Source organism: Sus scrofa, chromosome 7, assembly GCF_054392235.1.
Source record: "Sus scrofa isolate SSC_HxYL_T2T_F1_AM1 chromosome 7, Sscrofa_HxYL_maternal_Yorkshire_Landrace_v2.0, whole genome shotgun sequence".
NCBI classification, from domain to species: domain Eukaryota; kingdom Metazoa; phylum Chordata; class Mammalia; order Artiodactyla; family Suidae; genus Sus; species Sus scrofa.
Genome location: NC_139389.1, coordinates 133,942,564 through 134,409,103, shown reverse-complemented (window position 1 = coordinate 134,409,103; position 466,540 = coordinate 133,942,564). Strand labels below are relative to the sequence as shown.

Genomic DNA, 466,540 nt, shown 5'->3' with positions numbered 1-466,540 from the left:
TCAGCCCAACCTGGTAGGCATTCTAGACTGTTCTGGCGCTCTCACACTTGCCGAAGTTGGTCAGAATCCCAGTGACCTCCCTGCTGCCCCTCGGCCCGGCCGCCCCTCCCAGGCCAGTCGGCTACTGGTGGGCCCCCACCCACTCCCCCTGCGGAGGCAGAGAGCCTGAGAGAGCCCAGTCTGCTCAGGTCCCTTCTCCGGAGCCCTCACGCAGGGGCTCCTTCTGTGTTGGCAGTGCCCCTCCGGCCCCCACCTCCATCTCTCTGGATTCATCAGCTACACTTCCCGACCTGGGCGCACACACATGCCTGCCAGGTGGGACGAGCGCCCCCAGGACAGAGGGGAGCATGTCTTGGGTTGGGTCCCAGCAGGAGCATGACAAGGTCAAGGGTCAAAGCCATTCTTAGAAGGCCAGGCTGGTGAGCATCCCCTGCCGGCATAGGTGTCAGGGCCTGAGCAGGGCAGTCCCCCCACCCCTGGACCCCCTTAGTCTCTCCAGGAATCGAGCTCCCTTCTCCCTCCCTGGCCTGCTCCCCGCCAAGTCCACCCTCCCTCTCGGCGCCCTGGCCACGCCTCTGAGGGCAGCAACCTGGCACCTGCTGTTGCTTCACTGGGGGGTGGCCCTTCCCCCATCATTGCCACCTGGACCAACCCCGCCACAGCCCGAGGAAGGCTGGCATGGTGTTTGCAGCAGCACTGGGAGACCACACATGTGCTGAGACAGGGGACAGATTTCACCAGTGCAAGATTCCTCAGCAGAGGTGAACTGAGACCCAGAGTGGCGTGAAGCCTGGGGGGTGGGTCTAAAAGCGCCAGTGGGGGAAGGCAGGCTGCCCAGAGTGGCGCTGAGGGAGCCAGGGTGCAGAGCGTTACAATGTAAGGCGCCTCGGTGGGAAAGCACTGGGCGGGGGCTGGGCCTCAGGACAGACACGCAGGCCTTCAGATTTCTCCAGCATTTTTTTTTCTTTTTTTTTTTTTTTTTGCTTTTTAGGGCTGCACCCGCAGCATATGGAAGTTCCCAGGCTAGGGGTCGAATCAGAGCTCTAGCTGCTGGCCTACACCACAGCCACCGCAACGCCAGATCTGAGCCGGGTCTGTGACCTACACCACAGCTCAGGCAACACTGGATCCTTAACCCACTGAGCAAGGCCAGTGATTGAACCCGCAACCTCATGGTTCCTAGTCGGATTCATTAACCACTGCACCACGACGGGACCTCCTCTCCAGTATTTTTCTTAAACTGGATCATGGGCTCCCAGGCTTTTTTCTTGTTTTTTGTCTTTTTTTGGCCTTACCTGAGGCATGTGAACATTCCTGGGGCAGGGATTGAAACTGCGCACAGCAGCGACCTCAGTCACAGCTGCGACAATGCCAAATCCTTAACCTGCTAGGCTACCAGGGAACTCCCCAAGCATTTAAAATTTATATTATTATTATTTTGTATGCCTGAGATAACTTTTTTTTCCTTTAGGGCCACATCTGCAGCATATGGAACTTCCCAGGTTAGGGGTCAAATTGGAGCTGCAGCTGCTGGCCTACACCACAGCCACAGCAACTCCAGATCCAAGCCACATCTGCAACTTACGCCTCAGCTCACAGCAATGCCAGATCCTTAACCTGGGGCCAGGGATTGAACCCGAATCCTCATTGGTACTAGTCAGGTTCTTAACTTGCTGAGCCACAACCAGAACTCCGTGTATGCCTGAAACAATTTACTCACTTCCAACCCCCCTCTACCTCTTCCTCCAGGTTCTCAGGACAAACCCAAGCTCCTTGTCCTGGCATTTGAGGCACTGTGCTTCCTGGCTCCGCCCACCTGACCTCTGTAGCCTCCCTCTGTAACTTCCAGACCTTTGCTCCAGCTGTGTCCGGACCAGGAATGCCTTTCCTCCGCCCCACCTCGTCTATCCCGCTAAGTCCATTTCCATGGGAAGCTTCTAAGTAGTGGAGAAACAGGGTCAGACTTGATTTTAAGGGAGGCCTTCGGGAAACCCAGCGAGGAGTGCAGAGGACAAGGTGAAGGGGAGGCAAGGAGGGCTGGAGGGCTGGAGAGGGACGTGCCCCAAGGCCAGCTGCGCACCAGTCACCTGCAGCCCGTGCCCTTTCACCCTCATTCCACTGGGAGCCTTGGAGCCGGTGGGAGGTCTCAGCTTCAGCCCTTGAAGAGCAGAATGGGGACATGGGCACAGGGTGGCTGGTGTCCTGAGCCACAGGTAGTTTACCTGGGACGCCACCTCCCTTGGTTGTCTTCCAGGGTCCGGGGGCTCCCAAAGGTCAAATGTCAACTCCAGGGTTCCCATTCACTTCGCCCCTAACACATTCAGAGACTTCCAGAACGGGAAAGCAGGCACAAACCATGGGGAGACTGGAGCCTAGAGCAGAGGGGGGCAGAGGTAGAGTCCGGATCCCCACCCAGTGCTCCCTGTAGCCCTGCCCCTGGCCGATGACCCAGCTCTGCAAACTTGGTGGTAGCCAGGGATCCCTAAGAGGTGTGGTAGCGGGGCTTGCAAGGCCACAGTGCACTGAGGTGGGCAGCATTTTGACTGTGGGTATCTGGTGGGGTCTCAGCTCCCTTGTGGGCAGGCTGGGGCCCCATCCACCACAAATGTCTGAAGGGAAGGCGCCCAGCTGCCCTCAGTGGCTCCTTCCTTGGAGGTCACCTCCCTGTGAGCCCGGATTCCCACCCAGTGAATCAGGGGTCATAATTTTCATCACTACCACTACTGGTTGTGCAAATGAAGTGAAATCAAGTACGTCTAACACAGAGATTGGCACACAGTAGGTGCTCATAAATGGCTGGCTGCATCCATTCATTCCCTGGGAAAGTCAGCTTGGAGAAGGCCCTCTAGGGGCCGGCACCCTCCCAGGCAGAAGGGGTCACAGCTCCCACTTCTTGACCCCTTCTCGTAGTCCGGGAGAACAGTCCCGGAGGAGATCTACCCCAAGGTCACGGAGGATCAGTGCAAAGGGGACCTGGAATACGACACGTGGGGCGACAAGGAAAGTCACGCTCGGCGAAGCCGGACGGGCGCAGGCGGGGAAGCGCTAGGCGCGCGCCCAGACTTTCGCTGAGTCGGGACACAGCAGGCAGGGCCCCCGGCCTGTTTCAGGGCTGGTCGCCCGCCACCCGCTGCCCACTGCAGGGAGCCTGTCCTCGCAGGGGACTAAGGCTTCCGGGAGCCCCGGCCCCGCCCCCCGCGCGCCCTTAAGTTTCTCCCAACTTTTCCGCGGGTCCCTCTCGGCGCCCCGCCCGCCGGCCGATGACGTAACAATGGTGCAGCGCCGCGGCCAATGGGCGGCGGCGGGGACCGGCAGCGCGGACCAATGGCGGCGGCGGGCAGCCCCGCGGTCCTGCCCGACCCGGGCCGCACTGCGCCGCCCGCCGCCCGCCCGCCCGCTTGCAGCCAGCGCCGGCACCGCCGCCCAGCAATCGAGCCGCGGCGGCTCAGAGCGCGGCTGCGGCGGGCGCGGGCGGCGGCGGTACCCCCCTGCCTGTCGGTCCTGGGAGCTTCGCCTGCGCGCCTGACCGCGGGGGGACAGCGCGCGCTCCCGCCCGCAGCGGGGGCGGGGACACGGCACCGCCAACCCCCAAGGTGAGTCCCCGTTCCTTGGCCGGCTCGGCTCGCAGCCCCCGCCCCGGCCGCTGCCCCCTGGCCGCCGCCCCCCTCAGCCCCGCTGAATACGCGCGCATGCAGGTGCAGCTCTCGCTGCGTGGGCCACTGGCCTGCAGACACCCTGGCCTCGCCTCTGCGACCCGAGGCTGCCAGAGATCCGGCCGCGTCGCCGGGAGGGTACTGGGAAGAGCGGGCCGGCGGCCCTGGGCGCGCAGCCCTGCCCTCGGCGGCCCAACCCCCCATTCAGTGTGCCGCGACCGTGACTCGCTGCCCAGTGACGCGGGGCGGCCCAACTTTACGTAACCCGCCCCGCGCCCGGTGTCCACAGAGGGTACACCCAGGGCGCGGAGGCCCAGGCGTGGAGTCGCTCCAGTCATGGTGCCCCCCAAAGGGCGCTGTGGCTGTAGTCCACCCCCACTGGGCCCGGCTCTGTAACTTAGTTACCCACCGCGTGTGGACGCAGCCTGTCCTCTGACCCAGCCCCTTGCGACCAAGGGCTTACCCTTGAGAAAATACAGAGGGGAGCTTGGGCCAGGGCCAGCGCAGGACCAGGGCTTGGAGGCCACGGTTCGGGTTGGTGCAGGGGGCTCAGAGGCAAAGTTAGGACCCAAGTTTGGTTTCCCGTGGGTTGGGGTTCCCTCCACTTCTGGAATGAGCCTGAAACGGGAGGTAGGAGATCCGGGTTCTAGGCCTGGCTCTATCATGACGTGTTGACTGACCTTGGACAAGTTTGTCCCTTGCTGGAAAATGGGAGGACAGTACCTGCTTCTTGTAGGAGTTGGGAAGACCAGGAAGGCCAGCGGACCTGGAGGGGATTTGCAGACTGTGAAGTGTGTGCACAGCAGTCTCTGGGTTGATTTCATCCTCTTCCCTCCTCCCGGGAGCTAGGGGTGGGCACGCCCCGTTAACATCATGTTTGGGTGGAAGGCTAGAGGCCCCCACTCCTGATGTGGCTCCCAGCCTGCATTCCCTCTTTCTTACAGATGAAGAAGCTGAAACGCAGAGAAGGAAAGTGATACACCCAAAGACAGAACTAGTCATCGCAGTGCACTAACCAGGTAGGTCTGAGTCTAGAGCTCTGCCCCTGCCTGGCCCTGGGGTAGGGACCCCCACCTGCAGTTGGGGGTCAGACATGGTCAAGGTTAGATGGATCTGGGGACTTGGAGCTTGGGCTACAGAAAGGCTCTGGCTGCAGCTTCCCTAGCCCCGTGCCTGGCCTTCTCCCTGATTGAGGTTGGGTGCACCTCCCCACAGGTGGGAGCAGAAACTTCCAGTGGGTCCCTGGGCTGCAGGGGGTGTGGGGTTTCAGTGTGGCCTTAATGGTAGGTAGGGCTGCGAGGGCAGGGACAGAGAAAGGCATCTCTAGTAGAAGAGCCAGAAAACAAGACAGGGAGGGAGATCAGGCGGAGCTAGATCAAGGCTTTGGGCGGTTGTTCAGGGCCTAGAAAAGAAGGGAGCTGTGAGGAGGGACTGGAAGTGACTGGTCCAAGGCTGGAGGCAGGTACGAGAGAGGCCCAGACAGGTGGGGCTGTGGGAGGGCTGGACGGGAGTCCTCCACCGGACCCTCACTACCATCCCCTCTGCCCGCAGGTGGCCTGCCTCAGGCCTCTGCCCTGAGGCTGGGAGGCGCCAGCCACCAGCATGCCTTGGGACGCGCAGCGGCCAGGGGGCGGCGCAGACGGCGGGGCTGAGGGCGCAGGCGCGGCGCGCTCGCGGGCGCAGAAGCAGTGCCGCAAGTCGTCGTTCGCCTTCTACCAGGCTGTGCGGGACCTGCTGCCCGTGTGGCTGCTCGAGGACATGCGCGCCAGCGAGGCCTTCCACTGGGACGAGCGCGGACGCGCCGCCGCCTACTCGCCGTCCGAGGCGCTGCTCTACGCGCTCGTGCACGACCACCAGGCGTACGCGCACTACCTGCTGGCCACGTTCCCGCGGCGCGCGCTCGCGCCGCCCAGCGCGGGCTTCCGCTGCTGCGCGGCGCCCGGGCCGCACGTGGCGCTGGCGGTGCGCTACAACCGCGTGGGCATCCTGCGCCGCATCCTGCGCACCGTGCGCGACTTTCCGGCGGAGGAGCGCGCGCGCCTGCTCGACCGACGGGGCTGCAGCCGCGTGGAGGGTGGCGGCACGTCGCTGCACGTGGCCTGCGAGCTGGCGCGCCCCGAGTGCCTCTTCCTGCTGCTCGGCCACGGTGCCTCGCCTGGCCTGCGCGACGGCGGCGGCCTCACGCCGCTGGAACTGCTCCTGCGCCAGCTGGGCCGCGACGCCGGGGCCACGGTCACTGCCGCCGCCAACGCCGCCACCGGGCCGCCTGCACCCGGGGAGCCGCGCCAGCGCCGCCTGCTGCTGCTCGACCTGCTGGCGCTGTACACGCCCGCAGACGCCGCTGGCCCGGCCCGCCGCGAGCTGCTGGGCGACCGGCCGCGCTGGCAGCGGCTGCTGGGGGAGGACAAGTTCCAGTGGCTGGCAGGCCTGGCGCCACCCTCGCTCTTCGCGCGTGCCATGCAGGTGCTGGTCACCGCCATCTCGCCCGGCCGCTTCCCCGAGGCCCTGGACGAGCTGCCGCTGCCACCCTTCCTGCAGCCGCTGGACCTCACTGGCAAGGGCTAGACCGCGGGGGCATCCTGGCGCTGGCTTTTTGGAGAATACTATTTTTCAGAGCGTTGTACCCGGCACTTTACATACATTGTCTCTGTACGCGGAATCACAGCTTCGTCTGTCGCGTGCTTTAGGGCGGGGCCGGGCCGGGCAGGCGGGCCCCAAGCGGCAGGTTTTCTGTATCTCAGCTGGGCTCAGCTCCCTGGCTCGCTCCCTGGAGCGAGGTTGCGGGGTCAGGCGACTCCTGAGAGCCAGGCCCTGCCTTCAACTCACTTCCCAGGCTGACGGTGGGGAGCACCCGCCTCCCACCTTGATTTAGAGGCTCTGGGAAGGTGTCCCAGACGGAGTGACAGCTGAGCTGAGCTGGAGTTGGGCAGGTGCAGGGGCGCGACGGACTCGTCCAAGTAGGGCAGGCATATGCAGAGGGGTGGAGGCCGGGTGAGGCGCCGCAGGGCTGCGGGGCCTGGGTCCTCTGCACAGTCAGCGTGTCGGGCCTCGGGCTCCGGCTCAGATCCTGAGAGCTGTGGAGGGCAGGAAGGCCTGCGCTGCCCTGGGAGAGGAAGGCCCCAGGCGGTGCCTCCTTTCTCCCATCCTTCCTGGCCACCTGCCCCTCCTTGGGTACCACTGGGACTCCCCCACCCAAACAAGCCCAGGCCTGGCCTTGTCCTTGTCACCCTGCTGCTTTCTGACGATTAGCCGCTCCCTAGTCCTGGGCTCCTGCTTCTCACACCTCTGTTGTGGCTGTGCTGCCTCAGGGCCCCGGCCCCCAGTGGGCGCCCCCCCCCCCCAAGGCAGGGTTAGAAGTGCCTTCCCCTGGGCCTGTGCTCTGGCCAGCTCTGGGCTGGGCTCCTGTGGCCCCAATCCAGTGGCTGTTAGGTGGGGCCCCTGGGTGATGGGGTGGCTGCGGGCCACCCCTTTTGCCTCAGCCAACAGAACTGGTTTCTGCAGAAAGGTTTTGAGGATGGAGGCTTGTTGCCGGATGTACCACGACTCTTCGGGACATCATAGGGACCCTGGCTAAAAAGTTGGGGCCGTGCCCTGGGAAGCCTTGGGATCAGGAAGGGTGGCCAGGCTGTCCTGCCCGGGAATTCTGCTGGGCCGTGAAATTTAAGCCGCACCAGCACGGGCTGGAGGGCCACGATGTTCTGCCAGGAGCAGAGGGCTAAAGATCTGCTTGATGAATAGTGACCGCCCGGCTGGGGCCACCCACTGCCCACCCTGTCCCCAGTGTCCCCAGGCTGAGGGGGCTTTGGGTGGTGGGCCATCGGAAGGAGGAGGGTGCGGAAGGGGCTTGGGCAGCAGGAAGTTGTTGCCTGGTGCAGGGGCTTGGTTTAGGTTTGCACCTGCCACCACTCTTAGTGTCCCCAGCTGTTTTCCAAGTGGTTTGGGGCATCTGCAAGCTCCCCACCTGCCCTGAAGTGTGGGTGGGTGCGTGCCAGCCCTGTGGGGAGGAGGGGAGTGTGGAGGCCTGCACAGCCCAGCAGCTGATCCTGGGTCCTGGGTGAGGGCTCCTCTCCTCCTGCTGTGTGTCCCGGGCCAGTTAAATAGCCTCTGTGAACCTTGACCCTTGGAGTCAGTGGCTAGTCACATCTCTTCTAACTTGAGACTTGGGGCAGCAGGAGCCCCAGGTCCTCACAGCAGATCCGCAGTGGCATCTGAGATTGGGCCCCTGGAGGTGCTGGGAACTCCAGCTGCCCTCACGGCCCGGCAGCTTCTGCCTGGAAAGAGCCCTGGGACCTGACGGGCCCCTGGGTGTGTGGATCCCGCCTGGTGACTGCTCAGTCCCTCCTGGCCCAGTCCCCCACTTTGCTCGTCTCTAGACCTACAGCTGCCCCTTTGGTGACAAGCTCGTTCGAGCCCCCTGGGCTGGGGCCGGGGTGATGCAGGGCTGGCGGGGATCCCCCAGGCCCTGCCGTCAGGCAGGAAGGAGGCAGCCAGCTGCTGGGCTGGTCCTGGAGTGGAGGGCAGCCGGGCCACTGGGCATCGGCCCCTGATGTCCTCGCTGGGGCTGGGGCTGCGCAGGGAAGGCTGAGGTGCCACAAAGCCCCGAGGCGGCAGCAGAGCGGGTCCTGATTCCTGGCTCAGCTCCTGCTAAGTCTCACTGGGGATGCTCAGGGCACTCCCGGGGGCGGGGGGGGGGCAGTGAGCTGAGAACCCAGAGCAGCAGTGCAGGGCGGAGAGGCCTTGGGGTTGTCTGGTGGCGGCTGCTGGCGCCCCCCGCCCCTTCACCACTGTCACCCTGGCGCTGAGCGTGGAGGGCTGGAGTCAGCCGGGGGACTCAGCTCTTGGCCACTAGCGGGTAGTCTCGATGGCTTCTCAGAGGCAAAACGCTGTGCCTGAACAAGGTTCTTCATCCCCTGACTGTGGCCAGTCCTGCCCACCCGGGGGCCCAGTGACCCCCTGCTCGGGAGAGCTCAGGGGCCTGTTGGAGGACACAGCTGCTCTCCCCACCCCACGTGACCTGATGCCTGAAGCCTGAAGACACCCAGGCCTGTGCTGTTGGGGTGGCCTAGGGAGGTGTCAAGAGGGCAGGGAGGCAAGGCCCTCACTACCCCCCCCCCCCAGTCATGGTGACAAGGGCCCTGTGCCGGAGCTGTGGCACCGCTGCTGTGTGCCAGTTCATCCCATCACCACCTCACTTTCCTGCTGATCTCCTTCCTTCCTGATGTCTTCAACTTTAAAATATGGTATCGAGGAGCTCCCTGGTGGCGGGCTAAGGATCCAGCATTGTCACTGCTGTGGCTGGGGTTCCATCCTTGGCCTGGGAACTTCTGCATGCCATGGACAGGGCCGAAAAAAAAAAAAATTAAAAAAATAAATAAAATACTGCATCGAGAGCAGTTTCCTAAGTGACCCCAAATCCTATTCAGAACAAGAATGCTTCCTGGAAGTCAGGAAGGAGGGGCCGGGCGTGACTGGGGAAGGCCTTGCAGGGCCGAGCTGGTTCCAGGAGTGGCTGTGACGGAGCCCTGGTCCGCAGGGGGAACCGAGGCATAACTGACATGGGGTAAGTGCAGAGGCTGAGTGCGGAGTCACGACCAATGTCATCACACGTGCAAGCGCCACCCCAGTGGAGCCCTAGAGGTACAGAGGTGAAGACGGGCGCTCGCTCGCTCTCCTCTGTGATTTTAAAGACTAACTGCCTAGAGAAGTGCTGGAGGTAGCACACTCGACTGCACAGATCCAGGGCAGGACGTGGCGGGGCCCCGAGGGGGAGGCACCGGCTGTCCTGGCTGTCCTGGTCCCCACCCTGCGGCTCCCCGCGGGCCCCCCCACCTGCCCGCACCCCACCACCCATACAACCACTGCTGGTGTTTTGGTGTGTTTTCTTCCAGTTTTTTTCTATGCACATATATACACATATGTTAAATTTTTTCTATGCATATTTTTTACATACATGACATCAAATTATTTAAAAACGTACTGTAGGCTAAGCATTTCCATATATTGTAGACTCCTTTGTAAATATGACTTTTAAGAAGCCTTTGGTGTCTATTTTGTGGTAACTTGATTCAGCTGGTGTTGATACGATAAAGAATGTTAGGACTGAGTCTTTAAAATGTAAATTTTATTTATTTTTGGAATAAATAATACATTTACATGGCTCAAATTCAGAAGATACAAAAAGGTATCCACTACAGGCAACCACTGTGACCAGGTGCTTGGGTAGTGTCTTCTGGCCCTCTTGTGCCCCCTGAATTAGGAAGAATTTCAAACCCACCAAAGTTGGAACAGGGCGCCCTCCCCTCCTCCCGTGCTCTCCTACAAAACCACTTTATCACCACCCCACCCGGGAGACTGAACGCGGAGACCACGCCCCGTAGCAGGCAGCCCAAGACACGTTTCCTCGAGGGCACACGTGCTCTTGAACAGCTACGTCCTGTTTCCTTGGAGGTACGCTCGCCAACGTCAGCTGCTGTGAGTGTTTCATGATTATAAACGAGGCTCTGCTGGGTCTTTTCCCTTGGAGGACGGGTTTCCAGAGGCGGGAGTTCAAGGGTTTGATGGTTTTGAGGCTGCTGATGGGCTGTGCCCACAGAGGCTCCCCCGCGTGCTCCACCCCCGCCCTGCCCGGGGCGCGTGTTCCCGAGGCACCTGCTTCACACGTGGTCCTCGATGTTCCTCCTACTTGTTGCAATTGTATGTGGGTTTTAAATCTACAGCAACTTCATACTTTGAAGAACTCGACTCTACCTACTTTCCTCTAAATTTCCCATCACTTTTGAGTTTACGGAGCGCTTGCCATGCAGAAATAAGATCCTCTTTTTTGCCCCCTAGTTTTAAGATTCTTTAATCTATTTCACATTTACTTTGTCCAGATGACCGAGTCACGGTCCACACCAACTGTGAAGCTGCCCCCCGACCCCGCATACCGCCTCCACCTCGCCGACCCCGGCCCTCGCCGGGCTGCCTGACGCCCCTGGCCCTTCCATCCACACCACACTTCATTCTCGGGCCTGTACTCACGCCTGGCAGCTCTCTCCTGTTTCTTTTTCCCGAGACAGGGAGGTGGCATTACATGGCACAGGGCGGGAGTTCTCCAGGGCTGGGTTCCGGCCCCGGCGCTCCCTGTGTCGTCTTGAGCCGGTTACTTCACCTCTCAGAGTCCACACCGCTGGCTGCCGGTGAAGAAGGGGAGCTGCCCGTGTGAGACCCTCCAGCTCAGCTGGCACAGGTGGTGGGCGTGAACATTATGTGAGGGACTCTCGCTGCCCCCCTCCAACCAAAGGCCCCCAGTGGGGGTCTCGACGAACAGAGTGACCCGAGGAAGGCCTTGGGAGAGGGCGGATCTCCGCGCTGCGGGTGGGTCTCCCGCCAGGGACGCGACCGTGCCTTCCTGATTCGGGCTTTCTTGTAAATCTTCCGTCAGGCGTGGCCACCTCCCGACAGCCTGACACTCCTGCTCAGGCCGTTTCCGGACACGCTCTGTGTCCACCTGCTTCAGGAATGTCACCTTTTCCCATGCGCCGATTTCCGCTTCCAGCCTCTGGTCCTGGGTCCTGGCCTCTGCCAGAGATGCCCCTGCCCCTGCCTCCTGTTGGGAGTACTCCCCAGGGCGACCTCGGGGTGACACTCCCCCAGGAGGGTGCCTGGGGCGAGCCGGTCATGCGATGGTGCCCACTCAGGCTCCCGGCGGCGGGGCCAGGCGGGGGGCACCGGCGGGACAGTGGCCTTCGCGAGCGTCCGCGCGCCCAGCAGACTCCTCTGGGCTTGGCCACGCCTGGCTCATCGCACTGTCTCAAAGCACAACCGAAAATCGGCACCGGCAAGAAAACCATACAAAGCACTGAAGATGCAGGCGGGGCAGAAGAATCCAACCAGACTTGGCTTTAACTGCACTCAAGTCCCAGGCGTGTAGATGCGCTCTGCCACCGAGAGGAGCCGGGCAAGGCACGACGTACGCGGAAGAGGAGCCACAGCCGGCCTGGGGCGGCCTCTGCTGTCACCAAACCGAAAAGGATTCTGCAAGAGTCAGGCGTGAAGCAAGCTGTGGGATTTGAGCATCTTGTCCTCAGTGGGACCTGGGGAAGCGCCCTCCTCTCGGCCGCCGGCCCGTCAGACCACAGGCCCATCTTCTCCTGCGGCCCGGGGCCCGGCCACACTCGCTTCGAAAACCGGCAGCGAGGCCCCGGGCCAGGGCCAGGCCACAAAAAGCAGCGAGGCCAGAGTCCTCCGGGGGGCTGCCTCCAGGAGGGGGGACGGGGGGCTCGGGGCGGGACGGGGCCCGGTGCCCAGTGGCCAGCGAGACGAGGTCGAGCCCCAGGGCTGACGGGACCGTGGTGGGCATCCCTTTCCAGCCCGGGAGGCTGTCGACCCACATGCCCGCTGAGGTGCCTGGCTGCCACGCGGAGCCAGCAGGCAGCGCCTGTGACCGCCCCGCAGGTCCAGCACCCGCGGGGCGGCGCCCCCTCTTGGAGGCCACAGCCCAGAGCCCTGCAGGCTCAGCACAGACCATGCAAAGGAACGAAAGGCCTTCCGCTGGTTTCAAAAATACATTTCTCTTCTAAATTTGTAAGATTTGATTTCAAATGAGGTATCTCGTGGAGGTTTGTAATACAACAGACAAAAAAGGCAAGAATGAATGGATTCATCCTCTGAGGATGTGTCTGGTTTTCTTTCCTTTCTTTTTCTTAAATGGTCACACCCTCGGCACATGGAAGTTCCCAGGCCAGAGACTGAAGCCAGGCCGCGGCTGCCACCTAAGCTGTAGCTGCGGCTACACTGGCTCTTTAACCCCCCGCGCCAGGCCAGGGATCTAACCCGCACCTCCAGAGTGACCCGAGCCCCTGCAGTTGGAGTCTGAGCCCCCTGCACCATGGCGGGAACTCCCTCTGGTTTTTATGACGTCCACCAGCAGCGTGAGCTGAGTGTCCCTTAGCTCTAAGGACCTCCCTAAGCTACCCACGTGACCAAGGTCCCCAGGTCCAACCCCAGCTCCCTGCGCCGTCCCGGCCTCGGACACACGCGCACACGTCCGTGTTCTGGTTCATCCACTGGCCTTTATTGTTTCGGCGGAGCTGTGTTCTCCAGGACCGGGCACGGCCCACCCTGGGAGCGGGCAGGGAGGGTGTGTGCAGCGTGCGTGCGTCACGTGTGTCCCGGTGCCCCACCTCGACACAGCCATGGTTCCCCATCGACAGGTCCAGTGCAAACATGTGCTGGGACCTGCACCCCAGAGAGGGGGTGGCGGGACCCTGCGATGGAGACGAGCCATCACGGCACTCGTCCGGTGGGTGGCAGCGCTGACCTTCAGCTCCGTGGCTACTAACGTGGTTCCTGGGGGCAGCCCCAACCTGGCTCTGCTGTGAGCTGCCCATGGGAGGCGCCTTGTGGGGTCCCCTCGGTGGGACCTGGAGCGGTGAGTGAGGAGAAGGTGACTGCAGCCCCCGGTGGCAGCCGTAGTGCATGCAACTGGCAGCAGCCACCGCCCCTCGGGCGCGGCCCCGCGGGGGTCAGAGGCCCTGCTCTACAGCCTGGCTGAGGCTCTGGAACGAGACGGAGGCAAACGCGGAGGAAAGCAAGTGTGGGGCGGCCGACCTGGCTGGACGTGTCCGGACAGGAGCTGGCGAGGCGAGTCCGCGGGGGAGAGAGTCAGAGACCGACTGTGTCCGCCACACGCGCCCGGCCTCCTCCGTCCCAGCAGCGCCTTCAGATGACCTCCCACTCGTCCTCCAGGTCCTCGGGGTGCGGGCCGGCGGCATGGCTGCTCTGGGCACTGTGGGAAGGGCTGAAAGTCCTTGTCAGCCGCTGGAGGAGGTAGCCGGGGGGGCCCACTGCCCACAGCTCATCCGACGAGGTCACTGCAGGGAAAGAGTGGCCACGTGCTCCTTAGTCACCCAGCCGTGGGGGCGCGTCCCGCAGCCTGGGAGGGGTGTCTGGACCCCGCGCTTTCCAGCCGTGGCGCCCAGACACGCCACCCCCAAGCTGGGCCTCGGTTTCCTCAGCTTTAAAGTGGGCGGCCCTGGGAGACCCTGGCTGAGTCTGGATGCTGGTGTCCCCCTCAGGTGTGGCCCTGGGATGGGGTCTGGTTTGGGGAGGCAAGCCCAGGGGGAGCAGCTCCTGGGGGCCCCCAGGTCCCCGACACCTGCCTGTGAAGCACGTGACGTTTCCGGGGATCTTCTTCCAGTAGTCTCCGGCTGGGTTCTTGTCAGTGACGCCGTACCGTCGGGCAAGGTCCCCGTTGGGGCAGCGGGCCCACACAGTCCTGGCGCTCAGGGCTAGCTGGCAGGCCTGTAACCCTGCAGGCAAACAAGGCAGCCGTCGGGCCTCAGACCTAGCCGCAGAAGGGATGGGCCAGCCCTTCCCACAAGCCGCGCTCCCCCGATGTCACGTCTCCAAGGGGACAGTGCACTGTTCTGGGGGCAGAGTGGGCACTGAGGGAAAGGACACCCCGATGGCAGGGCTGGTGAGGCCGCCAGAGCCCAAGAGCAGAGGACAGGAGGCCCACAAGGAACCCCAAGGACAGAGGCTGGCGCCCGCTTGCCAAAGCCTCACATTAGGAAGGCTGAGGTGGACACATGTGTCACCTGCCTTAGCAGAGCCTCCAAAGCAACCCGGGTGTGGCCGCGGCGCCATCATGTGGGCCCACCCAGTGCCTCTACCTGGCACATGCTCCCAGTTGGTGCCCACTGGCATCTCCTCGGTGATCCCAGCTCGGACGTGCACGTGCCACCTGCTGTCCAGGGCCCATAGCATCTGGTCGTTGGGGCTGGAATGGACGCTGACCAAGGTGACCCCGGCTGGCTGGAAGCAGGAAGGGACTTGGGTCAGGGAACGGGGTGCGTGACTGGGGAGGGCAAGGACGGAAGGAGTAGGGAACTGAGGTCAGATGCCCCGCAGCTCATGTCAGCCTGGCACAGCAGGAGCAGTGGGCATGGGGGCAGTGGGGGCCAGGCCTGTCCCTAGGACGCAGCCTCACAGGGACAGAGGGACCTCCCCCACACAGGGAGCCCCAACTCTTCAGTGGCCCCATGTCCTGGGGACAAAGACAGGCCAGACGACCAGAGAAGGAAGGGCCGCTGGGAGGAGACCGAGGAATCCCAGGCCAGGAGGGCGGGCTGCGGGGCCGGCCGCGACAGCTCCGTGCGTGGGGAGAAGGCAGACGTGGCCAGTCGGCAGGGGGACCCTGGGGGATCTGAATCTACAGGAGGTGACTGACCGCTGCCTGCAGATGGTCTAGTTTTTCAAAATGAAAGTTTAATTTTGAAAATCACAAAAATAAAACCCACAAAAAGTGGAGCTGCTGTCCTGAGTGGTGTGACGGAGGGTCCTGGGGGGGAAGGTGCGGGAGCTCCCTCAAGGGCGGGGGCGCAGCCTGGGGAGGGCTGTCCGAGGGGGCGTCCGGGTGGTGGGCCTCCCTCCTCGCGCTCCGAGCCCCACTCCTGCTCTGCTTTTCCTACGAGGAGGACGGATGGGGGCCGACGGGCGGAGCTGCCGTGAGCATCGCCCGAAGCGGGAACTGGCCGCGAGGAGAGGCTGCCCGGCCCGGCCTTGCTGGTGCGGCTCTAGGACGGTGACAACTCTTGAAGGTCACGCTAGATCCTGGGGTCAGGAGCTGGGCACGGGCCTGGCCCCAGGGGCCTCCTGACTCACAGCAGCTACTGAGAACACGGCGTCCCTGGCCTCCCGCTTTCTCCACATGCCCTCGTCCCTCCGCCAGCCCCACGCTGGGCCCGGACACCCGGCAGGAGGACTCTCCGGTCTGTCCCTCTGTTGTCCCTCTCGGGGGCTGCGTGGGCCACATGAGAGCCCAGTGAGGAGACCCAGGCTGGAGTTGGCCTCCTGGGGTGGGCACAAGGCTGGCCGCCCTGCCCGGACCTTGGCCTTAGTGCGCACCTGCTGGGCCCCTGGGCAGGTGTGTCGGCCTTCAGTGTCCTGCCTGCCTCCGCGGACCACGCTGCTCCAGCCCGGGCTGCCCACCGGCAGCCAGACAAGGCTGCTGTGCCTGTGAGGGCAGAGCTGTCCCGAGGCGCTGATCCTCCGGCCACTGCGCTGCTGGTGAGGGGCCCCAACCCAAGGGTCTGGCCGTTCCCCCCAGTGACTGACTGAGCCTCTTTCCCTGGAGCCCAGGGAGGTCCCTGTTCCAGCCCCGGTCTCGGCTCTGCCTTCCCGGTCTGCTGCAGCCAGGGCCCGAGTCGGTTACCCGGTGGCCACTGGTCAGCTCCCTCACAGCCGCAGGGAGTGGGCTGCATTTTGGCTTCACACCCACGTCATTCCCACGTGGCGAGCTTGGGGACAAGGCCGATGCCACACGGCTGCCGGGTCCAGCCCACCAGACACTATCAGGGCTCTTTGGGCAAAGGGGCTTGGCTTGCTGTCCCTTTGAGGATAGTTTTGTGTCCCTTTGAGGTGGCAGGGGCTCCAGGCAGCCCCCAGCACTCACCACCCCTCTCCTCCGCCAGTGGCTCTGGGCCCAGGCTCACCGCTGACAGGGACAAGGAGCCCTCTGTGTGGCTTTCCTTAAAACCTCTCTGGGAGTTCCCTTTGTGGCTCAGTGGAAACGAAACTGACTAGGATCTATGAGGATGCGAGTTCAATCCCTGGCTTCGCTCAGTGGGTTAAGGATCCGGTGTTGCTGTGAGCTGCTCTGTGGGTCACAGATGTGGCTTGGATCCCGCGTTGCTGTGGCTGTGGTGTCGGCCGGCAGCTGTAGCTCAGATTTGACCCCTGGCCTGGGAACCTCCATTCGCTGCAGGTGTGGCCCCAAAGACAAAAATTAAAAAAAATAAATAAATAAAACCTCTCTGGCTTATATGTGTTTTTATCTTTTTTTTGCCTTTTTGTCCTCACGGATTCTAGTCAGGTTCATAACCTGCTGAGCCACAACCGGAACTGCCGGCGTGCATAGTTTTGTGTCCTCCCTGCGGCTCTGCTCACTGCAGATGAGGTCTGTCGCCCTGCTGTCCAGGCTCAGGCCAGCCACCCAGAGGGCCGAGGCAGCAGGCGGGTTCGGCGGCTCTGTGGAAACACTTTAACCAACAGGATGATGAAGCAGAAGTGGCAAGAAGGGCTGGGCAGTGGTAGCAAATGCTACTCGGAGGCCAGGACACAAAAAGTGAGCTCACTAGCAGCCCCTGGAGACCTGGGGAGGGGTTGGGGGGCGGGTAGCTGGGGCGGCTGCCAAGGGTTAAGAGGTGAGAAGAGACCAGAGCACCACAGGGCAGACAAGGCTGCGGTGGGTCTACTCTAGACGGTGGCCACTCAGCCACCTCCCCCTCCTTCACCGGTCAGCTGCCGGCACGGCTCACCTGAACCGCCCACCAGCTCCCATCACCATCCACACAACACCTCCACCAGCCTGCCTGCTCGTGCCACCCCAACCTCCTATCAGCTGCCAACCTTCCAACAGATATTTGATTTTCTTGACTCCTGGGTTTTATCTTTTTTTTTTTTTTAATGGGAGTTCCCAGGCTAGGGGTCAAATCAGAGCTATACCAGCTGGCCTATGCCACAGCCACAGCAATGCGGGATCCCTAACCCACTGAGCGAGGCCAGGGATTGAACCCGCATCCTCATGGACCCTGGTTGGGATCATTAACCACCGAGCCACGAAGGGATCTCCACTGATTCCCGGGTTTTAAAGTCTGGTGAGAGACACGTCACTAATCAGAGTCGCACAAGGAGAGTGAGACCAGCAGGTAAGGGGCCCCCGCGGGGAAGAACGTGGTGCTTGGAGAGCCTCTCACTGGGGTCAGAGCAGGTGGCCAGGGAAGGCTGCCCTGGGAGCTGCCCGCTGATGGGAAAAGGGCAGGGATGCCGGTGGAGGGGGTGCGGCGGCCTGAGGGCGGACGCCGGGCCCGAGCTGGAGTGGGAAGGGCAGGGCGCCACTCCGAAGGCTCGTCTCCTCAGTGGGTCACAGGAGGGTGGGCTGGGATCCGGGGCTGCGAGATCAGGGGTGTGCAGAGAGAGGGGTTTGGAAGCCTATGTGATTCAGGTGACAAGAAACAAGACCCAGTGAACAAAAGGACCTCACAGCCCACTGAGGACTCAGGCTGGTCAGACCAGCACGCCCACTGCCCTGGGCTCTGGGAGGAAAGGGCTTAAGCGGGAGGCGGCGTGGAAGAGAAAGGCACTGCCTGGGGAGACGAGGTGGCAGAGGGCTCCACAAACGTCCCCCCCCCCAAACCCCGCCACCAGCCCAAGAGCTCCTGAACACGGCCCAGGGAGCGTTGCTTCACGAAAGTCAACAGGGACAAGTTCCACTGACCTTACTGCTGGCGGTCAAGCAGGGCCAAAATGCCAAGAGGGGCTGAACAGGAAGCAGCGGTGAAGACTGCTCTGCACACAAACTGGCCATTTTTAAATGAGGAAACTTGCTCTTGCTGAACCCAAGACCCCTTGGGGGGAAGATGGCTCAGACCAGAGGTCCAGGAGTTCTCCAGCCTCGGAGTCCTGGGACTCAAATGGGACCTTGTTAAAATGGCTCATTCCTGGGCTCAGGGCCAGCCCTCCCACATCAGACTCTGGGGCTGGAGACCAGACATGACCTTGCACACAAGTTCTCCAGGTGGTTCTGGCGCAGATGGGCTGGGGACCTTGCGTAAAGCAATGCTCCACTACTGTCCAGAGCCATCAAGGCAACACCACCCAGAGCCACCTACAGATTTCAATGCCATCCTCACCAAAATCCCAGCGGGTTAGCTGACCCTAAGATTCATATGGAACTGTGAGGGACCCCACACGGCCAAACAATCTTGAAAAGGAACAGCTGGAAGACTCACATGCCCTGGTTTCAAAACCATTACAAAGCTGGAGTTCCTGTGTGGCTCAGTGTTTAACGAACCTGACTAGCATCCACGAGGACGTGGGTTCGATCCCTGGCCTCGCTCAGTGGGTTACGGATCCGGCGCAGCTGTGAGCTCTGGTGTAGGTCGCAGACACAGCTCGGATCCTGTGTTGCTGTGGCTCTGGTGTAGGCCGGCAGCTGTGGCTCCAATTAGACCCCTAGCCTGGGAACCTGGGACCCCTATGCCATGGGCACGGCTCTAAAAAAAAAAAAAAAATTATTATTTTATTTTAAAAAGGGCAAAGGACTTGAACAGACTTTTCCCCAAAGGCCTACACATGGCCAGCAAGCACATGAGAAGATGCCCAACATGATGAGTCATCAGAGAAACACACATCAAACCCATCATGAGATACGGCTTCACCTGCACTAGGATGGCTGAAAAAAGGAAAAGAAGGATTGGCCAGAAGCGGGAGAAACAGGAACTCATGCACTGCTGCTGGGGGTGTAAACGGTGCAGCTGCCGTGGGAAAGTTTGGCCATCCCTCAAAAGGTTACACAGAAAATTACCTTAGAATCCGGAAACCCTACCCCTAAATTTGCACCAAAAGAATTGGAACCAGTGTTCAAAACAGAAGCTGCTTGAATGTTCACAGCAACATTCTTCACGAGTGCCCCAACGTGGAAATGACTCAAATGTCCGCCACTGATGAGAGGAGAGACACAATACGGTCCCTGCACACAACGGAGCCTGGCTCAGCGTCGCAAGGAAAGAGGTCCTGGGGCCGATACAACACCGGGAGGCTCCGAAACGCACGCTAAGCCCCGGTGGCAGCCGGCGGGGTAAGGAGCTTCCGCACAGAGAAACAGGATGCTAACGGGAAGAAGGCAGTCGCCAGAGGCCGCTGGTTGTAGGGCTCCCTCTGCATGAAAGGTGCCGGAGCGGAAGCTCCCTCCAGAGAGGAAGCGAGCGGCTGTGGGCGGCTGGGGCTGGAGGAACGGGGCGAGGGTGCGGCTGCGTCCAGGGCTCCCTTTGGGGACAAGAAACTGCTGTGGAAACAGAATGACCCAAGTGACGCGACACTGTGAATGCACCAAGTGCCGCTGCTGGTAAACTCTATGTATGTCTATTTCACCACGACTTTTTAAGAAACGAAAAAGTAGGCCTTGCTTGTGACCAGGTACCACTGTTTTGCAAGATGCCACCCCTGGGGAAGCGGGGGAAGGTCGGGCAAGCAGGGTCTCCTCAATGAAAAAAGGAGCAGGCAGCCTAAACTTCTGGCCTATTCATATTCACAACCTCACGGGGTCTGAAGAGAGACAGGGTGTGTGTGTGGGGGGGCGTGGGGGTGCACCCCACTCCTACTCGTTTTAAGAAGACCAGCTGTGAGGCGGTGATGGGGAGGGGGCCACACCCCCTTTCTGGAAGCACCTAGTGGTTTCATTGCATCTAACCCACAGGCGCTGATGTTTACAAATCAAAGGGGCTGCTCGGGATGGAAGTTCCCGCAAACAAGACCTCATGGGGGGGGGACGACGCCCCCAAGCTGCTCTCTCATGTTTTCAAAAGACCAGCGCTCCTAACTAGTAACTAACTAGCTACTGCACAAGTAACACCACGTTTTATTTATTCCAAGTCACCGGTATTACAGGATAAACCACCACTCTCCCGTTAATGAATCAAGAGACCACCCAGAACGCACTGAGGTCTGGACTAGACGTGAAGTTCAAGTGAAGGGATGAAGGTTTCACGTGACAGACTCTGTTCCCGAACTGGGGCCAGAGGCCCTGCCGCTGGGCACGACCGCCCCGGGCCCGGGGGGCTGTTCTCAGGTTAAGGGATTCATCTCAGTTGATGGTGCAGTGAAAATACTGCCGAGCTTAGATAACATGAGCTAGAAATGGGACAGGTCCTGTTTCCTGGAATCCAGACAAGCCTTTTGAGCTACATACAGTGTCCGTCAACTCTGATTCCAAGCTTGTCACCTAGGGCACGCCCCCAAGACGTCTGACCACCGCCGCTAGGCTAGCTGTGGCTGGAACACAGGCCCCTAGGAGAAAGGATTCTGGGAACTACAGACAGTGGGAGACGCAGGTGGAGGCTCTGGCCCCCCGTGACCTGCCACGGCACTGGTGGCAGCTGTCGCAGGGAGGAGTGTGGCCCTGGGATCGTCACACTCGGTGACTTTCACCAGAGTGGGTTTTCTACCCAGCTTTATGAGACTGCAGGCTCCTGGCGGTGTGTGGCCTCAACGGCTTCAGGGCCTCCCGACTGGTCTCCAGCCTGCCTGGGGCTGCAGAATAATGTGTGCTGGGCTTTGGCGCTAGGCAAACAGGGCTTCACACCCTCCTTCTGGATCCTTCCTTGCACATCTGCTGTATACCCCCCACCTGCTCCGCCAGGCCCGGTGTACAACCTGCCTGATCCACTGGGCCCCACGGGGCGGCCTCCAGGGTATCCTCACTCCCCTGCAGGCTGGGCAGGCTCGGAACCTCAGGACCCGCACAGCCCGCAGAGCTCCAAGCAGGGCTGGTTTCACAGAACCTCTGCTCCAGAAATGCGTGTGAAAGTGGCAGAGCAGGGCCAGCAGGGCTCAGGGAGTGCGGGGTCTGGAGAGCGAGAGCAGCAGTGAGCTCCAGGCTCAAGAGAAAAGAAGGACTCCTACTAAAAAAAAGCTGGTGTTTTCCATTTCAAAGGTGTACCGCAAACAATTCTGGCTTGGAGAGCCCCAGGAGACCAGCCCCACTCCCTCACAGTCTGGATGAGAAAACTGACAACACTCAGGCTGAGAAGTGAGGGGAGGTGCCCACGGCCAGAGCTGTCTCGAACCGAGGTGCCTGGGGCTTGGACCAGAGTTCTCCACACTTGCAGCAGACAAGCCTCACACACACACACACACTTCCCTCAGCCAGAATGTGAATAAATCCAGGCTAGAAGGAAAAAAATGGAAAATCTCACAGCCAGAGGAGATGCTTATCTAGACAGCTCACTTTGGTACAGACCTTATGTGACTTTGGCGAAAATTCAACAGGGACATTTCAGGAACACCGTGGCCGATTAACTGGAGACTGCAGAGCAGTGAGGGTCACACTGGGGGAGATGCCCTCTGGAGAGAGACCCTAACCCACCGTGGGTGGCCAGTGTGCTTCCTAGATCCCCTTCCTTCCCCTCCAGGTGCCGTGTGGAAGTTCCCCAGGCCAGGGATCGAACCTGCATCCTCCTGGATCCTCGTCAGAATAGCTAGTTAACTGCCGGGCTGACGGGAACCCCCGTTCTAATTAACCTTGAATCTACCTGACATCTGTGTCACGTGGTGAACCTGACCCCACCCCCCCAGGATGCGGGCTCCGGCCCGAGGCTGCTACAGGGAAGCTCTCAGGCCCCGGGGTGTGGGGTCTGTCTGCTCCTTCGGCACGCGGCCCCCTGGCTGCTGCACTTTCTGAGGTTGGTTTGGTCATTTTAGTTCTGAACTCTCCCCTGTAGCAGGTCCTTGCCCTGCTTCTGGTGTTAACAGACCTGGGCTCTCAGAGGGCGCCCAGGGCACATCCCTCCTGCTCGGGCTCTGTGTCCTTGGCCGGAGGGTGAGCTGATGACCCGAGAAGCTCCTCTCCTACGTTTTCAGGCTGCAGGGACTGTTGTGCCGAAGGCTCCTGGCTACTGGCTCTGCCAGCTGCCCAGGGTCCCTGCGGAGGGCACCCAGTGTCCCGGGCAGTTTCACGGGAGCAGCTCTGCACTGTTTGTCGAACAGCTTTGGCTGAAGTACAGGATTTTATTTGGAGAGCGAGCTGTGCTGCGAAAGCTGCTGGGAAACTGCTGACCCAGCTGAGCGAGGCCACCGATGCTGGGTTCTGAACAGGGCAAAGTTCTTCATCTTTCTTCCTCTAGTTGGCCAACGGCAAAGCCAGAGGTCCTCTACCCTGGTGACCCCTGCACTGGCTCCAGCAATTTCCTCAGCCTCCACCTCTGGTCTGAAGTGTAACCAGCCCCTGCTAGTTACAGCCGTACGTGCTAAAGAAAAACACCTGAAATTGGGTTCCCAGGCAGCTGTCATAACCTGTTCTTCCTGAGCAGGGGCTGGCAAGGTGGCCTGTGACTGCTCCTGGCCACCACTGGGGGTGGCCCCCAGCCTGGGTGACTGTGCCCGTGGCCAGCACCAGGGCCCCAGCGCTGCTGCAGAAGCTTCACTGCACACCTCTGCCAGCTTCTCACATTCAGCTGCCAGCTTCTCACATTCAGCTGTCAGCTGGGTGCCTGGCCCTGAGGCCCCACCCCCCGGCTGCTGCCCAGGCGGGCCTGACACTGGCCATGGGAGGAAGAAAGCCTAGAAGGAGCATCCCAAGGGCCAGCCTTGGGTCTGCTCCCCGGAGGTCGCACATGGGTGTCAACCAAGACAGGGCTCCCGGGTCTCTGTTTCAATCCCTGGTCACCAGATGTTACAGGCAGGTGAGCGGACGGCTCCAGGGCCCCAGGCAGCATCGTACCCTGATCCTTGATGGGGTAGCACAGCCTTCCAGGACCAGAAAAAACACTTAGGGTCAAATACCCCAGAGAAGGCTACTGTTTCTTACGAACAAGGTTTGAGGGGATGGATGCTCAAGAACAGCAGGGGTTCAAATGAAGCCATGGGAAAAAGGCAGCACGGGGAAAAAATAAAGGAGGTGGCAAAAGCAATTTAATTTTCCTCAAAATGGGGCTGTTCATTCGAGCAGCAGTGGGCTGCAGTGTTGCAGGTCTCAGCCCTTATTCTCAGGCAGCACCGTGGGTCCATCAGACAACAGGTGGCAAGAGCCCCGGCACAGCACCGAGATGCTCAGAGGGTTAAAGGCACACGGAAAGGAGGGAAGGGGGCTCTGGGGAGTTGGAACCCCGGCGCGTGGAGCTGGAGGGGACCTACACCCACAGCTCTCAGCTCTGGACGTGCGTCCAACCACCTGCGGGCCTCTGCCAAGGCCAGAGCCTCCCCGGCAGCGACTCAGAGGGAACACACATCTATCCTTCCCGTCGCTTTTGCAGGAACAGAAAAGCTCACACCTCCCAGGGAGAAAACAGCCACCAACGTTGGAAGCGGGAGCGCAGAGGACGCAGCAGGGCCTCGGAGGCTGAAAGCAGCGCAGCAGCATGAGCGGTGGGCGCAGCGACCCCCAGCAACAGCCCAGCCAGGCCGCCGCGCGGGGACTGCCGTCAGCCAGCCTCGGACCAGCCCTTCCACCAGGACCACCCGGCTGAGGAAAAGCACTGCGTGGGGAAGACACAGTGGAGACAGAAAGCAGGAGCCCAGGGCTGCAGAGACCGCGAGGGGAAGAAACCTCAGAAACATCCTCGGGGACAGGAGGGGACAGGATGACCTCGAGACGCATCCGGAGCAGCCGGCAATCAAAGTCTCAGCACAGAAATAGCCCAACAGAGGGTGAAGAAGAGAGCGCAGAGCATAAAGGGAACGGGAGAGAGAAGCTAAGAACAGCAGAGGCCAGGATGTCCACAGCCTGGCACAGAAAGAAGCAGGACCCCCACAAGGAGCAGCAGAAACAGGAGGGCTCCGGGCAGGGAGGAGAGAGCCGGTGGGGATCGGGGCACGTTCCAGAAGAAAGGCCACAAGCACAGCCCCCCGTCGGCCCTCTGTGACCCCTCCCAGCCTGCTGCCCCCAAGGGCCCCCAGGCAAGCACGGATCTCTGCAATGAGACTAAAGTTCGTGTGAATTGATCATATAATATGCATTATTTTCTTGCCTGGCTTCTTCACTCAACATGATTATTTCATCAGATTTGGAAAATTTTCAGCTGCATCCCCTCCCGTCCCGCCCTCTGCTCTCCTCTGGGACTCTGACCACATCTACGTTAGGTCACACGAAGTTGTCCTGTGCCCACTGATGCTCTGCATGTTTTTTCCAGTCTCTTTTCTCTCTGTTTCAGTTTGGAAGGTGTGTTTTTTTTTTTTTTTTTTTTTCTTTTTGCTGCACCCACGGCGTTTGGAAGTTCCCAGGTCGGAACTGAATCTGAGCTGCAGCTGTGGCAATGCCAGATCCTTAACCCACTGTGTCCGGCCAACGATGGGACCTCAAACTCAGAGACAATGTCAGGTCCTCAACCCGCTGAGACAGAACAGGAACTCCGGGTTTTTTTTTTTTTTTTTTTTTAAACCTAATGTGAGCAATCTCTCTCCCACCCCCCAGCTTCTAGAACATGAAGGATTAAGTCATAACAACTGTTCTAATGGCTGGACCGTGCATTCCATCACCGGTGTCATTTCTGTCACTTCTATGGACGGATTTACTGTCCTTCGTTGCTGGCGACACTTCCCTGTGTCCCTGCTTGCCTCTCAAACTCTGACTGGATGCAAAACAAGGTGAATTTACCTTGTTGGTGCTGACATTTTTGCGATTTAGAAATATTCCTGAGCTGTGCTCAGGGATGCTGTTAGGTTACTTAGCAACAGGCTGATGCTTCTAGGTCTTGCTCTTAAGCTCTGGTCACAGGATGAGAGCTGCATTTAGTACAGGGCTGACTTGGCCCTGGAACGGAGGAAAATCACAGGGGGTGTGACATGGGGAGCTTCCCACGCTGCGGGGTGGCACCGAGAGCCAGTCCTGGCTCTGTCTGGGTCCTGAGGCATTCCCTGCAGTTCTTCCTGGGGGCTCTCTGCCTGGCCTTGGAGGCTTCCTCCCCTGTTCTGCACTGGGCAGCAGCCTTGCGGGACCCTCCCTCCGAGATCCTGCCTCCTTGCGCTCCCTGGAGTCCCAGCCTGTCCCCTCAACTCAAGGAGCCCGGTCTGGGGTCCCCTCCCTGGGCTGTAACCTGTGACCGCAGGGTTCACCTCATTTGTTTCCTGTTTCTCAGGGATCACCGCCTGTTGTCTGAGGTCCAGTGTCTTAAAAACCACGGTTTCATAGGTTTTGTCAGATTTTTAGTTGTTGCAGGCGGGAGGGTAAATCTGGTCCCTGTTATTCTGGGCTAGAAGCAGAAATTCATTTAACTTAACTGGCCTAAAGCTTCGGATGTCACATCCAAGTGACATTCCTCCCGTGTGGGGGCTGTGCGGGGTCTCCCGCATGTCCTCTAGGTGAACTTCAGAGCTCCTTAGAAATGTCAGCTATTAGTCTTGCCAGAAGCAGAGCACAGGAAAGAGAACATTCTAGAACTCCTTCAGCCTTGCAGAGGCCAGGCTAGGAGCCAGGCGGCGGGTCTCCGAGGCAGTGAGACGTGAGGCCAGCAGAAGTAAATCGTGACCCCCGCTGGGAGGAAACAGGTTTCTGAGGGAAGACTAAACTGGCTCCTGGGAGCCCCTGGTCTTGGGGTAAGTTTTCCCTCCATTTTAAATGGGCAAAAAATATTTTTTGGAGTATTTCAGTTTTTCTTCTGCAGTCCTGAATCTGCTGGAAGGCAGAGGAGGTGAATTCACATTTCTGTGAGTTTTCTTTGTGCGAGGCACCTTCTATACATGACTGAATTTCCCTCCCGAATTTTATTATGGAAAGTCTGAAACACACCAGAAAGCTGAGAGTTTTCCAGGCAACACCCAAGTGCCTACCACACCAATAACAGTTTGCTTACTTGTTTTTTCACATACCCATCTGGCCACCCTCCTGCCAGCTTATCTTCCTCCTGGAGGCCCCTCGACGTAAGCTGCAGACACCAGCACAGTTTCCTCTAAACACTTCAACAGGTAAACCCTTAACCAGAGCCCAGCGTGTGTTTGCAGGTCTGTGCTGGGGAAGTTTACACGCCGTAAGGGTACCCAGGCCAGGGACGTCCTTCCATGAGTCTGGAAGCAACCCCGGGCCCTGCCGGTCCTTCCCCTGCCCCCGCCGCAACTATGGGTATGACCTCCGCTGCCACGGTTCGCTGTCGGACCTGGCCTGGAGCTTCAGGTAACTGGAGCCCCCAGGATGCCCCCGGAGGGGACTTCCTCACGCAGGCCAACGTGAGACTCCTCTGCACTGCGGCACTGGTCCCTCTCGTCCCCTCCGCCCACCACTGCACTGTGCCGCCGTCACCACCCCCCACTGCACATGCTGGCTCCTCCTCCACGTACCGGCCCTGACTCTGCACTGACCAGGCTGTCTGCTGCCTGCACGTCCTCCCCCTCCAAAGTGTCCCCCCTGAGGGGGTCTGGATGGGGGGCCGCCTCTTGGGATCCAGTCTCCCATTGCACCTCCTCCGCCATCCTGCCCTTAGCCGCAGCAGGACTCATATGCAAAATCTTTCCTCCCAAGAGCAGAGGTGCTCGGTGGGAATTTGAGGAGCCTGCCACCTGCTTCCCAAAAGAAGGAGCCCCTGCTGACTCTCACCAAGGCACTGGCCTCGGAATGCTGAGACAGGGCCTGGTGACTGCCACTAGCCAGCCGGTCAGGGCCACCCCTGGAAACCACCAGAGAAGGAGGTGCTTCTGTGTCCTCTGCACTTGGTCAGTGAAGAAGCCAACACAGACAGACTCAGCGAGCGTGGGTCCGGAGGTCGGAGATGAGCACGGCTCTGGCCCCTGCCCTCAAGAGCGGCCGACCACGGCAACCCCGGGGGGGCCCAGCCTCCACGCCCCCCAGCCAGCACCCTCCCCTCCGGCCTGCGATGTCCAGAATCTCAGGGCTGTGCAGGCCAGGAGGGCTGCACGTGGCTCCTGGGGACGGGCAGCGCGGCCCTACCCCAGGGTCCTCTCCGCAGCCCTCTGCCCCTCCTCCCACCGCCCCATCCAACTTCCAGGATGCGTCCTCCGGCTGCCCTTGGCCGCTGACCGCGCTCTCCCAGGGATCTGCCCAGCCCCTTGGCAGGTTCCCCCGAAGACAGGTGGACCAGGCGGCCTCTGCGCCACGGAGCCTCGCTGGCCCCCGCTCACTCAGGCGTCAGGGTCCCGGCCCGGGCCGCCCTGCCCTCCTGTGTGGCCGCACGCCCCCCTCCTCCCATGTTCCCGAGGCCACCTGGAGACCCTCCCAGCTCGGGCCCGCAGCTCTGGGAGCCCGGGGCTCGCTTTTCCGCTGTGTGCGTCGCTGCGGCCACCGCGGGCACGCCCTGATGGCCTGGAGGACCAGGGTGAGGAGTCCGGGCACGGCCGCCGACCGCCCGAGCTGGGAACGTGCTTCCTCCAGGTCACACTTCCCTCGCCTCCGGGGACGGTGCTGAGGACGCATGTGCCGAGTCTGAAATCTGAATTCCTGCGCGTGCGGTGGGAAGACCTAGGGTTCAGGTTTCTACGGACGAGGGCTCAGGAAGGCGCCCCGAGCAGAGGGGCTGCACCGTCGCACACGGCTCGAGTCCTTTGTAAAATACACCTCCTCTCCCCCCGCGGACACAGACTCTTCCTGCCCATACGGGAAACACGAAAATGGAGGTGAGCCTTACAATCACTCAGAATCTCCTGATGAAAAATAGCACTTACTCTTTGTCCAGGCTTCTCCTAGGTATTTAGTGGGATTTTAGCATTTCCTGTTTTTGCTTTCTTACAGATCTGGAGCCACACCACGCACAGCATCTCCGAGGACAGGGTGGGTGCGGTATGAGCAGAAACCATTTTCTGGCATGTGCGAGGGGCCCTGGGTGCTGCCCACGTCACCCTCTATCCTAGTGGCAGGTGGGCGGCACCAACCACCCTCGGGCCCCACAGGAGGCAGGGGGATGTTTCTGCTAAGTGGCAAAGGCCAACTCCAAAGCCACTAAAGCCACGACACCACACGGAACACTCTCCTGTTGACACCCGTCAGGAAGATTCTAAATGGCCTTTCGAAGCCCACCCCGAAGTGTTTATAACTGTCACTGTGCCTTGCTAAGTGGACCCTGCACGAGGGGGGCGCTGCACCTCACCCCGCCCCCGCCTCACTGTCTGAACATGACACCAGCAGGTTCCCACTGCCACAAACAGCGGAACAACAGACAGCTTTTTTTTTTTTTTTGCTTTTTAGCGCTGAACCCATGGTACATGGAGGTTCCCAGGCTAGGGGTTGAATCAGAGCTACTGCTGCCGGTCTACACCACAGCCACAGCCACGTGGGATCTGAGCTGCGTCTGCAAGCTATACCACAGCTCACGGCAACACTGGATCCTTAACCCACTGAGCGACGCCAGGGAGCGAACCCCCAACCTCATGGTTCCTAGTCGGATTTGCTTCCGCTGTGCCATGACGGCAACGCCTAAGATAAGTTTTTATTTTTATTTTTATTTTTAATTTTTTTTATTTTTTATTTTTTTGTCTTTTTGCCATTTCTTGGGCCACTCCTGCGGCATATGGAGGTTCCCAGGCTAGGGGTCGAATCGGAGCTTTAGCCAGAGTAATACGGGATCCAAGCCGCGTCTGCGACCTACACCACAGTTCACGGCAACGCCGGATCCTTATCCCACTGAGCAAGGGCAGGGATCAAACCCGCAACCTCATGGTTCCTAGTCGGATTCGTTAACCACTGCGCCACGACGGGAACTCCTAAGATAAGTTTTTAAACGTTGCGTTGGCCACACGGCAGTCTATATCAGTCTGGGTTTCCCTAGTTTCTCTCTTTTCCAGGCAAAGCTGTAGTTCAGGGAGACGGTCTGACCCCAGCGGCCGGAGGGGGCCTGTCCACACAGGAGGACTCGGCTGGAGACCCCACCACGTGAGGCCTGGACCCCGGCTGAGCTTAGGAAAGAGTGGAGACTGCTCAGGAGGCAGAGGGTGACGAAGGGGAGGGCGGAGAAGACCCCTCTGAGGGAAGAAGGGGGCCTGTCCTGGGGGCGGGGGTGGCCTCTTCTCTCACCAACCCACGTGCCCAGTCCCGGGCGCGCCCACCATCAGCTCTGCAGGCTTAGGACGCACCTCTGACACGGACCGAAAGGTCTCTACCTGAAGCGGCAAACGCCAAAGAAAAGAAGCCGAACACAACTATAAATACGTCTCCAAAGCCTTCCAAGTGTCAGCAAGGCTGAAAATGGAGTCATTTGCCTATTTTGTAAAAGCTTCACCTCAAAACTACTACAGGAGGGAGGTTCTACCAGGGGAGGGACCAGGACACAGAAATGGAGGAACTGCCCCTAACTTCAGAGGATCCTGGGCCCTTTGGCACCGGTTACTGCGTCCGCTGCTTCAGCTGCACACACCCCGACCTGGAGACCAGGGCGCTCACGTCCAAGAATGAATAAAATGCAGGAGAGAGAGGTCAAGTCTGGTCTGGAAACACGGAAACCCCATTTACTCTCCAACACTCGGATTCAAGCAAACCGTCCTGGCCTTTAACCCTTTAATGGGGCCTTATCGCCCTCCTACTGCTGGACTCATCCTCTCTCCTCTGGACCCTCTGCAGCTGTAAGGTTACTTTTTTTGTGTGGGTTTTTTTTTTTTTTTTTTTTTGGCTGCACCCGTGGCATATGGAAGTTCCCAGGCCAGGGGCTGAATGTGAGCCTCAGCTGTGAGCTACACCACAGCTTCAGCAACACCAGATCCTTAACCCACTGCACTGGGCTGGGGATGACCTGGCAACGCCATAGACAGGCTGGATCATCTACCCCCTGAGCCACAGTGGGAACTCCAAGATTACTTTGAAAATCACTTTAAAAGCAGGCCTTGTCCTAAGACATGTCGGGTAAGGCTGCAGAGCCCGAGCTCGGTGCCTGCGAGCTCCATCACGGCCCTGCAGCCCATGCCCCGGCCCAGGGCCTGGGCCTCAGTGGGGCTTTGGGAAAAACAGCAAAAGCCCTGTGCAAATGCAAAGCCTGATTTTTCCCCAGAGGAACCAATCTTTTATCTACAAATTCCACAGCCAAGTAAGTGCGTCTCTTCTAGAGAACACTGAAAGCTACTGAATAAGAAAATGTGGCCTGATTCAGTGCAACTACTTGAAATAGTTCATGTTTTAACAGCCTATTTAGCAATCACCACTTTATTCAGAACACAGCTTGGAGGCCCTTTCATGTGGATTTGTTCTATTTTGGCCATTTTTTCTGGGTAAAGCTGTTGATCTCCGCAGTCAATAGAGGGCTCCAAGCATAGCTTCCTCCCCCAGTTTTAGCTTTGCTTCCTAGAGGTTACTCTAAAAGCTAAATGGAGAAAGAAAGAGGAATTCAGGGTTTCACACAGTCCTTGATGTAACCCCCCCACTGGGCTAGGACTCAGCCGGGGGCCCGAGAGGGGCGCAAGCAGAGGCGGGGCTGGTGGGGCCCCACCCTCCCGCATCCTGGCCCCTGGCCTGTCGGGAAGAGACTGAGGCCAGGCACGTAGGTGCCAACCTGCCCAACCATGTCCTTCACCACCACCCATCGTGCAGAGCTCGCTCTTCCACTCAGCAGCCATGGATACCAGAACCTGACTAGTGTCCATGAGGACGTGGGTTCGAGCCCTGGTGTTGCTCAGTGGGTTAAGAATCCAGCGTTGCCCTGAGCTGTGGTGTAGGTTGCAGATGTGACTCGGATCTGGTGTTGCTGTGGCTGTGGTGTAGACTGGCAGCTGCAGCTCTGATTCAACCCCTAGCCTGGGAACCTCCATATGCCACGGGTGCAGCCACCAAAAAAGGGGGGGGGCAAGAAACATTTTCCGTGAGGATGTAGAGAAATTGGAACCCTTACACATTGCTGGTAGAGCATAAAATGTGTTTTCCACTGTGGAAAAGAGCGTGGCAATTCCTTTCAAACTTAAACATACAATCACCATACGACCCCACAATTCCACTTGAAAGTTCTTTTGTTTTTCGGTTTTTTTTTTTGCTTTTTGGGGCTGCACCCGTGGGATATGGAAGTTCCCAGGCTAGGGGTCGAATAAGAGCTACAGCTGCCGGCCTACACCACAGCCACAGCATCACCAGATCCTTAACCCACTAAGCGAGGCCAGGGATCGAACCCTCATCCTCATGGATCCTAGTCAGGTTCATTTACCTCTGAGCCACGGACAGGAACCTCCACTTAAAAGTTATATACCCAATTGAACTAAAACTGCATGTCCAGAGTCTTGTACATGAATGTTCACAGCAGCCAAAAGGTAGGACGGAACAACCCACATGCCCATCAGTTGATGACTGGACTAACAAAGAGGCGGTCTAGCCATGCGATGGAATACTACTCAGTCATGAAAAGGAATGGACCGTCAACAAATGTTACAACGGGGATAAACTTTGAAAATGTGATGCTAAGTGAAAGAGGGCAGACAAAAAGGCCACAAATTGTATGATTCCATTTACATGAAATAGGAGACTCCAGGATAGGCAGGTGCATAGAAACAGAAGGTAGATGAGCAGCTGCCAGGGGCTTGGCTGGGGGGTTCTGAGAGAAAAACGAGTGACTGCTGATGGGCAGGGGGATTCTTTTCGGGGTGATGAAAATGTTTCAGAATTGGAGAGCAGTGATGGTGGCACACCTCTGTAAATATACTAAAGGATACTGAGGTGTACGCCGTAAGAAGGAGAATTACATCTCTTCAAAGAAATACAGCTGTTTAAGAGACAAAAAAGAAAAAGCAAGGGGTTGACAACGACATGCCAAAGGAGGCAGGTAACAGAGAGGAGAACGCGAGAACAACACTGAGACCGACCCCCACCCGGTGGCCTGTCGCTGCCACTGGGCACCGGCAGCGCTCAACGCTCACAGTCTCCAGACGCGGTGCTGCCCACCCCCCTCGGACCCTGTGAGGAGGGAGATCCACGAGGAGCCTCCCTGTGGCCACAGCAGCGAATCAAGGGCCTGAAAGAGCCTGGGGCCCAAGTCCTGTCCAGTTGTCGGGTCTCCCAGCACGGGCCTGGGCGTGCTGGGCAGGACTGGTGGTCCTCGTGACCAGCCCTGCACCTTGACCTCTGCGGCCCCTCCTCTGAGGGTTCATGATGCTCAAATGTGGACAGAGATGAACACAGGCTCTGACCCAAACACTTAAATTCCTTCTTGTCTCCAAGTTAGCATTTTTTTTTTTTTTTTTTGGCTTTTTAGGGCCCACACCACAGCATACGGAAGTTTCCAGGCTAGGAGTCAAATCAGAGCCACAGCTGCCGGCCTACATCACAGCCCCAGAAAGACAGGATCCACGTCTGCGACCTACACCACAGCTCACGGCAACGCTGGATCCTTAACCTACTGAGCGAGGCCAGGGATTGAACCTGCGTCCTCATGGATCCTAGACAGGTTCGTTAAACGCTGAGCCACGAAGGGAATTCCCATTTAAGCATTTTTTGTTCCAGGACTAACCACTGCCGTGCTGTCACCGCTGCACGTGGCAACTTCACATTTCTTCCAACAGAGTCACAAAACAGGGTCCCACAGGAGTTGGAGCAGATAACTCTCATTAAATCACAGTCCCTAATTATCGATTTTAGCAAAAATCCACTTGGCATAGTAACCAGGCCCATTAGATATTTAAGGGTAACTAAGCAGTACACTCAATTTGACTTCCGCTTCTGATTTGAATGGTGGATCAGTCAAGAGAAAAAGAAAAACATTTAGAATACACGGGGAATTGAAATAGAGCAGGGGAAGGCAGGGGGCGCAGGGGAACGAGAATTTCTTCAACACACCAGGAAGGGCATTCACAAAATGACAGATTACCTCCACGACAAGATTTTAAGTGAGTCTCACCTTCTTTTCTACCCTTTGGCCATCATTTGATCTTTTAAACTTTTAAAAGTGTTTGCTTGCTTTTTATGCCTGCACCTGTGGCATTTGCCCTAGGGGTCAAATTGGAGAGCAGCTGCGGTCTACGCCACAGCCTGGCAACACGGGATCCGAGCCACATCTGTGACGTATGCTGCAGCTTACAGCAGCTTATGGCTTACCGGATCCTTAACCCGCTGAGTGAGGCTAAGAATCAAACCCACATCCTCACAGAGACAACACTGGCTTCTTAATCTGCTGAGCCCAAACAGGAACCCCTGACCTTTTTTTTTTTTTTTTCACTTTTTTTTTCTTTTGTCCTTTTAGGGCCACACCCATGGCATGTGGAGGTTCCCAGACTAGGGGTCTCATCGGCGCTGTAGCCGCCAGCCTGTGCCAGAGCCACAGCAACGCCAGATCCAAGCCGCGTCTGTGACCTACACCACAGCTCACAGCAAAGCCGGATCCTCAAACTACTGAGCAAGGCCAGGGATCCAACCCGCAACCTCATGGTTTCTAGTCGGATTCGTTTCTGCTGCGCCACGACGGGAACTCCGGGAACTTCTGATATTTTTTTAAAAAAATATTGCTCAGTTTGTAAAAAGTTAGAAACAAAATATTTTTATTTTGAGAGAGAAAAAACTTAAGTGTTGGTTCAGGTAACCTTTAACAATCTGTTCAGCTCTAAACGTCACAAAAATCGAATTCCAGGTTAGGGAAGCCAGCGAAGGAGCGTGTGCTGACCCGGGGCACACCGTGGTCCCCGGACCTCCCAAACCAGGCCTCGGCCCCCACTTGCTGGGGGCCCCCTGAGCAGGCACGGTCCTTCCCCGACAGCAGCATCCCGACAGTCTACTGAGGAGGGCAAGTTGGTTCCCTACCTGGACAGGCGGCTCGATCATGATCCAGGCCGGAAGCATCAGACTGGGGTTCAGAGGCTGCGTTCCTACACGGAAGTAAACGCCACCCCTGGAGTCGCAGGCCCAGACGTGCTGGTTTCCACACGACAAGCTCGTCAGTCTTACGGTTCCTGCAGACAAAGAGAGTGACATGGTCCACTACGGTCCTGCGGACAAACCAAAGCACAGGCGCTAATTACTTTCGCAAAGTGACGCATCTCTCATTTCATCTGTGAACTCTGGTTTTCTATTTCAAAGGAAGCGATGCGGCTGCGTTTGCAGTTGAACTCTGTTGCTTAAGCACATGACTGCGCGCAAGTGACCCAGGCCTCTGGCTGCTCGCCACCTGCTGGGCGCCACCCAGCAGCCCTTCCGTGCAGTCAAGAGGCCGCCGGCCCGGTGCCGTGAGCACCGAGCACGGGGAGTGAAGGTGTCCGAGCGGGGGCCCGACCATTCGCTGCATCAGGTACGGGACTGGGACCAGCGGATCGAAGTCGTTCTATTCGGGACAAGGGAGCTCACCTGTATGGGTGAGCGTGATCTTCATTAGAATTCAGACTTAGCCCCCCAGAATCTTCGTTTCCCTTTTCCCATTTCTCCTTGTTGATTAAACCCATTTTAAGAGGAAAGGAAAAGGGAGGAGTCTCTAAAGAGAAACTACATTTGATTGATGGTCCACCCGGAAAAAACAGCACCGGCCAGCAGCTCCTGAGCCTGAACCCAGCAACGACGATGCGAGGCTATCACGGCCCCGGTCCCTACATGAGGCCTCAGGACTCAGACACAAGGGGTCTGCGTGGAGGCCAAGGGTGGACGGGGGTCTGAGCCCAGGCCAGTCCGACCCCTTCGCGTCCCGTGTTCAGTTCCACCCGTTCCGACAAATGCCTATGCCTGGGAAAGCCCTGCCCCATCAAGTTACGGAAGGTTTTCATTCCCCCGGAAAGTTCCCTGGGGCCCCTTCGGCCCCCTCTGCCCCGAGGCCACCACTCCTCTGATTTCTATCACCAAGATGAGCTTAGCCTGGTCTGGACGCTCCCAGAAACAGCATCTCGGGGGTGTGGGCCCCGGGCCCGGCGGGAGACCCTTTCGTCGTGGGCGCTGTGCCACTGCATGGACACGCCACAGGCCGCTCCTCCAACAGAAGGACAGTCGGAGGGTCCCCTCCCCCTGAGGAGCAAGGCTGCGAATCACTCGCGGGAGACTTGGCTGTGAACACGCGCGCGCGCGGCGCCTCCTGAACGACACTCAGGAGAGCTCAACTCGGACGGAAACCGCCAGCCCCCGAGTCACGATTCACGCCCTCAGCAGCACCCCTGTTGGCGGCATCTCCGCATCAGCCATTCCCCGGGGGTGGGGGGGGGCGTTAGGCGGCATCTTGGCGTGGTTTTAGTCTGCATTTCCCCGAGAATGAATGATGCCGAGTCTTTCCACGTGCTTACGCAGCACCTGTACATCTTCTACTGTGAAGTACCTGTCAAGTCTTCTGCCCATTTTTCAAGTTGGACGGTTTGTCGTCTGATGACTACGTAAGAGGATGAGTCATCATGACTTTAAAACAGAGACGAGGTGGGGCAGCCAGTCCCTGGCAGTGCTGCCCTCGGCCACCCCACACGGGTGCCGCCGGCATCCGATGACGGCCCGTGCGTCTGCGCCAAAATGTACAGGCACGGGTCCTGTGACCAGGAAAGCGTGCAGGGGCGTTTGGCTTAAAAGCACTAAGCCAGCACTGCCGGAAGCCTCTGGGTACCCTCTGGACGTGTCCTAAAGACGGTGACTTCCCTTACGGTGTGTTTGAAAACTCTTACCACGGAGTAGACAGACATCCCAGACCTCTAACACCACATAGAAAAGATCTCGGGAGCTCCCGCTGTGGCGCAGGGCGTTAAGAATCCCACTGTAGACAAAAAAAAAAAAAAAAAAAAAAAAAAAAAAAGAAAGAGTTCCCATCGTGGCGTGGTGGAAACGAATCTGACTAGGAACCATGAGGTTGCAGGTTCGATCCCTGGCCTCGCTCAGTGGGTTAAGGGTCCGGTGTTGCTGTAAGCTGCGGTGTAGGTTGAAGATGCAGCTCAGATCTGGCACTGCTGTGGCTGTGGTGTAGGCTGGCAGCTGTAGCTCTGATTGGACCCCTAGCCTGGGAACCTCCATATGCCACAAATGTGGCCCTAAAAAGACAAAAAAAAAAAAAAAAAAAAAAAAAAAAGAACCCCACTGCAGTTGCTGAGGTGGCTCAGGTTCGATCCCTGGCTTGGCACAGTAGGTTAAAGGATCTGGCATTGCCACAGCTACGGTACAGGTAGCAGCTGTGGCTCAGATTCAATCCCTGACCTGGGAAGTTCCATATGTCATGGTGCAGCCATAAAAATGTTTTAAAAATTAAAAAAATAAAAAGATTTGTAATGATGAAAATCAAGTACTTTAGCAGTAAACTCCAGAAATAGCTAAGAAACAAATTCTAAGATACTAATTAAAAAACAGTTTTATGTTGGCTCTTCAACCTGTCCTAACAGGAGGAGCTACAGGTGGTCGCTGCTTTCATGAAAGTTACATGGCAAAAAACCACACTGGGTCAGCGTCTCAGAATTAGCAGCGGATACCACCACCACCAATGAGACGTGGAGCTCACGGAACAAGGCGAACGTTCTTTCAGGACAAATATAAAAGGCTGTTAGAACATACACCTCAGCATATAAATCAGCTTGTTCTGAACTGAAGACACAGGTCAAAGAGGCAAACACTTGATGGAGGGCCTCCCAGGGGCTGTGTCCCCCACTGAGTGCACGTGCAGGAACCCCCCGCCCTCGCTGGCCCTGGGGGTTAAGGACAGTGGGCTGCGAGCAGAAAGAAGTGACCTCGCTTCTGGACTGAGGTGTGAGAGAGCTGGCGAGAGGGCCTGTCAGCTGTCCCCTGCTGCAGTGACCACGACGGTGGAGCTGCAGAGCACCCCGCAGGATCAGAAAGCTGCTGGCGTTGCGGGGGGCGGGGGGAAGGGCGAGGAGACACCAACACAACAACTCGAAAAGACTGATGGGGAGAGAGCCAACTGTGTGGGGGCAGAAGGCCACGTTGCCTGAGCTAAGTCAACAAAAGCTGGGGCCCATAATGGCAATAATACTAATCTGGAGTTCCCGTCATGGCTCAGTGGTTAACGAATCTGACTAGGAACCATGAAGTTGCGGGTTCAATCCCTGGCCTTGCTCAGTGGGTTAAGGAGCCGGCGTTGCTGTGAGCTGTGGTGTAGGTTGCAGACGCGGCTCGGATCCCATGTTGCTGTGGCTCTGGTGTAGGCCGGCGGCTACAGCTCCGATTTGATCCCTAGCCTGAGAACCTCCATATGCCACAGGTGCGGCTCTAGAAAAAGGCAAAAAGACAAAAAAAAACAAAACTAATCTGACTAAGGCAGACACGCTGCCTCACATTTTATTCCCCCTCCCCCCAAAAAGTTTTAATTACTATATTCAACAGATTAGATATTTTTCCTTTAAGGTTGCTAATGTGGGATCTCAGTTCCCAGACCAGGGAACCTGGGTCGCAGCAGTGAAAGCACCAAATCCTAACCATTAGGCCACCAGGGAACTCCCCTAGCATTGCTTTTTAAACATACATTTTAGAACAAGAAGTGGGTGGCATTTATCTCGTATTTTGTTATTTATAAAACACTTCTCTGCATAAATTACTACATAATGTAATCCTATTTGTTACCTAAAGGCATGAACTGACACTGAATATTTCTTCATTAAACACTGTGACCAGATAAACTACAAGTTGCATTAGTTTGCTAAACATTCCAGTGCCTGACACACGCATACGTATGTGCATTAGAAATGTTATGAGCATCTTAAATGTCTGCTAAATGATGCAAATTCTCTTCCAAAAACTAGGACTGCCATAAACCACAAAATTCCATATTCAGTCTATACAAACGGGTTCAGTAACTAGATATTTCATTGAAGAATTCTCTTAATTTAATCTCAGAGCAGCAGCTGACTTGGTAATTTGTACAGGGCAGAAAAGAGATACTTGGCTAAAGCCGTCCTTGAAATGGAAATTTCTGCTTGCCGTGTGAAGACTGGTTCCGGACTTTCCATGACTTGGAGCTGCCCAAGGTCACTGCCGGCGTGAGGGAATCCAGACCACGCTGTCAGCAGTGGGAAGACGGCTTCCGCTCCTCGTCTTCGGCTCAGAACACTTGTGAGCAAGAGGCCAGGGCAGAGGAGAGGAGCAGGAGAACCTCATCCCCGAGCAGCTGTGATGAGCCCAACACTTCCTGCTTCAGCCCCTGGGCAGGCAGGTGGCAACTCAGAGCTGGACTCGTGGATGACGGGGGAAGAGCCCCGTCCCTGCGGGGCAGGCGGCTTTATCTGTGAGTATCAGTAACAAGGAGTCAAAACGCACAACCCCAGCATCACTTAGAAATGCAGCCACAAAGAACAACGCTCCAACCGGCTCCTCTCCTGCCGAGCGCGGGTATGGCAAAGCTCGAGGCCCTGCCTGCAGAGCCCTCCACCGCCAGCCCCTGCGTGTCAACGCCTCTCGGGTCAGGCCGACTGATGGCTGGAACAGAGTAGGAGCAGGATGCTCAGGAGATGCGCCACGACGGAGATGCTGACGGAGGGACGGGAAGAGCAGGGAGGACATGAGGCCGTGGGAAGAGGGGCAGGCCCCAGCATGAAGGCCTGGCACCGGGGAGGAGCAGCGGTTCGTGGCTGGAGACCCGTGGGGGGGCTGGGCTGGGCTGTCAGGGCGCTGCCGCCACCCAAAGACTGGCACTCAATTCGAGGGCCTTGGAGCCACTAAACCTTGAGGATAGAGCCCCTGAGCTTTAGGAAGAGCTCAGGCAGTGGTGCTGGGAGGCAAGCACACCTGCAGCCATGACGTGGTTATGCAGCAGTGCAGGTGTTCAGGGGACACTAGCCCTGGCCATGGAGGGAGGGCAGCAGAGCAGAAGACAGCCCAGGAGACCTGGGCGGAAGGAGGAGACACTGCTGAGCACACTGGCCAGCAGGGAAGCTCCAACAGCCAGAGAGGATCCTGCCTTTCCAGCAGGAATCAGTGCGAGCAGAGGGGTGCAGTCAGGAAAAAGAGGACATTTGGGGCCATCAACAAAATGAAAAGACAAGCCTATGGAACATGTATGCAAATGATATATCCAACAAGGGGTTAATACCAAAACTACACAAAGAACGCACATAACTCAGTATCAAAAAGCAAAGAATCCAACTGAAAAATGGGCAGAGGGCCTGAGTGGGCATCTTTCCAAAGAAGACATGCAGATGGCCAACAGGCACAAGAAAGATTCTCACATCACTAAGCATCAGGGAAATGCAACTCAAAACCACAGCAGCGGAAACGAATCCAACTAGTGTCTGTGAGGATGTGGGTTTGATTTCTGGCCTTGCTCAGTGGGTTAAGGATCCGGTGTTGCCGTGAACTGCAGTGCAGGTTGCAGATGTGGCTGGGATCCTGTGTTGCTGTGGTTGTGGTGTAGGCCAGCAAGTAGCTATGATTGGACCCCTAGCCTGGGAACCTCCATATGCCACAGATGCGGCCCTAAAAAGCCAAAAACAAAACAAAACAAAAAAACAAAAACAGACAAACAAAAAAAACCCCCACAAACCAAAAAACCCACAATGAGCTATCACTTCATACCCATCAGAATAGCTCTCATCAAAAAGACAACAAATACCAAGTGTTGACAAGGATGTAGAGAAAAAGGAACCCTCCCGCCCTGTTGGTAAGAATTTAAACTGGTGCAGCCACTAGGGAAAACAGTATGGAGCTTCTGCAAGAATTAAAAATAGGACCATCTGGACTTCCCCTTGTGGTGCAGTGGAAACGAATCCGACTAGTATCCATGAAGATGCAGGTTCAATCCCTGGCCCCGCTCAGTGGGTTGGGGATCCAGAATTGCTGTGAGCTGTGGTGTAGGTTGCAGACTCAGCTCAGATCCCGCGTTGCTGTGGCTCTGGCGTAGGCTGGCAGCTACAGCTCCGATTCGACCCCTGGCCTGGGAACCTCCATATGCCATGGGCGTGGCCCTAGAAACGGCAAAAAGACAAAAATAAATAAATAAATAGAAATAAAAATAAACAAGATGAGTGAATGAATTAACAAAACAGAAATAGACTCAGATACAGAGAACCACTAGTGGTTACCAGACGGGAGTGGGGGAAAAATTATGAAATAATTACAAAGATGAAATGTATAGCACAGAGAATGTAGTCAGTGTTTTATAATAACTGCACGGCACATGATCTATAAAATATCAAACCCCTATATGGTATACCTGAAGCAAATATAATATTGGAATTCAAAAAAAAAAGGAGTGCATTTAGGAAAGAGAAGTCCGCTGTTGGACAGAGCCCTCCAAGGCAGAGCCAAGTCTTGAAAAGGCGGTGTCCCCCCTGCTCCCTGCTGCGAGCACCACCACTGCCAGCTTTGGAAAGAACGACGAAGCATCACAGCCAAGCCCAGGTGAGTAAGCAAGGCAGCACCTGCTTACCTGCTACCACACCTCCTGTTCACGACAGTCGGCCACACGCTGCCTGCTGACACAGCCTGTCACAGACACTCTCTTGTGGGGTTCTGGGCAGGGAGCGCATACCTGAACTCAAAATCTGCACCCCTTCATAAAAATAGGGAACCCCTATTTAAAAAAACCCTTAATTCCCGGTTTGTCCTACAGGCTACACAGACCATCCTGGAGAGTGCAGGACAGCTGGGGCCTCAACCTGCCTTTTGCGGCACCTGACCCTGGCATAGCGGAAGGCTGGCACCCCTCCTGCAGCGCCAACTCCAGACTTGCTGCATTCTCCCAGGATGCTCAGAAAAGGGTGAACGGGGTCTTCAGCCATCATCTCAGTATCACCGGTAACTCAGGTAAGTAAGAGCCGAGGCCCAGAGCGGGGTAAAGACTCAGACAGGCAGCTTTGGGTAAATGTCCCCAGCAGCAGTGTCAGACCCGGGCCAGCAGCCCCCAGAGCCTGACAGTTAGGCAGCGTTCGGCAAGTCCCACTGCCTGAGCCAGCTCACATGGCTTACACAGGGTGCTTACCTGCAGCATCTCTCCGGGGCGGGGCTGCTGTTCCCTTAGAAAGGTGAGACGGTAGCCCTGCAGTCCAGCCAGGGCCCAGCCCCGCACGTGGCCAGCACGGCTGCAGCTGCTCTGTCCTGCCTCTGCCCCGAGTCCCTGCCCTTCTGCCTGACCACCTGGTGCCCGCTGTCTGTATAAACCGTTCCAGACAATTCTGCAGGCATGAGGGCGGGCGGCTCCGAGAAAGCCTGCTGCTCCTCTGCTCCTGCCCCGGCCCCGGCCCCAGCCCCAGCAGGCCTCCGCCGCAGGTGCTTCTGGAGGGTCAGAGCTTGTCTGGAGCTCAGGACAGTCCTGTTCCGTCCGCCTCCCGCTCTGACTGGAGACTCGTTCCCGCCAAAGCGAAGCTTCTCCCCTCCAAAGAACGGCCACTGGCCCCAGAGGAACCCAGACAGGCGCCTCAGCGAGCTGGAAGGGAAGCCTGGCCGCAGCCCCTGCCGTGCATCGGCCTGCTGCGGAGAGGGGCCGGGCAGAGCGTGGCTCCTGGCTCGCGACCCGGGTGCTGCGAGAGCACGGCCTCCTGCCCCCCAGGATCACACACCGAGCCCTGGCCTTTCTCCCCTAGAAGCTCCCAATCAGGCCAGCAGGACCTCTGCATCAAGGAAGGGCTGACGGGGCAGGGAGGAGGGTCGCCCAGAGTCAGCAGTCGGGGCCGTGACCAGTGCAGCCTCTGGGCCGTCACTGTCAGTAACGACGGCTGGCAAACACTCTCAAAAGCTGGACCGTGACCGGCCCTCCAGGCGCTGGGATTAGGTTCAAACACAGGGGGTGAGGCCAGAAGCCAAGTAATCAGAATGACCCCGGACTCCTCTGAGCTGGGGAACAGGGCCTGCTTCTTTAGTCGAGAACTAACCTGCTTCTTTGGCTAAACTGGATCATGACTGGGGGCCTCGCTGGGCAGGGGAATGACGTGGGGTGGGCACATCACGAGACGAGGAGAGGCCGTCAGCTGGAGAGCCGGCGGGGCTGCAAGGGAGGTGGCCTGCCCCTCACTCCTTGTTTTGGCCTCTTTTTAAGTGAGTACACGAGGCTCACCATCAGACATGAAACGCCTGCAATCAGGGATGGAACACTGGCTGTCCGTTCACCAGGGCGGGACCCCTGGGCAAGGGAGGACGCCAGGGCTCACAGGGACCCTCTGGAGCTGCCTGGTGCAGCCTCTGCCTTCGGACAAGCCAGCCCTGCAGAGTCTCTCCCGCCAGGGGACAGCCTCCTGCTGTGGGCTCCCTCTGTGACTTGTTTCGTGGACTAGGAGTGAACTGCTCTTACACGGCATCAGGCGACTTGCGGGCTCGGCACCCGTGAGGGGAGACGGAGAAGGGCGGCAGCAGGAGACACATGCCCTCCTCGGTCCAGCCCTGGCCCGCTGGGTACCACCCCAGCCGTGGAGGAGCCAGGGAAATGGGCCGCTCACCCTGGCTCTTCCAGACGCAAAGGGCTTCAGGCGGAGCAGCAGAGGCAGCTGCATCAACAGTGGTTCCTCCAGCAGGTCTGACCCGCAACTTTCTCCAAGAACGTGCTCCTTCAGGGCCCTGAAAACACTGCCCCGTACAGGGCAGCGAAGTAACGCTCACCACAGAACTAAGAAGCCCTGGCAGCTGCAAGAGTGGCCAGCGAATCAGTGTCCTGAGATCCAGCCACTGTCATACAAGGATTCATGCATGCCGAACAGGGCCCCGGGAGCTGGGTGACGCTGGCCATACCTAGCTGGGAAAGGTCCAGCCTCGTCCAGTGCATGCCCGTGGGGCAGCTCCTGGACAGCGTCCTGATGAACACCTGGCCCAGGCTGTCCAGGGCCCACAGGGCATCTTGGCAGGCAGCGTAGGCCCTCATCTCGGCATCGGGAGGCAGCTGCACGGTGGACGGGCGGGACCAGGCGTGCTGGGAGCTGATGCTGTACAGGTCCTTGCTGCTCTGGCTCAGCCACAGGGAGCTTCCTGTAGAAGAGTTGGCGGGGGTCACGGGTGGCCCGGCTCCCACTTGTCCCTGCTGCACGGCCGGACGCCACGGGGCAGGAGACACCGTGAGCAGCCAGCTGCAGAGACAAGCCCAAGACACTCTAAAGTGGGAGGCAGCAGGGCTTCTGTGATTTCACGGAGGCTACGGTGTGGGCTCAGCGGCCCTGACCTTGGACGTTTTCTAACGAACTGAGACATCTTTAATGTGGTGTGTTCACCCGTGTCCTGGGGGAGTAAGGCTGGTATGGGGCGGCGGGGGCAGCAGGGCGGGGCGGTTTCCCAGCCTGGGGAGGCGGCTGCCGGACAAGGCTGGGGAGCCGGGACGTCTTTTCTCTTTTTTGGCTGCAACTGTGGCCTGTGGAAGTTCCTGGGCCAGGGACCGAATTCGTGCCACAGCAGCGACTTGAGGCACTGCAGTGACAACGCCGGGTCCTTAACCTGCTGCACCACAGCGGGAACTCCCTGAGTCTTTTAGGTTTAAGTCAGTTTAAAATGCAAACCACCCTTGGGGAAGTTAAAACCTCAGTCCAATGTATTATCTAAAGTATTATCTAAAACTTGGGGCCTGAAATGGTTTGGAATTCAAGATATTTTGAATTTTGAAAACCTAAGGTAATGGGCTTGTCATATATTTAAAAAACAGCCCCGATGCCGGGCTGCACCCCCCACCCTCTTGAAGTGTGATAACACTCCTGCAGCAGAGCGTGTCCCTGTCACAATCAGCAGGATGAACAAAGACTGGGGGAGCCTCGCGTCACTTCAGGTCAGGTTTTGCTGCCAAATGAATTTATGCCCCACTCAGGAAATACGCTGTGGTTTTCAGAGCTTACTCTTCAGAACTGCAGGCAGAACGGCCTGATAAGAAGGCCTCTCACTGCACTGAGCTAGCCAGTCCTAGAGGGCTCGGGACTCGAACCCACCGACTCCTCCTCTAAACCAGCCTCAGGGTGCCTTCTCATGGGACCCTCAGTGCACTTCCAGCCCACGGGCAGTTGCATCGCTTCTCCTGGCTCCAAACCCCAGGCTGCGGGAGCAGCTGTGAGCCCTGAGTGGAGTGGGAGGTCGGTCGAGGCTGTAAACCAGACAGAAGGGCCTGTGAGGAGCTGACGGAAACCACAGCAGAAGGGGGGGGGCACCAGGCAAGCCTGGTGCCCACTGGGCCCGTGCTGTGGCCCCCGTGACATGGAAGTCCCCAGCTGCTGACGCAGCGGCCACCCTAGGCCCCCCTGCTTCAGAAGGACACCTCGCCCTTAGACCCCCTCTCCTGGGCAGGCCTGGCCAGCTTCGGGGGCCCTCGCTCAGCCAACGAGGGCTGCCGGCCTGTGACACTGCCATGCCAGCCTCTGGCGGCCAATGCCACGCCCGCCCCAACCAGGCCACAGTCAGACCCTGGTTTGAGCTGTTCGAATGGCAACCCATGCACATGGATGATGGTTCCTAACCGACCTTCCTTGGTGGGAGCGGTGGAAGCCAGCACAAAGGCCCATTTTGTTGCAGAGGCCGTCCCACGGGGAACAACGTTATTCCAGTAAGTGCCTACAAAGAAGAGTGGGGAGATGGTGTAAAAGAAAGAGAATCCACACTGGAGCTTGAGCTCTAGACGCCAACTGGTCCTCGGGACCCGCTTCCGGCTAGTTCCAGAGTGTCCTCAACGCTGGGAGGAGACCCCAGCCAGCCGGCAGGAATCAGCCCCTTGCTGCTCTGAACCGCAAGAGGCCGAGCCACCGTCGCCCAGGCCTGGGGGAGGAGGGCTGGAGAAAGCCCACCCACACAGACGAGGTCAATGTGGACTCCACGCACACGCACAGATCTGGCCAGAGCCCGGGTTCCCAACTGTGCCGAGATTGTCCCTCTAAGAAATGGACTGTTCTCTTACTAGACTCCAGACCTGCTAGGTCTGGGAGGATGTTTTCATTTAAATGGAAATTATTAACGTAAAAATGAATTCCATGCATTCTCCTCCTATTAGGTTCCTAGTGGAAATAGATCACACACCATCCAGACACTGGTATTCAGATTTAAAAAAGGAGCAACACAAAGCATAAACAATGCCTCCATTATCTTTTTTTTTTTTAGGGCCGCGCCTGTGGCATATGGTTCCCAGGCTAGGGGTTGAATGGGAGCTGCAGCCGCCGGCCTACACCACAGCCACAGCTACATCAAATCCGAGCCACATCTGCAACCTATACCACAGCTCATGGCAACGCTGGATCCTTAACCCACTGAGTGAGGCCAGTGACTAAACCCGTGTCCTCATGGATCCTGGCTGGGCTTGTTGCCGCTGAGCTGTGATGAGAACTCCCAGAATGCCTCCGTTATGAAAATACTATTGGCACTAAACTATCTTTTCAGGTTGAGATCCTAAAGCTTTTCCTTAAGGGCTGGCTTTAAAGCGAAGCTGCCTTAGAGCCGATGTGGAAATGAAAGTAGTTCACCTACCGACGAGACTTCCTTTAGCCACGTGGAATTCGTTCTTGCCAGAGGAGATCCAGACGCCACTGCTGTTGACCCCGAGCAGGCTCGGCTGGCACTGAAGCTGCTGAGACCAAAACGCCATGCGCAGTTTATCCGCCACCTTTTCGACAGGCACCTGGGCCGCTGTGGCCACCGAGTGTGTGGCGTGGATTATGGTCTGGAACAAGCTGCACTGGTCGAATACCACGTAGTCTGTGATGCTCACCTGGAGGGGGAGCCGGGCAGACACCCTGCTCTCAGTGCAGCTACAAGCGCCTTCTGTATGCCCACTGCCTGAGACAGAAGGCCCTGGCCCCGCCCACCACACACCCGAACACTCGTGTGTGCGCGTGCTCGTGCGTGTGAGCATGCAGTGCAGCAGGCCGCCACGTGCGGAGGGGCGGGCACAGGGGGCTGGAAGACGCCCACCTCTCACTTTATACACTTTCACACTGCACGGGCCTGTTACGACGAGCGTGTGACATCTCTGTGATGAGCATCACCCCACGCACCCTGAAAGGCTTTCATTCGAATCAGTGAGAGAGGATTTTTTTTGGCCATGCCCACACCACAGCTGTAACCAGAGCCACAGCAGGGACAACTCTGATCCTTAACCTGCTGAGCCACAAGGGAACCCCAGGTTATTTTGCCACCCCCCCCTTTTTTTTTTTTGCTTTTTAGGGCCCACCCTTGGCACATGGAGATGCCCAGGCTAGGGGTCAAGTCGGGAGCTACAGTGGCTGGCCTACGCCACAGCCATAGCAATGCGGGATCCAAGCCACAGCTCATGGCAACACTGGATCCTTAACCCACTGAGCAAGGCCAGGGATCAAACCCGCAACCTCATGGTTCCTAGTCGGATTTGCTTCCGCTGCGCCACGACAGAATTCCTATTTTGCTTTTAAATTCCAGTATTTCCAATGGGCAAGTGCGTACAATATTCAGACTCACAATGTGGGTTGAAAGAAAAGCAGTATGTAAGTGGGGTAACGAAGCAACTGGCCTAAACTGGGCCTGTTCATAACTGCGCCAGCAGAGCAGCACAGACTGTCCTAGGCGTGCACCAGGCCCAGCTTCGAGAAACGCTTTCCCGACAGGCATTTCTCCAGGGCGCCGCCCTCCAGGCAAACCTCTCCCTTGCTGGGCAGCTCTGGTTGAGGCAAGTTCTAAGACGGGTCCAAATCCGACTCGGCCCTCCCCCAAGGACGGCCTCGTGCCGGCCACACTCCCAGGCCGGGCACAGGGAATGCTGAGGGAACGTGACCTCGTTTATGATTGGGTGCTTGAGGTATGAAAAACAAAAGGAAACTACTGCAGAAATCAGCACGTCATTACATGTACGAATACTGCCCTTTCTTATCTGTGAAAGGGCCCGACAGACCAGGAGCAAATGGCATTTCCACGTCGGGACCCTGAGGCCCTGCTGCGGGTGGCCCGGCACACCGCCGACCCGGCTGGCAAGGAGCCCGCGGCCCACGGCCGTGCTGCCGGGTGACAGCTCGGAGGCTCTGCCCTCCCACGGGGTGTAGGAGGCCAGGCCCCACAGGAAGCCTGTGACAGACTCAGTCCTGGCACTCAAGAGCTGCAGATAAGCAGGATGCGAATTTAAAAAAGAGGTTTAACAGCCAAACATAACACTGGCTCTAGCACTGCAGAGAAACCAATCTCATCATAATTAAAATAACTCTGCTTCCAAACACCTCAGCCATGATTCTGTCAAATTAAATTTCTCTGAAGGTAATATTCTGAATATTTAGATAAAATGATATTTAGGAGCTCCCATTGTGGCTCGGCAGGTTGAGAAACTAATACCCATGAGGATGTGGGTTCAATCCCTGGCCTCACTCAGTGAAGCATCTGTATAAATTTCCTTTTTCTTTTTTGGAAGTTCCCAGGCTAAGGGTCAAATCAGAGCTGCAGCTGCAGGCCTACGCCACAGCCACAGCAGGGGGGATCTGAGCCACGTCTGCGACCCTCAGCTCATGGCAACGCCAGATCATTAACCCACTGACTGAGGTCAGGAATCAAACCTGTGTCCTCATGGATACCAGTTGGGTTTGTAACCTGCTGAGCCACAATGGGAACTCCTTTATAACTTTTCAAATAGTATGTGGCATATGGAATTATATATATACATAAATATATATGAATATATATATAATATATATATGAATATATTTGTATAATACTTGTCAAAGAGTATATATATATATAACATATTTATCAAAGAGTAAGTTCACTGGTGGCTCAGTGGGTTAAGGATCTGGCATTGTCACTGCTGTGGGCTCTGGTTTAATCTCTGGCCTAGGAACTTATGCATGCCACAGTTGTGGCCAAAAAAGAAAAGAAAAAAGAAAAAAAAAGGCCAGAAAAACTGGAGTTAAGAATCCAACTGCCACAGCCCAGGCTGCTGCACAGGTGTAGGTTTGATCCCCGGCCCAGCACAGTGGGTTAAAAGATCTGGTGTTGCCACAGCTGTGGCATAGGCTGGATTCAATCCCTGGTCTGGGAACTTCCAAATGCCGTGGGTGCGGCTATAAAATTAAAAAATAAAAATAAAAAAAAGAGCAAACACAACTTACTTGGAGTTCCCGTCGTGGCTCAGTGGTTAGTGAACCCGACTAGCATCATGAGGACGCAGATTCGATCCCTGGCCTCGCTCAGTGGGTTAAGAATCCAGTGTTGCCACGAGCTGTGCTGTAGGTCGCACACATGGCTCAGATCTGGCGTGGCTGGGGCTGTGGTGCAGGCCGGCAGCTGCAGCTCCGATTCGACCCCTAGCCTGGGAACTTCCATGTGCCGTGGGTGTGGCCCCAAAAAACCCAAAAAACAAAAACAAAAAAAAATCCCTAAAAACAAAAAAATACAACTTACTTTTTTTCCACATCCTCGCCCGGAAGAGCTGCCTCGCACAAGGCAGCCCATGGTGACACAGTCCTGCTGCCACCCTGGGGCTGTGGGCGCTCTCCACGCCGGCTGGTGGCAGGGGAGGGGCTTGATTATACCTCACTATTTCTCCAAGTGTTGACTTCCCTGGAAGTGTGTGGGAAAACTCCCCTTTCTCTGTTGGAACACCATTTACTGAGGCCTTTTGAACACGCAGGGAGAGGGAATTTTAATTGTGGGTTGGGTGTGTCACACCCATTGTCTAATCTCGTTGGTTCCCTGGAATTAAACACGTCATTACCTACATCTTGAATGGATGTCACTGGGTTTACTCAGCATATACATGATAAATCTCTAAATAACATCAAAATTAAAAACAAATCCACACACAAAGCCTGTACATCTGAGCAAAAAGAGCTTTGCGAGTTACTCCCTGTGATGAAAGCCCTGGATGTGTCTCCTGTGCCCGAACACAGCAAAATCTGGCTCATCGAACCGTACGGGCCAATCCTGCTCATTTGCTCCAACTCGAGTCTCTAAGGGAAGGGAGGGGCCGTAAAAGGGCGAGCAGGGCCCGCTGGAGCCACCCCGGCGCGTGGTCCGGGGCTGAGCACCTACCTGCCACCAGTGGTCGTCGTCTCCTTGGGGCTTCTTGGACACGATGCCAGTTCTGAACCACAGGTTGCCCCGGATGTCCAGGGCCCACAGCGTCTGCTGGCCCCCGAGCGTAATGCAGACGGGCTCCAAGGCTTGCCTTTCACTGCGAGCAGAGAGAGCAGGGAGTCAGGCCCTCGCTCGAGGCGCCCGGTGTGTCCAGGCCGGCCGGCCACAGGCTCCAAGGAAGGATGCTGGAGTCCTGAGCTGAGGGACTGTGCCACACAGAGCGTTCAGAGGTGCGGCAGCACCCGAGAGACACGCGGAAGCCGGACGGTAGGTAGGGAAGCTCCTCGGAGAAGAGAACCTGGGATGAGGCGAGGAGCCACGCAGAGAAGGCGGCCCGAGCGGCCACCGCGCCACGCCTGCCTCCACCAGCTACGGGCGTGGAAGCCCCAGTGTGCCAGGCCCTGCTGGCTGGGCAGGAAGGCCTCCCCCCATCCCCGCCTGGCGACGCCCCAGCAGCTTCTAGGTGTCGCTTCGGGTCTGCTGGGCACAGTGCCTTCCTGACCCCCGCGGGGGAGACGAGGGCCCTGAGGGCTGCGTGTCCCTCTCCGGCTTAGGACCACGTGCGCTGACGGGCAGCGGTCTGCGCACACGGCTCCCCCAGACGGGAGCCTTGCGAGGGCAGGGCTAGGGCTTGGCCACGTTCACACAGCCAGCCCAGCACGGTCCTGGCTCACAACAGCTACTCGCTCAAGTTGACTGGGCTGCTCTATGCAAACCAAGAATATCCTAATCTAATTTTTCCAAGGACTACTGATAATTTGATACTAGCAAAATGATTTGACAGTACTTTTGTAATTAAAATTTTAACTGGTAGAGGGAGTTCCGCTGTGCTGGGCTCATGATCCAGAGGCACGCACAGGTTTGATCCTTGGTCCCTGGGCTGGCACAGTGGCTTAATGTGGGATCTCAGTTCCCAGAACGGGGACTGAACCCAGGCTGCAGTGGTGAAAGTGCTGAATCCTAACCACGAGACCACCAGGGAACTCCCTATTGGGTTACTTTCTACCAGTCAGGAATTTTTTTTTTTTTCTTTTCCTTTTTTGGCCACACCTGTGGCATAAAAAAGTTCCCTCGCCAGGGACTGAATCTGAGCTGGAGTGGCTTAAGGATCCAGTTAAAAAAAAGAAAAGAAAAGAAAAGAAAAGAAAAAGTAATCAAATAAACTGCAATTCAGAGATTAATTTCAACTGACCAGGTGGATAATAAAGAAAAATATTTGGCCCTAAGTCATCTGAGACTCTAAACAAACTCTGTGACCCTGGGCAGCTCTGCACAAAGCCCATCGGGAGAGACGCGAGGCCGTGTGGTGCCCAAGGTCACACACGAGGGCAGCAGCATTTTGACAGCGGAGCTCTGACCCCACACCCCGTCTGCCAGGCAGAGGGGAACACGGAGCGTCTCCAAGGTTGGGCCGCCGAAATGGGCTCTGACGGCCCCAGAGAACACCGCGACCTTGAAGCCATCCGGGCACCAGCTCTGCCCAGCGACAGGCTCCCCTGGGTCCCCTGCGGGGAGTCAAGCTGACAGAGGACAGACGCTGGGGCAAAGAGGACGCCGATACCTGATAATGTCACATTTCCACTGCTCCCCCTCGGGGCAGAAGCTGCTCACGCCCTCCCGGTACAGGAGCGCTCTCTGCTCCGTCAGCGCCCACACCACGCTGTTTCGGGCTGTGACCTGGGACAGTGGGTACGGACAGTCGATCTTTACGGCCCTGGCGCAGGGGCGATCCACGCTGAGACCTGCCAGGGAGAAGCACACGAGGCCCCCGAAGACGCGCCATCAGGATTTGACGGCTCACTTTCAGTCTGCTGTTCACCTGCTTTCCTTTTTTGCTACATTCTTTCACAGTAAGTGCTCTCTCTTTTCAAGGTCCAGTCAACAAAATATGGTTAAATTGTGCTTAAATAGCACATCTGTCTGAAGTGTTTTCAGACGGTCTTTGAAAACTGGAGGGATAACAATTCAGAATCCTCTGGTGTTTCAAAGTAGCTAAAAACTCCTGTCCCTAGTGGCTCATCAGGTTAAGGATCCAGTGTTGTCACTGCTACGGCTCTGGTTATAACTGTGGTGTGGATGTTTTTTGTTTGTTTTTTGGCTTTTTAGGGCTGCATCCGTAGCATAGGGAGGTTCCCAGGCTAGGGGTCGAATCGGAGCTACAGCGGCTGGCCTACACCACAGCCACAGCAATGCAGGATCTGAACCGTGTCTGTGACCTACACCACAGCTCACGGCAACGTCAGATCCTTAACCCACTGAGCGAGGCCAGGGATTGAACCTGCAACCTCATGGTTACTAGTCAGATTCGTTTTCGCTGCGCCACAATAGGGAACTCCTGTGGTGTGGGTTTGATTCCTGGCCCAGGAACTTTATACTGTGGGTGCAGCCAAAAAAAAAAAAAAAAAAAAGATTCTCAAAGAACATGAAAGCCCAGTGCAGGAGAGCAGCCGGACCCCGAGGCAGCAGGGCCCAGGCCAAGAGCAGCTGCTGCTCAGGGACGCCCTTCTGCGCTAGTAGTCACAGCCCTTGGAGCCTCAGCCGCCGCTGGACCCAGAGGGACCGAGGCCTTCAGCTGTGCCCTGGAGAGCACCTCCCACAAAGTGGCTCCCCTCTCCCTGCTTTCAACCTGGTCTGTGGGGCCTCCTGGTAAAATGAAAAGGCACGTTTCCTGGATGCACGGTGAGGGCCAGAGCTCAGGGTCCCCAACTCCCAGCCAGGTCTCCTTCCCCCACCTCTTTGAAACCTCTGTCTAAGGAGCTTAGAGGCCACTCCTGAGGGAGCTGGCATAACAGCCGTAGTTACCTGAAGCTCTGCACGGGCAGTCAGCCTGGGACCCAGGTGCCGTGACTGGTCACAGGAGCACCCAGGGCCTCACTGCCTTTGGCTCTATTTCCTGAACACAACCCGGCAGGAGTCACCTACTGGATTTCTTACATCCCAAACCCCAGGCCAGCTCGGAGACGCTAGCCCAGAAGGAGTGGGGGTTTGGGCTTGTCTGAACCACTGCCCCGTGATTCCTAAGGTGCCCTCCAAGGTAAAGTGAAAAGGCAGCAGCACCCTGTTTACCCAGCAGGAACGAAACTCAGATATCCCTGGGAGCTGAACATGCACGTCTATTTCTCACTTTCTTTTCTTTTCTTTTTTTTTTTTTTTTTTTTTTTTTTTGTCTTTTTTGCCATATGGAGGTTCTCGGGCTAGGGGTCGAATTGGAGCTGTAGCTGCTGGCCTACACCACAGCCACAACAACGCCGGATCCTTAACCCACTGAGCGAGGCCAGGGATTGAACCTGCAACCTCATGGTTCCTAGTTGGATTCGTTAGCCACTGAGCCACGATGGGAACTCCCTATTTCTCACTTTCAAAGGAGACACGGGAACCAGGCCGGAGAGACCAGGGTGGGCAGGCAGCCCAGAAGCTGGCAGGGCTGCCCCCGGACTCAGGCAGAGCTTCGGGGATGCACGGCTCTCCCAGATCTGAGAGCGAGCCAGATGCGCACGGGCTTCCAATCTCAGAGGCCTGGCCCTGGCAGACGGCTCATAACAGAGATGGAAACTTTCCCTCGGCATCAGCAATGCTAAACGGTTACAAGACTGATCTTTATATAACGCCAATATGGCCTCTTAACCGAGAAAGAACTCCGGCCCCATAATCCCTTCCAGATACTGACAGACCCCACTGCTTTTGGAAACCCGTATCCCATTTTGCAGGCAGTAGGAAAACACTGACTCTCATTACAGTTTATTTTTAATAAACAAGTCCCACTGTCTCTCTTCTAGCAGCTAAAGGTCCCCTCAGGGCAGTTGCCTAGGACAGGATCAGCTGCTATTTAGAGCACACTCTATCTTGCTGTTTTTTCCTGACCCAGTGAACATAGCATATAGAAGCAGGGCTCTGACCTGGCGAGAAAAAAAAACCACCGTAAGTTAGAGGGAAAAATGATTCTAACGTCATTTCTCTGTTATTCTTTCTTCTTCTGCGGTATATTTGATACCGCAGGATAAGGGCTATGCAATGGTTAGCCTTAAGGAGAATAAGATTCTGTTTCTGAACCTCGCTAAACAATTCTATTAATTCCAGCCCTAAATTTGTCCTGGGTTGAATCTGAGTCAGTGGTCGAGAACTGCTAATATATTCCAATGGCAATACTCTCTTTCCAGAAGCGTTTGAATTTGAATCGATTTCTAGCCTCTTAGTCACCATCTCTAAGCACGTCCCCAGCAAGGGAGGGGCTGGAAGAACCGACGGCTCTGGAGGGCCGCCTCCAGTCACCTGTCTGCAGGTACAGGTCTCCGTTTGTCCTGATGATCCAGGCCGTGTCGTCGCTCAGGGCCACGAACACCGCCTGGGGCAGAGCTTCGTACCAGTGACGCTTCCCCTTGATGGTCACTTTTCCACAAGCAAAGGCGCGGTTGGATTTCTGCTCAATCTTCCAGAGAAGGGCTCCTGCGGAAACAAGAATTCTATTCACTGTCCGATACCCACTGAGAATTATTCCCCCTCCATCCTGGGTGCTGTGGGGAGAGAGCTCTAAAACACGCGTGTCCCCCTCCCCCCGCTTCTACCCCAACTGGGCAAAGAGCCTGAACCCTCGTCCTGACCCCTCCGCGCCCCCGTGGTGTGGCTTGGCGCCCGGCCGCTTAACGTCTGCGAGCCTCACTTCCTCACGTGTGAACAGCGGACAGGCTGCCGGAAGGACCGGAGTGAGAAGGGATCAAAGACACAGCACACAGAGCTGGCACCTCGGAGGCATGCCCCGCCTGGAAGGGCCACAGTGCCCACTGCCAGGGCGGCCGAGGCGAGGCCCAGGTTGGCACAATCAGTGTCCCGAGAAGGGCTGGACCTGCCGAGTGCAGAGGACGCGGGAAAGGGGAGCGCGTGAGCCGGGCTGTCCTTTGTTCACTTAGCAAGGGCTTCTGTGAAACAGATGGGGACAGGGCAGGCGGGCAGACGAGAGGCTAAGTCCACGGAGGCAAAGGGTAACCAGCGTGGCCAAGAGCACAGGGGCTGGACGGGAAGGTCTGGACGACGTGGGAGCGGAGATGAGTGCGGGCAGGCAGGCAGCTGGCCAGGCCCGCAGCCCCGGGCCCCCACCTCCGACGGGGCCTGCAGGGCGGCTCGGCCCGCGCACGAACCTGGCAGAGACACAGATCCTACTAGAGCAACACGGGACTCAGCGGCCTGGAAGCCCAAAGTCGTCAATACGATCAGGAAAGACCCAAAGTTAGGAAGAGGCTGGGAGGTGAAAGGAATTAAAAGGCACAATCTCGCCCAGCCAGCTAACAGGACAGCCGTCCCCTGGGCCTCTGAGGAAACATCCAAGCAGCCAGAGGACAGAGCAACCTCAAGCAAACCAGCAACTTAAGCAGGGACAAAGGCCAGGCGAGGTGGGGGACTCCATCCAAAGCCCAGAAGACAAGCGGAGGCCACGGGATCTCTTCCGTCTGACTTCCCACCCCACGTCCCGACGAACCAGCCACGCGAGCCAAATGCACACACACGTCGGTCCTCCTCCCCACCCCGCCAAACAGGCAGAGCGGCCGGCGCTACGACAAACAAGCAAGTGGCCCTGTGCAGACCCGGGGTGGGGGGGGTGGCGGAACCGCACCAGGAACGTCTGAACGTCTGCTCCAACCTGCGCACGGGGCCCAAGCGGCACCGAGAACGGATGCACTGGCGGTCGTTCACCCAGAGCATACGCAGAACTCACTAACAAACAATTTTTAAAAAGGAAACCAAATAATCTGAATATATCCAGGGCCCATCTTCACTGGTTCAGTTGTTATAAAGCAATACTTTTCGTCTTTTTTTGCTTTTTAGGGTCCCCCCCCCGCCACGGCATATGGCGGTTCCCACATTAGGGGTCGAATTGGAGCCACAGCTGCCGGCCTACACCACAGCCACAGCCACGCCAGATCCGAGCCACATCTGCGACCTACATCACAGCTCACAGCAGCGCCGGATCCCCGACCCCCTGAGCGAGGCCAGGGATTGAACCTGCGTCCTCATGGATGCTAATCAGATTCATTTCTGCTGAGCCACGACGGGAACTCCCATTGTATAACTTTAAAAAATGTTTTCATGTGTTACCACTGCAATGAATAAAAAGTGAAAAACTAAGCTGCATCTACACTATTTTCGTCAAATGACGCCATCTGCGTCCTTTGGAGAAAGCCCTCAGGTGTGCAGGAACTTTCAGCAAGTCTGCGGGATGGCCTGGTCCCTGGCCCTGGGTCTCTGGGGGGCAGGGAGCGGGAGGGGGGGAGCGGGGGGGGGGGGTGGCGAACCTGAGGGGGAGACTGCCACCTGCTGGACGGCATCTTCAAACCTCTGCCAGCGCAGCCCGGCCCCCGGCAGCGCGCTGCAGAACAGGCCGCCTTTGTAGTCCAGACACCAGACGTACTTCTCGGAGACCGCCAAGCTGAGAATGCCGTGGCCGGGGCCGGAGTAGCCCATCCAGCTTTCTGCAAACTAACAAGGACAGAGCCTGCTGAGTTCTGCTGCCAAAACGAAGAGCCTGCCATCACTGGGATCACCGAGCTGGCGGGATTTGCGTGTGTGTGTGTGGAAGTCTCTCTGAGAAGCTATGCAGATCTGCTCTGCTATCTCTGGACCACAGTCCCCTAGAAGCATTCTGAAGCAGGAGCTGCCGGGCCCGTGACGACCCTGCGACACGCGGCGAACCCTCGGTCACGGACAGCGTCGCGTCTCCTCCCCTGCTCACACTTACAATCCATGCCTGTAACTACCCAGCAGAAGAAGCTACGATACACGGTTAGCTCTGAAATAAAATGTATCTAATAATAGCTATGTGCTAAGGAAAATAGGCATTAAACAAATTTTTTTTTTTTGGGTCTTTTTGCCCCCTCCAGGGTCGATCCCATGGCATATGGAGGTTCCCAGGCTAGGGGTTCAATCGGAGCTGCAGCCACCGGCCTACACCACAGCCACAGCCACGCCAGATCCAAGCTGCATCTGCAACCCACACCACAGCTCACAGCAACGTCGGATCTTTCACCCACTGAACAAGGCCAGGGACCGAACCTGCATCCTTGTGGCTACTAGTCAGGTTCGTTACTGCTGAGACACAACGGGGACTCCCAAGCACTTTGTTTTTGTTTTTGCTTTTTTGTCTTTTCTAGGGCTGCACCCACAGCATATGGAGGTTCCTAGGCTAGGGGTCTAACTGGAGCTGTAGCCACTAGCCTACACCACAGCCACAGCAACACCAGATCCAAGCTGCGTCTGTGACTTACACCATAGCTTATGGCAATGCCGGATCCTCAACCCACTGAGCGAGGCCAGGGATTGAACCCGCAACTTCATGGTTCCTAGTCAGTTTCATTTACTGCTGAGCCACAACGGGAACTCCCTAAGCACTTTCAAAAACCACTTTTTAACATAAAATGACCAAGAATGGTTAATACTTGTCTCAAGTGCACAGGCTAGGGAGACCCAGGGAAACTGTCCCCCTGAAACCAGGTCTCTGCACGACCTGCAGGGAGGCTTGGAGGCAGGGAAACGGGGGTGTCAACGTGCTGGTCCCTCCACGTGCGCGTCTGAGGAGGAGGGTGGGAGATCCCGCTCCTCCACGTGGAAGGGCCTCTGCCCCCTGGTTTTCCAGACTGGCCCTCAGGCAGCCCAGGCCCGCCAGGCAGACTGGACAGCGAGGTGCCCGTGCTGGTGAGGTGGGTCAGCGTGCTGGGAAGACGGTCAGCAGGGGACCGAGCCAGTCACAGTCCCAGAAAGCTCCCCAAGCCAGGTCACAGGTTTACAAGCTTTGAGGTAAGAATATTTTTTTCCATAAGAAGAACAGCGAGTTTGCCAACGATTTCCCTGAAGAAAGGAGCCCACAAACCTGATCTGACTTGAGCAGCCCGGGATCCTCTGGACCGGGCCGGCTCAGGTCCTGCAGGGAGCGGCCAGCGCCCAGCTCCGCCACGCTAGTCTCGGAGGACGAGGAGGGCAGCCCCTGGGCATAGATGTCCTCCTCGTCGCTGGACGTCACCACCTGGTCCCGTGCAGGCTGCTCGTGGGTGCTGGCCCCCCAGGCGGAGGCCCGGGGGCTCGGTCCCGTCCCCGCGGTCTCCAAGTCACCTTCGGAAGCAGCCCCTGTCTTCCGGCCTGTGTCACTGTCAGTGACGGCGTGCCAGGGAGTGGAGCCGAGGTGGCCGGAGGCCCCCGCGTGTGCTAGGAAGCCCTGCTCTTCCCTGCCTCCGTCAGCCCTGGTCGCCGGAAGCCACCGCTCAGCCCTGGGGGCCCAGCTGGGGCTGGAAGGCACGGGGGGTGAGTCCAGGAGGGGGGCTTCAGAAAAAGGGCCCTGGGGGCCCTCAGGCTCCAGGCCCCCCACCTCGCAGACCTCAGCAGAGTGGCCCTGCTCTGGGCAGGGTGAGAGTGGGCGGCCCGGCCCACGGTCGGCAGGATGGGGCTCCTCTTCGAGTTCTGGGACGCCGCCCGCGACCCCCTCGGCCCCCCTCGGCCACCGAGCTGAAGGCTCCGTCTCCCCTGCGAGGTCACGTGTGGGGGTCTCAGGTCTGCTGCCACTGTCTTCACTTGCCGAATCAGGGGCAGGGGCAGGCGCCTCCAGGACACTGAACGCTTCAGGGTCGTTATATTCAGACAGGACACCGTTCACCTCGCCACTCAGGGTGCTCTCCTGGTCTGGAGACCCCGTGCTGGACCGATCCACGATGCTGCCCAGACTCGAGGCCGTAGACAGCAGGTCTGTGCTCAAGGACTGGGGGCTGTCGCCAGCACACTCGCAGCAGGGGGTCGACTCAAGGGAACTGGGGCAGGCACTCCCACCTCCGCCTTCTAATTAAAAATGAGAACATTTAAAATCAGGAAGAGGCAAGATTTGGCTTAAGAGAAAAATATTTTAAATGAAGGATACTTCACTGTGAAGACCGGATCTCTTAGGTACAAATCATCCCAAGGCAGGGGTGCTTTAAACAGAGGCAAACGCCCGAGCTGACGGGCCCTGGGGCCTCCTTCAAGAAAGCCTTAACTCAGGAGTTCCCGTCGTGGCTCAGAGGTTAACGAATCCGACTAGGAACCATGAGGTTGCGGGTTCGGTCCCTGCCCTTGCTCAGTGGGTTAAGGATCCGGTGTTGCCGTGAGCTGTGGGGTAGGTTGCAAACGCGGCTCGGATCCCAAGTTGCTGTGGCTCTGGCGTAGGCCGGTGGCCACAGCTCCGATTGGACCCCTAGCCTGGGAACCTCCATATGCCGCGGGAGCGGCCCAAAGAAATAGCAAAAAGACAAAAAGACAAAAAAAAAAGAAAGCCTTAACTCAGGAAACAAAGGAACAAATGGATCACAGGCCAATCTTCTAAAGCGATTAAAATGCTAAGGGACCTGATAACATTTTCCTTCAATACTGCAGTGATCTTTAGCTAGAGAGGCTTAACAGGCACCAAGGAGTAAAAAGTTAAAAAAATTCATCAATGTTAAATCCCCAAACTGATGACATATTCAACACTAAACAGAGACTGAGCCATCTAAAGATTTCCATGGGGGGGAGTCCCGTCATGGCTCAGAGGAAATGCTCCTGACTAGCATCCATGAGGACGCAGGTTTGATCCCTGGCCTCTCTCAGTGGCATTACCGTGAGCTGTGGTGTAGGTTACAGACTCGGCTCGGATCCCGCGTGGCTGTGGCTGTGGCTGTGGTGTAGGCTGGCAGCTATAGCTCTGATTCAACCCCAAGCCTGAGAGCCTCCATATGCCGTAAGTGTGGCCCTAAAAAAACAACAAAAAAAAAAAGATTTCCATGGGACTTTCAATCCACAGTCACAGAATCGCTGGTCTAATAAATGATATACATGAATAAACTAAATTTTTAAATATTAAAAAGTATAGGAGTTCTCATCATGGCACAGCGTAAATGAATCCAACCAGGAACCTTGAAGTTTTGGGTTTGACCCCTGGCCTCGCTCAGTGGGTTAAGAATCCGGTGTTGCCGTGAGCTGTGGTGTAGGTCGCAGACGCGGCTGGGATCTGGCATTGCTGTGGCTGTGATGTAGGCCGGCAGCTATAGCTCCGATTGGACCCCTAGCCTGGGAACCTCCATGTGCCATGGGTGTGGCCCTGAAAAGCAAAATAAATAAATAAATAAATAAAAATATTTAAAAAATATAAGCCCCAGACCTGTTGAGCAGGGTGGTATTTAAACCTTGCAGAGGTGGCAGGAGATGTGTGCGCATGAGGCATAAACCACTGCACAGTGAAACCCTTTGAGGAAGACGTGCACTGGCTCTCCAACCCCCCACGCCCACCCCCCCCCATGCCCTGCAGTGACCAGGCAGGCGCTCGCTCGCTTGGCAGGAAGCAGCCCCCCGGAGAGCAGAGCGTGGTCCCGGCCCGGTGGCAGAGGGCCCGGCACTGCTGCAGGTACCTGGCTTCTTCTTCCGCTTCTTCCTCTTCACCTTGAGGGGCTTCACGACGAGCTCCTGGGCGAAGTCTTCGGAGCTGATCACACTGAACCTCTTGGCGCCGAGCTGGCTGCCCTTGCCCAGCTCGGGCGCCTGGAGCCCGGAGCCGCTGTCGGTGGAGTTGAGCGAGCTGCTCCGGCTCCTGGGCTCGCTGGCCACAGAGCTGGCCACGGAGGAGCCTCTCAGCCTCGTCTCGGAAAGCGTGGCCCCCGGCGGCTTCTCTGCATGCTGCCCGTGGGCTGGCTCCAGGCATCCTGCCGTCTCCAGACCGTCCCGCACTGAGAAAGGAGGGCTGGGTTTTACTACCGGGTATCAGAGAGGAAGATGAAGCGCTCTTGTTAAATAAGGCTCGCTAGCTCAACTCAGAGACCAGCAAAACTAAGAGCCGCACAAAGCATTCCAACAGATTTTGTTCTCCAGGAGGCTGATGCATCAAAATCAGTAGAATAATGCGCCGCAGCCGCCTTCTGAAAATAACTCAGTCAGGGAATATCCTAAGTATAGAGTCTTTCTCATCAACTCACAAATTATTTATAAAGGAGAGACACCTGCCTATTTAAAAAGGGCTTAGTGGAGTTCCCGTCGTGGCACAGTGGTTAACTAGGAATCCCACTAGGAACCATGAGGTTGCGGGTTCGGTCCCTGCCCTTGCTCAGTGGGTTAAGGATCCGGTGTTGCTGTGAGCTGTGGTGTAGGTTGCAGATGCGGCTCGGATCCCACGTTGCTGTGGCTCTGGCGTAGGCCGGAGGCTACAGCTCTGATTCGACCCCTAGCCTGGGAACCTCCATATGCCGTGGGAGCGGCCCAAGAAAATGGCGAAAAGACAAAAAAAATAAATAAATAAAAAATAAATAAATAAATAAATAAATTCACCAAACTAGATGTCATCACCCAAGAATACCTACTCTCAAGAAAAAAGAAGAAGAAACCCTACTCTAAACTTTGGTTACAAAAGAAGATGCTTTCATCTACCTCAAAAGATTGCTGCCAAGATTCAATGAAATTACACAGGGCAGGAGTTCCCGTCGTGGTGCAGTGGTTAACGAATCCGACTAGGAACCATGAGGTTGCGGGTTCGGTCCCTGCCCTTGCTCAGTGGGTTAACGATCCGGCGTTGCCGTGAGCTGTGGTGTAGGTTGCAGATGCGGCTCGGATCCCATGTCGCTGTGGCTCTGGCGTAGGCCGGTGGCTACAGCTCTGATTCGACCCCTAGCCTGGGAACCTCCATATGCCGCGGGAGCGGCCCAAGAAATAGCAACAACAACAGCAACAACAACAACAACAACAACAACAAAAGAGACAAAAAAAAAAAAAAAAAGGGCTTAGTGATAGCTCATTCTTACCCTATACCTTTTTTTTTTTTTTTTTGTCTTTTTGCTATTTCTGGGGCCACTCCCGCGCATATGGAGGTTCCCAGGCTAGGGGTCAAATCGGAGCTGCAGCCGCCGGCCTACACCACAGCAACTTGGGATCCGAGCCGTGTCTGCGACCTACACCACAGCTCATGGCAACGCCAGATCCTTAACCCACTGAACAAGGCCAGGGATGGAACCCGCAACCTCATGGTTCCTAGTTGGATTCGTTAACCACGGAGCCACGACAGGAACTCCCCACCCTATACCTTAAATATACTTTAATACTAGTCAAAGGGCACTTGAAAAAACACGCGTACCTATAATAAAATTTCTTGGAGGGAAAAGCAATTTTTGGCTAGCACAAACTCAAAACAGAGGCGTTCATTAAAGGAGGTGGGGTGTGAGGCAAGCAGAGAGCAGAGTAGGACAGGCAGTGGTACGGTGGGCCTGGCACTCTGTGCCCAAGACCAAGAGCGGGCCCATCCCACCTCCACAGACGCGTCCTCCTCTCACCACAATGCCAGGAGGCTCCAGCCCTAGAACCCTCAGCACAGGACTGTGGCCCATTTTTATCCACTCAGCCATCCTTCAGCTCCTGACAATCGACCACGTGCCAGGCAGGTTCTAGGTGCTGAGATTCGGCCCGCCCCCAGATGTGGGGGCGTGCGGGGCAGCGGGGGGCAGGGGCAGCCTGTAGGCTCGCAAGCTCAGTGGGGATGAGCGGGCAGGACTCTGCTCGGAGCAAGCCCAGGGCAGGGCGGTGACCTGCAGGGGAGCACACAAGCCAGCGGCAGATCCCCGCCTGGAGCTGCGCCGGGCGAACAGTGGCCACCACCAGCCACGCAGCTATACTTTCACATTCATTAAAATGAAACAAAATTTAGAGTTCAGCTCCGCAGCTGCACTCTCCACACTTTAAGTGCTCAGCAGCCACGCGTGGACAGTGCCACTGGCGGGCAGTGCAGGCCCAGAGCAACCTCACGTCCGAAAAGACACGTCCAGGCGAGGGTCTGCGCTCCCTCTGGCGCGGTGACCCAGGGGTTAGCTGATGCTGCTCGGAGCAGAGAGACCCCGGCGAGGCGGCGGTGCCCACATCTCTGGCACAGGGTGGGCCCTCCTGGCCAACCTGGCCGGGCGGGAGAAAGAGCCCCGGGGCAGAAACCGAACCCCAACGCTTAGCTTTCTAACCCGTAAAGCGAGGCCAGCATTCCCCAGGGAACGCACGCCGGGTCTTCCAGGGGCTGCGAAGGTGAGTCACAAGATCCATGCAATCCAAACCGATTCTTTGGCGAGGGCAGTGCTAAGTCAAGGAGCAGCAGGAAGAAGGCCCCCAGGAACTCGGGGGAGAGGAGAGACAGACTCAACTACGGCCCTAGGAAGAGCATCAGAAATGCCATCTTGAAGAATGAGGCGAGGGCGGGAGGCAGGGGGCACCACCTGCGGGGGCAGGCCACTCCTGGGAGCACCCACACTGGAGGGTCGGGACACGCCCAGCACAGCTGCGAGGCAGGGACAGGGCCACTCCAAGCCCAGGGAGGAAGGCAGCCTGGTTAGGAGAGGCGGGGCACGCGGGGTGCAGGCGCTGTGACGGCGGCAGCCCCACAGCGCATCCCCTGCGGCGTCAGCACCTTCCACCCGGGGCTGCTCTGAGGTCCACAAGGATCATGCACGCAACTGCTCAGCAGCGTCTCTGGAACAGTGAGCACGATTTAGGGGTGATGAGGGGGAGGGGAGGGTGGGGGGGCAGGAGCTGTTCTACCACCAGGATCAAATAGATAAGGTTCTGGGGGCGTGTGCGGGACAGCACACAGTAGGTTCTCCGCTCGTTGGAATTTGGGCTTATATATGAATTACCAGAAACAGTCAAAAGCACAGAGAATAATCTATACTCCAAGGAAGAACTGTGCTAAAGGTAAAAGCACGCTCCCCAGGCAGCCCCGGAACACGGGATGGAGGTCTGTCCCGTGGTGCCCAGCTCTGGCTCCTGCCCTCCCGACCTGCCCACCCTCCAGACCTGGGGAAGCCAATCTAACAAATACGACCCCCAGCTGACGTCAGCCTGAAAGCAGGTAACCTTCAAGAAAAGCACCATAAGCCATCTTTTAAGAATCAAAGGAAACCCTCTACCTACTTGTTTAGATGAAGCCACATTTAACGAGCAAAAAATACTCAGTTTTATACAGTATGAACTGCAATTACACAACACAGAACATTTTACAACGAATACAAACCTATTGACGCCAGGCCTTCAGGCCTGCTTGAAATTCTTATGATGTTTCTGTCTCCCTTTAAGAAAAATATTTCATTTTCTGTGCAGGAAACAGACACGATATCACCTGACCCTTCCAAACCAGCAATTGTGGCCTGTCCAAAAAAAAAAAAAAAAAAAATCACTAAACCAGGCAACAATGACAGTTCTGCTCAGACAGCACGCAGAGACCCAAGTTAGTCAAATGGTAACTGCTCTTTGCTGTGACCACTTGGGAAGCTTCTGAGAGTGACTCAGCCCCAAATCAGGTAACGTCTGACAGAGGAGATCAGTCTATTTCCGTCTCCCCACCGAGGCCAGTCTCTGCTCCGTCCTGCTTCGAGCCCCGCGGCCCCCATCCCGCCGGGTGCATCCGATGGCCAGTCCAAAGCCCAGCCCTGCTCCTCCCGACGTCACGGCCCCTGCTCACGGGAGAGGTCCAGCCTGACGCAGACGCCCCTCCCGGGAGGTGGCCCCTGACAGCTCGCCCTTCTCGGCTCAGCTAGAGCTCCCAGTGCTTTATACGCAGCCTGGGGCTGGGTCAGGCGCAGGCAGGCCCAGGTGCCCTGCCACATGTGCTCCTGCAGGGGAGGCCAGGAGGCACGGCTACGGCGGGTCTGCACAGGGCAGGGAGGGACGGAGGGGGCCCCCATGGTCACCCGACAGCAGACCGCAAGCGACACACAGGACATCCCTGAGCCCACACCGATTCAAAAGCACATCCCTGCTTCTCAGTCAACAGTGCCAATAAGAGACTAGCTCACTGTAGATAAGACAGAGTCTAAGTCCTTTGCTAAGTCTTAAATAATCCCGGTGAACAGCAGACGCTGGCAGCAGCTTGAAAGCTCCCGATCACGTTGCCATGCTCATCTGCTCGTGATCAGCCCCTCGGCTCCACTTCCCCGCCTGCAAAAGGAAGGTAATTACCCCGACAGAGAGAGCGCTGGGAAGAGAAGAACTGACGTACGGTTACAATGCGTCTCGACGCCACCCATGAATAAGTGCACATTAAATTCAAAGAGGAGCCCAAGAAAAGAGAAAAGCTACGTTCTCCACACTGGGAAGAACACAAAAATGTCTTTCGAAGTGTTCCCTAAGAAACAAACTCACCGCTAAAGGGCGCCCTGGCGATGCCCTAACCCACTCACCTGCCCCCTCCCCGTGTTCTAGGACAGGAAGGCAAAGCAAGCCGATGACAGACTCCCGGTCAGAGGAGAACCAGACCAGGATCTTCCAGGAGAAGGAAAAAGGTCAGTGTTCCGGCCACTGAACCAGCAGTGCCAGACATGGCTGGTAAGAGCCGCTAAGTTCAGTCTGGCACAGATGAATGTGCTTTTCTGTTCACACCTACCCATTAAGAAAACCCTTTTTGTTCTGTAGTGAAGCTCTGCTTATAAAGAAAAGGGTGTTGGAGTTCCCTGGTGGCGCAGCAGGTTAAGTACCTGGTATTGTCATTACATGGCCCCAGGTCGCTGCTACGGCGGAATCATCCCTGGCCCGGCAACTTCCACAAGCCACAGGCACAGCCAAGAAGAGAGAAAAGGGTGTCGGTCAGACGCCAAGTGACCTCAGGAAGGAAGGACGTGAGCAGGACAGGAGTGGGTGGCGAGATGATTTAACAAAAGAGCAAATCTCTGCTCTAAAGGAGAAACAAACTAAACAGGTTTTTTCGGTTTGTTTGTTGGCTACACTCGAGGCATAAGGAAGTTCCTGGGCCAGGGCCTGAATCCGAGCTTCAGCTGTGACCTACACCACAGCTGCAGCAACACCGGATCCTTTAACTCACTGCACCACGGCAGGAACTCCTTTTTTAAAATTCCTAAATCTGCCTCTATTGGCAATAATCTGTTATCATCCTGATGTAAACAGATACTGTTTCCTACCATGATTTAATGATGCTGGAAAATTATCCAAAATACATCATTGAGGAAAGTGGAAAAAAAAAAAAAAAGGCAAAACAGTGTTGCTGCGTTTGGGGAGGAGAATGAAGGAGTAAGAACAGGGCGGAAGGAGAGCTGGAGGAAGAGCCCTTGTCCTGTGCAGCACCGCCCGGGGAGGGCCCAGGGCGCTGGGCCTCTCACTAGTTCCGGCGTATGTCAGTCTCCGCTTAGTGCGCTCACGGCAATCTGGCGGTCAGAAGACACGTGGCCCAGAGAAACCATAAAGAGCAAGGCCACCCTCCTGTACAGCCCAGGGACCTGCGGTCACTGTCTTCCAACAGCCTATAGTGAGAAAGAGTTTGAAAAGGGGAGTTCCTGTCGTGGCACAGCGGTAACAAATCTGACGAGGAACCATGAGATTGCGGGTTCGATCCCTGGCCCCACTCAGTGGGTTAAGGATCAGGCGCTGCCGTGAGCTGTGGTGTAGGTTGCAGATGTGGCTCGAATCTGGCATGGCTGTGGTGTAGACCGGCAGCTGTGGCTCCGATTCGACCCCTAGCCTGGGAAAGTCCATATGTCATGGGTGTGGCCCTAAAAAAGAAAATGAAAAAAAAGAAAAAGAATTTAAAAAAGAATGTGTGTGTGTATGACTGTATAACTGAACCACTTTGCTGTACACCTGAAACACTGTAAATCAACTATACCTCGATTAAAACAAAGAAGAACAAGTTTGGAGTTTCTGCTCTGGTTCAAAAGGATCGGTGGTGTCTCTGCAGCACCAGGATGTAGGTCAATCCCAGTCTGGCAGAGTGGGTTAAAGGATGCGGGGTTGCCACAGCTGCAGTGTAGGCTGCAACTGTAGCTTGGATCTGATTCCTGCCATGGGGAGGCCAAAAAAAAAGAACAAGTTTAATGTCTGTGCTAAAATAAAACACAATTTCTTCACAGAAACCATGAGTACCTAAAGCAAATATTTTCTCACACCTACAAAAACCACCGTGTGATTTCCGTGACTGGCCCAAGGGGAAAGCGCAGCCCTGGAAGCAACACTCTTCCTTCTACCATCGAGAAAGGCGGCATTCTCTCGACCGCCACACCGAGGACGGGGCGCGATCCCCCGACTCACCTGGTTGATGGTGTCTAGAAGGTAAATGCTGTATTCATTCCAACTCAACACCCAGCCTTCTTGAAAGAAGCATGAGACGAGTCCCAGGTGCTTCTCCGGGAAGCTGCAACTTCCCCTGTCGGAGGATTCCAGGCGCGGGTAAAGCTCGAAAGGCTTGACTCCTCCCGCAAAGACATCCTTCAAGATGAACGTGGCTTGAACGGTCCCGTGGACGTCAGCCTTCCACAGCCGGAGCCCAGGCCGGCATGCGTACAAGGTTAGATCGCTTTGCTTACAAAGTCCTGGTATAAAACAGGCACCAAATTTCCCAGTGCTGAAATTTCAAGGAAGAAAAGGAGAAAGAGCAAGCCATGGTCTGATGTAAAGCGCTAGCTGTCAACCCGTGATGTTATAACCATAACAAGGTACTTTGGACTGAGCCAGAACAAGACTGATTCTTTTTCCAACCCTTTTCCACTGCTTGTTTCTGGTTCACTGAATGGCACTGCCGTCTCGTGCCCGTGCCCACCGAGGACACGGTCTCTGTCTCACACTCCCTACAGCACCCCCAGAAGTGTGCACCCCCCTGAGCAGGCATCCTGGCTACTGCCCCCAGCGCTTCACCTCCAGGCTCTTGTTTAGTCCTCGCAACAGCGCTGGGAGGTAAATACTGACTCCCGTTTTAAAGAAGAGGAAAGGGGGCCAAAGGCGACACGTCCAGGACAGGGCAGCCTCCCCCTGCCCTGAAATCCTGCTCCTTCTATGTCCGGCAGCTGTGCTCATGCCAACGTCCCAGTGACTGGGCCCTCCGTCTAGAACTGAGGCGGCCCTATCAGAATTCCTCTTAAACCATCGGGGGGGCCAGTTTTTCTGCTGATCCCCAGGCTTGGCATTTTTTTTCTATTTTTAAAATTATGAACACAAACAAAAGAACATGTGTGTTTTAGAGCCTAATAATGAAATGTTAGGGTTAGGGTTAGGGTTAGGGTTAGGGTGCTGGGCCTCTCACTAGTTCCGGCCAAGGAACCCATCTCTCAACTTCAGAAACTAATCATTAGCGACCCGGTTGGTGCCCTCATGCTCCACTGCCCAGGTGTGACCCCTACAATGAATTCTGTTTTAGTCCCTTGCTCTTATTGATAGTTTAACTACCTACCTATGTCCTCCTAAACACTTCATCATGTAGTACTGCTTGTCTTCTGTTTGTATAAAAAGCAGTAAGATGCTATGTGCATCCTTTGACAGCTTGCTTTTAGCATATTTCTAAGATTTATCCTTGTTGATAAAACAGCTGTACCTCATTCATTTCCACTGCTACCAAGTATATCACAGTTTATTTATTCACCCCCTTACTGACAGGTATTGGAATTATCTCTACTCTTTCATTCTGGATGGTGCTATGAGCATTTTTGACATAGCTTCCTAGTATATAGACGTAAGTTTGTCAAGGATATTTCAGAAATGGAATTGGTGGACTGTTGGGTAACTGTTAGGTTGTTGAATAGAATCAAATTCGAATTGGAAGACAATTTCAAGCCTTTTCCGATGCATTTACACAACCTATATATATATATACTCCATCGCAATCGATGAGTTCTCACTGCTCCAGATCTGCAGGCAAATCTGAGACTACCACCACTGCTCAAATATTAAGAGTGTCAGTTTAACCCTAAGACCTGCTGGTTCTCTCTCCAAGTAGCTGGCTTCGAACAGCAGAAAGACCACTGGCTTTAGAGCGCCACCTCAACTTCCAGCCCTGACATCTAACCGCTGTGTGGTGTGGGTCTCAGCTTCCTAGTCAGTAAACCAGAGATGCTCCAGGATGCCCCCACCTGGGTCTCTGACCACGCCACCCCCCCAGCGTGCCGCCACAGGCCACCTTCTGAAGCCTCTCAGCAGACCACACGTCCCCCACCAGGCACCCCTGGTTTTCTATGCTCCTTTCTACTAAAACAAGCCTCTAGAAGCTGTCCACACGGACGGCTACTCCTCCTCCTTTAGCCCCTCCAAGGCCAAGGCCCTGCTCCCCGTGCTGCCTGGTCCCGAGGTCTGGCTCCACCCCAGCGCAGGGCTAACCTCAACTCTGACTTGGAGCTGCTTCCCCTTCCTGATGGGTCAGCAGTGGAGCGACGCCCCCCTTTCTCAAGCTGCGAAGGGCTCCCACCTGCTCCCACCCCACATCTCCCCCAGCCCAGACTGTCCTTGCTCCCAGGCTTCACCACAGCAGCAAGCACAGTGCCACCACTCACCCACCTGCTCTGGCCAGAGAATCTCTGGCGAACCCTGCCCCACCCTGTCTCTCCCTCCCTTTCCCTCCCCCCCACCTCCTCCCTTCCTCTGCTCCCCCCTCCTGCCCCTCCCCCTCTCTCTCCCCCTCCCTGTCTCTCTCCCCCTCCCCTCGCCCCCCGCCCCCCCCCGCCACCACCACAGAGTCAGCTCTGCCCTCACAGCATTCCCACCACCTGGCCCTGGTGCGAGCCCCACGAGTCTTGCCCTGGGATCAGCCCTGGAATCAAGCACACCCTGAAGCCACAGGAGGCACCCCCGGGCCACCTGCTCTGTACCAGCCCTGCGCTCCTCAAGCCCTTGGCACAGGCAGCATTTCAGCCTGGGGGCTCCCACTGTCCTTCCTTCAGGAATCTGCTCAGGTGCCCCCCAACGCGAGCTCCATGCCGATTCACCACTACAGAACATTCCAGAACATACTCATCTACCGTCCACTCCCCACAGGAGGGTGGGCTCCTGAAGATCAGAGCCCCAGGCCGAGAAGGCGCCTGGCACTCAGCACGGCCACTTGCGGACTCCCAGTGCTGGGGGAATGAACGCTCTCCCTCCCAAACCCGCCTGAGGTCAGGGTCTCACGGCTGCCAGCGTCTGAGGAGCCCGTTTTCATTTCTGGCCGGGACCCTCCTCTGAGCTGCCGAGGGTCCTCCCGGTGGTGATTCCCGCTCGGCTACCTCCCCGGCATCCAAACGCAACGCCCCAGACAGAAGTCCCCCAGCCTGGACCTTAAACCTGGTCTCCCGCCTCAGTCAGACGGCTTGGCCTCTAGCTGGCTGCTGCGGCCAGGGGCGCGGAGGTCTTCTATCCGGCCCCCCACTTCCAGGCCACTACCCAGCCCTGTCCTCTCTGTCCCCACACCCCTCCCTGCACCTGCCCTCTGTACTGCGGGTGGCCCCACCCCCCACTCCTAGACTCCCTGGGGGACAGGACCTGTGCCTCATGGTTACTAGTCAGGTTCATAACCCACTGAGCCACGATGGGAACTCCGCAATGCCTTTCCTAACCACAGTCTAACGTGGCACCTGCAGAGGTAAGGCTTCAAGACGCAGAGGTTGGAGTTCCCGTCGTGGCGCAGTGGTTAACGAATCCGACTAAGAACCATGAGGTTGCGGGTTCGGTCCCTGCCCTTGCTCAGTGGGTTAACGATCCGGCGTTGCCGTGAGCTGTGGTGTAGGTTGCAGACGCGGCTCGGATCCCGCGTTGCTGTGGCTCTGGCGTAGGCGGGTGGCTACAGCTCCGATTCAACCCCTAGCCTGGGAACCTCCATATGCCGCGGGAGCGGCCCAAGAAATAGCAACAATAACAACAACAACAACAACAAAAAAGACAAAAGATCAAGACGCAGAGGTTAAAAATATTCCCATTTAGGAGTTCCCATCATGGCACGGCAGAAAGGAATTCGACTAGGAACCATGAGGTTGCGAGTTCGATCCCTGACCTCACTCAGTGGTTTAAGGATCCGGTGTTGCCGTGAGCTGTGATGTAGGTCACAGATACGGCTCAGATCCTGCCTTGCTATGGCTGTGGTGCAGGCTGGCAGCTACAGCTCTGATTCGACCCTAGCCTGGGAACCTCTGTATGTTGCAGGTGCGGCCCTAAAAAGACAAAAAAAAAAATCCCGTTTATTCTCCTCTACTCTACCTCCCAAGGAGAAAGGGGACACATTTGTTTATTTCTGCATCCTGACACGGTGCCCGGCCAGAGTACGCTTTTAGTCAAAGCTGCCAAAAGACGTGGCTACTCAAACACACCCGGAGAGGTTCACACAAAGTTGCTTAGTGAAGTTTCACACAAGAGGTCTGAAGGCCAGGCTTGCAGGAGAAGACTGCTGGGTGTACGATCCACGTGAAGGTACGGGTTTACCATCCTCCTTCCAGAGAGACAGCAGGTGGTAAGGCACCCACAGACCAGCCGGGACATAACACTGGACAGAGAGTGGGCCCGGCGGAGGGAGGGTCAGGACCTGGTCCCGTGGAGCCAGATGCCACTGGGCTTTCCCAGGGCCGAGGGGAGATTATTGCTATGAAAGACCAAAGCGCTGATGGAATTAAGGGGTTATTCAGCACGGAAAGTGGAAGCCGAAGGGGAGGATGTGACATGGGCTGCCACACAGAAGAGAATAAATTTGCACTGTGCTGCTGCAAAGCACGGGACACAGAACACAGGACAACCAGAGGCTGGCACAGCGGGCACCACCAGCCTCTGCCAGCCTTGTCGCCTGCTCCCCACCAGCACCCGACCCCTCGCCCCAGTCCTCCCTTCGCAGGCAGTGGTGTCCCTACACCCAGGAGCCTTCCAACACCCCCCCACCGTTTCCCACATGCTGGGGGTGTGTGGGGGGACTAACCCTCCTGGGCGCTGTTCCTCCCCCAGGGAGTGGGTAAGAGACGGGGTGCTTCCCCAGCCTGGAGTCCTGACCGCCCCCTTCCCGGGGTTAGAGCCCGTGTGAACCCTGCCCGTGGCTCCACAGCAGGGATACAGCCGGTAGCACCTTCCCCGCTGAGGGCACCTAGTGTCCCCAAGGGCGATGGTGCGGGCGGCAGTGCCCTGCCCCTGCCCTCTCTCTCGGGCCAGGGAGGAGGGCGGGCAGCGGGAGACCCGCCAGGAGCTCGGTCGCCACGAGCCGCGCACCTTTTCCTCGGCTGCGTTCCGACCTGCTGAACGGACTTCTCCTCGGTGTAGAAGAGCAGGCTTCTCTGCAGGGTGGAGACCAGCAGCACCTTCTGGCTGTAGTCCAGCTGCACGATGGACGCCGGCTCCTCCAGCACCAGGAGCGAGTGACAGGCGCCCTGGCGGAGAGAGGCCGGTGAGCGGGCCGGGTGGCACAGGGCCCGCCCGCGCCCTTCCCGCCGTCTGTCCTGAGGGCCAGGGAACCTTACGATGTCACTTTAATGCTCAACGCACAGCGCTTTGGTCTTTTATAGCATTAATCTCCCCTCGGCCCCGGGAAAGCCCAGTGGAATGTGAGCTCGGGCTGAGTGGCTCCACGGGACCAGGTCCTGACCCTCCCTCCGCCGGGCCCCACTCTCTGTCCAACGCTATGTCCCGGCTGGTCTGTGGGTGCCCTACTGAGGAGAGAACAGTCAGCTACGGTAGCATCTACGCCAGGTCGCACCAGGGCTGCCAAGAAACGCTACACAGTTCTGTATAATTTCCTTTAAAATGTTCTCAGTAGAGGGTTCAAGGAAGGCTCTACAAAGATCTGAGCTGAAGATTGGTGCACCATATGTATTATTTATTCCAAGAGGACACAATGGACTTTCTACAAAATGACTGTGATGACAAAGCCCTGCCCCACAAAGAGTATAAAGCAATTCTGGGGACATTATATCCTTGTCAACTGAAAGAAGAAACAGGTTAGAAAGAAATTAAGATGTTATTAAGTATATTAGAGAACAAATGAAGGAAGCAACCTAAATGTCCATCAACAGGTGAATGGATAAAGAAGACATGGTACATATACATACGCAAACACAATGGAATATTACTCAACCAGGAAAAAGAACGAAATCATGCCATTTGCAGCAACACGGACTGACCTAGAGATTATCATACAAAGTGAAGTAAGTCAGATAGAGACAGACAAATATATGATATCACTTACACGTGGAATCTAATGAAATGACACAAATGAACTTATTTATAAAACAGAAACAGGGAGTTCCGTCGTGGCGCAGTGGTTAACGAATCCGACTAGGAACCATGAGGTTGCGGGTTCGGTCCCTGCCCCTGCTCAGTGGGTTAACGATCTGGCGTTGCCGTGAGCTGTGGTGTAGGTTGCAGATGTGGCTCGGATCCCGCATTGCTGTGGCTCTGGCGTAGGCCAGTGGCTACGCTCTGATTCAACCCCTAGCCTGGGAATCTCCATATGCCGTGGGAGCGGCCCAAAGAAATAGCAAAAAGACCAAAAACAACAACAACAACAACAACAACAACAACAAAAACAGAAACAGACATAAAGACATAGAAAACAAGCTTATGGTTACCAAAGGGGAAAGGTGGGGGGAGGGGTAAATTAGGAGATTGCGAGTAACATATACACACGACTACAGACAAAATAGATCAACAGAGGAGTTCATCCTGGCTCAGTGGTTAGTGAATCTGACTAGGAACCATGAGGTTGCAGGTTTGATCCCTGGCCTCGCTCAGTGGGTTAAGGATCCGACATTGCCGTGAGCTGTGGTGTAGGTTGCAGACTCGGCTCAGATCCCGCGTTGCTGTGGCTCTGGCGTAGGCCGGTGGCTACAGCTCTGATTGGACCCCTAGCCTGGGAACCTCTACGTGCTGCGGGAGCGGCCCTAGAAAAGGCAAAAAAAAAAAAAAAAAAAAAAAGAAGATAAATAGTAAGGACCTCCATATAGCACAGGGAACTATACTTAATATTTTTTAATAACCTATGTGGGAAAATAATCTGAAAAGTTCTTATTCATATACATATATGTATAACTGAAACATTCTGCTATATACCTGAAACTAATATAACATTCTAAGTCCACTGCACTTCAATTAAAAAAAAAAAAAGTAAAACTTCAGAAGGCAATTTACTGCTAACACAAGCGATACTCCTTGGTATGAAATGTCGGCTCCCTCTAAGTGACTCTTCTCCTGACTCATTTCTTTAACTGTTTAGGAAACACTGATGTGATGCCACAGACTTTTGTGGGGAAAGAGGGAGCAGCCATCAGGTTTATGGGTAAAATTCACCACGTTTAGATGCACAGTCCTATGAATTTTGACAACTACATACAATGGTGTAAATACCAACACAACCAAGACAGAGGACTTCCCGTCCCCCCAGAACATCAGGGACATGAAGCTGGATTTCCCTCCCACCTCTGCAGTTACACAGACTGTAGCGTTTCAATTTCTGACTTAGCTTATAATGGAATTAATTTTATTGTGCTGTATTGTGCAAAAACACATATCCTCCCATGTCTTTTCTGCAAATCTCATGAAATACGTGTGTCTTTTTTTAAAAAAAGATTAGAACCTTGGAGTTCCTGTCATGGCTCAGTGGTTAATGAATCCGACTAGGAACCATGAGGTTGCAGGTTCAATCCCTGACCTCGCTCAGTGGGTTAAGGATCTGGTGTTGCCATGAGCTGTGGTGCAGGTCACAGATGTGGCTCGGATCCCGAGTTGCTGTGGCTGTGGTGTAGGCCGGCGGCTACAGCTCCGATGAGACCCCTAGCCTGGGAACCTCCATATGCTGCGGGAGTGGCCCAAGAAACAGCAAAAAAAATAAATAAATAAAGACAGTGCTTTCTGCATGTGATTTTTCTCTCCATTGCCTGAAGAATGAGTGTTGCCTCCTCCACGCGATTCACAGGCTGGAGGAGTGGCAGTGGCAAAGGACAAATACAAGGGACCCTTAAAACCTGAACAAAACATTTCCCTATAGAGCAGCAGTTCTCAAAGTGTGGCCCACGGTCCCCAAGGGTGCCTGAGGCCTCTCAAGGTCAAAACCATTTTCGCTGTAATACTGGGTTCTATCTGTCTTTTTCGTTGAGCTGAAATTTGTACTACTGATTCAAAAAAAAAAAAAAGTCACAGCAGGAGTTCTCTCTGTGGCACCATGGGATCAGAGGCATCTTGGGAGCACTGGGACACAGGTTTAATCCCCGGGCCAGCACAGTGGGTTACATACGGGTCCAGCATTGCTGCAACTGCGGCTGGGATGGATCCCCAGGCCAGAAACTCCATATGCCTCGGGGTGGCAAAAAAAGAAAGAAAAAAAAAAAAACAAAAAACAAACAGGCCACGGCAGGTAGAGCTACTGAAACCTTGAGTGGGTCCAAATGGAGCAGGGCCCCCAAACTCCAAAAGCTGCCAGGGGACACTGAGCACTAAGCACTCACAGCGAAAACAGGCATTTCACTTCAGGATGTCTGTGATCCAGGACAACGACCCTGTGTACCCGCATCTTTCTTTCTGGGCAACAGCAGGCGAGCACACAGCTCTCCTGCTGAAGCACTGCAGTTCCCTCAAGAAGCACTGGGCATCTGGAGGAGCTGCACCTGAGGCTTCTGCTCACGGCATACCGTTTCCACTTGAAATCTATAATTATTCAAACTCGCATATCTGGCAGGCATTTTCTCAGAAAGAAAGAGCAAGCTGTTCACTTCAAGGAAAACAAGTGATAGTATTTGTCCCTGATAACGAAATCCAAGTTTACAAATGGAGATTAGAAGTTGAAAGCCTGGAGTTCCCTGGCAGCTCGGCAGATTAAGGAGCTGACATCGCCACTGTGGCACACGTACCATTCCTAGCCCAGGAACTTCCACATGCCATGGGGTGTGCCCCCCTCCACAGAAATAGAAACAAACAAAAGGACTTGAAAACCTGTATCCACCCTTGTGAACCTGACAGATGCCCAGCAGCTGAAGACCCTGTCATGACAGCGACAGCAGCACGGACACAGGCGCTTTCAGTGATGGATGTTACCTAACTCAGTGAGTCGGCCTCCGGAAGAGCCGCAGCCCTCGGGAGACCGACATTCTCCAGGTGGCCAAGGCACGATGCTACCGAATCACACGGGGGCCAAAGGGCGAGACGGGTTTTCCAGGGAAGGGCTCTCTGGAGGCAGGGGGTCCGCCTGGACGAGCTCAGGATCTCGGAGCAGGGTCCCAGGCAAAGGCGGCCAGAAAGAACCGGGTCTGACATGGCACAGGCACTGCCACCACCCCGTGCCAAAGTGGAGGCGCTTCTTCGAGCCCAGGTACGCGCTTGCAGGAGGGTCTGCTGGTGTCCATCACCTGCCCTTCCCATGGAGGTGGGCAGCTCTCATCGTCACGGGCCATGTCCACAGGGCCCGGAGTCTGGCACTGGGGTTTCTGAGCCTGAGCAAAACTTGGTAGAACACGGAGGTGAATCCGAGGCGAGAAGCGCTGCGGTACTAAGACTGCGGTCTCGGTCCCCAGGCTGTCCGTCCCTCACTGACAGGGGGTCTGATTTTGGTTTCCTGGCCTGAAATGGAGCAGTTGCCTAGTGCTGCAGCTGCCTAACAGACACTTCTGAACTGTAGGGCTCTGCCACGGTGCCGAGTGGCACACGGCACCATCTATGTTTGTGTGCACATCTGTGCCTTTATTGATCCTAATGTTTATACAGAATTGAAATACAAGCCCTCCGGTTGTATTTGCACACACAGCTCTGACCTTATATTCTGCTGCACTGGTATCGTTACTGTAATGGCCTTAAACTGCAGGCTTATCAATGTCACATGAACGACAGATGCGTGTACAATAAAGTGTTTACAGGAGCTCCCCCTGTGGCGCAGTGGAGACGAATCCAACGAGCATCGAGAGGATCCAGGTTTGGTCCCTGGCCTCGTTCAGTGGGTTAAGGGTTCAGCGTTGCCACGAGCTGAGTGTAGGTTGCAGACGTGGCTTGGATCTGGCGTTGCTGTGGCTGTGGTGTAGGCCAGTGGCTGCAGGTCTGATTTGATCTCTAGCCTGGGAACTTCCATATGCCAAGGGTATGGCCCTAAATAGCAAAAAAAGAAAGAAAGACAACACCAAAAGCTGTTTAACTCCAGAATATAGGATAAAAATATTTTCAAAATAAAAGATAAAGTATTACAATTACAACCTAAAAAAAAAAAAAAACCCAAAAAGAAAAAAACAGAGGTGTCCCCTTGTGGCCAGCGGGTTAAGGGTCTGGCACAGTCACTGCAGTGGGCTTGGGTCGCTGCTGTGGTGTGGGTTTCATCCTAGTTCAGGCCACAGGCATGGCCAAACAACCCTCAAAAAAAACCAAAACCTCACAAAAAAACACTGGAAAACAAAGTGCGGGATAGACCGATGGATTTCTCTGTAACAGAGCATGAGAAATGCACCCATATGCTTTCAGATTAAAGAACCTACTGTTAGTGGGTTGGGGATACAACTGAAGAGGAACAGCCACGATTCTCTGCGAGGCTGTTAAACTACTCCTCCCACTTCCAACTCCACGTCTGTGAGGGGCCCGGCTTTCTTTACAGACTCCGACCACACAATGTACTGCGACAGACCCAGTGCAGAATCCAGTGTCTTCGATTAAGCCAGATGTTATAGAAATTTGCAAAAATGTAAGCGATGCTTCTCTTCTCACTTGTCTTTTTCTTTTTGGTGGCACCTGTGGCATATGGAAGTTCCCAGGCCAGGGGTGGAATCTGTGCCACAGGAACACCCGAGCCACTGCAATGACAATGCTGGATTACCCCACTGAGCCATAAGAGAACGCCTCACTTCTCCGAAAAGGGTTATTTTCACAACGTGTTATTTATCTTAACATATAATGAGTTCATTATTTTAAAATAAAATTCGGAAATATTTTGAGGAGTTCCTGTTGTGGCTCAGTGATAACAAACCCAACTTGTATCCATGAGGACGAGGGTTCGATTCCTGGCCCCACTCAGATGAGGCTGTGGTGTAGGTCACAGATGAGCTCAGATCTGGCGTTGCTGTGGCTGTGGCGTAGGCCGGCAGCAGCAGATCTAATTCAACCCCTAGGCTAGGAACTTCCATATGCCGTGAGTACAGCCCTAAAAAAAAAAAAAAGAAAGAAATGTTTTTAAACTTCTTAGTCTTAATTCCTAACACAGTGCGTTCAGTAGATATAAACCCATACCAACAAAACCTCTTTGGAGTCCTCTAAGAGAGCAACGGGGTCTTGAGACCAAAAAGTGTGAGAACTCCTGCTAAATAAAGAATATCTGTAGCAGACAGGGCAGTCTTGGATCAGAGGGACTACAAGTCCCCTGGCCAGTAACCACTGCTTTCCTAGACGCACTGGGAAGGCTGGTTATAAATGAGAAAACTAAAGGACCGCGCCACCAAGGAGTGCATGAGAGCCAGTGGACATATGACAAGACAAGCAGAGCACAGGCAGACGGGCAAGGCGTGGGCTCCGGAGCAGGCCCTTGGTCTGAGGTGGAGCTCTGCCAGACACTGGCTTGTGACCCTGGACCAGTAACTGGATCCCTTGGAGCCTGGGTTTCTCATCTATTGACTCAAGATCAGCACACATAGCTTAGCGATCTGCTGTGAGGCTTAAACAAAAACAACAAACTCTGGAGTTCCCTGGTGGCTCAGCAGGTTAAGGATCCAATGTTGCCACTGCACTAGCTCTGGTTACTGCTGTGGTGTGGGTTTGATCCCTGGCCCCAGGAACTTCTGCATGCCACAGGTGTGGCCCAAACAAACATCAACGAGGGTGGGGGCTGGGCTCCTTGCTGCCACCAAACTCCCCCTCCTTTCTCTCCCACCACCCAGAGCTCTCCCAAAGCAATGGAGACCCGCCCAAAGCAATGCCCTCTGTCTAGAGTGGGGACAGAGAATGCTGCCTGCCACGCCAGTAAACAAAGGATGTTGAGCCATCAGCCACTGTAGCCCCCAAAGGCACAGCCCCCGAGGGGCTTCAGGATGAGAAAGAACAGGACACTGGCCCTGGACAGTCAAGGTACACACCAAAGGAACGATTTCAATGCACCTCCACTCTGGCATCTGCCCAGACCTGAGATGTCTGTTTTCTTTAATTAGCAGAAATCTTCTTTTTTTTTTTTTTTTTTTTTTGTCTTTTCTAGGGCCGCTCCTGCAGCATATGGAGGTTCCCAGGCTAGGGGTCCAATCTGAGCTGTAGCCGCCAGCCTACACCAGAGCCACAGCAACGCCGAATCCAAGACACATCTTCAACCTACACCACAGTTCACGGCAATGTCGGATCCTTAACCCACTGAGTGAGGCCAGGGATCGAACCCACAACCTCACGGTTCCTAGTCAGATCCGTTAACCTCTGAGCCACGACAGGAACTCCAGCAGAAATCTTTTGATTCAACTACCTACCTGGCTTGCTTCTGCAAAACTCCTATACATCCTGGCTCCACCCTGACCTCTTTGGAACAGTCCCTCTGAGCTAAGAAACTATCTCCTGGGCAATAATCCCTATAATAAAAATTCTCAACTTTTAGGTTATGTGTTTTTTTTTCCCAGTCAACAACAGTCATGACTGAAATGCTTCACAGCCTCCTATAAACGCTTCAAGGAATTAGGATTGACAGAGGCTTCTTTTCTTTCCTAAGTGGCAGCCACAGACATCAGGAGAAACGAAAAAAGTGAATGTTCCAGCAGAAAAAAGGCCAGTTCTTTAGACGCAGAAGCAGAAACTTATAAAGCATTAGAAAAGTCCTTGAAAGAAAAGGATACAAGTTAACAACCGATAATATAATTTCTCCAGATATAAGAGCAACAGCTGTTTCCGAGGATAATTTCACCTGGTCTAGATCCAGAGAAGAATAGACGATTTTCCCTTTGTCGTCTCCGGAGAACAGTTTCATTCCGTTGGGGCTCCACGCCAGGGCCGTTACGCTATTCCTGTGAATGCCAGTGACATCGAATCTCCGGAGCTGTGAAGAAATGACAGAAACGCGCACAAGAGAAAGGGAAGGGTAAACACTGAGAGATGGAGCTTCACGGGCAAGGGGTGCCTGCGAGCCCCGCTGGAAAAGCGCTGGCGCTCCCTGTCTTTCCCGCGAAACCCTGCACAAGGGTCTACTGCCCAGTTACCTTTAAAACCGACACAGAAGAGGCGTTCCCGTCGTGGCTCAGCGCTTAAGGAACCCAGCCCGACCAGTACCCTTGAGGCCGCAGGTTTGATCCCTGTCCTCGCTCAGTGAGTTGAGGATCTGGCGTTGCCGTGAGCTGCGGCGTAGGTCACAGATGCGGCTCGGATCCCGCGTTGCTGTGGCTGTGGCGTAGGCCGGCGCTACAGCTCCGATTACACCCCTATCCTGGGAACCTCCACATGCAGTGGGTACAGTCCTAAAAAGACAAAAGATAAGAGAAAAAAAATTGACAGAGAAAAGCCAGCGAATATTAAGCAAAGATTAAATGACCCAGGGGTGCTTACTGCCAAGTGTCCTACCAGGATCAAAAATGTTATCTGATTATAAAGAACACCGGGTGAGGCTTTTCTGAGCATATATTTTCTAGGCAGCTGAGGATTTCTCACTTTAAAACACATGAGGAATTTTCCAAGAAGTGACGCGATGCCAAAATGATTAGTACTTACCTGTTTATTTCTCCCCGGCAAGGACGACACGAGCTGAAAGACGGCAACCCTCCCAGAGGCCGTGCCTGCAGCCACAAGGTCGTCAAAGCAGCTCAGCAGCTTCACCACCGTGATGGACTCCGTTTTCCCCTAAGGAAGGAAACAAAAGGGCAGGTCACCAGGCCAGCTTTCAAAAGGTACAGCACGGCTGCTGAAGGAATGGAAAACCTCACTGGACCACAGCCTATACACATCCCTGACTGAAAACAGATATAATTCAGAGGAATAATTAAATCTTTTTCTTTCTAGGTTTTTGATCTTTGAAATGATAAAATTTAAAAACTGCATTTCTTGGACTCCTCTTTGTGGCTCAGTGATTAACGAATGCAACTAGGATCCATGAGGATGCGGGTTCGATCCCTGGCTTTGCTCAGTGGGTTGAGGATCTGGCGTTGCCGTGAGCTGTGGTGTAGGTCGCAGACTCGGCTCGGATTCCATGTTGCTGTGGCAGTGGTGTAGGCCAGCAGCTGTAGCTCCAATTGGACCCCTTAGCCTGGGAACCTCCATGTGCTGTGGATGTGGCCAAAAAAACCCCAAAACAAAAACCCTGTATTTCTTTTTCTTTTTTATTCTTCTGGTTGTACCTATGGCATATGGAAGAGACTGAATCCAAGTGGCAGCTGTGACAAAGGTCACAGGTGTGGTGACACCAGATCCTTAACCTACTGCTCCACAGCGGGAACTCCTAAAGATTGCACTTCTGATGAGGACATGCTGATCAGTCAGGTCCGAAAACACTGGGCTCTCCTCAAGAGAGGCTTGGACAAGAGAAGGAGTCCTCAGAAAAGCTGGATCCTGGAGTCAGAAAAGCTACCCAGATCCAGGCTCTGCTTGCTTCTCTCTCAACGTGGACAAGTCCCCCCTGACTGCACACCATGGCGTGAATCTGCCACACGGGCCTGCTGGAGGATTGATGGGACAACACACTTGAGAATCCTTTATAAACAGACTGCTGGTGTTTTAGTTCCAAGACCAATAATTATGTATTTTTTATTAACATTAACTCAAGCTTAACACATTGGTTTATTAAAAATCTCACAACAAGCATCGCATAGATATTCCGGCTTCGAGCGCATCTGAATGATTTTTTTTTTTTTTTCGTTTTTGGCCGCCCCGTGGCATAGGGGGTTCCCAGGCCAAAGATCAGATTTGAGCTACAGTTGCAAACTATGCCATAGCTGCAGCAACACCGGCTCCTTTAACCCACTGTGCTGGGCCAGGGACTGAACCCGCATCCTGGGACTTCAGAGATGCCCTCGATGCCACCGCACCACAGCGGGAACTCCTGAATGATCATTTTTTATTTTGAAACCATTCATTCAGAAAAATCACACAACCATTCTGACCTTGCTAAGACCTAAGGCAAGAGCTCCAAAAACCCATTTTGCCCCCTGATGCCATCATTCAGATAGAGAAAACCGACCAAACACGCAAGCAGGCCCCCACGCTCGGTACTGAGTCAGCCGCACTGAAGGATGCGGTGCGGCACAGGCCCGCCCTCCCAGAGCTGAGCTGTGGCACCGAGTCGTGTGCGTGAAGAGCCACCCACACTGAGCTGGGGGCTAATGACAGAGCTCACTTTCATCTGGCACTTACAGCCTTCAGACTATGTTCAGGGGCTATAAATACACCCGGTGCCGGATCGTGATACAGCACAAAGAATCTGGAAGGGAAAGGGGACCCTGAAGACGCCTGCTTCTGCAGGTGTATCAGTCTGAGGTGTTTCTGGTAACCCCCCACTGGGAACAGGGTGGAGGAGGGCATGGGACCAGGCAGGAGGACCGCTGGGAGCCTCTGCGCTGGCTCAGGCAGAGGCAGTTCAGGCCTGCTCAAGAGAAGGGTACAGGAGTGCCTGTCGTGGCTCAGCGGAAACAAATCTGACTAGCGTCCATGAGGACACAGGTTCGATCCCTGGCCTAGCTCAGTGGGTTAAGGATCCAGTGTTACTGTGAGCTGAGGTGTAGGTTGCAGACCCAGCTTGAATCTGGTGTTGCTGTGGCTGCCGTGTAGGCCGGCAGCTGTAGCTCTGATTCGACCCCTAGCCTGGGAATCTCTGTATGACATGGGTGTGGCCCTAAAAAACAAAAAAATGCCACTACATCAGGAATTAAAATCATTTATTGGAAATTTGCCATGTCATAGCACAAAATCAAAATGGTTGTATAATTTTTCTTTTTTTTTTTTTGTCTTTTTGCTATTTCTTGGGCTGCTCCCTCGGCATATGGAGAGTCCCAGGCTAGGGGTCCAATCGGAGCTGTAGCCAACGGCCCAGGCCAGAGCCACAGCAACGCAGGATCCGAGCCGCGTCTGCAACCTACATCACAGCTCACGGCAACGCCAGATCCTTAACCCACTGAGCAAGGCCAGGGACCAAACCCGCAACCTCATGGTTCCTAGTCGGATTCCTTAACCACTGTGCCACGATGGGAACTCCAATTTTTCTGAAAAAATAGTTTCAAAAGATAAATCACCACTCAGGTGGGTTGGAAGCCTGAGTATCGATATGCAATGCTTGTACACATGCTTTTTAATAAACCAATGTACTAAACCTGATTTGTCTTGCTTTGTTTTTTCTGTTTTGTCTTTTTAGGGCCGCACCCACAGCACATGGAGGTTCCCAGGTTAGGGGTCAGACTGGAGCCACAGCCACAGCAACTCGGGATCCAAGCCACGTCTGCGACCTACACCACAGCTCACAGCAACGCTGGACCCTTAACCCACTGAGCAAGGCCAGGGATCGAACCCGCAACCGCATGGTTCCTATTCGGATTTGTGTCCACTGCACCATGATGGGAACTCCTGATTTAGCATTATTTAATATGACTAATAATAAACGCTATGGTTCTTGATTTAAAAACCAAAACGTCCGAAGAATCAGATTATCAATACCTAACTTCACATCAAAACAAACACGAAGTTCAAAAAAACATGGAGTTTCAACTTCTGACAGCATAATACTCTAGCTAGTCTGAAAAAAATCCCTCTCCAAACACCTAGAAATGCCGACTAAGATACATAAACATTCTTTTAAATGTACAGCTAGATCCCTAGAAAGTAAAGAAAATCTGCAAAAGCCAAAACCAAAAGAGTTACTGTCAGACAGGAGCAGCGGCCAACCGGAAGCTCCAGGCTGCACCGGGTGAGGTGGCCAACACCCAGACCCCTGGCTGCACCCAGGCGAGGTGGGAGCTGGAACCGATGTCCCCTGTAAAAGCCTAACCTGTGAAGACCTGACTCCTGGTGAAAGTGTAAATTAGGGAGCATCCATCCGCTGGCAAAGGGAGCGGACAAGGAACTCTGACTTATCTCAAGCACTGATGGCAGAGAATAAAGAAGAAGAATGGTTCCTAAAAACCTGTAATCACAAACTGCCCTAATCCAGCATCGGAGTTGGAATGCATTCTCCTTCCCTCGAAAGACGCTCCCTGCCAGGCAGTTTATCTGACGGGCTTCCATGTTTGCGGCACTCCCAAGGGCCTGGCTGAGGGAACAGAAACCCCACCGGTGGAAGCAAGCTCAGCCCAGGGCCCTCAGCAGTCACACCTGTTAGGATCGGCCGCAGAGCTCACGGTCAGAAATTACTATGGGGAAACGGGCCCCATACGAAGAGTCCATTTAAAAAAGCAGGAACAGGGAGTTCCTGTCACGGTGCAGAGGAAACGAATTCGACGAGAATCCATGAGGACGTGGTGGGCTCGATCCCCCTCTGCTCAGGGGGCCGGGGATCCGGCACTGCTGTGAGCTGTGGTGTGGGTCACAGACGTGGCCTGGATCCCGCGCTGCTGTGGCTGCGGTGTAGGCCGGCAGCTGTAGCTCCAATTCGACCCCTAGCCTGGGGACCTCCATATGCTGTGGATCCGGCCCCAAAAAGCAAAAATAAATGAATAAATAAAAAAGCAAGAACAGACTGATCCACACCTCACCCTGACTCAAGTATAAGCATTACATTTATTTATTTGTTTGTTTGGGCCACACCCATAGCAGGTAGAAGTTCCTGGGCCAGGGACTGAACCCAGACAGCCGCGCCCCGAGCCCCCGTTGGTTTGCACCCACAGAAAAGCAGGCCTGGAAGGCGGCCTTAGCCGTGGGGCACTCCTCTGGGGGCGGGAGGCCTGTGAGGGGGAAGGGAAAGAGCTGGAGGAGCAGGAAGGGCCGTCGGATCCCAGGGCAGCTCTGCAGCCGGCAGGAGAGGCGAAGCCGGGAGGGCTGAGCAGGGTGACCCCAGACTGCAGTGCGCCTTCAGATACAACAGACTGGGCCACGGGGACACCCCACGTCTAAGTCCGGCTGGAGGAGTCACGGGTCCCACAGGAACGAGCCTTCCCAGCCGAGGGCAGGAAGGGCAGGAAGTGAGGCTTGGACTCGGAGTGCTGGCTAATTATGCTCCTCACAGCAGCAGACAGATCAGATTAGGTTATCACCCAGTGACCTACCTACCGCGCTAAAAAGACACTGGCGACATCCTACTTTAAGAGATAAAATATTTGAGGGTTATTTTTTATGACCAAACCGGGACATACAGCTCTTTTAGGATACACCTGAATACTCAAGGCTCAAAGCCACCATTAATAGCTTTTTTAGTGGTACGTCTATTTCATCAAACCAATCCTTCATTTAACACATTATTAACTGCATTAATACCCTTAGTATTGTTTTCCATACAAGTCTGCAAGTGGAGGTGGACCTTCAGAATATCAAGTAGCTTATTTAAAAGAATTGCTAGTCGGAGTTCCCGCCATGGCACAGTGGTTAGCGAATCCGACTAGGAACCATGAGGTTGTGGGTTTGATCCCTGGCCTTGCTCAGTGGGTTAAGGATCTGGCGTTGCCGTGAGCTGTGGTGTAGGTTGCAGATGCGGCTCGGATCCTGCGTTGCTGTGGCTCTGGTGTAGGCCAGTGGCTACAGCTCCGATTGGACCCCTGGCCTGGGAACCTCCATATGCTGCAGGAGTGGCCCTAGAAAAGGCAAAAAGACAAAAATAAATAAATAAATAAATAAATTGCTAGTTTAGGAGTTCCCTGGTGGCCTAGCAGTTAAGGACCTGGCATTGCCACTGCTGTGGCTCAGGTTCAATCCCAGGCCCAGGAATTTCTGCATGCAAAAAAAAAAAAATTACTGGCTTAAAATTAGATGGAGAAGCTCCTGCTGTGGCACAGTGGGATCAGCAGCATCTCGGGAGCACTGGGGCCCACGCAGGTTCAATCCCTGGCCTGGCACAGTGGGCTGAAGATCAGGCACTGTCACCGCTGTAGCTTAGTTCGAGGCTGTGGCTCCGATCTGATCACTGGTCTGAGAGCTCTATATGCTGTGGGGCAGCCAAAAAAAAAGAAAAAATGAGATGGACCCTAAGTAGGGTTAAGCAGCTAAGTCTCTACTGATGGCTTCACTGTGCTTGCTGTGGGGACACAAACAAGGACACTGTTTTCAGGGGCTCTTGTGGTCTAGGAAGAGGAGCACACACGACCCGTCAACAAACACAGGAAGCAAGCACTGCCAGCAGTGACACACACAAGGCGGGTCACGGGGAGGCCAAGGCCAGCTGTGACAGGCGCGCAGGGAGGCTGCTGCCCTCAGGCCGGTGAATACCCAGTGTCTCACGGCACCACAGTCTCTGTTTTCTCTCTCTCTCTCTCTCTTTTTTTTTGTCTTTTTGCCATTTCTTAGGCCACTTCCCATGGCATATGGAGGTTCCCAGGCTAGGGGTCGAATCGAAGCTGTAGCCACTTGCCTACACCAGAGCCACAGCAACGCAAGATCCGAGCCGCATTTACAACCTACACCACAGCTCACGGCAACACCGGATCCTTAACCCACTGAGCAAGGTCAGGGATCGAACCCGCAACCTCATGGTTGCTAGTTGGATTCGTTAACCACTGAGCCACGACGGGAACTCCTTCTTTATCTCTTTCTTTTGCTTTTTACGGCGGCACCCTCGGCACATGGAAGTTCCCAGGCTAGGGGTCAAATCAGAACTACAGCTGCCATGGCCCCAGCAACATGGGATCTGAGCCGTGTCTGCGACCTCCACCACTGCTCATGGCAACATCGGATCCTTAACTCCCTGAGCAAGGCCAGGGATCGAACCTGTGTCCTCACGGATACTCGTCAGATTTGTTTCCGCTGCACCACAAAGGGAACTCCCCGTTTTTATTTTTTAAAACAATGACGTATGATCATACTTCCAAGACTATATACAACAAACTATACGAACAGCTTCAAGAGTTACCGTCCAACGGGCACCTGAGGAGCCTCTGTGTCCTCCGCCTGACTCACAGCGCACCCCGCAATCATCCTCCTGAAACCGGGGCTCACTCCTCCCCAGCCATTATTCATACCTTGGCTAATGTCTGAGGGCAGCAAGTTTTAGTTCAGGAGCGGCCTGGCAAGCATGGGGCAATTTCTGCTCCAAGCTCTGGAGGTGTCCGAGCCAGCCTCGGCGAGGGTCACAGCCCTCAGGGGGTCCCCCCACTACACAGTCCGATTCAGCGCCATCTTCAGCTTCCCCAAGTCACATGGCAGCCTATCCGCCCTCTTCCTTCGGTCACATCCTCCTTCTTTCGTGGGAGGACGGTTCAGTCCCCTTCTGGCCTGGGAGCCAGTCTTCCGTCCCTTTAAGGAGACTCTGTCCTCCTCAGATCCCGTCTACGGTGGGTTCAACCCTGACGTCCCCTCCCCTGCAGCTTCCCAGGGGCACATTTTGTTGCCTTGCTGTGGCAACTTAACTTCCTCAAATAGAAATGCAGGAATCAGTTTAAAGAAAACAAGCTGGATGTGAAAGAAGCCCTCAGTGTTTTCTGGGCCCACACTGCACCACGAGGACAGCACTCTGCCAACTTTCCCAGGCTCTTTGGCAGGCAGGTTCCCCTCCACGCACAGGACAAGACACATGACTGCAAAAGTGTTCTCTGGGAGCAAAAAGCCCATGGGAACTCAAGTCTGACAAGCCGTTCTTTATAAGATGCTTTTTTTATTAGGGCCGCACCCACGGCATATGGAGGTTCCCAGGCTAGGGGTCTAATCAGAGCCACAGCTGCCGGCCTACACCACAGCCACAGCAACGCAGGATCCAAGCCACATCTGCAAACTACACCACAGCTCACAGCAACACCAGATCCTTAACCCACTGAGTGAGGCCCGGGATCGAACCCGCAACCTCATGGTTCCTAGTTGGATTGTTTCAGCTGCACCACGATGGGAACTCCTATAAGCTGCTTTTGACACGGTGAAGCTGAACCTTTAGTAAAAACTGCTAGCATATCAAAGAACAAACAGATCTAAAATCTCTAGAAATATTTCTTTTTTTTTCTTTTTGTCTTTTTCTAGGGCTGCACCCAAGGCATATGGAGGTTCCCAGGCTAGGGGTCAAATCAGAGGTGTAGCACCAGCCTACACCAGAGCCACAGCAACTCGGGATCCGAGCCGTGTCTGTGACCTACACCACAGCTCATGGCAACACCGGATCCTCAACCCACTGAGCAAGACCAGGGATCGAACCTGCAACCTCATGGTTCCTCGTCGCATTCGTTAACCACTGAGCCAAGACAGGAACTCCTAAAATCTCTAGAAATATTTATAAGACTCAAATAAGATAGAAATTCATTAAATCCATAAGAATTGTTTCACCATTCTTCTTTTACTAGCAAACAACCACAGTTTAAAGTTTGAATATTTGTTCAACTTTTTAATGATCTAAAAGTCAAACGAAAGCATCTATTTTTCCTGGAACAATTTCCTTTTCTTTTTTTTTTTTTTTCTTTCTTCTTCTTTTGTTGTTGTTGTTGTTGTTGATTTTTAGGGCATTTGGAAGTTCCCAGGCTAGAGGTCGAATCAGAGCTACAGCTGCCAGTCTGCACCACAGCCACGGCCACAGCAGATCTGAGCCGCGCCTGTGACCCACACCACGGCTCATGGCAAGGCCGGATCCCTAACCCACTGAGTGAGGTCGGGGATGGAACCTGGGTCCTCAGGGATCCTAGTTGGGCTCGTGAACCGTTGAGCCACGAAGGGAACTCTGTGGAAGAATTTTCTTAACTCCACTGGGCAAAGTGGCCACTAGACTTGAAGGAAGTCCCTAAGGCCTTGGGCTCTATCACTAGAGAAGACCTTAAAGACAGAGGTATAAGGGAAACAATGAGAGCTCCATTCGACTTTTTGGCAGTCAGAAAACAAAGGGAGAGTATCTTGAAAGTGCTAGAACAGAACCACCACACGAAGTGAGGCAGAGATCAAGTTTCAGGTCCCCATCTTCACATCCAGCTGTTTCAGGCTGGTCAACGGAGCGTCTGTACCCTCACCTTGGCAGTAACTCTTGCTCTATACACGTGCACTTGCTGGCTTCGCTAGTATGTTCCGACGCCCTATTTATCTATTCTTGTGGAAACACCACATTGTCTTACTTACTGAAGCCCTTTTTTTTGGCCACCCCGTGGCATACGGAGTTCCCGGGGCCAGGGGTCAGATCCAAGCTGCAGTTCCGACCTAAGCCATAGCTGCGGCAATGCTGGATCCTTAACCCACTGTGCCGGGCTGGGATCGAACCTGCGTCCCAGGGCTCCCAAGACGCCGCTGATCCGTTGTGCCACAGCAGGAACTCCTGAACCACTGAAGCTTTACAAGTCCTGTTCCTCAGTAGAGGTGCTTTCTCATCCGTTTCTTCTTCTTTCAAGAGTATCTTGACGATTCTTGACCCGTCACGTAGGTCAAGTTATCTTTCTGGTCTGTTCTCATGTATGTCACACCACGTGTTCAACAAGCGCCCAGCATTTCTGCACTTGGTACTCGCGCCTCGCAGTGCGTTCCTTGTGTTTCTGGCTGTTAGCTAGGAAGAATTTCCTGTGTCTCTGTCTGCCCTCTCTCGCTAACCTGTGTAGAAGAAAGGTTTCCAAAAGCATTATTGTTCTTGTGTGAAAACACACCAGGCTCTATGCACCCCATGAAAAGTCTGCTTGCTTCTTCTGGAACACAACTTCACTTAGAAACACAGTCCTTCACCCACGCTACCTACATGGATGTATCAGAGGGTAAACTAACTTTTTTACTTACTTTCCCATAAAACCTTAGACTTGCCCTACACTGAACCAGGGTGCTGGGGCTGCAGCGTAGGCCAGGGGCTACAGGTCCGATTCAACCCCTAGTGTGGGAACCTCCAAATACCATGGGAGCAGCCCTAGAGAAACAAAAACAACACAAAACGAAACACTTTTTACCCAGGAAAACGATCTCTTGGGAAGGAAGGTGAAAAATAAAAATATTCTCAGATGAAGGACACCTAAGCGGATCTGCTCTAAAACAATTACCTCAGGACGCTGTTTAGACAGAAGAGAAGTGATACCAGAAGGAACCCTGGCGCTTTAGCCGTAACCGCGGGATGCTATTGCTCGCCTCCCGAGTTCTTTACACTACATTTGACAGTCAGCAAAAATTCTAACGTTGTCCGATCACGTTTCCAACGTGTGTAGATGCAGTGACACACGTGAGACGACACTAACACGCCGAGGGGAGAGGAAGGACCTACGTGGCATCGAGGGAACACATGTGGTACATTCTACTCACAGAGGCAAACTATCGAGTCTGAGCAGATTCTGAGGTGGTGTGTGTGTGCGCGTGTGTCTACACCCTGTTTGGTATGGTTACTCCTTAGAGCAACCGCTACAAAACCCTCTACAACATGGTATGGTAAAAATCACTGTAGACATAGCAAAATGGAATTTTTAAAAACATTCAAACAACTCACAGGAAAGTAAGAAAGGGGAAAAGGCAAGAAAATCAGAAGAAACAAACAGAAAACAAATGAAATGATAGACCTAAATCCAAACATGTCTATAATTATATTAAATGGAAATGATTCACGCATATCAATTAAAAGAAATTATCAGGAGCTCCCGCTGTGGCACAGTGAAAACAAATCCGACCAGTATCCATGGGGACGCAGGTCCAATCCCTAGCCTCACTCAGCGGGTTGGAGATCCAGCGTTGTCCCCTACAGGTAAGACACCATTTTTCTCTGGCTACTTTTAAGATTTTTCTTTGTCTTCAATTTTTGGCAGTTTGGTTACGATGTGTCCGGGCATGGATTTCTTTGGTATATCCAGTTAGGGGTTCACCGCTGGGTCCGTAAGTCTTCCTTGTTAAGTGCTGAAGTTAACATGGGAGATTTCAGACATGTTAACTCCTAATTAGGGTTTAACTGTGTAATGGTCTTAAGTGTTTCAGGAATTTGATCAGTCACATCTACAAGACAGTAATCAGAGGAATTTAATTTTCGTACAAAACATGCAAATACAAACTCTAGAGCCAGCCTGCCCAGAGTCAGCCAGCGGTGCCCCCTCTGCCCAGCTCCCTCTGGCAGGTCACCTACCCTCTCTGTGCCTCCGCTGTCTCCCTGGTAAAATGGGGATGACAACCCATCTTCCTCATAAAGCTTTTGTGACGACAAAATGACTTGGCCGTATGGGAAGGTTTAGAATAATGCCTGGCACATAATCAGCGCTGTAGGCATGCTGACCATCTTTGCAGAGAGAGCGCGAAGAGCCTCGCGTGGCAGGAGACAGCAGCCACAACTCGGTCACCTCCGCGGCGCTCACACAGGCCACGGACTCAACCAAGCATAGATATTAACCACATGGGTGAATGCAGGGTCCGCCAATGTCTCACTGCCCAGCAACAGCGACGGTACACAGACACCCTGGACTTCACCGACGTACAACAGAGCCTGGGACCCCAGTGGCCGTGTTCTCTGGAAGCGGCCGTGTTCTCTGGAAGCGGCTGTGTTCTCTGGAAGTGACCGTGTTTCTGGAAGTGGCCGTGTCCTCTAGAAGTGACAGTGTTTCTGGAAGTGACAGTGTCCTCTGGAAGTGACAGTGTTTCTGGAAGTGACAGTGTCCTCTGGAAGTGACGGTGTTTCTGGAAGTGACAGTGTTTCTGGAAGTGGCCGTGTTCTCTGGAAGTGACCATGTTTCTGGAAGTGGCCGTGTCCTCTGGAAGTGACAGTGTTTCTGGAAGTGACAGTGTTTCTGGAAGTGACGGTGTCCTCTGGAAGTGGCCTTATTTAAGAGGTGCATGGGAGTTCCCGTCGTGGCGCAGTGGTTAACGAATCCGACTAGGAACCATGAGGTTTCGGGTTCGATCCCTGCCCTTGCTCAGTGGGTTAAGGATCCGGCGTTGCCGTGAGCTGTGGTGTAGGTTGCAGACGCGGCTCGGATCCCATGTTGCTGTGGCTCTGGCGTAGGCTGGCAGCTACAGCTCCGATTCAACCCCTAGCCTGGGAACCTCCATATGCCGCGGGAGCGGCCCAAGAAATAGCAACAATAACAACAAAAAAGACAAAAGACAAAAAAAAAAAAAAAAAAAAAAAAAAAAAAGAGGTGCATGTTCTGGCAGCTAGCCAGTATGGATCCTAATTCTTTTTCCAAAACAATTTTGATGGAATTTGAGTCAGTCAGTCAAGGCACTTCGAGAAACAAGACGCTTTTAAAAACCACCCACTTTCAAAGTTTTCTATTGTGTGCTAAACACTGTAATGTTCTTTTAAGGAAAACCGAGATCTTTGGAGGCAGGAAGAAAATTCAAACGTGAACATTTTTAGTTCTGTTCCCCTCAGTGAAAGCCGGCTGTAGGAGCGCCCGTTGTGGCTCAGCGAAAGCGAACCCGACTAGTATCCATGAGGATGGGGGTTCAATCCCCAGCCTTGCTCCGTGGATCAAGGATCGGCGTTGCTGTGGCTGTGGTGGAGGCCGGCAGCTGTAGCTCCGATTCGACCCCTAGCCTGGCAACCTCCATAGGCCACACCTGCGGCCCTGAAAAAACAAGCCAAAACCCAAAACCAACCAGCGGCTGTCACGTAGTTTGGGTAAGGCACCAGGCCGTAGTCCAGCAAATCAGAGGTCAGCCACCAGCTCCGGGAGCCCGCGGGCGCGGGTGTGGCGACAGCCGGACTCACCTCGCAGTTGTACTTCTTCATCCGGTCGAGGTGGCGGCAGTACAGGTAGAGCATCCCGACGCTGCTGCCCACGGCGATGTAGTCCCCGTTGGCGTCGAGGGCCGTGAGGTAGACCAGCACGGAGCGGAAGCCCTTCTGGATCTTGGTGGGGATGGCGTTGAGGAGCGAGTACAAGGGGCAGAACTCTCTGAACGTCACGGACTCCGACCCAGACGCCATGGCCAAGGTCTCGGCGGCGGCCTTCGGGCGGGAAGAGCGGAAGCCGGGGCTGAAGCACGAGGCGCCGTACCTTCCAACGTCTAGTCCTGCGGAGAGGAAAGATTTCACGGTGGGCACAGAGGACTTGCAGGCGGGTTAAGCCACAGTGGGAGTTAATTAAACAGAGAAAGTGAGCCAAGGGCCCTTAAGATTACTGCTGAGCATTTTATTTATTTTGTCTTTTTGCCTTTTCTAGGGCCGCTCCTGCAGCATATGGAGGTTCCCAGGCTAGGGGTCGAATCGGAGCTGTAGCCACCAGCCAACACCACAGCCACAGCAACGCAGGATCCAAGCCATGTCTGTGACCTACACCACAGCTCACGGCAACGCCGGATCCTTAGCCCACTGAGCGAGGCCGGGGATCGAACCTGCAACCTCTCGGTCCCTAGTCGGATTCGTTAACCACTGAGCCACCACGGGAACTCCGTTCTGAGCATTTTAAACTCAAAGCACACGTCAGCACGTCCCCAGGATGCATACTGTGACAGATGCTGTGGAGGGAGAGGTGGGAGGAGTATTACAAACATTCACCTCTTACCCACTGCTCCTGCTCTCAAGTAGCTTATGATCTTGCCAAAGAGGCAAAAGACACTGTGAAGAGACACAAACCGATGTGATGAGGCATTCACCTGCGGGTCCCAACGAGAGGGGGAGAGCAGCGTGGACTAGCGTGTGGAGGGAACCCCACTGGGAACAGCCTGAGGGCGGAAGCCCGCCCAGAAGGACAGAAGGCGGTCAAGACACGGCACCGGGAGAGCCGTGAAGCAATCCCGCCCTGGGAAAACCCTCACTGTGCGGAGGCCGCCCACAGCCCCTCCTCCCGGTCCACACCGATGGCCACACTTCCTGGGACTCTGCCCACAGAGCCTCCCTCGATAAACACACTCAGGCCTCACCCTCTCACCCTGCGTGTTACGATGCAGGACGCGCTCACTCCTCTGTAATCCTTACCCCACTCCCCCCGCCTTTTTTTGGTCTACTGCTGTTTTTTAGGGCTGCACCTGTGGCAGATGGAGGTTCCCAGGCTAGGGGTCTAATCGGAGCTGTAGCCACTGGCCTACGCCACAGCCACAGCCACGTGGGATCCGAGCCGTGTCTGCGACCTACACCTCAGCTCACGGCCAAAGCAACAAGCAAAAGTGCAGTGACAGTCACAGCGAATGCACACCGATGTGGCACAAAGTCATTAGACCCGCACGAAAACAACGGACAAGGAAGGCAGCCGGGAGGTCACCGGTGACAAGGGCTGGTCTCATCTCGACGCGCCTCCCGCGGCTCCGAGCACAGGGCGGCACAGGAGCCGGAAAAGCTGTTGCCCCACAGGAGTGTGCACAGCGACACACCCGCGCCTTGACTTACGTAAGGCTTTTAAACCAAAAGGTTACTTTTATAACCGCTGCTTGAATTTCAGTAGAAAGACCGGGACTGACTGACGCCAGATAATGGAAGACTAAAGCAGAGGGAAAAGCAGCTAACTCTCCAGTTAGAAGCGCAGTCTATACTAAAAAACAGCTACAAATGTTCACTATCAAACGTTCAGAAAAAGAGAAAAGTACAAAGAATGAAATAAGAGTCACTCGTAACCCCCCTGCAGAGACTCGCTTCAGAGAGAGACAGAGACTGCAGACACGTGTGCGGACGCCCGGTTTTCGCCGAATGAATACATCCCGAGCACCTGCCACGTCACCACCCACCCCCTGGAATACGATTCCGACACTCGAGACTCGGAAGCCGACATCTTCTCCAAGCGCTTTAATTCCTGCTTCGGCTGAGATCCCCGGGAGAAGCGGGCGCACCGCCAGGGGTCCTATTTTCAAAGTCTTTTTTTCCTCAGAGTAGCTCTGTCAAACTACGACCTTCAGATTCAAAAATTCATTCACCTGGTTTGATACTATTCACCAAGAGCTGCTCGATCCCTGCACGGAAGGGGCTTTAAGACGGCCGTCTGCTGAGAAGGGGGCCGAGGACGCGCCCTGAAACCGCCTCTGCAGGGGAGATGAGACAAGGTGCCCATCTGCGGTGGACAGCACAGCAGGTCAGCGTCCTGGAACCATCTCCTTGGCACGATCAATGAGAATACAACCCAAGCAGCTCACACGCCAAGCTCAGTGAAGGACTAAAAATTACCGCAGTTCCGAGGCAGGTATGCGGAGCACAGTCAAATCTTGGATCAGATCCGTGTGAGCTGGCATCCCGGCATCCATCCCTGACTCTCCCGCTCCCTCGCCTTGTTCCGTCAGCTCTATCGCCAGAACCCCCACAGGGGGCCCCTTCACCTGCGCTGCCGCCCTCACACCCGCCGCCTGGCCCCTGCCCTGTCCCGGTAACAGCTGCTCTCCAGCTCCCTCGCCCGCCCCGCCATCCGCGCTCTCGGACTTGCTCAAAATGACAAACACTCCGTGTTCCAAAGGTCGACCCACAGAATGGGAGAAAATATTTGCTAGTCACATAGCTCCTCGAGGACTTGTATTCAGAATATATAAAGGAATTTCTTTTTCTTTTTTTTTTTTTTTCTTTTTTGCTTTTTAGGGCCTTCCTTGTGACATGTAGAGGTTCCTAGGCTAGAGTTCAAATCAGAGCTGCCGCTGCCTGCCTGCGCCACAACAACGTGGGATCCGAGCCCCGTCTGCAATCTACACCACAGCTCACGGCAACGCCAGATCCTTAACCCACTGAACAAGGCCAGGGGTCGAACCCGCATCTTCATGGATACTACTTGGGTTCATTACCATGAAGCCACAACAGGGACTCCTCCATAAAGGATTCTTAAAACTCAACGATAAAAAGATAATTTTTATTTTATTACTTTTGGCTGCCCCTGTGCCACAGCAGTGACAACGCCAGATCCTTAACCTGCTGAGCCACCGGGGAACGCCAAAACATAATTTTTAAGGGGGCAACAGCTCTGAATAGTTGTTTCTCCAAAGACGATACACGAGTGGCCACTAAGCAAATGAAAAGATGCTTTTGACCATAAATCCCCAGGGAAGCGCCAAACAGCACCACAATGACATACCGCTCTCCACCCACCACGAGGGCTGATGAGTGTTAACGAGGATGGGAAACCTGGAACCCCCACACCCTGCTGGTGGAAAACAAGAGGAGGCACTCACTGTGGAAAACGTGGCAGTTCCTCAAAGGGCTCAACATAGAGTTAGCACACAACAAGCCAGCAATCCCACTCCTAGGTATGTGCCCAAGAGAAATGAAAACACAAAACTTGTATACAGATGTTCATAATATTACCGTTCATGAAAACCAAAAAGGAAACAACCCAACTGTCCACTGACCGAAGAACGGATGAACAAAAACGTGGCGTCACCATACAATGGCACATGCCACTCACGATAAAAAGGAATGAAGTGTTAACACAGGCTGCAATACGACCAACCTTGAAAACACTACGCCGAGTGAAAGGAGCCAGACAGGCCAGCCCACGTGTGGGATGATTCCATTTATATGAAATCAGCAGATGTCCAGAATGAGCAAACCTCAAGGGACAGAAAGCGGATCAGCCTCGCCTCGTGCTGGGAGAGGAAGGGACAGGGGCAGGACAACTGCCAAAGAGTACCGGCTTGATTTTCAGGCAGTTGGAAAAGTCCTAAAATTGTACTGATGGTTGCATAACTCTTCGAATATACAAAAAAAAAAAAATGAATCGTACACTTTAAATGGGTAATATGTAATGGTATGCGAATTTTCAATGAAGCTATGACCAAGAAAAAGGAAGAATCAGCTCCCCAACTCCACTGAGTAAACCAGGAATAGAGGGGAACTTCCCCAACTTCATAAAGAATATCTACAAAAAACCCAACACTTGGAAGTTCCCTTGTGGCAGAGGCAACTGGCATTGCCTTAGCTGTGGGGCAGGCTGCAAATGCACCATGGGTTTGACCCCTGGGCCAGGAACTTCCATGTGCTGCATGTGTGGCTTAAACAAACAACCAACCAAACAAAAACACAACATCCTACTTAAGGAAGAGAAAGGCAAAGCTTCCCCGCTAAAATCAGGTATAAAGCAAGGATGCCCTCCTCCCCCCACTCCTTCTTAACATGGTGCTGGAAGGGGCAGCTAACACAAAAAGACAAGGAAATAAAAGGTATACAGACTGAAAAGGAAAAAATGATTTTCGTTTGCAAATGACATGTTCACCTCTGTGGAAAATCCGAGAGACCCAATAAAAAAAACTTCCTGAAACTAATAAGCAATTACAGCAAAGTTGAAAGATTAATATTCGAAGGTCAATCAGTTTCCTATACCAGCTACAAACAAGTGAAACAAAAATTTTTTTTTTTTTTTTTTTGCTTTTTAGGGGCACACTTGAGGGATATGGAAGTTTCCAGGCTAAGGGTGGAATAGGAGCTGCAGCTGCCGGCCTGCACCACAGCCACAGCAACGCAGGATCTGAGCTGCATCTGTGACCTACGCCACAGCTTGCGGCAATGCTGGACTGAGGAAGGCCAGGGTGGAACAAGAGTCCTCAAGGATACTAGCTGGATTCCTAACCTGCTGAGTCACAGGGGGAACTCCAACAAGCGAAATTTTAAATTAAAAATACAGTATCATTTATAGTCACATCCCCCAAAATGAAACACTTAGGTATATATCCAACAAAATATGTACAAGAACTATTATATGAGACACCTCCTGCAGCTCAATATCAAAAAAACCCAAACAACCCAATAAAAAAATGGGCAGAAGCTCTAGATAGACATCTTTCCAAAGAAGACATAAAACGGAAATGCTATAAAATTGGGTTGTGATGATTACTGTACAACTATAAATGTAATAAATTCATGGAGTAATACAAAAAAATACTGCGATAAAAAAAGAAGACATACAGTTGGTCAAAAACACATGAAAAGATGTTCAACATTACTCGTTATTAGACAAACGCAAATCAAAACTACCATGAGATACCACCTCACGCCAGCCAGAATGGCCACCATCAAAAAGTCTACAAATAGGAGTGTGCCAAGCGGTGCTTCTCCACACGTCCTGAGCTGAGGTGTCCAGGAAGAGCTGTTTCACACAAGGAGGTCCGGTCTGGAGGGCTGAGTGCGAGACCCCCCTGAGCAGGTGAAACAAGGCTAAGCACAAAGGATAAGAAAAGGCTCCCATCATCTTCTAAAAAACAGGTCTTAGAGTAGGCCCTCTGCGGAGATGGGATTAAGACGGTGGGATAGGAGGACTGGAGCTCAACTTCTCTCCTAAAAACAACAAAATTCACAACCAAATGCTGAGCAATCTCCACCCAAATGGACCGGACACCTTCAAAAAGATACCCTGCTCCAGAAGACAAAGAGGAGGCCACATCAAGAGGCAGGAGGGGTGACTACGTGACATAAGCAACCCCATACCTCCCAGATGGGAAGCCCCACAGACTGGAAAGTAACTGGTTCAGAGACTCACCTACAGGAGTGAGGGTTCTGAGCCCCACACCAAACTCCCACATCTGGGGATCTGGCGCTGGGAGAAAGAGCCCCTGGAGCATCTGGCATTGAAGGCCAGGGGGCTTGTGCACAGGAGCTCCACGGGACTGGGGGAAACGGAGACCCCATTCTTAAAAGGCACACACAGACTTTCACATGCACTGGGTTCCAGGGCAAAGCAAAGTCTCCATAGGAATCTGGGTCAAACCTGACTGCAGTCTTTGGAGGACCTCCTGGGAGAGCAGGGGTGAATGTGGCTTGTTGTGGGGGAAGGACATTGGAAGCACAGCTCTCGGGAATCCTCATCAGTGTGCCTTTCTTTGGAGGTGGCCATTTGGGGAAAATCTGGCCCCACCCATCAGCACTGAGAAGCCCCAGGGCAAACAACAGTCCAGGTGGGATCACAGCCATGTCCCTCAGTAAACCAGCGCCTAAAGACCCCCCAGGCACACAGCCATCTCCAATCCCATCCAGAGACAAAGCCCCACCCACCAGAGGGATAAGAATCAGCTCCACCTGCCAGTGAGCAGGCACCACTCCCTCCCATCAGGAAGCCTACAGCAAGCCCCCTACCAACTTCAGCCACAAGGGGGGCAGACACAAGAAGTAAGAAAGGCTACAACTCTATTATCTGTAAAAAGGTCACCACACCAAAAACCTATAAAAATGAAAAGACAGAGGACTATAACTCAGATGAGAGAGAAAGAAAAAACCCCAGAAAATCAGCTATGTGACCAGGAGATTCTCAGCCTCCAGGAAAAAGACTTTAGACTGTTGATGCTGAAGATGATGCAAGACACTGGAAATAAACTGGAGGCAAAGATGGATAACTTACAGGAAACACTGAGCAAAGAGATACAAGATATAAAACGTAAACAAGAAGAGATGCAAAATACAATAACTGACTTTCTGCGCTCGCGCTCATCGTGGTGACACAAGGCGTGCCTTCAACATGCAGAACGACGCGGGCGAGTTCGTGGACCTATACGTGCCTCGAAAATGCTCTGCCAGCAACCGCATCATCGGCGCCAAGGACCACGCGTCCATCCAGATGAACGTGGCCGAGGTTGACAAGGTGACAGGCAGGTTCAACGGCCAGTTTAAAACCTACGCCATCTGTGGTGCCATTTGCAGGATGGGAGAGTCAGACGACTCCATTCTCCGGCTGGCCAAGGCCGACGGCATCGTCTCAAAGAACTTCTGACTGGCGAGGCTCACACATGTGGAATGTTTGTCATAAATAAATAGTGCAAGTCAAAAAAAAAAATACAATAACTGAAATTAAAAACTCACTAGAAGCAGCCAACTGCAGAATACAGGGGGCAGAAGAACAAATAAGCGAGGTGGAGGGCAGATTAGTGGGATTACAGATGCGGAACAGAAAAGAGAAAAAAGATTGAAAACAAATGAAGAGAGTCTCAGAGAACTCTGGGACAATGTGAAACGCACCAACATCCGTATTATAGGGGTGCCAGAAGGAGAAGAGAGAGAGGGGGGACAGAAAAAATATTCCAAGAGATAATAGCCGAAAACTTCCCTAACATGGGGAAGGAATCACTCACACAAATCCAGGAAGCACAAGGAGCACCATACAAAATAAACCCAAGGAGGAATACCCCGAGACACATACTAATCAAACTGACCAAAATTAAAGACAGAAAATCTTGAAAGCAGCTAGGAAAAAGAAACAAATAACATACAATGAACCCCGATAAGGTTATTGGCAGATTTTTCAGCAGAAACTCTGCAGGCCAGAAGGGAGTGGCATGATATACTTAACGTGATGAAAGGAAAAAACCTCCAACCAAGATTACTTTACCCAGCAAGGCGCTCATTCAGGTTTGAAGGAGAAATCAAAAGCTTCACAAATAAGCAAAGCCTAAGAGAATACAGCAACACTAAACCAGCTTTACAACGAATACTAAAGGAACTTCTCTAGACAGAAAAGAAACGGAAATACGACAAATGACAAGGCTCACCAGTAAAGGTATATATATAGTAAAGATACAAAATCATCCACGCACAATTATGCTACCAAAATCAGAAATCATGAGAAGAGGTGGGTACAAATGCAGAACATTGGAGATGCATTTGCAATTAAAAGACCAACAACTTCAAACAATCTCATATATATATAAATTCTTACATCAAAACTTCAGAATAACTGCAAACCAAAATACAATTGAAACACACACAAATAACAAAAATCAACTCAAATACACTAAAGATAGTCATCAAACCACAAGAGGAGAGAACAAGAAGGGAATAAAAAAGAGCAACAAAAACAAATCCAAATCAATTAATAAAATGGCAATAAGAACATACATATCGATAATCACCTTAAATGTTAATGGACTAAACACCCCAACCAAAAGACATAGATTGGCTGAATGGATAGAAAAACAAGACCCGTATATATGCTGTCTTCAAGAGACCCACTTCACTTCTAGGGACACATACAAATTGAAAGTGAGAGCATGCAAGAAAATATTTCACTCAAATGGGGATCAAAAGAAGGCTGGAGTAGTGATACTCACATCAGACAAAATAGACTTTAAAATGAAGAATATTTTACGGGACAAAGAAGGTCACTACCTAATGATCAAAGGATCAACCCAATAAGAAGATATATAACAATTTTAAACATCTACACACCCAACACAGGTTCACCACAATATATAAGACAACTGCTAACGACCTTATAAAAGGAGAAATCGACAATAACACAATCACAGTGGGGGACTTTAACACCCCACTTAAAGCAATGGACAGATCATCCAGACAGAAAATCAATAAGGAAACACAAGCCCTGAATGAAGCATTAGACCAGATGGACTTAATAGATATTTATAGGACATTCCAACCAAAAGCAACAGAATACACATTTTTCTCAAGTGCACATGGAACGTTCTCTAAGACTGATCACATCCTGGGCTACAAATCCAACCTCCGTAACTTTAAGAAAATTGAAATCATATCAAGCATCTTTTCCGACCACAACACTATACGACTGGGAATCAACAACAAGGAAAAAAACTGCAAAAAACACAAACACATGGAGATAAACAACATGCTACTAAACAACCAATGGGTCACTGAAGAAATCAAGGAGGAAATTAAAGAATACCTAGAAGCAAATGACAACAAAGATACGACACTCTAAAACCTATGGGATGCAGCAAAAGCCATTCTAAGAGGAAAGTTTATAGGAATACAAGCCACCTCATGAGAAAGCTCAAATAAACAACCTAACTTTACATCTAAAGCAACTAGAGAGAGAAAAACAGACAAGACCTAAAGTCAACAGAAGGAAAGAAATCATAAAGATCAGAGCAGAAATCAATGAAATAGAAACAAAGAAAACCATAGAAAAGATCAATGAAACGAAAAGCTGATTCTTCGAAAAGATCAACAAAATTGATAAACCCTTAGCCAGACTTATCAAGATAAAAAGAGAGAGGACTCGAATCAATAAAATTAGAAATGAAAAAGGAGAAGTAACAACAGACATCACAGAAATACAAGGGATCATAAGAGGCTACTATATGCAACTATACGCCAATAAAACGGAAAACCTAGAAGAAATGGACAATTCATAGAAAAGTACAATCGCCCAAGACTAAACCAAGATGAAATAGAAAAGATGAATGGACCCATTATAAGAACTGAAATTGGAACTGTGATTAAAAAACTTCCAAGAGGGAGTTCCCGTCATGGTTCAGTGGTTAACAAATCCAACTAGGAACCATGAGGTTGCGGGTTCAATCCCTGGCCTTGCTCAGTGGGTTAAGGATCCGGCATTGCCGTGAGCTGTGGTGTAGGTCCCCGACGCAGTTCGGATCCCGCGATGCTGTGGCTCTGGCGTAGGTTGGCAACTACAGCTCTGATTAGACCCCTAGCCTGGGAACCTCCATGTGCCGTGGAAGTGGCCCTAGAAAAGGCAAAAACAAACAAACAAACAAAAAAAAAACCTTCCAACAAACAAAAGTCCAGGACCAGATGGCTTCACAGGCGAATTCTATCAAACATTTAGAAAAGAGCTAACACCTATCCTTCTAAAACTATTCCAAAGAATTGCAGAGGAAGGGACACTCCCAAACTCATTCTATGAGGCCACCATCACCCTGACACCAACACAAGAAAAAGATACCACAAAGAAAGAAAACTACAGGCCAATTTCACTGATGAACATCGATGCAAAAATCTTCAACAAAATATTAGCAAACCACATCCAACAATACATTAAAAGCATTGTACATCATGATCAAGTGGGATTTATCCCAGGGATGCAAGGGTTCTTCAATATCCGCAAATCCATCAGTGTGAAACACCACATTAACAAACTGAAGAATAAAAACCATATGATCCTCTCGATAGACACGGAAAAAGCCTTTGACAAGATCCAACACCCATTTCTGATAAATCCCTTCAGAAAGTGGGCACAGAGGGAACCTACCTCAACATGATAAAGGCCATATATGACAAACCCCCAGCAAACATCATTCTTAATAGTGAAAAGCTGAAAGAATTCCGGCTGAGATCAGGAACGAGACAAGGATGTCCGCTCTCGCCACTACTCTTCAACATAGTTCTGGAAGTCCCAGCCACAGCAATCAGAGAAGAAAAAGAGATAAAAGGAATCCAAATTGGAAATGAAGAAGTAAAACTATCCCTATTTGCAGATGACATGATACCATACCTAGAGAATCCTAAAGACTACCAGAAAACTGTTAGAGCTCATCCATGAATTTGGCAAAGTTGCACGATACAAAATTAATACACAGAAATTGACGGCATTTCTATACACTAACAATGAAAGATCAGAAAGAGAAATTAGGGAAGCAATCCCGTTTACCATAGCATCCAAAAGAATAAAATACCTAGGAGTAAACCTACCTAAAGAGACAAAAGACCTGTACTCTGAAAACCACAAGACACTGATGAGGCGTTCCCGTCGTGGCACAGTAGAAACAAATCCAACTAGGAAACATGAGATAGCCGGTTTGATCCCTGGCCTCACTCAGTGGGTTAGGGATCTGGTGTTGTGTAGGTTGAAGATGCAGTTTGGATCTGGCACTTCTGTGACTCTGGCGAAGGCTGGCAGCAACAGCTCCAAATGGATACCTAGCCTGGGAACCACCATGTGCCGTGGGTGTGGCCCTAAAAGCCAAAAAAAAAAAGAAAAAAAAAAAAAAAAAAAGGCACTGATGAAAGAAATCAAAGATGACACAAATAGATAGAAAGACATACATGCTCTTAGGAGTTCCCGTCATGGTTCAGTGGTTTACGAATCCAACAAGGAACCATGAGGTTTCGGGTTCGATCCCTGGCCTTTCTCATGGGTTGAGGATCTGGCGTTGCTGTGAGCTATGGTGTAGGTCGCAGACGTGGCTCGGATCCCATGTTGCTGTGGCTCTGGCATAGGCCGGTGGCTACAGCTCTGATTCGACCCCTAGCCTGGGACCCTCCATATGCTGTGGGAGCAGCTCAAGAAAAGGCAAAAAGACAAAAAACAAAAACAAAACAAAAAAGACATACCATGCTCTTAGATTGGAAGAGTCAATATTATCAAAATGACTATACTACCCAAAGCAATCTACAGATTCAATGCAATCCCTATCAAATTACCAAGGACATTTTTCACGGAACTCGAACAAAATATTTTAAAGTTTGTTTGGAAGCACAAAAGACCCAGAATAGGAGTTCCCGTCGTGGCGCAGTGGTTAACGAATCCGACTAGGAATCGTGAGGTCTCGGGTTTGGTCCCTGCCCTTGCTCAGTAGGTTAAGGATCTGGCGTTGCCCTGAGCTGTGGTGTAGGTTGCAGACACGGCTCGGATCCCGCGTTGCTGTGGCTCTGGCGTAGGCCAGTGGATACAGCTCCGATTCAACCCCTAGCCTGGGAACCTCCATATGCCGCGGGAGCGGCCCAAGAAATAGCAACAACTACAACAACAAAAGACAAAAAAAAAAAAAGACCCAGAATAGTCAAAGACATCCTGAAAAAGAAAAATGGAGCTGGAGGAATCAGGCTCCCTGACTTCAGACTATACTACAAAGCAACAATCATCAAAACCGTATGGTACTGGCACAAAGACGGAAATACAGATCAGTGGAACAGGATACAAAGCCCAGAATTAAACCCACACACCTACAGCCAACTAATCTATGAAAAAGGAGGCAAGAATATACAATGGAGAAAAGACAGCCTGTTCAATAAGTGGTACTGGACAGCCACATGTAAAAGAATGAAATTAGAACACTCCCAGAGTTCCCATCATGGTTCAGAGGTTAACCAACCTGACTAGCATCCATGAGGACGCAGGTTCAATCCGTGGCCTCATTCATTGTGTTGAAGATCTGGTGCTGCCGTGAACTGTAGTGTATGTGGGTTGCAGACACGGCTCTGATTTGGCATTGCTGTGGCTGTGGTGTAGGCTGGCAGCTATAGCTCCAATTTGACCCCTAACCTGGGAACTTCCATATGCCGCAGGTACTGCCCTAAAAACAAAAACAAAAACAAAAAAACACTCCCTAACACCATACACAAAAATAAACTCAAAGTGGATTAAAGACCTAGAGATAAAACCAGATACCATAAAACTCTTAGAGGAAAACAGGCCAAACACTCTCCAACATAAACAACAGCAACATCTTCTCAGACCCACCTCTTAGAGTAATGACAGTAAAAACAAAAATAAACAAGTGGGACTTAATTAAAACTTAAAAGTCTCTGTACAGCAAAGGAAACCCTAAACAAAATGAAAAGACAACCCACAGAACGGGAGAAAATCTTTGCAAATGAAGCGCCTGACAAGGGATTAATCTCCAAAATTTATAACTACTTCCTACCGCTCAATACCAAAAAATCAAACAACCCCATCCAAAAATGGACAGAAGATCTAAACAGATGATTCTCCAAAGAAGACATACAGATGTCTAAAAAACACCTGAAAAGAGTTCAACACCACTCATTATTAGAGAAATGCAAACCAAAACCACTATGAGGTTCCACCTTACACCATCCCGAATGGCCATTATCCAAAAGTCTACAAACAATAAGTTCTGGAGACGGTGTGGAGAAAAAGGTAACCCATTACACTGTTGGTGGGAATGTAAACTGGTGCAACCACTGTGGAAAACAGTATGGAGATGCCTCAGAAAACTAAAAATAGAATTACCATTTGATCCAGCAATCCCACTCCTGGGTATCTGTCCAGAGAAACCATGACTCAAAAAGACACTTGGACTCCGATGTTCACTGCAGCACCATTTGCAATAGCCAAGACATGGAAACAATCTAAATGTACATTGACTGAGGAGTGGATCAAGAAGATGTGGTACATATACACAATGGAATATTATTCAGCCATCAAAAGGAACCAAATACCAGCATTTTTAGCAACATGGATGGACCTAGAAATTATCATGCTAAGTGAAGTGAGCCATACAATGAGACACCAACATCAAATGCTTTCACTGACATGGAATCTGAAAAAAGGACACAATGAACTTCTTTGCAGAAGAGATACTGACTCACAGACTTTGAAAAACGTATGGTTTCCAAAGGAGACCGTTTGGGGGGTGGGGGGATGCACTGGGGATGTGGGATGGAAATCCTATAAAATTGGATTGTGATGATCATTGTACAACTATAAATGTGATAACTTCATTGAGTAATAAAAAAAAAGTCTACAAATAATAAATGTTGGAGAGGGTGTGGAGAAAAGGGAACCCTCTTACACTGTTGGTGAGAATGTACATTGGTGCAACCACCATGGAAAACAGTATGGAGATTCCTCAAAAAACTAAAAATAGAACTACCATTTGATCCAGCAATCCCACTCCTGGGCATCTATCCAGACAAAACCATAATTCAAAAAGATACATGCACCCCAATGTTCACTGCGGCACTATCTACAATAGCCAAGACATGCAAGCAACCTAAATGTCCATTGACAGAGGGATGGATAAAGATGTGGTACATAGAGACAATGGAATATTGTCAGCCATAAAAGAGTAAAATAATGCTTTTGCAGCAACAACATGGACAGACCCAGAAACTATCATACCAAATAAAGTCAGTCAAAGACAAACATCATACGATACCACCTATATGTGGAATCTTTTTAAAAGGATACAAACGAACTTATTTGCAGAACAGAAACAGGCTCACAGACTTTGAAAAACTTATGGTTACCAAAGGGGACAGGTCGGGGGGTGGGAGCGATGGACTGGGGTTTGGGACTGCCATGTGCACACTGAGGTCTACGGAATGATTGGCCAATGGGGCCCTGCTGCAGAGCACAGAGAAGCTACCCGGTATCCTGCGATGATCTACCGGGAAAAGAGTCCGAGAGAGAATGCATGCGTGTTGATGTGTGACTGGGTCACTAGGTTGTACAGCAGAAACTATCACAACCTTGTAAATTAACCACACTTCAATAAAGCTTTAAAAAAAGAACTATACGAGAAAAACGACAAAACTCACAGGAACAAAGTCAAAGAACTAAGGGGAGGGATATGCCATGTTCACAGATAAGACTCAACATGGCCACGATGCGAATGTGTCCCAACTCGACCAACAGATCCCGTGTAATTCCAGCAAGTTATTTCGTGGGTATCAATGAAAGGGTCCCAATTTTCTATGGAGAGACAGAGGACCCAGAAGAGCCAACAACACTGAAAGGGAAAAACAAAGTGAGAGGACTGATACCATCCAACCACAAAACTTGGTTCAGGAGCTCCCCTGCGGTGCAGCGGTTAAGAATCCAGCATGGTGGGAGTTCCCACTGTGGCTCAGCAGTAACAAACCCGACTAGTATCCATGAGGACTCGGGTTCGATCCCTGGCCCCACTCAGTGGGTTAAGGATTCCGGGTTGCCATGAGCTGCAGCTCAGATCCCCCGTTGCTGTGGCTGTGGTGGAGGCCGGCAGCTGCAGCTCCAATTCAATCCCTAGCCTGGCAACTTCCACATGCTGTAGGTGCGGCCCTTAAAAAAAAAGAATCCAGCATTGCCATTTTTATGGCATGGGTACGGCAAAAAAAAAAAAAAAAAAAACACTAATTTTAAAGCCTCAGTTACCAAGACAGTGAGGTACTGGTGAAAGAACCAATGGATCAATAGAACAGAAGAGAAATTCTAGACGTAGACCACATAAACACAGTCAATCTTTGACAAAGGAGCAGAGGCAACACAATGGAGCAGAGACAGTCTTTTCAACAAATGGTGCTGGAACAACTGGACATCTATGTGTAAAAAAATGAATCCGGACACAGACTTCACATCCTTCACAAAAATTAACTCATAATGGATCACAGACCAAAAGTAAAATTAAGAACTTCTATAATACAGGAGAAAATCGAGATGACCTTGGGTATGGCGATGACATTTCAGAGAGCAAGACCAAAGGCATGGTCTGCAAAAGAAATAACTGACAAGCTAGACCTCATTAAAATTAAAAACATCTTGTGGAGTCTAGAAGGACACAATGAACTTCTTGGCAGAACAGATACTGACTCACAGACATTGAAAAACTTACAGTTTCCAAATGAGACAGGCTGGGGGTGAGGGGATGCACTGAGGGTTTGGGATGGAAATGCTATAAAATTTGGTTGGGATGATTGTTGTACAACTATAGATGTAGTAAAATTCACTGAGTAATAAAAAAAGACTTGTTAGTACTGGAAAAAATAAAGGCTGGACAGTTAAGGAAAAATAAAATTAAATAATAAATTAAATTAAATTAAGTAAAGACTTCTTTTTGCACAGCAAAGGAAACCATTAAAAAAAAGACAATCTATGGAATGGGAGAAAATACTTTCAAACGATGCAACTGACAAGGGCTTACTCTACAATATACAAACAACTTGTACAACTCAACAGCAAAAACCCAACAACCCCAACTGAAAAAGGGGCAAAAGACCTGAATAGACATTTCTCCAAAGATACACAGATGACCAACAGGCACATGAAAAAATGCTCAACATTACTGATTATTCGAGACATGCAAATCAAAACTACCATGGCCAGGTAGAATGGCCATCATTAATAAGTCCACAAATGACAAATGCTGGAGAGGGTGTAGAGAAGTGGGAACCCTCCTGCACTGTTGGTGGGAATGTAAATGGGTACCACCACTATGGAAAACAGTATGGAGGTACCTCAGAAAACTAAATAGAGAACTACCATATGACCCAGCAATCCCACTCCGGGGCATATATCCAGACAAAACTTGCCTTGAAAAAGACACATGCACTCATGTATGTTCAGTGCAGCCCTATTCACAGTAGCCAAAACATGGAAGCAACCTAAATGTCCATCCACAGAGGTACGGATTAAGAAGATGTGGTATATATACACAATGGAATACACTCAGCCATAAAAGAGAACAAAATAATGCCGTTTGCAGCAACATGGATGGAACTAGAGACTCTCAGACTAAGTGAAGTTAAGTCAGAAAGAGAAAGACAAATACCATATGATATCACTTACTTCTGGAATCGAATATATGGCACAGATGAATCTTCCCACAGAAAAGAAACTCATGGACTTGGAGAACAGACTTGTGGTTGCCGGGGGGGTGGGCAGGGAGTGGGATGGACTGGGAATCTGGGGTTAATAGATGCAAACTATTGCCTTTGGAATGGGTAAGCAATGAGATCCAGCTGTATAGCACTGGGAATATTTATTATCTAGTCACTTATGGAGCAGGATGGAGGATCATGTGAGAAAATAATGTATGTATGCATGTGTGATGGGGTCACTTTGCCGTACAGCAGAAAATTGACAGAACACTGTAAACCAACTATAATGGGAAAAATAAAAATCATTTAAAAAAATTAAAGACTTTTGCTCTACAAAAGACAATGTCAAGGGAATGAGAAGACAAGCCACAGATTGAGAGAAAAATGTTTGCAAAACATCTATCTGATAAAGGGCTGTTATCCAATATACACAAAGAACTTTCACAACTCAACGATAAGAAAACAAACAACTCAATTACAATATGGGCCAAGGATCTTAACAGAAGATATACAGATGCCAAACGAATCTATGAAAAGACGCTCCACAGCACATGTCATCCAGGGGATGCGAACTGAAACAAGGTGCCGCTATACACCTGGCAGAACGGCCAAAACCCAGGTCACTGACAATGTCAGACACTGGTGAGGGTGTGCAGCAACAGGAATTCTCAGTCGTCGCTGGTGGGGCTGCAAAGTGGCACAGTCACTCTGGAGGACAACCGGAAGGCTTCTTACACAACTGAACATAATCTCGCCATGTGTTCCAGCAGCTGGTCCTTGGTACTTATCTAAAGGAGTTCAAACTTATGTCCCCACAAAACCTTCCCCAGCATGTTTATAGCACTTTATTCATAACTGTACAGGCGTGGAAGCAACAGAGACGTCCTTTAGCAAGTGAAGGAATAAATAACCTTTGGTGCATCCAGACAATGGAATATTACTCAGCACTAAAAAGAAATGGGCAATTAAACCAGGCAAAGACATGGAGGAAGCTGAAGTCCATACTCCTCAGTGAAAGAGGCCATCTGAGAAGGCTGCACGCTGCAGGATTCCAACTAGAGGTCATTCTGGAAAAGGCGCAACTAGAGAGACAGTGAAAAGATCAGTGGTTGCCAGGAGCTGTGTGGGGGAGGGGAGGGATGAGTAGGCAGAGCACAGAGGACTTTAGGGCAGTAAAAATACTCTGATACGGTAACGATGGATACATGCCATCCAATATTTGTCCAAACTTACAGAATGTACAACACCAAAGGTGAACCCGACGTAAACCACGGACTCTGGGTGATTATGCTGAATCAGTGTGGGTTCATCAGCTGTGACAAGTGTCCCACTATGGGGGGGGTGCCGTTAATGGGGGAGGCTGTGCACTGGTAGGGGGAGGGGACATATATATGGGAAATTCTGTAGCTTCCCCTGAGTTTTGCCGTGACCCTAAGACTGCTCTGGAAAAAAAAAAAAAAAAAAGCGTTTTTAAAAAAGAGCTCTTTTAGAGAGAAATAGGCAGATGTCATACACCCACTACCCACCCCACTCAAGATTCTTCAGTGGCTCTCCAGTGCTCTGAGAATAGCCAACGCCCCTCCTTGGCCTACAAGGCCCCTGCGTGGTCGGTCCCCTTCCCGGCTCCCCTGTCACGTCTCTACCTCTGACCACTGGCCCTCTCCTCCCTCCTCAGGCCACTCCCTCTACCCCCCACCGTCCTCATCTCACTCCACGCACCTGTCTCAAGGAGGCTGTCCCTGACCAGATCGCCTAGAGGCCCCCTTCCTCCAACACGCTGTGTGGTTCTTGCCTTTCCAGCTCTCAGCACAACCCTTAAGTACTTCATTTGATTAATGGTTGAATGACCCTCTTGCTCCTGCGAATGTAAGCAAATCCTCTCTGTCTACCAATGAAAAGCCCAGTACCTAACAATCACAGCTTTGGCACAGAGCAGATGTTCAAGAAAGATTTGTTGAGGAGTTCCCTGGTGGCCTAGTGGTTAAGGATTTGGTGTTGTCACTGCTGTGGCTCCAGTCTGATCCCTGACCCAGGAACTTCCACGTGCTGTGGGATCAGCCAAAATAAATACATAAATAAATATTTGTTGAATGAATAAATAAAATGTTAACTTCAGGTCTTCCTGCAAAAGCATATTCTCCAGCCATCAGTGATGCTTCCTTGGTCATGACTATTCGCATTACAAACATAAAACACCACGCCATCCTTCCTCAGGTCAGCGCATTCCCCTCCCCCGTTAGTACCACCATCCCAGCATCTAGAGGGTGGATGGCGACCCAATGCCTGACCGGCACGTTTTCAAATCTGGAGCCAGGACTAATAATACATAGTCTAAGTCATCCACTTAGTACCATGATGCTAAGTTGCCAGAGCATTCCGGCAACGCTCACGGCTTAAGGTCTCTCTCCAAGATCTCCAGGAAGAGACAATTAGGATCCCTGTTGTACAATCTTTTTTTTTTCTTTTTTCTTTTCTTTTTTTCTTTTGCTCCTTGGGGCTGCACTCTCGACATATGGAGGTTCCCAGGTTAGGGGTCATAACTGGAGCCACAGCCACAGCAGCACCAGGTCCAAGCCGAGTCTGTGACCTACACCACAGCTCATGGCAATGCCAGATCCTTAACCCACTGAGCGAGGCCAGGGATCGAACCCGCAACCTCATGGTTCCTAGTCGGGTTCGTTTCCACTGTGCCACAATGGGAACTCCATACAATCTATCTTTAAAGTCTGGCTATAACATCCATGATTCTGATTCTGCTAAGTGTTAAAACCTCATGGCTGAACATAATGAGACTGAGGCAGTCATTTATCTTCCAGATGAAAGTCCATCACTTCCCTGATCCCATGCCTGTCAGCTCAGAGGCTAATAACAGCCTGCTGAGAGCGTGGGCGTTGAACACGTCAACAAACTGGTTGGTATCAGCTTTATCTCAGGCCACTCTTCCTTCCATACACGCCACACGCCAGCCACAGGGAGCTTCCCACCAGCCCCTGAACACACCACGATCCGTATGTCTCTGCAAAGTCCTTTCCTCCCTCCCCACCCCCCACCACACTGGGCACGAACTGGTTCTCCCAGAAGCCTTCAAGGCTCCCCGACACTTGGTTGGTCTTCCTCTGCTTCCACAGGAGGCCGGGGCCAGTCGTCACTCGGCACCATTGTGATTTGTTTTCTCTCTCCTTCCGTGGCTTCTGGGTCTATAAATGTGCTGTGCTTCAGGGGACCAGAGGGCGTGTGCGAAAATCAATGCTCAACATGTGTTTGTTGAATGACTCTCTCTCACAACACTGTGCCAGCATTCCCCGAGTATGACAGGACAAACTCTAAAACCACACCACCGCAGTTACATCTGTCATTAAGCAAAAATTCACCCCTCTCTTATGTCCAGGTCCCAAGAATACAGTCACTTAAAACTGAGCACACACTTGGAACGACAGTTCACTTCTACTTCAGCAGCTCAGAGCCATCGACCACTCCTTCTGGATTCAACCAAACTCCTGGGCTTTCACTGCACCCAGAAATCTTTCCCTGCTTGACTCCAAAACCTGTGTTCATGGCGTGTGTATCTGTTCCCCACTCCGTTCTTCACTTTTCTAAGTTCTCGCAACTACTCAGCCTGATGTCTGCTTCCTTCCCTTCCCCCACTGAGTTCCAGAAGCCATTTGCCCAAACGACACAGAAGCTAATAAGAAATGAAATGAGACCTTCCTCAAACTTGAAGTGTAATTTCTCTAAGAGAAAACTGAAAACAAATCCAGTGGGAGCCACTCTTGAATTGAGGAAGACAACGTGACTACAAAATAACTTACAGCTAACAAACACTACTTTCTGGTCGCTCCTCCAGAAAAGGATCAGCCTTGCTGACACCAGTCTCCAAGCCAGTCTCCAAAACGCAGGGAGAGCACCCCTTGAACCTAGGCCTGCTGGCTCTCAAGTCTGAAAACTCCCTAGGGCAGGGACTGGGTCTGCCTGGTCCATCACAGCATCCCCAGAAGCTGGTACTGTGGCTGGCATACAGTGGACCCCACAGAACCACCTGCTGAATGGACTATGTAAAAAAAAAAAAAAAAAAAAAAAAAAGCCAGTTTCAGAGGCCATCAAAGTACACTGTAGATGGATGAGAAAAAGTACAAAAAAATGCTGCAGCTTAGGAGACCAGGAGTCACGAGTGACCACAAGGGCTGCAGTGATTTTATTCCCAGATTCGGCCCATGCTGGGATGTGGGCCTGGGAATTTCCAGAGCTCCTTTCCTTAAAGTTTCCAAGACCTTGGCTACAAGGTGGAAGTCAATTCCCAGTGCAACTCATCACGCCAGCAGACAGGTGTGTGCCCAGGTTAGCAGCCCACACTCTCTCTGCCAAACAAATGTTAACAGAAGCAAGAGAACAGAATGAAATTCCTGAGTCGCGACGAAAAAGTGAGGAAGAACGGGGAGCAGGGAGGAGAAATGCAAGTACAGTACGTGGGCGGCGTTCACTGAAATGTACCGCGCGTGCCAGGCGCCGTGCCGAGCAACTCCCAAGCACCGACCCATTTCATCCTCCCACCAAGCCAGAGCGAGAAACTATTACCAGCCCCATTTCGCTGATGATGCAAGAGAAGTTTAGGGAGACATCACTTACCCCGAGCGCACAGCTAGGACGGGGCAGCGCTGTGACCCGGGTCTGACTCCAGGGTACCCCACTCTTTAACCTGCACTAACTATTCTGCCTGAGGCCTTAAAGCAGGACTGAGAGAGGAGTCGTCCGTTCACCCACTTGACCAACAGCTCCTGAGCACCTCTGTGCTATGGGTATGTGCCAAGGCCTGGCCGGACGCGGGAGGGGTGCGGATGAAGGGACGCGGGCTGAGGGTCGGGGGACAGGCGCCACGTCAGTCCCAAGACCGCGGAGCTCGGGGCCTCGGGGCAGAAGGGAGACCAGGGTGCGGCAGAGGGAAGGGACGGCGGAGAGGGAGGAGCGAGTGCAGCCGGGGCGCGCGGGGCGGAGGGCTGGCGGGAGGTGTCGGCGGGCCGGGGCGCCCCGGAGGGATGGGCGACCACCGCTCCCCTGGGCAGACCTCCGCTTCTGCCAGGCAGCCAGCCCGGCGCTTCGTGTGCCAGGGCATTCGGCCACCGGGCGCGGGCGAGACGGGGACCGGGAAAGGGGGCAGTGCGACCCTGAGGTGCTACAGGGGCGACCGGGAGGCCGAGGGGGGGGCGCGGGGCTGGGCGGCGGGGTCAGGCGGCGTCGCGGGACTCACCTCCCGCGGCGGCCCCTCCGGACTCGTCGGCCCAGCCGGGCCGGAGGAGGCGGGGATGGACTCCGGGCCGCGGGGACTGCCGGGAGCCCGTTTCCAGGGCAACGGGGCCCGCACCGTCGAGCGGCAGGCGGCTCCGCCGCTGGCTAGAGCGGCAGAGGAGCAGGAGGTGGCAGGCGGGGCGGAAGTGGCGTCGAGAACTTCCGGCGGACGTGGGCGGGGCTCGGGGGTCTCTTTCCTGGGATCCCTGCGGATGGCATGGAAGGTGCGTGAGAAGGGCCAGTTTCCCCAGGCGGGCAGGGCGTGAGTGTTTTGGTTGGAGCTTAGTCGGTACTCCGACGGAATTCACAGTCTAGTGAGGAAGATGCTAGACATTAAACAAAAAGATACGCTGCACTGATGAGTGTTGTGATGCCAAGTTAAGTACAGGGTATTCCAGGTATTTCGTGCAAGGAGTCCTAACCCAACCTGGGAATCCAGAAAGACTTCTGGTGGAAGTGACTTTCTAAAAACCGACATTAGATCACGTCATTTCCCTGCTCAAGGCTTGCTGCTGGCTTTCCATGACTTGGAATAAACCCAGACTTCTTTTCTTGGCCTGTAAGGGTCTAGCTGCCTGGCTGCCTGCTCACCTACTATTTCCCCTCTCTCCCTCTCATTCTAACCGCCCTGGTCCTTTTCTTTTTTTACACACACTAAGCTCATTCTCACATTACGCCCAAGCTGTTGACTTCTCATCATTCAGATTGCAGCCTAAATGACAGTCTCTCGGGGGTTCACCCTAACACAGGACCCTGTTTTATTCTGTGGGGTTTATGGTCTAAACTGATGCTGACCATCTAGTTGTTATCCATCTCCTCTCTGGAAAGTAAGTTCTGTGAAAATGGCCCTGGTCTACCAAGTTCAGTCGCTTCATTCCCCATGCCTGGCATGATGTAGGCACTCAGCAAAAGCTGGGTTAGTTGTATAAATAAGGAGTGAATGAGTAACTGTAGATACTGGATATAGAGCTTCCAGGCTGTCTCCAAGTGCTGATCTCCCTGAATCCCCACCTGTTCACCAAGCTGGCAGCTCCCAGAACTCTTTGCTCTTGGGTTTTGATGGAGGCTTCATTCCATAAAGAGGGTCGATTAAATTATTTACCACTTACGACTGATCCAACCTCCAGTCTCTCTTCCCTTATTGGAAATGGGGGTCGGGGGTGGGGGGACTGAAAATTCCAACCCTCTTAATATCAATATGATGTTTAAAAGGGGAACCTAGATAAGGATGGGGGCTGGTTGTCAGGGGAACCAATCATGTGATTAGAGAGCGCTGTACCCCTTCCTGCATATCTTGCCCTAAGCACTTCTCTGTCTGGCCCTAGTAATCTAATAGGTAAAATATTTTCCTGAGTTCTCTGTGAGCCACTCTAGCAAATTAATCAAACCTTGTGGAGGGGCTATCTTTGGAACCTCCGATCTATCAGAGATTTCTAGTAGGTCAGAAGCACAGACCTAGATCTGGCCGCTGACATGGAGAGAGAGGGTAAGAGTCTGGTAGGACTGAGCAATTAGCTTGTGGGATGCCATCTCCAGGTAGCTGGTGTCAGAATTGAGTTTATTGCTTGGTGGTGGTGGAAAAACCACACTGGAGAGGCCCTTGTGATAACACATGCTGTGTTGGGTACTTGCTGCACGTCAGACCCTCACAGCTTAAATATATTATTTAATCATTGCAACAGCTCTATGTAGTAGATCTGTTTTACCCCCACTTTACAGATGGGTACTTTGAGGCTCTGAGGGGTTAACTAACTTACCCAAAATTGCACAGCTGGCTGTGACAGAGCAAGTATTTAAACCCAGTCTGTATGGTCTTCAGAGTCTAGACTCCAAACTATATAAACTGTATCGCCATTGTGTGTCCTGGATTCCGTAAGTGGCCTCTCTCAGAATCTGGACCTTATCCTGTGGGCCATGAAATACTTTTGAAGGATTCCAAGTGGAGAGGATTCGAGGCAAAGGAGGGCCCGGGTGTGGGAGGTGCCCAAACAGCCTGAGTTGGCTTATTGTGGTCTGGGGGTTGCTTCCCGCAGGAGCTGGGACCTGGGTGAGTCCTGGGGTTTGGGCAGCCTTAGCCAGAGGAAGGAAGAAGCTTTCTAGCAGAGAGAACTACATGTGCAAGAGCCAGTGGGTGGGTGATTCAACTTCAGAGTTGCCAGTAGGAGTTCCCATCGTGGCGCAGTGGAAACAAATCCAACTAGGAACCATGAGGTTGCGGGTTCAATCCCTGGCCTCGATCATTGGGTTAAGGATCTGGCCTTGCCATAAGCTGTGGTGTAGGTTGCAGGTTCAATCCCTGGCCTCGATCATTGGGTTAAGGATCTGGCCTTGCCATAAGCTGTGGTATAGGTTGCAGACTCGGCTTGGTTCTGATGTTGCTGTGGCTGTAATGTAGGCTAGCAGCTGTAGCTCCAGTTGGACCCCCTAGCCTGGAAACCTCCATGTGCTACAGGTGCAGCCCTAAAAAGCAAAAAAAAAAAAAAAAAAGAGTTGCCAGTAGTTGCTCTTAGCTAGAGATTGCGGGGGTTCAGGGTGGGGGTTAAGATGGGCGCTGAAGCCGAGAGGGAGCCAGGTCCTGAGTTTTTGTTTTTTTTTTTTTTTGTCTTTTTGCTATTTCTTTGGGCCGCTCCCGTGGCGTATGGAGGTTCCGAGGCTAGGGGTCGAATTGGAGCTGTAGCCACCAGCCTACGCCAGAGCCACAGCAACTCAGGATCCGAGCCGCGTCTGCAATCTACACCACAGCTCACAGCAACGCCCTATCGTTAACCCACTGAGCAAGGGCAGGGACCGAACCCGCAACCTCATGGTTCCTAGTCGGATTCGTGAACCACTGCGCCACGACGGGAACTCCAGGTCCTGAGTTCTAAGCACGGAGATCATCACTGCATCTCAGGTCCGGCCCGGTCAGTATGTTGGAATGTCGAGCGCTGATAGCCACAGAGCTCCGAGCAAGCCTAAGGTATCAAAATGCCTGAGACTGGAGAATGCAAGCAAGCAGGGCAGGGGTATCAGAGAGTTTTAGCAAAAGTCACTGCTCTGCCTCCTTTCCCAATTTGCAAGTGGTCAGAGCACTCAGGGCGGAACTTTGGGAGCCATGAGGCTTCCAGAGGATTCAGCTGTATCTGGTGAGACTTAAAACGTAAAAAACAGTTCTATTTGTCTTCTTCCAGGAACTTTCACATTCATCCACACTTTATCATTTCCACAACGTGATTGGTCCAGTTGATGTTGTGTTTCAGATAGGTTTACTGTTTTGAGTTACAAGAACATCTGCCCCCAGCTCTGATCATGAATTTCCTAACATTATGTTTCTTTTACTCCCTATCAGCAAAGACTCTTGGAAGCCCAACACCCAGAAAACCTGTCTTATCTGTCAGTGCAAGAAAAATTAAGGACAATGCAGCCGATTGGCATAATTTAATCCTGAAATGGGAAGCCCTCAATGACAGAGGTTTTGCTATTGCAAATAACATTGCCAACATGAAAATCAGTTTATTGTAAGTACATTCAGAGGATGCTCTGAACGCTTCACCCTTAGTGATTGGGCAGGCGTTTCATGGGAGTCTTTTAGGGTGGGACGCGTAGTCTCCAGCAACATGGATAAATTCAGTTAAATGAAACAGAAAAGCAAGTGGTAGATGACGCGTGCAATCTGTGTGTACATTAAACACAGAATTATACCACAGATTGTTCTAAAAATGGCGTGGGGGAGTTCCCATTGTGGTGCAGCAGAAATGAATCTGACCAGTATCCGTGAGGACGCAGTTTCGATCCCTGGCCTCGCTCAGTGGGTTAAGGATCCGGCCCTGCCATGAGCTGTGGTGTAGGTCACAGACACGGCTCGGATCTGGCATTGCTGTGGCTGTGGTATAGGCCGGCAGCTACAGTTTCCATTGGACCCCTAGCCTGGGAACCTCCATATACTGCAGGTGTGGCCCTAAAAAGACAAAGGAATTGTGGGAAAAAATTGTCAGCAGTTGCCAACTCTAATTGGAAGATTTGCTCTAGTATTCTTTTCTATGTACATGTATTTTGAATTTCTCAAAGTTGTAGTTATATATGTGTATATCCTTGTCTACGAGCCAGAGTCTGGCATCTTAACTTTCTGGCCTTGGCCCCGGGCTCTCACCAGTTCCCTCAAACACATCCTGCACATCGGCTCTCTGCTCAGCAAGGTCCGTGGAACAGTTCTTACCCTTGCTGTGTAAAATACTCTCTGATATTTTCTATTCTATTTCATTTTTGTTTATTTTTTTGGCCACACCTGTGGCATGTTAAGTTACCACCCCACAGCAGCAACCCGAGCCACTGCAGTGACACCAGATCCTTCACCTGCCAGGCCACTAGGGAACTCCAGCTATTCTATTGTAATGTTTAATTTTTCTCCTTAAATGTTGACTGTGGCCCCAGTAGGTGAATTTCATGCACTGTGGTCACAGCCGTCAGTTTTACCAAACACATTCGACACGGGTGAACTCTGAGAAGACGGTCTGTGTCTTACCGAGAATGCTACAGGCTCGATCGAACTGGCTTATTCTGGTGCAGAATTGAGTAGCAGTTGGACATGTCCATTGTACATGTAAATAACATGTAAACATGATGACTGAAATGACACCTGTAGAAAAAGCCCATGATGACATAATTACATGGGTATTGAGTTTTCTGGGCTTTATCGTCATGAACTGCAGCGAGCTCACCAAGTGTGTTTTGTTTCCACTCTTCTCCATTTTGTCCAGGAGCAAAGATGAGACAGAACTGGAGAGCAGCAGCCTGGCTTCTGAGAATGCAGAGAAGATGCACCCGGAATACAGCAGGGAGCTGGAGACGCTGTGTGAGGAGCTGCAGGCCACCCTGGATGGTCTGGTAAGGTCCGGAGGTCCCCAGCCTGGGCTCGCTGTCCCCGAATCCCGAGGCGGGCTTTGCCCCGGAGCCGGCAGCATTCCACGCCGGGGACTGCCCCTTCCTTCGCCTCGCTTTTGTCTCTCCCTCCTCACCCTCCCCCGTTGGTCTCGCCCCCTCTACGTGTCCCATGAATCCTGTTTCCCAAGATGCTGTGCTGGCCCTTCATTCCTTCTGTCCTGCATGTTTTCAGGGCGGTTTCACCCACTTCCAGGGCTCCAGCCCCCTTAGGCTTTTGTGGGCCCTGCCAGCTCTGTCACCACCACTCAGTGACAATATTGGGCGAGTGGCTGCGGCTGTATTCTGGTAAAAACTCTATTTATGGATGACGAAATTTGAATTTCAAGTAAATTTCACGTGTCAGAAAATATTCTTTTTATTTTTTTTTTTCAATCTCTAAAAATGTAAAACCCTTTTTTAGCTTGAAGAGCACACAAAAATAAGCTTTGAGCTGGATTTGCCCTGAGATCTTGCACATAAGAGATACTCTTAAATGTTTAACGAGCTGAGGGCTGGATGGCAGTAGCCACCATACAGGCCCCCACACGTGCACCTACAACCTCATCTCTTTGCCAGACACAGGGATAAGCTTTTGCATGTTTTTGAACTGAGACAGCTGAAGCTTTCCTACAGACATTGAAAGTCTGTATTTTAACCTTTTATCATGGAAATGTTCCTGACGCTTCACAAGCTGCCTTGCCTTTTTAAATAGAACATATCAAGATGTCACTTACTCAAAGGTAGGATTCCACCCATTATAAGGCAGTCTATAGCTTTAAAACAATAATTTTTCAGGAAAGAAGCACTGGCCTTTTATTTTTTATTTTATATTTTTTTAGGGCCACACCGTGGCATATAGAAGTTCCCAGACTAGGGGTCAAATCAGAGCTCCAGCTGCCTGCCTACACCACAGCCCCAGCAACGCAGGATCCTCAACCCACTGAGCAAGGCCAGGGATCGAACCCACATCCTCATGGACACTAGTCGGGTTGGTTACCCCTGAGCCACAATGGGAACTCCAGCGCTGCCCTTTTAGATATCACAGGGTTATAAGATGTAGTGGTTTATGAAACGTTAAAATGAGGAGGTAAATGGTGCCTTGAGGACCTTTTGGCGGTTTAGGCTTTTCTTTGTGTTTGAAGTGCAGTACTGGCTTCAGGATCGTACGATGTTGGGGCTGTTTGTTTTCTGTCTGTTGTGCCTCCAGGTTGCGCCACGATAAGCACTTGCCCACTGCCCAGCCTCCTCCCGCTGGTGCTCACACAAGTAACAAGATAGGCCGGAGTAACTTCATCTGAAGCCCTACGAACAGTAAGGCTGGAGGATGAGGCCTGTGGGCTTTGTGGTTTCTTCATTTTAGCTCCATGTTCACAGCTGTGTCTTCAGTATTGAGTTCCAGACCTAGACTTCTGGACCAGTAGGGAATTAACATAAGCAGAATAATCAATGAAATTTCCAGAATAACCAACTGGAAACTGACCATATGTATTCTGTTTGGTTTTTCCCAAATTAACCCATTTAGTTATGTTTTGGGGGCTTGGTTTTGTTTTTTTGGTTTGTTTTTGTTTGGTTGGTTTTTTTTGTCTTTTTTGCCTTTTCTAGGGCTGCTCCTGTGGCAGATGGAGGTCCCAGGCTAGGGGTCTAATCGGAGCTGTAGCCGCTGGCCAGTGCCAGATCTGAGCCACGTCTACAACCTACACCACAGCTCACGGCAACGTCAGATCCTTAACCCACTGAGCAAGGCCAGGGATCGAACCTGCAACCTCATGGTTCCTAGTCGGTTTCGTTAACCACTGAGCCACAATGGGAACTCCTTTTTTGTCTTTTCTAGGGCCACACCCCTTGCATGTGGAGGTTCCCAGGCTAGGGGTCCATCCAGAGCCGTAGCCTCCAGCCTACGCCACAGTCACAGCAACGCGGGATCCGAGCCGTGTCTGCAACCTACACAGCTCACAGCCACACTGGATCCTTACTTAACCCACTGAGCGAGGCCAGGGATTGAACCTGCAACCTCATGGTTCCTAGTTGGATTCGTTAACCACTGAGCCATGACGGGAACTCCAGTTTTAGGTTTTTTTGGTGGGGGGGGAGGGTTGCTGTGCCTGCGGCATGTGGAAGTTCCCAGGACAGGGATCAAACCTGTGCCACAACAGTAGGTCTTTAACCTACTGAGCCACCAGGGAACTCTTCATTCTTATACCTTCTGTACAATTTGTATCATATCCCATACTCTTATTTACTTCACCTTTTTCTATAGTTCAGTTAAAACTACATTGTCAAAGGAGTTCCCGTTGTGGCTCAGTGGAAACAAATCCGACTAGTATCCATGGCAATGCAGGTTCAATCCCTGGACTCACTGAGTGGGTTAAGGATCCAGCATGCTGTGAGCTCTGGTGTAGGTCACAGATGAGGCTCATACCCCACGTTGCTGTGGCCGTGGAGTAGGTCAGGAGCTGTAGCCTGGGATCTTCCATATGCCTTGGGTGCAGCCGTAAAAAGCCACAAAAAAAAAAAAAAATGTGAGCTGAATACTTCCCTGTCAAAGTCTGAGCATGGGGCTTACTCCCTCTCTCCTAAAAGGGAAGTACTATTTTGCAAAAAGGCAAGTGTTAGGGAGGTGGTGGAGAGGCGTGCTGGTGACCAGAACAGGAAGATAAGGAACAAGGCAGGAAGCAGCATTTCACTTCGTGGCTCAGGGTCACTGACGGGGTGGCCGGGGCCTCCTAAACACGCCCCCGCCCCTGTACATCCCACACTTTGGGCAAGGGTGGTCCCCCCATGGTCACTGTAATCTCCCTGACCCACAGGTTCCTGCTCCAGTGAACTTCTGTATCTTTACATTAGCAGCATTTATTTTTAGGCCAGTTTTAGGTTTACAGGACTGAGCCGATAGTGCAGGGAATCCCCTTGATCCAGCCACACCTGCACCTGCTTTCACACATTACTGTGTTTCACACATTGCAGTCAAATGTTCACTCATCAGTAAACTGATACTGATACATTGCTATTAACTACAGGTGTAGTTTATTCAGACTTCCCTCATTGTCCCCTTGTGTCCTCTTTCTGTCCCAGGAGCCCATCCAGGAGAGCACAGTGAATTTAGTCTCCATGCCTCCTTAGGCTCCTCTTGACTCTGACAGTTTCCCCAACTTTCCTTGTTTTTCATGACTTTGAGCAGGACTGGTCAGGCATTGCATATGTTGTCTGCCAGTTGGGATTTATTTGATGTTTTTCTCATGATACAACTGGGGTTGTGGGTTTTCAGAGGAAGATCCCGAGGCAAGCCTCGCGATGGTGAGCCTCCACACCATAGCAAGGGCCCGCTGTCAAGGCGACACCTGTCAGCATCACCTGCTCAGGTGTGTCTGTCAGATGTCCCCGCTGTCAAGCGACACTGTCCCCACTTTGCACACTGGCCTCTGGAAAGAAGCTGCCATGCAGCCCCCCCCTGAGAGCTGGGGTGTCACCGCCCCTCCTCAAGGGCTGAGTGTGTACATGGGTTATCTGGAATCCTCTGCAGGGAGATTTGTCTCCCCTCCCCCGCCTTTATTAATTATTCACCTATTTCTATGGACTCACATTTCTGGTTACAATCCCGGAGAGGCTTTGATTCCTCAAATTGTCCCCACCTTGGTCATGAGGCGTCCGTGTGGCCTTGGTGTCCCTTTGACATACCCCATCATTGTGAGGTTTGGGTTGGTTTCTTTGAACACTTTCTGGCATCAGAAGATACTCTGGACTCATTTGTGTGTTTCCTGCCTCCCTCCTAGAATCAGCCATTTCTCCAAGAAATTGAGATCTGGGTGCTGGCTGTCAGGCATAAAGATTCTTTGCTCCAGTGAGTTTATTCTAATTTAAAGTGGTTTGGGGGAGCTCCTGCTGTGGCGCAGTGAGTTAAGAATCCAACTGCAGGAGTTCCCCTCCTGGCGCAGTGGAAACGAATCCGACAAGGAATTGTGAGGTTGCAGGTTTGATCCCTGGCCTCTTTCAGTGGGTTAAGGATCCGGCGTTGCCATGAGCTGTGGTGTAGGTTGCAGATGCGGCTCAGATCTGGTGTTGCTGTGGCTCTGGTGTAGGCTGGAAGCTACAGCTTCAATTAGACCCCTAGCCTGGGAACCTCCATATGCCGCAGGTGCGGCCCTAAAAAGACAAAAGACAAAAAAAAAAGAAAAAAGAAAAAAGAAAAAGAATCCCACTGCAGCAGCTTGGCTCGCTGCGGCGGTGAGGGTTCAATCCCCGGCCTGGTGCAGTGGGTTAAAGATCTGGCGTTGCCACAGCTGCAGCGTAAGTCTTCACAGTAGCTCTGATTCAATCCCTAGCCTGGGATTAATTGCAGGTAGTGATTAAAAAAAAAAAAAAAGTGGTTTGGGAACCATTTCTTATTCTTAGGTTTAAAACCAGGAGTTCCCGTCGTGGTGCAGTGGTTGACGAATCCGACTAGGAACCATGAGGTTGCGGGTTCGGTCCCTGCCCTTGCTCAGTGGGTTAACGATCCGGCGTTGCCGTGAGCTGTGGTGTAGGTTGCAGACGCGGCTCGGATCCCGCGTTGCTGTGGCTCTGGCGTAGGCTGGCGGCCACAGCTCCGATTCGACCCCTAGCCTGGGAACCTCCATATACCACAGGAGCGGCCCAAGAAATAGCAAAAAGACCAAAAAAATAAATAAATAAATAAAATAAAACCAGAAGTTACTATTATAAGGATATTGATACCTTTTTCCTATTTCCCTCCAGCCCTTAGAGCGAAGGCTTTCCCAGACTTGGCTCTAAGTGTCTTTAATGAGTCTGACGTTGGTGGGGGAGGGAGGCGGCCGGTCCCCAGGCTGGACGAACTTTTCGCAGCGTCGGCTGCGGGAGGAGAGGCGTTACAGCATGGAGCTGAGAGCAGGCCCAGCCACGGTCAGGTGCTGTCCCTTCACGACTGCACGTGTGTGACTTTGGTGCCATCACTGATGGATGAACCCCAGAAAGGAGCTGGCCCCTCTGGCCTAGTGTCGAGCGGCCAGGATTTTCTTTGCCTCCTCACCTTTGGCGGGTTTTCTTAGCATTGGGTGGCATTGGGGAGGAGAGGGCTTAGGACTGGGTGTGGTATCAAGTCCTGGCCTTGTCCTTCCCCAGCTCGGCAGCCTTGAGAGTTTTCCCAGCTGCAGTACGGAAATGACGAGTCCTACCTCCTGGGGTTGGGCCGAGTGAAATATCAAACCCGAGAAGATGTGGCAAAGGAGGCTAGTCCTTTAAAATCAACGTCAGCTACATCCAGGGTGTGCCACTTCGGACGGGACTGGAGGGTGGCTGAGGGACCAGGTGCAAGGAATTGCGGTTTTGATGCTCTGGCCATCTTATATCCCCTGTGTACAGAAAGCCAATCTATAGCTTTAGGATTTAGGGTTTGGTCTTTGCAGACCTGCACCAGTGAAATCCAAAATCTTAGTTACCTTGCTCATTTGCTCTACTGAACAAACCCTTAATAGCTCCAGCCAGGTGCTTCACAAACACTGGCCTGGTCCCCGACCCCCGCAGAAGCGGGCACTTGCTCAGCGGGCCGCACAGAGCCGGGCGCACTTGGAGGCCTGTCGGTGTCAAGTTCCCACCACGTCCTTCCCTCCTTCCCGGGGGAAGGGCGCAGGGCTGCCTTTCATTATTACTGATTTATAAACAAGGAAACCAAGCCTCAAGGGGGTTTCAGAAAGCTCAAAGGCGGTTCACAAAGAGTGAGAAACGAGCTCATTTACTGCCTCTCCTGTCTCTCATTCCCTGAAAGCCAGAGCCTACCTTGCCGCCCTCCGGGGCTTTGGTGCTAAAAAATCAGTGACATTCGGATCTTAATGAGGTGGGACTCGGCAGGCCTTCTCCTCTAGCTCCAGGGACCCGGGGTTTGTGCCTGAAGCAACCCAATTAATGAAATCCGAGCAGCTGTCAGCCTCCATCGCCCTGAAAATGTACCCGCACGTGGAGTTAATGGTGATAAATTACTGGACCTAAACACTTCCTAGCTTTAAAATCTTGAGTTATTATCAGACACAACCTAGAATAGATTTACAAAGAGATCCTGCTGAATAGCATTGAGAACTATGTCTAGATACTCATGTTGCAACAGAAGAAAGGGTGGGGGAAAAAACTGTAATTGCAATGTATACATGTAAGGATAACCTGACCCCCTTGCTGTACAGTGGGAAGAAAAAAAAAAAAATCTTGTGTTATTGAGTCGCAGACTGGCATAGATTTCAAATAATATTCTCATAGTCTAAATTAATATCTTTTCAGACCAAAATACAGATGAAAATGGAAAAGCTGTCTTCAACTACCAAGGGCGTTTGTGAACTGGAAAATTACCACTACACGGAGGAGCAAAAACGGCCCCTGCTCTTTCACACGTGGCCCACGGCCCATTTTTGTGAGTGGTTCTTTCTGCCTCGGTTTTCAGGGGTCCATCACGCGGACATTGCGCTTAGGGTCCGGTGCGCTCGGAAGCTGACAGGCTCTGAGATTCAGTTCAGCAGCGTCCGCCGGGAGGGGAGGAGGTGGGGAGGTCTTAGACGAGCGTTTCTTCTGGGCTGTAGTTACCTAACGATCAGCAAGGACTGTTAAACTTCAGGAGACCCATGAAGTAAGTTGCCATCATTAGCCCTTTAAAGCCAGCGGGGGGAGTTCCTGTCATGGCTCAGTGGTAACAAACCTGACTGGTAACCATGAGGACTTGGGTTCGATCCCTGGGCTTGCTCAGTGGGTTGAGGATCTGGTGTTGCTCTCACGTAGGCCGGTGGGTGTAGCTCCGATTCCACCCCTAGCCTGGAACTTCCATATGCAGCGAGTGTGGCCCTAAAAAAACAAACAAAAAAAAAGATTCAATAAAAAAGCCAGTGGGTAGAATGAATTTTGCCTTTCTACAGAGGCAGAAATCTTTTTTTTTTTTTTTCTTTTTTTTTTTGGCCATGTCCACAGCATGTGGAAGTTCCCAGGCCAGGGACTGAACTTGTGCCACAGTTGTAACCAAAGCCACAGCAATGCCAACACCAGAGCCTTAACCCACGGAGCCACCAGAGAACTCACTTTTAAATAAGGGAGAAAAGGGTAAAATCGCCTATGTAACATGTTTATTGAATGTGGTCAGCTCGAGATGAGTCTGCTACTTACAGAGGTTGCAGGTCCCTGCAAGTTGAGTGGGAAGGGCACAGTCCTGGCGATTTCGCCACGCTCGCAGCGCCATCTGATTCTGCTCTGCCCCAGCCTGAGCCCTTCCTTCTCCCGGCGCTGCTGCCGACTCTGGCTTTGCAAAGGGGCAGGTGCTCCGGGTCACAGGGAGACGCGCCCTCGTTTCAGATGCCGTTTCCCGCCGGCTCTCCGACATGTACGGGAGGGAGCTCAGCCTGAAGCGCGTGGTGGCGCAGGAGCTGGCGCACAGCGCGCACCGCGACCTCGCCCTGAGCTACCTGGCCATGTGGCTGCACCAGCCCTACGTGGACAGCGACAGCCAGCTGCTCCTGGAGAGCATGCTGCTGGAGACCGGGCACCGGCCGCTGTGACCGAGACACGGCCGAGCGCCTGCACAGCATCTGTAGCTCCTCAGCGGACAGCCTCTCGCGGTGGCCTGGGTGCTGCACCCCGGCGTCACGCCCCGTGTCGTACCCCTGATCAGGGCCCATGCCGAGCCCTGGGGGCACACCCTGTGCTCCCCGAGGGTCTCCCAGACCGGATCATTTCTCCAGTTCTGTGGCCTCTCCAGACGCCCTTGGTGACCGCTGCATGCCACCTGTCACCATGAAGGCTTCTGCGTGAAATAAAGGAGTCTCTCAACAGAATGACTGAGCGGTCTTGTTGTAAATTAGGTGCATTTTACATAGAATCCATTTGTGTAGAAAATTCCTGGTTTAATGTTATTTTATACCTATCTGAATTGTTTAAATTGGCGTGGGAATATGTTAGTTTTATAAATTACAATTTTTTTTTTTTTCCTGCTTTTTAGGGCCGCACCCGCAGCATGTGGAGGTTCCCAGGCTGGGGGTCCAGTCGGAGCCGTAGCTGCCGGCCTACACCACAGCCATAGCAACTCGGGATCTGAGCCGCATCTTCGACCTCCACCACAGCTCACAGCAACGCCGGATCCTTAACCCACTGAGTGAGGACAGGGATCAAACCCGCAACCTCATGGTTCCTAGTCGGATTCGTTAAACACTGCGGCATGACGGGAACTCCAAATTACAACTAATGTTTAAAATACCATCGAGTTATCTGACCACAGATTGGCATCAGGGAATTGAAAACTATCTACCAAAAAATTGCCTCTGTTTTTGTACTGAGGATATGACAGGCCAGTAGAGTGTCTTCCAGGACATCCTTCTGGTGTAAATCCTATCTGGCAATATTTGCAACCAAATATGGGGCGGGGGGGGCATTATCAGTTCTGCCATTGCTCTCCAGAAGCAGAAATCTGAGAGACGTCATGCTCTGTGACATGGGTCCAGCCTCATGAAACTGAAGCTCTGGCATCCCAGGACCGAGGGCTTCCTGGGCGAAGGGACAATATTCCAAGGGTCAGGGACACTCTATAGGACGGGAGTGCCTCCTGAGCAAAAGGGTACCTCACCGTGTCAGCTGGCACAGCAAAGGCATTTACAGGCAACATTTCCCAGAATTTCCCTTTCCCCTCCTTTGTGGTGGTTTTTACAACTTATCCGTGGCTCAGTGGAAATGAATCTAGTATCCATGAGGACGCAGGTTCGATCCCTGGCTTTGCTCAGTGGGTTAAGGATCCAGAGTTGCCGCACGCACGCGCTGTGGTGTAGGCTATAGGTTGGATTGAGCATTGCTGTGGCTGTGGTGGAGGCTGGTGGCTCCAGGTCCAATTGGACCCTTAGCCTCCATATGCTGCGGGTGTGGCCTTAGAAAGACAAAAAAAAAAAAAAAAAAGGCAACATTTCCTAGAATTTCCCTTTCCCCTCCTTTGTGGTAGTTATTAGACCCTACCCAGCGTGATGAAAGCGGCCTGTCAGAGGCCCTGCAGTCGGAACTGCCTGGCTGGCACTTGGCAGAGGTGGCGTCCTGTCCACACACTGGCTGCTGCTTAGGAAGCAGGCAGCTGAGCCTGGGCCCCGGGTCAGTTTTCTGTTGGGGTGGAGGGTGGTACTTAAAGGAATAAACCTCTTCAGAGACACTGGATTTCTAGGCCTTCTTAGGACATTTCCTGGGTCTTGATGCCTCATCCCCAGACACCGAGGTTGCCCAGGGGAACTAACTGGAAAGGATCCGTACTGCTGCGGACGACGCATCAAAGGGCCAAGTGGCAACAGCCCAGGGATCCCTCACAGACCGGAAGAGGCGTCGGACTGATGGAAGAGCTCTCAGCTGTTGAGTTTGCCGAGTTCCAAAGTCCCTATACAACCGCAGGGCAACTTCTGTCTGAAAGGAACAATGACATTGACGGAGAGCCCACGTGGGGACTTCCAGACATGGTGGCCTGATCGCCAGGTCGCTCCTCCGCCTCTGGAGATCTTGCCAAAGAAACAGTGAAAGGACAACAGTAACAGAATCCACAAAAACAAAGAGAATGGGGTTAGGGGAAACATTCCAAGATGGATTAATGATACACTAATTAAAACTGAAAAAAAAAAAGACCTATCTCCAGGAAACACAGAAGCTTAGACAAAAGCACGCATAGCATCACGAGGTGCCACACGGCTTAGATGTGAACACTGCCGTGTCATTGCTGATGATGTCACCAGACAGTGGCTCAGCCGAGCGTGCTGTTCGCCAGATATTCCCGGAGTCCTTGGCCCACGGGAAGCCTGCACTTCCAACGCCCTGTGGCTTGGGGGACCCTGTGGCCACCCAAGTGCCTTTTGTGAGTTTAACCTGCTGGTCCCCACCAGCCTGAGCGACATGGCTTGAGGGGGACACATACCCTTGCTGTCTCAAGCTGCTCAGTCTTTGGAGCCGTTGCCACTGTCCCTCCAGACTGACCCACGGCGACTGGAACCGTCGTCAGGGAGGGTCTGGCAGGGACCACTGGTGTCTTTCAGCGTTGCTTCTTCGCTTCGTTTAGCTGTTAGCTGGCACGGCTGCCAATTCAGGAGTGGGTTTCAGGAAATCCCATCGTGGTGCAGTGGAAACGAACCCAGCTAGGGAACCATGAGGTTGTGGGTTCGATCCCTGGCCTCGCTCAGCAGGTTAAGGATCTGGCATTGCCATGAGCTGTGGTGTAGGTCATAGGCGTGGCTCAGATCTGGCGTTGCTGTGGCTGTGGTGTAGGTCATGCAGCTACAGCTCCGATTCGACCCCTAGCCTGGGAACCTCCATATGCCGCAGGTGTGGCCCTTAAAAGACAAAAAAAAAAAAAAAAAAAAGAGTGGGTTTCAGCACCCTCTTTGCAGATAGGTGTGGCCACGTGACTACTGAGCTGTGAGCAGAGGCCAGAGGCAGCTCCAGATCAGGACCCTTGCCAGCTGTGTGCTCCTTCTCGATCCCTGGGGGGTGGGGCAGACGCCACACCCTGGGAGAGGGCCCCTCTGGGTGAGGGAGCAGCCTGGGTCTGGACCACCTCTGGGCAAAGCCACTCAACTTCCTGAATGTCCCTGGCCCAGAGTGTGACCTGCGAGGTGCTGTGGCCCAAGAACATCCCCTCAAAGTCCTACAATGAGATCCCAACCTGCACACTCCAGGGAACTGGGACAGGACTCACGGTGGTCTCGTGAGACCTGGCCTCTTGAGAAGAGCTCGAGTCCACAAGACCCACCTCGGCCGGACCCCAGAGCCTCCCGGCAGCGCTGGCGGAGCCATTCTGTCCTGCAGGGGCACCGGGCTTGTCTCCCTGTCGGGCTGCTCTGAGATCAAATGAGGCCAGCAAGATACCCCCGTCACCAAGGGCTGTGGAAACGTGCCCCCCCACAGTGAGCAGAGGAACAGAGCCCGGGGTGGGTGTGGCCCTTGCCCCCGCCCCGGCTCCACCTGCTCGGGGTCTCCTGCTGTCTCTGCCAGGGCACCTTTCTGATGCTCGCAGAGGTGGACACACGGCCTCTTCTTCTCTCCCCGCAACAGAGCTGAGGAAAACATTCCAGAAAAAGAGCCCTTGGAGTGCCCGTCGTGGCGCAGCGGAAATGAATCCGACTAGGAATTACGAGGTTGCAGGCTCGATCCCTGGCCTCGCTCAGTGGTTTAAGGATCCGGCCTTGCTGTGAGCTGTGGTGTAGGCTGGCAGCTGCAGCTCTGATTGGACCCCTAGTCTGGGAATTTCATATGCTGCGGGTGCGGCCCTAAAAAGCAAAAAAAAAAAAAAAAAAAAAAAAAAAGCCCTTGAAAAGTGACTGTACCAGTTGGCCACTGAAGGATAGGGGCTCCTCTCTCTACACCTCACTTTTCTCATCCAGAAAATGTCAGTAGAAGCAACTTTCTTTTCTATTTCCCAAGAACATGCTGCCCAGCTGGCAAGCTTCCATATTTTTTTATTGAACCATAAGAAGCTTCTAGTATGGACCAAGTCTGCTGGAAAAGCAGGACATAGCGAGGAGAAAAGGGACATCGTTTTGGGGACTGGAGAGCAGGGCAGACAATCGAGCGACAGTAACCAAATGTCAACGGCAGTGGTTGTCGAGACGCGACGAGTGAGTGGGGCCGCAGGATCCACTGTCAGGTAGCACGTGCCATCGTTACAACGAGCAGGACGGAGAAAACGGTAGACGGAGGGGTAGAAAGGCAATATTCTTTATAAATAAAATGTTCACTTTTGCCAGTATTCACATTAGAAAAATATACATTCCTTGAAATAGACCTTCTCTGGACAAAATACATACAAATCTAGCCTGCAGTTCTGACTCCACCTCACTGTGAGGGCGCTGCCTCCACGGGTTCGGGGGGGCCCATCTGCAGGGCAGGCCCGTCTGAATCCGTCACAATGACTATGTCCCCCTCCCCAGACACGATGGAGCCTGGATGGGACAGGATAAGCCCGTCGGAGGTCTGAATAAATACCTGCCCCTGTCCCTGAGACAACACCTCATGGCACCCGCTGGAAATTTCAAAAGCCATGGCTTCCCCGATGGCAACGATGCTCTCCAGTCCCCTCTGGTCGGCCTGGGCCTCGGTGCCGCAGGGGGACTGGTCCACGTCCCCATCGTGGCTCCCGAGACCCCCTGTGGGACACAGCGATCCGCCCCGGCTGGGCTGAAGCCCGGGCTGGGACACAGGGCTGCAGGCACAGGCAGCTGGCACGATGTCCACAGACCAGGCTGTCCCCAGCGGAGGGGCCCCCGGAAGCAGGACCTCGCTCAGGTGGGGGTCGAGCATCTCTCGGGGGTTTCCTGCCGCTGCATTTCCAGACCTGCCAGGCAGCAGGGCCGTCGAGGCGCTCCCCAGGCTGTCCCTCGTGTCCCGCTCTGGCGAGTGCTCCCAGGCTGGTGTCCCCGGGTCTCCTAACCGAGAGGAAAGGCCCGGCCCCCCTGCATCCCGGCTGGGGACAGCAGGGTCTGTGGGGCCGCTCCCCGCCGCGGAGTCAGCCGACGCGCTCAGCTGCTGGCCGGCCTGCGCTGCGCTGCTCTCGCGCTCAGAAGTCGGCCGCGTGGGGCTTTCTTCAGAGGGGTGACAGGCATCCCCACTTCCCCCAGGGGCAAGACCTAAAGTTCGGAAAAACAGCGACTCACATGTGTACTGTTACGGCCGGTTCCCTGTACTCACCATCCCAAACAAGCTAGTCCGAGTACCTTTCTTGCCAGAAACATAAAAACGTAAATTTCTCTCTCCCTGCTACTGGGGACTGGTAGCTCCCAAGAACCCATGACACTACACGAGGAAACACAGACCAGTCGGGGGAGGGGAGCTGCGTGCAAACCAGGGCCAGGGTTCTCACTGTTCGTGAATGAATCTGCGCTCCCCTCCAGCAGGACCAAGTCCCACCGCGGAGAATGCCTCTGTGAGCTGGAGCCCAGGGGATCAGGCGGGGGATCAGGCGGCCCGAATGAGGTTTCAGGGGGCTAGGCAATCTCGCTCAGTGCGCCTGCTGAGACTCGTGGTCGAGTGCCCAGCTGATGGGTGCTGCCTAGAGCCAAAACGAAAGCCAGGATTGGTCTTAGTCTCACTCTTGATCACAGCTGGCACTTAGAGCCCGTCTCACAAAAGCCAGGCCATAGACTCAGTGTGTCCTTGAGACCTGTCCCTGCTTTCAGGGCTGCCCGACTTCTCGACTTCTCGGACCTGCCCAGGGACAACCACTCAGCACCACCGGCAGCCCTTCTTTCAATAAGGGACCCAAGATGCATGGAGCATAACTATGGACCATGGGAGGTCAGGGTGAAACTCGAGAAACCAGGGCCGCCCACCCAAGAAGCAGGCCAGAGGCCCCCGCGCCCACGGCCCAGGGCGTCTTACCTTCGCCAGCAGCTGGGGTGCAGGCGGCCCGCGCCTGCAGGCCTCCGCCGGGGGCAGAACGCTCAGGGGTGTCCCGGGGCCGAGTTCCTGGTCTGGCCCTTTTCGCTGAAGGCAGCCCCGCCTCTGCAGTCTACGGAGAGAAGACCCGCCCCCTGAGACCAGGAGAGCCAGGCAGGGCCACACGCACACCCTCCTGGAGAAGAGCCTGTGGGCCCAAGAGGGCCAGCCCGCCTCGCGGCCCTGGCCAGACAAGCCTGGCGCCCCCAGGCCTCGCCCACCTCATCCTCCCTCTTCCGCCGGCCAGGTGCCTCCGGCTCCCCCGTGTCCACCTCCCCGCGGCTGCGCTCGGGTGCAAGGCCGTCCGCGTGAATTCCTCTTCTCCTCAGGAGTTCCTCTGTGATTCCTAAGGACTCAGCAACCTGAAAGAAAGGGGCGGGGTTCCCGTCACAGCTCAGCGGCAACAAATCCGACTAGGATCCCTGAGGATGCAGGTTCGACCCCTGGCCTTGCTCAGTGGGTTAAGGAACCAGCGTTGCCGTGAGCTGTGGTGTAGGTCACAGATGTGGCTTGGATCCCACGTTGCTGTGGCTGTGGTGTAGGCTGGCGGCTACAGCTCCAATTCGACCCCTAGCCTGGGAACTTCCACATGCCTCGTGTGCAGTCCTAGAAAGACAAAAAGACAAAAAAAAGAAAAAAGTTCCTGGGCCAGGAACTGAACCTACACCACAGCAGTGACAACATTAGATCCTTAACCCACTGCGCCACCAGGGACTTCCTACTCCTCTCTTTGAATTTTCACCAGTGCCTTTAAAAAAACCATCCACCTCTTCTGGGACCAGCACTCCTTTCCCAGTGGGTGGAAAGGACGTGGGTTCGGGAGCCTGAGCGTCAAGGCTGGATCCCAGCTTCTCTGCTCAGAGCCTGGGCGACCTTGGCAGCCACCCATCTGCCTTATTACTTTTTTTTTCTTTTTAGGGCCGCACCTGCGGCATAGGGAGGTTCCCAGGCTAGGGGTTGAATTGACGCTGTCAGCGGCCGGCCTCCACCACAGCTCACAGCAACGCGGGATCCCAGCCGTGCCTGTGACCTACACTACAGCTCACGGCCACACCAGATCCTTAACCCACTGAGTGAGGCCAGGGGCCCAACCCATGTCCTCATGGGTACTAGTCGGTTCGTTAACTGCTGAGCCACAACGGGAACTCCCATCTGCCTTATTTTATGAGGGAGACAACAACAGCCCTGAACGGCCTTTGTAAAGATTAGGTTCGAGTCCTCAGGCGAAACCGATGCAGAGCACGGCTGTAAAGGTAACACCGGACAGCGTCATGGTTCCGCCTGGATAGCGTGAGGGCTCACAGATCGGAGGTGGGAGGGGAGGGCAGAGAACAGGGGTGGTCACGGACCCAATAAAGCTAAAGGCAATGACAATGAGAATTTTGTCAAAACCACCACAGACAATCCACAGTCTATTAACTGATGCCGGGTGAGAGGGAGAACTATGGGTGTTTCCAATTCTGGTTCAGCTTATCTGCATTTCTGAGTTTTCCAAAAAAAGCATGCGTTGCTTTTACATTGAGAAAAAAACTTCCGCTAAAAAGAAGCTGACTATGACGATGTCGCTACGAAAATAAGCATGAGCCTTTTTCAGTGCGCCGCCTTCCTTCGGCTCTAAGGAGGAAGCTCCCGTCCCGCGTAAGCGTGGTACCTTGCTGTTGTTTATTTCCAGGGTCTCCTGAGAACAGGGGCCAGAACTCTGGAGGTAATCTAGACACATTTTCTTAACCATTGTATGCAGCTCTTCAAATTCCTTGTATACAGCTGGGAAGAAAGGTTTTGCTAGATGCCCTTTTTCAACCTGTGAAAATAAAGACGACAAACCATGTGTAACCCCGAGGCAAAGATACGGGAAACACCGGGAAACCTACAGGAGGGAGGGGCACGAGCTCCCGGCCTCAGCGGCCGGGTCAGTGCAGGTGCCACTGTGCGTGGCGGCAACACCTGCGTGGGCCACACCCCCCAGGACGAGGGCCACCAGGGGACGGTGGCCAGGGAAGCAGGACGGGAGGGCAGAAGGGCCCTGAGGATGGGCACACGCTGGGGCCTGTGGGCGAGGAGGGGGGCCTCTTAGACGCGTGGGCGCAGGCAGGCAGCCGCACCTCAGGGCAGGCTCGTCGGGGGGCAGAGCTGGATGGAGTGGAGGAGGCTGGCGGGGGGGCTGCCAGGAGAAAGGTGGCTTTCTCTTTTTTCAGTTTAATTTAATGTGCATTTTCTCTCGGGGGACACTGCAAGCACGGTGTTGTGTCGGTTTCAGGCATCCAGCAGGAAAGGGGACTTTCGATCCTCCGCCCAGTGAAAAGCCAACGTGTCCACGGGCGTCCAGGCAGGAGCGCCAGGCTCACTCGGCTCCGCCGTGGGGCAGGGCAGTGATTCCCGGGGCCTGGCTCCTCCCGATGTCGGCGTGACTCAAGTCACTCCTCGGTCACTGAGAACCCGTGAGCAGACTCACCTTCATCAGAAGAAACTCGTACACGGTCACGACCTGAGCCAGCTGAGGCAGAGCCAATTCCACGAGATCCGCCCGGTCACACTGGTGGAGAAACTACCAGGAGAAAGCATTTGACGCCTTTGAGAGAATTTCCCAGCAGCCAATGCGCAACAAAGAAATAACAAGCAGAAAGTTCCCTGGAATCTCCGTGATTAAGCGACTCTCATCCATAAACCTTCTGCCTTTTTATTTTTTAATTTATTTTTTGTCTTTTCATTTTTTCTAGGGCCACACTCGCAGCATATGGAGGTTCCCAGACTAAGGGTCCAATTGGAGCTGTAGCCGCCTGCCTGCCTACGCCAGAGCCACAGCCACGCTAGATCTGAGCCGTGTCTGCAACCTACACCACCGCTCACAGCAACACCAGATCCTTAACCCACGGAGCGAGGCCAGGGATCGAACCCACAACCTCATGGTTCCCAGTCGGATTCGTTAACTACTGCGCCACGACGGGAACTCCCCTTCTGCTTTTTTAAATGTCTCACTTGCTCACCCACTAACAAAGTCCTAGGATCTATTCTGGATTCAGATTTGACTCCCCTGAGAGGGCAGTGAGTGAGGGGTGGGTGCCAGGCCCTGGGTAAAGACACAGCAGTGGGGAAACGTGTTTCCTGCTCTCCAGGGCTCACCAACTCGTGCCAGAGTCGCGAATGAAGGCAGGCAGGAGACAGGAGACTGGGTACCCCACCCCCGGGGTGGGAGGGGGATGGGAGGGCGCTGTCCTCAGGACAGGGGGGCCGGGTAAAGGGAAAGGAGGAGCCCTGGGTGCCTCTGGGCTCCCAGCTGGGCACCCGGCAGACCCTTGACAAGGATGGGTGGGCTCTCCTGCAAGGTGGAAGGCAGAGTGTCCGCAGGACACCCCGGGGTGGGGGGTGTCTGAAATCAGCCCTGAAGCTGGAGAGGCCTGACCGGAAGTCCAGGTGTGGGAGTCAGCGGCGGCAGGCGGCCTGAGAAACCAGGGGGGCGGGGAGGCCACCCATGGGGAGAGGCCCAGGAGCCTGGAGAGAGAACGTCTCCTCCTCGGGCTCAGGCAGGGCCCGGCTTGGCCGGCTGGTCAACTAAGCTGTAGAGGACTGGGAGGGATCAGTCACAAAACAGTCAAAAAAGCGAAAGGAAAACCTTTTTTTTTTTTTCCGTCTTTTCTAGGGCCACTCCCTTGGCACATGGAGGTTCCCAGGCTAGAGGTCTAATCGGAGCTGCAGCCAGTGGCCTACACCACAGCCACAGCCACACCGGATCTGAACCACGTCTGGGACCTACGCCACAATTCATGGCAACGCCGGATCCTTAACCCACTGAGTGAAGCCAGGGATCGAACCCACAACCTCACAGTTCATGGCAACGCCGGATCCTTAACCCACTGAGTGAAGCCAGGGATCGAACCCACAACCTCATGGTCCTTAGTTGGATTCGTTAACCACTGAGCCACAATGGGAACTCCCAGGAAAGCCTTTTCAGTTGCAGATGGAAACATTTAACTAGGCATCTCAAAGGCCCTCAGAGAAAAAACAAGACAGCTGGTTTCCCACCCTCGGAGGTGGGAGGCATGCAAAGCTGGGACCCGGGTCGGCTCTCAGGACACAACAGCTGTGTTCACCCCTGGCCCTCCAGGCAGCGCCCACTCTGGCTGCCATGTCCCCTGCGAGCAGGCCTGCAGTGTCCCCTGCAGTGTCCCCACCCCAGGAGGGCCCAGTACTACAGGGACACCAGTTGTGTGTAAATTCATGCGGGCCTCTGGGGAGTCTCATCTGTACAATCCGGAGTGGGGCAATTCAGGGCAACCGGGAATTCGCTGGGGCCCTGTGGCGCCATCTGCCAAGGTGACGTGTGACTACGGCCACCTTGCTGAACTCAGATGCCCTGACACTCACTCCTGCTTAGCAGACACCAAACACCCTGGATCCAAATTCTGGATCTGCCACTGGCCTGTGGAGTGTCCTTGGCAGGTTAACGGCCTGGGGGTCCGGGGCCTGACCATCAAGGGGAGCCACTAACAGCTAGGCCATCCGTGAGATGGGGCTCCCGGAACCCGGAACTCAGCAGGAGGCACCGCAGTGGCCACAGGGGAGACCTCGACAGACAGGGCCATGTGCATGCTAACGCCTGAGTCAAGTCAGGGCTGCTCACCTCCTGCTCCGTCCTGCTGGTCCGGGATTAATCAACCAGCCCCACTGAGAGAAGAGCTAGTCCACCAGGCCTTGAATTTCCCGCTAGAACATGTAACCCCATGAAGCTTTCTAGGAAACCCACTTCCTCTCTGAAAGCCACTTCCCCCCCTTATGTGGGGGAGTTGGGGAGGCTCTGGGCCCTGAACAGCCACTCTTTCTGGGACCAGCTGTCCCATTACCTTGGCTCATGCTCTCTCTTGCTATTTTTCACTTCTTTTCTTTAAGATACGCATCCTACCAAAGACAATATGGCTAAGTTTAGGGGTCCACTTTTCCAAGCCAACCAAAGTCTCTAAACCTGCTCTCAAGGTGCTGGAATGGATCCCAGCGTTCAAAACCAGAAAAAATGCTTTTACACCTTGAAACTTTTTTTTTTTTTTTTTTTTTTGGCTTTTTAGGGTCACACCCGAGGTATGTGGAGGTTCCCAGGCTAGGGGTTGAATCAGAGCTGCAGCTGCCAGCCGACACCACAGCCACGCCAGATCCAAGCCACATCTGTGACCTATACCACAGCTCACGGCAATGCCGGATCCTTAACCCATTAAGTAAGGCCAGGGATGGAACCCGAGTCCTCATGGATATGAGTCAGATTCGTTACCACTGAGCCACAACGGGAATTCCTACCTTGAGACTTTCTACCAAAACAAAACAAAAACAAAAAAAAAAATAGAAAACTGTATCTGTTCTTTTCTAAACTGCTTCCATGAAAACACAGTAACACAATTTATAATTATTCCAAAACTTACTTCAGATAACGCTACCTTTGAATTTATTACATACTTCATCCAATTACACGTCATGGAACTGTTCAGTTGATGGGGGTATTTTACTTTAAATTCAGAAACCTAACAGTGAATTGCCACATACCATGCCAAAGAAACGGGTTCAAGAACAGGGCTCTAAGAGGACGCACCTCCAGGAGCCTGGCTCTGTTCCTTGCCGTGCTCTGCACACCGGCTGCCGAGGCACCCACACTCGGGCGAGCCGCTCGGCTCTGCTCCAGGACAGCCTCGCAGGGCTCCGCAGGGGCCACGGAGCAGCCACTTCTTCCAGGTCGTGGGTGTCTCTCCGATCCCAAAAGGGCTGAAAAACTTCCACTTTCTGGTTCAGACGTCAAAGCCTCTTCAACGTCTATGGACTGGCCGTTCTAGACAATGTTGCACACCCAAAACGATAATTACATAATCATGCTTTACACACCATAATAAAAACCTTAAAGCAGAAAAATGTCAAGTCAAAAGCAAAGAACTTGCTAAATTATTCTCTGTACAATCAAGACACATTAACTGTAATCAATGCTTTTTTGTTTGTTTTTGGTCTTTTTAGGGCTGCACCCGAGGCACATGGAGGTTCCCAGGCTAGGGTCTGAATCGGAGCTACAGCTGCCGGCCTACACCACAGCCACAGCAACGCAGGATCCGAACAGAGTCTGCCACAACTCATGGCAAGCCGGATCCTTAAGCCACTGAGGGAGGCCAGGGATGGAACCTGCATCCTCATGGATACTGGTCAGATTCATTTCCACTGAGCCACAACGGGAACTCCTTGCACAGCTTTCTGAAGAGAATCTGGATCTGACACTAATTATTTCCTCATTTTGCGCCAATTCCCTCCTCTGAAAATAGGAATATTACCCCTACATCTCCTGGAACTGTTGGAAGGCTCCATAAATACACGGAGAGCTGGCCCAAGATATGTCCTCACAGAATTTTCCCTCCCCATCTTCATCAGGGGAGCCTCGGTAGGAGTACCAGGTCCGCCTGTGGCTTTCCGTACCACGTGGCAGACCCAGGAAAGGAGAGGAGAGACACGGGGCTGCACGTCCCTCTGGATGGAGGGCCAGCTCTGGGGCCTCACGGCCTGAAAGCGATCCTGAGCGAGGCCAGAAACCTGTATCAGGAAGGCAGACACCCAGAGGTTGCTTCTGCTGTAGGGTACAGTTTCATTGTTGAAAGAAAGCGTGCCAGTCAGCCTGGTTGTCCAATTTGTCTGAGACAGTCCTGGGTTTGCCTGCTGTCCCTGGGAATTGTTACTATTATTTTTAATTTTATGGCCGCACCCACAGCACATGGAATTTCCCAGGCCAGTGATCAAATCCGAGCCACAGCTGCGACCTCTTCACTGCACTGGCCAGGACTGAACCTGCAACTCTGCAGAGACCCTAGCCCCTGCAGTTGTTTCTTACCCCACTGAACCACACAGGGAACTCCCGATTTGGGATTTTTTTTTTTTTTCAGGGCTGCACCTGCGGCACATGGAGGTTCCCAGGCTAGGGGTCTAATCGCAGCTGCCTGCCTACACCACAGCCACAGCAATGCCAGATCTGAACCATATCTGTGATCTCTGCCACAGCATGTGGCAAGACCAGATCTTTAACCCACTGAGCCAGACTAGGGATCAAACCCATAACCTCACAGACACCATGTTGGGTTCTTAACCCTCTGAGCCACAAGGGGAACTCCGTGAAGTCCCTCAAAAGTTGGGCTTTTACCAGCTGCGGGAGGCGAAGACCCTCCTAACAGAGGCAGCCGGACCCAGAGCGGAGGCTGCAAGGTCGGAAGGCCTGGGTCTAGTTCCCACCCTGGACAGAGCCCCAGACGTGCCTTGACGGGATACCCACCACCCCCTCTGAGCCCACGTGCCTCATCTAAGTGGGAGTTCTTGCACCTGCCCTTTCGGGCTCTCCCGGGACCGAGAAAGCGTACGTGCCACTCCCGCCCAAAGCAGGCAGGCGTGCAGCACACGGCATCGCCGTTGCTACTGCTCTACTATGACTGTGGCGACTGCCACGCAAGATAACATTTTTCAATCCTCACGCAGGGAAGCCCGTGGTTCTACCACTAGACCTCACTCAGTACAGATCTCCGGGGCCCCAAGGAGTGGATGTGAAGACAGAAGCGGCCGCCAGCCTCATTCCCTCCTGCAGGAACCCCGCCACTGCCGGGAAGGGGTTCCCACTCATTTCCAACAGCTCCCAAGTCACTTTCGTCACAAACTCCCATTTAGTCTCATCGATTCCAATGCTGGTTTCTGTTTAACGTTTGAAGCAACAAATTAATATAAATACAGTTACGTGGGCAGAAGCGTAGAGAGGCATAACCGCCAACACAAGTCAAAGGGGAAGGAAAAGGGAAGCTTAAAGCAAACTGGGATGAGGGCGACCACAGGGTTCTGCCGCTGTCAAAGCCGCCCACCTGCTCTTCTAAAAACAGAGTCCCCGCTGTGGCTCAGCGGTTGACGAACCCGACCAGCTTCCACGAGGACATGGGTTCGATCCCTGGCCTCACTCAGTGGCTTAAGGATCCAGCGTTGCCATGAGCTGTGGTGTAGATCGCAGATGCAGCTGGGATCCCGTGTTGCTATGGCTGTGGTGTAGGCTGGCAGCTGCAGCTCCAATTCAACCCCTAGCCTGGGAACCTCCATGTGCCCCGGGTGCAGCCCTAAAAAAGCCAAAAAAATAAAAAATAAAAATAACCAACCTGTTGAGTTCCCGTCGTGGCTCAGTGCTTAACGAATTCGACTAGGAACTATGAGGTTGAGGGTTCGGTCCCTGGCCTTGCTCAGTGGGTTAAGAATCCGGTGTTGCTGTGAGCTGTGGTGTTGGTTGCAGACACAGCTCGGATCCCGCGTTGTTGTGGCTGTGGTGTAGGCTGGTGGCTACAGCTCCGATTCGACCCATAGCCTGGGAACCTCCATATGCTACGAGAGCGGCCCTCAAAAGGCAAAAAGACAAAAAAAAAAAAAAAAAAAAAAAAAAACCGACCTCTTGTAAACGGCACCAAAGTGCTCAGCACATGCTGGTTAAGACTTGAGTAACTTGGAGTTCCCATCATGGAGCAGTGGAAACGAATCCGACTGGGAACCATGAGGTTTCAGGTTCAATCCCTGGCCTTGCTCAGTGGGTTAAGGATCGGGCGTTGCCATGAGCTGTGGTGTAGGTCCCAGACGCAGCTTGGATCACATGTTGCTGTGGCTGTGGTGAAGGCCGGCAGCTGCTGCTCCTTTTTGACCCCTAGCCTGGGAACCTCCATATGCCGTGGGTGCGGCCCTAAAAAAAAAAAAAAAAAAGAGAGAGACTTGAGTAACTAAGTGCCGCCGTGGGGAGGTGCCCTCTGTCGGACCATGAGTTTGGGAAGGGACAGAGCAGGTGCAGAGCCAGCACAGTGTTACCACAGGGGCCCAGGACCAGCAACCTGCTGCAGCCTTTCCCCAGCCCCCATCCCGTCTGGTGTCTCGGACCAGATCTAAAGGCCTGCACCTGCCCTCCCACCAAACGCACTCAGCACATCCCGTGGCCTGTGACAGACAACACGCTTGTCCTGACTGTCCGGCAGCAGCGCAGACAATGTCAGGCTCATTTAAGAGCCGTGGGCAGAAATAAGGACGGCCACTAGCAGAAATGTTACCTGCAGGCCACCCCTAGCAGACCGGGCCCCTCCGTCACGTAGAGCTGGCACGGCCAGCCCCCGGGATGCCAGGCCGGCGCTCCTGCCCCCCGAGGGGCCGGGGGTCAGGCTCCCGGCGGTGGCTTTCTCAGACGGCAGCATCTCAGGCTCCAGGGGGCCGTGACCTGGATTAAGTTTCAAGTGTCGGGCCAGACCCCCCTTTCCTATGTACGACTTTTCACAGGTCTGACACTTAAAGGCTTTGGGCCTCAGGGAGCAGCTCGATAAATCAAAGAGCTCCTGCTTTTCCCTCTGGTCTTCGTCTTCTTCCACACTCAGCTCTGAATAATCGTCAGAATCGGAGGGGTGACTGTCGGCCAAGTCCTCTGTCTTTATGAATTTATAATCTTTAGCTTTATACTTGGGAGGTCGAGATATCCGTCCAGAACGTGTTTTGACTTTCAAGGATTTTTTCAGTTTCGCAGTGTGTTGTGTATGCGAGTTGGGAATAGATACATTTGCTGAACTGGATGGAACAGGTGTTGCTGTTGGCGGGTCAGAGGCTGACGGTGGGGCCACCATGGTGTCCTGGCCACTTGGAGCCTCCGTGACCAAGACTCTCTTCGCAGGGACTGGTCGGAGGGCGGGCAGGGGCCGCCGTACAATCACCTGAACAGGAGGCTGCGGTGAGTGGCTCAGGAGACAAGGCTGTGGCCCGGCGCTCGGCAGGGGCTGCGCCCTGAGCAGCTGAGAGCTGGCGACGCTGAGCCCCAACACGCTGCACTGCTTCCTGGGCGTCTGGCCCGGCCTGGCCGTCGTGGGCTGGAGGGTGGCCAGCGCGGGCATCGGCTTTTCCTGACCTCTCGTCTCTCCGGATGCTACCTTGACACAAATGGCTTCCAATTGCTTAAATACAGAAAGAGAAAAGAAGCATGAGATTTATCAACATTGCTGCAATTTTGCTCTCACCTTAAATCTACTATTGAATTTTTTTTTCTAACATATACATCTTATACATAAAAAAGTCTGCATATAGATTTCTCTGGTAAGCCTAGTGGTATGGATCTGGTGTTGTCAGGCTGGGCCTCAGGTCACTGCTGTGGCATGGGTTTGATCCCAGGCCTGGGAACTTCTACATGATTCAGGCATGACCAAGACAATAGCTTTTATTTGTTTTTTGCTTTTTAGGGCCGCACCCACATCATATGGAAGTTCTCAGGCTAGGGGTCAAATCGGAGCTACAGGAGTACCCACTGACGAGCATCCGTGAGGATCAAACTGGCAAGTTTGACCCCTGGATTCGCTCAGTGGATTAGGGGATCCAGCATTGCTGTGATCCTGTGTTGCTGTAGCTATAGTGTAGGCCGGCAGCTGCAGCTCCGATTCCACCCCTAACCTGGGAACCTCCATATGCTGCAGGTGTGGCCCTCAAAAGACAGAAAATAAAACCAGAGCCACAGCTGCCAGCCTACGCCCCAGCCACAGCAACTCAGGATCTGAGCCGCATCTGTGACCTACACCACAGTTCACGGCAATGCTGGATCCTTAACCCAAAGGCCAGGGAGTGACCCTGCACCCTCACACATCCTAGTCGTGTTCATTAACTACTGAGCCACCAAGGGAACTCCCGGACAATAACTTTTTTTTTTTGATAAGTCTGTATTCCTGGATCTCTACTGTTTGCAGTGGTGTCTGTCAACCCCTCTGACGGGTCCACAGTGACCTACTTTATACCCCATCCCTGTGCTTGCAGAAACATTTGCATATATAATATCCTTCTTCATAGTTTTAGAGTTCTTAGTACTCTAAATTGGACTCAATTCCATACATGGCCTATTTTACTTTTTCTTTCCAATGAAATTCTAGAAACAAAAAATAAGTCAGGTCCCTACAATCTACCTTCTGACATGCAACCCTCACGCAGGGGGAGAGCCCTCTGCTATGCCCCAATCCACACGCCTTTTCCTTCACGCTCTCCTGTACCTGCTGTTTATCATTCTCACGCATTCTTTATGTTACATGTGCGGAGAGCCCTAAAAATATGCTTTTTTTTTTTCTTTTCTTTTTTTTTTTTTTGTCTCTGCCATTTCTTGGGCCGCTCCCGTGGCATATGGAGGTTCCCAGGCTAGGGGTCGAATCAGAGCTGTAGCCACCGGCCTACACCAGAGCCACAGCAACGCGAGATCTGAGCCGCGTCTATGACCTACACCACAGCTCATGGCAACACCGGATCCTTAGCCCACTGAGCAAGGCCAGGGATCGAACCCGAAACCTCATGGTCCTAGTCGGATTCATTAACCACTGTGCCACGACGGGAACTCCTGCATTTCAGTTTTGATGTTTGGGGTTTTTTTTTTTGTTTGTTTTTGTCTTTTTAGGGCCGCACCCTCAGCATATGAAGTCCCTGGGCTAGAGGTTGAATCGAAGCTGCAGCTGTCAGCCTACACCACAGTTACATGGGATCTGAGCTACCTCTGTGACCTACACCACAGTTCAGAGCAACGCCGGATCCTTAACCCACTGGGCGAGGACAGGGATCAAACCTACTTCCTCATGGATGCCAGTTGGGTTTGTTACCAATGAGCCATGATGGGAACTTCAGCTCTGATGCGTTTTTAAACTTGATATAAGTGCATATCCTCTCTGGCAGCTTGGTGGGGCTCCTCTGGCTTCCCCTCCCTATCGTGCTTGTGAAATCCATCTGTACTGAGGGGTGCAGCTCTTGCCATTATTTGCTGGGCTGTGTGAGAACAACATTCACCTACTGGAGCACAGGGGGGCGCGAGCCCTGAGGGCTACGGTCCGCTGTGCATCTTCGCAGACCTGTGTGTGTACACCTGTGAGTTTCTCCAGGGTTCACGCCTAGGAGTGGGGCTCCATTTCTTCACCAACTTTTTTTTTTTTTTTTAACATTTACCGAAATTTTAAACACCTGTCCTTCTTGACCCAGCAATTCTGCTTCTCGGATCCCCTAAGACTGGTACAGGCACAAAGATGTACACTGGGAGGTTCAAGGCGGTACCATCTGCAACAGCAAAGCACCCACCAAAGGGAAGGACTGCTGGCAACAAGGTTCCACAACTAGTACTGAGCCGTGACCCCGTGACAAAGATCACGTTGCAGGTGTTGGGGACACAGCTGTCACGGGCTCAGGGGAGGGGCAGCAAGATGAGGTTCCTAACTTCGCCGAGCAGAAACACTGAGCAATTCCCTCATCCCCCAGAGCAAGCTTTCTCAACCTCCGCACAAATGACATCTTGTCCAGGAGGTCTCCCGTGGCAGCTGCCTGTCCTTTGCACCATTGAGTGCCATCCCTGCCTCCATGCATGTGGTGCCAGTAGCAGCCCCCAAGAGCTGGCAATCAAAAATGTCTCCAGGGAGTTCCTGTTGTGGTTCAGCAGGTTAAGAACCCAACTAGTATCCATGAGGACTCGAGTTCAATCCGTGGCCTTGCTCAGAGGGTTAAGGATCCAAGGTTGCCACAAGCTGCGGCAAAGGTCACAGATGTGGCCGGGATCTAGTGTGGCTGTGGCTGTGGTGTAGGACAGCAGCGGCGGCTCCAATCTGACCCCTACCCTGGGAACTTCCACATGTCAGAAGGGCCCAAAAAAAAAGTCTCCAGACGGGCCCCAGATGAGAACCTCCTCACTGATTTGGGGCCACCCACAGGCCTCTTTGGACTCAAGCCTCTACCAAGCAAGTGTCAATAAAAATATCACACAGGGGAGTTCCCGTCGTGGCGCAGTGGTTAACGAATCCGACGAGGAACCATGAGGTTGCGGGTTCGGTCCCTGCCCTTGCTCAGTGGGTTAACGATCCGGCGTTGCTGTGAGCTGTGGTGTAGGTTGCAGACGCGGCTCGGATCCCGAGTTGCTGTGGCTCTGGCGTAGGCCGGTGGCTGCAGCTCCGATTCGACCCCTAGCCTGGGAACCTCCATATGCCGCGGGAGCGGTCCAAGAAATAGCAACAACAACAACAACAACAAAAGACAAAAGACAAAAAAAAAAAAAAAAAAATCACAGGGTAGAATGAAAACCCTCACTGAACTCAAGATGGAGTATATCCGTCTGCTTATACCTTTTACGCTCTCTCAAAACAGCAAATGCTTCAATATATGACTTTGGCGGGTTTCTTTGTTTTTTGGGTTTTTTTGCTCTTTAGGGCTGCACCCCTGGCATATGGAAGTTCCCAGGCTAGGGGTCCAATCGGAGCTGCAACTGTCAGCCTACACCACAGCCACAGCAATGCTGGATCCCTAACCTGCTGAGCAAGGCCAGGGATGGAACCCGCATCCTCATGGATCCCAGCTGCGTTTGTTGCCTGCTGAGCCATGAAGGGAACTCCCACTGTATTGGTTTTTGAGGAAGAACGCAGAGCTGGTCCTGCACTACTACGGATCAAACGACAACCAGACTTACCACACATATCTTTTAAGAATAACATTTGTTTTGTTTTACTACTAAAAACTTAGACTGTTTCTCTAGGTTCTTGGGCATATAATCAGGTAATGTTACTAAAGACAGACACACAGACACATACATACACAACCAATTCTATTGTTTTAGAGTTACCACAGTGGTAAAGCTGGTCTAATTTTTTTTTTCTTTTCTTTTCTTTTTTTTTTTGCTTTTTAGGGCTGCACCTGCGGCATATGGAGGTTCCCAGGCTAGGGGTCGAATAGGAGCTACAGCTGCCAGCCTACACCACAGCCACAGCAACGCAGGATCCAAGCCCCATCTGTCGCCTACAGCACAGCTCACAGCAACAACAGATCCTTAACCCACTGAGTGAAGCCAGGGACCAAACCTGCAACCTCATGGTTCCTAGTTGGATTTGTTTCCACTGCGCCACGATGGGAACTCCATGGTCTTTTTAATTTGGTATCCAGGCAGGTTTACCAAATGGCTACAATACTTGATACTTTGTTATATGTTTATTTCATTCAGCAAACTTTTACTAAGTATATCTGGGTGGCAGGACATAAACATAAGTCATAGCCTCACCCTTGAAGGGGTGGCTTCCCCTGCCACCTCTCAGTTACCCACAGACCTGCTGCCTCAGGACCTTCTGCCTCAAAATCTGTACTTTCAAAAGCTCCACTGAGGGTTAAGATGGCAGACTAGTTTTCCTAAGGAACAGACAGGAAAGCAATGACACCATGTGCAAGAGTTGCAGTAAGCCAGGCAGGAACAGCCCCGGGGTGGCAGGCTTCCCTGAAGAGGTGACCGCCACGGGCGGGGGGGTGGTGGGGGGTGCTGAAGGAGTAGAGTTTCTACCAGATGAAACAGGTGTTCTAGGTGGACACCTGGATACAGAAAAAAGGGCATGGCGTGTTGGAGGAAATGGGAAATGTTTCTGTGGGGCAGGAACAGGGAGGCTGGAGGGACAGGAGCTGCCCTGCGATGTCTCTGAACTGCCCCCGACAGAGGACCACAAGGCCCGGGTTCTCCAAGCACACAGCCTGCCTCACCACCTCCTCTCCCGTATTTTCAACTGGGACCCACCCTTCCAAATCTAGTTCAGATGCCAGAAGTGACCCCTCCCTTCCTCTAAATGCATTTAGTTCTTTTTTTATTTTTCCTTCTTTTTGGCTTTTTTTTTCATCCACAGCATATGGAAGTTTCCAGGCTAGGGGTTGAATTGGAGCTGCAGCTGCCGGTCAGCAACCACAGCCACAGCCACGCCAGATCTGAGCAGTGTCTGAGACCTACATCACAGCTCACGGCAACGCCAGATCCTTAACCCACTGAGCGAGGCCAGGGATCGAACCCAAATCCTGATGGATACTAGTCGGGTTCATTAACGGCTGAGCCACAATGGGAACTCCCTAATGCATTTTGTTCTTTGTATCTCTGGCTTTCTGACCTTGATCAGAAGTTATCTGAGTCACGTTTTACCTCCTTGGTAACAATCACCACCTGCCTAGGGGCAAGGTACACATCTGATTTGTCTTTGTGGCCTCCACGGTCCAGCTGCAACGCAAAGGGTATCAGCTGAATAGAAGGCAAAGCGACATCATGTGATGCAGGGTGAATTTATATCATCTCGGGTAGACTAACTGCAGAATAAAACCATGCTACCTAACTTGGATTAAGTCTGCTTTCGTTTTATGGAATACGTCACTTTTGGACTCTTTCCTAGGTTACCATACCAAACCCACCTTCAAGAGGCCCTGGAGTACGGCCATACCAGGGGACCCTGAGCAAAGTCACTCAGCCTCTCTGAGCCTGTTCCTCATCCGTAAAATGCTGATGCAAACACATCTCAAAATGGCTGCTGAGAACTACGTGGCCCAGTACAGTGCTGGGTACAGAGAGCAGGCCTGCAAACAGCCACTGTCACCCCCTGATGCCAAAGACCTGCTGTGCAGGGCTTATGTGGGAGGCATCTGTTTCTTAAGCAGAGTATGAGCCAGAAAGCTCATCGAATGAGCCAAACCTCCTACAGATAAGGAAACCAAAGCTCAGAGAGGTTGAGTCACCCAAGGTCACACCTCTAAGAAGTATGGTATTTGGACAGAATCATACCCGTTTTCTCAAACTTTAGTCAGAGAACTTTCCAGTTTTGATGACCAACTGGGTACAACTCTAAACAGTCCACATCACTCAGTCAAAAACATCAACAAAGGAGTTCCTGCTGTGGCTCGCGGGTTAAGAACTGGACTAGTATCCATGAGGATGCAGGTTCAATCCCTGGCCTTACTTAGTGGGTTAAGGATCCGACATTGCCGTGAGCTGTGGCATAGGTCCCATGTTGCTGTGGCTGTGACACAGGCCAGCAGCTGCCGTTCCAATTCGACCCTTAGCCTGGGAACCTCCATATGCCTCCGGTGTGGCCCTAAAAAAAAAAAAAAATCAACAAAACCAAGTGAAGATTGCTAATTCCACCCTCTACATATTCCTTCTAGTGGAAGAAGACTCTAGCCTTGTGTCACTTACCACCCCAGTGCTGAAAGGGGATGTGCTTTTACAGGTGCTGTCAAGGACCTCAAGCTTCAGGTGCCACCCTGGACCCTCTGGGCTTGGAAGACCGTGTTCTAGTCCCAACTTTCCTGGCAGCCAAGAGCTGTGTGACCCCGCCCCCGGCCCCCCCCCCGGGGGGGCGGGGAAGGCCACTGAGAAAGGATGTTTGTTTTTACTCATTAAACGAACGTCAGGTTCTGTGCTGGGCCACTTCTCACTGGGGTGACAGACCCACGCAGTAGGTACCCAGAGGGTGGCAGGTCCTGCACCAGGTTACTATAATGTACTTAATTCTGTCCCCAGTCTGGACCGTGGCTCTTGCAGCAACTCCCACCTGAAACGTCTCCATTGGTTCCCCGTAATCCCTTCGGGTCTCCGCTCCAGCGTCAGGCCTAAGGGCTACTTACTCTAAAGCAGCCCCTGCTCACTCCCAGTACTCCCTGTGCTCGGCGGTGCCCCTCCTGCCCCCAGGGCGGTGCTCGGCGCACAGGGAGCGCTCAACGAATGCGGAGGGCAGGGACAAAGGCCTGGAAGAGGGGCGAGGGGGCGCAGAGGCGCCCTCAGCAGGGCTGTGAACGCGGAGACGGTACGCGGGCGCCGCAGGCAGAGGGCCACGGCCCCGGACGGCCTGGCGGGTTGGAGGCGCTCCGGCCCCCGGAGCGCAGCGTGGGGTCGCCCTGAGTTTTCACGCGGCGGACGCCGCTCTCCCGGGCTGGGCAGCTCCAAGGCCTAAGAGGCGAAGCGGCGGCGCGGGCTGCAGCCCCTCCGGCCTCGCTTCCCCACGTCCCTCCCGGCGTCTCACCTGCGGCGGCAGCAGGCGCGGCGGGCGCGGGGCCTCGGCGCCGGGGCCGCGCTGCAGGGCGGCCTGTTGGGCCGCGTCGCGCAGCCTCCGCGCCGCGTCCTGCAGCACGAAGGGCGGCGGCGGCGGCTCCGCGGGCGGCTGCGCCTTCGTCACCTGCTCCAGGACCCGCCGCAGCTGCTCGGGGCCCAGCGGGGCGACGGGCGCGGCGCTGCCGCTCTGGCCGCGGGGAGCCCGGCCGCCGCCGCCGCCGCCGCCGCCGTCCTCGCTGCCATCCTCAGCCTCCGGCTCCGCGTCCGCCATGACGGCCGACGCGGGGACTCGAACCTGGGCCGCCGAGCGCCGGCGGCTCTAATGTGCGTCACCTGGGAAAGGGGGCCGCTACGAGTGCCCCGCAGGCCAAGACACCTCGGAAGGCGACCGCACCTGACGGCGCGGGCCGGTGGGCGGGGCCTGCGGGACCCCGCGCCGGCCTCCGCTTAACCGGGGACCAGCGCCTTCTCCTCTTGCGGATATGGACGTGTTTAGCCTTCGGCTGTCACCCCCTCCGGGAGCTGGCCGGCATCTCTCAGGCAAAGGTCTTCGAGGTTCCAGAGCCCCTGGCCTAACACCACGCGAATCCAAACGTTCTCAACCGCACACCCGTCGGAGTCACCTGCAGATCCTGTCTGGACGTGTAGACACCAGGGCCCGACCTCCAGACCTTCAGATCTAATGCAAGAGGGGGTTCAATCTGCGCATCCTTAGCAAATGTGCGCCCCAAACCTGAAATTGTTTCCGGGTCGCCCCACTCCTCCCTACCCACTCACCCAGACTGGGCGCACCTCGAGGGTGCTGTTTTGACGCACTCAGGGCCCAGCAGTGCACGCTCAGGGAATGAATGGTGGTTGGATGACTACGAACGAACGAACGCAGGAGCGAATGAACCCCCGCCCCAGCCCCTCCTCACATCGCAGGCTGCGGCTCCACCGCCCTCTCTTCTTCCACCCATTTTCTCCCAGTCTCCTCGCCTCTTTACTCTCCTGGCTCCTTGTCTTAGAGCTACTAGTGTGTGCACCTGTCTCAAGGGAGCAGTAGAGGCAGTAGGGCCACCGCGCTTCTCGGGCGAATCATCATCCCTGTCCCTTGGGACTGTCTTGCCCTCTGTGTACAGTCTAGGCTGGAAGAAGGGGGAGGAAACTGGCATTTGTAGTATAATGTGATAAATGCCATGACGCTCGTGGTGACCGAAGCCTGGTGTCAGAAGGTTCCAGTAAAGTTTGTGATGGTCTTTCTCTCCGCTGGACCATCATCCATCGTCATCATCAGAGGCAATACCCTCGCATTCACTCTGCTCTCTGCCATGTTCTAACTTAATTAGTAGCCTCATTAAGGATTGGCTGTGAGGGAGGAAGATCTGTGGAATTTGTTTCAATTTCTTAATCCTTTTCTTTATCTTTTTTTTTTTTCTTTTTAAACTTTTTTTGAGGGGAAGGGCCCACACTGAGAAGAAGAAATGTAAAGTCAAAAGTCTCCCTGAAAGGAGTTCCCATCATGGATCAGCGATTTATGAACGTGACTAGTACCCATGAGGATGTGGGTTGGATCCCTGGCCTCACTCAGTGGGTTAAGGATTGCAAGCTGTGGTGTAGGTTGCAGACACGGCTCAGATCTGGCGTGGCTGTGGCTGTGGCCTAGGGCGACAGCTACAGCTCCAGTTGGACCCCTAGTGTGGGAACCTCCATAAGCCACAAGTGCTGCTCTAAAAAAAAAAAGATATCTCTGAAAAACAAAAAAGTAGCAAGACGTTTTCAGATGCTTCTGCTACCTGAAAATTGGGTTCACCTCTTGGTGAGTGTTGAGCCAAAAGACAACCAAGCCAAGAGAAGGGAGAGTGTTTTACTTGTAGCAAGTAAGAACACCAGGGATCTTTCCCAAAGAAGCAGTGTCACTCCAAACAGCAAAACTGGGGCACGAGCTTGGGTGGTATATGCATATTCATGAAAGGGCTTGAGCAGAGGAGAATTCAACTTAGAATTGGGGCAAGAGTGTTGATTGAAGTCACAAGGATCAGAAAAGTTCAATATCATCCATTCTCAGGCTCCAGCTGCTCTGGTGGAGGGGGGTTAAATTCTGCAAAACAGCTCAAGAAACTGTTTCAGGTTAATCTTTACTATTGAAACTGTACAGGGGAGTTCCCGCTGTGGCTCAGCAGGTTAAGAACCTGACATAGTCTCCATGAGGATTTGGGTTCCATCCCTGGCCCAGCTCAGTGGGTTAAGGATCCAGTGGAGCTGCAAGCTGCAACATAGGTCTCAGATGTGGCTTGGATCCAGTGCTGCTGTGGCTGTGGCATCAGTTGCAGCTCCAATTTTACCCCTAGTTGGGGAACTTCCATAAGCTACAGGCTGGGGTGTGGCCTAGAAAGAAAGGAAGCAGGGAGGGAGGAAGGAAGAAGAAAGGAAGGAAGAAAAAAAAGGAAGGAAGGAAGGAAGAAAAAGACTGAACAGGGAGTTTTTACAACTGATTCATTATCTTTGCTCTTGTTGCTTCTCCTGCCAGATGACAGTTTGTTTTGTTCCCTTAAGATCTTATTATTGAGACCTGCTCAAGGGTCTCATTATGATCAGGCTTAGATCGCAAAACGACTTGGGCCTAAAGGGGCTCCTCTCTGATGGAGAAAGCCCGCCTGGTTCTCTTCCTCTGGGTCCTCCTGCCCTATCTGCTTACACCTCCTCAATCCGAACCCTCACTAAAAACGTGGCAGTCGTTAGCCAGTCGTTGTTGCCATGCAGGTTGGGATTTTTGTGTGTCTTATTTACCGCTCCCCGCCTAGAGGAGGAAGCTAGAGGAGGATGCCGGGCTTGCAGCAGGCGCTCCATAATAAACACGTGTGAAATCCAAGCCTGGGTTTGCAACCCTAAGAACGCCACAAAACTGAGGTTTCCGACGCGACGAGGGCCCTCAGAAGCTCTGCATTATTATTTAGCAACTGGGGTGGCATCTGAGAGCAAGCTAAAAAAGCACCTTAAGAGGGCTGCCGGCTCGCAACGCAGCCCGAGCATGCGCAGGATCCTGCCTTCTCTCCGCACCGGCAGCCCGCCCCAACTTCAGGATTCTGAGGCTTCCTCCTATTTGCACGCGGCTCACCACCCTCGAGTGGCAAAATTTTCAGTGACGTGAAACAAACTGAGAAGAGAGGAAAGAAGAAGAAAACTGAACTGTGGCCCGTACGGGGATCGAACCCGCGACCTTGGCGTTATTAGCACCACGCTCTAACCAACTGAGCTAACCGGCCACTTGCTGCGAGCGTCTTGCCTGCACTTCTAGGAGATTTCTACGCCTGCGCCTCTAGGCGGAGTCAGCGGTTCTGACTGCCGGGCGGCTCCTGCGGGGGCTGCGGTCCTCCCGGTCTTCGTCCCCACTGGCCGGATGAAACAACTGAGACCCTGGGGCCTTTTAGGAGAATGGAGTGGCGGGTTGCTTCTTACGGCGAATCGGTGGCTTTCTCGGAGAAAAACGCAAGCTGCTCTTAAAACTTAGCTCGGGAGTAGGATTTGCAAATATTGCAACTCAGTGCTATTTTTATTTCACTGAGAATCCTTGCAGCGTGGAAACTGTGTCTCAGGAGCTTTTGGCACGGCTAAATAAAGTTTGGGAAAATATAGAAACCCCTTAAAGGACTGAAGAGCCATGGAATATCCCATCCTCCTGAAACAAGAAATGCTTGGGGTCTTGGGATTCAATGGAACCTTGTTAAAAGGAATGTAATTATGTTGCTTTTTGTACTTAATATTCTAAGCAGATCCCCAATTGCAAATGTCATTTGAAATGGTTCTTCAGTGTTTCTTTAAGTGGATAAGGCAATTTTTTCTCCCCCTTCCTTTTTGGAATGTCTGGAAACTTTCTCCATTTTGGCCCCCCCTCCTTTTTTTGTTTGTTTTTTGTTTTTCTTTTTAGGGCCGCCCCTGCGGCATATGGAAGTTCCTGGACTAGGGGTTGCAACTGCTGGCCTACACCCCAGCCACAGTCAAGCGGAATCTGAGCTGCGCCTGCGATCCACGTGGCAGCTTGCAGCAACACCAGATCCTTAATCCACTGAGCTAGGCCAAGGATCGAACCAGCGTCGTCATGGATGGCAGTAGGGTTCGTTGCCGCCAAGCCACAGTGGAAGCGCCCCAGGTCTAGCTAATCTTAACAGAAGAGATTTAACTGAAATTATGTGAGGTGGCTTCCCCACCACCAGCAAGACTGGAGGACCAGGTCTGGACGAACCGCCATCAGTCAAAACATTCAGTCTGGCGATGTCCTAACCCCTGGGAATCAGCTGTGAGCAAAACAGACCTAATCCTGTCCTCTGGAGCTCATGGTTTGGGCAAAGACAGGGGAAGGCTTAGGTGCTGTGCTGAGTTTATGGAAACTGTGCTGGAGTGTTGGGCAGGTTCCGGGAGGCTGTGTTCTGATGGGCAAGCACAGATAAACATAGGCCAAAGGGTGTCCGATCCTCAAGACAGAGGGGGCTGCTGGCGATGGATGGCAGACATCCTGCCCATTTTGCTTATAGCCGAACGCCCAGAGCCTAGCACACCACCTGGAATAATATATGTTTAATAAATAGCAGTCAGATTGTTACAGAACCAAATCCAACTCTGGTTCGCCCATTTGCAGTAAAGCTAATCTATTGATGCCAGGTTGTGATGAAAGTACTGCGTTTATTGCCGGGCGCCACGCAAGGAGTTCAGGAAAGTTAGTGCCCAAAATACTGGAACTCCTGAAGGGTTTCAGCAAAGCATTTTCAAATGCCAGGTGAGGGAGGGGCATCCCAGGTGTGTAGGATCAGCTCCCTCCGATTGGTTGGTTGATGGTGCGGTAACAGGTGGTGTCAGGGGGGTTAACATGACCTTTTTCTTTCTTTCTTTTATTTTTTGTCTTTTTAGAGCTGCGCCCACGGCATATGGAGGTTCCCAGGCTAGGGGTCTAATCAGAGCTGTAGCCGGCCTACGCCAGAGCCACAGCAATGCCAGATCTGAGCCGCATCTGCAACCTATACCACAGCTCATGGCAACCCCGGATCCCTGACCCGCTGAGCAAGGCCAGGGATCGAACCGGCAATTTCATGGTTCCTAGTCGGATTCGTTTCTGCTGCACCATGACGGGACCTCCGGGGTGAACATTGTCAATCCTTAGGCTCCAGTTGGTCTAGGGGCTCGGGTCATCATCACGTAGTTAATTTCTTCCGCTTGGCGGTGGTTTTTGCATCTGAAGAACAACCCAGGAAGTGCGCATCGGATACTGTCATCTCCATCCTCCGCAAGGAGCTACAGCAGAAGGTATGGGGGAGAAGTGCGTCCCCCGAAGGCCTCTTAGGGTCCTGCTCGGTTACAAGCTGGATGAATGAGCTACTTCCAAAATTATCTTACACTTTAAAATAAAGTCAGGTAAAGTTACTTCTCTCTGTTCAAACTGTCCCCTTGTGACCCAGCCAGATTTAGCTAATAATTTAGCATAAGTATATCCCATGCAATATTTGGGACATACTTATACTAAACCAATATTTGTTGTTGATCTGAAATTCACCTTTAACTGGGCATCGTGTTTGGAATCTGGCAATCCCACAGTCTGAGTAATGGCTGTTTGAAAGATTCCCACCTAACCAACTCTTTCCCTCACTCCCTCTGTCACAGCCCACCACCCTCCTCCAGGCCTTGGAGCTTTTATGCTTCTGCCCTCTTCCTGACCCCTTTCCCCCAAAACACTGCCAAGCTTCCTCCCTCCTTCATCTTCTCTAGGATCTTTGCTCAAATGCCACATACTCAGCGAGGCTTCCCTGAAACCCCCCCCCACCACCACCACTTCTTTTGGCCCCCTGATGCAAGCAGAAGTTCCCCCGCCAGGGATCAAACCTGGGCCACAGCAGTGACAACACCAGATCCTTAACCCACTGGGCCACCAGGGAACTCCCCTGACAACCCTTATTTACAGATGTGACCCTCCCTGCCTTTCTCTGCTTTACTTCCTCCATATCTTGCTTCTTTCCTTTATTCTCTGTCTCCCATCACTAGACTGTGAACTCAGAGAGGACAGGAATCTCAATTTTGCATCACCAGCACCTAGGATAGTGACTGACATATAATAGGTGGTCGATCAAGGTTTTTTGGAAAGAAGCTAAATTGCCCAGCATTCCTTAGAGGTCTCGGCCTGGCACTGGCCAGGTGTTCAAGCCACGTTTCCTGAGTGGGCAGGGCGCTCCTGGCCGAGGCGGCTCCCAGGCAGGGACCCTTGGTCGGGGAGACGCAGTGAGGGAACATAGGCGGCAGGGGGCGCCCGAGACCAATTTAGTCAGCTCGGGCCCCCGGGCGCCGCGGCTCCCAGAGGCCCAGGCTGATGGAGCTGGAGCGCGGGGGCTTTGCACAGCCATCCTTCCAATGCCTCTCAACCTCCCAGCCCATCCTCACTTCGTCTCACGAGGCTTCGTGTTAGGAAAACACAAACATATGCGATCAGAATTAAATGGTATAGAGTTTTCTTTCTCGGGTTTTTAAATGTCTAAGAGGGGGGATTTGGGGCACGCTGCTACCTTGGATTTTAAGCAGTCCACTGACTTTCGAGTCAGCTTATAAAATTTGTCATTCAGCTTATAAACTAGAACCTTAGGGGACGTCCCTCGTGACTGCGTGGGTGATGGATCCGGCATTGTCACCGCTGCGGCCCTGGTTACAGCTGTGGCATGGGTTTGATCCCTGGCACGGGAACTTCTGCATGCTGAGGACCTGGCCTGCTCCCTCCCGGGACATGGAACCTTTGCTAAGAGAATAAAGACACATGTGTTAGTTTCCTAGAGCTGCTGTATACAATACCCCAAACTGGGTGACTTCAACAGCAGCGGTATTCTCTCACGTGTTGGAGGCAAGAAGTCCAAGCTCAAGGGGTCCTCAGGGTTGCTTCCCTCTGAAGGTTCTGAGAACCCGTTGCCTGCCCCTTTCCGGGCTTCGGCTGGTTTGCCCACAATCTTTAGGGCTCCTGGGCTTGTAGAAGCGCCCCTTTGATCTCTGCCTCCAGCCTCACGCTCATGGGTCCCAGGTTCCTAGAACAGTGCCAGGCACATAGCACAGGTGCAAGAGATATTTGGTGAGGGAGGCACAGCAGGTTAAGGAGCTGCCGTTGCCACTGCTGTTAGCGCCAACCATGGCTGTGACACAGGTTCGATCCCCGCCTCTGGAACTTCCGCCTGCGTGAGGGCTCGGCCAAAAAAGTAAGGAAAGAATATTTGTTGAGTGAATGTAAAATTCACTGTGCGGGGCATTCCGTGGGCCTTTTCAATTCAGAAGCACGTCCTTCTGTGCTGGCAAGATTTCGGATGAAGAATGTTCCTGAAGATTTGATCACCTCCTTCAGGCCACATTCCCTGCTTTCTTTCTCTGGACCCCATCCTCCAGAGGGCAAACCTTCCGGCCTGAGTCTCTAACCTTCACTCTTTCGTCTGAATCCTGGGCTGTTTTCTTTCTTTCTTCCAATCTTCTTTTTTTTACATTTTTTGACTCTGGGTCCTGGTGCACACAGACAGGGAGAGAGCAAAAAAACATGTTCAATATTGAAGCTGAAATCTTGCCAGTTGATTCTGGGGGGAAAAAAAAGGAAAGAAAGGAGGGGAAACAAATGAAAATGAAATGCTTCATTGTACAATATGTATTGTGTCATAGCTGTTAGACAATACAAAAGAAACACAGACAAAACAGAAGGGTTTTTCAGATGCTGCTTTTAATTTGCTACAACAAATCAGATGGTTCCAGGGGCTTAAAAAATATACTTCCTTAAGGCATGTACATTAACTGCAAAGCTTTTCCATTAACTGCAAAGACCTCTCCGTTAACTGCAAAGGTCTCCTTCAGATACGAGGCAGCTGGAGAAGCACAGGGAGCTGGAAGCCGCAGACTCAGGTCTGAGCCCAGCGTCCAGGGTGGCTACCAGTGAAGTGGGTGATCTTGGCTGAACCCTTCCCTCCCTGGGTCCCCAACAACAGGCCACATGGCTTCTACAACATGTGAATCCACCTGTTTAATTCTTCCCTATCAAGGATTAGGGTCTGTCCTGATGCCCAATAGTCACTGAAAACTGGCTTTGCCATTTGTCATACAGGAATGACAGAGCAGGTGGCAGCTAATGATTTTTTTCCCCAAGCATGTAACAGCTTGATGTGGGATCTATTCCCAGACCAGAGACTGAACTCGGGTTGCAGCAGTGAAAATCCCAAGTCCTAACCGCCAGACCACCAGGGAACTCCCTTGATGATGTTTCTTGATTAGTCAACATTTATTGAACATTTATTGTGCCAGGCCTGTGTTAGACCCTGGATAAAAAGCAGGCAGTGTTGTATAGACAACAGACACCACATTTAACCATCATTGCCCTTTGGAGAGGGTGTTTGTTTTTGTTTTTGTTTTTGTTTTTTGCTTTTTAGGGCCCCACCCACAACATGTGGAGGTTCCCAGGCTTAGGAGTCCAATCAGAGCCACAGCCACCAGCCTACACCACAGCCACAGAAACTCAGGATCTGAGCCTCATTTGCAACCTACACCAGAGTTCACAGCCATGCCAGATCCTTAACCCACTGAGCGAGGCCAGGGATTGAACCCGCAACCTCATGGACTCTAGTTGGGTTCATTAACCACTGAGCCATGATGGGAACTCCCCTCATTTCTATAAAATGAGGAATAGTGGTCTTGTAACTTGGCTGGGGTCAGCCAGTGTAATCCCCTCTCCCCTAGCACTTTAAGAACTGTTCTATTCTCCATTTAGGAAAACTCGTCTTCACTTTTTTTTTTTTTTGTCTTTTAGGGCCACACCAACAGCATATGGAGGGTCCCAGGCTAGGGGTTGAATCAGAGCCGCAGCTGCCAGCCTATGCCACAGCCACAGCAACACAGGATCCAAGCTGCGTCTGTGACCTACACCACAGCTCACCCCAACACTGAATCCTTAACACACTGAGCAGGGCCAGGGATTGAACCCTCGTCCTCATGGATACTAATTGGGTTCATTACTGCTAAGCCACAGTGGGACCTCCCAGACTTTTCTTACCCTTAAAAAAAGAACTACTGGAGTTCCCTGGTGCCTAGTAGGTTAAAGATCCACTGTTGTTACTGCTATGGCTCAGGTCACTGCTGTGGTACAGGTTCAATCCCTGGCCCAGTAATTTCCACACACCATGGACCTGGCCAAAAAAAATTTTTTTTTAATTAAAAAAAATTCTATTGTTGGAGTTCCCATCGCGGCTCAGTGGTTAACGAACCTGACTAGTATTCATGAGGAGGTGTGTTCAATCCCTGGCCTTGCTCAGTGGGTTAAGGATCTGGCATTGCCATGAGCTGTGGCGTAGGCTCAGATCTGGCATTGCTGTGGCTGTGGTGTAGGCTGGCAGCCGCAGCTCCAATTTGCCCACTAGCTTGGGAACGTCCATATGCTTTGGGTGCAGCCCTAAAAAGACAAAGACAAAAAAAAAAAAAAAAATTTATTGTTCCAAGTGTCTTTTTGTCAGAGAAGTGCATGAACTTCTGTCTAGCCTGAAGTTGACCTGTTTTTGAATCCACATAAGAAAGACCCCAGACTCATCTATAGTGCTTGGCTAACTAACTACCATCTTTTTTTTTTTTTTTGGTCACCCCACAGCATATGGAATTTCTGGGCCAGGGATCTGATCTGAGCAGCAGTCTTGACCTAAACCACTGTGGCAACACCGGATCCTTAACCCACTGTCCCGGGATGGTGATTGAATCTGTGCCCCAGCCCTCCCAAGATGCCTCCAATCCTGTTGTGCCACAGAGGGAACTCCTAAATACCATTCTTTTTTTTTTTTTTTTTTTGTCTTTTTAGGGCTGCGTCTGTGGCATATGGAAGTTCCCAGGCTAAGGGTCTAATTGAAGCTACAGCTGCCAGCCTACACTACAGCCATAGCAATGCCAGATCTGAGCCGCATCTGCGAACTACACCACAGTTCATGGCAATGGCCAATCCTGAACCCACTGAGCGAGGCCAGGGATTGAACCCACGACCTCACGGTTCCTAGTCAGATTTGTTTCCGCTGCGCCACGATGGAAACTCCCAACTACCTTTTTTGAATGGCTGATGCTCTTCTTGCTCTTCCTTATTTCATATTCCTGTTCATGCTGTTTCCTCCGAGTCCTCTATATTTGTTATTTTCTAAAATGAATCCAATTTCTAATATCTGTAGGTAGATGTGCATTTCACCCACCTTACCAAGGTTAACATGTCTGAAATTTCTGTCCTTCGTAGTTTTTCTTTCTAACTTCTGCCCATTTCCTGGTTGTGTTACCAAAAGGGGCATCTGGCTGCTCACCACTCTAAAGGCAAAGAAGAGGCAAGTTTCGTGGAAAGGAAGTTTTGCTGTATTTTGGATGCAAGTGGGGTTTGAGGGGGGAGGGTACTTCTGTCGAAAGGACCAGGGTCCCCTGACAATCAGCGGGCAAGAGCTTTTAAAGGTGGAAGAGGGGCTGTATTCAGAGGCTGCACAGTCAGCTCCAGCCGTCACCTTGACATTGGTCATTGCAGTGGTCTGACCAGCATCATCTCAATTATTTTAAGTACAGTCTGTCTTCAGGTCGAGGGTCGGTTCGTTCCCATTTCCTTGAGGCCACTTCTCGGGATCGCAGCAGCTTAGGTCACGACTACAGTCTGCTCATCACGTAGTGAACTTCTTTCACCTGGTGGGGGTTCAGTCTCTACAAGACAGCGCACAGGATAGGATTCAACACGTTATCTAGAGCCCTTGAGGATAAGCCAAAGGTCTTTGACTTTGCTTAATGACTAAACTGTTATCATTTCATCTCATTTGACTCTTTTTCTTTGCTCCTGTATTTTCTCACTTCTCGGATTCAACTTATTCTCTTTTTTTTTTGTCATTTCTTGGGCCGCTCCCGCGGCATATGGAGGTTCCCAGGCTAGGGGTCTAATCGGAGCTGCAGCCGCCGGCCTACACCACAGCCAGAGCAACTCGGGATCCGAGCCGTGCCTGCGACCTACACCACAGCTCACGGCAACGCCGGATCCTTAACCCACTGAGCAAGGGCAGGGATCGAATGTGCAACCTCATGGTTCCTTGTCGGATTCGTTTACCACTGCACCACAACGGGAACTCCTGATTCAACTTATTCTTTGACGAAAGTTATTCTACGGACAAAAGGCAGGAGGAGGACAGGGTGGAGAAGGACCATGGGGTCCAGCTCCATCAGCTGGAAAATTAAGATGCTCAGCAGAGGAGTTCCTGTTGTGGCGCAGTGGTTAACGAATCGGACTAGGAACCATGAGGTTGCGGGTTCGATCCCTGGCCTTGTGCAGTGGGTTAAGGACCCGGCGTTGCCGTGAGCTGTGGTGTAGGTCGCAGATGCAGCTCGGATCCCGAGTTGTTGTGGCTGTGGTGTAGGCTGGTGGCTACAGCTCCGATTCGACCCCTAGCCTGGGAACCTCCATATGCCACGGCAGCAGCCCTAGAAAAGACAAAAAGACAAAAAAAAAAAAAAAAAAAAAAAAAAAAGATGCTCAGCGGAAGGAAACATTATCTGCTAACACAGCCTAACAGCCACATCTCAGAATTCTCAAGGTGGCCCAGTGGCTTAAGAATCCGGCATTGCTGCAGCTGTGGCACAGGTCACAGCTGAGGCTCGGATTTGATCCCTGGCCCTGGGACTTCCATATGCTGCTGGTGTGGCCAACCCTCCCCTTCTCCCCGCCAAAACCAAACAAACATAGCCTAACAGCTGAATCCCTAGGGAAAAGCAAATGCTAGGGGACAGGGTGAACTGTCCGAGGAACAGTTTTAGAATGAGTCAGAAGTCGCAAGAGGCTATAGTTAGGTAGTGTTCATGCAGAGTTTTAAAAGCGGATGCAGTCTGATTCCATTTCACAAGCATCTCTGGAGCACGTAATGCATGCGTGGCTGCTGGCACTGTCAGTGCTGGGCAGGCAAGGGGCTCAGGGGGAGACCGGAAACAGACATTGTTTCTGTCTGTCAGTTCTTCCTCTTGTCATTCAAAGTGGTCTAAGGAAGCAGGGGACCCGTCCACACAGCTGACACCTGAGAAGGCTGACCCCTCTGTCTATAAACTACAGGAGGGAACTTCCCCAGCCATTGCCTTTTCTTGTTGAAATGGCATCTCTCTTTTTTTTGGTTTTTTTCTCTTTTGTCTTTTTAGGGCCGCACCCGCGGCACACGGAGGTTCCCAGGCTAGGGGTTCAAATTGGAGCTTCAGGGCTGGCCTACACCACAGCCACAACAAAGCCAGATCTGAGCTGTGTCTTCGACCTACACCACAGCTCATGGCAACGCCGGATCCCTCACCCACTGAGCGAGGCCAGGGTAACCCTCATGGTTCCTAGTCGGATTTGTTTCCGCTGCACCATGACGGGAACTCCTGAAATAGCATTTCTTAGTCTCTTGATTTGTTTTTGGCCGTGGCCGAGGCCTGTGGAAGTTTCCGGGCCAGAGATCCAACCCACGCTATAGAAGTGACCTGAGTAGCAGCAGCAGTGATAACTTCAGGTACTTAGCCCACTGTACCACAAGGGAACTCCTTAGTCCATTTAGAATTAAAGAAAGAAGAAGGCTAGTGGTTCTCAAAATACCACTACTGGTGTACCATCACTTGGGATCCTGTTGGAGATGCAAATTTTTAAGCCCCACCCCAGAATTAGACTCAGAAATTTCAGGGGGTGGGATCTTGCAGAATCCAGAATTACCTGAAGGCAGGTGATTTGGGTGCATGCTACAGACTGAGAAGCAGGGACGTCCTGTTGTGGCTCAGCAGTAACCAACCCAACTAGTAACCATGAGGACTCGGGTTTGATCCCTGGCCTTGCTCAGTGGGTTAAGGATCCAGTGTTGCTGTGAGCTGCAGTGAAGGTCGCAGACATGGCTCAGATCCTCTAGTTGCTGTGGCTGTGGGTGTAGGCCAGAAGCTATAGCTCCAGTTCAACTAGTCCAGTAACTTCCATATGCCACGATGTGGCCCTAAAAAAAAAAAAAAGAAAGAAAGAAAAAAGCAAGAAAAAGAGGACTGAGAAATGCTGCTTTAGGCAAAAATCTCTCACCAACATCCTATTTGTCTTGAAAATTTGCATCTCTAACAGGATCTCAGGTGATGCAGCTCTGCACCGGTGGCTGTATTTAAAAATCATTAGCCTTATTTTTTTAATTTTTAAAATATTATTTTTTAATAGTTATTTCCCACTACATTTGTTTCCTACTGCGCAGCATGGTGACCCAGTTACACATACATGTACACATCCTATTTTCGCACGTTCTCATGCTCCCTCGTGAGTGACTAGACATGGCTCCCAGTGCTACACAGCAGGATCTCATTGCTAATCCATTCCAAAGGCAATAGTTTGTATCTATTAACCCCTAGCTCCCCAACCACCCCACTCCCTCCCTCTCCCCTTTGGCTTATTCTTTCTTTAATTCTCAATAGTCTAAGAAATGCTACTTCAAAAAGAAAAAGCCGTGGCTGGGGAAGGTGTCTTCCCACAGCTTCCAGACAGAGGGTTACAAGAGCAGGTGGTGCTCAGGGCGGTGTGGGCTGGAGTTGGTAGCCTCAGCTCACCTGGGTAAGCGCCACAAGCCTGTTTCTACCTACAGGGGGCGCCTCGCCCTAACGCATCCTCAGGACCGGCTTGGTCGCCAAGATTTCACTGCGGAGAACCACGGATCTGCCGTGAAGAGGAACAGAAAATCCGTGTGGGGATTGATGAGGCAGGGCTCATGTGCAAAATGCATTCACCTGTTCACCTATTTAATAAGTGCTCAATGAAGAGCCAGCAAGTTGCTCTGCCTGCAGGAGAGACAAAAGGCAGGTGGGTGGGCTGCCCAAGGAGCTTAGCACCTACCTGGGTAGAAGAAAGATCGTGCAAGAGACATTGAGATAAAGACAAATGCGACTTAAAGACACATCCGCACAGAAATGGAAAGACCACGTGCAGAGTAGAAGAGAGAAATCAAATCCCAGTGGGCTGGAGAGATTAGAAGTGGCTTTTCAGAGCCAACAAAGACAGAGCCACCAATAATAATAACGCCAGGAGTTCCCTTGTGGCTCAGATGGTTAAGGATCCATCGTTGCCCGTACTGTGGCTCTGGTTACATCTGTGGCACGGGTTCAGTGCCTGGCTTGGGAACTTTGGCATGCCATGGGTGCCACTCAAAAAAATAATACCAGCAATACCATCCTTTGTTTTTTAAATTTTCCTGATAAACTTCATATAACACACCATGCTAACCATTTAATATGTACAATTCGGTAGTTTTTAGTAAACTTACAAATTTGTGGGACTGTCACCACTGTTTAATTCCAGGATGTTGTCAACACCACAAAAAGAAACCCCAAAACTATTAGCAGTCACCCCAGGCCCCCAGCACCTTGCAACCATTAATCTGCTTTCTGTCTCACTGGGTTTGTCAGGTCTGGAAATAGCCTGTAAATGGAATCATACAATAAGTGGACTTTAGTATCTGGCTTCTTTCCCTTAGCATCATGTTTTCGAGACTGCTTAATGGGTTTGGGGTGTCCTTTTGGAGTGACGAAAGTATTTTGGAACTAAGTAGAGGTGATGCTTCTGCAACATTGTGGGTGTGCTAAATTTCACACTATATTTTATCTTGTTTTTTGCTTTTTAGGACCGCACCCGTCCCGTGGCATATGGAGGTTCCCAGGCTATAGGCCAAATGGGAGCTGCAGCTTCGAGCCTACACCACAGCCACAGCAACGCTGGGTCCTGACCCCACTGAGCGAGGCCAGGGATCGAACCTTGAATACTAGTTGGGTTTGTTTCCACGGAGCCACAATGGCAACTCCTAAGTGTCATACTTTAAAAATGGTTAATTTGGAGTTCCCGTCGTGGTGCAGTGGTTAACGAATCTGACTAGGAACCATGAGGTTGCGGGTTTGATCCCTGGCCTTGCTCAGTGGATTGGGGATCCGGCGTTGCCGTGAGCTATGGTGTAGGTTGCAGCCATAGGCTGGTGGCTACAGCTCTGATTAGCCCCCTAGCCTGGGAACCTCCATATGCCGCAGGTGCAGCCCTAAAAAGCAAAATAAATAGATAAAATAAAATGGTTAATTCTGGAGTTCCCGCTGTGGGTTAAGAATCTGACTGCCACAGCTCAGGGTGTTGGGGAGGCGTGGGTTGGATCCCCTGCTGCGCCCAGGGGGTTAAAATAGCCATCATTGCTGTAGTTCTCAGCTGCAGCTCATATACAATTCCTGGCCTGGGACCTTCTACATGGCAGGTGCGGTCATTTAAAAAAAAAAAAAGGTTAATTGTATGTTATGTGAACTTTGACTCCAATTTTTAAAAAGAAGTAAAAAGAATCTATCAAAGAGATGTATTTGCCCTTTGACTCAGCATCTCCACTTTAGGAATTTCTCCTATGGGCACACGGGAACACACAGGAAATGGAACACGTTCAAGGTTGGTCCCTGCAGCAGGTGTTTGAAAGATCAGACCGTTAAAGGAGAGACTGGGAATCTGGGGTTAATAGATGCGACCGATTGCCTTGGGAATGGATGAGCCACGAGGTCCTGCTGTGTAGCGCTGGGAATGATATCTAGCCCCTTATGATGGCGCATGAAGGAGGATAACGTAAGAAAAAGTGTAGATATGCATGTGTGATGGGGTCACCTTGCTGTACAGCAGAAAGTTGACAGGACACTGTAAACCAGGGATGATGGAAAAAATAAAAATCAGTAAAAAAAAAAAAAAATCAGACGGTTAGAAAAAACCTAGATGTCCATCCATAAGGGGCCAGTTAAATAAGGGCAGTACAATTGCGAATTAAGACAGCTCTTAAAGAAAGACGCTCTCTGTGTACTCGCATGGGAAAAGCTCCTAGTTAAAGTGGTAAGTAGATACATTTGCCTGGAGTTCTCTGGTGGCCTAGCCGTTAAGGATCTGCTGTCATCACTGCTGTGGTGGCGGGTTCGATCCCTGGCCCCGGAATTTCAGGTGTGTGGCGGCCAACCCCCCCCCCAAAATATAGAGCAGAGCCTGTACTATGCTACCATTGGTGTAGAAAAACGGAAGAAGAAGGACAAAAGATCTCTTATAACACGGGGTGCATACCCTATGGGGAGAGAAACTGGGGGCCAGGGGGCAGGAGGGAGGACTTTTCAATATATATATATTTTTTTTCCTTTTTCAGCTATCTCCAGGGCCTATGGACGTTCCCAGGCCAGAGATCAAATCTGAGCCGCAGCTGCAACCTATGTCACAGCTGCAGCCACGCCTAGATCCTTAACCCATGCACTGGGCTGGGGATGGACCTGGCACCTCTAGAGAGACAAGCGGGGTCATGAACTCACTGAGCCATAGAGGGAACTCCTGTTTTTATTATTTTTGAATCTTGAATCATATGAATGTAGTATCTACTAGACAGGTAGGTAGGTAGATAGGTAGATAAATGCTATTTGAGGAGGAAGAAATAACCTAAACCAAAATCACCTTGGGCACAGAGACGTGAGAGGAGGGGAAGGCAGGAAGATGGGCTGGGCGAAGGGTTAGGGACTGAGGATTTCGGATGGAAGGAGAGTGGATATGGGGTGAGGGTCTGGATTTCTCCTCTGCATGACAGGTGCTTGTGGAGACCTGGTCCCAGTGAAGCCAGAGGGAGGAATCTGGGATCAGCAAGGAGAGAGGTGGGTCGAAAAGGGAAGAGGGGTATATGCAGGAAGTGCAGGGGTCTTCGGGGGGGGATGGGAGGGAGGAAGTTTCGGGGGTGCGGGCACCTGAGCAGATGGTTTTGGCCTTGGCTGAGATGGGCACAGAGGATGGTAGGTCTGGTGAAAGATGGCCAGGCCAGCTTTGCAAGTGTCAAGGGCTCATTTGTAGGGAGAAGCCTGAGCTGGGCTTAGAGGGGAGGAAGCTTCCACTGGGAGGAGGCGAGATGCATGAGGTCCTGGTGGGAAGGCCCGAGGGAGGGCTGGGAACCACAGTGCGGCTAAACATTTCATGTTCTTATGTTTCAGGCTTTCCCTCAATGGCTCTTTCTTTTTTTCTTTTTGGCTGTGCAAAGTTCCTAGGCCAGGGATTGAACCTGGGCCACAGCAGCAACCTGAGTCACAACAGTGACAATTCTGGGTCCTTAACCAGGAAACTTCAATCTTCTTAATCTTAGTAGATAATATCCAGTGTCCATGCAAGAATGAGGTGAAGAGAACTCATATATAGATTTCTCTCATGTATTGGTATAGTGTTTCTGGAGAGTAATTTAATATCAGTGCACACTTTTTTTTTTTTCTTTTTGCCTTTTCTAGGGCCTCACCCGCGGCATATGGAGATTCCCAGGCTAGGGGTCCAATTGGAGCTGCAGGCGCCGGCCTATGCCAGAGCCACAACAACGCAGGATCTGAGCCGCGTCTGCCACCCACACCACAGCTCACAGCAACGCCAGATCCTTAACCCACTGAGCAAGGGCAGTGACCGAACCTGCAACCTCATGGTTCCTAGTCGGATTTGTTAACCACTGAGCCACGACGGGAACTCCTCAGTGTGCACCTGTTAACCCATCAGTTCCTACAGAAAGTCACGCATGTTCTCAAAAATATGCATAAAGATATTTTCTGAAGTATTGTTGTAGCAAAAATAGCAAACTCCATTCTATGGAATATCATGCAGCAATTAAAAAACATAGCATAGCTCTAGATGTGCTAATATTAAAAGATGACTATGATTTATTAAGTGAAAAGAAAGCAAATTATAGGAGACTATTTCAATTGTAGAGGAACTCTGTCCAAATTCATGCACAGAAATTTTGAAAAGATGCCACCCAGCTGTTGCCAGAGGTTCACTCTAGAGAGGATGGGGAGTGAGAAGGATGGAAATGTTTTGAAGGGGTTTTTCCTTTTTATACTTCTGTACCTTCATTTTTTTTTTTAACACTAGATACCTTTTGTTTTGTTTTTTGGGTGTTTTTTTTTTTGTTTGTTTTGTTTTGTTTTTTTTGTTTTTTTTTGTTTTTTTTTTGCTTTTTAGAGCCATTCCCATGGCATATGGAGGTTCCCAGGCTAGGGGTCTAATTCGAGTAGGATGGGAACTCTTACTTTTATTTTTTTTTTTAAAGAGCCCCCATCCCCTGCATTTGGAAGTTTCCAGGCCAGGGAATGAGCCTGGGCAATAGCAGTGACCTGAGCTGCTGCAGTGGCAATGCTGGATCCTTAACCCTCTGTGCCACAAGAGAACTCCCACTTTACTTTTTTAATTTCAGAAATTAATAGGGGGAGTTCCTGTCGTGGCGCAGTGGTTAACGAATCCAACTAGGAACCATGAGGTTGTGGGTTCGGTCCCTGCCCTTGCTCAGTGGGTTAACGATCCGACATTGCCGTGAGCTGTGGTGTAGGTCGCAGACACGGCTCGGATCCCGAGTTGCTGTGGCTCTGGCATAGGCTGGCAGCTACAGCTCTGATTCGACCCCTAGCCTGGGAACCTCCATATGCCGCGGGAGCGGCCCAAGAAATAGCAAAAAGACAAAAAAAAAAAAAAATTAATAGGGGAGTTCCCATCGTGGCTTAGCGGAAACGAATCTCATTAGCATCCGTGAGGATGTAGGTTGCATCCCTGGCCTCACTCAGTGGGCTAAGTTCGCATTGCTGTGAACTGCGGTGTAGGTCGCAAATGTGGCTTAGATTCTGCGTTGCTGTGGCTGTGGTATAGGCCAGTGGTTATGGCTCAGATTCAAACCCTAGCCTGGGAACCTCCATACGCCACAGGGGACACCCTAAAAAGACAAAAAAAAAAAAAAAAGAAAAAAAAAGGATGCGAGTTCCCGTCGTGGCTCAGTGGTTAACGAATCCAACTAGGAACCATGAGGTTTTGGGTTCGATCCCTGGCCTTGCTCAGTGGGTTAAGGATCTGGCGTTGCTGTGAGCTGTGGTGTAGGTTGCAAGACGCGGCTCCCATCCCCCACTGCTGTGGCTCTGGCGTAGGCTTGGCAGCTGCAGCTCTAATTAGAGCCTTAGCCTGGGAACCTCCATATGCCTCGAGATCGGCCCAAGAAATGGCAAAAAGACAAACAAACAAACAAAAAGGAAAAAACAGAGAACACAACATCACGATGTAGTTGGGATGAAATAAGCAAATAAATGACAATGAGCTTCATAAAATGCTATACCAATATACAGAGGTTATTTTTATTGCATTTCATTTCCTTGGGGTCTAGGCCGCTGTCTTGTTCAGTCATCATATTTGCAGGAAGTTCATTCACATATTCATTCCTTCAACTTTATAGTAGAATGTGTTTCAAGAAAGTCAGGGATCTTATCCACGCCGCTCTCCTTTTATCCCCAAAGCTCGCAATAGCGCCCGGAGCTCCATAACTGTCCGCTGAATTAAAAACTTACAAATGTAACTCTCTGTACCAGACTAATTAGTTTTAGGACGAGACTGCAAAGGACAGGTATCAACCGACAATCATTTAGTGTATTCCCAGCCCAGTTAACGCTCAGCGCTGCGGTCCAGGCCTCAGGTCCTAAATCGCTAAATTCTCAGCACCGCTGGGGATAGCGACCTGGGTGAAGGTGTCCCACGCTCTAAAGCGGCGAGAGGGGTTGCTTAGCAACTAAAGCAAGGAGGCGGGCCGCAGTGCGCACGCGTTCACGTACCGCCGGTGGACGCCAACAGGGCGTTTGGCGCAGGCGCAGGCGGCGGCGGCCTCGGGGCGTCCGGGACCGGACGGTTGCTAGGGTGACAGGGATACAACATGGCGGCCGGATCCTAACGCTCTCCATGGTGGGACCACCGCGGAGGTCCTAGTTCGGGACCCCGCCTCCAAGAAGTGGGAGCCAGGGGCCGCCCTTTCTGTGCCCTTCTTCTCCGCCCAATATCCGCGAGGGGTAGTCGCCAGCCTCCGCATCCAGGATGAAGAGTTGAGTGGCGCCGGGGAGGGCGGGACGGGAGGGCGAGGGGCGGCGGGGGGCGTCGTCTGTCTGCGGCGGGCGGGGGCAGGCGCCGAGGGGGGGCGCCGCGCCTCCCTGGGGTGTCGCACCCGCGCCCCCGGGGGCGGCCCGCGGGGCGGGGGCTGGCTTCGGCCGGGGGGGCTCTCAGAGCGGCGCCTCGAGTCCGGCTGAGGCTTGTTGTGCGAAGTTTTGGGAGTTGAGTGAAAACACTTGTTTGTTAAACGCAGGCTTGACCTGAGGTCTCTTGCTGAACGTTGGGCCGTAGTGTGGTGAGCGGTTACAGGGTGGTTTTCTGCCTTTTCTGGACATCGGTGTAGTGGACAATTGAGAGGACAGCTGGGCTGTGTATTTTTTATGTTATTATTCCTTTTGGAACGGGCAGTCGTGTTTTTATCGGAACTGCCTCAGAGAAAGTATGAAACTACCTTTGAGCGAAATGAAAGGGTGATGCTGGGAAGTTGGGAAATGGGGTGGTCCATCCTTGAACACGTAAGGGGCAAGCATGTCACTGCTCTTCAGTTTGTGGATTATGGACAATCAAGGTGTAATCAACTGGAATGGGCTTACTCTTTTTTTCTTTTCTTTCTTTTTTTTTTTTCTTGCTTTACCGTCAGATGTGTCATTATGCTTGTGAGCCAGAAGTGCAGAAAAATTCCGACCTCTTTTGCTGTGAAAAGAGTAGATTTTGTTAGGTATAGTTACAGTGTTAAATTTACATTGTATCCTGATTGTCAGTTGGGTTATTTGTATATGATCTTTTACAAAGGTGTTTAAAACAATGAATTCATCTCATTCGTCCTTTCCAAAACATTCCTATTTTCTTTTGTTGGGTATTGTTTACATTTTTTTTTAATTAATGCACCCAACAGTAGTTAGAATACAAGGTCTACAAAAGGCTTTACATTTTTACTTAGTGCGGACTAATATACACATATTTTTTACTGTATGCCTTTTTCCCTTCCCAACTGTTTATTTTGAAAAATTTCTGGTCTACGGTAAAGTTTAGTACACTTTAGCAAGAAGAGTACACTGAATGCTCATACACACGTCACCTAGATGCACTGTTTTGCCTTACGTTTGTGTGCTCTTTCCCCTTTGCTCTGGCGTCTTCTCTTTCGCTCTAAATTATGTATTTATTTTTGCTTTCAAGTTGTAGACATCATTATGTTTCACCGCTAGTAATTCAGTAAGTATCTGCAAAGAACAAGAACTTTCTCCTACATAATCACAGTACCGTCAATGAAAATAATCAATAAGCAGTTAATAAGAAAGAATAGAAAAGAGTTTTGTTTTTTTTTGCTATCTCTTGGGCCGCTCCCATGGCATATGGAGGTTCCCAGGCTAGAGGTCTAATCGGAGCTGTACTCTCTGGCCTACCCCAGGGCCACAGCAATGCAGGATCCGAGCCAAGTCTGCAACCTACACCACAGCTCATGGCAATGCCGGATCGTTAACCCACTGAGCAAGGGCAGGGACCGAACCCGCAACCTCATGGTTCCTAGTCGGATTCGTTAACCACTGCGCCACGACGGGAACTCCTAGAAAAGAGTTTTGTGTGAGCCAAACTGAGGACTGGCCTGGAAGCCCATTTCCCAGATTACTCTGCACAACCGCTCGGGAGAAACAGGGTTTTCAGCACAGTTTTATATCTTGTCAGAACGAAGAACGTTAAACAAGGCAGGGTTACATTTCAAGGTTTAAAAAAAAAAAGGAACAGGCCAGCATTCAAGTTAACTCATGTATAAACCAGAATGACTTCTTTGTATCTCAATCTGTGAAAATTTTTTTTATCAGTACAAATGAGGTGTTGAAGAACTACTGTTGTATAATGTGCAGTCTTTGTCTCAGATTTTCCCAGTTATTACAATAATATCCTTTATAGGGAAATATGGTTTGTTCTGGCCATGCCCACAGCATGTGGAAATTCTTGCGCCAGGGACTGAACCCACACCACAGCTGTGGCCTGAGCTGCAGCAGTGACAATGCTGGATCCTCAACCCACTGTGCCATAGGGAAACTCCCCATTATAGGTGTTTTTCTTTGTTTGTTTTTATTGTTTTATTTTTAAATTATTTTTATTTTTTTTTGCCATTTCTTGGGCCGCTCCCACAGCATATGGAGGTTCCCAGGCTAGGGGTCCAATCAGAGCTGTAGCCGCCCGGCCTACACCAGAGCCACAGCAACGTGGGATCTGAGCCACGTCTGTGACCTACACCCCAGCTCAAGGCAACGCCAGATCCTTAACCCACTGAGCACGGCCAGGAATCGAACCCACAACCTCATGGTTCCTAGTTGGATTCATTAACCACTGAGCCACGACCAGGAACTCCCTGTTTGTTTGTTTTTAAAATGGCTGCACCCAAGGCATGATGTGGAAGTTTCTGGGCCAGGGATTGAATCTGAGCTGCAGCTGTGACCCTAACCACTGCAGTTGGGTCCTTAACCCACTCCTCCACCATGGGAACTCCCCATTATCTGACTCCAGGATCCCAGTCAGAAATCACAAATTGTGTATTGTTGTCTTATCTCTTTGGTCTCCTTTAACTGGGTACAGTGTCTCGCCTTCTGTGTCTTTGATGACAACGTTTTTCAAGAATCAACGCAAAACATGTGTTTTGCAGAATGTCCCTCAATTTGGATTTGTCTGATTGTGTCTTCATTGCTAGCTTTAGCGTAATAGTTTTTGTCAGAGGTGAAATTGTGTTCCTGTCACTCTGTCCCATCTAGAGTGCCTGATGTCAGCCTGTCACAGTCTTGTTGAAGCTAGTTTTGATCAATTGGTCATTCTGTTTATTCATTTTTGCCTCTTAGACCAAACTTCATGCCCCTCTTCCTAGAGTCAGCTGATCTTAACCAGTTTGCTTTGTCTGCATATATATATTTTTAACATATATATATTCTTTTTCTCAAATTATCCTCCATCATGTTCCATCACAAGTGACTGGATATAGTTCCCTGTGCTACACAGCAGGATCTCGTTGCTAATCCATTCCAAAGGCAATAGTTTGCATCCATTAACCCCAGACTCCCCGTCCCTGCCACTCCCTCCCCCTTGGCAACCACAAGTCTGTTCTCCAAGTCTATGAGTTTCTTTTCTGTGGAAAAGTTCATTTGTGCCGTATATTAGATTCCAGATATGTGATAGCATGTGGTATTTCTTTCTCTTTCTGACTTACTTCACTTAGTCTGAGAGTCTCTAGTTCCATCCATGTTGCTGCAAATGGCATTATTTTGTTCTTTTTTATGGCTGAGTAGTATTCCATTGTGTCTGTATAGCACATTTTCCTAATCCATTCATCTGTCAGTGGACATTTAGATTGTTTCCATGTCTTGGCTGTTGTGAATTGAACTGCAGTGAACATACAGGTGCATGTATCTTTTCCAGTGAAAGTTTTGTCCAGGTCTATGCCCAAGAGTGGGAGTGCTGGGTCATGTGGTAGTTCTATATTTAGTTTTCTGAGATGCCGCCACACTGTTTTCCATAGTTGTTGTACCAGTTTACATTCCCACCAACAGTGCGGGAGGGTTGGTTCGCTTGTCTCCACACCCTCTCCAGCATTTGTTGTTTGTGAATGATGGCCATTCTGACAGGTGTGAGGTGGTACCTCATGGTAGTTTTGATTTGCATGTCTCTAATGATCAGTGATGTTGAGCATTTTTTCAGGTTTCAGTCCTGATCATTAATTAAGTCCTTAACAGTAGTTAACAATGGAGAAACCAGGAGTTCCCGTCGTGGCTCAGTGGTTAACGAATCTGACTGGGAACCATGAGGTTGCGGGTTCGATCCCTGGCTTGCCCAGTGGGTTAGGGATCCGGCGTTGCCGTGAGCTGTGGTGTAGGTTGCAGACGTGGCTTGGATCCCGCGTTGCTGTGGCCCTGGCGTAGGCCGGAGACTATAGCTCTGATTAGACCCCTAGCCTGGGAACCTCCATATGCCGAGGGAGCGGCTCTAGAAATGGCAAAAAGAAGAAACAAAAAACAGTGGAGAAACCATTCTAGAACAGGAAGTCACAGAGACAGCCAAGGACGTAGATTGAACAGGCAGAGTGTGTAAGGGTGAAGCTGGCTCATAGCTTGAGGCCACTGAGTGGGGCTGGGAGTACGAGGTTGTCATACTGGTCTTTATTTCCGGGTTTTCTAGATGTATTTTCTTACCCGTTTTCTAGGCGGTGCCCAAGTGTTTGGGGGTGTGTTGGTCATTCTGTGGGTTATGCCTGGCCTCCTCCTCTTTGTTCTGTGTCATCTGCGGAGCAGTGAGCAAGGGGTGACGGCTGTCGTTGTTGAGAGCCTGGGCTTTGGAGCCAGCAGACAGCTTCCTCTGGCAGGTTACTGACCTTTCTTCTCTTATGCAGGTTTTCTTCATCTGTCTGGTTTTCTGTTGCTGCGTAACAAATCGCCCCAACTTCATGGCCTAAAAAACAACCATTATTCCCTCTCGTGGTTCTGTGAGTTGCCTGGACCCAGCCAGGCAGGTTTGGAGTCTCTTGCGGTTGCAGTTCCGTGGTGGCTGGAGCAGGGGTCATCTCACAGGTGTCCCCCCTCACGTGTCTGGCTGGCTGTGCACCGGGACCTCAGCGTGGGCCGTCAGCCAGGACACGAGGCTCACAACCCTCACAACATGGCATTGTGTTCTGAGAATGAGCATCCTAGGAGTTGGAGGTGGAAGCAGCATCACCTTATCTGCTCCAGCCGCAGACGTGGCATGACCTGCCGTGTCCCCCAGGTTTGAGAGGGGAGAACAGAGATCTCACCCCTGCGGAGGAGTAACAAAGACACATAGTAAGAGGGAGATAATCTGTGTGCACCTTGGAGCCTAGTGTCTGGTCCGAGGTGAACGAGCTTATGATTTGCTATCCCAGGAGGTGGAGGCGGGAACGTAGAAGAGGAAAGGGTGACAAGCATCAGTCACATCCCTACTTTGAAAAAATTTACCCTTTCCTAAATCTAGTGGGAGTATCAATTTATTTCCTGTCTGAACTTTTAAATGAATTATTCAAAAAATATCTATATAAAGGAAAAAGCCCTATATGTTCTAAAGGCAGTAATAGAGAGAATTTTAAAAATTATCTGTCATAATTGCAGTGGGGTGTAAGCTTTCTGTCCCTCATAAATGTCAGTTTTTGTTCCTTTTGTCTTTTTAGGGCCACACCTGCGGCATATGGAGGTTCCCAGGCTAGGGGTTGAATCAGAGCTGTAGCTGCTGGCCTACATCATAGCCACAGCAACGCCAGATCTGAGCCACGTCTGCAACCTGCACCACAGCTCACAGCAACGCTGGATCCTTAACCCTATGAGAGAGGCCAGGGATCGAACTCGAAATCTCATGGTTCCTGGTCAGATTCATTTCTGCTGCACCATGGTGGGAACTCCCTAAATGGCATTATTTTTATAGAGTCAGAATTGCAAGATACTTGGAGTCCCCATTGTGGTGCAGTGGAAATGAATCCAACTAGTATCCATGAGGACATGGGTTCAATCCCTGGCCTTGCCTAGTGGGCCAAGGAGCTAGCATTGCTGTGAGCTGTGGTGCAGGTCACAGGTGTGGCTTGGATTCCGTGTTGCTGTGGCTGTGGTGTGGGCCAGCAGCTGTAGCTCTGATTCAACTCCTTGCCTGGAACTTCCATATGCTGCAGGTGTGGCCCAAAAAAAAGCAAAAAAAAAAAAAAGAAAAAGAAAAAGAAAGAAAAAGTTGCAAGATACCTTAAAAATCTTATTCCATCCTTTCCTTCCAAGCGTGCTTATCACCTTTGTTTCTATAAATAGATGCATCAACTAGCAACTTTCCTTTTCTTTTTAAAGCCACACCTGCAGCATATGAAGTTCCTAGGCTAGGGGTCAAATTGGAGCTGCACCTGAGGCCCATGCTACAGCCACAGCAACGCAGGATTCGAGCCACATCTGCGACCGACACCACAGCTTGTGGCAATGCCAGATCCTCAACACGCTGAGTGGCTGGAGGCCAGGGATTGAACCTGCACCCTCATGGACATGATGTGGGCTTCTTCGCCCGCTGAGCCGCAATGGGAACTCCAACTTTTTCTTTTTAAAGAAAACAAAAGTAAGTAAAAGTGAGACTGGCTTTGTGATAAGTTCAGACAGTGAAAGGTTCTAAGTTAGTCTCACATTAGTCTCAGGACCCTTACTTACTTGGCAGAATCAGTCCTGGATAACATTTTCTTAGAGGTGCTTGCACACATTTCCTGTGCATATCGTGTGTGTGTGTGTGTGTGTGTGTGTGTGTGTGTGTGTGTGTGTGAATATGTATTTGTTCTGAAACTGGATGTGATTATATTAAATATGTTGTCTGTAACTTGTTAGGATGATGCTCCAATGAGATTTTTTTTTTTTTAATGCGGCATATGGAAGTTCCTGGGCTGGGAATTGAATCCCAGCTGTAGCTGGGGCAATGCCGGATCCTTTAACCCACTTCGCCGGGCTGGGTGTGGGACGGATGCCTCTTCCTCAGCTACCCAAGCTGCTGCATTTGGGTTTTTTGTCTTTTGTCTTTTTTGTTGTTGTTGTTGTTGCTATTTCTTGGGCCGCTCCGGCGGCATATGGAGATTCCCAGGCTAGGGGTTGAATCAGAGCTGTAGCCACCAGCCTACGCCAGAGCCACAGCAACGCCGGATCCGAGCCGCGTCTGCAACCTACACCACAGCTCACGGCAACGCTGGATCCTTAACCCACTGAGCAAGGGCAGGGACCGAACCCTCGACCTCATGGTTCCTAGTCGGATTCGTTAACCACTGCGCCATGACGGGAACTCCTGCATTTGGGTTTTTAACCCATTGTGCCACAGCGGGAGCTCCAAAAATGTTTTGAGCATAGATCTTTGAGTAATTCTTCATGTTTCTCAGTGGCATACATTCCTAGCCATCGACTTACTGGGCTAAAGGGTGCAATTTAAATTTTAAAATATTATGAGTTTTTTTAAAGTATAACTTTTTTTTTTTTTAGAGTCAAACCTGCAGCATATGAAAGTTCCCAGGCTAGGAGTCAAATTGGAGCTGCAGCTGCTGGCCTCCAACGCAGCCACAGCGACGTGGGATCTGAGTCGCGTCTGCAGCCGGAACCCTAACCCACTGAGCAGGGCCAGGGATTTAACCTGCATCCTCATGGTTACTAGTGGGGTTCGTAACCTGCTGAGCTACAGTGGGAACTCCTTTTTTAAGTGTAATTGACGCACAGCGTAGTAACGCAGTATTTATATCGGTATGAAATGATCATTTTTATGAGTTTATGGGTAATTTTACGTCCTTTCATGTTTTCATGATGATGTGTAATTCAAGTCACAATTTTCCTCACTACACCAAGTAATTAACCTTCTTTATTGAAGGTTCCTGACTTAGTAATTTGGTTTGAATGACTTAATCTCTCGAAGAGAGTGGAAATTAGAAACAAATCTTCTTCCATTTAGAGTCTAGTTGAGAGGTGTACTCAGCAATTAACCTCCCATTTCTCTTCATCTTCCACTGCTGAAGCCCCATAGTTCTGATGCTTGTCACCCACCTTGATTAAACTCTTTAGAAACAGTGCTTGAATACAAATGTTTGGAATCGAGTGCAACAAGTTTTGAATTTCACAGGAAGTGAACTTGAATGCAGCTTTCACACTTTAAATAAGGCTTAAATGTCACTTAAAACAAGTCTTGGTTTGGTAAAAGTGAATAGAATCTTAATTACTGTGAATGGACTTGCTTATCCTTCTTGTTCTGTCTGCCCTTTTCACATAGCTGTGTTATTTGAACTTTTCTTTGTCCTTCAGTCAGTTGCTGCAACATGCGGCAGCTTGGTGTGGGATCTCAAGACCAGGGTAGAACCCCGGCCACAGCAGTGAAAGCACCTAGCCCTAACCACTAGACCACCAGGGAACTCCCTTGGCTTGTTTGTTTTTTTCTTTTTTAGGGCCGCACCCACAGCGTATGGAGGTTCCCAGGCTAGAGGTCGAATTGGAGCTTCAGCTGCCAGCCTACACCACAGCCACAGCCATGCCAGATCTGAGTCACGTCTTCGACCTACACCACAACTCATGGCAATGCCAGATCCCCGACCCACTTGAGTGAGGTCAGGGATCGAACCCTCGTCCTCATGGATTTTAGTTGGATTCATTTCTGCTGCACCTTGGACGGAACTGCTTGGGCTTGTTTTTTGTTTGTTTCTTTTTTTTTTTTTTTAGGGCTGCACCCTCGGCACATGGAAGTTCCCAGGCTGGAGGTCGAATTGGAGCTCCAGCTGCTGGCCTACACCACAGCCACAGCAACTCAGGGTCTGAGCCGTGTCTGCGACCTACACCACAGCTCATGGCAGTGCCAGATCTCCTACCCAAGGTGAGGGGTCGAACCGAGTCCTCGCGGATGTTAGTTGGATTCATTTCCCGCTGCACCCCAGACGGGCGCTCCCTGGGCTTGTTTTGTTGCTTGTTGATGCCTTCTCTTCGCACTAATGTGGGGCGGGATTTTTTTCTCTGTGCCCTTCCCAGCTTTGTGTTCATCTTCAGCTTTCTTACTTAACATTAAAGGCCTGCGAAAACATGCCAGGTCCTGTTGGAGACAATAGGAAGATACTTCTCCTCAGTGTGTTTTCCTGGGGGTGTTTCTCTCTCTCGCCCCTGCCTTCATCCTTGTTTTATACCCAGACCTGCTGTCTCGGTGAGAGCCGTGGAGGAAACAAGTCACCACAGCCGTCTCCTGGGCCACGGGGTTTATTGATCTTTGCAGTGCATGGCGCAGGGCTTGGTGCATAGCTGGTGCCTTTATTGGCGTCCACAGTGATGCAGTCGTACTGCCGGAGCTGTTTGGCTCCTTGAGGCTGAAGTACAGCATCAATTGCATTGGGGGGGGCGGGTCCCAGGACCACCACCCCTGGTTCCGTGATTTGCTAGGAGGACTCACAGGACTCAGGATGTGTTCTGACTCATGGCTGCAATTTACTGCAGTGAGAGGATTCAGGGAAAAGTCAGCAAAGGAAAAAGGGCTCAGAGCAAAGTCTAGAGGAAATGGGGTACACACTCCCTGGGGAGCCACACGGGACACACTTCGTTCTTCTAGCAACGAACTGTCACAGCACGTGTGAGATGTTTTCTCTAAGGGAAGCTCCCGGTGCCCAGGAGTCTTATGGGGAACTGATGCGGAAGGCACCCCTGCCCGGAGCATGGCGAACCCTCCGGCTCCAGAAGGAGGCAGCGGCCGCCTAACCCCCACTGCCTGCCGCAGCTGTTCAGGCGCAGGGACCGCTCTACCCAGAGGGAGGCGGCCTGTCCCAGGATCCGGGTTCCCCGAGGCGGCCAAGGGCCGGCCTCGGAGCAGGCCTTTGTCAGGAGGCAGCCGTGGGAACGCGCCTCTGCACGACGATGGGCGGTGTCCCCTTTCCGAGGAAGTGCTGGGTGTTCCGGTCGGGTCCGTCCAGAAGGAAAGCCAAGGTGGTGCTTTGTCAGGACGCGTGCGCTTGGCTGGGTCAGGACAGGCTTCCCGAGGGCAGAGGGATGCGTTTCTCAGAAAGGTCAGGCCGGTTAAATTTGCCCGTCAAGTGTCAAGTTTGGAGGCTCCTCAAGAAACTCGGCAAGGATGTTTTATTAAGTTCCAAACTGGGCAAATAAGTAGTGAGTCCCAGGGCCTGTATGTGGGTCCGTTTTTTGTTTGTTCGTTTGTTTTTTTGTCCTTTTAGGGCCACACCCCTGGCGTATGGAGGTTACCAGGCTACTGTCAAAGTGTCATATCAGAGCTGTAGCTTCTGGCCTACACCACAGCCACAGCCATGCTGGATCCTTAACCCACCGAGCAAGCTCGGGGATCGAGCCTGCGTCCTCGTGGGTGATGGTCAGAGTCGTTTCGGCTGAGCCCTGATGGGAATTCCCTGGGTCAGTTTGTTTTGAAGAAGCTTCTCTGGGAGACACCGAGCAATCTTCCTTGGCTGGTTCCAGGCCTTTGGGGGCAGGTTACCGGCTTTAGAGAGGCTCGGGGGTTTAGTTTAAGCCCTGGGTGTCAAGCAGGTTATAGCTTCTGGCTTTTGTCAGAAGGGGTCCAGCTCTTCCACGGTGAGGACTCCGCGGGGGCCGGTCCCCGCTTGCTCAAGCCAGCGTCTCTTGGAGGTGGGGGTGGGGGAGAGCTGTAAACTGGCAGCGTCGCTTGAGATCCTGCCTTGCTGGCAGCGAGGTCAGGTCGTTTTTATTCGGGAGCCCTGGTTAAGAGGGATTCAGTCGCTCAGTTGAAGGTCTTCAGGTGGGGGCCTGGGGCAGCCGCGGGAGGGGTGGTCTGGTTGCGCACAGCACAGCCTCCTGCGGGGCCCCGGGGCCCTGGGGACACCCTGCAGCTTCAGGGGCAGGCGCTGAGCGATCCCGGGTCAGACATCCTGCCCTTCACCGCCCCCCGCGTCTCCTCAGTTGATTTGCTCACGGAGCCCCTTCTGTGGAATGCCCATTAGTGTTGGGGCTGCTGGTGTTTTGTGGAACTCAGTTTGGAAAATGCCAGAGCTTCCGCCCCCCTCGGGTAGGCTTCCCTGCTGCCGACCTGCAGGCATCACGAGGCCAGGCTTCCGTCACCGTGTTTGCTGAAGGCGGCGCTTTGGAATATGGGTTTCCTTACGCATGAATGGACGGGTTTAATGCTAAAATAATGTCCATTGCCCGCAGCGTTCTTTGCTTCTGCTGTTGTTTCTTTGTGTTTCCTTGTCCTGGTGTGATGTATTTTATCTGCAGCTCTTGTGAGTTGCCAGGACCCGGTCATACTAGTTTGGGGCTGGCAGTCCTTCCCATGGGGTCTTCATTTGGGACAGAGCCACCATCCGGGAAATGGGATGGAGACCTGCTTCAGGGACCAGAAGAGGCTCCCCGGAGCTGCCGACACCAAAGTCGTCTTGTCCTCCTGCTAGGGGGTCAGTGGAGGAGTGTACGCGGCCCCCACGCTTTGTCCTCATTCGGGAGATTGTTTCAGCCCGCTTCCGCTGCGCTTCCCGTGATGGCGATGTGTGGTGACAGTCAGTTAAGGGTGAGCTTGAGAACAGGAAAACTCTAGAGCAGGAAGGCTGGGCCCCCGGGGAGCTGGAACTGTGGTCAAGGATCCAGCAGCGGAGTTGGTGGAGGTGCGGATGCTGCCCTTCATCTGATCGCTGTTTTCTTTGTGTCTTTCCCTGAATATACTCTTCTGCTCGTTCCTAACTGGGCCTCCCTTTTTTTCTTGCAATTTTAAAATGTTGGAGTATGACATCCATCCAGAAAACTGCACGCATTATAAGTACAAGTGGGCGAATTTTCAGGAAGGGAACATGTGCACATAACCTGCTCCAAGATCAAGAAACAGCATTCCCTGTATCCTGCAAGTCCCCTTGGGCCCCTTCTAGTCACGTCGCCTCCCAAGGGTAACCACTGTTCTGACCCTGACACCACAGATTTGTCTGTTTTAATAGCTTTATTGTGATATAATTTACATGCTATAAAGTCCAGTGCCTGTTTTTTTTTTAGCTGAGCGGTGCGCCCGTCATCCTAACCTGTTAAAACACTTCCATCACTTCCATCGTCTCCGTGGCAGTTGGCACCACTGCCCCAGGTCCCCATTACCGCCCCCCCAACTCCTGGCAAGCCCTCATCTACTCTCTGTGTCTGTGGATTTGCCTATTCTGGGCATTTCATGTACAGGGCCTTTTGTCCTTGGCTTCTTCTACTTGTCGGCATGTTTCCGTGTTGTTGCATGTGCCTGTGGCTGAGTAATACTCCATCGGCCGGACAGACCATGTTTTGTTTGTCCATCAACTGATGGACATTTGTGTTGTTTCCACCTTTGACTCCTACGAGCAGTGCTTCCAGGAACATTCGTGTGCGGGTTAATATTTGGACATAGATTTTCATTTTTCTTGAGTATATATGCAGCAGTGGAATTCTGGATCACATGTTAATCACTCTGTTTAATATCCGGAAGAATTGCTGAACTATTTCCCATCGCAGGTGCACCACTTTGCATTTCCACCAAGGATGCACCAGAGTTCTCACTTACCCACATCCTCACCAACACGGGTTATTCTCTTTTTGCATCTAGCCCTTCTAGTGGGTATGAAGTGCTGTCTTATGTTTTCTTTCTTCTTTATTGAAGTATAGTTGATTTACAAAGTTGAGTTAATTTCTTTCTTTCCTTCTTTTTTTTTTTTTGTCTTTTTGCCTTCCAGGGCCGCTCCCGCGGCATATGAAGGTTCCCAGGCTAGGGGTTGAATCAGAGCTGTAGCTGCTCTGGCCTATGCCAGAGCCACAGCAACGTGGGATCCGAGCCGCGTCTGCGACCTGCACCACAGCTCACAGCAACGCCGAATCGTTAACCCACTGAGCAAGGCCGGGGACCGAACCCACAACCTCATGGTTCCTAGTCGAATTCGTTAACCACTGAGCCATGATGGGAACTCCAGTTGTGTTAATTTCTGCTGCACAGCAAAGTGACTCCGTTATAATATATATACATTTTTTAAAATATTCTTTTTGGAGTTCCTGTTGTAGCTCAGTGGTTAACGAATCCGACTAGGAACCATGAGGAGCGGGTTCAATCCCTGGCCTCGCTCAGTGGGTTAAAGATCTGGCGTTGCCATGGCTGTGGTGTAGGTCGCAGACGCGGCTCGGATCCCTCATTGCTGTGGCTGTGGCGTAGGCTGGAGGCTACAGCTCCGGGTGGACCCCTAGCCTGGGAACCTCCATATGCTGCAGGTGCGGCCCTAAAAGACAAAAAAAAAATTCTTTTCCATTGTGGTTTATCATAGGATGTCTTATGTTTTTGTTATTTTTAGTTTTCTTGTAAACTATTTTTATTTCATGGATTGCCAGTTTCTTTGAGATGAATATTGTATGAAAATAAATACACTTAGCTTTTAATTTCAAAATCCATTTTCCTTAAAGGAATCACAAAGACAATATCTCTTCCCCTTAAATTGTCTTTAATTACTTAACAGATTAATGCATATACAGAGTGTGACAGTAAAAAGCACAGATGACATACAGTGAAGAGGGAATCTCCCTTCTACTCCTGCTCCCAGCCCCCTGCCTCCCGCCCCCCCCAGGTGCCCCCCCAGGTACCCACTGTGGCACGTCCTTGTGTTCCTTGTAGTTCCTTCTGTACATAAATGAGCACACACGTGTGAGAGTGTATATTCGTTTTTTTACTGCTGTTGTAACAAATTGTCGCAAACCCAGTGGCTTAAAACAGCGCATCGTAAATGACCTCCCTGGACTAGGTTGCTGCCAGGTGTTGGGGAGACTCTGCTCCCTGGGCTTGTCCAGCTCCTCGAAGCCCCTGTACCCTGATGGCTGCCCCCTCCTCTGCCTGGCGCTGCCGCTGCTCAGCGCCCGGTGCCTGGCTGCAAGGCCGTCTCGTCTCCGTTCAGCAACGAGGTCGGCCCTTGAACAACCTTGGCCGTTGATTCTGTCTGGCCAGGCAGCCTGACACTCACAGCTTCCAGGATTAGAACACGGACGTTGCGGGGGTGGGGTGGGGGTGTTATTCGGCCCGACACGGTGTATAAACGCTTTGTAAAAAAGGACTGTCACCGTAGTGGACACACTGTCCTTTAATGTGTCCTTTTCATCTAGTAAAACATCCGGACAGGGTGCTCCCGTCAGGAGGCAAATCCAGCCCTGTCCCTCTTTATCTGCCACGTGATGGTCCTTTGCATGGCTTTCTCATCGTTATTTACCATTTTTAGGGTGTTTCTTGAGGTGCTAGAGGCTCACATTTTTACTTGGTCAAATCAGCCTTTCCAGAGACTTCTTACATTGTGATGCTTAGGATGAGTTTTTCCTGTGATGAGAAGAATTGGTGTTTTCCCTGGATTATGAAAGATACCAGGTGCATTCGCTGTTAAATCCCTCGGGCTGCTGCAACGGTTTGTCACGCATTCGGAGGCTGATACAACAGAAGTTCGTCCTCTCGGGGTCCTGGGGCCGGAAGTCTGGACTCCGCAGCCGCAGGGCCGCGACCCTCCCCAGGCTCCGGGCCGCACCTTCCTGCCTCCTCCCGCCTCTGGGGCGGCCTGCGCGCCGTGGCCTGTGGCCGCATCGCTCTGGTCCCTGCCTCTGTCCCCACGTGGCCTCCTCTTCCCTGTCTGTGTGTTTCCTTCTCATTGTGGAAAAAAAATCACATAACCTGAGACCTGCCCTCTTACTACGTTTTTACGTGGGTGGTAGTTTTCACTGTCCACGCATTGCTGTCCAGCAAAGCTCTGGAAGCTTTTAGTCTTGCGTGGCTGACACTCTGTGCCCGTTCAGTCACAGGCCCCATCTCCCCTCCTCCAGCCCCTGGAACCACCCTCCCGCTCTCAGTGTGTCGCTTACAAGGACCCTTGTCGCTGGATTTGGGACCCACCCAGGTCATCCCGCTGTGCCCGTTTCAAGATCCTTTCCTTATTATCTGCAGACACCGTGCTTCACACTCGCAGGTTCTGGGGCTCGGGACAAGGACGTGTCCTTTGGGGACCACCCGCCTCCCCATGTCCTCAGTGCCTTTTCCTCCCTAGAAATCATCTTTGGAAAATAAGTTTTTTTGCGAGAAGCTTGAACAGTTCTGTTCTTGGATCATTCTCTTCGGGAGTTTTTCAGCATCTGCTGTGTGCACAGCAGTCAGAGGTCTTACTCCCGCCCGTGGCCGTTGCTCGTCTGGTGGGTGTGTGGTATTTTGAATGGTCTAACATGGTTAGGTGCTGTTTTGAGGGAAAAGTATTTTTTCCAGTTTTTACAAATATATAATTACAAATAGAATTTTCTCATTTTGCATGGCCTGGAGTTAAGATTCTTGAAAATACACACTGAAATTGATGGTTATTTTTAGAATGAAAAGTAGCATTAAAGTCAGTGTTATCTATATATTAGCTTTTATAAGTAAGAATAATACCATACCAAGCACCCTGTATTAGTAAAACTGGGAAGGTGTGTACTAACTCTGTAATGAACCATTGGCCCTGGGCTTCCCAACGTGTTTTTGTGGAGAGTGCCAGATGGCAAGGCCGAGTCATCTTGTTTGCTGCTTGTTCAGAAAGTGCTGGGCCGTTGGCCCTAAAGCAATCTGTTGTGTGTGCAGGTGTCATATGGGCCCATCCAGTCACCCCCACGGGACTTCAGGGCAGCGGGAGCCAGTGCCGATCTGCCGATGCTCTTATGCTTGGCGGGACTGTGAGAAATGAAGTCCTTTGTCTCTGACCCAGGAGTCCACGTCTTCTGCCAGCACCATGAAATGGTGGCAGGCTGTGACAGCTTACAAGTGGGATAAAAATTTTAGGCAAATACAGATATTAGTTCAGAAAAATTTTTGTGTAGCTTGAATTTTTGTAGCTAAAGTCACTGAATGTTTATTAAGAGCTGATTTTTTAATATGGTATCTTACAAATACAAATTCTCAAAAGTCTGTTCTATAAATGACGCTATTTATGTATCAGGTGTACTAGGATAATGCTTACTAGGAGCTGTAATGGATGAACCCCCCCACCCCCAGTCTCAGGGGCTTTACGTAGGAAAGGCATTTTTTTCTTTTCTTTTTTGGCTGCCCTGAAACATTTGGAGTCCCTGGCCAGGAGTCAGATCTGAAGCGCAGTCACAACCTAAGCCGCAGCTGTGGCAACACCGGATCCTTATCCACTGTGCCCGGCCAGGGGTCGAACCTGTATCCCAGTGCTTCTAAGATGCCGCCAATCCCATCGCGCCACAGCGGGAACTCCAAGAAAGGCACTTTTCTTGTTGGTGTCAGTGTCCTGTGTGGGTGTTCCTGGTTGCCAGTTTTTCCTGGTGGCTTTTCCACCGTCTTTCTCTCACGGCTTCCAGGTCTCCGGGGGTCATTTGTTTTCTGGCTCGTCACGGAGGGTCGCCTGGAGGAGGTTTGGGGCCTGCTCTTTCTTTTAACTTTTTATCATGGAAAATTGAAAGCATATCAGAAGTGGGGAGTAGAATGGACACCCATGGTAGATCGGTCACCTAGCTTCAACAGTGATCAGCATTTGTCATTTTACCCCCACTACTTTTTTCCCCTAGAGTCTTCATTTTCTCTTGTTGTTTTAAATAAACTACACATTTATTATGGGATAGATCTGACTTAGACAGCGAGATACTCGGAGCGAGCCACGAATTGTGTGTGTGTGTGTGGGGGCGGATCTTTGAGGATGTTATTTTTAAGAATCCCTCTATCTGTGTCATTCTTTTCAATGTATTTGGTATATTCCATTATATAGAAATATCATATTTAATTTATCCACTTTTCTGTTTGGGGCCGTTGGTTTTTTCCTGTTACATAATGTTGCGCTAACATCCTCATATCATGTATAGTTGAGCAAGTATTTTTCGCAGGGTAAGTTGTAGAATTGGAATTGCTGGGTTAAGGAATGTGGACATCTTAAATATTTAATAGATATTGGCAAATTGCCTCTAAAATAACTATTCCAGTTTATCCTTCTGGCAGAAGTGGATGGGAATGTTTTTAAAGTCCTTATCTGTTAGCGAAAAATACTGAAGTATTTCCAGTTGAAATGATAGATTTGCTTTAAAACCCAATGCATTCCCATCCAGGCATAATTTACTTTGGGGGGGGATGTTTTTTAGAAATGAAATTTGAAAGAATTTGCACAAGGTAGACACCTGCTCTGTGTATAGGAGGTGTTGAAGACGAGGCCCCTCTGGAGCAGCTCGGTTCAAAAGCCTGCTCTGTGTTAACCCGGGTTCGGGGATTGAAGGTGCTGGCCTCTTCCGTCCAGGCGCAGTTAGTTGACTGGGTTTCTGATCTGGTTGCTTCTGGTCAGCTCCACACTCGAGGTGCTTTTCCAAACACTCCTCAAGCCTCTCACTGCTTTTTGGCCTTGCTCTCCTGCTTCTCCGTCTCAGTCTATGGGGTTCGGTGGAGCAAGGGCCTGGGCGGGGGAGGAGAAGGGGGTGACTGGCTCCCGCGATCTCGTCTGACTGTCGGGCCTGCTGTCTTGGCAGAAGCTCTTCCACCCCAGGGAGACTTGGGCTCGCACAGCCTTTCTCCTTCCTGCCGTTTCTGCCCATTGCTGCTGGGAGAGCAGCAGCCCCGTCCCGAGCCGGCTTCTGCCGGGCGTCTCTTGCTCGGCGGCAGAAGCAGAAGCAGCCGCAGCCCCGCGCCCTGACTCCCGCCCTGCCCCGACCGGGCCGCGGGCCGGGGGTGGCGCCCCCCGCGGAGGCAGCGGTTACTGCAGACACGGCTCTGTCCGGCCTCGCGGCCTCGCCTCCCCGGCTGCCCAGCGGCGGCCTCGCTGCCGCCTCGCTGCCCTTTGAAGGCGTTTGTTATCCGCAGCATTTCGCTTCAAGAGACGAATTTCTGTATGTGTCAAGTTCCGATGAGGAAGACAGAAACTGCTCGAGGTATTTCAAGCAGGAAGGGATTTGCCCTGGTGCTTTAGAGGCTCCCCAAACCACGGACTCTGCGGGGACGATGGTGGCGGCGGCCGCAAAGCCGCTGTCAGCTTTCAGAAAATCAGGAAATACAAGACTGCCAGGGACCTGCCGTAGGTCAGCTTCTGCGGGGCCATGGACAGTGATTTCCAGAGGATGTTCCAACTGCCGGGAGAGCCGTCCTGACCGGCCTCTGCTTTCAGGTCTTGGAGGGGAGCTGAGCCTTTCCTCTGGCTCAGGATTCGCCTCCTGTGGTTCCCTGCTGCCCAGGGGGAGCAGAGGTTGCTTGTGGCCAACTCAACCCAGCTGCTCATAAAATTTTTTTTTATTGAATTATAGTTGATTTAAAATGTTTCATTAATTTCTGCTGTACAACAAAGTGATTCAGTTATACTACACATACACACACTCATTCTTTTTTTTTTTTTTTTTTTTGGTCTTTTTGCCATTTCTTGAGCTGCACCCGCAGCATATGGAGGTTCCCAGGCTAGGGGGTCCAATCTGAGCTGCAGCTGCCAGCCTATGCCACAGCAACACCAGATGGGATCCGCACCTGTGACCTACAGCACAGCTCATGGCAACGCCGGATCCTTAACCCACGGAGCAAGGCCAGGGATCGAACCCGCAACCTCGTGGTTCCTAGTTGGATTCGTTACCCACTGAGCCACGACGGGAACTCCGCACTCATTCTTTTTTAAAAAACGTTCTTTTCCAAGGAATTTCCTCTTAGGTTTGCCGAGGGAAGAATGCGCAAGGCCAAGGTGGTGAAGCAGGAGAGAGTTATTAAGGCATCAGAGGGGGACCGGCTGAGCTCAGATAGCGCCGGCTCTGACTGTGAGGAGGGGCTGGGCTTTTAAAGCACCGTGGTGGGAACACGTGGCAGGAACCACAAAGAAGGAGGAGGGAAGGTCAAGGGAGGGATAGGGGGTTGAGTCCCAGGACAGAGGGCAGTGAATCCTTGTAGGTGGTTAATCTGTGCTCCCCATTCCCGGAAAGGGCGCAGATCTCATGCCGGGCCGAACCCATGTCCGCAACAGGTCTCCAGGTCAACAGTCACATTCGGGGTCTGTCTCTATCCTCCGGGGAACCTGTCGTTCCTGTTGTGGCTCAGTGGCATGTATGAGGACACAGTTTGATCCCTGGCCACGCTCAGTGGGTTAAGGATCTGGTGTTGCCATGAGCTGTAGTGTCAGTTGCAGACATGGCTCGGATCTGGCGTTGCTGTGGCTGTGGTGTGGGCTGGCGGCCACAGCTTGGATTCGAACCCTAGCCTGGGAACCTCCATATGACATGAGTGCGGCCCTAAAAAGACAAAAGACCAAAAACAAAAAGTTCTTTTCCATGATGGTTCATCATAGGACACCATATAGTTCTCTGTGCCGTACGCTGGCACCTTGCTTATCCCTGCATGTCTAACGCCAGCTTCTCGTAAGATGAGGAGGACACAGACTCTTAGGAAACAGGCAAATGTCTGCTGTCTGGAAGTGAGTCCAAAACATATGCATAAATAAAACTTATCTTTATAATTGTTTTTATTTATAGACTATAAAGCAATCAGCAAAATAGGAGAGGGAACGTTTTCTGAAGTTATGAAGATGCAGAACCTGAGAGATGGAAACTACTATGCATGTAAACAAATGAAACAGCACTTTGAAAGGTAGGTGGCCCGAGACTAAACACAGACGCACGTTTAAATTAGTGGTAAAATTGCATTCCTGTAATAATGCGTAAGACACAATCGCGTTTCTTTGGGCAGTGAGGATTAAAGCCTAATTTTGTGTTTCTCTCATACTGGAGCTTATTCATGTCTAGGTTTACTATGGCATCAGTGATTAATGGGGCCCAAAATTTAAATTGTAAAGATATGCCTTACTTACTTTATTTATTTATTTAGATTTTTATAGCCGCACCTGCAGCATAGGGAGGTTCCCAAGCTAGAGATCAAATCAGAGCAGTAGCCACCGGCCTACACCACAGCAACAGCAATGCCAGATCTGAGCTGTGTCTGTGACCTACACCACAGCTCACGGCAACACCAGATCCTTAACCACTGAGCAAGGCCAGGGGTTGAACCCGAAACCTCATGGTTCCTAGTCGGATTCGTTTCTGCTGAGCCATGATGGGAACTCCAGAGTATGCCTTACTTTAAACAGTCTGAATGTTCCTAAGAGTTGTGTAGATGTTGGATTTTTGTTTTGTTTTGTCTTTTTGCCTTTTGAGGGCTGCTCCTTCAGCATATGGAGGTTCCCAGGCTAAGGGTTGAATTGGAGCTGTAGCCGCCAGGCCACGCCAGAGCCACAGCAACGTGGGATCCGAGCCACGTCTGTGACCTACACCATAGCTCACGGCAACACCAGATCCTTAACCCACTGAGCAAGGCCAGGGACCGAACCCACAACCTCATGGTTCCTAGTCGGATTCGTTAACCACTGAGCCGCGACGGGAACTCCTAGATGATGGATTTTTATAAATGAAATCTTAAAGATATTAGAGGTCCTTGTGATTGAATTAGACATGAATCAGTTAATATATTGAAATAGGGTTTTCAGATGAGATTAGAGAAATGTATTCCCTGGGAGCAATTAGTTGCCTCTTGGGGAAGGGGGGGTGCTGTCTAGTTCTAGAATCGTCACTTCAAGACTCCTGTGGCTTTTCCCACAGAGCAGCCTCTTAAAGTCCTTGAGTTTACAGATTCTTAACATACGTCACACTGATGAGTCAAAACCAGATGTGATTAGGAAACTAACAGAGTAATGACGTAAATGATGACTTCATGGCACCTGTTAAACTTTTCATAAAGACGCTTGAAACTCAGCCTTTTTTTTTTTTTTTTTTTTTTTTTTCTAATATCAAAGGAATTGAAGCCCTAGGAGTTCCCACTTGTGGCACAGCAGGATAAGGATCCGGCATTGTCTCTGCAGCGGCCCAGAGACATGGGTTCAATCCCTGGCCCAGCACAGAGGGTTAAGGATCCTTCATAGGTCACAGCTGCAGCTCTGATTCCATCCCTGACCCAGGAACTTCCATGTGCCACTAATGCAGTCAAAAAAAAAAAAAAAAAAAAAAAAGGAATTGAAGCCTGTAAATATCTAAAGCAAAGTTTTGAAAAACACAACATTATAAATCAGCTGTGCTTCAATACTTTTTTTTTTTTTTTTGCTTTTTAGGGCCGCTCCTGCGGCACATGGAGATTCCCAGGTAGGGGTCTAATTGGAGCTTCAGCTGCCAGCCTGCACCACAGCAACACCAGATCCGAGCCACGTCTGCGACCTACACCACAGCTCACGGCAATGCTGGATCCTTAACCCACTGAGTGAGGCCAGGGGTTGAACCTGCAACCTCATGGTTCCTAGTCAGATTCTTTTCCACTGCATCACAACAGGCACTCCCAATACAATACATTTTTTTAAAAATTTAAAAATATGGAGTTCCTGTTGTGGATCAATTGTAACAAATCTGGTATCCACGAGGTTGTGGGTTTTATCCCTGGCCTTGCTTAGTGGGTTAAGGATCCGGTGTTGCTGTGAGCTGTGGAGTAGGTTGCAGATGCAGCTCCGATCCCACATGGCTGTGGCCGTGGTGTGGGCTGGCAGCTATGGCTCCGACCTGACCCCTAGCCTGGGAACTTCCATAGCCATGTGTGCGGCCCTAAAAAGAAAAACAAATGAAAAATAAAAAAGAGTGTAATTCCCTTACATTAATGTGGCGCCTTCTGAAGAACTTGGGGGTGTAGATCTTGATTTCAAGCTCTTAGTGTGGAAAAGAGTTTTCCAGGTTAGAAAGGAGTAGGCCAGTCTGTCACGTCAAGGCAGTAATTTGATCCTGACGACATCCCCCAGAGCAGTCATACCCACTCCGTGACCACAACAGTGCCCACGAGGAGAGGTGGTCAGTGATGGGAAGTAACGTGACACCTGTCACTCTAGGTCACCAGGCTGAAGCACGTGACCAAGACACTGAAGTTATTGGGGCTCCTGCTTTGCCACTCGTTTCTCATTTCTTCCTTTGTGTATTCTGAAGTCTTTGTCTGCTGTTCCTTTCCTTTCCTTTTCTTTCTTTCTTTTTTTAAATCTTTTTATGGCCAGACCTACAGCATATGGCGGTTCCCAGGCTAGGGGTCAAATCGGAACTGTAGCTGCCGGCTTACACCACAGCCACAGCCGCACCAGATCTGAGCCGTGTCTGTGACTCACACCACAGCCCACAGCAACGCTGCATCCTTCACCCACTGAGCGAGGCCAGGGAGCAAACCCACATCCTCACAGAGACGACATTGGGTCCTTAGACCCCTGAGCCACGATGGGAACTCCGGAATCCTTTGTATCTCTTTACCTCCCTTTACCTTTAGATTATGTGCGATGGAGAACCGGAGGCCCAGTGCACGGATTAGCCCGTCTCCAGAGTAGACGGCCTTGCCCAGCGGGCTCTGAGCGAGGTTCCCAAACCCAGCGGAGAAAGGGCTTTGTGCGGCGCCTGTGATGCCGTTGGGCCGTAGCAGAGTCCTGGGGTCCCGTCAGCTCCCACCGTCAGGGTCAGGGGTCGGGTTCCGACGTGCTTGCAGACACCAACAGGACTTGCCAGCTCTTATTGTGATGAAGAGACAAATGCAGAAAGTGGACCGGAGGCACAGCCTGTAGACGCCAGGCCCTCCTCGTCTGAGGGGTGCACAGTCGAGTTCGCCCTGTTGAGCCCGCTGTCGGGGGAGGTCAGACCTGGTCTTAGGTGTGCCTTCAGGGAGGTGGAGGCATCGTTCCCATCAGAGAAGACCAGAATGCTTTACGGGGCAGTCCTTGGAGGTGTGGAATGCTCAGTTCATCCGGGAAAGGACCTTCACGTGACCCGCGTCCCTAGGAAGAGTGTGGAGTTCCCTGGGGGCCACGGGGACGTGTGTCCTGGATCCACTGCATCCCCGACACCCTGAAAGTGCCTCGTCCACCTGAGCCTCAGCTTCCTTGTGAGGTGCTTGAGGACAAGCCAGGGCAGCGAATACAAGGCAGCTGGCAAGGTGGGCGCCTGAGAAACATTCAGTAGATGGTAGCCTTTATCACCGTCCACAGGATCATTTATCAGAAACAGTTCTTTGTCTTCACTTTAAAAGTGGTTGATTCAGGAGTTCCCATCGTGGCTCGGCACAAACAGATCTGACTAGCATCCCTGAGGACTCAGTTTCGATCCCTGGACTCGCTCAGTGGGTCAAGGATCTGGGGTTGCTGTGAGCTGTAGTGTATGCAGGTTGCGGACACGGCTCAGATCTGGCATGGCTGTGGCTGTGGTGTAGGCTGGCAGCTACAGCTCCGATTCGACCGGTAGCCTGGGAACCTCCATATGCCTTGGGTGCGGCCCTAAAAAGACAAATAAGTGAATAAATAAAACTGATTGATTAGAACACGTGTTTGGGCGAGTTCCTGCTGTCTCACCGTGGGTTTAGAATCTGACTGAAGCAGCTCAGGTTGCTTTGGAGGTGGGGGTTTGATCCCTGGCCTGGCACAATGGGTCACGGATAGTGTTACTGCAGCTGTGGTGTAGGTCGTAGCTTTGACTTGGATTCAGTCCCTGGCCTGTGAACTTCCATATGCTGTGGGTACAGCCGTTAAAAAAAAAAAAAGCAGTTCCTGTCGTGGTGCAGCAGAAACGAATCTGACCAGGAGCCATGAGGTTGTGGTTTGATCCTTGGCCCCACTCAGTGGGTTAAGGATCCGGCGTTACTGTGAGCTGTGGTGTAGGTCGCAGATGCGGCTCAGATCCCCCATTGCTGTGGCTGTGGTGTAGGCTGGCAGCTGTGGCTCTGATTCCACCCCTAGCCTGGGAACCTCCACAGGCCTCGGGTGCAGCCCTAGAAAGACAAAAAAAAAAAAAAAAAAAAAGAAAGGACACATGTTTTTCTCTTAAAAACCCATAATAAGTAACATGTTAAATAAAATACTGCTGAGTCAGTGATACTTTACTTTTTTTTTTTGCTTTTTAGGGCCGCACTTGCAGCATATGGAGGTTCCCAGGCTAGGGGTCTCATCGGAGCTGCAGCTGCCAGCCTGCACCACAGTCACAGCAACGCCAGATCCGAGCCACATCTGTGACCTACACCACAGCTCACAGCAACACTGGATCCTTAACCCACTGAGTTTGGCCAGGGATTGAGCCTGCAACTTCATGGTTCCTAGTCAGATTCATTTCCACTGCTCCATACCAGGAACTCCCTTTTTCTTTCTTTCTCTTTTTTTTTTTTTGTAATGTGTGTGCGTGGGGGGGGATTATTGACAGCTAAGCTGGGGTAGTATTGGCTTTACTGAAAAGGAAGCACCCTTTGAGCTAGTGGTGGCGTGTGGCTCTTGGCTGTACTGAGTCAGTGCTAGTGTCTTGAGCTTGTTCTGCTGGGTGTCTGCTGGCCTGTGCGATCCACACCCGAGGGAACTGGTCTTTGGGTTCCTCTCGTGAGTCCCTGCCTGCTCTCGATGCGCACGTTTAGATCGCGGGGAGACTGTAACCCAGGCTGCCGTTACTTACTTGATAATTGTTCCCGCTAAGCTGAGCCGGCTCTGGCCAGGGGAGCACGTTCGCGTTGGCTCCTAAGCTCTTTTGACACCTCCATCCTTTCTCCTTTCTTTCTTCTTCTTCTTTTTTTTTTTTTTAAGCACTTCTTTACTTCTTGGTACTGCAAGATTCTCTAAACTCATCTTGTATTTTCCCTGCCCCTGGAATCTGCTACTTCTCTAAGGAGCTTTGGTTCCTTTTATTGGAACAAGGTTTTTTGTTTTTTGGTTTATTTGTGGGTTTTTTTCGGTTTTGTTTTTTTGTTTGTTTGTTTTTTTTTGCTTTCTAGGGCTGCACCCGTGGCATATGGGGGTTCCCAGGCTAGGGGTGGAATCAGAGCTACAGCTGCCGGCCTACACCACAGGCACAGCAATGCCAGATCCAAGCTGTGTCTCCAGCCTACACCATAGCTCACGGCAATGCCAGATCCTTAACCCACTGAGCAAGGCCGAGGGTCGAACCTGCAACCTCATGGTTCCGAGTCAGATTCGTTTCCACCGTGCCACGATGGGAACTCCCAGAACAAGGTATTTTGGCACCAGGTCTGCTCATTGCTTCTGGAATGTCAGTGCCTGTAGGTCTTGGCAGGCAGAGCTAGCGTGTTCGTGCTAACCCCGTGTACACACCCCTCCCCACCTCTGCTCCTTCAGAACCGCGAGCGTGAGCGCGCGCTGATGTGAACACATGACTGGATGAGCACGTTGGGATGAGGGGGAGATTCTTCCGTGGAGAAGAATTCCAACTTGTAAGTGTAGAAGGAATGGGGGAGACAGACAGTCGTTAGAATGCACAGTGGTGCTCTCTTCGGGCGGGATGAACTGGCGGTGACGCCCGCATGAAGGGGTGAAGCTTCAGCGAGGACGGGGTTTCTGCACCGCCTCTAATGACCCCTCCCAAATGGTTATTAATGACTCTGGCGGTCGTAAGTGATGTCCACCAGTGGTTTGATATTCCTCCCTCCAAGAAGGGGGGCTTCGTTTCCTTCACTTTGAGCACAGGCTGGGCTCGATGGCTCGCTTATAAGGAATAGAAACTAGAAAGGAAAGATTGTGACTTTACAGTGAGAAACCTGGTGATACCACCTCCACTAAGTGATTAGTATCATCAGTACTAAGACGTATTGATACCATGTCCCCCCTGGTAAAATGGGGTCACCCGTGGGATTCCTTCCAAAGAGCCATAACCTCAGTGGAATTATGAGAATACGGCAGAAGAGCAAAAACTGAAGGGCATTCTACAAACTCACGGGCCAGTACTCCACAACTCGGAAGGTACTGAAAAACTGTCTGACTCTGGAGCTGTCACAGAGTGGCGGTGACCAAGGGGACATGAGAACTTAAATGCAGTGCAGAATCCTGGACCCTGGAGGAGGGAAGGACATTAGTGGAAGATGGGGGAAATCCAAAAAAAGTGTCTAGTGTAGCTAGGTAACAGCGTTATACCAGTGTCAGTGTAACTAGGTCGTAGAGTTGGACCAGCGTCAGTGTAACTAGGTCATAGAGTTGTACCAGTGTCAGTGTAACTAGGTCATAGAGTTGTACCAGTGTCAGTGTAACTAGGTCATAGAGTTGTACCAGTGTCTACTGTAACTAGGTAATAGAGTTGTACCAGTGTCTACTGTAACTAGGTAATAGAGTTGTACCAGTGTCAGTGTAACTAGGTCATAGGGTTGTGCCAGTGTCAGTGTAACTAGGTCATAGAGTTGTACCAGTGTCAGTGTAACTAGGTCATAGAGTTGTACCAGTGTCAGTGTAACTAGGTCATAGGGTTGTGCCAGTGTCAGTGTAACTAGGTCATAGAGTTGTGCCAGTGTCTACTGTAACTAGGTCATAGGGTTGTGCCAGTGTCTACTGTAACTAGGTCATAGGGTTGTACCAGTGTCTACTGTAACTAGGTAATAGAGTTGTACCAGTGTCAGTGTAACTAGGTCATAGGGTTGTGCCAGTGTCAGTGTAACTAGGTCATAGAGTTGTACCGGTGTCTATTGTAACTAGGTCATAGAGTTGTACCAGTGTGTACTGTAACTAGGTCATAGAGTTGTACCAGTGTCAGTGTAACTAGGTCATAGAGTTGTACCAGTGTCTACTGTAACTAGGTCATAGAGTTGTACCATTGTCAGTGTAACTAGGTCATAGGGTTGTACCAGTGTCAGTGTAACTAGGTCATAGGGTTGTACCAGTGTCTACTGTAACTAGGTCATAGGGTTGTGCCAGTGTCAGTGTAACTAGGTCATAGAGTTGTGCCAGTGTCTACTGTAACTAGGTCATAGAGTTGTACCAGTGTCTACTGTAACTAGGTCATAGAGTTGTACCAGTGTCAGTGTAACTAGGTCATAGGGTTGTACCAGTGTCACTGTAACTAGGTCATAGGGTTGTACCAGTGTCAGTGTAACTAGGTCATAGGGTTGTACCAGTGTCTACTGTAACTAGGTCATAGGGTTGTACCAGTGTCAGTGTAACTAGGTCATAGGGTTGTACTAGTGTCAGTGTAACTAGGTCGTAGAGTTGTGCCAGTGTCTGGTGTAACTAGGAGGTAGAGTTGTGCCATTGTCTGGTGTAACTAGGTAGTAGAGTTGTGCCAGTGTCTGGTGTAACTAGGTAGTAGAATTGTACCGGTGTCTATTGTAACTAGGTCATAGAGTTGTACCAGTGTCAGTGTAACTAGGTCATAGGGTTGTACCAGTGTCAGTGTAACTAGGTAATAGAGTTGTACCAGTGTTAGTTTTCAGTTTTGGGAAATGTAATGTAAGACGTTAACATCAGGGAAGGGATTTCTGTGTTGTCATTGCAGCTTTTGTTAGTGTTAAATAATTTCAAAATAAAAAGGAAAACCAACAGCTGATTACCATAGGGTCTTGAATGTGCAGTCTTTCCTTCCACTGACAAAGGTGTTGCTATTATTTCTGATTTACAGGAAGAAATGACAGGAAGTTATGGTTTCGAGAAGGAAGAGTACTGCTTTTGGTGTCACTCCTAGGAATATTATTGCAAATAATTTATTGGATTTTCTGGTGTCACTCATATGTCACCACATGTTTTATGCTATTTTTGGTTTTTTGGTTTTTTGCCTTTTTTTTTTTTTTGTAGGGCTGCACTTGCAGCATATGGAGGTTCCCAGGCTAGGGGTCCAGTCAAAGCTGAGGGCGCCAGCCTACACCACAGCTGCAGTAAGTTGGGATCTGAGCCGAGTCTGCAACCTAACCACAGCTCACAGCAACGCTGGATCCCTGACCCACTGAGCGAGACCAGGGATTGAACCCTCATCCTCGTGGATACTAGTCATATTCTTTTCTGCTGAGCCATGACGGAAACTCCCTTAGTTTTGTTTTTAACCATGAAAATAATATTTCTAGCATTTGGAGTTCTGGAGTAGCTCTCAGCATCATTAAACAGCTTACTCTTATCCACTTGAAGAGTAATTTTAGGTTCCTTTAAGAATCCATTTCTTCTCTACTCGTTGTTATCTCCGTCAGTGCTCGGGGTCACCTTGCGTGGCCCTGGGGGTGGCATGAGGAGCGAGGGCAGCGAGGGAGCCACCCTGCTGAGTCGTGCAGGTGCTGAGGCTCCTCCTCGTCGGCCTTCCACTCCTCTGCTCCAGCAGCGGGTGGCGCTGGCGATAATCTTTGCTCGCACCAAGTAAGGCGGGTGGAGGGTCCCTTGGACCCGCGTCAGCCCCCGAGGCTTGTTTTCCTCGGGCGCCCAGAGCCTCGGTCCGGGGATGACCAGGGCATCCCTTGCGGGAGGCCCACAGCGCCACCACAGACTGCTCTGCCCTCCGAATGTTCTTCCGCCCAGGCCACCCGAAGCACACAGTTCCTAAGAGGCTCCTTTGTGGCTAGGACTGTATCCGTGTCCTTCCTATGGAAGTGCTGTAAAGAAATGGAGCGAGTCATAAAAACCCCTGGTCTTGGCATTTCTAGGCTCTGGCTTTGTGTCCTGAGGCAGGAGCATGGAGCGTGTTAGCCGCACAGGCTCCGAGGCTGGAACTGACAGCTCTGCCACTCTTAGTTCCTTGGACAACTCATTAATCTCTCTGTGGTTCCGTTTCTTTATACGATGGGAGTAACTGCAGTGCCACCTCCCAGGGTCGTCACGAGAGTTAAATCATACAGGCAAAGCACTTGGCACAGTAATGGATCAGCCCGTCGTGTAACAGACGGTCGGGTTGCTCGGCAGCATAGTTTGAAGACTATTGAATAGGTGTGAATAGCAGCTACGAGCACCACAGTCACAGTTACCGCGGCTGTTCATGGAGTGTGGCGCTGTGCCCACTACTTCGTGGGCGAGGTCCCTTTGTCACAGAATCCCCACTGCAGTCCTAGGAGAGGGGTTCTTCTTTCAGACTGGGGGACCCTGGTTAGAGAGATAGGCTCCCTACCCTGAAGGGCCAAGCTGGGAGGGGGAGAGCCGAGCGTGGGGTCCTGGTCCGTGCCGGTCCCGAGCCCGTGTCCTTGCCAGCATCGTCGCCGGTGTCCTTCACCGCCGCAGAAGGTCATGCAGCCGCCTGCTCTTTCTCCAGTCATGTCACTAAATGGTCCTCAAATTACTTTTACAAAAATAAGTCTCCTTTGTAAGGTTATAAATACAAACAAAGGCAAGAAATTCATGAGTCACTCTAAAAGCTCTTTTACTGAAAAGAATGTAATTATAGAAATTTTCAAGTATACACAAAGGAAACAGTAGTATAATGAACCCTAGGTACCTGGCAGCCGCAGTCAGCAGCCCTGTGATTTTCACTTAATCTGTACCGCCACGCAGTCTCCTTCCCCACTTGGTTATTTTTATACAGCTCTTTTTTTTTTTTTTTTGTATTTTTAGGGCCGCACCTGCGGTATGTGGAAGTTCCCAAGCTAGGGGTCAAATCAGACCTGCGTCTGCAACCTACACCACAGCCACAGCAATGCTGGATCCTTAACCCCCTGAACGGGGCCAGGGATCTAACCCATGTCCTTATGGATACTAGTTGGGTTTGTTATCGCTGAGCCACAACAGGAACCCCAACACTTTTTTTTTTTTTTTTTTGTCTTTTTAGGATCACTCCCGTGCCATATGGAGGTTCCCAGGCTATGAGTCTAATCAGAGCTGTGGTTCCGGCCTACACCACAGCCACAGCAACACCAGATCCGAGCCGTGTCTTCAGCCTATACCACAGCTCATTGCAACGCCAGCTCCTTAACCCACTGAGCGAGGTCAGGGATCGAACCCTCAACCTCATGGTTCCTAGTTGGATTGTTTCTGCTGCGCCACGATGGGAACTCCTGTTTGTCTTGATAAGAGAAGCTGCCAGGGCTTTCCCCAGAGTGACTGTGCCTTTTACACTCGCCACAACGAAGGAGTGTCCCAACTGGTTCTGAGTCCGCCTCAGCATCTGGCCTTGGAACCTTCCACCGCTCTGGAAGTGTGTGGGGTTACTTCCTTGGCGTTTTAGTCTCCACTTCCCTGACGACTAGAAATGGTACTAACTCATGTGCTTACCGGCCATTCCTGTATCTTGTGACATGTAGAAGGTATTTCTCTCTTAAATATTTACAATAATAGGAGTTCTTGTCACGGCTCAGGGGTTAACGAATCTGATGAGCATCCATAAGGGTGCAGGTTCGATCCCTGGCCTTGCTCAGTGGGTTAAGGATCCAGCGTTGCTGTGGCTGTGGTGTAGGCCCACAGCAACAGTTTGGATTGGACCCCTAGCCTGGGAACTTCCATGTGCCGCGGGTGTGGCCCTAAAGAGACAAAAAAATTAAGATAATTCACTGGGGAAATTATCTGGGAGGTTTTCTTGGGAGGGTCCCCTCCCCTCCCTCCCTCCCTCCCTCCCTCCGTGTTGATTAGCACATCAGTCTGGGGCGAAAAGCGGGAAACAGTGCAGTGGAGTGGGTGATAAATCACCGCATCGCCACACCTCCAATGCCGAACAGTCAGCGCAAACTGTGCCGGAGAGTTTGGACGTTCTTTGGATTTTTTGGACCTTTATTGAGACATAATTTGCATATCATAGAGTCCACCCAGTTTTGTGCAGTTGTACAGCCATCACCTCTGAGGATTTTAACAAATTCAGCTTCTTTGATAAACATAGGGATATATGTATATATTTTTTTTGTTTGTTTTTTGTCTTTTTAGGGCCACACCCATGGCACATGGAGGTTCCCAGGGTGGGGGTCAGCAACAGCTGCACAGCCACGGCAACGCGGGATCCGAGCCGCGTCTGTGACCTACACCCCAGCTCACGGCCATGCCCGATCCTTAACCCGCTGAGCAAGGCCAGGGATCGAACCCGCAACCTCATGGTTCCTCGTCGGATTCGTTAAGCAGGGCGCCACGACGGGAACTCCAACACGGGGCTATTGTGATTTTCAGCGTTATTTTGTGTCAGATTTGGTAATTTCATTCTTCAAGGAATCTGTCCCGTCTGTCGGCGTGGAGCTGTTCATAATCCTCCCTGAGCTGTCTCTTCAGCGTCTGTCATGACCTCCTGTCTTTCCTTCCTGACAGCAGTTGGTGGCATTAGTGTTTTATGTCGTTTTTTCCTCCATCGGTCTTAGGAGTCTTAGCAGTTTTACGAATCTTTTCAAAGAACCACCTTTCGGCTTTGTTAATTTTCTGTTATTTATCTCTGGAAGTTCCCAGGTCAGGGCTTGCCTCCCGGGGCAGCTGCGGCAGCGCGCTGGATCCTCTAACTCACTGTGCCACAGCGGGAGTGCCCACGCCCTAGAAACTTTGGAATGCTGTGCTTTCTTTGTTACCTTGACTTGAAATGTTTTCTAACTTCCCTTGTGATCTCTTCTTTACCCCTGGGTATTTACAAGTGTGTTGTTTAATTTGCAAATATTCGGGAACTTTCTAGATTGCTCATTGTTTGTAGTTTCTGATTGAATTCTGCTGTGGTCAGAGAACACGTTCTAGGACTGTTTGGGGACTTATCTCGGTCCAGCCTCTTCCCCCCGGGGAGTGTTCCTTTCGCCCTGAGAAGCGTGTTGAACGTCCTGTGGTGTGAACGGCAGGTCCGGGAGGTTAGCTGTGCTGCTAGGGTTTCTGCACCTTGAAGGATTTTTCGAGTGACTGTCCAGCGCTGTGGTCGAGGGGCGTTGAAACCTCCACCTCTGTCTTCAGCTGCCGGTGTTTGCTTCATGTATGTTGACAACACACGTGAGTGACTGTCACGTCTTCCCTTTTTATTGTCATGAAACCATGAACGGTAACACTCCTTACTTTGCAGTCTGTTTTGTCTCATAAGGATGTAACCACTTCTTTTTGCCCTTTTCCTTGAGGACTTTCTTCCTACAGATTGGATTGGTTAGAGAAACTTACTTTCCATAAAATCCTTTCAATAAAATGAAATACTGAAATTTCATAATTTTTAAAATTTCTTAGTCCTAGTAATTATGATCTCGTCCATTTATGGTCAGTATCATCTGGTTCTTTCTGAAGCAGGGGCTACCTACGTTCCTCTGTTCAGTTCTCTTTCCAGCGGACAGTAAAAAAAAAAAAAAAGCAAAGCTGAATGTCACCGACCACAAAATTCCAAGCACCTGCAAGGCAAAGAAAATGGTTCCCTGCAGATCAATCTTCTGTCTTTCTCTCTCTCCTTCTCTCCCTCCCTTTCTTTCTTTGCTCTCTCTCTCTTTTTTTGGCTGCCCTGCTGCATGTGGAGTTCCTGAGCCAGAGATTAGATCGGAGTTGCAGTTGCACCCTAAGCTGTAGCAACACCGGACCTTAACCCACTGTGCCTGGCTGGGGATCGAACCTGCGTCCCAGCGCTCCCAAGACACTCCCGATCCTGTTGCGTCATAGCCAGAACTCCTACTTGCAGAGTTTTAGATTCCCCCCCCCCATGATTTTTAAAAGAGGGAGTAGATGTGATTTGCATTTTAGCTGATTTGCCTTTGCGCTATTACTTGAACTACAGTGAGCAGTTCCCAGGTCAGTGTGCTTTTCTGATGTTTGTGATAGGCCCTTATTCAGAGTGAATGCTTGTAGAACATAAAAGAATTCTGTCTACAAGAAGCAAAATACGTTTCAGGGTATGATAACTGGTTTTCCTAGTAAAGATGAGAAGAGTGACAAAGCTGTAGGACTCTTAGTTCTAAAGACTAATGTTTTTCAGGTGGGTGTTCAAAACGTAGAGCTGCTGCCAGCTCCAGCTGGTTTCTCACTCTTTCCACATGAAGCCGTGGGCCTGCCGACACCGGGACCCGGGTTCTTCTTTGCTGTCGGTCTGTCCTGTGCGCTGTAGGATATTGAGCATCATCTCTGGCACCTGTCGTGGAATGCCCATGTCACCCCTCCCCGTCCAGGGACAACCAGAATCGTCTCTAGTATTGTCTCGTGTCCCCACGGGGCAGAGTCCCTTGGGTCAAGAACCACCGATCCAGCATGCCATGGGCAGAGGCACGACGGGCACAGGCGAGGGGGTCCTCAGGGCCTGGTCAGGGACTCCTTGTGGTGTGTGAAGACAGGCCTCGCTGGCCCTCCATCGAAGACCCCAGGGTGACGGTGTGGAAGCTGCTTGCTTAAGTGCCCCACAGCGGGTTAAGGATCCAGCATCGTTGCTGCTGTGGCTCAGGTTCGATACCTGGCCCAGGAACTTCCACATGCTGTAGGTGCAGCCCAAAAAGAAAAAGAAAGGACCGTTTTACTTGGCCTTTTCTTCCTTCTTCGCCTAATTGCTGGCTGAGTTCATCCCTCTGCCCCGAGAAAAACCTGCTTCTCCCGTGGCACGGGAAGGGTGGGGCAGCGCCTTCCCTGGAGCCCTGGTTCTCGGACGCGTGACTCCCGGCGTATAGGAGGGGGTCCTGGGCCCCAGAGGTGGGCAGTGTTGCTTTAAATAAAGGTAAACTTTTATTTTGTAGGATTTTTGAACGCTATTAATATCAATGAAAATTGTCACTCTCCAGAAGGAACTGGATCGGGCTGATCTCCAGCCTTTTGAACATGAAATTTATGAGGTTCTGTGGGATCAATTTTGGGGAGTGCCTTCTGGAGGCATTTAGGGGAGGCCGGGGTGCCGGCGAGACACCTGAGGTGGGGTGGGTGGCGAGAGGACAAGGTTGTGATCTGGTCCCTGCACACGCCGGCAGTGGTGACTGAGTGAAGAGACCCATACCAGCTGCTAGCCTGAGCCTGCGGAGTGCCGGCCTCCCCTGCCCTCGCCCTGCGAGGCCCTTACCCAGCGCTCCCCAGAACCCCCCTCTCCAGCCGCCAAAGGCTTGTCGTGCCTGGCTCGACAGAGACCCCTGTGGGATCCTGCGTTGGAGGCCCTGTCTCTCCTGGTCACGGTGTGCAGGTTGCTGGTATTTTGAATGTTACCTCGTACGTGAGGGAGGACCTAGGGGATGAGAGCGGACGAGGGTCTAAAACTTGTCCGAAGTGGCCTCACACTCAGACCGTTCGGGTTCTTAGATGCCAGACTCCCATTTGTTGGCTAGCCTGAGAGAGCCTGAAACAGTCAGCTATGCTGATTTAAAACAGCAATAGGAGTTCCCGTCGTGGCGCGGTGGAAACCCGACTAGGAACCATGAGGTTGTGGGTTCGATCCCTGGCCTTGCTCCGTGGGTTAAGGATCAGGCGTTGCCATGAACTGTGGTGTTGGTCGCAGATGCGGCTCGGATCCCGCGTTGCTGTGGCTCTGCCGAAGGCCGGCGGCTACAGCTCTGATTAGACCCCTAGCCTGGGAACCTCCATATGCCGCGTGTGCAGCCCTAGAAAAGACAAAAAAAAAAAAAAAAATTTGGTGGAAGGGTTTTGCCGCTTCAGTGGAAGAGTGGAAGAATATTCCCAGAGTTAGTTTCCTTCCAGAGCCTGGCGGATGGAGTCATTCACTGACCCTGTGCCCCCACCGTGGGGAGGGCTGTCTCCTGGAAGAGTCTGTCTGGAGGGTGGTGACAGCCAGCCTCAGGCTGTGGGCCTCTGTCGCCGAAGTGGTTGTGATTTGGCACGTGAGCGTAGTGGCAGGCAGAGCGGTCTTTGGAAGAAGCCTGCGGTGAGACACACCTGCCGAGAGCACACCTGTCCCAGCGAATGAAACTGAGAAAATGTAGGGCCTTTGTGGACGAGACGAGGGAAGACTGGGTCTGAACTGGAGACCCTTGTTTCAGATGCTGTTTACTTGCTCAGTTGCTAAGTTCCCACAAACCCATTAATAGGATTTCTGTTTTTTGCTTTTTAGGGCCACACCTGAGGCATATGGAAGTTTCTGGGTTAGGGTCGAATCAGAGCAGCAGCTGCTGGCCTGCTGGTGCAACACTAGATCCAAGCCACATGTGTAGTGTACACCCCAGCTCACAACTACGCCAGAACCTGAACTCACTGAGCGAGGCCAGGGATTGACCTGCATCCTCATGGCTACTAGTTGGATTCATAACCCACTGAACCACAACGGGAACTCCTGACTGATAGGAAACTTTGATAACTATTTCTTTTTTTAAATCTTTTTAGGGCCACACTGGAGGTGTATGGAGGTTCCCAGGCTAGGGGTTGAATCAGAGCTACAGCTGCCGGCCTACACCTCAGCCACAGCAATGGGGGGTCCAAACCTCATCTTTGACGTGCACCGCAGCTCACAACAATGCTGGCTCCTTAACCCACCGAGCGAGGCCAGAGATCAAACCTGCATCCTCACGGCTACTAATTGAATTCGTTTCCTCTGTGCCACCACGGGAATTCCTAATATCTGTTTCTATATATGTTAGTTATGGAAGAAACTACCAATGTATTCTGTCAGGAGCATAGATGGGAAAAGTTTGATTATATGTCTGGAGCTATAAGAACCTTGCTTTTTTTAATAAGATAATGTAGAAATAAGATATGCTTAAGTTCAACTGCTAATGGGAGAAATAAAACCTGATTAACTTGTTTGAAGGTTTTTGTTTTTTTTGTTTTTTGTCTTTTTAGGGCTGCATTTGGGGCATATGGAGGTTCCCAGGCTCGGGGTTGAATTGAAGCTGTAGCTGTTGGCCTATACCCGACCACAGCAACGCCAGATCCAAGCCACCTATGTGACCTCCACCACAGCTCACCGCAGTCCTTCCTTAGCCCCCTTAGCAAGGCCAGGGATCGAACCTGTGTCCTCATGGATGCTAGTCAGATTCGTTTCCACTGAGCCACACCGGGGACTCCCTGAAATATTGGTTTGGTGGTGGTGGTCATGGATAACACACAGGGACTTAACCACCCTGAGCTGAAGCTCACGTGTTTGTTTTTACCTACACAACAGTATCGAGCAAGTGAACAGTCTGCGAGAGATACAAGCCCTGAGGCGCCTGAATCCACACCCAAACATCCTCACGCTGCACGAAGTGCTTTTGTAAGTATATTTGGGGCTTCAAAAATTATCCAAGTTTGATGTAACCGTTAAATCTCTTTTTAAGAAGGAAAACCACGGCAGACCCTGTCAGCCTGCAGCTCAGACGGTGATCTGAGCCCCGGGGTGGAAACGCCTTCACCGGCCTCTCTGCAGCTCACTTGGGCTTCTGTGTAAAAGGTGGTGGCTCTGGGCGTCTGCGTGTGAGTTGTGAGCTGCTGGGCAGTCCCTGGTCACGTTTCGGGGACCGTGCCTGCTTGTCCCTGCCGGTCGCCACCCCTGTGTGGTTTCCTATAGGCTTTCTCACTGTAACTGACATCCTTTCGGGGGAGTTTTCGCTTCTGCTCTAAGCGTAGAGGTTGACCCGTTGATCGGGAAGGCGGAGCACAGCTTGTCTGCAGGTGCTGGCAGCTCTTTGCCGTGCCCCAGACTCTGACCAGGGGCTCAGGCTGGGGTCCGGAGCAGCTTTGTGGAGGTGCCTCCAGGGAAGCCTGGCCTCTGCAACCAGCCAAGAAACCACACCTCTGACAGTTAAAGGGCAGATTTTCATCGGAGGATAGAATGGCTGTAAACTCAGGACACACTAGCTTATGGCCTCGAGGCCACCTGGCCTGCGTCTTCTGAGCCCTGAGTTCAGATGGGTCCCCGAGACCAGGGTCTGCGTGTGATGGCACAGCGCTGCCTATGCCAAGGGCACTTTATGTGCACCTGACAACACACATCTGTCCGAGACGGCGGCCTCTGATGGCCCTGAGGGACCGTGGGGACCTCTCCCAGCAGCAGAGAGGCACCCTGAGCAGAGTCTGGGGTGACGCTGCGGGGGTGTAATGTGACTCGTTTTTCTCCTGTTCACCCCGGCTGCATTTTGGATTACTCCCCCCACAGTGTAATGGATGCCAGTTTTCTTTCTTTCTTTTTTTGGGGCCGTGTCTGTGGCATGTGGCATTCCTGTTCCCAGGCCAGAAATCGAACATGCGCCACAGCAGTGACCCGAGCTGCCACAGTGACAGTGCTGGATCCTTAACCCATTGAGCCACAAGAGAATGTCATAAGGTATCCCAATTACATGGATGTGAGTTAGTGCCTTGAAAGGAAAGTCGCATGCCCCAGAGCGTGAATGATTAAATCCTATTTTGGGGGGAGTTCCCTGGTGGCTCAGCAGGGTAAGGATCCAGTGTTGTCACTGCTATGGCACAGATTCAGTCCCTGGCCTGGGAACTTTTGTATGGTGTGGGTACAGCCAAAAAAAAAAAAAAAAAAATCCAATGTTTTTGGTTTTGCTTATCTAATTCTTCAGCCTCATTCCTTCTTTCTGCTGATAGAAACTTTTATATTTTCAAGACACTTCTCTTTAAAAATTGTGGGAGGACTTTTGGAATTTTTGCCTAAAGTGATTTTACTATTATTTTAAATTACTTTTACCTGAAATATTGATTAAAAATCAAAACTTATACTGTTTTAAGTTTTACACTTTGATCTTTGATTGTGGGAGTGTTTTATGTTTATCAGAAATGTTTACAAGTGAATTAAATATTTGATTGTATTTTCTGATTAAGACAAAATATATTTTAAAACCTGCTTTCTTCTCCAGTGACAGAAAATCTGGTTCTCTTGCGCTAATATGTGAACTTATGGACATGAATATTTATGAGCTAATTCGAGGTACGTAGAATAATTTGAAAGCTAATCTGAGATAGATTATTTATTTATTTATTTATTTATTTATTTATTTTGCTTTTTAGGGCCGCACGTATGGCATTTGGAAGTCCCCAGGCTAGGGGCCGTATTGGACCTGCAGCTGCTGGCCTCCGCCACAGCCACAGCCACGCCAGATCCTTAACCCACTGAGTGAGGCCAGGGGTTGAATTCATGTCCTCTTGGATTCTAGTCGGGTTTGTTACCTCTGGGTCACCATAGGAATTCCAAATCTAAGATCTTTTAAAGCTCGTAGTTTCCGTATTCTTGGTTTTAGTTCCCAAAGTCATTAGTCCCCATGGCGCCGTCGTTGTATTATATAAACATGCAGTACTGGGAGTTCCCGCTGTGGTGCAAGGGGACTGGCAGGGTCTCTGCAGCTCCAGGACTCAGGTCAATCCCCAGCCCAGCCCAGCTGGTTAAAGGATCCGGCATGGCTACAGCTACGGTGTAGGTCAAAACTGCAGCTTGGATCTGATCCCTGGCCAGGGAGCTCCATATGCCATGAGACAGCTTTTCAAAAAAAAAAAAAGCCAAAGAACCAACGTACTGGACAGTGAGTGTACAGGCCCCGGGTGGTGTCTTTCTGGCAGTCTGGTCTGCGCAGGCGAGCGAGAGGTGAGCCAGAGGGCGTTCAGGCTGCCGGGTGGCATGGATGAGGATGGCGTGGGAGCCAGCAGCTGGCGAGGCCTTCCTCCCCCAGGTCACCGCCGCCGGGGCCCCGCGCCCTGGCCTGTCCCCTGCGAGGGCTTTTCCTGGCTCTGCTGTGGCTCAGCGTTCTGTTCTCTGCTTCAGAACAAGGCAGGGCTTCCCCACGGCTGCTCCCACTGAGCGGGAGCCTCCTCCCGCGTGGAGCCGTCCCGCGCCCCCTGGGTCCCAGCGTGCTCCTGGCTGGGAGAACACGGCTGCCCCAGCCCACCTCCGTCCTGGCTGGTTCTGCAGCCTCGCAAAGGTCACCGAGGGGAGTGGAGAGGAGGAGGCCGGTGGCTGGCCCACATTTAGCAAAACCCCAGGGGACTGACCTCCTCAGGACAAAGGAGCCTTGTAACCATCCCCCAGGGGGCAGCACGGGCAGAGACCCGCCGTACAGGTCGTGTTATGCTTGTCAAACACATGGAAAATCGGCTGCCTTCCGTGGTGTGAGCAGCTCTAGCTGAAATGGCACTGGAGCGCCGGCATATCCTAGATGATTTAAAACCTGCTCTATTAGAACAGAAACGGACTCCCAGACGTGGAGAGCAGACCCGCGGTTGCCGAGGGGGCAGGGGCGGGGGGACGGGGAGTTTGGGGTTCGTAGATGTAAACCATTCCTGTTGGAACGGGTGAGCAGTGAGGGCTGCTGTACGGCACAGGGAGCTGTATCCAGTCCCCGTGATGCCACGGATGGTGCTATGAGAAAAAATGTATGTGCATGCGCGTAACTGGGTCACTGCTCCACAGCAGAATTTGACAGAACATTGTGAATCAACGATTAAAAAAACCTGCCGTATTATCTCACACAACGTAGCCAAACCGATGGTGGTGTGCTGTGGAAAAGCGAGATGGAGAGGCTGGTCTTGCGACGACCAAGGCACTGGTAGTGAAGGAACATGCAGAGAGTTCAAGTAAAATTAAGAAGTGGGAGAGTGAAGAAAAGCACTATGTCAAATTCACTTTTTATATGTCACTTAAAATACATGTGGTAGGAGTTCCTGTCGTGGCGCAGTGGTTAACGAATCCGACTAGGAACCATGAGGTCGAGGGTTCGGTCCCTGCCCTCGCTCAGCGGGTTAACGATCCGGCGTTGCCATGAGCTGTGGTGTAGGTTGCAGACGCGGCTCGGATCCCGCGTTGCTGTGGCTCTGGCGTAGGCCGGTGGCTACAGCTCCGATTCAACCCCTAGCCTGGGAACCTCCATATGCCGCGGGAGCGGCCCAAGAAATAGCAACAACAACAACAACAAAAGACAAAAAAAAAATAAAAAAAAAAAAATAAAATACATGTGGTAGGAAATTACTAATAAAATAGATATTATAAGTAGACACGTTTTTCTCCATCTGTTAAGTTGATGTAAAGCTTTGGGATCTTTCGGGGAAACAGGAGCTTGCCTTGTATCGAGGAAGATATGGTACCCCTTTGTTTTTTTCCTTGGTCTTTTTAGGGCTGCGCGTGTGGCATATGGAGGTTCCCAGGCTAGGGGTCCAATCGGAGCTGCAGCTGCCGGTCTACACCACAGCCACAGAAATCTGTGTGGTGGCAGATGCTGAACCCTTTTCCTTCGGCCTCTGTCCGTAGCGAGGAGGGAGTGTAGACAGCAGACTGCTGTCCCCCGGCTCAGAGGCCTCGCGTGCTGGCGGATGCGGCCTGGCTGCACTGCGCTTGGCACGGAGCCCCAGCGCCGTCAGGGGTGAGGGCACCCGCGTTTCCTCGTCAGATTCGCTTGGCCGCGAGGTCCCCGGGGGCCGGCTCCACACGGAGGCCCACCTCTCGCCTGCATCCCCCTCTGCCCAGGCCCCCCAGCCTCGCCCAGGGCAGTGTGCTGGGAACCGAGCTCTCCTTGGCGAGGTCCCCGGGCCAGAGTGTGCCGCCTGGGGCCGTGGGGTGTGACTGGGGACCCGGCGCGCACCGCCAGGCCCGGGCAGGGGCACGAGCTGGGCGTTTCGTTGAGCTGCCACACTGGCAGCCAGGTTCCCTCAGGTGGCACCGCCGGCCAGACCCACGGTTCAGGGTTGTAGTCACTCCGGTTTTTACGTGGCTGCTTTCGTAGGTGACATTCTTCAGTGTCTTCTTAATGTGTTTATTTAGTGAAAATTAACTGGCAAAAGTGAATTTGGTCAGGAGAGCCGAAGCGGGAGAATACTGTTTGCCGTCTGCTGGCGTCGGTAGGCGTCGGACAGGGCGCTTGGAAGTGGCTTGTTAATTGTAGCGGATGTTTGCAGGCAAGAATCTGGTAGGAACCAGATGCAGTCTTGGGCCTGGAAAGGTAGGGTCTTGTTTTGGGAAAACTGTTGTATGGCGATGGTCAGTCCCCTCCTTGGCAAGGCCGTGGACCCTCGTGTTGTCCTCGCCCCCACGGCTGCCGGGTGGCCGGGGGTCCAGGAGGACAGGAAGGGCAGGCACGCCAGGGCTTCACACTGGGGCTGAAGGCAGCTGGCAACACGGCAAGGCTGCCACCTGCCCGGGTTTGCGATTCACTCTGGCGAGGTTTGGGCCCTGACATCTCTTTTCTAAAAGTTCCCTGGGTGATGATAAGGGTTGAGTGGATTTGGCTTTTCCTAAAAGAGTCTGCCTTTCCTGAGTTCAAGCTCAGGTGACTAGGATGAGCTGTGTTGTAAGTGAGATGCAGTGTGGACATGGCTGGGAAGGTGCTTCTGGAAATAGAACAGCATGAACACAATTGGGAAGTGCAGGGGCTTCGGGGGCACGTCAGGCTCATCCCCCGTGAATGTGGCTGCAGCAGCCGATCACCAGGATGGATGTCGGGAGGCGAGGTTCCCAGGACGAGGAACCAAGCCTGGCAGCTGATTCTGAGAACTTGTTGGAAGGGCAGCTCGGGGGCCCAAGGCAGACCTGCTGAGCTGGAAAGGCCTGGAGGTGGGGGTGGGGGAAGGTTCTGGTGCTGCGGGACCCTGCACTCCTGTCCCGGGAGGGATTCTGCTGACGGCTGCAGAGGCCCCTCGCCAGACAAGGCCTGAACTTCATGAAGCTTCATCCAGCCCCGTGTGTGAGAGAGAATGGAACTTTTGCTTTTGTTTCACCTTCATGTAGATAATAATTTAATAAAATTACAGAATTCCTCCCTAAGCTGGGGGAGCTGACCATGCCTTGGTTTTAATTCTTTTAATTTAAATTCTGGAAAACTGATGAGAAATTCTGTGGAACAGAATAAAAAGATTGTAATATGACTTGGAAGAAGTTAATTCATTGCACTTAGATAGTTTATCATTTAAATTACTTGTATGATTAACATAAACATTCTTGTTTTATGAGAAAAGGAACACATTTACTTTTTCAACAGAAATTGCACACGTAGGGCCGGAAGTGTCGAGTGGGGTACGGGCTCATGGAGGGGAAAGTGGTTTTTTGAATTGTTAGGTTGGAGCGGATATTTTGTAGATTACAACTTAATAATTCAAAAGCACATACTTTGAAATTAAAATCCAGAACAAGGGTGGCTGTGATGCTGGAGTGCAGTATGAAGAGTTTTAGAACATCAGGGAGCTCCCATCACGGCTCAGGGATTAGGAACCTGACTGGTGTCCATGAGGAGGAAGGTTCGATCCCTGGCCTCTCTCAGTGGGTTAAGGATCCAGTGGTGCCACAGCTGCAGCGTAGGTTGAAGGTGCAACTCGGATCTGCTGTGGCTGTGGCTGTGGCCGGCAGCTGCAGCTCCAATTCGACCTCTAGCCCAGGAACTTCTATGTGCGACAGGTGCGGCCCTTAAAAAAAAAAGACAAAGAGAAAAAGAACATCATGAAAGCGCAGGAAGAGAGGAAGGTGTGGCGGGCAGAGTGTGGGCCGGTGCTGGGTGCATCCGCTGGTGCCAAGGAGTGCTTCCTTCTGTGGGAAAGGAGAGCGCGGGCATCTGGGGTGTGAAAAACGTCCTCCTGTTGAGCCTCGATCGGCCCCCTTGAGAATGAAATCTGCGTCTGGACAGGGAGTCCAGGAGGCCTCAGGATCTGCAAGTGGCTCCTGACTCTTGGGCAGCGGTCTGAGGGAGGGTGTCCTGGAGGCCCCCCCACCCCACGCCCCCCAGGCAGCGTGGGGTCAGGCAAACGCCAGGACTGCGCTGACGCGGCGCAGTCAGAGGCCTTGGCTCGGTGGGATTTGGAATGACAGCATGCCAGGATGTGGCATTTCAAATGGCATATTTTGTAGCTCCATTCCCAGCTACAAGATAGGCTCATTTTCCCTAGAACTGTATACTTCGCGTGATTTTTCCCTGAGAAAATTAGACTTGCAGATGTTATTAAATAAAGAGTACATTTTATTCTTTGTTTCAGAAAGGGAGACACAGACCGTTGGTAATGATATTTGGCTATTTCCTTGATTGCACAGGGCGAAGACAGCCGTTATCAGAAAAGAAAATTTCGCGCTATATGTACCAGTTGTGTAAATCCCTTGATCACATGCACAGGTACGTGCTTGGAGACATGGTGGCTCTCAAATTCGTAAAATGTATTAACAGTCATTAAAAATATAGGCTAAAAGAATTTGAAGGAATAAGGTACAGTTAATTCTATTCTTCCCTTTATGTTGAATGCAGAAATGGAATATTTCACAGAGATGTAAAACCAGAAAATATATTAATAAAGGTAAGAACTTTTATATGAAAAACTGGTATCAGGATGAAGGTAGACTGAAAACTTCTTATTGGCTATGCTTTCGGTCTCAAATGGCTGGATACCATGTTATAATTTTTTTTTTTTTTTTTTTTTTGTCTTTTGTCTTTTTTGTTGTTGTTGTTGTTGCTATTTCTTGGGCCACTCCCGCGGCATATGGAGGTTCCCAGGCTGGGGTTGAATCGGAGCTGTAGCCACCGGCCTACGCCAGAGCCACAGCAACTCAGGATCCGAGCCTCGTCTGCAACCTACACCACAGTTCACGGCAACGCCAGATCGTTAACCCACTGAGCAAGGGCAGGGACCGAACCCGCAACCTCATGGTTCCTAGTCGGATTCGTTAACCACTGCGCCACGACGGGAACTCCCATGTTATAATTTTTTCTTCCAGTGTGGGAAAAAATGGTTTATTTAATAAATACTATCAGCATAACCGTACACCTGGAAAAAAATAATCTTAGGCACCCTTCTTATGTAGAAACTAAACTCTATTCAAATTATCATTCTAACCACTCCATGTGTAAAAGCGAGGAAGCAGCATTGGAGCGCAGAGCGGTCTCCCTCGCCAGCCCTTGAGCTGTGCTTGAGTCAAGTGTGTGGCCTGGTCAGGGCGTGCGGGGAAACCCTCGGGAAACCCGTTGTCCCAGTTAGGCTGACGAGTTCACTGCCCCCCAGAGCCTCCTCCTGCCCCTTGGGAAACTCCCCTCTCGGTCCCTGGTCCCCAGGCAAAGGCCAGCTGACTTTCTGTCACGTAGAATCCGTGTGCATTTTCTAGAATGGTCTATAAATGGAACGGTGTGGGACATCCTCTCTCTTGGCCTGGCTTCCTTGGCTCGGCGTCGTGGCTCTGAGACCGGTGGGCGCTGCGGTGTGTGCGGCTGGCACACCTGATCACACTGCCCTTTGGTTCTGCCGTCGCTGTTGCTCTGTTGCTCTGCGTTTCGGCTGGGGACGTTCTCTTGGCAGATCTTCGGGCTCCCGATTCTTTCCTGGGCCGTGGTGATCTGCTGAGGAGCCTGTCAAAGTCGTTTTCATTCTTGTTCGAGTTTTGTATTTCTAGTGTTTCCTTTTCGCTCTTTCCTGGGGCCTCCTTCTCTCGGCTTAGGTTTCCCGCCCGAACTTGGCGCCCTTAGCTCAGCAGCCGTAGCTACTCCACATTTCCCGGCTGGCAGTGCCAGCATGCTCCAAACCTGTGCCGAACCCGAGTCTGGTTTGGATGACTGCCTTGTCTCTGCAGGCTGTGGGGCCTTTTTTCTTTTTTGTCTTTTTCTTTTTCTGCCATACCCCTGGCATGGGGAAGTTTCCGGGCCAGGGGTTGACTCCCAGCTGGAGATGCAGCGTGTACCACAGCTGCGGCAACACCAGATCCTTAAGCCACTGCGCCGGGTCGGGGAGCCAACTGGCACCTCCGCAGAGACAGGCAGTTTTCTTGCCTTTTCCTGAGGAAGGGGCGCAGAGGGCCAGGCCGTTGGAGGAGGGCTCCGGATAATCTGGGTAAGAGAGGTGCTTAAGGCCCGTGGCAGCTCGAGGGGCCAGAGCTTCACATTCATGGACGGCATGCACTTGTCACTTGCATGCCAGCGGTGAAGACGACGGAGAAACACCTGGAAACCTGTTTCCCTGGCCGGCCGACTGGCTCCAAAGATCCCCGCTGGTGTGGGCTGGGGCCCTCGCTGCCCCCGCCCGGGAACCGAGCTGCCGCAAGCGCCGGGTTGAGGCGCCCGGGCAGCGGACCTGGGGTCATTTCCCAGGCCAGGCGGCCTTTGGAAATCTCTGTAAAACGCAGCCAGAGTATTTGTGCGTGTGCTCCCCTGAACAGAAACACCGCCCCCTCATCGCCAGAGGCGGTTCAGGTGCTCGGACAGCCACCCAGGCGCCCCGCCTCTCTGCCCCGCAGCAGGATGTCCTGAAGTTAGGGGACTTCGGGTCCTGCCGGAGCGTCTGTTCTAAGCAGCCGCACACAGAGTACGTCTCCACCCGCTGGTACCGGGCCCCGGAGTGTCTGCTCACCGACGGCTTCTACTCCTACAAGATGGACCTGTGGAGCGCGGGCTGCGTGCTCTACGAGATCGCCAGGTAGCGGCCGGCCCTCGCGCTGCGCACAGGTTTACAGCCCCTCTGGTGCCGCGGCTGCTTTTAGCTCAGCAGGAAGCGTGTGGGGCGCTCATCTTGCCCTCGGTCTGGCGCTTTTCCTGCCTGCTCGTCCGGAGGAGGGAGCACTCTCCCTTCCTCCTGCCCCCTGGCCTGTCCTGGCTCTGGTGGGTGGTACACCTCATTTCTGCCGTCGGGGCTGCCGTGGGGAGGGCCGGGGGTGGCCCCGGGTCCCCCTCAGGTACAGGCCTTCAGGCAGGTGCTCTGGCCGCAGGTGTGAGGATGAGCCAGGATCTAGAAAGCCCCAACCCTCCCCGTCCTCCCCCCGCAGCCTCTGGGCTTCACCCCCGGCCAGAGCCGATCCCGGGGAAGGGCGAGGGCCTGTCCGCTCCTCGCAGGCACAGGCGCGGGGTGTCGGGTTGAAGAAGCCCCAGGAGGAGGGGCAGCGCCCTCGCGCTCCGGTGGGTCGCTAGGACGGGTGGTGGATTTAAGGTCAGTGCATCAGAACCGGCAGGGCCTGCGCCGGCCACTCCCACCTGCCCAGCTGGGCCCTTCAGGACATACCTGCTGGTTCTAGATCAGTCGTATGTATTGATAAGTGACCTTGTTAATTTGGGAAAGGAGAGAGACGGTTTCACTGATGCCGAAGCACCAACACAGCCTTTCTCAGGTGCTGACACCCTCGCGCTCGTTGGGAAGGCTGAGAAGGGCTTCGGCGCGAGTGCGCGGTGGCCTGGGCCGACCCTGGGCCAAACCCGGCTGAGCTGTCTTGGCACCTGGCCTGCCCCACTCGGGCGTCTCCCACCCCCGCACTGTCTCTTCTGCCCTGCAGCCTGAGGTGCTGCTCTTCGCCTGACTGGAAGCTGGCCTCACTGCCCGCGCTACATCCCTTTTTTCCTGGCCTCCCGGCTGCACATGGAGTTCCAGGGTCACGGATCAGATCTGAGCCGCAGCTGGGGCAATGCCTGATCCTTTAACCCGCCTCCTGGCGCTGCAGAGACGCCATGGATCCCATCGCGCCACAGCAGGACCTCCCGGGGCTACATTTTTGTTTGGTCGTTTTGTTTCTTCCTTTTGGCCATGCCTGCAGTAAGTGGAAATTCTGGCGCCAGGGATCGAACCTGTACCACAGCAGTGACACAGCCGGATCCTTAGCCCTTTGAGCCACCAGGGAGGAACTCCCAGAGCTACGATTCTCAGCTCTTCTCTGTGGCATATATATGAACGTGAGAGGTCTGAAATCTTTTATCCATGATTCCAAAATCCACAAAACCTCCAAAGCCAAAAGCGTCCCTTGGAACTCATTTGCCGCAGCGCTTGACCCGACCCAGCCTGAATTTTGGTTGGCAGAACCCCGCTGAGCTGTGAGGTGGCTCTCGGAGGTTTCATCTGGCAGCCAATGTGCGCTCAGGCTGTGCAGATCCAGGAATGAAGACGCGCTCTGTGGGGACAGCAGAGGGAGGGAGGGAGGGAGGCCTCCCTCGGGGGCTGGAGGGCCCGCAGCCGGGAGGTCGCCGCCCTGACCGCAGCCCTCACCCGCCAGCCTGCAGCCGCTCTTCCCTGGAGCCAACGAGCTGGACCAGATCTCAAAAATCCACGACATCATGGGCACGCCTGCTGCAAAGACCCTCAGCAAGTTCCAACAGTGAGTGCACGCGCTCCCGGCCCGTCCCGGGCATCCGCAGCCCTCCCCGCCATCGGGCCAGCAGTCTCGGCCCCTGACTGTTGACTCGGGTGGTAGAGGCTTTGGGTGAGAACGGTTTCCCAGCCGGGCTGGGCACGGGGGCGCCGCCCCCTGGGACGCGGCCACACGGATGCCTGGGCTGGGACTCCTGGCTGGGTTTTGCTTTGGTCAGAGGGGGAGGAGGGCCCCTCAGGCTGAGGGCGTGGGCAGCCCTCAGCAGCTCCCAGACCCTGGGAAGAGAGATGACAACTGGTGTGGATTCTTTTTCTTTTTTTAATCTTTACTTCACTTTTCTCTAGTGGGAATGTGATATTAGTCTTTTCAAGGAAAAGTAGTTTTCTTCCATTTATAGCATAAAAGACCTCATGACTCTCCCCACTTTTTAAAATAGACTTTTAAAAAAAGGAGTCCCCTGGTGGCCTAGTGGTTAAGGATCCAGCATTGTCACCACGGTGGCATGGGTTCAGTCCCCAGCTTGGGAACTTCTGCATGCCATGAGCATGGCCAAAAAAAAAAAAAAGACTTTAATTTTTTAAGAGCAATTTTAGGTTCACAGAAAAACTGAACAGAAGGTAGAGAGGTTCTACCCACCTTCTGGCCTCCCATGACCGTGCAGCACCCCCGCCATCAGCGTTGGCGCTGGAGTGGCTCGGCTGCCGTAACCCGACCACGCTGACATGTCGTCATCACCAAAGTCCACAGGGTCCCTGGGGGTCCGCGCTTGTGTTCTATGGGTTGGACAACTGCTGGATCCCATGCCCCCCGTTTTAGGCCATAAGCTGTTAGCTTCAGTGCAGGTCCCTATAGAGCTGTGAGGCTGGACCGGCCACGTGCTCTAAATGACGCAGGACCATTTGTCATCATTGGGCTTTTGCTGCAGGTCGAGAGCTGTGAGTTTCGACTTTCCTTTTACAAAGGGGTCAGGAATCCCTGTGCCAACGGCCAGTCTGTCCCCGCAGTGCCTCTCGCTCCTGCGCGCAATGGTGGCCTATGACCCCGATGACAGGGTCACTGCCCACCAGGCCCTGCAGCATCCCTACTTCCGAGAGCAGAGGTAGGCACGCTGGCATCCCCCTGGGCCTGGGGGCTGGCTCACAGGATCCTGGGCACACGGTGGCCCAGGGGCTTCTGGGAACGTGCCCGCTCCTCTCTGGTGTACCCTCCCCAGAGGAGGCTGTCAGTGGCTGCCTGGCCAGCTGGAAGGCCACCTCTGGAGCAGCGTGGCTGGGAGTAGGGTGGCACACAGCCAGTCAACGGGTGGAACTTGCCGCAGGTTGGTCAGCTTGATGGGTGGTGCCTGGCACTGAAGTATCTGCCTTGGGGTCTTCTGCTTCCACCCCTGCCAGCACCACTACAGGGGTGACGCGGGGGTGACATTGGGCGGGGTTGGGGCATGCAGCTCACAGAGCCCTGTCTGCTGGCCGCCCAGAGACCGCCAGGCCGACACAGAAAAGGGAGAGCACTGGTGATGGTGCGTGAGGACGCGAGGGGGTGGCGGCAAGGCGGGCCAGGCAGGTTGGAGACGGGCAGGCAGACGAGGCCTGTGCTGGGCGGGCTCTCAGGGGAGGCACCGCCTTCTCTCTTCCTTCCCTGTAGGGCAGCTGAGAAGCAGGCCAGCCACGGGAGGAGAGTCACGGCCTGCTTTCCAGAGCGCCCCGTGGCCCCCGAGCTCCTCAAGCAAACCTGGCAGATGTCCACGGCGGGCAGGAAGCAGGTACCGAGTGAGCCAGGGGGCTGGGTGCAGGCAGCCAGCTAATGGGCACCATCCTTTGCACTGCCCTGGCTGAGGTTCCTGGCATCCGGGCTGGAGTCCCTCCACCCACAGCGCTCTGCAGACCTGCCCATCGCGCCCTCAGACCGATCTTAGCAGGGGCACGGGGAAGCCATCACTGGCCCAGGTGACCATCCCCACGTGGCCACTGAGCCCCCGTGAGAGCAGCAGGCCCTGGGGGGCACGCTGTCTGTCTCAGAGGCTGTTTCGTGGCTTCGTCTTGGCGCCAGGCTCCTCCTCCTTTTCAGACCCCGCCCCCCCGCCCCGTGCTGCCCCCGCTGGCTTAGTCCCCACGTACCTGTGCCCTGTGGCTGTTTCTCACTCGGCCGGCATCGCTCCGCGTCACCCTCCACCAGGGGCTGCAGATACACCTGCAGCCGGACTGCTTTCCAGAAATGGACACTCCTGTGTCCAGCCACCTGCTTGAGGCCACACATCAGAGTCCAAAAGGCAGCCTTTTTCCATCCCATCCCCCGGTTTCTCCCTGCAAAGTGGCCTTTCTCCCCGTGCCTCCCGTCCCAGGGAGGGTGGAGGCAGCTTCCTCTCAGGGCCCAGACCGTGGACAGACCCACCCCTGCCCCTGGCCTGAGCCCCCCTCATCTTGCCCCCAGGCGTGGGCCCTGCTGGGCCGCCCGTCTCCTGCCGGCATCTACCAAGGGCGCCCCCTGCAGGCGGGGCTGAGGCCCATGCTGTCCGCGAGGGCCACTGAAGGCGTTGGGCTTTGCAGGCCATTCAGTCTCCGTCACAGCTGCCCACGCTTGTGGCGCCGTGGACCAAACGTAAACGAGTGGCGAGGTGGCTTTTTTGGCAAAGTGGTGGCCCTGACGAGGTGGCTTTCAGTAAAATGATGGCCCTGTATGAATTGCACAGAGTTTTCAGCTACTAAAGGTGGCTCACTAGCCACACAAAAGCCGCTTTGGCCGACCTCAGGGAGTCTGAGCGGGAGGCATCGCCATGGCCCTGGCCCTTGGAGGCGCCTGTCACAGCGCAGCCTCCCCCGCGGTCAGCCCAGGCCCCAGGCCCAGCCTTGCTTTGGGTGGCTGGGCCACGGTGTGCGGTCTGGGGCTGCATGTCACCCTCACGGGCAGCGCCGTAGGAGGCTGAAGTCGTACGGAAGAGCCCCTTTGGGTGTTCCCGATTCCCACGGAGGGGAACCGACCTCTGCTTTGTTTGAAGAAACAGCCCCTGCGGCCAGAGGAGGGCCGCCCCCGGAGACAGGGGCCCGCCTGCCTGGTGGAGCTGCCCAGACTCCAGCTTTCGGGGGGGACCACGCTGTCGTCTTACGCCAGCCCCGCGCTGCAGTCCATGTTTGCCCCGGGAGCCGACGGGAAGGTCCCGGTGCTGAGACCCCCGAAGTTCATGGGCGCGAGCCAGAAGGTGGGTGTCCCCTGGCCGTCCCGGCGCCGGCTCACGCCCATCCTGGCCCACACTGAGCGTCCCTTGCTTCAACAGACAGCCGCGCAGAAGGCCGTCAAGCCGAACCTGAAGCAGTGCCGGCTGCCCACGATAGGACGGAGAGACGGCGGCTACTGAGCAGCCCCCGCGGCCCAATGCTCGCAGCCCGGGTGCAGCCCGGCCTGGCAGCCTGACGGCTCCGGGAGGCCCCGCACAGCTGCCCTGTCGGCCTGGAGCCTCCGAAGGCAGCTGTGCTGTGTGTGCCAGCCTGACACACGTGTAAACCGGCGCCTCCCAGGCTTTGCTTTTATTTTTGTAACACAGGAATTTGGGGCAGGAAATGTTTTGTAATTTTTTGTGTGAATCAGAACAGAGAAATTACACTTATCGTTTAGGCTTGGTGTCACCGAGGGCTCCGCACGTTTCGCCTCGTGGTACGACGTCACCAAGAGCGTCGTGGCGTGTGTGGCTGGCAGGCTGGAATTGGAGCCCCTGACGCGCATGAAAGGATGAGCTCTCGTTGCTGCTTCTCCCTTTGCCGACTGTCCGTTCCTCCTGTTTGAGCCCGTCAGGGACTGATTTTGTTGGAAAGGCTTTGGTGCAGCTCCGCTGTGGGAGGAAGCGGGCCTGCCCTCCAGCACTTGGTGCCCCCTGGCCCAGGGCAGGTCACGTGTTGGCGTCGAGGTCCAGCTCTGTCCCGTGGGTAGAGGGCAGGGCACTCATGCCAGCCCTGGGGCGCCCAGCTCCGTCTGTGGGCGGCCAGCAGGGGGTTGGGCACAAGGCACGGGAAGAACCTGTTTCCCCGTGGGGGCGGACGAGGCCCAGAGGCAGTGGCACCGGGCGCGGCTGGGCTAGGCCACTGGGCAGAGGAGACCCCGTGAAAGCGCCTTTTTGTCTTGGTCTGTCGCCTCGTGGTTAGTGTTCCTTCTTTTTCTCATCTCCTCAAACTTCCAGCGGTAAAAAACAGATTTCCCAGGTTAGTCTTTAGTCTTATTCCATCTTTAAGACAGATGGGTGACGCCCTCCAGTGACCCCAGCCCTTCTGGGGGGCTGTGAGGGGGGCCACGTCCCAGGCGGGGCTGGGGAGGTGGGCGTGGCCTCGGGTGCAGCCAGTGGTTCCAGTGGCGGGGGCGGGGGACCCGTGGGTGGGGCCGCCTGGGGCCCCGGAGCCATCTGAAGGCCAGACTGACGGGAGGGTGGGGAAGCACTTCCTTTTAGAGCCATCGCAGCCGTGTGAGGACGAGGCATCGGGGCAGGAAGGGCGCCCAGGAGCCCGCAGCGGGGGCCACTGAGAGCGTCCCCCGCACAGAGGGGGGCGGGGCGTGCATGGCTGCCGTCCTCGAGGGCAGGCTGCAAGTGCAGGCCACCTAGGGAGGGTTGGGGAGATGTTCCCCCCTTTAAATATATCAACAGCTTCGAAGATTCTCCGTGTTCCATTTTGAGAGAGCAAACTCGTCCCTCCCCACAGCCGGTGCGGGCCAGGTGCTCTCTGGGGCGGCCCTTGGCAGGTCCTCCTGCCCCAGGAGGGGGCTGGCATATCAGCTTCTGCAGGTCAAGTCCAAGGTCCCATTGGCACCTGGGGGCGTCCTGTGTCTACACTGCCTGCTCCTGGCGGGGAGCTGATGCCGTGCAGCCCGACAACAACGGGCAGGCAGGGGCTGAAGCACAGGAGGCCGCCTGGCCCTGCTGCCTGGAGCCCTGGCGGGGTCTTCGCCCAGCACAAGCCGGAGGATTGTGAGCCAGGCTCCGGGTTGAGCTGTTGGATGGCCCCCGCGGCCCTGGATGCGCCCCCACAGAGCCTCAGGAGGAAGCGGGCCGTGGTCTCCCAGCTCCTCCTCCACCACCCCAGCGGGTTCTCCCAGCCCAGGGCCCAGCTTGTGCCAGAGAGGGGACATCCAGCACTGACAGCTCCCATGCTGAGACGAGGCGGGCGGGGGCTTGGGCACAGGGGATCCAACTGGCGGCTGCGGCGTTGCTCAGCCTGCCCACAGGGGAGGAAAAGCTGAGGGCCCCGGCGGGGAGGGTCGGCCAGCAAGCTGGCTGCAGGGTCCAGGCTGAGCCAGTCCACCCGGGATGGCCTCCTCCTCTTGGCTTCCCTCATGCCCACCCCGTGCCCCACGCGGGGAGCCTGCGTGGGGAAGCGTGAGACAGGGAGCTCGGGCACAAAGGGTGCGGGGAGCAGAGCCCGCCTCCTTCCGCGGCTTCTGGAGGTGGGGGCCACCCTGGGCCCAGTGCCACCTGCTGCGTGGGGACAGTTTCAGGCTGGCTGATTTGGGACGTCGTCTTGGACCATGCGGCCAGGGGCCAGTTAGGAACCAAGCCCCCCAAATAGCCATTCCTCACACGGAGGCGGCGACAGCAGACGGCACAGCAGAGCTGGGCGCGGGGCGACACACGGTGGGCAGGGCGGGACTGGCCACCCCGCGCAGCGACCGTCTCGGGGCCCATGGACCTCCGCACTGCTGTCCTGGTGCCAGCCAGGTCCTGCTAGTCCACGGGAGGGTCACGTGGGCCAGACTCCTGGACTCGAGTTTCTGGGGCGGCCCTTCTGATCTCCAGAAACACGCGTGGCTCCCCTGTAAGTCGTCTTGGAAGCACTTAGAGACCAGTGCTGTGACGAAGAGGACAAACACCAAATGCTGACTATCTCAAATGCGATGCTTTTTCTTCCGCGGCCACACCCGCGGCACATGGAGCTTCCCAGGCGAGGGGTCGAATCGGAGCTGTAGCCGCCGGCCGACACCACAGCCACAGCCACGGCAGATCCTTAACCAACAGTGCAAGACCAGGGATCGAACCTGCGTCCCCATGGTTACTAGTCAGATTCGTTCCTGCTGCGCCACGACAGGAACTCCCAAAAATGTGCCGATGTTTCAGTAGCAAGGCTATTCTGCACGCGTGTGATACCTAAGTTCCGATTCTCTCACTTAAAATGGGGGGGTATCTTGGTGAGCGGCGGTCTTCACCTCCCCTGCAGGCTCCCACGTGCTCTGACGGAGGCCAGGCTGGTGGCGGGAGCTCCTGCTGGAGCAGCCCTGGGCCAGCGGTGGGGGCTGGGCGTGGGGCAGGGATGCCCCTGGGCTCTGAGAAGGAAGCCAAGACCAGGCCACGAGAGCTTTTTTGAAACGGTAACATTATCCCGTTGCTGGTTCACATAGATGATGAAAATGGGCGAGTAACCTTTTCTAGCCTAAACTCACTTGGCCATGCCCGCAATTTAATGGGATCACTCAGAAATGTGTTTTAGGTGATACTTTAAGGTTTAGAGTCTCATTGATAAAAAGGCCTTCAAAGGGTTCGATGGTATATGACTTTGGGGACGTTATTTTTTGGCTGCCCCAGTGGCACTGCATTAGTTCCTGGGCCAGGAACTTAACCGCTAGGCCAACAGGGAACTCCTTTGTATGACTTTTTTGAACGGAGAGAAGTTCCTCTGTTGGCAGCTACACGTCGCTAGGGTTCTAGTAACTTGTAGCATCGACCAGTAGGAGGGGCCTGATCTGAGCTCAGCTCGCTCAGCAGCTGGTTTCAACCAAGTAAACTCCCATGCAACGTCCTCAGCTTTTCCCCGTGTCGTGGACATCACTCTGTACGGTGTTCGATACTCACCATACAGAGTCATGTGCACTCCTAGGCTTGCAGTGACAGACATGGACCGGCGGGCTGCAAGCTTCGAGAACCTGGCGCGCCGGAACTGCGGCTGGTGTACGTGTGCCTCTGCCCACCAGGCCAGAGACGGGGAGTCTGCGAGAAGGGGCAAGAAAACCCGAGAACTCTCCAGATGAGCCGTGTTCTTGAGCAGCCTGTCTTACATCAGACCGTGACTGCTGGGCTTGTGCTTTGAGGGGCAAGGTAGGCATATTTATTTCAACAAAAAAGTACATTATGGAGTTCCTGTAGTGGCTCAGTAGTTAACGTATCCGACTAGGAACCATGAAGTTGTGGGTTCGATCCCTGGCCTCGCTCAGTGGGTTAAGGATCCAGCATTGCCATGAGCTGTGGTGTAGGTTGCAGACGCAGCTTGGATCCCGTGTTGCTGTGGCTCTGGTGTAGGCTGGCGGCTACAGCTCTGATTAAACCCCTAGCCTGGGAACCTCAATATGCCACGGGTGAGGCCCTGAAAAGACCAAAAAAAAAAAGTATGTTAAACTTTGTGGCTCAGCGGAAACAAATCTGACTAGGAACCATGAGGTTGCAGGTTCGATCCTTGACCTCACTCAGTGGGTTAAGAATCTAGTGTTGCCATGATCTGTGGTGTAGGTCACAGATGCGGCTCGGACCCCGAGTTGCTGTGGCTGTGGTGTAGGCTGGCAGCTGTATCTCTGATTCGACCCCTAGCCTGGGAACTTCCATGTGCACCGGGTGCGGCCCTAAAAAGCACAAAAAAAAAAAAAAAAAAATGGAGCCAATTTAACAGAAGATGAACAAACAGTATATTCAAGACAGTTTTAATATTAATATATTTTCGGGAATTAGAAATACCACTCTTAGATTATGAAAATTACTACTGAAGTGACCATTTTCCCAACTGCAGGATCACAGCATTTATACATATAATACAGTGGACTGCATTGGAACAAACTAGTATTAAAATAAATGTTAACAGATTAAAAAGGGCATCTCCACACCACACCTTGGAGGTCCACCACACCCATATTCAAAATCATTTTTAACAGCATTAAATTATTTTAAGTGCAAATAATTTTTTTAAAAAATCTATGATTGCAGCATCTGTCTTCCTGAATCACGTATTTATGCCAGAAAGTTAACAACTTCCTTGATGAGTGCATTCCAGGTGCCCGCTGACCACCTAAGGTCGTAACATCAGTGCAGCAAGAGACTAACAGCCGAAGCTAAGGGGACGTCTGGTCCAAGAGACATTCTCTTTGACACTAAGTATACATGTATGTATTATATATATTATATGTGAGGTTTTAATTACATTGAATTTTAGAGTAAAAAGCAAGAAAATCTTATTTCTTATTTTTTACTGCAGCCCAAAAAAAGTGGCTTGGAAATGGAAACCACGCCTTTGGGCGAGCGGTGTCCGGCTGCGCGCTGGAGGGCCCTGCCCCGCCAGCCTCTTGCTGCTCCGGCGACGTCCGCTCCGCCGGCGCCCGACGTGCGTCCCGCGCCCAAGTGCCGCTCTTGGCTCCGCCATCGTCGCTCCCTCGAGACCCCGTCCGGGTGAGAATTTCCGAGCAGCAGGAGGGTCGCTACACTACAGTTCCACCTGGAGAACTGGCCTGGTTTTGGGACGACAACAAACCCTGCAAACAAAGCAGTTTACATTAATCCAGCAAAACACGGGGCAACGAGGAGCGTCCCAGCCACTCATCCTGTTCCGGCAGGGGCGCGTGATCACACTTAGGCTCCTGTCGGTTTGGAAGCCGGGGTTTTGAGAAACCCTCCACCTCCATCCATTCACTCCTAACTCATCGGAATCCACTGAGCTTGGCCGCTAGGCCGGCCGGGGCTGGCCTGGGGAGGACGTGGTCCCTCGGGGCCAGGGGTTTTGGAGCATCACTGGCCCAGAGGCAAGGGGCACCACCCGGGGGCTGTTGGCTGTCCTCCCCAAGGGCTGCACTCAGGGCACAGAGGGATCCCCACGGGCCAGCTCAAACCCCCCCCCCCCCCCAGCCGGGGTGGGTCCCCAAGGACAGAGTCCAGGGCATTTCCTTTGCTTTCTCTGAGGGGTGGTGTGGTGGGGGCCCCCTGGCTTTAGTGCCAGCATCCAGGGCCCAGCAGGGAGCAAAAGGAGGATCCAGCTCATGGGGGCAGGGGGCTCAGGGCAGAGCCCAGCCCTGCCACTCAGCTGCGGGCACTCTGCCGCAGGAAGAGGCGGCATCTGCCCCTTTGGGGTGGCTCCCGCCAGAGGCGGGAGCTCTGCTGGATTTCTCGCAGTACAGGCGTGAGCTCCGGGCTTGGATACACCTGAAGGGCTGCCCCTCTGACACAGCAAAGGGCACTTAGATTTCTCTGCATTTCCTGCGATGCATGTGGTCCCCGCAGAGTTTGGCATTCATTTATTAAGAAGAATTCTCAGGTTACAGCACTGCAGCACCGAAGCCCCAGGTTTTCAGTTCTATGAACCCAGGTGCCCTCACGTGATCCTGAAACATGCCACACCTCACACAGGACAAGCCTTCAAGCAAACACGGCTGTGTTTTCACATCCTGGATCTGGGCGCACGCCGATGAGGGGACGCTCTGAACGTGACCTTCAGCTCTGCCCGCGCCTTGCTGGAAGGAAGCTGGGAAGCACGCGGTCCTGCTCCCAGTCATTTTCTCTCAGTTTCTCACCTTGAACCTGAAATCTGTCTGTCGCTCTAGGCAAGATCTCGGAGGCAAAGAACAAGGGAACCTCTCAGAGCGACCCGGGAAGAAGCCCAGCCCCAGGTGGTGGTGGAAGCAGGAGAGGCGCTTCTCACTGCAACCCCACAGCAGGGGCGGGGGGAGGTGAGCGGAGGAAGCAGGGCGCTCTGGCGGCTCAGCCTGGGGACGGGGAGCGCTTTTGGACACTGTGCCCACCTCGGCCCCGCCCGGAGAGGGAGGACGATGGATTTACGACCTCAGCCAGGTGGGGAGCACTGCCCAGACCCCCCCCCCCCCCCGCGCCCGCAGAGCTGCAGGGAGGCCGCGGCCTGGCTCCTGTCCAGCCGGACATCGTGGAGGGAGGAAGCCTCTCTTTAACTCGGGAGCCGCCTTCGCATCAGGTAACCTCGCCAGGGTCTAAGGCGTCCAAGCCACGTGGACTCGGTGAGGCCTCTGAGGGTCCGCCCCGGCGAGGCGAGGAGAGGGCGGCCCCGGACCAAGCTCCCGGCGGGGCAGGGAATGGGCCTCAGGCCAGGAGCCCCTCCGGCCGCGCTCGGTTGGGGAGGGAGGCCTGCCCCGTGTCCACTTCCTAGAGGTGGAACTGTCCTGCTGGACAGAAGGGACAGTGGAGGCCTCGGGGGAAACAGCGCCGGTCAGAAGAAAGTTAGAAGAAAGTTAGGCATTCCCATCATGGCTCGTCAGTTAATGAACCCAACTAGGATCCATGAGGGCGCAGGTTTGATCCCTGGCCTGGCTCAGTGGGTTAAGGATCTGGCGTTGCCGTGAGCTGTCGTGTAGGTTGCACATGTGGCTCGGATCTGGCATGGCTGTGGCTATGGTGTAGGCCAGTGGCTACAGCTCCAATTCGACCCCTAGCCTGGGAACCTCCATATGCTGTTGGTGCAGCCCTAAAAAGCAAAAAAAAAAAAAAAAAAAAGGAAAAATTATATGTGGAGGTCCCTGGTGGCTCAGCAGGTTAGGGCTTCGGCGTTGTCACTGCAGCGGCTCGGGTCACTGCCGTGGTGGTTTTGCTCCCTGGCCTGGAAACTTCCACATGCCACAGGTGTGGGAAAAAAACAAACAAAAAACCGAAAAATTAAATGTGAAAAATAGCTTTATTTCTATAAGCCTGTGCTTTAGTTTAAAGGCTACTGGGTGATGAGGAAAAAGATGAAAACACACAGGCCTCCATCGAAGGCTCCAGACACTCTTAAGGGGAAGGCAGGCACGTTCACCTGAGAACACAGCTCGGGCGTCTTTCAGCGCGGGGCGGGGGTCCCTGACCGGCGGCTGCCTCCTGGCCTCCTGGAGCCTCTCCGCGGGGGGGGGGGGGGGGGGGGGGGCGGGCGGCGGGGAGAGCGCCTGGCCCCGGGCGACCTCGCTGCTCTCCAGCTGTCTGGGCAGCGTGGCAGCAGCTGGTCGGCCCACCCGACACGGACAGCTGGCAGTTAGGGGCTTTAGAAATGTCACTCCAGCCAGGATGGCACAGTGTCCTGTTAGCACCCCAGGAAGGACCCCTCTTAGAGGACTGGTCACAGCCCTGGACTCTGACATGAATAAGCGGTTCTGTTCTCAGCAGAGCTGCCCCTGCATTCCCGCTAAAGATTTCACAGGAAAACTGAGAAAACACTCTGGCTCTTAGCGTGGGTCTGATTGTGATTTTTAAGACTAAGCTAACAGAGTTAGGTCTTTGTTCCCGAAGAATGTATAGAAAAAATATTTTAGTTGAAAAACAATTTACAACAAAGGGATACACCTTGTTCACAGGTGCTGCCGAGATCGTGGACCCGACAGCGAGAAACGACCCCGAGAGTCAGAGCAGCCCACGCCCGAGAAAGGCCGCATCCTGGAGTCCCACTGGGCCACGGTGGGCCTCACCCGGAATGGCCGAGACCGCAGAACCGAACCTCGGGCGGGCCGCTGTGGGATGGGCTGCCTGTGAATCACCGGGTCCCCTGAGCACCGCTCAAAGCCCCCCCACCCCACCCCGGGGCAGGCTCGGCTGAGAATTGGAGCTCAGGGGTCAGGGCTTGGCCTTGCCTGGTGCGGGGGGCTCGCACCCCGCAGAGCACTTAACCCTTGAGGCTCTGGTTCTGGACAGCCTGCCAGGAGCTCCCCAAACTACCTCCCCTCGATCGGAGACTGCGGGGTGAGTCTTTGTAAAGAGAAGAATGGGGATGGCGCCAGGCTCGCTTGCTCCAGGGCCGTTTCTAGCTGTGGGTACGTTTTCCTAACCCATCCACACGCCACCCAGGCTGCTGCAGAAGAGAAGCGAGAGAAGCCGGACAGATTCTAAGGCACAGGAGGCCAGAATCCCTGGGTTAGGGGTGCAGGGCTGCAGGGCTGCAGGGGGAGGGTGCCCGCTCCCCTGGCGCATCCTCTGTGCCACTCCCTGAGCATCCAGACCCCGCCCTGCCCTGGGCCCACTGTTCACAGTGGCCTGGGACTTGGCACCACTGGGCAGCTGCCCCTTTGCCAGCCTTGACCTCCCCAACGACAGGGCACACTGATGGGACATTTCCCCAGAGAGGCCACTCAACCAGAGAAAGCGATCCTGGGAAAAAGGGTTTCTTAACGCACAACCAGTTAAGGGGTTTGGGGTTCCTGTGAGAGCCGAGTCCTTGGAGTTCCCATCGTGGCTCAGTGGTTAATGACCCCGACTAGCATCCATGAGGATGCAGGTTCAATCCCTGGCCTCGCTCACCGGGTTAAGGATCCGGCATTATGGTGACTGTGGTGTAGGCCGGCAGGTGTAGCTCCAATTGGACCCCTAGCCAGGGAACCTCCATACGTGGTGCATGCGGCTCTAAAAAAGTGACAAAAGGACAAAAAAAGAGAACCAAGCCCTTAACTGGGAAGAGTCCCTCGTGTTGCCTGCAGCCCACACCCAGCCCCACTCCTAGGTGACCCACTGTGGCTCTGAAACCCTCTCTGCTCCATGGGGCGGGGGGTCCCTTCAAGGAGGCGCTCAGCCATGCCAGCTCCCGTGAAGGCTGGGCCAGAGGCCCGGGGGTGGGCCGCGTACCTCTAGATCTGCTGCCCTAGAGCACCCAGAGACGCGCTGGTCCAGAATCACTTCGGCAGGCAGCCTCACGTGGAAGAAGGAACTTAATGTCAAGGTTACGAACGAGGTATTTTTTAAAAGATCAAAGTGGTGTGTGTCTGTGTCTGTCTGTCTGTCAGGGGCTTAGTGTCTGCTCAAGCGCTAAGGACAAGTCACAGCTTCCATAGTAGCCGTGAGGTCCGAGCCGGCCACTCAGAGGGTGCAAGTCAGGCTCTTTCTGCTTCGGCAGCTGAGTCGGGGCGAGCGCCACGGCGCTGGGGCGCAGGGACAGCACAGTCACGGAGGGGAGGGCAGCCAGCAGGCCCCAGTGTCCCTGCTCGAGCATCATCAGGAGGGAGTTACTGGGGCGGGGCCTGGGGCAGCTCCCCGGGGCTCGGGGAGGGGAGGCACAGGCCTCGGCCTGGGATCCCTGCCTTCAGCACAGTCCGCAGCGGGACAGAGCCCACCTCGAGGGGACGGCCTCCCACTGCCCTGCTTACCGGAGCCTGAGAGCCTGGGGTGGGAGGAAGGACGCAACGAAACCTTCAGCAGCTCGGCTGCAGAGCCCAGGCCTGCCTTCCCCACCCTGGACCCGGCTCAGACGAAGGTCACACAAAACAGTGCCTGTGGTCCTGCTCAGAACAAACACTGCATTTAGTAAGTTCCTGAAGAAGAGACGCCCCTAAGAGCCAGCAATGCCCGGGGCTCTTTGGTCTATAAACATTAACAAAGCCCTTCATTTTACAGCATTTAAAAGCTTTTCCTTTTTGGTTCACTGAGTTTTTTTAAAGCTTAGGTGTGAAAATGACTATGGAAATTATCTACGTTTACAGTTCGTTCAGACGTTTATTTAAGGTCGTTATACAGAGGACAACCTCAGTTCTTCAGAATATCAAGTATGTACGAAGTCTCTAGCTGTGACAGTGACAAGGGAACAGCTAAAAACCAAGGCAGTGAAACAAACATGATTTTCTTAAAATTATAAAGCAACAATACTGATATTAAAGCTTCATTAATTATTGCAACAGTTACAAACTTAATTTACCAACATTTCCTGTGAGGAAGGCTCTTAATGAAATTTATTCAAGTTTTCAAGAAATTAGATGAAAATGTAGAAAAGAAAATATACATGAATTTTGGTTTTCACTAAAGGGAGATACACAGTTTTATACAGTGTCACCTAACAGAGTAACCTTTAATAAACTTAGGTGTACAGAAATTAAAAATGCAGAAAAAAAATTCGCTTTTACATTTTAAAACTGAGAGACAGCGATGGAACCGTGACAAGATTCATGGAACAGATGCAGCAAGGACTAAGAAGTCAGTACCAGTGGGGCAGCGTCCCTCTCCCGGAGGGGCTGTTACACAGAGGCGTGAACTTGGCTCTGACTTTCAAAGGGAACAACAGGTACAAGCGCTCTTCCAGGTCAGCCCTGGACTCCTCTCTCCCCACCGTCTCTCTCAGCGGCCAGCACAGGGGTCCTGGAGCCGACCTGGACAAGTGACAGTCCCAATCAGCTCAGCGCAACGGGTGTGCTCTGGACAAGGAGGGGGCCTGGCCAATTGTCCCTGCTGAGGTCCCTAGGCAGCCGGCTCTGGTCACTCATCAGGCCAACACACAAACACAGCAAGGAAGCCCCAGGCGTGGGCACGCCCGAAGCTGCAGGACAGTGGGCACAGGCAGCCACCGCTGCCCCTCAGCCGCCTGTGCGTGGGGTCACGCCTCCCAGCCTGGCTACGGCCCCCGCTCGGGTCCTTCCCCCGAAATCCACAGGGAGCTCTGCTTCCACTTCGCCCTTCCTCGGACAGCCAGACCCGCGCCCGCGGCCTCCGGGCGTTCAGGGGCTCCGTGCCCGCGCTGCCGGCCCCCTGAGCGCCCCCCACGTGGGGCCCCCACAGCAGAGCCGTCCGCGACCCCCTCCCAAGCCAGAGGCGCCGAGAACCCGCGCCGCGGGCCGGCGGGGCGCGGGCGGCAGCGGAGGGGACCCGCCCAGCGCCTCGATCCCCAGGGCCCCCGCCGCTGCCGCCCGCCGCCGCCAGAGCTCGGGCTCCTTCCCGCGTCCCCTCCCGTCTGTCCTGAGGCTGCTTTACGCTTCGTCCCAGTCTCGGCTCACCGAGAATTCGCCCAAAACGCTAGAGGGGTCGCTCAGCGCAAAAGGCGAAATTTAGACACCCCCCCTCCCCCCGCCCCGGGTCCGGTCCGTGCAGAACCCAGAGCTCGGGGTAGTTTTTAGCGGCTGCCTACCCCCTGCCGCGGGCGCGCGCGCTCCGAGAAGAAGGCGCTGTTCCCGAAGGTTCCTTCTCCAGCCTCCCGGGGGAGACGCTCGGCCGGGGGCCGGGCCGGGTGCCCCCCCCCCCCGCCCCAGCGCCTGGCACGCCCTGGAGGCCGGCGAGGAGCCCGAGGAGGGCAGGGCCGCCGGCCGCGGCTGTCACCTGCGCCGCCGCCAGCGCTGCGTCCGGGGCGCCGCAGAGTCGCGCTGCCCCGGCAGGAACAGCCTCTTCTTGCCCAAAGGCGTTTTATTCCGGAGGTTAGCTTAGAAAAGATGTTCTTGCTCGAAATAATGTTTAAGCTGAAAAACGGAAACATTTCAAAGAGAAAGCTCGAAGTTCTGTGCGAAACTCCCCATCGCCCCCAGACGACCCGCAGCAGCCACGGCGCCTGCCGGCCCGGAGGGGAGGCCGCCGGCCCCTCGTCTGCGGGCGCCGCCACGCAGAAGCCATCGAGGGCCCCTCCCTCCCCAGGGCCCTTCGGGCCTGGTCTGGGAGGACGCCCGGCCCTCCGCCGGCCCTCCTGACGACCGCTGGAGGCTGCGCTGGCTGCCCGGAGAGGGGGGCCGAGCAGCCTGGGCCAAGCCAGCCCCACCCCAGCACCCGACGCCCGGCACGGGGGCCCCAGACAGATGCCAAGGATACACGCCCCAGTGGAAACTGGAAGAGCGAGACTGCGACCAAGGCCCAAATCCCAAACTGTGCGGGGACCACGGACTGGAAAGCTGAAGGTGGGGGCGGCGGCGAAGATGGACGCCGACTTTGGTCAACACATTTCAGAGCTGTTTTTTTTTTTTTTTTTTGGTCTTTTTGTCTTTTTAGGGCCGCATCCACGGCATATGGAGAGTCCCAGGCTAGGGATCGAATCGGAGCTGTAGCTGCCGGCCTACAGCACAGCCACAGCAACGCAGGATTCGAGCCACACTGTGACCACAGCTCACAGCAACGCCGGATCCTTAACCCACTGAGCGAGGCCAGGGATTGAACCTGTGTCCTCATGGATCCTTGTCAGATTCACTTCTGCTGAGCCACAAGGGCAACTCCTCGAGCTTCTTTCTTAAGGACACGATACCATCCCCCTCTCGCCTCTCCTACCCTGCTCCCACCCCCAGACCCCCCCAGGTTAGTCTCCCCAGCAGACACTGACGGCCAGAAGGAACCAGAAAGAGCCCAGTCGCCCAAGCGCCAGTTCCGCGGGCCACACGCAAGGCTCTTCTGCCAGCAGTGTGATGAGCTGAAAGGTCATGCTTGACAGGCTCTCCTCCAAAGGCTACTTACCTGGGATCCGATCGCCACTTCCGCTTAGGCCAAATACAAAGTCCTGAATTTTGAAACTGCATACTCAATGCCTCAGAAGCATTTGAAACGGAATTTCTGAAACTATGTGGGTACATACGGCTGCACGTGGCGTGTCGGTCCCTAACCTCTGCATCTGACAGCCAATTTATTAGCCTTCGCAGTTCAAAGAGCCCACAGGGATGGCTGGCTTTGCCACCCTAGGGTGGTTAACGTTTAGGAACAAAGGACCATACCTTCCAGGTTACAGGACGCCAACAGTCCCACGGACCGTGACGCGTACCCAGGGGGACATGCAGCTGGAAGGACACTGCCACTGCTGCCACAGGTAACAGAGGCCACCTGCGTCACGGGCAGGTGGACACGTGTGCAGCGGGGCATGGCGGGGGGAGCTGGCCCGGCCTTCCCCGGGGAGGGGGGCGGTGGGTGGGCGCGCTCTGGCTGCTGGAGGAGCACAGCGCTTCTGCTCCATCAGCCACCCTCACCCTGCAGAGAAGCCAGGGTCTCCAGGCCGGCACTTGGCTGAACTGCGTTTACGACTCACACCAAGGTAAGTGATCAGGCTGGCTATGTTTAATCGCCAAGGCGGGTGCAACAGAAAAACAAACCGAAGTGACCAAAATAATAAGATCCGCATCATCCTGACTTAAAACACACAGCTCAAAGCGCCATCTCATCCATCGTCTCAACTGGAATCGGAAAGAAAACCCCGCCCACAGCTAGGAGGGATCTTGAGGACTCAGTCAAACACAGCAGTTTCCCCTGGAGGCGGAAGCCTCCGGAAGCAGCCAGTCTGAGCAGAGGGCGGCCCTGGCACCAGCAGCCACAGACCCCAGGCAGGGGAGGCGCTTGGGGTGGGAGCCCCCGACCCAGAGGCCCGGGGCATCCCGGGAATGATCACAGCTCGTGAACCACGACTAACCTGACCACAAGAAAAGGAGCAACCTGCACCGGCCCTTCCCCTCCGGCGGGAACACAAAACCCAAACCAGGGAAAAGCTGCAAGTTCTCTGCACCCTGGGGGCCTAGGAGTCTTCACACCACAAAGCCGAGGAGTCTGAAGGGCCTCCGGTCATGTGCCTTTTGACCAAAAAACCACAAAAACTCACAAGAGTCCCTCCCCCCGAACCCAAAAGAAAACAGAACCTCCTTCCCCTTGCTGGAGAAAACATAAGCAAATTGCATTCGACATAAAAGATCTTGGCTTATGTGTCAAGAGGCACTTCTGCCAACGCTGCTGGCGCCCTCAGCCCGCAGTTCATGGTAACTGGCCAGGCTCGTGGATATTTTATTTAGTGCACAGAATCTCAATCAAAGTGCTACAAACTGCTTCTTTGAAAAAAGATGTTTATTAAACAATTTTAATTGTCATAAAATGACTAAAATGGGTTTTAAAAATTAAGGCTCTTCTCTTTCTGTGGATTGCCAGACAATGTAAAAATAATATCAATCAACCCTGCTGAACGCTTTGTTCCTAAAGTTAAATTTCATAGATTCCTACACATTTTATGATTAAGATAAAAAAGGGGACTTCTTATAAATGACAGTTAATGGCCGCCCGTAGTGAACACACGCTCTGATCAGGTGTACAATATTCTAATTGAGTGCTTGAGCAAAAATATTCCAGTTGAAGCAGAAATTTTAATTTTAGCATTTTTAAAGTCACTGTTTCCCCACACTGTCATGATTTTCCTAAAATCGAAATCGTCTAATACAGGAACGCTAGCCTGGGGACGCTATATACTCCCAGGAGGGTGACTGACTTGGCTGGCAATTAGTTTGATTATATTTTTTAAACGTTCTAAGGTGAATTATCAAATGATTCGGAATTACATGGCATGCAGTATCCAAAATTATGGCTCTGATGCATTGAGATTTACATTAAGAAGAAGTGTCATTCACAGTCATTGTACACCCCGCCCCTCCCGCAAGAAAAAAATCACTACCTATTCAAGTTCTAGATCTGGTGCAGCATTAAGGGTTAAAACTTACCACTTTACCAGGCCTTCCCCATGTGCAAATAAATCCCTCCTGACAAGCAGTGACTATACAGTCTTCAAGAAAAATCAATACCGTCAGTCTTTCGTGGGCTATCTTTTTACAGATGAGCGGCTCTAACAAGGGAACGTCTTCCATCCGAGGGCACAGGGCCGTGCCCAGAGTTTTAGCTGGGTCCGTTCTGGCTTTCGTGACCAGGTTCAGTTTGTCGCTGCTCTTGCTAGAGATGTGTCCCATGCTGTGGTTTCGCTTGTGGTCTTTCTCGTGGTGCCTGTCCTTGCGCTCGTGCAGGGAGAGCGTGGCGAACTTGCTGACCCCGGACGCCACGGCCCCGTCGGCGACGCTGCTCTTGCTGCCCGCGCCGGACACGGCCGAGTGCGGGAGGCTGTTGGACCGCGGCAGGGGCGGCGGCGCCGCGTTGCCCGGCGTCGAGACACTGTTCCCGGCGCTGCCGACGGGGGGGCTCGTGGCGTTCATGACGTTGGTGTGTGTCCTCGCTCTCGAGAGGGGCTGGTGGGGGAAGAGGATGTCCTCCGTGAGGTCCCAGAGGCAGAGCTGCGTGTCCTGGCCCACGGAGCCGAAGCGGTAGGTGACGCTGACGGGGCGGCTCTCGGTCGAGTTCCGCTTGGACAGCCGGGACTGGGTGCTGTTGGCGCGGTCTCGGCCGAAGTGCAGAAGGTCTTGGAAGTCCTCGTCGCTGCCACTCAGCTCCAGAGGGTCGCTCTCCTCCACGCTGGTGGTGTAGGGGTCGAAGGCCACCACGCTGACCCAGGACTTGTGCCCGTGGCCCCGCGCTATCACCCGGCGGTCTCCAAAAGACCAGACCGTCACCAGGTCGTCCTCGCCGCCCGTCACAATGTACTTGCCGTCGGGGCTCCAGCACACGCACAGCAAGCCTCCAAAGTAGCTTTTCATGGTGCCGTGCAGCTCCACCGAGTCAAAGTTGAACACCCGCAGGAAGCCGTCCTGGCTCACGCACGCCAAGAACTTGCCATCTGGGGAGAAAGCAAACTCGTTGAGGGCCCCCTCGCCCACCGTCCACTTAAGGAGAGGGTTCCTCGTGGATTTGCTCTTGCAAGTGTGCACGGCAAAGCTCTCTCCCTGCTTCAGAAGCTGGTAGTGGGGGGCTGTGGTGCCACAAGCGTGCTCCACATTATACAAGTACATGTTCCCGCTCGAATGGGCTACTAGGAACAGGCTTTCCGAACCAGGAACCCATCTGACACAGGTTACTCGCGACTTGTCTATTAGTCTCTGTGAAGACAAAGGAGAACACGTTATCACCAAGGAGCACGGGCTCAGGCCTGCCCTTCCAGCCAGCAAACCTGCCTGCTTCTCGCCAGACGGGACGCGGCCGCCCGGCGCCCCACGCTACCCCCTGTGCCCTCACCTTCAGGGCTGCGCCTGGGTGTCCGGCCGCCGGCTTCCCGAGGGAGTCGCTGCGGACAGCCCACCGTGTGCCCGACCCACACTGCTCCCGGCGCCGGGACACACTGGTGAGAGGGACAGCCCTGGGCACTCTGCACACCCCACGCCCGTGACTGGCTGCATCTCCAGGGCAGCCTTCTCTGAGGCCCCAGGCAAACTGCAGTCCTCGCAGCCAGGAGAGCCAGGCCCCCAGGGGTCCCTGCACCACCCTGTGGCCACACAGCCCGTGCTGACGACACTGCCCCTCGGGCTGCCTCAGGCCCCCAGGATATAACACATCTTCTGGGCCCCACCTCGTCCCTGATTCACTGCAGCTTCCTCATTCATACTCGCTTCCTGTGTGCAGCCTGAGAAGCAATTCCTCCCCTTCTGCTTTGGAACGAGGCGGTGTTTAAAAGACCAACAGGTGACCAGAGCTCAGGACTATGCGCCTCCTCCTATTTATGTACAATCCGCTGGCCAAACTTTCTCAGGCACAGATCACGAGTCTTGCCTTTAAAACCGAAAGAACAACAGGCAGAGGTAGAAACTCCCCAGAGGGAGGACCCCCCTCCACACAAGCTTCCCTGCTTGCAGGCTTGCTGTGGGGCTGCCTGGCACAGCGGCTTTCACAGGACCGCCCAGTCCCCAGACCACATCACCAGAAACCCTCCGGGAGTTCCCAAGACTCCCGAGGCCTCGGCAGCTCCTCCTGCCCAACGCCCCCGCTGCACCCCGAGGCGCCTCAGGGGCCCGCAGGCGGGGCGTGGGCCAGAGCCTCTCACTTCCCTCCCTGGCTGGACCCCCGCCTCGAGCTCAGGAGGGGCACTGGGGCACGGAGACGTGGGGCCCACCAAGCGCCTTCTGCCCAGTCGGCCCTTCACGCGAGTCCCTGAAAACTTTACAACTTGGGTTTTTCACAGAAGAGATGCATGAGCATGAGAGCTGGTGCAGAAAACTGGGCCGGGAAGGAGGCAGCCGAGGGAGGCAGCCAGGGGCCGGGGGGTGCGGAGGCCTGACCCCGCACAGCTCGCAGCTGGGCTTGGGGCTCAGCAAGAGCGACGAGGTGGCAGGCCCACTGCTGTCGCTCTACAGTGTCACAGACATGGGACGGCACGCTGCCCCCTTAAATGAACAGAGAAGCAGCGGGCCAGCCTTGGGCACCCGCACGGCGTCACCCCGTCTCCTTCCTCTCCTGCCTGGTGACCTGCCTGTACAAGGCAGCTGACCTACGCGAACGCCAGCAACCTGACAGCCCAGCGCTGCTCTGGCAGTTTCCATGAGACCAACGTCGCTTCTGCCACAGGAGGTTGGAGGCGCCGTGTGAGGCCAGATCAGGGCATTTGTTTGGGGGGAGCCCACCCTACCCACCAGGTCTTGCTGTACCCACGGGGCCCAGGTACACCTGACCTCAGCGTGACCAGCCTGCTGGCCCAGTGCCCAAGGGTGGTGGTAACTTGTCCGCATCCCTGGCCTGGTCAGGCAGCTACAAAAGCCACCCTATCTGTCCTGGCACTGCGGCTCTCAACTCCTGCACCCGACACGTCACCGCCACCACATCCACTCTCAATTCTCCCAGGGTCTCTCTGCTGTCACTCTTGCATGTGTAGAAAATTTAAGGATGGACATAAAAATTCTAGCGCCATGGTTAGGAGAAAATTTTGCTTTCGGCTTAAAAAGACACAATAAAAATAACTCCAGTGGAACTCAAAACTGTAGTACTGGTACGGGAGGGCAGCACCGCCCTGCAGCTGTGAGGAGAGGAGACGCACCACTGCAGCACCGCAATTAAAACGCACGTCGCTGGGAGGACAAAACGCACCTGAAGACTTTGCTCCGCATTAAAAAGGTGCGGGAGACTGCCGTGAGCAGACACGGGGACATAACCTATAGACCAACGCCTGAGCCCACGTTCTGCGCCCCCACTGGGCGCCCAGGGAGACGCCCGGCACCCCCAGGCACTTGCGGGCCAGGCGCGCCCGTTTAACCAACCACAGGCCAAACGATAAATGGACCACAGACCCACCTCTAACGCAGAAAAGGGCCCCGCAGCCTATCTACACCCCCGCCGTCCCCGGCAGACCACGCGCTCACACCGGGCAACACCGCTTCCTCGGGGGCTCGGGGGCTGCCGGGCCTCACCCTGAGCTGGGGCGCAGAGCAGGCACATCAGGGCAGCAGGGCTGACTCCCGACCCGAGCAGCCACTCTGGGGCCAGGCGCTGAGCAAGAGGCCCTGCACACGTGCTCCTCGGTCAAGATAAGATAACTCTGCCGTGGACGCCTGCACCTTCTCAAAGGGTAACAGACGCCTCATCCACGGACCAGAGCGCGCAGCAGAAAGCCTCGCTCGGGCCCCTTCCCCCGCCCCAGGTCCCTCTCCAGAACCGCGTCATCAGCTCCTGTTTCTCTCTCCAGAGAGCCCTGTGTGGACCAGGCAGACAGGGGTTTGAACCCGTGTTCATCCACCCCCTTCTCTTCGCTGTTTGCACCTCTGTTTTCTCAGTCAGTCCCCCATCACCTACATCTGTGCTGGCACAAAGAAAGCCTCCTCATTCTTCCCACAGCCGCAGAGTCTTCAGTTATATGGACACACTGCGGTTTATTGTCAAAGTCCTCCCATCCCGCGCCCCATGGACATTTACGCCGCAAAGAATCACCTGCACATGAGGTGGTTTTCATATGTATATACCTGCAGGATAAATTCCCAGGGGAACAGCTGGGCCAAAAGGTACATACATTTATAATTTACAGATATCACCAAACTACCTCCATGAAGACGGAACAATTCCTGTTCCCATCAGCACGCAGAGTAAGAGCGCCCGTCTCCCCAAAGGAAGGCGGCTGCTGTTGCTGGATTCCCCACCAGGAAACAGGCTCAGAGAGGTCAAAAGCCAGCCTGAGGCCCCTTCCACTGCCCACTCATTCGTGTGTCCATTCTGTACTGAACGCGTGACTGCGTGCCAGGCACTGACACAGCTCCGACCCCCACCGCCCTGCCCACACGGAATTCACCACGTTCCAGGGGGCTGACAGGCAGCGACATGGATGGCACCTGATGGCAAGGAATGCTGTGGGGCAAAACCCAACCACGGAAGGACAACGAAGGGCCGGAGGAGTGGAGTGACCCCAGTCTCAGCCAGGAGGCCACCTCAGCAGAGAGGGCTTGCTGGGCGAGGGCCAGGGCCAGGGCGGGCCTAAGAGGGCAGCAGACAGCAGGGGGGAGAGGCAGGAGGAGGTGGGCGAGGCCATCCTCCCGGGGGGAAGCACTGGAAGGGTGCGGACTGAGGGGGGAGCCAGCCAAGCTCTATCCAGTCCGTCGCTGGTGCAGGCGACGGACTGGGCAAGGCCACCAGCACAGGCCTGTCAGCCCCCAGGATGGCGCTGCTGCCTTCAGTGCCACCAGGACATCAACCAAGGCCCTCAGACCCCAGGGCAGGGTGGGAGCCTGGAGCCAGCCAGGAGTCACTCAAGTTAAATCACTCCAGGTTCTTACTTGGTTTGGGTTTAACAAAAAAGGAAAAGAAGAGAAAGCATTTTACCTGTCTTTCGAATTAAGAAACAAATACCCAGAACAGCCCAGTTTCTGCACCAGAAGGGTATGTGTGTGTATAATTTCCCCCCGTTTTCCAGCTGCACCTGCAATATATGAAGCTCCCAGGCCAGGGATCAAATCTGAGCTGCAGCTGCGACCTATGCCACAGCTGTGGCACTGCTGGATCAAACCTGGATCTTTAACCTGCTGCACCACAGTGGGAACTCCCACAAGGGCTAATTTTTGTTCCAAAAAATGTCTAGTGAAGAAAGTGAAGAAGCCCCGTCAGTTCTCAGTGTGAAGTACTGGGATTTCCCTGCTGGGTTTGAGTTCTCCAGTATCAGTGGGGCTGCGATCTGAACAAGCACATGTTTGGAGGTGTCGAAAAACCACCCAGGCAAAACCCCAGGCCCCTCTGAGGAGCCCTTGGGTGGAGCTGGGGCAGGGCCCCTGCCGGGGAGCCGCACCAGAGCATGGCACCCATTCCGGCTGGAGGACCTGGGCAGGAACCGTACCCTGGGGCTCGCGACCCGAGGTCCCAGGCTAAGGGGCTTGGGCTGCGACCCTGAAGCCCAGAGCTGCCCAGTTCCTCAGTCCCAAGCGCATGAAATGTGGCTGCTCCGAAGTGAGATGTGCTGGGAGGTGAATACACACTGGAGTCTGAAGACAGGAAACTGTGGAAACTATTTCATTCATAATTTGCTATCAGCTCTATGTTGAAATATTTGGATATATTAGATAAAATACCTGAATTTCACCTATTTTTTAACTTATTTAATGTGGCTATTAGAAAACTGCAGATTGAATGTGTGGCTGGCACTGCAGCGGGGGCAGCGCTGAGGAGCGTGGGACGCCCAAGGGTCGGGAAAGGGAAGTGACAGAATAAAGTGACGCCCGTCAGCAGCTGCCAAAGTGGGGTGGGGACGGACTAGTCAGGAGGCTATGACGACTGTCCACGGACAAAAGGGTCTTCAACTCGACCAGCGGCAGTGCGGCAGGATGGACCGCTCCCCCGGGAATGGGGCTGCGGGGGGCAGGCTTTGAACCTGACTGACCTGGAAGGCGGTGACGGGCAGGAGCGGAGAGGTGACTGTGCTGAGGAGAAGTTCAAGGGTCCTCAGCCAGGAGGCGGCTGAGGAAAAGGACCAGGAATGACAAGGAAATCAGCCGTGGACAGGAAGAGCCAGACCCAACCTCCTGAGCGCTCCAAGGCAGAAGGCGCACAGGCAGAGGAGGAGTGAAGCTTTGGGGAGAGCAGAAGGAAAGGCCGAGAGCAGGAGCCGGGAGCCCCACGGGGGAGGAAGGAACCCACAGGCCAGCAGCTCTCCTCCCCGCATCAGCACTTCCCGCGGCCTTGGGACAGGGTCCCCAAGGGCAGCTCTGCTCCAGACCAGGAAGCGAGGCTCTCAGCCTCAGCGGGGAGCAGGCAGGGCAGGGGAGGCCTGGGGGGGGGCACCCAGGAGAAGAAGGGCCAGGGCTGGAGAGGAGGCTGAAGGGAAGCGGGAGCTCTGGGCTCCCGGCAAGCCCTGAGCAAGGGCAGGAGAGGCGGGCAGGGGGCCCCGGAGGCTGGGGGGAGACGCACGGCTGCCTGGCTTTCCATTCAAAGGTCAAATTCCAAGTTGCCCCAAGGCCTACTTTTATAAAATCACTCTCACAACCCAAACCTGGACACTGACGTGCCCTTTCTGCGGGTCGCGCCGCTGCCGCCCAGGAAGGGGCTCCCACACCCACTCCTCCCCCTGGTAATCTCCTCGGCCCCACACGCTCCATCCGGGATGCAGGAAATGGTCCCCCTTCTGGTATTAATCAGGTGACAGACAAACCCGAAGCTACTTCCATCGTTACCGGCCTTAACGACAAGGTCTCCTAACCATGCTCAACTAGCTACAAGAAAGCAAGAATCAGAACGAAGCCGTAGCCACACTAAAGCGCTGCCGCTAAAATGAAGCTTTTCTAAAGCGAGGATTTTTTCCTCTTTTCACTGTTACCAACAGGACGAGCAGGAAAAAATTACTTGGGGGGAGAGGGTGGGCAGGCACTTTACAATGCAGGTATAAATTTTCAACAGAAATACTAAAACTTAAAACAATTCGAAACCACAGCAGCTGCTGGAAAAGCTATAATGTAGCCACAAGCAAAAAACAGCAACGAAGGGCTTTGATTATGTAAAAGCATTTAAGGCCGGCTTCCCTCAGGAAGCACCAGGAAAGGGTATTTCAAAGCCGCGTGAAAGAGTCAGGTGTCCTTTTATCGATGTTAAAACTTTAAGGAGTAGATCATTACATGCTCATTTCCTTCCTTTGATTAAAAAAAGCAACAACAACAAAAAAACTAACAGAATGCCCAGCACCACACGTCTGCTAGAGCGCCAGAGAGGATGTTGCAAAGCCGGGCCTCCTCTCCTGCCCACTCCTGGGGCACTGGGTGCAAGGGAGCCCGCAGCCCCTGGTCTGAAAGGGAAGACAGCCGCATGGAGCAGGGCCCGGAGTCCACAGGAGACTGCGGCCACCCAGTGTGCCGCCCTGGCCTCCGCCTGTGAGCGAGGAGAAAGTCAGGAACAGCGGGTCTCATCGCAGGCCAGCGATGACAGAGGCCAGCTGACACGTCCTCTTCAGATCTGACATCTTACCAAGGAATCAAAAGGCACCTGAAAATCCTCTGCAGTCACCATCCTAGGGATTCAACCCAGATACCACCGGAGTTTTTACAAAGACAAGGCTGAGGTCATGACCACGGGGCAACTGCCCCTATGATCTTCCTCCCCAGTAGGTACATCCGAACCATGAGCAGTGACAAGCGAACTCCTCGCCCCTCCGCCCCTCCGGGGTGCAAAGCCAAATGCCGACGGGCCGACGCCCCTTCGCAGGCGGCTCTGGCTGCGCAGGTAGGCTCCGCAGCCTGAGAGCTGGGCCGACGTGCCAAGACACTCTCCGCAGAGCCCCATTCGAGTCTTTCAAGGGCAAAAAACATCGAGCAGGCTACAAATGGAAACCCAAACGCCACCCGGAAGGCAGGGGCAGGCAGGGTCTCGGGGCCCTGAGGCCTCCCTCCCTGGCTGGGGAGCTGGCAAGGAGCAGGTCCCTTCCCCCTCCTGGCTGCACAGGCCTGGCAGCCTCGGGGGGGGGGGGCCCTCTCTCCGCTCACTGGCACGAACTTGAGCGGCCTACGGGCAGGACTGGGACGGGCAGGGCGCTGGCACCTCTAACAGAAGGTGTGAGTGTGACAGTCTCACCTCTAAAAACAATTAAAAATTACAAAGACCAGAAAGTTAACAGTGAGCACTGGGATTCACGGGGGATGTGTTCCCATCTTCTTCTCTGGGTCTCAATTTTTTTCTATAAACAAATATTTAAAAATTTTTACGATCCTCTCTATTCCCAGAGAGACATTTTCATCTATCTTTGGTCTCAGGTGGATTTCTGGAACTTCCCATACCCGCCAGTCTACCCAGCCACGCATGTGTTGCACTTGCCTGTACCGGACTCCTGCAGAAAAGAGGCAAAGGCCTGAGTCATCAGGGCCGCAGTGTGTACACGCGTGTGCACACGGCCGGTGGAGGCTGAGCGGCCCTCGGCGAGGGAGGCGGCCAGCCAGGGGGATTTTCAGCAAAGCCAACCGACCACCTCCTGGCTCTCGCTCCGTCCTGCGAGACCCCCCCACCTCAAGCGAAGCAGCAGCCCTGGCCAGGCCCTGAGTGGCAGGGCCTCCAGCCTCAGGCCCTCAGCTCACACGCCCTCCCAGGCCCCTGTCCTCTCCGGGTCTCCTCCAGAGGCGGCTTCCCCGGCTCCCCCTTCCGCGGAGGGCGCCACCTCCAGGCACGCGAGGCTCAGCTCAGAGCACCTTTCCTCCCAGAGACGGTCACGTCCCTGCAGAGCAGGCCTTCGTGTCTGTCTGTCTGTCTGCTTCTCCCAGGCCCACTGTTTCCTCTTACATCACAAGCAGCCACCGCCATCTGCCCTGCGTGCATGTGTGCGTGAGTGTGTGCGCGTGGGGCGCCGCTGTTCACCCCTCTCCCCGCTCTGAGAGGGGCGACACAGGGCAGGCGTTTCTGTGGCTCCGGCCCCGGCCCCGGGCACAGGGCAGGCTGTCAAAGTCTGTCAGACGAATGAGAAAACGGCCACAGCTCCAGGTGCAAGTCCTCAGCTCTCACCTGGACACTTGCTAGAGCCTCCTCACTGCTCCTGCCACCTTCCTTTTGTCTTTCTTCACTCCACTCCACCTTCCACAAGGGCTGACAAGAGGTCTAAAAAACACATCTGATCCTGATTTTTAAAAAGCCCAAAGGTTCCCCCACAGCTTCCAGCGCCAGAGCCGTATTCTCTGCATGCCACGAAGGGCTCACAGTCCAGTTCCAGCTCCTCCGTCCGCCTGTGACCCCTGCTACCCCAAGGCCAACGGGCTGTGGGCTGGGACCCTTGCCTGCCTCCTGTCTTCTCCAGCTTTGAAGGCCTTTCTCACCCTCCTCCGACTCCTGTGCATTCTTCCAACTCAGGTCAAATGTGACCTTCCGGGAGCTTTCTCGAACGTCCCCCACTGAGCTGAACTTTTCATGTCATACTGTGTGCAGACTGAAGAACACAGGGAGCACACGGCCCCGGGACTCTGCTCACAGCACCGGGACGACGCGCGGCCCAGGCAACCTGTGCGTTGCCCCCAGCTGTGGGCTCCTGCGGAGACAGGGCCCATCTGGCAACCGCACGTGGGGGGCTCACAGTCTAGGGCCAGAGAGCGTTCGTGGCATTAACGTCCAGATCCCACTCAGCTTTGCTCCCTGACCTGGACAGTTCAGGCACCTTCTCTTTGACTACTTCCTCCCGGGTACAGTGGGGACCGCAGTCCACCCCCCGAGCAGAGGAAGCAGAAAATGCCCTGAAACCTCCGAGTCCTGCACCACCTAAGGAGGCAGCACAACTGCTTCAGCTACACTGCTGCACTCTGAGAAACAAACCCGAGAGCCCTTCCTCCTTCCATCCCGACCCGAACCCGAGAGAGTGCTGTCCATACAGCCAAAGATGTCCCTACTGTGAAGGGCAATCGATTTCGGCCCTAAGCTGTAAATGCCAAGTGGGCATTTTTTTTTTTTATAATGGCCACCCCTGTGGTCTATGGACGCTCCCGGGTCAAGGACTGAATCCAAGCCACAGCTGCGGCCACATCAGAGCCTAACCCACTGCAGGGATCGAACCCGTGCCTCTGCAGCGACCTGAGCCACTGCAGGCAGATTCTTAACCCACTGTGCCATCGCAGAAACCCTCAGGTTGGCCTTAAACCACATACAATCCCAGCACTCTGGACAGCCATTTTCCAAATAAGATGTAGAAAAGAGCAGGAAGTAGCTCAGGCTTAAATCACTCGAGTAAGGGGCTGCTTCTAGCCCGCAGCTGCCAGCCGTGCTGAGCAAGGAGTGGGTCTGGCTGATGCCCTCAGGGCCGGGCTCTCTGCTCCCGCCCTCCCCCAGCGACGACACACAAATCCTTCTTGTTCTCTGAGTGGCATTCTGTGCCATCCTCAGCTGAGCGGCCTCCCGGTCTTGTTTACCAAGAGCCTCTACAGGGTTCCAGTCCCTCCCCTTCAGGAACATGTCCCCACCTAAACCCAAACCCCACTCTGACTCCAAATCCAGTTTCTATTAAGAATGGGAAGAATGTGGGGAAGTCTGATTTGGTGCCCCCACTCTCCCCACCCCCCCAATCACCCAGCTACTTAGAAATCACTTCCACGGGTGATGTTAATAAAATATCTAGGTAAATAAAGTAATTTTCTGCTTTAGATTTTTTTTAACAGAAATGGGATTAAATACTTTCCTCTATATTTTGTCAATCCAGATGGCAAGTTTTGTTTCCAGTCAACCTAGATGAAACTAGGAGATGGCAGGGTTCAAAAGATTTCACCAAGTCCACTGGCAAAGTCAAACAGGAGCACCTCGGATGGGTACTGGCTATGTGTGCCCAGCGTAAGCCATAACGACTGCAAAAAGAATCAGAATTTTCCCTGCGAATGTTCTTCCCCAAACAAAATTATTTCTTAAACAACAGAATCGATAATGCACTTCTGGTTCCTTGACTTTAAAAGCAGGCAACAATGCAAACTCCTTGTCCTTTGTGAGAGGGGTCCCACGTGACCTGACCTTTGTCACATCAGGGCTGAAGTCACGAGCCGACTGGAACCCAGGCCTTCCAACTCCACAAGCCTACCTACCCCATCTTTTCCATTTACCAGGAAAGTCACACTGCAACTGAGGACGAAGTACATCAAATGCGTAGCAGCGACACTTAGGGCCGAAAGAAAAGCCACTCCAAAGCTCTTAAAAAATAATAAGAAAAACTGGCCACTTTCATCTGCCAGGTCGTCCTGCCACGGACAGCCCAGACACCTAGGCTCCCTCCAGAATGAAACTGAAGACACCAAAAACCCCAGTACATACCACAACACTGGCAAAAGCTATGCCATGTGATCCAACTGTAAGTGCCAGGATTTCTAATGGCGTCAAAGGTGATGTTACGGCAGCCTTTTCAAGAGCCAGAGAATGACTGAATTCTCAAACACCTGTGAACATCCGCACCAAAACTTTAACTACAACTGAAGCAACTAAGGAAAGAGCTGATCTGTGTGAAATCTTCTGGTGAGGTGAATAAGGTCTAGAATTCTTTACTTTAAATTATAAGCATCAAGCTATAAGGCTCATCCCTACCTCTTTATAAAAGAATTTCCAGGCCCTACAGACACCTGAGCATGCTCCATAAAAAACACACAAAACAGTTACCCCACGGAAGAACAGGCGAAAGTCAGCAAGTTCATTTACCACATTGAAGCTTGGGTAATACTAGGTACACAGGGGAGGAGTGAAAAGTGGGCTCAGCTCAAAGCGGAAAGTAAGGCCCACTACCCTTGGTAAGAACGTAGAGATTCTTAAAGGGATTCTTAACAGCTAAGACAGGGTGCTACTTACTTCCTCATTAAATAGTTTGCTAGTTTCTTTTTTGATTGGGTCTATAAGCTGGACTTGGCCTGCGGAAAAGCCCACTAGGAGAGAGACACTTTCTGCTGTGGCTGTGAGGTGGTTGAAGTCATGACAAGTAGGCTGTGTTCCTTTGTATATCCTTTTATCTATTGGTTTACTCAAGTCAGCAGCCTGGAGGAGAAAGAGAAAAATACACACGGTAAACAGCACATTGAGATGAGAAATCTAAGTTACACTATTTTATACGCCATTATGATGTTCAATCTTAAAAAGTATTTCAACTATTTTTGCAGTTCTTAGCAGTTGATAAAGTACTTTCACATACCTTAGCCAATCTGGTATTGTCAGACTATCCATAATATGTTTATGACTTTCGCCACTTCTTCAAACACAGTTAACAAAGACACTTGGACTTGAGGAGGAAAAACCCTTGTGATTCTAAATTCACTAGTTGTAAAATGCATCCCAAGCATTTCTTCTTCTTTTTTTTTTTTTTTTGGTCTTTTCTAGGGCCGCTTGGGCGGGCACATGGAGGTTCCCAGGCTAGGAGTCGAGAATTGGAGCTGTAGCCGCTGGCCTACGCCACAGCCGCAGCAACGCCGGATCCGAGCCGCGTCTGCGACCTACACCACAGCCCACAGCAACGCCGGATCCTTCACCCACCGAGTGAGGCCAGGGATCGAACCCATGTCCCCCTGGATGCTAGCTGGGTTCATTAACCACGGAGCCCGGATGGGAACTCCCCCCAAGCATTTGCTAACAGAGTTAATAACCACACCCAAGCTCGGCTCTCAGGCGTTTCACAGAACCAAGATGCTCCCTGACGAGTGCAGCTGCAGCCCAGCGGGTCTCCACGCGTGGCCTCCAGACCAGCAGTGGCTGCAGCAGCCTCGCCCTGGAAACTCCGAAATGCAAATTCTCAAGCCCCACCCCAGATCCAGGGAATGAGTTTAAAATCTTCCCGGTGATTCTGATGCCTGCTGAGGTTTGAGAACCACTACTAAGGCCCTGAGAAGCAGGCAGTGGCTCCCTTACTGGGTCACAGTGTCTCTTCTGCATTGGCTTCCAAGTAACTTTCACTTATCAGGCCCAAGCTCAGAGTCCCGTACCGGCATCACCTTTAATCGTGACAATGCCTCTTCAAAGTAGATAATGTTTCCCGTTTTACAGACAAGAAAACAAGTCTAGAGAAGGTAAAAGAACTCAGCCGAGGTCACCATACCTACCTAGGAAGTGGCAGGGCTGGACTGGGAACCCGGGTCTGTTCCGCCATAAAGGACAGGGAGAAAGCACACACGCCACACCCTGACTTCTGACTTGGGCAAAATGTGATTTTTCAAAGTGCCTTCCTCCTCTGAAAGCAGGATCTTCTCTGCATGAGAAACCTTCTGTGCAGTCCAGTATGCTGGGCTGTTCTAGTGGAAATAAAGGAGCCCTCCCCCGCCCCCCGTCTCGTGTGACAATCACAGGTTGGAGAGGACTCAACACGTCCTTTAGGACAGCCACCTCAGCCCGGTGTGCGGTTCCGGGCTCACGGCACTCCTTCTCTATGGACCACACCTCGCGTTGGGCTCTGGAGATTTCTTTCGTCCCAAAAGGCTGGGACATTGTCCCAAGTATTCTAGATTTTTCAGAAAACAGATATAAATACTGTGTGAAAAAGAGGACCTCAAAACGACAGGCTCAGAGTTCCCTTCATGGCTCAGTGGTTAACAAACCCAACTAGGATCCATGAGGATGCAGGTTTGATCCCTGGCCTCGCTCAGTGGGTTAAGGATCCGGTGTTGCCGTGAGCTGTGGTGTAGATCACAGACACAGCTCGGATCCTGCGTTGCTGTGGCTGTGGCTGTGGCTGTGGCTGGCAGCTGCAGCTCCAATTCGACCCCTAGCCTGGGAACCTCCATATGCCCCGGGTGCAGCCCTAGAAGACAAAAAAAAAAAAAAAACCTTTTCCATTATGGCTTATCATAGGATGTCTTATGTTTGTTATTTTTAATAGCAAAAAAAAAAAAAAAAAAAAAAAAAGACAGGTTCAAAACCTGAGCGTTTAAAAGTCTAAGTGGTACCAGTAACTCTGGGAGCCCCAGAGGAAAGGAATGAAGAGTCAGGCCGTGTGGACGCTCTCCTAGGCTCACGGCGCCAAACCCGCGAGGGGAGTCTGTCCGCCCACCCAGGGGGCTAAGTGGAGAGTGGTAAGAGAAGATGCACAGGAAAGGGCCTGGACAAGTGGAAAGGACTGTATGACCCAAGAGGAAGCCCCGACTCTGGGGCGAGGCGACAAGGGGAGGCGGGAGGGGCCCCAGGGCAGCAGCCAGAGAAAGGGGCCCCTGACAGGCCGCCTTGAGGGAGGCCCGGGCTGGGCCCTGCAGGCGGGGAAAGAGAGGGCCAGGCTGAGGGACCGCACAGCCAACCATCTCAGTGCAGGAAACGGCAGCCAGAGTAAAAATAGCTCAAAACATTCATAAGATACAAGGCAGCTCGAGTCAAAAATCAAATGTGAAATAGGAACAATTCAATTACTACATCTCTATTATCAGCATCTGTAACTCTTGAGACTTAAGTTTGCTGAAGAAACTACCCCCCGAAAAATATACATAAAATTATGCACCAAGTAGAAAAGTCAACTCCAAGTCAAGCCAAAAATTAACAGAGAAAATGAATACAAATTAAATGAGCAAAAGAAACACCATGGTTCTCCGAAAAACAGGAAGTTAAAAGCACCATTTTTTCCAAGTATTACTACCAGTTTAAACTTACGGACCCCTTAAAATAACTACATTAGCCTCAGTTATTGGTATATTTCTTTTATATTCTTGAATAATAAAAAATTCAAGTTTGTATTCTGCATGTCTTTTTCCGTTTCTTTTTCTCATATTTTTTAAATTATTATTTTACAAAGCCTCAGTCCAGAGAGACTGGAAATTCCCACCCTCGCACCCCACCCAGAGCATATGGAAGCTCCTGGGCCAGAGACTGGATCCGAGCTGCAGCTGCAACCTATACCTCAGCTGCGGCAATGCCAGGTCCTTAAACCAATGTGCCACTGCAGGAAAGCCTGGACATTTTTGAAATTGGTCTTTCGACACGGGTGAGAGAGAGTCCCACTGTCCTAGAAGCCGTAAGAGTAGTCCTACGCCTGAGAACATCTCTTAGCGAGGTCACACCTTCCTCCTCAACCCCAGTGGCACTGCCGGTACTAGAACAGCAGAAGCTGAGCCAAGCAGCAGGTCACTTACACCAGGCAAGACTCGCTGTGAAACTTGAAGGGTTGCTAAGTGTGCACAGTAAGAAATTCTCCTTCTGAGAAACCCGCGGACTCCCCCACTGCTTCCTGAGCTTCTGGAGCCTGCCAGCACCTGCCCTCTTTCCCAGCACAATCCCGTCCACCTCGTCTGGTCCGCACTGAGTTCTGCCTCTCTTCCCACTGACACGCTGCTGTCTTCCTTCCTCTTCTTCCTCCTTTTCCTCTGGGGGTGGGGGGGGGGGTGGAGGCGTGCTAACGTGTACTCTGAACCCCCGTCTTCTTAGCAGCAGTTATAATCACCGGAGCCAGCCACTCCTCCTCCCACGGGCTCAGCAGCCCCTGGCAGCCAGCTTCCCCGGGCAGATACAGTCTGGCAGGGGGAAGAGCTCAGACTTTGGAACCAGGCAGGCCTAGGTCAAACCCTGCCTTCCCTCTTGGCCTTGGGCAAGGTGCCTGTCCCCTCCCCCAGAGCCTCAGAGAACAAAGCCCCCTAGCTCCTCTGCAGGGCAGTGGTAAGGCCCACGGATAAGGGACATAAAGCACAGAGTGCTCACACCAGCACTTAGGTGGTATCTGCCATTATAATTCCCCCGTGTCGCATCCCGCCTGGGGGCAAATGCTTCAGGGACTTCCTAACTCCCAACACAGGGGGATGCGCTTACAGCCGGCAGCCCTGCTCTTTGTGGTCAGCCCCCTCCATCTTCCCCGACGGCAACACCAACCGCTGTCTAATGAACACTTTCTACGCACGAGGAACTTGACACTTACCAGCTCAGTGAATCGCACAGGTGCCCCTTGGAGTGGGCACCGAGACCATCCATGTTCTATAGCTGAGGAACCTGAGAGGCTTGAGGGGTGGAGGGCCTTGTCCCACCATGCTGCCCCAACCTGCCAGCCAACCCCCTGCCCGCACGCATCCTGAGTCAGGGCAGGCAGATGCCCCTCCTTCCTGGCTTCGTGAAGCCGCCTCTTGACTGGGACCGTCTCCTCTGCCCCGTCCCCAGGGGTCTTACCCTTGGTTCAAGTCCCATCACCTCCAGCAAGCATCTATCTCCCCAGCTACCATTCCCCGTGCTGGCTCCTTTATCTCAATTCTCAAGTACTTAATTTGCTCCACAAAATTTAGGGTTTAATCACGTTTGTGATTACAGTATTGCTTTATGTCTGTTACCATCAATTACAACTGAAAATTTCAACAAAAATGCCTTTAAAACAGAGAACCCCTCTATTAAACAGTTACCACTGTGCTACTGCACAAAGTTATAGTTTTTCTTTTTCAGCTTTTTGGTAAATCCTGCAGAGATTAGTTACAGATACTCCGTTTTGGTTTTAGTGCATCTGCAACCTTACTGCCAACTATCTAAATTCCTAAACATGTATTTATAGCAGAACCAGTTTATTTAAAAGTCTTACCAATTTTAAGAATTAGATCATATTTGGTTATTCAGCCCCAAGAGAGTATCCAGTTGGTCATAAATGCTCAATATCTGTTAACTGAATGAAACTGCAACTGTTTCAAAGGTAAGATTAAATTTCATCATTATGCTCATTAGTTTCTGCATAAGGAGTTACTGATGACAAATAATTTGTCAGCTTCTCATTCTCAATTTAACAGAAAAAATTTAAGTGATGGTTTAAAAATCCCTACTACAGAGACAGAGCTAGTTAACCAAAATCCTCACTCAATAAGCACCAACTTTAAAACGTCATGTTTCTTTTTTCCTTGGACTTTTGATCCTTAAAATCCGTGGAATTCTCTTCATGGCCAATACTGTCAAAACATGACATCAGCAGGGCGGGTTTAGCCCAGCACTAGCGAGCATTTAGCTTCCCAGGCCGCAAAGGACTGCAGAAGCAGCAGCTGTTCCAGCTCACACCTTCACCCGGGTCCCTGCCCGGCCCCAGGGATGCTGCTGAGCCAACAAGAGTGTGGAGGAGGGGCCGGAACCAGTGGGGAGAGGGCTCCCTCAGCTGCGTGGGCCTCCTGGCACCACAGTCCTCACGGGAGGCTGGAGAAGGAGTGGCTGGTCTGCGCGGAGCCCTCTTCACAGACACCTGCTACCCAACCCTCCCGAGTGCCCAGGAGCACCGACGTGATACGGAGAGTCACCTCAGGAAGAGATGCATGCTGGGCGATGGTGCACAGGAGGCACGAAGTCAGAGAGGGGGCCTTCATTTCCCCAAGTTTCATTCTCCCTCCCCTTCAGGGAATCAGCTCAGAGAGAGCCAGTCTCTTAGAGAACTTACCAGAAAAGAGTCCTTTTACTGGTGTACCCAAAACTGCCAGATACCCACCCAGACCAGGCGCTCACCCCGTTTACACCAGAAATCTTCCCTCCTAAGCCCGCTCCAGCGTTAAGCCTCCTGCCTGTTGCCTCAGTCGCCCCCAGGGGACCCCCAGGACAGCTCAGAGCCCTCCCGCAGCCGGGCCTCCTCCAGGCCCCTCCCAGCCGAGGCCTGGCACCAAGCTCCTTCCGCCCACTCTACACACGGCCAGTCCACCCCACACCTGCCAGGGGCACCGACACCAACACTCGGGGCCTTTCCCACCCACAGCCCGAGGCGGCTGACCTCCTGGGCTGGGCATCCAGGCCCGGCTCTAAGGGGCCTCCCGCCCCTGCCCCCTCAAGGGCGCTTCCTCCCACCTTGAGGCCTCTCCTTCCGGTCCTTCTCCCACCGGGGCTGCCGCCCTCCCTGCTGGCACGGAACCTCTCGCCCCAGCACAGAGGGCCCCTGCCCCGGACCTCACCTCGGGGAGGCGTTCTCTCCCCCTCTCCCCCGCGCAGGGCCAGCCGAAGGGCTGCCCTCCTGAGCTGTAACAGGGAGTCCCCGGACCACTGGCCTGAACGGATTCGTCACAGAGCTGGGCCTTGCAGCGGCGGGCGCGCCGAAGCCCATGACGCTGTTTGAAAATCCAGAGAGAGCTGCGGTCGGGCTCTCGACTGCCATTCCCTGTGACCACATCTCAGACAGCAGAACAGGAGGCAAACGGGAACAGGGGATCACTTCCCAGGGTCACGAAGGATCACCTGCTTAGGAAGACGTGGGACAACGAGGGCGCCCTTAAGATCTGGGATCCAGAAGTTCCCGACGTGGCTCAGTGGTTAACGAATCCGACTAGGAACCATGAGGTTGCGGGTTCGATCCCTGGCCTTGCTCAGTGGGTTAAGGATCCGGCGTTGCCATGAGCTGTGGTGTAGATCGCAGACGAAGCTCGGATCCTGCGTTGCTGTGGCTGTGGTGTAGGCCGGTGGCCGCAGCTCTGATTCGACCCCTAGCCTGGGAACCTCCATATGCCGTGGGAGCGGCCCAAGAAATGCCAAAAAAGACAAAAAAAAAAAAAAAAAAAAAGATCTGGGATCCAAAATAAACGTCCGTAAAGGCCTTCTCCCCAGTTCTTCCCGGGAGACTTGGCAGCTCGTCAGGCTCAGGGTTTCTGGCCCCTGTGGGGGATTCGTCCAGGGTGGGTCCCTAGCTGGTCACACCCTGGGGAACCTGGGCCAACGCCTTCCCAGTCACGGCAGTGAATGAAGGGAGACTCGGACCCTCAGAGCCACATGTTTAGTGAACAAAGCTCAGTGTGTTGGATCAAATGCAAGTCTTCCTCTATGCGGTGGAAAAGTACCTGGCTCTGATGACAAAAACACTCAACAGCAATTCGCAAACATCTTCGCCGCCATACTTCATGTACAGGTGAAGAGTTTAACATGCAGGGAACAGTCAGCTGCAAGGCACTGCAGTGATGCCCAGTCCACAAACCAACCCGCCTGCCCCTGAAGGAGAAACAAAACCTGACTAACCTTGGGAGACACCCACACAATCCACCTTTCTCAGTTTCTTCAGTCTGAGAATTACATTCAAAATATCTGCATAATTGGCATTAACAGTATTTAAAGAGTCTAACACATTAAAAAAAAAAAAAAAGATTATCAGGGATATTAAGAAGTCAGTCAGGGGAGTTCCTGCTGTGGCTCAGCAGTAATGAACCTGATTAGTAAGCATGAGGACAAGGGTTTGATCCCTGGCCTCGCTCAGTGGGTTAAGGATCTGGCGTTGCCATGAGCTGTAGTGTAAGTCACAGACATGGCTCAGATCTGGCGTTGCTGTGGCATAGGCTGGCAGCTGCAGCTCCGATTCAACCCCTAGCCGGGGAACTTCCATATGCTGTAGTGTCGCCCTAAAAAAAAAAAAAAAGAAGTCAGGGAGATCCCTTGTGGCTCATGGAGTTAAGGATCCAGCACTGTCACTGCAGCAGCTCAGGTCCCTGCTGTGGCATGGGTTGGATCCCTGGCCCAGAAACTTCCACGTGCTGTGGGCATGGTCAAAAATAAAGGGATACTATATGTAAAGTTAAAAAAAAAATAGAAGCAGAAGAAGTCAGTTAGGTTTGGGATAAACTATCTCGGCAGGGGAAACAAAATGTCAATCGACTGCACAGTTTCAAAAAGGACAGGAATGCTTCTCCCTCATACACCACTCTCGCTCTAACACCTACTAAAGGACCTGGCACATAGAAGGCATCATCAAGTAGCTACGGCAGAAATGAAACAATTCTGAAAACGGAGGGAAGAGAACAAGTGAAGTGATGGGAACCACAAGAAGCCAGAGCCAGGCGTTTATAAAGCAAACATGTAACCCTTTTGCTGACCAAAATCCTAACAATAATGCCTGCTTGGGTGCCCATCCGTGAGAGAAAACAACCCCATTAGCAAACACCAATGAGCCGACAGCTTACAAAGCACCCTCGAGCATCAGTTCTCCTGACCCTCACGGCCCCGTTACTTTGTGCCTGTAAGAACTCCGGCTGCTCCTATATCTTATAAACAGAGAAAGAGAACTGATGTCAAGAAGCAGCAAGGGGTGGAGTTCCCCTTGCTCGGTGGTAAAAAACACCCGACCAGTTGATGGAGCACGATAATGTGAGAAAAAAGAATGTGTATGTGACCGGTCCCCTTGCTGTACAGTACAAAACTGACAGAACAGTGTAAACCAGCTATGATGGGAAAAATTAAAATTAAAAAAAAAAAAAAAAAAAACCCGACTAGTGTCCACGAGGACATGAGGACACGGGTCCTATCCCTGGCCTTGTTCAGAGGGTTAAGGATCCAGGTGTCACTGTGAGCCGTGGTGTGGGTTGCAGATGTGGCTCAGATCTGGTGTGGCTGTGGCTGTGGTGTAGGCTGGCAGCTGATTTGACCCCTAGCCTGGGAACCTCCATACGCCAAGGGTGCAGCCCTAAAAAAGCAGCAGCAAGTACTGGGGTCCAGGCTTCCAAATTCCCGGCCCCTGAGCTCGGCCTACTGCATCTCACTGCTACCACAGCAAGTTGACAAGACAACATCTGAGGTAGCACCTAGTTAAAATTCTATCACTGTGTGACTCCATGATCCTACGCTCGCTGAAGTGGGAATCAAATATTCCAATCTTGCTCATTCTGGCCCAGATTCCAGACCTACCTTCTCAATGCCTTTGCCCTGCAGGGCTGTCTTATTAAAACAGAGTAATAATTCCAAGCATAACAACTGACACTGAAAAGGCACTTTAGAAAGCAGCTCTCTTCTTTGACACTCAGATTTCTCCTTTGGAAAACATAAGGACTTGCTGCTTATTGTAGAAGCTTTACAAATTCTCATCATTCACTAATACTTTCAAAGAAATAGAAGCAAGGAAAAACAGGGATATTGCTTTCTACCCTAAATTTCCTGGAAGAAAACAGAAGCCAAGTTTGGGGCATGTTTTCCTTCCAACATAATTTTCCAGATCAGGACAGTACCTTCCCTTTCTTAGGTTCCACTCCTCCTTCCTTGTCAGACACAGTGGCACACGCCTGCACTTGCACCGGCACACCAGACCCACGCCCTTTTCTAAACACAAGCCTGCGAGCTCGCTTCTGAAGGTCCTGACCCCAGAACGAGCGCCCGCCACTCGCATCCCTGAACTCCTCTCGTGTGCACAACAGCAGCGAGGCCACGAGAAGTAGGGTGAGAAGGGAAGGACGATGCCAGCCACCATCAGAATACAGGCAGATAAGGAGATGTAAGATGCCAGGGGTGCCACCTTCAAGTCATTCCAAAACGGGGAGCGATGCAGAGTCACAAAATGTACACGATGCATCCAGTGAAATTGTCACAGCAACCATCTGTGGAGAGACTTCTCAGAGGAGCCAGGGAAGGCTCCTGCTTTGCAGATCTGCTTTGGGCGGGAAGGGAACGGCAGCCCAGAAGAAGCAGGGCTGAGATTACGAGAAGCGTCTCCCCTCCGCCCCGGCCCAGCACTGTCCGTCAAGTACCTGCTGGAATGATCAGCTTCTGTTGTTATCACATGCTCTTTTTCCCCAAAGCAGCCCGTCACTTAAAAACTTCCCTACGCCAACTCTCCTCTTCGCCCAGAGTGGTTTTTTAAACTGAACTGAACAAGCTGCTCAGCTCCAGCATCTTCGCCCTCTCCGCGTTTTCTCATGTTGCACGCGCATTCGGGTTAAGTCTCCTCTCACAATGCGTGAGATGCTACAAATGGTTGTCATGGTGCTTCATTTAGACTAATGATACACTGATTTCTTCATTAAAGAAAAACTATGAATAAACATTAGATAAAAATCAATTTGCACACATTCTAACACCAGATCTCATCACATTAAAATGCTGACATATTCAAATGGCCTACTTTTATTAAATACTTCTGTTAAATATGCATAGAAATATGCATTTCTATTTCCAAGGGACTATCACCATCTCAGGAAGAGGCAAGATGCTTTCATTTCTGCAAAAGATACTTCAAATTCTTAGAAAATAGATATTTTTTTAAGTTCCCACTAAAAGAGGTAGGGGTGGGGAGGCATTCTATGACCTTTTAAAAGTGTTGTGGAGTTCCCGTCGTGGCTCAGTGGAAACAAATCTGACTAGCATCCATGAGGACACAGGTTCGATCCCTGGCCTCACTCAGTGGGTTAAGGATCTGGTGTTGCTGTGAGCTGTGGTGTAGGTTGCAGATATGGCTCGGATCCTGCGTTGCTGTGGTGTAGGCCGGCAGCTGTAGCTCCAGCTTGACCTCTAGCCTGGGAACTTCCATATGCTGTGGGTGCGGCCCTAAAAAGACAGACGGACAGACAGACAGACAGACAAAGTGTTGTGACAACGCTGGTAAATTAAGGACCATTTCAAAGCAGTGAGCAGTTCTATATGCTGCTTAACTACTATGCTATTGTTTTCCTGACATTTATATAATCCGTGAGCTTATTATGCTTGGCACAGCACACGGATAATTTTTCAGTTTTCCAATTCAAGTTGCTGAGGAACAAAGGCAGGACTCAGCAGAGGAGCCCCCACTCTACATGCGAACTGCCCGAACCCTGCAGTTGCGCAGAGGCCCTGCAACGCCCTGACGCTCGCTTCCTCATCCTGCACCGACACTGAGGCCTCAGGGCTGCAGACCTATCGGCCCAGGTTTCACAGAGCTTAGAACCTTGGCACAATGAACTCCTGAATCTGTAACACAAGAAACTGCAAAAAATGACACTGGTCTGTACCAGCAATTTTACATCAAATGACAGTATTCTGGGGCCGGTACCTCACTGGGTTTTCAAAGGGGAAATAAGAGAGCCATCTTCACCATCTCAGGAAGAGGCAAGATGCTTTCATTTCTGCAAAAGATATTCACTTCAAACTCTTAGAAAACAGATATTTTTTAAGTACCCCCTAAAAGAGGGAGGGGTGGGGAGTACAGTAAACTTATCTTACAGTAAAAGGAGATCAGCCACAAAAACAGACGGCCAAACTATTGGATTTGGTCTCTGTAATTCAAACAGTTAGTCTCTGATGGAGCCAGGCCTCAAGTGAGGTGAAGAAAGCAGCCTAAAGTCAATGACAGTAACAGAGAGCTGGCCCGCTCTAAACACTACCACGAGGAGTTCCCTCACGCCAAGGCAGGTTAAAGATCTGGCCTTATCACTGCTGTGGCGAGGGCCACAAGTACAGCCAAGAATAATAATAAATACACATACACACACACACACACTCTCTCCCCTTCATTTAAAATTTTATTTTTGCTTTGTTTTGTTTTTGTTTTATTTTTGGCCTCCTCGCAGCATACGGCGTCTCCAGGCTGGGGATCAGATCCAAGCTACAGGTGCGACCTACGACAAAGCTGTGGCAATACCAGATCCTTCAACCCACTGTGCAGGGCCAGGGATCGAACCTGTGTCCTGGCGCTGCAAAGACACCACTGATCCCGCTGCACCACAGTAGAAACTCCCATCTAAAATTTTATTATGTCACTGGAAATACTCATTTGACACTTGGAGCTATTAGTCATTTGTCATGTATGTTTTATACGCCCAACTAATCCGAAATTTTTTAGGACATAACTGTCTTACAGGCCACCTCAAAAACAGCCACTCAAATATGAAAAAGGTGAATTGGGTGAGTCTGCTTTCCAAAAATGAATAAACTCTTACTATAAATAACATCAATAAGTTCCTTGCTTGAGATTTGTTCACGCTCTCCAACAAATCCCACCCCACACAGCGAGAGCTTCCCCACTCTCCAACGGGAGTTAACAGAGGGTTGCGAGCAGTGAGATGATGACAGCCTGTGGAGCTCCCGCACGAGGAGCTCTAGCGGTCAGCGTTACACGTGCACGTCTGTGTGCACGCACCTGTGTATTATACGTGATGGTGGGGGAAATGGAGCGAGAGTGAGAGAATTATTGTGTTAGCTTCATGATCTGTACTGCACTGTCTGCAATATTGTATCTGTAAATAAAATACAGACTAGACTTTAAAACAATAAACAAACAGCCACTCAAGACATTTTTGGGAGTTCCCACTGTGGTGCAGCAGAAATGAATCCAACAAGGAACTGTGAGGTTTCAGGTTTGATCCCTGGCCTCACTCAGGGGGTTAAGGATCCGGCGTTGCCGTGACCAGTGGTGTAGGTCGAAGACGCGGCTCGGACCCCACAGTGCTGTGGCTGTGGCTGTGGCCGGCAGCTGTGGCTCCGATTGGACCCCTACCCTGGGAACCTCCATGTGCCGAAGGTACGGCCCTAAAAAGACAAAAGACAAAAAAAAAAAGAAGACGTGTTTGCTGTTTCTTCCCCACCAGATTGAAAACACCTTCGTAGCACCTGGAAAGACCTGAGCACTGGAACAGCAGCAGGAACGCAGGCGCAGCCAGCTTCGACACGTGGGCCAGTGCGGGTGCGGGCGGGAGGCGGGGGGGGGGTCGGCAGGGGGTGCGGGGCAGGGCCTGACCGCCCTACCTCAGTGCCCGGCGGTCCGGCGACTCAGAGCAAAGGCTTCCTCTCCTTTAAACACAAACTCAGCTCCTAGGGATTCATCTGTACAAAACATTTTTCCAGCGTGTAAACTATGTGTAATAGCCCAAAGCGGGCCCAACGCAAATGTCCACGCACAGGAGGCCAGGTAAACAGCAGGCTGTACCCGGACGACCACCTGCGGAAATCACGCACTGAGAAAAAACCCTGACAAATCTCACAAAATACGCTTGAGTGAAAGAATCCAAATATAAAAGAAGTATAGCATACACGAAATAATTCTACTTACATAAAACTCGAAAATTGAAAAGCCGCATCTGTGAAGTCGGAAGTGAGGGCAGTGTTTAGCTTTGAGGAGCAGCGGGAAGGAGTCGTGGGGGGGTGCTCCAGGTGGCTGGGAAAGCTCGTGGCCCCTAGGTGGCCTGGGGCTGATTCATTTCTGTTTGGATGCTATCCTTAAAATTTAAAATAATTTTAGATCAAATACATATACAAAGACAGTCAACGCAGCTTTGTGTCTCACAAAAGTTAACCTCTTCTATGAGTTCTAGAAATGAAAGGGATAAATCTGTCATGTCGCCTTGTAAAACAGAGACACTTACCAGCAAAGAAGGAAGCTACGCGCTGTATCATTAAGTGAAAAATGCAACAATAAAAACAACTCTAAAGATAAAAAGGATTACAAAGAAATCTGAAAGTTGAATCCATACACATTCATAATCATATTGTTGTAAGTGTATTGTTATTCTGAATATGTCTCTTAAAATAAAGCGAAATTTATGTGACTGTCATTAGGAATCCAAATTTTCCACATAAGAGGTATGAGTGCAAAATCATTAACCTTAAATCTGATTAGGAAAGATCAATGTGGACTCATGCGGGGTATTTTTTTTTTCTTTTTTTCTAGCTCTGTCCAGTAAAAAGGTATGACAGCAAAGACTCAATGGCAATAGGAACCCCTAGTGCCCAGAGCATTTGCTGCTTAAAGTCATCAAGGCTCCTATATACTTGTTATCAGGTATGGGGCAGGAAATGGACAAGACGAATCTAGAATACTTTTTAATACCTCTGAGTAAGAAAGCTATCAAAGATTACTGAAGTTGGGTCCAAAAGACTCAGGGGGCAAAGCAGAGGGACGACCACTGGTCAAACACGAAACAATTTAAACATAAAAACAATACTATAGAATTGTCATGGACTAAATAAGAATCGGAGTGCATACTAATATCAACAAATGAGGAGGGAAAGACAGCTTTCCTCTGCAGTAGACTAACACCTAATAAACATAGAAGGAAAAATTAACGGAGTTTGAAAACCACCATTTTACAATCATCAGAGTAATACGGTAATAAGTGATTCAGCCGAAAATCATCCATGGATGCTACAAAGAGTAGATGACGGTCTGATGAGAAACAAGATATCTACGTAGTCTCAAAGCATCCCTCCTCAAACTATGTACTGATTACAAAGAGAAAGCGGAATTTTACATGGATTAATTTAGCAAACCCAATGTTAATCGATGCTAAACTAACATCGCCCACATGACCTGGGGCAGAGCAGCTTCCCCTGCCGCCACTCAAGACGGCTCTGCGGTAGCCCCTCAACTGCAGGCTAGGAATCTAATCACAAAAATATCAAACAAATCCAAACTGAGAGATGCAAAACAACTGCTCTGAACTCTTTAAGATGCCAAGGTCATGAAAGAAGAGACTAAAGAACAGGTCCAGACTGAATGAGACTAAAGAGCCTGCAACTAATTGTAATGTATGAGCCTGGACGGCTCCTAACCAGGGGGAAACGGCCATTAAAGGACAACAAGGTGAATGGTGACATTTTAATGTGAACTGCAGATGAGATCAATGTGATACTTTTGATTGTGATAAATGCGTGGTGGTTACGTAAGAGAAAATCTTGTTCTTGGGAAAAGAAACAGGTTTATGCAGATAAATGGGTATAAGAGAACAATCAGAGGGGAGAGCCACAAAAGTATTAAAAGTGGTTATTAAATGGGGGTTAACATTTAAGTGACAATGTCTTGCCTATCCCAATCTTCTACTTTTCCTCAATAATTATATACTATTTATTCATTTACTTATTGTCTTTTTAGGGCCACACCCGCAGCATATGGAGGTTCCCAGGCTAGGGGTCAAATAGGAGCAGCAGCTGCTGGCCTACACCACAGCCACAGCAACACAAGATCCGGGCCGTGTCTGCGACCTAACACCACAGCTCACGGCGACACAGGATCCTTAACCCACTGAGCAGGACCAGAGATTGAACCTGCGTCCTCATGGATGCTAGTCAGGTTCATTTCCGCTGGGCCACAACAGGAACTCCAATTACATACTTCTTAAATGAAAAAGAAAATGTAGGCCAAAAAAAAAAAAAAAAAAAAGACTGAAACTATTTGAAAATTATTCTGGTAGTTTAAAGGCACACCATGGCCTAGCACAGGGTCACAGAAAAATACATGCCTTGTGGACCAACAGTGAAGTTCACCACGAAAGGAAAGTCAGGCCAGACCACGTGAACGCAGGAGCAGGAAGGACGCACACACCACCACACACGACACCATATTCTGAACTGGCCAAATCCTAGATTTCACACCAATCAGGGCTGCTGGTGTCTGTTATTAATGTTTCTGTGGCACTAGTGATGTCACTCAATGAGATGAGAAAGGAAGGAAAATTCTTTAAAGAAGCCAGCCATTTGGGGACAGAGAAGGAGGCCATGGCTGGTTCTCTGGTTTCACTCTGCAAACAGGACTGCGGCGTGGGAAGCAAGCACCGTGTCTCCTAATTTGCTACAGTGGCAGAGAGAGAGAACATTTCCCAGCGTCCTAGCTGGGACATTTCATCTGTTCCAAGTTTACCTCCCAATTTTCCCTCAAATGTAGATCTAAAATTCTCACAAGAACTGAACTCCAAATTTATCATCAATCCCACGCTTCCATGCCCTAAATTACCCTCAATCCAGAAGAAGTAGCTAAAAAGGTTACACGGAGGAATTCGTTCTTTGGCATTCAGTAATATTTTAACATTTAAAATCATGAGGCCTGAAATAAAAATACTGGGCTCAAGAGGGACAGTATTGTATCCGTAGTCTCAATGGGGACAGGACTGTATTTTAAATGTAGGTTAGCAGGCCAACTAGCTGAACAAGCAGTTCCCAGCCGAAGGCTGAGATCAACCATAATCCAAAAGTTAGCACTTGGCAACAATCACACATTTGCTTCACTCTAAGCATTTATCATTCATTATCTCATATAATAAAACATGCGTAATTCAAAACTTGCAACTATCAGCTTAAAAAGTTAAATATAAAGCTATTCACAAAGAAGTGGACTGAAGAAGCAACTCCTTTCTCAGTATGAATAATTCTGTAACAGATTTTCTCTATATACAATGGTCTTATACAAATACAGGTAACCTAAGTCTCATGTTCATGGAAGCAGAAGACAGATCTGGAGCTTTTAAAAAGTCACATTTGCGGAGTTCCCGTTGTGGCTCAGTGGTTAACGAATCTGACTAGGAACCATGAGGCTGCAGGTTCGATCCCAGGCCTTGCTCAATGGGTTAAGGATCGGCGTTGCCATGAGCTGTGGTGTGGGTTTGCAGACGTGGCTTGGATCCCGAGTTGCTGTGGCTGTGGTGTAGGCCGGCGGCTACAGCTCCGATTCAACCCCTAGCCTGGGAACCTCCATATGCCACGAGAGTGGCCCAAGAAATGACCAAAAAAATAAAATAAAAAGTTACATTTGCTCTCAAGATGCTGCAGCTTAAAACCGAACTGTCTAAAATAACAAATCAATTCATACAACTAAACCTGGAGCTCTAACTCCTTCCCGACAAGGTGCGCTCTACCCAGGAAAAGCAGTCAAGCAGCCTAACCCAGAGGCCTCGTTTCTGTCTCTTTTCCTTTCACCTGTGCTCTTCTTGCTTTTACATCAGACAATAACAACTAGTTGTCAGAACCTGAGATTACTTTATAACAGAGTAAGGAAATACAGAAGACTCTGAAAAACTCATCAAGCTTGGCCTAAATGAAATGACACACATTTAGTTGGTGCCAAATGCCAACTGCTGCCAGCCTTCTTCGGGCTGAGAAGGGAGGAAGGAGAACTGCATGGGGAGGAACAAGCTGCCCACCTCTTGATAACCCCAAGTTCTGGATCTGGCTGTGTCCTCAGCAACTAAGGCCAGCGCGTACTCCCACAGCTCTCTCCAAAGCTCCTGACTGCCTTCCAGAAAATCCTTCCTCTGCAGCCAAGCCAAATGCCCACTAATAAAATTCTGGCCAGTAGGGATGTATGCAGATATAAGAAGGAAGCATCAATAGGTAGCAAGTTTAAGCTAAGCCGCATAGACACTGAAAGCTAAGAAATGCAGGCCAGTAGCTCAGCTAGGTGGTACGTATGGTTATGACAAAGGCTGAGGTTCCAAATACCAGCAGGTCCCGCAAGCAGCATTTGAAGTTTGTAAGTGGTCATATACAGAAAGACAGTCTTTAGAGTGCCATGGAAAGCTGCCCTTTTGCCTCCATTTCTCTCTCTTAGATTACTGCCACTACAACTGTCTTTAAATTAGAAGGGACACACAGTATCATGGCAGCTCCACATCTTGTTGTCCACAGCCAGTCCAAGTACTTGTGCTGTTCTCACAAAGTTTTCAGACCTCAAGTCACGTATGTGCAGCTGGGCAGCAAGAAACCATGGCACACTCAAGGACCCAGAGGAGGAAGAGCATGGCAAAGCAGGGACCCAGCCAGGGTCTGTCCCAGGGCAGGTCAAGGCGGAGAAAGGCTCCAGGAGGCTGCTTTCAAACCTGAGATGTCCCAATCTAGACAGCCACCTGCCTTCATCACAGCTCTTCCGCCTGAGTCCCTAGCAAATGACTCAATCACTTGACATTTTTAGACAGCTTAAGGAGTACCCACTGTGGTGCAGCGGTTTAAGGATTCAGCATTGTCTCTGCGGTGGCACGGGTTCAATTCCTGGCCTGGTGCATTGGGTTAAGGATCTAATGTTGCTGCAGTTGTGGCATAGGTCGCAGCTGCAGCTCAGATTTGATCCCTGATCCAGTAACTTCCATATGCTTCAGGGTGCAGCCAAAAAAAAGGAAAAAGGCGGTGGGGCTTAAGTTATTTCTCTATTCAAACCCACATAACAATCTACACGGGCCCTAACCCAGGAAAACAAAAACACCGAATAGGGTACCATTTCAAAAAACTAAAGTGACACATTGTACAGAATCACTCTGAGGAGTCATCAGGGGCACAGACTGTGAAGCTCAGATGCCTGGGTTTGATGTGGGTTCCACCACTCCTGCCCTGTGAGCTTGGATTAACTTATTTCTCTTTCTACACGACCCCTTCCACAAAATGGGGAAAGGGAAATACCAAAACAGTTCCTACTACACACAGTGTTTGAGGACGAAGGAGTTAAAGTACTGTGACTGGAATAGCACCCACACAAAGTGCTATTAGCATTGTGCTATTAGCATTATTAAGTAAATAACAGCCATTTGCATTTGTTAAATGCACTCAAACCAAGAAGTACGATGAGTAAGCTTAGAAACAAGCATTTAACTTCCGGTAGGAATTTGAAAAATGAATATATTTTCCGATTTAGTTGCCTGTCCAAAAATGCGTGGGGGGGAGGTGAAGGTTAGAAGGCGAGGAGGAGGGAGGGCCTGGTAAGAGGAGCCGACCACCTAACTGCTGAGCTGCACAGAGGCAGCTGTCCCCCTGCTCAAAGCAGGGCTCAGTCTGCTAGCACTTGCTGACTTTCATAACACAGCTGGACTAAAGCAAAGCCAGCAAAATTACTTTTTCTGATCAATTAAAAACTTTTCCGGAGTTCCCGTTGCGGCTCAGTGGTTAACAAATCCGACTAGGAACCATGAGGTTGCAGGTTTGCTCCCTGGCCTTGCTCAGTGGGTTAAGGATCCGGCATTGCCATAAGTTGTGGTGTAGGTTGCAGATGCGGCTCGGATCCCGCATTTCTGTGGCTCTGGCGTGGGCCGGTGGCTGCAGCTCTGATTTGACCCCTAGCCTGGGAACCTCCATATGCCGCGGGAGCAGCCCAAGAAATGGCAAATAGGCAAAAAAAAAAAACTTTTCCAAATTCAATGTAGCATAATTTTTTCAAGTTTTAAGAATACTACAAGTGCAAGGGCCAGAGCTATGTCATATCCCAATGTATACCTCACCAAAAGTACACGTTGATTTCTGGGTCAAATATATTGAGTAGCACATACAATGTGATGACTAGACACGTGTGAAAATGCAGAGGTTGGGCTATGATCGCAAAGTCTCTTTCACCTCCCAATTCTCTGATATACTTAAGTAAATGACTATTCAGAAAAGGAAATAAAATGGCTTGTGTCTATATTAAAAAAAAAAGAGAGAGAGAGAGAGTTCCTTTTGCGGCACAGTGGAATGAATCCAACTAGTATCCACGAGGATGCAGGTTCGATTCCTGGCCTTGTTCAGTGGGTCGGCGAAGCGGCGTTGTTGTGGCTGTGGTGTAGGTCGCAGCCGCTGCTTGGATCTGCTGTGGCTGTGGTGTGGGCCGGCAGCTACAGCTCTGATTTGACCCCTAGCCTAGGAACCTCCATATGCCCCGGGTGCGGCCCGAAAAACAAGAAGAAAAGAAAGAAAAAAGTGCTGAAAGGTTGTTGCTTAGTAGACTGGGCTAAGAATACGAGGGGATAAGTCCAGAAACGGGTATTACAACCATTTGTGACATGAGCACGTGACGGGCACATACTCACATGAACGCTTTGGGAACAAGGTCGTACAGGAAAGGCAGGGTGGTGCAGCAGAGAGCACACAGGCTCAGGAGTCTGCGAAACCCACTGGACTCTCCCGAGGCCACTTACCTGCCGTGAGCCCCTGGCAAATTACTTCACTGCTCAGAGGCTCCCCTTCCTCAGTCTCTACAGAAGGTGGGACACCCCACTCCCTATTCCACAAAGTGTCTGAAAGGATCAGACAACCTGTGTGAAGACACCTGGTTGAGCGCCCAGCACTAAGTAGGCATTCGATCCATGGCTATTAACATAATCCACAAATTAAATGGCCAGCACTCTGAGTGTTCACCATGAGGCCATGAGACCCCATAAGGCAGTGGTTCTCAAACTTCAGCACCACTGGCTGGTAAGACAGAGGGCTGGGCCGCACCTCGGAGTTTCTGGCTCCACGCTCGAGAGGGCGGCCGCGAGATCTGCATTTTCACCGGGTCTGAGGTGCTGCAGCTGCTGCTGCTGCTGAGAACCACGTGGAAGAGACCCTCTGCTGTAAGGGAGAGAGAAGGAAAAGGAACCCGACGGTTCCTGGAAATGTGAGAAGTCAGACAGACGACAGCACGGCTGAGCAGAAAGGTGCCGGGTGGCACCTGAGAAAAGACCAAGACAGACAGACACAACAAGCGTGCAGGGCCGCGAGGCGCCGCCTTGGCCCCTTAAGTGTCTGTGTGGAAGAGCCTCCCCACGAGAGCCGACGGGTTCGGAAGAGGCCGCTGTTAGGCTAACTTTCTTCCGGGCTCAGCTTGCATTTTCTGATGGGTTCGTACAGTGACTCATGACGATCCTTGAGAAGGTTAAGCACGTGGTGAAACGACAAGCAGAGATGCGCCAACAGGGAAACGGGAAGAGAGGCGCCGAAGCAGTGAGAGCCCTTCGTAGAGCCCGATGCGGGTGATCCCAAAGCATCCTCCCCTCTGCAGGCAGGGCCTTCCGACCTCCTTCCGCCAGGCGAGCGCCCGTGAAGGGAGGCTACCGGATGGGAGAATCAAGCCCGTTAAGCCCCACGTACTAACTTGGCACAATCAGCCGTTCACCGAGGGAGCTAAGAGACCTCAAACACAACTCACTGAAGTCAGAGGGTAAAATCTTTTATCACTTTGGTTTTACATCACTCACTAAACATGTTCCTTAAGTGCACTACAGAATAGTACTTAGCTACCACTGCACCTATATTACTGATCTTAGTCTTTATTTACCAACTGAAAACTCTACAAAATTTATTTCAAAACAATGGTCACTACAGCAGAAATCACCACAACCATGTAAATCTCAACTATGCTTCAATAACTAAAAGTGCTCACCAACAGACGGTGCCTCACTCCTTACTTTTAGGTCAACACCGGTCGGATAACTACAGCTCACACTGAAAAAATACACAGGATACCACCATCCACTGCCTGCACCACTCAGAGTTCAGCAGAAAACTGCTGACAGGTTTTTCTCCAAAAAAGACCTAAGAAATCAAGAATTCCTAAGACTGCTCTTAAAAAGGGAGGAAGGACTGAAACCCCACCTCACATCTCATTCCAGAGGAAGTCTCGGCAGTATCAGAGAGACACCAAACACAAACAAGGCAACCTCAGGAGAACAAGAAGAAACCATGAGGACTGAAATTAGAAGAGCTAAGCACGACCCCAAGCCCACAGCATATGAGAAAAGAGTAGTAAGTTTGTCTATAAAAATAAAATTTCTACCCAGGGAAAACACCCTGAGCGAAAATCCGAAAGCAACTGACAAATGGCACCGTCTTCAACTCAGATCACAAATTAAGATCTGGAGTTTCCGCCGCAGCTCAGCAGAAACAAATCAGACGAGGAACCATGAGGTTGTGGGTTTGATCCCTGGTCTCCTTCAGTGGGTTAAGGATCCTGCGTTGCTGTGAGCTGTCGTGTAGGTCGCAGATGCAGCCAGATGTGGCGTTGCGATGGCTGTGGTGTAGGCCTGATTGGACCCCTAGCCTGGGAACCTCCATATGCCAAAGGGGGGGGGCTAATTTGCATAAAAGAGAGCTCTACAATAATAAGAAAAAGAAAAAAAAAAGACCAAATCCTAGTAGAAAAATGAGTACAGGACATGGACAACCCCCTTAGAAAATACAAATGGCTCTTGAATATATGAAACGATGCTTATACCACTCTTCATCTGTCAAATTGGCAAAGATCAAATAATAGCGCACTGGGCCAGAAGCATAAATTGGTACGACCTGTGGGAGATAATCTGTGCCTATCAAAATCACAAATATACATATCCTTTGATCCAGCAATTCCATTCAGAAGAATTTATTCCTCAGACATACCAGCAACATGGCCAAATGATCTATGTCCAAGGTTACTCCCTGCAGCACAGTTTGCGATAGCTAAAGACTGGAAACAATTTCAGTGTCCATCAAAGAAGGAACGATGATACAGCCACACAATAGGACACTGTGAAGCTACTAACAGAATAAAGAGCTCTTTACACAATGACAAAGAATAATCTCCAAAACATATTTTATAAAACAAAACAGAAACAAGGTGCAAAACAGCACAGATGCTAAAACTTCCATTTTTTTTTAAGAGAGGGAAAATAAATGTGATTTTATGTGCAGAACCATAGGCTGTCTCTGAAACACACACGGGAACTCAACACTGGTTACTTCTAAGGATGGATGGGGTACTAGGGGACAGACTATGGGAGATTTTTCATGGCAGGTCATCTGAACTTTGACCCATGTGAATATACTGCCTATTTAAAAAATAAAACACACCTATAAGAAGAAGTCATAATACTATGTTCTAAATGAGGATTTTCTAAGTTACCTGAGATAATAGATTCCTTTCACAGTCTATCTACTGAGCTCTACATGCACCAAGCACTGCGTGAGGCACTGCGTCCCAGCAGTGGAAACGGATAAATCCCTCCTCTCGTGGACTTTAGGAGCGACACGGCCAGAAAAAATCAAATCAGCATCAGAGAGCGGACGGGAGGATGAAGAAAACTCAGCCAAGGGGAGCTGTGGGCCCGAGGTGGGACGGGGCTCACGGAAAGCCGCTTTGACAGCAACACCTTTGGTCAGAGATGGGAAGAAGCAAGGGCGCCAGCGCTGCGGCTGCCGCCGAGGGAAAGGATGCCAGTCGGAAGGAACAAGCCGCACAAGGGCGCCAGGGCTCCGAGGACGCAGCGCGCTCCTCTTTGAGGACTGGGACGGTGGGAGGGAGAGAGAGTGCGAGAAAATCCCCCGGGTGGCTGAGGCGGGAGGGACCAGATCACAATAAGGAATTTAGGTCTTATTCTAAGAATAAGAAATGTTTAAACAGTGGAGAATGTGTCCTGACCCATATTATTTAAAGATCACCCTGGCCGCCATCCAGAGAAGAGACTCTAAGAGGCAGGGGAGCAGCCGAGAGCCCACCGTAATAAAGCGAGTGAGAGAGGCCGCCTTGAACCAGGGAGCTGGAGGTGGAGCAGGGGAGTGATCAGGTGCTGCACATAATTTAAGGCAGAGCCAAGAGACTCTACTGAGGCACTGGAAGTGGACTGAGAAAAAGAAAGAAGTCAGCGGTGACTCCAAAGTATTTAGCCCAAGCAGCTTTTTTACGGGGATCTAATAGGTTCCTTAAAAAAAAGTCACGAGTTTCCACTGTGGCACAAAAGGACGAGAGACATCTCCACAGCGCCAGGACGCAGGTTCGATCCCCGGCCCAGCACAATGGATTAAAGGATCCCGAGTGCCTTGGTAACGGTCTCCACTTCCACTCGGATCTAATCCCTGGCCTGGGAGCGCCATACACCACGACGCAGCCAAAAATGGGAGAGAGAAAAAAGTCATACCTTCACACAAAGCTCAAACTCTAAAATGGGTTATAAACAGCATCAGCAAAAAGCAATGCTTATCTACGTAACAAAGAGACCCACGCCTGGGTCCATTCCTACTTAATGAGCACTTCCACTGCTCCGGTACATTACTAGGTACTAGGGGCCTAAACTGAGCTTAAAAGATATAACTGACGGAGTTCCCGTCGTGAGGCAGTGGAAACAAATCAGAATAGGAACCATGGGAGTTCCCGTCGTGGCGCAGTGGTTAACGAATCCGACTAGGAACCATGAGGTTGCGGGTTCGGTCCCTGCCCTTGCTCAGTGGGTTAAAGATCCGGCGTTGCCGTGAGCTGTGGTGTAGGTTGCAGACGCGGCTCGGATCCCGTGTTGCTGTGGCTCTAGCGTAGGCCGGTGGCTACAGCTCCGATTCAACCCCTAGCCTGGGAACCTCCATATGCCGCGGGAGCGGCCCAAGAAATAGCAACAACAACAACAAGACAAAAGACAAAAAAAAAAAAGATTAAATAGAATAGGAACCATGAACTGGCAGTTCGATCCCTGGCCTCACTCAGTAGGTTAAGGATCTGGCATTGCCATGAGCTGTGCTGCAGGTCGCAGATGCGGCTCGGATCTGGCACAGCTGGTGCTGCTGTGGCTGCGGCGTAGGCCAGCAACCACAGCTCCGATTATACCCCTAGCCTGGGAACCTCCATATGCCTTGGGTGCAGCCTAAAAAGACAAAAGACAAAAAAAAAATTTTTTTTAATTAAAAATATATAACTGAGCACCAGAAAAGAACTGGTAGGAAAAACTCCAAAATAGTAACAGCTGTGGGATATGTGGAAATTTTTTTCTCTTGAATTTGCCGAAATTTTCTACCATAAACACACCTTACTTTTAACTTTAAGAGGGAAATATTTTTCCTTTTTACTATTGCCAATGAAGGAAAAATTCCTACAGGGCCAACTTAGTAGTAATTTGAATGATTAGAAGATTTTCCTTCTAAGAAAACATTTTAGGGAGGGGGAGGGAGTGATATGGACTGGGAGTTTGGGTTTAATAGATGCAAACTATTATATTTAGAATGAATAAACAATAAGGTTCTATGCTACAGCACAGGGAACTCTATCCAGTCTCCTGGGACACACCATAACGGAAGATAATATTTTAAAAGGGTGTGTGTGTGTGTGTGTGTGTGTATGACTGAATCACTTTGCTGTACAGAAACTGGCACAACATTGTAAATCAGCTACACTTTAATAAAAAAAGTTTTTAAAGGGATTTGACAAAAAAAGAAAACATTTTACTGAAGGGATTTCTCAGTTTTCTTTCATGCCTCTACCTGTTACCAGTGCTAAGGCAGGATGTAAGTATGGACAAAGAGAGGAAGAGATGAGTAAGTTGGAGAAAAATGGGTTAACAGCTTCCTATTCTTTACATATATTATCTCACAAAACATAAATGAGAAAGATCAGAGTACTTAACCAAATACTAACTGCATATAAACAATATGCTTTCTGAGATCTACCACCCACCATCAAAAACGACGAACAAAATCACTTACCCATTTATCCATTCATTCAAACATTTACTGAGTGCCTATAATGCATCAAAGGCACTGAGCTAGACATAGAGGGTTCAGGAATGAATGAGATAAAATCACCCCTCCTGAGTTCACAACCTAGTCTAGGCGGTGGGGAAAAAGACATGAAATTTCAAATTCTTTTTTTATGACTGTGACATGTGCTGGGGTTCTACCAGGACATGTTCTGTGCTTCTACCAAGTTCTCTCCTGGTAGAAGATAACAGGAGACGTCACCAGTAAGTGGCTTGGAAAAAAAACCCCACATGAGTTAGGCTTTGAAGGAGTAGGACTTACCCAGGGGAAGGGGCAGAGAGTGGAAGTATATTCTGTGCAAAAGAAGGGAACATGAAGAAGAATCTGTGGCAAGAAGGGGAAGGCTTGTCAGAAGAATTACAAGCAAGTTAGTGGGTCAGAAAGACAGGGTGAAGGGGAGCGGGGATGACAAGCAAAACAAGCGCCAGCTCCTAAAGGGCCTTGTAGGCGTGGTGATGACTTCACTCTGAACTCGGAAAGCAGCAAGAACCACTGAACAACAGCCAGCCTTGGAGCGAGAATCAGATTCACATTTTTAAAGATCACTCTGGCTACTGTCTAGAGAATAAATGCGAGGAGCGGAAGAGCACAGCAAAAGACCAGTCAGAAGGCTGTGTGGTGCCCAGGTGAGATGAGTGAAGGCCTGGAAAGCAAAAGGAGATGCCTTCAAGATCTCCTCTGGAGATAAAATCATCAAAATTCCTGGCAGCATGAAAGCAGGCGGCAGGAGGAAGAGAGGTAGAGAAGAGTCACGGAAAACAACGAAATAGAAGACACTGAAAAGGACCAAAACATCCAAAACGTACGTTGAAGATACGGGAGAAAGACATTCCGTGCAAATACCAACAGAAATAAGCTGATTTTTCAATCCCCAAAAGAGAATTTCCAGTTCTCAAAACAGAACATCACAGCGAGATACTTAACACCCCAGCAGCAATGAATAAAGCAGTCATGAGACGGTAAAGATATGGACAATGTGAATGGCATCGAAAGCCTGATCAAACACACACACAGATCTGTCACCCCGAGCCTCACAGGGGATAGACATTCTTTTAAAAATACAAGGAGGAGTTCCTGTCATGGCTCAGGGATTAATGAACCCAACTAGGAACCATGAGGTTGTGGTTCGATCCCTGGTCTCGATCAGCGGGTTAAGGATCCGGCGTTGCCATGAGCTGTGGTGTAGGTTGCAGACACGGCTCGGATCCCGCATTGCTGTGGCTGTGGTGCAGGCCAGCAGCAAGATTTGACCCCTAGCCTGGGAACCTCCATGTGCCGCGAGGTGGGGCCCTAGAAAGACGAAAAGATTAAAAAAAAAAAAAAAAATACACGGAACAGAAGTTCCCATTGTAGCTCAGCAGAAACAAATCCGACTACTATCCATGAGGACGTGGATTCAATCCCTGGCCTCGCTCAGATATCCAGTGTTGCTGTGAGCTGTGGTGTAAGTCGGAGACTTGGCTCAGATCCTGCACTGCTGTAGCTTGTGTATCGAAGCTGTAGCTTCAATTTGACCCTTCACCTGGGAGCTTCCATATGCTACAAGTGCGGCCCTGAAAAACAAAAACCAACCAACCAAACAAAAAACATGGAACATTTTAACTAGATCACAAAGAAAAAAAAAAAATCATCACATTCCAAATAATTGATAAAGAAAACATTCTATGTCTATACCGTATGAATAAGTCAATGAGTAACAAAACTAAACACCATGAACAGAACTAAAATACGCCTGTTTTGGAGTTCCCGTCGCGCGCAGTGGTTAACGAATCCGACTAGGAACCATGAGGTTGCGGGTTCAATCCCTGCCCTTGCTCAGTGGGTTAATGATCCGGCGTTGCCATGAGCTGTGGTGTGGGTTGCAGACGTGGCTCGGATCCCGCGTTGCTGTGGCTCTAGCGTAGGCTGGCGGCTACAGCTCCGATTCAACCCCTAGCCTGAGAACCTCCATATGCCGTGGGAATGGCCCAAGAAATAGCAACAACAACAAAAAGACAAAGTAAAATAAAATAAAATAAAATAAAATACGCCTGTTTAGAAATTCAGGGTTAGGAGTTCTCTTGCGGCAGGTCAAGGATCCAGCATCGTCACTAGAGCAGCTCAGGTTTGATCCCTGGCCTGGGAACGTCCACATGCCACAGGTGTGGCCAGGAAGAAAAAAAAAATTCCGGGTTAAAGAGGAAATTTAAGTGGAAATAACAAAGTATCTAGATCTTAATGACAATGATGTTACCACACGTGGAGGACTGTTACAGCAGTACTTAAGAGGGACTCCTACAGCCCTGAGCACATCATTAAAGGGCAAAAAAGGCTGAAAACCCATGTTTCCAATTCAGAAAGCTAGAAAAAGAACAGAGTAGGCTGCTCTCGCCTTCTGAAACGGACTGCACTCTGCCTAAGAAATGCGTGTCTCTCTAAATAAACTTGCTTTCACTTTACTATGGCTCACTCTTACATTCTTCTTGAAAAAGAAATACAACAGGAGTTCCCATCGTGGCGCAGTGGTTAACGAACCCAACTAGGAACCATGAGGTTGCGGGTTCGGTCCCTGCCCTTGCTCAGTGGGTTAACGATCCGGCGTTGCCATGAGCTGTGGTGTAGGTTGCAGACGCGGCTCGGATCCCGCGTTGCTGTGGCTCTGGCGTAGGCTGGCGGCTACAGCTCCAATTCGACCCCTAGCCTGGGAACCTCCATATGCCGTGGGAGTGGCCCAAAGAAAGAGCAAAAAGACAAAAAAAAAAAAAAAGAAAAAAAGAAAAAAAAGAAATACAACAGACTCAATCTAAAGAGAATAAAAGAAGTAAAGATAACTAAAGATAACACAAAGTACAAAACAAAAAACAAAAACAGCTGATTCTGCAAAACAAAATTTTAATTGACAAACTCTTGTCTGTTGAAGAAAAAATTAAAATATGAAGGAGGGGTGAAGCTCGAGCTGGACAAAAGTGAAATAGAAAGTGGTCAGAAAGATGAGGCCAGAAAAGCAGAAAGACCGAGGTTCAAGTGTCATCACGAGGGGGTTTCAATAAAGAGAAGATGGTCAACTGTGTCAAACCTGCTGAGAAGTCAAGGAGTTGTGGGCTGCACATATCTAATGCAATTGGCAGCATGACGCTGAGTAACGTGTCTCCTGGCGCCAAGGTCACACTGGAGCGGAAGGACAACCGTTTCTATCTGAATCAGTAATTCTGGAGCTGAAGCCGTTTCAGCTGACGACAAGACCCAGAGTGTCACTATGGGAGAGAGTGCCAGAGGCGGACTCTGTAAAGTCATCAGGGGTGGACACGGAAGCCAAGAAACTGAGGAGCTAAGGTGCTCAATGGGTCATGCAGTGGACAGGACACCACCCGGGAGCATGGCTGGAAAGGAAGGCTGTGCAGCAGGTACCAGGCTCCTCTCAGGAGGAGGGGCAAAGGGGCCTCCACCTAGTCCAGGGCTCACCCTGCAGCACAGCAGTCACGGCCGCCAAGACTTTCCAGGCCAACTTGCACCCCACTCTCTGAGCTCCCAGGGAACTGCAAATGGCGGCCACACCAAGGAAAGCCCTGAGCATAACACCCACCACTTTTTAATTAGCAGAGATTGCTGGCTACATGTACACCTATTCCAAAATCCAGGTGGGGGGGTTAATATAAGGAGTCGTGCAATTCCTAGAATTAAATAGAAAGTAAGAAGGAGTTGGAAGGGAGAGCATGAGTACTTTTTTCCGAGACACCAGGATAAGGAAGATGTCACTTTCAAACACAGCTGGCTCCAGGCAATCGAGACACCAGACACAGCTGCCTCCTGGGTTAGCCCAGAAGAACTCTCAACAGCACAAGATTCCATGCTGTGACTAATTTCTAAGTCTCTCAACCAATGCAACGGGGGCTGGCAGGCCTACCTCTGTGAGCTTTGGTGACGAACACTAACCAGATTTGTCTTGTGACAGGGATTTTGAGAGATTACTGAATTTACTCAAGTAAGTCTTTAGGAGACTGTAATTTCAACCAGTGCTTCATTCAAAATCGAACACAATGTGCCTACTATGTACAGGCGCTTTGATGATACAGATGAATCCAATCTGTTTCTGCCCTCGAGATTCAGATTCAGAGTCAAAAAATCCCACCGCTGTGAAGAGGTCGCGGGACGTTTACAGCAGCCAAACAGCAAAAGCAAGGGAAAGAGGTTTCTCAACACGCAGGAGGAGTACAACACAGCCCACTCTGGGCTCAAAGTGCAACTGCAGCGTGTTGCATGCCTTGCTTTACTGCTTCATCTCACTGTCAGCGCTTCTCTTGAGGCAAGAGCTGTGTCCACTGCGTCGGGTCCCCAGTACCTAACCCAGTGTTACGACCTGCAGCGTCGTTTGCATCTTGTGGTTGCCCACCCAGTATCTATCTATAGATGAATTCTCCTGAATCTATTCACACTGCAGTCCAGAACAGGTTCCAGAGGAATCCGGCTATCGGATAACCCAATCCCCTTGCTACAAGTTTGGATTAGTCAAGACTCTAGTCAACCACTGCATATTTCCTTGGCTACTAGAATGAGCTGGTAATCCAACTTAGGGCAGTAAGTCGAAGGAGGTTTGCTGGATCTTCTGTCAAGTAGCATTCCCTGTTCTTCAGAGAACTACAAGAACCACTCATTCTCATCCTGGATACTGGCTCTCATGCTGCTCCATGTGGTACAGAAACGTGAAGCCTAGAGCCCCTACTCCCACTCTGCCACCTAAGCCGGGTTGATACACAGTAGAAAGCAAAACCCGGAGAATCTCAGCCAGACGGACGTGATGCCCCAATCAATCCACATCTGAAGCCTGTCTTACTTCCGGAATTTTCTTTTTTTTGTCTTTTTTTTTTTTTCGTCTTTTGTCTTTTTAGGGCCGCACTCGTGGCACATGGAGGTTTCCGGGCTAGGGGTTGAACTGGAGCTACAGCTGCCGGCCTATACCACAGCCACAGCGATGCCAGATCCGAACCACGTCTGCGACCTACACCACAGCTCACGGCAATGCTAGATCCGTACTTAACCCACTGGGAAAGGCCACGGATCGAATCAGCATACTCACGGTTCCTAGTCAGATTAATTTCTGCTGCACCACAATGTGAACTCCTGCAATTTTCAATATCAGTATCATGCTGTTTAAAGTTTAAACTTGTCTGAGTTAGGTTTCCTGTTACTTGCAAACCAAAACATTCCTAACATTATATATTCAAGGTATGCTAAATTCTAAAAACCACCCTTCGTCAGCTCCTTGTACAGTACATTCTAATGTTCATCTCTTGCTTCCAGAAAGTCTTTGTTAAACCCAATTCTCAAATGTTAAAATATAAATATTTTCCCTCTTATTTAAAGCTTGAAGAATAGCAACTGGTTAACACCTGTGGCTCAAAATTATAAAAAATTATAAAAGAAAATTTACAAATTTATCAACTATAAAAATATGAAAATCCTTTATGGCAAAAACAAAAATGAACAAGCACAAACATACATACACAAACACCCCTGAGCAAAATTACAAGACAAATAACAAACTGGAAAGAAAAGAATTATGTTAATTCATTATCACAGTCAAAGTGCAAATCTCTCTTATGTATAAAGATCACCTTTTTTAGAAAACCAAGGAGTTCCCTGTGGCTCAGCAAGTGAAGGAACCAGAACTGTCACTGCTGCGGCTTGGGTCACCACTATGGCATAGGTTCAATCCTTGGCCTGCGAACTTTTGCATGTGTGAAATTTGGCATGGCCAAAAAAATAGACAATAAAGACATCCAAAAACCCAACAGAAAAATGGGCAACGGATACAAAACTGACAGTTTATAGGAAAAGAAATGTTTCACTCTTAATATATACAAAGATGCTCAACCTCACTTGTTACAAAGAGAAAACAAAATTACACTAACTTCTCACCTATCAGATCTAATGCAAAAGTCTGACAACACACTGTTGGCGAGGCTGTGGTGCAGCAGGCGCTCTGGTGCGGGAGCACAAATTAACACAACCCCGCCCTACAGAGGGCAGTTTGATGCTATCTACCACAAACGTCGACGCGCTGACCCTCTGACCCAGCAGTACCGCCTCTGGAAATACATACTATAGATATACCTGGCTCTATGCACAATAACATACATGCAAAGTTATTCACTGCAACATCATTTGTCATTTTAAAAATACTAACAGTCGAGAGTCTGGTTAAATAAATTATGGTGGACTTCCCACAATGGCACAGTAGATTATTTTATTTTTTTGGATTTAAATGATTTTTATTTTTTCCATTATAGTTGGTTTATAGTGTTCTGTCAATTTTCTGCTGTACAGCAAAGTGACCCCGTCACACATGCATATATACATTATTTTCTCACATTATCCTCCATCCTGCTCCATAAGTGACTAGATAATAGTTCCCAGTGCTATACAGCTGGATCTCATGGCTCATCCACTCCAAAGGCAATAGTTTGCATCTATTAACCCCAGATTCCCAGTCCATCCCACTCCCTCCCCCTCAGCAACCACAAGTCTGTTCTCCAAGTCCATGAGTTTCTTTTCTGTGGGAAGGTTTATTTGGCACAGTGGATTAAGAATACAACTGCAGCGGCTCAGGTTGCTGTGGAGATGTGGGTTTGATCCCCCACCCAGCACAGGGGCTCAGATTCAATCCCTGGCCTAGGAATTTCCATATGCCACAGGTGCGGCCATAAAATTTAAAAAAAAAAAAAAAATGATGGAACATCCACAGCATGGAATTTAATGCAATTATGAGAAAGATTGAAGAAGCTCTCTATTTACTCCTATGGACAGATCTCCAATACACATCATTAAGCAGAAAAAAAGCAGCAAAACACCACACACAGTATGCTCCCTCAGTTCCTTCAAATCTCTGCTCAAACGTCACCTTATTCTTATAACAACAGAAGGATGAGTCAGGAACAAATAAAATGATTACAGAGAGAGGAAAGGGACTGAGCGAGGGGTCAGACAGAAATGGAAGCTAGATGTCTCTGAATATAACCTTGTTTTATAGTTCTTTTGTTAGAACCACGTAAATGGTTCTTACATAATTACAACACAAAAATTTATTTTTGACAGCTTTACAAAGATATAACTGATACACAAAGAACTTCACGTGTTAAATGTGTACAATCTGATGAACTTGGCCATATGCAAACCCCCACGATACCATCACCACAACCAAGGGAACAGACATGTCTAACCCTCCCAACGTTTCCTCGGGCTCCTTTACTTATTTATTTTGTGATGAATACATGAGATCTACCATCGTAACAAATTTTGATGTATACCATATCGTACTGTTAACTACAGGCACTATGCTCTAAGCAGGTCTCTAGAATCTATTCATCCAGCATAAGTGAAACTGACACAAGGGGTCAAACCCGCATCCTCCTGGATACTGCCTAGGCGATAACCCGCTAGCATTAACCTGCTAGCCGCTGGGGAACTCCCACAATAATGTCTTTTAAAAGATTATAAAAGATTACAAAGGAGATCAATTATATTAAAATACAGTTATATACTACATTAAATAAATTTAGATTTTTATTTTTATTTATTTATTTATTTTTGTCTTCTGTCCTTTCAGGGCCGCACCCATGGCATATGGAAGTTCCCAGGCTAGGGGTCAAATTGGAGCTGTAGCCACCAGCTTACACCACAGCAACTCGGGATCCGAGCCGCGTCTGCGACCTACACCACAGCTCATGGCAACGCTGGATCCTTAACCCACTGAGCAAGTCCAGGGATCTAACCCGCAACCTCATCGTTCCTAGTCAGATTCCTTTCCGCTGCACCACGACAGGAACTCCCTATTTTAGAATTTTTAAGTTTACTTCACCTAGAATAAGAGGCTCTAGTAGCAGATCCACAGCAGATTAACTACTGCAATTTGGAAGTAATGATGAGTGTAAATGATATTTGATAAATCCGCAACAACCATGACATGAAATGCAAACATCTGTGATTTTCACTGGTGATAAAATCACAGGTCTGTTACTACCATGATTTGCTGCCTATATTCATAATTGAAGAACATGTTAAGATTCAGTTAGAAGTTGTAAAAATAGATGTAAAATATTTTTCCCAACCTAGGTTGACATTCCTCCTAAATTCTATTCAGATTAACAAGTCCTGTAAGTTAATACTGTCTAAAACGGCAGGCACCATCTGTACACTGCACCACTATTCACTCATCCGTCTTACCATTAGACTGTAGTTACTTAAGGCCAGGGACTATGTCTTACTTGGGCCTGCAGGTCCAAAAAATGTTAGGTGAATGAACAGGCCATTCCTTATTCTACTGGATTACGATCTCCTCGATGGCAGAGGTTCTCTCTCAACAATATTTTGTTTTGTTTTTGCCTTTTCTAGGGCAGCACTCACAGCATATGGAGGTTCCCAGGCTAGGGGTCGAATTGGAGCTGTAGAAGCCGGCCTACGCCAGAGCCACAGCAATGCAGGATCTGAGCTGTGTCTTCGACCTACACCACAGCTCATGGCAACGCCAGATCCTTAACCCACAGAACAAGGCCAGGGGTCGAACCCGCAACCTCATGGTTCCTAGTCGGATTCGTGAACCACGACGGGAACTCCCATCAAGAATATTTTGTTGTTGTTGTTGTTGTTGCTATTTCTTGGGCCGCTCCCGCGGCATATGGAGGTTCCCAGGCTAGGGGTCCAATCGGAGCTGTAGCCCCCGGCCTACGCCAGAGCCACAGCAACGCGGGATCCGAGCCGCGTCTGCAACCTACACCACAGCTCACGGCAACACCGGATTGTTAACCCACTGAGCAAGGGCAGGGATCAAACCCACAACCTCATGGTTCCTAGTCAGATTCGTTAACCACTGCGCCACGACGGAAACTCCCCATCAAGAATATTTTGATAGAATAAATGAGTATGTTGGTATCTTGTCTCCTCGATAAAAGGATAATCCTCTTAAGTCCCAGGGTCATGTCTCATACTTCTTCAATTTCCCATAGTCCCAGCATACTGCTTTTCACACAAAACCACTCAAATATTTACAAATGAAACATTAAGACAAGACAGAGACACGGACGAAGATCAAAGCAAGCAGAGAACGAGCACCTCTACCAGGTCTGCTGCAGCAGAAAACAAAAAGCCAAAAAAACAAAGCCCAACAGTGAGATGGTTGTGAACCAAGTAAAGGAAAAAACAGCATCAGGTCGCAGGGACCCCCTACAACGTGGTTACTTGAAAATATGTTAAAACAGCGTGGTATTCTTACTTTAAATATAAAAATCTTAAAAACTCCTCATGAATGGTTCTTGCTTCTTTCTCATAAAAATCTATAGTTTCAAGTACATTTTCCTCCTGCTACAAAACAAACAAAATGTAGCACATGGAGTTCCCTTGTGGCATAGTGGGTTAAGGACCCAGTGTTGTCACTGCAGCAGCTTAGGTCACTGCAGTGGAGTGGATTCAATTCCTGGGCTGGGAACTTCCATATGCCTTCCACATGCTTCATGGGTGGCCAAAAATAAAAATAAAAAAAATAATAATGACACAGTGGAGCAGACTGATACGGCATGTTTTTAGTACAATATACCCTACTTTCTAAAATTCCACATTAGAAAATAGAATTGACAATGCAAAACACTACTCAGTTTACAAATTACCAATTGGCAGAGAAGCTGTGAAGTTGAGAAAAATGCTAAAAGGCAAGGAGCAACTGCCAACTAAGGTTCAGTCAGAAATGGAAGCTAAAGCATTTCTGAAATTAGAAAGACAAAGCTACACGTTTTGAAAATTATAAAAATGTGATCCTTCCACAACAGGGCGGGACAAATCCTCTGTCTGAAACCCGACACAGACCCACCTCCTGTGAGGCGGAGTCCCCTCACCTCACCTCTACTCCTTCATTCCACCCAGGCCGGTGCTGCTTCCGGCAGGGCGGGCACAGGCCTTCTACTTTCTGTCACATCTACCAAGACAAAAACACAAGCTCCTCATGGACAGGAAGTGTCTTAATTTACCCTCACATCAGCCATGATAGATAGCAGCGCCTTGTATTTGCCAGTTCCGCAATAAACACTTGAGGAATGAGGATTTTTTTCAAGCGAGATATACCTTGTACTCGATTATGAAAAAGAGATGCCAAATGTTCAGAAGATAACTTGGCTTGTCATTTACATTCTCAGACAATTCTAAATGTCCTGAAAATTAAAACTGAAAATGTCTACCAATTAATTTCTATTTTTAATGTCTACTCTGAAATAACCAAACAGGGCATTTCATATCTTGGCACAAACTAACCTACCTGAAATATAAATAAAATTGCTTCCTAAGACACCAAATAACAGACTACAAATATCTTCACATTTATTTTCAAAATAAGGCTCTTTAGGCACATAGCCAAACTAGTCAGTGGCAAAATCCACTAACTATGTTTTGATTCTTGCTCACGCTTCCTACCAGAGCACAATAAACACTAAAGTCACTAGATGACTGACTCAGTGATAATAAATACAGGTGACAACTTTCTTGGGGACAGCGATTTTGTCTATACTCAGCATAAAACATATCTAGTACCTCGTATCTGGTAGGTGTGCCCATAAGTATTTGCTGAGAGAACGGCATTCATGACTGGCTCGTGGATCTCACTGACACATTCTGGGAGCTTCTTAACATGGATCATAGCCATTCACGGAGACTTTCCAAGTCTCATCACCATCCTCCTCTTTGAGGGCAGGAGAACCAGGGCATCACACGAAAGTTTCTCAAGCCTGCTTTAAGAGATAAATTAACATGCCTTCCCCTGAGTATACAAGGTCCTATCATCAACTAACTAAATCTTTGTATCAATACTTCAGAAGTCATTAAGTGGCCCTTCGTAGGGAAAAAAACAAAACACAGATTTCTACCCAATTCCACATGGGCCCTACTAAATTAAGCACAAAATTTCTGAAAGTAAATTTGGTATAGAAGTTCCCATTGTGGCTCAGTGGGTTAAGAATCCGACACAGTATCCATGAAGATCTGGGTTCGATCCCTGGTCTCACTCAGCAGGTTAAGGATCCAGCATTGCCACAAGCTGCAGCACAGGTCGCAGATGTGGCTGAGATTCGGTGTGGCTGCGGCTGTAGCATAGGACTCAGGTGAGGCTCTGATGTGACCCCTGGCCCAGGAACTTCTCTATGTCTCTGGTGCAGCCATGAAAAAAAAATACATATAAAAAATTCTAGACTTCTAAACTTCTAAATTACAAATGGGGAGCAGAGTGGTGTGAAAATAACAAATGGGGAGAAGGGTGTGAACGCGACCTTCTCTGGAGCAATCCAGTGTCTAAAACTAGCCTGCGGAAAAAGCCTTAAAACGGCATCTACTTCATCCTCCCACACAAAGCATGAATTCCTCAGTCGGCAACAGGTGGTCCTGCAGTCTTGGACAAAGAGACGGACCATTTCCTACACAGAATGTTCATTCTCTCCCAAGTCACCCCATTACCCTCCTGGATAACTCCAGCTCTAAAAATATTTTAGCTGTTATTATTAACTGACCTTCTGGTCCCAGTTTCATCTCAGCATGGTGAATACCAAGATTTTATAACATACAGACCTAGAGTCACTATATGTTCAACTTTCTTTCACAAACACCCACTCTTCCCAATTCCCATTCAAGAAACAGGCAAAGAATCCAAGACATCAAGACATCTCCCTAATATAAGGATGAATCTATTTTCATTAAAAAATTATTGGAGTTCTCATCGTGGCTCAGCACAAACAAATCTGAATCGTATCCATGAGGACGCAGGTTCAGTCCTGGCCTCGCTCAGTGGGTTAAGGATCCGGCATTGCCGTGAGCCGTGGTACAGGTCACAGACTTGGCTGGGATCTGGTGTTGCTGTGGCTGTGGGGTAGGCAAGTGGCTACAGCTCCAATTTGACCCCCTAGCCTGGGAACCTCCATTTGCCGAGGGTACGGTCCTAAAAAGACAAAAAAAAAAAAAAAAAGAAATTTATTGAGCACAGGGAGTTCCCATCACGGCTCAGCAGTAATGAACCCAACTAGCATCCAAGAGGACTCAGGTTCAATCCCTGGCCCCACTCAGTTGGTTAAGGATCCAGCATTGCTGTGAGCTGTAGCACAGGTCACAGACAGGGCTCAGATCCAGGGTTGCTGTGGATGTGGTACAGGCCAGCAGCTGCAGCTGTTTTGACCCTTACCCTGGGAACCTTCATATGCCACAAGTTGGGCCCTAAAAAAAAAAAGGCAAAGGAGTTCCCGTCATGGCACAGCGGAAACAAATCCAACTAGGAACCATGAGGTTGTGGGTTCAATCCCTGGCTTTGCTCAGTGGGTTAAGGATCCGGTGTGTCCATGAGCTGTGGTGTAGGTCGCAGACTCAGCTCAGATCTGGTGTTGCTGTGGCTATGGCGTAGACTGGCAGCTATAGCTCCGATTCGACCCCTAGCCTGGGGACCTCCATATGCCACGGGTGTGGCCCTCAAAAGACAAAAGACAAAAAAAAAAAAAAAAAAAAAAAGAGAGAGAGAGGAAAAAAAAAAACCATTATTGAACACAGAATCATACAACCTTAAGAGTTTAAAAGGTCTTGGACGCCATCTAATTCTACTTCTCATTTATTGTAGGAATTGCTTCAATACTATCCCTGGACAGGAAGGCAGTATAAAAAAGAATGTACATGTATGACTGGATCACTGCTGTACAGCAGAAATTGACAGAACACTGTAAATCAACTATACTTTAAATTAAAAATAAATTTTTTAAAATGCCCCTAGACAGGATCTTAAGATGAGGGGAGAAAAGTAAAGATCTTTGACTTCACGTTAAGTAATTCTGGGTATAGTTTTTAAAGGCTGCTTGATTCAATTTTAAAAAGGGGGAGGGTGGGGAGTTCCCGCTGTGGCTCAGCAGGTTACAAACCTGTGAGCTGTGGTGTAGGTCACAGATGAGGCTGGGGACGTCCACATGCTGCTGGCACGGCTGTAAAAAGCAAAAAGCAAACACACACACACACTGCCCCAAAAAAGGGGAGAGGCGGTGAGAGAGGACTAAATGAAGAGTTTGGGATTAGCAGATACAACCTACCATATGCAAAACAAATAAACAACAGGGTCCTACTTCATAGTACAGGGAACATACTCAACACCCTGCAGTAAGGAGTTCTCCTGTACTGCGTCAGGTTAGGTTCCCCCCCGTGGTCACTGCAGTGGCTTTGGTCACTGCTGTGGCAAAAGTTCGATCCCTGGCCCCAGAATTTCCACATGCCATGGGCATGGCCAAAAAAACAAACAAACAAACAAACTAATATCCTGCGATAAACCACAACGGAAAAAATACAGAAAAGAATATGTATATGTATGCATAACTGAATCACTTTGCCATACATCTGAAACTAACACAACATTGTAAATCAACTATGCTTCAATAAAAATAACTTTAAAAGTTGTGGCAAGTAATACAGCTTATAAAAGTAGATCAAGGGAGTTCCCTGGCGGCCTAATAGGGTTAGAGCTCTGCACTTTCACTGCTACAGCCCTGGTTCAATCCCTGGCCTGAGAACTGAGATCCCACATCAAGTCACTTCGCACTGCAACCAAAATAAAATAGAATAACACAGAAGATGATTTAAAAAAAAAGTAGATCAAAAGTAATCTGCATCATTTGGCTACTTTCCAACACCTCACTGTCTCCTGCTACTTAATTTCCCAGTTACAAGAAGAAAAATTTGTTACCAACTAACAATTATTTAAAGTGTCTTTTAAAAGACGTGAGCAGTTACTTTTGGGCTCAAAATTGAACAGATTTTTCATCTACCAAAGGTTTCTTTTGGGGGGGGCGCACAGGCAGCATGTAGAAGTTCCCGGGCCAGAGACGGAACTCGTACCACAATAGTGACCTGGGCTGTTGCAATGACAATGCTGATCCTTAACCCACTGCACCACAAGTAAGAAACATAGGCGCTCCCTTACTTTAAAAGTAAGACATGAGAGCTCCCCTGGGATGCAAGGGGATCAGCAGCATCTTGGGAGTGCTGGGATGGGGATTCAACCCACGGCCCGACACAGTGCATTAAGGATCCAGGGTTGCCACAGCTGCAGCTTAGTTTGAGGCTGTGGCTCGGATTTGACCCCTAGCCAGGGAGCTCCATCTGCCCTGGGTCGCACCCCACCCCCAAAAAAGTAGGACATACACGGACATGGACACATTATCCAGTCATTCAGTCAACAAATGAATAGCAGGGCCTACTATCTGCTGGCTGCTGCGCTGGGTGGGCACGGAGAAGTCAGAAGGCAGAGAACATGTTCTATTCCAAAGCACCTTTGTTCATAGAAGAAGAATTGAGAATTACAAATTGAAAGAGCTAGAAAGGCAGCGTACAGGATGCTATAAAAACATGTAAGAGTGAAAACTGATCTAGCCTGGGAACTCAAAGAAGGGTATGGTGAGGAACTGACGTTTAAGCTGAGATCTGAGTGGTGGCCATTCACATTCATGCAAAAATAGATCTCCATAAAATGAAAGGTTAGTACAGTAAACCCAGTACCTTCGGCATCTTATGCTAAAACAACCTCTCCTTTAAAAAGAGGAAAGCTGGAGGTCCCATCGTGGCTCAGTGGTTAACGAATCCAACTAGGAACCATGAGGTTGCACGTTCGATCCCTGGCCTTGCTCAGTGGGTTAAGGATCCAGTGGTGCCGTGAGCTGTGGTGTAGGTTGCAGACGCGGCTCGGATCCTGCGTTGCTGTGGCTCTGGCATAGGCTAGTGGCTATAGCTCTGTTTAGACCCCTAGCCTGGGAACCTCCATATGCCGTGGGAAGTGGCCCAAGAAAATGGCAAAAAGACAAAAAAAAAAAAAAGAGGAAAGCAAAGCAAGCTAGAAAGAGATCTGAAAATTAGCAGGTGAAAGTTCTCTGGGGGGAGGGACAGGGTCTTTTTTTTTTTTTTTTCCCACTGTACAGCAAGGGGGTCAGGTGACAGGGTCTTGCTCATCTCTGGACCACCCCACATAACCGCGCCCAGTGTATTATCAAGAGTAGTCACTCAAATCTCCATTGAAACAACTGGCCTACCCTCAGTATTAAGCCAATGTTCCTATTATTTTTAGTTAAGCAAAATAAATTCACCAGGAGTTCCCATCATGGCGCAGTGGTTAACGAATCTGACTAGGAACCATGAGGTTGCAGGTTCGGTCCCTGCCCTTGCTCAGTGGGTTAACGATCTGGCGTTGCTGTGAGCTGTGGTGTACGTTGCAGACGTGGCTCGGATCCCACGTTGCTGTGGCTCTGGTGTAGGCCGGTGGCTACAGCTCCGATTAGACCCCTAGCGTGGGAACCTCCATATGCCGTGGGAGCGGCCCAAGAAAATGACAAAAAGACAAAAAAATAAATAAATAAAAAATAAATAAATAAATTCACCAAACTAGATGTCATCACCCAAGAAAACCTACTCTCAAGAAAAAAGAAGAAGAAACCCTACTCTAAACTTTGGTTACAAAAGAAGATGCTTTCATCTACCTCAAAAGATTGCTGCCAAGATTCAATGAAATTGCACAGGGCAAGAGTTCCCGTCGTGGCGCAGTGGTTAACGAATCCGACTAGGAACCATGAGGTTGCGGGTTCGGTCCCTGCCCTTGCTCAGTGGGTTAACGATCCGGCGTTGCCGTGAGCTGTGGTGTAGGTTGCAGACGCGGCTCGGATCCCGCGTTGCTGTGGCTCTGGCATAGGCCGGTGGCTACAGCTCCGATTTGACCCCCAGCCTGGGAACCTCCATATGCCGCGGGAGCGGCCCAAGAAATAGCAACAACAACAACAACAAAAAAAAAAGACAAAAGACAAAAAAAAAAAAAAAAAGCTGGATCAGTCTCCCTTCACCAAGACAATTCTTTAGGAGTTCCCACTGTGGTACAGTGGGTTAAGAATCTGACTGCAGCCGCCCAGGTTGCTGCAGAGGCACAGATTCAATTCCTAGCCTAACTCAGGGGATTAAAGGATCCAGCATTGCTACAGCTGCGGCGTAGGTTCAGATTCAATCCCTGGCCCAGAAACTTCCATATGCCGTGGGTGCAGCCATTAAAAAAAAAAAGAAGAAGAAGAAGAAGACAGTTCTTTAGATTCAGTTGCGTTTCTTTACCATGAATTCTCTACGTGAAGAAAAAACTGTATCACAGGATTGTACACCTTGGCCTTCTCTGAGGGGCTGAGGCTCCACGACCCCTAAGGTGCCTCTAGCTCTAAAGACTGACCTGTGTCTCACAGGGGTCAAGATTACTCTCCTTAGCGTGGACCTTAGCCTACCTCCTCGTCCACTCCACTCCCCCATGCCTGCACACCTGCTTTCAGGAATGACAGCACATAGTTCATGACTGAAGTTTTTTGAAAGACCCAGTTTCCATTTACAGCAGTGTGGATGGACCTAGGGAATATTAAGCTTAGTAAAATAAGTCAGACAGAGAAAGACAAATACTATATGATATCACTTGAGGAATAAAAAATAATACAAATGAATGTATAAGCAAAACAGAAACAGACCCACAGATACAGAAAACAAACCAGTGGTTACCAAGAGGGGAGTGCAAATTAGGGGTATGGGATTAAGCGATACAAACTACTACATATAAAATAGATAAGCAACAAGGATATATTGTATAGCACAGGGAATTATACCCATTACCTCACACTTTTCATCAAGATCATCTAAAAATACTAAATCACTAGGCTGTATACTTGAAACTAATCATACTATAAATCAACTATACTGCAATAAAAAAAATTTAAAAACCTAGTTTCCACTCACTTCACATGCAGATTTGAGTTGAATGTATTCATCCAAATTAAAGTTTCTGAATATTCTGAACGATCCAATTAATTGCTGTAAAACTTTACATGCCCTGAAGAAAAAATTTTTTAAAAGAGACACAATGACCAAGTGTCAAAAACAGATTTGTAACTCCTAACCACAAAAAGTAAAATGGGGGGGACTAGGGAGGGGACTGCTTTTTAAGGGCCACACCCATGGCATATGAAGTTCCCAGGGTAGGGGTTGAATCAAAGCTATAGCTGCTGGCCTGCGCCACAGCCTCAGCAACACCAGATCTCAGCTGCATCTGCAACCTACACCACAGCTGACAGCAAGGCCAGGGATCGAACTCACAACCTCATGGATACCGGTCGGATTTGTTTCTGCTGCACAGCAGGATTCCCAAATTTGGGGTTTTGACTAATGAAAATTATCTGCTCTATTTTAAAATCAGAAAATAGTTGTTCCCATCGTGGCACAGTGGTTAACGAATCCAACTAGGAACCACAAGGTTGTGGGTTCGATCCCTGGCCTTGCTCAGTGGGTTAAGGATCTGGTGTTGCCGTGAGCTGTGGTGTAGGTTGCAGATGTGGCTCGGATCCCACATTGCTGTGGCTGTGGTGTAGGCCGGCAGCTATAGCTCTGATTCGACCCCTCGCCTGGGAACCTCCATATGCGGCGGGAGCAGCCCTAGAAAAGGCAAAAAGACCCAAAAAAAAAAAAAAAAAATCAGAAAATAGAATCACAAAAACAATCACATACAGTCAGAAATAACAAAAAATAAACGCAAACGCATTCATGGAAAATGAAAAAACAGTTTTTCTCTTTATAGGGCCGCACCCTCGGCATAGGGAGGTTCCCACGCTAGTGGCTGAATCAGAGCTGTAGCCACAGCCACAGCAACTCGGGATCCGAGCCGTGTCTGCGACCCACACCACAGCTCATAGCAACGCCGGATCCTTAACCCACTGAGCGAGGCCAGGGATCGAACCCGCCACCTCATGGTTCCTAGTCAGATTCGTTTACCACTGTGCCACGACAGGAACTCCAAGAAAACTTTTATTTAAAAAGGTAACTGCTACCACTAATTAATTGTTCACATATTTAGGTTTTATGTACTTTTAAATTTTATGTAATTCAATTTTAGTAACTTAAAATTTTAAACTTATTTCCAGAGAAAAAGCTGATCTTTTCAGTTCTCGTAGCAATGTCAAGACAGGAGCTCCTGTTTGACAGTTGCTTTTCATGCTTATTTTAACCATACTTTACAACCACTGAGTGTTGCGGGGCTTTAAAGTTCATCACAATCATTACACCATAAATCACAAGGTGTGTACTGCAATATTCACTTTTGAAAGAGCTGCAGATAGAGGTTAAATAACTCGTCCAAGGTCACCCAACAAGTCAGTGACAGAGTTGAGAGTAGGACTAAAACTTCAGCTCCTTGACTACTAACTACTTCACTTCTCCAATTCCGAAGGAGAAAAAATAAAGCCGCAATTTACTTTCAGTAATCTGCAACAACAAGATACCTCAAACGCAGCCGTACACTTACCATAAACACTACCAAAAAGATTCACCCAGAACAAATGAGACAACGTGTTACATACATCTAGATACCACGGTCACAGCCCTAGCTCTTGGAATCCAGCAAAAACTAAATCCCCAACAAGTTCACCCTTCAATATACACAATTTACTCTCACACTAATCGAACATGTATCAGTCAATCGATTATCACTGTTTCCCACGCCCAGGTGCTGGGAGGTACACTAATTTCCTCACTCTTCTAAGAGTCAACTCAAAGACCGCACATCTCAAAAGGAAGCAGCTGTCAATGAGAACGAAGTTATGTAGCCAGGGAAAGAAAAGCTCTAATAAGTTGCCCCTTTTGAAGAGACATGTTTAAAGGATGATTACATGCTTGACAGAATTACTGTTAAAACGCCCGCCAAGAAGAATGGTTCTAGTAAAGCAGCTTTTAAGGCAGAGCCCTCCCTGTTTGGGACACAGCCTGACTTGTTGGACAAGACTGATCTGGGCACGCTCGCACAGAACCCCTGCGAACCAGCGTAGTTCACCGCAAACGTCGTTGCCACCTAACTCTAGCACTCAGCCTGTCCCATGCTCTAAGGGACACGACCCTGTGACACCCTCTCAGGAGAAGGTTCCCTCCGCGGAAGCAGTGACAGCTGTCTTCCCACGGATGTTTCTGGACACAGTGTTACCATCAGAAGGAGGGGCTCCCAGGAAGTGTCAGTGCGGCAGCAGGTGGAGTAGCCCTTCGTGCCGAGCAGGTCCTTTCTGACCTATCTCAAGTGCTCCGCTTCCCAGCCCCGGTTCCGCCTTACAGGTCTTCCCAGGCCGCCCCGCGCCCCGGTTCCCTAACCCGGAGCGAGACTCTCAGCCCTCCCAGGAGGCGAGGCGGTCTCAACAGACTAGACGGCCACCCCACCTCTTCCGGGGACCCGCAGGCCCGCTCCCTGGCCGTGTCAGAGACGGACAGACCCTGCCGGAGGGGAGGCAGCCGGCGCCTTCTGAGGCCTCCCGGCCGGAACCCCGCGCCCCGCGGTCCCTTTCCACCGCCCCCACCCGTCCGACACCCCGCCGCCGCCCTCCTCACTCCCGAAGCCCCTTCCTCAGGCGCACTCCAGTGGAGTTACCGGCCCACTCAAAAGTAAGAGCGACGGCCACCCCCCCGGTCACCCTGGCCCCGCTGTCACCGCCCTGCTCCCGGCCTCGGCCCACGCCGCTGGCGAGCCCCGGTGACGCCCGGGTCGGTACCTTGCGGACCCCCTTGTAGATATAGAAGTAGAGCTCCCGGCCCACATTGAAGCAGAGGCGGTCGCCGTTGCCAGACTGGTCGTTGAGGTTTACGAAGGAGACGCGGACAGGGTTGGATCCCTGCGAGCTGAAGGGCACCCGGTTGGGCCGGCTGTACTCCGAGTGCGGCAGCAGCTTGTACAGACCTTCCCGGGTGGTGAATTGGGTCTTAATCTCGTTCATCTCCTTCCCTCCTCCCTCCGTCGCCATCTTGGAAAGCAGCGTTCATCCTGCCCTAAGTGCCCGGATCACGCCCACCGCGCAGGCGCCGTCTCGGGCTCCCGCGCTCCCCCCGCCCCTTTCTCCTGGCCCCTCCCACCTGCGAGCCGGCCCCGCGGAGGCCGGCGAGGAGAAGGGGACGGGCTTGTTTACGGCCCGACTGCGCAGGCGTGCTCACCTGGCGCGCTCCACGCGGCTGGGCGTGCGCAGGCTCCGCCCCCGGGCGCGGCCTCGGGGCGGGGCTGCGGTTGGGGGGTCTGGGGGCGGGCCGGCCGTTCCACCGCCCCCGCCGCCCCCGAGCTGGCCTGCGGGAGGCGCTGACGTGAGCTCGCGTGGGCTGCTCAGCTGCCCCGGCCCTGACTTGCAGTCCTGGGACCCCCAGGGGCGGAGGAGAGCGCCGCCTCGGCCGCCGCCCAAGTCGGGGTCGGCACATGGGGTACCGTGAACAGAGCTCGGAAGCCCCCGTGTTCTACCCACGCGAGGGTGCGGGAGAGCCCCCTTCTTCTGGGGCCTCCCCTCGGCCCCCCGGCTGGACCGTCCGGACGCCTGGGTCAGGAAGCCCCTCTGCACCTGTGCATCCTGAGTTCGTTTCCGAGAAGGTACCGAAGACCCTGTTTTCCGCTTCATCATTCGTTTTTTCAGGCGAGGCGGCGGGGAAGGGAGTGTACCTGCCCAGCACCTGTGTTGTTAGCAAGTCAAATATCTGAATACCTCTCTGGGGTGAGCCTTGGCTAATTTAAGGAAAGCAGGTAGTGATGGCACGTCTGTTTTAAGTTTGTCTCCACCAGGTGTTTAGAGAAAGGAGGAGGGAAATGGCTTTGGGAACTAGGATCTAAATTAAGCAGAATTCAACTTCTCTTACTCAATAGTTTATCAGGAGCTCTTAGAAAAATTGGAGGCTGTTGATTTTTTTTTTAAGGCTTAAGCGGAATCTGCGAAATTGTTTGCCAGGCGTAGTTGTGTGGCTGTTCTGTACTCGGTCTAGACATGTAAGGACAGGCACACGTGTTGCAGATTAAACAATCACCCTTTTGTGCCCAGGCTTCTTGGCATGTTGCCCTGGAATGAGAAAGTTCCTAAAGTGACAGAAACATTAATGATAGAATGTGGGGGTGTGGGTGGGGGAGCCAGCATTTGTTACACGAAGAGTGATCCATCCCTTTGTGTTCACATCACACCTGGAGGATCACAGAAGAAGTGGAGGGGGGTAAGTTCGCAGGTAAGAGGCGTCTAAATCATAAACATCCTGTCTTGCAAAGCAAGCAGGTGCCAGTGGCAACTGTACCAGTGATGTAATAATGCATTTGACACCAACGCCCTGTGTCCTCTGTCCATGTTATCAGAACACTAGAGTCACCTCCCCTTAATGAGACCTAAAATGCCTCAGATGTTTTGTTACAGTTGTTTTCATGTTGTCTGGCTTCTGCTAAAAGTCAAACAGGTATCAGCAGTCTTATAAAATGCCGGAATGTATTCTGAGGTCACCATAGATTTATCCGCATTTCTTATAACTGTGTTGTTTTACATTGAAAGTGTGTATTACCTTCCTTGAGGGATAGTCACATTCGGAAACACCTAAAAACAATTCAGCTGTGTTCCCTAGTTATCAAGGGGGGAAACGTGCAATAATACTTTTTGAAGGAAGAAAAAAAAACTCAGCAAGCAAAAATGAAAACATAAAAATTACATCAGCCTTCAATTAACCATAATACCTGTATAGCTTAGGCTTCTACTCAGGTTTTGTTTTTTGGTTTTGATAGGGTTTTTTGGCCATGCCCACAGTATGTCAAAGTTCCCAGGCCAGAGATCAAACCCAATCCATAGTTAAAGCCAGAGCCACAGCAGTGTCCTTAACTGGCTGACCATAAGAGAACTCCTGTGGCTTATTCTATATAAATTTAACATTTTCTTGTGAACACAATAATAAGCTGCTCTCCTTGTCCCATCCAAAGCCTTTGGATAATCTCTATTCTTAACACATTTTTCTCTTGTTGTCTTTCCTCCCCAACACATACTCAAGGATTCAGTATTCACTACCCAGATATATACAGCTGGCCATGACCTAAAGTTCATTTCTGATATTTAGTTTCAAACCAGGCATTTCTAAATGGATTTGTGCCTCAAATTCATCAGTCTTTGAAGCTTATCAATTCCCTTCCATATCTTCAAAGTTGAATGGTATAATGGCTTCATAAATATTTCCTTAATTTCACTTTTTCCTCTCAACTTTCCTCCTACAAGCAAGTGCCAAATTAATCTCCTTAAAATAGTGCTTTAGACATTATATTCTTTTGCCCCAAAACTCTCAATAACTTTAAATATCCAAGCACTTCCTAGCCCATTCTTAGGTATTCCGTAATCCTCCATGCCAAACTGTTCTGCCATCACCGTTAGCTCTTTCTCTTGATTGAAGAGACCTTCCTCTCCTTGCCTCTTCACAGCTCATACTTTTTTTTTTTTTTTCCTGCTTTGGCCACGCGCTCATCAGTAGACTTTCCCAGGGCCAGACAGTGAACCCAAGCCACAGCAGTGACAACTCTGAATCCTTTACTGCTAGGCCACCAGGGAAGAATTCCTACTGCTGGTTCCTTTTTTTTTTTTTTTTTTTTGTCTTTTTGTGTTTTCTAGAGCCACTCTCGCGGCATATGGAGGTTCCCAGGCTAGGGGTCGAATCAGAGCTATAGCCACCAGCCTATGCCAGAGGCACAGCAACCCGGGATCCAAGCTGCGTCTGCAACCTACACCACAGCTCACGGCAACGCCGGATCGTTAACCCACTGAGCTAAGGCCGGGGATCGAACCTGCAACTTCATGATTCCTAGTCAAATTCGTTAACCACTGTGCCACAATGGGAACTCCCCCACTGCTGGTTCTTTAAGAACTAGTTGGAAGAGTTCCTGTGTGGCTCAGCAGGTTAGAAACCCCACTGGTATCCATGAGGATTCAGGTTCAATTCCTGGCCTTGCTTAGTGGGTTAAGGATCCAGCATTGCCGCAAGCTGCAGCATACGCCAGGAGCTCCAGCTCTGATTTGACACCTAGCCTGGGAATTTCCATATGCTGGAGGTGTGGCCATAAAAAGAAGAGAAAAGAGAAGGAAAAAAAAAAAAAAAAGCTAGTGTGAGTTCCATCTTCACCAAGCCTTTCCCAAGTCCTGGATGATAAAATCATCCTTGAAACCAAAGACTCTCAATTCAGGATTCATGGCTGGCATCAGAATATTTGAACCTCTTGTAATTATATTCAGAGTTTTGTGTACATGTTCATTATATCATCAGAGTCTATGGGTTTCATCAGATTTTCACAGAAGTGTGACCACCTTACCCCCAAATTTAAAAATTACCTCCCTAAATTCTGGGGCACTTCTCTGAGGTTTCATTTGTCACGTGTACTATCCTGAAATGTTATCTTCCTTTGGTATGTATTAGCACATACGAATTACCTTGTATTGATGTTATCTTTTAGCGTGTATGTGCTGCCTTTTGCACAAGATCATTTGCCCACTCCAAGATCTTTTAAAATTCTTTGTCTCCTGAAATGCATATTTGAGTGCCATCAGGGGCCACTCTGCTGTAGCCTTTGGGATACCACAGTAACCAAACATCCCTCACTCATGGAGTTTATAGCCTTGTTAAGGGGAAGACTGAAGATAAGCAAGCAACGTGAATAAGCACATCATACCGGGATTGGGCTAGGAAAAAGACAAAGAGCAAGATAAGGGGGATTGGGAGGGTACCTAGTGACTTGCCATTTAAAATATGGTGGTCAAGTTAAGTCTCCTTGAGAGGCGACATCTCAGCAAATGCTTGAAAGAAGTGAAGGAGTGGAGCCGCCGGAAGGTCTGATGCAAGAGCTCATTGGGCAGAGGACCCATCACTGGCAGAGCCCTCAAGGCAGGTGTGTGCCTAGCATGTTCAGGGACTAACACGTTGCCCGAGTGGCGGGAGCAGGTGAGCGGGGAAGCCATGGCAGGGCTTAAAAATCCACGTGTTTGGAGTTCCCGTGTGGCCCAGTGTGTCCAGGGTCCGCTGCTCCGACTGCAGTGGCCCAGGTCGCTCCTAGGGCTTGGGTTCCATCTCTAGCCTGGGAACTTCTGTGTGCCATGGGTGCCGCTGAAAAAAAAGAAAAAACTCCATGTGCTTGCTGGTTTGAAAGTTGCTTCCACGGCTGATGGTAGTAATCCAGGCCGAGAGTGATGGAGGAGTGGACAGCGGGTGGTAGCAGTTGAGATTAAGAAGGTTTGAGTCCTAGTTGTATAAGCCAGGAGGCTTTCGCAGCAGACCAGAGGTGACTTGTGGGAGAAATGGAGGAGTCAAGAGCGAACTGGTGGCATTCTCGCGAGGCTCAGTGGGTTGAGGATCCCTCGTTGTCACTGCAGTGGCTTAAGTCACTGCTGTGGTGTGGGTTCAATCCCTATCCCAGGAATGTCCACATGCTTCAGGTGCAGCCAAAAAAAAAAAAAGAGAGAGAGAGAATGACCCCAAAGTAAGCATGAGCAGCCGTAGGAGGGAAAGTGCCATGAACTTTAAACTTTAAAAAGGCTGGGGGGAAAAACTGTAATTGCAATGTATACATGTAAGGATAACCTGATCCCCTTGCTGTACAGTGGGAAAATAAAAAAAAATAAAAAAATAAAATAACAAGGCTGGAGAAGAGCGGGGTGTGAAGGGAAGACCAGTTCAATTTGGAGCATGTTGGGTGTGAGGTGTCTATTAGGCATTTACAGGAAGTGCCCAGGAGGCAGTTGAGTACTCAGGCCTGGAGAGAATCTGGCCTGACAGGCATTTGGCAGTCCACCTAGGGAGTGAGTGGAAATAGCGGGACGGTCGGGAGGTGGGGCGAAGAGGAGGAGGAGTTGTTGATGAAAAAGAGCATACCGAGAGTTCCCGTCGTGGCTCAGTGGTTGGTGAACCCAACTAGCATCCATGAGGAAGCAGGCTTGATCCCTGGCCGTGCTCAGTGGGTTAGGGATCCAGCGTTGCCGTGAGCTGCGGCATAGGTCACAGATGAGGCTCAGATCTGGCATTGCTATGGTGCAGGCCGGGAGCTGCAGCTGCCGTTTGACCCCTAGCCTGGGAACTTCCACATGCCTTGGGTGGGGTCCTAAAAAAAATAAAATACCGTTTGCCACATAATTCATATGATGTATTCACTTTAGGCCAAACTTACTGTTTTTCTGATTCAGAGATTAATTCATTAAGATGCTAAAAAGGATAGTTAAGTTTTTCGGCTGGATCACTGAGGAGGCATGGGTTTGTTCCTGGCCCAGCACAGTGGGTTAAAAAGGATCCGGCATTGCCACAGCTGTGGTGTAGATGGCAGCTGTGGCTCAGATTCAGTCCCTGGCCTGGGAACTTACATATGCCACAGGTGTAGCCATTTAAAAAAAAAAGAGGAAGGAGCTCCCATTGTGGCGCAGTGGTTAACGAATCCGACTAGGAGCTATGAGGTTTCGGGTTTGATCCCTGGCCTCACTCAGTGGGTTAAGGAACCGGCATTGCCGTGAGCTGTGGTGTAGGTCACAGACACAGCTCAGATCTGGCGTTGCTGTGGCTCTGGCATAGGCTGGAGGCTACAGCTCCAATTAGACTCCTAGCCTAGGAACCTCCACATGCCTTGGGTGCGGCCCTAAAAAGACAAAAAAAAAAAAAAAAAAAAAAGAAGAGGGAAAGACATGGGCTTAGACAGGTGTTTTTAGGAATCACGTTTGAATTCTGTGCTGATGTCATGTAAAGTAACCAAGCTCTCAGGTTTATCTTGTTGGGTGAATTTATTCTATTATTACGTTATCACTTGGTACTTCTTCATAAGACCACGGTGGAACCTGAAAACAAATTTGGAAAATATTACATAATGCTGTGTCCTTAATACAGCACTCCAGCTTTCTGCTTCAGATTTGCAGAATGATTAAACTGACACACCGTCGGGATTGCTAAATTAGGATATGTACAAATTGATCTTGTATAAACCATGTTATTCTTTCTTAAATAACCATTATTAAGTAGACGCAGTACTTAACATTGCACACACGCCTTCAAGTAAAAGTGTCTTTTAAAGAGGTCTTTTAGGGTTTTCAACCATAGCTCATTCTGGGAGCGCCCACTGTGTTGGCATCATGCTTGGTGCTTGTACAACCTCTGGTCTTCACACACGCACAACCCCGTACAGCAGGCACCCTTAACCCCTTCCTGCAAGTGAGAAAAGAGTAATGAAATGACTTGTCCAAGTTACTACCCTTGAGCTAGGTATTAGCAGAAACAAAATTTGAATTCAGGTCTCCAAAGAAACATCTTGGAGTAAAGTAATGAAATATACTGTTTTTTGGTTTTTGTCTGTGTTTGCAGCAGGTGGAAGTTCCCAGGCCAAGGATGAAGCCCACGCCAAGCTGCAACCTGTGCCACAGCATCGGCAATACAAGATCCTTAAGCCACTGCACCAGCAGGGATCTCCCAAAATATACTCGTTTTTAAACTATCCATTACTAGAAGGGGAAGAATAGCAATTCAAATGAAGCAAACCTGTAATTTTTAAAATTCAGAGCTTTTTTTTTTTAACTCAAAACTACAAAAACACAACCCACAGGATGGGGGAAAATATTTGCGAATCAGGTATCTGATAAAGACTCGTGTGTAGAGTATGTAAACAACTCCTCCAACGCAAAAAACAATCTAGTTTTAAAACGGACAAAGGGTCGAGTTCCCAGTGTGGCGCAGTGAGCTCGGTGGCATCTCTGGAGCCCTGGGTTGCAGGTTTGATCCCCAGTGCAGGTGGTTAAGTTCTGGTGTTGCCGCAGCTATGCAGCTGCAGCTCAGATCTGATCCCTGGCCTGGGAACTTCATATGCTGTGGGGCAGCCAAAAAAGAAATAAGATAGAAAGTGTTTGGAGTTCCTGTTGTGGCTCAGCAGGTTAAGAACTTGACAGAGTGTCCCTGAGGATGCGGGTTTGGTCCCTGGTCTCACTCAGTGGGTTAAGGATCCCATGTTGCTTTGACCTGCGGTGTAGGTCATGGGCACAGCTCAGATCTAGCGTGGCTGTGGCTGTGGCATAGGCTGGCAACTGCAGCTCCAATTCAGCACCTAGCTTGGGGGCTTCCGTATGCCACGGGTGCACCCCTAGAAAGACAAAAAGAAAAGAAAGAAAATTTGAAAAATGGACAAAGGCCTTGAGTAGATGTTTCTCCAAGAAGGTACACGAAGGGCCGGTACGCACATGAAAAGATGTTTTGCGCTGCCGTCAGAGAAACGCAGGTCAAAACCAAACGGAGATTCCACCCCACACCCGCTCGGATGGCTGTAATCAGAAAGACAGGGAGTTCCCGTCATGGCGCAGTGGTTAATGAAGCCGATTCGCATCCACGAGGGCTCGGGTTCGATCCCTGGCCTCCCTCAGTGGGTTAAGGTTCAGCGTTGCCATGAGCTGTGGTGTAGGTCGTAGATTCGGCTCGGATCCCACGTTGCTGTGGCTGCTGTGGTGTAGGCTGGCGGCCCCGGCGGCTGCAGTTGCAATTGGGCCCCTAGCCAGGGAACCTCCATGTGCCTTGAGTGCAGCCCTAAAAAAGACAAGGGGGAAGAAAAAAAGACAGGTAGTACCAAGCGGTAAGTATGTGCAGACATTCAGACTCTCATGTCCTGCTGGTGGGAGTGTAAAACAGGGCAGCCGCTTGGGAAACAGTCAGGTGATCCTCAGATGTTGAAGTAGTTGCCACGTGACCTAGCAGTTCCACTCTTAGACATACACCCAAGAGACGTGAAAACATATGCACGCGTATTCACAGCAGCATTAGTCGCAGTAGCCAAAAAGGAGAAACAAACCAGAGGTCCATTAACTGACCAATGGATAAACCAAATGTCATCTTATCCCCAGTCAGGTGGTAGCAGCCATGAGGGGAATGATGCATGTGCCACGACCCGGATGAAGCTTGAAAACGTGCCGAGTAGAAGAAGGCTGACGCAGACGGCCACATGTCATCTGATTGCGTTTATACAAAATGTCAGGCACAGGCGACTCTACAGAGACAGGAAATAGGTTATGGGCTGCCTAGAGATAGGGCGAGGGGGAATGAGGGGGACCGCTCGTGGGTACCACGTTTCTTTTTAAGGTGGCGGAGGTGCTCTCAAGTCTGTGGTGAGAGTTGCACAATTCTGAATATACTACAAACCACTGATTTTTATACACTTTTTTTTTTTTTTTAAATCGCCGCATCCCTGGAATATGGCAGTTCCCTGGCCAGGGATTGAATCCATCCTACAGCCGTGACCTCCATACCTGCAGCTGTGGCCTGTGTAGGTCACAGTGGATCCTTCGACCCACTGAGCAGGGCCAGGGATCAACCCTGAGTCTCCACAGCAACCCAAGCCGCACCAGTCAGATTCTTAACCTACTGCGCCACAGCAGAAACTCCATTGTACACTTTTTTTTTTTTTTTGTCCACACCCACGGCAGGTGGAAGTTCCCAGGCCAGGAATCAAACCCAAGCCTTAGTTGCAACCTGCGCCACAGCTGTGGCAATGCCGTAGGTATCCTTAACCCGCTGCACCATAGGGGAACTTGGGTGATTTTTACACACTTTAATTGGGTGACTTGTATGGGCTATTAAATCAAAACTAGAGGAGTTTTCATTGAGGCGCAGCGGAAGCAAATCCATCTAGGAACCATGAGGTTGTGGGTTCGATCCCTGGCCTCGATCAGTGGGTTAAGGATCTGGTGTTGCCGTGAGCTATGGTGTAGGTTGCAGACATGGCTCAGATCCTGTGTGGCTGTGGTGTAGGCCGGCAGCCAGCTCCAATTGGATCCCTAGCCTGGGAACCTCCATATTGCCGCAGGTGTGGACCTAAAAAGCAAAAAACAAAAACAAAAAACTAGAGCAAACTAAACAATGCCCAGTTTTTCTTAATTCTGTACTATAGTTGATTTACAGTGCTCCTTCAGTTTCTGCCGACAGCGAAGCCACCCAGCCGTCCATGTACATACACTCACACACAGACACACTTTTTTTTCCACACTATCTTCCATCGTTCTAACCAGAGGCTGTACACAGTACCCTGTGCTGTACAGTAGGACCCCATTACCCATCCATCCCAAATGCAACCATTTGCATCTACCCACTCCAAACGCCCTCTCCCCTGGCAAGCACAAGTCTTGCCTCCATTTCTGTGACCTGTTTCTGGTTTGTAGATAGGAATATTTGTGCTCTATTTTAGATTCCACCTGTAAGTAATATCACATGGTATTTGTCTTTCTCTTTCTGACTTTGCTTAGTATGAGAATCTCTAGCTTTATCCATGTTGCTGCAAATGGCATTATTTGTTTTGTTCTGTTTTTTGGGGTTTTTTTTTTTTTTTTTTTTGCTTTTTAGGGCCACACCTGCGGCATATGGAAGTTCCCAGGCAAGGGGTTGAATCAGCGCTCCAGCTGCCAGTCTATGCCACAGCCACACCAACACCAGATCCCAGCTTTGTCTGTGACCTGTACCACAGCTCAGATCCCTATAACATCGGATCGATCCTTAACCCACTGAGCAAGGCCAGGGATCAAATCTGCATCTTCATGGATCCTAGTCTGGTTGGATCCCTGAGCCACAACGAGAACTCCCTATTTTGTCCCTTTTTATGGCTGAGTAGTATTCCATCGTATACATGCACCATGTCTTTTTAATCCATTCATCTTTTGATGGACATTTGGGTTATTTCCAAGTCTTGGCTATTGTGAATAGTGCTGCTATGAACATAGGGGTGCGTGTATCTTTTGAATGAAAGTTTTGTCCAGAGATATGCCCAGGACCAGTTTATTTTTCAAACAGCTACTAAGTTATTAGGACTAAATATTTACATATTAGGTTGTTTGGACTTAGCTAATAAACTGAACTGTTGGGTGTTTTTTTGGTCTGGGGGGGGGGTGGGAAGAATTACTGAGAATCGTGCCCTGGTGGCCTAGTGGATTAAGCATTATGTTTGCTGCTGTGGCACAGGATCGGTCCCTGGCCCAGAAACTTCCATGTGCTGTGAGTGCAGCCAAAAAAAAAAAGAACTCCCTCAGTTTCCAACTTAGGCCTTCTTTTTTTTTTTTTTTTTTTTTTGTCTTTTGTCTTTTGTCTTTTTTGTTGTTGTTGTTGTTGCTATTTCTTGGGCCGCTCCCGCGGCATATGGAGGTTCCCAGGCTAGGGGTTGAATCAGAGCTGTAGCCACCGGCCTACGCCAGAGCCACAGCAACGCAACGCGGGATCCGAGCCGCGTCTGCAACCTACACCACAGCTCACGGCAACGCCGGATCTTTAACCCACTGAGCAAGGGCAGGGACCGAACCCGCAACCTCATGGTTCCTAGTCGGATTCGTTAACCACTGCGCCACGACGGGAACTCCAGGCCTTCATTTTTGTGTGTGTGTGTGTCTTTTTGCCTTTTTCTAGGGTTGCTCTTGCGGCATATGGAGGTTCCCAGGCTAGGGGTCGAATCGGAGCCATAGCCACCAGCCTACACCAGAGCCACAGCAACACGGGATCCGAGCCGCATCTTCGACCTCCACCACAGCTCACAGCAACACTGGATCCTTAACCCAGTGAGCAAGGCCAGGGATCGATCCCGCAACCTCATGGCTCCTAGTCAGATTCGTTAACCACTGCGCCACAACGGGAACTCGTGGATCTGGCGTTGCTGTGAGCTGTGGTATAGGTTGCCGATGCGGCTCGGATCCTGTGTGGCTGTGGTGTAGGCTGGCAGCTACAACTCTGATTCGACCCCTGGCCTGGGAACCTCCGTGTGCTGTGGGTGCGGTCCTAAAAAGCAAATAAAAAATAAAAATAAAAACAGAGCATCTCTACCTATAGCCCAGTCTCTCTGCTCCCAACCTCAAAATAATCACAGCTGTCGCCCACCCCTTACTATAAATACAACTCTGTGTGTGCTGTTTCAGTTGTTTAGACTCTAGGGGTAAAACAGAACTCTGGGTTCCAAACCAGAGTAATGAAGGGAAAAAATATGGGAAGAAAATGAGATCACTTGTCACAAGGCTGTGATATTCTGTCTGTCACTTGCAGACACAGAGCCCGTCGAATTATTTCTTCTTCTCAGCACTGCACAGAAATTAGGACATCCTTTTGGGGGCGATAGCTTGTGCTAGCTTTGTTTTTCATTGTTAAGCTCCTCCAGTTACAGGTTCAGTGACAGCCTATTCTAGCAGCTCAGTAAACATTATGAGTTTTCTCTCTTTAGAGGTTAGAACAGGGACTCGCAAAGCTTAATAGCCTCTGGGAGTGCCCATCCTGGCTCGGGGGAACGAATCTGAGGAGCATCCGTGAGGACACAGGTGTGATCCCTGGCCTCACTCAGTGGGTTAAGGATCCGGTGTTGCCGTGAGCCGTGTTGTAGGTTGCAGATGCAGCTTGCATCTGGTCTGGGAACCTCCATATGCCATGGGTTTGCGCCCCCCCCCAAAAAAAAAGACCGAAAAAAAGCTTAACAGCCTCTATAACAATGTCTAACTTTTTCTGAGAACCTTAAGCAGGAAGGCGAGAAAAGGCAATAGTCAGAGTTGGTATGCTCCATGTCAGGAAACAATTAACGTGCTGCTTCTGCGTGCTTAGAACTGCTCAGTTACTCTCCAGAGAGCCTCATCCGCAGCACTGGGCTGTTGAGAAGCAGCTGGTAAAGCTGAATGATTTCTAGCCTTGGGCCTGGGGTGGGAAGTAAGATGCACTTGTTAATTTAAAAATCCATTTTAGGAGTTACTGTTTGGAAAAGTAAAAATGCAGTTGATGACATTAAAAAGTCTAGTCTAGGAGTTCCCTGGTGGCCTAGGGGGTTAGGGACCCAGCTGCTTGACACGGATTGGATCCCTGCACTGCCGTGTGCCATGGACACAGCCAAAAACTCACTAAATAATAAAGTAAAAAGATCTGGTCTAGGGCTGGGTAGAGAGTATTCTCTGAAAGATCATCTTACTTATTCATTATTTACTTATTTATTTAATAGCGATAGGGGCATATGGAAGTTCCTGGGCCAGGGATTGAATCCAGGCCACAGCTGCAGCACACGCTGAATCATTTTAACCCACTGCACCAAGCTGGGGATCAAACCCACACCTCCGAAGTGACCGGAGCCACTGCAGTTGAATTGTTTCCTTTTTTTTTCTTTTTAGGGCCTCATAGGTGGCATATGGAGGCTCCCAGGCTAGGGGTCAAATCAAAGCTGCTGCTGCCAGCCTACACCACAGCAACACAGGATCCAAGCCACACCTACACCACAGCTCGTGGCAAGGCTGGATCCTTAACCCCCTAACTGGGGCCAGGAACTGAACCCGTATCCTCATGGATGCTAGTTGGGTTCGTTACCACTGAGCCATGATGGGAACCCCTGCGGTTGAGTTTTTAACCCTTGCCCCACAGTGGGAACTCCTGAAAGCTCGTCTCTGGAGGAGGAGGTTCCTGTTACCACTGCGGTTAGATGCTGAGTTTGCCGGGAGGGGGCCGTCGTCGCACCTTTACAGTGAGCAGAATCCCTCACGCCGCGTGCAGCCCAGCGTGAACGCCCAGCGCGTGCTGGGTGACTTCTCCGGCCCTCCTTTTCCACCTTACTCGAGTTTGTGTGTATGTTTTCTTTCTTTCCTGCTGTTTCCACCTGCTCCCTCACTGAGCTGCGGCCCCTTTACTTCCGCTTACCTATCACACCTGTGCTCTCAGGCCTTTGCATAACCTGGATCCCCTTTCTCCTCTCTTCCCGGGGCGGGGGGGGGGGGGGGGGGGGGGCGGGTGGAGAAAGAAGGCCGATCATCCTTTGAACCCTAACTGGAAAACCACCCTTCTTGGCCTGCCCGTTTATGCTGCCTGTTCATCCTGGTTCATCCCTTGGGTTTCAGTTCATTTATTTATTTGTTTTTTGTCTGTTTGTTTGTTTGTTTTATCTTTTTTTTTTTTTGCAGTATTATAATTCTTTTTTTTTTTTTTCTTTTTTTTTTATTATTTTCCCACTGTACAGCAAGGGGGTCAGGTCATCCTTAGATGTATACATTGCAGTTACAGTTTTTTCCCCCACCCTTTCTTCTGTTGCGACATGATGTTTTATCTTTTTTTGCTATTTCTTTGGGCCGCTCCTGCGGCATATGGAGGTTCCCAGGCTAGGGGTCGAATCGGAGCTGCAGCCACAGGCCTACGCCAGAGCCACAGCAACGCAGGATCCGAGCCGCGCCTGCAACCTACACCACAGCTCAAGGCAACGCCAGATCCTTAACCCACTGAGCAAGGGCAGGGACCGAACCCGCAACCTCATGGTTCCTAGTCGGATTCGTTAACCACTGCGCCACGAGGGGAACTCCTATTTGTTTATTTTAAGTTTGGTTTGGAAAGGCTTCATTTCTGAATACATGTGTGATTTTAACAAATACTTTTTACAAGCAAAATTAACAATATTACTTAAGTACAATCAACAATCTAAAATAAAGTGCCAAATTACATGAAATCAGAGTAATCCGGGAAAAACGATGGCTTTCCCCCATTTAAAAAGACACACCAGGGAGTTCCCGTCGTGGCGCAGTGGTTAACGAATCCGACTAGGAACCATGAGGTTGCGGGTTCGATCCCTGGCCTTGCTCAGTGGGTTAACGATCCGGCGTTGCCGTGAGCTGTGGTGTAGGTTGCAGACGCGGCTCGGATCCCATGTTGCTGTGGCTCTGGCATAGACTGGCAGCTACAGCTCCGATTAGACCCCTAGCCTGGGAAACTCCATATGCCGCGGGAGCGGCCCAAGAAATGGCAAAAAGACAAAAAAAAAAAAAAAAAAAAAAAAGGCACACCACCGCCTCTTTTCTATTTGCTTCTCTTCAAGTATTCAAAATGGTGAGAAAGTTTTCCATGCCATTGGAGGTAAGAGTTTCCAAACAGACTTACATTTAAAAGTTGAGTAATTGGGTTCAGGGGACATTCTGTGAAAACAACTCAGGAGACCAAGCACTTGTGGTTTCAGGCACGGAGGTGGCCAGTTTTCTCAAACTGGAAGGCAACATTTGACTTCTGAACAAGAACCAAGTCCCCAGACCGACTCTCCTCAGGTTTCAGTTTAGAGCCTGCTTTCTCAGAGGCTTCCCAGACACCCCGAATCTAAATTATGGCACCGTGTTATTTTCTCAGCATTGTTGTTTCCGCTGTAGCCCTTGCCGCAGTCTCTGATAATACACACCTCGTGTATCCCAATGTATTTCTGCGTTGCTCAAGTCACCCACCTCCCCAGTAGACTGCGAGCTCTTTGAGAACAGGGTCCTGCCTTCGTCGTTCAGCGTTTTGCATCTGGAGTGGGTCCTGACCTTCAGCAGGTACTCAGTCTAGATTCGCCAGATGGATGACTCACCTCCTTTGAGAAACATTCTCCAGCTTTCAGCACTTTATGCTGATACTCAGCAGTGCTCTGGCATTTATTACGTGGCCGTCTCATCTCAGCAGATGGTTAGCTACACACGATTGCAGCTCCCATGCTTGAAAACATGCTCATTCATGCTTTCCTTGCTCCGAGTTTAGCCCTGAGGTTAAACTCCGCTTCAGGACCACATCAGACAGCTCCCTTTCTAGCATTTTAAGGGGGGGGGGGTTCAGCCCCTTGTTTATGTATTGGGCTTTCAGGTAAGAATCTGTTTAGCATGCCTAGTGTTCAGTCACTGCCTCAGCCCCAGCTCAGTGCTCTTCCCTCTCCTCCCCAAAACTAAGAGAAAACAAAACCTTGTCCCATCCATGAGGAGAAATCTCTCTTGGGGGTCACGTCTTGATTTACTAGGATAGCATGTTGGATTTGATGGAGAGGTTTGAGTGGCATAAGGATGATCAGGTATTTGCGTAAGTATTTACTGTGGCTCTGGATCTGTTTATTAGGATAAGAAAAGATTGTGAACTGGGGCACCGAACATGTTTTCTTTTTAAGGTCTTTCTCGTATAGAACAGTGCCTTATAGGTGGTGGGTGCCCAGGACCGTTTAGTGGATTGAACGTGTACGTGAAAAAGCGCATTGGACTTAAAGTCCACAGACATGGCGTGAGTTCCACTCATAATCCCGGTATTGAGTGTTGGAAGTGTTCGCCAGTGCAGTAGGTAAAAGTTCAAAGTCGATTGCCGTTAGTTATCTATGATTACATGTTGGAAAACCTAAGAGGATCAACTGAAAAACTGAAGAAACAGCAAGTATAGCAGGTTATAAAATGAACATTCAAACATCAGTAACTTTCTCATGTCAAAATAGTATCTAATTTAAACCTGGCAAAAGGAAATAATCACAAGAACAAAATAAGGTATAGAAATGAACTCCTGGCGTTCCCGTCGTGGTGCAGTGGTTAACGAATCCGACGAGGAACCATGAGGTTGCGGGTTCGGTCCCTGCCCTTGCTCAGTGGGTTAACGATCCGGCATTGCCGTGAGCTGTGGTGTAGGTTGCAGACGCGGCTCGGGTCCCGCGTTGCTGTGGCTCTGGCGTAGGCCGGCGGCTACAGCTCCAATTCAACCCCTAGCCTGGGAACCTCCATATGCCGCGGGAGCGGCCCTAGAAATAGCAAAAAGACAAAAAAAAAAAGAAATGAACTCCTCACTTGGGCAGTGGGGACCTTTAATCATGGACTACAGTTTGAATGGCGCCCCCTTGGGGTTGAGCTGCACAATGTCTCTGAATATATTTAGAAAGTTTCCAGAACCTACCTGAAGAATGCTATAAAACTCTCTGAAAAAACTAAATTAAATAATTCAGTAAGAATACCTTGTTCTTGGGTAAGAAGACTCAGAAGGTAAAATTGCCAGTTCTTTCTGAATCAGTGTCTGAATTGAATGTGATCCAAATCAAAATCATCAAAATTTTCTTTAGAATTTGTTAAATTTTTCTAAATTTCGTTTAGAAAAATAAATATTTAAGAATCACTATGGAAAACAAATAAAACTAAGAGATGGTTCTTTGAAAGGGTAAGCAAAATCAACAAACCTCTGGCCAGGCTCACCAAGAAGAAAAGAGAGAGGACGCAAATGTACAAAAAATGAAATGAAACAGGGAAAATAACAAATGATACCACAGAAAATTTTTTTAAAAGTGCAGTGAACAATCATATGCCAACAAACTAGGCAACCTAGAAGAGATGTACAAGGTTCTAGAGATAGATATCTCACCAAAACTGAACCAAAAAGAAATAGATCATTTTAACAGACTGATCACTAGAAGTAAAATGGAATCTGCAATTTAAAAAAAAAAAAACACTTCGCTGGAGAATTATATCAAATATAGAGGAGTTCCTGTTGTGGTGCAGTGGAAACAAATCCAACTAGAAACCATGAGGTCACAAGTTCGATCCCTGGCCTCGCTCAGTGGGTTAAAGCTTGGCTTTGCCATGAGCTGTGATGTGAATCGCAGACGCAGCTTGGATCTGACATTGTGGTGGCTGCGGCGTAGGCCAGCAGCTGTAGCTCCAATTCAACCCCAAGCCTGGGAATCTCCATATGCCGCAGGTGCGGCCCTAAAAAGTGAAAAGGAGAAGTTCCTGTTATGGCTCAGTGGTTAACGAATCCGACTAGGAACCATGAGGTTGCAGGTTCGATCCCTGGCCTCACTCAGTGGGTTAAGGATCCCGTGTTGCTGTGGCTGTGGTGTAAGCCAGCGGCTACAAATCTAATTCAGCCTCTAGCCTGGGAACCTCCATATGCTGTGAGTGCAGCCTTAGAAAAGACCAAAGAAAAAGACCACGCACACACACACAAAAAAAAAAGTGAAAAAGAAAAAAAAAAGCAGTCCTTGTAAAACTCTTCCAAAAGATTGAAGGGAAAGGAATATTCCCAGAATCATTCTGTGAAGCCACTATCACCCTGATACCAAACAAAGAAAATTACAAGACAATATCTTTGATGAATATAGATGCAAAAATTCTCAACAAAATACTAGCAAACCCAACCACACATAGAAAAGATCAAACGCCACGACCAGGTGAGATTCATCCCAACGTCACAGGGATGTTTCAGCATGCACAAGCAGGGAGATACCCCACATGAGCAAAAGATGAAAACCGCATGACCAACTCAATAGACACGGAAAAAGCATCTGGTAAAATCCAACAGCATTCATGATAAAAACTTTTACTAAAGTGGGTATAGGGCGTTCCTGTCGTGGCTCAGAGGTTAACGAATCCGACTAGGAACCATGAGGTTGCGGGTTCGGTCCCTGCCCTTACTCAGTGGGTTAAGGATCCAGCATTGCCGTGAGCTGTGGTGTAGGTTGCAGACGCGGCTCGGATCCCACGTGGCTGTGGCTCTGGCGTAGGCCTGTGACTACAGCTCCGATTCAACCCCTAGCCTGGGAACCTCCATATGCCGAGGGAGCGGCCCAAGAAATGGCAAAAAGACAAAAAATAAACAAATAAAGTGGGTATAGAGGGAACATATCTCAACATAATAAAAGCTATTTATGACAGACCTGCAGCCAACATAATACTCAGTGGTGAAAAGCTGGAAGCCTTCCCACTAACTCTGGAGCAGGATAAGGATGTCCACTCTCACCACTTCTGTTCAACATAATATTGGAAGTCCTGGCTATAGCAGTCAGACAAGAAAAACTAAAAGGTGTCCACATTGGGAGAGAAGTGGTAAAATTTTTATATGCAGATGACATGATGCTATATATAGGCAACTCTAAAGACTCCACACAAAAAACTACCGGAACTGATTGAAAAAAAAAATTCTGCAAGGTAGCAGGATACAAGTTTAACATACAGAAATGTTTCATTTCTTTACACTAACAATGAAGTATCAAAAAGGAAAACAAAAAAAACCCTCTTAAAATCACATCAGGAGTTCCTGTTGTGGCTCAGTGGAAATGAATATGCTAGTTACCGTGAGGCAGCAGGTTGGATCTCTGGCCTTGGTCAGTGGGTTAAGGATCCGGTGTTGCCATGAGCCATGGTATCAATCGCAGACACAGCTCAGATCCTGCGTTGCCATGGCTGTGGTGTAGGCCAGGAACTGTAGCTCTGATTAGACCCCTAGCCTGGGAAGCTCCATATGCCACAGGTGCGGCCCTATAAAGCAAATAATAATAATAATAATAATAATAAGACCACATCAAAAAGTTTAAATACTTAGGAATAAACCTGACTAAGAAAATGAAAGACTTACATGCTGAGAACTATAAAACATTGATAAAGGAAACTGAAGATGATTTAAAGAATGGAAAGATATCCTTTGCTCTTGGATTAGAAGAATTAAGATGGTTAAAATGGCCATATTACCCAAAGCAGTCTACACATTTAATGTGATGCTTATCAAATTACCCACGTTATTTTTCACAGGACCAGAACGAATAATCCTAAAATTGTGTGTGGAACCATAAAAGACCCAGAATTGCCAAAGCAATCCTGGGGAAAAAGAACAAAGCTAGAGGAATAACCCTCCCAGACCTCAGACAGTACTGCAGCATGGTATTGGCACAAACCAGGCATGAGGATCAATGAAACAGAATAGAGAGCCCAGAAAGAAACCCACACACCCACAGTCAAAGGAGGCAAGAATATACTATGAAGGAAAGACAGTCTCTTCAACAAGAGATGTTGGGAAAGCTGGACAGCCGCACGTAAATCCGTGAAGTTAGAACACGCCCTCACACCAAAAACAAAAAATAAACTCAAAATAGCTTAAAGACTTAAATATAAGACATGACACCATAAAATTCTTGGAAGAGAACATAAGCAAAACATTCTCTGACATAAATCTTACCAGTGTTTTCTTAGGTCAGTCTCTCAAGGCAATAGAAATAAAAGCAAAAATAAGCAAATGGGAACTAATCCAACTTAGTCTTTTTCACAGCAAAGGAAACCATTACCAAAGGACGACCTGTGGACTGGGAGAAAATATTTGCAAACAATGTGACTGACAAGTGCTTAATTTTCAAAATATACCAACGGTTCATACAACTCAATATCAAAAAAAAAAAAAACCAAAAACCCTCAGGAGTTCCCTCGTAGCACAGTAGGTTAAGGCTCCAGCATGGTGACTGCAGCAGCTCAAGTTGCTGCTGTGGTGCAGGTTTGACACCTGGCCTGGGAACTTAGTGTGCTTTTGGCGTGCCCCCCCCCCCAAAAAAAACCACTGACAAACTCAAAAAAACAGGGAGAAGACCTAAATACACGTTTCTCCAAAGAAGAAATACAGATGACCAATAGGCACATGAAAAGATGCTCGGCATCACTAATTAGTAGAGAAATACGAATCAAAACTCCAATGAGAGATCACCTCACACTGGTCAGAATGCCCATCATTAAAAGGTGCTGGAGAGGGTGTGGAGAAAAGGGAACCTCCTGCACTGCTGGTGGACATGTAAATTGGTGCAGCCACTGTGGAAAACAGCACAGAGGTTCCTTAAAAAACTCAGTTAAAAAAAAAAGCAAATGAGACCCTGCTGTAAAGCACTGAGAACTATATCTAGTCACTTATGATGGCGCATGAAAATGTGAGAAAAAAGCATGTATGCATCTATGTGTGGCTGGGTCACCTTTCTGGACAGCAGAAAATTGACAGAGCACTGTAAACCAGCTATGATGGAAAAAATAAAAATCATTATTAAAAAAAATAAAATGAGTCGCCCTATGATCCAGCAATTCTACTCTTGAGCATTATCTGGAGAAATTTATAACTTGAAAAGACACACGCGGAGTTCCCGTGGTGGCGCAGTGGTTAACGAATCCGACTAGGAACCATGAGAACCATGAGGTTGCAGGTTCGATCCCTGGCCTTGCCCAGTGGGTTAAGGACCCGGTGCTGCCGTGAGCTGTGGTGTAGGTCGCAGACGCGGCTCGGATCCCACGTTGCTGTGGCTCTGGCGTAGGCCGGTGGCTACAGCTCCGATTGGACCCTTAGCCTGGGAACCTCCATATGCCGTGGGAGCGGCCCAAGAAATGGCAAAAAGACAATAAATAAATAAATAACCTAAAAAAAAAAAAAGACACACGCACCCCAATGTTCATAGCAGCACTATTTACGTTAGCCAAGACATGGAAGGAACCTAAATGTCCATCAACAGGTGAATGGATAAATATGTGGTATATACATAATGGAATACCACTCAGCCATAAAAAAGAATGAAGTAATGCCACTTGCAGCAACATGGATGGACCTAGAGAGTCTCATATTAAGTCAGGAAGAGAAAGGCAAATACAGTATGACATCACTTAGGTGGAATCTAAAATATGACGCAAATGAACTTATTTACAAAGCGGAAACAGACTCCTATAGAAAACTAACTTATGTTACCAAAGGGAAAAGGATGTGGGGGAGTTCCCGTCGTGGCGCAGCGGAAATGAATCCAACTAGAAACCGTGAGGCTGCAGGTTCAACCCTCGCTCAGTGGGCAGGGATCCAGTGTTGCTGTGGCTGTGGCATAAGCCAGCAGCTGCAGCTCGAATTCGACCCCTCGCCTGGGAACTTCCATATGCTACGGGTGCAGCCCTGAAAAGCAAAAAAAAAAGGGGGGGGAGGGGGGAATAAATTAGGGGTGTGGATGAGCAGATACAAACTTCTATATATAAAATAGATAAGCCAACAAGGTCCTACTCTGTAGCCCAGGTAACTATACTCGGTATCTTACAATAAACCATCATAGGAAGGAACATGAAAACAAATATAGGTATAACTATTATAGATAAAATTGAATCACTTCTGCTGTACACCATAAATGACAGTGTCAATCAACTACAACTAAACAAAAGATTCACGATGGAAAATTCTGAAAGGGTACTGTTGGGGAAGAACTTGCTTCCAAATATTAACACGCATCATAAAACCTCTGTGGGAGCTCCTTTGGGGCTCGCCAGGTTAAGGAGCCAGCATTGTCACTGCTTTGGATTGGTCACAGCTATGGCCCAAGTCCAATCCCTGGCCCTGGAATTCCTGCATGCCACAGGCATGGGCAAGAAAAACAAAAAATAAAAACTTAATTAAAACATTAATCGAAGGAATTCCTGTCGTGGCTCAGTGGTAATGAACCCTGAGGAATGAGGTTCCATCCCTGGCCTTGCCCCGTGGGTTAAGGATCTGGCATTGCTGTGAGCTGTGGTGTAGGTTGCAGACATGGCTCAGATCTGGAGTTGCTATGGCTGTGGCATAGGCCGGCAGCTACAGCTCCAGTTCAACCCCCAGCCTGGGAACTTCTGTGTGCTATGGGTGAGACCCTAAAAAAAAAAAAAAAACCAAAAAACTATGGAATACAGTAGAGCACCAAATGAGACCCAGTAAAAATAGACATATAAAGATAGGATTGTTTTAATAAAGGTGTTGGAACAGCCAACTGGCCTTTTATAATAAAAATTCCTAATTCCTTCCTCAATCCAAAAGAAGCTCCGGGTGGATCAAAGACTTAAGTATAAAAATTGATCATGAGAGTCCAAAAAGATGAGTTCCTGCCATGGCGGAGTGGGTTACAAATCCGACTGCAGCAGCTTGGGGCACTGCAGAGGTGCCGGTTTGATCCCCAGCCCAGTACAGTGAGTGGGTTAAAGGATTCCAATTGCCACAGCTGTGGCTCAGATTCAATCCCTGGCCGAGGAGCTTCCATCTGCTGCAGGTGTGGCCATAAAAAGGAAAAAACTCCTTCAGTAACTATGTTGGTAATCTTCAAATGGGGAAGGCATTTCTAAACATAGCCCAAAACTCCGAAGCCTGAGGCTATTTTTATTCTATATCTTGCAAGGTACAAAACACCATTTAAAAAGACAACAAACTTGGAAAAAACATTTGTAACACATATGGCAAGGAATAATGTCCCTAAAAAGAAAAATGTTTATTTAAATCAATCAGAAAGGAAAAACAGGCAAAGGACATGAGCAGTTCACAAAAGTTGCATTTATCAGACGTTTTGTTCGTGATTTCTGAGTTTCCTGTCATGCCTAGAACGAACTTCCCACTTCAGGATGCTTAATTTTAATAATGAAAGAAATGCAAGTTAAAACAGTTTTTTACTATCAGTTTGGAAAATGTAAATTATCAGTAGGAAGTTGATAATAGTGTTGCCTCATACTTTTGTACTAACAAAGTATTAAGAAATAGGCACTTTTTTTGGAGTTCCCATTGTGGCTCAGTGGTTAATGAATCCAACTAGGAACCATGAGGTTGCGGGTTCGATCCCTGGCCTTGCTCCGTGGGTTAAGGATCTGGCGTTGCTGGGAGCTGTGGTGTAGGTTGCAGACGCGGCTCGGATCTGGTGTTCCTGTGGCTCTGGCATAGGCTGGTGGCTACAGCTCTGATTTGAACCCTGGCCTGGGAACCTCCATGTGCCGAGGGAGCGGCCCTAGAAAAGGCAAAAAGACTCACACACACACACACACACACAACACACACAAAAAAAAAAAAAAAAAAAGAATGAAATAGGCACTTTTTTTTCATCTCCTTGTAGGGATTCCCCTACGACATATGGAGGTTCCCAAGTCAGGGGTTAAATTGGAGCTGCAGCCGCTGTCCTACACCACAGCCACAGCAGTGCCAGGTCCCTCATCCACAGAGTGGGGCCAGGGATCAAGTCCACATCCTCATGGATACTAGTCAAGTTCTCAACCCACTGAGCCACCACGGGAACTCCAAGAAATAGGCCCTCTTACTCACCTTTGGCAGGAATGTAGTTTGCTCTTATTTGGAGAGCATTTTGACGGGCACTGTCAGAGTGTTTACTGTAGTCACGTGATTTCACTCAGCGACTCCAATTCAAGGGATTTGCTCACATATATACCAGGTTTATGTGTATTGGGGTTTTCACTGAAGCACTGTTTTTAGTAGTTAAAAATTAGAAATTACCTAAATACCTGTCAATAAGGAATTAGATAAATTATGGAAATGCCATACATTGCATCTGTTAAAAGATAAATATGTAAACCCATATGTACTGACATGAAAAGATGTCCAAAATATATTAAGTGAAAAACGGAGCTCCCACTGTGGTGCAATGGGATTGGCAGAGTCTTGGGAGCGCTGGGATGCAGGTTCTATCCCAGCCCAGCGCAGTGGGTTAAGGATCCGGCAATGCTGCAGCTGCAGCTTAGGTCGAGGCTGTGGCTGGGATCTGATTCCTGACCCTGGAGCTCCATATACCGTGGGGCAGCCGAAAGAAAAAAAAAGCAAAAAACCCCCAAAAAACTAGTCAGTTGCAGAGGGGTATACATAATACGTCATTTCTGAAAAGCTAAAACATATACATATACATAGGGGAGTTTTTGTTGGTTTTTTTAGGGCTGCACCTGCGGCATATGGAAGTTCCCAGGCTAGGGGTCAAATTGGAGCTACAGCTGCCAGGCTGCACCACAGCCACAGCAACACTGGATCTGAACCTCAGCTGTGACCTACACCACAGCTTATGGCAACATCGGATCCTTAACCCACTGAGCGAGCCCAGGACTCAAACCTGCATCCTCATGGACAGTCTGACTCATTACTGCTGAGCCACAACAGGAACTCTGAAATGTGGGGCTTTTTAAAGCCCCAAGTTTGTGGACTGTATTGCTTACCTGGTCACTGCAGAGAGTAACCTCTCTGAATCTGTTTTCTTGTTTCTAAAACTGGAGTATTACAGAGTTCCCGTCGTGGCGCAGCAGAAACAAATCTGACTAGGAACCATGAGGTTGCGGGTTCAATCCCTGACCTCGCTCAGTGGGTTAAGGATCCGGTGTTGCCGTGAGCTGTGGTGTAGGTCACAGACGCGGCTTGGATCTGGCGTGGCTGTGGCTGTGGCGTAGGCCGGTGGCTACAGCTCCAATTAGACCCCTAGCCTGGGAACCTCCACATGCCACAGGTGTGGCCCTAAAAGGACAAAAAAAAAAGAAAAAGAAAAAACTGGAGGATTACATACGTACCTCTTAAGTATGTGGAAATGCTCAAAAGACAAAATGTATATACGAGCTTTCTGTTAACAGCAGTGTGCTATCAAATACATGATATTCAAACAAAAGTCATTAAATGTAGATGGCTTCCATAAGCTACATTCTCAAAAGCTAATAAACCTGTGTTTATTTTTCAACTTGATTTAATGATGTAATGCTTATTATCTTTTTGATAGGCAAAGAAATATTTTTTCTTGTTTCATTTTTATTATTTATATCAATTTTATTTTATTATTAATATCTTATATTCAGTTTTCCCAAGTCATTCCCCCAGATAGCTGTTTTTCCTTTTTTTTTTAATTGCAAACTAATTCCTAAATTTTTAGGGGGAAACAGACCCCTTTGAAAGCCCTATGAGGAGTTCCCATTGTGGCTCCGAGGTTAAGAATCCGACTAGTATCCAGGAGGACACAGGTTTGATCCCTGGCCTCGATTAGTGTGTTAAGGATCCAGTGTTGCCACAAGCTGTAGCGTAGGTCGAAGATGCAGCTCAGATCTGGTGTTGCTGTGGCCGTGGCGTAGGCTGGCAGGTGCAGCTCTGACTGAACCCCTAGCCTGGTGATTTCCATTTGCCTCAGGTGCAGCCCTAAAAAGCTTAAAAAAAAAAGAAATTTCAGTAAGGTATCCAGATACAGAATTACTGTAGAGAAATCAACATATATACAAGCCACACTAGTTAGCAGATATATAAAAGACTCTATTTACAATAGTTATGAATAGGATAAAACACCTAGCAATATACTTAACATGAATTGCAAGATCTTTACAGTAAAAACTTTAAAATGCTACAGGTCTCCAAAGACAGCTAAACAAGTAAAAAGGCATATGTTCTAGAATAGAAAGAGTCAACATAAAAGTATTAATTTTTCCTAAATTAATCTATGAATTAATGTGACCCCATCAAATTCCAAACTATATTTGGAAACTAAAAATGATTTCGAAGTTCAAGTGGAAAATGCAAAAAAGAAGAAAAAGAAAAGCCATAAAAAGAAGTGGGAGGAGTTCCAGTCATGGCTCAGCAATTAACGAATCTGACTAGCATCCGAGAGGACACAGGTTCAATCCCTAGCCTCGCTCAGTGGGTTAAGGATCCTGCGTTGCCGTGAGCTGTGGTGTAGGCTGCAGATGGGGCTCAGATCTGGCGTGGCTGTGGTGTAGGCCAGTGGCTACAGCTCTGATTTGACCCCTAGCCTGGGAACCTCCATATGCCACAGGTGCGGCTGTAAAAAAATAGTAAATAAATAAGAAGGTAGTAAGGCGCATAAATAGATTAACAGAACAAAAATTCCAGAAATAAACCCAAATAAGTAGAAACACTTTATGTTTTTTAAAAATATTTTAAATCTGTAAGTAAAAGATCAGTGTTTGCTAATGGATTAGACAACTGGGTAGCCGTCTGGGAGTAAAATGTCCAAACGGCTGAAAGATGAAAAATATGAAAGAGAAGCATTCCCGATGTGGCGCCGTGGGTTCATGCTCTGGCTTATCTCTACGGAGGCGCTGGTTCGATCCCTGGTGCAGTATGTGTGTTTTAGGATCCAGCGTTCCTGAAGCTGTGGCACAGATTTTGATCCCTGGCCCAGGAACTTCCATGTGCCCTGGGGGCAGCTGAAAAGAAGGAAGAGATTTCTAATAGCCTCAGAATGTAGATCCTTCTCAATAGGACGCAAGACTTACAAACCTGGAGTTCCCGTCATGGCGCAGTGGTTAACGGATCCGACTAGGAACCATGAGGTTGCGGGTTCGATCCCTGCCCTTGCTCAGTGGGTTAACGATCCGGCGTTGCCGTGAGCTGTGGTGTAGGTTGCAGACGCGGCTCGGATCCCGCGTTGCTGTGGCTCTGGTGTAGGCCGGTGGCTACAGCTCCGATTGGACCCCTAGCCTGGGAATCTCCATATGCTGCGGGAGCGGCCCAAGACCAAAAAAGAGCAAAAAAAAAAAGACTTACAAACCATAGAAGAAATATTGCCACAGAAAATGTTTTTCAGAGTTCCTGCTGTGGCTCAGCTGGTTAAGAATCCAGTACAGTGTCCGTGCGGAGGTGGGTTCAATCCCTAGCCTCATTCGGTGGGCTAAGGACCCAGTGTTGCCACAAGCTGCAGCACAGGTCACAGCTGCGGCTCGGACTCCACGTTGCCCGTGGCTGTGGTGTAGGCCTGCAGCTGCAGCTCCGATTTGACCCCTAGCAGGAACTTCCACACGCCGTGGGTGTGCCATGAAAAGAAAAAGTTTTTTCCCCTCAATACGGTTGGTGCTTAAACAGTGCCGGGGTGAAGGGTGCAGACCCTCTGCACGGGCAGAAATCCGGTATTGCTCTGCAGTCAGCCCCCCGGCTCCCCAGACCTCCGTCCTGGACTCAGCCAGCCCCGATCGCGTCTTACCACAGTGTGTCTTTATCGGAAAAAACCTGCCTCTAAGTGGACTGGGGCCATTCGAACCTGTGTTCTTCAAGGGTCAGTTGCAGTGGACACTGTAGTCCCTGCTGCTGCTGTTGTGGCGTTCTGGTCCCTCCCCCGCCCGGGAAGGGGACCTGCAGGACCTTCCTGCAAAACAACAAAAACAAATAAGGAAATGCCTTGACTCAGCCCAGGCCGTTGGTCTCTCCATCGGCACCCCTCTATCTGACGGCTCCGCACTCAGACGCGGTGGCGCTCCGGCTGGGTCCCGGCCTTGCTAACTGGCACTTAGGGGAGGGAGGCCACAGTGGAGACCGGGAAGGCCTCCTTTGCCCCTCTCCTGTCCGGTCCGGCACTCACATCACAGAAGCCAGAAGGCCCTGCAGGCCCGCCTGCACCTGCGGCTGAGCCGCCCAGGCTGCATTGGAAGCTCCCTGCTCAGCTGCCCCTCCTGCCTTTATATACAGTCCCTGAATCAGCTTTGCAGGGAAAATAAGTGTTTGTTTTGTTAGGAAGAAAAAAAAATTTCCTCTTGGTAAACCACTGTAAGCAAAATCAACAAACAAGGAACTGGAAAAGGAGTTCTCATCGTGGCTCAATGGTTAACAAACCTGACTAGCATCCATGAGGACGTGGGTTCGATCCCTGGCCTCGATCATTGGGTTAAGGATCGGGCGTTGCTGTGAGCTGTGGTGTGGGTCGCAGACTCGGCTCGGATCCCTCGTGGCTATGGCTGTGGTGTAGGCAGGTGGCTACAGCTCTAATTAGACCCCTAGCCTGGGAACTTCCACATGCCCCAGGTGCGGCCCTAAAAAGCAAAAAAAAAAAAAAAAAGTTGTTGAATGAAAGTGAACAGCCGAGAAAAACTTTGAAAATTCTGAGGAAAGTATTTCTTGCAGCCTGTAACTAAAGCCATGCAAAATATCAATCAAATATGAGAGCAGAACATAGACATTCAGGGGCATGCAAAGTCTCAAAACGACTTACCCTCCCCGTGCCCTTTCTCAGGAAGCAGTGAGAGGACGCGTCCACCGAAAGAGAAACCCTGGAAGGGCAAACGGTGCCGGAAATGGGAGCTCTAATGCTGGACGCGAGACACGGGAACCCCTAGGAAGATACTGAAAAGAGGTCCCGGGATACTGGTTCTGCATCAGGTGTAACGGGCCGCCGTTTGAGCCGGGAGATGGGAGCTGTCCCCAGGAGGCCCACTGCCACTGTGATACCATTTTGCCTGAGCACAGGGCGCGCTGGGTACCGTAACCCAGATTCTTATCCATGCTCAGCTCGCCTGGACTGTGCTCAGGAAGCTCCCGCCTGCCCGCCCTCCCATCCCCGCCCCCCGAATGAACTGAGAGCCCCCATTTCACTCCACAGAAATACTCTTGTCCGAGAGCCGGAGGTCGGCCCGGATGAACGAAGAAGCAGGAAATACAGCGAATCCCACTCATCTCGACATCATTCCTGAGACATCGTGAGCCTGACCCAGCCTGTAGACCAGCCAGGTGCTCCAGCCGCGGCGACCCCTGTATTTCCCTGCGCGTTTCCACGACCTTGCTGCGTGAGGCTCCCCAAGACCACCCCCAGGTTTGGTGATTCCCTCGGAGGACTCAGAGGACTCGGCATAGAGTCGTACTCAAGGCTCTGTCCGTCGCCGCAGAGGGACACCAAGCAGAATCAGCAAAAGAAAACAGCGGCGGGCACAGCCCAGGGAAACCAGCGGTGAGCCGAGTGCCCTCCAGGGGGAGTGCCACAGGACATCGCCCAGCCGCCGATCGCGACAGCACATGTGCTGTGTGTCAACCAGGGCCACTCATTAGAGGCTAAGGACCCAGGCTTCTCCTTTGCACACCCTCTGTCCTGGCACATACGAACTTCCAGAGCCCCGGAAGGAAAGCTGGTGTTCAGCACAAGCCAGATTGTTTGCACAAATAGTTTACGCACAGGAGCCACTGTCACCACTTAGGGAGTGGTGGACACCCTCCTGAAGTGCGGGTTCCGGAGGCCAGCCCGGGGCCAGCCTTGCCAGCAGCGCTTTCCAAGGAGCGCCGTCTCAGGCCTGCTCTGGGAGCTCTTTTCTAAATGATTTCCCACAAACCTTACCCAGAAAGGGCTCCTGGAAACGCCAGGGAAGCGGAAGCCAGGCTGTGACCTGGAAGCTCTGTTTAGTTTACATTTTCCTGGAAACCCTGGCCTGGACCGTGGTGACACCGCTTCTCCTTACACCGAGAGGCACGTTCTTTCCATCTCGTTTCCACTTTCTTTGGCTGCAGGGGACACAGCAAAGTGGTCAGACCACAAAGGGTCCTGTCAGCCAAAGCCCACCCTCTCCTGGGAACCGAGTTGTAACTGGGCATGTGGTGTCCGGGTGGCCTGCGTTTCTGAGGTTCCGTGTGTGTGTCTGAGGTCTTGCCTCTGAAGCCTACAAGAAGTGACGGGCTGCTTCTGGGTCTGGGTCTAAGGCTTAAGACTTTTTCCCCGTCCCCGCTGGCTGGTCCCCAGAGGCGCCAGCGACACAGCTTCAGCCACCCAGGTGGTGAAATGCTGTAGTGACAGCACAAAACAAAGACGTAAGGAGTCGGGTTCCCTGAACATCCTCTCCGAACAAGAGCGGCCTGGCAAGTGAGACAGAAAATGTCCTTCTTTCTTTCTTTTTTTAAATTCTTTGTTATTTCCCCAATACAATTTTTCTTTTTTTTTTTTTTTTTTGCTGTGCAGCAAGGTGACCCAGTTACACATACATGTATATATTCTTTTTTCTCCCATTATCCTGCTCCGTCATGAGCAACTAGACGTAGTTCTCAGGGCTCCACAGCAGGAAGAAAGCTGCCTTATTTCTTCGTGCACTTTCTCCATCCCCCGACTCAAACAGCGTGATAGCACAAAAGGCAGGATGTGCGCTCCCTCGGAAGAAGCACGTCGGGAGCTCCTGAGATTCAGGAATATTTGTTTCTTAACCTGGTATCAAATACACACACACACTTTGGTATGTATCTATGAGTCATCTCACTGTTTTAAACAAATTGCACACACCGTGATGCCAAGGGTACCGCCCAGGGACCTCTGCCCAGACCTGAGTGATGACCTGTATGGGGAAAGAATCGGAAAAGGACTGGCTGGAGGATAGCTGATTTACTTTGCTGTACACAAAGTACAGCACACACAACTTTCTAAGTCAGCTATACGCCGATAAAATTTATTTGAAAAAGTGAAAGACCCTTCCTCGGCGGCTGCTAAGGTGCTCGGTCCTTCCGAGGACGCTAAGGCCGCGTTGGGGTGAGGCCCTCACTTCATCCGGCCACTGGCACCGTGCCCAGCAGCCCCCACCCAGCATTCATCCACACCGCGGCCTCCGTCCCCGGGGCTCGCCTGCGTCTCCTCTGCCCTCAGCCTGCAGGATGATGAGGTGACAGTCACGGAGGATGAGATCGAGGCTCTCATGAAAGCAGCAGGTGTAAATGCTGAGCCTTTCTGCCAGGCTTGTCTGCAAAGCTCTGGCCAGTGTCAACATGGGGAGCCTCATCTGCAGTGTGGGGGCTGGTGGACCTGCCCCCAGCAGCTGGTACTCCACCAGCAGGAAATCCTGCCCCGGCCACCACTGCTGCCCCGGCTGAGGAGAAGAAAGTAGAAGCGAAGAAAGAAGAATCTGAGGAGTCTGATGATGATACGGGCTTTGGTCTTTTTGACTAAACTTCTATAACACATTCAATAATAAAAAGCTGAGCTCATTAAAAAGAAATAAAAAATAAAGTGCTTGAATCTATCAAGGCAAAAAAAGATTAGCAGAATTAATAATGGTGAAATATGGAGTTCCCAGCATGGTGCAGTGGGTTGAGAACCCAACTGCAGCGGCTCAAGTTGCAGCAGCAGCCCAGGTTTGATTCCCAGCCTGGCCCTTTGGGTTAAAGGATCTGGGGTGGCCACAGCCACAGCGTAGGTCACAGCCGAGGCTCGGCCTCATTCCCTGGCCGGGGAACTTCCACATGCTGTGGGTGTGGCTGTAAAGGGTTTTTTTAAATGGTGAAGTATGTGTTTGCTAACACTTGATGAAAGTAGTTTTCCTGGAAAAATAACAAGTGACTTCCATGTACATTGTGGGGAGAAAAGATACAATGACGATGATTCCACAAAAATCGGAGATGGAAATATCCCAGTTTCTCTAACAAAATGTAAAGTCGTGCAATCTCACTAATTTATAAAAGCAAAGTTGTAGGAGTTCCCGCTGTGGCGCAATGGGATCAGCAGCATCTCTGCAGTGCCAAGGACAGAGGTTCGATCCCCAGCCTGGCACAGTGGGTTAAAGGACCTGGCATTGCCACACCTGTGGTGTAGGTCGCAACTGTGACTGGCCTGAGAACTCCATTTGCCACGGGGTAGCCAAAAATGAAAACAAACAATGATAAAGCAAAAAAAAAATGTAGTAATAGTGAAATACCATTTGCCCCTTGCCATTAAAAAAGTTTAATATCCAACATTGGAGAATGTGTGGCAAAACTATCATCTTTATAAATTTCAGTAAGATTATAAATTGATCTAAGCTTTTTGGAGTACAATTTTACACTGCCTACAAAAATTTTAAATATGCAGAACAAATCATCTAGAAAAAGACAACCCAGGAGTTCCCTTCATGGCTCAGCGGTTAACAAACCTGACTAGTATCCATGAGGATATGGGTTTGATCCCTGGCCTCCTTCTGGGTTAAGGATCCAGTGTTGCCACGAGCCATGGTGTAGGTTGCAGACGTGGCTCGGATCCCACGTTGCTGTGGCTGTGGTGTAGGCCGGCAGCCACAGCCCCGATTTGACCCCCAGCCTGGGAACTCCATATCGGCCCTAGAAAAGACCAAAAAAAGACAAAAAAAAAAAAAATTAGGAATGTTCTATTAAAGGGGGGGAGGGGAAGTTTCCATCGTAGCTCAGAGGTAACAACCCAACTCGTATCCATGAGGTCGCAGATTCGATCCCTGGCCTCACTCAGTGGGTTAAGGATCCTGCGTTGTTGTGGCTGTGGTGTAGGCCGGCAGCCACAGCTCCGATTGACCCCTAGCCTGGGAACCTCCATATGCCAAGGGTGCAGCCCTAAAAAGCACCAAAAAAAAAAACCCCAGTTTTTTAAATGAGCAAAAGACTTGAACAGACACTTCACAAAAGATAACATTCATTTTTTAATCTATTTTAAGATTTTTATTTTTCCATTATAGTTGATTTACAGTGTCCTGTCAATTTCTAGTGTACAGCAAAGCGACTCAGTCACACACATGTATATAATATATACATATATATATATATATATTTTACAAAAGATAGATAACATTGACATGGCCAATAATCATATGAAAAGGTGCTCGGTGTCATCCCTTATCAGGGAAAATACAAAATAAAAGCACAGTCCTATCTTCACACTCGCAACAGAGTGGCTAACATCAAAAGGACTGAAAATCCAGGCCTTGTTGAGGAAGTGGGCAACTCAGTGTAAACTGGTGACAACCCTGTTGGAACATGGTTCCTCGGTATCTGCTGAGACCACGCGCGTGCAGGAGCTAAAACACAGGTGACCTGGGAACCAGCAGCGCTACTCCCAGGCGTCTGTCTCACCGAGAGGCAGAAGAATGTGTGCACACGTTCTCAGTGCCTTTGTGTGTCATAGTCAGAACCGAAACAACCCAGTGTCCGTCCGCGGAGCTGGGCCAGTGGACGGGCCGCCGTCATCTGCGTCTGCGCGATAACCGCGTGGCAGAGGGAAAAAATAACTGCCGGTACACCCACCACGTGGCTGAGTCCCACACACACCATGTTGGGTGGGAGTCGCTGACGCAAGGGTACACATCGCGTCAGTCCGTTTATATGACATTCAAAAGCAGACGACTAATCAGTGTCCCGGAAGAGTGCTTCTCTTGGAGGGAGACAGTGATTGAGAAGGGGGCACAGGGAGCTCCTGCGGTGCTGGAAACCCTGTGTTCATCTGGGTGTGTACATTTGTAAAACTTTATCAAGCTCTGCACTTAGGGTTTGAGCACTTTAGCTAAGTTTACTTTAAAAAAATTAAAATAAAGAGCTCCAGCTGTGGTCCAGTGGGATCAGCGGCATCTTGGGAATGCTGGGATGAGGGTTCAATCCCCAGCCCTGCACAGTGGGTTAAAAGTCCCCGGTGCCACAGCTGCAGAGCTGATCCCTGGCCTGAGAGCTCCACACGCCTCAGGGAAGTCAACAATGGGGAAAAAAATGTAGAAAAAGAAATCTCATTGCCTAATAAAAATTAAAATAGGAGTTCCCGTCGTGGTGCAGTGGTTAACGAATCCGACTAGGAACCACGAGGTTGCGGGTTTGGTCCCTGCCCTTGCTCAGTGGGTTAACGATCCAGCGTTGCCGTGAGCTGTGGTGTAGGTTGCAGATGCGGCTCAGATCTGGTGTTGCTGTGGCTCTGGTGTAGGCCGGTGGCTACAGCTCCGATTCGACCCCTAGCCTGGGAACCTCCATATGCCGAGGGAGCGGCCCAAAGAAATAGCAAAAAGACAAAAAAAAAAAAAATTAAAATAGGAGTTCCCTGGTGGCCTAGTGGTTAAGGACTCAGCAATGTCGCTACTGTAGCTACTGTTTCTTTTGTTTAGTTTTGTCTTTCGTCTTTTCTAGGGCCGCACCTGTGGCATGTGGAGGGTCCCAAGCTAGGGGTCGAATCGGAACTGTAGCCTATGCCAGAGCCACAGCAACACGGAATCCGAGCCGAGTATGCAACCCACACCACAGCTCACAGCAACACCGGATCCTTAACCCACTGAGCAAGGCCAGGGATCGAACCCGCAACCTCATGGTTTCTAGTCAGGTTCGTCAACCACTGAGCCACGACGAGAACTCCCGCAGCTTAGATGTGATCCCTGGCCCAGGAACTTCCGCATGCCTTGGGCAGAACCAAAAAAAATTAAAATAAATAAAACATAATGCCCCAGGCCTACTAAAGGCAGGACAAGACAAGAATGGCCGTCAGTCCTACCGTTTACCATTGTGCAAAGATATTAACCAAAGCGAACAGACGAGAGGAAGAAATTAGATGTAAAAAAAATTAGGAAAGAGGAAGTGAAACTTTTACTGTTTGTTAAGAATATGATCAAATACTTAGAACACCCAGGAGAATCAACAGAAAACCTGTCATTAAGTGAATTCAGTGAAGTGATAGAGCACAAAATTATCTGCAGAGATGGGAAATCTCCGTACACACGAATGCCTAAAAGCGTCCCCATAAACATCCTCGCGTGTGTCCTCTCGTGGACCCACATGAGCCTTTCCCCGGGACGTGTGCTCGGGAGCAGGACTGCTGCTCACGGGACCCAGGGGTCTTGCTTTGATGGAAGCTGCCAGATGGTGGGCCAGGACAGTTGCTCCGGCCGAACCACCCCCGGCATCCTTGCCAGTGTTTGCCGTGGCCCTAGAGAATGTGCTTCTGGAGCAAGAAAGAGGAAGACCTGGGCTGTGGGAGTCCAGGGTTCCAGCCCAGGAGAGAGGGGAAGGACTTCCCAGAGTGTGCGGCAGGGTGAGGTTGGAGCAGAGGATGCAGGGCTGCGGGAAGGATGATCCAGGAGTGAGGCGTTGAGCCACTGCATCTAAGCGGTTTGGAAACACTGTATTGACAGGTACTTGAAAGATCTGTTGGAGACTTTAGGAAAAAGTTTAAAAACAAAACAATGCAAATGTAAATACAAGGCAATCATGAGCAGATAACTAAAATTTACCAAAAAGGGAAGTAGGGCATATAACGGTATCTTTTGGCTCATCTTTGAACAATTTTTTACATATCCTTGAACATATAAACTCTGATTACTGATTTAACCAAAAAAAAAATTTGGCCACACCCACAGCATGGAGAACTTGGCAGGCCAGGGACTGAACCCACGACACAGCAGTGACATGAACCACTGCAGTGACAATGCTGGATCCTTAACCTGCTGAGCCACCAGGGATCTTCTCTTGGTAATTTTTATCGTTTTTTTGTATTGTTTGTCCATGCAGCCTATGGAGGTTTCTCCAATCAGAGCTATAGCTGCAAGCCTACACCTCAGCCACAGCAATGCCAGATCTGAGCCGTGTCCGCAACCTACACCACAGCTCACAGCAACACTGGATCCTTAACCCACTGATCGAGACCAGGAATCAAACCCTCATCCTCACGGATACTAGTTGGGTTCATTACCACTGAACCATAACGGGAACTTCAAGTGGTAATTTTTAAAATAGCTCTTTAGGCTTATTTGGAAGCTGCTAAAACGGCTGAAAGTGGTTTCCTGTGTGTAGCAGGAGAGAGGAGAGGGGAGGGGTAAGGCACGGGGCTGCTTAATGAACTTTCTAGAACATTTTTTTTTCTTTCTTTAGGGCCGCACCTGTGGCAAGTTCCCAGGCTAGAGGTAGAATCAGAACTGCAGCTGCTGGCCTGCATCACAGCCACAGCAATACAGGATCCAAGCCTTGTCTTCGACCTACACCACAGCTCATGGCAATGCGGGATCTTTAACCCAATGAGCAGAGCCAGGAATCGAACCCGAATCCTCATGGATACTAGCTGGGTTCATTGCCTCCGAGCCGCTACGGGAACCCCAATGCTGATCCTTAATCCACTGTGCCACTGCGGGAACTCCAGCAACAAAGTACTTTTACTTAAGATATATACATTTTTAAGACATAATACTATTTATTGCATATAAACAAGATTTTGTAATGTAACTTTTATAAGCACTAGGAAATCAAAAAATTTGTGTGACTTGCTCTATTGCTACAACAGTTGCTTAACTGCCGTGGCCTGGAACCAAACCTGCAGTATCTCCAAGGCTTGCCCATACATAGATATTCCTGAAACAGCTGCTCCACAGCAAGACAGAGCCACAGTGTGTATTCCACCAAGCGTGATAATCAGATCTCAGTGAGCTAAGACGCATTCTCGGTCTTTATTTGACATGGGTGATAAGGAAGCATTAGAAGCCTTTGCACATTCTGGAGTTCCCATTGTGGCACAGCGGAAACAAATCCAACTAGGAACCATGAAGTTATGGGTTCGATCCCTGGCCTCGCCCAATAGGTTAAGGATCTGCTGTTGCTGTGAGCTGTGATGTGGGCCGCAGACATGGCTCGGGTCCTGCGCTGCTGTGTCTGTGGCATAGGCCATCGGCTACCACTCCTATTCGACCCCTAGCCTGGGAACCTCCATGTGCCGTAGGGGCGGCCCTAGAAAGACAAAAGGACACAAAAAAGAAAAGAAAAAAGAGAGGATGTATAACCTCGAAGTGTGGGCTGACCAGGTGTGCTTATGTCAGGTCTCACACCAGCTTGATGTAATGTCCTCGGCAGTGGGCGACTTACCGGTCCTCTGGAGAAGGAGCACACATCCAAACCGTCTGCAGGACCTCAGGGTCAAGTTTATCTCTTCATTTTGGATTTGGCCACGTGAGCTGCCTTGGTCAGGGCGAGTGAACATGATGGGAGCAAAGGTTTGAAAGGTGCTGTGGGGGCCACTGGGGCTGCTCTCCTACCAAATCTGCCATGAAAAGAGCCTTCCTCTGATGACTTCAGCCCAGATCGCACAACAGGACACGTGGAACGGAGCTGCCCCAGCCACCTCTCACACGGGTGGGCGAGAAATACTGCCGAGCGTCCGTGCTTGTGTGTGACCCAGCCTTGTTGGGCCAACAGCTGCCTGATACATACTCCAGGTTAACCTGTCATATGACCTGACTAATACATGGCACAGAGCTGAAACCTGAGATTCTGTTTTGGTCTCAGGGAGTGTCACAGGCCCGGTTCTCCAGGAAGCAGATGCTGAGGCAGAGTTAGGAGCCCAGGTTTCCTGCGAAAGAAAGGGGGAGACATCAGGTGGCAGTGCAGACCTGGGAAAGTGTCTGCCAGCCCAGCCAGCTCCAGAGGGGCCCTGCGTCAGGGGACATGCTAGGCCCTTGTGCTGCTGGCTGAGCCAGGCATCGACTGCGGACTGCCCAGAGGAGAGAGTGCCATGGGCAGTCATTGGCTGGGAGGTGCCCTGGAAAGAGCAGGATGGATGCTGAAGGAGGAAAAGCTGGAGCCAGTCAGCAAAGCACACCCCTGGCATCCAGGCAGCTGGTCCCTCCTGCCCATGTCCATAGCTTGCACAGGTAGCTTAGGGCAGTAGGAATGTGAAAGGCAGTGGGAGTTCCTGCTGTGGCTCAGGGTTAAGAACCCAAAATAGTATCCATGAGTTCAATCCCTGGCCCCGCTCAGTGGGTTAAGGGTCCAGTGTTGCCGAGAGCTTAAGCTGGGTTGCAGGCACGGCTCTGATCTGGAATTGCTGTGGCTGTGGCGTAGGCCGGCAGCTGCAGCTCTGATTTGACCCCGAGCCCGGGAACCTGCAGGTGCTGCAGGTGTGACTGTAAAATAAAAAAGGAGGGGGAGAAAGAATTTTAAAATGGGACTCCCCGGAATTCCGGTTGCGGCTCAGCGGTAATGAACATGCCTGGAATCTGTGCAGACGCAGGTTCGATCCCTGGCCTTGCTCAGTGGGTTAAGAATCTGGTGTTGCCATGAGCTGTGGTGTAGGTCGCAGACATGGCTCGGATCCCCTGTGGCTGTGGCTATGGTGCAGGCCAGCAGCTGCAGCTCCAATTGGACCCTTAGCCTGGGAACCTCCATATGCCCCTGGTGCGGCCCTCAAAAGACAAAAGACAAAAAAATAAATAAAAAATAAATAAGTAAAAAGAAAGAAAAACACACACACTCCCACACCTAGACCAGAGGACCTCTCTTTCAGCTGCCTCCCCTTCTTTCCACTCTGCTCCTCCTTCCTTCCCACGGGGAGCCCCAGTTCCTTCCCGGAGCAGCCCTGGCTTCCGCAAGGCGGAGCCTCTCCACTGCCCTGACGGGGCCTCCAGGGCCAGGCTGGCAGTGCAGCAGCAGCAGAGGCTCTGGACACTTACCCCTTCTTGATTCTTACTACCGTTGCGTCATGTTGCCTCTTTTTCACTTAGGCTCATTGTCCTGTCCTCCCGTTTCAGATGAGAGCCCTGCAGATAGCTCCCATCTATGTCATCGGCCAGCCTGGTACAGCCTTCCCAGCTTTGTCAGCCCTTGGTCACATGGGTGCTGGTCCCCAGGAGGAGCTGGCACCAGGACGCACAGGGGCTTCACACGCTGCTGAGTCCGGCTGAGCGCTTCTGCAGCGAGCCTCAGCAGGGACACGCCGTGGTTAGTGTCTCCTGGGGCAGGTGGGCGGGTGACAGTTGGCAGCCTGTCCACAGATCATACACTGAACAGCTCCATCTTTTAGGAAAGGGTTTAGCGTCTCGGGAGGTTTGCAAATAACCTCTCACGTCCCTGCCCGAGTTCAGAACCACTTGAGAGAAACAGGAGTCGGACAGGTGGAGATTAAGCTATTAGCTTTAAGACTGAAAAGCTGATGAGAAGGAAGGGTTATACGTATGTGGCCAAAGGCGTTACTCTTTGAGTTCAAATTGCGCTTGGATTCATTTCACCCTCCTGCCCAGTCTGGGGACAGTAGAGCCCCCTCCCTGGGAGGGGACAGGATGAGGACTGATTTGAGGGGTCCGGTTCTCCCGGACATCATCGATCACTTCCTCTGAGAGAGAAGGCGAAGGTGCAAGATGAGATGAGAGCCCGGAAGTGCTAGGTGAGCGGTCAGGGGTCCTGAACCTGCAGGCCACAGCTTCTGAGGACCTGTGAAGTCCCTGAAATTGAACAGTGTGTGTGTGTGAGAGAGAGAGAGAAAGAGAGAGAGAGATTTTTCTGGAGAGTCTTCAGTAGGTACTTGACCAGATCTCTTTAACCCACGCCCCCAGGACTGCTGTGAGTGTTGGTTGATAATTACCAGCTGCCCCTTCTTTGATGAATTTTCCTTGACCAAAAGGGAGCCCTGAGCCGGAGAGGCTCCACCTGCCCCCAGGGGAAACTGACTGCCTTGGGGGTTAAAGCTCACCCCCTTGCCCCAAGGTGAGAACTGCTCTGCAGTGAGGCTCGCGCTCCGGGTGAAACCCCAATTCAGGCTGAGCTCCTGTCCTGCCAAGACCACCTGCTGCCCCCGCCCCCACTCTTCCTCCTCGGAGCACTCCCTCCAGAATCCCTGTCTCAAGCTCTGCTTCCAGGACCTTGACCCAATTCAGGGCTCGTTAGCTCTCGTCAGATTCTGAAGGTGGTCTGTGATGCTGCAGTGGGTTGAATAGTGACTCCCCAAAAGACGTGCCCACGTCCTAATCCCGGAAGCCCCTGAATGTCACCTTATTTGGGAAAGGGGCCTTTGCAGATGTAATGACGTTAAGCATCCTTATGATGAGATCATCCTGGATTATCCTAAATCCAATGACAAGTGTCCTTAAAGAGACACAGATGGGAGACACTCAGACACAGAGGAGAAGCCATGTGACAGGGGAAGCAGAGGTTGGAGCAAGGTGGCCACAAGCCAAGGAACACCTGGAGCCCCCAGAAGCTGGATGAGGCAGGAAGGACCCTCACCTGGCACCTCTGGAGGGAGCGAGTCCTGCCAATACCTGGATATTGGTCTCGGCTTCCATAAATTTCTGTTTTATGCCACCCAGCTGTGATCATTTGTTACAGCAGCCACAGATACCCTCCAGAGCTTAAGAATTCCTTATCCTGGGGAGTTCCCGTCGTGGCGCAGTGGTTAACGAATCCGACTAGGAACCATGAGGTTGCGGGTTCGGTCCCTGGCCTTGCTCAGTGGGTTAACGATCCAGCGTTGCCGTGAGCTGTGGTGTAGGTTGCAGACGCGGCTCGGATCCCGCGTTGCTATGGCTCTGGCGTAGGCCGGTGGCTATAGCTCCGATTGGACCCCTAGCCTGGGAACCTCCATATGCCGAGGGAGGGGCCCAAGAAATAGCAAAAAGACAAAAAAAAAAAAAAAAGAATTCCTTATCCTTCTGGGCACCAAAGTCCTCCCCCATGGACATGTAAGGCGCCGTTCCCCACCCCCTCCTGTATCACCAGGCCCCCATCCCCAGACCCTCTTAGAGGGCTGAGCTCCTCAGGAGAAACCGCCTCTACCTGGCTGAAAACCCCGCAGAAAGAAGGGGGCAGCTCTGCCGCCCAGGAAGGTGTGTCTGCCCTCTCCCAGCATCACTCTCCTTGGGACCAGCCCCTTATCAGTGGCTCTATCCCTTCTTTGTCCTTCTTGCTCTAAGAATGACCCTAAAGGCCTTTTTGTTTTCCTCGGGGTGTCTGGCAAAGCCGGGCCTGTCCTGACGCTGTCTTTCGGGCTCGTGTCACTTCCCAGCACCCATCCCCGTGAGGCTTCCTTCCTCTGAAGGTTGTCCGTCTGCCCCCAAAAGCCAGCTCAGCGGGGCTGGGGCCGGGCGCTCATCTCCGCTACTCCTTCCCTTGTTTCATCTTCGTTGTGATTATTCATTAGCGTATAATCAGGATGTCTTTTTAAGGACGCGCCCTTCTTGATATCAGCTCACAGAATAAAAGGTAGTTGATAAATGGCGGCCCTTTGCTGCTCACTGAAAGTCAAAAGCTAATGAAATACTTTGATCAAAAAGAATTTTGCTTTCATTGCTGCAAAAATAGCAAAAGCCTTGCAGGAGCAGTTGCACAGGCGTTTGGGCAGATGCTCTTCGAGGTCAGGAATCATCGATCCGAGGTCTGCTTTTAAGCAGGGAGCTCACGCCAGCGCACAGGTGGACGGAAAGGACTTTGCCTGCCAGGCGCCTGGTTCCCGCACACGCCCAGCTCTCCCTGGACCCTTGCAACAGCTTTTTTTTCTAATTTAATGTTACTGGGGTATCGTCGGTTTGCAGCGTAGTATCCATTTCAGGTGTACAGAAAAGTGAAATCAATCATACATATGAGTATCTCCGTTCTTTTTTTCCACATGGGTAGATTTTCCTGTGCCGTACAGTAGGTTCTCGTTAATCAACTATTTTATTTTTTTTTCTTTTTTTGGGCCGCACCCACGGCATATGGAAGTTCCCAGGCTAGGGGTCCAATCAGAGCTGCAGCTGCAGGCCTACATCACAGCCACAGCCACGCCAGATCCTTAACCCATTGAGCTAGGCCAGGGATTGAACCTGTGTCCTCGCGGATACTAGTCAGGTTTGTTACCGCTGAGCCACGACAGGAACGCCTAATCATCTGTTTTATACAGGTCGTGAAGCTGTGACTCCACCCGCCCAATTCCTCTTTCCTCCAAATGGTTTCACCCACAGTGACCATGGGATTGGCTTTGAAAGCTGCGAGTATGTTTCTGGTTTTTTAAATAAGTTCCTTTGGATCATTTTTATTAGATTCCACACGTGAGTGATATCACAGGATACTTGCCTCTCTCTGACTTCTTCACTCAGCGCAGTCATCTCTAGGTCTCTCCAAGTTGCTGCCAAAAGCATTATTTCATTCTTTTACGGCCGAATAATAGTCCACGCGACAGCTTTCTTTTTGTCTCCCTGTGCCCAGGCTTGTGACCCTCAAACCTTCAGTCCCACCAGGCTTCCCTGCATTCCTCAGGCCCTCGCTTTCCAGATCTGGACTTGCCGCCTTCAGGCCCTCTTCCCACACGGCCCTCACCTCCCCGCCGTGCCCTCAGCCCACTGCCTCTCCCCGCTCTTGGCCTGCTCCGCCTCCACCTGACCCGGCTCTTCCCTCCGACTCAACTCAGGTGTCACTTGCCCCTGGGAAGCCTTCTCTGGCCCTCACTGTGCTCCCACAACACCCTGAGCCTATTTTTATCGTTACACTTATGTCAGGGTGTACAGTTACCCATCCTCCTGTCTGGTCCCCAACAGTGAGCTCCCGAGACCAGGAAATGGGTCTTGTGGATGAGGGAGTGATGGAGGCTGAATGGAGTCTCCTGCCTCTTAGAAGGAATGTCAGGTGTTTAGGCAATACCTGTCCTCTAGCTCATCCACCGTATAAATTATTTTGGAATGTTTGAAATACTCCCTTCTTTTTTTTTTTTTTTTTTTCCCGGCTGCATGGAAGTTGCCGGGCCAGGGATCAAATCCTGTGCAGCAACACGGGATCCATAACCCACTGTGGCGGGCTGGGGATTGAATCAGTGCTTCCACAAAGACAAGCCAGATCGTTAGCCCACTGTACCACAGTGGAAACTCCCTGAAATACTTTCTTATACTTATTTTTATCCAAAAAGAAATGAAACTAAAAAATTTTTTTCTTTTTACAGCCACACCTGCGGTATGTGGAAGTGTCTGGGCTAGGGGTCCAGTCGGAGCTGCAGCTGCCAGCTGATGCTGCTGCCAGCGATGCCACAGCAGCACCAGATCTGAGCTAAATCTTCAACCTACACTACAGCTTGCAGCAATGCCAGATCCTTGATCCACTGAGTGGGGCCGAGGATCGAACCAGCATCCTCACAGACATATGTCGGGTTCTTAACCCTCTGAACCACAACGGGAACTCTGAAACTAGAAAATTTTATAATAAAAATTCCATTTAGCTTTTTCATTATTTTTATACTTCCTCCAACTTCCAAAAATTTGTAGCAACTTATAATGAAAAAATAAATCAAGGAGTTCCCATTGTGGCACAGCAGAAATGAATCCAACTGGTAACCATGAGGTTGTGGGTTCGATCCCTGGCCTCACTCAGTGGGTTAAGGATCTGGCATTGCTGTGAGCTGTGGTGTGGCCAGCAGCTATAGCTTCGATTCGACCCCTAGTCTGGGAATCTCCATATGCCACAGGTGCTGCCCTAAAAAGCAAAAAAAAAAAAAAAAAAAAAATCAAGCCATTAAACCACACCCCCCCCACCACCCTCAACTGGAACAGACTTCTTCAGTCTTATTGGCTGGGACTGGGTCACATGACCCCCTCTGGTGAGGGGGCAGGAAAGCAAAGCGGTCAGCTTTCCGGCTTCAGGGTGGACGTTGTCCAGGGAAAGGCTGTTGGAAGTAACTGATTGGACCACCAAGAGTGTCACTGGATGTGGGTACGTTTAAGTCACTCATGGGGTTCTCATGTGACCCAGGGGGCCTGCCTCACTGGCAAACAAGATCCCCTCTCTGCCACGTGTAACCCACTCTGAGCGCTGCCGGAAAGGGACTTCATTGGCATCTTCCTCCCGTCACCCGACAGCGACAGCCCGTTCCTGGGAATGCTGAGCAATGCTGTGTGACACGCCCGTCTGAACTCCTTGGTTGCAGGTGGCAGGAACCCAACCCTCAGCGGCTTAAGTGAAAAAGGGATTATTTGGGGAGTTCCCTCGTGGCTCAGCAGATGAGGGGTTCAGCATTGTCACTGCTGTGGCTTTGGTTACAGCTCCGGTACGGGTTCAGTCCCTGACCCAAGTGCACACACACAGACACACACACACCCCACCCCCCAGGGCAGGAATCATGCTCGAGGCTGCGTCTTCAGGCCTTGATCACTATCAGCTGTGTCCTCACCTGATTTCAATGAGCCAAAGAGCCTTTGGCTGCGTCCGTCCCTCCGAGGCATGTGGAAGTTCCCAGGCCAGGGAGCAAACCCACGCCACAGCAGGCACATGCTGGATCCTTAACCTGCCACCAAAGGAACTCCCAAAGAGCCTTGTTTTTCTTACACCTCAGCCCCTAAAATCAAATTAACCACCCCATCCAGGTCTCAGAAAAGCAGCACCCGTCCCAGGCCAGAGGGAAATCCGTTGGAGGCATCTATCAACCAGACAGACACCCTCGCAGGGGCCTGCCCAGCACTATCCACTGTACCAGCCAACCAGCACTTCCGAGGCTCCGGTGCAGCCTGTCTGCATCATCAAAACAGTGTGTGCACTGCCTGGAAAATGAGCACCAAGCTGCAGTTTTGCTGCGGGCCCTTCAGCCCAGCCCCAGAGAGAGCACCCCCAGCTGCCGGTGGCAGTGGCACCACGGCCTCGAGGTCTTTCAGCTCCCTCCCCTCCTCCTCTGCCTTTCCGATCCCCAGGCAGGAAGAGAACATCCCGCATGGTGTATGTTTTGTCCCCTCGGCAGGGACAAGAAAGTCTAAAGAAGCCGGGCGTGTCCCACCAGGCCTGGCCCCAGTGATCCCGTGGGCCCCCAGGTCCTGGCAGGTAGCGGGTGTGTGAGATGGATTTCTGCCTCCTGCGAGGGCGTCCCCTCCCACCGGCTGCCTTCAAGCCAGCCTGCGGCTGGTGAATTGCTGGCCTGACCCCCAGGGCAGCTCCAGATGTCACTGCTGCGGTGTTGGCTCGAACAGTTTTCTTCCTACCGCCTGGAGGAACCCGGGCTGCACCCTCGCCAGGCTCTGCCTCGCCTTTAGCAAGAGGTGATTTTGTGACCCTGAGGTTTGGTTCCGAGGTCTAAAAGACCGTGTTTGTGTCCCCAGCAGGGTGCTTCTTCACTCAAACGCGAGGGTCCCCGGGTGTCAGCCGTGTGTCTGGATCCACTGCTCAGTCTGCGTCTGGACACAGTCCCTCCAGGTGCCGTGTCACTGAGCTTCCTCTGGAGCTCAGGCCAGGGAGGGCCGCTCCACAGGGATCAGCGACATTCGTATTGTTTGTATCGTCCAGGGTAAGGGGACTAAGCTTTGTTTTTTATTTATTTTTTGGCCTCATGGTACAGCAGCTTGATGTGTGAGATTTCAGTTCCCAGGCCAGGGTTCAATCCCGGGCCTCAGACGTGAAAGCACTGAATCCTAACCACTAGGCCACCAGGGAACTCCCAAGTGGACTAAGGTTTAAACTTACTGTCTGGAGTTGCCGTCGTGGCTGAGCGGGTTAAGAACCCAACCTAGTGAGGATGCAGGTCTCGCCCAGTGGGTTAAAGATCCCGTGTGGCTGTGGCTGGGGTGCAGGCCGGCAACAGCAGCTCCTATTTGACCCCTAGGCTGGGAACTTCCCTACGCCACAGGTGCGGCCCTAAAAAGAAAAATAGAATAATTATACTGAGCGTCTGTGACTAGTGAAGCAGCCACCCCCCCCCCCCCCCGATGAGGGCAAGGGTCGCAGAATGTCGCTGCTCGTTCCCTTGACTTCCCACTAGGTCCTCATGGCACCACCATCTCCCCAGGGCCCACCGGGGCCCTGCCTGGGTGCAGCTGACAGAACCACACCACAGGGCCGAGACCAAATGCGAGAAGGGCTGGGGGAGAAAGACGTGCGATTCTCTGAGCTCCTAGATGAGGCGGCACCTGCCCACGGCAGAGGCCAGGCCAGACCGTTTGCAAAAGCATGAGGCGTGCAGACGGGAGGGGTGGGAGGGCTTTAGCGGTGAGGTCTTGGGAGAGTGATGGTGGCACACGAGTGGGCCAGGAGACTGTGCTGAGCAGTCCGGACTGGACCCTGAGGTCAGCATGGACAGTGGGAGGGGTTGAGCCATGCAAGGACAGGCACACCTGGCACCTGGGAAGGTCCCCCTGGCCTCTGGTCAGACATGGCAGGTGGGGCGTTTGTATTCCCTCCGCTCCTTCCGGAGCCCCCCACATGGCGGTACAGATTCAGCACATGTGTCTCCCACGGCCACAGAACAAAAGAGAGAGGAGGAAGCGGCAGGAGACGTGAACCACATCCTGGGTACCGGGAAGCAGATGGACAGGCAGCAGCTGGCCTTAATCATCTCTGTTCACAGCCCCCAGCCAGCGCAGAGCAAGACAGGGTGGTACTGGAGTTCCCTCAGGGCCCAGCGGGCTAAGGATCCCCCGCTGTCGCTGCCGCAGCTCAGGTCACTTCAGTGTTCACTGGTCCAGGAGCTTCCACACGCCACCTGCGCAGCAAAACTAAATAAATAAACGGCAACCAGGACTTGTGGTCTGTTGCTGAGCAGTTCTGACCCCTGCTCTCAGACTCTACCTGTCTTGGAAGTTGGTCAGTCTCTAGAGCAGAACCTTTCAGATGAGGAGACTGAGGCACAGAGAAGTTGAATCATCTCCCCAGAGACACACAGCCCGAGGACACAGCAGGGCGTCGAAACATAAAGACATGAAAAGAGTGAGCTGAGGTGTAGATTGCGACGGCTCGGATCCCGGGTGGCCGTGGCTCTGGTGTAGGCTGGCAGCCGTAGCTCTGATTCAACCCCTAGCCTGGGAACCGCCCTATGCCGCGGGTGTGGCCCTCAAAAGACCAAAAAAAAAAAAAAAAAAAAAATCCCAATGAGAGACCCCTGCAAGCCCACAGACCGGAAAAAAACACTATGTCCTACCAGCGTTAGGCTAACGTAGAGAAACGGCCTCTGCCTGGAGTGTTGATTGGTGACATTGGTCTGGAGGCTGTTTGGCCAAATCTGCCGAGAGTGAAGAGGATCTTTGTTGGGTTTTTGGGGTTGTTTGGTCACACCCTGAGCCACAGCAGTGGCATCACTGAGTCATTAATGGCTACGCTAGTGGGGAAATTCTACAATTGAAGCGTTTGATACCCAACGAAGCCAGGAAACGTTACTAGAATATCCACAGCAGCCTCGTTTGTAACAGCAAACATCAGGAAGTAATGCCAATGTTTACCCACGAGTTGTAGCAAAGTCATGGGAGCAAGGTTATCCGACAGTGGAGTGCAGGAATAAATGTCACAAAGTGCTGAGCAAAAGAAGTCACAGAACACGTGCGATAACCATTTATGCTCAAACACATCCGTCCTTTAAGGACGCGCACGCGCAGACGCACACATGCACACACGCACCCACAGACCAGAGCCCTTCCACGGCAGTGGTGATGTTGGAGTTCCCAGTGGCGCAGCAGAAACAAATCCAGCTGGCATCCGTGAGGATGCGGGTGTGATCCCTGGCCTCGCTCAGTGGGTTAAGGATCCAGTGATGCTGTGAGCCGTGGTGTAGGCCGCAGATGGAGATCGGATCCCACACTGCTGTGGCTCTGGTGCAGGCCGGCAGCTGCAGCTGATTCAGTCCCTCCCCTGGGAACCTCCATATGCTGTGGGTGCAGCCCTAAAAAGAAAAAAAAAAAATTGCAGGAGTTCCCGCTGTGGCAAATAGGATTGGCAGCATCTTGGGAGCACTGGGACACAAGTTCGACCCCCAGCCTGGCACAGGATGTTAAGATCCCGCATTACTCATGGCTCAGGAGTAACCAACCCGACTAGGATCCATAGGGACACGAGTTCAACCCCTGGCCTCGCTCAGTGGGTTAAGGATCTGACTGTGAGCTGTGGTGTAGGTCCCAAATGCGGCTCAGATCTCGCATGGCTGTGGCTGTGGCTGTGGCTGGCAGCTGTATCTCCGATTTGACCCCTAGCCTGGGAACCTTCATGTGCAGAAGGGTGCTGCCATAAAAAGGCAAAAATAAATCAATAAATAAAAATAAAAGAATTTAGGACCACATGGAGACAGATAGAACCTGCCCCAGCTGCCCCGTCCCTGCCCCCATCTTCCAGAGAAGGAAACTGAGGCTTTGAGAGACTTGCTGCAAAGTCAGCAGAGGGGGAGCAAAAGAGGGACAAAGAAGCAGACAGCACCTCTGCCTGGGCAAGGAGGGGAACTTGGATCTGGGTCCTGAAGGAGCAGGCGTTGTCCAGGCAGGACTAGAAGAGGAAGCAGGAGCAGCGGATCTGGCAGGAGGCTGGCAGGGGTGGGGAGGGCGTTACTGCCAGCTTGAGGAGAGGCGGGAGAAGCCACCGAGTACAGAAGGACTCTCTTCATGGGGCATCCGTGCTAAATATGACAGCCCTGTTCGTGGCAAGAACCCTCCCATTCTTTTTATTTTATTTTTTGGTCTTTTTAGAGCCACACCCTCAGCATATGGCGGTTCCCAGGCTAGGGGTTGAATCGGAGCTACAGCTGCCGGCCTACACCACAGCCACAGCAGCAACGCAGGATCCAAGTGGCATCTGCAACCTACACCACAGCTCACGGCGACACCAGATCCTTAACCCACTGATCGAGGCCAGGGACGGAACCTGCGTCCTCACAGATGCCAGTCAGATTCATTAGATTCCTTTCCGCTGAGCCACAGTGGGAACTCCCCTCCTGTCCTCTTACAGCTGGTTTCATTCCTACTCAGTGAAAGGCTGGAAGCTTTGCCACCAGCTTCCAAGATGAGGCTCTAATGATGGTGACACAATTCTCTTTCCTCACTCTCCTGTTCATGAGAAATAACGAAAAATTAAATTCCTTGAATTCCCAGGTGGCCTGAATCCAGTTGCCCCTGCTGTGGCTCAGGTCACTGCCGTGGCACGGGTTCAACCCCTGGCCTGAGGACTTCCACGGGCCACCGGCTTGGCCGAAAAGCCGAAAAAGAAAAATGGGATTCCTAAGCATCCGAGCCATTTCCAGAGGCCGGCCCCAAACACAACCAACCAACTGGCCGGTAGATGGCGCCAAACGTGACCCCGCCTTTGGGCGGAGGGTTCCTACCTGCTACCTTCAAACGCTCTGCTCTTCCTTCTGCGCAGAGAGGGTAGGTGGCCGCCGGTCCTGGGTCTGATCTTGAGCTGGGTTTGGGGGATGAAGGGATGAGAAAGACAAAGCCTAGTTTCAGTTTGTCCCTGTGGTGGGCGAGAGCAGTAGAGGCGGTACCTAGAGAGAACTGGGCCAGAGGGGGTGATGCCTGAGCTGAGCTTGGAACAAGTGTCCGCCTGGAGGAGAAAAGGGTATTCCCGGTGGAAGAACTGCCCTGAGGTGCCGGGTGCGTGTGGGGACACCTGCAGTGGACAGCAGGGACCATCCATCAGGGCCAGACCGTAAAGTCCGCCACAGTCTGTGCGGTGCATGAAGGGAAGGGTGCCGAGCCTGGCTGTGCCTTTGATCCACTGCGCTGGGGGGGTCGCTGCTGTGCCTGGGGGGCTGGGAGGGGCCAGAGGGGGGAGGACGGAGGCTGGCTCAGAACCAGGAAGCACCACCCCTGTCACGTTCTGCCCGCCTCCCTTGGCACCTGTTTCTCTGCTATGTTTTCTTAAATTCTGGGTCACCTGGCCAGGCAGGGCTGGTGCCGCCTCTGACAGTCAGAGGGGTTGCCGGCGAGGCCAGCGGGGTTTCCCTGACCCTGCGGGTGTCTGCAGCCAGCGCTGCAGGTCTGAGGGCGCTGAGGTCAGGCGTGGAGGCGGGGAGGATGTGAGCTGCCATCACAGAGCCAGTGGCTGGAGGAGTGAGGGGCCCAGGGGTGGCATGAGCTGGGCGGCTGGGCCCAGGGCTGGGCTTTGATCGCCTGGACTGCTGGCTTCCTGTTGGTGAGCTCTGGGGCATTTCTGCACCAGGAGGTGGGGAGCTCAGGAATGCAGATCAGTGAGAGCCGGTGGAAGGTGGCCACCGTGAGGTGGAGACAAAGGACATTTTATTTTATTTTATTTTGTCTTTTTAGGGCTACACCCGCGGCATATGGAGGTTCCCAAGCAAAGGGTTGAATCGGAGCTGTAGCTGCCAGCCTACAGCATAGCCGCAGCAACGCAGGATCGGAGCCCCGTCTGCGACCTACGCCACAGCTCACAGCGACGCCAGATCCTCAACTTACTGAGCAAGACCAGGGATCAGATCCACATCCTCGTGGATGCTAGTCAGGTTCATTACCGCTGAGCCGTGACAGGAACTCCAAGAAAGGACATTTTAAAGGAAAAAAGTCCGGCAGATTTGGCAGCTGTCAGAATGTGGGGGCTGAAGGATGAGTCAGAGCTGACTCAGAAGGTCTGAAGGTGAGTTCAAGGGAAGGTGGCAGAGCTTCCGGGAAGAAGGTGCGGTCGCTGCCCAGGACTGCGGGTTCCTTAGGACCGAAGAACAGGCCTGAACCCGTCCCAGGCTTGGGTGAGCATTTGCAGTCCGTCCCCACCAGGACACAAGCTCCAGCTGTGCCTGCCTTGCCCGGGGGCTTGTCCTCTGCCCGATGCTGCAGGTGCAGGGGAGACCTGGGAGGGAGCGCCCCCCACCCCTCCCCCTCCCCCACGCCAGACTCCCCTGGCAGGTGCCACCGCTGACCCCGGGGCCCCCTGCCCCCAGACTGCGCTGAGACCTGGTCCTCAGGGAGGCCGGCTCCCGTCCACTCGAGCCCAGTTCCCTTCCTCCCCCGAGCCCTCCCACCACGTCCTCGCTCACACCCCCAGCACCCCGATAACTGGACCCTCATCCACTTGGATGCTTCCTAGACATTAGTGCCCGACACGTGCAACAATAAACAGGTCACCTGCTGCCCCGTGGTGACCCCAGCCTCACCCACACACAGGACCCTGCAGGGCTCCTGCATGTCATGCAGGCTGTCACCTCTCTCTCCTTGGTCTGCCCCACGCCTGCCCCTTCTCCACCCACCAGCCCTGCAGGTGCCGGCCCACCTTGGGTCTCCCTGGTCTGACCTTCCCCCGCACCACGGTCAGAGTGGACGCAGGTCTGAGCAGGCCCTGCGAAGGCCTCCAAAACCTCCCATGATCCTCCGGCCAGCACACGGCCCATCGTGGCACCTGCCACCTTTTGCTTCAGCTCGGCCAGCCGCCCCCGCCCCCGCCCCCATCCCCATCGCAGGGAAGGGCTCTTCCAGCCACCGCTTCCTTTTCCGCCTTGCTCCTCCCTCTTCTCTACTGACTCCTAGCGTTTCTTCTAGATTCCACTTTTGCAAACACCCCCATTTCCTGTCCCACCCCCACTCCCACCCAGCAGCTAACACCCACCCTCTCAGCTCTCAGAGTGGCCTCGGGAGACTGGTCAGCACTGCCAGCACTGGTCAGTTTACAGGTTCACGTACTGGCGTGATGCTGGCTTCACTTCTGCCTCCACCACAGGGGCAGCAACCCGGTTCCTGCCCACCATGTCCCAGGGCCTGGACATGGGCTTTCAGTGAACAGGCATTAAATCAACGGTGCTTGTTCAACAGGACACGATTTCTGCTCAAGCACTCAGTGCTGACAACAGTGGGAGGGCAGGGGGAGGGACCCTCCTGGTGACAGTGTGTGGCGAGCTGAGGAAGAAGTGCCCAAACCCATCCCAGACTTCCAGGACTGGCTACTCAAGATGAGCCATGAAAATGGGATAGAATCTGCCAGAAGATGGAGTTCCAGTTGTGACTCAGCGGTAACGAAACGGACTAGTAGCCATAGGATGCGGGTTCAATCCCTGACCTCGCTCAGTGGGTTAAGGATCTGGTGTTGCGGCAGCTGGGGCACAGACCTGCAGCTGCAGCTCCAATCAGAACCCTAGCCAGGGAACTTCCATACGCCAAAGGTATGGCCCTAAAAAAGGCAAGAAAAAAAAAAATTGCCAGAAGGAAACTGTGGTACCAGAGTGTCCCCAATTTTATAGGCAACAGGAAAACTGGTTTGCCATGTGGAAATCTGCCTCTGAGCCAACTCGTAAACACACATGGCAGGAAACAGAGGGCCGGCCACCTTCCCTCACTCAGAGTTCCTCACCCCTCTTGGGACTCTGCTCTCAGTGCTCCCTTCCCTCTCAAGCTTGAGCCCAAGCCCGTGGATAGGCCTGTGTGCAGGACAGCATCCCAACAGCATCCTGATGGTTCTGGGCTGCCAGCATAGTCACCCTGGCCCCTCTTCTCCATCCAGGGAACAATAGTGTGCCCATCCTCTGAGTGCTCACTAAGGCTTCCCTGGGCATGCTCTACATCCCTATTGTAGAGAAGAGAAGCACAGAGAGGTTCCTTAGCTTGCTCAAAGTCACACAGCCAAATGCAGACCTGTGCAGCAACAGACAGCCTCCTCGACGTCAACGGTACCGCGTTCTCCAAAGTGTGCACCACTCAATCTTCTGACATCATTATAACCTGAAGCTGAACATTTCTCCAAGGTCATTGCTGCACATCAATTAAAAAAAAACCTTTATGAGCTGTAATGGACATGCAATATACTTCACGTTTAGAGTACATTTGATACGTGTGCACATACACCTGTGAAATCACCCCTGCAATCCAGATACTGAAAAGATTCATCACCTGAAGTTCCCTCTGGCGGTTACCTCCCCACTTCCCCACCCCTCACCCCACCAGGCAACCCCCCCTCCACTTTGCCACTAGTTTGCATTGCCTAAAATTTTATATAAACGACTGGCATCTTTCCCTCAGCATAATTATTTTGTGTACAGAACATTTGGCAAGAAGGACCATAATCTAGGCCATAAGACAATAAATTTGAAAGGATGCAAAGCATGCAAAATACGTTCTCTAACCACAGTGGAATTAAATATTAGAAACCAATGACAAAAAGATGTCTGGGAAACCCCAAAAACTTGGAACCTAACATTTATAAATTACCCGTGGTCAAAAAGAAATCAAACGGGAAATTAGAAAGTTATTTACTTTAATAAACATGTATACAGCAGTTACTGTGTGCCAGGCCCTGTCTTGGGCCCCTTCCAGAAACAGAATGAGCTAATTCGGGCCTCCTAACAACACGGGGAAGACACCGTCATACCCGTTTCACACATGCTGAACCAGGAGCACGGAGAGAGCAGGCGGCTGGCTGGTGTCAGCCAGGCAGGAGTGGTGGCAGGGCTGGGGTGTGATCCGGGGTCCGTGCCTGGTGCCCCCGCTTGGTGGAGGGACCCTAATATGTTTCAAATGAGGGGCCGAAAGTGTCAGATTCCTCTTTGGGCCGAGCAAGGTCACCGTGGGCTGAGTTCGACACATAGTTAGGAGCTAACTCAGCAGGACCTGGAAATGTATTGGACTTGGGGGGCAAGGAAGCACAAGGCTGGGTACCCAAGGATGAGGTGGGAGTAGGGAGCGCAGGGTTGCCGGGCTCAGCTGGGCTCCTGTCTGGAGGGTGAGGTGCTTTTTTTTTTTTTGGTCTTTTTAGGGCCATACATGCAGCATATGGAGGTTCCCAGGCTAGGGGTTCAATCGGAGTTATAGCCGCTGGTCTACACCACAGCCACAGCAATGGCTGTATCTGCGACCTATACCACAGCTCACGACAATGCCTGATCCTTAACCCACTGAGCGAGGCCAGGGATCGAACCCATGTCCTCATGGATGCTAGTCAGATTCATTTCCTCTGAGCCATGAGGGGAATTCCGCCCAGCCTTCTGAGAACCTGTTTATAAAGGGGATGGGCTGGGCCTGGGAGAAGGCAGGGGGGCAGTGGGAAGGGGTCCTAAGAAATACTCACACTGAAGCTCCACTAGAACATAAGTTAGAAGAGAGGAAACAGGTTTCGCGCGGAAGGAAGAGCATGTGCTCAGCCCTGTGGGGGCAGCTTGGGGAGGGAGGTTCAAAATGAGTGACACGAGTTCCCATCGTGGCACAGTGGTTAATGAATCCAACTAGGAACCATGAGGTTGCCGGTTCGATCCCTGGCCTCGCTCAGTGGGTTAAGGATCTGGCATTGCCATGAGCTGCAGCGTAATTCACAGATGCAGCTCAGGTCTGGTGTGGCTGTGGGCTGTGGTGTAGGCTGGCAGCTACAGCTCCGATGCAACCCTTAGCTTGGGAACTTCCCTATGTTGAGGGTGCGGCCCTAAAATGACACTCACACACAAAACAAGGAGGACAGGAGCCCTGAGCATCGGTGGCAAGGCGGGGCTGCAGGGCCTAGCAAGCCTCCTTAAGGAGCAGTCCTTCTCCTAAGAGTGACAGCTATCAGCCAGGGTCCAGGAAGCGCGTGCAGGAGGGGACAGGGCCAGATCTGGGCTCTCAAAACTGGCGGTGGCTCTGGGTGGAATCAGACCAGAGCAGAGGCAGGAAGCAGTCACGTGGCCATGACGGTCTTTCAGATGAGCTGCCGGGGTGTGGACGGATGGGGGGGGTGTTGGGGCAGTCTTGGGGATGAGGATGGAACTAAGTGGATGGATCCAAAAGGTATTTAGGGGGTAAAAGTATCCAGAACCACTCTAGATCCCAGAAGGCAGCGGGATGGGCCCTGGCTAGTGAGCCCCAGACCAGGGCGGAGGAGGTGGGGGAAAGGGGTCAGGTTCCCGGTCTGGAGCTGGAAGAATCCCCGCGGGGCTGTTCTGTGAATCCCATGCACAGATACTGTTCCAGGCCCCAGCCGCACGCCGGGGTGGGGAGGGGACAAGTGTGGAGAGGGGACAGAGATGGCACTGCTGAAGAGAAGGAAACCGCAGCCAGCTGCTGGTGTCGCAGAGGCAGAAGGGCTGGGGCGGCCGAGGTTACTGTGGAAGCTTCCCAGGTGTCAGGAAGGAGAGACCCGTCCTTGTTGTGCTCAGCTGCGGAGGCAGGCAGGCCGGGGAGAGCGGGGGCGCAGGAAGACTTGGAAGAGGGTGTCAAAGCTGGAGCCTGCCTGGGCTCCCCAAGTGGCCTCTGCAAGCGAGAGAGGAAGGCCCCAGAAGCTTGAGACTTTCACGGCTGGGGCTCTGAACGGCTCATGTATAAGAAAAACTTCCTGGGCAACGGCGGACCTTGCTTAGAAAGAAGATGTGGGCCAGCCCCCACGTCCAGAGAGCAGGAGGGCGGCTGGGGAGCTGCAAGGGGAGACCTTGCGCTGCCGACAGTGGCGACAAGGAAGCTCCTGGGCTCCCCCTCCTCCGAGCCCCCCATCCCGGATCCCAGGACGCTGGGAAGACCCGGCTGCCAGCGCTGCGAGCTTCCAGACGCAGCTGCGGTCAGAACCGCGTTTTGCAACGTGCGCCCGCGGAGCTCACCCCCACCCGGCCTCACCACGTGGCCGCAGTCTGGGTCTCTTCCTGCTGCAGCGCCGTCCGCACGCCCTGCCTGCGCAGCCTCCCACCGGCGCTCAAGCCCCAGTGTGAGGACCTCTTTCCTGGAAGAGCTAGATTTCCCTGGAGACTAGGAAGTGGAGGGAGTTAAGTTTGTTTACATCGTAAGGAGCTTCCAGATTGTTGGGGGGGGGGAAATAGTGGGAGGAGCTAAAGACAAAGGAGCCCGGGGAAGTGGGGCATGGTCCACCAAGGACACCGGGCTAGCGGCCTGGCCCAGCGGCCTCAGTTTGGTCCCCAACCATAAACCCCTGGTTACTGATCTAGGGGGAGTCCTAAGACCCCACCCCCACCCCACCCCCGCCCCCAAGAGTCTTACAGCTGTGACTGTTCAAAAACGCTTCCGGAATTCCCATTTAGAAATTGGCTTTTCTGGGAGTTCCCATTATAGCGTGGTGGAGGAAACGAATACTACTAAGAACCATGAGGCTGTGCGTTCGATCCCTGGCCTCGATTCAGTGGGTTAAGCATCTGTCATTGCTGTGAGCTGTGGTGTATGTCTCAGACTTGGCTCAGATCTGGCGTTTCTGTGGCTGTGGTGTAGGCTGGCAGCTGCAGCTCTGATTAGACCCCTAGCCTGGGAACCTCCATATGCCACACGTGCGGCCCTAAAAAGAAACAAATAAGAAATTGGCTTTTCAGGTGAAGGGATCTGACATGGTGGCTCTGGTCACGGCTGTGGCTCGGGTTCAATCCCTGGCCCAGGAACTTCCACCCGGCATGGGTGCCGTCAAAAAAAAAAAGAAATTGGCTCTTGGGAGTTCTCATTGTGGCACACAAGCCTGTCTGACTAGAATCCACAAGGATGCAGTTTGATCCCTGGCCTTGCTCAGTGGGTTAAGGATCCAGCATTGCTGTGAGCTATGGTGTCGGTTGCAAGCTCCAATCCCAAGTTGCTGTGGCATAGGCTGGCACCTGTAGCCTGGGAACTTCCAAATGCCACAGGTGTGTCCTTAAAAAGTGTAGGAAAAAAAAAAAAGTGTTAGTACGGCGGGGAAGAAGGAGGCAGAATCCAGACTTGCAGACTCCATCTTATAGAAAAGACCCACGTGACAAATGATTTCCTAAAGACAAAGATAACCCCAAGGCCACAGGCTAACATGGCTCAATGAAACGTCCCCAAGCACTCCCTGGTGGGAAAGGGGGGGCTGGATCTTGCTTGCTCAGAGCGCCCCACCACTCCATTGGTAAATAAACCCTGCTTGCAATCTCATTGCTCTAGCCTCTGCTTCCTCCTTGCCCGCTGTTCTAACAGAAAGAAAGAAATTGGTTCTTAAGGCAAGTTAATCACCCAAACCATGGATACTTCAAAATTACATAAAAGACTAAAAGGTCACCGGGCTAGGGTAGGGGTAGGGTTAGGGTTAGGGTTAGGGTCCCACTATTTCCCCCCCCCATTCCAAAATCACGATGCTGGGTCAGCACGCTTGTTCACCAAACCGGAATTCCAGACCAGGACCCGCACCGTGTTTAGGACAAATCCCCACGGGGTTCGAGCATGGGCTTGAGAATTCAGGACTTCAAGTGTCCCTTTCATCGTTTCCGCGGTGCACAGTGGGGTCCCCAAGTCCGTGCAGTGGCCTGCGACTGCCGTGTCTGTGGGGTTGGGGACTCTATGGCAATGAGGGAAGAGACCCTCGCTCCCTGTCCCACCTCAGCCTCACAACCAGCCACATGGAGACCGCGAAGCGCTGGGGCTCCCCTGTGCCCCCCATGCACATACGCTGGTCACCCCTCTTGACACACCTACACTCCACGATGGGGTGAGAACCCTGGGACTCCGCATAACTAGCTCTGCCTGGCATCTGCTGCCCCACTTCCTGTGCCCTGAACTTGTAATCGCTGCCTGGGGCCCCCAAACTCCCAACCTGCCTCTGAGCTCTAATCACCTCCACACGCCTATAAAGGTGGCGTCGGACCCAGACCCTTCAACCCTGCTTCGATCCCCTAAACCTGGCCCCTGGCCCCCAGTCGCGGGCGTGACGCCGAGGGACCCGAAGCTTCCACAACGTGGGGACATTCTTTAACAAGTGAAAAGTTTACTTTTCTGGACTTCCCAGAACCGCGGACACGGGCCTCCATCCCCGGTCCGCACGCTCCGCGCCTGACTGGGGCGAGGGGCCGCCCGCGGCCTGCGCAGCCGCGCTCTCCGAGCCGGGGTCGGGGGCCCGGGGCGGGAGGGCGGGGGACGGGGCCCCCGGAAAGCGCGAGACTTTCGCGAGAGTTCCAAGCCACGCAGGCGCACTGCGGCCGGCGCGGGCGCGCGCGCCGCGGCCGCGGAGGACGGGGCGCGCGGGCGGGTCTCCGCGCGGGCCTGCGCGCGTCCGGGGAGAGGCGGGAGGCGGCCAGGGCGCAGGCGCGGGCGCGCGGCCGCGGCGGCGGTTGGGGAGGGTTCTTCCGGAAGGTTCGGGAGGCTTCTGGAAAAGGCGCCGCGCGCTGGGCGGGCCCGCCTCTATATAAGGCAGGCGCGGGGGCGGCGTGCCAGTTGCTTCTGCGTCCTGGTGCTGCGTCGCCGCGGAGCCCGTGCCGTCCTTCAGCCAAGGTGAGGGGGCGGTTGGGGGGCTTCGGGGGCGCCTGGGGGCCGGCGGGCGGGCCCCGAGTCCAGCCCCGGGGCGGCGGGGTGGCGGGGCCGGTGCGTCCGGGCGTCTCGCAGGCCGCGGGCCTGCCGCGGCCTCCCCTCCCCCCGCCGGCAGCGGGCGGGCCTGGGCCGCGGCGGGGCCGGGGCCGTGCGGAGGCGCGGGCCGGGATCCCTGGGCCCCCGAGGGAGGCGAGCCCCCGGCCCGGCGGGCGGGCGGGGGCGGCGGCGGCCGGCCGGGGGCCCCAGCAGCTCGGGCCGCCGTGCACACGCTCGGGGCCTGGGCCCGGAATGAGGTCATCCCTTTGTCAGCCGGCGGCCCCGGATCCCGCGGGGCGGCGGCGGCGGGCGCGCTGGAGCCGGCTCGGTGTCCCTTCCAGATGCCCGAGGAAACCCAGACCCAAGACCAGCCGATGGAGGAGGAGGAGGTGGAGACGTTCGCCTTCCAGGCGGAAATCGCCCAGTTGATGTCGTTGATCATCAACACTTTCTACTCGAACAAGGAGATCTTTCTGAGGGAGCTCATTTCCAACTCGTCCGATGTAAGTTGCCTTCGGGATTGGGCTTTGGTGTCGGTGTGAAATGCACCATTTTGGGGTTTCGGGCGTAATCATTTGCGGGTTTTGATAGGCTTTGGACAAGATCAGATACGAAAGCCTGACGGATCCCAGTAAACTAGACTCCGGGAAAGAGCTGCACATTAATCTCATTCCGAACAAGCAAGACCGGACCCTCACGATAGTGGACACCGGCATCGGCATGACCAAGGCCGACTTGATCAATAACCTTGGTACGATCGCCAAGTCTGGGACCAAGGCGTTCATGGAGGCTTTGCAGGCCGGTGCCGATATCTCGATGATTGGCCAGTTCGGTGTCGGCTTCTACTCTGCGTACCTGGTCGCTGAGAAAGTGACCGTTATCACCAAACACAACGATGACGAGCAGTATGCCTGGGAGTCTTCTGCAGGAGGATCTTTCACCGTTAGGACAGACACAGGTAGGCGTCGGTGGAGGGTGGGGTGCTGTAGGCACTGGACCCCAGGAGATACTGTGAAGTTTGTGTTAAAGATTAGGAAAAAAAAACCGTTTTTGTTTCCCTGAACTGAGATAGCCTGACGTCGTGGTTATTTATCTCGGGCCTGGCCCTTAATTGCTCAGGGACTATTTTCTTCTGTAGTAATCTTGCTCGGGACAGTTCAGTATTATCTGTGGCTTTGAGAGCCGAATGGGGGCTGCTTTAGTTTTGATTAGGGTCTTAAGATTGAAATTGAGTTTGTGTCTTGCCTTTTCAGGAGAACCTATGGGTCGTGGAACAAAGGTTATTCTACATCTGAAAGAAGACCAAACTGAGTACTTGGAAGAAAGGAGAATAAAGGAGATTGTGAAGAAACACTCTCAGTTTATTGGCTACCCCATTACTCTCTTCGTGAGTATTTGTGCATTTTGTTTGTAGACAGCCAAGTAAGTGAATTGAAATCCTTGCTTTTTAGGAAGAGATCCAAACTTGAGTATTGACTCAAGACTAGTGAAGCGTTCTCTCTTACTGTGTTGGGGTATCTAGGGTTATTTATGTGGCTTTATGAGGAATTGACCAGAAGCTTCCTGGCTCCTGAATGTTTCTCAGTTGGGTGACGAGGTTTTGGTGTCCATGCTGTAGTTCCTTTTAGCTTACTAGTTTTTTAATTTTGGGGGGGAAAAAGGTGATGATTTTGTGTTTTCTTTTTAAGGTGGAGAAGGAACGTGATAAAGAAGTCAGTGACGACGAGGCGGAAGAAAAGGAAGACAAAGAGGAAGAAAAGGAGAAAGAAGAGAAGGAATCTGAGGATAAACCGGAGATAGAAGATGTTGGTTCTGATGAAGAGGAAGAAGAAAAGAAGGATGGTGACAAGAAGAAGAAGAAGAAGATCAAGGAGAAGTATATTGATCAAGAGGAACTCAACAAGACAAAGCCTATCTGGACCAGAAACCCCGATGACATCACTAATGAAGAGTACGGGGAGTTCTATAAGAGCTTGACCAATGACTGGGAGGATCACTTGGCTGTGAAGGTGGGTGATTGCTGAAGCTGGCGTCAGCAGGTTGTCTGCCCCAAATGGGTAAACGTGAGGGTACTTTCTGGCAGCTTTCTCTCCCTACCCCAGCCCGGCGTCCCCCCAAGTGCTTTGTGTGACCGCAGATGTGTAGCTGTCAGGTAGCCTCACTTGTCAGCAGGAGTTGCTTGTGGTATGTGTTGCTCACGGCTGTGTTTTATTGCAGCACTTTTCAGTCGAAGGGCAGTTGGAGTTCAGAGCCCTTCTTTTCGTCCCAAGACGCGCTCCTTTCGACTTATTTGAAAACAGAAAGAAGAAGAACAACATCAAGCTGTATGTTCGCAGAGTGTTCATCATGGACAACTGCGAGGAGCTCATCCCTGAGTATCTGAGTAAGTAGAGTTGAGCCTAAGAAACGACGGCTGTCAAATTCATCCTGTCAACCCCGTGCCACGCGCGCAAGTTCCTGGGCCAGGGGTCACACCCACGCCACAGCAGAGACCCGAGCTACTTCAGTGCGTTGCCAGATCGTTAACCCACTGTGCCACCAGAGACGGAATTCCAGACTTGGAAATGCATGGGGAAAACTGCGTTCTCTTTGGGTTTAGCTGTTTGTTGATTTTTGTCGGAGTGATTTTGAGTGCATTTGGCATGCTTTTCCAGATTTCATTAGAGGCGTGGTGGACTCTGAGGATCTTCCTCTGAACATTTCTCGTGAGATGTTGCAACAAAGCAAAATTTTGAAAGTCATCAGGAAGAATCTGGTCAAGAAATGCTTGGAGCTCTTTACTGAATTGGCCGAAGATAAAGAGAATTACAAGAAGTTCTATGAGCAGTTCTCTAAAAATATTAAGGTAGGTAATCGTGTGACAACAGCTGTAACCAAACTACTTCTCCTTTTCAATGAATTTGTTTTTAAGGCCAAGTTTTGTTGAAGCTACCATTGTTTGTTTCAGCTTGGAATACATGAAGATTCTCAAAATCGGAAGAAGCTTTCCGAGCTGTTGAGGTACTACACTTCTGCTTCTGGCGACGAGATGGTTTCCCTCAAGGACTATTGCACCAGAATGAAGGAGAACCAGAAACACATCTATTACATCACAGGTAAGGCGAGATGGGTGTAATCGTCATGCCTCTTGCTCTGGGATTCCATAGGAACAGCTGGGAGTTCTCTACCCACATGGTGCTGCGTGTGAGTTAGGTGTTGATTTAGGCAGTGAGAGCTAATCTTCATCTGTAGAAAGAAAGATCTGATTATGTAGGGAAAGACAGGAGATGCAGCCACCTCCTGTGAACAGTCTTAAACTTTCGAACATCTCAGGTGAGACCAAGGACCAGGTGGCCAACTCGGCCTTCGTGGAACGTCTGCGGAAGCACGGCCTGGAGGTGATCTACATGATCGAGCCCATCGATGAGTACTGTGTGCAGCAGCTGAAGGAGTTTGAGGGGAAGACCTTAGTGTCAGTCACCAAAGAGGGCCTGGAGCTCCCGGAAGATGAAGAGGAAAAGAAGAAACAGGAGGAGAAGAAGACAAAGTTTGAAAACCTCTGCAAGATCATGAAGGACATCTTGGAGAAGAAAGTCGAAAAGGTGTGTGACCATACGTTTCCCACTTAGATCTCCTAGTTGTGGGCCTTCCTCAGGAGGGGTTAGTTGTCTGTTCAGGAGGTCACAAGTAGCTTTTAAAGATCTGAAAAGTGCAGAAGCTCTAGGAAGAAAGCTGTGAGCATCTGTGTTTAATTTTGATTCAACTGTTAATTCAATAGTAGTTGAGTTAAAATTTTTCCTGTTAAAGCTGATGACAGGTTCTGAGGAGTTAGGTAAGCTTTTTCGAGGCCCAGTTACCACTTAATGTCTCGTTCACAGGTGGTTGTGTCGAACCGGTTGGTGACCTCACCGTGCTGCATTGTCACAAGCACATACGGCTGGACAGCAAACATGGAGAGAATCATGAAGGCTCAAGCCCTGAGAGACAACTCGACAATGGGTTACATGGCAGCAAAGAAGCACCTGGAGATAAATCCAGACCATTCCATCATCGAGACCCTGAGGCAAAAGGCAGAGGCGGACAAGAACGACAAGTCCGTGAAGGATCTGGTCATCCTGCTGTACGAAACCGCTCTGCTGTCTTCTGGCTTCAGCCTGGAAGATCCCCAGACGCACGCCAACAGGATCTACAGGATGATCAAACTTGGTCTTGGTAAGCCGCCCGCCGTTCTGCAGGTGCCGTGCGCAACACCGTCAGGGAAGGAACCCGGCGACTGGAAAGGGGGGGCTGCCAGCAATTTGAGTGAAATTGGGCTATTCCAGTTCATTTGGGGGAGGAAGCGCTGAAGTCCTCAGAGTTTAAGGGGGTAGATAGATGGGTTTTTCATTTCTAAGGAATAAAAAACAGGTTCATAGATGCTGTGACGGCTCAGCCACAAACCTGCAGTATTAGGCTGATGAGCTGGCCTCAAGAGATCTAAAACACGGGTTTTATCTCCAAAAAGGTATTGATGAGGACGACCCCACCGCCGACGACAGCAGCGCTGCTGTGACGGAGGAGATGCCACCCCTGGAAGGGGACGACGACACGTCCCGCATGGAGGAAGTCGATTAGGCTCCGCCTGAGGCTTGCTTGTCCCCTGTTAAAACGCTGTCTGCATTCCCTCTGACGATATATTTTCAAGTATTTTATTTTTGTTAACATTTAAAGGTTGTATGGCATGACAGTTCCTTAAGGGAAAATAAGATTCCTTTGTACTAAGTGTGACACTGTGACATTTGAGCACTAAAGCCGAGCTTGTCCTTTCCTAGTTCCAGTTGGCTTCTTTAACAGACGGCCCTCGTGCTGTGAGGTGTGTGTACCCTGATGTTAACTTCTTGGTCTGTGTTCAGCTCTCAAGCGGATTCCTTAGTTGACCACCTTTTGTCACTGAAGTGTTGTGGAGTATATCTTGATGTTTAGGAGAAAAATACTTGTTCAAGCAACGAGTAGATTTGGGCTCTACCTTTGAAACCTCCCATCCCCTGTAGCTGTTGACTGCATGTATCAGTCCTCTAGGAGTTAGGATGAACCCCGTTGATGGGAGTAGCTATCCTTAGGGCTTGTTTCCAAAGAAATGTAATGTTTAGGGACCCGAAGTCAAAAGCCCACCTAGGCATGTGGTAAAGCTGTTTGAGAAGTAACTCTGCAAGCGTCGTGAGTGGAGATGTAGCGCCGAAGTCGCATTCTGCTTCCGGAGTTGAAACAAATACAGATGAATTAAACAGACACGGTGTGAACATGTCTTGTCGGGGGGCCAGGCGGGTGGAAGATCCAGGGTGGTCCCGCGATATCAGACCTGGGGCGGCACACGCCCTGCCTGCGTGGGGGAGGCTGGGCAGAAGATGGTTCACGCTGGCCGCCCTCGGTCTCAGCGGTGTGACTCCCGGGGCACATACAGGTGGCAGGGGGTGGGCCCGAATCCGGGAGAGAAGGGGGACTCCAGCAAGGTGGCCTTCCCATGTGTTTTCTAAGCCCCGCTCTCCCTTGGGAGTCTCCCGTCTGCACTGTCTGGAGGTGTTTGTAGAGACAGCTGATGCTCTAAACACAGCTCTCACTGCCCTGGCCGTTGGAGCAGCCGAAAGCCCTTTACGAGGCTTAAAGACCGTCCCATCTGACACCATCCGTGCCCTTCCTTCTTAGGATTTGGATCCTGAGCTTAAGGCTCCATGTGAGAAGTGACAGTGATTAACGGGGGGAGGGAGCGGACTGGGGTTCGTGGTGTGAGAGGCCTGTCACTTAGTGCTCAGTGGGCCTAGTTAGTGCTTGGTAAGTGAATGGTAATCACAGTTAATCCTTCGTTGAAGGAGGGTATTGCGGTGTCTGCGGCCAGTTGTGTCTGCTGTGGAAGTGAGGTTTAATGGAAGTAGGAATTGGATGGCAAGACGGCCAAAGGGAAGTTTTCTGTTTTCCCATGTCCTTCACGATCAAGAGGTGCGTTTGAGGGACTCAGTGGAGAGCCTCAGAATGGAAGCTCTTGCACCTGAGCCCTCCTTCCTAAGGTGCTGGAAAGCCTTCAGGGCAGATGCACACGTCCCTATTCAGTGCTGCGCTGGGAACTGACCGTCCCCCAGGCGCCCCTATGCCCGAGGCTTGGACCGCAGAGACATGGATGCCCAGCCTGGCTGGGTGAGATGAGCTAGAGGACAAGCCTCAGCACCCGCCACTCTTCCACTCGGCTGCCAGTGGTGCGAGCTGGAAAAGAGCTGGTTCAGATTACACGGGGGTCTTTGAGGACACTCAGTAAGGAATCAAAGCAGCACAAGAACATTTATTTACCAAGGACGGCTGATCAAAACACAGGAGTTGCTGCTGGGGTGCAGGGAGCCCTGAAGGACATCCATGAGGACGCAGGTTCACTCCCTGGCCTTGCCCATCCAGCGCTGCTGTGAGGTCTTGGATGTGGTGTGGCTGTGATGTAGGCCAGCAGCTGCCACTCCTGACTCCAATCTTAGCGTGGGAGCCTCTGCATGCCGCTGGTGCAGCCCTAAGAGGACAGAGAAGTCCTGTTGTGGCATTTTCTACGTAGTGGGGCTCGTTAGCAGTTTTAAGGGGTGCTTGGTAACTGACAGCTTTCATGCCTTCCTGTGAGGTTTCTTCCTGGGCTCCCTGGCCACATTCTGCTCGGGAGTGCCGTCCTCATGACCTCATGAGCTCCAGCCTAGGCCTTGTCCCTTGGGAAGGCCCCAAGGGAGAGGCAGGCACAGTGACGAGGGGTTTCAGGCGAGGGAGGCTTGAGCGCCTGCTTGCATTAAATCTTGGGAAGGGACACACAGGCAGGCTGAGTGGAGACAGCTGGGGCTGCCTTGCGTTCCCATCGTGGTTCAGCAGAAACGAATGCAGCCACCACCCACGAAGATGCAGGTTCCATCCCTGGCTTTGTTCAGTGGGCTAAGGATCCGGCGTTGCTCGGAGCTGTGGTGTAGGTCGCAGACACGGCTCAGAACCCACGTTGCTGTGGCTGTGGTGTACGCCAGCGGCTACAGTTCTGATTCAACTCCTAGCCTGGGAAGTTCCGTATGCCACTGGTGCAGCCCTAAAAAAAAAGCTGGGGGTGCCTTGAACCTTAGCCAAGCAGCCTTAGGCCTGGATTGCAGACCATTCAGCAGCTTGGCTGTTGGAAAAGCAGTCACCTCAATGGACCATGGCGCTGCTTTCTCAGACTAAGGGGGCCTGTGCCTGCCCCTTGTGGGATGTTGTCAGGGCCAGGAATACTGAGGGTTTGGTAAGTCTGCCCCTCTCTCTCTCCATGAAGTTGTCTCGTCTCCACACTGGCTTCCACTAGGTCCTGGTTCTTGCACCCCCCATTCTGGGGCCCAAGGACCCTGCCTCCAAAGACGGGGATTTAGGAAGAGCCAGTGGGTCCGGTCCTAAGTTTTGACAACAGATGTTTGTTTAGATTTATGGATCCCAAATACCTGGAGCAGTGCTGGGCACACGACAGGCGCTCAGTTAACAAGTTAGCCTAAGCACGTCATAGGTTACAAACACATTCAGTTTCTTTGTTGTTTTTGGAGAATTCAAAAGGCGTGCGAAAATAGAGGGAGGCAAACCTGGACTAGGACCTGGAGAAGCGGGAGCCTTCTTCGCGTGCTCTCCTGCTGCTGACGGGAATGTGAAATAGTGCCATCTTGGAAAACAGCCTGGCAGCATTTTGCAAGGGGAACGTAGGGTTACTGTAAGATCTAGCGGTTCCACTCGTGGGTGTCTCCTCGGGAGATGGGAGCATGTCCACAGACGCGCTTAGAGCCGTCCCTGGCGTCCATCCCGGGGGCCTGGTTCCGGGATTCGCAAGTCTACAGAGACCCGAGGGTGCTCCAGTCCCGTGTGAAATGGTGTGTGCAGAGAAGGAAGATGGAACCAAGACAAGCCGTCTGTCCTCACGGCTGCCTGTGGCAGTGTTCCTCACAGGAGCCAAATGATGGAGCCCGAATGCGCATCCACCATGAAGGGGTGAATAGAAGGTGGCCACCTACCCAGTGGACTCGTGTTTGGAATATTATTGCCACAGAAAGGCATGAAGGACAGATTTCATGCTGGAGTGTGGATACACCTCGAAAACCATCCTAAGTGAAAAGCCTGTCACAAAAAGGCACGTATTTATGATTCCCCTCCCTTTTTTTCGGCGGCACCTGGACCTGATTTTTTTACGGGAAAGGTCCAGCATGGGCAAATGCATACGTACAGAATGTACACAGGTGGTTGGCCAGGGACCCTGGGGAAGATCCAGGGAAGGGAGAGTGGGACTGCTTAAGGAGCATAGAATTTCGGGAGTTCCCGTCGAGGCTCAACGCTTAATGAACCCGACTAGCATCCGTGAGGACACAGGTTCGATCCCTGGCCTTGCTCAGTGGGCTCAGGACCCCGGCATTGCCGTGAGCTGTGGTGTAGGTCGCAGATGCTCTAATTCGACCCCTAGCCTGGGAACCTCCATGTGCCCTAGGTGTGGCCCTAAAAAAGACCAAAAAAAAAAAGTTCCATCTGGGGTGATGAAATGTTGAAAAATTGTGATTGCCTAATACTGTGAATAGAATAAAAGTCATTGAATTATATAGTATATGAATCATACCTAAAACTTACTGAAAAGAGGGAGTTTGGTGGCCTCTCCAAAAAATTAAACAATTACCATATGATCTAGCAATTCTACTTCTGGGCATTTATTTGGAAGACGTGAAAGCAGTGTCTCAAGATATTGATAGACCAGTGTGTCACCAGTGTGTGTGATTCATATTCGCCAGCCACTCATCCCAACCACTCATCAGTGAGTTCATGACTGAACAAAATGTGCTATATCCTCAGGGAAATGTTCAGCCTTAAAAAGGGTTTCGGGGGAGTTCCCTTTGTGCCTCAACCGTTAAACCCGACTAGGATCCATGAGGATGGGTTCGATCCCTGGCCTCACTCAGTGGGTTAAGGATCCGGCATTGCCGTGAGCTGTGGTGTAGGTGTAGGCTGTGGTGTGTAGCTGTGGTGTGGTGTAGGTGAGCCCGCATTGTGGCTGTGGTGTAGGCTGGCAGCTGTAGCTCTGATTCGACCCCTAGTCTGGGCACCTCCATATGCCGCAGGTGCCGCCCTTAAAAACAGGCGAACATGGTAAATGATATGCTCCCTGTATTTTCAAACATACGAAGTAGAGGAAACTGTTTTACAGGCCACTGCAGACCCAACTACTGGTTCGAGCAGTTATCATTCTGGGATCTCACTTGAGTTTGGAATCACATAAGTGCCATTATCGATCCCTTTTAATGGACAAGGGGACAGCTGCTCTGCCCAGAGCCATGCCTGGCTGTAGGCTGGCTTCTGAGTGGACTGTCTGCAGGCCCTTCCCCACACCAGCCTTTCCACGCAGGGTCCCATTCAAAGCATGTGACCGGCTGAGCCTGTCCCGGGCTGTGTCCCAGAGGCTTGCTCTCAGGGCTTCACACCACACCGCAGCTCCCCCCCCTGGGGGGGTAGAACACACACAGCATCAGGTGTTCAGGTGTTCAGAGGTTGAGATGTTTAAGCTCAGTGGCATTAACTGCGTTCGAAATGTTGCGCAGCCATCACGACCCCTGCCCCAAGCCAGGTCCCGCCGCTCTGGACTCAGCCCACAAGTTGCTTTCTCCCTGCGTCTCCCCTCCTTTGTCGCGTTGCTCAGCTGTCCTGCAATGAGCATCTGGCCTGTCTCCCTGCCTGTCGGCCCACGTGTCTAGTTTGTTCCGTGCCAGCCCCGCACACCTGATGCATATTTGTAGACTGAATGAGTGACTGGTCTCTACAGCTGGTATTTCCCCCCTTTCCTGGGGGGATGGACAAATTGTTTAAACGATTTTGTGTAATTTGGGAAGGTGTTCTTCCTTTTTCTCAGCCTTCAAGATCCGCTCCGCCCTTTGAAAGTGTGATTACAGATGACTCTTCTATAGGAAGGAACATTCCAGGGAGCAGTGCTTTTGGTGAGTCACGGTGTATTAATAGCACCATCAAAATCAGAACGAAGATTCTCTGGAGCTATTGCAGCGCCAAGGAGCTGAGCATTACCTGCCAAGTGTCTCTGTCTGATCAGAACCTGACCTGCGGCATATGGAGGTTCCCAGGCTAGGGGTCTATCTAATCGGAGGTACAGCTGCCAGCTCACGCCACAGCCACAGCTATGTGGGATCCAAGCCTCATCTGCAACCTACACCACAGCTCACGGCAACACTGGATCCTTAACCCACTGAGCGAGGCCAGGGATTGAACCTGCAACCTCATGGTTCCTAGTCGGATTTGTTTCCACAGTGCCACGACGGGAGCTCCCCATACGGCATCTTCTTATGAAAGTGCTTTAAGCCTCGACATTTGACCAATGAAAGTTCTAAAGTTAAGAGCACTGTGGTGGTGGTTTTTCTTTATTCCAAGTTAAAAAAGAAAAAAACCTAACAGAGGGCGTAAAATTTGATAAATCAGAAGTAAAAAATTTGATGAATCAGATACCCACTTTTAAAAGTTTTGAATGGATGTAGCCAATATAACAATTAACATTTGAACGCCCTTCATTGTGGATGCAGAAAATTAGCTATTCTGGGAGTTCCCGTTGTGATGCATCAGAAACGAATCTGACGAGGAACCATGAGGTTGTGGGTTCAATCCCTGGCCTCACTCAGTGGGTTAAGGATCTGACATTGCTGTGAGCTGTGGTGCAGGCCAGCAGCTGTAGCTCTGATTAGACCCCTCTCCTGGGATCCTCCACATGCCTCGGGTGTGGCTCTAAAAAGGAAAAAGAAAAAGAAAATTCAGTATTTTGCACTTCCCCTTTTAATAGAACTGCTATGTAGGGAGCTCCCTGATGGTCTAGTGGTTAGGATTTGGCACTTGCACTGCTATGGCCCTGGTTCATTCCCTGGTCTGAGAACAGAGCTCACATCAAGCTGCTGCACGGTGTGGCCAAAACAAAAAAACAAACAAAATCTGGTATGCATCAACTCTAAGCAACCCCTGCATCCTGTGGATTCCGCTGGCTCAGTCCCCTTCCTCAGGCTGGATGCTTAGCAGGCCTGTGAGGAGGTGCCCGGCTTCACTGTGATCATGAGTGGGAAACAAGCACAAGAGAGACACGTCTGACCCTCTAGGAGGACAGAAGTTAACTCTGACTGTAGCTGGAGTCTGGCCCATGGGGATTCTCCTGTACCCCTGGTGAGAGTGTGACATGGTCGTTACTCTGGAAAGCAGTTGGATACATCTATTGAAGGCCCTTCTTTGCCTGGTGATATTAAAGTCCTGCCCACTTGCATAAGGAGGAATGTCCAAGAATGTTCTTTGCAAGACTGTGGTGTGGAAAACAGCCTACGTGTTCACAAACAGGAAGAATATCCTGGTAATTCTAGTTAATAGGGAATTCAGAGGAAGGGGCTAGAGGAACAACCTAAGCAACACTCTGGGGAAGCAGCCAGACAAATCTAGAACATTCTGCAGGATACTTAGCTTGATCTGTCCCACCATTCAGGGCTGTTAACACAGTTCTAGGTTAAAAGAGACATAAGGGACACTCCGAAGAAGATAACACAGATGGCCAACAAGCACGTGAAAAAATGCTCAACTGATTATTAGAGACATGCAAATCAAAACTACCATGAGGCACCACCTCACACCAGTCCAAATGGCCATCATTAATTAGTCCACAAACAACAGATGCTGGAGGGGGTGTGGAGAAAAGCGAACCCTCCTGCACTGTTGGTGGGAATGTAAACTGGTACAACCACTATGGAAAACAGTATGGAGGTACCACAGAAAGCTATACATAGAATACCATATGACCCAGCAATCCCACTCTTGGGCATATACCCGGACAAAACTTTCCTTGAAAAAGACACATGCACCCTCATGTTCATTGCAGCACTATTCACAGTAGCCAAGACATGGAAACAACCTAATGTCCATCAACAGATGAATGGGTTAAGAAGATGTGGTACCTACACACAATGGAATACTACTCAGCCATAAAAAGAACAAAATAATGCCATGTGAAGCAACCTGGATGGAACTAGAGACTCTCATACTGAGTGAAGTAAGTCAGAAAGAGGAAGACAAATACCATATGATATCACTCATATCTGGTATCTAATATACAGCACAAATGAACCTTTCCACAGAAGAGAAACTCATGGACATGGAGAATAGACTCATGGTTTCCAAGGGAGAGGGAGAGGAACCGGGATGGATTGGGAACTTAGGGTTAATAAGATGCAGACTATTGCCTTTGGAATGGACAAGAAATGAGGTCCTGCTGTGTAGCCACTGGAAACTATATCTAGTCACTTATGATGGAGCATGATAATGGGAGAAAAAAGAATGTGTACATGTATGTGTAACTGGGTCACCATGCTGTGCAGTAGAAAATTGACAGAACACTGTAAACCAGCTATGATGGAAAAAATAAAAATCATTATATAAAAAAAGAGAGACGTAAGGGACCCAACCAGAGTTAGAATAAAGGCCTATTGGCATCGCAAGTTGGGCATGGGGGAGCATTGGGCACGGGCGCGGCCCAGTTGGGAAAGGTGGTTCTACCTGTTCCCGAGCATTCTTGCCTGGGGCTCCAATTCCTCAATGGAGATTTTGTTACTCTTACTCTCCTGCCTTTTTCGGCTCTTTCTTTGGCTCTACTAGAACTCCTTAGTTTACTCTTTTCCGTTGCATGAATGTCAAGTACATGGAAATAGACAAGAGCATGGAACCCCACGTGTCTGTGGGTGTTCCGTCCCATCCAGCCCTCTGGTCCTGCCCTTCCTCCGTCCCTCGGGCTCTCTGAAGCACTTTCTGGATTTGGTCATGTTTCGTCTGTGAGTATGTCATCTTGTTGGCCTTCTCTTATCTGTGTGACCCAAACACACGCAGAGTACTTGGCGTTTCAGGTGAAAACAAGACAGGACGTTCGTTCTCGCCACTTCTATTCAACGCTGTACCCGAGGTTCCAGCCAGGACAGTTATCAAGATAAAGGAGGAGGTCTGAGTTCCCAATGTACCGCAGCCGAAGCGAATCCGACTAGGATCCATGAGGATGCAGGTTCGATTCCTGGCCCTGCTCAGTGGGTTAAGGATCTGGCATTGCCATGAGCTTGCTGTAGGTCCCAGATGCAGCTCAAATCCTGAGTTGCTGTGGCTGTGGTGTAGGCCGGCAGCTGCAGCTCTGATTCGACCCCTAGCCTGGAAATTTACATATGCTGTGGGTGCGGCCCTAAAAAAAAAGCCAAAAACAAAAAAGAAAGAAGGAGGTCCCTTGTGGCGCAGCAGGTTAAGGATCTGGCATTGTCACTGCAATGGCTCGAGTTGCTGCTGTGCCATGGGAACTACTCCATGCTGGAGGCACAGCCAAAAAAAAAAAAGAAAGAGAGAAAAGGCATCCTAATCAAACAAGAAGGAATAAAAACTATCTCTATTTGTAGACGACATGACACTGTATGTAGAAAGCTGTAAGGAACACACACACACATATCATTATTTTTTAAAATTTTATTGAAGTGTAGTTGATTTACAATGCTGTGTTAGTCTTTTCTGTACCACAGAGTGATTCAGTGATACATATATATGATGTACCTATGATACAACAATCTCACTTCTGGGAGATTTTTCTTACTCCAGAAGACACAAACACACTCATTTGAAAAGATACATGCACCCCAGTGTTCATAGCAGCACTATTTACAACAGCCAAGACATAGAAACAACTCAAGAGCCCATCAACAGACAGATTAAGAGGATGTGGTACACACACACACACACACACAATACACACACACCCAGAAACATTACTCAGCCATCAAAAAGAGTGAAATACTACCGTTTGCAGCAATGTGGAGTAGATGCTTAATGAAATAAGACAAATACTATAGGATATCACGTATTTGTAGGCTCTGAAAAATAATACAAGTGAATGTATATACAAAACAGACACAGACTCACAGGCATAGAAACCAGTGGTTACCAAAGGGAAACAGGAAAGGGTAGGGACAAATTAGGAATATGAGATTAACAAGTAACAGACCGGAGTTCCCGTCGTGGCTCAGTGGTTAACGAATCTGACTGGGAACCATGAGGTTTCGGGTTCAATGCCTGCCCTTGCTCAGTGGGTTGAGGATCTGGCATTGCCGTGAGCTGTGGTGTAGGTTGCAGACATGGCTTGGATCTGGCATTGCTGTGGCTCTAGTGTAGGCCGGCGGCTACAGCTCCGGTTAGACCCCTAGCCTGGGAATCTCCCTATGCCACCGGTGTGGCCCTAAAAAGACAAAAAAAAAAAAAGAAGTAACAGACTACTACACCTAAAATAGATAAGCAATTGAACAGCACAAGGAATTATAGCCATTATTTTGTAATAACCTATATCTGAATATAATCTGCAAAAACACTAAAGCACTATGCTGTATACCTGAAATTAAAATAGTAAGTAAATCAACTATACGTCAATGTTTAAAAATCAGTGAGCAGCTAATGTGACTTGTGGCATATTTATTTAGTAATTCCTCATTCATCAAAAAAAATTTTTTTGAATGGCTGCATCCCCAGTGGATGGAAGTTCCGGGGATCCAGGCCGGGAATCCAACCTGGCCTCTGCAGCCACCTGAGCTGAGCTGCTGCTTCCAGAGTCTTAACCCACTTTGCCACAGCAGGAACTCCTGAAAATAAAATTTTGAGCAGTCATGCTGTGCCCATGGGGAAGCTTAGGACTGAAAGTCCCTTGGCTCACAGGTTGACAGTCCAGTGAGCTGCGTAGAAATCTATAGCCAGCTTCTACACAGGCAGGCCTGGCCTGCTGTGGGAGCACGGAGGCACAAATCCTAAGCCTTCAAAGTCAAGGAAAGCTTCCTGGAGGAGGTGCCAAACCAAGATGCAGAGGTTAAGAAAGTTGGGGGTGGAGCTCCCGCTGAGGCACAGTGGGATACAGGGGTCTTGGGGGTACTGGGACGCGGGTTCGGTCCCCAGGCGGCACAGTGGGTTAAGGATCCGGTGTGGCCACAGCTGTGATGTACGTCAGCTGCCGTTGAGGCTGGGATCTAATCCCTGGCCTGGGAACTCCATATGCTGTGGAGGAGCCAAAAAGAAAAAAAAAACAAAACCTCCGGGTGGGGGTGGGGCGAGGAACGCCTCCCCCGCCTTAGGTCAAAGATATGGGTGGTTGGGAGGGAGGGGGCCCAGGTACCTTCCGGAATCAGGAAGGGGACGTGGGGGTGGCCGCAGCCTTGGGGCTGGGGAGGGGCGCAGGGTTAGCGTGTGAAGGTCATCCCAAACCACGGGGGAGATTCTCAAGGTTTTGTGGCAAATTTGCATCCTTAAAAAGGCCTCTCTCTCTGTGCTGGCTTCCTGCTTTGCTCCTTCCGTCTCTTTCTCCCTCTCAGCCCCCACCCCCACCGCCTCTGCTTTCTGTGGACCTGTCTTCTCTCTCTTCTCTCTTTAAATAAACAACGTATTTGGGAGTTCCTTGTTGTGGCGCAGCAGAAACTAATCCAAGAGGATGTAGGTTCCACCCCTGGCCTCGCACAGTGGGTGGGAAATCCTGAGTTGCCTTGAGCTGTGGTGCAGGCCTCTGGTTCAGCCCCTAGCCTGGGAACTTCCATATGCTGCGGGTGGGACCCTAAAAAGCAAGCAAACAAACAGCAAAAAACCCTCTCTGGAGCGCTGGGACGCAGGTTCCATCCCGGCCGGGTGCGGTGGGTTAAGGGTCCGGCGTTGCGGCAGGTGCGGCATAGGTAGCAACGGCAGCTTAGATCTGATCCCTGGCCCGGGAACTCCATGTGCGGCCGGGCGGCCAGAAAAGAAGACACAAACCAACAAACAAAGGCCTCTGTGGAGTGGAGCACGAGCAGGGGGCCTAGCACGGTGGGAAGGATCAGAGGAGCTTCGCGAACCGGCAGCGGGCGTCGCCCCCTGAGCGCAGGGAGCCGCCTGCTTCGTTGCCATGGAGATGCCTGTGACGTCACATAGGTCTGGACCGCCGGACTTTCCTTCCCGACTCAGCGATGTTCACTCGGGGGGCAAAATGGACAGGCCACTCACGAGGTATGTGTGCAGTGACAGTCCTGTGCCCTGCGCAGCCCGCCCTCGCGTTCCGACCCCAGCTGCCCTGAATAAGCATCACCTTGGCTCCAACTTCGCCGGAGCAGGACCCCGCTGGCCTCCGCCTGAGTAGCAACACGCCCCACCGGCATCATCCCCAGGAGCCAGTTCTTGTTACGCCCAGAGGCTGGAGGGGGGCGCTACTTTTCTGGCAGCAGGGGAAGCGGGTCTTGGGCGGGTGGGCGCAGGTGCGCTCACTCTGCGCAAAGGTGCTGCCACCTGCGGCGCCTTCCGCCTTCCGGTGGTTAAAGCCACGTTGGCTGCCCTGAGATGGGCCTCCTGCGGCAAGAAGAGGCCTGCAGCAGGAGGGGTGTGAGGCCCGGACCCCAGAGCCTGCCTGGGGCCCCTGCCCCGTGGGAGGACGACCAGGCCAGCCCCCGTGGAGTGGGAGGTGGGCCCTGCCTTGTAGGAATGAAGATAACCTTTCCCTCCCGGTGGTGGTGGTGGTGGGGAGATGTCGTAGCCCCCCCTCGAGGGTGGGGGAGGGTCCCTGCTTCTTGGGAGTGAAGACCCCTCAACATGCTGGTAGGCGGGTCCCTGCCTGCAGAGTAAGGACCCTTGGGGAAGTGCGGAGTGAGGGTGGTGCCCCACTCTCGGGCTGGGGTCCCTGCCTCAGAAAGCCCCCTTTCTTCCCCCCTTAGGGAGAAACACTGCCCCCTCCCTTGCCCTCCCCCCTCCAGGAATCAGGCCCGCTGGGTGGGGAGATGCTGGCCTGAGATGGGGGCTGACGGGGTTACAGGTGTGAGGGGGAGGGGTTGAGCCAAGGTGGGGTGGCCTGGGCCAGCTCTGCCCCGGGGGGGCCCTCTCTCCAGACTCTGCTTCCTCCTGGGTCAGCCAGCAGCCTGGCTGGGGGAATCTGGACCACCCCCCACCTTGGCCCAGGCCACAGGAGACTTCTAGAACACCTGGGAATTAGCCTGGGATTAATTAACATCTGCGTGCAAAGCTACGCAGCATTTTTCCCAAATAAGATATTATTCTCTCCTGTAGTTTCCTCTGGACAGACCGATGTAAAATAAGACAGAAAGTCCAGGTGGTGCTGTGCTCTGGCTTTTCTTGGGTTCCTCCCGCCTGAAGGGGAATTCTTCTGTTTTGGTTGCAGAGCTTGGTGATGTGATGGGCTCTGAGGGGAGCCCAGGAGGCCTGGAGAGGCTCTCACCTACGCACGCAAGGTAAGATGAGGCCTGGCCACCTCAGGAAAGGCTTTTCCCTTTAAAGCTTGGTCAAAACTGTCCGGAGCTGGAGTGACGAGTTTGTTTTTTCAGAGAGCATTAAGGTACAGGAGAGGGCAAAGTGGAAAAAATTCACTGTCCTTCCTTTTGGCTGTTGTTGCGCTTCAGGGCTGCACCTTTGGCACATGGAGCTTCCCAGGCGAGGGGTCGAATTGGAGCTGCAGCTGCCGACCACACCTCATGGCAACACTGGATCCTCAACCCACTGAGCAAGGCCAGGAATCAAACCTGCATCCTCATGGACACTAGTTGGGGTCATTCCTGGTCTCAGAGAGAGAGCAGTGCGGGATGGCTCGGATCGAGATCTTCATGTTCTAGTCAGGAGTTAAGCCTGGGCAGCCTGGGTAAAAGCCAGGAGTCCTGTCGTCACGAGACCAGCTAGAGGCTAACGCAGAACTGCCCTGATTCTGCCCCCTGTTGAAAGCAAGGATGTTTCAAGGAAGCAAAGACTGTGAAAACAGGTGTAAGGTTTACTGTTGGAGTCCTAGCACACATGTGGGAGAGCGCTCAGAGAAGTCATTTGTTTAAGCCAGAAGAAGTAATACCCTAAAGAGGGGTGCCGGTGCGGGCATCCCCCAAAGAGGAGGTGCCAGAGAGGTGATTTAAATCACTTATGTAGGACAGTTCTTCCGGGTCCTTGTTTGGTCCTTGGCCAATTTTCTTGTTTTAATTCTCGCATCTGGCGGGACGCAGGACCCCCCCCCCCTGCCCTGATACGTGTGCACATCTTTTGACAAAGATGGATTCCAGAGCAAAGGGTGCTGGGACGGGATGGCATCAGGACTCATTATGGCCCGGAGCCCCTCCCTTTCTGACCCCCTAGGAGCTTACTGCGCATGTGTCATTGGGGCGGTCTCTTTGACCCCAGCGGTGAGTGAAGTGGTCGTCTTATCTTTCTGCTCCTGCAGAGCTCAGCTCCTGCCATTAACTTTTTCCTTGAACATGTCAAAGTGAAACAAGGGCCAATTTACTCAGCCTAATAAGTCCCAGCTGTTCTCAGCCCAGGGGCCCCGTCTACCTACCTCATTACCACTGAGCCATGACGGGAACTCCTCACTGTCATTCTTTTGTAACTTATATCTCAGAATGATTGTACCCCAAAGTGTCTTACAAAATAACATCAAGTGTGTGGAGTTCCCTTGTGGCTCAGTGGGTTAAAGATCTGGCATTATTACTGTAGTGGCCCCGGTCGGTCGCTGCTGTGGGTGTGGGTTTGATCCCTAGCCCGGAGAACTTCTGCATGCCCTGGTTGTGCCCCACCCCCCAAAATTGACAGTGGAGAGAGAAAAAGAACCCTCCCACCCCCTGTCATGATTTGTGCAGGAAAATATAGACCTTAAGGTCCCCCCTCCAAAATAAACCCCCTGATCACACACAAGGCAGAACGTATTTCTTTGGAGCGTCCATTCTATTCTGCGTGCAGTTGGGGGATAGCGTTTGGTCTCCTGACGTGCCATTTCCTGAGCCCTTGCCCGGGCCCGGGGGCTGCGGATGGAGCTGATGAAGGCATCCTGGGAGGTGTCCACCTCTGAGATGTTTATTGTGAGAGAGCCGGGCTTGTCTTCAGAGATTCCACTGGCAAAGACTTCCTGCTCTCCCAGGTTCCCGGGCCAGGAAAAGTGCTCAGATATTGAACACTTGAACCAGATCTTAGGTTCAAGCGGGTAGGAAAAGACCTAGCCTCCTGTGAAACAGACCGTTCCCTTGCAGCCCATCTGTGCTGGAGGAAGGCTAATCCTCTTAGAAACCGCTCTGGGGGAAGAGGCGTCGGAGAAATATTTCAGGACAAATTTCATTGCAAGGAAATATGCCTGTTCTTGAATTGTTGGTTAGTTTTTGAACATTGCTAAGTGAGACCTTTTGGAATGTGTTTTTCCTTAAAGGGAAATGCAAAATCGAGTTAAGCCCTGAGCCAAATCAGAGGTCAATCTAGAGGTCACCTGGCCAGAATCCTGAATCTGCATGCCTCTCCCATGGAATCATGGAAGGGGGGCCAGGAGGCTTGAGACATTTTTTTCTCCTTTTTGTTTTATTTTATTAATTTTTTGGCCACACCCACGGCAAGTGGCAGTTCCTGGGCCAGGGATCAAGCCGGCACCATAATTGCAAACTGTACCGCAGCCGTGGCAAGGCTGGATCCTTAACCCGCGGCACCGCAAGGGAACCTCCTTTTTCTCCTTTTCTGCACATCTTGAGAGTAGATTTGCTGCTCTCCTCTTTGGCAGAAAGGTCATTTTGCCTCTGCTCTGTTCTCTTCTCCAGACCGGCGCCTCTCACCCCGCTCCCCTCTTCTGGAAGCTGGCTCTCTGAACTTGAGCCCCACCTTCTGTCTGCAGCCTCAGCTCCTGGATGCTCCCGAACTCCAGGTAGGAACCTTCAGAGGAGGCTCCAGTGCAGGGACTGGCTTGTCCCCGCAGGCCACTGTGCCTGGTTGGGGGTGCGGGGTGCTGGGGTCAGGCCCAGGGAGGAAGGAGGGACCACGGGAACCTGGGCTGTGGAGGGAGGAGCCCCCCGCCAGTCTCTGGGGTTTGGGCCATTTGGGGAAGGGCCGTCATCTCCACGCCACCTCCTGCCTTGTGAACAGGTGTTTTTTTGTTGTTGTTTTTCTTTTTGTTTTTAATTGAAGTATGATTAATTTATAATATTATGGTAGTTTCAGGTGTACTGCAAAGATACAGACACACACTTTCTTTGTCAGATTCTTGTCCATTATAGGTTATTATAAGGTATCGAATAGTTTCCTGTGCTGTGCAGTAGGACCTTATTATTATTTATTTTATATAGAATAGTGTGTATCTGAGAATCCCAAACTCCTAATTTATTCCCCCCCCCCGTCCCCTTTGGTAACATAAATTTGTTTTCTATGCCTGTGAGTCTGTTTCTGTTTCATAAATAAGTTCCTTTGGGAGTTCCCGTCGTGGCGCAGTGGTTAACGAATCCGACTAGGAACCATGAGGTTGCGGGTTCGGTCCCTGCCCTTGCTCAGTGGGTTAACGATCCGGCGTTGCCGTGAGCTGTGGTGTAGGTTGCAGACGCGGCTCGGGTCCCGCGTTGCTGTGGCTCTGGCGTAGGCTGGTGGCTACAGCTCCGATTCAACCCCTAGCCTGGGAACCTCCATATGCCGCGGGAGCGGCCCAAGAAATAGCAACAACAACAACAAAAAAGACAAAAAAAATAATAAGTTCCTTTGTAGCAGATTTAGATTCTGCACATAAATAGTATCATATGGTATTTGTCTTTCTCTGACTGTCTTACTTCACTTAGTGTGAGAATTTCCAGGTCCATCATGTTGCTGAAAATGGCATTATTTCATTCTATTTTATGGCTGAGTAAATAGTCCGTGGTATAGATTAGATGTGCCACATCTTTATCCATGCATCTGTCATGGACATTTAGGTTGTTTCAAATTCTTGGCCATTGTAAATAGGGTTAGGCCACCAGGGAACCCCTACTCCTGTTTTTGTTTTTGTTTTTGTCTTTTCCCCTCCCTCTTTGGCTCACCTGGGCATGCAGAAGTTCCCGGGCCAGGGATCGAACGCCTGTCACAGAAGCGACAACCCTGGATCCTTAACCCACTGCGCCACCAGGGAACTCCATGTCTTGAAGCTCAAGTGAAAAGAGAATTCTCTGAGGTCGTCTTTTTCTGAGTACCAAGCCTTGTGCTTAACAAGCCATACTAGTTTCCCACGGCCGCCGTGACAAACGGCCACCAACTGGGTGTCTTGACAGCAGAGATTTCCTCTCCCAGGTCCAGAGGCCGGAAGCCTGAAATCCAGCTGTTGGTTGGTTCTCTCAGGAGACCCTGTTTAGGCCTCTCTCCCGCTTCCGGTAGTTGCCAGAAAACCTGGGCTGGTGTCAGCATCACTCCAACCTCTGTTTCTTTTCACATCACCTCTCCTCTGTGTGTGTGTGTGTGAGGGGGGGGGGGGGGAATCTCCTTTTCTTATAAGGACACCTGGCATTGGATTTAGGGCCCACTCTAAGCCCATCTCAAAGACCCTTTTTCCAAATAAGGCCGTAGCCCCAGGTTCTGGGGTGTGGGGTGTGGATGTGTGTTTAGGAGAGGGCACGGGGCCTCCTGCCGAAGAAGGAAACACCACGTGGCCACCGACGTCACCACCCCAGTGGACGGGTGACACTCTGATTTAAAACCTACTTTTCCAGGTTTTTCACTGCAGTGGCTGGGGCTGCTGTCATGGTGCAGGTTCAGTCCCTGCCCCAGGGACTTTCACGTGCCTCAGGTGCAGCACAAAAAAGTGCGTTTTCTGGTCACTGGGCGGTGTTTTGCGTGCAGTGGGTTGATTTTTTTTTTTTTTTTTCACTCTTTAGGGTGGCACCCATGGCATATGGAAGTCCCTAGGCTAGGGGTTGAATTGGAGCTACAGCTGCTGGCCTGCACCACCGCCAGAGCAACACATGATCTGAGCCATGTCTCATGGCAATGGTACAGCTCATGGCAGTGGCAATGCCGGATCCCTGACCCACTGTGGGAAGCCAGGGATGGAACCCAAATCCTAATGGATAATAGTCGGACTCATTTCCACTCACTGTGCCACAACGGGAACACCTTTTTTTTTTTTCCTTCGATTTTTTTTTTTTTTTTTTTTTTTTATGGTACTCCCGCGGCATATGGAGGTTCCCAGGCTAGGGGTTGAATCAGAGCTGCAGCTGCCAGCCTACACCACAGCCACAGCAACGAGGGATCCGAGTCACATCTGCAACCTTCACAGCAACTCTGGGTCCTTTACCACTGAGTGAGGCCAGGGATCAAACCTGCATCCTCATGGATCCTAGTTGGGTTCATAACCCGCTGAGCCATAATATGAGCTCCTGGAGTGGGATATTTAAGTGACACGTTCATCTCAAAGTAGCCAGGAAAGAAATAAAGCGGCACAGAGAGTAGCATATTAACCTTCTCACGTCCACTGTGGGCTCCTCACCTGCTCACCCATTTTCCTGGTAGGGAAACTGAGGCAAGGAGAAACTACTTTATTTTATTCTTTTGGCTGAGCCCATTGAATATGGAGTTCCCGGGCCAGTAATCAAACCTGCACCACAGCAGCTACCTGAGCCACAGCACCTTAACCCACTGCGCCACAAGGGAACTCCAGGAGAAGCTGCTTTAGGTATGTACAGTCATGCAGCCAGGAGAGAGAGAGACTGTAGACTTCAAGACAGGAGGGAGGAGCTCCCTTCGTGGCTCAGTGGCTATAAACCTGACTAGTATCCATGAGGATACGGGTTTGATCCCTGGCCTTGCTCAGTGGATCTGGTGTTGCTGTGAGCTGTAGTGTAGGTCGAAGATGCGGCTTGGGTCTGGCATTGCTGTGGCTGTGGTGTAGGCTGGTGGCTATAGCTCCCATTCGACCTTTAGCCTGGGAACCTCCATATGCCACGGGTGCGGCGTATGGAGGAAAAAAAAAAAGACAGGATGGACTTGAGGGGCCAGCCAGGGACAGGGGGGAGCTGAGCCCCGGGGAGGGAGTGGACTTGCAGCGATGGGAGCTGTGGGAGGGAGGAGGAGGCAGGGCTGCGGTGGGGGGAGGGTGGGGGTTGTCCTGGGAGAGGCTTTCACTGAGGGACCAGGCTCAGCTAAGCTGTCACAGCATTGCTCTGGACTGAGGGCAGGGAGGGGACAGAGAGGCCAGCTAGGAGACACGGGTGAGAGGGGCAGGGCCGGGGAGGTGGGAGCAGTGGCTGAGTTCTGGACTCAGGGTCAGCATGACTGTCACTGGATGTGACACTGCACAATTCAGTCTGGGACTTGGACTCTCTGCCCTTTTTTTTTTTTTTTTTTTTGAAAGACTTTATTTAAATTTTTTTTTTTTAATTTATTGTCTTTTTAAGGTTGCACCTGCAGCCTGTAGAATTTCCCAGGCTCGGGGTCCAATCGGAGCTGTAGCTGCCGGCTTACACCATGGCCACAACACCACCAGATCCGAGCCGCGTCTGTGACCTACACCACAGGTCACAGCAACACCAGATCCTTAACCCACTGAGCGAGACCAGGGATTGAACCTGCGTCCTCATGGATGCTAGTCAGATTCGTTTCCACTGAGCCACGATGGGAACTCCTGGACCCACTGTCTTTTAAGCAAAGTCACACACGTGGTCAAGGGCTTACTGAAGTTCAGGTTCTTTATGTCTCACTCTGCACAGAAGGAATTCAGCGAGGGGCAAAGTGAAAGTTAAGTAGTAGATTTTTTGAGAGACACAGAGTGTGGGCCGTCTCCGAGAGGCTCTAAACTATGAGGTGGTGAGTTTTTTGTTTTGTCCTTTTAGGGCCATACCTGCGGCATATGGAGGTTCCCAGGCTAGGGGTTGAATGGGAGCTGTAGCCTCTGGCCTACACCACAGCCACAGCACCTCGGGATCTGAGGTGCTGTCTGCGACCTACAGCATAGCTCACGGCAACGCTGGATCCTTAACCCGCGAAGCAGGGCCAGGGATCCCACCTGCATCTTCATGGATACCAGTCGGATTCATTTCACTGAGCCAGGAGGGGAACTCCTGGGGTGGTGCATTGTTATGGGCTGGGTAATGTCATAGGCTACCAAGTGGGAGGATTATTCCAGCTATTTTGGGGAGGGGGTGGGGTTTCCATGAATTGGGCCACGCCCACATTTTGCCCTTTTATGGTTGGCCTTGCCAGTGGGCGTGTCCCTTGGATGCTAATATGTTGGGATGAGCGCATAATGAGGTGCCAGGTCCGCAGGAAGTGGAATCAACCCCCATCTTGGACCTGGTGTGTTTCCACCAGCTTTTGCCAGGTCCTTGCCGAGCTTGTGCCCGGCACCCTTCCCTCCTGCTTCAGAGGCTGGGGGCCTGGAAGGCAGGGATGAGAACCAGAAGGTTTTTGAGCTTCAGCCGCACATACTCAGCTGGGAGGCCCACGTCGGGCTTGTTCTGGGGAAGATCAGTGGTTTGACCTTGGACGAGTCAACTTTGAGGACCCTGTTAAGAGACCCGAGGGGAGGCTGGGCAGTGGGGCCTGGAGGTGGGGGCCTGGGTGATGTGCCTGGGTGGGGGGGGGTGGTGGCTTGTGTGTGTGCGTGGACACGGGCGTGTGCGCCCCGCAGTGCTGACTGGGTAGCAGCCTCTCGGGATTGGACCTTGCTGGGCAGGACTCGCAGGTGGTGAGTCATGGCTCTCAGGGCAATTTCTTCATTAGGAAATGTTCAAACAAACAAGAGAAGCTTCGCCTGTTCTCCCAGCAGGAAGGCCTTTGTGGACACAGGGCAGCACACACAGGCTGCTCGCGGTGCCCACCTGGAGTTGTCACCTGTGCGAGGCTGTGGCTTTGGCAGAGCGCTGAGCAGGGAACTGTGAGGGCAGGAGGGGCCAGCAGGGCAGCCCCTGGGGTGAAGGACGGTCAGCTGGAGGGAGAGGGAAGCGGTGGCTGTAAAGAGGCCAAAGGAGATTAGGACAAGGTCCCTGGGTCACTGGGAGTATCTGAGTTGAGGTAGAGAATTGCAGGGTTTGATAATAATAGACTCGGTTGCAAAGAGATTTGCAGATTTGCGTGATAAAGGTTTTTCTGTAACCGGCAGCCTAGGGAGAGGGAAGCGGGGTGGGGAGGAGGCGAGGAGGGGACAGTGCTACCTGCCTCCTTTGGCGTTTGTTTGCTCTGCTGGAGAAGCTGCTGGGTCAGGGGAACCTGAAATCTGGCACCTTGGGGTCCAGGACATTTCTGGAGTGGCTTCCTGTGTGTGGGGGGGGTGGGGGGGGCGGCAGGCGGGTAGGGGGACCAGAGCATAGCCACAAGGCAGCAACCAGGACCGGCTTCTGGCCTTGGCACTGTATCTTCCCGTCAGTCTGAGGTCTTGGCCTCAGTTTCTGCAGCTGTAAACCAGCCGACACGCTCAGGCCGTTTGCAAGCTTCCAGCTATAGTAACTGAATTCCTCTTGGCATCAGAGAAACGGTACCAGAAACAAATGGCACAGGGACTTCATTTACTTATTGTATATTGTTTCATAGTGGAGTTTTTTTGGTTTTGCTTTTTAGGGCCCCCTGACGGCATATGGAGGTTCCCAGGCTAGGGGTCGAATGGACAGCTGCCGACCTACACCACAGCCACAGCAACGCCAGATCCTTACCCCACTAAGTGGGGCCAGGGATTGAGCCTTCGTCCTCTTGGTTCCTAGTCGGATTCGTTTCCCCTGTGCCACGACGGGAATAACTACAGTTTTTTTTTTAACCCTGTGCATGATGCCTTTTCATTCAAAAGAAATCCTTTAACTTGGCACCAACCAGCTGGTCCCTGGCTTGCACGCTGGTGGGAAATGGGGAGAAATGGAACTTTGCTTCCTGGACTTACTGTAATTAAAACAATTTTTTTTTTGTCTTTTTCGGGCTGTACTCATGGCACATGGAGGTTCCCAGGCTAGGAGCTGCAGCTGCCAGACTACACCACAGCTCAGGGCAACGCCGGGTCCTTAACCCGCTGAGTGAGGCCAGGGATGGAAGCACATCCTCCTGGATACTAATCCGGTTTGTTACGGCTGAGCCAGGATGGGAACTGTGACTTTTGGATCCTTTTTTCTAAGCGAGGCCTACAGAGGGCGCCAAGTAACACACAGGATGTGTTCCTTTGGAAATCAGACTTGTGTTCGGGCCTCTCAGGGGCACAGGAGCAGGTCCCAGCCGAAGCTGGAACCAAATGAATGGTGTAGTATTTACTGCAACCCAGATATAAAAGAAGTGAGTCCAAACTGGTGGGGATGAGTAACTGGACGCATCAGTAAGTGGGAGACAGGTCCTCCAGGCTGAGGAATTTGTGCAGCTGCGCCCTCTGCAGGCCTGAGCACGACCTTCCACGCCTTGGCGGGGGATGGGAGGGATGGGGGGTGGGGTGGCTTCTTCTCAAAGGGGGCAGGATGGACAGGGAGGCGAGAAGAGGCCTGGGCAGTACAGTGGTGACCTGACTTCCACCTGACAGCATGGCTCCAGAGGGGGATGGGCCCATCCCGGTGACAGCGGTGCCCCAGATGCCCTGGGCTCGCCGCTGGGGGTCCTCCGGCAGTCCCTGACCCGGTGTGTTCATAGGAAGATGATCTGGTAAATCCCGACCGAGGGACAGCCTACAAAAGGCTCCTCAAAACTCTCAAGGTCGTCAGAATCGGGGAGTCTGAGACACTGTCACAGCCAAGAGGAGCCCAGGGGGCCCCGCGCTAAGGGTGACGTGGTGTCCTGGGTGGCTCCAGGCTCAGAAAAACAGCTTTGGGGGAAAATGAGCAACATCTGAATTCATGGACTTCTAGCTAATATTAAAAAAAAAAGTTTCTTTGTTTTTTGTTGGGAAATTTTCTAGCCTTTAAAATGCACCTCTGGAGAGGGAGTTCCCATCGTGGCTCAGTGGTAATGAATCCAACTAGCATCCACGGGGATGAGGGTTCCATCCCTGGCCTCGCTCAGTGGGTTAAGGATCTGGCATTGCTGTGAGCTGTGGTGTAGGCTGCATGTGGTATAGGCTGGCGGCCACAGCTCCAATTTGACCCCTAGCCTGGGAGCCTCCATATGCTGTGGATGCGGCCCTAAAAAGACAAAAAAAAAATCAATAAAATGCAGGAGGAATCCTGGTGGCCCAGTGGTGTGGGGTCTGGCATTTTCACTGCTGTGGCTCCGGTTACTGCCTGGGCGAGGGTTCAGTCCTTGGTCCAAGAACCTCTGCATGCCGAGGGGGTGGCCAAACATAAATAGAATAAAATCAGGATTTCACAGCGGGTAAGGATCTGGTGTGGTCGCTGCTCTGGCTCTGGTAGCTGCTGCGGCTTAGGTTTGATCCAACCTCTGCATGCCTCGGGCCCAGCCCCAAAAATAAATTTAAAAAGATAAAGAATTAAATGCTAACGTGTCTGGAGCTTTAGCGTCTGGACTGTAGCATTTCCTGTTTCTCTGAACTCCTCACCCAGAACTGGTGTTCCGAGGAGCCCGCTTTGCAGAAGCCGGGGTTTGCCACAAGAAGCGAGTGGCATGCATGGTGGCAGGTGTGCTTGTTTGTGACGGAGGTGCTTCCCCACAGGGTCTAGGGCGCCACCCCCAGGGATTCTGGAAGAAAGCAAGTGATATGCCACTGCAAGGAGGTGAGTTGTTTCTCTGGAAGCCGCATCCTTGTTTTCAGTGACGTTTTCTGTCTGCTCTTCTGTGGGTGCGTGGTTCTGATCCAAAAGTTGTTAAATATTTTTAACGAGCTTGTTCTTCTCAGAGAAAGTCTGAGTTTGTCACCCCTGGTGCGAGTCAGTCCCCAGTCTGGGCTTAAGTTTCTCATCTGGTAGAAAACAAACCAGTGTGGCCCCCTTCCTGCTCCAGCATTCTAGAACTTTCAGTGTTAATGAGAGTGTGACTGTCCCGTGAATGTTTATAAGATGGGACATCTACGTGCAGCAGGGCTTTCCCCAGACCAAGGTCCTGACGGCGGGCTGCCCTCCCACGCTGCAAGCTGCCTGTGGGTTTCCCTGTATTTTATTATTTATTTTTCATCTTTTTGCCATTTCTTGGGCCGCTCCCGTGGCATGTGGAGGTTCTCAGGCTAGAGGTCGAATCAGAGCTGTAGCTGCCAGCCTACACCAGAGCCACAGCAACTCGGGATCCAAGCTGCATCTGCAACCTACACCACAGCTCATGGCAGCGCCAGATCGTTAACCCACTGAGCAAGGCCAGGGATTGAACCTGCAACCTTGTGGTTCTTAGTCGGATTCGTTACCCACTGTGCCACGACGGGAACTCCTGGGTTTCCTTTTAGTTAAAAGAAAAAAGTGAGGCGTTCCCATCATGGCTCAGCGGAAATGAATCCGACTAGGAACCATGAGGACGCAGGTTCGATTCCTGGCCTCACTCATTTGGTTAAAAATCCAGCGCCGCCGTGAGCTGTGGTGTAGGTCGCAGACGCGGTTTGGATCTGGCGTTGCTGTGGCTCTGGTGTAGGCTGGTGGCTGCAGCTCTGATTGGACCCCTAGCCTGGGAACCTCCATATGCCACAGGTGCAGCCCTAAAAAGACGACAAAAAAAAAAAAAAGTGAGAACTCCGTAGACTAAGCTAGAACTTACAGTCCAGCTCACCCCTTTGGCAAATAGCTCTGACTTTTGGCAGATGCACCCCGTGGACACAGAATAGGCCCAAAGCTCCAGAAAGTTCCCTCCTGCCCCTGGGTGGCCAGCCCGCCCCCCCCAGCCTCCCACCCCCGGCCCTTGCAACCACTGACGTGTGCTTGGTCCTTGTCAACCTGATGTCTCTCATTAAGTGAAGGGTGCATAACCGGCCCCCAGCCATGGCTGCTCTGCGGTCCAGCCGCCCCAGCTGCATCCGGGCAGCGTTCAGCGTGGGCAGTGCCAGGGCCGGCTTCCGGAGGAGGCAGAGGAACATGCTCTGGCGCCTCAAGGTACTCGGGGGGTGGGGGTGGGGACATGGGGCAGGGGTGGAAGGTGCCGGAGGCCCCGGAGGGGACCCCCCAGAGCAGGAGCCCTTCCTGGGGCCCCGCCCCTCCTTGGAATTCATCTCAGCCATTCATTTGTTTTATTTATTTTTTTCGTCTTTTTGCCTTTTCTAGGGCTGCACCCACAGCATATGGAGGTTCCCAGGCTAGGGGTCGAATCGGAGCTGTAGCCACCGGCCTACACCACAGCCACAACAACACGGGATCCGAACCACATCTGTGACCTTCACCACAGCTCACGGCAATGCCGGATCCTTAACCCACTGAGCGAGGCCAGGGATCGAACCTGCATCCTCATGGATACCAGTTGGATTTATTACTGCTGAGCCACAGTGGGAACTCCCTCAGCCATTCATTCTTGGTGTCATCTTTTAAGGCCTTTCCTCTCTTCCCTCAAACTACAGGTATTGAAATACCCATCCTTTAAGAGTCTGTTTTTTGATTAAGAACAAGAGTTACTTTTCCTAGCAGCCTGGTGTTAGAGGGGAACGTTCTAACAAATCTGATGTCAGCCCTGGGCTCTTCCCAGGGACCCTGAACAAAGGCCTGGCCCCAGTCTGGGCCTCAGCTTCTGCGTCTGTGAAGGGAGGGTTTGGGGTGGCTGATCCGGAATGTCCCACCATCTTCACGCTGGGTGCAGTGGCTGGGTCCTGTGAGGCCTCTCGGCGCTGGCGATTGATCCAGCCGCCGGTCTGTCTCCTCACCACGTTCCTGGTCCTATTTCCGTTGGCAGTGGCCCAAGTTGGCCTTTTAGTCCCACCAACCAAGCCCACGAAGGGGTCCTCGGCCTGTGGTCACCACCCCCACGCAGGACCACCCTCTGGGCATGTCTGTGTTGCAGGAAATGGCCTGGGCAGCGGGCCCCTCGACCCTTGGCTTTGAACATGAGGCTGCCGTCTGCCCCGTTCGAAGGGAGGATTATTCAGGCCTTTTGTTTTTCCAGGCCAATCACAAGAGGAACCACATGGACTTGGTGGAAGGAATCTGGAGAGAGGTATGTCAGCTGCTCCTGTCTTTGGGGGAACTTGGGAAGCCCCTGAAAGCCAAGCTCCCAGGGGCCGCCAAGGGCAACCTTGCAAGCAGCCCTTTCTAAGGAGAGAGCTCTCCGGTCGCCGGGAACTCCTCTGCCCTCCGTGGTGTCCCTGTATTTTAGGACACACTTCACTTTGTTATTTAAGTTTCTCCTCTTTCCTTTTTTTTTTTTTTTTGGTCTTTTTTAGGGCCACACCCTCGGCTTATGGACATTCCTAGGCTAGAGGTCAAGTTGGAGCTGTAGCTACCGGCCTACACCACAGCCACGTCTGCCACCTACCCCATGGCTCATGACAATGCCAGATCCTTAACCCACTGAGCGAGGCCAGGGATCAAACCTGAGTCCTCATGGATACCAGTCAGATTTGTTTCTGCTGAGCCACGGTGGGAACTCCTCAAATTTTTTAAATAAGAAAAAAGACTCAATATAGTTTGCCTTAGGTTTGCAGTTAGTCACCTCAAATGAATCACAATCCAAATGAAATTCATTCTCTTGGAGTTCCCTGGTGAATTCCCAGCAGTTAAGGCTATGGTGTTGTCGCTGCTGTGGCTTGGGTTCGATCCCTGGCCCAGGAGCTTCTGTGTGCTGTGGGCACGTCCTAAAAAAAATTAAATTACTCTCGCTGATCACAGTTTGTGTTGCCTGTGGCCTGTGGCTTAAGACACCAGGGCATCGTGTGTGCTGTTCATTCCACCCAAAGCCAGTGAGGGGACCCCTGGCCGGGCGGCCCTTGGCTCGTGAGAACAGTTACTTTATTTTTTTTTTTATTTAAAAATTTTTATTGTCTTTTTCGGGGGGTCACACCTGAGGCGTATGGAGATTCCTGGGCTAGGGGTCCAATCGGAGCTGCAGCTACCGGCCTACACCACAGCCACAGCAATGCCAGATCCGAGCCACATCTGTGACCTACACCGCAACCTCATGGTTCCTAGTCGGATTCGTTTCTGCTGTGCCACGACGGGAACCCCGAGAACAGTGACTTTGCTGTTGGTTTATTTGCACAGTGAGACCACCCCCTGCCCCCCAAGTCTAGGCACTGGGGCTTTGGGGCGGGGCGGGAGGCTCGCTCTGTGGTGGGGGTGGTGGGGGGGCATCACAGGAAAGTGCCCGACTGGTGAATTTCACCACGTCTGACCAGTGTCGGAATCCGCAGTGATCACGCTGCCTGGAGCTGATGTGTTTCTGTTCGTGTTACTTTTCTGGAGTAAATGAGTGTCGACTGTCCAAGAAGGAAATGAGCTCTGGGGAGTTTTCGCCAAGGGGCCCCTTCCCCTGGGGCTGCTGATCCGGCCTGGGTCCCAGTGCGTGACTGAGTCACCGAGTGTGTGTGGGTGTGACAGAGGCCCAGGAGCTCAGAGGTGCGCCGTCCAGGCGCGGGCTCTGCCTGCTGTTTGCTGGGCTCACGGGGGCCTGTGGGCAGGTCTGGAAGGATGTCCCAGCACCGGGTGGCCCGGGTGGCCCATGGTGAGCCCGGAACGTGGCAGGGACTGGCCTCAGGCACTCAGGCTCTTCGGGAGACCTTTCCAGCGAGAGCCCCTCGGTCCAGAGCACTGACACGGGAGTAAGCGCAAGACGAAGCAGAGAGGAGATTGGGATTCAGAGGTCGGGGCCCAGGAGGGTCCTGAGAGCTCCGGGGCCACCTCGTGGGGCCAGCAGTTGAGGAGGTGGTGGGGGGCTTTCGGCTGCCGGGGCGGGCGGGTCACTGCGCTGCCCGCCGCTGCCACTCACACTCGCTGCTCACGCTGGCCTCCGAGAACCCCCACGGGCCCCGTGGGACCAGTGAGTATTCGCAACCTTGGTCCCCTTGGACGACCCTGTGGGGGGGGTGCGGAGGCCCCTCTGCGCAGGCCGGTTAGGGAGCCGGGCCTCCCGAGTGTCCTTCAGCAGGGAGGGCGCCTGCTCTTTGGAGGGACCCTGGTGACAGGCGGGGTGGTGCCCGAGCTCGGCAGGTGCTTGGATGAGGGTTTGAAATGACAGGGCTGGTGCTGAGCCCCTGGAGGGTCGGGGGGACCCTTGGGCTGGCGGGTGCATTTGCAGGGCACATGGTGCGTGATTTGCCCGTGTCAGTGACGGGAGAAATAATTTGTGCGCCCAAGGTCTGTGTGTATCGCACCGCGGGACATCGCTACCTGGCTCAGGAAGCTTTTCTCATCAGTTTTTAGATCCTTACGACGGTGACTCAGAGGGTCCGCACAGCCCCTCCTCCTGTGGCTTCAGCAGCTGTCCCCTGGGTGATGCGAGCTGTCACGTGCCTCTGCAAACGCTCAGGCCCAGGAGTCCGGGGGAAGGGAGCGTGGAAGACCCCCTCTCGGCGGCCCCCCCAGTCCTGGTGCCGCCAGCCGCCAGTGACGTGGACATGCAGCCCGCGGAGGCCGGCAGCCCGGAGGTGTGGGGGCGGGCAGCCTGGCTCCCCGGCCCCCCGGGGGACCCGAGGATGGCGGAGGAGGACTGGGGTCCCCGGGAGACGGGCAGACACGTGCAGGGCAGAGCCAGAGTGTCCCGGCTGCCACCCAGACTTGGGACTGAGAGAGACAAGGGGCCCAAATGCTCACTCTCCAAGAGGAAACTGGAACTTTTACTTGCAGAACCAGCGAAAAATAAGAGAAGGAGGCAGAATGGGGCCTAGACTGAGGCGAGCAGGGTGGGCCCGGGAACGGGCGCGACGCCGTGACAGGCCTGGGCCTGGGCCGGTCAGAACCAACGCTGATGAACATAAAAGAGCTTCCAAGAGCTTCCTTGGCCTTCTTTGGATGTGTGTGTCTTTTTGTTGTTTTTTAATATTATTTATATATATATTTTTTTCTTTTTGTCTTTTTAGGGCTGCTCCTGTGGAGGTTCCCAGGCTGGGGATCAAATGAGAGCTGCAGCTGCCACAGCAACCTGGGATCTGAGCCGCGTCTGCGACCTACGCCACAGCTCACGGCAGCACCAGATCCTTAACCCACTGAGTGAGGCCAGGGATCAAACCCGCGTCCTCATGGTTCCTGGTCAGATTTGTTAGCCACTGCGCCACGACGGGAACTCCGCATGTCTTTTTAAAAGGCTTAAGTGTATTGCCATAGTTTGGGGGACTAATAGGCTGAGAAAAGGTGTTACTAGTGTTTCATCCCAAATGATCTCTGTTCCCCCCCCCCCCGCACTTTCAAATGGTTTCCAGTTCAGGAAAGGCCTCACCCTGAATCCCAGAGAATTTCCTTGCTCTGCTAAATATTTATGTGTATTGAAAAAAATTTTTAAATTTTTTTGGCTGCCCTGTGACCTGGAGTTCCTGGGCCAGAGATCAGATCCAAGCTGCAGTCTCAACCACAGCCACAGCCGCAATAACACTGAATCCTTAACCCACTGTGCTGGGGGTCGAACCTGCGCCCCAGTGCTCCAGAAACACCAATCCTGTTGCGCCACAGCGGGAGCTCCTTATGTGTGTGTGTGTGTGTACGTACATATATATATATATATATATATATATATATTTTTTTTTTTTTTGTCTTTTTAGGGCCGCACCATATGGAAGTTCCCAGGCTAGGGTTTGAATCTGGAGCTGGAGCTGCCATAGCTACAGCCACATCTGCGACCTACACCACAGCTCATGCCAACGCTGGATCCTTAACTCACTGAGCGAAACCAGGGATTGAACCTGCGTCCTCATGGATACTAGTCAGGTTTGTTACTGCTCAGCCACGACGGGAACTCCTTATGTGTATTTTTAAACCTTGACTCTGGGGGCGATGCTCTCTGGCTGACCTCCATCTTGGCCGTGGTTCTCGCCCGGTCCTCACTCCCCTTGGCACACATAGCAGCCTCCAGGAAGGTGTCTGGCTCTTGCAGTTGATGACAAGACGGAGTTTTGAAAGAATATTTAAAACAAATGGGCCCAAACACTGAGGTGGAGGCGAGGCCGTAGAAGGGCGGCTCAGTGGCTGGGGGAATTCTCCTGCGGACTCCCCAGGGCTGCCCCGAGGCCTGAGAAGCCACCTCTGTTCCTTCCTGTCGTGTTTCTGGTTTTCTGAGCAGGTGTTTTGTTGGTGCCACAGGATCGTGGGGTCTTGGTGGGGTGACATCTGACAGAGAAGAGGTGGTGGGGGGCTTGCTTTCTTTTCTTGTCTGAGCCTTTAAAAACTTGCCAGCAGGGAGGATCGGAGCCCCTCACTGTGGCCGCAGCCCCAGCAGCAAGCTGTCCTGAGCCTTTAAGTAATCCAGGAGCAGAGGTGTGACCTGACCCTCCTGGCAGGTGGGGTTGGGGGGCTGGCCTGTGTGGGTGCCGTCCACACTCCCCCAGTGCCCCCTCTGCCAGCTCTGCCGCTGTGGCCATCGTCCAGCATGACCCTGGGGAGGGCGGTCTGAGGTGGGGACCCCTCCCTTGGGCCCCATGGACTGAGCTGCCGGGGTGAGGCCGGGAGGTAGTGAGTAGGGGCCGCAGGTACTCCTGCGGGGTCTGCACGGAACCCTGGATGGGAGCCTCAGTCAGTCCTGGGCCTGTGGCGCCCCCCGCCCCTGCCGCCCAGGCAGAAGGCAGGTAGACTCAGGTCCCAGGCTGGAGCAGCTTCTGCTCCTGACCACTGGACCACAGTCCACGCCTCCGTTTGGGGAGCTTGCCCTGCGACTCCCCCCCAGCCAGGCCTCGGGGTCTCTAGGCTGTTGTTCCTTCTGTGTGCCAGGAGCCTTGGCTGGCACACCAGCCTCTGTGCGTGGGACCCTCGCTCATCAGTGGGGCGGGCGTGGAAGGGTCAGGCGGAGACCTGTGTCCACAGCGGGCTTGTGGCATCACTAGCTCTCAGGTGACCTCCTGCAGCACCGCTCAACACGCCCACTGACTAAAGGAAAGCTGAAAAGCCTTTTTTGCTTTTTTAGGGCCACACCAGAAGCATATGGGGGGTCTCAGGCTGTGTCTAATCAGAGCTACCACTGCTGGCCTACGCCACAGCCCTAGCAACACGGATCCGAGCCACATCTGTGACCTACACCACAGCTCACGGCAGCATCTGATCCCCCACCTGCTGAGCGAGGCCAGGGATCAAACCCACAACCTCATGATTACTAGTCAGTACATTTCCTCTGTGCCATGACGGAAGCTCCCTAAAATGCCTTGTTTATTGGTTCAGGGAGAATGTAAAATGGGCCCCAAGGGCAGGGCTGGCAGTCCCATCTCAGACTGCCGCTCTGCTGGAGCCTGAATGTGGCAGCCCACCAGCCAGGCCAACAGGTTTTCATTGCAGGGCCTGAACCATTGCCCATCCACCCTGGCAGCTCGTGTGAGGCCCCCGCACAGGCCAGAAGCCGGTTTCACCGGGGACCACACCCCACCCACCCCGGCTGAGAATGGCACGTGGCCAGTCACCCCACCAAGCGCCTCCACCTGCAGCTGCCTGAGGACCATGGGAACGAAGGCGCCAAGGAGGGGACAGCGTGAGGCCCCATCTGTGACGCACAAGCCCCCTGCGCCAGGGGCTGCAGGCGGGTCCAGGGTGGCCTCCGGGTCAAAAGAAGCTGAGGGAGCTCGGCCCGCCCGCCCGTTCCTGGCTGAGATGAGGCCGGAGCCGCGTCATGCTTAGTGTTTTATTTCGTACAAGCCACCCGGGGCCCTCCAACCACGTCCGGTTTCCCGCCCGCGTCCACGCCCGCCGTCAGGCCTCATTCCACTTGCTCCAGCCTCGCCATCGACTTCCTCTGACAAGTCCGTACCCACCAAACGTTTTAACGACGGACAAAGGTTAAATATTGGTTTGACTGTTCCAGAAAGGGAGCGCTAGGCAAGGTGCGTTTCACTCGGTGCAGAGGACGGCGACGCCGCGCTCGTAGAAGCTGCGTGGGTCCTCCTTGGTGGCGATTTCGAAGTCCACCGTGAAGATGAGGTCCGCTCGGGTGAAGTTCAGGTAGACGGGAAGCGTCACCTGCGGGGAGGGCGGGTGCTCGCTGCTGCTGCTGCTGCTGCTGGGGGAGGGGGTGGGGGGTGAGGGCGCCCAGGGACGCAGCCCTCCCGGGGGCCCCGCAGTGGCCCCTGCCCGCTCACCACGTTGGCCTTTTTCTCCGCGTTGGTCTGCTTGACCCAGCGCAGCTGCGTCAGGGGCAGGACGGTGGAGATGGCGTTGGACAGCGAGAGCTTGTTGTTGCTGCACGTGGCCCCCTGGAGCTTCAGACCTGGGGAGGGAGTCGGGGGCTGGGGTGCAGCACCAGCGCCGGGGCCCAGCCCCCGGGCGGACCTACCACTCGCGGAACCACCAGCAGGGCCCCCGCGAGGGGCACTTCGAGCAGCCCCCACTCACCCGTGACCCCAAAGCTGCAGGCGTCCAGGGTGGCGCTCTGGGAGGTGGTGACAATGACCTCCAGGCAGAGCTCCTCCAGGGACCAGCTGTTGGCCTGGGCCACGTACTGCCTGGTGGCGGTGATGTAGGCCTCGGGCACAAACAGGCCTCCCAGGCACACGTGGATGTTCTGGGGAAGAAGCAGCCCCGGTGAGGAGCCGGGCCCCACGGTCCCTTGGCCCGGCCCGGCCAAACCCGCCTGCCCACCCCCCGCCCCCCCGGAACAGCCTTCGCCACCTTCAGCTCCTTGGCACCCCCGGAGGCAGCGGCCTGGGAGACGCTCTGCAGCTGCTTGATCCTCTCGCTGAAGTCCGACACCCACTGGATGACGGTCATGCCGGCGGGCACCGTGTAATGGGACCAGCTCCGGGGCAAAATCCCTGCAGGCGAGGGCCCGGCGTCCGTCCTGACCGCGTCCCCCCACCCAGGTGCCCACAGGGGCTGCTGTCCCACAGGCACCCTGGGGGCGCCCAGCACGCGAGCGGCTCCGTGGAGCTGCCCCTCAGGCCCTCGGGCCCCGTAGAGACACCCGGGCCCCCGCCCCCCGTGTTTCCCCCGAGACGGCAGAGGTGGGTAGAGCCTGTGCTAAGCAAGCGTTCAGGGAACCAGCGGAGGGAGAGAACGAGTTCTTGGGGAGCCCGAGCCCGCCCCGCCGGGACCCGACCCCGCGGCAGCGAGCGCGCACCTTTCACCAGCTCGTTGATGAGCGTCCGCAGGTAGTTGGTCTGCTTCTTCTTGCCCTCGCACACCTGCACCACGTCAGCCAGGTCCTGGCGCACGTCCTGCAGCAGCCTGGCGCCCATCTTCACCTCTCTCTCAAAGAATCTGAACAGGGGGTCCTGAGCGCATGGACGGGACGGACAGAGGAGGCCGGGGTGAGAGGGGCCGAGAAGAAAACCAGGGCACCTGCCCCGGAAGCCCCGGACGCAGAGCCCCATGCAGGCCACTCACGGCGTCGCCTGGGCGCTGCTGTGAGCGGATGAGACTCCGTGAAGCCGGGCCCCCGGCAGCTGCGGCCCGTGCCGCACGGAGGGAGAACGGCTGCGTTGGCCTCCGTCTCCTCGTGGGAGACGAGCCCCTCCACTCGGGGTTTCTGGCCAGGCTACCGAGGCCCGGCTCTGCCCCCCCGGGACCACCCCAAGCCCGCGGACACGGGGCGGCCGCCACCTTGATGTTGTCCACCGTGCGCTTGAGGTGGCTCAGCGTCTGCGGGATGAGGTGCAGCCAGTTGGAGGCGGTGGTGTGCAGCGTCCTCATCCAGGCGGGGCGCCCGTCGGCCGTGGAGTCCGTCCGCGTCTTCTTCTCCGTCTCCGCGTAGGCCAGGTCGTCCTCGTCCTCCAGCATCTGCATCTTCAGCATCTTGCTGATCATGTCCACGCCTGCGCGCGGGGACGGCAGCAGGGCAGAGGGAAACAGGACAGGGACCTCAGGCCACGCGGTGCATTTGGACAGGAGCAGCCACGCAGCCCGCCAGGCGCCGCGCAGCCCGCCAGGCACCACGCAGCCCGGGCTTCTAGAGCCCAGAGGGCGGCCCGGCCAGAAAGGTCAGGCGGCACCGACAGAGGAAACACCGGTCGGGGGCTGAACCAGCGGCAAAGAGCAGCGGCCTGGGTGCCCCGACCACCTGCCCTGTTAACGCGTGACCGCTTCTGGCCGGGAAGACGCTGTGGTGGCCTCAGGTGTGCTCTGGACTCCGCCTGTGCCTCTCTGTCCTCGCCTTAGGCTTGGGGTCCCCACCCCTGAGCAGCGCTGCCACTGGGGGGCTGGACCGGAGAGGTTAGGGCTCCCTTTCCCCAAGCCAGGCCCGTGTGTATTCACGCCTCACGGCCTCCACGTGTGGCACATGACCCTGAACTTCCCAAACTGCGTGTGAGGTCCTGAGCCGAGCCCTGGCACGGGCCAGTCAGTGGTCACTACGGGGTTGAGGGGACCCAGATGCTGGTCACCACAGCAGGCAGCGGCAACCTGAGGACACGCGGGCGCTTCTGCGCTAGAGAATGCCCCCCACCCGTCACCAGCACCCAGGCCTTGAACCCTCCTCTGCTTCCTGACCGGATCCACGACTCAACTGCTGAAAGCCTGCCGTTCCCCTTAGTCCCCTGTGGGGCCTTCCAGGGCCACCACCCCACAGTGAGGTCCTGCCTGCTGGCTGTGGGCCTGGCAAAACACTCGTCTCCTGGCCTGTTTCCAGAAGATGTCTGGCCGAGATCAGCGCTTCAAGTGTGGGCATCTTAGCACCCCCAGCTCTGAGTCCCTGGGACGGGGCCTGGGAACGTGCATTTCTAAAGTTGCTGGTGAGGCCGTGGCTGCTGGTCTGGGGACCACACTCCGAGAACCACTGGGTTAGGTGCCTTTGTGAAGAGTCTTAAAATAGAGCTCTACAAAGTATATGCCAATAAAAGAGGCTAACGGCTTTTAAATGTCACTTCATGCCAGGAATTCAATATTTTAAAGGAAAAAAGGTGAAACCTTTTCTGAACCTGAGACAAAACCTAAATGCAACCGACTGCCAGCCCCTGACATGGATCCTGAGCCTTCTCCCCAGAACAGGCTGTACCGCGGAAGAGATGCCCACTGGAGCAGGACATTGCCCCTGCTGCGGCGGCGGGCGGCGTGTACCCACCCTGGGTGGTGAGCAGGACCCTCTCGGCGTTGTTGGGGAGGCCCAGCCAGGAGGGCGTCTGGGTGTCAGGGAGCAGCTCCACCCACTGCACGAACTCCTCCCGCCTGGAAAAGCAGCACCGTCGTTACCACCGTCAGCGCGGCGCCGGAAGTGCCTGCTGCCTGCTCGGCGGGTCCCGGGGGAGGGCACGCACCTGATGCCGTCCGGCATTTGGATGTCCTTGTGCCCGTCGACCTTGCAGGCCAGCTTAAACTCACTGTCGAAACTCCTGGTGGTGAAGAGCCGCTCCAGGAACGTGTTGAGCAGACGCTGGTCGAACTCGTTGTCCACGCGCCCGCCGTAGATGGACTGGGCCATCAGGGTCTTTAGCGCTGACCAGGGGATCTTATCTGGCGAGATGTTCTGCCTCCCCTGGGGAGGAGCAGCCGGTCAGCGCGTGGGGTGGGGGCTCCCTCCTCGCCCCCACGGCAGACAGCACCCGAGCCTCACGTGCCCCCTTCCGCCCCGCCAGACACAGCCCACGCCTGCCTTTGCCGTGTCGTCCAGCCACGTGTCCACTGTGTCGCAGGCCGACCGCAGGTCAGACTCCCCGAACTCATACTTCTTCGACCAGCCCAGGGGCGCGTAGCGTAGGCGCTCCTGGATGATGGCGTGGAACCAGGCCAGCAGGAAGTACAGGCGCGCACGCTCGTTGGGAGACTAGAGGGGGACAGTCAGCAAGGAGAGGTCACCCGGAAGCAGCCCCTCGATCGAGGAAGCAAATGCGTGCCGAGCCCGCCGGAGTCAAAGCCTCGGGAAGCGCTTTCCACGCAGCAACACCAGACCCCCCGGCCTGAGTGATGAGCGCGAGCCCTGTGGCCGAGAGAAAACCGGGCCAGTGTCCTACTGCAAGAGATGTGGCTCCAATCACGCCGGTAAGAGAAGTTACCTGGCCAACAAAAAATGACTCAGAAGACACAAGTTTTCTAAAAATGGCAGAAAAGGTGGATTACGAGACAAAATGTGTCTGTTTTCGTTGGTCTGGTTTGTTGGGGGGCGGGGCTTGCCCATAGCCTGTGGCCATTCCCAGGGCAGAGACTGAACAACCCAAGCTGCAGCAGTGACAACACTGGATCCTTAGCCCAGGGAACTCCGGATTATGGAACAAAATGAAATAGCGCTGAAGAAGTAGAGGCAGAACTGCTGCAAAATCCATGCCATGAGCCCCCAGCCCGCCGCCCATGAGCCCAGGGTCGGCTGCCGCTCGGGGCAGGCCCCACGGCGCCCACCTTGCAGATCCGAGAGACGGGGACGCTGCTGAAGGTCCTCAGCATGTTGGCCTTCACCCCCGGGGGCGGCTCGAACACGAAGATGCGGCCCGCGCGGAGCAGGTTCACGGGCACCTGCGGGAGGCAGGGCGCCCGTCACCGGCACTGTCTCCGCCGCCGGCTCCGCGGGGGCGGTGCCGAGCCCGCTGCGCCACCCACCTTGGGGTTGATCTCCATGGTGAGGAAGAGCCTGAAGCAGGCGTGCGGCTGCAGGGAGTGCAGCTTCTTCTCCAGCTGCATCAGCCAGCCCGGGGCCAGGTGGACGTTCTTCAGCATCACCCACCTGCGGGCGGGACAAGGCCCCCGCCTCAGCGCACGCCGCCCCGGGTCCCTGGGCTCTTCTCCGGCCTCCCAGGGCAAGAGCAGCCTACCTGCCCGACTTCACGGCTGTGTTGATGGCCTTGTCCGCCTGGTTAAAGCCTTCCGCCGAGCCTGGTACCAGAACGCTTGGGGTCAGCACGCTGGCCTCGGACCGCAACGCCCCCGCTGAGCGCTGAGGCCTCGGGCCCTGCCCTTACCGATGGCGATGGACGTGATCTGCGTGTTCTGCTCGGCGGCGAGGTCCTCCACGTGCCCGCTGGCGTCGTAACCGGGCACGGAGCACATCAGGACAGGGGTGTTTGGCTTTACCTGCGGCCGGGGAGTCGGAGAGAGGTGAGAGCACGGCCCAGGCGACAGCGTGGCTGCCGAGGAGGGGAGCCCGGGCGGCCGCAGCGCACCTCTGTGTCCACGATGTGGGTCAGGTCCAGCGGCTGCTCCATGATGGACATGAAGGACTCCCCGAGGTTGGTGGACACAAACACGTGGGCCATGGCCAGCAGGCGGTCGGGGCGGAAGGCCTGGATCAGGAGCAGGCGGTGGATGGCCTGCCCGATGGGAGCTGAAACGAGGCAGGGTTGGGGCTCTGAGACGCGTCCCCGCCTGGGCCGTTCCCTGCTCCGCACACGCAGCGTCCAAGACTCAGCTCAAAGCACACCCCAAATCACGATGTCCCTCCCATCCTCTCTGCCTGCGCGTTGTCACAAAAGCCTCCAGTCACAGCTGTGACAAGGCCTATGCCTGGGTCTCTTGGCGGGTTCCGGCGGCCCTGATTTTTAGTGGCTGCGTATACCTGTTCCTGGAGACGCCCTGAAGTGTCTCAAATGCTAAGTCACAGGGACCCCACAGTGACCACTGACCTGGACCTCACCCGCCTTTTCCTCCCCATCCGGCTCAAAACCAGCCAGTTTTCCCTAAATGCTGGGCAAGGACTTCCCAATCTATTTCTTTCTCTTTTTTTGGCCAAACCTGTGGCGCTTGGAAGTTCCTGGGCCAGGGACTGAACCTGTGCCACAGCAGTGACCATGCTGGATCCTTAACCCGCTGAGCCACACAGACACTCTCTTTAGAAAAAGGAATTAGGAATTTTTTGCTTTCCTACTTCCAAGCCGCTTCCTAAAGTTTTAACACCAAAATACTCAGGGATCTGAGCAGTCAGCGGCTTCTGTTTCTCGGGAGCAGCAGGATGGCCGGATCTAAGCAGCAGAGCCCAATTTTACGCTCGGGTCCCGACAGAGAAGGACAGGGAGAGGCCTGGCCGGGGCTTACTTGCAGGGTTCTCTTCACTCCAGAGGTGCGGCACCGTCTGCTCCGGGGAGCTGCTGTCCAGCCAGATGCTAAACTGCTGTGGAGACAAGGGTGGAGGCGTCTCCGTGGAGCAGAGCCCACCTCTGCAGGCAGGGAGGGCGGGACTGATGCGTGAGATGTCGGATGTGAGAAGACCACACACCACGACCTTCTGGGCTCCACGCGACGCGTGAACCCGTCGCCGACTGCCCTGGGAGAGCTGTCCAGCGGGGGTGCACCCGAGACCACTTACCTCGTCTGCCTGGACCTTCGCGATGAGGTCTTTAAAGGCAGGGAGGCAGCTCAGCCTCACCACGGCCTCCGCCTGCTCCACCGTCAGGCCCGGGATCTTGGGTGTGGAGCCCGCACTCAGCACGATCTCCTTCCCTCGCAGGAAGTGCTGGAACTCGGCCTCGTAGGTGGGCTCCCTGGGGGGCAGCGGGGAGAGTCAGCGAGCGTCCCTCAGATGCACTCGCCATCACTGGAGGACCACTAGCGGCTCAGGGGAGAAAAAATCCCCGACTCACCCGACGGTGCCCTTGAGCTTGATCCTGGCCAGCAGCATGGCGAAGGTGATGTGGTCCTGGTGCAGCATGCCTCGGGCCACCCGGTTAAACGCCACCTGGGGACGGAGGCAGGAAGCACCGCCGTCCCTGGGGAGCCCCACCCGCCCCCCGTCCCCCGCCCCGCCGGGCCGCGTGGTACCTGGAAGAGGTCCTTGGTGATGATGCAGAGACGCTGCGTGTGGTCGGTCACGCCCTTCAGGTTGGGGTTCTCGTACAGGACGTTGTGATAGATGTCCAGGAAGAACTGCAGCGAGTACTGGTACAGGAAGTGTATCTGAAAGGGCGTGAGGAGCGTGAGCAGGGCCCTGGGCGAGGAGCCCCCCGCCCCGCCTGCCGCACGCTCACCTGCTTGAGGGACTCCATGGTGAAGTAGATGCTGCTGCAGGCCGTGGACAGGGGCAGGTACTGCTGGGACACGGTCTCCACCTCCTGCATCACGATGTCCGTCTCCTCCACCTTGCGCGTCACCTCGGCCGCCTCCCTCTTCAGGTTCTCCAGGGTCGTTATGATGGTGTCGTCATCCAAGATGCGTCCCTTCACCTCGTTCAGGGCTTGGAGCAGCGATTTCTCCAGCTGCCGTAAGCGCAGCTGAAACTCCCCTTAAACAACCAAAACGCCCCGAGTTCACGCCAGCGCTCGTGTTCTTTCCAAGGAAAGCTCTGAAGCGTCAGGGAGCAGGCGGGAGCACCCCGTCCTGCGGAGGCGCAGCCCCTAAGCCAACCCGAACCCGAACCCGAACCCTCCAAGCCGTACCTTGGAGTTTGAGAAGGTCGGATCGTTTTTCGTCCACGTCCGGTCTTTCTGCTTTGAGAACTTCATTGAGACACTGGCTCTGCAAGCTGCTGCGGGTGACGGTGAAGTTGACGAAGGTCACCCGGGAACAGAGGTCCGGGGGGAACTCCACCTGCCGGGAGGGGCCACAGACCAGGCGGCGGTGACGCGGTGGCCCCGCCTGCCGCTGCCCCGCCACCTCTCGACTGGAGGGCCTTGCTCCTTACGGTTGGGTCTCGGGTGGACAGGAAGATGACAAAGGACGGTGACAGATCTATGTCCTGGTCCCCGAGGGTGATCAGCACTCTGCCCCCCGTTCGCCGGACCTCACGGTTCAGCACCGGATTCAGAACTGGGTCGTAGCTCTCCACGTCCTGCGTGTGTACATGGGAGAGCTGGAGACGCTGAGAGCCTCACAGCCTTTATTTTCCTCCAAATAACTGGCTCCCTACTTCAGAGAAGGGCATCTCCCCACAAGCCCCCAGCCGTTTAGCCCTGCACTGCTCCCCACATGGCTGCTGGGCACACACGGCTACTTGAGTACAGATAAAACCCCTGTCCCTTAGTGAACTGGCCCCGGGAAGCGCTCAGCAGCCACCGTGCAGTTCAGCACAAGTTCCAGGGCGTCTCTTTCCCCGAGGAGTCCCAGCGGGCAGTGACAATCGAGACGACGTGCAAGTCCTTCTTCTTCTTCCCTTTTTTGGCTGCAACTGCGGGGTGGGTTCAATCCCTGGCCCAGGGACTTCCATGTGCCATGGGTGCAGCTAAAAACGTACTTTAAATCAGCTGCGGCCCGCGTAAGCGCCCAGGCTAGAGATCAAAGCCACGCCGCAGCAGTGACGATGCCAGATCCTTAACCCGCTGCACCACCAGGGAACTCTCTCAGTGAAATTTTATGCCCCAAACTGCTTTTGATGGACTTCTTACAATCTCAGACCTTCACCTTTGCATTCGTATCAAATGACATCTGACAAAGTTCCAAAAGCGGCCCTGTCATCATGCGGTTCAGCTCAGTCCACCTCAGCTGCGTCGGCAAACACCTGCAGCCAGCCCCAACGGCAGGGCCTCCTGGAGGCGGGGCGGGAGGACGTCGAGGCACCCACCTGGACCAGAAGGGGGTTGCCGAATCGCAGGGCGCTCTCCAGGTTCTTCCGGAAGGCGTCGTCCAGGAAGCTGGTGCGCGTGATCTTGCGGTCCTTGTACTCGTTCATGATGAACTCCGTGGCCTGCCCCGAGGGGTCGATGATCAGCGGGTACCTGCGGGCGGGGCGGGACGCAGGTCAGAGAGGCCGGCCCGCCAAGGCGCCGGGCCCAGGCGTGTTCCCAGGGTTAGCGGCAGAGACAACCTGGCCCAGGATGAAGGCTAAGATCCTCTTTCCGAGGACCTTCTGTGAGGAGGAGGCCGCTCGAGCCCAGGCTCTGCTAAGGGCTGGAGCTGGGCCTCTTCTCTGTCCGGGACACAGAGGTGCTGCTTCTGTCTGAGGGCCGAGCGCACTGCGCTGGGACTGCCCCGGACAGCAGTGCGAACACCAGAGCTGCGGCAGCACCAAGAGCCGACGATAGTCCCCCGAGAGATGCTGTCCTGACACCCATAAGGCACAGAGAGGCCAATGTGATTTGTCCAGGGTCACACAGCTCATTAGCGGCACCCATGGACGTGGAAATTCCTGAGCCAGGGACTGAACCTGTGCTGCCATGGGAGCCTGTGTCACAGCTGTGGCCACGCCAAATTTGAACCCACTGCTCCACAAGGGAACGTCCTAAAAGCATCTCAAAAAGCACACAGTTCACACATGTGCTGGTACACAATGCAGAAGCTCCGGAGGGGGCTGTGGTGATAAAGACGCGCCGCCCTCCCCACCAGTCTCTGGTCCACGGAGGAGGTTCGGGCGTTTACAGACACGCGAGTCCGCTGGGGGCGGGGTGGGGGGGCATCCGCTTCAGACAGTTGCGCAAGAACCACGTCCGCAGAACCCAGACGTCCCGACATCCCGACCATCGGGGCGGGGGGCCTGCAGGCCACGCCCGGCTTTCTGCTCTCCTCTCAAAGGTGTTCGGTAAACAGGGCCAAAATGACAGCACCGTCCACCAAAGCGTCCGGCGTGTCCCCGGTGGCCTGGCACGCACCTGTTGAAGCGTTTGAGCATGATGGCGTTTTCCGTGCACAGGTCGTCCGCGGGCAGGGAGCTGGCCTGCCAGCGCAGGCGCTCGTCGGCGTTGGACAGGTACTCCGTCCTGGCGATGTCTGTGCGGAACTGAAAGCGAGCGCACTTACCCTCCCACGTCCCCGGAACCGTGGGGGCTCCGCTGCGCGGCGAGGACGGCGCACCGCCTCCCGGACGCCACCTGCTCCCGGGACGGCTACCTGGATGTTGGCTTGCTGCAGGTGATGGGACCAGGTGGTGAACAGGTTCTGACGCATCTGCTGGTCAAAGTAACCCGCGTAAGCGATGAACGCGGCGGACAAGAGACAGTCCCCGGCGATGGTGGACATCTGATTTTTGAAAGTTTCACTGGTTTTCTCCCATCGTTCCCGTTCAGCAGACAAACTCTTCAGAAGCGCAGTGCTCCGGTTTACCTAAGAGGAAAACCAAGCGAGACCTAGGCTGAGAAGCTCCAGTCAGTCCCTGCCCATCGCGTGCAGGGTTTGGGAGGGCTGGACAGAGGGCGCCCTCGAGCCGTCCAGGCCCCCGGGGAGGAGGGCCCAGGTCCCAGACTGAGGCCAACACGGGCTCAGTCTGGGTGGAGGGAGCTCAGCGTCAGCCCTGAGGCTGTGCCTGAGCAGCTGTGGGGGCCTCGGGGGGGGGGGGGGCCTCTAGGTGAGGGCGGCCTGGATGGGAGGAGACTGAGGAGCCTGTTCTGAGGATCCCAGAGAGGGGTGGGTGTGAGTGGCGGGGCCTGAGAGGAGGCCGAGGGATGGACAGGAGGCCTTGTGGGAACACGCGGGGCTGGATCTGGCCGCGAGGCTGTTCACTGGCTTTAGACTGCCCGGCTGGTGTCCAGCTAAGGGCTCCCTGTGAGCGCGCAGGGCAGCGCAGGGGAGGCCCGGGAGGCCCCCAGGAGCCGCCGCCGCCGAGGCCACAGCGCTCCGGGCGGCAGGAGGGCTGCCGGCCACGGCGGCCTTACTTTGGCTTCGACAGCAGCCAGGTCCGCCTTGATGGCCTGGGCCTCGGAGATCAGGACGGCGTACTCCTCCTTGTAGCGGGCGATGCTGGCCTCCAGGTCTCGGATCATCTGCTCCACCTCGTTGGCCTTCTGCTGGTTGTCCTTGGCGTCGTCCTCCAGCTTCTGCAGCTCGTTCCGCAGGGGCTCCACCCGCTTCAACATGTCTGCGTAGTTGAGCTGCGGAGGGCGGGCCGGCTGTGGGTAAAGGGGCCGGGCAGGAGGCCCTCCCGTGGGGGCTCCCGCGCGGGCTCACCTGGGCGATGGCCCACTTGACCATGGGCCCGCAGGCCAGCGAGGCGCGGTTGACGATCTCGTAGTTGTAACTGGGGTTGGACATGTAATTCTTCTTCATCTTCTCCCTGATGGCATCGCTGCAGAGGAGGAACGGCGTTTCTAGGCACGCGCGGGGCAGACAGCACGTCTTTAGGGGATCAAAACGTGCAGACCGGAGCCCGTGCCCATCTGTCGCTCCAGGGACCAGAGGAGGAGCCAGAGGGACCCTCGTTCTCGGGTGATGGGGACACCGCTGCCGGGAGAGGCTGCCCCCCCGCCCCCTTCCCCCAGGAGACCGGCTGTTTGCGGGCCAGAGACAAGTGTCCTGCTGCCGGGAAAGGGGTCAGAGAACCACCGTCCGGAAGCGGGGCAGGAATCCTGGGAAGAGTCTGGGGAGGCCGCCGCGGCGGCGTCCGCGTGCGCCGTCACCTGATCTCCTCGGCGGAGAAGTTGACGATGGTGGGGATGAAGTTCTCCCGCATGATGATGGAGCGGATCTGCTTCCAGTCCGTGGTGCTCTCGCCCAGCAGCAGGCAGATGGACTCGAGCGCCAGCTTCACGGCGGCCGGAGGGTTGGCCATGGACCGCACCTCCACCAGGTGCTGCTTCTTTATGGACTTCACGGCTGGGGGCGGGGAGGACACGGTGAGAGGGGCCGAGCCACAGCCAGGCGCTGCGACCCCCTCGGAAAAGGGACGGGTGCTCAGAGATCGAAGAGCACGGAGGACGGGCTGTCTTACACCCCGGGAGGGCTGAGGTAGCCGGGCTTTCACAGAATTACGAATGGAAGGAAATGCTTATTACTTTTTAATAATGACGGTACTGAGCCCAATTGCAACATGCCGTAAAAAGCAGGATAGTATCGTTACAAAAGTCTGACAAATCCTCATTGGTGCCTTTACTTCTGTGAAGGTTTAAACATTTAAAAAAATAAGACTGTTCATTTACTCTGCACCAGCTAAACAAAGATACTTTCAATAGGCTACAATTCAAACGTTATCGGACTGGCTGGGTGAAGATATGGAATTAGCAGCTCTAAAAAACGGGACTCCTTCCCACAGACTGAAATGCACATTTTTCCAGCCTAAACTTTTATTAAAACTCCTTTTTTTTCCTGGCTGTGCCTGCACCATGTGGAAGTTCCCAAGCCAGGGATCCAACCCAGTTCACAGAAGTGACCAGGGACACTGCAGCGACAATGCCGGATCCTTAGCCTGCCATATCCCAAGAGAACTCCTACAGTGTTTTCAAACAGTAATTATTCAGTGCAGGTAAAAGCTAAATTAAATTCTCTTCTAAACCCAACTCTGAATGGAAATCTACACTTTGGGGGGTGCATTTAATTTAATCCCCGCTTTTTAGGGCCACAGATGCGGTGTATGGAGATTCCCAGGCTGGGGGTCAAACTGAAGCTGCAGCTCCCGGCCTGCACCACAGCCACAGCAGCGCAGGATCCGAGTCGTGCCTGCCATCGATACCACAGCTCACGACAACACCGGATCCTTAACCCAAGGAAGGAGGCCAGGGATTGAACCCACGTCCTCATGTAGATACTAGTCCTAAGCCACTAGAGGAACTCCTTGGGTGGTGCATTTCAATTGCTCTCCTTGTGTGATGTAACGAGCTCAGGTTATTAGCAATACGTTAAAGGCTGGTGGGCAGGAAGGGCACAGGGTCAAGGCCACTCCTGGCGACTGTGGACTGCAAGTGAGACAGCCTGAGGGGCCCTGCCCTCCTCCCGCAGCATTTCACAGGCACAGGACTGGAAAAGGAAGTGACTGCATCACAACTGCATCAGTAATCACTGGTCAGACCAGGACACGCTCAGAAAACACGATGGCAATGCAGCATACTTTACATCTCTGAGTAGTTTTCAAGTCAGGGACTTATAAATGGCATATTTATGAAATTACTGCTAGATTAAAAAGTGTGGATTACTAACTTATTCAGTCCCTTTTCTCAGGACACGGGTCGCACTACGCAGCCTAGCTTTAAGAGACGAGGGCAGTCTGGGGTATCTGGAAAAACCTCTGGAGACGTAGCCAACACGCTTTTGGAAACAGACACAGCTGGGACCTGGGAAGGCTGTGCCGTCCCCCCGCCCCGGGGCCAGGCCTCCGACGGCGTGCACACACCATTCTGGGCCTCGATGACAGCCGGCTCCACCTTGTCCAGGTCCTCCTTGACGCTCATCTGTTTGTCTGCGATGACTTCCTGCTGCTTGTGCAGCTGCTCCTGGATTTCCTGGCTCATGACCTGGAGAGGAGGCCGGCTTAGCTCTGGGGTCGGTGCTGATCAGGGTGTTCCGTGAACCCTAAAACAGCACACCCTGGATACCCACCCGCCCACCGCGGACCTGTGCCCCCAACCATCTCAGACCAAACCCCCTCACAAGACTGAGCACGCCTGGCCCACGCCGGCCCCGGTTCCGGAAACAAACAGGTACCTTTTTCTTCTCAGCCTCCTGCTGGTCCTTCACCATCTTTTTCAGCTTGTCGTTGGCCGCCGCGTTCTTCACCTCCAGCTCCTGGCTCTTGATCCTGAGGTCCCGACGCAGCTCCTCCACCTGCGGAACGAAACCACACGAGGGACCAGAACCACGCAGGGGTTACCCACCGGGAGCTCAGCCCGCCCACCGCCTCAGGGACAGGCATGCCCTGACGAACCTGGTCCACCGTCTCTTTGATCTTCCTGAGCCCAACGTTCAGGTGCATCTGCTGCTCCTCCAGCTCGCTCCGCTTCTCGTGGAACAGGTTGGCGTAGTGATTGATGAAGTCCAGGTAGTGGCGAGGCGTGATGGCCATGGTTCTGCCTCCTCGCTTTGCCAGCCGAGCGTTCGCCTTTTAGAAAATAAAGCCGATCTCCTGACTCTCTGACCTCAAAATCCACTGTTCTGCCTGTGTGACGTGGTGGTGCGGCCCAGCCCTCGAGTCACGTCCCTCGAGCGGGGGTCTCAGCCCCCTGCGAGGTCTCAGGGTGCCCGCATGCCTAAGCTTTCTCCTCCAGCTTCTCCAGGAGAAGGCTCCACACTCCGCCCCTACATGAGCGCCAGTCATGCCCTCTCCCCTCTCCCGACTTGCAGCAGAAACCAAATGAGCCACAGCATCAGCCCGAGGCGCCGAGGGCTCAGCGCTCTGGTCCCTCGGGGGAGGGGTGTCTGAGGCTGGCCAGGGAGCTGCCCCACCCCATGGGTGCGGGGGTGGCAGGGCAGGGCCCACTGGGAGCCACGAGCTCAGGGTGGTTTTCACAGGGCCTTCCAGAAGGTAGCAGGCTGGACTCTTCTTTTTTTTTTTTTTTTTGTCTTTTGTCTTTTGTCTTTTTGTTTTGTTGTTGTTGTTGCTATTTCTTGGGCCGCTCCCGCGGCATATGGAGGTTCCCAGGCTAGGGGTTGAATCGGAGCTGTAGCCACCAGCCTACGCCAGAGGCACAGCAACGCAGGATCCGAGCCGCGTCTGCAACCTACACCACAGCTCACGGCAACGCCGGATCGTTAACCCACTGAGCAAGGGCAGGGACCGAACCCGCAACCTCATGGTTCCTAGTCGGATTCGTTAACCACTGCGCCACGACGGGAACTCCAGGCTGGACTCTTCTAACACAGAGAGCCTAAAGGAGGGACAGCAAGCTGGTCCAAGCCAGCACCGCAGCCTCTGTGGCTGCGCTCCCTCGCTCTCCCATCAGTTCTGCCCCTGCCACCATGGCGGAGCTGGCCCCCAAAGCCCAAGACACCTGTCACCGGGCCCTTTAACAGAAAGAGCACCGACCCTGGGGCGGGGGAAGAACGGGGGCCTGACACGGCGGCTGTGCAGGGAGAGCTGGGCAGACGCCCCACAGGGTGAGATACCATCAACAGAGCTAAGAAAACAGGTGAGAGACACGCATCTCGCAGGTGCCAGCACAGTGTCAGACAGGAAGCACTCGGGTCTACGTGCTATCAGTCTAGCTCCACCTCGGTCTGGTTTTGCTTTTCCCACCACCTCAAGACCAGACCTACCTGGTGAAGAGTCTGGTGGACAAACACACAGCTGTTCACGATGGCCTCCCGGTGGGACGGTGGCTGCGGCAGTTTGTCGTACACGACAGGCATGTAATCGGGCACGACGTAGTTGGGCTTCTCCAGGTCCATCTTACTGGTGAATTCTTTGCCGACCTGATACAGAGCTTCAGTGGACCAGTCCCCGAACCAGTTCAACACACACCTGCAAAGGACGCCACACGTCAAAACAGCTGCCGAGAGAGAGCAGGGCCGGCCCTCGGGGGGAGGCCCAGGGCGGAGGGAGAGCGGCGGCGGACCTGTTGAAGAGGGCGGGGGACGTGGCTGCGCGGTCCTTGAGCCCCTCCGAGGACGGGTTCATGGTGAAGACGACGTGGAGGTTGCGGATGACCTGGCTGGTGAACCACTTGTAGAGCTCCTCGTGCGAGTCCAGCATCAGGCCCTCCTTCTGCGCACCCTCCTTGCACTGCGTCATCAGGGTGGCGTACTCGTCTCCTTCGAAGAGCCCGGGAACCTGGGAAGCAAGACGTGCCGTGGGGGCCGTGGCCGGCTGGGCCTCGGCTCCCGGCGTCCGGGACCATGCACGCACGCAGGTCCCGGCTTACCTCTCCGTTGGCCAGAAGCGTGTTCATTCGCTCCAGAAACCCAGAATCCAACACGTTGGACTCATCCATTATAAACGCTATCTTTTCGTTTTTACAGCCGGAGCGTCTCAACACGGTCCGGAGGTCTTCGTCGAAGTCCTCCCCCGTGTACTTCCTGTGCACCTACGGAAGCGGGGGCGGGTCAGGCCCCTCCTTGTTCAGGAGGCTACACGCGTGAACCAGAAGGGAGGCCCCACGACCAGCCTCACCTTAATCTGGTAGACGCTCAGGCCGTTCATCCAGGCCACAAAGCGGGACAGCGTGGTCTTTCCTGCGCCGCTGACACCAATCAGCAGCAGGTGGCCTTGCGGCTGACGGAATATTCTGAAACGTGATCAGAAAGGATAAACTGTGAGGCCCTTATGCTGCACGGCCGCTTCGAGGCTCAGGTCCTAGGCCGTTCCAGGATTTCATCTACAGCATCTGGAGTGAGTTTTAACTTGAATTTGCACACGGAACATTTATAGAGCCATTGCTATTTGCCAGGTCCAGTGAGGCTGCAAAGATCAAAGGCACGGAGCTGTCCTCCAGCCAGAGGATCGGAGGGGACCGGCCAACTCCTGCAGAGCACGAACGGCAGTAATCGTGGTGGGAGTGAAGCCCAGGAGCAGAGGAGACCTCTGCTCGGCGGGGGGGTCTGGGACAGCAAAGCTGGACTTGGAAGAGAAGGGGAAGCCGCTCTGCAGAGGCGGCGAGGCAGGGGTGGGTGGGTGGGGGGCAATTAAATCAAGAGCAGCTCAGGGGAGCGGCGAGGACGCAACGACGGAAACCCACCGGTCAATCCTGAGCACGTGGTCCAACACCTCGTTAAACAGGACCAGAGGCACATCGAGCTCTTCTTCGTAGAAGACTTTCAGCCTGGCTTTGACATAATCTCGCAACTCTTCCTGGTCCACTGGGATGTAATCCTGCAGGAGAAAAGGTGAGACCCAGTCACGGAGAAATCATCTTAGTTGTTAGAGCAAAGGGGACTATTTCCATATACCAGGAATTCGTACCTAGAGTCTAGAAGTCAACAGAAAATTCTAGCAACACGGAACAAACCCCCCTGCTGCCCTTGCCTTGGCCTCGGTCAGGCCCCTGGCTGGCCTGCCCTTCCTGACAGATGGAGGCTGATGAATGCTTATGCCAAGGGTAAGGCTCCCAAGACGGGGCCGTTCCCGGCCTAGGAGACTGCATGCCTGATGGAACACTGGCCTCAGCCCTGAACCACACTGTGGCTGGACAAGATGTGCGTCCAGGCTGTAACTTACTAAGATGCCCTGCTCTCCTTTTCAGAGAAAAGGACAACTCCTAGCTGTCTAGGAACCGTTTCATATACTACAATACCAAAGAGAGCTGCAGCTTCATACAAGTGATTCACAGCTGTCCTGTTTCTACCGTGAGGAAAGTAAAAGCAAGGGGAAGCAGAGAGGCCCTCACTGCAGACATGCTGGAGCCACACCTTCTGCGGGCTGGAATCCACAGCTCTTGGAACAGCCATGCTCCTGGGGTTTTCTGCCCAAAACTATCAATGGTTGCAAACCCCCCAGGCATCATGGCCACAGCTTCACGTCAGCACACCTCAAGTCAGAGATGCCTTTTATTATTATTATTTTTTTTTTGGTCTTTTTTTTTTTTTTTTTAATGGCCATACTCGCAGCATATGGAGGTTCCCAGGCTAGGGGTCAAATTGGAGCTATTGCTGCTGGCCTATGCCAGAGCCACAGCAACACCAGAGCTGAGCCACGTCTTCGACCTGCACCACAGCTCACGGCAACGGTGGATCCTTAACCCACTGAGTGAGGCCAGGGATGGAACCTGCAACCTCATGGTTTCTAGTCAGATTCATTTCTGCTGCGCCGCGACGGGAACTCCTAGAGGTGCCTTTTAAAAATTAGTTATTGTGGCTGTGCCTGCAGCCTGCGGAAGCTCCCAGGACAGGGGTGGAGCCTGCACCACAGCGGCGACCCGAGCTGCTGCAGTGACAGTGCTGATCCTTAACCTACTGCGCCCGCCAGGGAACTTCCTGGAGACGTTTCTGCCTAGAAGACAATCTAACGGAAGGGACGGAGAGGAGGAGGGTCCTGACTTGCCCTCAGCTCGTTACCTTCGACAGCCAGTTGCTGTACAGGATGGGCCGGCTCATGGCCTTCTCCTTGTCGATGTTGGGAAAGTGCTTCAGAGCGACCAGATCGATGTTTTCGTCGGTCCAGCGCCTCTCCTCGTCCTCCACGAGTCTGTCGGGAGGAAGGCAACACCGGTTCGACCCTAGGTGCAGGCCCGGAGACCGAGCACCAGGTTCTGTGGGTGGTGTGGGCCACTCCAAGGGCTCCAATTGCAGTCTTTTGTCAGAAACACTCACTTTCTACAAACGGAAGAACCCGAGAAGCTACACTGCAGATGACTTAAGCAACACGAAGCTTAGAAACTAAATATGAAAACATTAAAAAGAAATGCAAACCTGATTCTAGTTCCTAAGCTTGCTTAACAGAAACGCCTCCAGCATCAAGGGGCAGAAGGAAAGAGAAACAAGGACCCGAAGGGGCGCAGCTGTGGTGACGCGGGGCTCGCGGAGAAAACCGCGCAGCCAGGAGGGGGCCTCGCCGAGCCGGAAGGCGGGGAGGACCCTTCGGAGACGCAGCGGGCTACCGGGTGAGGCCGGCGGGCCTGGCCCGCAGTCACGCCCGCCAGAGGTGAGAAGCACAACTGCTGTAGCAGTTTGACTCGAAACAAAGTTTTATCTTTGACGTGTTGAGGAATTTGAGACGTTAGTATCGCTGCTCATTTTTTCCTCTTTAACTAAGAGGCAGAATGAAAGCAGGTCACATGACATAAAAAGACCGTTTCTTAACGTGGCGGAACTCCAAGACGAGAGGGTAAAACGACGCCTCCCACCAGGGCAGCCCGCCTCGTGCAGACACCAACTCGGGGCCGGGAGGGCCAGGGCTTCACCTGTCCTGGAAGAGACGGAGGGCTTCGTGGGCCCAGATCCGAATGAGGCCTTCCACAGGCAGCGTCTCCAGGGGCCTCAGCGCCTCGAAGATCCCCCGCACCCAGCGAGTCATCTCTCGGGGCGAGTAGATGTAGTGAGGCTGTGTGTCCTGCGTGAATCGCTCCTGCGGGAAGGGGAGAAGGGGCGTGTCCGCCGGCTCGAAGCGGGGAAGAGGCGGAGCGCTCGCGGCGCCCGCTACCCTGAGCACAAAGGATCTCGGGCCCGGACCATCCAAGAGCGAATCAGTACGTGCGGTCGGCACTGCCGCTCAGGACAAAGTCAGACCCAAGTTGCTCACTTCCTGCTGACACTCACTTTTAAAGACTTAAATGTTAAAAAGTTATAACTACAAAAAAAACTTCTTCTAAAAATACTTAAGAGCTACACTTAATGATGTTAAAAACGGTATCAGAGAAGGGCCTGCTGCGGTGCAGTGGCTCGGGTTGCTGCGGAGCTGCAGGTTCGATCCCTGGCCCACTGCAGTGGGTCAAAGGATCCAGTGTTGCTGCAGCTGCCGCTCAGATTCAATCCCTGGCCCGGGAAGCTCCATTAAAATAAAAAGTACAGGAAAAAAGTGCAATCACCCACAATTTAAACTATTTCAATGTATCAGAGGCAAGTGCTCAGAAGGGAAGCTGAGCAGGATGGCCAGCGGAGTGCAAAGCTGGCTCTCCCTCCGAGCCCACTGGCAGCGAATGCAGAAGGCTTCCCAAAGAAACACAGGTCAACACCACGAGAGCCCCTTCTGCTCAGCCGGTGGGGGAAGACCCATGCAGTGAATAGCTTTCAAAGCTGAAAGCTGCGCTGTGGGCAGGGTGACCCGTCCCGTCCTGAGAGGTGCAGCCCCACAGTCTCAGACGCAGCAGAAGCACCAGACACAGATGTGGCGGTGCTGTTGAGACGGGAACGTACGCCTCCTTCTAGAAACTGCCTGGCACCGTCTCAACCTCGTCAGGGGACGGCTGCACGCACATGGGCCGGACGAGGACGGCGGGGATGAGCTGAAACCTCGGCGTAGCAGTGGCAGTGGCGGTGGGGGGGGTGGCGCACCTGGGACATGGTGTAGAACTCCACCATGGCCGCCGTCAGCGGCTCCGCGTACGTGCGCAGGGACGGGACGAGGCGCAGCATGGCCCGGTTGAAGGTGCCGTAGATCTGCGTCAGGGAGGCGGGTCCCGGGTAATCCACATACACCACCGGCACGTGGCGCAGGAACCTGCACGAAGACACGGGCTCAGCCGACCTGCCCCGGCCCCGCGTGCAGGGTGGGGGTGGGGGGGGCTTCCTCCCCTGAGCACCCGGCTTCACCCAAACGGCTCAGGCCAGGGCTGACACCAAACAGTAGGCGCAAAAAATCCCAAAAAGCCCCGAGCAGAGGTGGGACAATGGCTCAGGCTTACTGCAGCCTGGTTCAGGCCCTAGAGGCACGCCCAGGGCGGTGGAGGCTCGGCTGTGCGCCTCTCCCAGCCTAACAGCACAGGGAGGTAAGCCAGGAGGGGCCTGCCCGTGGGCGGGACTCTGGCACCCCTCTGCAAGGAAACCCCTGTTTAACGCGACCCCGGAACGGGTGTGGGCGAGGCCAAGGAGTCCACGGGCCGCGTTACCTGTGAGAGAGGGGCTTTCGTCCGGGATCGGTGGGCGGGTTACAAGCCCCAACGAACTGGATCCTCTCCAGCTTCACCCAGGTTTGATCGGAGGTGCGGTAAAAGCCTCCGTGCTCCACCATCTGGGGAGAGGCAGCGGGCGGGTCAGCGGCAGGGGTGAGAGGGCAGGCGGGGCTGGGGGGCCTGGCGGGCGCACGCGCACCTGTCTGATGAAGGAGATGACCCTCTGCGTCCCGTACTTGTCCATGTCGGGCAGGTTGATCTCGTCACAGAAGAGGACCAGCCACTTCCCCAGCTGCACGGGGGCCAGCACCACGCCGTTGGGCGTGCGCCTGTACTCGCAGTAGTGGTCGAAGGTCTTGAGCAGCAGCTCGGGCGTGGTGGCGCTCGAGAAGTTAAGGCCCACCACCTGGCGGGGGGAAGACACGGGCCCAGTGAGGACAGGCCAGTCCCCCCTCTGCACCGAGCCCCCGAGGCCCCCCGCTGGCCCCCGGCCCCGGTACCTCCATGTCGGGCAAGGCCCGGAGGGCGCTGAAGAGCGTCATGGTCTTGCCAGACCCGGGAGGGCCACACAAGACCAGCGGCTTGTGCTCGGCCAGCCAGGTGTACAAGAGGGCTTCGTGGCGGACGGTGTCCAGGGTCGGCACGACCACGTCCGGGGCCGCCACCTTGTGCGTCTCCACTTCGATCTGAGGCACCTTGGCCTGCCACGGCGACCACTCTCCGCTGATGGACACCTAGGCACACGGACGGTGCGGGTGGCCCTGACCCGCCCTCGTGCCCCCGCCGACAGGGCTCCCTCCCCTCACACAAACCAGAACCTCCAAGGTGACCTGCGTGCCCCACAGCCCGCAAACGAAGAGGACAGACCCCGCGTGAAAGGGAAGGCGAAGGCTGCCGGGGGTCGCGCTGACCCACCGTGGCCAGGACCGGCCCTTACTTCGTAGTCAATGATGGGTATGTTGGGGGCGGCGGGCAGCGGCACCGTGGTGATCCGCCTGATGTACTCGCCCAGCTCCGCTCTCATCTTCAGGCGACTGTCCCCGGACAAGGACCAGAGAATGGCATAGACCAGGTAGCGCTGTCGAAGGGAAGGAAGCGCCCGCGTCAGTCAACCGCCCCCGCCAAGGCGAGGCGCGACGGCGACGCCCACCGAGGCCCCGGGGCCGCGCCCGACCTGGATGTAGCGCTCCAGCTGCTCCATCTGCATGGGGAAGTCGGGGTGGTTGGCGTTGTACTGCGCCACGTTGCGGCAGGCCTGGTGCAGCATGGAGAAGAGCGAGCCCAGGCAGCGCAGGCGCGTCAGGTCCATGATGTGCTCCAGCTTGAAGGCGTGCTCCAGGGCCTTGGTGACCAGGCCGTTGGGCGTGAAGTACGGCTGCAGGGTCGTGGCCGCGTCCCTCTGGATCTGCGAGGGAGGAAGGGAGCACTTCAGAGCCAGACTTGCGCCTGTCCTCACCGAGGCCGGGCGAGGCCAGGCGGCTCTGGCAGCAGAGGCGAGGATGGGCAAAGAGCAGAACGCCTTTCTCCGTCCTGGTGGTTCTCAAAAATCGTGCTCCCTGGTTGACCTTCGCTGTCGAAATGGGAAGCGGACGCCTTTCACCAACTCACGGAGAAAACCAAAGGCATGCTTCCTGTTTTCCTGTGCACGTTTTAGCTTTCGAAGCCACGACTGCTGGCTTCCTCGGAAGCGAGAGTGGGACAACACCGACCACGCACACGTCCAGCGAACGCCCGGCCTCCTCGCTTCCAGATGCTCGGGGGACGCCTGCCCCCGCTCCGCGCGAACGCCCAGCCCGGCCCGCGTACCTGCAGCATCGGGGAGGCGGCCTCCTCCCCCTCGTCCTCTTTGCCCTTGCGCCGGCGCTGGGCCTCGTCCTCGCCCTCGTCCAGCGGGATGCTGCGCAGCCTGGCCAGGAAGTTGTTGAAGATCATGTCGGTGCTGAGCACGTCCTCGCTGAACCAGACCATGCCGCAGCGCGACACGGTGGCCAGGGTGGCGTACTTCAGGTCCTGCACCTCAAACATTATCCGCACCTTGAGAGAGAGGTCAGCGGATTTAACAACACGGGCTCGGCGCAGACCTGGCTGCTAAGACTACTTTAGCTACACACTCACTGAAAACGTAACGCGTCTTTTGTCTTTTTAGGGCCGCACACGCGGCACATGGAGGTTCCCAGGCTGGGGGTGGAATCGGAGCTGTAGCCGCCGGCCTACGCCAGAGCCACAGCCACGCGGGATCCGAGCCGCATCTGCGACCTACTCCACAGCTCATGGCAACACTGGATCCTTAACCCACTGAGCAAGGCCAGGCATCGAACCTGCAACCTCAGGGTTCCTAGTTGGATTCCGTTTCTACTCCGCCATGAAGGGAACTTCTGAAAATGTAATTTAAACCTGACCTTTCTGCACACAGTTTAAAAGTAAAAATATCTGTAGCCTGCATCATTACAACATTCGCCAACCTCTCCCCACAGGACTCTGGGCAGGAAAAACCCCGTGGGGGGTGGGGGGAGAAGAGCAGCGAGCTCTCGGAGGAGCAGAAGCAACAGCTCCCTGGCCGGGGGTGCCAGCTATGGAGGCAGAGCCTCACCCCCGGGTGCAACAGCCACGCTCCGGGCTGGAACCCACTCGGCGCTCACACTGGTCCCACCAGGCAGGCAGGGTCTCCTTTTACACAGGGGGGTGGCACCCTTGCCAGGGTCCCGTTGCAGGGAGGCAGTGCGGCTGGCGTTCAAACCAGACACTCTGATCGCAGAGCCTTCACCTCAGCACCAACACAAGGGGATCCACCTCTTTCTGACAGTAGTTAGACGCCACTGCATAATGAGTCTAAGAGCCCTAAGCACCCTCGGCGTGCCCTCTGCAGGGTGGCCTCACCAGCAGCTCCCTCTCCCTCATGCCCACCTCCTGGCACCAGCAAGTCCCACTGGCACAAGCGTTGAGTTCCACCCACAAGCCAGTCACTTCTTGGCGCCTCCACGGCCAAGCTGGGCCCATCGCTGCACCCACCCTGCCCTGCAGGACCCTCCAGCCAGGGGGCTGTAAACAACCAGGTTCCACTGCCCCTGCCCAGACCCCCCAGCAGGAAGCCCCAGTCCCCACGGTGATCCCAGCCTGACAGGTCACCCGAGTCTCCGCTCAGGTCCTGCGCCGCTTGCTTCGCGCACCCGCACCCTCCTGCCACCCGGCCCTCCGAGGGCCCGATGTTCCCACAGCTTCCAGCCCCCCAGGAGCTCAGCACCCCCGAGAAGCCCCCACCTCTCAGCACCGACCCCCGGCTCTCCTCCTGTCTTGCTTCCTCTGCAGCACCGTCACCGCGATCCAGCCCGCCCTCGGACCAGAGAGCAAGGGTTCTATCCACGTGGCTCACTGCCCTCCTCAGCACCCACAACAGGACCCGCTCCAAAAATGGGGGCTCAGAGTAGAATGCCCGCCCACGCTGCACCCGCCCCGCGCACTCATCCGTCAGCCCGATGCCCATCTCCCAGGAACGGTCCCAAGGCCTCCACAGCAAAATGCCTCCCCGAGCCGCCTCCCAGGCTCCTAACTACAGGCGCCCCTAGGGAGGCGAGGCCTGTGGCGTGTGCCCGGGCCGTCACCAGCCAAGCCCAGGAAAGCGCGGCTCGCCAGCCGCAGAGGAGGAAGGCTCCCGCGCGCGACACCCAGTCACGCACGTTGGGTGGAAGGCTGAGGCGCTCCCCGTTGGGCAGAGTCAGCAGCTTGTTGTCATCCAGCACCGAGTTCAAGTTCTCCACCCACTCGGGGTCCACGTCGCCGTCAAAGACGATCCACTGGCGCTTCTGCAGCTCCCCTCTCACGTTGTCTATGATCCTGGCGGGGAGGAGTTGAACACAGCGCGTGACTAGGATTAAAGACCTCACCCTCTGACAGGTTCGGAGGCGACTGACTGCGCTCAGACGGTGGTGGGCAAACGACGCCGACTCCCCCCTGAGGGCACAGCACCCGGGGCCCGGGCGTCCAGGGCGCGGCGCCGTCCAGGCGGACTTACTTCCTCAGGACGTGTGTGAAGAGCCCATCTGTCCACTCCCGGGTGTTGGGGTCCAGCGTCCCGTACAGGTGGTCTTTGCTGATGGCTTTTGGGTCGATAATGTGCGCCACGCCTTCCACGCCCTCCAGCCTCTCCAGAGCCTTCAGAAGGACGCGCCAGGCCATGCTCTTCCCGCTCCCCGAGGGCCCCACCATCATCAGGCCGTGGTTGATCTGGGTGATCTGATAGAGCTGGAGAACCTGAGGGCCGGACACACCAGCCGCGTGACCACACCAGCCGCGTGACCACCCCGGGAAGAAGGTGCAGCCTCCTGGGCCAGCCCTCAGTCGCCAAGCAGGAGGCGGGGCCCGTGAAGCCCTCAGGCGAGCGCGGGGGTTTCTCACCAGAGACAGGCCGCACCCACAGCCAACGCGGGGAGGCTTTTAACCAAACTGTGGGGAGCCGCCGAGGCGCTGACCCACGAGGAGCCCTGCGGACGGTGGAGGCCGTCTGAGCCGGGACAGCAGCCCTGCTTGGCACATGCAGTGTGGGCACATGATACACCTCTTTCCCCACGTGACTCCACGGCGGAGGGAGGGAAGCAACGCCAGCGCACAGCGCGAGCCCCGCCCCGCCCCGCGCATCCGTGCTGTCAGCCCGCGGGCCGCGACGTCCTACTGCTCCCACCGCGGTCCACATTTCCCGCCACGACCCCCTCTGGTCTGCATCTTCCGAGGACGAGCTACGCCCCGTGGGGGCGATCTCAGAGGTTTTGCGGCCACAGTTACACTTGCCTTTTCCACCCACATCCCGCCGACCTCCTCGCCGTCTCCGTAGGTCAGGTACATCTCCTGGCACACCTTCTTCAGCTCCTCCCGGAGCGCCGTCATCTCCCCGCGGTGGTACTGGACCCCGGGGAACACGTCCGACAGGAGGCTGAAGAGCAGCGGGATGTCTTCCGCCACCAGCTTGGGCACCATCGTCTCACAGACGCTCTGAATCAGGATCTGCGGGGGGCCGGGGGAGGGGGTGAGCTCATCCCGGGCCACCGCGCGGCCCCCTGGCCCCGGCTCCCCGAGACGGACCCCGCCCGGGGCTGGGGACGCCCGCACGCACCTCTTGCTCGGGAAGGTTTTCCGCGATCTCCCCTTCGTCGACCGCTTCCCCGCGCTCCTCCTTCTCCCTCTTAATCTTCTGGATCCGCTCCCGCTTCACGTTTCCCGCGCTCACCAGCACGCTCTTGAGCGCGCGGAGACCGAAGTCGTAGTGGCTTTGAGACGAGAGCTGCTCATCACACAGCCTGCAAGAGAAAGAGGCGTCTCTCAAACCAGCACACTTCACACGACCGCGCCAGAGGGCAAGAGGTCAGAGGGGACACACGGACGGACGCGCCGCGGTGACACAGGCAGACGCGAAGAAGTGGCACATTCAGCGCAGGTGCTGGAGACGCGGCCGCGCTCGCGCTGCTCACTTGAAGAAGGGGACGATCTTGTTGGCCAGGACCTCGGCCGTGCGGAAGCCCTGCGAGTACAGCATGACCTGCGCGATGAGCTGCCGGTCGGGCTTGGTCATGGCCAGGCTGCGGAACAGCTTCTTCAGGTTGTCCGGGAGGTTGGACCTGCCCGCGTAGCCGGGGTTCATGGTGATGAAGATGGCCATGTCCGGGCTCACCTTCACCTGCTTGTTCAGCAGCTCGCAGGTGATGGGCGCGGAGGCTGCAACAGGGAGGCAGTGCGGAGACGCGTGACCGTCCAAAACCCCCAAGGTCTCCCCGCCGCCTGCCCAGGCCCCCGCCTCCGCGCCCGCCCAGGACTCCGGGGAGCTGTCACAGATGCAGCGACCGGGGCGGTCCAACCCTCCTCTCCGTGTGTTCCTCTGGGCCGCAAGGTTGGCGCAAGCACAGATGCAGCCCAACAACAGTCGCGGGGATGAAAAATCCACGTCGTAACAGAACTGACGGGCTCAGAGCACGAGAACGACCCCTTCTGGGGTCATCAAAAAGCCAAAAAACAGGAGTTCCCGTTGTGGAACTCAGTAGCTAATGAGTCTGACTAGCATCCATGAGGATACAGGTTCAATCCTTGGCCTCACTCAGTGGGTTAAGGACCAGCATGGCTGTGGCTGTGGCATAGGCCACGGGCTACAGCTCTGACTGGACCCCTAGCCTGGGAACCTCCATATGCTGTGAGTATGGCCCTAAAAAGTCAAAAAACAAACAAAAAAACCACAACCAACCAACCACCACCCCCACCCCCGGCCCTAGAGATAAAAGTGCATTTTCTGCGTGAGAGACCACCGGGCGCACACCCCTCTCCACTAGGAGGTCTGGCGAGACAAGTGCTGTCGCCCCGGAATGAGCAGGAGCGCGACAGCTACGCTGTGCACGTGGGGTATCCAGCATCGGTGCATCTATTTGTTTCTCTAGGTCACGTCCAGGCTCTGCGATAAACAGGCGAGTGAAGCAGCCCTGGAGGCTGAGCAGGCCTCCCTTTCATCCTAGTGCGGACTCAGCGCTGTCTGCAACAGCCAGTCCAGGCAGCACAATTAAACTGTCCCTTATTTCTAATCCAAGCGGCAAGCACGTCTGCCTGGAGCCCCCTCTGCCCTCTGCAGGCCACCTCCGGGAGGAAGAGGAGTCTCACCCTTGTCGTGGTTGGGGCTGGAGTGCTCGCGCAGCGCCTCCTGGATGCACTGCACCTGCTGGGACACGGCGGACAGCATCCGCTCCTCCAGGCGGTTGAACTCGTCAAAGCAGCCCCACGCGCCCACCTGGCAGAGCCCCACGAAGATCCGGCCCATCGCCTGGAACGGAAAGAAAGGGGTGAAAACCCCCGCCTCGGGCTGGTGGCACAGGGCTCGGGCAGGGCTTGACCCCGGCAAATCTCATCCGTCTGCTCCTCTCTGACGTGGGAACAGCACAGCCTCCCCCCGGGCGGCGAAGGTGGAGTCAGCTTCACCCGAGTGGCAAGGGGCCCAGCCCCACACACGGCCAGCACGCTGTCAGCAGCGAGGGGCACGAGTGTGCAGAGGCAGCGAGCCGCACTCTCCCTCCTGCGCCCGTCAGATCGCAGCGACACAGCTGACACTTTCTGTTGTTGAGAACACCTTCCCCTAATGTCTGTTCCCTCCCAGACGCAGAGGAAAGAAAGATGACTCTACCCGAGAGCCCTGACCTGGCAGGCGTGACGCTCACGCTGACATCAAGCACGGGCTGGACCCCAGATGGCTCCCAGGCCCGATCCCACAGGACTCAGGGCAGAGGAGCCCTGCCGAGCCGGAAGGTGCTACTCCCCCCTCACCTCGCAGCCCGGGGACGCCAGGGGACCCCTCGGGGCTTCTCACCTGGAAATCAAAGGTTTCATCACAGTTGAAGACCAACACGAAGCGTCCGAGCTGATGGCCAAGGGCTTTGACAGACTCGGTCTTCCCTGTCCCCGCAGGTCCTGTTATTGACAAGAACACACTCTGCTCTTAACAAAGGGCAGCCCTCACCACAATCAAAGCACGGTGGCCCCCAGGATCTGAGGGGTCCGGGTCCAGGACCCTGGACAGACCACAACCCATGGACACCGGAGTCCCACAGCCGGACCTCCACACCCACAGGTTCCACAGTCATGGATCCAGCCAACCTTGGATGGCAAGTTCAACCCACGGTTGGTCCAGTCTGAGGATTCGAGCCCCAAGCATGCGGAAAGCCGACTGTTTAACCACTCAAAGATCTGGACGTGACCCTCACGGTTCAAACCACGCTGTTCGAAAAGTCAGCTATAAAGGTAGTAACCACCAGCAACTTTGAAAGCTTTAGAGTACACCGGCCGTGCAGTTAAGACATACATTTGCATCATTTACTTCCTCTTGGAAAACCACGCTCACTCTCTGGCTCCGCCAGTCCAGGATCGCGGGGTGACTCACCGAAGGGGGACCCTCCCAGCCTGGCCTCCAAAGCTTGCGTCATCGTCAAATAGCAGCGGTCGGTGAGGGGGGTCTGCACCAGCTTGTCCTGAACCCCCAGGTACTCAAAGCCGTAGTTGAACTTGGCGTTTGCCATTTGGATGGACAACTGCTGCAATACATCCGTCTGCTTGGGGTCGAAGTAAAATCGCATCTGGCTGAGCCACTCGAAAGACTTGGCGTTGTCGATCTTGCTCTTGATCAGGGACCTTGTGACATCTCTCTGGTGAACCAGCTCTGTAATCTGAAGGAGCAGTCACTTCAGGAGTTTATCACAAAGTACCCGTCATGAACTGAAGTACCAACACCAAGGCCCGCGAGTGCCTCGAGGACACGAGCGCATGCTCTGGGTGTTGGCCTGGTTTTGTTTTTGTTTTGGGCCACTCCCACAGCAGGAGAAGTTCGTGGGCCAGGGCCAGGGCCTGAACCTGCACCACAGCAGCCTCCCAAGCCACAGCGGTGACAACGCCAGGCCCTTAACCCACTGAGAGACCAGGGAACTCCCAGTCTTGGATTGTTTAGTAGACTCTTACTCTGAGATTCTAGGTCCCGTCCCCAGTGGCTTATTCATAAGCCTCCCAAAATGCAAATTCACTTTTATAAACAACAGAACCGTTATTCACACAATGCGATTAGAGAACCAGTAGCTGCAACAAAAACAAATAGACAGCAAACAAGACCACCTTCCTTGAACTCTGCAAGTGGCATGCACTCGGCGGGGAGAAGAGCCTGAGACCTGAGAGCGGTGTGGGTGACTCGACGCTCGGACTGGTTTTCAACAGGGACTGAGAGCCAAATCCTCGAAGCCCAGCGCCTCGTCACGAGCCATCGACAGTGCTTCCTCCCCGACACCAGTGCGGGTGCTTTTCGAGCATGACGTCTTGTCACCGCTCGAGGCGAGGACAGGGGACAGGGACTCACCAGGTGCTCCAGCTTGCGTCTGCGGAGCGGGGGCTGCTCCATGAGCACCGAGTCCGCCAGCACGTTGAGGGTGACCTCCACGTTGCTGAGCACAGACTGCAGGGGCGCCGAGTCACCGCTCCCCCCGATGCTGCTCAGAGCCGCCTCCACGTTCTCGGACCAGGCTATCTGCGCCGACAGGACCACAAGCTGGGCCTGAAAGACACAGGACGCAAGACCCCAAAGGATGGCCTTGACGATCCGCCCGAGCGGGTGCCCGCAGACTGTCCCTCCCGCCGCCCGTTACCTGGTACTTGTCGATCCAGGTGATGTAGGTATTCGGGTCAATTGAGGTGGCTTTGCCGAAAATCTCCACCTCCGTCACCGACTCCGCCAGGAGTTTGGCCAGCGTGACTCGCATCTCCTTCTCCACCAGCGTGAGCCACTCGTTGATTTTGGGATGCTCCGTGATGGACACGGGAGTTTTAAACGTGACCTGAAGTGAGTAAGGAGAGTCTAGGGAGGGCGGAATGGGACGGTGGGGGCGAGGCGTCCCGCGTCCCGCGCTCAGCTCCAGCTACCTCCTCTCCTTCACGGGACGAAATGCCCAGCACGACGGAGTTGTCTTCGCTTAGGATGATGCTCGAAACGCCAGCAAACATTTTCTTGAAATGTTTCTGTAACTTGGCTACATTCTTGCTGTTTCCAATGATTTCAAGCAAATCTTCATCACCCACAAAATAGAACCTAAAATTAAAATAGCATGTAATTCACTTTGTGAATTTTTAAAGAAAACCTGTTCAATTTATACCAAATAAACTATTCAGAAAGAAAAAGATGCCACTTCAAAAGTAAAACAATCAGAGCTAAATTTTTAAGATGCAAGCTGCCTAGGAGAGTGGACGACAGTTTAAATGAAGCCGAATAAACAAACCCCGGGTAGACCGTGAAGGAGTGTCTGTTATCATCAGGAGTCAACGGATGAAAGGGAAAGAGTTTCACTGAACGGATCACTGGTGTCCAAGTGACCGGCACAGGCCCGGGGGGGGGGGGGGGGGCGGAGGGCGGGAAGGAGGCCCGCTGGGGACGGGACCTCACTTCAGGCCCCGTCAGAGCTACCCTCACCTGGGGAAGGACGAGCGCTCTCTCTCCAGGTACTCTCCCAGGGCTTTCTGGATCTTTCCTAGCAGGTCTGCCAACCTCTCCAGAGACCTCTGCACCCCCTGGATGTTCAGGACGTCCATAACAAGGGGAGACTTGGACACTTTCTTCATCAGGGCCAAAAACTCCGTGCTGATGCTGCAAATCGAATCAGACGCGGCGTCAAAGCCAGCCTCGTGTAAAGGTGGGGTGCCACAGCCGCAGCGCTTCTGCTCCCGGCTGGAGGCCGTACCTCTGGAAGCGCTGCGTCTCCACGGGCAGCAGGTGCTTGATGTCCGCGCTGCCCGTGAAGATGCCCTCCAGGTAGACCCAGCGCCTCTGCACGTCGATCCACACGTCGAAGAGGGCCATGATGCGGTTCAGCTTGTCTTCCCAGCTCAGCGCGTCCTCCTCGAACACCTGGCGGGCAGACGTCGGGCAGAGGTCAGCGGCTAACCTTCCCACGCACAGAAAGGCCAAAGCCCACCCGACAAGTGCCGATTAAGTCCACGTTACGTTATCCGATTTTGGTGTTTTAATTTTAACTTAATTTTATTTTATTGTCTTGTCTTTTTAGGGCCGCACCTGCGGCATACGGAGATTCCCAGGCTAGGGGTCGAATTTGAGCTGTGGCCACCAACGCCAGAGCCACAGCAACGCCGGATCTGAGCTGCGTCTGCGACCTACACCACAGCCACAGCAATGCCGGATCCTTAACCCACTGAGCAAGGCCAAGGATCGAACCTGAAACCTCATGGTTCCCAGGCAGATTCATTAACCACTGAACCACGATGCGAACTCCTGACTTTGATATTTTTAAAACCCGGCACCTGGTAACTGTGAGTCTGAAGGCTTCACAGTGAAGGTGTGGGACGGAGTCTCCCCCCAGAAGTACCTTGTAATACGGGGAGAGCTTCATGGCGGAGACGCTGTTGATGTGCTCTTTGACCTTGTTGAAGAGGTCGTCCCAGCCGCGGATCAGGCGACACTTGTTCTGATAGTTAACCAGGTCTAATTCATAGGTGTTCCACACTTCTCGTATCTGAATCGAAACCGGAAGAGGCGTGTTATCAACACATGGGAAGGCCCCAGCCATGCAGGCGACAAGGGGGACCACCGAGGGGCTCGCATCCCGCGTTACAGCCTGAAACAGGACATACAAGTGCCCGTAGTCTGTGACTTGCCTGTTTCAAAAATTCCTCCAGAGCCATCTCCCCTTGTGCCACGAGCAGCACGTCCTTGACAACAGCTTCGTTTTTCTGCAAGTCAACGTCCCAGATCTGGCCCAGGGTTAGCTCGGAAACAACCCAGTTGACATGAAGCCTCTTCATCAGCTGCTTCCAGTGGCGATCCTTCAGCGCTTCGGACTTCAGCTCGATCACCAGCATGTTGATCTGCGGAGAGAGAGGGCAGGCAGCGTTACCAGGCCGGTGCGCTTCTGACGGACCCCACGGCTGTAGGCCGCTTACCGACCTTCAGGTAACCCTTCAGGAGCCTCTGCACAAACTCATAGGAGGCATACTGCCGTAACCGCGCAGGGAAGTTCTTCAGCTGGTTCAGGAGGCCGTCCAAATTCTGGCGAAGCTGCCAAGGGAAACACAAGACGGTGTTCAGTATGCCAACGTTCCTCTCAACGCTGCACTGTTTAAAACGGGCTTTAAGAGGACTCTTCCATGAGTCTGGGGGAATTCTGTAAATGACCACGAAGTGACATTTTGGTAATTCACCATACAGGTCCCCGCTGGCGAGGCTTCCGAGCAGCGTCTCCGACTGACGATGCGAAGGCATGCACGCCACCCCCTCGAACGCACACACCTTTCGCGGCTGCACTGAAACCCACGGCTGCTCCTTCATCTGGTCAATCTGCTCCCAGATCTTAGAAAGCTCTGACCAAACGCCTTTGAGGTCCTGCAACTCTTCCAAGGCCACCTGCGGTTGGGAGTAAAGCAGTTCAGCTGTGGAAGAAGCAGCTCCAAATCGGGCAGGCCCCTTGCGACAGCCCGGCCAGGGGCAGTCAGGGCCAGGCGCCCCCCACCCCCATCCCTGAGCGGCGGGCCGGACCTGGACGCGCTCCTCGCTGCCGCTGAGAAGTCCCGTCTCCGTCAGTTCCAGCGCCTCCTTGGCCTTGGCACACTTCTCCCTGTCGTCCTTCAGCCTGCCGAACTTCCCTTCATAGATGGTGAGAGCCTGGAGGGCCTCTTCTGGGCGGAGATTGCCCTGCGGGCGGCCGAGGCCAGAGCATTAGAGACCAGAGCCTCAGGACGGCAGGGCTGTGGCTCCGAGACGGGGGAGGGAGCCTGCTGGGCTCCTGGGTCGCGGGAGCCCTTGAACACGGCTGTGGGTGTAACGTGCATGTGACGTGGGGCTTTTACTCCCGCATCCGACTCAGCCGCGGCCTCACTAAGGGCTGTGGGAAACGGAGCCGAGGTCCGGGAGCAGGGCACGCCTGATGGGAGGGGACGAGGCTCTGGGGGCTCCAGCCACGCCCTCCCTCCCAGGACACAGCTGCCATGTCCACTGCGCGGACAAGGAAAGCAGCAGCGCTGCCCTGCTCACTGGGTGACCCCACTCCCACTTCGCTCGGGCGCCACCACCCCACAGTTCCTCCCCGTTTCCATCGCTTCAGTAAAGAGGCCCGCCTACAGCTGAGCCCCTCCAGCCAACACTCAACACAAAGCAGGTCAGAGGGGCTGAGGGTGGGTCGGGGGCTGCCCCAACAGATGGAGTGGAGGGCACAGCAGCCACCAGGCTGGTGTGAGAGCCTGCACCCCCGACCACAAATCCAGGCCAGCACCCCAGCACTCCCGCACCCTCGCAGCCTGCTCGTCTGTCTCGATCTGAATCCTGCCCCAGTGAGCCAGGCAGGCCTTGGCCCCACACTCGCTGGTCACCTTTCCCGTAAGGCTGTAAACCATTTAACGACCTGACCTCGCCTCTGCCCCCTGGCACCCAGCTCCATCCAACTCAAAATACACGCTTCCCTTGCTCAGGCTATCCCGTCTCTCCCACTGGAGCCTAACTCCGCAACGGGAGGGCCCTGTCTTTCCCGGCTGCTGCTGCACCCCTGCCGCCTAGAACACAGCTGGTGCTCCATAAGTATGTAAGTGACCCAGGAGAACTGGACGTGGCAGGTCCCGGGGATGGAAAGGCTTAATCGCTATGATGACGATGGCAGAACTGCCACCTGCTGCACAGAGTGGCGGCGGCAGCAGCCGCGTAACACTTGGCCTGTGTCCACACGACTGGACACCCTAACTTGTGGGGGCGCTAAGGAAGAGGACGCCGTGCGAACAGAACAGCGTTAGCTTCCTCACTTCCCGACTTAAATGACCGCCAGAGTGGTTTCAGGTAAAAAAGGGCTACGCTGGCTTTCTCACTTTGAAATACACTATCTGCAAGCGCTGCTCCCTTTAAGTGAAAGACGGCAAAGCCTTCCTTCTGCAACGCAGAGCCACAGCAAGGCCTCCTGACGAGAGGCGCCAGGCCACGCCGCTGCTCCCGAGCCTCGGGCGAGACTCACGGTGACGGGCTTGGTCTTCTCCCAGTCGGCCAGCAGGTCGGTGGTGCGGCTCTCCACGGCCCGGTCCTCCTGCACGATCTTCATCTGCAGGTTCGCCACCTGCTGCTGGATGGCGGAGTCCTTGCGCCGCATGATGTCGTTGAAGGCCCCCCACTCGCCCTCGATGTTGTCAATGTACAGCCAGGAGGGCGGGAACTGGAACCGCTGCTTCTCCAGCAGGCGCTGCCCGTTGCGGTAGAGCTTCGAGAGGCAAAGAGACACGGAACGCTCTCTTCCGTGACGACAAATGACTGCCCGACTCCTGCCTGACGCCCACCGCAGAAAAGGCGCTCTGCGGCCACAGAACCCGTGCCCACCTCCAGAAACCTCCCCCCCCCCCCGCCCCCTGCGGCCCCGGGGCCACACGACACCCGGGAGCCCGCCAGGGCCGGTCCTGGTGCGGTCCAGGACCCCGACCGGGATCTAAGCTGGGCTTCGCACCCCCAGTCCAAGTTACGGGAGGAAATTCAAGTCTGAGGACTTGAAAACCCACGACTAAAGCACAAAGACCTTCACGGTCAAGAGCCAGTAGTTCTCCGACCCTGCAGAGCTCTTTCCAACGCGGCCGCCCGAGGCCCGTGTTCACCTTGGCAAGTGGGGCGGCCGCGGAGGAGGGCGGGTGAGAGCTACCCCGCGTACCCGAGACGAGAAAGCGACGGCCAGAGCTCACCTCCACCTGCTTCTCAAACTGCTTGATCTTCCGTTTCAAAGACTGCACGTAGGTGATGAAGGTCACGGCGTCGGAGGTGCTGGCCGTGTCCACTGAGTGCTGCTCCAACTCCTGGCGGGACTGTTGAGAGAGCAGAGACTGTGACCGGAGCCGCGCGACCAGCAGCCCCGCGCCCGCGGGGTCCTGCTCCTCGCCTCACCTTGGAGATCTGGGAGTGGAACTCGGTCATGTTGGAGCCGAGCATCTGCCCAAACTTGCTGAGGACCTCCTTATGCCACGAGTCGTACTTCAAGTTCACCTTCGACTGCACCTGCAGGCCAGCGAGCACCAGACGCCCATCAGCAACGCGTCTGCCCGCAGGTGTGTGCCTTCAGCTTCACCTTGGTCAGAGGCGCTGCCTCACAGCCACCTGGCCCCCAAGAGCCCTGGGCAGGACAGCAGGGCTCACCTTGCCGTAGTCGATGACGACTGGGCCAAACTCCTTCTTGGTCTCCGCGTTGTCAAAGGTCCCGCGGGCCTTCCTGATCTGAACCAGGAGAGCCTGCCACTTGTTGAGGTCTTCCCCGAGTCTGTTATAGATGTTCTCAGCCTGCATGTCCCACAGACACTGGTACTGAAGCCAAACCTGCAAACGGGAGCACAGTTAGAGACGACTGTTTGGTTTTTCACTTGGTAAAATGTTTATATGTTCATCTTCGATTTAAAAAGTTCATGTTCTTTCATCGCTGTCAGGAAAACTCTCACTTCAGATTCTTACAAGTTTCACATCAAACAAGAACCGTCTCCTGTTCCCCCAAATGATTAACCTCCCAGGTTCTTCCTGTTGCTCACTTCCTGCTTTAAAAAGCAACTATCACATCCGCACAAAACTTTCCTCGGAAAAGACACATACACCTGTATGTTCACTGCAGCACTATTCCCAACAGCCAAGACAGGAAAACCACCTAAATGACTGGACTAGGAAGATGTGGTACACATACACAATGGAATACTACTCACAGCCACAGAAGAACAAAACAATGCCATCGGCAACAACACGGACGGAACTAGAGACTCTCCCACTAAGTGAGTCAGAAAGAGAAAGACAAATACTCTATGACACCAGTTATATCTGGAATCTAATATATGGCACAAAGGAAACTTTCCGCAGAAAAGAAAATCATGGAGGACAGACTTGTGGTTGCCAAGGGGGAGGGGGAGGGAGTGGGATGAACTGGGAACATGGGGTTGATAGATGCAGACTATTGCCTTTGGAATAGGTAAGCAATGAGATCCAGCTGTGTAGCACTGGGAACTATGTCTAGTCACTTATGATGGAGCAGGATCATGTGAGAAAAAAGAATGTGTACATGTATGTGTGACTGGGTCACCTTGCCGTACAGTAGAAAATTGACAGAACACTGTAAACCAGCTGTGATGGAAAAAATAAAAATCATTAATATAAAAAAAATAGCAATTGGAGGAGTTCCCGTCGTGGCTCAGTGGTTAACGAATCCGACTAGGAACCATGAGGCTGCGGGTTCAATCGTTGGCCTTGCTCAGTGGGTTAAGGATCCCAAGTTGCTGTGGCTCTGTCGTAGGCCGGTGGCTACAGCTCTGATTTGGACCCCTAGCCTGGGAACCTCCACATGCCGCGGGTGCGGCCCTAGAAAAGGCAAAAAGACTGAAAAAAAAAAAAAAAGCCATTATCTGAGAACTCCTGTCCCCATGGTCCCACCCTTTGAGCCCCACACCCGCTACATCTCTCTCCGCAGAGTCGCGGACGGCTGCAGCCACACCTGAATGAAACCAGCGCCTCACCTTGACATACTGCTCAACCTCAGTCACGATGCCCATGACGGCAGAGTAGGACTCCTCCAGGGCGACGGGGCCGTCCGGCATCCGCGTCAGGGCGTTCCGGTAGAACTTCTCCTCCTCGGTCAGTTCGTAGTGCACGCCCACCTAACCAAAGGCAGTCGGGCATGAACGCAGGCAGTGCGGACAGAAACGTGCATCCGCCACCTTCCGCTTAATTACAATGAACCGAAGAACAGCTCACGCTAACAATGCCTCTTAAGGGATGAGGTAAGAGTAAGCCAGTCACAGGCAATGGGCGCCTTCTTACACTTCACTCATCCAACCCATAAAAGAACACGGACCACCAGCCAGCAAACGTGGCAGGACCATCGGCACCAGGCAAAGAGCACAGACACCTCAGAAGCAGGTGCCCCAGGGCAGACCCCCTCACAGGACAGGGACAGGAGCCCTGGAGGACACGAGATGGCCACAGCCCGCACCGACCCCAACGGGGATGCCGGCCCCCCGACAAGTCACTCATCTGTTTCAAAGATCCAAGGGCCTGTCATGTGCCAGGCGCTGCTGTAGGTACAATCGACAGACTAAAAACCTCACGGACTTACGGTCTGGGGAAGCAACAACTAAGGGAAAATCAAGACACAGACTGTCCAATGGTGACAAATACTGACGAGAAGAGCAGACCAGAGGGAGAGGGAATGTGGGCGGGGAGAGTCCCAGGCCAAGCCCACACCAGAGCAGTGACCACGTGGTCCCTTAACTACAAGGCCACCAGGGAACTCCAGAGAGGATCTATTTTAAACAGGGGGTCAGGGAGGAGGTGACGTGTAAGCAGAGACGAGCAGTGCAAAGGCCCAGGCGCAAAGGCTGGCCTGGCACGTGTGAGGAGGGCGAGTCCCGCGTGCGGCTGCAGCAGAGCCGTGGGCGGAGAAGCAGGTGCTGAGGGCAGAGAGGCAGCTCGTAGCGGGGTCGGTAGGCCGGCAAGCCACCGACATGGGAGGTGGGGAGCCGCTGATGGGCTCTGAAAAGTGCCGAGTCAGGGTCGACACATGATTTACGGCGTGCTCTGGCTGCTCTGCCAAAAACAGACTTTGGGGACAGAGGGAGACACCGAGACATAACCCCAGTGAGGGTGGCGGTACCCTGGACAGGTGGCCCCACCAGGCAGGTTCGGAAGATGGAGACAATGAGGCCGTGATAACGTCTGGCCAGAGCAGCCGGGGGACGGGAAAGCAAAGCTGTGGGTGGTGCTGCGAAAATTTGAAGGGGGATCGAGAGTCAGGTTCCGTTGGACCCGCCCATCAGATGGTGACATGGGGACGCCAAGGAGGCAGAGGGACACGTGGCCTGGAGTTCAGGCTACGGCCTGGCTGGAGGCAGGAAGGAACACTCAGCGGGTATTGAGGGCTCAGAGCCGTGCAGAACCGGGCAGCAGAGGGCAGCGAGGCGGAAGAGAGCCAGGACAGCCACGTGGAGAGCGTGTGTCAGGGCAGAGGGAGAGAAGAGAGCTGAGCTCACGTTCAAAGTCAGGAAGGGCTACACTTCCTAAGAGGATCACTATTTTCTTGAAGAGTCTGTTACAGTGGAGGCTGTGGAGTACGTTCACTTGAAACCCACTGGTCCTGATCAGAAGTACCAGCGCCCGGAGGCAGGGACCAAACGCCAACAGCCCCGAGTTTCCCTTCTGCTCTGGAAGTGCACTAATAACAGTACACCAGGAGTTCCCGTCATGGCCCAGTGGAAGTGACTCCGACTAGGAACCATGAGGTTGCAGGTTTGATCCCTGGCCTCACTCAGTGGGTTGAGGATCCAGCAGTTGCCATCCGCTGTGGTGTAGGTCGCAGACGCGGCTCAGTTCCCTCACTGCTGTGGCTGCGGTGTAGGCCGGCAGGCACAGCTCTGACTGGACCCCTAGCCTGGGAACTCCCATATGCCACGGGTGCGGCCCTAATGTGAAGATTAAAAAAAAAAAAAAAAAAGAGTACACTCTATCTGGGATTGACTTTAAAATCTGGGGGTGGGGGTGGGAAGAGAATAAACAAAACTGGCCACATGCTGATAAACAGAGCAGAGGTGTGTGAGCTCACATGATGCCCTCTGCTTCCGCCAATGTCTGCAAACTCCCGTGATAAAATGCAGTAGCTGGGGAGCTGGGAGGAAAGGACGCAGGCACTGAAGTCCCCCAGAAGTTCACGGAGGGAATCTCTAAGCGACCAGAGCTGCAAACCTGACTATTCTGAAAAGTAACTACTGGGCAAAAACCAGGTCACACGAAGCTTCCGCTCGCTGTCCCTTGGAGAGTCGAGCTGAGGCCTGGGGTTTGAAAGGACGGCCGAGAGCCTCGGCACAGAGGCAGGCGGCGAGGCGGTGCCCGGAGCGGGGAGCCGGCGCTCACCTGGTACCGCTGACTCTGGATGCGGGGGAGAGAGAGCACCACCATCTTCCAGGCGAACATCTCCTGGTACAGCTTGTACCTGCACTCCTCAATCGGCGGGTTCAGGTAGATGACCTGGTTGGTTATTCTCAGCTCGTGCACAACATTCTGGAAAAGAAAGATTTCCCTCTTGACGCAGCACTCTGGTTCAGCGGACTGGCTTTGACAGCCGACACCTTCTCCAAACTACTGAACTACTTCTGCTGCTTCACCAACACCAGTTCGGGGCCTGAGGCCCTCCCCAGAGGTCAGAGGGCAGGCACTGCTTAGGCTCCTCCTGGGTCCTGGTGCCTGGTGTTGCACACACAGCAGGTGCTCGGTGAAGCACCATCGGCTCTGATGAGCGTGATGACGCCCGGACTCGAGGACCCTGTGGCCTGACGCAGCGACACCAGGCTGACTTTACTGATGTGGCTTAGAAGCTGAGGGCAAGCAGTGCCACCTGCCAGTGCTTTAAGCTAATGGAGAATCCCGTCTCAGTGCTACTGTATCAACTTGGATAGGCACACTGGCTTCTCTGCATCTCAGTATTTTAAAACGGATGCTCTGGGGATATCTGTGATATTCAAAAGTGAAAACTTTTTTCTGGTTGCAGTGTACAGCAGCTCGATGTGGGATCTCAGTTCCCGGACCAGGGATGGAACCTGGGCCACAATGATGGAAGTGCTGAGTCCTAATCACTAGACTACCAGGGAGCTCCCCCCAAAGTGAAAACCTTTCTCAAGCAGTAAAAAGAGGAGTTCCCGTCATGCATCAGTGGAAGCAAATCTGACTAGCATCCCCGAGGATGGAGATTTGATCCCTGGCCTTGCTCAGCGGGTCTGGTGTTGCCGTGAGCTGTGGTGCAGGTCAAAGACGTAGCTTGGGTCGTGTGTTGCAGTAGCTGTGGTGTAGGTGGGCAGCTACAGCTCCGATTTGACCCCAAGCCTGGGAACTTCCATGTGCTGCAGGTACTGGTCTAAAAAGACCAAAAAAATAAATAAATAAAAAAAAAACCCTGCCTCTGAAACTGCTTTACACTCACGGGAGAGTTCCAAGGAGAACGTGCGGACTTCGCACGTGCCCTCCAGCAGCTTCCTCTGATGTGGTGTATATGCCTAACTACGAGGAGCCAGGCAGACACACTCGCCTTGGCAGAACACTCCTAATGAAACGGCGGGCGTCAGTGAGACGTCCAGACCCAGCCAGGTCACCACGACACAGCTGTCACATCTCCTCGGTCGCTTCCGATCTGTGACATTTTCTTGGCTTTCCCCTTGCTGTCTGCCATGACCTTGACCATGACTTGGGTGTTGTGTAGAAGGACCTGCTCGGTCTGCCTCTGGGAGGCAGCCCTCCTAGTCTCATCTCCTCGCCACGGCACCCGCACGTCAGCCTGGGGGTGTGGACTTGGGTCAGCTGGGTGTGGGTGGCCTCTCTGCTGGTTCCTCTCTAGGGGAGAACCTGGCTTTATTCGCTCGCCAGTCGGCCACCGGGAAGACACCCACCTTGATCTTCGGCTCCCCTCCAGGCTTGTGACTGACTTGCGGTGCGTCCGTATCCATGTCAACTTCTGCTTTATCCTCGGCTTGTCCGAGAAGCACCTGTGTCCAAGCCCGCAGGCCGGCTTGTAGGCGGACCCCCAATATCCTTTCAATCTGCAGAGAGAACATGCTGCAGTGTTTCTCCCCGAACTCAGCGCACAGGGAGCGGTAACAGAGCCAGCATCTTAGGCCCAAGACAGCTGTTGCTGACCGACCACGACCCTTCACCCCCGCTCCTCTCAGCCTCCTCCTCGTGGCCCCACCGCAGTGCACGGCCTGCAGGCGGACTGCTCACCATCCGTGCGCCCCCAGCTTAGGAGTGAGAAGGAGGCTGACACAAAGGCAGACGGAGCACAGGTCTGCTATTTGTTCAATGATAGAAAATTTTGAAGACAAAAACATTTTCCTGGCAGCCTCAGAGATAAAACTAGAAAACGACAACCTGGAGATTAAACCGTTTTCTCTTTCAGTTGAGGCATGGCTGATGTATATTATATTAGTTCCAGGTGTACAACATAATGATTCAGTATTTGTACAGATTGCAAAACGATCGCCCCAGTAAGTCTAGTTAACACCTGTCCCCACACGGTGACCACTTTCTTTCAGCAAGTAAAGAATAAAGCCAGAACTCGCTCTGATCTATGAGGAGACAAGTAACTTCCTAGGAACAGGATGTCTGCACACCTCAGTGCAGGGTCTGCCTTGGGCCACACAGTCGTCCTGGGGACGCAGTGGGGGCGGCTGTGAGAAAAGCTGGGGGTTGAAGTACATTCAGAAGAACAGGGCTGATGAATGTTCTACTCTGTTCGGTTCCCACGGATGGATGCCCTGCAAGCGATGCATCCATTTTAAAGGAGAAAACCTGTGACCCACAGACAACTTCCGAACTGACCAACCCCTACGTGTCCACTGAGCGGCCTCTGCTGTAAAAACACCTCCTTCTAGAGACGTCACAGCTGCACCCCCTGGATCCACCTGAGAGAAAGCTGCACGGGGTCAGGACGCCTCACACACACCTTCCCTCCCCACGCCCCATCCCCATGGGGGAGCCAAGACCCTCCACGGCAGGAAGAAGGGTACTGTGCTGCTGGGTGCATGTGTCCAGCTTGGCTGGTGCAGGGGGACAGGGCGGTGAGAGAAGTGGCCTGGGAGGGACAGCCTGGCTCATCAGCAGAGCTGGGAGGGGAGCGAGGAGGCCGTCAAAGACCCGGAAAGCGGTTCCTGCTCCCCCTCAGAAGGCGAGTCCGGCGGGCGCTGCAGCGCGGCCCCGTCATCAGGTACACGGGTTTCTGGACACGGAGAGCTGGGTGGTCTGCCGCCGTAACTCCCGTGCGAACACCTCTCTCGGCGACCAACTCATGAGTTAGGGAAGAGGCCCACCCCTGCGCTGACAGCAGACAACGGAAGAGGCCTCACCTCCATGTCCAGCTTGTTGACCCAGATGGGCAGGTTGGAGTAGGAGTGCAGGTTTAGGTCGTCCACGGCCTTCTGGACTCGGTTCAGGATCTCCGAGAAGGTCTTGTGGTCGTACACACAGGTCTCCAGCGAGCGGACCTCCAGGTCTATCTTCTCCTCGATTATCAGCAGGTCATCCACCTAGGGGAAGGCACAGTCACCAGAGCGCGCCTCCCTCTGCGCCTCCGGAGTGGGCGCATTCTTCCCAACCAGCTCGTTACGGTCTGAGGCAGCGAGCTTCTTCCCGAGAGCCAGTCCTGCGTGGTGGCATGAGGACACGTCCCACCCGGGTCTCTGCGGCGGGAGGGGAACTGTCCGGAAACCAGCAGCTCCCCTCCTTGCTCATTCCTGCCCCGGGGAGGGGCGACCTCTGACCCGACCGGCAAAGGAGGGCGCAGGAAGTAAGCTCACGGCTCAGCGCCTTCCCTCCCCGGGAGCCGGCCACCCGCGCCCGTGCTCCGTCCTTTCCTCGGCAGCAAGCCCAGGGGTGGAGGCCGGTGTGAGCTGGGCGATGGTCGGGGGAGGAAGTCAGGGCCGGGGGTGTGGGGCTGGGGGGAGCAGCAGGTGTGTGGCCCGATCTCCGGGCGGCTTTACCAGCCACAGGAACAAAGCTGGCCTTTCGCTCTGCCAGACCCCAGGGTCCTCAGCGCTCAGGCCTCGTAACTTGGCGGAGTGTTGCCTATCGGTGCCCCCGAGCAGCACCCCCCAGCCCTCCGCTGTCGGCCCGCAGGCACGCCTTCTGCGGGACAGCCAGCGTGCCGGCCGGGGGGCGGTCCCGGCTCAGCTCACCCCGGGCACCTGGGGACCCGCGCAGAGCGCACCTTTTCTTGGAAGTTGAAGACCGTCTCCGCCAGGCGCTGCACGTACGGGTCGAGTTTGTAGGACTCCCACACCAGGGCGATGCCCTCGGCGATCAGGGCCTGCACCTCCTTCTTCAGGCCCGCCACCAGCAGCGAGATGGTGTTGCGCTCCTCGACCTTCTCACAGGTCCGCTCGTAAGTCCGGACGCTCTCGATCAGCGAGATGGCGAACGGGTAGAGCTGGTTTGCTTGGTGAGCCTTGTTCACAATCGCCAGCGGGACTCGGAACCCGAGCCACTTGAGGTTTCGAACTTCCTTCGAGAGGGTGATGATCTCGGGGAGGAAGTTGACTTTCAGCTTGAGGACGTTGCCAGAGCGGCCCCGGACGCGCGTGCTCTCGATGGCGAAGATGCGGCCCGAGACGCCGAGGTTGCGCTGCTGCACCTTCCTGGCCCAGTCGTCGAAGATCTCCTGCGTGTTGAGCTTCATGCGGAAGCTGTCGCCGTCCTGCTTCAGCTTCTGGCCCTCGACGTGGTTCTCCCAGCCCTTGCCCAGCACGTCCTCCACACGCTTCATGTAGGCCGTCAGCTGCCGGTCGATCTGCTTGGCCCAGATGATGGAGCCCGACACGGGCGGCAGGTCGCGCACGTGGCTCATCTTGCACGCCTGGCTCTGCGGGTACTGGACCTTGAACTTGTCGTGAAGAGACTCGATGTCGTCCTTCACGCGCTGGATCAGCTGCGTCTGGTACTCGCGGATGGCCCCGCGGATGTGCGGCCTGACGAAGAGCGCGTTGAACCTGGAGAAGATCCTGAACATCTCGTTGGCGTTCTTGGCGGTGCCGAGCTGGTCCCGGAGGCGGGCGGTGATGCGCGTCTCCACCCTGTCGATCCTCTCGTCGTACCGCTTCATGGCGGCCTCCCAGGCCTCCGTGCCCTCCTTGGAGACGTCCAGCCCGTCCACCTCCTTGACGTTCTCGTAGGCCAGGTTGACCTCCTCGATGGCATTCGCGTCGGCAGCATCGAAGAGCACCTCCGCGACCTTCATGTCCTGCGGCTCGGGCGCCTCGCCCTGGTTCTGCTGGGCGACGGCGGTGACCTGGGAGGGAGCGGCCACAGGAAAAACGGTGAGCGGGTGGCATTACTCTCTGCACCAGCAGCGCACGCCACGCAGTTACCAGTGCACCTTCCAGCTTTTAACTCTTAGTCCAACATTTTATAACCTCAGCTCAGCAAGACCATGTGAAACACCAGTGCATGTTAATAAACGTTACCGAAGGATGGTCGATTTACAATGTCGTGTTAATTTCCATAGAGGACACTCTACCTCTGCGTCATAAGGATCTCCTGATCATGTAGTTTCACTGCCGAAGAAGCTACAATAACATGTGCTAAAACCTGGGTTTGGGCTACTTCCCACACAATATTGAGTCTATGATTAAAGTTGCACTGGAGAGCTCGGTAATTCCCAGGGGTGCTATGTACAATCCAACAGGGTTTTCTTTTTAAAGCTTTAAATGGTAACTCCATGGGTCAATCCGACAGCAGGGGCACAGGTAAGGTGCTACGCTAACAGAGCCGATTCCACGCGGTTCTCTCCATGCTACTGGGAGAGAGCAGGGCACACACGTGATCTTTGTCTCCGGACGTATTAGACGTCCACACATGTCTCATGGCCACATGCCTGCAGGATTAGAATGCAGCTAGGCAGTGGTCTTTTATGTCTTTTTAGGGCTGCACCTGTGGCACATGAAGGTTCCCAGGTTAGGGGCTGAATCGGAGCTGTGGCTGCCAGCCTACGCCACAGCCTCAGCAACTCAGGATCCAAGCCAAGTCTGCAACCTATACCACAGCTCACAGCGGGATCCTTAACCCGCTGAGCAAGGCCAGGGATCGAACCCGCAACCTCATGGTTCCTAGTCAGATTTGTTTCCGCTGCACCATGACACAAACTCCTAGGCAGTGGTCTCGATCTGTGGTCCACAGACGCCGCAGATGAACAGACAGCCTGAACTTGTTCGGGGGAAATTATAATCATTTTCCCTAAGGCCGAACTGAATTCATCACGTCCTCTAGCTATGAATGCAGGCAAGAGTCACAGCTGTGAAGAGTCCGTCACGTCCCCCGGGACCTTCCTTGAGGCCTTGTTTGTGCTCATCACGACTTCAAACCTCTGGCGCTCATCAGGACCGTCGCCAGATCTCAGCATTTTACGTGTTCGTGGAGAAGCACGTAAGCCACTAGATCACAACCTCAAAAGGGCTAACAACTGTTTCTTTGTAAACCTGTGCATTTTGTTTTATGTATTTAAAAACACTCTGAGGAAACAAACAAACAAAACAAAAAAAGGAGTTTCTGTCATGGCTCAGTGGTTAACGAATCCGACTAGGAACCTTGAGGTTGCGGGTTCAATCACTGGCCTTGCTCAGTGGGTTAAGGATCCGGCGTTGCCCTAAGCTGTGGTGTAGGTCGCAGGTGCGGCTCGGATTCCACATTGCTGTGGCTCTGGCGTAGGCCGGTGGCTACAGCTCCGACTGGACCTCTGGCCTGGGAGCCTCTGTATGCTGTGAGTGTGGCCCTAGAAAAGGACAAAAACATAAAACACTCTGAGGATTCCCGGCAATGCTAGTTTAAGGGCAAAACTGGACGAAATTATTAAGCAGCTATTTTACTTTAGGTCAATGGAAAGCAACCCCAAGGCAGCCAACGACCTAAGGTGCTGTATTGAGCTCGGGCCGGAGGGAGGGCTGTCCTGCCTGGAGGTGCTCTGGCGCCCCAGCTCAGGCAGGGAATCCTGCAGCTTTGCAAGGGGGAGCAGAACAGCAGTTCGTTTAGAGGGGAGATTCTGGAAATGGGAGAGCCTGACAAGGGCCAAGGTACGAAATTCCATGTACACACCGGAGACCCTGGGGAGCCCTGCAAGAAGAAAAGTCACGGGAAATCTAAAAGTCGCTGTCATCCAGGAATCCCACACCCAGTGAAACTATGCTTCCAATATGAGAGCGAAATATTTTTCCCAAAAAACAAAAAATGAAGGAATCTGTTGCCAGCAAACCTATGGAACAAGAAATCCTAAAGGAATCCCTTTAGGTAAAGAGAGAAGACAGCAGAGAGTCACTCAGTCCACAGGAAGGAATGAAGAGAACTAGAAAATATAAAGAATCCAGCGCTGCCGTGAGCTGTGGTGTAGGCCAGCAGCAACAGCTCTGATTAGACCTGGGAACCTCCATATGCTGTGGGTGCGGCCCTCAAAAGACAAAAAAAAAACAAAACCAAAAACCACTTTGTAGGAGTTTCCACTGTAACACAATGGGATTGGCAGCCTCTTGAGAGCACTTGGACGCAGGTTCGATCCCCCGGCCCGGCATACAGGGTTAAGGATCCAGCATTGCTGCAACTGCAGCTGAGGTCACAACCTCGGCTTAGACCTGATCCCTGGCCCAGGAACTCCATATGCCACAGGGCAGCCAAAAAAGAAAACAAACAAACAAACAAACCTGTAGCACCTTACTGTTGGGCTCATGACGTATGGGCGTGACGTGTATGTATGATAAGAATAACATTATTTTCCCTGTTGTATAAATGACAAGCAGGAGGCAACAGCTCTACTAGTTATAAGGTTCTTATAAGTCAGTATTGAGTATATCATGATACATTAAAGATCTGTGCTGTAATCCCCAGAGTAATGGCTAAAAAAGAAAATTCAAAGAAACACACCTATAAGTCTATAGAGGAATTCAAATTATATGCTGAAAATAACGCAAAAGAAGTCAGGGCAGGAACAGAGGAACAACACAAATGAGACAAAGGGAAAACAAACAGCAAGTAGCAATTCTGAATCCAACCATATAAATAATGGGAACGGATCAAACCCTCCAATAAAATCACCCTGAGGATGCGTGCTTGCTCACATTCGTCCACCACAAATTTGATGGATATAAAGCATGTGGGCCATACGGTTTACAAACAAGAAGTATACAAATTGCACAGCAAAGGAAACCATAAAGAAACTCAAAAGACCACCTACAGAATGGGAGAAAATATTTGCAAAGGATTCAACTGACAAGGGCTTTGCTTCCAAAAGACACAAATAGCTCATACAACTCACTAACAAAAAAACCAAGTAACCCAAAATCAACAAATGGGCAGAGGACCTAACTACACAGCACCCCAAAGAAATTACTCACTTCCCACAGATACCCAACATGAAAAGATGTTCAATACCACGAATTATTAGAGGAATGCAAATCAAAACTACAGCGAGGTATCACCTCACACCAGTCAGAATGGCCATCACCAAGGAGTCTACAGACAGCAAATGCTGGAGAGGGTGTGGAGAAAAAGGAGCCCTCCCTCCTACACCGTTGGTGGGAATGTAAATTGGTGCAGCCGCTATGGAGAACAGTATGGAGAGTTCTTCAAAAACAAGCAGGAGAGTTACCATTATGATACCGCAGTCCCACTCCTGGGCGTATATCCAGACAAAACTATAACTCAAAAACACACATGCGCCTGTATGTTCACGGCAGCTCTATTCACAACAGCCAAGACACGGAAGCAACCCGAGTGTCCAGTGACAGAGGAATGGATGACGAAGATGTGGTCCATACACACAATGGACTGCCACTCAGCCGTAAGAAAGAATGAAACAATGCCATCTGCAGCAGCATGGATGGAGCTAGAGACTCACGCTGAGTGAAGTAAGTCAAAGCAAAACTAATCATGTGATGCGGCTTATACGTGGAATCTGAAAAAAATTATACAAACGAACTGATTTACAAAACAGAAATAGACCCACAGACACAGAAGACAAACTTATGGGACGAAGAAGGATAAATTAGTAGTTTGGGATTAACGTGGACACACTACTACGTATAAAATAGATAACCAACAAGGACCTGCTGTAGGGCACAGGGAACTAGACTCAATATCTTGTCATAATCTGTAAAGAAAAAGAATGTGAAAAAAAGGTATGTACACAGAACAGAACATTGTACATGAACGATACTTCGATAAAAGAAAAAAATGAAAAAAAAAAAAAAGGTTGAACGAGGACCTACTGTAGAGCATGGCCAACTACAGTCAGTATCTTAAGAGAGAATCTGAAAATGAATATACAACCACATCGCTTTGCTGTACATGTGAAACGAACACAACAGCATAAATCGTCTACACTTCAACACAAGAATTTTTTTAAAGAGTATGCAACGTTTTAAACAATGATATCTGAGAAGAAGGACACGGCAAAGAAAGGACTGAGACACCCCAGGCAGGAGGAGTCGGCCCTGGTCTTGGTCTCTCGTGGACACAATAAAGGGTCAACACTTGAACAAGCACATGCACCTGTGTGCACGGGATGCGCGCTGCTCTGCATCAAGTGACGCTGAGCAACAGTATTGACCACCTACTACTCCACCCTGAAGAGCAGCCCTTCTCATCCGTGAATGAAGCTTCTCGGCCGGCGTGATTTCTAGACGGGCCCTCTCCCACCCCACCTCAGCTAACATTACAAGATTTTCAAACCACAGGTGGGTTGAAAGACATACTCCCACCTCGAGTAGATAAATCAACATTCAGCCAATTAACACTGGCTATGTATTGGCTTTACCGTAAATATCTATCCTTTAATCAATTCCTCTACCTATATGTACATCAATCTGTCTTCTATTTCTAGACTGGATTTTTTAACTGAAAAAATTTTTTTGGCTGTGGTGTGCAGTGGCTGAATGTGGGATCTCAGTTCCCAGACCAGGGACTGAACCTAGGCCGCTGTGCTCAAAGTGCCAAGTCCTAACCAGGGAACTCTCTGGACTGGATTTTTTCTTTGAAAGGAAAGCATTGCTGAAGAAAAGAGGTGAACTGAGAAGAAGAAGAAAAAAACGTGAACAAAGAAAAGGAGTCTAAATCTTTTCATAACGCTCAGCCGTGTGCAATTATCTTTTAAGGCGTACGCAGTCATCGTCCACATTTTGCAGACGAGGGGTCCAGGGAAAAGGTTAAATGATGTACTCTAGTCACACGGCCGGTCAATTGGTGGGATTAGGATTTAAACTCTGCGGTCCACATAATTTGGGGGTGAGGATAAATGGACAGAGACTGTTACAAGATTTGGCCTGAAGAGTTCCCGTTGTGGCTCAGTGGGTTGAGCCTTAGTAAGTCCAGGCACCAGGTGAGTGAATCTCATTTAAAAAACCATGGGGGAATCCCCCCCAGTGGCTCGGCAGTTAACGAACCCGACTAACATCCATGAGGATGCAGGTTTGATTCCTGGCCTTGCTCAGTGGGTTAAGGATCCGGCATTGCCATGCGCTGTGGCGTAGGCTGCAGATGCAGCTTGGATCCCGAGTTGCTGTGGCTGTGGCTACAGCTGCAGCTCCGATTCTACCCCTAGCCTGGGAACTTCCATATGCCACAGGTGTGGCCCTACAAAAAAAGAAAAAGACTTGGATTGAAACCCTGTGGTCCAGAATCACTAGATCTTAAAGGTGGCAGTGCCCAGGTGAAAGTGGAGCTGAAGAAGGTACTTAATGGCGTAAAACAGACACAAGCGGCTAATTCTGAAAAAGAGAGAGACGGGGCCACTCCAAGGAGGCGCACGTGAACCGCAGACTGGGAGCGCACCTGCGGCCTCAGGACCCTGACGATGACAGCTCGCAGCTGCTCGTGCTGGCGCCTGAACTTCCTCATCTGGTCGAGGCGAGCCTGCAGCTTCCTGTGCGCGGGGTTGATCCGCCACACCATCTTCAGATTCTCCTCCCGTTTCCTCTTGACAATGTCCCTCAACAACACCTGAAGTTTCTCGTACTCATCATCCCACGTCTGAAAAACTTCAAAGCAGGCGACCATAACCTAGGATACAATTTAGGGAGGAAGCTTATTACTGAAGCGGATTTGCATCTCAATGCCCTGAGGCTGGTTTTCCGATACGTTAACAACTTACTTTTTCAAATTCTTCATAAGCAACATGCATCAACTTTCTAGTGCCCAATACTTTGAGTAACTGAGAACTCAGGTCTCTTGAAATTGCCTCCACCAAACGCAGAGCCCTCTGAATGGGATATTTTGTGTTTCGGATCTTTCTCAAATGGGTGAAAATTGCAACAAGTGCCTGCCTTATTTTGTCCAGCTCAGTGGCAGACAGCAAGTCATTCAGAGGAAAATCCTTCATCAGAGGGTTGTAGTCATTCACAGTTTCCAAAGCCTGTTTTAGACCTACGTTAACAGAGAAACAGTCCACGGTTTTCACATAAACTAATACAAACGCAATATAATGTCATCATGTGTCGGTTTCAAACCTTTTACAAAAAGTCAAAGGCTAATCCTCACAAACTTAGTACTGGTTCATAACCTAAATACAGCCTCACCCCAAGGCATGCTGACAGCAAAAGATTTAGCGACCCAGAAACCGCACTATTTGAAAAAAGCACATGTCGTTAACAAGATGACCGCAGTGTGGTCTTGCTTTTGCTATTTCTAAGACTGTCCATCAACTCACATACACTGTAACAAGCCTGCGAGCGGCAGCCCCACACATTTCATCTTTTTTTGTTTCCTATATTGTCAAAACACACTAGTAATAATTAAGTTTAAAAACAGTAGAATTTTATGGTCCCTAAGAACATTAAAATTGAAATTTTTTTTTTTTGTCTTTTTGCCATTCTCTTGGGCCGCTCTCGCGGCATATGGAGGTTCCCAGGCTAGGGGTCAGATCGGAGCTATAGCCACCAGCCTACACCAGAGCCACAGCAACGTGGGATCCGAGCCGCATCTGCAACCTACACCACAGCTCACGGCAACACCGGATCATTAACCCACTGAGCAAGGGCAGGGATCGAACCCGCAACCTCATGGTTCCTAGTCGGGTTCGTTAACCACTGCACCACGACGGGAACTCCCAAAATTGAAATTTTATACCCATGGCTCAAGCCAGGAGTGTGTTATGGACCTGAAATCACAGAAGAACCTGGATCCTGATCTACTTTTTTTTTTTTGGTACTTCCTCTGCATAATACTATCATAAAAATGTATTAGGAAAGACGTAAAGGTTTCAGAGGTATTTAAAAAAAAAAATTCTAAGTTCCCGCTGTGGCCCAGCAGAAACGAGTCCGACTAGTATCCATGAGGATGAGGGTTCGACCCCTCGCCGTGCCCAGTGGGTTGGGGATCCAGGGTTGCCATGAGCTGTGGTGTAGGTCATGTGTAGGTCACAGAGCGAGTGGCTGTGGTGTAGGCCAGCAGCTGCAACCGATTCAACCCCTAGCCGGGGAACTTCCATGTGCCACGGGTACTGCCCTAAAAAGCAAAAGAAAAAGCGAAGTGTACATTTCCGTATTAGTGAATGGCTGTGTCTTAGTGCGTGTGCGCACCGTGACCAAAGGAACTGGAAAACTTCCTCTAACATTTCAGCTGTGGGCCTCACAGCCTTTCTTCCCTAATGACTTCTTCTAATGCAGCTCTGGGGCACAGAGGAATGTCCAGCCGTGCCCGGCCATCCCGGCGTTTGTGCGCCTGGTACACACTGCTGCCCGGTCAGGAAAGACACTATCCTGAGCACGTTCTGGAACAGGGAGGGGGAGGGGGGGGGCAGGCAAACAGAGAGAGGGTATGATCAGCTCTCCCTCCACTGCCCTGGGGGCAAAGAACTGCTCATCGTCAACCACCCTCCTGCCTGGATCCTCAAAAGCACACTTGATTTTACACTGAAAAAGCAGAGCCCACTCGAGGAACCAAGAAACTGAGACACAGGAGGGACGTGCCCTGTGCCCACTGCACTCGTGCCTAGAAACTGCTTACGCTCCCAAAAGCCCTGGGGGTGAGGAGTACCTGGAACGGGGGGTGGCGGGGGGGAGTGAGACAGATGCAAGGAGTGACCAGGAGGGACGGCGGCGCCTCCAGCAATCTTCATCAACAAGAGCTCCCCCAACCCAGATCAATAACTTGCGGATCAGATCATTAGCTCCAGTTTTTACCTGTGTCCGTGTCGAAACTGACGGTGGCATGGAAACGTTTGCCGTGTTTCAAGATATCCAGAGTCAGGAGCACTTCCGGGCTCTCTCGCTTCTCCTGGATGCGGTACAACGCACGCTCCAAGTTTAGCCAAAAACTAATCTCCTGTAAGGCAGTTCCTGAGGCAGGATCTCGATCAAGTTTGGTCACCTTAAATATCAAATTCAAGTGTATTCAGTATTTAACTAAAGGTAGACAAAGGCTCATTAACTGAACACACGCATCGTAACTCAGTTTTTACATTTCAAATAGAGTTCCTTCCTTGTGTTATCAGCGGTTTACTTTGAAGTCAAAGGTTCCGCAGCAGCGGAGATCAGCACTCTCTCAGGACTGGTGTGTAAACAGTCTCACCCAGGACCGTGACCATCCACCCCCCACAGGCCAAAGTTAGGCCGCCCCTGAGCACTGCCAGGGCCAACAGCAGGTACCTCTACCAGCCAGCCCAGAGGTCACCTCGCCGACAAGAACACGGATCAGCCTTCTCGCACATGTGACAAAGTAAAGCATCTTTCATGGTACTTTCAATACTGCGCTCTTACTTTTTGAATTTCTCGGATCCACCGGTTAACTCCCGATTGCAACTGATTGAGAAAAGTTGGGTCTTCAACCTTATCACCAAAGTCTGTGACTTTCGGCTTTTCTCCACGTTCATAACACTGTTTTGCAACATTTGTAATAATTGGGTGAATTGGTAAGCTGATCTCTGGAATTTCAATGTTTTGCTGCAAGTGAAGGAGTCCCATTTCGAGTTCTGCAATCTTTTTCTCCACCGAAGGAGCCATTTTATCACCATCCCTAAAGAGACAGACGACACCCCAAATTTCAGTGTGCTCTTGGTCCTCTGAGTCTCCTGCTTTACGCCTGCCAGACTTTAATAACACACACTTCGTTAATCTGCAGCAGGCTTGCTTTCTCTTGGTTCGCTAGCTTTACCCTCCCGGCCCCTGAATTCTCCATCACCTTCCAAGGCACGTCGCGAACAGTAAGGGAAAGACGACGCTCAGATGAACAAAAGAAAATGGCTTTTACCTGTCCGCCTTGCCAGACTCTCTGATATAAGACTTAAAAAAAGGAGCCACCGCGTTGCTAATGAAAGAATGCAAGGTTTCATAGGGCGAGTCTTCGCTGAGGGTGAGGACCCGGAGCTGAGAAGATACCGGCTTGTCTGCGTCAATGACGGGAGCTCGTTTAATGAAGGCCAAGCTAAAAGGAAGGAAAAGAAGAATTAGTCTCATTCCAATCACTCTTAATAACCGCAGCCTCCTTGGAGTTATGTACAAAATTAAAAACTCATTTGAATGTTTTAATTTTAAAATTACATCAAGAGTTGACTGGTTCATTTTCTTTTTTTTTTTTTTGTCTTTTTGCCATTTCTTGGGCCGCTCCCGAGGCATACGGGGGTTCCCAGGCCAGGGGTCTAATCGGAGCTGTAGCTGCCAGCCTACACCACAGCCACAGCAACGTGGGATCCGAGCCGTGTCTGCAACCTACACCATAGCTCACGGCAACGCTGGACCCTCAACCCACTGAGCAAGCCAGGGATCGAACCGGCAACCTCATGGTTCCTGGTTGGATTCATTAACCACTGCGCCACGACGGGAACTCCAATGGTTGATTTTCTAACAGTGAAACATGCTTCTCTTTCCTTACTCACTTACAAGAGACCCACTGAATCAAGGTCAAGGTTATCGCATGGGACCATGAAACCAGGCCGAGATCCTTCGCGTCATATGTGGGCTAAGTTCACAATCTTGCCCTCGCTAAAACTAACCTCAGCGACTGTGAGTTACATGCTCTGATGAACTTACATCTGATTTCATACCACTCCGTCCCATTCATTTATGGTATTAAATCACAGGTCAGCTTGACTAAACAAGTCACCTGCAGGTTAACGGCCCCTCTATTTGCTGTACAGCAGAATTTGACAGAACACTGCGGATCAACGATAACAGAAAAAATAAAAATCTTAAGAAATAAACAAAGGCCTCTCCAGTCTGGCCTAAAACAACCCTCCCAGTTTCATTGCCTACTACACACCCGCCCCCCATCCCCAACCTGAGACACCATTTAAACTATGAGTCCCATTTTCTAAACATCCTGTGTTTTGTACAGCTGCTTAAGAAACCTATATTCGGAGTTCCTATCGTGGCGCAGTGGTTAACGAATCCGACTAGGAACCATGAGGTTGCGGGTTCGGTCCCTGCCCTTGCTCAGTGGGTTAACGATCCGGCGTTGCCGTGAGCTGTGGTGTAGTTTGCAGACGAGGCTCGGATCCTGCGTTGCTGTGGCTCTGGTGTAGGCTGGTGGCTGCAGCTCCGATTCAACCCCTAGCCTGAGAACCTCCATATGCCGTGGGAGCGGCCCAAGAAATAGCAAACAACAACAAAAGACAAAAAAAAAAAAAAAAAAGAAACCTATATTCATCTGCTCAAATTCCAAGCAACCTTAAAAACCTAACTCCAGAGTTCCCTTCGTGGCTCGGCAGTTAATGAACCCAACTAGGATCCATGAGGTTGCAGGTTTGATCCCTGGCCTCACTCGCTGGGTTAAGGATCCAGTGTTGCCGTGAGCTGTGGTGTAGCTCGCAGACGTGGCTTGGACCCCACATGGCTGTGGCTGTGGTGCAGGCTGGCAGCTACAGCTCCGATTCCACCCCTAGCCAGGGAACTTCCATATGCCTCAGGTATAGCCCTAAAAATCAAAAAACAAAAAAACCCAGAAAAAAACAAAAACCCAACTCCAGCATCACTGCTTCCATGGGGCCTTTCCTCCTCAGTCTGTGTTTCATGGTATCTGCACCTCTAAGATTTTGCCAAGCATTGCGGTTAGTTGCGTATCTGCCATTCTTCCTCCCAAAGACCATCGACTTCCTGGGAACAGGAACTAAGGTTTGTGTCCTTGCGTACTTACTGCTATAGCTCACACATAACAGGAGCTCACAGGTGGTGGAATCCACAGCTTCAAGAGAAGTAATGTTTGCACTTTCCACTTCTCGTACTATATAGAAGTATTTCAAACATAATACTCCATATTAGCCTAAAAATGTCAAAGAAGCTTCCTGATGTGACACACTGAGAAGGAACACAGTCACAACAGTATTCCTGCCAAAAATGCACAACCTGAATGTAACCACGGCGAAACATTGGCAGATCCAATGGAGGGGTGTCCCATCAAACCACTGGACCGCACTTGTCAAAAGTGTCAATGCCATCACAGACACAGGGAGAAAAACACAATACTGGATTCTAGATAAAAGCAGAAACACTGTAAGGGGCATTACTAAGAAAATATCAAAATGAATTTAACCTGGAGAATAATTCTGTGCTGAAATTTCTGGCATTTGAAAATTATACTGAGGCCCTGACCGAGAATGTTCTTATTCTTAGGAAATGTTGCAAAGAATTTAGGGATAAAAGAGCAGGGTGTTTGTAACTGTCTCAAATGGTTCAGGAACAAAATGATAATACAACTGTGGTAAATGTTTTAGGGTTTTTTGGCCACACCCGTGGCATACAGAGGTTCCAGGGCCAGGGAGCAAACCCACACCACCGCAGACAACCCCAAAGTGGTCAGAGCTAACTGCTATCTGGGATTTCTATATGCTATCCATGCAACGCCTGTAAGCTTGAAATTATTCAAAATAAAAAGTTTTGGAGTTCCCGTCGTGGCTCAGTGGAAACAAATCTGACTAGGAACCATGAGGTTGCGGGTTTGATCCCTGGCCTGGCTCAGTGGGTTAATGATCTGGCGTTGCCGTGAGCTGTGGTGTAGGTTGCAGATGTGGCTGGGATCCTGCGTTGCTGTGGCTCTGGTGTCTGCCAGTGGCTACAGCTCCGATTAGACCCCTAGCCTGGGAACCTCCATACGCTGCAGGAGCGGCCCTAGGAAAAAAAAAAAAAAAAATAGTTATAAAAAGCCATTGCGGAATAAATTAAATATTTACGTATTTAAATCTGGATGTTTGTTAGAGTATAAATTGGTGTAACATGTTCAGAAGGTGGGGAATCTTGAAACCCGCATTAAAGACGTTAATGATGCACTGCATCTGAACCAGTCTTTTTTTTTTTTTTTTTTTTTTGTCTTTTCTAGAGCCACACCCACAGCATATGGAAGTTCCTAGGCTAGGGGTTGAATTGGAGCTGCATCTGCCAGCCTGCACCACAGCCACAGAAAAACCAGATCCAAGCCACATCTGCAACTTACACCACAGCTCACAGCAACACCAGATCCTTAACCCACTGATTGAGGCCAGGGATCGAACCCACATCCTCATGGACATTAGCCGGGTTTGTTAATGGCTGAGCCACAACGGGAACTCCTGAACCAGTGATGTTACCTTTAGGGGTTTATCCTCAAAGAATCGGACCTGTACCTACGAATGTTTACTAGTTATTTATAACAATGAAAACTCAGCTATAATCTAAGAGTATTATATGTTAAGAACATTATGGCTTAAACCTAAAATAGCAATTAAAATAAATATTTTAATTTTACATTGACCTGTAAATCCTCTTAGTTTGAATAAAGAAAGTCAAAGAAACTGAATTGAAGAGCAGAAATCTTGCGTGTTTCCGTACTCTGAATGATCAGCATTGACGTTTGACTCCCACAGGCTTTTGGTCTGAAACGGCGGTGGAATCGCACTACTCACCTGTTGGACTTCACTCCATAATGAATGTCTATGTTGATGTTATAGGAAATGAATTCTTTCTCTTCTTCTCCTTCATCACCAACATCCTCTACGAAGCATAAGAAATATTCTATTAAGCCCCTGTCAACATGCCGGGTCCTGCTTCATCGACTGCTCAGAGCACATCCGTCCCCCGCCCCAACCTGACCCTAACCCCTGTGCGACCTGGCACGCCCTAATTTTCCCTTCCACTCATTTTTTCTGATTGCTGGACCCAGGCGCTTATTTGCTGTGTGATTTCGGGCAAGGTCCTTAACTTCCCGCCCCTGCCTCCTTGTCTGTAAACGAGGGACACACTGGCACGCCTGGCCCCAGGGCAGTGCCGGTGCTGTCCTGCTAAGGCCAAGCTCTCCCCACCCGATCCCAGCAGTCGGATCCCCTGTACCCCAAAGACAGAGGGCACTTCTACCCCGACACCTCAGTGTAGTCTGCTCAGTTGTCTACTCAGCGCCTTCTATGTGCCAGGTGTTACCTAGGTGCATCATACCTGTAACCCTCGTGACAACCCATGGGGCTGGCGCGACTATCATTAATTATCCAAGCAAGGAGCATGAGCACACCGCCCTCAGACACATGACTGGAAAGGGACAGGGCGAAATCGGAAGTCTCATTCCAAACCCAGAGTCCTCCCTCATTAAGCCCCTGCCACCCCCACCAAGGAACTTCTCCAGCAGTTCCCACTGTGGCTCAGCAGTTAACAAATCCAACTAGTATCCATGAGGATGCGAGTTCGACCCCTGGCCTTGCTCAGCGGGTTAAGGATCCGGTGCTGCCGTGAGCTGTGGTGTAGGTTGCAGATGTGGCTTGGATCCCGTGTTGCTGTGGCTGTGATGTAGGCCGGTGGCTTCAGCTCCGACTGGGCCCCTAGCCTGGGAACCTCCACATGCTGCGGGTGCAGCCCTAAAAAGACAAAAAAACCACCACCACCACCACCACCACCAAAAAGAAACTTCTCCAGGAGTTCCCTGGTGGTGAAGCAGCTTAAAGATCTGGTGTTGTCACTGCTGTGGCCCAGGTGTGATCCCTAGACTGGGACCTTCTGTATGTCACAGGAGCAGCCAAAGAATAAAAAAAAGACAGAAAGGACCGTTTCCAGAGTCACCACGGGGCACTCACCTGGCCTTCCCCTCTGCTCTTGCAGAACTTTTCAGAGCCTGCTCTGGGGTCGATTTACAAAAGCATCTCTCTCCCCTCACATGAGCGCTTGCTGGGCAGGACCACACAGCAAACAACGAGCACAGCAGTAATTTTAAAAAGCTTACTGGGAGTTCCCTTCATGGCTCAGTGGTTAACGAACCCGACTAGGATCCATGAGGTTGCAGGTTCGATGCCTGGCCCCTATCAGTGCGTTAAGGATCCAGTGCTGTAGTGAGCTGTGGTGTAGGTCACAGACGTGGCTCGGATCTGGTGTTGCTGTGGCTGTGGCGTAGGCCGGCAGCTGTAGCTCTGATTTGACCCCTAGCTTGGGAACCTCCATATGCTGCAAGTGTGGCCCTAAAAAGCAAACATAAATAAATAAAAATGCAAAAAATTAAAAAAATAAAAACTATGAAATCTGGGTGTACAGGGTCTGAGCAAAAGCTATTTGCTTCAATAGTTTTAAGATGAGACATACAAAATTCATGCTGAAAGAATATAAAATATTAGTATATTTATCAATAAGTCAACAACTCTTCCAAAATATTGGGCTTTTTGGGTATAATTTTAGGAAGGAGACGAGGCGTGGCAGAACATTCTAATACGCCAGGTACTTCCTACCTGGTTTTAAAAAATTACTATCTCAAAAAAACCCAAAGCAACCCAGTTTTCTAACTGTTGAACTGTGGATATACCACAAAATAAATCATACTGCCTAAAACCAACCAAACATATAACTGCAATCCGTAAAATGCAAGCACAGAGACCAAGGGTAAGGAAATGCCCCCAAACTAAAGAGCTGTCAGGGCAGTGGGATTATGGAATATTTTCTCCCTCCACTTTTGGAACGTTCATTAATTCTGTGATTTATATAAAATACATGCCGTTAAAACGACACTCAAGTTATATACAGAGAATAAAAGTCACGTTCTATTATAATCCTCAGGGAGAGGACCGACCTAACTGAAAAGCCGCTGTTGGCTATGACTCATTTCTTCCTGCCGGTAAGAGCCGTCCTCTGCACAAATGAAATCCCAGAGAAAACAGGCTGACTGGACAGAGCATCTAGCACGCTGCCTCCCCGTCCTAACGCCAACAGGCTTAAAGGAGCCGGGCCCCGTGCCAGGCGATGAGTCACGCTGTCTCGGGACTGGGACTAGCACTGCAATGCAGAGAGCGCTGCTGGGCCGCGGGCAGGCACACCCAGTGACATCATCCTCAGACAGGACAGGCAAACACCTGCCCTCCACGGCTCCGCGAAATTCTAACTTCTCTTGATGCTAATGCTTTACAGAAGTCATCACTGATCAGCCGTAGACCACATTCTGGGTTACTTTTTAAATGCTGTTCCCCACAAATACAAAGATCGTAGCAAGTCCGAGTATGTCTGACCCCCACTGTAAAGGACCCAAGACACTGTTTTATACAACTGCCAAATAATTTAAACTTTGTTTCTTTATAACTTACTCCATCTTTCAAAGAACAGTAATTCTACTTCTGCAGAACTGTTAAAAAAATTATTCAGAGGAGGAGAGAAAGATTCCTTTTTTCCCCTTTTGTTCTTTTTTTTCCCCAGGGCCACACCTGCAGCATACGGAAGTTCCTAGGCCAGGGGTCAAATCCGAGCTGTAGCTGCTGGCCTACACCACAGCCACAGAACCTCGGGATTCGAGTTGTATCTGCCACCTACACCACAGCTCACAATGCCGGACCCTTAACCCCACCGAATGAGGCCGGGGATCGAACTTGCATCCTCATGGATGCTAGGCAGATTCATTACCACTGCACCATGACGGGAACTCCGAATTCTGCTCCATTTAGAGGCTTATATACAAACACAATCTGCGTCTAAGGTAAAATCACTTTCAGTAAAGTTGGAACCAGTTTCTGAAAGATGCTCAAGTTACCAGCTAATTCCTAAAGGAATAGGGTGCTGCCTGTTCATCCAGAGACAGGCAGGGAACCAAAGTACCAGCACAGAAAGCACTGGCCCCCCCACAAGCTCCTTCGCTGCAAGTCATACTGATAACGCACCACAGTGGCCTGTGCACACTACTCTGGAAAACTTCCGAGTTTCTCCATTGTGAGAAATGTGGAAGGGGTCGTTCAGCACTATCTGCATAGACTTCTACTGAAAGATCAGTTTCATCTATTCAAACCCCAAGTGGTGTGCAGCTGCACCTTCAATCACCTTAAGAGTCAGGCAGCGGAGTACGTGCCCACAAGGTCCGGGGAGCAGGCAGCAGGAAAAGGCCCAGGCGGGCTGCAGGCCCCGCCCTTGGGCATCCCCTCATTCCCCCCCCACCCCCCACCAAGTGTGTCCCGGCCACAGGGCCAGCCTCGTCTCAACCTCGCAAACGACGCCAGGCATCTTCTTTGGCCAAATGACTTGTGACACGTTCTTGGTTCCCTCTTTTAAAATCCAAACATTCGACTAACACCGCGTTACTTGGGTCCGTTACTTGGGCCCGTCACTGCCATGCCGGCCTCCCCTTTGGTCTCCCGCGGTCGCCTGGCTGCTCCTCTTTCCCATCCAGTCACCTGGATGGCCTCCCACCCTTCTGTCCTCCTCCCGGGGACAGGGACCTCCTCGCACAGGCACTCCCTGCTCCGGCGCAAGGCTGAGAGCTTGCTGAGAGTCCGAGTGTTCTCACGCCTGCACGTCCCCCCTTGCAGCGTCTTGGGAATAGAAAGGAGGGCAACCCCATGTGATGCTCCTACGTAAGGTAAAACCAGGGCTCCGACACTTCCGGAAGGAAAAGAGATGAGGAAGTAAAAAACTAAATTAGTAGTGCCTACGGGACTTAAGACAAATGCCTTTTTTTTTTTGCTTTCTAGGGCCACCCTGCGGCATACAGAAGTACTCAGAGAGGGGTCGAATCGGAGCTGCAGCTGCTGGCCTACACCACAGCCATAGGAGTGTGGGATCCGAGCCCCATCCGTGACCTATGCATCAGCTCACGGCAAAGCCGGATCACTGACTCATTGAGCGAGGGTAGGGCTTGAACCCGCATCCCCATGGATACATACGAGTCGGATTTGTTTCTGCTGCGCCACAACAGGAACTCTAAGACAAATGCTTTTTGAGGCTAACGCTAATTCAAAAGAAATAACGGATACACAGAAAATGAAGACAAACGCTCCCATCTTACTGGATACCAAGGAACTGAACAGAGAAGTTCACTTTTAGCTTTCAGAATCCTCCTCAAACATCCTTCTCCCAGCTGGGTCTTTAACCCCTGGGGTCTTTAACCCCTGGGGTTTCCTCGTCTGTCCATCCGCGACAGAGGCTGGGCTCGGTCTCCCCCGCGGCTCCCAGCCTGATGCTCTGCAGCGCTGCCGGATGCAACTCCCACCCGCCTTCGCTTTTTAAAAAGTGAGGACCGCTTTCCCTCCCTTGTACTCGAACTTCACGGTGATACACTGCACAGCCTGGCTCAACTCGCTGCAGGCTGCTCTGGCCTACAGAGTGCAGGGCCCCGCCTACAGCACGACAGCATAGACAGTACAGACAGTACCAACCAGACCGATGGGCTCCAGGCCCAAGACCGTTTGCTGTCACAAGAAACGCTTCCTGTTAATTTAGAGATCATTCTAGCAACCATTTGGGGGCTAAGCAAGGGCCAGAGATGAATACTTTTCAATCATCCATCTACTACATTTCTTTATCTTTTAGGGAAGTTGAGTCCTCAGAAAAAGAATATGGAACTACACAGGACGAAACAAAACAAACAAAAAGGAAGCTCCTGGAGTTCCCTTGGGGTGCAGCGGAAACAATCTGACTAGCATCTGTGAGGATGCAGGTTCGAGGCCTGGCCTTGTTCAGGGGTTCGGGGATCTGGTGTTGCCATGAGCTGATGTGTATGTATGTTGCAGATGTGGCTCGAATCCCGCATTGCTGTGGCTGTGGTGTAGGCTGACAGCTGTAGCCCCAATTCGACTATGCCTCAGGCACGGCCAAAATAAAAACAAAAACAAACTAAACAAAAACATTCCCCATACAACTTTCTACACCGCTTTATCTCTAAGTTGAATCCTATAAAAAGCATTAACTTTCTTTCACACTCCAGCCGCTGTCCATCTCTGCACTAATGAAGAGGTTAAAACTCCCCAAATTACATACCTCAGGAAAAACTAGAATTCCATGCTTAGGATAAGTACTGACTGTTTTCTTTCTTTCTTTTTTCTTTTTTTTTTTTTGTCTTTTTGCTATTTCTTGGGCCGCTCCTGCGGCATATGGAGGTTCCCAGGCTAGGGGTCCAGTCGGAGCTGTAGCCCCCGGCCTACACCAGAGCCACAGCAACAAGGGATCCGAGCCACGACTGCAACCTACACCACAGCTCACGGCAACGCCGGATCTTTAACCCACTGAGCAAGGGCAGGGACCGAACCCACGACCTCATGGTTCCTAGTCGGATTCGTTAACCACTGCACCACGACAGGAACTCCCAGCCACTGTTTTCAATCTCAAGGACAAAGTTCCAAGGATAAGACATCCGAGTGGAAAAAACCAAAAATCCCACAGCACCTACTCCCAGCCTGGCCACTGACAAGCTGGTGCCCACAGACCATCCCTGGAATCACCAGCTCCCCCAGCTACAAACTGGAGCAGCCTCACCTGTTCCTACCTTTAACACCTGGCCTCTCAGGGCCAAAGATGCACTTCAGGTAAAAAGCGCTGCAAAATGTCATGAACACTGTAAAATGCCTTTTATGTAATGATCACTATCTGGCCGTACTTCCTTTTCTTTCTTTTTATGGCCGTACCTGCGGCATACAGAAGTTCCCAGGCTAGGGGCTGGCCTAGGCCACAGCCACAGCCATACTGCATCTGAGCTGCATCTGCGACCTACACCACGGCTCACAGCAATGTCAGATCCTTAACCCACTGAGTGAGGCCAGGGATCGAACCCACGTCCTCAGGGACACTATATTGGGTTCTTGACCCGCTGAACCACAATGGGAACTCCTTGCCATACTTTCAGAAGTACCCTATGAGGAAAACAATTTTCTATAGGCCAGGAACTACAGAAAAGGGATTTCTCTCTTTAAAATGATGAGTCACTGGCGTTCCCTAATGGCCAAGCAGTTAAGGATACAGCATTGTCACAGCAGCGGCTCAGGTCGATGCTGTGGTATGGGTTTGGTCCCTGGCCCAGGAACTTCCACAGATAAAAAAAAAAAAAAAAAAGAGGAGCTACAATTTAATGTCCCCTTTCCTATCACCTCTCCAACTCCTCACCATCAAAATAAACTGTTAAATTCACAACCTTTACTCTACACTTTAAGAAATGCTATACTTAAACAACAACAACAAAAGTTTATAGCTAACTGGAGTAGTTAAAAAAATATAGATAAATAGACCTTCATTAAAAAAAATGCTGCTAGGAGTTCCCATTGTGGCTCAGTGGGTTAAGAATCTTACCAGTATCTGCAAGGATGCAGGTTAGATCCCGGGCCTCACTCAGTGGGTTAAAGGATCCGGCACTGCCATGAGCTGTGGTGTAGGTTGCAGACACTGCTTGGATCCCACATTGCTGTGGCTGTGGTGCAGGCCAGCAGCTACAGCTCCAAGTGGACCCCTAGCCTAAGAACTTCCATATGCTGCAGGTGTGGCCATGGAAAGGCAAAACAGCAACAACAACAACAAAAAACCCTTCCATATTCAATTACATATGCTTGGAAAATTCCATTAAAAAAAAAAAAAAGGAGTGGGGTGGGGAGGATAAAGTAGAAGTAATTTCTTCTGTTCATTAAAAAACATTATATGACAGAGCTCCTGTTGTGGCGCAGGGGAAACGAATCCAACTAGTAACCATGAGGTGGCAGGTTTGATCCCTGGCCTCGCTCAGTGGGTAAAGGATCCTGTGTTGGCATGAGCTGTGGTGTTAAGTTGCAGATGCTGCCTGGATCCGCTGTTGCTGTAGCTGTGGTGTAGGCCAGCAGCTGTAACTCTGATTTGCCCCCTAGCCTGGGAACCTCCATGTGCTGCAGGTGCAGCCCTTAAAAAAAAAAAAAAAAAAATACGACTTCATTGCTGGTGGTGGTCATTTTTTTTTTTTAATAATAGGGTCGCGCCTGCAGTATATGGAAGTTCCCAGGCTGGCAGCAAATCAGAGCTGCAGGCCTACGCCACAGCCATAGCAATGCCATACACTTAACCCAAGGTGCGAGGTCAGGTATCGAACCCACAGCCTCATCGATACCAGACGACTAGTCGGGTTCGTTAGCTCTGAGCCACAATGGGAACTCCTGGTGGTGGTGGTTTTTCAGCTTAAACCATTCAGATTTGTTTTCCACATTACCGTGCAGGCCTACCTTTCCACTGTAAATAGCTACTTGATGCTAATATTTGATTAAATGTGCAAATAGCAAGGTTAACTCATAAAAATCACCTGGAGGACAGACAGCCCTCCTATTAAGAGTCCCAGGTCTATACTTAAATCTAAATTATGCTAGTGTAGCCAGGATGCCAATAAAACTGATGGGACCACACAGTTTGCCTTAGAGCTCTGTATGTGAAAAATAAGTTACAGACAGGTTGAATAACTAGCAATACTTCCCGGATTTTTATAAATACAGGAATGAGGTAGGATTTCAATTTTGGACAGTCTCATTCCTTAGTCAACGTTCAAAACTGCAAGTCATTATGGAGCCAAGATTTGGATGCCTGAATATTTGCTTTGCTGAAAAAAAGAATACGTACCCATCAAGGAAAAAGAGATGATTTGCACCAGAAAGGATTCAAGAGAAATAGGGTCCCCCCCCATAATTTTAGCAGTCAATTCCAAGATGCTTGAGAAAAGTGAGCTATTGAACACTCTAGAAGCAAAGAACAAGACCTACAATTTTTACAGTAAAGAGTAACTGAGACCCAAGGTAGAAATCACTGATTCCAAAACTGAGCAAAGAAAATATGACTCAAGAATTAACCAAGGTCAAGCTACTCAACATACATTAAAAATACAGATTAAAATACATTTTAACAATATAAGGTACATTTGTTGAAAAACGACCAGAAAGACAGACACCAAAATGCTGACAGTGGCCATATCTAGGTCAAATGGTTCCAGGTGATTTTATCTGTATGCCTTAACTTTCTAAGACAACTATATACTCCTTTTGAAAAAAAGTGGATAAAAAAAATTTTTTTTAAACCGTAGTGGTTTCCATACTGGAAAACAGGGCCCAACATAAAAGAAAATCCAAGACAATTCATCAACACTCTCAATATGTCCCAATGGCTTCTTTGTTTAGAACATTTCATGCCGATTTAAGAAAAATACTCTTTCACGCTGTCCCTGACTCAAGGACCCTCCTGCAGAAACCGATGCTACAATGAAGCATCTCCTGAGAAAGAAAAGCCTTTGAAAGAAACAAACTATCTGAAAGAAACAAACTATCTGAAAGAAACTTAGGTGTGTGCTCTGGGGCTGAGGCCGATTGAGACGTTGTGATTGACAGAATGACACAGCTTTCTGAGGTTATAAGAAGCTCCTCTTGGAACACTTTCAGACAAGCTCCATCCTTGGTACTGAATTAGAATTTACTTAACATCATCCTTTGGTTCCTGGATGGACAGTGCCACACCCATACCTGCGCTGTCAAATCCGATCACACTGGCTACAAAATGGTCTTAAAGCATCCGGGGGAAATCCTCCAAAACCGAAGCTCTACTCTCAAAAGGTCCAGCCTTGCTTTGGGGGGGGGGGGGTGTCACTCTTTGAGGAAACTGCTGGAATAAACAAACCTTTTTCCCCCTCCCTCCACTAGGGCCAAACCCGACTCTCTGTCCTTTTTGCATCTGTAAGATGGATTCAATATCACTGGGTCATTATTAGGATCACCTAAGCGTTACACAAATACAAGAAAGAGAAGCCGTGGACTGGAACTGAGAAGGGGCGTCTAGATGAGGAACTAGGACAAGCTGGTGTGACCTTGGCCGGACACTTCACTTGAGCTTCAGTGTTCTCGCGTTTGAAATGGGGAGATGCACCCACTCAGCATGGACGCCAGAGGACCAGAGGCAGGCCGGCGGGCGCTATCCCCCTAGCACAGGGATGCCCGCTCGCGACCGGCGCTAGCCCTGTCATTCCTTGGACCTGAGCCTCGGGTCCGCCCAGGGCAGGAGCCGGGATGCCCGCCGGCCAGGGCTCCCCCAACTCCGACCCGCCAGGACCTCCCCCTGCACCCAGACCACGGAAAGGCCAGGATCCAGGCTATCCCCGGCTCCGCGGGCTGCCCCTGACACATCCCTCCCGAGGCCAGCCCAACCTGGCCACAAATCGAAACCGAAAAGCTCATGTGACATTGGAGGCCGGGATGCGGCCTCCGCCCGCGCTCAGCCCGGGAGACGCTGTCTCCACCCAACTCGGCCATCTTGAGGCCGAGCAGACAAAGCGATCCCATTGTTGCGGGGCCGGCGAGACAGGGGCGCCCTCCTCGGCCCCCGCGCCCCGGAAGGGGCACCCCGGGGCTCCGGCGGCAGGAGGTGTGGCCGGGAGCGCGGCGGGAGGCCGCGGGGACCCGCCCGCGGGGCGCCGCACCCCGCACCGCACCTTTGAGCGTGGAGCGCTCCACCAGGACCGTGTGGACCTGCGGGTCCGACAGGAACTTGCGCATCTGCTCCAGGGCGCTCTTCTCCTCCAGCGCCGCCTCCAGCGCGGCCGGGGCCTCGCCGCCATCCTCCAGCAGCAGCGGCACCAGCTTGCGCAGGTGCTTCTGCAGCACCGACACGTCGGCCACGTTCTGCACCGCCGACACCTCCAGGCCGGCCGAGCCGTCCTCGCCGCCACCGCCCCCGGGCTCCGACATGGCGCCGCGCTCCGGCCCCGCAGGCAGCACTGAGAAGGCGGCCGCGACTCCGCGCGAGAGCTAGCGAGCGGGCGCACAGGAGAAACCGGCGCCCAAGGCCGACCGTCCGCTAGCCCGCGGCCGACTAAGGCGAGCAAGTGCCGGCTCCGCCCTAAAGGCCGCCGCCCGCCGGCCCCGCCCCGCCCGCCGGCCGCCGCAGCCACTGGCGCCCGCTCGCGCTCTGACGTCACGACGGCGCGCACGCGCGCAAGCAGGCCCGGGGGACGACGCCGCGCAGCCTTTTGGGACTCGTAGTCCTAGCGCTGGGCGGGGCCCTGCGGTCTCCGCGCCTCAAGCCCCAAAGGTGGGAACCTTGACTTGCGCGAGGGTCGATGGAGGTTGTCGGGGACTATGACTGTCGTGTGCACTGCTGTGGCCTCAGCGAGCAGCACGGCGCCTGAGGCTCGCCATTAATATCGAATGAATGAACGAATGAATGGTGTTACCAGCTAATGGTTTTGGAGCACTTAGCTTGTGCCTGACATTGTTCTAGGCACTTAACCTGTGTTCTTTCTTTGAACAAATGAATGACTATGATGTGTTCTGTCACAATACAGACATGTGTGTTCATAGATATATAGAGGAAGCGTGAGGACATTTTTTGGGGTGTGGGGGAGAAGCAGAGAGGCCTGACTGTCACTGCTGGAGCCCTGACTGCAGTAGGTGCAATGCAAGGGAAAGCCGGGTGACCCCTGAACCGTGGGATGAAGCCAAGCCCTTGTGGGTCCTGGCTGCTAGGGGCCAAATAATTCCCCCTAGGAGGCCGTGAGGACCAAGAGGGAGACCTACAGAAGAGCAGTCGCCTGGAGCAGTGATGCCCACGAGCTCATTCCGAGGCCCCAGCATCTGGGTCCGTACAAGGCAGGGGCTGCAGTGCCTTCCTGAGAAGTCTCCCCCGCTGCCATCTGCCCGGACCTCCTCCCTTGAATTGAGACGGCATAAGATCCAGACTCCCCACATCCTTGGTTTAGAAATGACAGTCTCTTATAAGGAGCATTAATTGCCTTTTGAAAGTTCAAACTCATAACTTGCTCAAGTTAGGTGGAGGAAGGGAAGCCAAAGCTGCTATTTTTATAACGAAGCGCACAGTCAGAGAGCTGAGTCCTGATTGGTGGAATGATGATGGGATGATTTGATTTCCCCAAATCATCTTTGGAAAACTGCGAAACCTACAGTATGTCTATTCTTGCTCAATTTTCTGGTGTCAGGCCCCAGGAGCTGCTGGAACATGAGGACTAATCAGATGATTCCTGTCTTTAAGAAGCTCATGGCAGAAAAGATGGATTAATGCCCTATCCTCCTGCCCTCTGTCAGCAGTCCACTCATATCATATGCCCAAGCAGATCTAAACAACCTTCCCAGAAGAACAGAAAGCAGCTGCAGTGCGTTTGTGCTATGCCCATAGTAGGAATGAGTGATAGTAATGCCAGCAATAACTAACACTGAGAGCTCACACAACACCAGCCACTCTGCTAAGGGCTGCCCCCTCCCCACGGCCGTTGGGGGTAGGAAGAGGGACAGGGGAAAATCCATTAGGTGCAGGTTAGTGAACTCTGAATTGACCACACACCATTTGAAACCCAGAAACCCAGCAGTGACCTGGCAGGTGGAGAGAGGCTGCTTACTGTCTACACTGTGAGTCAGCACCGTCCGGGAGATGCAGCCACGTGGGTATCCCAGGGATGCAAACTTCTGCAACCTGGCCCTGAGCCGGCGGGACAGCAGAGCATCAGCTCCAATTTGCAGCCCTATATGATAGGCTCCAAATTAAAAGTGTTCATTTCTAAGAGGCTGAAAATCAGAGGAACCTGAACAATCAGTCTATAAGGATCTATGCTTTTTTTTTCTTTTCTTTTTGTCTTTTGTCTTTTCAGGGCCACACCCACAGCATATGGAGGTTCCCAGGCTAAGGGTCTAATCAGAGCTACAGCTGCCGGCCTACACCAGAGCCACAGCAACGCAGGATCCGAGCCACGTCTTTGACCTACATCACAGCTCACGGCAATGTCGGATCTTTAACCCACTGAGGGAGGCCAGAGATCGAACCCGAAACCTCACGATTCCTAGTCGGATTCGTTTCTGCTGCGCCACAATGGGAATTCCCAGTTTAAATATGTTCCTCATTCATTCTTTTTATTTACTAGTCTGGTTCGTTAACCACTGAGCTGTGATGGGAACTCCAAGGATCCCTACATTGATTACACGTGTGTGCATGTCTTTTTTTTTTTTTTTTTTTTTTGTCTTTTTGCTATTTTTTGGGGCCACTCCCGTGGCATATGGAGGTTCCCAGGCTAGGGGTCGAATCGGAGCTGTAGCCACCGGCCTACGCCAGAGCCACAGCAACGCGGGATCCGAGCCGTGTCTGCAACCTACACCACAGCTCACGGCAACGCCGGATCGTTAACCCACTGAGCAGGGGCAGGGACCGAACCCGCAACCCCATGGTTCCTAGTCGGATTCGTTAACCACTGCGCCACGACGGGAACTCCATGTCTGTTTTTTAAAGGTGTTCGCCGTGTTTAATAAATGCATTCCTGAAGTTCTGTTGAGGTTCAGCAGGTTGAGAACCCAACTAGTATCCATGAGGAGGTGGAGTCCATCCCCGGCCTTGCTCAGGAGCCCACGTTGCCACCAGTTGCTGCGTAGGTAGGTTGAAGACATAGCTTGGATCTGGCATTGCTGTGGCTGTGGCCGGTGAGTGCAGCTCCGATTCGGCCCCTAGCCCTGGGAACTTCCGTCTGCTGCAGGTGCGGCCTTAAAAACAAACAACAAACAAAAACTCCATGCAGCAAGAAGAAAGGTCCACGTTGATTGAAGGCTGACCCAGAGTGTCAGGACTGCCCCAGCCTGCAAGGGAAGGGGGCTTTCGGTGAGATGCCCCTTTGGCCTCCTGGGGTAGGACCCTGCCTCCCCATCGTGCCCCAACCTGGCTCTGTTGGAGGTGGGAGGCCCTGCACCCAAACCTGTCCTCTCCGGTCACTTCTCCTTTGGGCATCTCAGCTTTCTCACATCCGTAGTAGAATCTGCTTTCAGTTGGCAGTGGGCAGGCCGTGCTGTCCACGGGGGGCGGGGAGAGAGAAAGAGGGAGAGAATGGGGCTGGCTGACCCTCAGCCTCCTCTCCCACATCCACGCCCCACCCTGGGCCCTCGGCGGAAGCCAGGCTGGCTCAGCCCCTGCAGACCCTGGGCCTGAAAGCCCTTCTTCTCCCTGGAAATTCTACATGGGCTCGCCCACTCCTCAGTCCTTCATTCCACAGCCTCATTCCCGGACCGGCAGGGCCTGGCCCAGCGTGGGTGCTTGGTTAGTGGCTATGAAACCCACGCCTTAGGCCGGGGAACCGGGAGCTGGGTGGCAGCGGCGGCCGGCCCACAGGGCAATTTCTGGACTTTGACCTTCCCGGCTGCTTTAACTCTGGCAGCGTCGTTGGCCGCCAGCGCGGGACTCCACCCACCCATCGTCCACTGGGCCATAGGACACTCTGATGAAGCTCGTGCCAGCATCCACCCCCTTTTCTGTGTCGGTTTCTTGCCTAGAGAGCCTCAGAATGAGGCTGGAACCTAACCGGAAGCCCGGAGACTGAACCCGTTGATGCGCGCGGTCGTGGGGCGGGAGGGGAGGGTCCCCTAAGGGACCGAGCGGGCTCCTGGCGCCCTCTAGTGGCCTAGAAGAGCACACGCACCCCGGAATCTTCGGCCGCGCGCCCAGGCCTCCTCCCAGCCAGTGGCCCACCCCGTGAGCCTCCAGGCTCACCTTCCCAGGGTCACCTGGGCGATGTGTCCAGGGTCACAAAGCGAGCGATGGCAGCGACCAGTGGGGAATGCCAGCCTGTCGTCCAGCCTGCACGCCACCGCCCATTCGTAAGGTTAGAGACGTTTGCCTCTAATGCAGACAATTTACCGCAGGCCCTCTGACGGCTGCTGCTGCCCTGGCCGCCCCTCTCCGGAGGTACCCACCCTCTCCCCTGGACACAGCACCGAAATCCTCCCCTCGCTCTCACGTGTTCCCTCTCTCCCTCCTGGATTCTTCCCAACCAGTCCAACCTGCTCCAATGCACCCCAATTTCAAGAGAGGAGAGAAACTCTGCCACCCACCCCTTCCTGCCAGCGCCTCTCACTCCCTCCCTGCCTTTTCCAGCAGAACTCCTCGAAAGTGAGTGTTGGTGGGGACTGTCTCTCAGCCAGGCCACCCCCACCGTCCTGGGCAAGTGAGTGCAGTGGTCAAGGTCATGGGTGGCCTCCATATAGCCAAATCCGGGGACCAGTTCTGGGTCCTCCTCCTGCCTGAGCCCTGGACGCGGTGGACACACCTCAGGGCTTTGTGTGCTGTCAATTCTCCCAGCTCTGTGACACCATCACATCTGCACACGGATGACCCCTAACCTTGGAGGCACACTTGCTGTTGCTGGGTGGAATGTTCTAGTAAATGCCAGTCAGGTCAGTTTGGCTGAAAACTGCTAAGACTTCTCTGTCTGTGCTCATCTTCCACTTGTTCCACCTATCGAGAGGGGTATTGAACTTTCGGCTCGTAACTGTGCATTTGTCTCTCTCCTCGAAGTCAGTCAGTTTTTGCTTCCTGTGTTTGCAGCTCTGGTATTAGATGCATTATTGACATATAATGGAATAATGTAAACATATAGCATTACTGTGTCCTTTTCATGAAGTGATCCCTTTATCGTTGTGAAGCGACCCTCTTCCGTCTAGAACTATTTGCTCTGAAATTTACTTTGTCTGATATTAGCACAGCCGCTCTGGCTTTGGGTCAGTGTTGGTCTGATGTCTTTTCCATTCTTCACTCTTGCCCTGTCTGTGCCTTTATATTTCAAGTGGGTAGTTGGCTCTTGCTCTTTAAAAATTCTGACCATCTCTGCGCTTTATTTGTGTGTGCGGAGGGATTAGAGACATGGCTGGCTTAAATCACCGTCTGTTTTTTCCTGCCGCACTCTCAGTGCATGGACGGTCCCAGGATCTATGCCACAGCTGCAGCAATGCTGGGTCCTTAACCCCCTGCTCCACAGGGAACTGGCTATTTGTTTTCTACTTGTCCTGTCTTTTCTTTGACCAGAAGTGAATTTTTTTTTATGGGACCAAATTTGGCTGAGAAACAAAGGAACGTTTTATTTGTTCTTTTGTCTTTTTAGGGACGCACCTGTAGCATATGGAGGTTCCCAGGCTAGGGATCTAATCGGAGCTACAGCCACCGGCCTACGCCACAGCCACAGCAACCTGGGATCCCAGCTGCGTCTGCGACCTACACCACAGCTCACGGCAACACCGGGTCCTTAACCCCCTGAGCGAGGCCAGGGATTGAACCTGCCACCTCATGGTTCCTAGTCGGATTCATTTCCGCTGCGCCACGATGGGAACTCCCAGGTCTGACCTTTTTTCTCACCTGCACTGCTGCCCTGGCTCCGACTCTTCTGGCCTTTGCGTCGGTGTTTTCCAGGCACAAGGGGAAGAGCCTCGGTAAACAGAGATGAGAGGGGTCAGCACCCGCCTGTGCGCCTCTGTCTCCCCCCCGTGGGTCTGAGTGATCGGCCCTTGGCTCCCCCTCCAAGCTCACCTCCGCCCTTTTCCTCAGCCCTGCTCACCTCCTGCTGTCCTCCACGCCAGCAGGCAGGCCCCAGCCTGAAGGTCTTCCCTCCTCCTCAGGGTCCCAAAGGGCTGGCTCCTGTCCCCCAGACCTCTGCTTTAGTGTGACCCCTAGAGAGGCCTCCCAAACAGCAGCCCACCGCCCGCCCCTCTGGGTGTTGCTCCACTTGCCTTGAGCGCGTGTTTCTCTGCACGACACAGACTCGTGCTTCCTGCTTATGGTCTGCGCTCCCACTAGAACGGGATTCCACGAGGCCAAGGGCTTCCTCCGGCGGACCCCGAATCTCAGCACCTGTCCGGGGCTGCAGCTGCGCGGTGCTTGCTGAGGGTGCCGAGTAAAGCTTTGAGTCTGAGTGAATAAACAGACTACTGTTCCCTCCAGGTGGATTACGGGGAGAGTCTAAACAAAGTGAAAACAGGAGTTCCCGTCGTGGCACAGCAGAAAGGAACCTGACTAGGATCCATGAGGACACGAGTTCAATCTCTGGCCTCGCTCCGGGGGTTAAGGATCCGGTGTTGCTGTGGCTGTGGTGTAGGCCGGCAGCTGCAGCTCCGATTCAACCCCTAGCCTGGGAACTTCTCTATGCCGCGGGTTTGGCCCTAAAAAACCAAACAGACAAAAAACAAACAAACAAAAAAAGAAGTGAAAACAAAAAGTATTACTCAGCAAGTGGTACCTACAAACACATCAGAGCTGGTCTGTAAAGAAGCCACCACAGCTCAGCTCCACGGTATCACCAAACTCGGCTCAGCGCCCTCAAGTCACAGGCACACGCCGACCCCCCCATGTCACCCCAGGCCTCTGAAGTTGATCTCCAGCCACGGCTGAAATGGAAGCCACGACTCGCTCCTTCATCTCTCGAGACTTTGAGGAGTTCCCGCTCTGGCGCAGTGGGGTAAGAATCCAGCTGCAGTCGCTGTGGAGGTGCAGTTCCATCCCTGGCCCGGCGCAGTGGGTTAAAGGGTCCAGGGTTGCTGCAGCTGCAGCACAGGTCACAGCTGCAGCTCAGATTTGATCCCTGGCCTGGGAACTTCTACCTGCTATGCATGTGGCCATGAATAAAAAAGACAAAAAAAAAAAAAAGACTTTGAGGAGGGGTGGCACAAATCTAAAGTTCTCGGTGCACCTCCATGAAGAGCCGTTTGGGGGGTATCTGGGTACTCGAGAGGCCACTTGTGGGCCATGTCCCCCAAAAGACGTGCTCAAGTCCAAACTCCGGGTAGCTGGGAAGCTGACCTTCTTTGGAGAAAGGGCCTCTGCAGATCAAATCACGATGAGGTCCTGCGGGCTCGGCGTGGGCCCTGCCCCTGGTGACCACTGTCCTTCTATGAAGAAGGAGATCTGGACCCGGACACAGACGCACGCGGGCCGAGCGCCGTGTGATGATGGAGGCAGAGACTGGAGCTATGCTTCTAGAAGCCCAGGTTTGCTGCCGCCACTGGGAGCTGGGAGAGGCCTGGAATAGACCCTTCCTCGAGTGTCCGAGGGCTTAGGAAGCTAGGGCTGTGAGGAGGAAGCAGGAAGTCCCCCTTGCGGGCCAAGTGTCCTGGAGAAGCGGGGTTGGGGGCAGGAGGCATCCTGGGCCACGGGAGGGACCCCTGGGCTGGCGTGGGGAGACAGGGGGTGCTCCCAGGCAGTAGGACACTGGGTGGCAGGACCCCGGGCAGGCTGGCCCAAGAGGCCCCCCAAGGCTAGGGGTAGCGTTGCAGCACAGGACCCAGGGGGCGGCAGTAACCAGTGTGGACAGTGACGAGGGGCCACTAGGGTCCCCCTCAGGACCCTGTCCCTGCCAGAGTCCTGACCCAAGAAGGAGGCAGACCCTGGGACTGCCTCCTGTGATGCGCCAGCCCCGAGTCGTGGGCCGGGGACGTGCCTCAGAGATTAGGATGTCACAGGAAACGTGGGTGGTGGAATCGCCTGCGCATCCGAGGCTGGGGCTGGAGGTCTGCGCCTGTGACGATCGCGGCTGCGCCACGGCCGTGCGCTGGCTCGACCCCATGACTTTGTCTCGCCTCCACGCCCGTGACACGGCTCAGTACCACGGCAGCTTGAAGTTGGGGTGAGAGAGTCGAAGGCAGAACTGATCTGCCCAAGGTCTCACGGGAAGCTCAAAGTCAGAGACTGCCTGTGTCGAGGGCCTTGTGACCAGCAGCGGGGGGAGGCTGTGTCTATTTCTCTGGTCCTCAAGGCAGCACCAAGAACCGGGCGGCCACCAGTGCGTCCTCTCGCCCCCAGGTGCCCCCAGCATCTGCCCTTGGAGCTTCAGCTTCCACCTGTACCACGGGAACCGCTGGCCTAGAGCCACCGCAGCTCACCCGAAGATCTGCCCAGAAGGTTAAGAATCCGCTTTGAAGAAAGAACCTCCTACTTCACTGCCAAGAATGGAAACATTGCATAGGGGCGGCCCCCAACTTCCAGCGGAACCCCCGCTCTGGTGAGGTGCGACGCTCCAGGCTCAGTGTGCTGCTAGGTTGGGATTTTGCTGAACCTCAGTGCGATGCTGAACCATGGGGGTGGGGAGGACACGTCTGTATTTTTATTGCCAACCCCCCCACTATAAAACTCAAGGGAGTTCTTGTGCCTCAGCAGGTTAAAAACCCGACATAGTGTCCATGAGGATGCAGGTTCAATCCCTGGTCTCTCTTCACGGGTTGGGGATCCAGCGTTGCTTCAGGCTGAAGTGTAGGTCACAGGCTTGGATCCTGAGTTGCCGTGGCTGCAGCTCTGATTTGACCCCTGGCCTGAGAACTTCCACATGCTGCAGATGCGGCTATTAAAAATAAATAAATAAATAAAAGAGTTCCTGTCGCGACTCGGTTGAAACAAATCTGACTAGTATCCGTGAGGATGCAGGTTTGATCCCTGGCCTTGCTCAGTGGATTAAGGATCTGGCGTTGCCGTGAGTTGTGGTGTAGGTCGCAGACGTGGCTCGAATCTGGCGGCAGCTACAGCTCTGATTGGACCCCTAGCCTGGGAACCTCCATATGCCACAGGTGTGGTCCTAAAAAGATAAAAAAAGAAAGGAAGGAAGAAAAGTGACAGGATATAAAGTGTTTTATCAGAAAACACGTACTATTTCCTCGAACCCTCCGCCTGCCCTGCCAGTCAGCCTTACTGTTAGGTATGAGAGTTGCTGTTTTTCTGTCCTGAACAGTCTAGCGTTTATTTTCTAAGTTGAGCACAGAGGGGCCTGTGAGTGAGCCATTTCACTGCCCTGCCCGGCCATGCCTCCTCCACGAAGGGAAGATGTGAGACCCCGTGTTAGGGGCACGCTGCCCAGCACTGTCCACACACAGCAACCTGGAGGCAGGGGCTGGTGACGGACTGCGTGGATCAACTAAGCCTGGGAATCACGGGGTTAGACATTTTGTTTTTTTTTTTAATCTCTTTAGGGACGCACCTGCTGCATAGGGGTTCCCAGACTAGGGGTCGAATTGGAGCTGTAGCCGCTGGCCTGCACCACAGCCACAGCAACTTGGGACCCTTAACCCACTGAGCCAGGCCAGGGATTGAACCTGCATCCTCATGGATCCTAGTCAGATTTGTTCCTGCTGAGCCACAATGGGGACTCCTAGACAAAGTTTAATGAGGTGCCTCCAGACAGGCCTTTTCGGCGCCTCCCAGAGGCCTTGTGGGTCTCCGGGATCAGGGACCAGGTGCGGCATTTCCCAAATCACCCGGCTGCTGAGCTCTTTTGCGGCTGGAGATGCATGGGTGACACTAGAGAGCAGCAGGTAGAACGCAGACCTGTGTGTTTAATTCGCACCTTTATCTGTGACCTATGTGTTTGACAAAACCAGCACCGTAGCTTTTTTTTTTTTTTAAAAAAAAGGAAGCAACTAGTCCCTCCCATTGATTCGACCAGATAGAGGAGTCGTAGTTACCCACCAGCCTCACTTGCAGGCTCCCAGCGTTAAGCTGGCTTTGGATGGGTCTAGAACGCTTTGCTGGCCTGACAGCGCATGGTGAGCAAGTCTTGGTCCTGGTAGGATGCAGGCGCTGCCACTGACAGCTGTGTGACCTTGGGTGAGTCCCTTAACCTCTCTGCACCAAGTTCCCCCTCTTTAAACGAGGCTGATGAGTGTGAACCGCCCCTGGAGCTGTGTGAGGAACACACGCCATAAGGTGGTTGACCTGCCAGCAGAGAGCGACCAGGCACAGGCAGCTCTTACAGATGCTGCTGTCATTAGGAACAGTAAAGGCGGCGCAGGAGCCCCCTCTGCACCGAGCCTTGATCCCAGGTCTGCGGAGGGAACTTTAACCCAAGGAACACAAGGCCTCCGAGGGACAGTTTGGTTTAGTTTTCAAATAAATACATACAGGTTTTCTTTATGGAAAAGCTAAGACCAGGGAGTTCCCGTCGTGGTGCAGCGGAAACGAATCTGACTAGGAACCATGAGGTTGCAGGTTTGATCCCTGGCCTCGCTCAGTGGGTTAAGGATCTGGTGTTGCTGTGAGCTGTGGTGTAGGCCAGCAGCTGCAGCTTCAATTCGACCCCTAGGCTGGGAACTTCCATATGCCTCGGGTGTGGCTCTAAAAAAAAAAAAAAAAAAGGAAAAAGAAAAAAAAGAAAATCTAAGACCAGACATCTTGTTTAAATTGCACCTTTATTTCTTCAGCTTAAAAAAAATTGTGGTAAAACATTCATAAAACCCAGCCATTTTTAAGGGCAAAATCAGCAGCATAAGGAAATCTGTAAATCTGTGCCCCCATCACCGCCCCCTCCACGTCCAGGATGTATTCACCCCCCCAAAGAGAAACTGTCTATCCTCTAAACAGTAACTCCCTATCACCCCAACCCCTAGGGCTGCTCTGAGAAGGGGCACTCTGGAGGAACCCCCTCCGGCCCCCACCCTTCCCCAGGATCTAGTGCCCCCCCCCACCCCGTTCACTCGTCAGACACAACACCAAAACACAGCCATAGGCAGCAGCTGCCTGCCAGGCATTTACTCAGACTTAAAGCCAAGGAAAAGTTAAGCAATGATGTGCTTCTTTAACCTTCCCTCTGGCCCTGCACCTTCAGAAGGAAAAAAGTGAGGTGGATAGTTACATTGTCATGTGGTATCTTTGATGGGATCCTGACACAGAAGAAACACATGGGGAAAAATGGAGAAAATGTGAACTATGAACTCTACTTAATTGTAATGTATCGGTATTACTTCATCAATTGAAGCAAATGTACTGCCAGTCCAAGAAGTGAATAATGAAAGAAATTGTACGTGGGTGTGGGGAAGTCGAGAAGGGCACTCCTTACTCTTAACTGTTCAGCAACTCTAAACCTGCTTTTAAAAAGTCTATCAAGAGGAGTTCCCGTCGTGGCGCAGTGGTTAACGAATCCGACTAGGAACCATGAGGTTGCGGGTTCGGTCCCTGCCCTTGCTCAGTGGGTTAACCATCCGGCGTTGCCGTGACCTGTGGTGAAGGTTGCAGACGCGGCTCGGATCCCACATTGCTGTGGCTCTGGCGTAGGCCGGTGGCTACAGCTCCGATTTGACCCCTAGCCTGGCAACCTCCATATGCCGCGGGAGCGGCCCAAAGAAATAGCAAAAAGACAAAAAAAAAAAAAAGTCCATCAAAAAAGAAAGTGAGAGAGTTCCCGGTGTGGTGCAGTGGAAATAAATCCAACTAAGAACCATGAGGTTGCGGGTTCGATCCCTGGCCTCGATCAGCGGGTTAAGGTTCCAGCATTGCCATGAGCTGTGGTGTAGGTGGCAGAGGGGGCTTGGATCCGGTGTGGCTGTGGCTGTGCCTGGCAGCTGTAGCTCTGGATTAGACTCCTAGCCTGGGAACCTCCATACACTGAGAGTGGGGCCCTAAAAAGCAAAAAAAGAAAGAAAAAAGAAAAAAAGAAAGTGAGGCGGCAGATTTTGTGACGACCACATCTGTCAGAGTCCTTGCTCTTGAGGACCAGACATCTTGATAGGGCGGTGAGTGGCTTTGGCACTTGGGGAAAAGGATTCTGAAGTGGCCATGGCCTAGGAGCAGGCCCCCCCATACGGGGACACTAGCCGCTCTGGTCCTAGTTCCAGCATCCTAATTATGCTCCCAGAAGAGGACAGGCCTGTTAAGGTTTTCCAGACACTGGGGCTGGTGATGCAGAGAGGGGACCCGAGTGACAAGGGGTCTCAGGGAGGAGAGCCACGTCCTTTTACGGAGGTGCTGCAAGAGCCCCCCTCCTGGTGGAAGGTCTGCGGGTGGAGCAGGTTGACACCTAGGTCCAACCCTGACTTCTTCACTTTTAGGCTGTGCGGCCTCAGCAAAGTCTCCCCACTCATGGCACGGACCCCACATTCCTGTGGTAAAGCTCTAGTAAGAGAACAAAAGCATCCAGAGACTGCAAGTCGGCCACATACCCGCTATCTACGACTGGTCGCTCAAGTCGGCCAAGGACGGGGGTCTCTGCTGGACTCGTGATCCACGGTCCGCTTTCTGGGCAGACGCGGCGGGGTGCCCGCTTTCCGTCCCGCCAGGCACTTGCCCCGCTTCGGACGCGGCCGTCCATTTCCACACTCCCTGCCGCATGCAGGCCTAGGGCAAGCTCGTTCTCCCGCAAGACTGTGCCCATTTCACAGGCGACGGAACTGAGGTCCAAGTCACGTCTCAGGCGGGGTTTTTATTTATCAACTGTTCGAACCCGACTTGCCGGCTGCCGCGCGCAGAGGCCCGGCCTGGCCGGCAGCCCGCCGAGCTTCGCCGTGCGGAACCCGGGTTTGGAGTCTAGGTTTCTCGGCCCTTCGCCGAGGTAGGTGAAACTCCCGCTCAAAGACGCCGCAGCCGCCCTGGTCACGTGCGCAGGCGCCCCCTCGGTCACGTGCCCTGAGGCCCCGCGAGGTAACGTGAGCCCTCGGACCAATCCCCGCGGCCAGGACCGGGAGGCCGTAGGATTGGTCCATCCCAGCTGAGGGGGCGGGACTCCTGCCCCGAGACCGGAAGCTTGTCATCCCTTCCGGATCCCGCCCGGCATCCGTGGGAATCTCGCTCGCTGGCGAGACCGCGCCTGATTGGTGCCTTCAATGCGCCGGGGTTGGGCAGTCGCCTGTCGGGGCCGCCGCGCGGGCCGCTTGCGTCATCTTCCTGAGCCGGCCTGGAGGTCTGGGGCCTTCTCGCCCTGGAACCTTTGCTCCCCACGGCTTATGGGGAATGAAACAAGTTTCCTAAAACGGACCCAAGGGCCTCCCATCGCCGTCCCTTCCCTTCCTCCAAGGCCTTGTCCCCGCCACCTCCTCCGAAGCCCCGGCTTCTTTCCTCGCTTCTGTCTGGCCCGGCTCGCGCTTCCAGCACTCATTCGATTTTTCTCGTTCTGCTTAGACTAGGGGTACTTAAGCTGCGGCCCTTGACTGGAATTCTGGGGGCTGAGACCCCTTTCGAATTATATGCAGAATGAACGGTAGGAGCGGCTGTGGATTGCTGCTCTGCTGCTGCTGCTGCTGGGTTTTTATCAAACTCAAATGCTGAAGACCCTCGTAGGACTGGCTTTTCACAGAACTAACAGGGACCCACTTTGTGTGTCTGTGGGCTCTTTGTCAGCACAGGGCCTGGCACAGGTGTCCCCTGGTGCTTATGAGAGGGAAGAGAGTATATCCTGTTTCTCCCGGCCACTGGCTGCACGCACCTCAGCCTGCTCCCCGGCACCTTGGTGTTCCCTGCACACAACTCTTGGTTGCTGCTGGAATCATTCGTTCATTCGTCCTTCTGTCAAACCTTAATTGAGCCTGCGATCTGGTCAGTGGCGAGGTGGAGCACAGTGCCAGACACTGGAAACACGGTGGTGACGGAGAAGGGTTCAGGCGCTGTTCCTACTGAGCTCATGGCCCAGGGGAGATGCAGTGAAGCTGGAGCTGAGGGAAAAGCTGTGAGCGCCTCTGGATTGGTCACCAGAGAGATCTGAGACTGAAGGATAAATAGTGAATAACCAAGTAGGGCTGAGAGAGGGAAGAGCAGGTTGGAACAGCATGTCAGGAGAGATTAGAGGAGGTAGTGGGGCCCGCGATTTGACCCATGGAGGGTTGCTAGGAAGGTGCAGACCGACGAGTGAGTGTTTTTGGAAGATCGAAACCAGGGATGCTCCCACATGAAGAGCTGGGTGGCTGTTTATGGGACGGGCAAGAGCAGGAGGGAGCTGGGCAGAGAGAGGCGGGATGTAGGCATCTGACCACGTGCAGGAGGCTTTCTGGGCCTCTGTCCATCTTTAGGTCTTCCGACCGCCGATTCCAATTTAGCATCCCTCCAGGTGGGTGAGACTTTATGTGATTACAGCAGGGAGGGAGAGGGATGAGGGGAAGGAAGGGAGGCAGGAGTGAGCGAGGGACAGAGGGACACAACCGCAAAGGGGCGAGCAGGACCCAGAGGCCTGCCCGGGTCAGAGAGCCACCCCAGATGCAGACCCGCAGGGGTCCTGCTGTGGGGCCTTCGGCAGTTCACCTCAGCTCCCAAGGGCTGGGGTTTTTGTCTTTGCTCTATGGGGGCAGTAGTCGTAATAATGCTGGGTGACACACTGACTTGGAGTTTTAGGGGATGCCATAACCGGGGAACTGAACTCTGAAAAAACCCAACGTACATATGATCTCTGGAAAAATAAGCCAGTTTGCCTCAGGGAGTGGGACTGGATGCGTGGACAGTGTCGGGCAGGAAGGGCACAGATTGGAAGAAGCCCCCCCCACCCCCAACCATGGCATATGGAAGTTCCAGGGCCAGGGACTGAATCCAAGCCACTGCTGTGACCTAGGATGCTAGCTCCTTAACCCACTGTGCCACAGTGGGAACTCCAGGAAACTTTTTTCAAAAATGGTTTTTCTTTTTGAATTTTGAACAACATGGTAGGTCAAAAGTGATAGCTTCACGTTTCTGCCCTGGTCACGGTGGCACGGGCACCAGGAGTGAAAGCAGAGGGAGCATTAGGAAGGGCCCGTTCTGGGTACCTGGACACCTGAGTTCTGACTGAAGGTCTCCCATCAAAATACCCTGGATTTTCTTTCTTCATCCATAAATTTGGGGACAAGTGAGGGCTTTACAGGGGTAAAGCAAAACTTTAGGATCCCTTGCTGGCCTGCATCTGGATTCTGATTCTGCCGGTGACTAGCTGGTGAGCTTGGGTAAATCAATCTCTCAGAATCTCAGTGTTCTCATCTGAAAAAATCTGGGGATTATCATCAGTCTAGTTGTGAGCATTTGATAAGATGCTATGTGCAGAGGGACAGTCCTGCACATTGTAGGTGCTCGGGAAGTATCACCTCCATTCTTTCTCCTCTTCCAGCTTTGAAGAGCCTGCGACAGTTTGAGGTAGAATCTAGATGGGCCCCAGGGCTGAGAACAGCTGAAACTTGTTGGGCTGAGTAAATTGGGCCTTGTTTCTCTTTGACACCTCAAGGAGAAAGTTAATGGCAGGAGCTGAGCTCTGCTGGAACTAAAAAGATTAGATGAACACATCAGGAGTTCTCTTGTGGCTCAGTAGGTTAAGCATCCAGCATTGTCCCTGCAGAGGCTTGGGCTGCTGCTGTGGTGCAGAGTTGATCCCTGGCCCAGGAACTTCCACAGGTCTGGGGTGTGGCCCCCCAGAAAGAGATGAGCAGGTCAGTCACTCCTGAGGTCAAGGAGACCTCCCTGACTACACATGCTCAGAAAGACTCCTTGGGGGTCAAAAGGGGGGGGCTGACATCCCATAATAGGTATTGCCAACCTCTCATAAACCCTGCACTGGAATCCATCTTGGCTGAAAGTTGTGTATGCGTATCAGGGAGTGCCGGGGTCTGAACAGGTGTGAGAAATAAAACAAGATCAAAAAGATCAAAGGAAAACAAAGACCTGGATGAATGCCCTACATAAGTGATTTTTTTGGAGGGAGGGCCATGTCTCTGGCATTCAGAAGTTCCCAGGCCAGGGACTGAACCTGTGCCACAGCTGCAACTGGAGGCACAGCAGTGACAAGGCCAGATCCTTAACCTGCCTACCCACCAGGGAACTCCCCTTACGTAAGTGATTTAAATCACCCCTTGGGCAGGGACATCCGCACTCCTCTCTGAGTGTGCTGTTTTGCTTCTCAGCTGCCTGTGTGCTCTTCCACATGTGCTGTGCTTATAGTAATAAACTCCACGTCTGTTTCATAGCTTCCATCACTTTGTAAAATTTTTGTTTACAAGGCAGACAAGATCCAGCGGCTCTGCTTCCAGCCACTAGCCTCCCATGGTGTAGTGGTTAGGATTCCCGGTTCTCACGCTGGCTGTCCAGGTTCAGTTCCTGAGCAGGGAAGTAAGCTCTCACCTCAAGCCATCACTCACTGCTCACTGCTGTCTTCCTGAGCTCAGTGAAGCTGGAGAAATGTAACCGAGCTGATGTTGCTCCGGGCGCCCTCTGGTGGCGAGGAGGCTGCGGGGCGGCACAGAGGCCTCAGAGGCCAACCGGACCTGGCTGGTGCCAAATGTCGCACTGAGAAGTGACACAAGTTAAAAACACCCAACCAACCAAACAAAATGAATGAACACTTGTAAAACCAGTGCACAGTCCAGAAATATATACACCTTTGGAACACTCACCTGGTTTTGCACGTAGAGTATATGATAGAATGTATGTACGCAAACTGTTTTGGAATGTGCTTGTTTCATCTAAACATACATTTAGTGTAAACTTCCCACGTGAGAACATATAGTTTTAACACATTCTACTTTAAAAAAAAAACTTTTATGGAGCAGGTGAGGGCATAAAATACACTTTTTTTTTTTTTTTTTTTTTGTCTGTTTAGGGCCACACCTGCAGCATAGAAGTTCCCAGGCTAGGGGTCCAATCAGAGCTGCGGCTGATGGCCTACACCACAGCCACAGCCACTTGGGATCCAAGCTGCCGTCTGTGACCTACACCACAGCTCCCAGCAAGGGCCTGATCCTTAACCCACTGATCCAGGCCAGGGATGGAACCTGTGTCCTCATGGATACTAGTTGGGTTCATTACTGCTGAGCTACAGTGGGAGCTCCCCTAGAGATATTTTAAAAATTCACAACCTAGAAAGAGCGCCAGTGGCAGGCAGCACAGAGAATGATCCCCAAACACACAGCTCCGACATCCCGCCAAATATGCAGACGAGGCGGGGGCCAGCACCCACCAGTTCAGGGCTTTCCTTTCTCTGGGTCTACTTCATTTTCTGTCAAACAAGGGTTTGGAGGGGTTCCCTGATGGTCTCGTGGTTAGGATGCAGTGCTCTCACTGCTGCGGCCTGGGTTGAACCCCGGTGTGGGAACTGAGATCCCCACATCAGGTGCCACAGCCACAAAACCCCACGAGGGTTTTGGACTAGACCAGGGTTCCTGGAATTCAGATTCCACAAGTCAGGAGGCAGATCTGCATTACTGCCCTATTATTAATTTTCCAGGGCACGGGGGATGGCACATAGTACTGCCAACTGTTTTCAGGTAGGGAATTATAAACCCCCTACTTTATTGCCAGGATTGGAGGAAAAGCTTGCCGGGTGAAGGATGGGGCCAAAGGAAGGGACTGGCTCTGCTGCCTTTCCTTGTATCTCCATGACAGGAGAGCACGCTGTCCTGGGCAGACTGGTGGTGGGGACCCGTGCGTGGCCATCAGAGTTACGACATGGTCCCACCTTAGGCTGTCACCTTCGGTGGAGCAGATCGGGGTCTCGGCAACACGCCAACACAAGCGAGGGGCCAGGACTCGGGAGAGGTGGCTCCTGTCCTGGCACTGCTACTCCGCCGGGCTGCCAGGGGCCCCAGTCTCCTCACTCTGGGATGGGTGACGCCCACACAGAGGCTGGAGCAAAAAGCTCGCCAGGGATGAGAGGCTGGTTGCCGTTACTTGACTGCTTCTTGGTTTGGGCAGAGTGGGACCCTGGTGTCCACGCAGTTCTGAACGAGTGGGTGACACCAGGGCGCCTCCTTTGCTGGCGATCCGCACCCCCCCCCCCCCCGGGGACCTCGCCTGGGTCGACGCACTAGCCTGACGGCCAGGACAGCCGGTGACCCTGACACCTCCTCCTACTGCCCTTTCCCAGTGCGCCCTTGGCCAAGCAGCCCATGCCCGATGCTCGGGGAGCAGTGGACACGCACCCCACACTCCTGAGTTGAAGGGGAGAAACCAAAGCAAGGTCCGCTTCCATCGTGATCTGATGTTGAGGTCAGCTCCTCTTAGCTCTTCCCAGGCCTGGACCTCCGTCCTCCCGGGGTGACGGGGTGGCCTGCATCCTTTAGGTTCTGTCCTTGTGCCCAGCAGCCCGCCGGTGTCCCCGAGGAAGCCTCTACCTGCTCAAGCAGGTCAACTGCAAAGCAGGTCTCACAACTCAGCAGGAAGCCCTGGGCTCACACAAGCGCTTTGTCAGAGGCCCCACCTGCACCACCTGCCGGGCTCTGGCTCTGCCCCCTGCTTGCTGGCTTCCTCTTCCGCGAGGCAGCCCTGAAGACTCCCTTTGCCCAAACAGCTCTGTCCCCCTCTCCAGGCAGGTCCCCTCTAGGCCCTGGGAACATCCTGCCTGCTAAGGGCATCCGTATTGCTGGACAGTCTGTGCTGACAGTGGACTCTGGGGTGGGGGGTGTCTTGGGCCACCCAGAATCAGCCTCACCTTTGGGGGGGGCTAGTCAGCCATGTAACTGGGACTGGCCCATGATTAAACTGGCCGGGAGGTGCAGGTCTGTCCGAGCCGCTCCCCGGGAGGGGCGGGGGCTCTGAGCCTGGGTCCGGGGGAGACCTGCTCTCTCTCTTGTGCTGATTCCTTTCGCTGCCATAACCCATCCCCGTGGGGACCACAGCTGTCCCTCCTGTGAATCCTTCCAGGGGATCGCTGAATCCAAGGTGCTCTCGGGGTCGGTGAACTTGGCATCGGCCCTGCCTGACTGTCTCTGGAGCCTCGGCTGAGAGTGGGATCTGGAACCGGCTCGCTTCCCATCACGCTAGTTACCCCGACCTGCCCGGTGCTGGGTTTTACTCCATTTCACTCTTTGCAGCAGACTTTTTGTTTCAGTCTTTTTGAAACTCACCAAATAATGCTGGGGAGTTCCCGTCATGATGCAGTGGAAACAAATGTGGCTAGGATCCCTGAGGACACAGGTTCGATCCCTGGCCTTGCTTAGTGGGTTAAGGAGCTGGCCCTGCAGTGAGCTGTGGTGTAGGTCGCAGATGGGGCTTGGATCCCGCGTTGCTGTGACTGTGGTGTAGTTTGGTGGCTGTAGCTCCGATTTGACTCCTAGCCTGGAACCTCCTGGCAGGTGCAGCCCTAAAAAAAAAAAAAACCCAAAAAATAAAATTAAAAAAAAGCAAAGAAAACCAAAACAAAAAACCCCATGACATTTCAGAGCCAGGGGCCACCCTACCTTGCTCTGTGCCCACATGTGTACTCTGACTCTGTGTGTAGTGCCAGTGTGAGCATGTCGGGGTGTGTGTGTGTGTGTGTGTGTGTGTGTGGTGTGTTGCGTGTGGGGACGCATCTGGGATCCGGATCCACTGTATCTCCTACAGAGCAAACATATCATTCCAGGGGGTCCCTTGAAGCGCAACCTGGTTTACTGGCATCAAGAACTATCACAACTGTGCTGAAGGTTCACCAAAAGCATCTGTTATCAGTTGCTTTTATTACAAGAATTATGATTTTTTTTGGTAACGAGATGAGGCGATGGATGTTAATTAACTTACTGCAGTCATCATGTCACTACTTATGTGTCAGGTCATTCTGCGGTACCAAACTTTCAGAGCTGCATGTCAGTTACACTTGATGAAACTAAAGGGAAAAAAAAGGGCCAAAAACCCGCCGTGATTGGAGCTTCCTTGCGGTGCAGTAGGCTAAGGATCTGGCACTGTCACTGCAGAGGCTTTGCTGCTGCGGCGCTTGTTCTGTTCTTGGCCTGGGAACTTCTGTGGGCCGTGGGCACAGCTAACCGCCCCCCATGAACCCTGTAATTGACTAGATGTTACCAAGCATCCTACAAAAACGGATCATGAAGCCTGGCTCTGCTCCAGCTTATGTTGACTTAACTGCATGTTACTTTCTTTCTTCTTTTTTTAAGGGCCACACCTGTGGCATAGGGAAGCTTCCAGGCTAGGGGTGGAATTGGAGCTGCAGCTGCCAGCCTACACCACAGCCACGGCAACACAGGATCCGAGCTGTGTCCGCGACCTATGCCACAGCTCAAGGCAACACACGATCCTTAACCCACTGAGCGAGGCCAGGGATGGAACCCACATCCTCATGGATACTAGTTGGGTTTGTTACCTCTGATCCATGTCAGGAACTCCTAACTGTGTATTTCCCTCCTATCTTTTTTGGCTGCCCCATGGCATATGGATTTCTGGGACAGGGATCAGATCCAAACCACAGCTGTGGCGATGCCAGAGCCTTTAACCCACTGTGCTGGACTGGGGATTGAACCTGTGTCCTGGCACTGCAGAGACACTGCTAACCCTCCTGCACCACAGCGGGAACTCCTGACTGTATTTCTAAAAGCACCTCAGGAGTAAACCAGGCTGAACTGGAAGTGATCAGGCAAACCTGGGGATAGAAAAAAAAGACGAATTAGAGAGTTTGGGCCCCTCTGGTAGCGTCCTGTGGAATTTACATAAACCTTTAGTAAAAAGCACAAAGATGTGCGAGAGCGGGCAGGCCAGGGTGGGAAAATACAACAGGACCCAGAGCTAAAAGTGCCTGATTTTTTTTTTTTTTTTCTCGTGTGCTTCCTCCACTCCCTGGGGACTGACGCTGGCACTCCTTGTCCCTAGGGTGCCTGGGTATCCGGCTGTTTCTGCCTGTTGCTCCCATCTCGACCACAGAAACCCAAGGCCATGAAGTCAGCAAAGCAGG

At 52.6% G+C, this 466,540-nt stretch overlaps 13 protein-coding genes, 6 long non-coding RNA genes, 1 other non-coding gene and 1 pseudogene across 79 annotated transcripts; 12 read left to right on the top strand and 9 right to left on the bottom strand.

The window, feature by feature from the left end:
- Positions 1 to 3,384: 3,384 nt before the first annotated feature.
- On the top strand, positions 3,385 to 9,041 carry ANKRD9 (ankyrin repeat domain 9). Of its 3 annotated transcripts, none has more exons than XM_003482319.5 (3): positions 3,385 to 3,593; positions 4,598 to 4,672; positions 5,205 to 9,041. In XM_003482319.5, the coding sequence occupies exon 3, from the start codon at positions 5,256 to 5,258 to the stop codon at positions 6,216 to 6,218; it is 963 nt and encodes a 320-aa protein (XP_003482367.3). In that variant the 5' UTR covers positions 3,385 to 3,593; positions 4,598 to 4,672; positions 5,205 to 5,255; the 3' UTR covers positions 6,219 to 9,041. The 3 variants fall into 3 exon arrangements, with proteins under 3 accessions (XP_003482367.3, XP_084826383.1, XP_084826384.1); XM_084970257.1 differs by lacking the exon at positions 3,385 to 3,593 and adding an exon at positions 3,935 to 4,187; XM_084970258.1 differs by lacking the exon at positions 3,385 to 3,593 and adding an exon at positions 3,935 to 4,444.
- A 3,645-nt stretch (positions 9,042 to 12,686) lies between these two features.
- On the bottom strand, positions 12,687 to 112,713 carry TECPR2 (tectonin beta-propeller repeat containing 2). Of its 8 annotated transcripts, none has more exons than XR_014811377.1 (20): positions 112,686 to 112,713; positions 91,226 to 91,530; positions 79,249 to 79,377; positions 78,452 to 78,583; positions 70,831 to 70,988; positions 65,938 to 66,250; positions 62,915 to 63,047; positions 59,292 to 59,606; positions 56,756 to 57,711; positions 55,185 to 55,368; positions 53,170 to 53,343; positions 50,462 to 50,642; positions 48,209 to 48,997; positions 45,337 to 46,163; positions 44,344 to 44,433; positions 42,643 to 42,876; positions 33,832 to 33,980; positions 14,309 to 14,450; positions 13,796 to 13,945; positions 12,687 to 13,507 (listed from the first exon to the last, which is right to left on the bottom strand). XR_014811377.1 is itself a non-coding variant. In XM_021081652.2 (20 exons), exons 2-20 carry the CDS (start codon positions 91,442 to 91,444, stop codon positions 13,356 to 13,358), a joined length of 4,194 nt encoding a protein of 1,397 aa, XP_020937311.2. In that variant the 5' UTR covers positions 91,445 to 91,530; positions 112,686 to 112,713; the 3' UTR covers positions 12,687 to 13,355. The 8 variants fall into 8 exon arrangements, 5 of the variants coding, with proteins under 5 accessions (XP_020937311.2, XP_084826325.1, XP_084826324.1 ...); XR_014811378.1 differs by having other exon boundaries at positions 45,337 to 45,602; positions 48,856 to 48,997; XR_014811376.1 differs by having other exon boundaries at positions 42,354 to 42,876; positions 45,337 to 45,577; positions 48,856 to 48,997.
- Positions 24,363 to 28,321, top strand: LOC102168085 (uncharacterized). Its single transcript, XM_013978425.3, has 2 exons — positions 24,363 to 27,752; positions 27,868 to 28,321. Exons 1-2 carry the CDS (start codon positions 26,440 to 26,442, stop codon positions 28,076 to 28,078), a joined length of 1,524 nt encoding a protein of 507 aa, XP_013833879.2. The 5' UTR covers positions 24,363 to 26,439; the 3' UTR covers positions 28,079 to 28,321.
- Positions 97,822 to 98,183, top strand: LOC100518848 (small ribosomal subunit protein eS21). Its single transcript, XM_003128736.7, has one exon. It carries the CDS (start codon positions 97,869 to 97,871, stop codon positions 98,118 to 98,120), a length of 252 nt encoding a protein of 83 aa, XP_003128784.2. The 5' UTR covers positions 97,822 to 97,868; the 3' UTR covers positions 98,121 to 98,183.
- CINP (cyclin dependent kinase 2 interacting protein) lies at positions 111,951 to 125,418 on the top strand. 4 transcript variants are annotated; one of them, XM_084970264.1, is made up of 6 exons: positions 112,914 to 112,947; positions 116,052 to 116,220; positions 117,460 to 117,586; positions 118,830 to 118,933; positions 123,884 to 124,013; positions 124,940 to 125,418. In XM_084970264.1, the coding sequence occupies exons 5-6, from the start codon at positions 123,896 to 123,898 to the stop codon at positions 125,140 to 125,142; spliced, it is 321 nt and encodes a 106-aa protein (XP_084826390.1). In that variant the 5' UTR covers positions 112,914 to 112,947; positions 116,052 to 116,220; positions 117,460 to 117,586; positions 118,830 to 118,933; positions 123,884 to 123,895; the 3' UTR covers positions 125,143 to 125,418. The 4 variants fall into 4 exon arrangements, with proteins under 4 accessions (XP_020937313.2, XP_084826390.1, XP_013833883.2 ...); XM_021081654.2 differs by lacking the exons at positions 112,914 to 112,947; positions 118,830 to 118,933 and adding an exon at positions 111,951 to 112,236; XM_013978429.3 differs by lacking the exon at positions 118,830 to 118,933.
- Positions 125,419 to 129,034: 3,616 nt separating this feature from the next.
- Positions 129,035 to 148,163, bottom strand: ZNF839 (zinc finger protein 839). 8 transcript variants are annotated; one of them, XM_084970203.1, is made up of 9 exons: positions 148,092 to 148,163; positions 147,838 to 147,963; positions 140,095 to 140,979; positions 136,602 to 136,835; positions 133,482 to 133,574; positions 132,681 to 132,830; positions 131,251 to 131,391; positions 130,973 to 131,102; positions 129,035 to 130,221 (listed from the first exon to the last, which is right to left on the bottom strand). In XM_084970203.1, the coding sequence occupies exons 1-9, from the start codon at positions 148,107 to 148,109 to the stop codon at positions 129,431 to 129,433; spliced, it is 2,568 nt and encodes an 855-aa protein (XP_084826329.1). In that variant the 5' UTR covers positions 148,110 to 148,163; the 3' UTR covers positions 129,035 to 129,430. The 8 variants fall into 8 exon arrangements, 6 of the variants coding, with proteins under 6 accessions (XP_084826329.1, XP_084826330.1, XP_084826331.1 ...); XM_084970204.1 differs by having other exon boundaries at positions 148,095 to 148,163; XM_084970205.1 differs by having other exon boundaries at positions 148,104 to 148,163.
- Positions 148,164 to 151,037: 2,874 nt separating this feature from the next.
- Positions 151,038 to 151,111, bottom strand: TRNAI-AAU (transfer RNA isoleucine (anticodon AAU)). Its single transcript has one exon. It is a non-coding gene; the product is annotated as a tRNA-Ile (tRNA).
- Positions 151,112 to 167,550: 16,439 nt separating this feature from the next.
- Positions 167,551 to 221,764, top strand: MOK (MOK protein kinase). 14 transcript variants are annotated; one of them, XM_084970247.1, is made up of 13 exons: positions 167,551 to 167,598; positions 186,663 to 186,777; positions 202,857 to 202,946; positions 204,535 to 204,605; positions 209,676 to 209,754; positions 209,884 to 209,932; positions 211,860 to 212,035; positions 213,594 to 213,695; positions 214,615 to 214,788; positions 215,331 to 215,448; positions 216,682 to 216,882; positions 220,535 to 220,752; positions 221,629 to 221,764. In XM_084970247.1, exons 2-12 carry the CDS (start codon positions 186,710 to 186,712, stop codon positions 220,742 to 220,744), a joined length of 1,338 nt encoding a protein of 445 aa, XP_084826373.1. In that variant the 5' UTR covers positions 167,551 to 167,598; positions 186,663 to 186,709; the 3' UTR covers positions 220,745 to 220,752; positions 221,629 to 221,764. The 14 variants fall into 14 exon arrangements, with proteins under 14 accessions (XP_084826373.1, XP_084826372.1, XP_084826371.1 ...); XM_084970246.1 differs by having other exon boundaries at positions 211,857 to 212,035; XM_084970245.1 differs by having other exon boundaries at positions 167,551 to 167,734.
- On the bottom strand, positions 221,333 to 288,279 carry WDR20 (WD repeat domain 20). 12 transcript variants are annotated; one of them, XM_084970219.1, is made up of 5 exons: positions 288,018 to 288,279; positions 244,947 to 245,341; positions 243,709 to 243,891; positions 231,813 to 233,072; positions 221,333 to 222,170 (listed from the first exon to the last, which is right to left on the bottom strand). In XM_084970219.1, exons 4-5 carry the CDS (start codon positions 232,983 to 232,985, stop codon positions 222,117 to 222,119), a joined length of 1,227 nt encoding a protein of 408 aa, XP_084826345.1. In that variant the 5' UTR covers positions 232,986 to 233,072; positions 243,709 to 243,891; positions 244,947 to 245,341; positions 288,018 to 288,279; the 3' UTR covers positions 221,333 to 222,116. The 12 variants fall into 12 exon arrangements, with proteins under 12 accessions (XP_084826345.1, XP_020937235.1, XP_020937237.2 ...); XM_021081576.2 differs by lacking the exon at positions 244,947 to 245,341; XM_021081578.2 differs by lacking the exon at positions 244,947 to 245,341 and having other exon boundaries at positions 231,813 to 232,813.
- On the top strand, positions 221,918 to 231,219 carry LOC146402098 (uncharacterized). Of its 2 annotated transcripts, XM_084970268.1 has the most exons (6): positions 221,918 to 222,087; positions 223,233 to 223,358; positions 224,982 to 226,345; positions 230,065 to 230,149; positions 230,314 to 230,371; positions 230,481 to 231,219. In XM_084970268.1, the coding sequence occupies exons 1-3, from the start codon at positions 221,918 to 221,920 to the stop codon at positions 225,154 to 225,156; spliced, it is 471 nt and encodes a 156-aa protein (XP_084826394.1). In that variant the 3' UTR covers positions 225,157 to 226,345; positions 230,065 to 230,149; positions 230,314 to 230,371; positions 230,481 to 231,219. The 2 variants fall into 2 exon arrangements, 1 of the variants encoding a protein (XP_084826394.1); XR_014811400.1 differs by lacking the exons at positions 221,918 to 222,087; positions 230,065 to 230,149; positions 230,314 to 230,371; positions 230,481 to 231,219 and having other exon boundaries at positions 223,102 to 223,615; positions 224,982 to 226,365.
- On the bottom strand, positions 227,084 to 228,604 carry LOC146402099 (uncharacterized). The gene is made up of 2 exons (XR_014811419.1): positions 228,503 to 228,604; positions 227,084 to 227,750 (listed from the first exon to the last, which is right to left on the bottom strand). It is a non-coding gene; the product is annotated as an uncharacterized LOC146402099 (long non-coding RNA).
- Positions 248,231 to 252,051, bottom strand: LOC146402097 (uncharacterized). The gene is made up of 2 exons (XR_014811431.1): positions 251,120 to 252,051; positions 248,231 to 250,251 (listed from the first exon to the last, which is right to left on the bottom strand). It is a non-coding gene; the product is annotated as an uncharacterized LOC146402097 (long non-coding RNA).
- Positions 288,280 to 288,599: 320 nt separating the features above from the next.
- Positions 288,600 to 335,828, top strand: LOC102159409 (uncharacterized). 10 transcript variants are annotated; one of them, XR_014811396.1, is made up of 4 exons: positions 288,600 to 288,874; positions 331,092 to 331,367; positions 331,818 to 331,999; positions 335,556 to 335,828. XR_014811396.1 is itself a non-coding variant. In XM_084970266.1 (3 exons), exons 1-3 carry the CDS (start codon positions 288,707 to 288,709, stop codon positions 325,674 to 325,676), a joined length of 522 nt encoding a protein of 173 aa, XP_084826392.1. In that variant the 5' UTR covers positions 288,600 to 288,706; the 3' UTR covers positions 325,677 to 325,796. The 10 variants fall into 10 exon arrangements, 1 of the variants encoding a protein (XP_084826392.1); XR_014811394.1 differs by lacking the exon at positions 335,556 to 335,828 and adding an exon at positions 333,056 to 333,228; XR_014811395.1 differs by lacking the exon at positions 288,600 to 288,874 and adding an exon at positions 330,342 to 330,441.
- On the top strand, positions 301,199 to 304,480 carry LOC146402096 (uncharacterized). The gene is made up of 2 exons (XR_014811439.1): positions 301,199 to 301,310; positions 301,829 to 304,480. It is a non-coding gene; the product is annotated as an uncharacterized LOC146402096 (long non-coding RNA).
- On the top strand, positions 317,602 to 318,298 carry LOC100516814 (large ribosomal subunit protein P1 pseudogene; annotated as a pseudogene).
- Positions 330,145 to 344,168, bottom strand: LOC110258357 (uncharacterized). Its single transcript, XR_014811428.1, has 5 exons — positions 344,088 to 344,168; positions 339,039 to 339,155; positions 335,786 to 335,862; positions 333,626 to 333,706; positions 330,145 to 333,190 (listed from the first exon to the last, which is right to left on the bottom strand). It is a non-coding gene; the product is annotated as an uncharacterized LOC110258357 (long non-coding RNA).
- LOC146402095 (uncharacterized) lies at positions 339,641 to 342,156 on the bottom strand. The gene is made up of 2 exons (XR_014811432.1): positions 341,976 to 342,156; positions 339,641 to 341,618 (listed from the first exon to the last, which is right to left on the bottom strand). It is a non-coding gene; the product is annotated as an uncharacterized LOC146402095 (long non-coding RNA).
- An 821-nt stretch (positions 344,169 to 344,989) lies between the features above and the next one.
- HSP90AA1 (heat shock protein 90 alpha family class A member 1) lies at positions 344,990 to 349,469 on the top strand (the record flags this gene model as incomplete). Its single annotated transcript, NM_213973.2, is given in 10 exon segments — positions 344,990 to 345,151; positions 345,240 to 345,606; positions 345,902 to 346,035; positions 346,337 to 346,657; positions 346,866 to 347,031; positions 347,303 to 347,493; positions 347,596 to 347,743; positions 347,961 to 348,229; positions 348,506 to 348,839; positions 349,132 to 349,469. Coding segments are annotated over 10 exon segments (2,202 nt in total). The 3' UTR covers positions 349,242 to 349,469.
- Positions 349,470 to 360,614: 11,145 nt separating this feature from the next.
- Positions 360,615 to 377,159, top strand: LOC100736929 (uncharacterized). Of its 5 annotated transcripts, none has more exons than XM_021081586.2 (7): positions 360,615 to 360,677; positions 361,837 to 361,906; positions 364,229 to 364,332; positions 371,989 to 372,049; positions 373,208 to 373,345; positions 374,343 to 374,393; positions 376,588 to 377,159. In XM_021081586.2, exons 5-7 carry the CDS (start codon positions 373,235 to 373,237, stop codon positions 377,056 to 377,058), a joined length of 633 nt encoding a protein of 210 aa, XP_020937245.1. In that variant the 5' UTR covers positions 360,615 to 360,677; positions 361,837 to 361,906; positions 364,229 to 364,332; positions 371,989 to 372,049; positions 373,208 to 373,234; the 3' UTR covers positions 377,059 to 377,159. The 5 variants fall into 5 exon arrangements, with proteins under 5 accessions (XP_020937245.1, XP_084826386.1, XP_020937244.1 ...); XM_084970260.1 differs by having other exon boundaries at positions 374,241 to 374,393; XM_021081585.2 differs by lacking the exon at positions 360,615 to 360,677 and adding an exon at positions 360,888 to 361,125.
- Positions 377,160 to 379,971: 2,812 nt separating this feature from the next.
- On the bottom strand, positions 379,972 to 446,248 carry DYNC1H1 (dynein cytoplasmic 1 heavy chain 1). 2 transcript variants are annotated; one of them, XM_021081584.2, is made up of 78 exons: positions 445,865 to 446,248; positions 436,131 to 436,218; positions 432,509 to 432,682; positions 432,019 to 432,274; positions 431,443 to 431,629; positions 429,414 to 429,685; positions 429,095 to 429,322; positions 422,496 to 423,572; positions 421,636 to 421,815; positions 420,184 to 420,333; positions 418,658 to 418,804; positions 416,269 to 416,409; positions 414,917 to 415,093; positions 414,668 to 414,778; positions 414,469 to 414,588; positions 413,760 to 413,999; positions 412,301 to 412,456; positions 412,055 to 412,168; positions 411,713 to 411,823; positions 411,424 to 411,633; positions 411,135 to 411,281; positions 410,493 to 410,659; positions 410,225 to 410,398; positions 409,681 to 409,846; positions 409,407 to 409,595; positions 409,121 to 409,315; positions 408,161 to 408,443; positions 407,591 to 407,691; positions 406,891 to 407,050; positions 405,720 to 405,963; positions 405,365 to 405,548; positions 405,043 to 405,255; positions 404,270 to 404,508; positions 403,935 to 404,091; positions 402,067 to 402,294; positions 401,435 to 401,665; positions 401,198 to 401,338; positions 400,761 to 400,994; positions 400,460 to 400,666; positions 400,258 to 400,379; positions 399,704 to 399,869; positions 398,614 to 398,777; positions 397,769 to 397,898; positions 396,454 to 396,587; positions 395,889 to 396,003; positions 395,641 to 395,802; positions 395,335 to 395,549; positions 395,036 to 395,240; positions 393,708 to 393,881; positions 393,488 to 393,607; positions 393,177 to 393,297; positions 391,471 to 391,666; positions 391,022 to 391,139; positions 390,730 to 390,945; positions 389,969 to 390,181; positions 389,731 to 389,858; positions 388,707 to 388,860; positions 387,831 to 387,977; positions 387,586 to 387,736; positions 387,178 to 387,431; positions 386,972 to 387,106; positions 386,794 to 386,888; positions 386,520 to 386,694; positions 386,249 to 386,324; positions 385,381 to 385,541; positions 385,180 to 385,291; positions 385,033 to 385,093; positions 384,821 to 384,944; positions 384,623 to 384,736; positions 383,883 to 384,053; positions 383,548 to 383,765; positions 383,355 to 383,458; positions 381,899 to 382,110; positions 381,417 to 381,570; positions 380,969 to 381,111; positions 380,693 to 380,861; positions 380,440 to 380,567; positions 379,972 to 380,320 (listed from the first exon to the last, which is right to left on the bottom strand). In XM_021081584.2, the coding sequence occupies exons 1-78, from the start codon at positions 446,118 to 446,120 to the stop codon at positions 380,192 to 380,194; spliced, it is 13,941 nt and encodes a 4,646-aa protein (XP_020937243.2). In that variant the 5' UTR covers positions 446,121 to 446,248; the 3' UTR covers positions 379,972 to 380,191. The 2 variants fall into 2 exon arrangements, with proteins under 2 accessions (XP_020937243.2, XP_084826322.1); XM_084970196.1 differs by having other exon boundaries at positions 386,249 to 386,321.
- A 3,575-nt stretch (positions 446,249 to 449,823) lies between these two features.
- LOC110258358 (uncharacterized) lies at positions 449,824 to 454,264 on the top strand. Of its 2 annotated transcripts, none has more exons than XR_014811425.1 (3): positions 449,824 to 450,017; positions 452,547 to 452,644; positions 453,985 to 454,096. It is a non-coding gene; the product is annotated as an uncharacterized LOC110258358 (long non-coding RNA). The 2 variants fall into 2 exon arrangements; XR_002341111.2 differs by lacking the exon at positions 449,824 to 450,017 and adding an exon at positions 453,083 to 453,173 and having other exon boundaries at positions 452,512 to 452,644; positions 453,985 to 454,264.
- Positions 454,265 to 466,540: the final 12,276 nt, after the last annotated feature.

Coding starts and splice junctions, on each gene's coding strand:
- ANKRD9 (XM_003482319.5), top strand. CDS start 5,256: ATGCCTTGGGACGCGCAGCGGCCAGGGGGCGGCGCAGACGGCGGGGCT.
- LOC102168085 (XM_013978425.3), top strand. CDS start 26,440: ATGCTGGCTCCTCCTCCACGTACCGGCCCTGACTCTGCACTGACCAGG. Junction 27,753..27,867: donor CGGGAAACACGAAAATGGAG/GTGAGCCTTACA, acceptor GCTTTCTTACAG/ATCTGGAGCCACACCACGCA.
- TECPR2 (XM_021081652.2), bottom strand. CDS start 91,444: ATGGCGTCTGGGTCGGAGTCCGTGACGTTCAGAGAGTTCTGCCCCTTG. Junction 57,712..59,291: donor GAAGCGGAAGAAGAAGCCAG/GTACCTGCAGCA, acceptor ATTTTTAATTAG/AAGGCGGAGGTGGGAGTGCC. Junction 33,981..42,642: donor GCTGGACCTTTCCCAGCTAG/GTATGGCCAGCG, acceptor CTTTGTCTGCAG/GAACCGTAAGACTGACGAGC.
- LOC100518848 (XM_003128736.7), top strand. CDS start 97,869: ATGCAGAACGACGCGGGCGAGTTCGTGGACCTATACGTGCCTCGAAAA.
- CINP (XM_084970265.1), top strand. CDS start 120,914: ATGGTGAGCCTCCACACCATAGCAAGGGCCCGCTGTCAAGGCGACACC. Junction 121,461..122,353: donor CATAAAGATTCTTTGCTCCA/GTGAGTTTATTC, acceptor ATTTCCCTCCAG/CCCTTAGAGCGAAGGCTTTC. Junction 124,014..124,939: donor GTGGCCCACGGCCCATTTTT/GTGAGTGGTTCT, acceptor CCCTCGTTTCAG/ATGCCGTTTCCCGCCGGCTC.
- ZNF839 (XM_003482322.5), bottom strand. CDS start 148,137: ATGGCGGACGCGGAGCCGGAGGCTGAGGATGGCAGCGAGGACGGCGGC. Junction 140,980..147,837: donor CGCGCCTGCTGCCGCCGCAG/GTGAGACGCCGG, acceptor TCTGTATTTAAG/CAATTGGAAGCCATTTGTGT. Junction 130,222..130,972: donor CACCCCAGCTGCTGGCGAAG/GTAAGACGCCCT, acceptor TCCGAACTTTAG/GTCTTGCCCCTGGGGGAAGT.
- MOK (XM_084970243.1), top strand. CDS start 185,051: ATGTGTCAAGTTCCGATGAGGAAGACAGAAACTGCTCGAG. Junction 204,606..209,675: donor TATTTATGAGCTAATTCGAG/GTACGTAGAATA, acceptor TTGATTGCACAG/GGCGAAGACAGCCGTTATCA. Junction 213,696..214,614: donor ACCCTCAGCAAGTTCCAACA/GTGAGTGCACGC, acceptor CTTTTGCTGCAG/GTCGAGAGCTGTGAGTTTCG.
- LOC146402098 (XM_084970268.1), top strand. CDS start 221,918: ATGGAAACCACGCCTTTGGGCGAGCGGTGTCCGGCTGCGCGCTGGAGG. Junction 222,088..223,232: donor TCCCTCGAGACCCCGTCCGG/GTGAGAATTTCC, acceptor CTGTCGCTCTAG/GCAAGATCTCGGAGGCAAAG. Junction 223,359..224,981: donor CACAGCAGGGGCGGGGGGAG/GTGAGCGGAGGA, acceptor CCTTGTTCACAG/GTGCTGCCGAGATCGTGGAC.
- WDR20 (XM_021081576.2), bottom strand. CDS start 288,266: ATGGCGACGGAGGGAGGAGGGAAGGAGATGAACGAGATTAAGACCCAA. Junction 243,892..288,017: donor TCTACAAGGGGGTCCGCAAG/GTACCGACCCGG, acceptor TTTCTCCTCCAG/GCTGCTGACTTGAGTAAACC. Junction 222,171..231,812: donor GGGGAAGGCCTGGTAAAGTG/GTAAGTTTTAAC, acceptor CTTTGTTTGCAG/GGTTTGTTGTCGTCCCAAAA.
- LOC102159409 (XM_084970266.1), top strand. CDS start 288,707: ATGGGGTACCGTGAACAGAGCTCGGAAGCCCCCGTGTTCTACCCACGC. Junction 288,875..300,654: donor CTGAGTTCGTTTCCGAGAAG/GTACCGAAGACC, acceptor CTTGCCCCACAG/TGGGAACTCCTGAAAGCTCG. Junction 300,856..325,523: donor CACCTTACTCGAGTTTGTGT/GTATGTTTTCTT, acceptor CTCCCGTTTCAG/ATGAGAGCCCTGCAGATAGC.
- LOC100736929 (XM_084970260.1), top strand. CDS start 373,235: ATGGCTGCTCTGCGGTCCAGCCGCCCCAGCTGCATCCGGGCAGCGTTC. Junction 373,346..374,240: donor ACATGCTCTGGCGCCTCAAG/GTACTCGGGGGG, acceptor TCTGTGTTGCAG/GAAATGGCCTGGGCAGCGGG. Junction 374,394..376,587: donor TGGAAGGAATCTGGAGAGAG/GTATGTCAGCTG, acceptor TTTTCTCATCAG/TTTTTAGATCCTTACGACGG.
- DYNC1H1 (XM_021081584.2), bottom strand. CDS start 446,120: ATGTCGGAGCCCGGGGGCGGTGGCGGCGAGGACGGCTCGGCCGGCCTG. Junction 423,573..429,094: donor TCAGGGTCCTGAGGCCGCAG/GTGCGCTCCCAG, acceptor GCTCCCTCCCAG/GTCACCGCCGTCGCCCAGCA. Junction 384,054..384,622: donor CCGTCTCTCGGATCTGCAAG/GTGGGCGCCGTG, acceptor GTCCCCCTCTAG/TCTCCCAACGAGCGTGCGCG.